Source organism: Lepisosteus oculatus, chromosome 7, assembly GCF_040954835.1.
Source record: "Lepisosteus oculatus isolate fLepOcu1 chromosome 7, fLepOcu1.hap2, whole genome shotgun sequence".
Taxonomy (NCBI): Eukaryota; Metazoa; Chordata; class Actinopteri; order Semionotiformes; family Lepisosteidae; genus Lepisosteus; species Lepisosteus oculatus.
Window position 1 is genome coordinate 50,032,842 of NC_090702.1, and position 576,716 is coordinate 50,609,557.

Here is a 576,716-nt window from a genome sequence, read left to right on the forward strand (position 1 = left end):
AAACTCATAATGCCTCTTGATGCCCTCTGCAGCAGATAAAATAAATCCATGCTTCTGGTGAGTTAAACAAATCCTTGACACACCTGGGATGTTTTCCACTCTGCTGGTCCTGGTTGAGGAAGAAACCACAGTATTAGCTTAGTCAAGTGTTTAACTGTGTTTCATGGTGACAACTGCAGAGCCAGTTATCCACAGGGCGACTGTTGGTACAGTGTACTGCCAATTGGATACATTTGGTTTATGGTGTGATGAGGAGCAACTGGTTAAATACTATGACTAGCAGATGCCTGACTGACACAGCTATGGTTTACTGCCTTGAGGAAAAAAGTGGGATTTTTGGAGATTCTGTAAAACATGTTGGTGAAAGAAAAGGTGAAAAATATATTTCCTATACAATATTCTAGACCAGTATCAGTAACCACCCATAGATTTGCATCTAACTTTCCATCTGTAAACTCCATATATTGTGCAGGGGTATACTGTAATAACCTTCAATCACAAAAACAAAACAGTATTTCCTACAGTGTTAGTCTTCTGGCAAAGAAGGCACTTGTGAAGACAATCAGGTCAATAGACTGCTACCTGCTGTATTCTCGATAGAACACAACACACTGACAGAATGGCGACTATCTGTGAATATGCCTTGCAGATTGCAAAATCTTTCAGAAACCTTATTTGCATTAACGTCAGCCTTGGTTAGTAAGTTATTCTCAGGTCTTAAAACTTGATATACAGATTCACTTCTAGGTGCGCGATCACTATTTCAAACCAATGGTATACTATGCTGTTTTTCCCCCTATTGGGACATCCTGTTGAGGCGATATTGACGATGTGTCTTACATTGCACAAAAATAATTAATCAACTTCGGTGTACAAGATCTATGCAGTAACAGTCCATTAAAGTTAATATTAATAATGTCGTATGGACTGGACAAACGATGTCTTTTGTAGACCACATGGAGACCTGAAAACAACAACAAAAAAATAGTTATCTACACTGTCCGAAACAGATTAGCGCCGTACGCCAATAAATGCGCACTATATTTGGATTCCATTATTATTAAATGTCTCACTCGAGAAAGTACAGCGTGCTCTCTTTACCTGTCCTATCCACGAGATATTAAAAAATACAAAAAAAAGAAAGAATTCCGTTCTTCTCTGCAACATTTTCTTCTAGTCTGTTATACCACAGTAAACTTAAAAGCGAGCGACCGCGTGTGTCCGGGAACCTTGTGCATAATGAAAAGACCAGCAGCTCAAGCAAAACAAATCACCTACACACGGAACAGAAACCATGCCTGGCTAAAAAAAAACTATTTGAAATGCAGTTTTCAAGTATCACCGTGTACAAATAAAAACCTCGATCATCTGACACCGCCTGTAAGTAAAGCTAATGGTTTCTGCTGCGTTGCTATTGCGTCTCGTAGCCTCTGCTCTGTATGTATGGACTTGCTTGAGGACCTGGAAAGAGCTCTACACAGCAGCACCAGCAGTTAAGCGGGCAGATCGCAAACAACCCGCTTCCCCGTGTTTTGTTTTTGTACAGTGATCTGGAGCTAAAAAACACGGATGCTGGATTTTCTATACTTTACTAGCTTTAAAGAAAGCGACGGGACCGTAGGCGATTCCAGTCCCCGGGCAGGGCGACACGTTTCTTTCTTTAAAAATGATCAGAGCGAGAACAGCTCCGTTTCCCAGCGATCGGGAATGGCGTTCGTATTTCGGCAAGAATAAAGAGTCTTCGGGTATGAAGACATACTGAGTCGAGGAGGGAAATAATAAAAACGGAGCGCCACGAAGGAGGAGAGCGCAAAACCCGAGAGTGAGACATTTACTGTACATGATGAAAAGCAATGGCCTAGATCTGGAATCGTCTGGAGTTGGTCTGCCACCCTGGGCTCATTGAATGCTGTTTGGGGGCTTTTATTTGACTACCTGCAGGAGACGAAGGGGATAATTGCTGTAATCGCTGATTGCGACCTTAGTGGAAGACCTGCGCTGTTCCTTAAAACTTTGGGATCACTTCTTTTATACTGTACTTTTTTTATATAAATATGTATTTTTTGTAGGAAATATTTTTTTTTTCCCTTTGCAATAAAGTGGATCTAGTGGTCGCCTATGTCTTGGTGTGTAATGTGGCGCTGCTAGAGGTGTGAGCTTTTGTCGACAGACAAAACTAACAATGGCAGTGACAACAGAATCTGATCATTTTCGGGGTAAATCGATTTGCACTTTCGAGAACAGCAGCCCCTGGGCTCCCAGTCGCAACGGGTATGTGAAGACGTATGTCACCCCTCTGTCTCCAGACCGGGACTGCGGATCGTGGGTAGGGCTGATGATGACAAAGATCTGGAACTCCAAGAGACTTTCGTCTGCGTTATGCGTGGGGTCGCTTTCGGTCTTTCTCGCTCTGGTGGTGAAATTTGTGAACGGGGAACTCGAGCACAACAGCCGCAGCAGCGGCGGCGGCGGTAGCAGCAGAGGCAGCCGAGACAGCCAGACGGGGTCCCCAGTTCACTCCGCGTCAGGGTGCGCGGTGGATCAGTTGCAGTCCTGGGGGCACTTGGTATCTCATCTCTTCACCTTAGTATGTGCCTTCTTCTGGGTGGGCTTGTATCTGATGCGCTGTGGAGTCCCGTTAAAAACTGCCCTTTTCCTCCTGACTGTCTGGCACCTGGGAGAAGCAGCAGCCCAGTGTCTCCTGCTTAGTGCGGACGAACTGCTGTCTTTCACGGCAGCCGTGGTGACACTCGCTCTTTTGGCAGGCGGAGCACTCATGTTGGTGAGACTGAAGCGGGGCATTTCTGTTGTCATCTTCATCAGCTTGGTCAGGACGATCTCGCTCCTTTCGCTAAACAAGGTCCGGGCCAGTTGGAGACCTTACTTGGCGTACCTGGTCGGGGTCCTGGGCATTCTGCTGGCGAGGTATGCTGACAGGCTCCTGCCGAACCAGGGGACTCATAAGGAGGGCTGTACCTCCGTGACTGGAGCGAAGGAAGAGATCCCGGTATTTAAAAGGAGAAGGAGGTCCAGCTCGGTAATATCATCAGACATGGCACACGGTCAGCCTAGCGGCAACAAGACACACAGAAGAACTTCGCTGCCTTGTATTCAAAGGGATCAGGTAAGGAAGAGATTAAGGACGAGCATGTACGGATTACACAGCAGTTGCCAAGTCCGACTTTGCTCGGGATTTCTGGGCATGTACAGTGGGAGAGGATAACGGGGCCTGGGAGGCACTGGATTAAAGTCAGAGTATTAATGCAATCTCACTTCTATCCGTTTCCCCTGCGGCAAAGTAATATATTGGGAATAAAAGTGGATTTATGTTTTTTTAAGTAAATTGCTTGAACTGTTTACCCTTGAATGATCCCTGACATATTTATATGTGCGGTAGGATTTTGGCTGTGATACAGTATATAAATGCAGTGCTTGTTCTGTGTAAGGTTTACTTTTGTTTTTCGTTTGCTATACACTTTGCGTTTGCGTATACTTCTGTACTGTATGTGAGTGACGGTAACCTTACTGTAGCCTTACTTTTATCAAAGTAGCTGGATGTCTCAAAAACTACAGAAACAGATATACAGTATACAGAAAGCGACAGAAGTTTGAGAGACATACAATATGCTGTACATAGAACTCAGGCCACTCAATTTTAAAAGAAAATCCTTTACGATTTGAAGACAGAGCTTACTAAAAATCCTTTCACCCAAACAGCAGAAATACTTTTTAGTTATGGTTCATAGTTTTTAATGGAAAGCGCTGTGCTGTGCAGTACATGGCATGATCGTCTTTGGAAATTAAAGAGACTGTGTGTTACCTAGAGATGCTTAAGCAGAAAGCATAATTCTGATAATATTTCTGAACCCAGACCTACGGTTCACCAACTTTGTAAGGTACAGTAGGTGCTCGTTTAGGGGTGATCACTTTAAGCCTGTGATTAAGGACTGAATTTACAGTAAAAGGACAGGGGAGCTTGCTCATTAAAAACTGCAGAGCAGTGCAGTCCATAGAACTGCAAATGTTCTTGGGAACTTTAGTCATCGCTCGCTTTCCAAAGAACAGCAAACGAATAAGACAGAATCTGCAAATAGCATATTAAAAATAGATCAATACAGTCCTTGGCATATTCATCTCTACTCGTGTCAAAGTGCGTCCTTTAAAGCGTACAGATTTGATCATTTGCATGGTTAATGGGTCAAACATAGATTTTCTGAATATTTTGATACTGTACTGTATGTAAAAATATCAATAAACATTAATCCTGATTTTAAACAAAAAAAAAAGAAAACCACCTGATCAATTAACAAAATCCAGGAATTTACGTATTAACGACATATTTGTGAGTTTCCCATAAAATGTATAATTATTACAGTAGCCTGTTATAGATATCCTGAGGCACAGCGGCGCCTATAAATTGGTGATGAAGCCGCTTTTTTCTTGATGCGAATTAACTTTAGTCTAAATATCGGCGTGCGAAATACGTTGTTTATAAGTAGCCAACTACAGATGGAGAAAAAAAAAGTTCTCTCGATTTAAATGTGTGGTACAGTAACATCTAAGACACCCAAGTGTAAATAAATCTGAATCTGAGGTTTAAGTGCCATCACGTTAAATTTCGAAAGTAATGTGTGATTTGCATTTTTTTCTGTTTTACTATGGGATAATAAGTAGGTGAAATTGTTGGAGTAAACTGTCGCCTTAGTGAGCAACGTTTGGCCGTGTGAGTTCTGCTTTCTCTTCAGAATGTACAGTGTATGCATTTATTTTAGGGGGTTTTAACTCATGAGGCAATGTTGAAAATATGAGCAAAGGAGGCAGGTCCTGTAAAATGTTATCAGTGTAACACAAACATCATGTGTAGAATTCGTCGAAAAAGTGATGGATTTCTTCCTAAACTGTTACAGATTACAGATGACATGATAACTGATCTCCATGTGCATGAGTGAGCAGAGTCTCAACACCGCAGATAATACTGCGTTGTCGGAGAACAGGATCGGCTTGTGGTTACTTCAGATTCTTGGGAATTGTGGATTTTTGGAGTGTCCGTGTCCTTATCGTGTTTTGTAGAATCACATTTAGATTCTTTGAAAGCTCTGTGTCTTGGTCAAGACTTAACTACAGTTCTTTTACGAAATGAAAGACTGTGTGCTACTGTATGTACAGTATGGACTCTTCTAGAGATCTCATGGTTTTTTAATTATCTTGACCATATGTTGTTAAGAGCACATCTAATATAAAGTTTAAAAAATCACAATTTACGGTCCTGAGCTTATCCCTCTCAATTTACACCTCACTTTAACCAGAATTTCACTTCTAAAGTGAAATTTTAGTTCAAAACTCTGGCTGTTTGAGACGTTGCACTGTACTCGTTGAAATGTGCTTTATGAATTAGAAATATCTCTGTGAGCACGCAATCAGAACAGTCTTTTTTATTTTAACCTTGGACATTATTTTACTCTCATTTACTGTACTTTTTAGCACAATACACACATTGAATACCGGTTTGATTAATTTATTATCCCTTGATTGGTTGTCATAACATGCTGCCCACATGTTGATTTTAAAAGACATTGAATAATGGATAAAATAAAGTGACAAGGGGAAAAACATAAAAAAACTTTATTAGCTTTTCATTACTAGTTATGTGTTTTGAATACAATTTCTTTGTAAACCGTTTACAGTGTATATTTCTAAAAATGCATTTTAAGTGAATAAAATTATAGTGGAATATAAATGCTATCATTAAAAAAGCTAAACGTATTGATGAAACACGTTAAACCTTTATTTTAATATTACTAAATATTTTATTTTTTAATAACGACAACATTGCTGAACATTAAATAGGATTAGGGACGCTTTTGGTAGGCTGAATTCAAAGTGGAGAATATCACCAACCAATGGCTGCTTTTGTGATAAAAAGGTAATAACAAACAGTAATGTATATGTTTTGATTTGGAATTTTCTTAGTTCTACGGATTTGCTGTATCTACTGCATTTCGTTGTCCGGCTTCATCAGTATTGGAAGGAGCCCTCTAGTGACTGCGTTGTGTAACTACAGACAACGGGAAGTCCGTGTGTTCAAAGACGGAATTTTGTATGACAACACGATTTTAAAAACAAATGTTTGGAAAAAAAAAACACATTGCAGCACCATGAATAATTTTAGTATTTCTAAATCAGAATATCTTTGTGCATAATGCATTGTTACGTTTCTTCTGTGCATATTTGGGAAGCTGCAGTGACTGTTTTAGAAGTCTACAATTTATTTTGTATAAGACCTTTAGGGATCTACGCCACAGGCAAAGAACAGGGATGATTAAATGAGAGAGCTGCTTGTCCAGAGATTATAGCCTTAACCGGACACTCCTCATGCATGACTGATACTGCCATACTTGAGATTTTCTTAATTTGAGAGATAACAAGTAGCCATTATTATCTGTGTACAATAAAAGAGGAATAGCTATGCTTAAGGCTATTATTAAGTACTGTAGTTCTTATTTGGCTAAATAAAATGGAGATTTCTGACATTTATCACAATACATGGTAACTGTTTACTGTTGCATATCAGAATATAAGAAATGAGAGGTGGCTATCTGGCCCATCAAGTTCGTCTGGTTTTCAGTAGCTAATAAATCCAAGAGACTCATCCAACTGATTCTCGAAAGAAGCCAGGTTATTGGCTTCTACAGCATACCTGGACAGCTTGTTCCATGCACCCACAGCCCTTTGTGTAAAGAAGTGCCTCCTGTTCCTGGTTATAAATGCACTTCCATTTACAGTATGGTTTCCAGCATGTTTCACTGTTTAGTCTAAAGTCCGCCCAGTTGACAAGGGTGTCTAGATCAGTGTCTTTGATAGTCTGTATCATTCCCCCCTTGAAGTCTTCCATGTTTAAGACTAAAAAGGTTGAGTTTTTTTAGCCTCAGTGTATGCCATTCCTTCCTCTTTCCCAGAATCCCGCTGGGTGCTTTTCTCTGGACTGATTCAAGGGCTGAAATATAATTCCTATAAAGTCGTGAGCAGAATTGTATGCCATGTTCTAAATGGGGTCTTGCTTGTGCATTGTGTGGTTTAACATAACACTATTGCCTGCCATTTTGTTTGCCTTGTCTACTTTTGTGTAATTGTGTATTGTGTAAAGGAATGGTGTGCCTTCTGATTTGAAAATATATCAGATCAATGAAAATTTAGAATTTTCTTCTAAGCGAAGTGGTATATAGTATATATTTTATAGATTACATAGAAGGTGTCCTCCTAGGTTCAAATTTAAAATGAGTGTTCTATGGGTAAAATTCAGTAGCACAGCTACAGTGCCTTGGAAAAAATATTCACACCTTTCCTATGGTGTCCCATTTAGTCAAATTCCAAAATAATGCATGCACACGTTTTGAGACTTGAATGCTCAAGATGAAGACTTCTAAAGCGAGATACAGTCCAGCAAATGACGGCAAAAACTTTAGTTTGGTTTTAGTTTTAGAGTATGAACTGAAATACTGAATGTTAATTGCATATGTATTCAGACCAGTGATCTCAGTATCAGATGGAAGCACCTCTGGCAGCAATTACAACCAAAAGTCGTTTAGGATACGTCTCTACCAATTTTGCATAACAGCCTGGAGTAATATTTGCCCAGGCTTCTTGGCAGATTTACTCAATTTCTCTCAAGTTGGACGGCGATCACTTATGGACAGCAGTATTCAAGTTGTTTAAGATTCTCAATAGGATTCAAGTCAGCACTTTGACTGGGAAACCCAAGAACATTCTTTTTCTTAACCTTAAGCCACTCCTGCGGAGCTTTAGCGTTGTGCTTTGGATGAGATTGATTTGTGCCCCAGTTTTAAGTCTGTAGTAGTTTTAAATCTGGGTGAAAGAGGCTTTTTTTTTTACTTTTTGCCTGTACTGTGATATGTCCATTTTCCTTTAATCGTAACGAGATTTACCGTCTCAGCTGATGAGAGCAAAAATATAATATAATGTTGCCTTCACCATGCTTGGCAGTAGGAATAGGTTTAACTGAATGATGCACTATGTTGTGTTTGCAACAGAGGTGATGTTTTGCAAAATAATTTGCCAAATGTTTGCAGCATCACTTAGGTGCTTTGCTGCATATCCCATTCCGGATTTGAGATGTTGTGTTTTCAGCTTCATACACCCCCCTCTTTGCAGAGCGACTGGGATATTGTTAAGCCACGTACATTTGCTTCCATCACAGCCACTGAACTCAGTAGCTCTTTCAATGTCACTGTTGGTCTCACAGGGGCATCCCTAATCAGTTTCCTTCTTGCTTTGTTGCTCAGATTGGAGGGAACACCTAATCTGGGCAGTGTCTGGGTACCATCCACTTCTTAGTGATGGACTTCATCATGATCAGACTTATTTTTCTGACCTGTGCCTTTTTTGTATAACTTTATTCCTGAGTTGGTTAGAAAGCTCCCCGATCCTCATGGTGGAAACATTTCTTGAAATTCACCGACTGTGGGACCTTACAGAGACAAATGGATTTATTCTGAAATCATGTGAACACTTCTCATTACAATCTTTAGGTTCGTTCAAGTAGCTTTTTAATGTAAAAGGTATTGTATGCAGGGGGTAGACACAGTGTTATAAAACATAATTTGTAGCAACGTTGGTTTAATGATGATCCCTGCATTAGATTTCATGAAAGGCTGTTTCTTGTCCTGTGTATCTTCTCTAAACTAAAGCAGTCTCTTTTACAGTACACAAATGAGGGAATACGTCATAGTTCCACTGTTGTTTAATGTTTGTTGAAGAAGTAATGATAACACTTGCATTTACTATTACATAATGTCTCAATTTGCTGCATGCACTGTACCAATACAGCTCATGTTTTCTGCACATTCCTTGATTATTTTTTCTGTTTAGGTTCCTAAACAGTTCAGTTATACTGTATAACTAAGGAATGCTGTCTATTCCAGTCAATAACCACCTCTGTAGATAGACTTATGAGAGCTACAACAGGGAGTGATGGAGAAAATGAATGTGCTGCAGTATTATACAGGAGGGGTCAATTTCTTGGTTAAAAGACAAACAGGACAGACCAGTTTCAAGTAAATGTACTAACAGTTTTTGAACTTTTTCAGATGACGGCTTTACTGTAATGTGCTTACTATAGTTTCTTGTTTTTGGGAAATGTATTTCAGTGCATTTACAGGATTGATTTTCTAGGGTTTTTAGCTTCACTGGGAATATACCTTACTCGAGTGCGTGTGTTCTGTCCTTCCTCGTTAGTGAGCACTTCATCTGCCATGCACGTCTTCAAGTCTTCAAGACTTCAAGTCTGTACATTCAGAAACGATTCTCTCAGTGAGCCATAGGACATGTTGAGTATCTCTTGCAAAGCTGTAATAAAACAACCAAACAAGTTAGATCAGACATAAAGACAGCAATAGCTTTTAGCATTAGCTTGCACAACGTTCAGGGCATGACAGAGGTACACAGAAAGGTCTTAAGTGGAACCTTGAGGTCAAAAAGTTATATTAACATGGAATTTTATTTCAGGCAACACTAAATCCCAGATTTACATTATATAAATGAGTGGTAATGTTTTGTTAGTACTGACTTTTGAAGTGTTATGTTTTCCTAGTTACCATGTATGTAAGTAAAACAAACCCAACTACCACTATAATAGTTCAAAGCAGATACTTGTTAAAAACAATAGCAGCATATTGATAATGATAATTATGAAAATAATGATAATTATATTGGCAATGAAAATAATGATAATTATCACTGTGTAATCTCCTGTCTGTGATTTGTGATGGCAATTTACTGAATTTTTATTTTTATGTCCGAATTTGTGTGCTGTGAAGACAAGGCATGTTGATGTATTTCTATGTGGGCATCCTGTCCACATTGATGACTAGATTTTACTTTGCTGTTCCAACAATTATATACATCTGGCTAGTTCATTGGTTGAATACCAAAGAATAATTAGCTCTCGTAGTTCAAGTAGGTAGCTGCGTCAGCATGCGTAGGCTGCAAAGGAACAAGTAAAGGTTTATTCCATGCTGAAAAGAGAAGAAAAGAAACACAACGTTCAGACTGTGGAGCCTTCTTCAGGTGCGATTATTATAATTATTGTTCTAGGTTTTTGAAACTCTAGATAATAAATAAAAATATTCCCAAAAAAGATGTCTTACTCTCAGTGGTATGCAGTGCTCTTGGAATGAATACAGAGTACGGAAACAGTTGATTTTATAAGATTGACTAGAACACAGCTTTACAGACTCTATTTTGACTTTCCCATTAAGATGTTTTTTTTTAAAAAACAAAGTATTCTTTTAATCTGCACTTCTCTATTTTATCCTTCCTTGGGGATGTTTTAATTTAACAGCAGTACAGAGTTAGTAAACATACGTCTTTGTATTTATGTTATAAGGATACTTAACTATGTTCATTGGAGTATGGAGCAAGAGTTCAAATGGGCTTTGCTGTGTGAAGTAGCACTGTTTCTGTACTTTATGCTCTCGGAAAAAAACATTACAAGCAGTCCATTGAACCCTTCTAGCTCAATAAAAATACCAACATGAAGCTTACTCTATCCCTAATCGACTCTCCCTGATTAGTATTGTCAATGTAACCAAAGTTTATTTAAAAAAATGGTTTTCAATTCTATTGATGAACACGCTTAACAGTAGAGCAACAAGCAAAAGATACTGTAACCTTCAATTGTCACTGAACCAGAATAAACATAAGGCTCATACAATACGTAAGTATTGTACATAAATACTGTATACGATATGTACACTCTGAACAGTTTGATGCTGTAGTTTAAACTTGGTGTTTAATGGTTTAGTGTTACATGCTTGGAGTAGGGGATAAAAAAAGTCTTTGTAGTGCTTAACGGGACAATGGCTTCTTCTTTTTCAGAAATTAAAAGTGTCCAAGAAGTGATGTACTCCCAGTTTCCCCTGTGCTCACTACATCATGTACAACAGAAAACAGAGGACATTATTTTTCAAAGCAATTAAATCTGAGTGTTAAAACCAGTAGAGTTATCTGATTGATATCACTTCCATTGCATAATTTCAGCTTTATTAAATATGAAATATTTGTAGATGTTTTGAAAACAGCAAACATACTGTATATTTTGAAGAGATTTTCAGCTCTTAGGGTGCTAGTCTGAGAGCTCATTGTATGCCTCACGTAACGTTTTTGTCTGGGTGACGTCTTTTCAGATATGATTTCACTGCTCATTTATTTAGTATAGTTGCTGCTGGAAATAAAGTTATTACTGGTAATTGGGTTCATTGTTTGTGGGACAGTTTTACAAGAGTCTTCTTAATTTTATGTGTTCCCGCTCCCCAGCAAATTGTGTAATAGCCAGCTTTTTCAAATAAACAGGTCTGTGTTTCGCAAAAACTGTAATTCCCACAGACATCTCTTTAAAACTAAAACAAACAAGAAAAAACACAGAAATAGAAAATGTGCACAGTACCACTGTAACAGAACCAAGGTTCTAGAAAGAGAGTTTTCTCCTGGATTTTAAACTGGATTTGCAAAATATCTCCAGATTGGTCCAGGTTGTGCTGAAAAGAGCAGCAGTTAATTGAGTTGGTAGGCCTCCACTTTTGCTTCGAGTTATTATAAATTAATACAGGCAGTACTGTTCTTGGCACCACTTTCTCAGTCGTGTCGGAGTGACACCCAGGACTGGGGTGTTTGAGTCTGGAATGAAGGGTTTAGCAGACCTGGGAGGTATTTATGTCTGGCTTCACACTGTTGGACCTACGACTGCACTGCTGTCCCTTCACCCAATATCCATCCCAAGCAGTGATTTCACAATTGTACACTCGAAGGAGAAACCACAAACTTGCAAAACAACCCCCTCAAAATGTTTTATTTATTCGTTTACGTAAGTGAGGGAAAGAGACAACGTGAGGTCCTTAGCTGGGTTCTCCTGACTTTTTTTCTGTAATTATTCTTGAGATAGCTCCCACTCAGACCGAGGCCAAACTGTGATGATTACCAGCTGTAAAGCAAGTCCAATATTCATTCCAGATGACAACATGAAGCAACACTAGGAAATGCTAACTTGGCACTGCTGCAGCTTAACTATTGTCATACATGAGAATGATGGACCATTATACTGTATATTAGCTGATGGATGTTAAGGACAGATTGTAATTTGCTGCCGTGGTAGAATTCTGGCCATCACAGAGGACAGTCACCACCCCGGGCATGAGCTCTTCACCCCACTGCCCTCAGGCAAGAGATATAAGAGCATACGGTCACTTACCACTAGATTCTTCAATAGCTTCTATCCACAAGCAGTGAGACTGGCGAACACATTTAGCCATCCCCCTCGGACCACACCCACACCATCACCATCTACCTCATTGTAATTTATTTATTGTACGTCTCCAGTCATTGTTTACACGTGTGTATTGTTTACATTCAAACTGTCTGCATGTTTACTTGCACATTGTCTATTGTTTGTTTGTACATTGTCTTGATGCACTGTTTGCACTTTGTTTTGTTTTTTACACTTGTTTTACAAACGAGAGACTTTCTGTAAGTAAGAATTCCATTGTACCAGTACCGGTTACATATGGCAATAAAGTTCAAGTTCAAGTTCAAGTTAATTTACAGTATGTATGAAAGGATGAGTATGTTACCCATGTAAAACAGATCTGTTCTGAGTCTGCATGTAAGCATATATATATATACCGGGATACCATGTATATTTTAGTTACAATATGAGACAATTAAACAACATAAACTAAAGAGAAAAACCTGAAAAATGTTGATAATATAAGTATTCAGACCAGCAATCTCACTATTAGGTGGAAGCGCTTTTTGTAGCAATTACAGTTGCAAGTAAGTCTCAATTGGATAAGTCTCTACCAATTTTGCCTGGTGCAGTATTTGCCCATTCATCTTGGCAGATCTGCTCAAGCTCTCTCAATTTGCACGAGGATTGCTTATGCACAGCAGATTTCAAGTCTTTTCAAATTCCTAATAAGATTCATGTCAGAGAGTTTGACTAGGCAACCAAAGGACATTTCTTTTTCTTAGGAACTCCTGTGTAGCTCTGGCCTTGTGCCTTAGATCATTGTCCTGTCAAATTGTGAATTTTCATCTCAGTTTTAAGTCTGTAGCAGACTAGTACGGGTTTGTTATTAGTATGTACAGTACTTGACCTTTTCTACTCCTGACAAGCTTTCTAGTCCCTGCTGTGAAGAAGCTTCCCCAGAGCATGATGCTGCCACCACCATGCTGAACTGTATGGATGGTTTGGGCTGGGAGATGTGTATGTACTGTAGTTCTTTCAAAGGTGCCATTCCCTCATGGTGACATCCCCATCTAGTTTCTTTCTTGCCCAGCTGCTCAGTTTGGAGGACCAGCCTGATCTAGGCAGTGTCTGGTTGGTACAGCACACCATCCATGTCTTGATTTTGAGTGAACTATATTCAGAAGAATATTCAGAGACTTTGATATTTTTTGTACCCTTCTCATGATGACCATTACCTGGCCAAGGAACCCCACAGAGTTAGGTGTTTTTGTTCTGAACTAATTTTGTGGCTCGTTAGGATAATTATGTTCACCTACAGCAAATTAATTTAGGTTTGCCGCATTTGAATACTTGTGCAATCATAACTTTTCCATTTTCTTCACAGTGTTTATTTTTGTTTTTTGCTTTGACGGTGTGGAGTAGGTTGTGTACATACCGCGTTTTAACTGTAACTTCAAAATGGCATGACTGCAAGTTTTAAAGCAACAAAATCTGAAAATTGTGCAAGAGTCTGGATATTTTTGCAGGGAACTGTATATATAAAAGGTCTGATGCTTCACATACTTAAACAGTTTTCAGGATGTAATACTGTAAGTGCTGTTTTGTGTAGGAAGACAAAGTTCTTGCTGGAACGGAAATCTTCCTCCAGTATAAATGAGAGGTGAATTCTTCAAATTTCTCATGCTCTGTTCCACACACATTGCTGTTCGTACTTCATAAATCCTTTGTGGCTTCCTTGGAATGGCCGCACGACTCCAAGTTTCTAGTGTGGCCATTCCATGTTTCATGGTGGACAATAAATGTTTTTCTTTAACATTTCATTCTTCACTTTTCCAATAATGTTTGGGTTTTTTGTCCTCTTATTCTTTTCCTGTCTCATCTCGTTATTCCCAGTTTGCACTTTTCCACACTTATTTATGTTGCTTGTACTGTAGTTCCTGAATCACTCTTCTATTCAGCATCCAGTGTTTCCCATCCATACTATACTTTAGCAGAGGGAGCACGAGTTACTCAATGCAAAAATGTCTTGACTCAAAAACGTAGTTTTCCTTTCAGGATGATATCTAATTTAAGCATCCTATTCCATTCTGAACCTTATTTTTCCTTCACAAGTCAGGTTATCATTTTGGGGATTGATCTAAAATGCTTAGTTGGTGACTCCTTGCAGCTTAGTTCAATTGGCTTTGGTCTCCATAGATAGAGCATACCTGTTAGACATGGCTGTTGTCATAGGTTTATTTTCATTTGAACTACTGTGTGTTGCTTACTTGATCAATTTCTTGGATTTGCATTTGTAATTCATTTGGGTTTGGTGCAAGCATAATGATGTCATCTGAAAATTGCAGGTGGTTCAAATAGACTCTACAAATCTTCGGGTCAGTGTTGTCCAAGTCCAAGTGTTGAAGACTTCTCCTAAATTTGCCGTAAACCGCTCTAGGGAAATTGTCTCATTGGCAAACATCCTCACTCCTGCTGTTTCCTATTGAGAAGATAACCTTATTCATTCTGGATGCTGCATTCTTGTACGTATCTTGGAATGTTGGGTATTGTCAATGTCTTCTTGCCTGAAACCTATTCAAACAGACAGGGGAAAAAGGTTTTTACTTTAATCAGTTGATAGCAAAATAAAGAGAAATAGCTCCTGTTTTTCAGAATTTTGTTTAAATAAAAGGAAAGAAGAAAATAAAGAATGGAGCATTTCCTGTATATTGGTTGTAAACATTGAAAGCCTGTAATTTGATCATATTGTTCTCTTATATATATTTTATATGGCTTAATATCATTACAAATGTAAACAATGTGAGTGGCGCTTTCTGATGATTTCTTAGTGGTTCACCTTTCCAGAATCCTTCTGTTTGGCCATAGGGATCTATATTTAATTTATTTTGAACTGCCTAAATAATTTAAATAAGAAATATCATGTTTAACATCATTTTGGCTGTCAATCCAAATTGAGATTCAGAATGTTTTTCATGTAAATTCTTATTGTTCTTGCTTTCTGATTAAATGTGAAAAAAATAAACATAATTTCATATTCTTCAAAGACTGCCTGAGAAATTTTGGAAACATATATTTTATTAACATTAAACATTTCATGGAAGGTTCCCAGGTAAGTTGTGTCTTCGTCCTAGTTTTCATAAAATCTGACACCAAAACAAGTTTAAGAAACACAGTAACCTTGTTAGTACTATGTACATTACTGTGCTTCATTTTTAAGTGAGAGTCCTAAAGTTCTTTTTAAACAATCAGTTGTGTTTATTCTCAAATCAAGCCGATAAGATCAGAAGAGCAAATGATGTCAGTTTTGAATACTAGAATATCTGTCTTAGAGGACTCTTTAAACTAGAACCCACCTAGTTAAATTGCTGTATTTCATAGCAGATTGTTTTAAAGCCTCTGAGACCTCTTGCTTTATGATAAAATTGTAGTTTTCCCTTAGCGTCCATAAGCCCTGCTTGAATAAAAAGTGTAGAAGCAAAGGGAAATCTTTCTTTCCATGCAAGAGTTGCATACCTTTCATTATTTTCTTCCTTAATAGCCTGTACCCTGCTTCGGAATGTAGGTTCAGCTGTCTCAAAACGGCCGACTGCCAAACCTCATTCATTTAAAACGAAACTCGCTGGCTTTTTCAGAACGGCTCTTTGAATAAATTTGAAGCCGACCCTGATAAAGCAGTGTTCTTGTGTGACCAGGTGCACACCAGCACAGCTAATGAATAGGAGGTTTTATGCAATCAGGAACTGAGAGGGATAAAAAAAGTTAGTTTTCGAGCCAAGGGCACCAAACCCAGCAAATTGAAATTACAACAATCAGACGTTCCCAAAATCCCATTTTTTCTGGAGTTTGCTTACTCTGGCAAAGGACCATCCCAGTAAATGCTCCTTCAATTTGTAACTATTATCTGTGGGCAAAAAAGAGGATGCATATATCCGAAAGCATTAGATTGAATTCTGCATCCAAATACAATTTATTGTGCCATTTTAGGTTGAGATTTTTTTGGTTTTCTTTAAAATACACCAGTACATTTCACTGTCAGTTTTTTTGTTAATTTTCATTAACAAGACAACTACTGTATATAGATCTGCATACAGTTAAGATAATGCAAACTAAAGTTGACCTACAGATGTTCTGTAAAGCGTGGCTGTCTTGGAAATGTAAAAGTGGACATTGTCCTCCTAGACAGGAGAAACCTCCTGGGGCTGCATTTGAAAAAAAAAAACAATGTGCAAACAAATGCATGTAACACCACTAATGCTACTGACATTTTCTAAATTTGACCAAGGATGCTGAAAAAGAAAGGCTTTTGAAATAACTTCATACTGCATAATGTATTCTGAAGTGTAATCTGAACACTTTTAAAGTACAAAATCAGTAACATAAATCACAAAACCATAGACTCTTGTCAGCTCTACAGGCTTTTTAAACCGATTCTACAGTTTGTATGTTTTCCTGGAAATTGTTTGAATCCTTTGAAACAAGATTTACTTGTTTACTTTTCTTCCACAAAAACAGACAAATCAAATATCTGTAAATGGCATCATTTACTCTTGAAAGTTTGGACAGGAATCGTTTATCAAAGGGGGAAAAGTTCTTAGGTTAATGCTGGTTCTGTAAAAACTATGCTGGGATAGATATTCCTAATACAGTCTTTGTCACAGTTTTGTAGTTTTTTTTTAAGATTCATAAAGATTTTTACAATCTATTTAGACAGAAAACATTCACTAACGGTTTAGTCTATGCTTCTGTGACTCTTTTCATTTTTTGTGTAAAGTTGCTAGAACGCTCATAGATATAATAAATTGCATAAAACCTAATGAGGCTTTAGGCCTGGATGAGTGTCCAGTTTAAGATAATGTATGAGGAGATTGTGCTCTATGTGTTCAGTGGCATTTCAGGACAAGCTGAGAAAGCAGGGGTACAAGACACATTCTCCTCCCTAGATAAAGGACAAGTGGTGTGATTAGTGAACACTGGGCACTGCATTCCAGACTGCCAAAAGCTAATGAGGTTTTGAACACAGAGACAAGGTCACCATAGCAAAAACCCAGAGATAACAGAGCATTGCTGACTCTGTGCTGTTTTCTAGCAAGTCACGTGCCTTCCACAATTTGTGAACATTTCCTTTTTTTATTTCTTCAATCTGTCTGAAAGAAAACGTTGTCAAATGTCACTTCAATGTGTTTGCATAGCAGGGTGCTTGTGTGTGAAACATGCTCTGAAGTGATGCACCAGAAAAGCTTGTCGTGTTTTGGTGAAATATTTTTCTGGTTTTCAGTGTTGAATAATGGACTCTTCCCAAAAGGTGATAAAGGAAAAATAATAATAATAATGTGGCAGTCCAGTCCAGTCTAAATGTCTAGATATTTAAAAAAATATTTAGGGCCAATGTTCCCTAAAGCTAATTAACCTACCAGTATGTTGCTGAATTGTGGGAGGAAACCAGAGCACCCAGTGGAAACCCACATGAACACAGGGAAAACATCCAAACTCCACGCTAACTGCACCCCAGTAATCAAACCCAGGACCCCAGCAGTGTGAAACAGCAGTGGAAACCACTGTGCCACCACGCCACCCCCATGTACTCAGTGTGTATTGACATTTTCCGCAAAAACAATCACTCAATGCAGTAAACTGAACATAACATTAGTGGTGGTGGAGGGGAGCCCCCATTACCTGTAAAGCACTTTGAGTGGAGTGTCCAGAAAAGCGCTATATAAGTGTAAGCAATTATTATTATAATTATTATTATCATAACAGTAGTAAGATATGTATAGAAAGAGAGATACAAGAATAAAGGAAATTTCCTCAAAGTATAACCAGAAACAAAACAATTACAGTGTTGAAAGGAGGAGATGCAAATACAGTAAAGTTTAAAAACAAAATGTTATTATTAACAGTACTAACCATTTATAAAGATTACTCACAGTGTTCATAAGGTCAAGCTGTATGAAATGTGATTTTCATCTTAAAAACAACAGAGAGACTCCCTTATAAATGTTAAAACAATGTTCCATAGTTTAGGGGCCACCTAAAATGTCTTCTCAGCTCTCTGGGACACTGAACAGGGCTGCATTCTGTGACCTAACAGGCGGACTGAGGACATGTGGGATCAACATGTCTTGCAGGTATTTGTGTCGAACAGGAAGCCAATGGAGGTGTGCCAGTACAGGGGGTACATGTTCAAAATTCTTTCTTTGTTTACAATTTCTCCATTGTTCTTGTTACAATTCTGGTTCTTGTTACAGTTCTGGCAGTGACATTCCAAACAAGCTGTGGTCATGAAATAATACGACTTGAGATACCAGAGGAAAGAGCATCAGAATAATCTAGGCTTGATGTTTCAAAAGTATGCGTTATCTGCTCGATGTCAGGCAGAGAAAGAACGTGTTTAATTTTGGCAGTGATTCTTAGATGGAGAAAAGATACCTCCATGTTGCTCAAAGGAGTAAACTTGATCAGGCGTCCTGTCAATGAAACCACTGGTGGTTACATTTTTGAAGTTGGTGGCAAGGTTCCAATTGTATTATCTCTGTTTTATCAGAACGTTAAAAAAAATGACATCCACTACTTAATATCAGCCAAACAACTCATAAGTTATGAATTGCTGGACAGCATCAGCATAACTTGAAATGTTAACATCATGGTTTTGGAAAATCTCTCTTACGAGCAGCAGTATGAAGAGAACACAGAATTGGGCAGGATTAGATCCCTGCCTGGCACCCCAAGAGGCTATCGATAGAAGTCGTTTCCTCATTTTTAAGAAACTGAAGTCAATTTAAGATCTTGGACTGAAAACGGGGATGGCATCGTGGCGCAGTGGTTAGCATTGGTGAGTGCGTCACTGGGGTCTGGTTTCAGCTGTAGACCTGGGGTGCTATCTGTGTGGAGTTTGCAAAGAAAAGCAATAAAATGTGTTCAATGTATACGTACAGTATAAGTATTCAACCTCTCTGCTATGGCAAACCTAAATTTCTAACATACCAGGTACAAAAAATTACTTTCACCAGTTACACAATTAGTTGAATGGCCTTTGTCTGTTTGCAATTAGGGTTGACTTGATTTCAAAAGAAATACACCTGACTCAGTAAGGTCTCACTGCCAGGTAGTGAACTTCAAGCAAAGATTGAGATTTAGAGCCATGAAAATGTGGACCTTTCAAAACAACCCAGAGATAAAGAAAAGGCACCAACAATGAGAAGTTGTTTAATTTGACCAAAGACTGAATATTCCTATGAAGTTAATTTTTAAGAAGTGAAAGGTTTATTGTACCACCCAGACAGACAAGGAGCTGCCTTGCAAGTAGGAAACTTGTTAGGTGTGCCCCCATGAGGACCATGGTGGTTCTGGGCAAGTTAAAATGTACATGAGTTAATGGTATCTCAGTCACTTCCACAAAGCTGACCTGTATGGCAGAGTGGAAAATATATCTCAAATTCCATGTGGAGTTTGCAGCAAAGCATTTAAGTGATATTGCAAACATGTTGAGAAAGCTGCTGTGGTCAGACAAGACAAAACTGGAACTTACTGGTCTAAATGCAAAGTGTCACATCTCATATGAACCCAGTGAAGTGCATCACCCAGACAACACCATCACTACTGACAAGGTGGTGGCAGTGTGATATTCTAGTTCTGATTCACATCAGAAGGGACAAGGAAGTTTGTGAATATGAGGAGATAGATAAAGCAAAGTACTGGCCAATCTTAGAGGAAACCTGCTTTAGATCTAAGACTGGGATAAAAATTTCCCTCTCAGCAGATAATGCAAAGCACAAGGCCAAAGTCACATTAGAGTGGATAAACCATGAATGAAATAATGCAAATGAATTCTTGCAAATGGTTAGTACTGGGCACAATTCCATTTTATTTTTACTGTTTTTTTATGTACAATACATCTTCTCCTTTCAACACTGTGATTCTTTTGTTTCTCTTTTTACTTTTAAGAAATTGCTTTTATGTTGTATTTTTCTTTTTATATGTTTCTTACTATCTTCAGTTCTGTTCAGTTTAATTATTTTTATGAAGTTTGCTAGATAAGGTGCACATTGATTGAGTAGATGTGACATAGGAGGGATGGTGTTCGCTGAGTGGGTGTTGTTGGGTTTGTGTCAGATCTAATGAATTTAGACCAGGAAGTTCGGGTTTCATCTCGTCTAACCACAAGTAGAAAGATGGGGATATTGTTGACAGTCATTGAACTCTGTCAGGTTTTCAAAGTTTCTACTGGCCTCAGAGTTGCAACTCGAACCAGTTTTCTCCTTTCCCTGCTGCTCTGTTTGGAGGGGTAACCAGATCATGCTAGTGTTTCTGGGTTGGATCATACTTCTTAATGATCGATTTAACAGTACTTAAAACGATACTGATGTTTTTTTCAATGTTTATATCTTTCTACAGATCCGTGCTTGTTTCCCAACTTTATCCCTGAGTTGTTTTGAAACCTCCTGGGATTTAACTATTGACATGAGGGGTGAAGCCCAAATACCCTCAATACTCAAGGGCAGGTTTCAAGTGTTTATTGTCTGTAGGAATTCTGGTGCTGGATTCCTGCCCTGTGACTGCCAGGGAAATGTCCAGTTCCTTCACTTTCCTGGTCAGGCAGTCCAGCCCCAGTGTGCCTCCATGCTAAATGGCCAGTGGGTAATCAACAACTGCTATGGTAATATGTATATTGAGATATATGTGCAACAGACCAGAAGTCACTGCTTCTATAACATAAGGCAGAAAAGGGAGATTGCAAACAGGCCTAAATTATTCACAGCAGTAGGATCTAACCCGTGATTTAAAACTGTTGTTTAGTAACAGCGACCTTAAGAGAACTAGCAACATTACCAGACAACAATGAACCATTAAAGAGTACTTAGAACAATGCAGTTGGACTTGGGTCTAGAGCACATGTGGTAGATTTAATCTTTGACATTTTATGGCTACATTAGTTAGATCCAGATGACTTACCTAAAAAAGAATCAAGTTTTTATTTAAAAGTAGGAGTATTTAGACCTTAACGGTTAATATCATTATCTCGTTACCGAGTCAAAATTTTCAAAAGTACCTCTTCCTTGCACTCATCTTGCAGACTCTCCTTATAAACAAATTAGGGAGTTAAATAAAATCTGTAAGTAAAGTCATGGTTACGAATGCACTTTTGTGCCTGGCTTTATTTTTGTAGTTTAGCTTTGTCTCCTTCACAGAAGTAGGTGATTTATTTTTATTTCCCCTGACATTGTGTTAGCCTGCTCTGTAGAGTCATGTGTGTGCACGTGTGTCTTGAAGTGGACACGAGTCTCACTAGGTGACTAGAGAAGGAACTTGCTATTTTAACCTCTGCTGGCTGCTTCCCAGTCCACTACATACTGCCTGGCCTCCCTGCTGAGTGTCCATATGAGCTCTGGGCTGCAAAACAAGCCCTGTTTTGTTATTCAGTCAATGGTGTGTTTTAGTTTTTAAAATATGCTGGGCAGATGGGGAAAAAATCAAACCTGCTTGTCCATCTGTCTGTCTGTTAATGGCCTTTCCAGGGGAAATCTTTATTCATAAATTGTGTAAGGACTGTTCTTTCATAGCCCATTTCAATTAGGAAAACTAAATGTGGAACCCTGAGCTGTATATTTCTTCTGTTAGTGGTTTGCATATTAACCTCCTATGAACTGAAAAAACCTTTATGGAAATACTTTAAAATATCTGACCATCACCTGAAATATTGTACAAAGCAAGCTACTATTGTACTATATCTTGTATGCTCTGCGTTATTTTGCTTCTATCCGATCCTTTTATAATAAAGATATTTTGTTAAAATAATAAGTGTAACACTTCTTAATGGAACACTGCATTATCATGGTCTGTAAGAAGCAGAGCTGTCACAGCAGTTGAAACATATATAGATTGTGACTGCACTTTATGGCTGTGCTTTTCTTTGCAAATGCTGAAGAGAACCCTTTTAATCAGCAAGAGATGTGGGGTTACTGGACTTTTGGAATAGTTCTCATCAACCTACACTGATTGTTATCCTTTCTTATAGATGAAGCTCTTTTGAACTGCTTCTTTCATAGCAATATATCATTGAAATATAGTTCCGAGATATGGGAATTAGTTTGTAGGCAAGCAAGCCTTGGTTACATTTATAATTGCAGTGAGACTGAATAGTCTGTATTGATCTGTTGTGGCTGTCCTGTCTGAAAGCATTGACATGGAAACTAAAGCTGGAGAGAACCCAGCTCTGACAGCTTCACCAGCTCTCTTTATGAATCTAATACAGAATGACCTCCTGTTTATATCTGTAGGGATATTGTATGTACATTCATGCAATTAAATATACTGTATATGAAAGTAAGGTTGTGGTCAAAACTATTCCCCCTGTCTTAAAATACTCGCTAAGTGAGCAGAACACAAGGAACTCATTTTTATCCATAAATACCCATTAGAAATCTTAAGGATGAGGATAATAATGATACATTTTCCAATATAAAACATATTTTGTCAACCAAACTGTACATCAAACTAAAAGTGCTAATTAAAATATAAATGCAAAAGTTTTTCCCAGCGTTTTTTTATTTAAACAGTATAGATTTTTTAAATTTTATTCAGTATAGTAGGTTAATGTAAAAGTTCAACTTTCAAATTTTCTTAATTCACTAGTTTGGGAATGGCGGAATGGCGGCCTGACTGAACCGCCCCTCAAGTTCATGAGGAATGAGCAAGGGAGCTGCCGCAAGAGTGTAGATGGGGTTGTGGGAGGGATGTGAGAGGAATGAGCAGAAGGTGAGATATATATAGTAAATAGGAGAGGGGGTGTTGGTTGGGTTAGGATCTAATCTTATTTCTGAACTTCTGTTATGAACCAACACTGAACTGAAATAATATTTGTTAATTAACCAGTTCTCTTCTTGACATGATTTACTTGCTATGTGTCTGGATTATGTTAAATTCATCTGTTTGTTGTCACTTCCTGCATGAAAACTGGATTAAGAATTCAGCTTTTAAAAAAACCTGCCTGAAGACATTCAGTGTATTTCACATAACAATGTACTGAGAGTCGTACGCTTTTACAGCATGCTTTCGAGTCTGGCATTCATGGCTAAGAAGGCTAGTCTGAACGAAAAGGTCACTCCAGAGGTGTCTTGACATCTTTCCGTGCTGAAATGTTCTACTGTACTTCGGGCCAATTCATTCGAAATTGTCTCATCTGAAATCCATGAAAGCAGATACTGGCACATTCAAATGTTATTGAAAAAACACCATTGATTTCCAGAATTATATGAAACAGCAATTCCTGTAGGGATATTAAAGTTTTTTGGAGTTTTCTCTGCTTCACTGTAATGAATTTATCATTTCTTTGATGCTTCCTTCTTTTTAGAATACCAAGTGGTTTAGGCAAACCAGTTGCTTCCCCTGTTTAATATCCAGTATAGCACATGCAGCATTTTGAATCTGTTAATAAATAATTCTGCTAAGTGAGTCATTGGGTACCCATAAAGTTTTGGAGGTACAGTGTGTGCTACTGTGCCACATAAATAATAAAATAAAACAAACTGTTCCTTCTGAGGCTAACTGTAAAGAAAAAAATATTTTCTTTGTTGGTTTTATTAATGCGTAACTGCATACCACCGGCCAGCTCTTCCTGTAGCTTTTTAAGACTGCATTTTGGACCCACAAAGTTTGAGCTTGAATGAGACTTGGCCAACAGCTGTTGGGAAGTGGCTGTAATGCTTTAAAATTGTGTCATAGGAGCTGCACATTAAAGTGCTTATGGGATTACAAACTTCCAGAGAAAAAGCGAACATGGTGCTTGACCAGAAATCATGATGTATCACTTACAAGTTGTAGGGTGTTCCATCCTTCCATTGTAATCTCCTTTTGCAACAGCATCCTGGCAATAGTTCCTGGTATGACTGTAAGACATTCGATAGTTTGTGTAATACAGTGTATTAACTTCGAGAGTGACTTTTTTACTTATTTAATTAAATGCTCTGGCAATTGCTTCTGTGGAAAGCTTGTCTGTGAAAGAACGAGCAGAAAATCTACAGTTTGACTAATGGCCCATTTCCATACTGGAGCAACACACACTAAATAAATTAAGAATACACAGGATATATTGTCTCATAGAGCTGGTTTCCCACATCAAATTGATTTCTCTGCTCTCACTCTTTCTCTTGTTCTCGTTGCTTGGAGACATGGGAAGTCCAGTTTTTGCTTCCTGATTTTCCTGATGTATTCCATCTCCCCTCCAGCAAAATCAATGAAACCGAGTGACAAAGTCTGATTCTTCTGCTGTTTTCCCCCCTCGTTGTTTTCCTGCTTAAAACTGCTTCAGCGTTAATAAACAGTTATCAATAATACTGTTCAAAGAGATCCTTTGTTTTGTTTGAGAGAGGGCTCACTTGTTAATCACTCACCATGGGGCATTCAGTACTTAAACACTGACAGAAAGAGGACTGATTGACGTTTTATTGTCAGCCGGACTAATACGATACTCCAGTGCAAAAGCAACGTAGTCACATCATTGTGGAAAATGCTTGGTTCAAATTTCTCCATCTCCATGTAGGTCAATTTTCATTTCTGCTTTATTTGTTGTGTACACTTCATAGGAAAAATAATATTTAAAGGCACACTTGTTGACATTATTGTCATAATACTTGTAACCTTGTTCCTCCAGGCACGCAGGCCTCATCCCTTTCACTACAATGATTCAATCTTTCTCAAGTTTGTCTCTGTTTATAATTCTCAAGAATTAAGAAAGAGTTCTGCTCAGAGAAGTGTTTGGAACTAAAACTTAGAACTTGACTAAAATAAAATGCAGGGTCACAATTGTGCAAATGAAAGACCACAGCAGATTTCTCATCTTGAAAACACTCTCCACTCTGAAGTTCGTTATGATGTTCTGTGCTTTGGTCTCAGTATGATATCATCAGTCTATGCACAGTGACATCACAGTTAGCCTTTCTGCCTCACAGGTCTCGGATCTTGGCTTCCTTTCTGGACCGGGGCATCGGTGTTCTGACAGGCTGAAGGAACTGAGCATTTTTAGTCTTGAGCAAAGACTACAAGAGGACCAAGTATTCAAAATTCTCAAAAGCACTGACAACGTCAACCCCGGCAGAATATTTTGCGATTGAGCAGTGAAACATGAACCAGATGACACAAATGTAAACTGAAGTTGAAAGTGAGAATAGGAGTAATTGATTCTGGGAGTATGTTACAGGCTACCCAGGGCTGACCATGTTGTTGAATCTGATAAACTGGCTTCTTTAAAGAAGCAGCAGGATGTTATCCATGGATTATTTAACTACAAACTATCCAACGGTCTAGTTGGGCCAAATGGCCACCTCTCGTATGTAACTTTGCTCTTATTTCGTTCTTATGTTATAAGGCTCTGGGCTTCCACAATCTTTACCGGGAATCGTTTTCCTCACTTCAGAATGGATGGATGTGCTTTGGGCTCCTCTGGGAACAGTCTTGTGATGAGTCTAAATTAGAAGTTTTAAAAGACAGCATAGCGAGTCTGTGACATTGAATTTTCTGATGCTTGGTATCTCCAGCCTGTGGTGAGCCCTGCTTTTGTGGAGGAAGAGGAGGAGGGTCCAGTCAGGATGTAATCCTTACTTCTAATTATAAATACATTAGCTCCACATGCAAGATAGGCTCCTCTGGGTGTTTCTGTTTACTATCTGTTAGAAAAAGCTGGGGATGATTCATGGTGAGTTTATCCCCATGGTGGGGGAGGAGGTGCAACAAGATATAACCTTATGTCAAAAGTTTGCTTCTCAATGTGTTTTTTTATTTAGGAAATGGTTCTAGTGCTAACAACCCTCTTGTGGTTTTTTATAATTTAGTAATCTGTAGTGCAAACCCAACATTGTTCTGTTATAGATGTTTTTATGTGATGGATGGATTAGTATGCATTTATTTCATTTGTGTAAAAAATGTTGAAATGGTTCAATTATGTCTTTCAGTATTCCATCATTCTTTGTAGTTATACCTTAAGATTGATTTTTAATGCTATAAAAATGCTAAAAAAGAAAACAGGGCCATTAGTAACTAATTCATGCTTGAAAGCATAAATGAGATGTTGTTAGTCCTTGAAATGATAAATACAAAGATTAGTAGAATGTGAACTTATGTACAATTAAAGAAAGAAAAAAAAACCTTATCTCACTTCTGTTTTAGACAGATTTCTTTTGCAGTAAAAGGCCATTTTCAGTAATACATTAATCATACATTTAAAAAAAATCATTTTCAAACCCCTTTTTGTAACTTTGGATGATCAAAATAAACATTTCAAATAATTTTGGTTGTCTAAGAATCTGTGTCCTGAAAGGTTGAATCATACTGTCTGTAGAAACACAAAACATGAAATCAGAAATTTTTTTTTGTTTCTCTATTGTTTTTAGTTACCCTGCACTCATACAGCTGTAGAATCAGGAAATGGTTCTTAGATGGATTACTCTTAAAGAACAATACCATTTGTTTTTTTTATGATTTTACTCCAGCTACATTTATCCAGTCATTTGATTCTCCTGACGTAAGAGAGTTTCTTAGGAAGTCTGTTTCATGTAAAGGCCTGAGACATTTCAGGCTGCGGGCTATATCATTAATATGACATGCTGTTTTCCAGTTCTTTCTCATTTACCTCCCAGTGCTGTAAATCTGAGCGTGAGAGGATGTCCTGTACAGGTAGCCAAGTGATTCTCTTTTACCATTATAGGGCCTCTTGCTGTCTGTTGTTAAATGTTAATGTTTGCTGGACTTTGGAGAAGCAGTTACGAAGGAAATTAATTTTAACATGCATGTCAAAATGCAATAATACAGACCTCATGTGCCAGAATCTTTTACTGTGGCAGCATTGCTAGGGTGATGGTGAGCTAGCGCTGCCTTTTATCTTTTTTTTCCCCAGTCAGAGCTGTGCTCCTGGTGTGGCGCTGCAAAGAATTCTTTAGGCACCAGCAACACATTTTTAAGCTGTGAATGGCAGCGAACAGAGAGCACCTTTATTTACTGGCTTTCCCTGCCCACTGATGCCCCAGAGCTGCTGGATGCAGAGAAGACTGCAGCATTTCATTTTTTTTTTCATTAAAAAAAATATTTGGCCTGCTTTGTGGAAGAGTTTAACATTTCATAAACATGAAGGACATCCAGAATCTGACAGAAGAATTCATTTTCATTACAGATTTGTTAAGTTCTATCTAGACTGTATAATTGACTTAAATTATTATAGTATGTTACAGTACATATAAAAAGCATACAAAGAATAGCATTTCTTTTTCTGGAAATAAAATGGGCAACACACATCTTATGCTTTATTCCTTTCATTTTAAGGCTCACAACATCTTCATATCTCCATGGGCACCAAATCTTATGTGTTTTTTTATCAAGGCAACAATTCAGTTTTGTTCAAGCGGAAGGAGAGACATCCTTACATCCTGCAGTCATTTAGGAATAAGGAAGGCACCATTATTTACAGCTGTTACAGAAAAGTTTAAGCAAATTCAACATTCAGCTCTCCTTCAGTGGATGGCCTGACATCCTCTTCCAGAACTTATAGAACCGAATTTATGATTCAGTCCAGATCTTGAAGACACATTTACCATTCCCCATGCCTGGCAGTCGGTTCTTCTCTGGGAAGCTTTTGTTTTCGCTATATAAAATAATTCTCATTCTGGTCGAAAAGATCATTTCACTTGTTCGTCTAGAGAACGTTCTTTAACTAGTCTTGTGGATCATCCAGGTGTTTTTGGCAAACTTGAGATGGGAAAATTTGTTTTTTCCTGTCCATACTCAGATGAAAACAATTGCCTTTAGGTCTTTTCCTGAGGACTAAGGCACGGACACTGACATTAGCCAAGGAGACAGAGGCCTACAGATTTTAAATGCTTTTCTGGGTCCTTTGTGACTTTCTGGATAATTTTCATGGGATAGAGTCAATATGATCCTTACATAGTAAACTAGGAAATTACTCAGCAAAACATTTTTCTATTACTGTACATACACCATTGAATTACAAAAGGCACTGATCTGGTAAATTTAAGCCCTGTTGGTTAAGAAACGGACCCGTTTTAATTAAACAAGGGGTTAAATTTTTTTCTTTGCATAATAGGTGCAATATGTTCTAAGCATTTAAACATAGTCCTTTATAAAGGTTAAAATGAGGTTGCATTTTTGACAGATTATGTGCAATAGTCTCAGATCTTTTGGGGGTGTTTCATGACCAGAAAAGCGCTATATAAGTGTAAGCAATTATAATTTGTATTATTATGACTTCAGCAGTACCTCTGAAATCCTAAGTGGTAGGTATGATTCATGCAAAGCTTATTTTCCCAACAAATAGGAATGGGGCAAGATTAAGCAGTCCTGTATAGCATGACAGCACTTTGTACACACTTTGTACACTAGGTGTACACAGGAGTGTGAGCTATGAGGGCCTGCCCTGAATCTAGGGTGACAGTTAAACAATTGCAGAACATCATTAAAAGAGTTGAAAAAAAAACATCCAGGCCCAAGGCCCATAACTTGTCAGTCAATTTTCTTCCTGCTTGTGAATCCTTATGTCAAAAGGTGTACAGTAGAAATCCGTCTGTACTTCTGTCTGTGTGCAGCACAATCTTTGCTTTCTAGATTCAGCCTCCAACTTTATAAACAGAGGTAATAATAATAATAATAATAATAATAAAACAGGTCTCTAAATGAAAACGTTCAGATCAGTTCCTGTGTGTGTTAGTCATAGTTTTTATTTACATCATCCAAGGATTGTTGTCTTTTCCCTTGCCTGCACTTTTCCCTTGTGTTTCACTAAAAGCCTGCTGTCAATTGTCTCTCACAACCGTGCAAAGCAATTGTAAGCACTGGGAGGGTTGATACAGCATTTAGTTTAGTTGATTGTGCCATACTTTGTGTAGTTGGTTGGCACGCGTGTTTGACAGGGGATTCAGTTGGGTTCATAAATATTTAGCCAGTAAAATGCACTCTCTTTAAAACAAGCTGACTACTGTGTTCCATTAGGTGTTAGAAGTCATACAAGAGTAAAACTAAAAAAAATGGCAGCTGAGTTGAGTGAAAGACAGACTTTGTTTTGTCCCCCTTCGTTTTCGTTCTCCTGAGAAAGGAAATTCTCACTTTTCTTCCGTGAGTGCCAAATACTGACTGGTTCAAACGACAGGAGTGTTCTCTTGTGCTGCAGATCGGGCTAAAATGTATTCTTATGGTTAGCGACAAAAAAATGTCTAGGTTTAGACTTACTATATAAAGTTCATATAGCCAATCAGTGTCTCGAGGCTTTTCTGAAGACTGTAATAGATTTTATGGTATCGCTAGCCAGGTCCCCAAAGGAACCTCATTATAAACTTGTGTTTTGTGTATATCTTTCTTTTATATCTTATCCATAACTTGCGGGATGGTTTACCCGTATCTTATTCTAAGCAGTTTTAGCAGATACATACTGTAGGAGAGTGAGATAAATACAGCAAGACAATTTATCCAATCCAGTTTTGAGGGCTATTATGCATGACACTAACACTTTACACAGATCTTTTCCATTTCAACAATTAAACTTTAAAACAATGTTATACATATTGGAACGACAATAAAGATCCTAGTAAAATGTTGGTAATCCAACTACAGCTCTGGTTATTGTTAATCCATTGAATGGGACCCGTTTTGGGAGACCACAAAGAACCAATGTTAATTTTAGGGTATCTTGTTACTATGGGTTGAGCAAGACCCTATCTTTGAACCAGCCAGTTATTTTATTGCAACAATCTATTTTCATTTGTTTGCTTTATGGTAAGTGATCTCTAGTGTTTGACATGATGGTACAAAAAAGAAACTGATTCCCTTTTCATTAAAAGAAAGAAAAGTAGTTATTTAGCTGGCCTTAATTTAATTTCATAGATCAAATTACTTTTTGATCAAGAGACAATTACATGTGCAGCCGAATAAAAAAAAGCGTTTGCTTAATCACTCATGTGTAGCCAGCTCTGTGCCTTCAGTTTCCTTGTAAGAGTTTTAGTTGAAAGTGAGGAAGAATGGACATACCATGGAGCAAAGATAACAAGCGTAACAACACCTTAAATCATTCTAAATTGCTTAGACAGAAGCTTTCAAAATGGACAGATAGATTTAAAACTAGACAGTTTTATTCTTTTAAAAGCTCACATCTGAAGTTTTAATCGAACAACTAAGTAAGAGGACATTACAGCTGTTGCTTTGTTTTCCAAGAATAAAAAACTATTTTTGGTAGTGTAAACCTGTATCTGACATTTAAAATAAATGCATGAGCACATGTGGAATGCAGGGTCTGTGCTTTTCAAATAAACAGCTTAAAGATGATACTAGTCATGTTTGCATGTGTGTATGCTATGCTGTGTATGAGTTCCTTTTGATTAATGGGAGTATGGCACAATGAGCTAGGTAAGTTTTTTCCTTTTAATCATATCTGAATGACATTTTAAATCCAGAACTTTCCAGCCATCTTGATTATTAAAGTGAGTTTTGGAATGATGAATGTTTTCCCTGCAGTGTTTTTGTTATATGATATTGGCACTGTGCAATGATTTCTCAGTAAAAATACAATTTAAATGTTTTTAACTTTTCTTGTCATGCATTTAGATTAAATTTAGTATGCATCACTGACATAAAATGCTTCTTCAAGATCCTTTGTTTTTTTATGATTAGCTGCTTCTCATTTCTCTCACCTGATCTGCAATAGACAGAATGGCTGCCACTCAATCAAGTGAGTGCAGGACTTTATTGTTAAATGAACTGGGCTGTCTTCTTTAAGTCAAGCAATTTGTGATCCTTTGAGATGAAAAGTATCATATACTGTAAATGCAAATATGAATTATAGGCTGACCCCATGGCCAGAGTTTCACGGATGTCAGAACGGCAAGCCGTGAAATGACGATGACTGATAGAAACCTCTCCGCGGAGAAGACAACCTGGTGCTAGGTGGGTCTCTAGACATCCGATCCCTCAATGCTGAGCGAGGAGGAAAGGGTGACCCAGAAATATATAGTCCCACACAAAGAGACACTGAAAGGACAAGCAAAGCACAGGGTGTCACGCAGCGTTCTTCCCGGTACCCTATGCAAACGACACGATCCAGGGAAAAGTGAAGAAAACACAGGGAAAAAGTCATGCAGGATACGGGAATGAAAACAGGGGGGCATGTCCGTGGAGTGCTAGTGGTCGGGTGAGACCGAGGCAAACAATCCGGGGATGAGTCAAAAGAGGTATCCAAAGACAGGGCAAAAGTCCAAAGCCAGGCGATCCATCCGGGACTGACGATTAAAAACCAGAGCCGGGTCTGGACCGGCAAGGGAAACGGGAACAGGAACAGAAACTTAAAACCATAACGGAGCCAGGCCCATCCAGATCCCGGGCTTGCATGATGCGGGAACCAATGCAGAGCCCAGATTAGCGTCAGCGTCAGGCTTTTAAGGAGGAACTGAAAAGGGGTTGGAACAAGGAACAGGTGCGGGGAATGAGGCAAACAAGGAAGGGCTGGAGCGCCCTTAAGAGATGGGGTTTGCGATCGTGACACAGGGAGACTAAGAACAGGACAGAGTAGAAGCGCCCTCTAGCTGTAGAGGGTGTGACACAGAGGTATGTCATTTACTGTCCTTGCTTCTCCTGACCTTCACCAGTATTGGTGGGTTTCTGATGGAAGTTTTGATTTTACAGTACAAAGGAGATTTTTTGAGGACAGTGGAGGATAACAGTGGTTGCCTCAAATGCTGTATGGAAAGCAACTAGCACTCAAAGAAATATCAAAACACTAGCAAAAGATGAATTTTACCGACTTTTTAAAAGTAGGTTTACAACACTGTCAGAACTATTCCATTGGTCAGCAGTCTGACTTTAATAAACTGTCAAATAACCAAGTCTTTAAAGAAAAGGAAACGTGTCCATTTGATATATTTTTATAAGTAATAGTATCTCCTCAAGACTCACAGTGTTTTCTGTATATTGTTGTTTGACCTGGCAGACAAGACTATTTAAGTCTTTTGCATGATTTTATAAGAATCTTTATACTTGGCGTGCCTTCAATGCGTTAGAGTGAAATCTATCTGTAACAGATGTTAAACTGTGTTTGAGGTTCTGAGGTGCCATTTCATGAGAAGTTAAGAAAATGAAATTGTTGTGCTTTATGAAGGGCAACATGCAATGTTTATGGTATTTTGAGAATGTTGACAGTAACTAAGACTGGTTGTTTCCAGGAATTTGCTCTTTTTTTTGTAACCGAATGCTTTATAGTTGAACATTTCAAATCAGGGCTATTCCAATTACCTGCCATTTAGATTTTAAATGCAATCAAATGATCCTATGTTAACCATACACTGTGGGATTTGAGAATTGTCCAAATGTTTTTATGGATATATGATATATTTTGGGTTCCAAGAAATGACATTGCTAGAAGCCTGTGGTTATTGTTAAGATAATGTTTTTTATTGTTCTGTCATTTTTTTTCTTATGGTAGAGACCTTTGTTTTTATTTCCTTCAAACTTAAAATAAGCTGGAAATATTGAACATTTATTTACACAACACTCATTCTAACCTGGCCCATGAATCGACAATGTCGAATTGTATTATGGAAAAATATATGTATATTTCTAGAAGAGTATCTGGAGCAAAAAGTAGAAAAAAGTGGCACATACTGTAGATTCCACTTTGAAAATTATCCTCTTATTATAAGATAAGGTCACCTGTGAAAGGAGGCCATAAGGCCTATCTTGTCTGCTTGACAACTTAAGTTAACTGGAGTTATCAGAAGCAGAACTGAGCATCTCATTCCAAACCCCCACTATCCCTCATGTAAAGGCCTAATAACAGTACTGTACACCTTCATTTCCATGTGTCCTTGTATTCCTCTCTCATCCTAGCGTTAATCCCGCATCAGCAGGGTCCGCTTGTCGGCACGCCCGTCTCCATTTGGTGGTGTGAACCAAATCTTTGCCATTAAATGCGACCGAGAATACTCCAACCGCCTGCCGTCAGGGTGGGTGGGGGGGGAGGAGAACAAAGTAATGTAGCCAATTCATAGAGGGGGATTATTAGGAGGCATGGGAAATTTGGCCAGGACGCCGAGATTATACCTCTTTTCGAGAAACACCCTGGGATTTTTAATGACCACAGAGAGTCAGGACCTCGGTTTTACGTCTCATCTGAAAGATGGCGCTTGTTTACAGTATAGTGTCCCCGTCACTATACTGGGGCATTAGGACCCACATGGACCGCAGGGTAAGCACCCCCTGCTGGCCCCACTAACATCTCTTCCAGCAGCAACCTTGGTTTTTTCCAAGAGGTCTCCCATACAGGTACTGACCAGGCTCACACCTGCTGAGCTTCAGTGGGCTGCCAATTGTAAGTTGCAGGGTGACATGGATGCTAGCTATGTCTCCTTGTATTCCTGAAATAGTCTATTAGATTAATTTTGTCAATTCCTTTCAGAATTCCTATACTTACAGCAAATATTTCATATATCATAAAACTAAATTAACTAATTTAAATTTGTGCCTCTCAGTGCTATAAAAAAGGTGAACATGTGATAAAGGTCAGAAGTGTCACTGCAGTTTTTGATGCAGACTTATATCACTGTTTCCATTATGAAGTAAACCTATGGTTTGTTTCCTGAAAATATTCACATTATAGCATTTGTTGGACTGGTCCTGAATGGTGGCTAAAATGTTTGCGGTCATAGTTGGTGGTTGTGTCCAGCATAGTAACTTAATTGTCAGTAGATTTCATTCAGGTTCATTTTTTTACAGGCAGCTGAGTTTTACCAAGGGTTAGGAAAATAAGGGGCCAGAAAGCCCTCTACTCATCATTCTTCTGGAGTTGCACATGGTTAACTCAATCTCTCACACTTGCTCAGATCCGCACTGAGGTTGACTGCTTTTGCTGTTAATATATTAAAGGCTCATTCATTTTTGCTTTGGCAGAAACAGCAAAGCGTAAAGATGCCAAGGCTGATTCAAAAGCAGCATGGTTTAAGAGTCTGATGAAAACGTCACAGGACATGTTTTGAACAAGTGTAGGGTTTCCATCAATGCACCGTACAGCACTTCAAGGGATCCAACACAAACTCAGAACGCAACACAAGCCAACTGCAAAGGAACTTTTCTCTGAATCATTCATGCATAAGTACCTGCTCGTAGGTTCGTATTCCTTTTAAGCTACACAATTAATACCGAAATGTCTGGTGCTTCGCTGTGTCTTTGCGATTTTTCTGTCTTTAATGTTAGCTTAAACACATTCTGAAATAAATTACCCCCTTAGTGTTTATCTCTCAGACAGACATGGAAATTTCCAGGAATGTGACGTCTGCATCGGCCATTAGGAGAGAATGGCTGGGAAATGGAGAGTCTTGCATATGGTATTCAGATGCACCATTGAAACAGAATAAGAGAGTCCTGCGGGCAGAGCATTAAGCACATACGCTACCCAGGGCTATCATCTGCTGGTCTAAGATCATTTCATTACCAAGGTCATTTGTATCCATTGGGCTGCAATTAATGTCAAAGTGCTCCAGTATGCCCAATGGGGGGACTGTCAAGCTAGGTAGTTCAATCACTTCAAGAGATTTCTTCTATTGTGATTTAACTAATCTTTTATACTCTTAAACATTAGCTTTTGGTGATATATTTTTTAGTGTATAGGGTACCTTGGGGGACATGAGGATCCAATGTTTTTCCAAGAATAGAGGTTTTCTCAAGGCTTTCCTATAATCCTTTTAAAAGTAGATATCTTTGTTGACTTGTACATCCATGATAAATCGTTCAATAGGTTAGGTGAAAGTCAGAAATGTTCTCTCAGTGGTACGGAACATCTTTTCTGTGACACAACAAGTCTTAGACTGATGGCAGAAGGGGTTAGCTCTTTATTTAAGCATTCATTCAACCCTGGGGATAAGCTCAATAGGAGCTTACTCCCCTCCAGAGTACAGAGAATGTTCGTCCAGCTTTTCAACAAGAGAACCTGAACAACTGGGGCAGACCACCCTCAGTGATCAACAGAGGGTTCAAGGTTTTTTGTCTCTCAACGCATATATTTAGGACGTCATAACTTAAACTGATAAATGAATAACCTAACCACCCACCCAACCCAACGACCTAGTCCAACACCTAAGGACCTCACAGCTTGTACCGATCACACTGGGACAGTTCCATATGTTTTGTCTTTATTATTAGTGCTCTGTAACAAAGGAACTGTACTATATTCTACTGGCTGACATGCATGATCATTGTAAAGAGATGCTTCACACTAATGTGGAACACTCCAATATGTTTTGTTTTTAAGTAACCTTGTCATTTTTTGGCAGTCGACACATTACAGTTAGAGTTCATGGTGAATTTTCAAAATCAAAGCTATAACATCCTGTGTACCACTTCTGGGATTTGAGATATTTTTCAGATATGTTTTTTTTAAATTAAATGACTTTAATTTCACTGCCTTGATGCTTCTGTTGCTGTACATCGTGTGGGAATAGCCTGCACAGTTGCTCGGGAAGACCTAAGAAAAATTACAGACCATAGTGTAGAAACTTTTTAATTCATATTTATCAATACAATGTGTACATACTGTACTGTATATACAAATATGTACTGTAGATGTAGACTACAAAGTCTGTAATATATAAACAGCAATACAAAGTCTTTAATGTATAATTTTATTACACTGACAATGTGTTACTGTGTGAGCAGAGAAATGTAATAAATCAAAGTGCTGGTAGTTATACCTCATATATATTTTCTTACACAAATGTCATGGAAATTTTGAGCACACTTTGAAAAGGTGGCTAATTTTTCAAAAGATGGACTGAAATCATGTTCTCTGATCATAAATTCCAGTCAATCTCTCCCCAACTTTCCCACACAAATAAAAATCTTAACTATGTTGTATTCGCTATTATGTAATTGTTGTTTCCACAAAGAGACCAATAATTTTGCCTTGTCAGTGTACCTACAGTAGGTTGTTTTTCCCATGAGAAATAGAAAAGAGAAAACATGAACTGACTGAAGAAAGCCTGTGTTGTATATACTAAATTACACTTACAAGGTTGACCATGATTTAAACTTCCACATTTATCCCTTCGCTGTTTCAGATGCAGCTGATACCAGAGCACATTTTTAGAGACAGACTCTTTTGTAATAAAGACATTTCCGCAGAAGATGATGTGCACAATAGATTACATAAACACAGGGGTGGGTTGTTGTAGATGAAAACACTATTTTATAACTTGGTGTATTGGAAGAAACATTTAACTCTTCTTTCATGACAATATCCATTAATTCTGCAATAACCATTCCAAAAGTTTGTGTTCTGCTTGGTGTTTGTGTTCTGACTGGTTGATTCACACCACTCTTGAGCACCTGGACCAGGTGAACACCTATGTCAGGATGTGATTTATTGACTTCAGCTCAGCCTTCAACACTATTGTGTCAGGCAGGCTGGTGGTCAAACTCAAGGATTCTGGGCCCCAGCAACTCCATCTGCAACTGGGTCCTGGACTTCCTGACAGGCAGACCCCAAGTGGTGAGGACTGGGAAAAAAACCTCATCCCCTCTGATCCTCAATACAGGGGCCCCCAGGGCTGCTGCCTGAGCCCATGGCTGTATTCTCAATTTACACATGACTGTGTGGCCAGATTTAACAGCCACCGCATAATCAAGTTTGCTGATGACACCACAGTAATCGGTCTTATCAGCAACAATGATGAAACCACCTACAGGAGCGAGGTAGCAGATCTGGTGGAGTGGTGCCACAGCAACAACCTCACACTTAACATCGGCAAAAAAAAAGAGATTATAGTGGACTTCAGGAGGCACGGAGGTCATCACACACCCATCATCATTCACGGGGCTCCAGTCGAAACTGTCAGCACCTTCAGGTTCCTCGGCCTCCAGATCACTGAGAGGCTGAGCTGGTCAGAGAACACTGCTGCCATCCTCACTAAAGCCCACCAGCGCCTTTACTTCCTGAGACAGTTTAGGAAGTGGGGGATGAGCAAGACAACACTCACTCATTTTTACCGTAATCCGATTGAGAGTGTCCTGACCGGTGGTATTACGGGGTGGTATGGTGGAACCACAGTACAGGAAAGAAAAGCCATACAGAGGGTTGTGAGATCCGTGCAAAAAATCATTGGGACTGAGCTTCCCTCCATGGACCGGATATATCTCGACCGCTGCCACAACTGGGCTCGAGCTATACTTCGGTACCCAATTCACCCTGGCCACAATCTGTTTTCACGCCTGGGTTCTGGTAGGAGGTATTGCAGTATCAGAACACTGACGAAAAGATTCAAAAACAGTTTCTTCCCCCAAGCAGTCCCCATCTTAAACAGCTCAAATAAGCACCTGCACATATTACCACCTACAGTTTTTAGGTACTGCACTGTTGTGCAGAGTGTGCCAGCGACGTCCTCCCTGTTTCATGCCTAGGAACCCTTTCTGTTGCCGTGCGATCCAGGGCTCCTCCAGGCTGATGAGTGGGGAAGAGAACCCGGAATCTCGCTTTGGACCCGGACTCATTGGGGCGCCTCCCTCGGCCCTGTCTCTGGCGCAGCTCCCTAATTGGCCCTGATGGCGTGCGCTGGCCTGCTCTTTGGATAAGACCCCTGAGGAGAGCACAGCCTGTTCAGCCCGGAATCTGGCACACCTCTTCAATGATTGCAATGAACAAGAGTGTCTTACACGGCCACCTGGAACAGAGCACAGCTCCAGACACTGCTGGTTCTCCTCTTCCTGCACCTGTCATCCTGCACGCCTTACCTGCGTTCCAGTTCCAGCCCATCCTGCCTGTATCCTGGGCCATTGGACATTTTGAAAGCCCAACCTAAAGAGCTTAACCATTAGGAATGTGGACAGTCCCATTAGAGAATCTGAAACTCTGGTTGGGGCTATTCCTCAGAACAAGGAATCTGGACAATCCTGTACAGGTTGGCCCAGATCTTTGCCATCCTGCCTACCTCGTGAGGTGCAGTGAGCCAGCCACTACTCTTGGACTATGATGCTCTTGCTCTTGGAAATATCAATCACCTGTGAGAAGCGTAGAGTAATAGTGCTCCTATGAGACAATAACTGCATGACGCCTGAAACCCACTGAGGTCACCATCATCTTTCTGCAATTATAAGCAATGCTTTGCTGCAGCCACTTTGGGTTCTTGTCTATATTTGGGGTGCTTCTGACTTTTGTCTTCAGCATGTAAAATGCATGCTTAATTGGATTTACATCTGGAGATTGCCTTGGCCAATCTCCATTCCAGGATTTCCACTTTTTTCTCCAGAGGAGCATCTTGGTTGCATTAGTCTTGGTTGCATAAAACTGTCAGATTTCAGAACCCAGTAAAGTATGGAAGCATTTTCTTTTACAGACAAAATGTTTCAGTAAACCTTGGAATTCTTCATTGCAAAAGAAAAATGACTCAGTCTCCCTGATATATTTTGTGTTCAACTCAGTTATTTATATGTGATCTGTATTGCTATACTTTCACATTAAATATATTTCTGAGTGTAAAAGTAGCACAGTGGCACAGTGGTTAGCATTACTACCTTGCCATGCTGGGGTCTGGGGTTCAATTCTGAACCTCAGGTGCTATCTTCATGGCGTTTGTATGTTCTCTCCACGTGTGTGTGGGTTTCCTCTGGGTGATTCAGTCTCCTCTCACAATCCAAAGGCATATTGGTAGTTTACATGGCTTCTGGGAAAATTAGCACTGGTGTGAGTGCTTGTGTTGATGGGTGCCATGTGATGGACTGGCATCTTGTATCCCACCTTGTGCCCGTTGATTGCTAGGATAGGCTTTGTCTCCCCTTCAGCGCAGAACTGGATGAAGCTGTTAGAAAAAGGATGAATGGAAAAGTATTTAGATACAGTCCCTTTCTGTAATAATTTGAGATAAGATCAGATCTCTTTATTGGTTATATACAATTTAGTGTATGAGGAATTTGTCTTTTTTCACATACCCCAACTTGCTCTCCATGAGACATACAGACAGGGAGAGAAGCTTGGGGTCAGAGCACAGCCATTTGTCACTAGTACAGTTGGGGTTAAGGATCTTGCTAAGGGGCCCAACATAGTAGGATTCCTCTGCCGGCCACAGGATACGAACCGGCAACCTTCCAGCCACAGGCACAGATCCTTAGCCACAGAGCCACCACACTGCATGGCCAAGATTTACTGTAAATCTGATGATTGACTTGGCCTGTCCAGGATTTTCCACTTATTCTTTCTTGATGAACTCCTTGGTTGCATTGCCTGTATGCTTTGGATCACTGTCATGCATGGTGAAGCACTGCCCAATAATTACGGAAGAATGTTTATTTTAAATAAGCAGATGGCATGTTTCTGTGAACTACAGAATCTATTCTGCTGCATAATTACTTAATAAAGATAAGCATTTCAGTCCCACAGGCATTCATACAGTCTGATATTTGAGAGCACACTGCATTAGGTTGTTTTCAGTTCCAATTTAAAGAGCTCCATGTTGTCTTGATGGCACGATCAATGGAACTGAATGTCAGATTAACTTTATAAAAAAATGGAAGTCTGAACAATGCCTTACAGTGACTGTCATTGAAAGATCTGATTAGCATGTTTAAAACTTGTCATTTCTGAGTCAAAAGAATGGAACTTTGCTATTTATTTAATATCTCTGAAAGTGAAAAGGGGTGACATGAACAGCTGCAAGCAGGTTGTAATTAACTTTTGTGAAAGTCATGAACACTGAAAGGCATTCACCACTACCATGCTGGATGGACATACACTACGTCAGACATCTTAATTGTAGCAGTTTGTTGGGGAAGGTAAATATGTAGGACGCATATATTTTCTGCAAAATACTATACTAAATAAGACAAGCCAACAATATTATAACATAAAGGGAAAAGTTACCAAAAGTGAAAAAGTAAATGAAGTGGCAGTATTGGACAATGGCCATTGATGATTCACACACTGGCAGAAGTTAATGGCTGAGCTTCTGAGTCAGATTACTGAGAAAGTATGGAGAATAGGATATTTAAGAAAGAGGGGAAAGGTTACAAAGAAGAGGATGTCATTTAGCTTGTTTGGCAGTTAGTAGCTAATTGACACAAGGATCTTATCCACCCTTTTCTAGGAAGGCGCTTGTGTATCGGCTTTAACAACACGGCTGGTTAATATGTTGCATACTCTCACAACTCTTTGGGTGAAGAAATACCTCCAACATTTGGTTTAAGAGGTAAAACTCACTATAAAGCTCACAATTCTGAGCATACAGTATATACAGTATGCTATTGTTTGTTACATTATGACTACAATGATGGCGACTAGCTGTGGGAGAATATATGCAATGCATTTCAGTTGTAACATCTTAGTTATGGATTTGTGGGGCATACTAACAATGAGTCTTGGTTGAGTGTGGACAGCTCTTTTTGCATGTGCACTGTACTCTACCATAAGCAATGTATTGTAAATTCAAGGAGTGCAATCCAGTCATTTTGTATCTTGTAGGTCATATTTGTGCACCCACCTGCATAGTGCTTGATGTAAAACACTGTTTAAAGAAATCTGCAGAAAAAACAGGGGTCTCATTGTCACCTCCTTCACTTCACAGCAGATGTTCCCGGCCTCCAAAGAATAATTAGTTGTGTCTTAAAGGCTGAATGTGCAATAAATTAGAGATGATTTTGATAGTTTGCTCATATGATGAACCTATTTGACTCGGCTGTTAAATAGGTTTCTTGATGGTGAGGACAGAAGTCTTAATTAATGTATTTTTTTTGCGTATTCTTAGTCTTCTTTCAAATGAGGCAATTTGTTATGGTGAAAAGAAAAATAAGTCCCAACAATTTCAAACCCGGTCCCAGACATTAGCAAGAGTAAGGATTATTGCAGGTTTATTATTGCAACAAGACCTTGCAGTATATACAGCTGTATTTCTTAAAGGCGTTTACTGTGTGTGAACTCAGTTCATGGAGGATATGTGTACCTGTGAACGACAGGCCACAAGACATTATGGCAGTGCAACACAGAGCAGAGAAAGATTGTTACTGTACATTTCTGGAATCTTATAGGCAAAACTACTGCCAAACAGGTTATATTATGTAATGACAGAATCAGTGGAATCACATTTTATATAGACTTGTGTCTTTGCCTTCCAAAGTATATACAAAATAAACATAAAAGAGTTTGACAAAGATTCAGATGATTTTTCATCCTAGTGGTATACGTGCATTACTATTCATTGATCTAAATGTAAAAATAAAGGGTTAACACTTTCACAGCTGACTTAGTGGTGCTGACGTTTAAGAGGTAACCAGTGCTGTGTTTGTTAATGTATGTCAAGTAGAAAATACAATTACTGTATATTAATCATAGATTTTCTCTGTTTTTGTTTTATAAAACATTACTGTCAGCAATGAAGACCATATTACTCTTTATATCTGCTATTTATAGTGTATAGATTTTGCGTATCTTCAGGATGTGTTTTGTGATTGGGTAAAATAATTATTTCACCTAAACAGAAAACATAACAAATATTTATGAGCTCAGACGAGACTGGGAGAAAATGCATGAGCTAAAGCCTGTGTTTCCCTCTACTACCCAACAGGCAGAATTTGTATTTCTGGGATACATTATCTGGTTTAAAAAAATATATCTCATAATTGTGTATCTGTTTAAGAGAGCAGAGTGTCCTGTGAAGGGTTTTTTGTTCTTTCTAAAACAAAGCATTACTTCCATAAACTGATGCATCTCTGTTCGATTGCACTGAAGTTTACCCATCTTAGAGGGGTCGAGTGAAGGTTGCTTTAGACTGTAAGATGCTCTGACTCACAATCTTATAAATAATTTATAAATACTGCTGGGTGTTCATGTCATAGTGTTGTAAATAATATTTGCCTTTCTATCAGGTAGGTATGTTATTTGGGTATTTTAAACTGGAGTCAGTAATTTTTACTTTTGATCTTTTATATTCCACTATTATATTCCATTATGTTATTAAATTGTAATATATATATATATTTCTGTCTGCTGTTAAAATGCATCCATATATTTTCTAACTGCTTCATTCAGTTAGAAATATTCATCCCGGAAAGCAATGGGAGCAAGGAGGGATACACCCTGGACAGGACACCAGTCCATTGCTTCGCACACACACAGACACAAACAGAGGCATACCCACACTCACAGCAGCGTCAGTTTTCCCAGAAGCCATTCGAGCCATACTACCAGTATGTTTTAGGACTGTAAGAGGAAACTGAAGCGCCCTAGAGAAAACCCACATGCACGTGGACAGAACATACAAAGTTCTAGGTCCAAAATCCAATCCAGGTCCTCAGCACTGCTAACCACTGTGCCACCATGCTGCCCTGCTGCTGTTAATTTATAAACCTTAACAATTTCTGATTGTCCTGTTGTCCTACTTATTCAGGGTGTTTCTATCGATTCTCGGCTGGGACCTTTACTAAATGGAGTTTAGAACGAAAGTTCAGGAGGGATGACAGCAACCAGGCTCAATCGTACTCAGCTGTCAGTAATTAGTGATCGCTCCTGTCATCCTTCCTCCACCAAACGCTATAAATACCAACGTGATTTCCTAGTCTCCTTCGCGTACGACTTTTGTATCCCACCTCCCTCAATACTCCACCCCAACTGCACCTCTGCAGCTGCCCCTTGGTTACCCTGCCGGGGGGTCCTGGCCTCCTTGTCCTCTGGCTAGGAGGTCGGCCCTCAGCCAAGCAGGTTAAGCCAGTATCCACTCCATAATAGTTCATCATGCTTTGATCTTGGGTGTTGTCGTGAATTAACGTTTTGCCTCTTGGTCTGATTTTTGACTTGGGTTTGCCTTGCTGATGCCACTCAGATTGCTTCTGGACAAAATCAGATACTACTGATCCAGTGTCTGTGTTATACAAGTGCATATTGTTGACTTTGCTGATATAACCCTGGTGGAAGTATGAACCTTTTTTTGACATTTGAAATGTATATTAGGACCAGCACTATATCACAAGTATGGTATATATTTCTATGTAACATTGCTCACTTGTAATCCTTGCTTAGTCACGTGCCTTTATTTAATTACAATTATATTGTAACACCTTACTGGGTTATATTTCAAGTTATAAACCAAACGGAATTGTCAGAATGTCCAGAATTTAGTTTGCTGTGCCTTTCCTTTTTTCTGCTTATGACTTTGTTTTGATGTAATATATTGAACTCAGGCACCTGTTAATTATGATTATTTTCGGGGGAACAATACATACCAAGCTATGTTATGGTTTTGTTGAGGTATATTTATTTAAAACGTTTTTTCCAGAAAAGCCTTGCTGTCATATTATGTATTCTTTGTTTAGATACCTAAGTGAAACCTTTTGTCTTTGCTAACACTCTGTTTTCTAAAATATAAACTACAGCCTAACCACTGTAGTTTCAAAACTAAACTGAGTGATTATAAAACTTGTTTATGAAAGCCATGTTTCAAACCAGTGTTAAACATATTTTTTCTTCAAATAATGTGACGTTTCTATATACTGTACATGTCAGACAAGGCCCATACTAGGAGCCTTCCTACTCTCACAAAAAACACAAAAAATTATGTTGCAGAAGCATCGCTAGCAGAAAGATGTTGTTTTATTAATGAATGGATTACATGCTCATAAACAAACATACACATATCGCATACCCTAATAAATAAAAATCAGCAGAATGCCAAATCTTGGGGCTCAGATTGGCTTAGGGATCAATGCTGTTTGTTGTTCATTTGGAATCAACCAGAAAAAAATCTAAGAAAAAATGCAGAAGTTTTGTGATATTGTGGAGTGTGACCCATTGTGTATTTCATATAGTGCGGCCACACGAGGTTTTCATTTTAACAGGATGTTTTTGTGCTCAAAGTACACTTTCATTCAAGAAAATGAGTTGTATGCTAAACATATTCAGCCCTGGAACTACTCGTTTTCTGTAGAGATCCATAACATTGACAGTCTCAAGAGTTCTGTGTTCTGGAGTTAAGCAGTGTAGCACATAGAGACTGCACTGTGCACATCCTGTGATAAGTATTTTGTGCTGACATTTCCTTCCTTCTCTGATTTTTTCTTCTTTGTAGCTGCCAGTAAACATATTATGTTAAAGGGACTTTCTACAAAAGAGCAAACGAAGCTGTGAATGCTTTCTGAGAGTTTTTTTTTCCAAGACTTCAATTTATTGTTTCCTTCTTTCTCTCCCAAGCTAGAATGTTGGATACTTCCGCCTTATAATAGGGCTCTACTAGCTCATTCTTGCTGCTGTTATGAGTAATCTTATAATGTCTTTTCTGACGTCAGCCTTTTTTACACATTGCCATAGTAACCCAGCTTGTGCCTGCCCCAAGAGGTAATTTTTAACATTCATCTACACTCACTCAGCTTTCGATCCATCCTGTGGTCCTCCAATTTCAAAGTTCCTACAGCATGCTTTCCCACAAGGCTATTCATTAGATTTCAGTCCTTTCGTGTGAGCCTCTGTACTTTACTTGCCCATGTTTTTTCAAATGTAGGGCATGAGTTTTCAGCGTCCATATCTAAGGGATTCCTGACAATCCAGAATTTTGTTACAAGCAGCAAAGATGCTTATAATTTAAAATCTGTACTGGTTTGCACTGGATGCAACACTGTCAGTTGTCTCAGCATTTCTGTGCATGAGCAAAATCCGGTTTTCAACACACAACTTAAAGCAGGTGTTGCTGCTCTCTTATCTGGGAAGGCATCAATCAAGTAAGTTTTATAGGTCACACCAAGTCATTTTTAAACATTGGGAACATTTGTTAGTTATTGATCAATTAGGCAAGCCATTTTCAATTAAGTGATCTCTAAACTGCTTCATTTAACACTTCACCTGTAATTGATTGCAAATGTTTTTCCAAGGGGGCTAGGTGGCACAGTGTTTAGCACTGTTGCCTCACAGTTCTGGGGCTCTGGGCTGAATTCCAGACGTGGGGAGCTGTCTGCTTGAAGCTTGGATGTTCTCCCCTGCGTTTTCTTTGTTTGCTCTGGTTTCATCCCAGAGTTCTAAAACATGCTGGTAGGTTAATTGGCTTCTGGGAAAATCGGCCGTGGCGTGAGTTTGTACGTGTCTGTATCTGCGTGTCTCCCCTCCTGCGATGGACTGATGTCCCCTGTTGCTTGCTGGGATAGGCTCCTGCTTCCCTGTGACCCTGAATTGGGTGAAGCAGTTAAAAAGCAGGTGGATATTTTCCTAAGCCTTTACAAATTTGGGATGTAATGGTTACCTTTAAGACCTGTTGGACTTGAAATTTCCAGGAACAGAAATTGTAATGCCTGCAGTAAAGGAATGTAGGTTCCTACCAGTGCTGGTAGGTTAAAAAAATACCTTTGGCAGCAAAGGGATCTGGGACTGAGAATCTCTGCAATTGAATATTTAAATACCAGATTCACAATTTATTATATTTCACTGAAAACCCAATGATTCTCATTTTATTTTTAGTCCTTTTTGTAATTTTCTTTCTCCTAAGAGCTCTCCTGTGGGAAGCCAGAAGAGACCATGTTATAAGTTAGATCATGCTGAGTGTTGTGTTAGCATGAGCACAGTGCATGCTCTGTATGTGTCATGTTATTGGCATACCATGTCTTCACTACTCTAAGACCAACTGGATATACAGATATTGTTCAGTATTGACAACATGTATCGTCAATTGTATTGTTAAGGGCCTTGGGGCAACCTTGTTGTGAAAGGCGCTATATAAAAATAAATTGAATTAAATTGAATATACTAAAACTATACCTGCAGTTAGCTACACTTGATATAGTCTTACAAATCGGAACATATTTTATCCTAATATAGAATGTCTAGTTACAAATTAAAATGTTCTATGTACAAAGAAATTAGAATTGGGTCGTTAACTTTACCTCATATATCTGAGATAGACAGCTTAACCTTTTCCCCTCAGGTACTTACTACATATGTTAAAGCCTTAAACCTTCAGACACAGTGGATCAACTGGATTTGCCAGTTCACTCGCATTGTGATGCTAGTAGACCTAAGACATTGATGTTTCTACTCAGACCTGGAAGGAATTTAACTCTTGTTGCAATGTTTTATTATGATCATAGAGGACTTACTGTATGCCTTTAAAGGTGCTACTTTTCTTTTACAGTTTACATTCTTCTCTGTTTGAAAGTGGGTACTTTTAAGGTTATTTGAGTCTATAATAATGAACACATTTATTTAGAATATCATTGTTTGCTGTTTTATATTAAGTCTTTTATATCATATGCTGTTTTTATACAGTATGTCTGTCCATCCTGCAGTATTTATTTTCCTATTCTATTCCTATATTATCTGTCCAATTTTTGGAAGTTGAAATTATAAATCACTATAGCCTCTTCTGTATCCAGTGTTGGCTCAGTGTGTCTTTCGTGAGAATCGTCCAATGAAGCCAATGCCTCATTGGTATCACTGGCAAAAGTCTCTCAAGATGCATCACCCTGCTCCTGGACATGATGTCTCTGCCTTTTGGCAGCTTTTTTGCTTGCAGACTCTTTTTCATTTCCATCATGGGTTTCTTGATTGTTTCTTGAATGTGTTTGCATAGACAAAATACATTAACTTGGTTGCGGTTTATCTATTTGCCTTTTTTGTATGTGCATGAATTTACCACTGTACCAAAGAAAGAAAAAAAATGGTCCACATAGCCATTTTGCCTTCATTTGGATTAATTACAATGGAAAGTGCCTCAATAAGATTGAGCATGATGGTACACAGATGTTTTTCTTTTTTACATTTTAAAACTAAAAAATTGTTTCAAACAAAAATCTGGGCTGGAGCTGAAACAGAGCGAAATAGCAGATATTTGGCATATTCTTGTAAATGTTACTTCATTTAAGACTCTTTTAGACATCATGAAGAGTTTAGTTGCCACAGCATAGTCCTGGCAATGATGTTTCAGCTGTTGAATATGGGACTACCTAAAACTGAAGTAGTTGTGATCTTCAACATGAATGACAGAAACATTCCTGAGGTATTTTTAAGCTGATTGTGTTTATTTGCTTAATGAAAATGAGCCAGACTTCAAAGTGGTCTGCAAGTAGGAAGTTGGAAGTAATGATGAAGGAGAGCAAATTACAACTGTTATTTTTAATTAAATGAACTATGAACAGTGGCAACCACAGAATTAAGAGGCACAGTTTGGAGTACTGTAGGTCATCTCAAGGAAGGCTATGAGCAATCACGAAAACTTTGGTTAAAAACTGGTTGGCTGATTTATGTATCTTCAATTTGCATTAAGTGAATATTTTGGTGTACTGTGAAGAAAGTCAGATTTGAACTGTTCTACAAGATTTGCAATCAGTATTTACTATTCAGTCTGTGATATTGGTTAGAGCCCTTACTTGGTTTTCAAGCAGCTTTTGCATACCAGGTAGAGGAAATGCAGACAGCAAAAAAGAAATTAAGCTCATTATAGCAATGAACTTTTACAAGGCCAAGCCTCAAAAACGTTAAAGTTTCAAACTTAATTGATTCCATCTGATGTGGTGTTTGATTGGGAGAAGAAAGAATGGAAAGAAATGTATTACATCCTGAATGGCAACCACTTGTATTTTATGCTCTCTTTAAAGCATGGAATTGCATCAGTTTGGATTGTCTGGCCTAATGGCACACACCCATGTCAATATTTTAGGTACTGTACTTTAGACTGCTTTAAGGAATAAGGAATGTTTGCATCTTAACCTTTTCAAACTACAAACAGCCATTACTATTGAATCATTAGGACTTTTCTGACAGAAAGGTAGCTCTTTGAAAAGAGATACAAAATGATTAAGATATCCGAAACATCCTGTGACCTTCATGCCTTTGTGTGACTGCTCGTTTATATCATTCTTAGATGGCTTGTTGTTTTTCAAGAAATATTGAAATTGCACGTTGTACTTTAAAACTAGTCTTCATTTCTTCCATAGATATTGGATGCATTTTGATTGCTTTAACAAATATGGTTGATAGTATAATAATTCTTACCTCTATCATTTTTGTTTGAACGAAAAATCAGCTTAGTGGGAACTGCATGGCTGGTATGAACAGTGCACAATTGCTGTGATGTAAGAGAATGGTCTCTTTTATATACCTTTTATAGCTACGTACTGTATTTTGTATTAATGTGACACAGTCTCAGTGTCAGATGGAGCGGTAAGCCCTGCAATTCTGCTACCCATGAATGAGAAGGCATTCCCGACCTCAAAGCTGTCTCCTGATGTCTGCATACTTACTGTGGTTTTTAGATGTGCACTTACAGTTTGTGCAGTATGTCCACTTTGGGCTAGACGTCTTTCCTTGAGACAACAGTGTGATGTTAATCGTGGTCCCTGGGATTACAAAATAGAGCTGCAATGTCATCTTGTTCCACAGTACCAAACAGATTTCCGTGTGCCAACTGAAAAGAAATCAATCCGGGCACTAATGCTGCTTTGCTAACGGCAGAGACCAACTAAAGTATTATGTTACAGTTTCACTATTTCACTATCATTTAAAACAGCCTTGGTCCTGGAGAGCCTCAGTACTTTAGGGTTGGTAAGTAGCCCTTACATCCCCAATTTCTGAAAGCCTGGAACAATTTAACAATGGTGTTTTAATGCACTTTAAAAAGGTGGTGTAATTTAGAAAAGTTTGCTTATACAAGTTTTCCAAATCTTTTAAATACAGTTGATTTAGGGTGACTTGTAAGAATAACTAGGGTTGGGGACCCCAAATTTAAAACAATCTGCTTTTATTTTTTACCTTTAGTCTTTGTGGTTATAAAGTATTAACGTTGAGGTCTTTGTTTGTGAACTGTAGCAGCGTTCCTGGGATTACATAGGTGAATTCCACCCATTATCTATAAACCATATTTGCTGTATAGATTCCTTCTTTCTTGTCTCTTGCTTCAGGAAGTAGAATTGTGATCTATTCTAGACTGGAAAACACTGAAGAAGTCAGAACTACTTTCCTACTCACTGTGAGCTTGACACTCTTCTAAGGTTTCTTAGCTACATCACTGATGATGGCATTACTGACTACTATAAACATCTTGGTGGGTATTTCTTCGTGTTCAAACAACTGATTTCTTTTCTTTTCATTTAGTTACAATTTCATTGGTAACAACAGATACATATTAAAGTCTTTGCCTCTGTTGTTATGCCACTTTTCTTATGATGTCTGTAAACTGGTAGGTCAGACTCCAATGTCGTAGGCTAGCATTATGTGATAAGACGTTCTTAATTACAAATCTAACATAACACAGGATGTTGTTCACTTTTAGCAGGAATGAATACAGAGAATTCCTCTTGATCAACCACGCTTTGAATTAGAGGTTTGTCTTGAGAGAGAATAGCTGTACTATTTTCACAACCAGTTACTGTACCTTTACTTTCCTGCTAGACTGGAACTATTGCGATTTCTTCATAAAACTGTACAAAACAATAAATCTGTGTGGCAAAAGTGTGTTAAGTGGTAATAGGAGGTTCCAAAGGAGGTGCAGAAACAAGCATTAAGTAGATTGGTACCTAAAGTGCTGATCTGATCTGCACTAGCCATGTTTTGGCACCTTGTTTTACACACGTCTGACATCCATCTGCCGTTTCTGTTATGTGCCCACTCTAGTCAATGCTGAAGTCCACACCAGCAGCATGCAGAGGTCAACAGTACAGGAAACCATGGAGGTCCTGTGTGTGGCTCCATATTTTTGCTTCAAGTCTATCTTTACAAGTCTATGCATGTTATGTGGAGCTTTAAAACACACAGAAGCTGTATACAATGTAGATATTTCTTTTTTCATTATACCATCCCAATAGCATGCCAACATGGCTCACTGATCCCCAGAAAATGATAATATACTTGCAGGGCTTCTGTCGTGCCCAGTTGTGATTAGCTGTCCCAAGTGGTCAGTCAAAATCGTGAGTGAAGTGTACTGTATGACCGGTTGGTTAGCTCACAGACCAGGGTGACACTGATAAGCACGTCTTGGATCTTGTCTGGATTCAAAAATAGTTTCAAAGACCGACAAAGATGCCCTGCAATGGACTAATGGAATCCCATCCAGGTTGTGTGAGGCTTTGAACTTGGTGCTTGCCAGGTTAGTATCTGACTCCTGTAGGGCCCTTTATTGGATAAAAGGGTTAGATGATGGAGGGACAATGAAAAACATACTGTACTGTTGAAATGGAGAAGTAGAAAGTATGTTTCATATGAGCACATCACAATAGGTCTGGAAAATTATTTCGTCTGGTGCACAGTATGAGCATTGTTTAATAAACTGTGTGACAGTAATATAATGGAATTAAAATACAACTTAATCGTTTAAACTGTGTAATATGTTGTTATTATTTCATATGTTGTTTATTTATACAGAGGTGTCGGTAGCCATGCTATATTGTTCACAGGAAAGGAAGGAAAAGAGCGTGTGTTATTAATGCAATAGGTAGCAGAACAGAAGGCACTTTGGAGAAGCTACCAGTGTGGATCACTAACTGCTTGAAAAACGCTAAGTGAGCTGGGTTGCACCTGTGTCAAAAGCCATACTGTATACAGTACTGTAACTGTGGCTTTAGTTTCAAAGTGTGGAGCTGGTGTTGGAAAAAAAATTTGTAGAGGGGCTAGAGGGGGTTGTTGTTGAAATAAAATGCCGGATGTGTTCATTGCATCTTACATCCATCCCCAAGAAACAAAGACGAATGTTTCCACATGCTGGGCACAGGGAAGGGCTCTTCACAGCGAATCTCCATTAAGGCTCTGGTCTCAGAAGTGATCGGAGTGCATGTCGAGCTAATTTCACAACAAGGAAGCCAAGAACAAGCATATGTCCTAATTTCCAATCAATTAGATTTCATTTGCAATGGAAAAAAAGACATGGCAGGTGGGAAGGTGTGTGTTGAGGGGAACAGGGGGTGGTGTAGGACAGATGATGGCCATAAATCTGCAGGTTATTGGTGCCTGGACTGGTTTCTGGTGAACTTATTACATTGATTTGGAACACCACAGACCCCTTTATTAGGATACTGAATGCAATCACCATTATGCCTTGACAAAAGCCCCAGCTAATGCATTCTCTCCATGGACCAGCAATTAGGGTGGCTTAACCGAATCATCAAGGAGCCAGTGCTTTACTCAGCAAATGTATCTTCATTGCTAAATGAGGTACTCAGAGCCACATGCGGAAAAGGGAAGCTGACGTCAGAGAAATAAATGGATAAATAAAAATGTTTTACGATGATGAGGACTTCAAGCTGTAAATCTGACTTGGATTGCACAGAAAACAAAACAGCTCCGGCAGTTTTTTAATTTGTGCTTTCAGGATCCTGTGGTGACCAGCTTAGCTAATGTTAATTGTTGGCCCATATTTTCTGTCCATCCATTGTCAGGTTATTCTGAAAAAGGGTCACATCAACACTGAGTCTATCCCAGAAGGATAAGGTGCAAAGGTGGACTAACTGGACAGGATGCCAGTGCATCATGGGGCACACATAATTTAGAGACATCAGTAAAACCAGTCATCCAGGGTGATGGGTGATGAGAAGACCCTAAAGCACTCAGAGAATACACACTTAAATGTAAACTCCACGCAGAATTATCCCCATTCAAGAACCAGACCCAGTACCCAAGATCTGTGAAACAGTAGCACTAACTACCACACCTCTGTGCTCCCTTTGGCACATTTTATTACAAGAACAAAATGAACCTTGTGGCACCAAAGACATTTCATTTGTTTGTCTATAAATTATCTTCATATTTTTCTTCTATATCTCTATTTCCAACTAGTTTATTTTAGTTTTGCTCTTTAAACTTTGAAAATGTAAAGTTCTGAGTGAATACAATCCTTTTTGTGATTATATGTGGTAATTGGTAATCAAGACCATTTCGAATTGTATTTGACTACAGGGTAAATTTTTAAATGATGTGATAAGTCTCTTTGTGATAGTCTCCTCTTGGGAGTTCAGAACTGATCATTTTTCATCATCTTCAGAGCCCAGATCTTTTCTGCATTGCAGACTGAATAAAAAGAAAAAATGAACAAAATCCAAAAATTCTTTGTCACTGGATTTCAGCTAGTCTTACATGCCAAATGTCTTCCAATACTGAAAAGTGGAGACCTGTGAATCTTTCATGTGCTGACATTTAAAGAACATTTCTGTCTAAACAAATATAAATGTTTGTTTTTATAGAAATTAAACTGCAGGGTGATGATTAAACAATGACTTTGTCATTTCAATAATGTTGTTTATGTTTGAAATGTTTAAATTTAATTTTAAAGTCAAAACTCTTTTTCGTGTTGCTACACCTTTAATGGTTGTAGTCCTTTTCTCTTTTGTGTTTTATCACTGAAAACTTCCACCAAGAAGATTTAAATCACCTCTAATGGGGAATCCAGACACTGTCCCTGCTGCTCAGATTCTATCATCTATTCAAGATGCAAAGTTTGTCCTTTTAAAGCAGTCACTGTCATCTGGTTTTGAAAAAAGTGTTTGATCAACACATAATGCATACACTTGCAATGCAGACGTAGGTTGGAGAGGAAAATCCAACCACATTTTTGGAAAAAGCATTGCTAAATGTAGCATTTACAATTAAACACTGTGTGTTTCTGAGATCCGTGACGGTTTTGAAATCAAACATTTTTTTTTATTTCCAGATTTACTGTAACCTCCTTGCAACACTAAAATGTAATCGTACTCAGCTCAGAACAATTCATGAAAGACTTGTTGTTTGTATCTGTGCCACTGGGGCCCATGATATTTGTGTGGAGTTTGTATGTTCTCCCTGTGTTTTTGTTGGCTTCCTCCAGCTTCTCCAGTTTCCAAAGACTTACTGGTAGGTTAGTTAGCTTCTGGGAAATTTGGCTCTGGTGCGAGTGTATGTATGTCTGTGTTTGTGTCTATGTGTGCCCTGTCTGACATCCAGGGTGTATCCAGGGTGTATCCTGCATTGTGTCTATTGCTTGCTGGGATAAACAGTAGGCTCCAGTTGCCCCATGACTATCCCATGTTCTGGAGTTGGAACACAAGACCTTAAAAAGTACATTTGATTCTCAGTGCCTTGCCAAAACCGCTTCACTGACTGTCCCTTGGCTTATTCAGGCCTAGAATGAAACCACCAAAAGTATTCACTTGTGAATGGAGTTGGAATAAATCAGAGGTTACATTTTGCAGATTAATGTCACCTGAACTCTTTTGCTCGTCAAAGATTTACAGCAGGTGTTTTCTGAAATTTTTTAAATGTATCTATACATAATCGTTCAATAGTACAGAGGTGCTTTGGAGGAAACAATATAATTCTTCATTTTCATTCTGATTTCCTGATTCACATAGTATCTTATTCTTGTTAAGAGATGCCTCTTTTATAAGATACTAATTTCTAGGTGGGATTGCAACCCAGGCTTTTAATATTCTAGAAGAAGGTAAATGACTGAGGATTGTGTGTATTTGAAATGATAAATTAACATAGTTAAAACCATTTCAGATATTGTGGGTTCTCTGAACGCAGTTACTTCTAATTAAAATAAAGATTTCAATGTACAGACTTGATAAAAGTGTCCATACCCCATTTATTCCTCAGCCCCATGGCAACAATGCAAAGTTTAGTTATACTGTTTTTCTTATATGAGGATTCAGTCCCTTATATGAGTATGTGTTTGGAAGCCATAGCTCTTACGGGCAACTTCTCATTTACGACCGTATGTTTTTATAGGATTGACTCTGGTGTTTATGGTTGTCTGTAAAAGCAGGTTTGGCAATTAACAACAATCTTATAATAATCAAATACTGTTTGTGGTCTTGAGAAAAGCATCAGTTCATTTAATATGCAAGTATCCTAATCTAATTTATTTGCAACACACCTTTCCCAGTTTACAATTTTCTAAATAAAAGGAGGACAGACTGGGCTGCCGGCATACATAGACAACTTCCTCATTGGTTTCTTTAGTATATCATAAAACACAATTCCGAGTTTCAATCCAGCTGGTATGGATTTTTATTTCCTGAAAGGGAATACTGTTCTTATGAGAGAGTGCTACTGAATCGCAGGAAACATTATTCCTGTTAAGCATGAGTTAATCTGTCTCTCCAGTTCAGATCTATCCCTGTCAGGGTTCCACAATCAGTTTAATTGTTGAATAATTAGTCATCGAGGTGTCTGGTTTATACCAGATCAATCCACATGGTGCAATAAAAGAGGGAAAATATCCCAGATGGGAAAAAATGATCAGTTGCCCAGACTGCAATGATTTTAACTCTAGGGTGGCCTCTTTGAGCTTTTACAATAAAGTATAACGCACTTACACATTGCTCATATTTAAATCTTACTCTTTTTTAGTCGTGCATTTCCTTAACTTTATTATTTGTTTTCTTTTAAGCCTTCAGTCTGGATTTTTCAGAACTCCTAGGTTTTGCATTTTTATCATATTTATACACTTTCGTTTAACTTTGTGCTAAACATGTCTATACGTTACAGAAATTGAGGCGGATTATGGTCACTTGCACTTGGGTAATGTAATAGAAATTATAACAGTGTAATAGAATAAGATAGCAAATGTAAGTTGTTCTAATGAAAGTATTAAAGTACAGTATGTTTGTACATGTGAAAAGGACAAGTGTCATTTTGTTAGTTCACTAACTCACCTCTCAGTATATCCCACTCCTACTATTGCAAGTAGCTGTGATACCACATACCCATAGTAAACGTGGGCAAAAAAAAATCAAATTAATTTTAACTAATTTTCTCATTAAAACACACTTTGTTTTGATTTGAATAAACACTGTGCTTGCAATAAAATGTTTTGTTAAAACATGGAAGAATTAGAGGGAATGATTATTTGTTGAAGGTTAAGGTATAGTACAGTACCATGTTGAAAACTGATACAGTATTTAGGCCCTGCAAACTCTGTGGTTTTCGAAGTTTGTGTTGACACACACAGTAAAGATACGAATCTTGTGTGTCTGTGTTTTACGAAGTCAGTGCCTAGTTTACTAATAAACTGCATGTATTGTGCAAGGTATCACTCTACATTGGACAGATGTTGGAACAACAATATCGTGGCTTTTAAGTTGATGGAGAAGGCAGAACAGTGATAGACAGCAGGGTGATGTGTGAGATCTCTGATGAGCACATTCAATGAGGAATAGTAAAATCCCAGTGATTCACAACTGTTTTTCATGGTGATACAGGCTCACCAACTTCACCGTTTCTGTAAAGGCAGATGGGTCTAATAAGCTTATCAGATCCCAAGTCTGTCATTCTGACATAATACTGAGACTCCCATATTGAATATTATGCTTGACTGTATTCTGTTCTTCAAAACAGAATTTACAATATACTGTATGTGAGCCTTTTACCAACATTGTTTTCCTTTCCAGTTGGGGTTTTAGAGTTAAACAACAAATCACTCTTATGTCCATTCCTCCATTATAGGAAGGTGCTTTTTCTTCATACAGTAAACCACACTTGTACATGGATGTATTTTATTGTAGCTGATTCAGTGGGATCCTTCTAAATTGGCTTGATGAGGAGGCTGGGTGGAACAGCCTGATGAGCTGGAACAAATATGTATAAGCCTTGCTTTTTGTATGTTTGAATGATGAGCCCTGATGGTCTCTAATCCTTCTGTCTCATTACCTTAATCTCATTATCTCTAAGAGATGCACAGTATTTAGCCAGTAGGTGGTGGCTCAGCTGTGGCTGAATGGCTCCACCTGACGTGTCAGGTAGATGTCAATGGGGCTTAACTGTAACTGATGAAGAAGATTTTATGCTATAGCCTTGAGAGTTCCTGCGTCCAGGGTTTCTTCCTGTGATTCTGTTCATACTGGAGCAGTATAGCTATTGCATTCTGCCCAAGAGTTGGCTGCAGCTGACCTGTTCATTGCTGTTACTTCGGTGGGAGTTTGTACAAGTTCTGGCAGGGAAAAGAGCTGTCTCTGATTAGCTTGGTCCTTCTTCACATTCATTTCTTACTTTATTTCTATCCTTGCTTGGCATTATGTACAGTTGTTCCAAGTTGAAAAATTGTGTACTCAGACTTCTTGATGAAGTAGGCAGTTTTATGCTTAAAAGGGGGCTGACAATTTTTTCCAGGAGCGTTCTGCCTTTTGTTTGAGGTAAAGAAGCATGGATTGAAAATGAGACATTCCAGTAAAATTTCGGAACATCTTTAGGAACATTAGAATAATAACACAAGTGCTGTCTGTTTATTAGTAAAGTGGGCTGACACAAGGCATTTGAGAAGCAGCACCTCAAACAAAGTAAAGCAGCCCTCTATTGGTGACCTGCCTGTAAAATGAAATGCAATACTGAAGACAATTTAGTTTGCGCTAGTAAAACTTAAAAGCCTCTGCTAATAATTTGTAATTGGTAGTATCTCCTAAAACACGGCTAATGGAGCACAGACATTTACTGTAAATATGTATGTGGCAATAATTTTTATGCAATGCTTTATTACTTACTGTAAATGTCCTTTTTCCTGGTGTTAAGGAGAGGAAGCTCATTCCCTAATAGAACTGAGGTGGGTGCTATTGACTCACTCATAGCTGCTGTTCCTCCCATGTTGCGCAGGACATGGTTACGTTCAATGAAATATGCATTTAAATGGAAGATAGATCAAAGAAAACAAGGTTAATTTAACATGTGTGAGATACACACCCCTCCCCTAAAAAAAAAAAGACAATATGGCGCAATAAACACATTTGCGCAATCCAGTTCACTTATACCATCTTTGGTCAATACAGTTTTGCTAAACCAAGCAAGCACATCATTTCTGTGATGACAGTATATCAATTAATGGACTGCTCTATGTGCAGATGGAGCTTTCATTGACTGCAGCCCAATGATCTGAATCAAGTTTTTTTTTTTGCTTTGCTTGTTTGTTTGACCTTCCAGTTTTTAAATCTTCTCAAACTCCTAAAGGATGAACGCATTGCTTAGTAACTGCAGAATAACTGGAGGGAGCAGCTGGGAATGACTCAAGGACACTTTGTAAAGAAGGGAGGAGGCACAGCCAGAAACATCTGTGAGGAGAGCACTTGTCTGAGTTATTCTGACGGCAGTAAAGCCACGTCATGGTGTTATTTATTTAATACTTACAAAATCAAATACAGGGTATGCGCCTCTTAATTCTTGGGATTTAGCACCAGGCACTATTTGGAATCCCTTTCCACTTAAACCACGGCTACAGTATGTCAATTTTTACTAGCCTCATCACAGCCTCCAGACTTGAGAAAATATAAAGCTGCCCTTCCAGGATATGCAACTTATACTGCTACAGTATATGAATATATTAAAAAACTCCATCCTCCTTCCTAGAACAAAAAGGCTCTGCAATGATTGTGGGTGCTTCTGTGATAATTAAATTACAAACAATAATCAGATGCATGCCTCACATTTCAGGCCTTCAATATGCTGTTTTAATGTGTATTGGAAATGGCAGTCATACAGTATTTGCTGTGTGCTTGACTGTAATGGTTGACTATAATGCAAGAATATATAAACTCCAGGTATATAAACTCTGTACACCAAGGTTGAGGAAGTGAGAGTGGAAAGGACACAGGGTACTGCAGAGTTTAAGGTTAACAATGGCCAAATTGCCTTCTCTGATTTGCAACTGGTCTTTTATGTTGAGTTTCTTAACAAAAGCACCGGTTTCTGACTATCTTGTATATCCTGGTAAACTTTCCAATCCATCTGTTCCTCATTTCTCACTAGGACTGGGTGATGTAAACCGATGGGAGAGTTTTAGTTAGACACCTGGTAGTTTGTGGATATTTATAGCTGTTACTAAGAATTGTTGAGGTAGATAATCTTTCAAGTTAGATCTTTGGACCAACTTTCCCCTTTATGACTGGGTGCTGATTGTTTCCCTTTGATGTTCAGCCTCCTTTAATGCCCAGCATGAAACAAGGTGAGGTCTGGCTTGAAAGCTTCTGTAAACCAAGACTTTATAAAACTGCCAGATTATAGGATTCAATTTACAGCATTTTTTCTACATATATTTGCAGAGTGTGAATGAAATAGAATATAATAAAAGTACGTGTTGCCTGTTTACGGTTCTGCAATTAATCCATTAAATGCTCCTTATCATACATCTATTAGATATTAATTAAAATATGTTGATATACACTTGTTTTGACTTTGCTAATTGAGCTTTTAGCTTCATCCAGGGTATGAATATATTCTGAGAGTACTGAATGTACAGTATAGTAAGAAATGTTAGCTACAGTATATACTAGATGATCAGAACTAGATATGTGACTGTATATAATCTGATTAGTAAATCAGATTATGATGAAGAAGAGCTCATGGTAGTTGAACAAAGCAGATGCTCTTAAATGGGGCTCATTATTGGTTTGTTCTCAGAAGGGTTGAAGTCCTCACTCAGGGAAAGCCCTCAGTACACCTGCAAATACCAGACCTGGCTCCAGATAGTGCCAAACTAAATATTTAGCAAGAACATAAATGAATACATATAAAAGAATATTATATATATTATATGCCACCTGATAAACCTGTGATTTAATGCTGCCATAAAATGGATATAAACCAGGTCTTTCAACGATGGGATCTTTTCCATAGTTAGCTCTGGTTTCATTTATGCGCCATTTATCAAGACAAAACATGGTAAATACCCTTTAGTACTAAAGCCAGTGTAGTGATATACATGGTAGCATTTCTGAATAACAGACATATTATTGCTTTTTTCCTGAAGCATATTAAAACAAACTAAATTTAAAACCACTTTAAAGCAAATACCTGCAATTTTTATTAAGGAAAAAAGGCTATGGTCTAATCTTTGAATGTCGTTTTTTTTTCCTCTTAAAATATCACGACTTGTAAATATAGATTGAAGAATGTGTGCTACTGCATAATTTTTCATTAAGTTAATCACTTTTTTTCTATGTACATAGGAGTCTTCATTTTATAAGAGTTTGAGTTGGCTGAATCTCCATGTATCAAAAGACTGTCTTCAACCTTCTCAATCTGAGTGTGTTTGGAAATGGCTATATTTTGCTGTATACATTTTTATAGGCCTTTGAGCATTAAACAACGCATTTTATTATATTTCTCAGTAATAATTAAACTGCTAGTTCTTAGTTATTGATTGCAGGCAATATTCTCATACCTCATCAGTGTTTTACAGGGGTGGTTTATAGAGTAGTGCAGGATTAACTACAGGTTAGATGGAGGTTAACCTTCCTCTCCTATCAGTTTATTGAATGGATAGCAGTAAAAGTTACATGCGCAGGAAGGAGTTGATGGACATTGGTGAAAAAAAAGTTTTTTGTTTTATTTTATAAAATGGTTCGGTCATCAGATCGTTTAACTACTGAACAGACTGAAACACGTGCAGTACTACAGCTCATATTTCCCAGATTCTGTAAAAGTCATGTTACATGTGTTGAAACGAGATGCACCACACTAAGGCTTGTGCCCCCTGTTGATCTTTTGCTGGAGATGTGAGTCATGGCCCACTTAAGGCTATAACACTTTATTAAATATTCAGTTCTAACCTGAGCGGCTGTGTTCCAGTCTACAGGGTTTAGCAAAGGTGTTGAAGCAAAAAATGAATCTAAACTCATTAGAATGATTTAATGTACGTGGAAGTTTCCCTTCAAAGTTGATACCGCTTTAGCTAAGCATAAGTTTAAGCTGACTAAAGCACCAGGCCCGCTGTCCGTGTGGGACCATCAGCCCCCTCCACGTGACGGAGCAGGCTGGGGCCTCAGAACGCCTGCTGATTTGCATGCCATTGTGACCAGGCCACTTGTTGTAGAGGAGGATGCTCTGTTGTGAGTGTCAGCCTCTGTGCATGGGGAGCATATTGTGTACTCTCATTATGCAGATGAGCAATTGTGCCATAGAGATGGAGTGGTGTAGTCGTGAGGCATGGCATATCTGTCCCTCGTTCGGCTTTTGAATGGTAATTATCTGTCCTGTTCATGTGCTGCCTCTCAGAGCTCATCCAGGGCCCTTTCCTCTTGCAGTGTGTGCCACACCACGTACATAGAACGTGCTGCGAACATTCGTAGTAAGAATGTATGGCAGTACTCTTTCCATGATCTCCTATAAGTTGGTGGTTTTGCCTGGAGGAACTGTTCTTCTTTCTCTGTCTCTGTCTTACAATTACTAGAAAAAAAAAAACAGTTTTGTTCTGTATTTGTAGATCTTTTGAACAGTCAAGCAGGATATTGGTTTTTTTTTTGCTAGTAATTCTTTCCCTAATTACAATATAGTCAAAGTGACCAGTGTCTAGATATAAAGAAGTACTTCAAAAATAGTATTATATGACGTAAATGTTCTTCTTTTGTAGTGCACAGCAAAGTATGGTACAAGCTAAGGTACGTTCATAAATCTCCTTTCAAGCTAAAGTTCCTTAAAATACTTCTTGTCAACACTTTATTAAAAATTATTTGATAAAAAGCACCTAGATATTCAGCCAAGGCATTTAAAATAAACCCATAACATTTGGTTTCACTGCATTACTTATTGCTATGGTTATTCCTAAAACACTTTTGCTGTTAGGTACTTTCAGAACAAGCATATACTTTAAGTAGTTTGCAGTGAATGTAAGTGAATTTAGCTTAATTAGTTGTCTAATGTTTATTACAATTACAAAAGAAGCAAAAAAAGATTTTGAAATGGAATATAAATTCACTTAACTGAAAGAAAACAAGGTAATCAAGTAACAAAACTCTTCATCAACCATTTTACTGACACCATTAAAACATGATATGTGTTGAAAACTGTCAAGATACAGATACAGCATATTAATGTGGAGGTGGATACACAGATCACTTCTTTAAAGAAGAATTAAAATAGTTTAAATACCTCTTCCTCTCTGAAAGAGCAGGAGATAATATTCATTCCCGTTTAATTTTTGTTCCCATAATTCACAACACCTAATTCCACACACCTGAAGAACGTTTTAAAGCCAAAACGTTTTTTTTTTCTTTTCTTTTAGGAACTCTACTAATTCCCTTGTGTTTTTTAGATTCCTAAAAAAATCTGTTTAGAAGTAAAAAGAGGTTAAGATTTTAATAGACAAGTCACAACCACCTCATGAGGGCTTCAAGGTTTCCAGTACTAAATGCACAGAAGGAAAAGGTACACTCAAATGAGCTGTCTAGATGTAGCCTGATATAAAAAAGGAAACAAATGCTCTGTGTATTTACACTAGGATTCCTTCAATGTTTAACAGCAACCTAGCAAAGTTGTTAACAATGTTTTCCTAATTCTGAGGTTTGCTTTAATGCTGTTCCAAATTTTTCCCCTGTCAGAACACTGATTGTTCCAGCACTATTTTTATGAAGTATCCACCCTCATCCCTTTCTAGCGATCCTGTAAATAAAAAGAGGTGGGTGGTCTTTTCTGATCGCTGTAGGAATTGCCAGGCTCCCATAAAGAAATTTATGGAAACCTCCTGCTTACAGATCATGTTTAAGATGATCTGATCAGCCTTTCCTTTTTTATTTACTTTTACTTATTGTATATCCATATGCAAGTTGGACTATTTGTTGAAAGCATTGGTAAATTTAATGTTTCATGTCTTGCGCATATGGACAATAGATTTAAGTTTTGTTGCCTCTACAGCGCTGACTACTGTAGAACTTGTAATAAATGCAGCTTAAAGTACATGCCAACAGTTATATGAAACTGGCCATCTCCTTTGACTCAGTATCCTTGCATGTGTTCTGAGGTCTTGTGGCCTAGGATTAAGATCTTGCCAGAATCAAGAGCAATTCATTGATTGCACTTTCCCTTGTGGATGAGGATGTCTTCCACGAACCCAAAAGCCTCTCCCGCAGAATCAAAGGGTGTTGTTTCTGTAGTGTCCCCTGCTTAGGGTTATATAAGGTTATATAAGGCAAACCCTTGAGCAGACTGGCAGTAGACTGGAGAGGGAAAACAAAGTTTGGAGCCGAGAACAGGGGCAAAGCCAGGTTTGTAAATGTGCAGACACAGTACAAAGCACAGTGGAGAATTCAGGGGATGTGGTCAGGGCAAAGAGAGGGTTCAATTCTCTAAAGACACTGTAGCGAAGCACGGAGGGAATCCAGAGGTGCAGTCATAAATAAACAAGCTTAGTAACACAGATGAGCCTAACAGGCTCAGAGCTCATCGGGGAAGGCAAGTCAAGCCAGGTCAGGAATCCTAACAAAGCACAAGCTAAAGAAAACAAGAATTTTACAACTTGACAGGCTCAGGGTTAAAACTCCATGACAGAGCCAAGAGCAGTGTCAAATCAACCTTTTATATAGCCTGATTCACCTGAGACAGGAGAGATACTGTAGTAAGAGCACACAGGTGAATCAAGCTTCCTGTCTGATTACATATCCATGGCAACAGGTAATAATGATAGGAGAGACGTGGCGTCACCAGTTTCCATTAGCATTAGCAATCCTTTGCATTGTTCCCGAGGGACTGAGCATTATAGTTTTAGAATGTATCAGGTCGTGTTTTGACAAAACTGCTGAGTTTTATCACAGTAATCACTCTTTAATGGTCTCACTTTGCTTTCCCTTTCTGACATATTTGGCTCTTAAATTGCTGGGTTCCTTCCCAGATATCATAGATATTCTTCCTGGTTCAGTCAAGAGCCATCAACTCCCAGGAGTTCATATTGCTATTGCATTTCTTAATGTTTTTTTAAATATTTTTGAAGTCCTTCTTAATCGCCACCACTGGTGCAGTTGCCTTGCTTGAGTCTGGTAACATGATCAACCTAACAAAGTAGATGGAGAATGATCATACGTTTGATGCTAGTGGTGCCTGTTTAGGAGACAACACTTATGTTGCTGCCTCTGTCCTCCCATCATGTACTTTGTCCATGTTTCAGCACCATACGGTAAAGAAATGCTGATGACTGCTTGGTCAATGTGGTTTTAGTTTTGATATTGCGGCTTCCTCTGGCAGCCAAAGGCTGTTGTTGAAGATTTTTGTTGGTCTGATCTTTTTTCATCAATATCTGTAAAGATAATTCTCAGTAAATATGCTGACAATTGTTTGGAAATCCATTTCTGTCAAAGGTACATTTTGCAGTCGCATCAGTTTACTGGATTCAAGGATTTGCTGTAAATCAAGTTTGTTTTAGTACTGAACAATAGATGCTGGGGATAAAATGATAGAGCATTCATTCAGTTACATTACTTGCACAGCAGCAGAAAGAATGTATGTTATTAAATGGAGATTCATTCATGATTTGATTTATCAGGGGGGATTTATGGTTGCAATATTTGATCCCTGTTGTATTGAGAATTTTCTCAACAGTATATTCTTTGTACTTAATTAGCACATGAGAGATCATTAGAGTACAGGGTTTTGAATAAAATAGATGAGTACTGTCTTAAGGAATGTAAAGTAATGTGTACTGCAGCAACCTGACTCATCCAATACTTTGTAAATGGAGTTTAAAACTGAATTTTCCCATTAATGTAAAATGACAGTTGACAAGTCTGTCATATGGTTTGTGGTACTGATTGTGTGTAAGACTGCTATATTACTAGGATGTGGACTGGGCAATTTTTGTACACATTTATAGAGCCTGGAGTTGGTGTTTCTGTGTCAGTCTGTTTGACATATCAGGGACAAACTACTTTAAATTGAGCAAATAAAGATGACGACATTCAATCCTGTTGGCAGCCTTTCATTGGAAGAACTAATGCGTATGCATTATTTTGGGACTTTAGTTTACTTTGTCTTAAGCTAGCTCTATCATGTAGTCATAACTTTGCGAATGAAAACTACTTCAAAGGATCCGTTTTGTAACATTTTGTAGATTGGGACCTGCCATGGAGCTCGGAAAATCTTTACAGCTCAATCCCTCTGCTGTGAACAGTTCCCACAGGTCTGCCTTTACCCATGACTCACACTGACACCCTAAAGCACCAGTGTTTTTACAAGGACTGATAACCCACACCTCTTATGGCTGTATGACACTTTCTTTAGGAAGGACAGGGCACTGAAATATACAGTACTGTAAATAAAAGCAACTGTAGGTCATTATACGAAGATTTGTTGTTTACTGGAATAACAGGGTGTTTTGCAATTCTCAGCCTTTCATAATCACATTGGTAACTAAAATTCAAAGACTGTGTAGATCAGTCATTTTCATGTTAGAGTAACACCGACCATTTATGTTATTTTACGTTTTTTTCATTGTTGGCTTCACTACAGTTTAGAATTTTTTTGGGAAAAAAAATGTTCACCGCCAAGTTTGAATTATATTTTTTTTCATTTTCAGCCATGTTGATTTGTAAAAAGTTTGATAATGTCCATATCCATGTCATGACAGCTCATCAGGATAGAGCTTTATTTTTGGTTCCCTTGTATTCAACTGATTGGAGTAATGGGGTTGAAGTACTGTACTCAAGGTACGGTGTAACAGCTGGTCCACTATAATTGGTTCAGTAACCTGAACCCAACACTCACCGGATGTGACCAAAGACTTAGCCATTAAGCCATCCCATGGTTTTGTCAAGAAAAACCTAAAACAAAAACTTGGGTGAATGGAACTTCGGTGTTGAACTCCCACCCCCATTTAACTTCAGTCTCCATCAGTCATTTTCATTACACTGAACCAAGTATTTTACTAAACATATTAAAGTACTGATTTTAGCACACTTGAACATACATTTCAGCCACATTATTTAAGGGAGCTCAAACCTGGAGACTCCAGGCTGTTCTATCACAGATTTTCAGTGTCTGTACACTACTGTACAGAAGCCTTAGGCATTTTGCATTGTTCTACTGTTTTTCCTCTTTGTAGAAAAATACATTTCTATGGCAAGCGTCTAATAAAATATGTTGTACAAAAAGCTGACTTTCAGCTTTATGAATGTGCAAAGAGTAAAAAAAAAATGTAAATGGAAAGGAAAACTTGACAATGAGTTTAGATTTCACTGTGAAGTAGAAAAAGATTTATCCGGTGAATGTGGTGGATTAGCTTTTGCAACAATTCATATTGACAATTGTTGTTGGCTGTAACAGCAGTCTCCCTTGGAATGAAAAGAGAGACTAATTCAGAGACTTTCCAGTGGGATAGCCACTTACACAGTCTCACAGAAATATCTGTCCATTTGTCAATTTTTTCTCCTGTATTTCTTTTTAGCAATGGGACTGTGTACTGTATGTGTACAGAATATACCGTATGTGAATGTACAGTATGTGTGTTTGTAAATGTACAGTAGATACTGTATTTCTCTCTACGTTGATGTATACAGCTGGTCCTCACCAGCACTTGGATCTCATAGCTTTGCTCCACCAGACCTCTGGGTTTTGTAATTACAGTATAACCGGGTTGGTTAGAATTGTTTCCAGGTCTTGAGCGGTGGGTGATGTGACAAAACTGGTAAGTGTTAGGAACCTCCAGAGTTGCACGTCGCTCACCTGAAGGCAGGTTGATTACAGGTCATGTCACTAGCTGACTGTGACTGGGATTCCCACAGTAGCAGCGCACAATTACCTGAGTACCACTGAGGGTACAATTGTCTTAAAGGTAGAGAGGGTGGAGAAGTATGCCTACACTTTCTGAATTTCCCCTGTGTGCATGCATGAAAAATACACCAGTGTATTTTCCAAATCAAGTGGGTGTTTTAAAAATAATTGGGGATTCTAAATACACAAATGGTGACCTACTGTATAGTTGTGCTATGTTGATTAATCACATTATAGATTTATTTAATACAGGCTGTCTAGCCTGTCTAGTCACAATACTTTCACACCTGAGAAGTTGAAAAGAACTGTTGATACCTAAAGGATTTACATTACATGTACAAGTAAATATGTTATTCTCTCGGTGCCGTATTTTTGGTGGAGAATGTTTATTCTCTTCCAAGTCTTAAAACTTCCCTTATGGTAACTTCAGCAGAAATGTTATTTGATATTTTTCAATAATTTACATTGTCAGCCAGTCTCTTCCTCCCACTAATGATGGGAATGACAGTGGCTGTAATTATACAGGCTCTGTGAAAACTGACATGCGTTTCTCCTGCATGTCTGTTATTCTGTCTCTGTCGCAGTGTCCCTTGTGATCCACAAGATATCAAAGTACTGTATTTTCAGGGGCAATCTCCAGAGACACTCATGCCTTCTATGACATTGTGTATCTCCCCTCTGACTGCTGGTGACAGCTGACAATTTGTTCAAGTGACAGATTTCATGCTTGCATTGGGCTTGTCATTGCTGTGCTCATCATCGAAGGCCTGATGATTCTCCCTGTACAGCCTAGATAGTGTAGTGTGATCTCTCACTTTCCAAAAGAAATTGATGACACAAATATGCATTTCTATTCACCGCTCTGCAAAGGTCTCAGGCATCTTAGACAAACTGTTATCTTGAGATTCAATATACTCATGTTACAAGCGTCCATAATCTATTCCAATCCTCTGCTAGTATTTTCTACTATTGTAACAACTAAAGCTGTTATCAGTGCAGCCTAGTGTAGGTGAGAAGACGGCAAGTTTGTCATTTATTAATTTAACTTTAATCCATATTGATCAGAAACTTCAAAAATTAGATCTCAAGAAATCCAAATAATCTGTTCCCCTGGGGCCAGTATTAAGAGTTGCAGTTACTAATCCATCACATTCAGCAATCAGATGTAATGAGGTCTTTCTGTCAGATGTTCCTCATCGCTAACATCATTGTCTTTTCCTTTGCCCTTTCCCCATAAAAAAATCGACATCTCTGGCAGGCAAAGGTAAAATGATTTTATTTCCTGTATGATGAGGCTTATATGTTGGTCATTAGAATGCCTTTTGTTAAATAAGGTGTAAAAGGGTGTGGCACAGATAGCTCATCTGGGTCCTTTATTTGAGAGACCTTGGGACACTGGGGTCTTGCATACTTGATTTCTAAAAGAAAAATAAGGGCAATATGACAAAGAGAAAAGGGTTTGGGGAAAACTGAAATACTCTCTGGCCAATCGTTTGACTTAACCAGACAGTCTGTTAGATTCAATAGTTTGAGAACCTGTACGTATAGCTTGAGCTCCAATGGTAGTGCTACCGTAGGTTATTTCTTGGCAATATTCTAAAACATACACTGGCATACACTGGAAGTGCTAAGAGAAATAAAACACTGTTACTCGTAGAAGAGTGCTCCCACTCTAGATGACAGAGCTAAAAGAGCCTGGTTGGCGGTGAACTGGTGCTCCAAAGAGTCACAATATCTATTCACACAAGCACACACTCCTCTGTCCACTTACCTAGCCTCAAAGTCTTAGACTGGTGTTGAAAATGGTAATTATCAGGGATTTGGGAATGCTGAGAGCATTTGAGCCTTGATATAGAGAGTGCAATGCACAAACCAGTTCCAGAGGAAGACCTGGAAGAAGTAAATGGAGAGCCTTTTATATACTGTACTGTAGGCACTACAAAACCACTTTCAGCTTTGTCTTAACTTTGTATTCGGGACACGGATCAAACATTTCATGAAGAATGAATGTTTAAATGAAGAAAGTCATATTCTCTTCATTTTAATATGGTCTGGTGTAATTCCTTTTCATCGGCCTTGTGTACCAGTCACATAAAGAGACCGTGTAAAAGAAAACAAAAATAATCATTATGGTCTTAGTGAACAGAATATGCTATTGTGAGTTGTGAATTAGAAGCTATCTGTATTTTCATTTTTGTGTGAAAAAGTGTATCGAACAAAACACAGCCACTTGAAAGGCTTAGTTATAAACATATTTATTTTGTCTTTTTGTCCACCGGCTGCATTTCCTTGATTTCATGATTATTAATCAGAAATAAGAGGAACAAGATGGAAAATAACTGAATATAGATTCAGGGCTGAGAATAGGGGACACTTTTTAGACAAAGAATTGTAAGTACAGTATATGCCACACAGTGGAAACCAATTCACCACCTCTCAAGCTAACAGCTTGATTATTATCTGGGTACATTAAACAAACAGCGTTCAAGTGAACAAGTTGGACTGAATGGTGTCTCACTTAAGTAATCTCTGCTATATTGTTGTTTTTGGATGCCAAAGTCCACCCCCTCGTCCTTGCTGTGGAGCCTGGGCCATGTTGAGTAATGAAGGGCCAGCATCTACAGGGTGATATTCAGTGTTTCAGTTACCATGGAGGCCTGTAACAGTTCCTGCAACCTCCCTTCTCAGCAAATGGGGCTCAGGCAGCCCAGCCCTCAATAGCAGAACACATAAAAGAAGATGAACTAGCTGGAATATCTCCACGGCTTTTCAGGCTGCAGCTTCAGATCCCTTCTGATCTGCTGTATCTCAATGCCTTTTGTCTAGCTTCACATTCTATCAAGATCTATGTGGAAGTGGTGTGCACTGGTTTCTGCACAATGAAAATGTCTCTTGCAGCTGTGTGAAAATGATGCCCCTTCAAGGTTCAACTCAGCTGTGGTGAACACACTACATTTGAGAATGTATTTCAAACCCAAGAATACTACACTTCCTATGTCCTTCAATATGTAATTACCCCTAAGAAATATTAGAAATTCTAGGTCAGACTTGGGCTTCGTAAACCTTTTATTGTATAGATTTTATATAGTTGTGCTCATCTTAATGTTAAACAAAAACCTGTTGTGGAACATGAATGCTTTTGTCAGTTACACAAAACCACTGTTACAAATTAACTGTCTGGGACTTCAATGCGCATTCAGCAATATTTTGAAGTACCTTACATGTGGGGAGAGGAGTCCTGGAAATGTTTTTGATTTCAATGGACACAGCATGACTTTTCTTGTTTCCTTTAGCAGCCACAAGACCTTAATATTTCCAGTTGAGAGATTTAAAGCTCTGTGTAAAGAAAATAAAAGTGAGAAAAACACACAGCAGCAGAGGCCAAGAAGATGTACTGTATTGTATGATTAAAGTAACTGGGACTTTTGTAGGAGTCCTCTTGTTGTTGCTTTGCACTTAAGGAAATGCCACATTGCTGCTAGTTAACGTTTAAGTGCTGTTGTAAGCCTCATTTATAAGATAAGTTCCATTCAGGTTGTAATAGCTAAGGTCTGTAATGGCTTATATTTTGTGGTGTTTTCAATAAAACTGGCCTTTGAGCAATACAACAATGATTTTTGAAAAGAATGCTTATTGGTCACTGCTCGCTGATTGGTGTAAATATACATGCGTGCCCTCATATGCACCTTCTGGTGCTTGCACAAACACAGGCAAATGGACAATTGAGAACAGACATTGGAAGAATCTTTCCACCCAAAACTATAATACGTGGCTGGAAGTAAGACTGCAGAATTCCGTGGTTGCAGCAGCTACAATTCTGAGGTCATTCAAGAAGCAATTACAGTAGATGTTTCCCTGGGGCAAGCCTTGTACTGGCAGGAGACAAACACTGATGGGCCAAACAACCTCTTTTACTCTGCAAATGTCTTATTACATTATGCACTTCATGTGTCCAGGAATAAACAGTTGTCCTTCAAGAGGACAGTTGAAGCTGCTTGATTGAATTTGTTTACTGCTAAAATGCCTGAGTAAAATGAAACATTGGTGTTGAGACTCTTCTTTAAAAAATTGACATTTCAGTTTTGCTGTAAATGTAACCTAAGGACTGTATGTTTGAAATGATCTAGAGCGTAGTTCTCACATGTAGGTTGTTGGAAATATGAGAAACAGAACAGAACCCTAATCTTGATTAACAGTGATAATCTTAATTTATTTACATTTTGATCCAAAATGATGTTCTGTCTTAGTGCTGTGTGTTAATTTAGAACTTTTGAAAGCATACAGTGTATAGTCCATTTTTCTTGCTTTACAGTAATGTAATACTTCAGTTATCTGTGCTCTTCCTGTTTCTTCGTAAAATCAGACAACACAACAATTTTCCAGGTTGCTTTTTTAAAGTAAACTTACCATACAAATCTCTCATACGCTAACAGCATTGAACAATTTCAAATAGCAGGTGGCATATCCTCATGTGGGGTAGCATAGGTTTAGGGTAGGGTAGGGTAGGTTTTGACTATAACCAAGTTAAAAACTATCATTCCAAATGTTTCAAAATATCACATACCCCAAAAATGGTGTCATCAGTTATGAATCATTTTTCAGAATGCTTAAATAATTGCCTGCGCCATACTGAGATACTGGAGCAATATGTTGTTTGATTGCTTTACAGGCTATTTTCACTTTTTACCTTACCGTATGAAGCTTAGTAATCCAGTTGTGCTTTATCATTAAAGTAGCTGACTGACAAGGAACCTGGCTTATAATTCTCATTGCTTATATTCAAGTATATTCAAGAGGCTTGTCATCAAATTTTCTGTTTCCTATGCTTTTTAAAATGGTTCTAGACTCATTTAGAAGCAACTTGCCATCTCAGTTTTCTTTAGCGCAGCCGATGAACCCACGCCCCTGAAATGCTGTTTGTTTTTTTTAGCTGTTGGTTCAGACAAGGTTGAAGTGGCAGACGTCTGCCTGTTTTTACTAGAACCGTTCGTTACAGATGACGCGCCTGTGAGCAACACCTGCATGGCATTCCTTTTCAGCTCTCGCATAGAAACGAAGGAAATACTCAACGTAATATTTTCATAATCCTATAAACAAAGAAATATCACTTCTTGAATGTATCTGACCTGTGGTGTTTTATGCATTATAAATGTGTTTCCCTGGGAGAAGAAAAAGATGATGCCTATGTCCCTTCTCACTTCATTCATCTGTTGTTTAGAGAGACAGTGAGTGGAATAAGACATTCCAGAGGTGCTCGTGCACGCCAGGGCCTGTGTATGCTTCCCGGATGAGGAGGTGCTCTTTGGAGCATCACAAATTCTGTTCTTTCTCCACACTTTTACCTCTCAATCTCTTTGATAAAGGTTTGTTTGGTCTCATCTGTCCACTAACTTTGTTTCAAAAATCCCCTCGTTCATGCATGTACTTCCAAGGACACCCCTGCAGCTGACTCCCATGTCTTTTTTGAAAAAAATGACTCATGGGGGCACCGGCAGAGTGGATTCACAGACTTCAATGCAGTTAATGCTTTAATGGTACTGTATACTTTATACAGCAGTTTTACAATTACAGTATGTCCACACACTTTTACACTCTGAAATTCATATCAGTGTGTCCTTATACTGTACTTATGATCAATTAAAATAATTGTGATGAACAAAAATAGTTTTTATTCTATTATGATCAACCGTATGCATTGAATTACCTACAAATTAAAATGATATTACAGTATATTGTCCTTATCATTCATATTAATATATTTTTTTCACAATTAAATATTCCTTGTCTGTAAAGTCAGTCAAAACAGTTTTGACTTTACTGTCCCAGTACCTTTGGAGAACAGTCTATGTAAGAAGCACAGTGACTTTTCCAAACCTGAACATCTTTATACTTCCTCATTAAAAACACTCAGTATGTGTAGAAAGAAAACACAGTTCTAACGACCAATGTAATTGATTTGCACTAGGTATTTTGTTACAGGGAAATTTCTCATATATAATTAATTTAATTATAGTAATTATTGGACTTTCTCTAATTTTGTAAGAATGGATTTCCTGTTGACAATAACAAACAACTTTTAAGAAAAAAATAAAAGTCTTGCACTAAAATTATTTGTGCTCCTATCAAAATCCAACTAGTGGATTATCCAACTAGTGGATCATGTGCATGTGTTCTGGGTTGATATAAATACAGTATGTATTCTTAGGAATACATTGCAATGTGGTGAAGGGTAAATATTGACTTAATAGTCTGTGGCAACTAATGTCGTCACTTCTTTGGGCTCTTTCCCATTAATTCTTGTTAATGATCTAGATTAAAATCGGGCTCAGTGAGGCACAGGGGTAATGGTTACCCTCTGGGTAAAACATCACGTAACAGCAGCATGGGGATTCATTATCAGAATCTGACCAAATAGTTTTTTAAATATAATAACTGCATTATAAAAAAAATACCAAGATCTAATTACAAATAATGAACTGACCATGTTCTGAAGAAGGTCTCCTGTTTGCATTTAAATACCATGTGGTATCAACCTAGCCAACCTTAAACTGTGACATGAAAGTGCTATTATACTGTACCTAGTGGGCTTAGAGGACAGTGGGCTTTGATTAATATTGCTGCCTCATAGTGTTGGGGCCCTGGATTCAATTTCTGGGGTGCTATATGTGTCGAGTTTGTATCTTCTCCCCATGTTCGAGTGGGTTTCCTTTGGGTGCTCCAGTTTCCTCCTACGCTCCACAGACATGTTTAGTAGGTTAAGTGGCTTCTAAGTGAAATGTCCCTGGTGTGAGTGTGTTAGTGTTTGTGTCTGTGTGAGCCCTGTAATGAACTGGCATCTCGTCCAGGGTGTATCCTGCCTTGTGCTCGTTGCTTGCTGGGATGTGCACTGGCTCCCCCATGACCCTGTACTGGATCAAGCAGCTAGAAAAAAAAATGGTTTGGAGAACTATTTAATCCACTTGGATTTGCAAATCTTGGACAGCCAGGACTACTTAAAACCCTCTTTTGTGGGAAGTTTGGAACACATTTGAGATAGTGATTCATGGATTACGAAGGTTTTAAAGCTCTACACAGAGAATGGTTAGGAATGTTTGACATTTTGCATGGCAGGATAGGCATCAGAGTTTTGCTATGTCACAGGTGTCCTTCTGACTTTCTGAGAGATTCCAAAAATAGACTTTAAACTAACTTAGCATCTCTTGCATTACTATGCAATGCTACAGATGTTCAGCTAATTGCAACAAGTTTATAGGGAAAGAGGTTCAGAATACAAATTATTGATTCTCCTTTCATTGCCGTGGTTAGAAAACGAAATAAATTCTTTGTTAATGTACAGTACCTTCGGCTGAGTGTTCTCTTCTCTTAAAGCTGGGTTACTTTCAGGAACACTGCATGAATTCAATGGGTGGTCATTAAAAAGTTTATTCTTCTTCTTCTGTGGTCAGTATCATCATACTTACCCAATTTACAGGTAATTATTTTCTATTAAGATTAACATATTTTCTGAACTGGTCATTGTGTCATGATTATTCATTATAATAATAAACAGGTTTCTCAGTTGAAGTTTGAGTTTATTTTATTCTGAATTATGATGCATGTAGATCTATAATTGTCTAAACATCTGATTAGATCTCCCTTTCACATTTCTCTATAATACGTTAGCCTTCTTAGAGCAGACAGTGCATTGTACAGTACTATGTTAGACTGTGTAATATAATAACGTAACAATTCTTTTTATTTCCATGGAGGTCAAGCAAACCATGTCTCAAAAACTGCAGTGTTTGAAAAAGTTTCAGTATGGCAGCACGTAAATGTCAGCACAAGTTGTAAGAAACTCTTTTTGCTTTTTCCTTGAGTATATAATAAATGCAGTTTTGTAGATGTTTAGCTACAAAGGCATTTGGAAGTTTTATTTTGCTTAAATGTGCAAATAAAGTAGAATTGATTGACTGCTGCACAAATGAGTTAAAAAAAAACATTAACAAGTCAAGGTTTTACAGTAAAACCATACGGACAGAGGCAGGATCTGTAGATCCCAGGCAGAACTAAAGGGCTTATTCTTAAGATATGGGTGACTATATGACGAATGAAAAGCTGGGATTAACGTCAGACAGCCTGCCTGATTCGCCACAGTTTTAAAATTAAGGCTGAAGTCTCTCAGTACAGCTTCACCAAGGTAGTGTAAAAAGTGCATGCCTTCCTGAATTAAAGAGACAGGAATAGGACAAACAGAGCTGTGTTGAAGTGGGGATGGTGTTAAGTTTTCCCTTCTCATTGGCCCCCACACTTTGGCAAATCACAGCAGTGATTTGCTCCAGCACTGATGTAACTGACCCACACTGAGTGACCCCTGCGGGAAACCTGTAAAACATTAGACAGCATGAATAAGAACTTTTTTCTTTTTTATTTTTTTTATGAGGTCTACAGATGCTTGAATGTGCTTTGGGCTGTCTGGACAAAACCAGTCACCTGGATGGAAGTTATATTTCTCAGGCCAGGGTTTGTTCTGGCTTTGAGGGGTTAGTTTAACGGGGACATTTTACCAGAATGAAGCAGGATGCTCCAAAATATTTCAAAGGAAAAAAAATGTAAAACAGAAATGTGGAACTGACCAACTCCAGGGATAAATTACCCATCTTAAAGACTGCTTAGTTTTAAAAAGCTTGTGTCCCTTTTGTTGCAAATAAATATCCAACAATATCGTGGTGCAACTTCACTGTTCACTGCATGTGGTGTTTACTGGGATTCATGAAGCACTTAACAGCTTAACAGCAACAACTTGCACCATTTAGTTTTGTGCTAAAAGCACAACTTTTTTTAAGATTACTACCCCTTTCGAGAAATACCTGCTCTGGTTTTGTCACCAATATTTTTAGACCTAGGACTTCGCTAAATCTTCACTACATTTATACAAAGAGGTTGATGCACAGTTGAATTGTGTTTTAAATACTTGGTGGAAACTACCTTCAGTCTGGCTTCCAGATTCAACACTTTTTTTTTCTTATTGCGGATGTGGTAATAAGAAAGAGATTTATAAATGGAATAAGAAATTATGTAAAATTCTGTTTTCCTCATTAAGATATACCATAAAAGCAGTAGCACATCATGCATAACAACAATTACCAGACATAATAGATGGGTAAAGGCTTTTAGAATCTGTACTAATTTCCTTTTGCTGCTGACTGTACTACTTATATAACAGTCTTAAAGCAATTGCACTAGACCATTTCACTGTTTTTTAAAACCTACATTATACTCCTTCTTTCTGCAAAGGACTTGCCAAAAGCAATCCAGAGAAAGGTCGACTCCTTGTGTCTTATTGCATTCTCAAGCCCACTTAATAAAACATATTTTTATTGGGAGCCTGGCTGTTTTTCCTTTGTTCCATGAATATGCTTTCAGGATGGTTTCTTAGAAGAGGTGTGCTTGGCTGTTAATTTGCATAGTGTCGCAGGTTTTCAGTTTTGACTCCAGAGCTTCTATCCACAGGTGCTGGGTGCCAGTTCCTGACAGCACTGTTGCCGTCCAAAGCCAAATGTTAAATGACAGGACATGAGGAGTTTGATCAGGGTCTGGCAATCCTACTGAATGATAGAAAACACTAAGCTTAAATTCAGTTGAAGTAATGTAATAAAGGTATTGGCTCAAAAATAAAGAAACCCAATCCTAGTTCTTTAGGACTGTGTTTTGGCTTAAATTATCTTCAGGAGTTGACTCTACAGGGAAGGAAAAGAGTTAGTAATTGGCTCCAGAAATTTTTTTCCCCCTCAGTGTGTCTTGCTGAATGGGAAAATAGCTTTATCGCTCAATTTATCTTTTAAACCATGTTTTTATTATTTTTCAAGTTATATTCCCCCCCAATCCTTAAATGGTTTAAATGAAAATATCTTCTTGTTTTATTGACTTTTTATTAATATTATGTTCCCTCTAGTCTAACATTTCTTAGCGTTTTGTCTAACTTCTTATGGTTTAAAGCGTCTGACAAATGAAGACTGCAGCCATTTAACAGAATCAGCAAAACGGTTTGCTGTTTTTCCCTAGATCCTGACCCAATGAAGATATAACATGAAGTCATTGAAACAGGAGTCCTGTGTTTCCATTATTCACCAAGTGCAGAAAGGCAATTTTATTTTTATTTAAATAATGGTAGAACTTTACTTATGATTGTTGTGACAATATTTTATAGTATTTAATAGTATGTCAGCTGTTCTTTGATGAGAACATGTAACAGTGTTTATGGATTTTGTATATTTATTACACACACTTTAGGCACACCTAAACTAAAGCCATCTTGATTGGGAGAACTGTACTGTATGTGACACTGTGCCATCATGGTGAGGCCATGATTGCTAACTTTCTGAATGTGGTGTATTTTGAGCTCCTGCTAAAGATCTTCATTGCGTCTGTTTTAAGGCACCTCACTGCTTCATTAGACTCCTGTTTAGGTGGCAGCGTGTAAGAGAGACTTCCATTTTTACTCAGGAGCCATTTCACGTTTGTATTCCTTCATCCGATTTTTATACAGACATAACTGTCATTACTCTTGAACTCAAGTGCAAGTAATAAATAAGAATGAGAATAAGAATTTTAGACTGCTTCTTACACCAGCTTTTGCCTTTGTTATTTGTGTCTTATGGTTGGTCTTCAGTTTAGTAGATAATGGATTTTCTCAATCTCCCTGATGAGGGTTCCTAGATAAGGTCATAGCCATTCTAGGAGGCACCCCTGGAAGATGCCGAGGGGCCTTTTATTGCCTACAGGCAGGTAGGAAGCTGAACCCCTAATCAGTGGAGCTCCTGCTGTTGCTGAAGTTTCCTTGCCTGTCCTTTTTTAATTCTTGAGCGTTGACACTAATTTTGAAAAGGTTTCCATCTAGAGGTGAAAGGTGGTATTACAGCGTTAGTGGTTCCTCCGTCTTCATAACAAGTGAGAATTTACATGTAGTCAGAATCCACATCAGAATATGTACAGTACCAAATATCCAATGGTCTTCTAACACTAAAGATATCCCAGCTTATAACCTGGTCTGATCAGCTCTCAGAACTTGAACACAGCTGGGCCTGCTCAGTAATGGGATAGATCATCCCCCAAAAAACAGCTTGGATCTGGTATAGGTGGATCAGTAGGCGGCACTCTTTCCTCTAGACCAGAATTTCTCATCCAGTGACCCAATATGTGACCAGGAACACTTTGCTTTACGAAATGCTTGCCTTCAAATGAAACTCTTTAAAGCCATTGTACTTTTTAAAACAGAAGCAACGTTAACCCTAGCTTTTACCATCTAGCCTTTCTAAAGTTCTGCTTAAATCACCTGAGTGAAGCAAATACTCAAGTGTATACTTGATCCACGATGTAGACGGACTTTGGTCACTACTGCACATTTTCCAAGCAGTATTGCACTTCAGTGGTGGATGAATTGGGTCTCCTATTATATGTAAAATACTCTGGGATAAAAGATGCTACACATCTACTTTTTGTAATAGTTATTCTGACTTTTCTTTTGGTTCATGTGTATATACAGTACATACGTGGTCTTGGTACAGTTTATTTAAAAGGAAAGTGTTGCTTCATCCATTCCTAATACCAGGGAAAACAACGCATCTGAAAAATACTGATAGAAAATTATAATAGGAAAGAAATAATGGCGTAGTGTTCTCAAAGTGGGTATGGTAAGCTTCTTGTAGAATTGTTATCTTTATGCCAATCAAATTGAACGCTGTCTAGTATTTAAAGTGTGGGCAAGCAGTAATGGAATCTATTTGAACTAATTAAAGGGTCAGAACCGTATTTGAGCTTGAAGGCCTGATATCCTGAAAAGGTTTCAGTCTGTACTGGCTAGCTGATGTCCAGACAGCTGACACTGCACAGACCTCCACTTTGTGAATGACAGAGTATATTTGCAGTGATTACCGGGATAGGTTCACTGTGGAGAATATCTCCATTATGAGGAAACCCTGGGGGCATTTCATGGCAAATTAAACATGTATTAGTCATTCATCTAATTGATGTAGGCTTACTTCATCCATAATTCCAAGGATCAAGTCAGAAGAATTAGTGTGAGTTGCTGCTGGAAACAGGTTTTAACATTACTATTTTCCAGTGTTTAAATGTTATGAGAATCAAATCATTCATCTTTTCTTCCTCCTTCTTGGTTAGCAATTAGTTTCTTTTAATTGTGTTATTTACATTTGGACTTTTTCTGACCTGTTCAGTCATTTCTATTTTTTTGGAATATCTCGGTAGTCAAGAACATTTCGATTTTTTGCTTAAACAATATAAAGCATATAGATTTGTGGACCTTTCCTGCTGATTTTTTAGAGAAATAAAAAATCATGTTTTTCTGCTACTTTTTGATTATAAGTGGAGATTTATATATATTTTGTTCACTTTAAATATGAGCTATTTACACTGGTTCACATTTATGGGATATTCTAGTTAGAGCCCAGATGTGTTTTGTTAGAATTTTAAGTTTTAGTTACTTTACTAATTGAATACTTAACAAACTTGTGGTATCACTGAACAACGTTCAATGTATAAAATTAGAAAAAAAAACATTTTGTAAAAAAATCCTATGACACCATTCACCATTTTTTTTATCTTTAAATCTTCATTCCTAAAAGTTTGCAATGCTGAATTTTCAAAATGTATTTTTTGAGGGGACATATATAGTTTTCTTGTTCTTACAGAAACATGAAACCCTGTGTGTTCGACAGTTTGTGAAATGTACAGTATTTCTGGCTTGAAGTTTAGGAATGGGTTAAGAAGAAACCCTACTGACGTGTTTTGCTTTATAACATGTCCTGCTAAAATCGGCTCTGTTTCACTGTTTAAAGCATTGAGTGGAAATGATGTTGAATACAAAGCAAATACACAGAGTGCTAACAAGGTAACTTTTTCTTCTTTTATTTGCCCTACAGATAAGCCTGCTTTTAATACAGTAAGTGTTTACACGAGCCAATCATGGCTCTGTGTGTGACTGTGGGCCATAAACAGGACAGAATCAAATTTCACAGTTACACAGGCTGTGGAGAGAAAGTAAACAACTTGCTCCATAAAAAAGTAGAGTACTTCAGTTTTTCTATTGAGTGATAGAACTATTTTTTTAATAATCTCTTTATATACTGTAGCACTTTTCATCCCAAAGGATCCCAAAACACTTTAGACATAGTAAAGCAATAGGATTCACCACTGATGTACAGTAACCACCTTGGTACTGTGGATTTCATTTTGCACCAGCAGCCTCAATGTACAGCTGATCAGGGGGAGAAGTGAAAAACTGTTTCACCAATTGTGTTAAGGAAGAATTTTAGTGAGGACAGATTGTGCAAGCTCACAGTGGAATTTAGCCAGGGCAGTGAGGTTAACAACCCTACTCTTATGAACAGTGCCATTTGATCTTTAAAGTGGTAGCAGATGTTGTATAAACACATTCACGTGAGTGTAGGTGTGGGTTCAATGGAAGAAGAGGTAAAAGCTCGAGTATGAAATAGCTACACAGTTGATGTGCTGATCTTACAAAACTGCGTCCAAAGACAATGAAGAACAGAAAAGGCCAGTTTGTAAAAATACTGTATATGATGTGTATTCTTTCACCTTAATTTCTTCTTGAGAATGATGAAACCAGAAATGAGATTTTTGACTTATTAGATGATGTCAGCATGAGCATGTTTTTGCATTTTATGTTTTCATAATGGGGCAATCTAGGACAATAGATGACATTATTCATTTTTAAGCACTATTCATTGCTTAAGTTACAACAAATGTCTCTTACCAGCATCCACATATTAGCATCCAAGAAGTCCTAAAGCTTTAAAGCTTGAATTAGCTCACGCTATCCCCATGACGATGGATCCAGATGGTTTGCTTAAAATCTTTCCACTTGGATTTACATATTTTGGAGACATCACTGCACTTTTTTGAAGTGAGGATTCAAGGCCATGTTTGTTGTTTTATGGTATGTTTTTTTTAAGGAAAGAAACTTAAGATCTAGACAAACACTTTTAAAAGGCAAAAACAGTACATGCTGTATAGAAAGGTAAGTGTTAGCATAAGTCTGTTCAGGATTAGTGTTACTTCTTTAGTTGTTGCTCTTATACCACAGTTAAACATTATTCTAAGAATTATATTTGCTTTAAATCTGGCACTGAAGAGCCCTGAGATGTGCTGCCATTCCACAATCTTCATGCTTCGCTGTAGCTTGAGGGAAGTCATCAGTATCTGCACGAAGTGCTTATCCCACTGCTGTGGAGCTCAGCAGCACACTCAGAAGGAGATGCCATTATACAACAATAGGGAGTATTGTAAGAGTTAAAGAGCCAATTAACTGCTTTTTTAAGTTCTTCTCTGGGTGCAGTGCTATTCTCCAAAATTACCTGTGCTCTGTTTTATGATAAAAAAGTAAATTGTATGGATGCTTGACAGCTGAGCATGAAAAGAAGCATATAACTCTGTATGTGTTTATATATATATTAGTAACGTTGGATATTGATTGTATATTTATGGTGTGATGTTTTGATTAGGTGATCACTCATGACTGACCATTATATATCCAAGTGACTAGGAAAGGTTTGTAAGCTCTAAATCAGCACCTTAGTGAGAGAGTTGGTGACTTCATCTGTTGAATGTCAAGCCTGGTGAAAATGTTGAAAGAAAACCTGAAAGAAACCAAAATGCTCCACATGCAATATCAACAATAACTGTGTGCCACACTGTCACTTGCCATCTGGGGTGTTCAGAGCTAGAATTTTCTAACCTGGCTAGATGTTACAACTAAATAAAGTCTGTCAATGATAGGCCGTGGTCCTACGTGGTCCTACGGTCGACACTACAGAACTCTACAGAACCCTTGTGGTGACTGAGGGCGGTCTGACCGTACAGCATTACATTGATGAAAACCTGAAACCTCAGCTGCTGCCCTTTCTGTGGACTCATTCTGACACCACAACAGTCCAGCCAAACAATGCACATCCTCGTTTAATAATGGCTCTCCTATGAGAGAGATGGGAATGTGACAGTTATACAGTACCATAGGGCCAGACTTGAGACCGCATTGTCACTGGTGGGATGACTGGTGGTATCACGTGGTATCTAGGGCTCAGAGAGACCAGTGAACAGGCACATGCTTCTTCTCTATGTGGGGAATAGGTCAGCCTCCCATAAAATAGCGTATTCTGGAAATCTGGAGCAAACCATGGATTGCAGATGTAGAGCTTGTATTGCTTCAGATGGTAAGCTCACATGCTGCTAGCCTGTGTCTCTCACAGTAGACATGTGCGGATCTGCCTTGTTATTGGAAAATGGTCACGATCTTAATAATTGTACCCATGTTACGTTTAAGAAATAAAATGCCAGTATACTTGTTCTAAAAAGATTTTGTCAATTCCCTGATAATACGTTTATGAATTTGTTGCAGTTTTAAGTCTGTGTGTGTATTTAACAGAAATATGGAAGCGTTGCCTCAGACAATCATTTTATTACTTCTATTAAAATCGTACAGAGCTCTCACACATCCCCTTATTCAGATGGTCCATACATTATTACTGATATAATGATTTATAAAAATACATGTGTTTTGCAGACGGTCATGTCTAGTACTCATTCCGTTTTGAATCCCAGCTCAAGCAGGATGTCTGGTCAGAGCTCATTAAGGATGGTCCTCCATCCAGAGTTGGGAATGAAAGAAGTTAAGAAAAGTTATGCATTCCCTAAAGAATGTGTTCGTGGTCTCTTAGATGGGACATTGTCCTCACAGTTACATAATCAAATTAGCGTCCTGCTCTTGTGACAAGAGACTGTAAGATCACTACAACTATCTGGTGTCATGACCATATTCAGTGTGACACCCAAACTGGTCTTGATGGCATCTGGTACTTTGTGTGGCTATTTTGTATGTGGATTTTTATTAATGCTACAGTAGGTAAGCTTTTACTTTGACTTATGCAGAATGATGACCATTTCCCACATGAGAGCAATTCCCCTAATTTTGATAAAACCTGTGCTAAATCACTAATAAACATGGTCTAGGTTTAATAATCATAATCTTTCCATTTATATGATGAAGACAAGTAACATTAAGTGTTTAGTACCATCACTATATGAATTTGGATATATCTACATTTACAATATTTACAAACTTTGGACTTCATCCATTCCTTGTGTTGATTTCAGGGAAAACTTTTATGCATAACCTTGCCTTTGCAGTGAAGTGCAAAGATATCTGATATTCTATCCAGGGTTAGTAAATCCTTTTTCAAAACCCACCTTCTTCTACTGAACGTAATCTTTTGAATTATGAGTCAACCACAGCAGTTGCCCATTCCAGTGGCAATACAGTATATAGTGTTTTACTCTTCAGACAGATCTGAACATCAGTGCAGGCTTTTTATTTCAGCTGTATGCAAGTGCTACTTCTGAAGGTCCTGATCCAATTAGTATTTTTTCTACTGTCTTTTAAGACAAACTGACCATCCAGCCTCTCACTTTACATATACACTAATTCCAACACTTACTTACAGTACAGTATGCACAAATACTTATTGTAGCCACTGTACTGTACAGTGTATGTCTACTGCATAGGCATACAGCTCATTTAGAACTCTCTATTTTAGTGGCTTTGCACCCTATTATGTAAGATCTCTTTATTGTGACTCTCATAGTTATTATATTGTGTAACTAAAGCACTACTATATATACAGTACATTGGTTTTACTTAGTTCTCCCACATTCCCACTTTCTATTGTGCTTGGAGTAAGTATTCCACAAGGTGGGAATTAAATTGCCTCTTTGCTCCACTGTAAAACCAGAGCTTATGTTGCACAGCAATTGAGAGATAGAGAAAGCCATAGGGATACTGAAGAGGTGTCTGGCTTAATGATTTTCTTCAGGCAAAAGTTAACAAAGCTGCAGCCTCATAGTGAACCCTTATAACTTCTATTTGATAAATGTTGAGACCTTGTCCATTTTTGTTTTTGAAGAGGCAACAGATCATCTGAATGAAATATAGTACAGAATCTTTTTCTTAAAACAGCTTTTCGATATTGAAGACCAATTTTGAACAATTGTGACCAATTTTTTTTGAAGTTTCTGTACAGAATTTATTTTATCCCATGAGCTGTGCAGCAAATGTACAACAGGGTAATTCCTTGACTTAAATAAAAACTAAAGGGGTATCATTAATTTTAACCATGATATGGAATACCATTCTAACAATCCTGAATTCTGCACATTTAATTGTCTCAAATTTGTGCAAAGGCTTACCAACAGGTAAAACACAAACCTATACACTCCTCAAATTGTCAGAAGATATACTGTAACAATGGTTATGATAAAAAGCATTTTAACTCTCAGTCAAAATAGTAACCAATTGAGTAACCATGCATAACATTTTATGCATATTAATCAAAGCATAAAACCATTCAGTTTTGGGTTTTTGAAAGAAACAGAAAACACTCTAGAGCTTAGTTAAGCTTTCATACATGGCTGTAACAAGTGCCACAAAAAGAAAGGTTCTCTTGTATGGCAGAGATTATATTAAATTAAACCAATAATTTGACTGACTTTTCAAATGTATGAAACTGTAATCGGTAAAGCTCTCTGTCCCTGTTACAGTCCTCTATAGCAGCACGCATGTACATGAATGACCATAAATAATTTCATGCTATCAAAATTTGAAATTTCCCTCCAATTAAGAATCCTTAAGATGATAATGAGACCCCCTGCATTCCGGCATATCTTTAAGAAATTGCCTTAATCTCAATGCTGAATCATTACTGCAAAGTGAGGCTTCTACAGTTCTCAAAATGAGTTCTTGAGGTGTTAAGGTCATTCTGCATGTGTGAGTGTAGAGTGTAGAGGCAATATACTGTATATTGCAATTACACTATTTTGAGGTGATTAACAGTGCTCTGGTACATAGTAAACCAAATAAAAAGAATATGCCTGTGATACCCTGAAACCAACACCCTCTGATTGTTCCTCAATCTTCGTTTTATCACCCACTTAGCATTTTGTTGTCCTGGATTCTGAACAAAACAGTAATTCCACTGTACTGTACTGTGAGCTAAGCAATATCCAACATTATTACACAGTAGGTTTTGCTGGTATTAAGTGCTATTTTATTCATAGCACTGACATATACAAACATTTTCTTATCGTAGTTATTAATGTTCTATTCACCATAATTAGGGATCTTGTAGAATGGTATATTGCTTTTTGTCTCTTATTGGAAGCTTCAGTAAAATGCTTGTCTGGGCCTTTTTATACAGTACGTTGTGATTTATTGTATCAAAAATAGAATTTAGCAATTATATTCAGAACTATTGCATACATCTTTTTCTCACTAAATTATACATTTTAATCCATGGGGAAGATACCCATGGGGACACATTATAATTCTCCAAATTTGTGTCATTTGTTTTTGGTTTTAAGACACATGGGTTGTATCAAATCCCACAGAATCACAATGTGTACTAGAATATTCAAGAGAGAGAAGAGTATTCCACTGAGAGACAGATCCCATTGATTTACAGCTGCTCAGCAGTAACCTATAAAACAAGGAGAATATGCCACTAGAAATAAGTTTGCTGCTGGAAGAGGTGTTAGTGGGGCCAGAAGGGGGTGCTCACCCTGTGGTCCATGTGGGTCCTAATGCCCCAGTATAATGACGGGGACACTGTACTGAAACAGGCGCTGTCCTTCGGATGAGACGTAAATCCGAGGTCCTGACTCTCTGTGGTCATTAAAAATCCCAGAATGTTTCTCGAAAAGATTAAGTGTGTAATGCCGGCGTCCTGGCCAAATTTCCCATTGGCCCTTACCAGTCATGGCCTCCTAATAATTTCCATCTATGAATTGGCTTCATTACTCTGCTCTCCTCCCAAATGATAGCTGATGTGTGGTGAGCGTTTTGGCCCACTATGGCTGCTGTAACATCATCCAGGTGGATGTTGCACATTGGTGGAGGTGGAGGGGAGTCCCCATTACCTGTAAAGCACTTTGAGTGGAGTATCCAGAAAAGCACTATATAAGTGTAAGCAATTATTATTATTAAATATATTTTCTGTTTATTTCCTTTGCTAAGTATGCACAGTGGGAAAATGTTCCTAATACTAGACTTATCTGCTCACACTAGTTTCTTTGTATCACAAGCCTCAACCTTAAAGAACGTTCACAGTTTTCAAAGTTGACTTCGTGAGCACCAAACCTTGCAACCCAGACAATGTGTATCAGCTGTAGTTATTGTATGTGACAGGCTCTGTGATGGCATGAATCATTCCAAACAAGTGGAAAATGGCTTTTACAGTGCCTAAAGGGTATTCTACTGCCAGTTAATTAGTGCAGCAAAGTCAGCCTTGTCAAACCCATAAAGCCTTGATAAATGGTTTTCAAACTAAATTGAACTGTAAAATTGAATTAGAAGTTTGTGCTGGTGAAAGAAATAACGAATAACAATAATCCTGTAAGACTTGCGGTGTTCTTTTCTTTTAGCAGTTCTAACTAGTCCCCCTTGAAATATGCATTTTTATTTCTAAAATTCCTTCTTCTTTCTCTTTCTGCAGTTTCTTTCCCACTCAGAATGGGACCACAAGCGAGGCTACAGAGGATCTCAGGTTAGTGAACAAAATAGAGGAGATGGGTGTAATTGATTCAATGGGTCCATTTTTCATTCACGTGGAATATCAAAACTGCTTCAGGTCTAAATAAAAACAAAAGTCATGAGGCTTGAACAAACTTTGCACTTGTTAGTTTTAAATATAAATATAATAAATGTGACACAAAATGAAGTTATTTTGACTGCAGTATTGAAACATTTATTGAAGTGTCTTTTACAAGAATAATTTTATCTTTACCCTTTTATTGGTACAAAATGGAAGTGATAACATGGAATCCAATATTTCTTTTTTAAAACTCCTATTTTCCTTGCGAAACAGAATGGGTTTTGAACCTAATCTCCTTTGATTGTGTGCTTTATGTATAGATTAACAAATAGCCCAATATACGTTATGAAGAGTTTTTTGTTTTTGTGATGCACGGGCAAGCTACTGTGAAATGCAGAAAAATGAGGAGCTATCTAATTGCTATGATCACTATCTGTTCGCATTAAGCATATAAAGAATAATTAAGATTTCCCTTTCCTTTCTGGCTTCCTGCCTAGCAAATATCCTCCAGAGGCATAATAATCTCCCACACACTAAGGCACGGAAATATAAAACTAATTTGTACAGAGCAGAATACAAAACAAATCCAATGGCGGACTTCATACAGTATATCTGTCATACAGCTGTATTTAGGTAGCATAGCTTTGTGGTATTTGTCTCTTTGCTTTATTTTTTATTTAATACCAAATTTGATGCCACACCAATGAACCAGTTTGATTATTAGGGGGAACTGAGCTGTAGGGACTGGGAACTTAATATGAGGTCCTGGCAACCTCACAGTTAGTGCTGCCAGATTTCAAGATTTTAGTCTGTTCTTCTTACCTCCTTAAATTAAAGCTCTAATTATCACAGCAAAATAACATCTGCCACTTAATCAAATAACTGATCATCTGAGGGCAATGAAGCAAGCTCTTCCTTTCTGTTGTATTAAAAAGGGTGCCACTTAAATGCCATTTGGGTGGTATTGAATAATGAACCAGTTATAGAAATGAGCTTTTCAGTCCAGCTGCTACTTTTCCCAGTCAGTGTTAGGAGGTGTGATAATTTTAGGTTAGTATTGCTACCCACTACCACTATAGGTAAGGAGAGTTAATGTAATTGGTAAGAGTTGATGTCACTGGATGTTGAAGAAGACATGCAAAGAAAAAAAGTTTATACCGTGTTGAAAGGAAAAGAAAAGAGACAACATTTTGGGTGTGGAGCCTTCTAGTTGGAAGAAGACATGTCAGCCTTTGTAAAATTATTTCAGGTGGCTAGCTGCGTCAGAATGCGTAGGCTGCAAAGGAACAAGTAAAGGTTTATTCCATGCTAAAATGAGAAGAAAGGAAATACAAATTTTTGGCTGTGGAGCCTTCTTCGGGGCATAACAAGGGTGCTCCTTACACCCGAAGAAGGCTCACAGCCAAAAATTTGTATTTCCTTTCTTTGTGTTTTCTTTCTTCTCTTTTCAGCATGGAATAAACCTATTACTTGCTCCTTTGTGAAATTATGGCTGTTACCCTTGCTGTCACTATAAAATCCGCAACTGTTAAATGGCAATAAGATCTGACCTGCACGAAGCTCTCCCACCCAGAAATATCTGAGATAAAAGCCTAACTCTCAGCATTTATAGCTCGACCCATGGCCTGGATTTTGTGTAATTTGCTGGTACAAATAGCTGCCCTATTCCTAGTCAGAATTGGCTGTCCTGCTGCATATGATTCTTAGTTCCTCTAAGGATTTGTTTTGTAAGCTTTTATGGTGCCTTAGGTAAGATGAAACAGTGCCTTGTAACTGTAAGATGCGGTTGAAATTATTGTACTATTGCTACAAGAATAATACACTGAGATGATAGCAAAATGTTAAAGTAATTCAGAGCACAACATGCCTATCAATTATCAAGCATAGCAATGATGAGATTTCATTCTGCAGTCCTAAGGGCAAAGGGAAAGTTGCATTAGCTTATATAAAGTCATCAATTGATTTGTCCTAAAATAATGTTATGGTTATTGGTAGTGACTATTGAGGTTTTTCAGGATCTAGGACAATGGTTAACACCTGGCTAATGATATCATTTACACTTCTCTAGGGCTTTGAAGCAAGAAAGGACCTGGGGTGTTTACTGAATGTATGTGTGAGACACATTGATCAAAAGAATAGTCTCTGTTTACCTTGGCTAATTAAGTTCTGGGTATCTGGGTATCTGGGTAAATGATTAAGGGTCATCAACAGTGGAGGGACAGAAGATAAAACAGGCAGGTAGGGAGAGAGAGCTACTGTAGAGAGAGAACACCAAAGGACAGCAAGACACAAGGGGAAAGAGACAGAGCCAGGTGAGAGGACCTTGTTCCGATCAGACTTTAACACCATATTTGAGTATTTGAACATTGATAAGAGAGCCTGACTTTTAATACCTTGGTTAAAAAAATATCTCCCCTTTTTGAGCCTGTTAGCTTTTATATACTGTAGAATTTAAATTCTTGGTAGCTGTCTGGGGTTTCTCTGGTTGGTGAGGACATAGGCCTTAGAGACACCTTGTTTATAGTGTAACTTGTACGTTGATATGTTTATGTTGTTTGTCTTTTAATTTGTGTTGTGCCATTATTAATACATTTTTAACTCAGTGTCCCTGATTTATTATGCTTTTCACCAAAGCTGTGTCAGAGCACAAAGAACTTAGGTGCCTCCAATTATACCAACTGCTTGGGCATATTCTTGGCAAACTCTTTAGTTTGGGGGATTGTGATGATTTAATGTACTTATTGATTAATCGCCTAGTCCTTTTTTTCTTGTATTTTCTATTTCCGTAACCTCCTGTTTGTAACGGTAACTCACTGTGAAATTATTGCTGATTTGACAATAAAGGTTTTCACTAGTCTCCTAATATAATATCCATCATTTTAAAGGATCAGGAATATATATTGCCAAAAGAGGTGATACTTTTAAAAAAGCACTCATACAGTAAATCCTGTTATGGATGAAAGTCAGTAAAAACCTACAGTATGGGATATGGGACATTACACCTCCATTCTTTTTCAGGAGAAGCCACTGAGCGTCACTGTTGTTTAGCCTTAATGACCATTGTCTTCTGCAATGTTAAAACAGAATACAGTTCTATTATGTTCAAAATATTCTTTAATGACATGATCAGAGTGTTTCTTTCAGCCAAAGGGTATTTTACCTGGGTTGGATTTTTAATTTCTATGCCCTGAGCATGGACAGAATCCTGGCATAGTCCTATTGAGCCTCTGTATAGACTGCCATAGGATATTCAGCTATGCAAACTGCACTCTCACACAGGAAGGGTGGCTGTTTGCACTTGTCCTGGTCTGGTATTGGCGAAATGGTCCCACAGGTTTTCTACTGGTCTCAGAAAAGGAGAAAAACCTGGCCTTGGCAAGGCTTGGCTTGGCTTGAAGATTCTGATGTTAACATTGTGCGATTGTAATCCTAGCACTGTGTGGTCTTGCATTGCCCTGCTGAGAAATTGACACTTCTAAATCAGCTTGCAAAAACAGAAAAGATTGCTGGCTCAAGGGGTCCATCAATGTATCACTGAGTAATATGTTCATAAAGACATTTTTTTTAAAGGAGATTCCTTCCCACATCATAGCTCTTGCAGTCCCCTTCTGGTTTTCAGATACTGTATATTGGCTTTCAACGGATCTGTAGAGGGCAAAATGGTATTCATTGGTAAACAAAACACTTCACCAGTCTCTCTGCTGCCACCGGAAATGTGCACTTATCCACAGAAAATGTATCTTTTGGCTTTTAGCTGTAAAGTGTTACACCTGAATGTCCTCTTAGTTTGCATAACACTTGGCACTCTACCTTTCTGGTTGTGACCTGTCCCTTACAGAGCTGGTCAGTCTGCTGATTGTCAAAGCAGAGTCTCATTCTTTGGGGAACTATTCTGACCCAAGTAGTCTTCAAGCATTCTGATAGCAGCTAGGTCATCCTCATTACACAAACGGGGCATAGTCATATCTTTTGTTCTTCGTGCATTAATTAAAACCGTCTTCTTAAATGGCTAATTTTACAGGTTCTTAATCAGCTAATTTTGGCCATTTTAATCAAAAACAAAACATCATGAGCATCTGATGTTTTATGTCATCAAATGACTTCAATTCTACATTTTATTATCCCAAGGAACAATACTACCAAACAATGAACAAACATAAGTGATCATTATTTTTAAAATGTAAATAACATCTTGTACTGAGCCATTAATGTAAAACATAGACGGTTGCATTTTCATTGTGCATCAGCATATTGGCAAAGAGAGATCAAGTGTTTGTTACTACAAAAGTGTATCAATGAAAGAAAAATAAACACTTAGGATTATATAGAGGCTTCAAGAGCTGCTTTCACAGAGAAAAGCTTGCCTGCTGATTCAGGGATGGCTGTAGCTTAAACACAATATATCTCACAGTTGCATCATGCTATGTGGGCAGTAGTATTGTACCTTTAGTAGTCAGAGAAGTTCATATATTTTCGTTTAAGAACTATTAAAAGTAATAATAAGGACACTTTTGTTAGTCCAAACAACTCTTTATTATGTAGGACTCAGGCGTTGCTCTTTGCCCTGCAGTTTCCTAGCAACAGCTATTTTCAATTTAAATGTTTCCTGTGCTTGCCACCTACTCTATGTGCTGAGGTCCTCAGTGTGCCATTTCAAGCTTTTTATCTGGAGAATAGCATCTAAAAGCTGGTGCTGCTTTCAGCGGGGTATTCAACAGGTTGAATATACTGAACCTCGGGCAGAGTTTCAGAATGCCTTCCTTCGTCAGTCTCAGGAGTGGCAATGTCAGCAGTGTTTCTGGAGTGGACCTGCAGGAGCAGGACTGATCTCTCATAGAACTTCCAGGGGGACAGCTCTCATCATGATGAACAGGGCTTCCGTTCACCGAGAAAAGCACCACTGGGAACCCATTGTGCCGTCAAACCAGGTGTGTTCTGCAAACTGGTCATGCTCTTTTCTCTGTTTTGTGAATGCTGTACAAATGGAATCTATTCAGATACTAATAGTGCAATATAACCACCTCTAACTGTAGATGAGTTGCATAGGTTGACCACAAAAGCCGTAATGCCGAACATAGCCTGAACTCTCCACTGACCGCAGAGGGGGGCTGTACTTCTGTGGTTGATGAAGTACAGTACAACCCTTCCTATATGCAGAGCACTTTGAGAAAGGCCCTTGAAAGACACTGCAAGGAACTAATTATTTGTAGAAGATATCTTGTTCCATCTTTTATACTGTAAGGTATTAAGAACTGGCTTATTCTTCACCTCTGAAGTGTAACTTTGCAATCCCAAAATTGTGTCCAAGTGTTAAGGTCTTCCCCATTATAGGTCTGTTGTATCCTTCTGTTTTCAGTGTGACAATCACATCTGTTTGTACCTGTTACATTGTTGTTTTGTTTTCCTTAAAGTACTTGTAAGTCACGATAACTAATTCTTGATTTTAATATCGCCGACAAACAGTACATAAAATGAACAGTATTCCATTTTAACTGCATATCTCTTACATTCAGTTGAAATTTTCAGTGGAAATCTCTTGGTTTGTACATTTACTAACAGGTAAAATTGCTGTGTTTTCTTAGCAAAAAAGGTAAAATTGAAGATAAAAGGATTTAGTAGCTATATCTAATAATGGTTTACATCATTTAATAATTCTTAAGAGTAAGTCAACAGTGTGAATGCTTAAGTACAATATGCCGCAGAACTGCTACAAAATATGACAGTCTTTAATTAATATTAAAATTAGCTTCCATTTGACATCGACAAGCTACTATTTAAAAAATGGAGCAGTATAATGACTAAACATCCCAGCATTGCAAAGAACACAGATGTGTGGTGAGTCCTGGGGGAAAACACCTGCAACCCTACAGTACCATTTCAGGTATTTATTGCAGGAAAATGTAAATGAAAGAGTTATGTTCTGTAGCTTGTAAACAAGCCCTTTTAACGTTTTCCGGAAGAGAATTAGTGGTCTTCAAAATCTCCAATTTTTCTGTTTGCATTATAAAATCTTATTTTGGTCTTTGAAAATGTGAATGTATGTTTGCAGAATCATACCCTCAGCAATATTAATGCTGCCTATGCATAAGAAAACATGTATAACAGTACCTGTAAAAAAACAGTAACACTGCAAAATATGAGGAAAATGCATTTTGGGTTTTTATGTGTCATGCAATACAGATTAGAGTTACAGTACTTTGAAGGTGTTTTGTACAGCACAGTTGAAACTGCTGTAAATTATCTCAATTCATGCCACTCATTTTCATTTTCATACAGTTCATCCATACAGAATTGAATTTCAATACTTCTTCCATGTGGTCTCCTGGTTTTGAGTGCTATTTCCATCGGTATTGAAATACTGATTTACTGTCTGTGGGAAAGAAAATAGCAAAAAACAAAGTTGATACTGTGTGTGATGAGAGAGTTTCTGCTTCTCGGCTTTCCTGTCTAGGTTTGGGAGAACTGTAGTTTGGGCATTGAATTTCTGTGCATTGTCTGTTAATCAGTCAGTGTCAGTTTTTTTTTGTATGATGTTCTTCTAGACTCTTGTAAGCAGTATATTAACATTTTGTACATAGCATCTTCTCTCTTAAAACCCTTTAGAGGCAATTGCAGCTGAGATTCCTGATGCTTTTGGGGAGCCAGTTGTAAGAAACATCAGGATTTTGATTTATATGGAAATGAAATTTGCTAAGCATAATAGAACTGTTATCATTAGAGTTATGCTTGATGAAACTGCTTTTTTGTGCTGCTGTTATGTCTCACATTTACTATTGTAATTGTTGGTATACTTAGACTAATTATATAATTATCGCTCATGGCTATAACATGATAAGATCTTACATTTTAAAGTTGGAAGTTTATTAATCTGCATGGGCATTGTTTTTTCAATATTGCATCAATATTACCACCCCAAGAGGGTACAAAAATATTTTAGCCAATCTCATAAAATCATAATGTATACATATCATGATGCTGATTATTGAAAGGTTTCACTGTCTGGTTATTATGAACTGGACAGAACTTTTGTATTTTCTAATCCTTTGCTTACAGATACAGTAAGTATCTTTATCCTGTTTATGCCATTTCACAGGAACAATAACTGCTATGAATCTTAATAGTATGTGCAGTAACATATCTAATGGAGTGCTGCTCTCCTGTTCATTGCATTCTCAATATATTTCCAAAGGACATATTAAGACTTAAGACATATTTCCAAAAGTAAAAAGGAAAATGAGTGTCATTTTTTTTTCAGTGCTCAGTTTTCTAGTAAAGAAAAACTATCCAAAAATCACATCTCAGAGTCTGTACCTGTACTTGTTATTAATTCCCAACTTATTTCCTGTGAGGATGTCTTTTCACAGCAGTTCCTGTATAAAGGCACTTTCTTGATCTGCACTGTATTGTCGTAATGTCAGTCATGAGGCTGGAAGTATTTTTGGTTGCTCGGAGATGAAACCTGCTGTAGAAATGTTTTCCTTCATATGGCACATACCAGCTCTGCTATTTACTTATGCCAGACATAACACATATCAATCTATACCATAGTAACAAATTGCCAAAGGGATATTATCAATTACCAGAAGAATGACATACTTCATAAGTATACTGTCACTATCTGGCAGTTTGGTTGTAGTGCTGTGCAGCAAGCATGATACTTTACCCTATAGAAAACCACAGCCTCGTCGGGATTCTGCTTTCCTATTTGTTATCTTTTCAGTTTTCTGCTTTCAAAGAAATATCGTCACAGGAAAGTCACAGTACAGCCCTAAACAGTACAGCACTTAGTAGTGCTAAGTACTAAATGAATGTTATGATTTTAGGATGTACATCAGGATTACATCCAAACGCACTGCTGGAATATACAAGATGCTTTAACCTGCTTATCTATCTTTGATCTCTTAAGGACTGTGTCCACCATCTTTTTGTAATAATGCTTAACAGATGTTTAAGAGGAGGTTAAATTCTAACTTCACACCGCTGCTCCCATTTGCACAGGATAAATACTCCCTGGCTGCAAATCTTTTTTTCTATCCACTCTTCCTCCACCCCAGCTTCACCATTGCAGCAATTTCTCCCTGCATTATTCAGCCGGTAGACTTAATGCCAAAGTATGAAGTATGTTATCCTTTTACATGCGTTGAATCATTTGGGCATTGTTAGAATTTGATTGAACTGCTGATGAGCTCATGAAAAAAAACATTGGATTATTCTTTAGGTCTGCAATCTGTTTGAATGTTGTACAGTATGGTGTTGAATAACAGGTCAGTTAATGATCACGAGACATGTTTATTTTCTCTGTTACATTTTGTGACTTGTTTACAGTGCTAATCCAGGTTTACAGATACAGAGGAAATGTAGCATTGTCAAGAAAATGCTAAGAAGTCTTTGTTGTGTTTTTAGGTCATCATTTTAACAATAATAATGACCAGTGTCATGATACAATACACAAGAATAACAATGCAAAACACTTTGTACAGAAGACAAACATTCACCTTAAGAATCATGTGATTGGTAACACTATGACTGTCCCATATAATCATTTATTGATGAGCTCAAGGGGTTCCAGAACTCATGTAGTTACAATATTTCCTCAAAAAGATACACAACCAAATATTTTCACAGTCTAAAGTACACTTAAATTGAATAGGTCCCTATGCATATAGTCACTAGAAGTCACTGGTTTGAAAGCAAAATAAGTTTTTCTAATATGATCAAATGTATGCATGGATTTACTTCCAAATAAAAGTATATGTTATGGTTATTAAAGGGTTGCACTGTAGCATAATGTAAGCAATGCTGCCTATAGCATTGGGGTTCAATTGTGGACCTGCTATTACAATCTGGAAGAAGGACCCTAGGCAGAACCGTCAGAATTCATAAGTACCAGTAGGAGTTTACCCAAACACAGGAGGTCAGGCCAGGGTCAAAAACCAGTAAATCCAAAATCACCAAGTCAAGATCCAGAAGACAAAGTCAGAGACAAAGCCAGGGGTCAGAGCCAAAAACCTAGCACAAAACAAAACAAAACAAAACAAAACAAAACAAAACAAAACAAAACAAAACAAAACAAAACAAAACAAAACAGCTCTAGCTAGATCAAACCCAATACTGAGCAAGGAGTGGATTGTCAGGTTGGTTTAAGTAGGCAGGTGGAAGAAGGTGTGTCTGATTAATTAATTGGAAACTGCACTGGAATGTGAAGAAGTGGATTAAGGGCGGCGAGTTCACCGGGGGTGTGACATATCACCTGGGGTGCTATCTATGTTGGCTTTGTATTTTCTCCTTGCGGATGCATGGCTTTTTTCTGGGTGCTCCAGTGTCCTACTGCAGTCCAAAGACATACCGTACTGGTAGGTTAACTGGCTTCTGGGAACACTGGCCCTGATGTGAGTGTGTTTGTGTCTGTGTCTGCCCTGAGATGGACTGGCTCCCCTGCAACCCTGAATTGGATGAAGTGGCTAGAAAATGGATAGATGCTTGACTGTAAAGGAAAAAACTTTACTTTGTTAAGATAACAGGTGAACTGGATACATTAAGTGCCAAATTGGTGAAAGGAATACAGTAACAAATGTTGACTGTGCATAAATACACATCAAGAAGAGTCGAATAAAGTTAAAACTCAATGATCCCTTAACAATAACAATGCTGAGATATGCAACCATCAATCAGATCCAGTGTTTTAAACTCCTATCTGTTTTCTTTTTGTAAGTCAAACTCATACAATATTTTAATGTAATTCTTCCTTTCATTTTTTATTCCTTCAAACATGGTTGTCATTTTTTTTTCTTGAGATGAGTAGGAATTAAAGACACACTTGTCTCCATATAGAAAGTGCAGATACTTCAAGACACATTCAACTGTATATTGTACAGGTATTGCTGTATCCATGCTTGTTGTTGACAACTTTCAGGTTCACTAAAAACACGTTCAGAAATAATGAAAGTGAGCAACAAGATGCAGATTATTGTCTTTGTTTTATATATTGTTTTGGTATTTAGCCTGTTAGGGCAAAGCAAAGAAGAGCAGACTAGGACAAGCATGAAAAAGCAAAGCATGCCTGATAAAACACAGAACCACTGAAATAACACAAAGTAAAATTACAGCTAGTCAGCAAGAAATCTGTAGTTCTGCAAGTTTTTATTGACCATTTGCAGTTTTTACAGTTTTTCATTGTGCATAATAGGCTGGAGCCAGAAATTGTGCCTTGGCACAATGCAATGCAGTAATGTTTTTAATGACACTGTGTGAGGCTCATATTAGCAGTTTTGAGTTAACATGTGCCAGTCAAAAGCTGGTCTCCAGTTTTAAAGTCTATTGGCACACTGGAAGCTTCTGTGGGTCCGGAACAGATCTTTTGGCCTATTTGGTTATTCTTAAGCCTTTATTTTACCAGGTTGTTAATTTAAGGGGAGATTCGAATTTGCAATGATAATATGGAGACCTATTGTACAGCTGGGCGTTAACTGGAGCAATGTGAATGAAGGCACTTAATTGTACCGTACAATGGTAGTGTCCCACCCATAACTTTGGCCAGTGACTCAACAGACTGGAGTCCAGAGCCATAAAAAACTGCTCCACACTGCTACTACATTTGTTGTGGGTTGAAGTGGTGAGTTTAAATGGGCTTAAAATAATTTAGATTTTAGAATGGCCTGAGGATGATCTCTCTGTTCAAAATGGTACAAAACAGACGCAAAACAAAAGGGTCTTGAAAGAATCTGCAGCGATATGATATGGATTGATTCCTGAGTACACTGAGTGTGGAAGAAAGAGATCTGATCCTTGATGGCTTCCTGTATTAAGTTGATCTGCAAGGAATGCGCTAACATTCTTGTGGTCTGATCTATTTGTGCACTTAATAATGCCCATGCAATGAGTCTTTGAACTAAACAGCTACAAAAAAGTAATCAGAATAAATCCCATTTTATGATTTTAAGTAGTTCAGCTATGGGCAAGCCCAAATCACAGCTGATAATTTAATTGTAGGGAAGAATATTAACTCTTTAAAGTGATCCAGAGAAAAAGGTCAAGAAAAATCTACAGCCTCCCTCCAGCAAGGGGGTTATGTTCCTCCAACACTGGAGGAAACTAATACCTTATTGAAAAACCTGGGATGGAGGAATGAGGTCAGATTCCTCATTAAACCAGACATTTGTATACAGTCTATATAATGGTTTTTAATAATTAAAAAAAAAATAAACTAATATGTGCAATACATATATACATGTACTGTACATCTGATACTGAGATTTAGAATGTATTTACCTATTCATGACAAAAATGAAGAGTTTGTAATAAGTGATACTAATTTAAACAACAAACTATGTAAACAAGGCATTTTGTTTTTTACTTAATCATAAAGATAAATAAAAAATAATACACTCACTCTCTTTGAGTGAAGCTGCTGATGTCTCAGCTTGAGGCCCATCTAACATTGTAATTTTCTCCATTAAAGTAATCACCTCCTGATTTTTTACTTTTAATATCACGAGTGGCTGACAATTTAATACTGCAACTCAGGAGCGACACATAACAAATTGTGAAAAACTTCACACAATTGTGTTCATGTGAAGCACTGTTCAAATCGTCTCAAAGCCAGTTCTGGGAATCCCGATGTCTTCCAGTATTCCTTCAAACAAGCTCTCGGTTCTTAATTGAGCTGTTAATTTGTCTAATTAGATCTTTTTAAGAAGCTTTTCAGTTCTTAAACTGAGATTTTAAGTTAATGGCAAACTTTTAATGAAACAAAATCATATATTTTTTAGGAGTTGACAACAGCTGAAAGAGTTTAATATTTTATGGCCTGAACAACAGCACTCACAGGAAGGCATCGACCGGTCTCTTCCATGTTGACAGTGTGGAATATTCCAATGTTATTGTGTTGTGAATTAAGTTACGTTGTTTAACATTTGGCCTATCACTACAAAATGTATGGAGCTAAGTAGTGAAGTGAATATGCTTTTCATCCTAAAACCATACGTAAAAGCTTTGCGATAATACATAGAAAATGAGCCAAATGTTTGAGAGTGATCATTTGTTTTTGACTTGTCTTTGATGTTTGATTTATGAATTCCAAATGACAGAACTTTAGCAGCTTCTCAGATAACACTGTAGCTCTGAGAAACCTCAGTGGGTTTCTAATCAGTTTGGAATTTTCCTGTGCAAGCATCACCTGCAGCAGTGTACAGTATATTAGCAAGTCAAGTCTATTGTTGTGAATTTTGGTTATATAAGAACATAAGAACGCTTACAAAAGAGAGGTGGCCATTAGGACTGAAATTTTATTTTTTTAAGAAATGCCAATACACAGTGGCATTGTTTACCATTCATATAGGTAGAACTATACTGTATACAGTAACAGGTGCCTGACCTCTCTTAGCGTAAGATAAGCATCACAATGTCCATCACATCACAATTTTGTGAAAATGTACAGTACATACAGTATGGATGCTTTTTTCATTTACTTCAGATGAAGCCCCTGAACCCTAGAACAATGTGGTGCAGTTCTGTGCTTATTGTCACCTGTAAGCAGCGCAGTAAACGAGAGACTGTTTGTCCTCCCTATAGTGGGGCGCAGTGCATGCCTGCAGCCACTTTTAGTCAAGTATTGTACTCTGCTTCTAGCCACAGGACCATTAGTGTGAAACATTGATAATACATAAACCATATGCCAGGATGGAGATGTGTGGCACATCATGTATACAGTCCTGCAATGGAAGAGCGTCTGCCCAGTGTGAGCCTCCCAGGGCTTTCTCCAGATCACAGCAGCTCGATTTCTGGGGCTGAGCCACAATCTAAACAACAAAAAATTAAAAGCTCTTTTGGCAGGAATAACAAATCAGAGAATTTCAAACCATTTCTCAGGAGCATTCTCCGGGAATAAACCTTTAATTTCTCAAGCTGTTTGGGGATCTTACTCACTGGAGCATACGCACAGCGATAACTGCTAAGACTCAAATGTGCACGGCCTTCACATTGTTCACAGGACCTTTCCCGTGCACACCTGCGGCTGGTCTTCAGGATCACAGTGTCCATCACATCACAATTGTGTTACAGTGAAAGTGTACAGTAGATAGATAGATACTTTATTGATCCCGTGAGGGAAATTGCAGTGCAACAGCAGCTTAACACACACAACACAGCCACAGTGTAACGAATTATATACTATATACAGTATATACAGTACATGATAAAAGGAATCAGCTGCTCTGCATTTATTGTGTGCAAAACCCTTTTCAGAGCATTTTCATACCCTTTCTACAGAAACAGCTGGGGCGACAGTGGTACCACATTGTAGCCTGTTCCTATCAGGTCTCAGAAGCTAAGCAAGGCTGAGTAGTGGGATGGAATGGAAGACCTCCATGGAAAACCCGACTTCGGCTGCAAATGGAATTGGTGGAGCAGTAGGTGGCACTGTCCAAACTGGTGTGTCCAGTGTGGTGACTGGGAACACGGCTGTAGGAGACGCTGTCCTTCGAATGACACCTGAAACCAAGGTCACGACTGTTTGGTCATTAAAGATCCTATGGCACTTTTCCAAAGCTTGATGGTGTTGACCCAGGGGTCCGAGCTACATTCCACTGTGGGTTTGCAGAATCTGGCATCCCAGATGTTTCCTAGTAGGCCGAAGTTCACAAGTCCTCCTCTTGGACGTTTACTTAAACAACAGGGAAACACAAAGCAGGGGACACAACTGGAACTATGGGGAGTAAAAGTGTATATCAGAAGGACAATAGAAGGCATTGTTTAAACAAGGGTTTGTAGGAGTCTGGAACAAACTACACAGCCCTATATAGCTTCTTTCAAGAAAGGGCTGATTGAGACACTCATATCAATTAGCTAATAAGAAACAAACTAGTTACATGAGCCAGATGGCCTCCTCTCGTCTGCAAACATTTGTTTGTTCATATGTTATATAATTTGACTGACCTTTCTCAGTAACCTTGTCCCTCTTTGTTTTGTGGTTACCCTGACTTGGAGCACTGTGCTCCCAGCACAACAGATTTAGCCATGCGTGAAAGTAGTGCAGGAGGAATAAGTGCAACGAAAGGCCGGTCCCTAGGCATGGTTTTTGTATTTTTCCTTGTGTGTGTGCATGTGTTGTATGTGTGACTGCTGACGTCAAAGACCTCACCAGATGGCTTTTCTCAATGACTTTTCCTGACACATGGCTCTGTTATTACAGAGGCATGTGGCCTTGTTATATTTACATTCCCTCAATTAGAGGCTTCCACGGTCTAGAATAGTATGATGGCATACACAGTACCTTTCCCTCTACTTTGATCTTTGGAATTGATTTGTTGATGACAAAAGACATGTTAGTACAGGATTCCTTCATGGAGGCTGCTTGCACAAACTGCTCACCTAGGGCAAACTGAAGCAGTGTAGAGTCTCCCAACTTGTCTCTAAATTATGTGATCTTTTTGATGCAGTTCTATGAACCTCTATAAGATGAAAATCAACAAAACCTCCTTAATTGTTTACTCCTTGATAACCTCCTTCCCTCTTACCATTTAGGGAGCATGTAAAGGATTATGATAACTACTATGGATGATAGTATAAATCTGTATGCTCATTACTTAACACTATTTATAAATCCTGAAAAGTAATATATCATTTTTGCATTGTTCATTATCCATGGTAATGAAGGTAGTATTGTGGGAAAGTCTTCATCAGAGGAGCAGGACACAGTCTTGTGTAGATTCAGTTTCATTGATCTCAATAAGTCCAGCAATGCGTGCTGTGTGTGCCAGAACAGACAAACTGCAAGGGTTTCCCAGCTTCAGAAAGAAGTTTTTCACAATCTGAGCGCTTGTCTTGCTCTTTGATATGCAGCAGGTATTGATCTGCTTTATCGTGTTCGTGGTATGTTTGTGAGTGTTGGTCCTGACTTTTGTTATGTAGCGTTAAGTCACTGGGGCTGCTAAAGCAAGTCAGCTTTATTGGAACTTAGCATAACTATCTATTTATAGTATGCTTAATGTGACCTGTTCATTTTCACAGTGCCCCAGTATTATGTAGCTATAGAAATAGAGAGTGTTTCTTCAGTAGGAACACTAGTGTCATTATTACAGAGTACAATCAAGTATGATGATACCACCTAATGAGGACTCATTGTATAAAGGCCAAAACTTTACACATCCTGAGACATCCTGGTCACTGTGGTTTTCTACAGGAACCTTTACAAATAACCAAGCTTTCCCTTTTATTAATAGGTGACTTTGAGACAGCTGACTTCCAGCATATGAAGCAAGAACAGAACTGAATGATCTAATGTCATTTTAGAAAAGAAATATCCAAGGCTCCAGTTATGAAGCTCACAGCCATTTGTTTCTTGTTTGGGTTAAAAGAGGAGTATAAAGTGTTCTGTGAAGTGTCTTGGTGTGTTTGCGTAATCCTGAAACCTATTATGCTATTATATTTTTAAGAAGTACTGTATTACAATACTGATTTTGACCGGTTTCTAGTCTTGGGCACATACAGTAGTAATTACACAGTGGCTTAATTAGGTGCAAATTCACCAATGTGAAGCCCCCACTTGAATGATGGAACGGCAGCCAAAGTACACCAGTACGGAAGAGAACAAAGTGATCAATCCAAGTAATCAATGGAGATTATTAGGAGGCCATGACTGGTAAAGGCCAGGGGAAATGTGGCCAGGATACTAGAGTGACACCACCACTGTTTCCAGATTTCTATGATTTTTAATGACCATGGAGACTCAGGACCTCAGTTTTAGATCTCATCTAAGGACAACACCTTTTTTACAGTATAGTGTCCCCATCACTATATTGGGCATTAAGACCCACAGAGACTTAGGGTGAGTGCCCCCTGCTGGCCCCACTAACACCTCTTCCAGCAGCAACATTAGCTTTCCCAGGAGGTGTCCCATCTAGGTACTGGCCAGGCTCACATTGCAGAGCTTCAGTGGGCTGCCAGTTCTGAGTGGCAGGGTGATATAGCTGCTGGCTATATAAAGTAACAGATGACTTTGACAAGCTATTGCCTCTTTGATATTAGCTCTTCAAGCACTTAATGAGGAAATGTGCCGGCAAAAGATGTGCAGAAAATCTAAGTGTGTCTTTGATGTTTTAATACCAAAGCTGTATTGGTTTTAAATATCAATTGATTGAACGTGAATCTGTAAAATAAGCAGGCGCTTGTTCAAACTGGTGACAGCTATGTTTTCTTTTGTGTGTGCGAGTCTGTTCCTCAGTGCGTAGTAACTAATCTCCTATTAAGAAGTAATACAATTAGATAAATAATGTTGGTTCATTGACAGTAACTACTGATACTTGCCAGGAAACAAGAACATTAGGCACTAAAACAGATCCAGTCTTATTTGAACTGGCTCAAGCACTGTACAACTCTAGAATTGTAATGTCGCAGGTACTCCACATTCACCAATGGGAAAAACCCGCTAAAACATATTTCTTTATACGTCAACCTTTACATTTCCCAGAAACACATACTAATTGATAAGATCAATAGGATCTCCATTAGCTGTTGTGGTGCATTATATTAAACCCTGTCATATTTTGTTGATTTATGTACTTGGACCTTTAAACTAAAACCAGAAATCCCAGGAAGTCTGCAGTATAAGAGTTGTTTGTTCACAGTGAATTCATGTAATCCCAATTATATAAAAATCGAACCTGCGCTGTTTAGGCAGTTGTTGTGAGGCAACACTTGAGTAGTAAGAGGAAGTCAATCTTGGAACATTTAAATGTTTAAATATAGGTCTTGATCATTTTAGTAACTAATATTTACACTATCACTGGCAACAGTTACTGTCGGTGTGGCTACAGACCACAAGTCACTCTCTAGTAGATGAAGTAATTAAAGAAGAGCTCCCTACATACTTAGGTGATTTATCCATAGCCAGGAGTAGAACCTGACACAACCAGTGAAACGTAGTATTGAAGCTACAGTGTTAGTCATTTACTGCATCTGGTGATAAATCCTTTGTTGTATGTTGACAAGTAAAGCACTTTTGGTGCTTTCCAAAAGTGGCACTTTCACTTTTGGTGCCACAATCCTGCACTTCTGGCATTATTTTTTTTTTACCACAAGTGAAAACCCTCATATTATAAGAAGGCACATTTTCACTGGTATGTCTATATGTCTGTTGAAATCTTTTTTTGGTGAAAATTAGATTTTTGATTCGGCTTTTATTTTTGTGCCAACTTCCTGGTGTGGTGTGTGCCCTGAATCAAACATAGACACAGGAGCTCTTGGCTCTCAGCAGAACTCCTGATGAGGGTGTAATGCAAGGATAAAACCAAACACTTTTCCTAATTAAGAAAACATTGGAGGAATGGAAATCTCAGCTAAGTCTGGGAAGTGGGTAAGGTAAGGTGAGGAAGGAGGAAAGTGGATTTCTAACATTCAAAACAAACAGCTGCATTGAACCATTTCCTTTAATCTCTTCATACATCCCTGAGAATAACCAGTTCTGAAGTTGATTATTTCCAAATTCAGAAAAGTGAAACATTTAAGAAGTGCAGGCTTTCCCTTTTTTTAAACTTCATTTAAATTGGGATCTTACCAATCCAGCTAAAAATATGATGGCATATTTATTCAGGGTGTATTTCTGGAAAATAAAATAAACACAGATGTCTCTGTGTAATATTGTGGTTAATGCCTGATCATACACAATTAGGGGTGTGTGAGCAGTGCTGACAGTGGACCTTGCACTGAAAAAGTGGGGAAAGTGGGAAGTAATGGAAACCAGTCTAGGACTCACCTTGCTTATAGTTACAGTAATCACTCTTGATGTATTTTCTACCACATTTCAGTCGTTTCTTGTACTCTCTTCTAGTGTGAAAGGGAGTTGTGGCACACCTAAAAATGCTGGTCGCCTTAATGTGTTTTTTTTGTGTCAACTGTGTCGCAGAAATGTATCCTTCAGATGTGCAGTAAGAGTTTTTAACGAAAGTTTGGCTGGAAGGAAAAATCTAATCACACCCCATTTCCACTCACCAGTATAACTTTCATATTCTATATACATCTGTCCCAGTGTTCATTACTTCACTTCCCTTGCTTTGTCCTCCCTCCATCCTTACCCTTACAGCGGCCCCCCAGCTCATTCCTTGTGCGCGGGTTTGTGGGTGTGGGTGCTTGTGTCCATAGTAAATGTGTGTGCATGTGTAGGTGTGTGCGCGTGTGTTTATAGGTGTCCACATGTGCCTTGTGTATAGGTGTGCAAGTGTGGGTGTGTTTATGGGTGTCTGTTTGTGTGTGTGTGTGGCTGTCTGGATGTGTGTGTGGGGGGTCGATTCGGCCTAGCTGTCATTCCCTTAGCCAATTGAGTTAAATCAATAATCAAAATCAAATTTAATTTCTTCTCTCATTCCATCTCAATTAGGGTTGTGGGAACCACTAACCTTACAGTGAGCTGTCTTGCTGTGATGTTTTTTCAAAGAGCCAAAGAAAACTGTGGTTTGTTCGCTCTCAAGTTTCACAGGCTATGCAGAGTCTTGAAGATGGTTAGAGAAAACTGCAGGAGGTCTGTGATCACACACAACACGTGCTGTGGGACAGACATCAGACATTGGACATGAAGTGTGATGCGTTTTGCTTTGCTTTCCTTAACATGCAGCAAATTCTGACCATCATAACAGACCTTAATATGTGAATAAGTCATCATACACATACAAAACATCCAATGCTCAGTGCTTTAAATGTATTTATATCTATAAAACCACTCCTGTGAAGCTTGCTTAAATTAATTTGTAACAACAGAGAATTTCAGATGCTTTGGGTTTTTATAGCTTGCTGTCATCTTCTGGATTTATTCATGTTTTTTGCTGATGATGATTTCATCGAACATCCCGATTTAATCCTGAACATATTGCCAATTATTTTTGTCAATTTGTAAAAATACATTTAGAACCACCAATTATATTTGTTCTGTCCTCCCAATTTTTAAAAGCCATTTATTTGTGTGTGATTCATATCTTGGCTCTCAACTTCGGACTCTACGACCACACACAGGGCAGAGTGAGGAAGCACAGACAGATTCCTCTGACCCACCCACCTTCGAGACACTCATCTAAGATGTGCAAAGCGTCTGTGGGGCTTCAGGAGCTGTGGTTGCCCTGAATGACAGTGAGCTGGAAACCTTGAAAAGCAACTGTGGAAAAGTCTGTAACATGTTTATGCGGTTTATTAAATGCTCTTGATGTAAGATATTGGTATTAAACCTATCAATTGAAAACATGCAAACATACTGTACTGTAGCATACTGGACTCTAAATGCTGTAGTTTTTTAGAAATATCTTTTTATATTTTTAGAAATATAACTGTTTTAGAATATCTGATCTATCTAGGTATTCAAATAGACAATCAGAAATTCCACGACAAATAAGACTTTAGAGGTCAAATTTCCCAGAGTGTTGAAAGTCAAATATTGTGACTACGTTGCCTTATTTACTGTATTAAATGACGTGTATGCACTTGATTGATATTTTGAAGCACAATTTTGAATGAATATAAATACTGAGTCTCTCTTCTAATCTTTTAAGAAGTTGAAAGAACTGTAGTCTTCATGTAGTTAAGATCACCCTCATTTCATATCTGGACAATGCACTGCAGGGCAGAGGTGATGCATCATAACTCTGATTCACAAAATGTGCTTGGCAAGGGACTTGCACATGTAAACCATTTACAGTCTAGCTTCAAAACTAGCCATGAAAGAGAAAATGATAAATTCTGTTAAAATGTCAATGAAACCCACAAGAATATACTGTATTACAATGGTGGAATATGTAAAAATCTGTCATACATACTGTACATAAAAACGTTGGACTAAGTGAGATTTCTGAAGCAGATACAGTGCAATGGTCCTGAACCAAGGTCTCTGGTGGTTATGTTTTTAGCCATGGTCTTAATCACACGCTACTTGATTTCAAGATCTTCAAGATTTTGAGTTTGCTCTCAGCATTTAAAATATTGATTGGTAAATGGATTTCTGAGTTTAGAACTTCCCCTGTTTAGATGTATTATCTGAAATGTAACTGAACCTCTGCAGAAAGACTCAGTATGGGAATATCTGATACTGTACTTTTTAGCACTGTGTTTATTCAATATGAATTGATCACCTACTAAGAGATGTTTAGACTGATAATAGTAATAAACCCTAGTAATAAAAAAGTTGAGGAAAAATTACATCAGGTCCTGTGGGCTGAAGCTGCTAGAACAATACAACTGATGTTTATCATTTTCCAAAACAAGGACTGAATGCAGAAACAGAAGTTGAAACAACCAGTTAGATCCTTTAAGGTAAGAATTACTGTAGCAGAAGCTATTAACAGCTCAGTAAGAACAAAATGCAGGAGACTCTGGGGTCAACCAGGACCAGGGTAGGAGGCCATTGCTATAGAGTATAAATGACTATGAACAGATGGTACATGTTTATTGGAGTATAGTTAAATATAGTAAGGGAAATAAAACACAAATATTATAAGTCATTTTCCATTCCCTGAAGGAGATGTGACCTGAAGCTTTCCCCTGTGTGCTGCAAAAATCTAAAGTTATGCTACTAATGAGGTGCCAGTGTAAACAGTTTAATTCAGAGTTTGTGACAGCAGAATGCATTATTTTGAAAAAAAAAATAATTTTGATAAATTCTACCCATCTGAAGGGAAGCAATTCACCTTGTGCTTTTTCTGTGGCTTCCTAACTGCCTACAGGATTAGCAGGTCTTGCATCAGATCTTTGAGTAAATTGCATTTCAGTAGTTCTGTTAGATGCTAATGATTGCGATAGAGAGATGAGATATGTATGAAGTATTTGACTGGACTGCCCTAGCTGTGGGACTAACAGTGTATCCAAAGGTATAAGCTGTCCCCCCCAAATCCACTGTTGTGAGGAATAAGGCAGGGAGTCTGATGCAAGGGTGTAGATGGGGAGGAGTAGGGGATGCAAGAGAGACAGGCGAAGGGAAGACCTGGATCCGAGACTTGCACACTGTACTATACTGTAGGCAAGCCGAAGTGTGTAAGGTTGGGATCTAACCTCCTGAATCTCTGTTCAAGACTCAGTTTTTTCATGAGGAATATACAGTACTTTTTTTACTCTTCAATGATCTTAAATGATTATTTTAAAACTCAGATTTAAAGCACAATTGTGTAAGTTATTTCTTGCTTTGAAAGTAATCATAATTGTGGTACAACTATAGCATTAAATGAAACCCATGTCTAGCAGTAAAGTTATGCTAAGAAAACGTGTTGCAGAATACATTTGTAGTTAATGAGCAGTGTGCTATAGCTTCATGTGTGCTTTGATTGGAGCACTTGAAAAGAGGGATATAGCCAAGGAATTATTTACATGGAAATGCTGCCCTGAAATCAATCATTTCTACTTCTTTCAAGTCCCATGCCCTTTTAATCTAAAAAGTTTTACAAAAAATGAGTACTATGTCAGCTGTGGAGTTCACCACAAAGTGAAAACCTAGAACAATGATAAACTATTTATTACTTTGCTGGAGGGGAGATGTTTCACTGAACATTCTGTTATCATCTGCACTCTAATGGATTATTATAACAAGTGCGCAAGAAGCATAGATCCACACAGCATTTCTGGCACAGCCCCAGTGACTAACACTTAGCAGGGATTTTTATGATATTGTGCAATTACAAGCTTGAATAGCAATAGTGGGAAGCACAGTGGTATTCCAGACCTGGGCTGCTCTCTGCGTGGAGTTTGTATGTTGTTCCTGTGTTCTTGTGGGTTTCCTCTGGGGCCTCCAGTTTCCCCACAGTCCATTCTGACAGGTTAATTGACATCTGTAAAATTCGGCCCTGGTGTGAGTGTGCGTGTGCTTGTGTTTGTGTGTGCCTTGTGATGGACTGGCGTCCCATCCAGGGTGTGCCCTGCCTAACGCCTATTGCTTGCCAAGGTAGGCTCTGGCTCCTTCGCAAGCCTGGATTGGAAGTACTGTAGTGGCTAGAAAATCAATAGATTTAGGTAATTAGATGGAACTAGGTACTGTAATTGTCTTTCATGCAGAACTTTATACTTTATATAAGTTCTTTATCTGTGAGTATGAGTCCCAGGGACATTCTTGGAGAACATTCCTAGGCCTTCAAAAAGTCGGATAGAAATTGTTCGCTTGTATAAAATATAATTTTTATTTAAACTCAGTGCCAATAAATATCAGCGGTTAAGTTACTTTTAAACCGAACACAAAGCTTCCATGTTGGTAGTTATAAAATGATCTAGACAGATTAGTTTCACTAAGATATTTCTGAAAGGGCATTGGTTTGAAGAGCAAGTAGGCTTGTCTGCTTTTGATGACATCATCAGCCCTCGTCAGCTGTTTTTGCAGTGGAACCTTCTGGCTCTTCAGCAATGTCATATCCAGCTGACCTGAAATGTCAAAATCACCAATGTAGTACCTGCAGAGCATGGATGATTCTTCTTACAAAGGTGCAGCTCTGACAAATAAGGTTTATTTATTTTCCTACATAAGTAAAAAATGTAATTAGAATCAAATGGAGCTTGGGTAATTATGGGCATATTAAAGGGTAGGACATTCAATGCTCAATTTGTTCATGTTTAAAAGTATGATCATTCACTTAAATGTTACTGGTGTTAATCCACATTGAGGATTCATTAACATCTAAATGCCATGATGCTTTAAACTCTACTGCGTTGCCTGTCATTAACAGGGGCTTTTTTTGTTATTGTTATTTAACATTTAATAAATGACAAATTAGTTCTTAATCAATCAGTATGGTTTAACTCAACTGTACCATTACATCATGAGAGTAAAACATTATAGACTCAAGGTCTACAATGGTCTAATTGCTTAAATGATTGAAATTGGGCTATGGATAGTGTTGCTGACCTTGTCATTTTAATAAAAATGTGTGCAGAGTTTATTAATCACAATATTTAGCAGTGTTATTTTTCAGTCAGGGCACTAAAATAATAAAAGTTTGTTCAGTTGTAAAACTTATAAATAATTTGCAAAATAGTGCTAGGAGAAAAAATCAGATCTTTCAGACACCTCTTGATATTTTAATGTTCCATTGCCTGACAAATTAGATGGGTCTCATTATAATGGTGGTAAAAACTCTTCTGTAGGGTTTTAGCACAAAAGCCTTGGATACTATATACGCTGAGACAACAAAGCAACATTACAAAACCAGATTGTAGTCCAGATGAATATCTCCATTTGTAAGGAAAAAACAATATTGCCATTTGTGCTGTAATTTAATTTGAGTCAAATAAATGTTCACCCCGGAAAGGGAGGCCTGAATGATTTGTCCCAGACTGACTCTAGGATTTGAAAACAGTGTTAGAAGAGGACAGATGCCCTGCCAAATGGAATATGCCCTCGCCAGTAAGGAAAAAAAAAAACCAACTAAATTAATAATAATGAAAGAAAAGTCAACTTCCAAACCCAGAGCACTAGCCCTGAGGAACAGCTGAGGGCTCTGTACAAAGGACCCAAGTTTGAAGAACTGTAGCTCTTCAGGGTGATCTTTTGTGAGTCAGAGGCTGAATAACTGCATTGTGCTATTACTTAGGTGCACTATTGTCATATGCCAAATTAGTTTAAGGAAGCATGTTGTTAAGAATACAATAAAAAGTAGTGAATGAAAGGAGACCATTTTAATGTTTTTTCTTCTCTGGTTGCTTGTAGCTTGTTATCTGGCGAGAGCATTGAATCTCGTTTTGAAGGCAACACACATTTTTCTCAGAATATTTGTATGTTTATAATTTACTGAATACCCCCCCAGCTAATTTCCATGTAGGTGTAAACTTATGGTGATGAATAGGATTCTTCACTTATTATCAGGACATACAGCTGTCATTAGATGCGTCCCTTTCGTTTTTTGTTCCAGTCTTGCGGCATGAGAAGAACATACAGTACAAAATTCTGCAGACATGACATACTGTAGGTCTTTTGTATGTGTCTTCTTGCAGCTCAGAATCATTTGTGTCTTATATATAATATGTTTTGCTATATTTATGTAACACAAATATATAAATACATCTGTTTTATATTTTTGACAGTGTATCTCAGTACTTTAGAGTGTGCTGTACAATAAATATGTCTGGTGTGGATTCATTTGCATAATGTTTCAATATATTAATACACTTTTTCTGTAACAAAGTATACATTCCATACATAAAAGTATTACTTTTATTTAAATTGAAAAGCTACTTTGCAGCAATCTGCCAATACACATTCATTATTGTGACAGACTATCCAGTCATTTTCTTCCCAACAGTACATTGATTGAATATTTATCACTGATAAAGATAGAAATTCAGTGTGCCATAATCTCAACATCTAAGTTTCATTTAAAGAATATTCTTCAGCTTTGCCTAAGAATTGACTTTGATGGGTGCTTTTCCTTATCCCTATTACTAGATTTACACTAGCTGCAAGAGATTGTGTCTCTTTGTGTTTGTCACTTAGATCTATGGACATACAATTACATATTTGTCATACTGAGCAAATCCATTAAAAACAGCCTTAGGCTGAATTTAGACCCAGATAGTGTGTTATGTTGGATATAAAGGAAAGGAGTATAGAACATATTTTTAGTGCCTTTCTGTGTGTCTGCAGTCTGTCTGTCTATCTTATTATGAATGTGTGTATTTGGTAGACTGTAAACACTATTGACGCAGCCAAAGTGGTACGAAAGACCATCTCTAAAGTGGTATTATCTTCTGAATAAAACATTCCCTGACCATGACACATTCTCTCTCCTGTCTGACAAGTACATGAACTTTTGTATTTTTTTTCATGTTGCAAAGCTATTATTTAATGCATGGTAAATTTAGTGGAAGCTAGAATGTAGGCCAATCGGTAGGCATTGCAGCAAGTTAGATTTGACTTTGACTTCTGTGCGATATGACCTAATTGGGTTTTGAACCAGAGGGATGGTTAGTTTATGCCATATTTTGCTTCTCATCCATTTAATGTGTAGTGCCGTCTTTATCCATTCTTGTTTTTGAATAAATTAGCTTTGCTTCTACTGTGATGGCAATATGAAACTTTGTTTAATATTTTTATTTTATGTGATTTGTTTGTTATTTGTAAGATAACCTATTATAATACAGGATTATATTTATTGATTACATTGTAGTGTCGCCGGGGGAAAATAGGTGTAAAAGAGATCTAACTCACACCACACTGATCTTCTGTGTTCTTCGTCCGTATGTCTCCCCAAATCCGTTCCGCAATCCATTAGCAGTATCCTTAAACGATCCAAGTTCCGAAATCCATATGTCCACACTATTCGGTGCCATATCCAAGCCGTAATCCGTAATCTTAGTCAAAACCCGTATCCAATAGTCCGTTATTCTTAAATTCCTTCCAGCACACTCCTAAATCTCTCCTTCCTCCGAAACGCTTTCACCTTATCGGCTTATGCACCGGCTCACTGCTTCTGGGGCATTTATATTCCGTTTCCTGACGCAGCTCACCTGTGTCTCTTTGTTTCGCCGCATAGATCTTTTCCAACAGCGGGTCAGCTGGTTTTCCTTGGTGGCCATCTTGCCTAGGTCTATATCTAGTATATCCAGCGTTTCGTTATGGAAATACTGATTATAAATGACCCTTCCCCTGGTCCTCTTACATTCCCTCCCGCTGAGATCAGCCCCGTCCTCGGGCAATCTAGAAAAAAATACACAGTGCATTCGGGAGAGAGCATCTACATTCCCTTGTTTCCTTCCGGGTCTATATACTGTTTGGAATTGAAACCTTTGAAGACTAAGTCCCCATCGTGTGATTCGATCATTTTTATCCATATTTTGTAACATCCAGGTTAATGGCACATGATCTGTGTACAATATAAACCGTCTTCCTAATAAATAATACCTCAGTCCAGGGCCCATTTTATGGCTAGACATTCTTTCTCTATGGTAGAATAGTGTTTTTCAGCAGGATTTAACTTGCGACTAATATATAGAATAGGATGCTCCAGTCCATCAATTTCTTGCGAGAGTATGGCTCCAATTCCAGTGTCAGAACATTCCAGTGCTCCCTGGAATGAAACGTCGATATTAACTCACAAGTCCCAAAAATGTTCGGATTTGCTTCTTTGTAGCAGGTTTGGACCAGTTTTTAATTGCACCTTCTTCTCTTGGGGCATGACCAATCCTCTCCCGATCGTATAACCAAGATAATTGGCTTCCCGAGCCCCCAGACAACATTTATTTGGGTTGGCTGTTAATCCTGCTGCTCGCAAAGCTCCAGTCACTGCTTCCAGGTGTTGTAGATGTTGTTCCCATGTCGTGCTATGGATCACAACGTCATCCAAGTAGGTAGCTGCAAAATCGCGATATGGCCTCAGTATTCGGTCCATTAGTCTTTGGAATGTTGCAGGAGCGCCATGCAAATGGAAGGGAAGGACCCTCTACTGATATAGCCCCTCAGGGGTGGCAAAAGCAGTCTTCGCTTTGTCTTCCTCGGCCAGCGGCACTTGCCAATATCCCTTCGTAAGATCAAGGGTACTGATGTATCGGGCGTTGCCTAATCGCTCAATTAGTTCATCAATACGGGGCATGGGTTATGCATTGAACAGCAAGATCTCATTTAACCGTTTGAAATTGTTACAAAATCGAACAGTTCCATCCGGCTTGGGGATCAGAACTATCGGGCTCGCCCACTCGCTATGGGATTCTTCTATTATTCCCATTTCTAGCATCTTTTCCACCTCTTCTTTAATCAATTTCCTTTTAGCTTCAGGTACTCAATATGGGGGTAGTCTTACCTTCTTCCCTGGTTCCGTGGTAATCTTATGTCTTATAAGATGGGTTCGACCAGGTGTCCGGGAAAAATCATCTTTGTTTTGGGACAGGAATTCTTGTAGTTCCAGTTTCTGAGCCGGAGCCAGGTCTCCCATGGCTACAGCTCCCGTTTCTTCTTCCAACGGGTCAGGGGAGAAGTGGGTGAGCAGAACTTCGGTCCCATGCCATTTCTTCAATAAATTGATGTGGTAGATTTGATGCTGCCGTCTTCGGTCATGCGGCTTGACCTTATAGTTGACCGGTCCCATCTTTTCCACCACCTCATAAGGACCTTGCCAGGAGGCCAAGAATTTACATTCGGGGGTCAGAACCAATACCAGTACTTTATCACCCGGTTGAAATTCTCTCGCAATAGCTCCCCTATTATAAACTTGTTCTTGTTGAGCCTGTGCTTTTTCCAGGTTTTCTTTCACAATGGGAACAATAACGTTTATTCTTTCTCTCATTTGTTCCACATGTTCCATGATGGTCTGTAAAGGTGAGGGTTGGTGTTCCCAAGATTCCTTGACCACGTCTAATAGGCCCCGGGGGTTTTGAGAGTATACTGTAGCAATTCAAATGGAGAAAACCCGGTCAAGGCCTGTGGCACTTCTTGTACCGCGAACATGAGATACGGGAGCAGCTGATCCCAATTTTTCCCATCCTTTTGCATAGCCTTCCTCAGCATGCTTTTCAGGGTCTTATTAAAACTTTCTGCTAGACCATCGGTTTGAGGGTGATAGACCGAGGTTCGGATCTGGTGTATTCCCAGTAGTTTACCCAAATCTGTATGTCCACACTACTCTGCGCCATATCCAAGCCGTAATCCGTAATCTTAGTCAAAACCCGTATCCAATAGTCCGTTATTCTTAAATTCCTTCCAGCACACTCCTAAATCTCTCCTTCACCTTATCTGCTTCTGCACCGGCTCACTGCTTCTGGGGCATTTATATTCCGTTTCCTGACGCAGCTCACCTGTGTCTCATTGTTTCGCCGCATAGATCTTTTCCAACAGCAGGTCAGCTGGTTATCCTTGGCGGTCATCTTGCCTAGGTCTATATCTAGTATATCCAGCGTTTCGTTATGGAAATACTGTACCGATTATAAATGACCCTTCCCCTGGTCCTCTTACAACATTCATATTTAACCTTCAGCTGCATTTCCTCAGCTTAGTTACACACAGCAGGCTAATTTAAGTCAATGACTTTTCTTTAGGTACAACGGTGTCGGTTTTGAACTTCATGAAAAGGCTTATAAAATGTGCTGTACATGTATTTTGGCCTTTTGTTTTATTTGACCCTTTATGATCAAATATCAATACCTTAATTTAAAAACCACAAGTGTAGCTTCTGTGTGACAAAGAAGTAGGAATGTAAATAATAATAATAATAATAATAATAATAATAATAATAAAAATAATAATGTTGATTATTTTTCAAAATGGTAGGTAGGTGATGCAGTGGTTAGTCTCACTGTCTTGTGGTTCTGGGGCCCTGGGTTCAATCCTGTACCTGGGGTGTTAACTGCCTGCTGGAGTCTGTATGATCTCCCTGTGTTTGTCTGGTTTTCCCCAGAGAGCTCCGTTTCCTCCCTTCCTCACTTATGAGAGAACGAGCATATGGTGTGTGTACTGTATGTCCTGTGATGGACTGCTGTCCCATCCAAGGTGTATACAGCCTTGTGACTGTTGTTTTCCGGGAAAGGCTCTGGCTCCACTGTGACCCTGTATTGGATGGAGCAGTTAGAAAATGAAAGTATGGATTTTTTTAAAGTTTAAAGCTAGAAGGTATAATGATGCCTGATTAATCCAGTGAGGAACACACACCATATGTGAAATCTAATTCAAGGATTGTCTTTGAAACATCCTACAGGTTGACTGTCACCCTCCACTAGTGATGATAATAATAATAATGATAATTGTGATAAAGGTTTTTAAACTACTGGTGTGTGCATCTGTTGTAAAGCATTCAGATTATCTGTAATTTACATTCCGCACATTTCTGAGAGGAGACAGCAACGTCAGACTTCTATGTGAGATGCCAAGCAATTTTCTCTCCTGTTTCTTTTTTCTCTGTGTCTCTGACATTGGACATGGAGTTACTGTTTGTTTAAAGAGGCTGACCTCTTCCCACCCCTTCTGTGTGTCCTAGTCCTCAGGCACCACTGTGACGGTGGACATCGCTGTCATGGGGGAGGCCCACGGACTGATTACGGACCTCCTGGCTGACTCCTCGTTGCCCCCCAACACCTGCACCTCCCTGAGAGCCGTCAGCAACCTGCTCAGCACTCAGCTCAATTTCCAGCCTGTCCACCGGCCGCGCATCAACCCGCTGGTGTCCTTCGGCGAAGCCTACACCTGCTCCGACTCAGAGGAGGGCCCGGAGAAAGGAGAGAAACTGGCCATTCCAAAGGTAGGGTATCTGGACCTGTCACTTGATACGGTATTCGACTCTACCGCAAAAGCTTCTACCACATCCTTTGTACAGGTGTCTTTTCTACTAGCACTGAATCTTTGAGCTCATGTGTGCGTGCATGAACGCATTTAGTCTCTATCTGCTGAAGAATTCATTAGTTTTTTTTTTGTCTGTCCTTGCCTTACACTGTAGAAGGCTGCTTGCCTCTTCTTGTTTTTTAAATGTATCTCCATCTGATTGTCATATCCACCTCTCAGTTTCAACTTCTGTGTTCCTCCTGGAAATATTCCGATGTACTGTATGTGTGAAAAATTGAGGTCTCTTCATAATTGCACTTCTGAAACATACAGAATCATTCTTATGGAAATAGGATCCTAGAAAATAGAAAATGGAGGTAAGAGTAAGTTTCATTTCAAGCTTTATTGTCCCATTGGGGAAATTTGTTTTGCAACACACTCACAACCTAACCAAACAACAACAGACAAACATTTAACAACCATGAAGTGCAACAGTGTTACGGCAAGATGAGGGAGAAGATAGATATGATACATTATTTGAAAGAGTGCAGTGGGGATGAAATATTTCCTGTGTCAGTATTACACCTGGGGGAACAAAGCCGTCTCCAAGACAGGAAAAGTGTGAACTTGCAATGAAGGGGGTATACAGTTTGCTTTCTTTGCCACCTTCTGTTTATACAGGATATCTGAGGCATTTTGATTTTCTCCAATTAGTTTGCTCCTTAGTTTGACTAGTTTTTCCAGCCTATTACAATCAGTGGTACTGATGTTACCAATCTAGAAAGTTTGTGTAAGCCTTGCTTAAGTTATGTGATAGTGTTATTTGAAGAAGCAACAACAGTAAAACAGACACAGAGGCTGTGATATAGTATAGTTAGGTTTTCAGAAGGCTTTTGAAAAGGTGATGTATTCAGTCAAATTCCATAGACATCTGTATACAAACCATTTCTCTTTCTGATACATAATAATCTAGATTCTGGAATAAAAACGGCAAAGAATATGTACTTTGAATCTCACAACTTATGTCATAGGATCCTATATTAAAATGTACAGTGGGCTAGTAAGACTTCTCATACAATCTGTTCTTACAGTATATCTTTCATATTTCTCTGTATAGTAAACAGCTCGCACCCATGTTTGCATTAACTGTGTTTCTCAGCACATGACAAGGACAGTCTGCTTGCCACTCTGTGTGAGATTTCAGCAAAGACAAATATGGAGGAAAGTGATGGAGGAAAATATGAGTGTGAGTAGGGTCACTCAGTGCTCATAGTAAGTTTACATTCTGCTTCATTAAGTCCACACAGGAATGTGTGGACAAAAAAATCAAGAGTCTAACCTCACCTCTATCAGAAGGACACATTTTGTATTTATCAAAACATCTGATGTTGCATCCAATTTGTTATAAAAATGGCCTTTTCATTGTAAATTATCAAATGTGCACAGGTATTGCTAATATATATTGGCTGCTAAAGTAAGTGAATGGGAAGGCTTTCTTCCTGTCTGACCAGTTAAAGTCGGGTTAATGTCTAGATAATGATATAGAAGCACACTTTTTTTCACTGTTGGCTTTTTCTTAAAAGTTGACATTTAAATATTAAGTAGTTCAGGTGGGTATCTGCGTCCACATGCATAGGCTACAAAGGAACAAGTAATAGGGTTATTCCATACTGAAAAGAGAAGAAAGGAAACACTAAGTTTCAGCTGTGGAGCCATCTTCGGGTGTGGATATTAATATTTAAATATGAATATACAATAGAACACCACCCACACATTAAAGCACATTAAAGCATGTACAGTACATGTTTTGTTTCATGCTTGTAACGCACCGCACACCAGATTATATAACATAGTGATTTACACCTGCCAGTCTGTTTTTTCATTCAGCTGTACGTCAGTAATTATCTTGGCTTATACTGTATGCAATATGCAGTGCAAATAGTGCTTCATGAGTCAACAGAATCACACTTTACATCTGTCAGACTGTTTTTCATTCAGGTATATCTACAGTAATCAATCATTCCTTTTCATGTTTATGTCAGAACCATTCCGGTCTGCAAAGCTTCAGACAGCTTTTTTCCGGAAAAAATAAAACTTTTGCCAGATTATAAAGCAGTGTTTGTGTTGTGTATTTCTAAGAGCTTTCCCCAGACTACAGACTACTGTATACAGCACTTCAAGGCTATGAAAGAGAAAGGGCTGATGTTCAAAATGAGTATTTCACTCAGGGGTCCACTAAGGAAGAAGTCAGCAGCACCCCTCAGGCAGTGAAAATACAATGTTCTTTAGAAAATATTATTAACACAAAAGAGGCAGAAGTGTTTTGGGTATTGGTTAAAACACTAGTTAAAGAGGTTTTCCGAAAGTTGCTTAAGACAGGTGTAGTACCCATGGACTAGAAGACAAGTTATCTTCCATAAAAAGGTGAAAAAAACTGAACATAGCAATTTATTCATCTAACATATTACATTCAAGGTTATGGAAACAATAAGAACTAAACTAGAAGATCACCTACTTCTTTGAACAATCAACAACAGTAATGAACACACACAGAATATGTGTTGTGGTATATTGCAATATACAGGCCTGGGTTTTGAAAGGACCATGCAGTCTGTGGCAGTTTAGAAAGGTGGCCAGCTGGTGCTCAGCATCAATTACAGAAGGTTCAGTAAAACTTGGTCTGTAACATACACATCCCGTTGAGTTCTTTAAATATCTGTTTTCCATTTGAAATATGGATTTTAAACTATAAAATTGGCTCGATTTTGCCAATGCTTATGGCTCATTGCCTCATAAACTGATTGAAGAAGCTATGTGTCATTATTTCATTCCAAGAACGATACAGGATATAATTAAAGGGTACCTGAGCAATATAAAGATGAGATTCTCTGTAGGAAATTCCATAACTTCCTGGCAAGGACTAGCTGTACAATTTCAGTTACTTTATTTTTAATGGCCATGAACCTGATCATCGAAAGTGCACAACAAGAGTCCAGAGGGCCCAACATGAACTCAGGCATTACAGTACTACCAATCAGATCATTCATCGATGACCTAACAGTAACAACTACTACACAAGTACAAGCTAGATGGGTTTTAAGAGCCCTGGATACAGCCGTGAAGTGGGCAAGAATGAAGTTCAAGCCCCAGAAATGGGGATCACTAGTAATCAGGAGAGGAGAGATCACTGACAGGTTTGGACTCAGTGTGCAAGGAGAACAAATCCTCTCCATAACAGCAGAAAGAATTAAGTGCCTAGGGAAATGGTTTGATGCAACCTTAAAGGATACAAATAATACAAGAGAAGTGGAAAAACAAACTCTAGAAGGTGTGGCTTTATCAATATGGATTATTGCCAAGGCTTCTGTGGCCATTGATGCTTTATGAAATTGCAACCACCACAGTTGAATTTATGGAGAGGAAAATAAACAGCTTTCTCTGCGTTGTCTAGGAGTTCCCCCTAGCTTTACTAGCCTCGGTTTCTAGTAGATCCTCAAAGTTACAGCTGCCTATTTTATCGTTAGTTGAGGAGTTCAAGGTTGCAAACGTCAGACTTGCAGTAGGTTTACGTGTTTCGAAAGATGACAGTATTAGGAAAGCAAAAATACAGACTAGGTCAGGCAGTAAATGGAATGTAGCCAGTGCAGTGGAATCTGCAGAAAGCCAACTGAAATATCAAAAAATTATTGGACAGCCAACTGTCGGCCGTCAAGGTCTGGTCTTTTCAGGTAAGTACAAAAAGAAAATCAAGGAGAGCAGCTTTAATTCAAGAAGAGATAAGAAAGAAGGAAGAAGAGGTTCGAAACCGATACAGTTGGGAAAACAGGAAACGTGGGCAAGATGGGAAACAACAGATAGAAAGCTGGCATGGAAGGACAGTGGAAACTTGAGCCTTTGCAGATTCAATTTCTATTGCGCTCAGTCTACGATGTCTTACCCACTCCAAGTAATCTCCATAGATGGGGGCCAACTGAAAGCCCCTGCTGAACACTGTGTGGAAGAATAGGCAAGGCAGGTATCGGTGGCGCCACGATAAGTTACTCAGGTCACTAGCCTTGAATTTGGATACATTTAGAAAAGGCATGAAACCTCAATCAGCACGATCCAACATTAGCTTCATCAAGGCTGGAGAAAAGAGCACAGCAGTTGCTGGAGTTAGACCTGCCGGCATTCTTCAAAGACACTTTAGCAGAAATTGGTCAATGGAGGTCGACTTAGACAAGCGACATTTATTTCCAGACATAGTCCAGACAAACTTGCGACCAGATGTAGTCATGTCGTCCTCCCAGAGAAAGGTTATTATCCTCATTGAACTGACAGTTCCTTGGGAAGAGAGGTGCCAAGAAGCTTTTGAGAGGAAAAAAGCAAGGTACGCTGAGCTTGTGGATAACATCAGAAGCAAAGGGTGGAAAGTCTGGTCATTTCCAGTTGAGGTAGGATGCCGTGATTTTCCAGCCCCGTCACTTTGGAGGATGTTCGGAGAGCTGGGGATCAGCGGCAAAGATAGAAATTCAGCAGTGCAACAGATGATAGAGGCAGCAGAAAAAGACTCATGCTGGCTCTGGTACAGACGGGATGAACCATTATGGTCACCACAGGCAAGCAGTGGCTGATCATCACTGCTGTCCCGCTATCCTGAAGAAGTACTGGGTTAAGGGATGAAACAGCCAGCAGCCATATCACCCTGCAACTCACAATTGGCAACCCACTGAAGCTCAGTAGGTGTGAGCCTGGTCAGTACCTGGATGAGAGACCTCCTGGGAAAAGCTTACGTTGCTGCTGATAGAGGTGTTAGTGGGGCCAGCAGGGGGCGCTCACCCTGCGGTCCATGTGGGTCCTAATGCCCCATTATAGTGAAGGGGACACTGTACTGTAAACAGGCGCCGTCCTTCGGATGAGATGTAAAACCGAGGTCCTGACTCTCTGTGGTCATTTAAAATCCCAGGGCGTTTCTCAAAAAAGAGTTTCCCATTTCCCATTGGCCCTTACCAATCATGGCCTCCTAATAATCCCTATCTATGAATTGGCTTCATTACTCTGTTCTCCCCACTGATAGCTGGTGTGTGGTGAGCATTCTGGCTAACTATGGCTGACGTCCCATCATCCAGGTGGGGCTGCACATTGGTGGTGGTGGAGGGGAGTCCCCATTACCAGTAAAGCGCTTTGAGTGGAGTGTCCAGAAAGGCGCTATATAAGTATATATATTATTAATTATTATTATGAAACGTCTTGTGATGGATAGACCTAGCTGATGATGCCAAGGCAGACTGTTTCATCTCGTCTGTATTTGCTACATTTGATACATACTTGTTTCATCCTGCCATTTATATGTTGTTTTGATATGCAGTCTCACCATAACACTGGAGCTGGAGCCTATCCTGGCACAGCCACAAGGCAGGAAACACCCTGGATGGGACACCAGTCCATCACAGGGCACACACAGACACAAACACACATACGGCACAGATTCACACAAGGGCCAGTTTTCCCAGAAGCCAATTAACCTACTGTATCAGTATGCCTTTGGACCATGGGAGGAAATCAGAGCACCCAGAGGAAACCCACACAAGCATGGTGAGAACATGCAAACTCCATGCAGATAACACTCCAGGTCTGGAATTGAACCCAGGGCTTCAGCATTGCAAAGCAGCTTCTGGAAAACTGTATGCCCATTCATTTTATATTCATTCGAATCCTACTCCCCAACCCATGTTTCAGTTATTCCTATAATGTCGTAGTTACATGTTATTACAGCAGTCTCAGGTTCTTGCATTTTATATGTTATTGAGCCGTATTGAAGTATAAACATTAAAGAATGGATATTTCTTTTATAGTTTAAAAATACAGCCCCATGTCTGATTTTTCAAGGTGTTTCTTTTTAGTTTCCCAGCTGTGCAAACATAAAAAAAAATGTGTAAAAGGTCTGAAAAATCATAAAAGAAACTTTCAAAGGAAAAACATTCACACAAGTTTCATATTAGAAGTAGAAGTAATTTTCAGACTGATGACGAGTGAGTTACTTTGTTGGCTCAGGAGTTCATTTACAGTCTACTTCTGTGTATTCATCTATCACTATGCTAAGTATGTGTGGTACCATTTTGGTGTGATGAAGCATATATTAGGAATGTTTCTTTTTTCTTCCAGGAATATTTCACATCCATTCCACTGTATTTTTACAAAGTCTGCTAGACATAAATGTTCTGAATTCCAATTAAAAAAACTTGAGTCCTTTTCTGCAAAGTTAACTTCATTTAATTGTTTTTTTTAATTAAAGTGGTGACTAACTTACAGAAAAAGTAAGAAATCACAGAAAATAATAATACAGCAATATAATTTTTTTTTACTGAAGTTACATTTACTTTGCAGTGATAATGACAAAAAACACCTCTTCAAAGTGTTGCGAAATGAGTTTTGTCAGGAAAAGTTCTAGAAGAATTTTTCCTCATGACAAATTAAGACAAGAAGCAGTAAGTGATGGGAGAAGAACTGTCCTATTTCCATATTCCACAATCTAAAAAAAGCAGAGGGAAAGTTTTGGCAGGCAACTTAGAACTGTCAGCACTCGTACTGTAGGTGAATTAACTCAGTGTGAAGCTGGCAGTTTGATCTGCACTTGTAAGTTCAGTCGTTGAATTCGGGGAAGAATCTAAAATATTAATTATCCTGAAAGTCCCTTCAATGGAAAACCTGTCTGAGAATATCTCGTTTTAAGTACCGCTGTTTTTAATGTGCCTGCCCCTTGGCAGTACCAGCGGAAAACCAATACAGACATCACTTACTGCTCCTTGCAAAGTATTCAGACCCTTCCTTTGGCGGCCCCGTTTGTGAAATTATAAATATGATTAACTTCTTTTTTTCAAGTTAGCATTTTACTCAAAACATCAAATTCTTAAACTGAAGACTTTTAAGGCCAAGGTAAGTTCCAGTGAATGTCAGGAAAATTTAATCTTTTTGAGGTAAATCTCTACCAACTTTTCACACTGTTTTAGTGCGATTTTTGACCATTATTCTTGGCAGAAGAGCTCAAGCTCTTTCAGCTTGCTTTAGAATTGCTTATGGACAAGGGTTTTCAAGTCTTTGTACAAATTCTCATGTCCGGATTTTGACTTTGCCACTAAAGGACATTCACCTTCTTATTCTACAATCTAGTGTAGCTTTGAACTTGTGCTCTAGGCCATTCTTATACTGAAAGGTCACTTTTCATCCTGTTTGGGTCTTTTTAACATACTAAAGCAGATTTTCCTCTAGTATTTGCCTTTAATTTGCTCCACCTACTTTCCAGTCAGCTTGCCACTCCCTGCTGGTGAGAAGCAGAACTATAACATAAAGCTGCCCCTCACCATGTTTGACAGTAGTGATGGCGCTGACTGTGTGATGTGTTCTTTGCATTAGTTGCACTAGTGTGACTGTATTGCCATTTGCATTTTGTATTTATACCAAAAGTTTCCTATTTTTTCTTGTAGGATTTGAGATTTGTTTTTTTAGTATAAGGTTCATTCTTGCCACTCTGCCATACAGACCATTGTGACTCATAAACATTTTCCCCATCTCAGCAATTGAGCTCTGTAACTGGTGCTACAGAGCAGCCTGTGTATTAACACGCGTCTCACAGCATCATTCCTAACTAGTTTTCAGCTGTTGGCCTCATAGCAGAATCCCTGACCATTTTTCTCCCTGCTTGGCTGCTTAGTTTGGAGAGGCAGCTTAATGTAGGAAGTGACTGACTATGGGCATCTCAGTTCCAAATGAGTGTCTCCATTGTGCTCGAAGGTATATCCAATGTTTTTTAAACTTTGCATACAATTCTTTTGGTATGTTCCTTTCTGCAAGTTTATTCCCAAGTTGTTTTGAAACGTCTTAGGTTTCATGGTTGAATTTTTTCGAAATTCACTACCTAACTTAAGGACCTCAGAGAGAGCTTTTATTGAAGATCAAGATGAAAAACAAGCCAAGATAAAGCCTACAAAACGGATTAAAAATGCAGCATACAAAAAATAGAAAACAGTGTATCTATGAAGTGGCATGTGGAATGGCTTTTAAAAAAAATTTAGGGAGATTTTTACCAAAAGGGTTGTGGGAGTATTAAACAAACTCCACAGCCATAATGTTGAAGCTGACACTCTGGGTTATTACAGGAAACAGCTGGATGAGATCCTTGGATCAATTATGTATTCATTACCAGGTGGGTTAGATGGGCTGCACTCCTTTGTTTGTGATTTGTTTTATGTTCTTATGTAACTTTAAAACATTTCAGTGAACTGTGTATATTTGTTTTCAGTGATTCCAGTAAATACTGGTTTACCTGCTCTACAGCCATCAGCCATAATCAATACACAGACCAGACATATGTATGGAGATATTCAGATGTTTGTCAGTGTGGCTCTCATCACACTGAGGCTTTGATTAACAGAGTAGTAATGACTAACCCAGAGCAGATGTATGTGTCTTTCCAGTTCAGGGAGCAGACACAGTATTTGCTTTTGCACCACTGTTCCATCTGTTGTATTTGTTTTGCTTGCTGGCATTGAAAAAAAATATTTTCGATAATACCTATCCGTGGCAAGTGGTTTCTGTCATTAACAAATCCTGTGCTCAAGGTTGAAGATAGGCGATTTACAGAAAATGATTGAAAAGATGATTTATTTACAGTACAAGTATGTAATCTCAATAAGTACATGGAACATTGGATTATCTCAGTATCTATTTTTGTCTCTCTTGTGTTGTAGTGATCTCTTCATATTTGACTAGTGTCACTTCATATATCTTCCATTCTTTCAGTTTACAGTATAAGCCCATCTGGTATTTGCTATATTACAGGTCTACTGTTTTGAGATGTTTATAATTTCCACTATCAGTGTTTCTTTCACTTTTAACTTTGTCTTGAAGTGTGATAACACTACTTTCAAAACATTCTGCTTAAGCAGAAAGTGTGCTGTCATTTTTCTTCAGAAGTTAAGAGGGGTTAAAATCAAGAGGCTGCCATTTTATGCTGTCCGTGTTTGGTTGCCAGGAGCTAACCGATCAGAGGGTCTGATCTACTGTACATGTTTCTTGAAAGAAGATATTGGCTTCAACAGCAGGGCTGGGTAGTTTCTTCTAGACCACCTCAATGTTTTGTCTTAAAAGTGACTTTCCTATAGTTTCCATTTGTGTCATTTGGTTTATTTGTCACTGTTGATTTAGGATAAGTCCATTGTATCCATGAATGTATCTGGTCACTATTACCTGAACTGATACTAGAGTAGCAGCTAGTAGTAGTTTTTTGGTACTGTGGTGACTAGTTTTACTCCTTATTTTAGGTGCGGTCTTAGTACAAAAACATTCTTAATACTCATGTCACTTAATTGGTGTATGTAAATTGTCCCTGTTTGTGTTTCCTGCATTTGACTGGTATACCATTCGAGGCACAGTCCTTATCTAAACCCTATGTCTGTTGGGTTAGGCTCTGGTTTACCACAACCCTATTTAGGATGAAGCTTGTAGATCAGTACATGTGTTCCTTTTAGTAGATGTACTAACAAACTAAGAACCATTTTCATTTTTAGCTGCTGAAGTCCCAAATCTTTTCCCAGTCTATGTGAGAAATAATCCCTTATTTACACATATAGTGTGTTCCTGATCGTATTGTACAATACTACATTATAATTGTAATCCGAATTTTGTGATCTGTACCATTTTCCTAATGCTATGTCTTTAGAATGTTTTATGTATCTGATGCATAAAGATTCTGAGACTCCTGATGCAAGCAGATCACATTCCTGTGCCTGAACGTTCGTTTTGATATAAAATGCTAAACCTCCACCTCCTCCATCCTCCTTGTCACTTCAGAAGCTTGCATATCCACTAATGTTCTATTCATCACCACAACTCTCTGTTAGCCATGTTTCAGTGAGTCCAATTACGTCGTAATCGCCTCCTAATGCAGTAGTTTCTGCCTGCTGCATTTTGTTCCTAATACTGTAATTCTGGAATTTAGGTATGAGAGCTTAAATACCTTGTCTATGTATGGGTTTTGTAGAGTCTATGACCTTGCAGATTGACTTAGGATTGTCTTTCCTTGCAACCAATTTTATCTGCTTCTTCAGTAGATCCTTGCTCCTAACCGACTGCTGCCTGTCTCATTCAAAAGTGTGAACAGATCCTCAGATCTGTTTCCAGTGGCTCTCCTCAGATCACCATGCATGGCCGTGTGTTCTGTTCACAGATGAACGCTTGCAGCTGTTCGCTCTTGCGCGGAGCAGGCAGGGTCCTTGAGAAGACCGTTGTTTTGGGGTGTGGCTCCACACGTTACACAGTCAGGCGGCGGTGGGGGCGTGACGCTCCAGTTTGCGCTCATTCCTCGTCTTGCTTTTGCAGCGTCTGAGGCGGAGTCTCCCCCCTGGCCTGTTGAGGCGGATCTCTTCCACATGGACCACCACCACCTCTGCCACTGGTCTCCCCACCATTGAGCCCGGCCCTGTCAGGCGGGACCGCAGCGCCAGCATCAAACCCGTCCACGAGACCCCCTCCTGCAGGTAACACGCTGGCTTCGCCCGCCACCCTTGTCTCCTCGGGGAGACCCCCCCAGGCTCAGCCTCTCTCTGAACCTCTCCCCCTGTGCTGCCGTTGGCCCCTACTTTTCAGATTCTTCCTCTGCAGCCTTGGCATCCGCTTTGATGTTCTCTTTCTTCCCCTGTGAGAAGCCCTGTGACACCTTGCCTAAATTCAAGAAGTGCAGAAGGAATTTTCATTTGCAGAGGCCAGAGGGCTCTGTTTTATTTAACATCGTGCAAATCGTGTGGCCTTCAAAGGAATACTTAATGCCCCTCTCATTTCAGATTGTGGAGAATTCCAGTTTTGTGCATGATGTCTTGTGCTTCTTTTATTGGGATGCTTTATTTATTCCTTTCTGCTGGTAAAGGAACAGCAATGGAGTGTGCAATGGGAATGATTACTGTAGATGAGCAGGGAAATCATAATGAGAACAATAAGAAGGAGCTGTAAATTCCATATTGGGACTAAGTGATGATATACACTAAGAGTAAAATTCATGCTGTGTTTTTTGGGGGATAGCAGCTATATTTTTAATGATTAGGTTTTGAAGCTTCCTGCCTACCTTATCTTAGTGCTTTTCATATTATAATGTCATTCAAGTACCAAACAAAGCTGGCATAGCATAATTATGAGTAATAATGTACTGTACGGTTAAGCTACGGTTCATAATCATATCACATAATGTGTAATTATACAATATGCTAATATGTTCTTTGTAATTAATAACAATTATATGGCTATTATTATGTTAATACTATGTTATGTTGTATAACTGACTGTTAAGATGGTAAAAGCCTGTACAAAAAAAAACTGGTAAGGAAGATATAGAATAGATATAACCATCACAGAGGGTCTTAATTTCCAAAAAGTGAGCTTCCTTTCCGAGATAATGGAACGGGTGTTTGGAAATCAAAGGCTGAAAAGCAGTGACCCAGATAGTTAAATAAATCGATTAAGTATAATCTTAGGAGGAAGAGAGTACTTTATACAATAATTTAGAAAGAAAATGAAGCTGTTAAAGAGTACAACAAATTGCAAGCCAGCAGCAAAAGGATATTAGAAAGGCCAAGAGAGAGATTGAGTATTGAAATGGAGGGTAAAACTAATTCAAAGACCAATTGATCGTATTCTGGGGTTCTTGCCACTCCAAACAAATTCAGAACATAGTAAGATTTGAAAGTAATTTAGAAAGGAAGTGACAGTGGTAGCATAGCAGACAGAAAGTTAGTCTACTGTAAAACATTCACTGATATTCTACCATGCAGAGTGATGTGATTCACAGAATTTAGATGTGAAATGGCAACTATGTACTCAAATGCTATCAAATTATTTTTTAAATCTTCAGCAGTGTGTAATAGCTAATTATTTGACTGTGTCAGCAGAGGAAAAATAGAAGAAGCAAGGGAGATGTCTGTAACAGTTCACTTCAAAGGAAAGAAAACCTGACTTAGCCCAGTTAATTTTGTAACCAGAGAAAGATCCAGAAAGCTCAAAGAGCTTTAATGTATTCAGAAGAGACATTGTCAGCATTCAGGGTGATTTAATCTCAATCTCAATCTCAATGGGTATATATGTATGCTTTTCCTAATAGCTTGTGCAAAGGGATGCAATGAACAGGCAAAACACAGGGTGCTGAGAGGGGCTGTATTTAGATTTTCTAAAAACTTGTGATAGCATTCCTCATAAAATACATAAAGGATTAATTCCTACATTACATGTGGGAAGTGTTCAGAGTAATTGGATTAAATGTTCAAGGTTTTTGGATTAAATACTGGATAATGCATAAGAAGCCGACAGTACAGATAAGGAGTAATGGTTCAGATTGGGGTGATGGAATTAGTGGAGCACGACAGGGATCTGTATTAGGACTATATTAGGATACCAAAATAGCAGGATTAGCAAACACTGTAGAACAAAGGGAATTTGAAAATATTTAGATTGAATTCATCACTGGGCAAACCCCTGGCAGGTGATGTTTCTTGTTGGCAAGTACAGAGTTCTATACAGTATGGACTGTAAGTAAAACAAATAACATAAATATTAACCACAGAGAGAAGATGAACAAACAGAACGAACTTCAAAAAGCTATTGTAACATTCTAGGAAATTTAGGTTTCCAATTAAAAAGGCAAGCACATTTAGGATGTACAGTTAAAAAGATACACTGTAATTTAAATTGAAAAATTTAATGTTGAATTTGTGTATTGCACTACAACGTAATTTAGAATACTGTGTAAAAGTGTGGTCTCTATCTTGCAAAAAATACATACAGATTACTGCTCTGGAATCAGTCTACACGACAGTGACCACATTCATCCCTTGACATTAAGGAATGTCCTACTCAGACAGACTAAAAGAGCAGAATCTGTTTTTATTTGGAACACTGCAAGGAGACCTGGCTAAAATATTTCAAACCCTTAAAGGCATTGACAAAGCCAACCCATTGACATCTTTTAGAATCAGGAGTGAAACATGAGTACCCAAATAGATCAAATAAACAAGCACATTTAAAACTGAGGACAGGAGCCATTCATTACTAAAAGAGCTGCACATCTCTGGAACAACCTATTCAACCACGTTGTTTATGCTGATACCCTTGTTTCTTCCAAGAAGTGGTTTGATGATCTTCGCTAATCACAACCAATTAAGTTGCGTTGGTGAAACAGGGTAAAATTGAGAGGAGGCTTATTTTAATGATCTTATTGAGCAATAATATTTATATGTGCATGATCAGTGCATTTCTTCCACACTATCCCACGTGTAGTTAAGAATCAGATACTGTATATTTTGGCATAACCTGTTTACAGAAATCAAATGTATGTTGTGATGGTCTCACATACTGTGTACTGTAGGTCTGACTATCTGGTTAACTGAACAATGTAGGTGAAAGTGCATTATCAGCTGTATTAAGATTTCTCCTCTTTTTCATTAATGTAACACATTTTTGAAGTGTAATGATGCCTTTATGGAATGCAAGAATGGCTTACAAACAGTCAAGGAATTTATAACGGAACTGTTTTTTTTTTCAGCTGTCACTTTGAGAGTGATTAATATACTTTTTTACAAGCTTTCTCAGTAAAGGCCTGCTTATAATGTAATGACCATGAGGTCTAATTGCATGTTGCAGCTTATACCCAGAGATTCTCAAGAGCAATACACTTTTATGTACTGAGATAAGTAAGGTAATGAAATCACCCATTTGGAAAAAAATTGAACACTTCCTCTGTATCCAATATGAGAGTTACTCCATGCTGTAATCTAGAATAAGAGCTTTTGCCAAAGTGGGAAACAGAAGAGAATGGCCATTTTAGAGCAATTGTGCTTAAGTGTAGAATGGGTCATGGGAAATGAGGAGAGAGTAATGAGATCCTCAAGATAAGGTGAAGTAAAACAGCTGAAATGTCAAGCTGAAGTTAATGTCCCAGAGAGAGACCAGGATTCTGCCAAAATTACACAGAAAAGTTATTATCTCATGTCAGTGTATATTTTAAACATGTGAGTTTCTGCTCTCTTGTACTGTATTTATAATATATAATGGAAACAATGCTAAAATATCAACAGTTTGCTTTGTGAACATTTTTCATACCTTACACTAGTGGTTTCCCAGTCATAGTCGTGGGTTACTGATGTGTCTGCAGGTTTTATAGGTCTTTAAAAAACCTGTAAACACAGCGTCCCTCCAGGACCATGACTGATCCATGAAGGGATTTGCCACTTTTCTAGATCAAATAATCCCCATCAAGTTGGTTCTTGAAAGATCTCTGTGAATGAGCATACACAAGCGTAATAATCTGCAATAATCTGTTTCACGTTCCTGTCTCACTTAGTGTAAGGAAGCTTCTTCATCTCCACTTGAAACTACTGCTACTACTGCCTCTGCTTAATTCAGCTTGTTAAGCTGCTGAGCATGGTTTGTCTTAGTTGTTTGCCTTCAGGATGAAACTTCCATTGTGTTATTTTGTACTAACCTGATTTGAAACGTAAGAGGTCAATTAATTGAAATTTTGCATTGATTTGTGGTTTATTCAGGTGCTTGTAGTCTTATTTCTGTTTAGCAAAGAGGAATGACAAACAGAACACAGTATGTTTCAGCTAATGATGAATGACATTTTTGATTATCCTTTTTAAGTGTATTTTATTGTTGTCTAACTTATACATGATTCTCCAATTTAATATTATTTTCTGAGTAATCTATGCCTAAATACACAAATCAGAGATACAGTAGCATATCAATTATTAAAGTATATACTGTATCTCATAAATTGCAATAGAGTTTTGTGAAGTGCTTTTCCAATCCAGCTCAGAGGACTGTGCCAGAGGTATTGTTTGTCCTTATTGTGAAGCTGAATTATGTGCTAAATAATTGATTAGACGTACAAAAGCATCTTAAATGTCTGTTCAGGGTTAAAAAGCAAGCACAGATCTTCTTTTCCCACTCTGATTTCTTGACATTAACGTGAGTGTCCTTTTTGGCTTTAGTTACTTTGCTCTGTAAATAGAAATACTTGCTGGCCTGTTAAACTAATGTAAACTTCCTCATGTTGACCCAGCTTTGAATTCAGCGTCAGTAGTGGTTTTGAACAGGAATGTGCCCTCATAGAATACTGGCTGATTAATCCTTAAAAATTTAAAAGAATTTGCTCTTCTTTGGAATTGCGACTGCATTAGGGATTGTGGCTGGGAAAAGGGGGGTGTTCTTTGTTGGGGCAGGAGCATAGTCTCCAGTCAAGCAAGTGGGGTTTTCTGCTGTGCTTTGTGTCTGTCTGAAACCATTTTTAGTTATTTTATTCATTTGAGCTAGTACTTCGATTTGCTTAGCCTCTAATCGTTTTTCGGAGCACAGCTCAGCTTGAGCTTCACATTTCTGATCTCACTGTAAAACTAAGAAAGGCAACAGTCAGCAAAACTGTTTTTTTGCTCCGGTGCCTGTCTTGGCTAGCTTTCTGTACACCCCAAATAAATGTAGCATGTTTTTTTTATTTATTTATGTTTCATTGAAAAAAAACTGTTTTCAATTCTGAAAAGAGAATTAAAGGAACACAATGTTTCACCTGTGGAGCCTTCTTCCAGTGTGACACACGAGGAAGGCTCCACAGCCAAAACGTTTTTATCTTTCTTGTCTTTTCAGCATGGAATAAACCTTTTACTTGTTCCTTTGCATGCTGACCCAGCTACCTACTTGAACTACTATCTGCTTTCAATTGTCTGTTAACTGATTTGAAGCTGTTATTCTTGGTTTGAGAAAATGGGGAGCAAATCTTACTTTGCAACATATTTTAAAATAACTACAATAAGAATACAGGACCAAAATGTTAGAAAACATGTAACTTAGCTCCAGGATTTTTAGAAGGACTTGTTGCCCAGTAATGTACTGTATTGTGGGTTTGCAGACAGACTCACGTCTCATCCACTCATCAGTTTGGGATTTATGTCAGAGTTTATTCATTTTCCATTACACCTACAGTAGGTTGTCACAGTAATGCCAATCATGTTAATGACCTGGCCAATTTTATTCTTATTGCCAAAAATGTCTCAGCAGGAGCTGATGTTTAGTTGTTAGAATTGTAGAATAAATAAGCCAGCTCGATTCTTCATCAAAAGAAGATTTCTAATCAGGTGTGGGATAAACACAGGACGTCAAAGCTCACTCCTCTGGCAGGAAAAAGTAATCAATGTGCAAGCTGGGTGGTTGTGTTCATCTTTCTTCATCATGGCCTTCAGAGCTCTTCAGTCATGTCTTCAGTGCCCAATACATGTTTCTTCCATCTTCCCCAGTATTGTAGTAGATGGACTGATGCTTGAGGTTACCTATGAAATGATGTACTGGTAAGTCCTCAGGCCCATATGTCCCATCAGTACGTGCATTCAGTTATACTGTACCTAATGCCCTGTTCAAAGCAGAAGACAGACAGGACTCTATTTACAAATGCAGTATCCCTTTCACTCCCTCAATTTCTCACACAGAACACAAGTAGCTAAGATGAAAAAGAATTGGCTGTTTCACAAAGAATGACAAACACCCAAGAATAAAGCGTCATGGAGCACATTTGTGGCTTAACCCGCTGTGCTGAGGGCTGACCCCCGTGCAGGGTGACCAAGGGGCAGCTGCAGAGTGGGAGATGGGGTGGAGGTGTGATGCAAGAGACGTGCAAGAGAGAGAGATGGGGATCTCGTAGGTATTTATAGCATTTGGGAGAGGAAGAGATTGTCAGGAGTGATCGCTAATTACTGACAGCTGAGTCCGATTGAGCTAGGTTGTTGTCATCCCTCCTGAACTTTTGTTATAAACTCCATTCTCTGTAGAGGAAAAACTACTATCCAACTAGATTTGAAGGTTCTTCCTTAAAACTAAAGCCCTTTATCACAGGCAAGAGCAGGTTCTCCAACCACTTGTGGAGCTTTTAAAGAAACTCATATTAATAAAAAAAGAAACATTCCTGAATCTATTATTAAAGTAATTAAATAAAATATGAGGGACATGTAACAGCAGAGCAATTTGCATTCTTTGATGAAGAGAACATGAATCACAGTTTTAAGCGGGGGATACTATTAAATTAAGAACTGAATAAGTTATTGAATAGCAATGTGTTCCAAAAAATATTAATTCAATTAATCACAATTTGTGTATTACAGCGACAGGATTTTCGTAGACATGATTTCGTCAATGATTTTAAAGCTAAAATAATTATGTTATAGTTGACAGCTTCAGAAAAGACTCTACATTTATGCTTTATAGCATCAACTGCTGTGTGTATTTTCATGGTTTTGGCTGTTTTGTTTTACAGAAAAGAACACTGCCCTTCCTGTCATTTTTTTAAATTATTTTTATTTTATTATAGTATTAAGTATTTGAATTGTAAGTTTGACTTCACACTACCACATCAGCACCAACTATGATATTGTATCATAATTTGATGGTTTGATTGAGGTATATTTCAGGAGTGATGCACTCTCATGTCCAAGTCTGTGACTGAGAGTTTTTTGTTCTAACTCTTTATAATTCCTGTTTAAAACTGATGATAATAGTGCGCTGATGGCTTTTATTTTTGTTTCTGTAATGATGGAAAATGGTTTCCAAGTAGACCGAAATAGAGACATTGTAAATCTGAGATGTTTATATCAGGCTTAAAACTAAGTGGTTTCTCTGAAGCACTTAAAATCATATCATTTCTTTTAAACATATCACTAAATACGAAAATGTATTTCCCACACAAATAAACTGCAGGTTACAAAGGACAGACACCTTTCCATTTATGGTATTGTTTCTAAAAATTAGTCCTTTTAATAATGGACAGTTTCAGTTTAGTACAGTATAATTGCTCTACCTCAAAGCCAAACATCACATCCAATTTTGCTTACGTAGAGATAGTGCTGAGATTACCTTATACTACTATATTTGGTCATGTTTGCTGGACCCTATCTATGCCTATGGCACTAAGATTCCCGAAAGTCAAAAAGAATGATTACTGTGTTTCTGGATGCTTAGATATACTAGACAATATCATGCTGATCAAGGCTCAAAAACAAATTTATTCCATAAGCCTTCAAAGACATTATTTACCAATCATGCTATGTTAAAGAATAAAAAAAAATCCTCACTTGTCTACAAAGACATTGAAAAGGTGCTGGGTCTTATTTTCACTGTGAGATCTTTCCACGTCTCACCTTTCCTTTCCCCACTGTGAACATCATGCCGTTGATAATGTTGGAGTAATAATTCATTGCAGTTATATAATATGTTTCATCCCAATTGATAAACCACTTCACATACTGTATACGAGGGCACCCACTTCATCCCTCTCAAATTGCAGCCCCCACTTGGTAGAAAGTATACACCAGCAGCCCCACTATACAGCAGCTCAGATGGAGTGATCTGAAAAGTTGCTTCACCTACAGTAATTGCAGTAAAGGAAGGCAGGTTAGATTGCCTGAGCCTCATTTGGAATTTAGCCAGTATACCAGGGTTATCAGCCCTACTGTTACAAACTATGCCTTGGGATAATCAATTGTCAAGTTGTCAGAACCTCAGTTCAGTGTCAAAGAACATCTCTGGTTTTTGAAAATTGGTCTAGAGTTGATACTGCCACAAAGAGATAATCTATCCCAGTATTGATTATTACAGTACTGTCCAACTCCCCAACTGCGTGGATTTACAGTAAATCCTGCTCAGTCAACGGAAATCACACAGTCTCCTGATCAGTAAAGGCCATTTCAAACTCCAAGTAGACTGTAATGCAACACGTTTTTATTGCATGTGTTATTTACAGATGTAACTGCAAATGACTGATATGAAAGCACTTGACTTTTCTGATTGAAGTAAGTTATTTTACAGCTTCAGTACAATATTACTAAATCTGGGAAGTTTAAGAAATCATCTAATTGTTTTTCATTATGAAAAGCTGTTTCAGAAGAAGAGCTGTAGCACGGATTAAAAATGCACATTTCCTGTCTGTGTTCCTTTGCTGTTTTCCTGTCCTGCTTATAAAGCATTGCATTGTGATTTTATTCAAGATGAATGAATATTTACCATGTGTAAAAGTAAAGTTGTTTGGTGTTATTAGTAATAATAAACAGTGTACTATGTTATTTGTTTGTTAATTCCAGAATTAAACATTGTATTGCTAAAATAATGTTTTAACATGCACTGGCAGCCAGTTCCCCCAGTGGTAAATGACAATATCAAATATTTTGCCCATTTCTTATTTTTCCTTCCTTCATTTTTTTGTGCTTAAAGGATGAACACTGAGATATACTGCCATCATTTTGATTGGTGCCCATTGATGTTACCATTGTTTGATGAGTACATACTCATCATGTGAAATGCTATCCCATTTGTTTAGATGCTAAGTGAAATGGCAATACAATTAATCTGATAGAGTGTCTGATCCTGCATATTAACAGGTACACAAATAAAACTTTTTGACTCTTAGTATGTGCCCCAAAGTGGCCAATTCTAAACTTTTTTTTCCAACAATTAAAAATGAAATTTTTCATTTAATTAAAAATGAAATGTGGCAATTTCAATTCCGTAAATAAATTTACAAAATTCTGCCTCTGTAAGTGTCAGGGAAGAAGAGCGTTTTATTTTTCATTGCAGCCCCATCCAATCTGTGCTTGTTTCTTTCTTTGCTCTTATGGAGAGTTGGCTCTAATGGTTGTTTGTACCCTGATTTCACAGTACGGTTAATAACGACTCATGGAACAGCTCAGTCTTGCTGACTATGTCCAAAAGCAGGTCCATGTCAGTGTCCTGTGCTGCCACCACTGCAAATCATCTCAACTCCAAAAGACAGAGCAGACCAGGTGAACCACTATCTCATTCTATTCTGCTAATATTGGGTTGCTGTGTATCAGAGTCCTAGCTGTGCTACTGTATGTTGTTCACTTTTAGAAATGTTGCTGCTGTAAGAGATCCTTTGATATATAAATGCCTATTATTATACTTGAATAGATGTGAGCGTATGAATTGCTTCTGCTAAATGAAGATGCTGTATATTGAGAATGTGTGATCTCCTTTCTGATGCTCAGCCCATGTAGTTGCACTGTAGCAATGCTGTTTTCTGACCACGACAGCGACTGTGGATTAAAAGTAGAATCTGCAGAGTAAAAGAAACATGGCAAGGATTTCATGCTGTGGATTTCCATGACTCAGATTTATTTTATATGCTGCCAGATTGAGAGTTTTTCCTCAACTTACCGTGATGCTCAGGTGTTCTGACTTGTAAGTATAGTATTGTTCAGAGTCTACGTTGAGCCCCAGAATCCAGGGGTCCCTAGTTTAAACCTGGGTTGCAGTATGTCATAAGATGACCATAACAGGCATTTCTCAAAATACAGAAAACAATTGGCCAAGCAAAAAGTGGACCGGACATGGCCTTGTGCTGGTCTGGGTTTTCTTGGCTTGTCTGGCACTTGTGAGCTTGTACTATTCTTTCCAGAATTAGCCACATCAGTTCTCCATTCACAGTGATCTCTGTTGTACCGTAGATACTTGTGCCTTGTCTGTGAAAGAGAAGCAGTGTATACAGTCCTCATAACTCAGTGCTAGTAGACAGATCTTAGTGGTTAGCCAATCTCAATTTGACCATTGGTTGTTCTAAACAGAGGGAAGAGGCGGTACAAAATAAACCATATGATGATGCACACAGTTGTTTGTGGAATGGGAAGTCCATATCTTCAGCCCTAACATCCACATTCCTCACAGGTTTCTTTCAGTCAGCAGTAGCTTAATATCTGGAAAGAAGGGCAACATTAAGAAAAAAATAAGCTAATGTAAAATAAAAACTTGAGGACTCCGGGGTTATCATGGGCAAGCGTGCTCACTTGTAACTTCTTGGTTGAGTGTATGCTGGATTCTCTTAAGCCCTGTCCCAGTGCCAACCTGATACCAATCCTATACCTTTTAGGATAAACCTGCAAGGCTATTGCCATGATATCTACAGTAGATACTGTAGGTCCCTTTTCAGGCCATAAAGGCCCATGTGAAATGGGGGGAAAGGCCACCATTTTTCTTTGACTATCCAACGCTGGAGGTGGAGGTGATGTGGTCAGCATCACGCTCCGGCCGACCTATTACCCCCAGAAGGATTAACCGTTATTGTCTTCCGGATGAGACGTAAAATCGAGGTCCTGACTCTCTGTGGTCATTAAAAATCCCAGGGCGTCTCTCGAAAAGAGTAGGACTGTAACCCTGGCATCCTGGCCAAATTTCCCATTGGCCCTTACCAATCATGGCCTCCTAATAATCCCCATCTATGAATTGCCTTCATTACTCTGGTCTCCTCCCCACTGATATGAGATGTGTGGTGAGCATTCTGGCGCACTATGGCTGCCGTCGCATCATCCAGGTGGGGCTGCACATTGGTGGTGGTGGAGGGGTCCCCATTACCTGTAAAGCGCTTTGAGTGGACTGTCCAGAAAAGCGCTATATAAGTGTAAGCAATTATTATTATTATTATTATTGTTATTATTATTATTATTATTATTATTATTATTGTTGTTATTATTATTATTATTATTATTAACCCCCGGTATTCACTTGGAAAGCAGGCTGAGTGGATGTGGGAAGGAATTAGAGCAAGCTTCATCACTTGCCCCTACCTGGGACACCCTTGCTGTCTGAGCTACCATGACTCCAGTGATATCTACAGTCCTACCAGACAATGTGTTCGGCAACTTGGTACTTTTCTGAACCTGGAGTACATCATGGTGCTCTAGGCATTCATTCAGAAACCATTCTAATAATGTTTTAGTTTCTTCTATCTCAAGATTTGTTTTAGAAATCTGCAAGAAAGGGACATAAATGATAGCAATAGTTACCACTGATAAGTAATTGCTAACACTACATCGTTTCATATTTATTATATCGATAAGTGAACTTCTACTTTTTCTGCAAGTGTGTCTTGCCCTAATAATAAATATTTAATCATGTTCAGTACACACAGAACATTACAAATTGCTTTGAGATTTTTGGATCTTTTAGACCTCTGTTCTGTGTTTCCAGCTTGTTGGAATTTCTAACAAACTGCTTTTGTAAAAGGCTCTGTGTTTACTCCCTTTGGGCCAGCACACAAATGTAGTATTTTTGAAATATAGGGGGGGGGGAGGAAAGGGGGAATTAAAATAGGCATTAAATGAAGGTCAGGTAGGCAGTCATTCTTAGTTCTGCCTGGCTGAACAGCAGTAGAGTGAAAGCCTGCTGTTTAGCTGACACACAGTACCATAAGGCATTACACTCACAGGGGAGGGCGGCACAGACAGAAGAGTGATGCCACAGAGCAGGTTACGCTGTGAGCTTAATGCCAGAGGTACCACATCCTTGTCCATGACCAGCGATTTCAAGTACTGGTTTTATATCAGTGGTTTGCAACAAACTCCATTCACTGAATGCAAAGCTTTACGATCCAGTGCAAAATTTACTCCCACCTTTCTGGTCACAGAAACCATCTCCAGCTTTCATTCTAAAACCAGGTTTCAGGGAGGAAATAAACAGGCATACCGTGTTTTTTTTTCACTTTGCCACAAGTACATTGGCTCTTCTATATAGTTCCCAGTTTAAGCTTTTGCAGTTGTACATCAGCTGTACATCAACCTCTGAAATAAGGATGTGTGCATTCCTGTGGACAGCAATCTCTGACAGTCACTCTGTCAGTAAGCAAAAGGTCTTTCCATCCAATTCAGTAGCAGGGGTAGCTGAGGATGGCAAGTGACATTTTGGTTTTAAGATGTCTACATGAATTAAAAAGTTCGGTGGCCCTCCCATTTCTCTTTTATCAGATTGAAACTTGTATTAATGTTCTTGCGTAGTGACTGTAATTAAGGCTGATTAAGAAAAATCTTCTTCTGGTATTTGTCTTAATGTTTCATAAAAATCTTTTTACTTTGGAAAATGTCTCCCAAACGCAACCGCTGTTTTCAAAGGAGGAATGTCTATTAATTGTGTTGATTCAAAGCCATTTTATGGAGCCAGTGTACTCATTTGTAGGTTAGGTGGTATATACAGTATGCATGCTTTCAATTTTTATATTAAACTTTATTTCTTCTCTCTAGGCAAACTACAGATAAAGTGAAAGTTAATCCAGTTGATAACCTGTGACGTTGTAAATGGAACCAGGATTGTGTTTGAAAATAAATAAATGAGACTAACTATTATTAGTACTAGCGATTTTTTTTTAGCTGAGTTTTTTTCTGGCGGCTCTTGCTTGGGTTTTGGTTTGTTGACTGGATTCAGTGCTTCACAGTGAAGTGCAAAATCTTATCTTTTTCACTCTAGCTGTATGCTAATCTATATCTGAGCAGAATGTTTAGTACACAGCATATGGTATACAGCACCATTACAAATGAAGAAGTAAAATCTATATACAGTAGTACTGTATCAGCAAATGAAGATGAAGGACTAAGTTTAAAGTGAAAAGATTTGTCCTAAGCATACTGTAGCTATATATAAAAAATGTAATGTTTTTGACAATCTGTTTCTGACTTTTATTATTAAATTTGCATGTGCTTTCATCTATAGTTTCATATTTAGTCTATTTTTACTGCCAGTTTATCTCATCCAAGTGTGAAGGACTCTACTCGGTTACAAAACCAGTGCTCAGCTCCGGATTTGAACCCACAATGCCCTGAGCATTCGTATGTGGTACTAAAGTAGGATGTGCAAGGCTCTTAATCTAGGTGGTGAAGAGAGTGAAATAAATCTTGTTTTACATCACTGTACTTCAAATTATATGCTTCTCCATGAAGAAAATGATTTAATTCTGTGTGGCAATAAAAAAAATTGAAACATGCAGAGATACATACTCTTGATATGTTACCTATGATAATGTCGGTAAGAGGTAACTTGCTAAAGAGTGCTTTGTGATTGTGTTCACTGTGCCAAGGTGCTCTACAGAATAATAATAGATTGATTAAGTGATCCATTAAAGGCTGTTGTTGTTATCAGTGGTAGTTTCGTTTTGTAATTTGGCTTCTAAAGTATGGACAGTAGGTGCTGTAAGGCTTGCAGATCTGTTGGAGGACAGAATGAGCTTCTCTGATGCCACATAACCCTGCACGTAATCAGCCACTAACCCAGTTCCCTGATATCCCCCCCAGCCATCTTCATGTCATGGGAGTTCAGTGCCACTAATACAGTTTTTTGCTGCCACAGCAGGCTCACATGCTGAGGTGGTGTGTAGCACAGCCTGGATTGAGACTAACAGCCTCCAGGCTGTAGGAGCCCTGTGCTATAAACCGAGGTCTTTTCCTGGGTGAGCTGATCTAGAGGTCTCAGGGCCCTTGCACAGTTCAAGGCTGTGCCCGAAGAAAAAAAATATCCATCTTTTAGACTAACTGACAGGTTCTGGTTTTCATTTGTGAAGACATTGCTTAGGATATTTATGTTAATTTTTTTTCAGAAACAGCAGAGCATATGAAGAAAGCAATGCAATATTTACACCTTCATCATAAATAAATCTGAAATAAGATCAAATCAACAGCACTCCTGTGCCACCACTGCCACATCCCTGGAGGCGAGGAGAGAAGCTGCAGAGTGCTCCATATAAATAATACGGATGGCTGGGCTTGGATCCAATGATTCCAGGGAATGAGGAAGCTCAGGGCACAGTACAAGCTGTGGGTTGCTGTGACGTTTTTTTATTATCACATAGAGCACATACTGTGCATGAAGGTAGCCAGAAATATCTGCAATAGAAGATCCCTCTTCTATTAGTCATTTCTTAAAGGAATTTCACAAAAGTATACACTATTGATTTTCCTTTTTTATTGTAGAGTTTAAAGTAAAGGGTAAAAATCATCATAAAAACGTATTATTTAAATTATTTAGGCAAGACATTTACAATTATAACTTTTGCTACTTTTCAGGCATGAAACACTAGATAATAATAATACAGCTACTACTAATAATAATAATAACAACAACAACAACAACATGAATAGGCCTTTAAATAGCACTTTCCATCCCAAAGAATTTCAAAGACTTTACATATAGAATACAACCCATTTCATACATCACTGAAGTGCAGTATTCATTGAGTGACCGGTGGAGAAGGAAGCACAATCAAATTAATAAAATATTAACTTTAGGGAGGTCCATTGTACAAACCCAGAGTAGAACCTTTCCAGGAACATGGAGTTAACGCCCTTTATAAACAGTGCCACAGGACTCTTTGAAGACTGAAGTTTTGGAATGTTGGCATAATGTCTCCTGAAGAATGGTACCTTGAATAACAGGTATTCCATGTCAATGTGTTGTTGGGTTAGGAAACTCTGGTCCACTGTGCAAAGACCCACTTGCTGGTCTACCAACATTACATAGAGAAGCAGCGTGGTTGTTCTTTGAGGTCTTAATGGCTCAGTATAAGCTGGAAAATCTGACACACGGTAAAGCAAAAATAATGTTGTATTTTTCTATTTAATTCAACATAAAGACAAAAGCACCACCACATAGGAGTGCTGTAGAGATGACAGAGCACCAGAAAGAAGGTCACATGCAGGCTGTATTGGCTATTTCTGAGCCACATTTGTGTGCGTGTGTGCATGTGTGTGTCTGTTGTGTCAGTTTCTTGCACAAATTGGAGTTCCATGCCTGGGAACTGCCTGCTGCCTCCTATCATGAAATGTTTGGAAATGTTTTTCTTTTGATATATAATTTGTTTCTGTCTTAGAGGAACCATATGCCTGGAGCTGAATATTGCTGTGCCTTATCATTTGTAGTTAGAAATGTCATGGCTAGTATTCAAGCTACAGTAGCTTCTCTCCTTCCTTTTCTGAAATTGTAGTACACTGATACAGCATGTTCTTTTAAGGTTACTGTTTATGCTTGTATGGAGCCAAGGATTTACATCATCGCTATCCTCAGACAACTGAGTCTTCCAGTTCAGTGAAAACAATGACACCCTTAGAGAGATCCTTATGGTTCAGATACTGTACATACAGTATTTCGAGACTTTTTTGTACTAAATTCTTGCAGTGGAGAATAGTAGAATATGCACATGTTGATAAACCTGGCCTGTAGTGTTCTGTAATTTGAGCTGTGCTTTAAATTTAAAAGAACAAATTATACCAACATTTGAATACACAGTAGAAATTTTGGACAAAAGAGGACACAGAGAAAAGATGGACAGAAAAGGGGAACATGGATGTGTGTCTCTCTTTAATGAGACAAATATATCCTTGATAAGTCTTCTGTGATTCTCCCTTTAGCTATTGTTTCTTTTTCTTACCATCTTCTCCGTTGTGCAAAACACGATGCAAGGATCCCTGCTCTTGCCGAAGGTCAGGATTTCACTGGGCAACTGTGTAGAAAGAAACTTTCGATAGTGTTGAATTTACCTGAATAACAAAATACGACAGTACAGTTTAATTTGCACATAGTCCAGAAATAAATACCTCTATGTTTCCTGTAAACATGAAAAAATCTTTATTTTACTCCAGGAAAATGGCATTTAAAAGAAAAAAGCCATTTAAATCATTAATAATATAACAATTGAATGTTTTTGCACATCTCTGATATATGTATTTTCTAATGTGCTTATGACTAAGCGTGTTCTTTTGGTAGGTTACCCTTCCAGCAACTCACCTCTCACCTCCCCGTGCCATTCACCCATCCAGGGGACCCCCATCTCTAGTCCCACCAGCACAGCCCCCTCTATGGAGCTCCCTGACATAGCTGGCACACTGACCAGGCGTGCCATGGGCCCACACAAAGCCTTAACTGTCACTCAAAGTGCTCCCGACGCCCCAGGGCAGCACACGGGTCCTGTGCTTCTCTGCAGTAGGTAAGGCATGCAGTCTGCGTTTCCTCCAGCCCAGCTCTCTCGGAACCCTTCCCCAGTCAAGCTGCAGGAAACCAGGTTTAGGAGGTCTATTTTAGGCATTGGCAAGCCGATCTTAAGTAAAACTCCCCCCTTTCTTGCAAAATCAATAGCTGGACTTTTTTAATGAAAGTGGATTAATTTCTTATTTGTGATTGATATCCTACAGAAGATTCTTTTTTTACATTTTAACAGTCACAATTGCACTGAGGTCAGCCTTATTTTCATGGTTAATGATGTTTGGAGTTTGGAACCTTCAGTTTTTTTCTAGCAATGTATATGCAAGGTGCACATCGCATTTTTGTACTTTTATTACCGGTTGTGGGACCTAACATTTTGCTAAAATGTACTGAATGTTCTCCACTCTGGTTCATTTATGTTTGTCATATAAGAGTGATGATTGCGATAAACCTGAAGGTTTTTAAAAGTATTCCTTCTGATGCACAATTAAAAGCAGCACCCAGTACCAATTTATCATTAAACACAGATGACAGAAATAAAAAATAAACATAAAAGAAATGCTTGTTTTTATTAATATTTGTGACATGCATTCAAAATGAATAAAATCACAAATCAAAAATGTCGCCTGTGACTCCTTTGAGCTTTAAAACGGTCCCGGCAGTGTTGGCGCACAGACCTGATCAGCCTCTGCACAGACTGCTGTGGGATGTTCAGAAACCTCCTGTACAGCTACAATGAGATGGCATAAGCTGTTCAATTGCAGTTGTGTTATGTTGATTTCACTGATATGCTGGTCTCACAAATGTTCTACTGAACACATTTCAGGTGAAAAGAGTCGTCATGGCAAGACCTCGAATTAATGCTCTTGACATTGTGCCATTGTAAACGTAGAACTACAGTATGTGGTCTTGCCTTACCCTGCTAAAATTGACACTTCCAAATGGGCTTCCAGGAATTGTTGAACTGTTGACTCTTGTATCTGCCGAGCAGTAAGGTTGCCTTCGATCTGCACCAAAGTCATTTTTGTTTTAGGAGATTACTCGACACACCATTACATTTCTGCTGCCTCATCGCTTGGCTTGAATTAAACAACAATCAGCAAAATATTCAACACAATGTCTTCCCACACGTTGTTTTCAATCAGGTCTGTCAAGTGCAAAATGGTATTTGTTGATATAACAAACAGTCCACAACTCTCTGTTGGCCCCCTCCTCAGATGTTCTCTGGCCTACAGATGTCAGAGATTTTGTCATGTGGAATGACTATGTTACCCCCAAAACAACCCAAAACAAGCAGATGGTGAGCTAGAGTCATGCTACTACCCTGGTTTATGTCTTCTGGGATTTCTGCAGTCTAAAGATGGTTATGCAAATGGCACAGAAGGACCTCAGCAATGGTTCTGGACCAGGGAGTGATTCTCTGCCTTCCTTTACATGGCCTGTCCCTTCAAAGCTTTTTCCCCAATTTCTCTGAATTAGTATGCTGATTGCTGAAATAGAACTTCTCATTCTATTAATTATTTCTCCCAGAGACCGGTCGCTTTAAGTCATACCAAGATCAACCATACAACCTTCTTCTTCAATGACTGTGATCTCTATTACTCAAGCAGGGCGTGATTATATCTTTCACTGTTCATTTCAATGGCTGTAAATAGCATAATAAATGTTGTGATGTATATTTTCAGTAACCTATTGATGTTGAATTTTGACAGTTACATTTTCATTGTGCATCAGTGTGTAACTAATTTCCTTCTCACATTTAAGAAGACATTAGTAATGGTATTGCACCTTCAGTCAAACATTATGTATAACATTGGGTGAATACAGTATCCTTGGAACATCAGGTAAAAGTACTTTGTTCCAGCTGTGACTACTTTATGCCATTACTGCGCTTCCCAGCCAGTTTGCTGCCATTTCAATGGCTATACAGTATCTATCAGTTTCTTCTTTTATCTTTAATTTTCCTGTATGTAGCAAACAATTTGAACTCCAGTGTGTCTTGGTATTTCAGTATGGTATCAGCAGTCTTTAGAGCCACAGTGGGGAAAAGTAAACGGATTTGTCTTGTAACCATTAGGCTGACTTCTGCAAACAGTGTAAAATGTGTAATAAATGAAGGAAAAAGGCCTCCCCTGCTGAGAAGAAATGCACCTCCTCAAAGTCATAAAGTGAGACTTCTGCCTTCAGTTTAAAATAACATTTTACAATCTTTTTGTGGGCATTAAACCTTGCATTGCAAACAGAAACTATAAATGTTTGTGATAAACTAGTGCATTGCAGTAGTGAGAAACCTATACAGCTTACAACAAGTCTTATAATAATAACTCTGAAATATCTGTAGCATGTAACAGCATAAAATGAATAGTTTCTCCTATATGCGAAAATCTTTGTACCATTCACTTAGTTTCGCAAAAAAAGTTTGCTCTAAACATGTTAATGGAAGCTAAATTAAATTAGTCATGGAAGAAAAACATTTTTACTGTCTTTAAAGCCATGTGGTATGTAATTCATACAGAAATGGCATTAGAAATACACTCATGCTGATAAGTATAAGTGTGCTGCCATCTGCATGGGTGTATGAGGGTTTTTGCATCTGAGCAGCCAAAGGCAGACAGTCTGGAGGGCTGGAGGGGTCGGAGCACAGCTGTAGGCAGGCAGCTGATTGCAGCCAAGTGCAGCTGCATGTTCCTCCCTTTCCTGAAGCCAGAATTGCTTTATTCTGAAGGCCAGGTGGCCTGGACTTGTACCTGATCCAAAGCTAACTGCACAGTGAGGCCTCCATTGCTGATCAGAAGGAGGCTGTGCTTCAGTAGCAGCGATTGCCGTACTGCCCAAGGCATGTTGATTTTCTAGGAACACAGCCGCCCTGCTGTGAATACCAGCAAATGTCAGCAGTGGTGAAAGCCACGAGCACATACTGTAAACCCCCCCTTTCATCATTTGAAATCACCCTGAAACTAGATCATTGCTTGCTTGCTGTAACATTCTATTCCCTTTGAGGCACAAGAAGAATAAGGCAAACAATGTCTGAAATGAGGGTGGCATGGTGGCGCATGGTAGCATTGCTGCCTTGGAGCACTGGATCCCTGGGTTCAGTTCTAGACCTAGGGAGCTATCTGCATGGAGTTTGTACTGTATGTTCTCCCCATGTCCATGTGGGTTTTTTGCAGGACCCTCATGTGTGGGTTATTCCCCCCACAGTCCAAAAACACACCAGTAGGTTGATTGGCAACTAGGAAAATTGACCCTGGTGTGAGTGTGTGTTTGTGTGTGCCCTACATGGACTTGCATCCCATGCAGTATATCCTGTCTTGCACCTGTAACTTGCCGGGATAGACTCCAGCTCCCCTACCCTAACCCTGGCAAACTCTGAATTGGTTAGAAAATGGATAGATGTCTGAAATGATACACGACCCCAAGATTTAGAAATGTGAAGTAAGATGTACTGAATGGATTAAGTATATACTTAATGTGTGTGCCTTTATGTAACGGTTATGCGTCATGATTAGTCCATTTTCACCAGTAAATCTGATTAACAGAATGCTTATAAGAGGGGTTGGCTCAGAACAGGAAGAATTTACAATGACTGCATGGGATTTGTGTTTTTAAAGGGTCACTGAGGTGAAGGGATGTGAATCAACACCATCTGGTTTTTCTTTGATGCCTGTAAAAACCAGCAGAGTCATGCATGATTTATACGTGTAACAAGAAAAATATGGCAATCCACTTCAGTAATCCAGACATTGTTCACAGCATTATTTTTTAAATGTTTTATTTTATCATTTGTTAATGAGGCATTTTAAAGAAATTGCAATTCGTTGGTACTCAGTGTATCAGGATTCCTCACTATTACTCTGCTGGAGGAACATGTTATGCTAGCTTTTCTTGTGTCAGCTTTTCCTGATTTTTTAATTAACATGGAAAGCATCTTTGCATTGGAAGGCTGATTCCACTGTAATCTGTGCATATTACACATTGTATTGATAGATCTGACATTCTTGGAAGAAAACAATTAAAGAAGCTTGTTTTAGGAGTTTTCTTTTTCATTTTTGATCTAATGATAATCTTTGAGTTTAGAAAACTTAAGCCTTGAGATAAGCTTTATACAGACTCTTTAATTGTTTACTGTGTATTAAACATGTCTTTTTGAGCATAGTAACAACACACACATTGCATTTCTGCCATATTTCTTTGTAGTACATCAGGGACATACTGGTTGTGGTGTTTTGGTGTTCTCCTAAACAATGTTAAATGTTAAATGTTAAAAAAACCGTGTTAAATGGAAGAGACAGTTTAACAAGAAAAACATGTGTCACAGGGCAGTACAAAACAAATGCTTGTCATAACGTTGTCTTCACAAATAACATAGAAATATTTTTTTGAAGATGACATATGATGTATACTTATTGTTTATGGAACAAACTATCAAGGCATGTTCAGTATTTTACAATTGGCCTTTGATAAATTGCCTTGAATACTACAGTGCAAATAGGTTTGTTGGGACTAGTTGCCTTGTTTGATTCATTTTTACAGTTTTCTTTCTTCAGATTAAGTTTTAAATCCACTGATTTACACTGAAATAAAAAGAGTAAAATCAAGTTATTGCCAAGAGATAATAAATAATCAGAGGACATGTTGAATAGCTGATTAATGAACTGACATTCATCAGGGCAGCATTCACCAGATAACAAAATATCTACCTGCACAGTTTTGCTGCCTAACTGTACCTGGTATAGACAATAATGGCTTTTGCATGAACCCATTAGGGAAACCAAAGGCCGTGTGTGGAAAAGCCAGTGTTAATACAGCTGTCCAGGGTTAGAGCAGAGAGTCAAACCAGCAGATTGCTGCAGAGGTTGTCGGGCAATACACTCGGAAATAGGGAAAGCAGTCAAGGTGGAGATATGACATGCAGTAGTAAAACAGAGTTCGGGAAAAGGTAGCACAAGAGCAGAGAGCGTTCATTCAGTCCATGAGGAAGACCACGCTTGCAGTAGACAGAGAAAAGCCCGTGTGGTGATGATGTCATGGCTTACATCTGAGGTGGAAGTTCAGGGCCTGAGAAATTTCGAGAGGTCCTCTGCCCTGCTAGAACCTCACCTGCTGTTGCATCTTTCACAACACTCCTTTCGTTCGGCCCTTCATCCAAAACAGCAGAGCATAAGAAAGTTAGGTGAGAGCCAAAGCACAACGTGGCCACTAGCTCGTGATCTGAGGAAAGCCATCACGGCGTTGGAATTGATCATTCCAGAACCCCTGGACTGGAGTGAAAGACAGAAAACTGACAGGAAGTGAGAGAGCTCGGCTGGCTTCGGGGTCTGCTCTCACTTTTCCTCATAACATTGTCATTAGAATGCAACAAAGGTTTTCTATTAAAGAATGCAAGTGTATGCTATTGATAAGCAAAAATATATTTACTGTTTACATTATAGAAATAACCTCTGCGCCTATATAGTAATTTATATAGTGTATAGTATTAACACTATATAGTTTAGTACAAAAGTACTACAGTGCCTTTAAACTGAGCGACAGAAGTGTTAACTAATCTATTCATCACATGTGAAGTTCACATTTCATATTGTGTAACAGCCTACACAGTAAACTTAGTAGTTCTCTGGTACTGTCAGTGTTAGGGGTGGTGTTTTTTGTGCTAAGTACTGATATTTTAAATATTACTTTTACCAGCTGTGGAAGACCATACATTAAACTAAGCCATGGAGAGGGTTCATTGGACAAAGAGGATACACCCACACACAGACTTCACAGAACAGGTAACCACTCTGCATGGGAAGAAGAATCACTGCCCCATAATCATTTTTGATAATTACAGCGCTAAGAAAGCATCATGTTGTAATGATAAAAGTAATATTTTTTTATACTGCACTTTTAAATAGTACATAATCCCAAGCTGTTATATGATAAACCAATCAAGTAAAACAGGAAAGAGCTAAAAGAATAAATATGGGCTTTAACAAAAGATTTTAAAAAAATGTTGACTGACTTGCAAATTCTGGTGTGGGCTGAGAGATCATTCTCAATCTTGATGCAACAGAACATAAATCACAGTCTTCCGGGTCTTGGAGACTTCTATTGTGTCCAATAAAATCCAGAGTTCGAACAGCGCAAGTGTAGTTTGTTTAACAAATCAGTGGGAAGTCTTATATCATCCTCTAATACTGTGAGGCCCTATGTACTGTCCTGTGTGTCCCAGACACAGAGGCGATGTGGGCAACATGATCATTTTCATCTGTACTCAGTACCATTCGTCAAGATCTGTTCTGAGGAACAAAGCCACTGTGTCAGAAACCGAGAAAAGGTATTGAGGTTTGCACTTTTTTAATCACCCATTGAAAAGTTCTCCAATTTCGGGTGGCCAGCTAGGATTGCATAACATATCTTACCAGGCCATGAGTGCAATATGTTCTGCAATAAATTTGGAAAGCAAAGATTTCTTGGACCCATGAAATCCACCGGGACAACTGGAATGAAAATGGAGGGATGCATCTTTCGCGTGAAAAGTCATACTGTTCACATTCTTTTCAGATGATCCAGCGCTGGCGTCATCTGATTATGACAGCACTCATGAGACCAATAACAGCGACAGCAGCGACATTGCACAGAACGAGGATGAGCCAGATTGTGCCAAGCAGCTGGCTGAATCCAGAGAAGGTTCCATATGCCGAGCATATAGACCAGAAACCCTCATCTTACACCCCTTAATCCCGCCTGAGGTACAATAGCTCACTTCAGGGTCTATCGAACAAACAGCTTACAGTGCAGGGAATACTGTCACAAGAAATCCATATTGTGTAGAAGTGATATGTGCACTGTGCTGATTCCAATTTAACCTAATTTTCATTAAAGCACATTATAGGAGCTTTTGATTCACTCTGGATTTAAAAACACTGCACATTTGCCAGTGTTAATTTTTGTTATAAAACACTGTTGCCAGATCCAGAATTTAAATATTGAAATAGGCTAAGTTCTTAATATGAACAAGTCATAGGTTTATTCCATGCTGAAAGAAGAAGAGAGAAAACACAACATTTTGGCTGTGCAGCCTTCTTCTGGTGTAAAATTCTAAATATGAACATACGAATGACAGTATAGCTGACTGTTTTTTTTAAAAGAAGAAACAACAGCACAGTGTGTTAGTGTTTATCAGAACACCACTGCATGAGGAGTCTTAGTGATTCATAAAAAAACAAATCCAGAGAACTTTACAGCACCGTCTGCCCAGATCTGGACGCAGAATGTGTGTTGAGATGCTAATGCTATGAACATGTGACGAATGGAAGTGTGTGTGCTATGCTTTGGTTTTTAATTTTGTGATGCTGTGCTGACAGTGGGCTGTGCTTGCTGCAGGACAAGCCCATTCTGGCACCAGAGCCACTAGTGATGGAGCACCTGGACCCCATCATGAAGCAGCTCAACAACTGGAACTTCCCCATCTTCGACCTGGTGGAGCAGACGGAGGGGAAGTGTGGCCGCATCCTCAGCCAGGTGAGAGCTCTCTCATTAGTGTGGGTCAAAAGCTATCGGAGATCAACTACTAAAAGTGGTAACTGTGGTGGTCTAACCAATGAAGCAGACGTTAGCGTTCAGATAATGCCATTGTTTCAGGAAATGAAAGAGGGTTTATGTGCAAAATCTCTTTGGTTCTTATGTGAATAAACATGAAATTCAAAAGAGAGATCGGCACAGCCAGACTTCTGCGCTGCCCTTATCCCTTGTGCTCATTCTTCAACCGTGCAGATCTGATGCAGATCTGAAAGCTCACGCTGAAGAACACTGTTCTGACACAGTGTGTCTAAATCATAAGCAACTTAAAGAAGTCAGGAGTCAGGGAAATGCGTACTAATCTGTGGCATTGTGGTGTGTCAAGTCACAGAGAAACATTCCTCCGTTCTTCCTCCATTTTGAAAGCAACCTCAGCTCCATATTGAGAACCTGACCCTGGGAGAGAGGGCTCTGCCTTGTTCCAGCAGTCTCGAGCTGCAAAGGGATAGAGGAGTAGAGAAAATAGCTTGGCATTCTCGACCGATAAGAGACCCCGACAGAAAAAAGAAGCGATGTGATAACACAAAAACAAGAAGCCATCAAACGCTAACTGGTGAATTGGAGCCTGAGAGCATGCAGTTACACCCATTCTTTTACTGGAGCTTTATTTAAGCCATCCATTTTCAGAAACTGCCATTAATGTGGCAGGTAGAAAAAGTGCATCAAATGTATCTTATACCTGGGCCACTTGCATTGAACCACTGCAAGAATAGCTTATTTGTTTAAAGTTGCTAACTTGAGAAAAGTCCTAAGAAAATGACTTTTCAGTTTCCTTATTTTTAGACAGAGCTTTTGGCACAGCATATTACTGTAGTTCAATATACTGTATTTCAGGTTACTTCTAATCAGACTTACTCTAACTTAATAATGTCAATGTGGTCATCTCTTCATAACTGTGTTGTAAATCAACCAGCTCCTATCACATACCATATGAAATGTCAGTTATCAAACTCTGCAAAAGCAAAGTCGCCTTTTCCAATGAAACAACAAACTCTATAAATCTCTCTGCCTTAATTAGCCAGACTGAATATCTCACTAACTCATGGTACTATCGTTCTCATTTTTTTATTGCTGCTAGAGTTAGACCTTAATCTTCACTCATGCATTGCTCAGTAAATGCATAATGTATAATTCACTGAAAAGCATTTTATATTGTAGAGTCAGAGGTGATGGGATTTTTCCATGTGAAAGCTATATACCTTGCAAAGCACTGCTATAGTTTCTCTCCCTCTGTGGGCACTTTGCACTATGGAATAGTGAACAGTTATGATTGAAATAAAACAGATTAAATGACCACCTTAGAGAAAAAATCTTAAAAGAACTCACAGGGAACAGATGTTTTTTGTAACACCAGGAGGCTTATTGACTTTCATTTTAATGTCTGCAAATATCCATCTTTGGGATATTTGAAGAATGTGTTGAGTGGTTTTGAGCAGGTTAGATTTATCTTTAACAAAAAGAAAATATGCATCACAGCATCTGGTACTTTATCTGAGTTTCACAGTCCTGTACAAAGTCGTAAATGGTAGAAGAAACCAAGGGATCGGTTAAACATGGGCTGTCAAACCCTCTTCAGACTGTCTTAAGTGTTCACTTTTGAAATGAGAAGGAAGTATCATTTTAAAGCAACTCTTTCCCTACTCTATCAAATATACTGTACTTCCTTTCTCTGTGCATGTTTTCCAAGTACTTGCAGAAGAAAAATAAATAAATAGATCTCTCCGGTGGAGATCAGATGTGACTGTGGTTCTGTTTTACAGTCACAGCTTCAGATGAAGAGGTGTTCTGCATTATTTAATCAGGAAGCTCCGTCTGCACTGAAATAATGGTCTGGACCAAAATGAAAGCAAAGACATTGCTGTGAAGACATGCTTGTGATCTTGCAGTACAGGGGAACGGCCCCTCAAAGTCTTTGTGTTCTGAAATGGGAGAGAACACATTCATTATAACCAGTAGAAAAATCAGAGGTTGAGATATTTTTTTATTGAAGGTTAATTCACAGCTGCTCAGCTCCTCTCATGGGATCAAATCTTATTCAGGTCTTAGGGAAAGTGAATATGACTATGTGAACTTAGGCCTCATTAAGTGTATATTTAAACCAAGACATACTCAGCTGCAATTGCATTTAGGCACCTATGTGGTTTAAGAATATGAAGTCTTTATGGTTGGCCTCACAGTGTCCTGGGTTCAATTCTGGACTGGGGGCCTATGGGTGGAGTTTGCATGTTATCCTTGTATTTCCATAGGCTTTTTCCTAATACTCCAATTACCCCCCCCCCTTGATAGACATATTGATCGGCTATACTTAACTGCCAGGTCAATGAGGAGCAGGAGTGGGGCCATTTGCTTGCCAATCCACCCTGTCAGGAGTAACTCTGCTATGATAGTAGTTCAGGTGTGGGAGCTGCGTCAGCATGCGTTGGCTGCAAAGGAGCAAATAATAGGTTTATTCCATGCTGAAAAAAAGAAGAAAGAAAAAGGAAGCATTGAAAGCATTATACCTTCTTTCTTCTTTTTTTTCAGCATGGAATAAACCTATTACTTGTTGCTCTGCTATGATGCAGACCCTGGCATATTTTAGAAGAGGTTCAGAGGAAGAAGAGTGAATTGCATTGATCTGTCGTCTCTGATGGGCTGCAGAAGTTTCTTACAAGACAGGGCTAAGCTGGTTTCTGGAGGCAGTGCAAAGCAGATTGGCTTTGTGGATAGTCTGAAACACTTTGGGCTCCAATGCTGTTTACCCAGCCTCTTTCATGGACCGTAAAAATACACAGCGAAATGAAAAGAAAGGACCAGATCAGAGAAAGGCTAATGAGAGATGGCACTCTGCCTGCAAAGCCATTAGGGGGATAGTGAAGGGGACGCGATACAATGTTACTCAATATTCTAAAACACTGACAGATAGGTCAGTCTGCTTCAGAGAGCCTCTGAGGAGAAGAGCATCTTTAAAAAATGCTGTGCTGGCTAAGCAAATACACACCAGAGCTGAGCAAGATGGTGGTTTGGACACTGGTGTACTTTGCTAACAAGAGGAGTCAGCAGAGAAGTAGAAATCTAATACAGGAAACTAAGAGCCATTTGTGGGCAATATACTGAGAAAAGCTGAAAAGGTGGATACTTCACAGTATATCATAACTTCTAAATTGCATGTGGACTCTTCGTGTTTTGTGAAGAGTGTTTGAAGTTATGACTGAGTCAGACATGTTGCACAAGAAACAATATGGCAAAAAGTAAAAGCTCTTATTTGGTGTGAGTAGACAATGGGGTACTTAGTTTACTGGTGCCTCTTCTTATTTTAGAAAAAAATGGAAAGGTTTTTTTTTTATTGGAAATGACCGCAGATGACGGAAAATGAGTTCCATTTTCCAGCCTCATTTATGGGAGAATAAAGATTTTCCTTTTAGCTGTAGCTGTCATACAGAGGTAATGCTGAATAGTGATGACCAAAGTGGAAAACTGTATTGTAATCCGGGCCTCACCAGAGCATTACATTAAATCAGTGTTTGGTTTCAGTTTAACATGGACATTCAGTGATTTTTACATTGTTTTTCATATAGAATATTTTAAGAAATGTGAATGCTTTGTGTCACAGGGGATGATATTACGCTGCCCGCATTCCTTCTTCTTAAAATGGCACTATTTGACCTATTCAGTATCAATAAACATCTGTTTTTCTTAGCAAATTTTATGGAAACAAAATACGATAACACATAAGCTAAAAGGGTGAATAAATAGTGGTGATGAATAAGGTACTGTATGGGTCCTGAATTCAATAAGGTTCAATAAATAGCAAAAAGCAGACACTGGAAACCTGAAGTGAGATAAAATTGTATTTATGTGCAAGCTTTTATTTTTTACTGCAACACATTTGTACAAGCTTCAAGCAAGGTAACATAGCTATAAACCTCTTTTTATGGTAGACAAAAGATAAGACAAGGTCATGTATAAAAATGCCCGTACAATGGCTCAGAAGAAATGAAAGAGGGAGAAGAAAAGGGATTTTTTTATTTCATTATTCCCTGGCAACAATAGCTTTCACATCTGCCCAGAGGCTGAGCTGGGAACAGCTCCTCCACTCAAGATAACTGTTCATGAAAGACTGAACAATGCAGTGGAATAAAATATTTTATCTCTGATCAACCTGTATTTGTGTTTTAGGTCTCCTACAGGCTTTTTGAGGACACCGGTCTTTTTGAAACATTTAAAATCCCTGTCCGGGAATTCATGAATTACTTTCATGCGCTTGAGAATGGATACAGAGATATACCTTGTAAGTAGGCTTTGATGGTAGAAGATTATAAGCATATGTGAATGTTTATATGAAGATGTAACACACAATCAGATGTAAGTACAGTATATTGCAAGTGTATTTATAATTAAGTACCAGTCAAATTATAAATATACAACACAGCATTTTATTAATCTTTGTGGATACAATATTCTACAAAACAGTTTACAAAGTGGTTAAAGGTTGTTATCAATGTAATTATTTCATTACACAAAGTTAAAGAACTGACTTATTATTTCACCTGATCTTACATGATTCAAAAATACATTTTCCTAAATGTTTTCTTCATCTTCAGGAAACTGAAATCAATTTAGTCTGTGTAAGAGAATCCAACACATATTGTATTCTGCTACATGTTTCTCAGTTCCAATTCAATTGGTGTATTTGTATTTTTTCATACTGAAGTTTAACTTTGCAAATAAATATATATCCAAGTCATTTTCTAATCAAGACACACCACATTACTGTTTATTATCTTATTTGTAATCATTTTTAATCCTTTCTCCTCACGCTATAGTAGTTTCTTTAATCAACCATAAGATGGAGACAAATACCTACTTCTAAAACTAATTGTTTTACAATAAGTAGAGTCATAGTTCCATCTAGTGGTACAGACGTGTGATGTCACCAGATGTTCTTACAACACAGATCACAATCGAATCCATGCTACAGATGTTCTGCATGCAGTCTGGTACCTTACTACTCAACCAATCCCTGGCCTTCCCAATCTCATCAACGATCATGGTTCCAGTGACTCTGGTATGTTTAAACCACCTTTCAGACTGTCACTTGCAGTTTCACCTAAATATGAAAATGTACAGTGTGCATGTGTGTGTTTATGGTTTGGGTTAAAGTAAGACGCTCATTTGAACCAGATTAGAATACATTGTACATCTGTTTTTTGGTCGTCTCAGATAGAACCAAAACTGGAAAATGATGTTCGGTGCAATCACCACAAAGGGTTCAAACACAGTTAAAAAAGTGGTGTTATTTTGCATTCCTATGAACAGATTAAATAGGCATCTGCAAATATTGGCCCATCGCCATGCATGTGCGTGCTGAGATGACATTCCAAGATTAGAACCACATACTTTGCAAAACAATTGTTGGATTAGTAGCGTTTTGCTCATTTTGCTAACAAGTTTCAGATGAACAGCAGACGTCAGGAGGTTTTCTGCTGCCACAGATATAATACAGATATCTATAAGTGTGCACACCCAGCACATGACCTCCACTGACGTAATGTCCCTGTTGTGCCTGTGGCTGTGCAGACTCGGACAGCGGCATCACTCACAGCCACATGGGCTACGTGGTGTCCAAGACGTACAGCGGCGCGGAGGACAGGTATGGCTGCCTGTCGGGGCTGATCCCGGCGCTGGAACTCATGGCTCTGTACGTGGCAGCTGCCATGCATGACTACGACCATCCAGGGAGAACCAACGCCTTCCTCGTGGCTACCAGCGCCCCCCAGGTAACTTCCTCTCGGCAGAGTGCGTCTGCATCTGTCGGATTCTGGCAGAATACCCATTTGGGTTCGGGTCTTCTAGCCGAAAGGTTGCAGGTTCAAGTCCTCATCAGGACACGGGTCATCCAAGACATTTGGGCTAGGTACTCGGCCCAAATTCCTTCGGTAAAGTACTTCGCCGTATAAGTGGGTAAAAGGTTCACCTATTTTGGATAAAAGTGACAGCCAAATAATGCAGTAAACTTTGGGGAAATTATCTTTGTGTTGCACCACAGCTTGGTTATGAATGGTTACTGACAGTGAAATTATAGTAATTTTTGTTTTAAGAACATGATTACAAAAAGGTCTTTGGCTATTTAGTCCTGGTCCTGGACTCCTGTGTGGCAGAAAATGGAAGAAGAGGGACAAGTTTCATTTAGAAAAATGTGTTGAGTCCTTTTTCTTTATTGTTCTTGCTCTGTTTTACGGAGTGCACCAACTAGGTCCTCAAGGGCCATAGAGAAGCAAGTCGTACAGCATCTTTAAAGCATCTGTAACCAATGCCGTATTAAAGCTAATGATTAGGCCAAGTTGTTTACAGCTGAAACTAACAGCAAAACAGTTTAAGCCCTCAAGGACTGGCCTTGTGCTCTCCTGCCGTCAAAGAAGGGAATCTCATCTTTAACAATTGCATTTCTCTCTGTCCCTTTCTCTCCTTAAGGCGGTGCTTTATAATGACCGCTCAGTGTTGGAGAACCATCACGCTGCATCTGCCTGGAACCTCTTCATGTCCCGCCCAGAGTACAACTTCCTGGCCAACCTGGACCATGTGGAGTTCAAGCGCTTTCGTTTCCTGGTCATTGAGGCCATACTGGCAACTGACCTAAAGAAACACTTTGATTTTCTGGCTGAATTCAATGCAAAGGTAATCATCAGAGGCCCTGGGACATGCACGATTACTCCATGACAGGCAATGCAAAAACAGCACATTGGCGACCCTGAGCAAGTAAAACACAAATTCCTTAAGATTTTTCACTCTTGCTCAGAATACCTGCTCATGCTGTAATAGTGAATGTTCATCAAGGCTAAAATAGAAGTTAAGATCACCCAGCTTGTGATCTTAATCAATACTTGTAGCTAATTACCCATAGATCCTCATGAGATTGATCCTTGAAATGTTGGTGTCAGCTTCCCAGTTTCCTGAGAAGGGTACCAAGATATTTCTAATATTCTTAACGTGGACTGTTTTCTATTCTACCATTTTCTTATGTTTTTCCTATGTGAAGTCTCTTCTAAGTGTTTTTTGTCGATCAAAGAGTTTAATCCATCTGCATAAACCAGACCAGTTAGCACTGCTACCTCATATTTCTGGGATCCTGGGTTAGATTGTGATCGGGGGATCTTATTTTTTGTTTTCTCCTATAGTTCAAATACAGATTAATTGATGTTTCTGATTTGTGCCCCTTATAGGTATGTACTGTATGCAAATGTATTCGAGGTGGGTAGCTGCATCAGCATGCATAGGCTGCTAAGGAACAAGTAATAGGTTTATTCCGTGCTAAAAAAAGAAGAAAGAAAACACGTTTTGGCCATGGAGCCTTCTTCTTCTTCCTCACACCTGAAGAAGGCTCCACCGCAGAAATGTTGTTTGCTTTCTTTCTTTCTTTCAGAATGGAATAAACCTATTATTTGTTCCTGTGCAAATGTATGCCCAGTGATGTATTCCGTCCAGGATGTACTGTATGCTACTTTGTACCCATATTCTGCCAGACTAGGCTCCAGCTTACCACAACCCTGTATTGGACTAAGTTATGGAAAATTGATAAAAAGATTATATACTATCCAGCATTCATTTCTTCTCATTTATACAAAGGAAAGATGATATTATCTTACAGCAGTGTTCTTATCTTTTGTGCAGAGGGCATGATGAGCATGTTTGCAGTCATGGCTGGGCTAGGAGAAGGTTTAGTTTTGTGGAAAGCATTCATATAATGCAGTATTTTACTTTAAAAATGAGAAAAATAATTTAAAAAACCAATACTATTTTTATCATCAATATAGTTGTAAAAAATGCTAATAGCACTGTGTTTTTTTCTCTATAGGTGAATGATGAAGTTGGCTCCGGCATTGAGTGGGCGAATGAAAATGACCGCCTGCTGGTGTGTCAAATGTGCATCAAGTTGGCTGACATAAACGGTCCAGCAAAATGTAAAGAGCTCCATCTGCAGTGGACTGAGGGCATTGTCAATGAGTTCTACGAGCAGGTCAGCGAGGGTGCCACTTAAATGATTACCAGGACATACACTATATAACACCTCAACTGTCTCTATGCACTGCACCTAACTTCAGAAAATCACATTGTTTTTGAGCCTTAGAAGCCTCATGTTGTTCTTTAAACCAGGTAATCACCAGCTACCGGGTGGTTCAATGTTTACAACCTGTGGCATCAGACTTAAAGGGGAGACAAACCCACTGCAAGCCAAACCTGGGAATGCTACACTTGCTGTAGTATTTCTGCTGCATTGTAGATTTGTATGGACATTTTCAAAAGTCATATGGGTGATGCTCCATGCATTAATAAGAGCAGTGGCATTTCATGATTGCAGCCCTATTGCTGTTGACTGATGGGTCACCTTTTACCTGTAGATCAGCAAGAGAATTGGCATGGCATGGCTAGAGGCTGACTTCATCAACACTTACATGATCTCCAACCTTCCCACATGATGAATGGGAAAATGGGGACCTGTCAGGGCAGAGAGAAGCACAACATCTTGAGGCTCTCACTCCACTGTCACAGGAACTTGCAGAAAATCTTTGAAACAACAGCCATTATTGTCATCCCATAGGAAATGAGTTACAGGATAATTGAGCTTTAAAACAGCATTTCTTGAAAGCCAGCAGGGCACTTTGTTTGCTACATAGGAAGCAAGATACTTGAGTTTTCTTCATAATACAGTCTCAGTGTTGTGTAATGTAAATACCTTTATGGAGTACCCAAGAGTGGGGATTCAGAAGCAAGCATCTAGCATCTTTTGCGTCAGACATGCCCAAACCTTTCTTGCAGTTTACCGAAGCAATGACGTGCTGGTGCATTGCTCATGCGTAACAGTCAAGTTCAATGATGCTTAAGAGCGGTAATTAGGCAAGACCCTTTATCCATGGGGAGAAAAACAACACAAAAAATGAATGAATCAAGTCAGTAAATGTTTTTTTTTATGTGAGGTGATTCATGATTTTCCCTTGAGACAGCAACTGGAGGAATAAAGGCTGTAATCACAGACCCACTAATTTGTACTGCAGAGAGATGGTGGAAATGCTCACAAGTTATCTACAAAACCTAAGCGTAGCTGTCATCAAATAGAAGTGAGGTAATTCTAAAAGCATTAAGAATAAATTTAATATTTAAAAAAAGAAATAGAAATAAAAACAGGTGGTAACATTTTAATTTCATTACATAACATGTAAATACGTAATAACATAGGATGGTGGGACATGTTTTTAAAATTTACCTGAAAGAGAGTTTAAATAAATACATAAGAACATAGAAAGAATTACAAATAAGAAGAGGCCAGTAGGCCTAGTAGCATAATGATTCATGAATTTCATCAGTCTACTTCATAAAAGTTCCCACAGAGAAATCTTCAACCTACTAACTAGGGAGTCAGTAGCTGACTTCCTGAATTGAAGGGGGAAGAAGTATATCCTACTTTCTCTCTTGGGCATTCCTAAATTTAATTTCCATTTCTGTCAGTTGGTCATTGTATTCTTGCTCAAGTCCCCTGAGTTGAATTCATCAGTTTCTGAATACCTGAATACATCTTCTGACATGTACAATATTCTCATACTCTGACAGGCTTAGCCAGTAGTCATATCATCCTGCAACTCACAAGTTACAACCCACTAAAGCTCATCAGGTGTGAGCCTAGTCAGTACCTGGATGGGAGACCTCCTGGGAAAACTAAGGTTATTGTTGGAAGTGGTGTTAGTGGGACCAGCAGGGGATGCTCATTCTGTGGTCTGTGTGGGTCCTAATGCCCCAGTGTATTGACAGGTACACTATACTGTAAAAAAGCACTGTCCTTCGGCTGAGACATAAAAGAGAGGTCCTGATTCTCTGTGATCATTTCTCAAAAAGAGTATAGCGTCCTGGCCAAATTTCCCATTGGCCTTTACTAATGAATGATGGCCTCCTAAAAATCTCCATCTCTGAACTGGCTTCATCACTCTGTTCTCCTCCCCACCGATAGCTGACGTGTGGGGAGCACACTATGGCTGCCATTGCATCATCCAGGTGGGGCTGCACATTGGTGGTGGTGGAGGGGAGTCTCCATTACCTGTAAAGCGCTTTGATTGGAGTGTCTAGGAAAGTGCTATATAGGTGTAATGACTTGTTATTTTTTTAGTCTTTAAATACAGAAGACTACAAATTCAAGTTCAAGTTCATGTTTATTTGTCATTCCAGCCATATACAAGTATACAGTGGAACGAAATATCATTCCTCCTGGTCCACGGTGCAAATACAGGCAGGACAGACGGGACGTAGACTGACATAGACATTGTAGACAGGTTATATATAGTGCAAATTACAAGGCAATACATAGTACAATATACACAACACACTGGGGGGATTTACACCTTGTTTCTGGAATTGGGGTGGGTGCAAGTAGAGGACAAGAGGACATGTTTCAGGTATTCAAAATCCCCAATCCTTGAGTGCACTGACATAACTGAAAACATTTCCAAATCTCAAATAGAAGGAAGTGTTTTGAGGTACTTCAGTACACCAAAAGCTGTGACAGTTTGAAACAAAGTGCCCAGCTACGATGTCGAAACCCCCAGATCAACTAGCTACTAGCAACAAAACAAGCTACAGTAGATCATCCTAATGGCCTTTCTTGTTTGCAGACTTTTTATGTTTATTCCAATTAACTTGGAAGAGGCATGATTGGGAAATTATTGAGTTTAAAAATACATTTAACGAAGTAGTGAATAACCTAATTTCAAACACAAGGTTCTGATGATTATACAGCATGTGCAGCTGGGCACATGTATATGTACCTATTATATATTAAATTTATGTCATATACTACATTCATATTAAACACACAGTCTTGACAGTTGGCATCTGGTTCATGTTTCTGGAAGGTGTTTAGTAAATGAATTCAATATGTTCCAGGGAGATGAAGAATCCAGCCTCGGCCTTCCCATCAGCCCCTTCATGGACCGTTCTGCTCCCCAGTTGGCCAAACTCCAGGAATCGTTCATCACTCACATTGTGGGGCCGCTCTGCCACTCTTATGACTCCTCTGGATTGATGCCAGGACGCTGGATTGAGGAGGATGAGGATGAAGGTGACACAGACGAAAATGAAGAAGAGGATGACACAACTGAGGAAGATGCTTCTGACAGTTCTGAAGCCTCACGTATGGGAAATATGTTTTTCTTTCTTTTTTTAAAAAAATCACTCACTAAATATTTTTTTTGTGATGGTTCAGTTCAGTTTTCGGTTTTTAGGCATGTTGGCCTTATCAAGACAAACTCCAGTTTAAAGGAGAACTGCAATGCTATTTTTATATTTTGAGGTTAGAAAGAATCAGCATTGATGAGTGCATTTCAAACCACAATAAAAGTAAAATGTACTCAGTAACTTGTAAAACCTCCTATTTACATCACAAAATAGATAAACTTTCCAGCTATTTGCAGCGCCATGTTCTATTTCAAAATGAGGCCACAAAACTTGTCTCATTTTGTGTTGCAGCCCTATTACATTGTAAACAAGGAGGCCTCTGAATCTTTCTCTTTTAATCCAATAGAAATATTGCTCTTGATTTCAAGATGGTATTGCCAATAAATTGAACTTGTTAACTCTGCATACAGATCACGTTGGAAAGTTTCAACGGTGAAATGTCTGCTGCACGACCTGTACTTTTTCACTCCTACTGTACATCACATTACATTAGTCATTACAGTGACTAGTGAGCAGGAAGGGCCACATCATGTCACAATTCGTGGGAATTTCCCTTGAACACAAAGGCTCTTTTAAGAGCCACCAGGGAAGTGAAAAAAAAAAAGATTTATCGCCCATGGCAAGACCAGGGATTTAAAACAACATGGAGACTTACAGTACAGTACTTTCACAAAGTTCACGATTGTGTGCTTAGGTAGGAATTTCTAAAAATGTTCTATACCATCAATTTTCTATACTGAATTTATTTTGTTACCGAGATTTAATAACTGATCTGCGAAATTGGGACAGCAGATCCCCTTGCTTCTTGTGCTTCTTGTGTCATATTACAATAATGGGGTATCAAGTTAAAATGATAGTAGAAACCCATATAAAAAACAAGATAAGTGAAGTCTTTCAGCTTCTTCCAACTTGGGGTGATGGGGCAGCTGGAGCCTGACCTTGCAAGCAATGACCATAAATCCGGATTCGCCCTGGACAGGATGACATTCATGGAAAAAATACAAACTCCTCTCGGGCAGCACCCCAGGAATTGAACTCAAGGCCCCAATGATGGGAGGTTTGCACAGGCTAACGTCCGCATCACCGTGCCACCCCCTACTGTTATATTTATTTAAAATGTAACCGTTAAGAACCTTGCTAATTTATCTGACCATTAGAAGTCTTCAGTTTGAGCATTCAGGTTTCGAATAAAATATTAAGTTTTAACAAATGTGCATACATTATTTTGTAAATTCACAAAATGGAAAACCTATGAAGGGTCTTAACACTTTTACAAAGCACAATTGTGCCTGCTCCATGGTTGTGTGATGCAATGAGTATTAAAAACCACTAGAAAAGCAGGATATCTGGTCTTCGCTCCGGTATGATTTATCAAAACCAGTGCTACAACACAAAAAAAGTCACAGTGAAGGACTTAAAAAACGAATCACATCTTTTTAATTGCTTTTAATACTCATATAATTAACAAACCACTGATGAGATACTACACACTCCTAAACCCCATAAGACTGATCAGTTCAAAAGAACACGAACTGAAGTGAGGAGTGATCAGTGAGTGGGAGCCAGGAGGATGAGTTTCTGGAAGGTTACAGTACACATCATAGAATATCTGGGGAAAGCCAAAAAGGGAGAGATCTTCATCTTCAAGAAGGTTATAATGCAGAATGCAGTGAACTCAATTAGGATAATGAAATGGTTTAAATTCAAGTAAATGAAAAGCCAAATATTACACAAATCATTGACGTTTGAAACAAGAAAAACAAAAAAATAGAAATTGACTAAAAAGCCAAATGCTCTCCTCAATGAGGCACTGAAAGGAAATGGAAGGCGGAGCTGTGGACACCAGTTCCAGTCTTGGCCCTTTCCCTCAGGTAAGACTCGAGGCCGGGACAGGGGTTTCTGATTCTCGCTTCCCCGTCTCTTCACAGAGCAAAGAGTCCCCAAGAAGAGGAGGAAAATCTTCTGCCAGATCACGCAGCACCTGATGGAGAACCACGCGATGTGGAAGAAGGTCATCGAGGAGGAGCAGGCGAAGAAGAGCGCCGAGGAGACAGGGCGGCTCCCTGCCCCCCCGGGATCCATCCGGGAGGAGGAGGAGGAAAGCGGCAGCAGAGAGGAGAGAGCAGAGGGTGAAGAGGAGCAGGAGGAGGGATTGCTCCAGGGGAAATCTGCCTCTCAGGCCCAGGAGGAGGCCAACTCCCAATGACAGGGATGACTAAAGGGAGCCACAAACACCGTCTGCCAGAGCTTGAACTTTGAACTTCTGATGACTTTTATTTTTGCCAGCACATCACCTAGACACAACACTGTAGATGTTTGTTGTTTTTTTTCCGGGAAAACGTGCCTAAAAAAATCAGGATGGGAGTGTGGGTACATGGTAGGAAGGGGGAGCAATAGGGTAAAGTCTGTTTTGGTGAGTTGTTTTTCTTATGATGAACTGAAAACAACAATACTGATAAAGGTCAGGTACATGTTCTGAAGATTTCACCTTCCTTTTGAGGAAGCCTCCACACGGCAATACAGGATCACACAACAGACTTTCCAGAAACCAAGGCAAGGAGACGACAGGTGAAATGATGCTGAAGACCGGAAGCAGTGTGCTTTAGAGACTGCTCCTTTTTCTAAGAAAAAAAAAACATTTTAAAAAGAAAAAAAAAATCTTTTTACACACCAACTCGTGTACAAACAGAATATATACTGTTCTCCCAGGGAGCTTGATTAATGATAATCGAGAAGCAGGATGTGTGTCCTGCTTCCGTGGCCATTGAGGTATGAATTTTAGTAGCTTTCATTCCATTTCATAGAGTGAAACAAATACTACAGTTTTTTAGAGCATTATCTAAATTCTGAAGAAAAAGCCACAATTTTGTTGTGTATTTTTATATTGCTTTTTTCCACAGAATCAGTCTCTTGCCTGTAGTACTGTAGGACAGAGGAACAAAAACACTAGCCAGCTTCATTGCTTCTCTGTTGTTGCTGTGAACCAAAATTCTAATTTTTTCTCTTTTTCCTTTAGTTTGCTTAGTTTGACAGCATTGTATTGTAAATATAAGAAGGATTTATTTTATTGAATTCTTGTTGGTTTTTGTTTTTGATCCACTTTCCTGTGTAGATATCCAGCCAAAAAAGAAGGGAGCTTCTTGTTTATTTGTTTATGTGTCGTTAAGAAAATAATTAGTGACCTTCTTAATTTTAAGCATAATTTAATAGCAAACATTGCAGGACATTTATACAAAGGAATCCATTTATAAAGCCATAAGATAAAGACAGACTACTTAGAAAAAAATAAGTTTTATTACTTATCATATGGTACCCCTTGTTTCACAAAAATCCTCAGTGCAGAGAAGCAGCCATTGTGATCTATGTCTCGTTTTAGTTTATACCAAACTTCTGGCTGATGTAATTCTTTAAAAGTGCAGTATTAGGGTTTTGTTTTTATTTTTTGTGAGTTTTAATGGATATGGCTTCATTCATTTCAAGAGGCATACAGTATATAAAACTGTAAAAAGCAAGAATCTAGGTAAAGACCCACAGTGGAAACAGGATAATAGGAAAGATTCAAGCAGCTTCTTATAGTAGAGAAAGATTTCTTATTTAATGCAGCAACTGGGGGATTTTTTTAAGTACCTTGTCTGAATGGAATGTGTTTATAAGCTATAAAGTTTTGCACAGAAACAGCTGAATTGTTTCCAGAGTAACACAGAGGTCTATTTATGACAGTCTCCTTCACAACGATCAAAACTTAAGTCACAAACCTCAATAATGCTGGTGGCCCTGTGTTCCTTTTATAGTTTTTGAGGGTCTCACTTCAATTACAGTGTAATTATATACATTCAAATCATTTTAGATGTATATCCTTGAGGTGTAGTGCTCAGATAAAAACAGAAGATTCATTAATTGTTGTGGCAAGAGCCAATTTTCCAATGACAGTATTTAACTCAAGGTGACCTGAGACCTGTTGAAGTTATTCAGATAAAACTATTGATAAATGATTCTTCCATTCCATTTCTGAGGTGGACCTTTCATGTGCCTGTGCTTATCAGCACATTATTGATGATTCCTCATGAATTCAATAATTGATTGTTCCTCATCAGCCAATTAACTTGACAAGAATAGGTTCTTGGCTCTTGGTCCTGGAGTAATGGGAATTTATGGGTCAGAAAACCTTCTCTTCCTTTTAATCTTTCTGATGTTCTGAAGAGCGAAGTTGAGCACTGGAATGAATTGGAAAATCCCTTTAATCCCTGTGCTCCCTTGACTCAAGCGTTCCTAATTATGCTTTCGAGCTTTTGAAGAGCCAGAGCTTCATTCATGTTATAGCATAGCTTTTCTGCACATCTTGAGGCACATGCACATTAATTATCAGCTCATTATTTTTTTACTTCAGTGCTTTGATGAACAGATAGCCATGTAAATACACTACACTTTCTGTCTGTTAGTAATACTCAATGGTCAATTGGGTACCCATTTCTTGTCATATAATTGCATACCAGTGAATGCCCAGTCTTCTCATTCTGCAGAGAGATGAGTAAGAGTTATTATTCTGCACTATCATCTGAAATGAAGTTGAATTGAGGCCACAATCTTTTCTTAAAAAGACATAAATGTAGGGTGCTTTTTTGTCTATTCCAAAGGTACCCTATTTATTATTTAGTTTATTATGGACATTAGGAAACTATTTGACAAGTCAAGGATTTTAAAAAATGCTTTTAAAAAGTAAGAGAAATTTAGGATACACACTACAAGCAATACTGCCATTTCTGTTTCTTCAAAATCTTAGTTGATATCTCAGGTTTTCAGAACATAAAGGGAAGATCTGACAGCTTTTTAAGTCAAAGTGATTGGTAAAGTTTTTTTTAATAGTAAAGAAATAAAATAAGCGTGCCAAAAAAAAGTCTATGGTACATAGGACTTTGTTAATTGTTTTATGTTATTGTTGGGTATTTACGGGTTTGCTTCTAGCCTCAGTGTTTTAACTGAAATAACCTGTATGCTGACTGGTGCTGTTGAGGTGCTTGTGAAAGGCTGGAGGCATTATAAACCACCCCATTCCAGCCCCAATCTACCCCATTCCACCCTATTGCCATCACCAGTCTACAGGAGAATCCAAGGAAGATGGGCTCACATTGTCCCCCCGATATAACTATGGCTCTACTGTATAAGAAACACTTTGAATTGGACCATTTTCTTTTTTCTATTTCCCTTTAGAAAAAAAAGTCAAAGATATAATATTTTCTGAATACTTGTGTGTCACTGAATGCTACTAGGGAGGTCCTCAGACCTGACAGAGATTTTATTAAATGCTTTTGAACCCTGTCTCTTCCAAAAGGCAAAAGAGTCCAAAATGCATGCAGGATATACTTCTTCTGTTTTGCTTGGTGCTCTTTGGATTGTCTTCATCGAGGTAGTCAGAATTTGGAAGATGCATCAGCAGACAGACAATGTTGCTGTCACTAGCTGCTTAGTAAGATAATGGAATGGGAAAATCTGGACATGACAGCTATATCAGGCTGCCTAAGCAGCAAAATGGGCAGGTGGTATATTTCTTTCTTTCTATATCCCCTATAATATATTTAATTTTTCAGCTGCAAAGTATTATCAGGGTTTACTTGCATTTAATAATCAAAGTGAAACTAAAATATGGAATGATTGATTTGTCAATGAAAACAATTTGCCATCCCAAGCTATCAATAGGAGAATGTTTTACATGTATTGACTTTGTTTTAAAGCTGTTCATATTCCAGTTATATTGTGTAGAACCTCTGGGATATGGTGATCTCAGAAGTCATGGATTACCACTGCTCTGTGTGTCCCAGCCTTTTCAAGGACACCTAACTCTAGGAGCGTCAGATGTGTCGTGAGCCAATGAGCAAGTAGCCCACTCTACCACCTGTGATGTCTTGATTAAAATGTATCAGAGTACTTTCATACAATTGTTGCATTTTCAGTTCACTTGCAAAACACAGAATGCTCAGAGGTACTGTGTAGGGTATTACAAACTCTGACCTGTTATATAACTAACATATATTTTTACTGCCAAAGAAATACATAAAATAAATACCCTCTTTTGATTTGTCCAAGCTATGCTCAAAGTGTAGCAAGATTCATTTGATGATTTTAAATGGGTGAATGGGTGCCAATGCTATTGTGATCTGTCTGTCCCCCTTTTCCTTTTTAGCAAATGCTTAAGTTCTTTTTGTACAGTACTGATGTGTATTGGAAGAGAGAAAAGCTAAAGAGCTTATGTCATTAGGAATATTGTAGCTGTTTGTAGAAAACCATAGATTTAGCACTAGACACTACCAGCTTCTAGAAAACGCTTTTTTTTCTTTTAGTAGGTCTCCTTCAATTGTCCTTTTTAAATGTTTTGGTGTAAATCATTAGGGATCAGTACTGTCCAATACCCATTTTATGCCAATTCTAAGGTTTCCTGTTTCATGTCCATTTACAACATGTGTGCTAAATAAGAATCAAACCGTGTAGAAATGTCCATCAGATTAGAGACAAACCTATTACTAAATAATCATAAGATACTAAGAAACTAACAAGCTGGTAGCTCTAAATCCTATTAAAAAGCTCTTTTATGTATGTGGAGTTTTGAGACACAGTATCCTTTGATTTTAACATACTGTATCAAATTATTAAGGAACCAAATACAGAAAAACAGATTAAAGCAGCCCTTTTGTCCTCTTTGGTGTTAGCAAATTCTTTAAGTTCTCTTAACGTACGCAATATATATTTGCCCCTTGTGTCAATTCTGTATATGAAACAAGTGTGACTATTTTAAACTGTGGTATTAAGAGTGGAGTTCCCTATTTGTGGAAATTGAGTTTTTTTGTGTTTTGACCGCGTTATATTTTTATATCGGAAGGTTTATTGATATGTGCCGATAATTTCAGTTGTGTTCCAGTCCCTCGAGTGCCTAAGATGTGACTATTCTGTACATCATCTATTACTTACCATAAGTTTTTCCAATATATTTTTTTCTTTTTCATTTTAAATTATTTTTAGGGTTTTGCCTCCTTTTGAATCACTGAGGATCTAAAAGATTGTTATGAAAAATATGACATTACCAATGTTAGGAAATTTCACAAAACATGGTGTATGAAATATGTAGCCCTAAAAAACATTTCTTCTTTTGATTTGATTTAATTTCTCAAGCCTGTAACTGTATTGTCATACTGAGCATTAAGATTTGTAAGGGCAGAATATTCATAATGGGTTTTTACTGTAAAGTCCAGACCTGTAACCAGGTATTACACTATTGGCAGCCTGTATTATTTATACTGTATGCTACCTTTGGATAAACTTAATACTTGTGTTCACTGAGAATGATCTTTATGATATCATGTTTCATTATATGATATGAGCTCCTATTAGACAATCATATTACTTGATACAAACTAGTCATATGAGCACAGAGAGCACTTTCCAAGCAGGAAAATATAGTTTTATGTACTCTTGCAAGTGTGAAGCATTAATTTCATGGTGAATCACATTTTATGCTCATGATTTTTAATATGCATTCCTTATTTTGTGCCAATTTTACATCCATTTTATGTTTATTCCTATGTGATTTCTTTCCTCTGCGCAGTCCAAGTGTTCCAGTGTTACCGTATGGAAAGTTTGAGCACAGTTTCACAGCACACTGCCTCACGGAACCAATACCAAAAGCACGATGAAGAAAGCATGCTATTGGAATGCTCTTAGCCCTACTATGATACAGTAATAGCCACTATGGATCTAGTGAAATTTTCACAGTGCTTTTCTGTAGTGCAAAATTGTGTCTCCTTCGCAATTCTTTTTTGGGGTCAGAAATACAGTTTGTCTTTCCTAAAGGCGTCTGAGAAAAATGTTGTTGCAGCCGTATCTTCAAAATATGCCACCCATTTTATCACGATTGAGATTATTTCCACAGTTCCCATTTAGTTTTTAAAACACAAACCGAATACTGTACTTCTGCAAAAGCAGACAATATCTTCTACAGTTTTACCATTGCCAGTCAAAGGTTTGTTAAAAAAGATTAGATTTACATTTTTAATAGTTGTTTACACATTTTCAACTAAAGGGTATTTTTAAGTCTTATGCTGAGGTTTTGTTTTTGCTACCTTTTAATAATTACAATGATATTGTGCAATTATGACATAAATACAAATAATATTAACATGCCAAATTTTACACAGACACACAGTTTTACATGCTAAGTACTGTAGTAGTTCACTTAATCTATTATTTTCACTTTTTGTTACCACACACAACAAACTAATAAAATAATACCTGTCCACTGCTTCCTTGTTTAAAAACTATATAAAAAAAACAAAACAATTTACCGTCATCTACATAGTCTGACATAATCTATCCCTGGAACACTTGGATTTTATTGTGAGTATCTGGCATGCAGGCATGTGAGAGCAATCAAATGAATAGAGTCTCTATTATTGTTTATACAGTATAGAAGAAATGCTGTTAGTATACTAATGCTGAATAATGCTACCATTCACTACCAAATTCCTCAGTATGCTGACAGTATTCTGAGTAGCATCTGGAGCAGGAGGACAGTACTCTTCCTCTAAGACTTTGGGATTTTTTTCAAGGGTCATGCCTGAGATTTATGAATGGGAAAAATGTGTTAAGTGATGATAAACATTCCTTGACAACTCTTTTGAAGGTAAGATCGAAACAGGATTCAGGAGCCTCCAAAATGTGTCCTTAAAACCAGAGTTAAACAGCTATGTATTACATTTAAAATTTCAAATGTATTAGTAGAAAATGCATCATTAAAAGGAATAATGCATATTGATGCCTTTTCATGCGATATTAATTAGCAAAACATATTGTTAATAAAAGGATACCCAAACAAGCTTTACAAAATGAAAAGGAGAAAAAAGAGTATTGTATTTTTTATACAGCTGGCACTTCACAGACTGAATAATTACTTTCTTCTCACTAGTATCTTGCACTTAACACATGTAGCAATACTTAAAACGGAGAAATATTTAATTCACAAGTATTTGTTAAGTGAAAGACTCATTTTATTGCTGGTAAATGTTCTGTTTTGTACAAAATATACTGTATACTGTACAGATAAAAACCGACATCAAACAAAAAAAAATCTTTTAGATAAACTATTTATTTTTACTGTTTTTTGTAAGTTAGACACAATACTGTAGCTCCTTCATTGCCAGAATTACTGGAAGTGCCTCTTGGTAAAATGTATTATATAGTAAATATGTATTGAAATTATTAGAACTATTTGTCACAAGCTGAACAATGTGGATGTTGTAATGTGAATACATAAGTTGAATAACATGAATTTAATTCTGTGGTACTCAGAGTTGCGTGTTTATTTCTAAATGTGTGTACAGTGTAAATAAGCGGATAATGGCCTCTCCATGTTTGGATCCTATCTTGCGTTCTTCTATAAATGTTTTGTTGGGTTTTTATTAGTGTTAAAACCATAAATCCTCTGAATAGCGCAAGCGTCACGTCTAAAGGAGGAAAACAGTTACGTTTGGCATGGGGAGATGCCAAAGGATTTGAGTTTACCCTTGAGAAACAAAAGCTTTCCATTTTTATGCAGTTATTATTTATGCATTCTTTCCTGGGTACAATAATAACTAACAAAGGTGTAAACTGGAGAAATTGGGAAAGAGAAAAAAAGGTTGCACAAAGTCTGAGGTTTTTTAAGTAAAAGGGAGGGAGGGGGTCTTTTGTTGCAATCTGCTGCTTATTATATGACATTTTATAACCGTTTACTCTTGATATATATAATGTTCAGATGAGATGAAGAAGCTGCATTCAAGAACTCACTAGAGTCTAGAGAGAGTCGTTTTTTTTTCAGGAAACATCTCAAAGAACAGTACCAATTCCAGGGAAATATCAATTGTGAGGTTTGTGCCCCTGATTGCTTGTACTTGACTATGTCCATCCAAAGCAAATTCTTGTGCAGAAGGTAAACTCCAAAATCATGAAAGCGGTGTTTCCTTTACATACAGGACATATTGGTTCATTTCTGGGGTTTTCACCAGACTAATTATTCAAAAGGTTGGTTCAGTCAACTTGATTGATTAATAATTGTCATGAATTATCAATTAATCCAACTGCCACCGAAAACATGCAAGAATTATAATATATGCATAGTTATATGCTTCAGTAGTTCAGGTGGGGAGCTGCGTCAGCATGCGTAGGCTGCAAAGGAACAAGTAATACTGTAGGTTTATTCCATGCTGAAAAGAGAAGAAAGAAAACACAACATTTCGGCCGTGGATCCTTCTTCAGGTGTAAGGAATAAATATAAGAACACACCTCACACCTCACACCTCACACCTCACACCTGAAGAAGGCTCCATAACCGAAACGTTGTGTTTTCTTTCTTCCCTTTTCAGCATTGAATAAACCTATTACTTGTAATATGCTTTATCTTCCTCAGACCATACTGTGTATGCACATATACACAAATGCTTCTTATGCCTGGTATACTGTATGTTGGATGTCACCTTAAACGGTAATTTCACAGTTTATAGGATTATTTTGCTGTTAAATCTGTCTGCTTTCTAAATTGTTAAGAACGGATTTGTTATAGTTTGCTTTTTTTGAGTGATAGAATGGCACAGTGGTCTGCATTGCTGCCTCACAGCACTGGGGCCCTGGATTCAATTCCTAGGGTGCTATCTGCTTGCAGCTTGTGTGTTCCCCTCATGTTTGTCCACACAGACACAAACGCACACATTCACCACCAAGGCCAGTTTTCCCTATGGGAGGAAACCTGAACACTCACAGGAAACCTACATGAACAAGTGGTTAACATATAAACTCCATGTAGAGAAGCATCCCAGGTCTGGAACTGAACCCAGGGCGAAGCAGCAGTGATAGCCATTGCCCCACTGTGCCACCCAACTGAAACCGAATTGCTTGCTTTAAAGAATCACATTTTATAGAGAATAAATTACACTGTAATTCCTTTTGCATTACTGTGATTGTGCCTTTTGTACATCCTAAAAACCGAAGCTCCCGTTTCTTCCACTGCTCCAATTGCAGCGTGAATGCATTTTCCTAGTCCACCATCATCACCATCATTTTGTTTTCATAATATCAGTAGAGTGAAACATGAAGTAAAATAATAAACTAAATGCCAGAATTATTGGGACATCAACCTTTCTCCATAATTGTTTAAATGTGACATGCTGATCTCTGCCTTTATTATAAAATGTTATGGGATAGCTTTGTGTGTTTTTATACTTTACAGAAAAGTTACAGAGGTTACATAACTGGATTAAGTAAACACTTTAAGGATTTATGTCTTTGAATTCATTAGTTCAGGATTTGTCTAAGACCATAGTTCTCAATGTTGACAGGCATAATAAATATTTTACATTAGTCTTGAAAATGGCAGATTTAAAAAGAAAATGGGATTAACCCTGGACTGGCATTTGCAAAACAACTTGTAGGCCAATGTGTGTTCATAAATGTAATTAACTTCCACATCCATCATTTGAAAGAGTAATCAAGATAGCATGATAGAGGAAAGACTGCCTTTCCATTGATTTTGCCCCAATCTTTCTCTTCACCTGTTTTTTTCTACTGTTTTCTACTGACTGGAGCTCACATTGCGTGAGAACAATAAGCAGTTACAAATGAGAAGAGGTCATTCAACCTTTGGCTCCTATTCACTCTCATTGATCCATCTGTTTGTCAAAGGACACCATAGAATCAGCTTTTACAATATGGCTGGGAAACAGACCTGAAACAGACCTGAACAAACCATTGTGTACAGAGGTGGCACCTGTTCTCAGTCTTAAATGAACCGACTGCAAATTTCCACTTGTGTGCCTGGTTTATGATTTGCTGTTTCTAACAGCAGCAAATTCGCTAAGTCGTTTTTGTTGGTACTTTTCAGACGTGCGTCATCTTTGATCAAATCCCTTCTCTGCCTCCTCTCCAGAAAATTCCAATTATTTATAGATCTTTATCTTCAGCATTATCCTCTCTAGACCAGCAAAATACGTCCTTGCATTTTTCTAGTTATCATTCCATCTAAAATCTTAATAACCCATGAAATATTCACTTAATTGACTTCCTGTATTGTAGGACATTGATTACTTAATTTTGCTTTAGACAGTATGTACTGTGTCAGGGCTGAGTTACACTATCCAGGTTTTGATGGGTGATGTCACTTCTGTGGCTCAGAGCTCTACTACAAGTGCACAAACTTTATATGAAAGCCAAAGCCACACAAATAAAAAAACAACACAGTTTACACCGATGTATATGCTTTTCTTGCGTTCTTATAATTTTATTTTCTCATTACCCTTTTATAGTCAAGCAAATCTTAACTTCTTCAAATTACTGTTTACAGGCACCTTTTTCATGCTGCTGTCAGTAATGTAATTAACTCTAAAATATTTGCCAGGGGGTGAGAAACAGACATGTGGCTTTTCACCCAATTTAATTGGCTATTTTATTAATTGAATTGTTACATATCTTCTGATGAAGATACAGTATGATCTCCGTTGACTCACAACATATTAAACTGTTGTTGTTTTCCACAGTTGCTTCCTGAATTGAGCAAATATTAGAGTGACATAACAAAAGTCACAAATAAGATTTCGTGGCTATTGTAACGAATCCCAATGATGAGGTATGAGGATCGTATGCAGACGAAGGAGAGGGAACATAGTGAAACATGCGTTCAATCCAAAACGTTAGGCAAGTTCGTGGTCAAAAGACAAAAGGAAGTTCAGTAGCCGGGAGAAGTATCGCAAGAGAGGCTCAAACAAAGGCGAGGTAAGAGCTCTTTAGGAGAGGAATCAATGGTTTAAATAGCGCTGCGTGCCACACTGTAGAGCATGTGCTGATGGATTAACACGTGCGGCGGCGCTTGTTATTATTAACCCATTGCTGGCACTGGTTAGCTCTTTTTTTGGGTTGATCTCTGCTGGCTGGCGGTCGTGACAGCTATTCTTCCCACTTTTAGTCATCTGCAAAACTAGTAGCACAGTGAGTCTAACATGTCATCCAGCCATTTCATATAACAGCCCAGTGTCTCGGGAGGCTGTTCCAAGTACCCACCTCTCTTTATGTTAAGAAACAGTCTGTTTGCTTTTTTACTGCTTCCCCACTTCGTCTTAATGAGAACATACATTTCTAATCTACTTGAACACCCAGTTTTCTATTGTATGTTGCTTTTTGCAGCTAAAAATCACTCCTACATTACAGTGCATGTCCTTATTAGCAGTGTGGGTCTCTGTGCACTTATCAATTTTAAGTTTAATTTTCCACGTGGCTGCTCAATTTATGATTGCATCTGAATCTATGTGTATTTGTATGTTCTTGTTGCTTTGCTGTTTACCACTCCGGCATTTTTGTACCATCTGCAAGTTGATCTAGTTTTCTAATGACGTCCCTCCATTTTCTAACTGCTTTATCCAGTACAGGGTTGCGGGGTGGCTGAAGCAAGCAACAGGTGGGAAACACCCTGGATGGGACACCAGTCCATCGCAGGGCACACACAGACACAAACAGGCACACAATCCCACCAGGGGCAATTTTCACCAGAAGCCAATTTACCAGCATGTCTGTGGGAAGAAACTGGAGCACCTGGAGGAAACTCAAGCAAACCTGGGAGGAACATACAAACTCCACACAGATAGCAACCAAGGTCTAGAACTGAATGCAGGGCTAACCACTATGCTACCGTTCATATTTAACAACAACAATAGGTTTAAAAATTAATAAATGCACGGATGTTCTTTTCCTAACAAGATCCTCAGATTTAGTGCATTTTTGTTTTTGTCATTAGACATCAAATGGTGCTAAGCTGGTAAACATCGTTAAAAGCACCATGTCTGTGTGGAAGCAGGTCAGCTGATAGCTATAGCAGGTCTGCGGCAGTGAGCTCAGCTTTCCCTTTTTAAATCAAACAGAAGCTGTTTGTTGACCAATGTCTTCAGTGCTTAGCTTACACATCTTGGACAGCAGCAAAGACCTCAGCCTCATCAGAGAAAAACTCATTTAACAATGAGTTAAACTCGATTTGTTTTGCTCTTCATAGAAAGCTCTGTGCTGTCACCAGGTCCCCTGTTGTGCTCATGCCTTTAAGTTTTCAGTCTGCAGATTTCAGAGAGTAGAGTGTATGAATACAATCATAGACAATTAAGAAAAAAAACACTGTGCTTCAGAATAGGCACACATAGGGGAGTAAGTGAAAGAGCAATGCCTGGCTGGAGATTCAATTTTGTGACTGCTTCTGGGGTTGTAAATGCAGGCCCTCAGAGGAAATTACTGTATCAGTATAGTACAGTTGAGCTTGGAAAATAAGGTAACTGCTCCAGTTCACGTGTGTCATTTTCCATAAAGCCCCATTTACATAGCTGTCTTGACTCCTCGCTTCTCTCTTTATTTGCCAGATTTGCCACAACACAGGTACATTTCCACAGCAGTAATCAGATGGGCCTTGGGTTAATTGTTGTAAGCAGCTGCTAGGTCTTTGTTTTCAAAGTACTGGGTGTCCCGAGACACATTCTGACCATTCAGTCAAAACTAATTCAATTTCCACACAGCCTTTCGGTTCTGAGGAGGAAACATGGGAACTGTGAGCCCCTCCCAATAGAAGCAGAGGATATTTGTGCCCCACTTTCTGCTATAAACAATAGTGGACTGTATTAAAAGGATATGCATAACAAAGAGCAAGTCTCAAAACAAAAGCTAAGTAATAGGCTATTTTTTTAACAAATTCTGCAACATATCAGAAGGTAATATTGAGTATTGTATAACTGTGTCCCATACTAGTTTTCTCTTTAGTAAAAGGAAAATGGAGACTAGCTGGTGAAGCTTTACTCAGAAATTGAGCCATTGGTTTTGCAGTCATGCAGTTTTGTGTTTTTGCAACTGCCACTCAGTGGTAAGTTTTCCTTTAATCTCAGTCACTGTCTAAAGTACTTTACTAGTAACAAAATGTGGAGAAGTCCACCGATTGCACTCACAGTAGATGGTAGTGTTACATGAAAATATAGTTTACCAGATCTAAAGATGTTAGTGAAGTCAAAATTTTGTGAGACTGAAGTCCATTAAGTATTGCTTTCAGTAACTAGCTACTGAAAGAGAGTAAGTTGCTTTTCATTTTTAATTGTTCCATTGCTAAAATTACATGTATTACACAAACATAAATCCTGGATGTCTGTTCCCCAACATTGTGTACAGATCACTTTACAAATTTGAAACTATATGTTTGCAAGATGACCATATTTTTTAACATTACCCATCAGCTTAGTTTTTCGTTTATTTATGTCCATCCCTTTATCACCGTATTGACCTACAATTTTATTTTTTAACAAGACGAGAAGCAAAGTTTCAGTTGATAGAGGTAGCTTTAAATGTGAATCAGATAAAATGTTGATTGGCACATTTACAACCAATGCAAAAATAATGTTTTGGGTAAAACCTTTAAAATGTATTTTCTTTCATGATGGACGTTATAAAATAACGATACCCGTCTGAAGTATGCAAATCACACCCATTCATTTAAAATTGGAGTTAGTCACAGAGAACATATTTGCATAAAAGTATAGGGAGTACTTTACTTATTTTTGAGAAAATAAATGTAGCCTTACCTAAATTAATTTTTAAAGTCATGAATTCAATATTAGTGTATTTCTGCTTCAAATTACAAACATAATGATTGAGACTATATTCCAAAGCAATTTATATATTCAGAATATCATGTTGGAATGCGCATGGAAAACTGAAGATTTTTAAAGCACATTTTGCTTTAAAAGTGCCTGTAATTTCCCACTTGTTTGAGTGAGAGTGTGTGTTGGTAGCGATGTGGTTAGAGGATGAAAGGCTGTTCTGGTGTGCTGTCCCATGCCTGGATACGGTACAATGATGGGTTCAGAGAATGTGAGGGGTGGAGTGACCCCTAGTGGGCTGATAGAGTATGTACTGGTTTTAATTTTTAAGGTGTTACAATGAAGTGTGTGTTTGGGTGCTTTGCTAATTGCAGAACTGGGTCCTCCAGAATCAGTCTTTCTCAGAGCCATGTGCCACCATCTTAATCACCACAATACCTTCTAGAACAGATGGGCAGGTCCAGTCCTTAAGGACGACAAGATCCAGCAGTTTTCATTCCACCTCTAAATATTCTATCAGCTATTTAAATTAATCTGGCACCAATTATGTGATTGAACTAATTGGCTGATCTTTATTGCTTTATTGCTTTCTTGAATTGATTATTTGGATGAGAATTTGGACCACCTGTTTAAGTCCCAAACAGTTTTTTCATGGTTGGTTGTATGGAATTTTATATTTGCAGTTTCATGTCCTACTTTTTCGCTTTGCGAGTGACCATCATTCCAGAGGAAGAAAACAGCTTTGAATAAAAAGGCCCCTCAGAGCTGAAAGATTAAAAGATAGGAAGCATCGTGTGGGTGCACTGTCACTTCAATTTAAATTTTTCGTTTGCACGGTAGTCTTGTACAGACCAGTTTAATTCATAATTTAAAGGGAAGGAAGCATTTTTTTCTCAAGTACTTAAAGCAAAAGATGTGTCGGCCAATTAAAATATATACAGTATATATCTGAGAGATTTCGGAATAACCATGTTACTGACAGGTCATGTTTTTCCGTGCTGAAACCTGACAATGGTTGCATAATTTAAAAAAAATACAATAGCTCCTATAGTGTATTGCATATACAGTAATTTATTGTGAATTGAGCTGCTGTTCATGGGATATGACCAGTATTTGGTGTGTGTGGATTTCTAGATTTATTCCTATATTCCTATAAATGTGACACTGATATGCTGAGAGAACCAATATTGGCATAGTTCCAGGTGAGCTTGAGTTGTCTCTGTGTGTGGAGTTTGAAAGTTCTCCCCATATTTGTATGACTTCTTACTTTTTCAGGAGTGGTCTCAAGTTGTTTTCATCCATGGGGAGTGTTTCCAGTATGATAAGCTATAAAGCCTTCTTTCATTTGTAAACTTTCAGATTTTCAAAGAATTTAAGTTGGGTCTGTAATGCACACACTATAGAATACATATTCAATGGATTCTTATATATTTTAGCATGGCAATAGTATTTGTTCCTTATACAGTCTTTCCAGGTATTTTTTTGTCCGTACTTAATTTTTTAATTAAGGAACTGGATTTAAGATCAACACTGGAATACTGAAGATCCAGACTTGTCCTGAAATGCAGCAAGGTCTTGAAAAAAATAGACTCGGATAATTAATTCAAATCGGAATTAATTAATTAACAATTTAGAAATCTTTGTAAAAACAGCAAGATTACAGGGATGTAATGTTTAATTATTTAGTAGTTTGTGATGTACTTTTTTAGAAATAGTAAGATAAACAACTGGTAAAAAAATGTGATTATTTTTAAATAAAACAATAGCAAATGAACTATCTGAATATCAGATATCCAATATTAACATATATTGCAGTATATTTATAAAATATGTATGTGAGTGTATAAACTACTTGTAAAATATAACTGCTTATCAATTTAATTAGTGTTCAGAAATATGACTTTATCTCTTAATTCTGCATTTAATTTTCCACCTGAAAGGAGTTGACCAAAGATTAAATGTAGTGTATTCATACCACAAGGCCAAACAGCACTTTGAGGTACAGTACATACTTTAATAGGGATGTGTTAATGGGAGAGAATGGTTCTCTCTAAAGTTAAATGTTTATCATGGTAATTATTACTGTACCTCTTTTAGAAATAGTAGTTAAGCAAGCCATAACTTAACTCTGCCTTATAATCACAAATCACTATCCATCACAAATTATGCATATATTCTGAGACATTATTCAGGTGTTTTAAAAAGTGAAAACTTAGTAGGGAAGAGTGTGGATCACAGAGATGAAAATAGAGATTTTAAATTATAACAAGGCTTGTTCAGTTACAAGCTGCTAGACTTGTAGCAGCTTGTGCAAAGTGTAACTAGGATTATCAACAGTTGTGTGATGGCTATAACTGACCCTCATTACAAAAGGGAAATTATAGAACTAGCCTGTAATAGATACATTGATTTATTACAGTACAGTCCAATTTATTGGAGTGGTTTTATGGCATCTTGAAGTTCTAGATTGAACAGATCATTTGACCTTACTTATAAATTATTCAGTGCCTTTCTTTAACAGTTTGCTTTCTATTCACTTACAGAAGAAAAGCAAAGCACTGCATTTCTGAACAAAGAAATGACTGTAGCCAGTAGGATATGTATAAGGAAAAAGAACAAGTTAAGGGTGAGGAATGGCGTGTGTGCTTCTGGCAAAGAGGGCCAGACTGATAAAGACTGGTAAGTGTTAGGCCTCACAGGCAGGAGGATCCCTTTATTTCTGGTTCCTGGAACTTAAATAACTAAGCAAAATAAATATTTTCTGGTGGATAGACCAATGTCTTAAGTTTTCTTTTTAGCCAGAAAAAAAAAAAACTTGTAAAAATCGATACTGAAGCAGTGATTTTCAGACTAAGAGCTGTGTCCCAGTAGTGGGTTATAGAATAAAAAAGAACTGGGTCACGAGGTACAGCCGTGAGTAAACAACTTGGATAATTTCCTTCTCAGACCGACACTGCATAGACTCCCAAGTGTTTCATCTGCAGTGATGTAGGTTTCAAGTTTATACCTAAATCACAGGGATGGTCTTACTTATAGAGTTCATGCTTTTCTCCTGGAAGTGCCTGTGACTGTCAGGTCTGAACAAATTGTTTAGAAACCAGTAAAGAACAGTAACAGAGAGAATGGTGTAACAATGTGCATGTTTTTTTTTTTAATTTCGATGCCCAATCACAGCATCCACAGACTCATATTTGAATATGGCTTCAGCACTCCCAATACAACTATTGGTAGTTTGCCATATCTTTATTCTAATATTTTTCCATTTTGTATATTTTTATGTAGGTATTACATGATAAATAAATATTGAGTGTCTAAGGGTGACACAGTGGTACAGTGGTTAGTATTACTGCCCTGGATTCCTACAGTATATCTATACCCACTATACTGTATCTGCCTGGAGTTTAAACTGTATGTTCTCCCTGTGTTCGTGTGGGATTCCTCTGGGTGCTCCGATTTCCTCCTACAGGCCAAAGGCATACTGATAGATAAGCTGACTTTTGGGAACACTGGCCCTGGTAAGTTGTAAGTGCGTAAATGTTTGTGTGTGTGTCTTAGTGTGCCCTACGATGGTATCCCGTCAATGGAGTTTCCTGTCTTGTGCCCTTTGCTTGTCAGAATAGGTCCTGGCTACCCCCTGACCCCTACCTGTACTGGATAGAGTGGTTGGAAGGTGAATGTGGCTAAAATAATCCTGCATTAGCTAGCATCTTGTGATTCAGGAATAGCTAGTGAGACAATATTGGGTCAAAGGGAAGAGCTTTTCTTACTTTGGATTGTGAGACACTACTACAATGTACTGTCATTTAACAGCTTAACTGTACAAGAAAGCACAAGAAAGTCACATGGTCTTTTAAGAACAGCTGGAAATACAAAATATAGGCTGAGGGAGTGTTAAATGCACAGAATAATACAATACAGGCCACTATAGGAAAGTAAAATATTGTAGTTGTGAGCTCAGGCCCAGGACTATTGAACATTTAGGCTCACAGTTTGAGTAAGCTGTATGGTTGTGAATCGTTAAAAGATGGCACAAGAGATGCATCCAGTATGTCTCTCTTGGATTGGACATCCAGTCTGCCGACTGGTAACAAGCATTTGGAATCTCAGAGAAAAAGATTTGCATTCTTCACTCATAATTTTGTGTACTGGATTGAGTTCAGAAATGTATTTCAAAAGGAGCAAAACGAGGTATCCCCCGAACTGAGGTGGAGACAGGTGAATCGGGAGAGAGATTTCAAACTTCCTCATAAAGTACAGTAAATGTGTGACGTTTTCCATTCTTACTCAAGTCCAGCTCCTCATGACCAAATATCCTCATTGAATGGAGTTTATAATGAAAGCTCAGGAGGGATAATAACACCCAAGTTTAGTCAGACTCAGTCAGTAATTCACTATCATTCCCAATGTCTCATCCTCACCTGAAACTTTATACTTTTGTTTACCCTTCACTACCTCACATATGACTTTTTTTTGCATCCCTTGGTCACTCTGCAGGGCCTCCTCAGGAGGTCAGACCTCAGCCAAGCAGGTTAACCCAAATTTTGACAAGCACACTCCATAACCCTTTCAATACACTTCGTTCTTGGGTCTTGTCATTCCGGGTGAATTCTAGTAATGGTATGCTTAGCAAGAACCTGTTAACGGAGAAAATTACCTATAAAAAGTTTAGCTTAAAAACAAAGTTTCAAGATGAGATTGGGTGGAATGTCCTTGGAATAGGAAACAACAGCGACTGAAAATGTGAAGCTTTTTCAAGACCATACTATATGGAAATCCTTAAAACACCAAATCTGAGATCTTTAAATCTGGGATGGAAATCCATTGTCTCTCAGAGTCCAGAAGATGAGAATGCCTAACTACAAACAGGACACGAGCTATGGTGCTGCTGAAACCCCGCCGCTTTTGTTGTAAAATAAAGAATGTAGAACACAGGTAGCAGTCTGTTAGACTCGTAAGATGAAACTATTCATTATGAATAAACTATTGAATTATGAAAATTAGTTTTAAAAGGCGCAGCAAAGTGTTCAAGATCAAATAATACAGGGAGCAGCATTTGGCACGAAATTAATTTAGTCTTTTTATAACTTGTTTGTTAATTAATACCAGGCAACAAGCACAATATCCCCTTAGAGGTGTAACAGATCTGATCCTCAGTGGAACTTGTAAAAAGGGTGGACAAAGATTTATTTTTTATTTTTAATATCAGATTTCTTACTACTCACAGAAAAGGTGGCACAATTTTTAGACTAAGATCATCTGTCACTGATTTATCCCTTGTTACAATACAGCCCTTTCAGGAATACAAATACAATCTAAAGTTCATTTTGTTTAATAAAATATCAATGTTTACCTCAATGTTTAGACACAGTAATGATGTAACAACCAATTATTTATTCAGTAATACACAGATAAAAAGTGGTTGGTAGGAGTACAAATAGTCGAGATTTCGTACTCGCATCCATTATATCACACATGACAAATACAGTGCGGTGCTGATTATAAAAGAAGTCTCTCTCTCCCTTTCTCACACGCTAGCAAAAGCGATATCACGTGTTTGAGTCAACTCTTCAAGCGGCTTGACAAACTAAACAAGGGCTTTAACTGTTTCAATTCTCCGTGGAGCTGTTAAACCTGGGGAGACTGACGTCAAAGATTAGAGAACGTGAAAAAATGTGCGGATTAAAGCTAAAATGAAAGCATCGGATCTAACAGGATCTCTCGAGAAACTATTACCTATAAGACCTCGATAGGCACTTGCCTATTGTAAAATCAGCCTTTCCACCTTTCTTCATCATTTCCTCCTGTGCAGTGATTAAGGAGTTCGGCTCGCCTGCTCTCAATACATGTCGCAGTGATCAACAACTAGTCTGTTTCCAACTTCGTAGATCGCACAGATCGCATCACAGCCCAAGAAAATACTAAACGCTTTTTTTTCCAAGACGGGTTATAGGTAAGTAACTAAACTGATATAAAAAGGGAATTAGATATGAATCCTATAGAGAAGATTTAGCAAATCGATTCCTTAGATGTTTTAAGCGACCGGTTTTAGGAGTTACGACACTTACACTTACTGTGTTACTCTCACAACTACTGTATCTGCAACAAACTTTACAATTGTAAAAACGTTAGGTTACCGAAAACGCGTACTGCAGAAGAGGAACAACTCGTTGTAGCTGGGCTGGTGACCTACATTCATATTTGTCCTTCTGTTCAGTTAGAATTAATTTTCTTAATTAACCATTAACGTCCATAAAAGCTGTAAAAATGGAGAATAATAACTTTGGCATTTTAATTGGCTATTATCTAATACAAGCCATATGCGCTGCGGCAATTGTATTTCAACCTTCAGTAATTGCTTTAGAGAAAATTAATAGCGAATTTTGTCATTTCCTTTTATCAATTTAAACCGCTGTTCGTTTTTTTCCTATTTTCCTCCTCAAATTTTTGCACATTTGCCGATCAGTGTAAAACTTATTTTTCATGAAGTGGCTTAAGCTTTGTCACCATTTTAGGTCTAACCCTGCAATATACTGTACAGTAGATGCACACATGACTCAACATTAATATACAGTATATAATGTCATAAACCTAATCCACGATTTTAGGTAATTACTTTTACCGGGGTGAAGAGCTACCTGTTTAGATTTGTTCAGAACCAAGACACAAGTGCAAAGAGAATATTCATTGGAGTAATTAGGCTAAGTGCATGGGGACAAGGATAAATTCATTTATGTTGTCATGGCTTCTGCCTCTGCAAGCGGACTTATCAACAGAAACCTACAAGTGAGCTGCTGCAACCGTGCAGCTTCGTACGCATGGGTTAATAGACAGCAATAAGGGAAGCCTGCGTTTGCTTTTTTTTAATTAATTTACTGTTAAAGACACTGTGTCCTTGTTATCACTGAGAAAGAAGTACTATATTTTGGCAGTCACATTATAGCTATAATTTTATTTGTTCCTAGTACCCAGAAAGATATTTTGAGATAATTTATTCTTGGAAAAGGCGACACCATGCCAATTTAAGAAAATCCCATTTAAAACTTTCGGGTTTGTAATATTTAATCACCTTTTTTGTCTTTTTTTTTAAACGGTTTAAAAATTAGGTCACAGTAATGTAAATGTTGCCTAGTCATAACAGACATTAATATTTAATAAGCAATGGTCTAGTTTTGAATAAAGTTTAATTTACATACTTTATAATACGTTTACAGAATATGTCAGTGCAACAAACCACTTTTATTATCTGGTTTTAGTGGAATGATTACTTGCCCAAAATGGAAGAATATGCAGAAACTATTATGTTTTCCTGGATGCAGTGCCACAATGTTTTGTCCACGTGGAAAGAACATGTTACCTGCCCTCTTCCCTATCAAGAGCAGCAGGAAGGACTACCTAGCCAAGAATTACTGTCCTCATTTTTGCTTGCCTAGTATGACAACGCTGGTTTAATTCTCACTAGGTGTCTGTTTTCTGACATGGTTAAAGGGAAAAGTGGGATCTGGCAGCTATTCATTCATGTTTAATGCATTAAACCACATTAATGGTGTGGTGAGCACAAGGACATAGATAGACATTTGTGGAATTGCAGAAGTGTTGTTATTCCATCACAGTATGTACTCTGGAGTTCAGTAGTCTTAGTGTACAGTGGCTTGTTTGAGTAAAAGAAACAAACATACATTTGTTTTGTGTGTGTACGTGCTATTGCAATAGTTTGAATTAATACACCTGAAAAGTCACCTGTTAAAACTCTTCCTGTTCCTTTGCATCTTGGGAAGTGTGGTCAGGTATGTGAATTGAACACGTGCACTGGATCTGGTGAGGGTGTCTTAGACTTTCGAGAGCTTCAACTTTAGGTCATGCCCTAATTTGACCAGAGACTGGAAAACTCTCTTGTGATTGTATAATATGGGAAATATCCAAGCATTGCCATTATTTCATATAGAACATATTCTGTGGGACATAGTACCTGCTAGCACTTTTTTTATAAATGCCGAGAAATAATTTTGTAGTAGGTTTGACTTTATACTAACTAGTACAGTTTTAATTCTATATGTTGATATAAGTATTTGGATGCACTTAATGTAGTATTTTATCTGCTCGCCCTTTTGTATTTACATCTTTTTCGTGTTGTGAAACCCGTTTTGGGTTTTGTAGTTGACCTTAGTTTCTATTTTGCAGCAGGACCCTTCAAGTCAATCTACAACATTGTGGTAAGATTCACTATAAGAAACAACTGAGATAATCGATCCATGACCCAATGTCTTGTCTTCCTCTTTTTGTAAAAGTTCCTTAGTAGATTTCATAAAATAATTAAGTCGTTATTCTGCATAAATCCCTTCCAATAAGACTCTCAGAATTGCACAACATTAAGCTAGAGAGAGTAAAGTTTCTTGATGCTCATTGATTCTTTTGTAATACAAAGGCTGCCAGTGTCGAGGCAGAAAGATCAACTCATACCATCACACAGCCTTCACTGGGCAGGAGATGCCTCTTTTCAGTTTTGTTTCTCTTTTTCTCCAGATGTATTCTGGGTAAAAACGAGTTTTAATCTGACCATAAAAATTAGTTTCCAAAGGCTTCTTCAAGTGATCTGCAGAGAGTTCTTTTTGTAAGCCCCTCCCATAGTAAAGTTTTGAAGTGTACAGGAAAAGGAAAAGACCTCAGATAATTTAGATAAGGAATTAATTTAAAATAATGTGATACATTTTCATGATTTTTTTTCCACTGTGTTTTAGGTTGATCTTCTGTTTTTTCTCCTTCATTTAGTTACCCCTTTACAGTTTTTCTTAATGCGTTCATCACATACTGTTTTAAAAAAAGTACTTTTTTTTCCACCTGTGACCTCCATGTGTACAGTTGTGCATAGGAATACACCCTGATATGTCGGAACATTATTTTGAACACAGTAAATGAAATAAATGGCTTTTTGACTGCAGAAAGAGTTATACTGAGTGACGGGGGCTGTATCTCCAGATCCTCTTTTGTCCGTTCACTTCCAGGCCTTACTGGAAATGGTTCTGGACAGTGACCATCTGGAGAAAAATGAAGAACTAAAGTACCACAGCGAGAGAGAGGTGGTGGTAGTGGGAAACTCAACTATTACAAGTGTAAACTGCGTAATGTACGTGACTGCAGTGTATAATACTTCCACTCCCCGTGTTATATGAGGGTTTAGTTCTTCAAGTTTTTAATGTAGACCAAATTCTATGTACTATAAGTCATAAGCAACCCTTTCTTAGCCATTGTATGAAAACATAGAGACTTTCCTTTCATGATTTTGCAGCGATCCACCCTTAGGTGCAAGTACCGAAGGAGGGACAGGTGAGCAGAATTGAAAACTCACCAGCGTTTATTGTTCGTTAAAGCTTAACTGGTGTATGTGCTAATCATAGATGAGATACAGTAGTGAGCAGGAGAGAGACTGTAACAGCAGCTACCAGTCCATGAAGTTAAGATAGAAAGGGGAGAGGGAGAGAGAAATGAAATAACAATTAACGAAAACATTTTTGAAACCCTCTATTTCAAATAAACACCAACTACAGCAAACTGTATGTTTAAAAAGATACAGCAAATAAATTGGAATTACCATTTAACAAATGTATAAAATATGTTCATGGGTAGATAAGTCCATGAGTACTTAAACTTGTGAAATGGGGCCCAGGGAGCTCAGAAAGGGTGAGTTCTGGTGGAATCATAAAAGCCCAAGGCTATGCTAGTAATAAACTTAACACATCCTTTTTAGACATTCTTAACGCTTAGTGCGAGAATCATGAGAAACATGCCTAGAGAAGGAGGATGGGGATGTTTATAACTTTTAGAAAAAAAGCAGGAGAGAAGGGAAAGTGTGGTAGAACTATTGTGTATTTCTAAAAATCTGCAATCTAGAGAATTGAGGCAAGAGATTAAAGGCAATATAAAATCTATATAGTCATCCCTTGTTATATGAGCTATAAGCTAATTTGCTCCTTAAAAACTGCTTGTAAGGTGAAAGCTCGTTAATAGAAATTAAATTCCCATGACTTCCTGTGTTATAATCTCAGAATTGGTTCCAGAACTCAGAAATGTTCGCTCAGACACCCAAACATCACCTTAATACAGCACAGAACTCTACCAAAGTATGAAAACAATTACATTCTTGGTTAATTATTCTAGTAACATACTTAGTTATTAGCAGATGCATTAACAATTGGAAGGAAAACAATAACACTGAAGCTCATTTACGGTACAGTACAGTAATTACATTGTCACAGTCATTAGCAAATGCATAAACATGCATGTGAGAAAATATGTGAGAAAAATAATCTCAGCAATTGCTTTATGAGAGTACAGCTCGTAAAGGTGAAACTTTGCTCTTTAAATGAGAAAAAAAAACAGGTTGATTTTGTATAAACAAAAACGTGTAGTGGATGTTCATATATCAATGGATAGCTGTATATCTTTAAAAAAGTAAATATTTTAAGGACTTAACAATAGGTGTGTGCTATAGATCACCAAAAGCAGACACATACATGTTGGTATTAATGAGATCAGGTAGGAATATAGCAAAGGTGACAGCCTAATATTAGGAGACTTCAATTGTCCTCATATAAATTGGGGTAATGTCATGAGGAATACAAAATCTGAAATGAATTCATCTTAAATGGTTGATGATTGTTTCTGAACTCTGAAGGCACTTTCTGAGGTAGATGTCCTTATTGATTAGGTCTTTTATAGCAGACATTACTGAATTGAGTGAATCTAGGTGGTAAAATAATTGGGGAATTGTGATTGTAAGTTTTAACATACTTTAAGCTCTGAAGGTTGTGTATAAAATTAGGGTTTAATACTTAAGAGAAGCATACTATGAAGGAATTAACTTGTCAAGGGTTAACTAGAAACATATGGATGAAGAGTCAATAGAAGATTGGTTGTTGTTCAAAAACATACTGCCATAGGCTCAAAACAAAACTGTCCTTAAAACAGATAAGCCTGTTTTATAAAAATACTTTAAAAAAAATCAGGTCTGAGGCCTGATGGTATTTATCCACTTAAGGAAATAAGGAATGTTATTTATAGATCCTTACTAGAAAAGTTCAGTCCTGTAGGGATGTACCCATAGATCGAAGAATTACAAATGTATCACCAGTTGAACAAATTATAGATCATTCAGTTTTACTTCTTTTTAAAAAAAAGTTCTGGTTCTGAGAAGTACACAGCGGTCTGATTACTATACTATAGTAATTTAGTAATCTGCTATATAGGAACAGCTTCCTGAAAGTGCAAGGTAGACCAGTAAGAGACCAAGTGAGCTGTAAAACATTGAAAAGCGTGTTTGGATTGTAATCTCTTATCACGGTAAGCAGCATAGCTACCCAAACATTTTCTCATCAAATGTTTCCTGTTTAGGAATCATAGATAGAAAAGTCTTAAAAAACTATATTTTGTCTATATTATCAATATGCCTGTATGACCTTTATTTTCCAGAATATATTGTTGCTAGTTGCACTAAGCCTAACACCTCACTGGGTTAGAGAAATGGCAAAACCAGTTTATCAGTTTCAAGACCTTTTTGTGATTCAAATAGATTGGGATTAGATAAGGCAGCAGAATTGTTCAGTTACAGGCATGGCAGGCTTCAATGTCTGTAGATGTTTACTCTTAATCACTTAATTGAACTAATTATTGACTATTTTAACATGGTGCCTATAAGTAGCATCGATACCCAGTGCTCTATATAATATACAGTAAAATCCAGGTTACTGTTTGCTTTTTGTACACTATTCCTGCACTGGAATCTAAAGGCAGTGTTCACATTACCATGTCCACATATCTACACATGTACACAAAAAGAGGTCTGTTAGCTTGCCTGTCTCCTGCTGATGTCACACTACATTAAAAGCAAAAATGTTAAGTTTTAAAATAATGCTTAAAAATAGATGTTGTGCTTGTTTACCACCATTTTAGATACTGCTACTCAATATTTTTTTCCTCAAAAGTAAGAGCCTAACACTACAATAAATGAAATTGTAAATAATGATGTGTAAATGTTTGCCATTAATATCAAACTTTGTATTTTTTAAGATTCCAATCTATTCAGTTCGTTTTTATATCGCGCCTTTCACAACAAGGTTGCCCCAAGGCGCTTAACAATGCAAGTGACCATACATGTGAATACAGAACAGAAAAGACCAGAAGACAATGGAGGAGAGGGACCAAAACCTCCAGGGGTCCAAGGTCAACTGGCTGCCAAACCCCTTTGGGCGTGTTAACATTATACAATTAAAAAAAAGGAAATAAATTAAGATAAGATCTTTATTGGCCAAATACAATTTCTTGTATCAGGAATTTGTCTTTCCACATACCCCAACTTCCTCTCCATGAGACACACAGACAGGGAGAGAAGCTGGGGGTCAGAGCGCAGGGTCAGCCATTTATACGGTGCCCCTGGGATGAAGGGCCTTGCTCAGGGGCCCAGCGGAGTAGGATTCCTCTGCTGGCCGCAGGATACGTGCCAGCAACCTTCCAGCCACAGGCACAGATCCTGAGCCACAGCGCCACCGCACCACCCCTTGAATGAGGGTATTAATCCATCCATCATGTATTCTGTACAGTATGTCAGTACTCCATGCAGATCTCTATAGACCAGCAAAATCCTCCTAAACAGAAAAGTTATATCCACGGTGTCCCTCGTTATATCCATGGTGTTATATCCACGGTGTCCCTCTTGGATCCATGGCAGTAATGCGCCATCCAACTCAGATGGTGCCCAGCCCAGGCACCATCCAGACATGTGGGGAGGAGAATAGGAGAGTTTGGTCAGAACAGATGTATCTACCTGGTGGGCCAACCTAGAGACACACAATGGCATGTACAACAACACCAGCAGCCATGGTTGCAGCAGGCTTTAATGTAAGGTGTGGGTAGGCTAGGCTGAAGTCTTCAGTCTGGATTTAAATAATGAGATTGACTCATCATCCTGAATATGGGGTGGGAGACTGTTCCATAAACTAGGGGCCCTGTAACTAAAAGCTTTACCACCAACTTTTTAAAAAATTAATGCGTGGAATATGAAGAAGACCTGCATTCTGTGATCTAAGCGGGCGACTTGGATGATATACATTAATAGGTTCAATTAGATAGGTGCCTGACCTCTGAGAGCCTTGTAAGTAGAAGGATTTTGAAATCTGCCCTGTACCTGATAGGAAGCCAATGAAGAGAGCGAAGTATGGGGGTTATATGGTCGTACTTTCTGCTCCTAGTAACAATTCTAGCTGCTGCATTCTGAATGTGCTGTAAGGTGTTGAAAGAGTGATGGGTGCTCCCTGATAGTAGGGGATTGCAGTAGTCTAACCTGCTGTATACTAGAGCATGTATTAATTTCTCTGTATTGAGTGGAGAGAAGCTGCCTTAGTTGTGCAATTTTCTTAACTCTAGGAAGCATGTTTTCGATACTGTTTTAACATGAGTTAAAGGAGAGCTTTGTATCTAATATGATGCCTAGGTTACGTGTTGAGTCTTTGAGGCAATTTTTTTAATTCTCTGAGTTAAGTGCTGAAGTTATAGTAGTCCTGTCAGTATTGTTGCCTCCAAACAACAGAACCTTGGTTTTATCCGACTCGAGTAACAAATGGTTTTCACACATTCAAGTCTTTACTTCATTAGTGCAATTAACTAAAGTGATAATAGACGAATTATCGTTAGGTCTAAACGAAATGTATATGTGAGTTTCATCAGCATATGAAAGTTAATATTACTGTATTATTCAACTATTTGCATATAAAGAGACCTGCTTCCCGGTGTAAGAATCCAATGGGGCAGTGTTTTTTAAAATAGTAATCCATTACAGTTACAACTTACTTATATAATAAGTTGGGAGAAGTGCCTTTAAGAGGTGATCTATTGCTATACCTAGTATCTACTTTATACACATATTATATAGATCACTGAAACTCACTACAGTTCACCTACTGTAAGTGTACAGGATATCCCAAATTTACAGAAGTTAATTTTGTGAATAGCAGACAAGGACTGTAATGCAATTCACTCAGAGGTGTATCAGGTGAAACTGAATAAATCCACTTGTAGCCTTTGAATCTTACATGAGATTTAGCCTGGGACACTATATAAGATCTTTGAAGTTGCATTGCAGGTGACTTCGGTAGCCAAGCCACTCTCTGCCAAGAATACAAGGGTCCCTGTATAAACAAAAGACAAATGTTTTGTGCAGAAAGTTTTCACTGCATCACAAACTTCAAAGTGTCTATGAAAATCTCTGCATCGTCGCAACAACAGTCCCAGTGCGATTTTTCATAATTAACCAATTTTGCACATCCTTCTTATATAAGAGTTATGTTGTAATTGGGAATACTAACTTTTGAAAGTATAATGTTCCATTCCCTTTTTAGATTCATGAGTTAATGTAAGGCTTGTGGGTTCTACTTTTCAGTTCAACACAGCTGATTTTTATAGTACCTAAATGAAGTAATTATATGCTTAGCTGATCATTACATTAACAATATTATAATGAAACCAAGAGTTTCATTGGCTTTTAAGAACAAATATGTTTCACAGTATGAACCAGAGGTAAACCAGCATAGTGTGTGGAATCATTGAGAAATTAATCATTGAGACCACAATTAAAGGCATATGTAAGTCAATGTTAGTTCTTCAAACACGTAACAACCACTGGTATCAGATTTCGATGGGCTGGTTCTGTAGTTGCTGAAGACCTGGAATAGGTTTTAGTGGTTGTATAGGCCAGTAAATCATAAATTGGTTTAGGTAAGTCATTAAAGCTTTAAGTAAAATGAAAATCAGGAGACCATGTGACTTTCTTTTACCGGACATGAGTAATTTTACTGGCCAGACAGTTTTGGAAAGTCTCAATGAAATCAGCATGCACTATACAAAAAAATTAGCCCTGTCATAGGAAGTATTTAAAAAGGATTTGCTGATTTGTCAAAATAGTAGAGCAACATTTTCTCATCAAATGTTTCCTATTTAGGAATCATAGATGGGAAATTTGTTATACAACTGCATTTTGTCTATTTGATTAATTTGCCCATATGACCTTTATTTTCTAGTTGCACTAGCCCTAACATATCAGTGAGTTGGAGAAATGGCATGACCAGCTTATCAGTTTCATTACATACATTTTTTGTGATTCAAAATGATTGGGTTTAGATAAGGCAGCAGTATTGTCCAGTTGCAAGCATGGCAGGCTTCAAAGTCTGTAGGTGTTTACTCTTAACCACTTAATTGAACTAATTATTGACTTAACTGGACCAATTTAACACAGTTCTCCGATGCTTTAAGGGCTGCATCTACTATATAATTAAAACCTGTAACACCCGCTGGACTTCAGCCCTTAATAGCATTGTGTCCCATTTTCTTCTTTTTAAACAAGACATTCATTCTCAAGTTGTCTTTCTGGGGCTATTGTATATAACATTAGAGCTGTTTACATCTATTCCATACACATTTTATGCTTTGTTCTTTATCACTGTTGTTTGAGCTCTTTGTTGAAACTATCCAATTTATAATATTAGGACTCTATGCAAAACATATTTGGTAAAGGTGTTCAAGAGATGTTTATAACGAGGGTTCCCAGGCTTGGTCCTTGAGGAACGCTGCCTCTATTGGTATTTTTCTCCCACTAAATTCTTTATCACAAGCTAATTTCACTTTTCTATCTGGGTTATATTTGTAACTTTGCTTCTACTAGCTTTCAGTACGTCCAGTTAAATTTGTAATTGGCATCAGTCCTGTACCAATTCCTTAATTTCAATCCTTCCCTAACTCAGGAGTGCTGCCTAATTTGTAACCAACGTGACTTGAGAGGGTGATCGTGCCATTTCCACGTGTCAGTCAGCCCTCAAGGGACGTTGAAGAGACACTGTGTAAAGGTCTTTATGCTGCAGTTGTTGAAAACCGAGTAACCTTGAAACAGGATGTTTTTGACACTCAAGACAGACTGAAGAAACAAGTCTAAACTAGGAAGCAGATAATAAGTTAGCATGAGAGATTCAAAGCTCAGCTGGAATGAAAACCAGCAGACACAGAGGTCCTCCAGGACCAGGATTGAGAACCAGAGGTTTACTGTAAAATTTGGTCAAGGTCGGTGAGAGTGAAACATGTGTATCTTATTATTTCATACACTTGGGATATGATGGCCTGAGTGTTGTACAGCTTGTCTGATTACAGACAATTTGATATGCATTTTGTCTTCTAGAAACTGTTGCCAAAATAAGGTAGTCTAAGGATGTCACAGCAGCCTTACTTAACATTTTGCCATCTCTTTTAGCTTTAGTTAAATATTATTTTATCCTATAGAAATAATTATTGAGAAATCCTGTGTGTAGTATCAAAATAAATAAAATGATTATTGGAATTACTGCTCTCACAGATCCTATTTAAACTGGAAAGATGTTCAGTTATCTGCAATGGCTATTAAGTTCTACTGGTTCAGAGAAAGCACCAAAAAAACTCTCATTGAGTTCCACATACCTATTAGATAATTATATTAAAGTCCATCTCAATGTGTTGCAAACAAATGTGTTTAAAATTGGAAATAAGAATGTTTCAGGCTTTGATTATCTCCTTTTAGGATTGCATGCATCAATGCCAAGAAACTTCAGCATGGATACTTCCCCGAAAGAAAATGGTATCATTCCTTGGAAGATGGAACCACTGTCAAAGGAGAGGCACTTGCCAGAGAATGGATTATCATCTTTAAATAGCAAGCACTCTTGTGTTTCAACCATGAAGGTATTGTGTCATATAACACCTCACATGTGCCATTATTACAAAAATGGTTCCACCATCATTAAGAGTTACACCAGTTTCTATATCAAAGAGATTAATATTTCAGTACAAGAGAAAACAGGCATACTGCACTCCTGGCTAACACAAAATGTAGTAACAGTATTACCAAAGTTCCTGGAAGGTTGTGATTTAGCTGTGACGGACCAATGTTTTTATCACGTTTTTTACAATTGTAGAGGGAGGATACATTCATTCAGTCATAACGTTGTAGCCATACTACTGACACACTCCATAGATATTTATGTTTTGTGCATCTCTTCAGGAGGTGATACCAGAAAATGATATTTACAATGTGTTCATTTAGGAAGAAGTTAGTTTGCAGTAACTTGTGCGTTGTGTGTATGTGTGGAAATGTGCTTTGGAATGTTTTATACACATTTTAAGATCATGTGAGATTGTTACAAAATCCCAAGATGACAAGTGAACATTGCAGCAGTAGTGGGTTAAAAAATTGTACAATCCTAATAATGATTTGTATATATCCTAAACACACCTTCATTACAAATGAACATGTAGTCTGTTTCATTTTTTGGTACACTGTTATCTAACCTATAGGTTGTTCTTTATTGTTGTGGATTAACAAGCGCTTTTAAAGGTACTATATACAAATAAGTTTATTATTATTACTACATAATAATAATACAAATATTAGAGCTTTAGGTGTCTTTAAAGATGTAATATGTTTAGTATTGCATTCCGCCATTTTAAAAGGATATCTTGTGTGTTACTGGTAAACCAAAAAACATCCAAAAACCTGCTTTTTATTTTGGGTGACCTCTAAAAGCGTGCATTAAAATTTGCGTTACTTGCTCCTGTGATTATTAGAGAATATAACAGTAGCTGTAATTTTTACGTTATTGATTGATATGACTGAGAATCATGTAAATGTTTCTTTTTATAGCCCACCTGTATACAGTAGGTGTGTTCTATGTTCTGGTGGATAATAGGGGTACTGGGGACATGACATTGCCAAAATCTGAAACTCTTAGATAATTATAACACATTATTAGTAGTGTTTCGTTGCTGTCTATGCAATGTATTCCTATTATCCCTTTTTTGAGTACAGTATAGGGGTGGCAGTTTTTACCCCCGCACTATCAAACTGTTAAATTCCCAGCCTCTCTCACTCTCACCTCACCTCTCACCTATGATCTGAACCTCACAGTGCCTTCTTCTTTTCTTTCTTACCAAAAACCCAAACACACATTGAAAATCTACCTCTACCATACATGTCAAAAGCTCTCTCCCCATCATTTCTATCCCTTTATTTTATTCTGTTGATGCATATTTTTGCACATAACCTGTTACCTTTTTGTTGTTTTGCACACTGCCTGTTGTCCCTGTCTTTCTTTTGCTACACAATTGTATTGTTGTTGTTGTTTTATTTTTTTTTCTCTTTGTACTACTTATGTCTGAGAGCTAGCTAAATAGCATTTCCTTATACCATATACCATGTATATGAGTGTAATGACAATAAACTTGAACTTGAATCTCAGTTCTTTTAAGGTCAAGTATTTATTCTAGATTTTTATTCCATCTTGTGTTATCAATAAAATGATTAAACTAATTTTCTTGCACATACTCTAGCATGATCTTTTACAGCTGATTCCACAACAAATTCATGTAATAAGAGCCAAAGTTATAAATAATTGTCAGAAAATTAAAAAATACAAAAATACCTTGGAACATTTCATTAACTAACTGAATCGCCAATATAACTGAACACTCGTGTGGAACAACAACAGAAGACAGATTGCCTTCTAACACTCTTGAAAGTACTACTATGTTTTTTTTTCTGTTTGCTTTTTCCCAGTCTTCTACTGTAACCTTCCATATAATTTATTTGTCTCTTACTCCACCCATTTTCTGCTGCAGCCTGATTATTTGTGAACTTATAGCTTGACAAGAGTTCATCCAAACATGGAACGGATATGGCACGTATGGGTCATAGGTACTGTATGCCTGTGGTACCAGGAAGTTCTTACTTCAGTGTCTCCCATTTCTGATCCTGTAATCAATGGCCTCGCTGTGAAAGATGTTGTTTTCCATTAACCTAAAGGTAACTGGTAAGGCCAATGTGGAATCTGCACATATTCAGGTCAGATGAGCAAATGTTGTCCTGGGATATAGGAGGTTGTGTACTATGTCATCCGTTCATGGAGAGATCTCTTCAATATTCTGTCTTTACTTCCCGATTCTGATATCTTTGATTTTCAAAGTACGAGGCTCCTTCCCATATGTTCATCGGGTTTGGTCAAGAGCTCCCAGGAGTTGATATTGCCGGGACTTAATAGGGATCTGTAATGGGTCCATTAGTGAGGATTACTGTTTGCATATCATCGTGAAGCGGATGAAGGATGCTGACATTTTGAGTATTATATCCATACTTCAGAAAGATCTTCCTGAGCACCTCAGGATTTTAAGAGTCGGAGGCCACGTAAAAAAATACACCATAGAGAGGTTGGTGCTGCTCTCAACATTTACTTTAATTGAAAGGAAAACTCGTGCTTCTAGAGGGTCTGAAACCACACCAAGATTTTATTCTTCAGCAATTAGAATGATATGGTTTAAGAGTATTTTTATGATTATCTTGCCCACAATAGAGAGCAGAGAGATTTCTCTGTATTTTCAACGGTTTGATTGGTCCCTTTTCTTGAAGACTGTTGCAATCAGAGCATCCTCAAAGTCGTTTACAGTATATGATGAATGTGTGGTTTTCTAGTGTAAGCCCTTTCCACATGTAAAGTCTTTCTACCTTGTTGTTCATTTGAGTGGTAGCTTTCATTACCTACTTAAGGGCTTGTAAAGTTCTAAGCATATGTCTTATGTGGATGTGGATGGAACTGAATCAACATTCAGTTGTTGACATTGAAGTTTTGATCCTGATCAGAAAAAAGCATTCGTCAAACTGTCCCTTATGTTATAGGGATCATGCATTGAAGGACTTGCGTAAGTGATGTGATGGCATCCTTCTCTGCAACCTAGAGAGGACCCAGTCTTGTGGTACAGTGCAATTCTCTGCCTAGAGAGGGAGCTGTGTGACTTCGGGACCACTAGTAACTGTGACTGAAACCTGCCAGGCTTGTGTAAAATTCTGCTGTGGTGGCGGCCTTGTTTTTTGACTTGGTGGAGTTAGGCTGTCTAGGGAATGGCGCTGTGTATACTAAGAGTCCACAATTTAATCCTGGGGGGGGCAGGAAGAGTTGCACTTGTCACACAACATACTGTACAGTACCTAGAATGGAGTGTAATATCCCTTCCTTCTTTAGGGTTCAAAATGGCTGGTCCTTGAGTATGTACACCAAAAACTGATATTATGGCAGTATATAAACCATGGATATCATTTATGTCAGCAAGGTGTTGAATCTTCTTTGCCTTGTCTGTTCACCTGCTGTTCTTTCTATCACAACCTCTTTTGAACCTCTGCTTTTCAATGCTGTTACAGAAGCTGGTGAGATCTTTAGGGTTACTCTACCTTACATACAGTACAACTTAGAGTTGTGAACACTTTTCTTATGTTCTTCATTGAGATTTCAGACCTTTACACCCTAGTATACTCTTGAAAAAGGTTCTCTTTTGGTTGAATCCTTCAGTGCTATGTTGTTGATTTTCAGTGGACATTGCTTCATCTCCAGGCAATGTTTGGGAGATGCTTTGACACAACAGTGAGTTCCTGTCATTGCACTGAGGATGTGAATGTCTTTGTGATTCCGGACATGTGCAATGACCGAGTCATTCAGGTGCCAGTGTTAGGACTGTGAATGTTGCCAATTACATGGATACCAGTAAGATTGGAGATTTCATTCTGATTTCGTTGTCTGTTAGATTAGTCATTAAGATGTTCCTGGAGGTTCTTTCACCTGTTCTGTCATTGAGGACTTTGTTTCTGGAATACTACTAGACTCTACATACATATTGCCCAGGTTCCATAGTGAAGATGAGGGGGTGGGTGGACATTGGAGTGACTCATCCTTTTAACACGTCACCAGCTATGCATCCCTACACAGCGGGCTCAGTGATGATTGGAAGCAAGGCACACCTCTTACTAATAGCACCGTAAATCCTACCTGGCAGGTAGTAGGGGTCACCATTAGCTAAAAGGGCCCTGCCAAACTTGGCCAATTGTGAGTGCTTGGGGAATCTCAGTTGCTGTTGACATGTGATGTGACCCAGGTTTAAGCCCACGATGCCTGGATCTTAATGCTCAACCAATGTATACATACTATGTATGCTCTCAGTGACCAGTGACTCTCAAGGGACCATGACTGGACCATGGCAGAAGCAAAGCAAACACATAGGCATATAGCAAGAAGTGGTATGTTTAATCCAGGCATGTTATTCTTACTTAAAATGTTGCATTTGGTTTTGGTCACCATACCACAAAAAGGTTATTATAGCCTAAGTAAGAGTTCAAAGAAGAGTAAAAAAAAATGATTTCCTGGTATCAGGACACTGTCTTATACAGGAAGTTTAAGGGAACAAAATCAATATTTCACACTCTGAAGTGAAATCTTAGTTTCCTAATAAGCAAACAAACATGCAAAAAGGACCAAATGGTCTTTCTTTTCAGTTCATTCTATTTTTTCGTGGACCAAATCAAGACACGTCGGCAAGATATTGCATTTATAGATAGTGTTGAAATATTGTCCTTACAGTAACTGTTGTTTGACAAGTTTAATCCAGTGAAAGCTTCAGGATGTGGAAAAACATTTCCTAGATGAACATTTTAAAGAACTACCCTTTGCTTGGATAATTCTGCTAAATCCAGAGAACAAAAACACAACACAGAATACACATTACTGCTATTTAAATGAAGTACAGCTAATACAATTTCAATTTATTGACATACAGAGAGAATAACCACGTGCTCTTTTATGTATTTGTAAGAAACAACTGGGATGCATGTGATGTAATTCTGATTAGTTTACTTCACCCTTTATAAATCTAATTATCTGATTTAAACATTAGTGGATTTAAATCATGTTCATTGGTGTTTTACAGTACATTATTGAGTTATTACCATAAATATTTATTTTTTATTGTATCTTGTCAAATGTACAACACTGTTACCTTTGATATTAGTGCTGTTTTCTTCCATTAGTAATTGGTTTATCATTGTATACAAGTTTTTTGCATTAATACTTTTGTTTTTGTGTTCAATGGTTGTTACATGTACAGTATATACTATATAGATGACCTTTGCGATTTAATGGATACTCAACATTTCACCCTATTAGTTCATTAAATTGAGGCAAATACTGTATTAAGAAATTGAAAGCAGCTTTTATTGAGGCGCCCCTGCCAGGATGAGAATGCAAACGTGTCGGCTGTATCAGACCGTGACACAATTGTTTTGGTAAGGTTTGGAAAATATGAATCAAAGGCAACAGGTAGAACCCTTCTGGATCGTTACCTCGTTGTGGTGAAGGGGCTTGCGTATCTCAGTGAAGCTACAAGCTATACTGAGAAGGGCTGCCCAAGATGGGAAGGTCACGGCAGAGAGATTAGACTAAATACGGTCCACTGGAGAAGGTATTTAGCCAAGAAAACATTATGGACAAAAGCAACTAGAGATGTGTCAAAATGACACTGGAAGATGAGCCCCTTGGGTCTGAAGGTGTCCAGTATACTACTGGAGAAGAACAGAGTACAAGCATGAGTTGCGATAGAGGTTATTATGCGGGTAGATTAAAGCCGAGAGGACATCCAACTGCTGAGGTGCTTGGAGATGAAAGGAAACTCCGATATGGTAAAGAGCTGTACACCACTGGAACTTGGAACATAAGAACTACGAACCAAGGCAAACGTGACATTCTGGGAATTAGTGAACTAAGATGGACTGGAATGGGTCACTTCACATCAGACAATCATCAAACAAGCTCATACAATGCTTCTCATTGACTGCATATCCAAATCTACTCTTTCCTACAAAAAGGCTTCACAAATGAAGGCTCCATAGCTGAAATGTTGTGTTTCTTTTGTTTTTCGCTCAGCATGGAATAAATCTCTACCTCTTCTATTGCAGCCTATGCATGCTGATGTAGCTACCTACTTTGATTTCTTCAAGTCTGCATTATACAACTTCTCATTCATTCCATGTTACATGCACATTCTGTATGGATCTTGCGAAACTACAGCCAAGTCGAGTGCATCAGAATCTGCAGGGCAGTTGTGGGAATTTTTCAGGGGGGATGTGATAGAGCTGATCTTCATGATCATTACTGCTATTTTCCCAGCCAAAAGAGTTGAAGCCAAATTATTAAGTATTATATCCTTTTATTTTCATTGGTTGTTTCATCATTAGGATTTGACCAAAGTAATGAAATTAAAGTTTTTGTCTGGCCATCTCACTCTCCATCCAATTTAATGTTTTAGGTTCAATCTCAAAAGGTAATTCCCGAACAATAACCATAGGGTTTGAAGAACAAAGGCCAAAAATACCTTCATAAGTGCCAGTGCTGTAATGTTATAATTTTTTGCAAGACACTTTACCCAATCCATAACTAATTTTGTTATACAATGTTTGTCTCTGTTTTTTGGGGGGATATTAATAAATAAAATTATTTACCAATAATTCTAACTTGTATTACATAAAGGGTTATAGAACTCAATGAGAGTAATTGGAACACAAATGTGAGGATCATCTATATGGAAATAGGATCCTAGGAGATTGCATGGATTTAGAAAAGACAGATCTTGGTAAATAACAACATAAATGGACACACACAGTGCATGCAATATGTAGAATTTCAGAATGCTATTGACTGAGCGTCTCATAAAAGATTAATTCTCAAAGTGCAAGCTGTAGGCATGTGTTTGGATTGTGAAATGGCCGATGGTTAAAAAACAAAGGGTACAGATAAAAATTAAGGGTTGGTATAATTAGTACAGTACCACAGGGGTCTGAATTATAATCAGTGTTCTTCCCAAGTCTTCCTTTTTTTCTTCCTAATTTATTTCAGATTTGGATTCTGGTATAGACGGTAAATTAGTGACGTTTGCAGACGATCCCTAAATAAGAGTATTAGCTAAAACTGTAGATGAAGCAAAGGAAGTTCAAAAACATTTTTATAGATCTCAGGACTGGGCAAACCCTGGCAGATAACATTTAAGGTAGACGAGTGCAGAGTATTACATGCAGGTAGCTGTAACAGATCCCCCTTAAATGCCAGCGCAGCATGGGAACCTGCACATACAACTGCCCCTTTTTTATGGGAGCTTTAAGCAGTGGACAGACCAACCATTGTTTCCTACCCAACCCTAATTCTAGTATGTTTAAATGCCTGCCTTACTCCTACTTCAGAAGGTGGTATATAACTGCAGCTCAGACAGTCCTGTTTAGGCCAGTCTGCTCTTACCACCTTCTTTTTAGTGGCAGGCTGTCACGGCAACAACCGAGGTTGCTGCTTGAGGGATCCTTTTGTTTATCTTTTACTATAGCATTTAAAGACTGTCTGTTTCAGACCAAATTGTATGATTCAAAACCTTTCAATCACCACGAGTAATCTCACCATGAGATTAAAAAACGTACCGTCTGTAAAACAACGAGAGTCTTTATATCGATTTCCTACAGCTGCTGTCAGTTCCTTAATAACCTTACGAAAACGGAGGTGTTTTCTGTCTTTAAAGTGTCTCAGTGCAACCTGTCATGTCTCAGTTCCATGTATACACCCTGGTTGGGGCTGTTTTGTTACAGTAGCAAAGCCAAAGACCAGACCATAGCTATAAAATGGGACATTTTAATCATAAACAAGTCATCTATGAAAAAGAATGAGGTGTTGACGCACTATTTTCATCATCTCTAGGCAAAGTTGGGAAACATCAGAAAAGGTAAAAAGTAGATTAGATCATACAGGGAAAAGCATGAAATTTAAATCAAGAGATATCATGTTAAATTAAAATTAAGTAAGAATCCATTTAGAATACTGTGTACCACATTACAGAAAATGTTGCTCTAGAAACATTCCAGACAAGTCCAGCCAGATACCGTCCAGAGCTTAAAAACAGCCTTTTTAGTCCTTGAGATTTGAAAAGCATTGAGAATATTCAACAGTATCAAGAGTGAATAATGAATGTGAGGACACAAGTGTGAAAGTGCATTCAAAACTGAGAATAGGCATTTTGTTTTACACAAGGGGTAATGGGGGTCTAGAACGAGCTACCATGCCATGGTGTTAAAGCTACTTTTTTCAAGAAATGGCTGGATAAGATTGTACTGATATCATACTGTAGTGTGTGTATATACAGTTTATATTACCATTAACCTAAGTAGTATGACCAAACAACCAATAACCAAATAACCTAATAATAGGTTATAATTCCCAATTGCTGTATGAAAACTTTCTAATGCTCTTATGTACTAGCAGGAACGTGGAGCAAATTGCTTTGAAAGTCACCCTATAAATGTATACAGAATATAAAAGCATGGTACTATTAATATACTCGAGTCTTTGGAACAACAGAAAGGCCAATACTTGACATCAATATGTAAACGTTCAACCAAATGCAACTGGATTAAAACAAGATTTTAAAAATGAAAAAAGTGTGTATGAGAGAGTAGTTGTTTATTCAACGTATCTTAAATGAAATATTTCTACAACCTATGTCCGTAGTGGGTGTGTTTTAGGCTCTTAACTGAGATCGATAATCCTCTTACGTTTTACACAGTATGGCTCTTTTATTTTCTGCACAACAAGCATTCTTGCTATTTTTCAGTGTTGAGACTGAAACAGTGTGAAGTAACAATGATTAAGAAGCAGTGAGAACATATGATTTTCACATTCTGTTTGAAAATGTCATGAATGAATAAATGAGTGAATTAATGAATTTATTAACTCGTAATTTATATTATATGCACTAATAGACATTATAATTGCATTAAATGGGTATTGGAAGCAATTGGATCCAAAAAGTGATCGTTAAAGCTGTGATTTTATTTTAGATTTAATCTCATGAATCCTTTTTAAGTATCCTGATCACATTTCTTGATGTGCTGCATTTACACCCAGTGTGTCATTCAACATCCACAAAATTCATTGAAAACAAAATTATGTAGTGGCAGTGAAATAAATCTGGCAATATTACTCCTGAAGTTAGAATAAAACATCTATGATTCATCAAGGTATAAATAGCATAATATCTCAAAGTTAGAAATTTTAAAAGTTAGCATAGTAATTTTGAAAACCTGTTGCTTCGGTCCAAAATTAGCTTAACATAAATATTTCAAAACTTAAAGAAGTTGATAAAGAAAAACAGGCTTTACCCAAATAGTTAAACACTCGTACATGATTATTTTTAAACTATGAAGTAAATAAATATATACATACCCATCCCAGCTTAACACTGAATTGCCCTAGGGAGTTGTACAATTATTTTTACATTTCGAAGACATACTAGATTCAAATCTATATATTTGAATATATTCTATAGTATGGGGACAAAATTGTACACAATACCCTTAATGAGGCCTCACTACTGTGTTGTTTAATATAAACAATTTTAACATATCCTTCCTTGATTTAAATTCTACCGTTTTAACTATACTGTACAGTATATCCTAACATTTTGTTTGCCTTTTAATGACATCCTCACATTGTCCAAAACAGTGGTTCTCAAAGTTCTATGGTCCATGGACCACTTACACAGATGTGGTGGACCACCTATGCCTACATCCACTTCTTACTCTGTAAAACTCATCACCTATTAATGTACTAAAAATAACTAATATTGAATTACATTTTATTAAAAGTACTAATGTTTTTTAAAAAGCGGCATGTTTTGCAAATGTTTTTATTACTTGAATAGTTAATGTGAAGAATGGAGCTGCTTTTTTGTTTCACTTCTATTCTGAATCTTCTTCCCACTTGTTCCGTCACTATTGTTGCTATATTTGCGTTTCAGAGTCCCAGATTTGAGACAGTGATCCATAATAACCCTTCCGCTTTGACTGCTTCTTTAAACTACACTAGGAACTTACAAACTCAAAGCAAGATATTCAAAAGTAAGAACAAAACGGTACAAACAATAATAAGTGCAATGGTCCAACCACACTCACATATCAAAACTTAAACATTTTAGATCAGGTTGGGCAGGTGCGGTTTGATCTATGTTTAAAAGCAAAATATTGCACAAAACTGATCATTTGTATCTTAAATTAAAGTGGTTTTAAGGTTTAAAACTGATGTTTTACTATATTTAAGCCCCGATTGGTTGTATCCAAAGGCATTGCGGAAGAAAACGTAAGCAAACAGACAACAGCGTATTACAAAGAAAAACAAAATGGCACCCTCATTAGAGCAGATCAGGACACAACTCCAGAACAGTGAGATAAAAAATAAAGAAGAGAGGGGGACAAAAGAGCCAGGTGGGAGACATTTGGCGAGCTAGTCAGCACAACAGAAGAAAAAAGCACAGGTTACTTTATCTGCATCGATTGTGACGAACTTTCCAAAAGACTAGTCACAAGACTAGGCTACTTTAGTCTGTTTAAAACAAGGAATCTCGATATGCTGTTTCAATAAATGTTGATCAAATGAATGTTTGAATATTGTTTGGTGTAATTTCTAATGGAGCAGGTCCAGACCGGCTTCGGGACAGTACTTTTATCATTTTAAATCGGGTCGGGCAGGTGTGGGTAAAAAAAAGCCGACCCATGCATCACTAACGACTAGACTGCTGCGCGGCGGCAGGGACGTCGCCACCAAACCGACTGTCTCGTTTTCAATGTGTGACATAATTTCATTTGTGGTGCATAAAACTAAAACACTGAACCGATAGGCGCTGATGGGGAGAATGAAGAGGCGAGGTGGTCCGCCATAACTCAAGCTTAATTAAAACACAAAGGTAACAGAAGGGTACAGCCAAAGAGAATGAATGGAAACTTTACCCTTTTGGCAGACCCTCAAGCTAGGCTGGTGCTCGCCCCATTACTGACGCACACAGTCCCCTTAACGGCTGGTGAAACCCTGATACCTACTGTAGAACCAACACACAAGTCCCTCCTGCCACTATTTACAGCTTGGAGTTCTTAACAGTGCTCCTAGGGGGAGCCCTTTCATAGCAGACACTACAATATTCTTTCCTCTGACTTAAACAGCATAGACTTGCTTTAAGAAAGATGATTAGGTCAGCCCCCGGGCCACCTGGCGCATGCTCCCAGACCACTGGTGGTCCGCGGACCACACTTTGAGAACTGCTGGTCTAGAAGATGTCAAGAATAGGTCAATATAAACACCTAAGTCTTTTTTCATAAGGAGAGTCTCCCACATCAAAGTTTCCCCATTTTGTATTTACATGTGATGTCCTTACTATTTGCATGCAAAACCCTGCGCTTCTCCAAATTAAGCATCACCTGCCAGTTGTGTTGTTTCCAGTCTTGAAAGTTTGCTAATCCTCCTAATTAGGTATCGTCTGCAATCGTGAGTAGTTTGCCGACTATTCCAGAATCTACAGTAGATCATTGGCATAAATTAAGAAGAGCAGTGCTCCTAGTACGTATTCCTGAGGCACTCCAGTATAAACATTATACTAATAAACAGTAATAGCCGCATATCTGCCTCATATCTCCACCACGACAGGTTGAGTTTATTTTGTGTTTGGCCTCGCGCTCCCTGTTCTTCCAGACTGGATCCCGTTAGATAGGGAAAACCCAGTCTGGATACCGCTGTACCAAGCAGTTCTTTTTCCCCAGGTTGGACCCCCGTTAAATAGGGACAGTCCAGCCTGGACACTGCTGTGCGAAACGGCACATTTTTCTTCTTCTTCCTTTGTTTTCCCCTCTTTTTCGGTTTTGGTGCTGGGAAAAGTGGAAAGGCCAGTACCTAGGCAAATCAGAGCATGATGGTTCATTCTAATCCAATTGGATCAAAGCAAGGTTTTAAACAAAAACATGGAAAAAAAGTTCTTAAGAAAGGATTGTTCATTCAAGTAATACGTTTTGGACCTATGTCCATGGTGGGTGTGTTTTAGGCTATTAACACTCTGGCCAATAATCCTCTTACATTCCACACAGTATGGCTCTTTTATTTTCTGCACAACTGGAATTCCTGCTATTTTTCAGTGGTGAGACTCAGTGTGAAGTAATAATGAGAGTTTCTGATTTTCAGGTTCTGTTTGAAACTGTGTCCCTTAGAACATGCAATTATTTTCTCCTCTCTCTCATATTTTGATACGCAGTTCTCTCCATATGAGTTTCATGCCTTCACTGAAACGGCAACAAAAAACAATCTGCAAAATTTACAGACTGGTTAATGTCTTGCTTAAAAAGTTCTCAAACAGTTATACTGGAATCTTAATAGTTGTGCACAGAGCAAAGTCATATTTGTAATAAATAAATGAAGACTATAAAACATGAGGGTCACATTTATTCATATTACTGCAATTATATTTTATATAATTCCTCCTTTGGCAGGGATTACATTGTTGAGTCACTCCTGATCTGTGCTATGAGGTTCTGGTGCTTATGAGAGAGAGATTTTGACCAAGTAGTTCAAGTAGGTAGCTGCGTCAGCATGCGTAGGCTGCAAAGGAACAAGTAAAGGTTTATTCCATGCTGAAAAGAAAAGAAACTCAGCATTTTGGCTTTGGAGCCAAAGTCAGACTTGCTCTTGATACTTCAGCTTGTTTGGTTTCCATTTCTGAACCCCCTTCTTCAGCTTGAACCACAAATGGTTGATAGGATTGGATATAGCCAGTAATGTTCTTCAAAGAGATCATTAGTATGGCTTAGCTGCAACAGAATGCTGTGTTATCTACATTACTAATTGTGTTGCTCGGCTCTCATGTGAAAATTATCTTCAGCTCCAGGGATACAGCCTCCAGAGGCATCTGTATAATTCCAGAGTATTCCATTGCGCTCTCTAAGAGAAGAATGTGAAGATTTCTTTTTGTTGAATATTTTTTATTGAAATACTTAGAGGTAGAGGTATGGATAGTGCTTGTGCTTCCTCGACTTCAGTTATTTCTGTTAAGTTTGACATTGCTCTGTGAAATGCTAATGTGTTACTATTATAGTATCATTTTTTTAGTATTTATAACTAAGAGACTATTCATTTATTCTTTAACTTGGTTTGTTATATGTCTTCTTTCTGTTTAATCAGGGACATGAATAAATCTGGAAGGCATCGTATATATATATTTAAATGGACACACAAATGCACATTAATATCCAGCATTCCTTGCACATGAAAAATGTTACTGAAATTAAGAAGTGAAGAATCAATACAAACTTATGGGGAAAATGTGTTGACTAACTCGAAAGGAATTCAACAAAGAATGTCTTAATCCTTTCATTTTATTTTAGTGTAAGCTGTTCTCATGAAAATATCACCTGTTTTTGGCAATAACATTCTCTGGGTGGTCAACTTTAGCTGTGTAATTGTAATGTGTTATTGAAACCTAATATCCCAGAGCTTATCCTTGCTGATTACTGTGGCCTCCTTCATTTGTTTCGGTTCTCTCAGCCTTCTTCTACACTATTTCAATGGGGTTATAGTCAGGGGACAGGTTTAATAGTTGCATTAATTTTAAGACTGTTTTTCTTCCTTGGAAATGTATAATCAATATAGCAGGTTATTTAGGGTAATTATAATATTGAAAAACAGATCATTCATTTAAAACTCGCATCCCTTAGGCTTTTGTAGCTTTTGTTTTAGATGGTCCTCCTGTTTAGTTGTTTAGTTCTAATCATTGTTTCATAATCCTATAAATAATAGGCATCAGATTTATCTGTCTAAACAATTTACAGGTAGATGGCTACTGCCCCTGACCTGAGCACCTGTGGGGACATCATATATTAATCATCAGTTAAAATCATCTCTTTTTTTACCTACTGGTGGTTAGAGAAGGGTCAAGCCTGCAAAAACAGGTTTTACTTGCTACCCTACATTGATCAAAAGATGACACCACACAGTTGTGTGTACAGGGCTACAATAAACAGGTGTCCCTTATGAGGTGGGGAAATCTGTTCACCAATGCAAAATCATTGCATGTATAGGCTCGCAAATGAAAATGTTAATATGTCAAAAATGCTGAAAATTATTTATTGTATCCTGTCTTTTACAGTAGGTCTTCCCACTTTAGTGCCAAGGACAAACTTGCTAGACCATGTAATTATTATAGATTGTGATGTCTGAAATTGATTCACTCCTGTGAAAAGTTGTCAGGTAAGGGATTAGTAATGCAAAGCGCAGAGTTGTCTTTGTTCTCTTCATATCCTGTCTCTTAAGTCTGGGTGTTGGCATTTTACTTTTGTTTTGTTCCCGTCATTTCAAAACTACTACCATCTTGGTTTTACAAGTTCTGACACAAATCAGAAATGAGCTGTTGAAAAGATATTATCTGTCTCATACACTAAATATGAATACAGAAACTTCAAAAAAGCTGAAACAAACCTTCACAGTCACGCTAAATTGGCAACTGGTAGTTGTTTAACAGGTCTCACTAGAATTTACTTTCTTGCCATATTGCATAATTTCTGTAATTAAATAGAAATGGGTTCAAAGTTGCACAGGAAAGAAAGACCGATATGTGAATTATACATATATTTCTTAAAGGTACGGTGCCTAACATGATTTTAATTAATCGTGCCTTACAGTACATGGACCTGCAGTCATTTACAGTAAAATGTATTTTAGAAACACAACTTCTTCTTTGGTAATGAACAGAAGTCTCACAGAGAGATCTGAAGAGAGCATTCAGGAAACTCACTATAGTTTTCATATTATAATCAGGTTCCTTGCTAAAGAAAGTCCAAGATCACTTCAGATGCCTTTCAGGAAATACCTGGAAGGCATTCTTATATCGGAAAGGTAATAGCACTCAAATGACATTCTGGATTGAGTGAACTTTTCTAGTTTGTGAATGTTCTTGTGTTCATATTTTCTTGTGCTTTAAAACAGTCTTCTTTCTGTGTGATAATAAGGTTCACAATTAAATCATTTCAAACATTAGTGATCTACCTAAAGTTTGCTGTACTGCTACTGTAAATCTAAATGGCATGAGTGAAAAGGACGTTTTTGGAATACTTCAGCTCATTCTTTGTGCCTTTCAAAAGCAGCTGATACGCTCAAGAGCATGAATTGTCATCTGCTTCTCATTTCTGAATTAAGGATCTTCAATTTATGGTTATTCGATTTGTCAGAATGGGTTGATGTTCACAGAAAGGCCAGGCTTTTGTTTTTAAGAAACATATCTTGCTTGGGGCATTCAGCCTTTATGTTCAAATTTATACCACTGTGCTCCTTGACTGAAGCATATGCTTTTTAAAGCTTACCATGTGGAAAACAATAGCTGATCTGATAAGGCATGACCACTCTACTGCTGACCTAGTTTAATGCAATGAGTTTACAGAAACTGTTTGTTGAAACAAGGGTTTTATTCTTCAGCAGTAATAGACTGTTCAGATGGAATTACCAGAGATAATGGTTGGAGGGAGCCTGAGGGCCTAATCTCTGGTATTTCCCCAAGTTTAAAGATGTAAATGCAATTAAATGTCAAGATGCTTAATGAAAATGTGTATAACATGAACTGTTCTTCTTGTTTCAAGGAAAAGTCTAGATTTTTTTGTTGTACTTAAGATGCAGTAATTCCTTTCACGAGATAATCCGCATAATGTCATATAGTGAAAATATACTGTACTGTATATACAGTAAATGTTCCTTGCTTGGTATGATTGTGTAGAACACTGTTCAAAGAATAAACCAACCAGACAACAAGTAATTGAATCTGGGAATTGGCTAGATACACATTAAGATTTGTAATTCAGATAGGAGAATTTGACATTAAGCAGGAGCTCTGCAGAAGCACTGTTCTCATGTAATATTTTAAAACAGATCCAACGATAAAAATGAAGATACCTTTTTTTAACTGAAAGTTTATTAAAAGTAAACCTTTGTAAATCATGAAACAATGAAACCTTTTACAAAGGTATGCCTTTGTCAGTTTTCTTTGGTTTGCCTCCTTCTTGAAAGATTTCAGGTTTAATGACACAATTATAAGCACTGTGATTATAGGAGTAATTAATATTATATCTATAAAATACTTTATCAGAGATGAGGTCAGGGTGAAGCAAGGGTCAAACATGTTGGTGGTACAAGGTGGTACAGCTCCTGTATGATCATGTGGCAACTGGCACTGACTAACAGGTGAGTAGAGGTGTAGCTGTCATAGTGACACATTATCTCACTCCCCAGCAGTCCAGCAGGGGTGAGCATGACACTTAACATTTTATTTTTCAAATCAGTAAATTCAAATGGTGTAAGTACATTGGGGATGCTGTAGGTGACATTATCTGATTACATTGTGTTCATATGTCATTATGAATATACAGTATATCTTCGTTTACCCATGTCCTCAATGAGTCATTTTACTACTGTATATAAATAAATAAAATAAATCAAGCTTGTGCTTTAGAATACACACAGCAAACATGAATTAATCAATATATCAAACTATAGCAAGATATCAATTAAGATTTCTGTCATAAGCAGGGAAATCTCATCACTATTTAGAGGTAATATTCTTACATGCCTCGCCTTCATATGTTAACCCTTGGATAAAATGCATCATGTTCACGGCCTGGTTTATGTAGAGCATCAGGTAGAAGTTACTGTTTTTACTGACGATGTTATGGGAAGAATGTATTAAATGCAGACAAATGCATTAGCAGTGCCTAATATTTTTTCAAATGAACCAGTTTTATGATTAATTAGAAAAGTGACAATGAGAAGGTGTTTGAAGCACAGCATACTTTAGTGCTGTACAAGAAATGTGTTTTTAATCTGCCTTTTTTACTGTCATTGTGTTATTTAGTTTACCTTTTCCCCCTTTTCTGCTTCAGTCTGCAGTTTGTGATGGAGTTAATAGTCTCCCTTTCTTATCAATCCACCATCCACATCACTGTATACACTCAGGCAGGTTTTTCCTCCCCTGCAGTCAGTGTTTAGCTCTCCACAATCCCTGTTCCACCAGCACTGCAGTGGCATCCTGGTTCACCTTACCTGGGAGGACACCTGCACAGTCAGGTGTGACTCCCTTAGCGAAGCAGGTTAAAACCAAAGACATTGTAATCACGTTTACTGGGTACAGGACTTGTTTGAACCTCAGAACACACAAGAGGGTGCAGCAGAGAGGAGAGAATTAGAACTACTGTATGTATCAGACATGGCTGCTTAAAATAGTAACAGAATGATGTTGCTTCCTCTTTGATGTTATTTTCAACTTCAGAATTTCCTCCCTGCTGATGTTCACCTGTTTTCAATTATCCATCTTGATTCATTCGCCATTTGTGTTTGGAAGTGTCAAAAGGATGCGATGCTTGCTTCTAATCCCTGCTTTGTCACGGCAGCTCGTAATTTTGTCCACTGGTGTCTGAAGGGTGCTCAGAACTTCATCAGCCTCACTAACACATTTTTTCGCCATTTCCTCTAGATGTTTCTCTTTGCATTATCCTTCGCCTATTTTGCCAAGGCATTATCTGGGAGCTACATGAAAAGCACAATAACTCAGCTGGAAAGACGATTTGACATCCCTAGTTACTTAATAGGCGTCATTGATGGAAGCTTTGAAATAGGTGAGTATCGCCTTGTGTGCGTCACTTGTCTTCTCGCCTCAATCATGATTCTATTTCTGTGAGAGTGTCTGTCGATGTCATTTTACAGGTCCTGTCAGCATATAATGCTTTTTAGGGGAAAATGGTTTTAGTCTTCGTCTAATGAGAAAAGCCTTGATGTTCCTTACCCTTTTCTGTAGTTTTTCCCCTGTCTTTTAAAAAAGTGAAACCAAACATTTACTCATAATTTTTTTTCTGTGGAATTTAGGATTAAATATTTGATATTCCACTGTAGTCTAAATACTGTGGAATATTAGAAAATGCTAATATTACACTTAAGCCTCAAGAGCACCCTGAAGGTCAGCCACAGGGAATCATTAAAGAGCTACATTTTACAAGGATATTTTACTAATCTTAGCTTAAACTCTAGAATTTCTAGAACCTTAGTAAAGGGGAAATTTGTTTCACCAGGCAAGACATAAATTATTAAAAGTTTTAAACTGAGTGGCAAACTGATGAATTATGCTGCATTTCTAGTGTTTAAGGACTGTCTGTTGTTGCACCTTATACAGAGACAGAAAATATGAACATCCTTAAGAACTGGTAGGATAGGCAGCTCACGCTTCTATGTGCTTAAAACGCCTCTGTACCAAGCTATTTTCTGGTGACACTGTCATAGTTCATATTTTTGCAAAAGTTTGACACGGCATTATTACTGAGCTTTTCACTCTTAAGATAAACCTCTATGTGTGTCGTTTATGTCACTTGAACTGTGTTCCTCTGTATTACTGATTCCAAGAAACACAAACTAATTTGATTAACAACGATGGAAAGCCAACAACAGATGTTTCACCATGTAATTGTAACTGTGTGTCTTTCTTTGTACTAGACCAATGACATTGACTTTCCATTTTAAAGGGATTCTCCTCTTTGAGAACCTAGGAATCTGACAGGAAACTCTTAATCTGTCTATAGGATGTCTATCTTCCTGTCAGTGAAACTCTACAAATAATTATTCTTTGTAGTCATTGTCTCTACACTTAAATCAGAGCTCAAGCCTTTTTTTTTAGTTGGTATTTTAATACTTGGAAATGTATTTTACATAGTTCAGTTCTTGCTTAAAAGTGTTGCTTACATTTTTCACAAGTGCTACATGATACACACTTAAAACTAGTCTAGTCCAGGAGTTGTTTTCCAGCTGGATGTTATTTTACCTGTGGTTTGCAGTAAATATTTAATCAAGGAAATTAAGTGACTTTATAAGAGGTTTCATCCTGTAAGAGGAAACCAGTATGCAAAAATAAGGAATCCCAAGCGCTCCAGCCTCCTGTCCTGGGATCGTGTTTTTTCATGTAGTAGCTTTATCTGTTGTTTTGGGCTGTAGACAGTGGTTTGAGTCTGAATATAGTGTATGTTCGCGCCCTTCTGCTGCTACAGTTATCTGTAGACATCAGTCTCAGTGATCCAAGTTAGATCTTGATGTGACTAACATGTGCCGTCAGACCCTAGATTTTTGTGAGATCAGACTGTAACAATGATCTTTTGTAAATTAATACTTAACTGTTTGACTGTAGTACATAAAGTAAACCTTTTTGCGATAGTGGGCTTATCAGTGACTTGTGTGGACTGGGCAAGTCACGCACGAAGAAGGTGGTTCCAATCTGAGTTGCAGTTTCACAGGCTAGACTTCATGTTCTCCAGTGCCCTAGTGTACTGTACATCTTACTCTTACTCTTGCTTTTGAGTTGTCAGGCTGTAGGCATACTTTCTACATTTTATGTTGATACATTTCACATTTTAAATTCTCCCACCCCTGATAAATGCACAAGATCCTGCCTTTTCACTTATACTGTAGGTAAACCAGTACACTTCAGCGTTCCACAGCAGGAGAAAGAGAAAACTGTTTTTAAGCCTCACCTTTTCTCACATTCCAGCACAGGTTTTGAGTTCATCCCACTCTGGCTGAAATCCACAACTTAACAGTAGTGCTAAGGTTCAGAGATGTTTTATCAGATGAATGTCCAGTCCTGCACTGTACTATGAATACCAAATTAAATTTGCATAACTCAACATGTCTGAATCCTTGCTGAATTAAATCTTAGATATGGCTTATTTTGTTTCATCTTTGTATTTGTGTTTTTTATAACAGAAATATTTTTGTTTTTTTTCCTTTGCTGTGTTTGAGAAGTGGTGAAAACTACCAAAAAAAGCTTGCACGTATAGCTAGAAATATAATTTTTGTACACTTTGAAATTATCTTAAGAGATCTGTGCTTTTTACAGAAATTATTATATTCTTGTACTGTTGAAGTGTTGAACACCAGTCAGCAACATAAAATTATCGTTGTGATTGGTACAGAATACATCATGTGAATGATTTGCTTTTCCACTCAGTAACCAAAGAAATTGGCTCTTTTATATGGGAATCATATTGGCTGTTTCTTCTTAGGTAATTTGTTGGTGATAGCATTTGTGAGCTATTTCGGTGCGAAGCTTCACAGGCCAAAAATTATTGCAGCCGGTTGTCTCCTGATGTCTTTTGGAACATTTATAATATCCATGCCTCATTTCTTCAGTGGACAGTAAGTAAGACATATATTCATGTCATATATGGTCATGAAAGATGTGAATTAGGTGCTTTGATACAAGAGGAAAAAATGAGATTAGAGATGCATATTACTCATTCCAATCAAATAATGTAGAGATATCTTATGACCTTTGTGTAGTTAGTCTTAAAGTCCTCCATCTTCACAATATAGAATACAAGATACAATACAACCTGTTTTATCCAATGAGTGTGCTGGGAGTCTTTTTAATCCTGCTTGTGAAACCAATACTCAAGGACTCATATATAGTTATATTTTGCTTGAAACATGAATACAATTTTATGGTGAATTTGGTAAACCTTTTCATATGTTTTTCCAACACATTTCAACATCTCTGTGGTCTAAAAGTTATTATAGGACTTTCCAAAAGTATTGACACATCAATATTAAAACTTGACTAAAAAAGAAGTACAATATAATAAATATAATATAATAAATGTGTGGTTTATGCCTAGGTAATTCTAATATCTTTAATCATATTTGAATAAAACTCCAACAAACAGAAATTGCTTGACTATAAAGAAAATAAGAAATCAATATGGTTATGTCTTGGGTTTCTACCCTATTTACACACATCAGCACCTAGAACTTTATGCAGTCCGTTCTCAGCTTGCTACAGTATGATCCCTTATTTCTTATTTCTGACCGAACAGCTCTTTACTGGTAATCAATTGACGATGAACAGACACAGGATGAAATGGCCCTGTGTTGGACATGCCCACAGCCACATTGGAGTGTTTTTCCTCCTGTTTATATGCAGTTGGTGATTTCAGTTTTCACACCTTAATGAAGACAGCCCTAAAATTTACTAATTTGCAGTGTTTTTCCAATTACAAACCTTATTAGTGCAAAATAGTACACACTACATCAATAGTACAAAAGCACAAAATAAATTGGATATAGCATGGTGTATGTTTGTGATGCTGCTGAAGTAGATGTTTTTCCCCGTGTGGTACTAAATAATGGTATTTTGTATGCAGATATAAATTTGAAACCGCAATTAGGTCTTCGGTGAACTCAACCAGCAGCCCTTCTCCATGTCCAGCAAGATCACTAGAGCCTATGACATCAGGTAACAGTCCTTCAATCAGGTCTAACACAGGTAGGATCACGCCTGAACCTTACACTAAAATGGTTTGAACGCAAATAGACAAGAACCGTGCTAGTCATCTTTTGCCCACAAACATACTCATTCGTTCATGATCAATTTAAAATATACAGTACCAGCACCTCAGGATTCAGAACTGAGTTCTTGTTTGGCTTTGGTACAAATACCCTTTGTAAAATGTATCAGTTGAAAAGTTTGTCTACAGATTGCGTACTCACTTTTGTCTAACAGTGAAAGAGTGATCATAAAGGGTTATGAATGTTGTAATAATGTGTGACAACAACTTATTTGGTTTATTCAAAGTGACTGACAGAGTTTATGATTATCTGTTTTTTTACATACATCTTTTGGCACCAATGGGTTGATTTAGTACAGCAACTGGGGGTAAGGTACCTTGCTCAGTCTCAGTGAAGCAGTAAGTCCACTTAAGCCAGAGCTCTAACCAGTACTCCCACTACTCCACACTGCCACAACTCCACAACACTGCCTCCTTGTGTGTAAGTGTTATTATGCAGGCTATGTAAGGCCTAAAATGCTATACAAAAACTATTATTGCCACCCTAACAAAACATTTCAGGATAAATGAATGGCTAAATGTGTGTAGTTTGTGTAGAAAAATGAGAAATGTCTGTCCTGGGGCTGAAAGCAGTTCCAGAGGATCTATGCTTGATTTCAGCATCCAGTCTTGACTGTTATCTGGTTGGATGAGCCTGTAACATCTACAACATCTATCTTAACCTCTTCCAGCATGATTTCCATTCCTGTTTCCATTCCTGGTTCCATTAATGTTTGATTGATAATAATAGAGAAGCAGGAACATCTTTAAAAATGTCAGATTCAATTTGGCTACAACTAGTATTTATACAATGCCATAGCAGATATTGAGGATACACAGTACCGTTCTGCATATAATGTGTAAAATCAAATAATTTGCAGTCACTGCTTCTTAGGCAGATACTATATAAAAACACATCTATCTTTAATGGTTTATTCTCAGATATTGCTCTTCAGTTATTATTTTAATATGTTGATATTGTATATTTGACAACTCCAAGTAGTACGAGCAATGTTTGATGACCCTGAGTTTGCAATGTTCCTGACTCATGTACATCATCTCCCCGTGGTGCAGGATGTGAAAGAGAAACTGGTATCTCCATGTGGATCTACGTTTTCCTTGGAAATGTTTTACGTGGAATTGGAGAGACTCCCGTGCAGCCTTTAGGAATTTCATATATTGATGATTATGCACGTGCAGAAAATGCTGCTTTCTACATTGGTAATCTATTTGTTATCACTTAAGACAAAATCAGAAAAAGAGAATTAGGAACTAGAGCAATATTCTGTGTGTAGTTACTTTATATTAATTACATGTTCTGCTGAGATTGTTTTGTTTCAATTAGTTTAATTGATTAGGAGCTGGGGTGTTACCTCAGTGTTTTGGCCAATTTCCCCCTAGCCTTTACTAATCATGCTCTCCTCCCCACTGATAGCTGATATGTGATGTGCGTACTGGTATACTGTGGCTGCTGTCGCATCATCCAGGTGGGGCTACACAGTGGTCCAGAAAAGTGCTTTATAAGTTTAAGGATATTATTATTACATTATTTACTTTTTAGCCAAAAAAACATCAATTAAGCTCTATGAAAAGGATATTTGATTAGATACAGTAGCTTTTTAAAATTTTGTGGCAGGGTTTAACTTTTTAATGTTAATGTCTAAATTGAGCTGGAAATGTTAAACCCAAAACAACAACCACTAACCCATTTAAACTTTTGAAAGAAAGTGTCTCCCTCCCCATTCCTCATAAGGCTAACCAAACACCCCCCATCCCCAAGACCTGAAGATGTGATAAATGTGGCTGCTATTGTGTAGTTAAATAGATCGCCTATCTACTGACACTTGCATACACAATGAAAGACAAATATCTTCTAACCTTTAGGAAGTCTTAAACACCACTTTCATATGTCTAACATGTGTTTTGCAATTTGTTGCAGGCTGTGTCCAAGCAGTATCCATTATTGGTCCTGTTTTTGGCTACTTACTAGGATCATTGTGTGCTAGAATATATGTAGACATTGGATTTGTGGATATGGGTGAGTAAACGTAATATAATTTTTCCCTTGTCCTCCCCACTTAACAGCTTTTTCGAAATATTCTATGCTGTTGAAGGGACCTTCTTGCTATTTTTCTGTCGTGTTATATCTGACTTATTGGCATGCAATTTATCAAGTTGGATGGACAGAAGGATGTTAAAATAAGAAAGAACAAAAGCATGCATATTAATTCACCTTGCAACTCTAAGTCACTTCAGAGGCAATATATGAGTTTGACAAAAAAATTGTTGTAATAGTCTCTGTCACTGTGTAATCAAAGTGATTTAGCTTGACTTAAACGAATCAATGCACCTGTCTTTGGAGATTCAAAATTGAACTTTACTGTTTGTAACAACTCGCATTGTGACAGGAAAAAACAACAAGGAAGATTCTGAAACAAGTATGGTACAGAGTGGTACCGAAGAACAAATCAGTAGAAAGTTGAAAGAGAATGTGGAAGTTCCCAATCTTCATACAGAAATGGAATGTGCACCATAAAAAAACTAGATTATACTGCCTTTCCTAACTGAGTTGCCAGACAAGTAGGAAACTGGTTAGAGATGCCTACAGTAGTTTGTATGATTTGCAAAGTTCTGTGTCTTAGTTGGGTGCTTGTGTTTTTTACTTCAACAATATCCCAGACCCTGCAAACATCTGGCCAGTATGGTCAAGTGGCAAGAAAGAAGCAGTTACTGAGAACTAGTGTTTGACAAAGCATATAAATGCAGTAATACTATAGACATGTGGTAGAAAGCTTTGTGGTCAGAGAAGACAAAAAACTAAATCCCAGAGCAAAGGGAAACGTCTTGCTCAAGCCCAGCACAGCACATATTCCAGTCAAGCATAATGATGTTAGCATCCAGGTAGGGACTGAGAAAGTTGTCAGGGTTTAAGGGAAAATAGATTGTGCAAATTATAGCTGAATCCTAGAGGAAAACCAGCACAGAGTCACAGATCCATACTTCAAAACGATAGCCTGCCAAAACACAGAACTGAGGCTCCAGTGAGACTTTTGTTGTGTCAAGAAGACACTGAATGTCCTCGAGTGGCCCAGTCAAAGAATTGACTTGAATCTAACAGAAACTCTGTGGGGAGACTTGAAGAAGTTAGTCCATCAATGATCCCCCCAAAACGTGACTGAACTGGAGCAACACTGACAAGACAAAATTGCAATAATTACACCATCCCACTGCGTAAACCTCTTCAAACTGATCACAGCAGCAAATGCTACCTAAAAGTGCTTCTACCCAGTATTTAGTTACTGGGTTTGATTATTACGCAAATTGTATATTTCATAAAATCAAAGGATTTGATGACAATCAACCTACTTCACTTTTTTTTTTGAACATTGCAATTTTAAATACAAAAATAAGACAATTTAAAAATGGTGTCCATGATCTGTAATTAATAAAAATGTGACATTATTGTTGTTCCTTCTGTAGTTTCATGCATGAATGTGTTTGTTCCACTTCCAGACAGCATCACAATCACCCCTGGAGATGCCCGCTGGGTAGGAGCGTGGTGGCTGGGCTATCTCATCGCAGGTGTGATCACTCTGTTGTCTGCAATACCATTCTGGTTCCTGCCAAAATCTCTGCCCATCCCCGGGACAAGACGGAATTCAAAGTGCTCACCTGAGCAGTCCAGGTTCATCAAGGAATCTCAAATAGAAAACAAATACATAGCAGAAGAGCCTGTCAACTTTTCAGAAATGGCAAAAGGTAATCCCTTTCGACTGATCCTTAACAGCTTTTGTATTAGTTTATCCATGTTAAACATCAGAGATTAAGATGTGTGTTCTTTTCTTTTACATTGCAGCATGCTTTAAACTATGTGTTTTACTTCAAATCTATACGTGTGGGATATACTCACTGTTTAAATCCAAGGCACATACAAAATTATTAATTGAACATGTGCAGTTTAAGATGTTTTTTTTTTATTTCATATGTTACGGTATAATAAGAAGCCAGATTTGTAATTGAATAAGCTTGTCTGAGGCAATGCTTAATAAAACTCCCTTTATCTTTTAGAATTCCTTCCCTCATTGAAAAACCTTCTTGGAAACCCAATTTACTTTTTATACTTGTGTGTAACTGTCATCCAGTTTAACTCCCTGATTGGCATGGTGACGTATAAGCCAAAATATATTGAGCAACATTATGGACAATCTGCCTCAAAAGCCAACTTTTTAATGGGTATGTGTCACTTCCATATGAGCGCTCCGTCTATGACTGCTGTTGTTCTGTTTTTCATTGTAAGACAACATTCACAAGTTGTATAGTATTGTATTGATTAAGAAAAACAATCTACAAAAACATACAGTCTCCATACAGTATTACCTATGTAATGTTTTAAAAATCTTTAATAAACTTAACACCAGCTCTGACTTCAGCTTCACTATTTAAAACATGGCTCTGTGACTTTGCCCCCCTTCCCCTTACAAGTATCACAAACAATGAAATCCACCTGATTTGTTTGCGCTCCATTTGCGCTGTTGAAAGAAGCATTTGTACTGCTTTCGTTTCCAAGATATAGCAACTTCTAATATCGGGGTGTGGTGTTACCCAGCACCCCTACGATGACGACGCGAGTCACCTAACTCTCCGAAAAGAAGGCCCTAGATCTCTGGGACGAAAGCACCTCAGATGCTAATTTCAACAGCACAGACCAGCACAAATGGAGAATGAACTCTGTTGTGGTTGGTTTCATTGTGCTTTTTGGATGGGGGCCAACTTCATAGACCTTGTCTCCATGACACTCTATAATACTACCACATATGAAGTACATTAGGGAAACACTTGGCCAAGTTAAGAATTCAGAGTAATACAATGGAAATGTATTTGTACTATAATTAAACATGGATATTTACTACATTTTACAAAATGCTTTTTAGTTTAGTGTTTAAGGCATAAAACAGTATTCTAATGTAATGCCTAGTCTATCACTGGTTATACAAATGCCATAATATACAGTCTTTATTCTAAAGCCTTATTGTTCCATTGCAATACAGTATATGGTTTGACTGAATTTATCACAGAACGATACAGTCTCAATCTTTGTGATCCGCCGTTATTTGTGGTGATGAACCCTACAGTGATCCTGGACTCTCTTGCATGTCAGACGTCTTGTCTGTGTATAAGAGATGCGTTACTTGGAACATATTCCAATTCCAGGAGTCATCAACATCCCTGCTGTCGCACTGGGGATATTCTCAGGTGGCGTGATTATGAAGAAGTTCAAGCTGAGTGTGATGGGAGCAGCGAAAGTTGCACTGGGGACATCTCTGCTGGGCTATGTGTTGTCTCTCTTTTTCTTCTCCATGGGATGTGAGAATTCTAGGGTGGCGGGACTGACAGTGGCTTACAACGGGTACGTCTTTTTAAAATGTATTTTTCACCACACAACTCAAAAATACACATGAGATGTTCATATCCTATGATCCAAATAATAAAAAGTATTCACTCGAGCAGACTGCATGGATGTACAGTATTGGTATAATTAAACATGCTCTGTGTATTTTTTTGTGTAATAAGAGAAATATTATTACAAAAAAGGGAGGTTGTGCATTATCCCTGTATTTTATGTGTAGTGTTAGGGCATATCCATCCATCCAAAAGCCCCTTTATTCCTGGTAAGAAGTCACAGCATCCCAGAGCCAGTCCCACAAGGACAGGGTGCAAGGCAGAATTATATCCTGCAGAGGATGCTAGGGGCTTTTGTTATTATTCTCAAAGGCATGGGTAAAGTCAAGCAAGTGAACTACTTCTGTATCAAAAGTGAAACGCAAGCCAGAGGTCACACGGTCTATCAGTGGGAGAGCATTTAAATCGGAGAACAAGGGGCACCAAGTTTGTGAAGTTTATTCATTTCAAGAAGCATTGTGATGAGAGATTCGGTATGTTGATAGAAAGTTTTTTATAATACTATATTTTTTATAAACTTCATGTGGTGTATGTAATAGGCCTCACAGTGTAAAATGAGGCTTATTATGGTCAATATAAAGGCCTCTTCAGATGGCATTCTGAACGTCCATACTGGATGTTATGGTACTTGTGATATGTGATGTGCTCCCCCTGTGGTCTGTGTGGGTCCTGATGCCCCAGTATAGTAACGGGGACACTATACTGTAAAAAGGCGCCGTCCTTCACATGGTATGTAAAACTGAGGTCTTGAATCTCTGTGGTTGTTAAAATTCCCAGGGCTTTTCTCGGAAAGAGAAGGGGTGTTACCCCGGCATTCTGGCCAAATTTCCTATTGGCCTTTACCAATAATGGCCTCCTAATAATCCTCATCTGTGAATTGGCTTCATCACTCTGTTCTCCCCACTGATAGCTGGTGTGTGGGGAGTGGACTGGCGCACTATGGCTGCCATCGCATCATCCAGGTGGGTACTGCACATTGGTGGTGGTGGAGGGGAGTCTCCATTACCTGTAAAGAGCTTTGATTGGAGTGTCCAGAAAAGTACTATGTACTGTATGTGTAAGGACACCAAACACCATTGTTACATCTGCACTAAAATTCCAGCTTGGTGAGGGCTGACGCTTTGAGCTATTGACTGATGATATTGCCTTATCTGTCATGTAAAAAACAAAATGGGACAAAGACCAACAGTAATACATTAACTCTACAGAGTTAGTAGTAGGATTGTTGGTCAGTCTGAAGCTGGTTTCATGACTAAATTCTTCATACTGTAGGGCATTATATAGTACGGCCTTCCTAAAGCTAATTTAGTTAGTTCAGCAGTATCTACCTTCTCCATCTAATTTGCTGTGAGTCTACTGCACCTCACCCTAGGGGCTGGTGTACTTGTTAGATGAAATGGGTCTCCTCCAGTATGCTAAGCACTTTGAGGTCCTTTGGGTTCTCTTTCATTCGTAAGGTTTAAATGCTTTAATACAATGGTCGTGCACCACTGGGCTTGAATCCATTTTCTACTTTATATGCAACATGGATATAGTTTGGTATGTATTTGTTACAGCTTCCACATGTCATAAAAACTACACTTAATCATTTTTTTCTTTTCTTTCTTCATGTACATACGAAGTGTTCAGCAAGTTTCTCACCACGAGAGGTCATTGTTCGCAGACTGCAATTCTGGTTGCCTTTGCTCAGGGAAGGAGTGGGATCCAGTTTGTGGTGCAAATGGAGTAACCTACATTTCTCCTTGTCTGGCTGGCTGCAGAGTTTCAAGTGGATCTGGGAAAAATACGGTAAGAAAATCTAGTATGAAAGATCGCTTGTCTGTATCTGAGGATACGATAGAATCTGCTGGATCCAGCTACTTCTCTCACATCATTGAAAATAACCATAACAATCCTAGATACCTTTTCTCCACCATCAACAGACTGCTGAAGCCAAACTGCCCCACCACATTACCTGCCTCATCCCAACTTCGCCACACTTTTTTAGAGATTGAAAACATTGGGCATCACATTCTGTCCACAATGCCTGTCGCCTCCACAGCTCCTCCCTGCTTGCCTAGCTTAGCTTTACTTGTTCCCTTCTTTCTTCTTGACTCTGCATCCATCAGTAAACGGGTCTTGCATATGAATTCCACCATTTGCCTATTAGAGCCCATTCCTTCCACTTTATTTCAGCCCTGTTTTCACTTCTCTTTGCTCCATTGTCCTCAGTATAATAAATGAATCCTTGAGCAATGGTGTCAACAAACGGTCCTTAAAATTGCACTCTTACCCCTGTGTCAAGAAAACAAACATGCCTTTAGACAATCTAAAAATGTTTCTCCCCATTTCCAATTTGCCCTTTCTTTCACAAATTTTGGAATGTGCCGTTACAGTTAGAATCATCTCCTTGGAAATAACCTCTTCGAACTCCTCGAATCTGGTTTCCAGCACAGCGCAGAAATTTCCCTTATTAAAGTCACTTTCTTCTAATGGCTTCTTGTTGTCTTTCTGTCCTTATTCTTCTTGATCTCAGTGCTGCTTTTGTCACTGATAACCATGATATCTTACTTTCTCATCTTGAGACTGTATTTAGAGTTTCTGACACTGCTCTTAAACGGTTCAAGTCATACCTAACTGATCGCTTTCACATTGGCTGTCTTGGCATATTTAGCTCTGAAATTTGACTTTTTAAGTCTGGTGTTCCTCAGAACCTGATACTAGGTCCCCTGGTTCACTTTCTCATTTGGTCAACTTTTAAGATCGCATGGCCTAAATGATCATTTCTATACTGTTGATGCTCAAATCTATGTCAATACCAAACCTGTTGTGGCTGTCTCTGTTCTATCTAATTGCATCTCTGACATAAAAACATAGATGATTCAAAACTTCCTTCATCTAAACTGTGAAAAGCCTGATGTCATGCTATCTGAACCCCCCTTCAGCTTTGTAAAGCTAATGCAGTAACCCTATCTATGGATGGCACTGTACTTGAGCTTCTGTCTAAATGGAAAAATACAGTTGCAAGAAAAAAGTTGTGAAACCTTTGTAATTACCTGGATTTCTACATTAACTACTCAGAAAAATGTGGTCTTCAACTAAGTCACAATAACAGACAAACACAATCTGCTTAAACTAATAACACACAAACAATTGTACTTCTTCTTGTCACATCGTTTAAACATTCACAGTCTAGGTTGGGAAGAGTATGTGAACCTCTAGCCTTATGACTTTTCCAAAAGCTAATTGGAGGCAGGTGTTTCAATCAATGAGATGAGATTGGAGGTGTGGGGTGGAGGTGCCATGCCCTGTGAAAAAGGCACACAAAGGTTGGTTACTGACAGAGTCTGCTCTTCTCAAGAAAGAACTGTTCATGTGAACCATGCCCTGATCAAATGAAATATCAGAGGACCTTAGAAGAAGAATTGTAGAGATGCATAAAGCTGGAAAAGGCTACAAAAGCATTTCTGAAGGCCTGGGTGTTCATCAATCCAAAGTAAGACGAATTATCTACAAATGGAGGAAATTCAGCACTCTTGCTACTCTCCCTAGGAGTGAGCGTCCTGCAAAGTTCTCACCAAGAGCGCAGTGTGCAGTGCCAAAGGAGGTGAAAAAGAACCCTAGGGTAACAGCAAAGGACCTGCAGAAATCTCCTGAACTTGCCAAAGTCTCTGTTCATGTGTCCTTCTATAAGAAAAACACTGAACAAGAATGGTGTTAATGGAAGGACACCACGGAGGAAACCACTGCTCTCCGACTTTTGAATTCACAATAAAACAATTATCTTTAAAGATTAGAAACAATAAGGTGTCATGCATCTGAGCCACATTCTTGAGAACAACATTTCCATACCCTTTAATGAACTTGTTGAGAAATATGGTATTGGGAAAGAACAATATCTCAACTAGCATCAGTTAAAATCAGTCATTAAGTCTAGAATTAATATAACACACAGCAATTTACAGCCATCTTGGTTAATAGAAGAAATCCTCATTACTGTTGAGTTTTGATTCAACAATATACCTCCCAATAACAAAGTGGGGAAAAAGATTTAGCACTCAGTCCTGCCACTGAGTTCTGGGCACAGATGTGCAAGAATACCTTCTCAATGTACTAATAATATTAACATACACCATATTCAATATGATTGTGATTCATAGAGTGCATTTTACTCAACATAAGATGTATAAAATGAATTAAATGGGCTTAATAAATTCAGATACATGTGCACACTGTAGATTGGATACTCCAGATAATTACTTTCATTCTATTTGGCTCTGTCCAACAATACACATTTTTGGCAAGCAGTTATCAATAGAATGTCCCTTTTCATGAGTTGCAGCATTCCACTATCTCCCTCTCTATGTTTACTTGGAGATCTCTCAGTATTTGATCCACCAATTCAAAAGCCATGGATAATCCTTATTGCTTTCACTATGGCAAAAAAAAGTCATTTTTTTTTAGCTGGAAGTCTAGAAATACAGTTAGTGTCACACAATGATTAAATCTCACGGATCACATGTCAATGGAGAAAGTGTCAGCCTCCATTAAAAACCAAACTACACATTTTGAAGAAACTCTGGGCCCGTTTATTGGCAGTTTTAATATTTAGTTCACGCTTCCATATACATAGTTGTCATAACATACATAATATGTACACGTTTACAATCCGTGAATAACAGATTATCAACATGTGACTTTTGCTTTTGCAGGAGCCGATATCACTCGTTCCCCCCTGTCATTCTCAACCGGAATGACTACTGTTGTAATATTTTTCCTCTTTGAGTAATGAGTGTACTATACCAGTTCTCACCATAATATCTCCCTCTTATACTTTTACTTACTTCTCTCCTGTCAAGTCTTTTCTTGTTATTTCTTTTTATTATGACATATCCTACGTCCTAAAACAGAAAGAAAAATCCACAGGGTACAGCTTTCTGGCTGGTTCAGGACACAGCTGTCAGCTCCACAGGAGAAGCCACAGTACGATTATGAGTGGGACTGCTGTTCAGAAATGTGATGCAGACTGTTGCTTTAACTAAATCATACATGTTGATTTGAGCCTCAGACTGGTGGAAATATCTTAACTGAGGAACGAGTTCGGCTGGCCTCTCGCCGAGCGGCTCCGCTAGCATGTTGAATCCAGGTCACCTGAGTGTCTCTCCGGGTGTGCAGAGGACAGGGCCGGGACATGGACATGTGCAGCTGGAGTGTCTCTCCGGGTGTGCAGAGGACAGGGCCGGGACATGGACATGTGTAGCTGGAGTGACTCTCCGGGGGTGCAGAGGACAGGGCAGGCACATGGACATGTGCAGCTGGAGTGACTCTCCGGGGGTGCAGAGGACAGGGCAGGCACATGGACATGTGCAGCTGGAGTGTCTCTCCGGGGGTGCAGAGGACAGGGCCGGGACATGGACATGTGCAGCTGGAGTGTCTCTCCGGGGGTGCAGAGGACAGGGCCGGGACATGGACATGTGCAGCTGGAGTGACTCTCTGGATGTGCAGAGGACAGGGCCGGGACATGTACATGTGCAGCTGGAGTGACTCTCCGGGTGTGCAGAGGACAGGGCCGGGACATGTACATGTCTGCAGCCCCGAACCCGAAGGCTTGGCTGGGCATGCCCATGTGTCCAAGGCTCTGGCAGCCTAACTCCAGCTGCAGTCCCCGGCTACCTGCGGGCCACGAGGACGGCTCAGTCACCCTGTGGGTTCCTCCACACAGAGGCTGTAAAGCCGCCGGTCTGCCTTTGCACAGCTGGTCAAGTGCCTTGACTTTAACCAGGGGAAGCTGAGAGGTGTTGCCGGCTCTGCGGAGACCATCATCTGGGCCTGCTCACCTGATGGAGAGCAAACACTCCAGCTGCAGGTCTCAGTAGAGATTTCCAATCTATCTATCCGGGAGGACCAGAGGAACTTGGCTTCGACATGACCACCAGAGGCTGCTGGTCACTGGATCCAAAGACCAGCACATTAGCGTTTGGTCAATACATACCTATAACTACCGCCTCTAGAGAGCAGTGGAAATGCCTGGCAGGGTCAGGCACCACTGCAGAGCTCAGGTACATGGATCACCCCTGTCTTTCCTCATGGAGCGGACTGGGGTCACGGGCTTGGAGTGCTTCCAGTACTGGTTCGGAACATCATTGCGTAGCAAGGTGAGAAAGGAAATCCGGCACTGCCTTGTTATCAGCTTTGTCTTTCCTTGGATTTGAGGCTGGTAGAAAGCAGTCTACCTTATGTTTCAGAAACACACTGTCCTGTCCCAGGTCCTGACAGCAATCACGTAGGACTGAGTAAAAATGTTATTTCTGTTAAAGGAGTGATGTTATTTTAAATGAGAGATTTTTCTATATATGATTGTGTTTATGTGGTAAAAACGGAAGAATCTTTGATGCTTTTATTTATTTTATTTTTTTTCTGAAGATATTTAAATATTAATATTTGAGTACTTTTTCTTTCTTTTTTTATCTCCTGTGTCAGTGGATGTCTTTTTTCCTCTATTTGTATGTATTAAAAAAAAAAAAGGAAACCACTGCTCTCCAAAAAAAATACCATTGCTGCACGTCTCAAATTTGGAAAGGACCACGTGGATGTTCCACAACACTTCTGGGACAATGTCCTGGGGACGGATGAGACAAAAGTTGAACTCTTTGGCAGAAACGTGCAACGCTATGTTTGGAGGAAAAAAAAGCACTGCACAACAACACCAACACCAACACCTCATCCCAACCGTAAAGCATGGTGGGGCTGCTTTGCTGCCCCAGGGCCTGGACAGCTTTCTATCATAGAGGGAACAATTAATTCAGAATTGTATCAAGAAATCTTACAGGAGAATGTCAGGGTAGCGGTCTCCTGAAGCTTAATAGAAGTTGGGTGATGCAACAAGACAATGACACGGAACACAGGGGTAAATCAACAACGGAATAGCTTAAACAGAAGAAAATGTGTGTTCTGGAATGGCCAAGTCAGAGTCCAGACCAAAACCCAATTGAGATGCTGTGGCATGACCTGAGCTGCTCACTCAAGGAATCCTAGAAATATCAATGAACTGAGACAGTTTTGTAAGGAGGAATGGTCTACAATTCCTCCTAATCATTGTGTAAGTCTCACCAGCAGCTACAGGAAATGGTTGTTGGAGATTATTGCTGCTAAAGGAGGTTCTACCAGTTTACTAAATACAAGTAAAAATACAAATACTAAATCACTTACTTTTTCCAGCCTGCACTGTTAATGTTTAAATTATGTGTTCAATATTGACAAGAAGAAGTACAATTTTTTGTGTGTTATTAGTTTAAGCAGATTGTGTTTGTCTATTATTTTGACTTAGTTGAAGATCGGACCACATTTTTAATGCAGAAATCCAGTTAATTCCAAAGGTTTCACAAACTTTTTCTTGGAACTGTATGTGCAACATCTTGTCAAAATATAATTCTTTCACCTCAGAACTATCACCAGAATACGTACTTTGTTGTCGCTAACTGTTGCTGAGAAGCTGGTCAACTCATTAAGGCTCTACTTGCTGGGTTTTCCAAATCGATCAAAGTTTATTTATCAAATGCACAACAATACAGCATGCAGCAGTAGTTGCTGGCAATGAAATGTCTTTTCTGCGAGCTCACCAGGGATAAAGATTACAAAATTAAGATGAAAAAAAATAAGGTTGCATAATAAATAATAATGCAATGGATATTGAATAAAATAAACTCAGACAAAAATCAGTATAAATAGAGCTGTGATGTGTCCAGGGTGTATGCAATACATTATGTGCAAGTAGTGCAGTATGCTGGATACAGTGATAACTGTATGTGCATGCAGCTATTATGGGTGATTTTCTGAAGGAGCTGCGGGTTGGCTATTTAGCAGTCTTATTGCCTGATCCACATTGAGCAAACTTCAGTATGTCCAGAATCTGGCAACCAGAATCCTGACCAGGTCTAATGCAAGTGATCACATTACTCCTATCCTAGAGCACCTGCTCCTACTGTACCCCCATCTACTGTCTTCTCTCATTGTGTATTTTCATAGTATATATATTTTGTTCTTGTTGTTGTTGTTGTTGTTTTTTTGTTGCTGTTCTGCAAAGCTGTTTGAGAAGCCACCTTTACAGGTGCAATATATTGTTTTATTATTATTATTATTATTATTATTATTATTATTATTATTATTACTACTACTACCACTGTATCCAGTACTGTACTGTATTGTGATCATCTCAGCAGGAATAAACATAATAACAGGCCTCTAAAGGTTTGCTATTCTTGTAACAGCTTGGCAACGGTACTCTTGATTCATAGACCACCGAGACCTCTTGTGCAGATCCAAAATATTTTAGACTGGTGATCTATGAGCTACAGTAGATAGACATTTTTATTTTATTTGTTTTTCACCTTTTTCCTAGTAAGCAATTTTTATTCTCAGTTGAAACTGCAAACTCAGTCCTCCCCGTTTTTAAATCGAAGCGTTCTTCTTCAATGTTCTTCACTTCAACTAACGCTGTTTTTCTGCATCAGGTGTTTGATAACTGCAAGTGTCTGATGGCCGCTGGCTCTGCCACTTGGAATCTCACAGCAGTTCTGGGGCACTGTCAGCACAGGGAAGGATGTGAAAAGGTCTTCCCCTATTTCTTAGCACTGTCTGTCCTCACGTCCTTTGTCATCTCTTTGGGAGGTACACCAGGATACATACTGTTAATAAGGTAAAGCTGTGGCTCATTTCACCTGCAGCTTCAGGTGACAGAAAACAGTGATGACCCAGGTGTTTGTAGATGCGACAGCAGTACTGCTTTCTGAAGACATGGGCACTGGTGTTCAGTGACCATTAAAAATGAAAATACACATTAAACATACTTGCAATATGAATTAATGCTGTGGTAGACCTACATACAGTATACTTGAATTACAGTGAAAAGTATGTTAGGTACAAAAAATGAGAAACTTATGTTGCTGTGTTTAAAAAAATATACAGGCTATGGAGTCTTTATACACTATGACTGAGTTACTAAAATTATACACTTTTGCCTATATTAATCTCTTGAACTGAAATACATATTTCATTAGTAGAGAAATCATGAATTGGGCAGAAAAGATTAATTTCACTTCACTGTTCCAGTAAATTTGCTTTTTAAATTCAAGTTCAATTAACTTTATTGGCATGTACTGTATGACGAATTACTGTGTTGCCAGGGTAGATACAAGTCTTCTCTGTAAGAAATATTATAAATGAGGGGACAATTTGACCCATCTGGCCTGTCTGTCAGGATGAGAAACCAGGGTTTTCAGCTTCAAAAAGATGGTAGGGTAGCATGGTAGGATAGTCCTACAGTCCTTTATATAAAGAAATGCTTCGTGATCCAGTTTTAAATGCACTTCCACATAGTTACATTTAGAATTAACATTCCCTCAAGCAACAAAAAATGTGTATGGTTGCTTTGCTCTGTGGTGCAGAGCAGCAATATCTTTTGTATAACTAAAATTGTGCATTGACCAAAATTGTGAGTATACTGAATGTGATTTGTCTAGTGCATTGTGCAATTTTAACATCACAGCATTGATTGATTTTCAGTTGTGAATATATAGCCTAAAATTGCATTTTTATTGCTTTCCCACTATAAAATGCAGAAGTTATGTGTGAATAATACATATAGAAACAATTTCTTGTAGTTTTCATTCAAAGATCACGTAGCTTAGAGTACCCACATGAGGGAGACAAAGAGTGATGTTTCCAAACATTTCATGTTGCATTTTGTTCTCAGCATGGTTTGGTTTTTTATATATTTTTCCAGGCATTCACTAAAAGACAAATAGAAGATAGTCCTCTTATATGTATGTGAAATATATCATACATTATTGTTTTATTATTATTGTTTCTGTTGCTTAGTCAAATGTGCAACCAAATTCCTTCTAGGTGCATTAAACCAGAATTAAAATCACTGGCCTTAGGATTCCACACACTGGCCACCAGAACACTTGGTGAGTTTTGTTAAATGTTATGTAATTATTCATGTTAAACAATCTAAACAACCCAGATAGTATCCCAGGTAAACTGCACCTATTGGTCCAGCGCTGGCAGTAACTTAGTTGTAACATTGCTCTCACTGCAACTCAGACAGCTACAGTTTATTGTTGACTAAACGTATATTACCTTTGGCCTGCATGAACCGTTTTAAATGTTAAAGACTATGGCATCAGCCTCTTTTTTATATCTATGTTGAGATTAGTGTCTTTTTGAACTAAGAAGTTTCAGATTTGAATTTATAGTGGAGTCAAAAGGTTAAAAAATGGTCTGTCTCCATAATCTTATCTAAATATGTATGTTAATTGAAGAACACAAAAATTATTACAAACAAGAAGAGGCATCTGCTTCAACAACATGTTCCCAAGTTCCCACAGCCCTTTTTGTAAATAAAGTGCCCAAAACTGTCAGAACAGAAAATGGTAAAAAAAAGCCTTATATACTGAGAAACATTATTTTCAGTTTTAAATGCATTTACTTTTAGTTTCTGATTGTGTTGTCTGGTTCAGGTTTCACTGTTTAATCTAAACAAGGTCACCGAGTTGACTTTGACAGCCTTTGAGGACGTTGAAAACTTGAATCATGTCCCTTCGTCGTCTTCTCTCTTCAAAACTAAATTCGCTCACTTCCTTCAGACCATTTGACTAGTTGACTAACTATACCATAGTCTAAATTATTGACAGAAATTTGTAAGACCGGGAGTCCTAGTATAAGTTCCTGTGGTACTCCACTAATTACATTACCTTAATTTGTGCATTCACTCCTTATCAGTACCCTCTGATTTCTAATAACCAATTCTCAATCCAAACACACACACACCCCTAACATCAAATGTCCCCAATGTCTAAACAAACATTCCCCTGTCTACTACCTGTATTTTAAGAATTTATCTTGCATTAGGTAATTAATGGCAATTTGGATAGTAGTGAAAGACAGTTTGTTGGTATGGCCCATGTCAGTGAATCTCATTTGGCTTTATGAAGAATCAGCAATATAAAAAGTTCTAGACTAATAATCATCCAGATCTAGATTTTATACATAACACCTTTGGCTTAATTTGACATAAATGTGGATAACCTTGGCAAATGTAACAAATTCTAGTGCATATACATTTTTACCTCTGTTTTTTCATAGCTACAGTATTGCAATAGCTGTGTATTAGATTACAACATCTGTTTTATCTGAGTGTTGCTTTTTCCAGCTGGAATCCCTGCCCCCATATATTTTGGGGCTCTTATTGACACAACCTGTGTGAAGTGGGGCAGGAAGAAATGTGGAGGACAGGGAGCATGCAGGCTATATGACACCAGTGCTTACAGGTAATTTTCCAAGTGGCAAAATACTTTTCAGTGATGCTTTGGCATTTTAGAGGCATATAATAATAATAATAATAATAATAATAATAATAATTGCTTACACTTATATAGCGCTTTTCTGGACACTCCACTCAAAGCGTTTTACAGGTAATGGTAACTCCCCTCCACCACCACCATTGTGCAGCATCCACCTGGATGATGTGACGGCAGCCATAGTGCACCAGAACACTCACCACACATCTCATATCAGTGGGGAGGAGACCAGAGTAATAATCCCCATAGATGGGGATTATTAGGAGGCCATGATTGGTAAGGGCCAATGGGAAATTTGGAAAGAACGTTGGGGTTACACCCCTACTCTTTTTGAGAAACGCCCTGGGATTTTTAATGACCATAGAGAGTCAGGACCTCGGTTTTTACGTCTCATCCGAAGGATGCCACCTGTTTACAGTGTCCCGTCACTATACTGGGGCATTAGGACCCACATGGACCACAGGGTGAGTGCCCCCTGCTGGCCCCACTAACACCTCTTCCAGCGGCAACCTTTTCCCAGGAGGTCTCCCATCTAGGTACTGACCAGGCTCACACCTGCTTAGCTTTAGTGGATTGCCAGTTGTCAGTTGCAGAGTGATATGGCTGCTGGCTATATAGAATGTTAGTATCTGAAGAACTGCTTCAGCATGCATTGGCTGCAAAGTAACAAAGAAAGTAAATCTTAATTTCACGCTGAAAAGCAGGAAGAAGAAACAGAGTGTTTCAGCTGTTAATTAAGCCTTCTTCAGGTGTGCCTGAACTCTAACCCTAACTCCATATCTGAAGAAAGCTGAATAGCCAAAATGCTGTGCTGCTTCTTTCTACTTTTCAGTATGGAGTTACCTTACTTGATCTTGATCCAATAAATTTTTCTCATTTCTTGTGAGCCTTAGGTAACATTCATAATTTAAAGACACAAGGGGTTAGGGTTAGGATTTTTAGGATAGTGCTTAAAACTACTGTAGTCCCAAGAACATAGTTATAATTTTGAATTAGAGAAATAGCCCTTCATACTTGGAGCCAGGGTTTAGTCTAATTGTAAAATAGTTGTCAGTCCATTTTCTTGTAACGTAGACTACTGCTAAGTTAATTTAGTCTTCACGGTAAGCAAATGAATTAACAGTCATTGGGAAATTGTTCCATTGCTTTATTTGTAGCCTTTAGTGTGTTGATTATGTTACCACAAACAACTTATCAGATTTATGCACAAAAGCTGCAGGTGCTCACAAGTACTAGTTTTATCTTAGCCAAACATCCCCTGAAGAGTAGCATTACTCTGATAGCTGCTTAGGAGACAAGTGCACTGTATTATGCATGTAGTAGGTTTAAATGTACTGTAAATTTAACTAGCATAACTGCAAATACTGTTTGCAAGCCGTTTTGCCGTTTTTACCCACAATCATAAAACAAGCAATTTGAAGAAAAAAACAGCAGTCTTGACCATTTTAGGACCCTCACTTACTATGGGGTCAGTTTCCAAGTTCTTTTAACATTTGCTTTGCTTGTGTTCTTTATGTGAATGCTCTAGTAAGTGAATTGCCCTCTTGTGTGATTATATTCCCTTCACTCCCATGTGTATTGCAGTGTGCTGAGGGGAACAAATATTTTAAAGTGACTTGAAAACAGAATGACCACAAATGTTATTTGTTTTATTTTAGAACATTCAGATCCATATGATAAAGGTATCAAAAAAATTACTTTCTGAATATTTTATTTAGATAGTTTGTGTGTGACCTGTGATATTTTCATTGGTTTTTCATAGGTGGGATTCATATGCAGATATGTTTCATTAATAAGCTGTATGCTGTTGTCTCTTTCCAGAGTAGTGTACCTAGGGCTGACTTTGGGCTTGCGAACTGTATCGTTTTTCCCGTGTGTGGCTGTGTATGCGCTGTTGAAGAAACACGTACAACATGAAGCAAAAGACTCGCTCGCCAACAGAGGAGCAGAGGTGGAATCCTTGAGGAAGGAAGAGGTGAACTCTTTTCACTGTGACCACTTGATAAGGACATCAGACTGCCATCCGGACAAGGAGACCCGACTGTGAAGGGGAGGATGTGCCTTTTGTTTAAACCTGAAGACGGTGGCGAAAAAGCCACGTTGAATGTTTTTCTTAGGACATGAATGATACTGAGCATCAAAAGAAACATATCACTGTGTTTAGCCTATGTAGGCTTTTAAAAAATGAAGTATTTGGTTATGTGATAATTACATATGTACAGTAAGTCTTCAGTTCGATGAATTGATCATCTTACTATGACACACCCCAGACTTTATTGCACATGCACTAAATCACCTCAGTATCGAGATCTGATTGGGCCCACAATGAAGCCTGATGTAAATCAAGAAAGAAAGCACAGAATGGAAGCCATGTGTCCCACTTATCCTCAACACACTGGTATCATGCCATCTGGATGCCTGGAGGCCATCCCACACTCTGTTCACCCTGTGGAGGTGTCGTGCTGACAAGATGTTACAGCTGAACACAGGCCGGCCACAATCTGGGAGACCTTATGAGACCTCACAGCAACTGATGGGGTGATGACCTGACCACCATCATCTAGTTTCTACAGTCCTCCACTCATATAGGATTGAGAGCACAGTGCTTTAGTGATCACGCCCTTGCTGCCCTTCCTCCTGGCTCGTCCTGGCACGACAACAGTGTAGGAGAACCACGCACATCCTCGTGATGCTCTTCACTACGACTTTGTTGTGAGGTGAGGATGCCTCGTGTTGATGCCCTACTCACCAGTTTATGAACTCTACTGTTCAGGCGCAGAATACTCTGGGAAAAGTGATGGGATTTAGGGCTCAATCCAGTGAACAGGCACATTCTGGTCTAATTCTACAACAGGGACAGGTACAAAGCATGCATTGCACTTGTACAGCTTGTATTGCTTCCAGTGGTGGCCTCACATGCTGCTAACCTGTGTCTCTCATGGAAGACCTCCAGCTGATGGCAGATGATAATCAGCGTTAGGAATATTACTGCATCTGTCATGTCTGTTCAATAAAATGTCAAAGCACCTTTTCAAAAAAGATTGCCATAATCTTACGAACATTATACATTTGTTACAGTTTTTGAGTGCTAAGATTCTTTTGATGCTCAGTATATATATTTCAAGTTGACCACTGTAGATTTTAAATTAATACTCTTGAAATGTGCATTTGGTGTTTCAACAAAAATGAAACTATGAATCTTTCTTTTCTTGTAGAGAATAATATAAATCATTTGGATTAATTTTATGGACAGGATTTGAAAAATGTTATGTTTGTAGAACTTTGTTTTCTTGATTAACTTTTTTTTTTACTTTTCAAAAAACCCATGCACAATATACTGCCATTTCACTGTGCAGTTTATCTGCTACATTAGTATGAAGTTTTACTTACTCTTTGGTTCAAATTCTAAAACAGTGGTACACCAGGCAGTTACTGTATCTACCTTTAGTGTTGCACTACTCAACAGAAATCTATTTCCCATATAGATCACATACATTTGAAAGTATTAATATTAGTAGTAATTATAATATTATTACAAGCTGTACATCTTTTATATTAAATGGGCTGGAGCTGTATTGTTTCTAAAAAGACAAGAACTGATTTGATGAGAAAACCATGTTCATTATATGAGTAATGGAAAAAGGTATTCCCTGCAGTGATTAGCATTATATCCTGTAACCATTCCTTCACGTAAATGGATTTGGTCATTGCTCTGACATACTGTAAATGTATAAAACGTCTGTTGACTTGGTAGTCTATAAAGAACAAAAGGTGTTACATATGGCTGTCAGTTCATGGAGGAATGTCTGCTGCTTTCATTTTCAACTGGACCAATGAATTGAACAATCTGTAAATATATAAATATAAATCAAGAACAGCAGGCAATAATTTACCAATAATTTAAATTCTTATGGGAGTATAAAACAAGCTAATCATTTTATTGACACACTGGCTTTTTTCAAGAACTAGCTAGATGACATCCTTGGATGAAATAACTACTAAGTACCAAATGAGCTAGGTATATCCAATAGTCTGCTCTTATTTGCAACTTTTCTCATTTCTAATGTTGTTAAACTAATTATTTTTTAGACATAAGGTCTTCTTGTAAATTATTTACGGTGATTACTGAGGACATTCACTTTATTAAATGTATGATTACTTGGAAGACACATCAGAGCCTGGTTAGGTGTATTACCATCCATTTTCTAAAGTGTCCAAAACAGCATTGCAAGGGAGCCAAAGTCTATCCTTGCAAACAACTTTCGCAAGGCAGGATACACTCTCTATGGGACACCAGTCCATCTTAGGGCAGACACAGACATGCACAGACTCACACCAGAGACAATAACCTACCAGTACAGTATGTCTTTGAACAGTGGGAGGAAACCCATGTGAACCCAGGGAGAACATACAAAGTCCATTCAGATAGCACTTCAGGAGTTGAACCCAGGGCCACAGTGCTGCAAGGCAGTAATGCTGCTCTATTCCAGTTATGTGGTTAGTTAAATAATTAAACCAATAATGACATTGAGAGCTCCAGTGAGCAAAAACCATGAGACACTAAGTCTGACACCCTGTTTTAAAAGGAAGGATTCCCTTTTCTCTGCCTGTACCATTTAAAGATATTCCATTGTTTTAGTGGTCATTCAATCTCAGGGAGATAACGTGCCAGTGATTAAACAAAACCATTCACCTTTTTCCCCCATTCAGTTGGTTATTTAATCATCTTTGGTGATAAATGTCTGATTTAACTAAGTATAGCTTTGTTTGACATTGAAATTACTCAAAAGAAAATGTCTTCTGCTGTGAAAACCTAGGTACAAACTTCACCAGTACAGCGTTAGTGGTTAAATGAAAAGGTATATGCTGTATATTTGTTTCTTACTGAATGGAGTGTTTTCTTTTCTTGAGAAAATAAACTGCCCAAGTGTATCACAGACATATAGAATTTAAACCATTGCACTTTGAAGTACCTCATTTTATTCAGAAATTGAAATGTATAAAATGTCACCATTGTGCCTAGAGAAAGTATTTTGACAAATAAATCTGGTTTGTAAAACTGTTGCATGCCATTTCTGTCTGTTGTCATTGGATTTTGAAGTAGATGATGTTCAAATAGGTTCAAGTCTTGGAAGAAAAAATGTTGGAAGATTTTAGGAGTTGGATATTATTTAGAGATCAAAATAAGAGTAGGATTTGCAACGGAGCAAAAGCCTCTTAAAAATGGATAGTAATAAGGAACAAGTAAAGGTTTATTCCATGCTGAAAAGAGAAGAAAAACAATGTTTCGGCTGTGGAGCCTTCTTCGGGAGCCTTCTTCACACCCGAAGAAGGCTCCACAGCCGAAATGTAGTTACTTTTCTTCTCTTTTCAGGATGGAATAAACATTTACTTGTTCCTTTGCAACCTATGCATGCTGACGCAGCTACCTGCATGGATAGTAATAATAACTTTAACAATGAGAATGAACTTCAGATAAACTATGCAGAGCTTAGAACAGCATCTGCTCTATTTGAAGCTCAAATAGTCTACAAAACCACCAGAATTAGTGTTATGGGCTGCATAGATCTACAAAAAAAGTGGTAGTCACAAAATTAAAAATCCTTACATTTCCAGTTACTGACTCCGAATATTTTTTGCCAATTCACGATTGAATAGATTATTAGTTAACTGTCTAGTTTTATCTATCCATTCATTTCCTTACCTCTCAACGCAATTCAGGATCGAGGGGCTCCAGAGCTTATTTTGGCAAGAAACAGACACAAAGTGAGGATTGACCACTTAGCCCATTCAGAGCCATGGTGGTCTAGCCTATCGTCTGTGGCACAAGTTGGGATACACCCTGGATGGGATGCCAGTCTATCACAGAGCGCACAAAGACAAAAACCCACACTAAGACCACTATTCCTAGAAGCCAATTAACCTACCAGCATGTCTTTGGAAAGTGGGAGGAAACGAGCTCCCAGAGGAAACCCACACAGACATGGGGAAACAGAACATAGACAGAACCCAGAGGGTGAGAGTCAACAATGTTTTATCTAACCAGAAGCATTCCTCTACTGGGTCCTCCAAGGGTGTGTATTGTCTCCCTTACTCTTTGTGCCATACACAAAGAATTGCAAGAGCTATCACCACTCAAGACACCTAATCAAATTTGCTGACGACTCTGTCATTGTTAGCCTGCTACAGGTCAACAGGTGGAGCCGCGGACCAGTCGTTGATGACTTTGCCACCTGGTGTGAACAAAACTTCCTCAAGCTAAATGTGTCTGAGACCAAAGACATGGTAATTGACTTCAGGAAAACAATAACACACTCCCACTCTAACCTACATTGGGGGGATTCAGTGGAGATAGTAGAACAATACAAGTACTTGAGGACTGTTCTGGACTCCAAGATTAATTTTGAAGACAATATTGACCTGATCCTCAGAAAAGGTCAACAGCGTCTTTTTTTTCTTAAGGAAGCTTAAATATTTTAAGGTTGATGATTCATTGTTGATTTCGTTCTACTGGTCCTTCCTTGAATCTGTTCTATCTTTTGCCCTGATCTGCTGGTTTGGCAACCTGAATCTGAGAAGCAAGAACAAACTGGGTGCTGATCTTCCAGCCTTCTCTTCCATCTATCATTCACGTGTTTTCGGTAAAGCAAAATCCGTCTGCGATGATTCTTCACAGCCCTTTGTTAATAACTTCCAGTTATTCCCATCAAAACACAGATAACGACTCCCCAACTCCAAAACCAACAGATTCAAGTTCTCATTCATACCTGTAGCCACATAATTAATAATAACAAATTATTCATATACAATAATGATTATAATAATTATCATTATTGCCATATTGTATTATATTATTATTATTATTTTTATTATTAACACTTGACCTTCTTCTAAGTAAATACGTATATTGTTGCTCCTGTCGTTTTTTTCTTCTGTCCATCTGTACACCAACACTGCTGCTGTAAAACAACTTACCCCCCCAGGGATAATAAAGACACCCTCTCTCTCTAAAACTCCACACAAATAGCACCCTATGAATTGAACCCAGGGCCCCAGCACAGTGATGCAACAATGCTCACCACTACACCACACCTAACACATTGCAAATAATTCACAATAACTATAATGCTTTAATTTTCTAAACCCATCTACTGTATAACATAGCAGAAAGTGTCTGTGCAGTCATTCCATCCCTATTGTAAAGACGTATGACAGACACAGGCTGTTCAGTGAGTGAAAATAAGAACACAAGACAGGTTACAAATGAAAACAGTCTATGTGGTTCATCTATCTTGCTTGGCTGCTGGTAGTGTTTTGCATTTTTATGTTTGACTTTTGCGTTTGTTTTACTGCCACATACTTCCATTTAAAAAGCAATTGTCACTCTTGGAATCTTCCCCATATCCAGATGTGGCAAAACATATTCATTGTTATTAAAACATAAGAACAGTTATGACTGAAAGGAGGCGATTTGGCCTATCTAGCCTGGTAATTAGTTTGGTAATTATTAGCTAAGTAATCAGAGGCAATCATTTCTCCATTTCCAGAAAAATGCCAGGGTATACATTTTCACAACATGACTGGGAAGCTTGTTTTATGCCCACACAGCCCTTTGTGCAAACCCTATGTATAAAGAAGTGCCTCCTGTTGTCAGTTAAGTGCACTTCCACTTGCTTTGCATTTGTGTTCTGCGGTTCGTATGTCACCATTGATTCTGAAGATATCCACTGGGTTGGCTTTGTAAAAGCCTTTGAGGAATTCGAATACTTGAATCTGGTCCCTACGTACTGGTGTCTTCGCTGTTCAAGTCTAAAAATGTTTCATTTTTTCAGCCTGCCAGTGTAGAACATACCCTTAAAACTAGGAATGCTGGCTTAACAATACATACCTGGTCCCTGCTGCATGGTTCCTTATTCCAGCTCTGGGTCAAAAGAAGTCCTGTTTTGAAGCCAACATGGTCATCTTCTACAAGGGCCTCCCAATCTAATTTACATTTAGATATTAATTACAGTAACTGAAAATTAAATAATTGCAATCATCCTTTTCAATGTTATATTTCAATAAACCATCTCACAAGGCATGGCATTTCACTGAGTAGAGCTCAAACCTCAAGCACACGTACTGTATGCAAAACATGTAAAGGGAGGTTAAATATGAAAAAATATAAAGTTACAAATTGGGCTTTGCAAGTTACTGGTATGAAGGTAAGATTCAGTTTCACTAATATCACTTTTTTTAAATGATTGTTTTTTTCTTAAGAGGATTTGGAGAAAAACATCTGTAGTATAGTTTTTCTTTTGTGTTTGTAAAATAGTACTATGTTTTAGATATATTGATAGCGTACTGTGGATGTTTGATAGATATGTCTTTGAACTAAGATACTTAAAACCAATATTAGGCATCAAAAACTATGTTGCAGCTGATGACTCCCTTAATTTGGAATTACATCTTTGATCTTGACTAACACCTCCATGTTTCTTATATGTTCTACAAACTTTTGTTATTTACTGTTTCCATTTATACAAGGTGCCTGAGAGAAGAACAGTAAAAAAGACAAAAACTGCAAACAGCATCATCTTTGACATTCTTTATTTTGAAACAAAAAAACTCCAACCTTTTTGTAAAAGATTTTTTTGGTAAATCTAGTCACTTACATATATACTGTAATCTTACAGGAAATACTCAATAGAAAATGTATTCTGTACAGTTTTATGTGCAGAATTTCTCCCAAAGGGACAATCATAACAACATTTTTAATTAATCCCTCTCTTCTGCCCCCAATTGTTTCATTTAGTGGTCAAATGTTATACTGTGAAAACATTATCAGAAAGAATCGGGTACTAGGTTACTCATTAGTGTGTTATCATCATGTCTTAAAGATAAGGCTTTGAACAAATACTAACATTTCTTATAAAAGCTGAAGAGTTCATTACTGTGAACTTTCCTTGCTGGATCACAGGTAAAAAGGTTGTCCTTTTGAATTTTTCTTTTTCTGTTTTACATTTCTAAATCCAAGATTAATATAACCTTCTAAATAAACCTCTGTGTGGGGCACATACGTATATTATAGATATTATTGAACTATGGATAAATGTTAACAATCATTCCAGCTCTTTCCTGCAACTAAAATTCACAGAATCTGAACCTCCAAGAAATCATTTAATGTAACGTAAAATCTAAGTTTTAAAACTGTTAAGAAACTAGTAAATCGGAATAAAACACAACAAACATTAAATGGTTCTTGGAAAACATTTATCCTTCACTGCATGTGTTTTCTGTAGTTATTGCTTTTTTGCATTCTGTTTCCCTGATAAGAAATTTTGACTCAAAAATCGCACATTTGTCTTATCATTTTTATTTGTTTGTTGTGACTTACTTTGTTTCCAAACACCATGTAACTAGTCTTTTTCCTAAAGCGTTGTCTCCTCTGTATCCTCCTCTGTATCCTCAGAATCCCAGATTCAAGTTTGGGAACCAAACGATTTTTTTTTCTCATAGATCTCATAGATCTAGATCACATCAGTCATCATGGGGGTCAATGCCAAAAAGCTGCCTGAGTCACAAATGGAAAGAGAACCCTGTTGCTCCAAACTCAAGGTTGGTGAAGGTTTTGGTTGGTGCATTTGCCACAAGAGAGGCATTTCTTTAAGTTCTTGTTTGTTTCATTTAAAGCAGTCACATACTTTGACAAAAATAACAGAAGTAGCTGTAGTAGCTGAGTACTCTTGTGTTAATGTGTGTTGCCAAGTATGTTTGTTCAGGATGGATTTCTTGGTCTTTGGATGTGAGCAATACGAGCAGTAGACTGTTGATATATTGTGTCATAGGGGAGGTGAAGAGTAGCCCTTTGCTTTTGTGAATCAACAGTTACTGTACCGGATGTGTTGGAGCAGGGCACACAACTTTGTAGACTGGATGTTTAACCCAACAGCACATTTAATTAAGGCACTAGGATGTGTTCTTACTGTGTAAGGTAATTCTAGTAGCCCCTACAGGTGAAGAGCTTTGCACAGTGGAATGATTTTACCTTTGATCCTTGAATATTGGCCTCATGTTATAGAATAAACCTTATTACAAAAGTATAGTACCATAGTAAAGGTGACAGAGGTGGTGTACTTCTCATTTCTTATTTATGATATCTCTCAAAAATCTGTCATTTTTTCATTATGTCAAAAAAAAAACAATTCAGTACACAGTCAATGGAATTCTTTCTCAAAAAGATCTGAAAACCTTTTAATTCTGAGCTAATTTAATGGAAATTCTCACCTTAACATAAGGAGGGTTGAGGATAACAAGACACTTTTGGCCCAGCTGTCCTAAATCACAATCATTACCAATGTCATTTCTCAAATTTAAAGTCATGCATTCCTTTTCTACCCCATCCAAAGGTTTACACCTACCTCTTGGGTAATTCCTTTCGATCTATGGAGGTCACAGCTCCCTTATTGTATGCCCAACGTTCTGGCCTCAGCCAAATGGGTTAAGCCAAATATCACTATACCTAAGTGCTCGGTAAACATCCTCTTTGTGAGCTTTTATTTGGGATGTAATGTACACAAAAAAAAACTAAATAAAAACAGAAATCCTAATAACTTTCACAATCATAATGTTTAATCGGACATGTTCCCAGTTGCCACATGGTGTTTTGGAGTTCATTCCATGAGCAAAAATCTTCTTGGGAAATATAACCATAATCATTGATCATTTGTTTAAAGTGGGATCTATATCCCTCTACTATTTCATTTTTAATGATTAACTTTGCTTATCAGTATGCTGCATTCCTGTCCAGTATTTCTTTAGTTATTTGCTGCTATCAGTGAAGGTTACAGGACAGCAAATAGACAGGAGGGATAGCCTCTGCCCTACAGCTGATTATTTAGGTTTAAGTAAACACCAATGTTCAATCACAGTTCACTGAGCAGGGAGTTCTTGCAGAGTTATAGATCTGGCGCGTGCGACCTTTTGGCCACTCTGTGCTGAGTTTATATTAATATTTTTCTCACAGCTCATTTGTTCAAGACTTAGATATTAAATTGATGATAGATGGCCATATCACCATTTAACCCTGCAACTCACAACTGGCAACCCACTGAAGCTCAGCAGGTGTGAGCCTGGTCAGTGCCTGGATGGGAGACCTCCTGGGAAAAACTAAGGTTACTGCTGGAAGAGGTGTTAGTGGGGACAGCAGGGGGTGCTAACCCTGCGGTCTGTGCCCCATTATAGTGACGGGGACACTATACTGTAAACAGGCGCCGTCCTTCGGATGAGATGTAAAACCGAGGTCCTGACTCTCTGTGGTCATTAAAAATCCCAGGGTGTTTCTCCAAAAGATTAGGGGTATAACTTCCCATTGGCCCTTACCAATCATGGCTTCCTTATAATCCCCATCTATGAATTGGCTTCATAACTCTGTTCTTCTCCCCACTAATAGCTGGTGTGTGGTGAGCGTTCTGGTGCACTATGGCTGCTGTCGCATCATCCAGGTGGATGCTGCACATTGGTGGTGGTGGAGGAGAGTCCCCATTACCTATAAAGCGCTTTGAGTGGAGTGTCCAGAAAAGCGCTATATAAGTGTAAGCAATTATTATTATTATATTAAACTGGTTTTAATGCAGATCCACAGAATTTTCATTTCTGAATTTGCAGAATTGCAGAATCTTAATCTGAAATTTTATTCAACACATTTGCGTGTAATTAGGATTATGCTATGCACACCTGACATGAATGTTTTGACATTGGTGTCATGTCCTTTCTCAAAGAGCCCATCATTGGAATCTGTGCTTTGAAAACAACATTAATGAGCTGGAAGAGGAGAAAAGCATACTAATCCATGAAATGTAGATCTGACCTTAATAACGAAAGTGGAAACTATAGGCCAAACATTTGTAAACTGGTCAAGCAAGTTTAATTATCGGAAAATGTAAATCAGAAGGACAAATAAAAAATAATGACATTTTAATAGACATAAGAATTGTTACACACAATAGGACATGTAGCGCACCTAGCCCATTTGGTAGTTAGCAGCTAATTGAATGAAGGATCTCATCCAGGCATTTTTTGAAGAAAGCCAAGGTATAGACTTCAATGACATTTCTGGGTAGCTTGTTCCTTTCTCCTACAACCCTTTGTGTAAAGCTATGCCTATTATTTTCAATTAAATGCACTTATGCCTCTTATGCCCTCTGGTTTATGTTTTATGGTTTATTCTGTCCACCACGTGGTGTTGTCAGGCTAGGAGGATTGTGAATATTTGTATGAAGTCCCCTCGTGTTCAGTACTAAAAAGATTCAGTTCTTTATGTCTGTCGGTATGGAGAGTTTGCTCTTTCTGGACTGATTTCAGAGCTCCAGTATTTTTTTTTATCACATGCTGACTATAATTATACACAACATTTTAAACATTGTTGCATTTCTAAACATCTCCAATATTTTAACACAGCACCCCTTAATTTAAAGTCTGCTCTTTTGACTATATAATATTTTATTGCACTATATCATGCATTATCACTATAATATTTTGTCTGCCTTTTAATTGTTTCCAAAGCATTGTCTACTAAATGATAGTATGTAGACTGTATGCAAACAAATACTTAAGTCTTTTGCATAAGTATCCTTTACTAAGTCTGTATTTCCTATTTTGCATGTATTTTTTAATCTTTTTACCCTGCACTTGTCTACACTAAGCATCTTCTGCCAGGTACTTGCCAAGTCTTGAGCTGTAACTAAACCTTTTTGAATTTCAGCTCCAAACAGTGTTTAGTAAACCTCCTGTTTTAGTATCATTTTTGGCCTGTGACATTTCCTGATGTACTGTATATCATCAAATTGAATGGTGATATACTGTACGTCATTAACTAGTTACATCTGCAGATACACAGATAACTGGAATGGAAACAACAGAACGGTAGCAGGGGTCTCACAAAGACTTAGAGAAATGGATTTGGCAGACACTTTAAAAGTGCAGTTTAATATTGACAATTGCAAAGGAATCCAGGCAGATATCAAGAGCTATACTCTATACCAGGGGTTCCCAAACAGTTTGGGTCCGTGCCTCCCATGACCTGTCATATTTTCACCATGCCTCCCCTCTGTCAAAAATAAGTTCTATGGCGGTGCATTATTTTACAAAAGATTATACATTTGAAAAGGAAATGATAGGTCAAAATAAAAACAAAGTGATCCAATTTTTATTATTTAAAAAAAATATATCATTTAGCATTTTCATTTATGATTTATTTAATTTATAAATTTATTTATTAAATTAAAAAATCATTTTCAAAACCAAAATACTTGTAAAAGCTCAATCCAAATAGTAAAAATACTTGACAAAACATTTTAATGAAATTCTGTGAATGTGAAAACAATTTGAAAAATTAAAATACTAATAATAATTGCTTACACTTATATAGCGCTTTTCTGGACGCTCCACTCAAAGCGCTTTACAGGTAATGGGGATCCACCAGTGTGCAGCCCCACCTGGATGATGCGACGGCATATAGTCAGCATCTTCGTAAAATGCAAATAAAATGGCTTTTGGAACAAATACTAATTTAACATGTATGTTTTTAAAAGGATGGAGGGGGAGAAATACAATGTCTCTTAATGGGATGGGTGGGATTGTTTTTTCCATAATTCATCAAACCTGGGTAGTATTTTTTAAATGGAAAATTAAATTGAGGACAGAGATTAGGAAAGTTGCCTTTAAACCGATAGTTTAAGGCATCCGGGTGAAAGATGCCTAAACTCCAGGCTCCTTCCAGCAGCATCCAGGTCAACTGAGAAAACTCTTGAATGAGCAAGACTGACCTAATATCCTGCTTTCATTTGCATTTATTACTGTATATTAATTTGAGTAATTAGAATTTATCTAGACATTTAGACTACGTAAAACTGATACAACATATTTTAAAATATTTCCAATATCTTTTCATCTGACAGGCTCTGTCTTATCTCATCATGCCTGATACCTATGCCATCTTCTTCTGTGTTACCAAACAGCTAATACGTAATTTTCCCTGCCGAAAACAAAGAAAGTAAGAAGACAATTAAAAGTAGCAGACATCCACAAGCACACTCTCTCACACACAGTCTAGTCTTGTGTGATGACCTTCTGTGACAGTGTGGGAGTGGGAGGAGCTGAGGCGAACCCCAGTGAAAGTCGACGCTCCATCTGAGGGGGTGGAGGCACTGGTGTGAGGTTGGCGAAAATCGAAAAAGGGGAAAAACAAAAAAGAAAAAGGAAAATGCGCTGTTTTGCACAGCGGTATCCAGGCTGGACTGTCCCTATTTAGCAAGGTCCAGCCTGGGGAAAAAGAACTGCTCGGGACAGCGGTATCTAGTCTGGATTATCCCTATTTAGTGGGATCCAAACTGGAAGAAAATGAACATGAGACCAAAACAAAAGAGCTCAATCTTTCCCAGTGAGAGATACTGTACATGGCGGGACAGGAAAAAAGAAAAAGAAAATAAAACAAAGGGAAAACTTGGTCTCAAACGCTCTCGTCGCAATCCCCACTGGGACTGTTGCGGGAAGGTTGTCCCCTTGTAGGGGTGTGCTCTTGCTCCGTGTGTCTTAAATGGCCCCCACTGCTAATTAGCTAGGTCAGCTGTGGTTGCTAACGTGTCATCCTTAATCCAGGGCTCTGACTCCACACTGAACACACCCCTGTGTAATGCCACACTTCGGATGAAAGTTCCAATGACCTTCTTCTGTTTTTTCCACAGATGTTCCTAGTATCCCTGTCTTTTGTCTACTTTGCCAAAGCTTTTCAAGGAAGCTATATGAAGAGCTCAATCACGCAGATAGAGAGACGCTTTGACATCCCCAGCTCTTTGATAGGAGTGATAGATGGGAGCTTTGAAATGGGTAATGAGTTCTGATATCTTTTGCTCCTGAAAAAAAAAACACATTTTGTTTGATGCAAACGGATTTAATAAAAAAGTGAATTGCGAAAATGGAATAATCGAAGAGACAGCACTGTTCCTTTGTGTTTGCTGTTGCAGGTAATCTACTGGTCATAGCCTTTGTGAGTTACTTTGGTGCCAAGCTCCATCGTCCCAGGCTGATTGGTGCAGGCTGTCTGCTGATGGCTCTGGGCTCCTTCTGTACTGCACTTCCTCATTTCTTCATGGGACAGTAAGTAGCACCTCTCCAGCTCTGCATTTCCCAAGGTGCCCAAGATGCCTCCTTCACCAGCCCTTTTTGATAACAAGAAAAGCTTTATAGTATCTTGTAGCTGTTTTTTCTTTCACCTATGGGAAACTTTGGACACAATCTGGAAACTAAGGAGAATTTTCAGTAATCATCAGCTCTGCCTCCCCAGCGGCTCCCCGTGGTATCCCTGACCGTCTAATTAAGACACGTGGTCACTGATCTACAGTAGCATACAGTACCACGCATACGTCTATTCCAACCCCAAAGTGTTGAAGCAAGCTTTTCTACAGCTTTTGACATAATCATTCAATCATCACCTTCCTTCCTACCATTTTTGTTTCTGAACTGATGGTTTTGAGATTTATTTTTCTTACTTTTGGAGTTTGAGCCTCCTCATCAAATGGCAAGGAGGCTGGCCATTAAGGAGGTGGGCCAAACCTACTCCACAAAGTAATCCAAAAATTCACTAAGCATCTAATTCTCGAATGTTGTTGTCCCTCTTAAAAATTGAATAAACCTCTATTGAGAAAAACTAGAACAAGGACTATATTTCACAATGAGTGAAGTTTATTAAATTAATTTAAAATAGTTTATCCAGCATAACTTTTAAGCAGACAGCTCATGCCATTTACAATGGTAAAAGGAGGGAGTACCTGGATCTGGCAAGAACTGTTTAATAATACCTTCCGTAACATTGATTATATGTTATGGAAGGTTATTCCATAATTCTATTCAATCATATCCTCCATATCTAGAAACTATTATCATGCTTGAAACAATTACAGATCCTTCCAAGATAATTAATGTTCTTATGATAGCTGTCTACTGAGAGACTTAACCACATTAACCTTCTCTTACGTCAAATTCAGCGTAACTAAAACTGAAGACATTACTCGTATAAAATATATAATATAAGATGTATGTTGCTTTGTCTCCTGGGTAGTCCCATTATTCCACTTGAAGATTGATTTGTCTATTCACAACAGCAGCAAAATCTTCAACAGCTATTATTATTATTTTTTCCAACAGTTATCAGTACGAAACATCCATTGAACATTCTTCCAATTTAACTGTGAACACATCTCCTTGCCTTGCCAACCAAAGTAATACTATAAAGGATACCAGCTCTCCTGATGGTCCAAAAGCAGGTACAAACTTTATATTGCTCGATCAAAGTGGATCATATTTCCACCATATGTTGTATGTCATACGGACAACTATATTTCTTAAATCAATGTAAGTTATCCAGATATCACTGGCTAAATTACAGCAATAGAGTATTGAAACATATAGCATAGCATTGTTGCATTTCTAAACCTCTTATGTTATGAATTATCTTATCTAATATACATTATTATCTTGAATATGATTTAATTAAATGTATAACACAAACACATAAGCTATATTTGGATTATTTTACAAAATGAGTAAATGTCCCAGTGTGAACGAGTGTAGCATCAACTAGCTGTTTACTGGGATTGTATATAAATCTCTTAACTTCTCTTTTATGAATTTTGGTGCATCCGTCCTTACAGAACTGCCTCCAGTCAGTGGCATTTGAGGGTTTCCTTGTATGATTAACTTGCTTCAGGTCCTGTCACAGTATTTCAATGGGTTTTACAGTAGGTCTGGACTTTGATCCCAGATGTGATATTTCTTCTTCAGCCATTCTGTTGTATACAGTATCTGTACGAACATTTAGGATCATCATCTTGCTACTTGACCCACTTTCAGCTTTTTTCAGCTTCAGCTGACTAAAGGATGGTCTGGAATTCTCCTACAGTAATTGCTGATAAATTGTGAAATTTATGGCTCTGTCAATGATGAAAGCAAAACAGCAAAGCAGCCCACAAACCAGCTTCTATCACCATGCTTGACAGCCCAGATGAGTTATTTTCTGTGCAAGGCAGTATTAGGTTTTTGCCACGCAAAACATAACTCATTGTATTAAACAACTTACTTGTGTGTCCAGCGAACATTCTTCCAGTAGTCTGGTGTATCATCACGGTGCTCTTTGTATGAACCTAAGGTGGCAAGTGATGTTTTTTTAATTAAAGTGACAGTTTCTTCCTGGCTATCTTCCCATGAACACCATTCCTATTCAGCCTGATGGTTGAGAAATGAATACTGACATTAGCCACTGCAGATCCTTAGATGTAATTCCGGGGTTATCTATGACTTCCTGGATGATTTTCTGAGTTGCTTTTTGGGAGAGCTGAAAGTGTTCTCTTGAATGCTTACTGTCCATCTCAAATTGGATGGCTGGCACCTCAAAAGTTTAAAAAAACTTTTGTAACCCTCCCCTGACTGACTCTTTTTCTGAGCTCCTCTGAAATCTCTTTTGATCAGGGCAAGATCTATGTCAGCTAACCTGTGTGGTACACAAACTCACAAGAATAGAACACTCACAAGAATTCTCTGAATAGAACAGGGCTGCCCAAACTCGTTCATCTTTACTTGTTACCAAATTAATTAACTACCTTGTTTTAATTACCTCCCTAATTGTGCTAACAAAACCCTGAGTTCACTTAGAGTATACTGATTATTAATTATTCATTTTTATGTAACTGATTTATATAATGGCTGTTTTATCTTTAAAGCACCCTTAAACATTTTTCAAGCGGTAGAATCTTTTAATATTTCACAGTGAAGAAATTTTAAAAGAATGTGTAAACTTCCACTGTGTACTGTGTCACTTTCTTTTTTATACAGTGCAAAAAGTATTAACTTAATATATGTTTCACAACTCAATAATTTTGTAAAAGTATTATTTTAACATTAATATGAAATGTATACTTTTATTTCTCATGCCAGAATATAAAATAACTTAGCTGACGTTAGGTATTGTCATAAAAGAAGGGTGGGAAATTCTCATAGCAAACAGAAACCATAGCGTATCAATTAAAGTGCAGTAGAAAACATGTGACCAATTAAAAACTTTTAAAGGATTCAGCAATGTCATTACTGAAAAGTTTCCCGAGCTCCAATGCCTGTTTCTTCTGTTTTCCTGTAGAGTGTGAGCAAGAGGTTGGTTCATCTATGTGGATTTATGTTTTCCTGGGTAATATGCTAAGAGGTATTGGAGAAACACCCATTATGCCTTTAGGATTATCTTATTTGGATGACTTTTCTCAGGAAGAAAACACTGCTTTCTACATTGGTAAGTAACACACATACCTTGCTAAGTGAAAAAAATGTGTACATAGTAAATATTTACAAATACCAAAGGGTGCATCAATAAGCATTACAAAAGGCAATGCATTTATTCATACTGAAGGCATAGCCAAGCTACTAGCATCAGCACTCTACCCTTCACCATGCACTGCAGGACCTGTATCAGACCATGCACACAGTGTCGAATATTACACTGAGAGCCTCATCAAGGAGGATTTGCATTCTTTGTCATCACTTCTACATTGTTTCAGACCCAGCAGGATGCACATTTTGTTGGACCCTGTATTGCACTGTGGGTAATGTCGTGTAAGGCACACATGGATATTTTGAGTTCATTGCAATGAGAGCAGGTTCCCATAATCATGCCTTCCTGGGTTTGGAACCCAGGTTAATGTTCATTTTAGACATTTACTTGGCCACTCCTGAAGACATTTCTCCACATAAACACCTGTTTCCTGTTTGCATACCCTTCATCACAAGACAAACCTGAATCCTAATGTGCACCTACAGTGTTCCTGACCATATTTGTAAAAGGCCAGCCACCTGATACAGTATATTTTACTACCATGGACAGGTGGGACTGTGGTCTCATAACAAAACAGACAATAGCATTATAGTTCTCCTTTTAGCAATGTAACTCCTTTTTGGTCATAAGAAGTCTTGTTATTTATTGAAACACAGATATTGTATTTCACTCTGTTTCTGTTAACTGCTCATTCTCTCACATATTTAATTACCAAAAACATGTTTTCCCTTTATACACAAGATAGACTGTCATTGTAAAGTAATTGAGGAGCCCTTGTACAATAAAATTTGAATTGGCTGTTTTTTGCAGCTTGTGTGCAGACAGTTGGAATAATGGGTCCCATGTTTGGGTTTCTCCTGGGATCCCTTTGTGCCAAGATGTATGTGGACATTGGATCTGTTGACTTAGGTATGTATATTTCACCTTCATTCTGCATCACCAATTAACAAGCTATTGGAATCCGGAACAAGCCATCTAGCCTTGTTGTTGATGCAGATACCTTGGCTTTTTTTTTAAATTACTGAACACTTTGGATCAGTTAGCTCTTAAATATCAGATAGGCTAGATGGTCTGAATGACCAAATTTTATTTGTAACTTATGTTCCTACAGGGGAGCACATGGAATTTTCTTAGTGTAAGGAATTTATTATTTTGGGAATATTTTGATACATAATAATATTGCAATATATTGAAAGTTACAAATTCCCTGCTGCCTAAAGCTAAAAAAAAAATAACATAATGAAATTTAAATAAAATGAAAAAGAAAAATACACTGCAGTTTAGCAATAAAACATTTTAGAAAAACTAATACCAAGCATTTACTGAAAGTATTATTGAAACACTCCTTCAAATCCATTATTAGCTAATCTGTTAGCAGCCTTATATTTAGAAATACAGTACGAAATATAGTATAGACAGATAAGTGATTGCTTTGCAGTACTTTTCAGTGCTGTGACTTCTGTGATTTTTCTTTTTGAAACATTTCTAAAACTTGTGTCCTGAGAAAGCTGCTCACTTACTTTGGCCAGTGTTCTGTTTGTTCGCCAGTAGCTGGTGTCTGTCTTTTTAAGTGTGTGCTGAAGTAATACGTATTATAAAATAATACGGCGAACAGTGCAAAATAACATGGCGATTATCAAATAGTACAACTACAGTCAAGTGCAGTTTTAAGTTCAAGTTTGGCTTACTTCAAAGGACGTGGTAGAATTCATGCTCACTTGAACATTAAATTTAATCTTCTAAACTAAAGCAGTATGTGCATACCGACATCTGTGATTTCCCAAATTTGTCAATTAATCAAGATGAAAATCAGCAGTAACTCAAGGGCATGCTGTCCTCCCCCCCACAGACAGTTTGACAATCCACCCCAAGGACTCTCGGTGGGTGGGGGCCTGGTGGCTTGGGTTCCTGGTGACTGGAGTGGCGGCACTCCTGGCTGGCATTCCATTCTGGTTCCTGCCCAGATCCCTTCCGAAGCAGGGAAAGACCGAGAGCAGTAACGGCCCGTCGCCGGAACAGGCCACATTTATACAGGAAATCAAAAGGGAACCTAGCGCTGAGAAACCCCAAGCTGTCACGATTTCTGAAATGGCTAAAGGCAAGTGTCCGAGTGTTCCCGCGAGATGACAATGCTGCATGATGGCATTAGAGTAATGAGTAAGTGTTTAACAGTATGGGGCTATCTTTTTCTCCTCCTGAAGGCCTCTAAAAAGATAATCACTCAAAATTCCGTTAAATGGTATGAAATGGTTTAACACAAGGCTATACAAATCAGGCAGCTAATTTAATCACTCCCTAAAAACTATACATCTCACCCTAACTCTTAAAGTGACTAAGGGATATCCATATTTATATGTATGGAATACATATGCACTGGATAAAAAAAGGATGAGCACATGAAGTTGAGTTCTCATAGCTTTATTAACAGGGTACACAAAATAACTTGAGTGAACACGGCAAAAAGTTTGTTTCTGAAAACACTTCAAGCTCAAATCACAGGTTTGGCATTAGAGGGAATCTTTCAGTATAAAAAAATGAAAGTGCACATTTACCACCTATCTGCACTGCAGAGCATAATCACAAAGTAACAACATCCCTCCAGAAAAATGACTTTGTCTAGCACGCTTTTTATGTCAGTTCTCTTCATTTCTGCCCCACAACCTTTTCACTGTAATCATTGCAGTTTATCATTAACATCATGACTCAATTTTGTTAACTGAAATAATCACACATTTATCTAGGTCTTATCTCACTTACAACATTCTCTTTGAAAAAACTCATTTTAGCTTTTGGCTTTTAAAAGTTAAAACAAAAAAAAGAAACAAAATGAAAGATTATCTTCTCAAGTTTACAACAAGTAGTTACTGCTACCTTCGGCAGTACAATTCACCTTTATGAACAGTAATGCAGTCTTTCCTAATCCTAACTTTAATCGTCACTAGCACAACAAGCTCTGGCAAGTTCACAGCCACGTTTAATAAAAGGCCAAAAACTAAATCATTCTGAAGGAATTGATTTTGAAAATGTATTTAGACAACAGGATTTCTGGACATCTCATTCTTATCTAGTAAACATCCTTTTACATTTTTGCAGTTATAGAGGTTACAAGTAAGAGAGAAATGGAAATTAAAAAGGTGCAACATCCTCTTTACTTTTATCAATCAACTATTTTTAAGAAAATGGTCAACATTATTTTATAAACAGAAAAACAGGAAGTGTCACTAACACCTGCCACATTGTTTTTTTTTGTAAATCCTTCTTATTTTGTTTTTCTTGTTAGATGACGTTGCATCTTCTGCTACATGTTGTGATGTGATTTTTTTCACCGCAGCCATGCTGTGATGTGCAGGATAACTACTTTTTGTGTGTCTTTTTCAGTAGCATTCAATATCAGTCACTGTTTCAAAACACTGATGTATCTCTAATTACACTAGTATTTATATCAGCATTAGAAGCTGTCTTTGTTGACATGGGGCATTGTTTTATTACCAACAATATGGAGATATCAGCACATTGATTTCCTTTCAGCCATGTGCTTCTCTACTATCACAAGCATTTCATTAATTACATTTCAGTCATCAATGCAAGGTTCCATGTAGAGTTGATTTGGGATTTGAATTAATTTCTTACAATAATCAGTTAAACCAGCTGTACTTATTGACTTATCCATTTAACACCGGTTTCAAAGCCCATATAGCTTCTACTGCTTTTTTTCAATGAAAAGGATATCCAACACACCTGAAAACATACGATGGATTTAGAAGATTTATGTTTGTTTGTGCTGCTCATAGTGATTTTAACATTTCCATTTCTTTACTCTCTAGATTTTCTGCCCTCATTGAAACGGCTCTTCTGCAATTCTGTGTTTGTCTTGTTGCTGTGTGTGTCCATAGTCCAAGTCAACAGTTTCATGGGAATGATTACTTTTAAGCCCAAGTATATGGAGCAGATCTATGGTCAGTCTGCCTCCAAGGCCATTTTCTTAATAGGTATGTTGTGCTTTTGCAATGATTTATTGCCTTGTAAAATCCCTATGTTTCTCACCACATAATTGCAGCAGTATTTATCATGAAGTTATTTGTTCATTAAACAATCCTCTCCTTGCTCTGATAAAATCTCCTTATATAGATCAGTCTTTTACAGTTCAGGTTCATAAAAAAACTATTGTACACAATGTCTTATCCTCTATCTGTTACATTTGCCTGCAGCACAATCCATGTCATGCTTTTATATACAGAAAAACAGGAGACAAGAAACGCATACAATACATTAATACAAATATATATTTTTGGATTTTAAATGTTAAAAGGGATATTTTAAGATTTCATGTGACAACGCCATTAAATCTCTTTTTTTTCCAGGCATCCTGAATTTGCCGGCTGTTGCACTTGGAATTATCACTGGTGGATTTATCCTGAAAAGGTTCAAGCTGAGTGTGATTGGTGCAGCAAGAATAACAATTGGAGCATCCTTTACATCCTTCCTCATCCTCCTAATATATTATGGACTGAGCTGTGAGAACACACAAGTGGCTGGATTGACAGTCTCATATGAAGGGTATAGCACTGTTATTCTATAAACATTAACATTCAGTATAAACTGTATGGAGTGTCATCAAGACCTTATGGTCTTATTCTATAAACTCTATAAAATCTATATAAATTCTATAAAATTTTGAATACAGGGTGAGATCTCTGCCTCTGTCCTGGAGGCTAGCTATTTGTTTCAGCTAAAAACTATGCTATTAGGCTAATGTATTTGGAGACCCTGGGTGGGCTTTTTTCTAGTTTGTTTTATATTTTAACACTTAGTTGTTAGAAAGGCATATTCGGTAGCTTCCTTTCAATTACTGCTGTACATGAGACATTGTCATAAAGTTACTATTGCTACTTGTAAAAATAGAGTCAAATTTAGAAACTGTAGTGTTTATTTTAGTGATGAGCTCTGGAAAGCAAATTGCTCACATTCATATTTGATTTATGTATCCAGGTATGACTGACATCTCTGCTGTTGGCTTTCACTGTCAATGATCATTTCCTTAAGCAATACATGACTGTGCATGAATGATTTAGCTAAAAAAAAGCACTTTCATGTCATAGCAACATATGTTCTAATGCTCTAGTCATCATTTTTCATTTAATCATTTCTAACCAATCACTTCAGTTAATATATCTCAAATTAACTTATCCATTTTGTTCAATCTAAGAGTGAAACAAGTGTCATACCAGGAGAACAGTCTGTTGTCCCAGTGCAACCTGGGATGCACCTGCTCTCTGAAGATCTGGGATCCTGTCTGTGCTGATCATGGTGTGACATTTGCATCTCCCTGTCTTGCTGGGTGCAAAACATCAACTGGGGCAGGGAAACAGCTGGTTAGTTTTTTTTCCATTCTTATTTCAACCAAAGTAAAGCCCTGTATGGACTCTCAGGATGGATTTATTAACAACTTGACCTTAGCCTTATCAGTACATGGTGTACAATTCTATTTAACCATAAAAATTAGGCAATATAGACAAAAGGCATGTGCCACATGCAAGATTCCCTGAACTCCATGACCAGGGGAAGAATGGGTCCTCTTGTTTTCCACCAGTTCCTTGAAAGGAGATGGGTTTCTCACGCGGGCAGGAGGAACTGTAGTATCTCTCACCAACATTAGCATTCTGATTCTCCTCTCCCTTCATTTAAGGACAAGGTAGAATCCAAGGTCCACTTTGACCTATTGCAATGTAACAACAGTAGTGAAAACATGTATCTTACTTCTTGAATATCAGGGCCATGAGCTAATGGCTTGAAAGAAATCTTTTAAGGAACTTTAAATGTGGCTGATTTTATTTATGTGCTTAGCACCGAGCTGTGAACGTAATTCTTAGCTCTTGAATTTTTTCCTTCTTTGTGGTAGATTTATAGTTCATTGGTTTCATTATGTGGTTTCAGATCCATTATTGACTGCAAAGAGAAAATGATCTGGAGTCTTTTAGATTAACTTGTAATAATGAGACATTTTTAGAACATTGTTCATGCATACCATATTTAAATATCCCACTGCATGGTACTATATATCTACTATATCTTTCTTTTCTGGGGGTGTGGGTTTTAATTTCATTAGGTTTTCCATAACTGCAGCTGCCTTGAAGCTGGCCCTCTACAGTCTGAGAACACATCGGCTATCCTGGGACAGTGCCCCAGACCAAACGACTGTGAGAGCATGTTTAAGTACTACATGATATTTTCAGTCATTGGTGCATATATATCAGCCTGTGGAGCCACTCCTGGGTACATTATACTGCTCAGGTAATGTATTATTTCAAAAATGAGTTTATGGTTTGTTGTGCTGTATTGCTGTTTAGAGAACTGACTTCATATAATTACATCAGTTCAGGCATTTATGACCTGGCTTTTAAATAATATAAATAATTAATTGAAGAAAAATGAGTGGAAAGCTCATGGTTGTACATTTAGTATTTTATAAATCGTATTTAATCATTCTTCATCTGTTAATACATTTTCACTGTGCTTTCTTAAGGTCCATTAAGCCAGAACTGAAATCACTAGCCCTGGGAATCCAGACTTTGTTTGTAAGAACTCTAGGTAAGAACAGATTATTAGCATTATTAAATAATTCAGTAGTTACACCGAACTACAATGCAGATAATGTGGAGGCATAATTTGAATTTGTTCCCCTTTATTGTCTTAACTCACCTGGTTGAAATAATGGTCATGTGGATGAGGCTTTTAAAACATCTTATTAAAATGGACAAGCCGTTGAGCTAATGTGTGGCTGATGAAACAGTGCATGGCCTGATGAGAATTAATAATGAAGTATGCTAGAACTGTGATGAATTGTAATGATTGATAATGGGTATACCAGAACAGTAATACATATACAGTATATGTGGGTATACTGTAAGCTCTTCTTTGTTAGTATAGTAGCACCTATTCCTTCCTGTCACAGAGACCAAGGTTTCATTCCCCTACAGCGGTAGGACAAAGTTCTGTATTTGAAATAGTGTACAACCTCTAAAATTTGGCCTCTAAAACTCTAAACTGGCTTAAATCCCAGCTGAAAAGCTGCACCCATTAACAACTTTAGGTACTCCACCTGAATTACTCCGGTATATGCCCTATTTGCTGTATAGATAACAACAAATTGACACCTGAAGAAGGCTCCAAAGCTGAAATGTTGAGTTCTTTTCTTCTCTTTACCTGCATCATAAAGGATTCTGAATACAGACTAGTTTCAATATCATTAATTTGGTTTTCTCACCACATGATTTTTATATTATGGTTACAGAATAAGAGTTCTTTAATTGGCATTCTTGCTTTGTTAACAGTAATGAGTAAATAATGTTATAGGTAAGACAATTTCCAGAGTGATAAGCTTCTTCCAGGTAATATTATAGTAATGTAAATAATTGCTTATGTAAAGTTGTCTTTTATTAATGTGCTTTCAGGTGGAATTCCTGCCCCTATATATTTTGGGGCTCTTATTGACAGGACCTGTTTGAAGTGGGGCTCCAAACGGTGTGGGGGTCGTGGGGCCTGCCGACTATATGATTCAGATGCATTCAGGTGACATTTATAATCCTTATAAAAGAAAATTAGCATCTTCTGTATAAGAACCAGATAATGAAAAAAATGCTTTTCATTTTTATGTGGTGAATGTGCGTCGTTAAAAGCTGAATATATATACGTGGAATTCATCCGGCTTTCCGGGATTCATCAAAATAGATTTATTACATTACCATTATTAAATACAAAAGGTGTCCAGTAATTGCCACCCAAGTGACAAAAGCAGTTCAATGTTTCCCCACACTGGTACAACGAGGAACCGGTCAATCACTATCAGCTTCCTTCTCATGAGGAGGGAGATCTCCTCTTTCCATGGTAATAGACTGACCTGTCTCAAGACTCAGCAGTCAAATTTCAAAAGAACAAGTAAAGGTTTGTTCTATGCTGAAAAGAGAAGAAAAAAAAAGTCACCCGAAGAAGGCTCCACAGCCGAAACGTTGTTTCCTTTCATCTCTTTTCAGTATAGAATAAACCTTTACTTGTTCCTTTGCAGCCTACGCATGCTGACGCAGCTGCCTACTTGAGCTATTTGAGCAATCAAATTGTAGTGCAACTGTGACCAGGGTGGCTTTGCTCTAGCTGGGATTTAGCCATGGCTGTTCATGGAAAATATGGCTTCTGAGCCACATATTAACACTTCCCAGTGAGCATTAAGCTGTACTTGCCAACAGGTTATGTTTGTCACGGACGTCCAAAGGGACTAACCGTGGGGAGCAGGAGAGCGGAAAAAGACCCATATGCGTAGCGGCGAGACGGGAAAAAGGCCCGGGCTCATTAGTGCAAAGAGTTCAGGAATGCCGTATAGAAACCTATGCCCTCGGGGAGCGGACGTGGGGCGCCCTGGTGCTAGGCGGGTCTCAGGACATCCAAACGTCAATGCTGAGCCAGGACAGCATTGACGTGCAAGACCCGGAAATATATAGCCCAATGGAAAGAGAGGGACCGGAAGGACAGCAGACCGGAAACTAGGGACAGGACAGAGAAGGAGCGCCCTCTGGCTGCAGAGGGCGTGACAACACTAAGATGCGATAAAGCTGACTTTAGCTTTAGCTGCTCCAGTGACTACAAAACAAAAGACAGGACCAACACCCATAAACAGGACAATCACTCAGATTGTGAAACAAATTTCTTTCTGAACCTATATAAGTGTTGGGAACCCCTTGCAGTATGTCTGTTCTGCCAGGCAGACCCAGCGCGCGTTGCTTATTGAGCTCAATAAAACCGAAACTGCACAAGACTGTGCCCTGCTCCCCTGATGAAGGATTTCCCACGATACTGGACAAGCCTGCATGTTGTCACTGGTATCTGAACCCTAGATGCCACACATTATTATGCCGCTCATCCCACAAATGTTCAATGGGGCTTAAGTCTCGCAAGAAGTACGTCCTTGACACAACTGTCACAGTCTTATTTCACAGTAATCTTTTGTTACACAAGCAGCATGAGGACATAAGTTGTCCTGCTCAAGTGTTGGTACATCAGGAATTGCTTACAGGAAGGGAAGGTAGTGAGGTTCCAGGACTTGATCAATCTAGTACTATGTCAGGTCACTCGGGTTGTGGTACAATTAAGCTCACTGGTGATTAGATGGCCTTTGCCAGAACATAACTTCCCCATGTATCTTGGATCTGGTTTCCCTGATTCTTGGCCTGTTTTTTGCAGGCTGTGTTTTGCTGAATCAATTTAACCAGGATAGAAATTAGTGGTTGTGAAAACCCCAGACAGTGAGTGACCTGCACTAATATACCGTAGTCTACCCTCAGATAAATTGATAGAGAGAAGGTGTTGTTTTCTTGATAAAAGGGGCATTTTTCAAGATTTTTACAGGAAATGTCTACTTGAAATCATTAGATTCTGTAATTGATGTCATTCCCTTGAACACTAATGATTTCAAGTAGACATTTCCTGTAACTATTTACTATTCTTTTATATCAACTTTTAGGACATTTGGTCCATTTCAGGTTCGAACTGCTTCAGGTCTGTGATATTAGGGCTGTATGAACAGCTCATTTCAGGTACTGCCACTAAATTTCGATGGGATTTAGGTCAAGCCTGTTGTAATAGACAAATAAGTTCTGGATCCCGAGATGAAGTTTAAACACCTGACTTAATCGTATGCAAGAAACAATAAGATCAATGTATTGTTCTGAATATAGGTACAGAACTTCCAGTTTATTTAGCAAACTTCAACTGTCTCTGATGCAAATTGTTACCATGGTAATGGGGGGAGGTCACCTGTGTTTCGACATTCCCTAAATCTTGACCACTTTGAATGGCCGGTTTTATCTTTCCTTAGTTAGGGAGTCTCTGTCTTGCAATTGGATTCTCTTATCAGTTAACTCCCATCCCTGCCATAACTCAAAAGTGCTTATGCATGGAATGTGTTGTGTCACAAGAAGTCTTTCTGCAGAAAGAAATCAGTTAACCCCTTTTTCACATTTTAGATCTTTCTTCCAAGACTGTGACTTGACCAATCCAAGGTTTTCCAAAAATGAAAGAAAATTCTTCCCAGTCCATTCTGTTGTAGATCTGCTTGTTTGATGGCAGTGTTTGGTTCTTAGGAAGGTGTAGGTACTCTACAGTAATTAGAAAACATCTCAGTTTGCAAAAGAGAATGTGGAATATACAAAAGACTACTGGAAGAATGTTTTCTAGACAGTCAAGTCAAATGATGAACTGTTTGACTACAATGAGAAATTATTTTTGTGGTATAGATCAAGCACTGATTTCCAATCAGCAGGTTTATCTCAAATGAGCTAAGTTGAAATGGAAACCTGTAGACATGGGTTATCTCCATGTTTAAGACTCTTAGGAGATCTAATTAAGCTTAAGGCTTAAATCTATGAGAATATGGACCAGGGTTCACAAACCTTTTCTTGGTATTGCATGTACATATGAATGGTCATGGAATAATAGCCGTATACTTAAATGTTAAGAATTTGTTGGCTCATTATCAATTATTAAAATGTATTTCATTCAATGCAACTAAAGGATGATCATGATAGAGGAGATAAGGACTCGGTCAGTGCCAAATCAATGTTCTGCCATCTGTTCCTACAGAGTTGTGTACCTTGGACTGATTTATGGACTGTACTCACTATCATATATCCTGTGGGGTACGCTGTATGCCAAACTCTCAAGAAGACACCGACAAGACACAGTAAAGAAAAATGGGAAGAATGATGGCAACGCAAATGGACAGGGGGACAATATGCACAACCAGAAAGTATCGCCCATTGGAACATCCAATAAAGAGGAAGTGGTGGAGCGCGAGACAAGCATGTAAGAAGAGCCTGAAGACTCTAGACAGTGACAAGTGCAATAAAATCATTGCATTTTGTCACTTAAATACTAGGCCCTTTTATTGCCCTTAATTCATAATATACTGTAGGTCATTAAACAAAGGGAGCATACCAGCTGGTCAAAAACATTCTGAACTCTTAGAAAAGTATTTGCATAGCCCAGAATCATACAGTATAAGGCTGCATTTTCTAGTTTTGTAAGGAGTCATTTGGATGCCTGTGTTAGAGTTTCATTTTATAGCTCCTGAAAAGCAAAACAAAGATAATTGATTTTTTATTTTAAACATAAGTCTGACCCTAAAATGAATTTTGTGGTGTTCCTTCTATCTGAAACTGCTAAACACAATAGCATGGGTTATTAAAAATGTAGGAAAGGTCACAAATAAGATGGTGCAAGTCATCCTACTCATTTGATCACCAGTAGAAGCCCCCATCAATCCATATCAAAAAAGCTCACAAAGACTTCTCTCTCCTCAACGTTTCTGAGGTTTGTATTCGTTTAGATGAATACATTGCAAATGACTCAAAAACAAAAGTTCTTAAGGTTTTATTCTTCTGAAATTTGACATCACGTATCATTATTTTAAAACAAATCTGGCCACAAATAGTGTTTTGTGCAAAACTTTTAAGTTTTGATGATGAGGCACTTAACATCTCTCTCTTGCTTCAGTGCATTTTAAAATTTTAAATTGTATTATATTTTATTATTTAACAAATAGAAACTACAACTACACTGAACAGAAACTTTACTGAACCAGGTTTATAATGTGAATATATGTTGCATTAACAGCTGAAATGCAGTATTTGTATGTACAGATTTACTTTCATTTCCAAAATCTATTTTTTCTATTGTGTTGTTCAAACTTTAGAGATAATGCCTGCTGCACTGTACTTGTCATTAAATGTAAAGTGTCTCAGCTTTTTGTAATTTCTTATCACTTTAATTAACCATTTTAGATTTTATTTAAAAATACACAGAATGGGTCACATTTAAAAAATGAAAGAAAGGATACAAATGAGAGGAAGCGGCAATATGGACAAGCAATGAAATGGACAATGTAAGGATATACAGCATATAAAAGCATATCATTTAAACACTGTGTTTTTAGTGTTATGTCTTCAGGGCAGCATTGTAGAGAAGCAGTTAGGGTTCTGGACTTAAAACTGGAAGACTGCTGTGAAGTTCAAATGTCACACTGCTGTTGTACCCTTGAGGAACATACTTTATCTGACCAATCTAGATCTCGACTTGTTCCAATACAATACCTTAAATTGGAACAAACATAATTCACTTTTAATAAAAGCACCAGTTAAAGAAGTTACAAATATGAGGCACAGGTGGTGTTACGGTATACTGTATTAAGGAAAGGATCCTATACGTGGAGCAAGGTTCCTGAGGGAGTCCAGTAGTGAAGGTACCTACTGAGTTGGAATAACAAGATCAAACCCGGTACGTCTGAAGTCCAAAAGGTAAAAGATATCTTAATAAAGTAACGAGAGCCAAGCTCCAAAACACAAATGGTTATCTAAACAGCCGTGATCCGAAAGGGGTGGTCGAGAGAACATGCAAAGTCCAAAACACACAAGTACGGAATCGAAAATACTGAAGGTAGGGAAGCTCAAGCGCAGGGCAGAACCCAAAATACGTGCTGTCACACTTCAGTTACATAACCACCTCATGACAAATAACCTTTTTGAACCCCTCCAATCTGGCTTCTGTCAACTTCACAGCACAGAAACTGCCCTGATCAAAGTCACTAATGATCTTCTAATAGCTTCTGATTCTGGTTCTCTTTCTATACTCATCCTTCTGGATCTCAGTGCTGCTTTTGACACTGTTGACCATAATATCTTACTTTCTCGTCTTGAGACTGTGTTTGGAGTTTCTGACACTGCTCTCAAATGGTTCAAATCTTACCTCACTGATCGCTGTCACTTTGCATCTCTTAATGGGTACAGGTCTGAAATTGGTCTTGTGAAGTCTGGTATTCCTCAGGGCTCAATACTGGGCCCCCTGCTCTTCAGCATTTACATGTTTCTACTTGGTCAGCTTTTAAGATCACATGCCCTATGCTATCACTATCTGTGGCTGAAAAGCTGATCAACACATTTGTGTTCTCTCGAATTGACTACTGTAATGTTCTACTCGCTGAGATATCTAAATCTACTCTGAACAAACTGCAGTATGTCCAAAATTCAGCAGCCAGAATCCTGACCAGGTCTAGTACAAGTGTTCACATTACTCCTATCCTGGAGTCCTTGCACTGGCTTCCGGTCAAATTCTGTGTAGACTTTAAAATCCTCATGCTCACCTATAAGGCTCTGCATGGCTTTTCACCTCAGTACCTGTCTGAACTATTATCGCCCCACTCCCCACCTCGCAACCTTCGCTCTTCTAATTCTGCTCTCCTTACTGTCCCCCAAGCCCGTCTACATTGTATTGGTGACAGGGCCTTCTCCTGTTATGCCCCCAAGCTCTGGAACTCTCTCCCCAAGGATATCAGAGGGTCACCTTCTCTAAACTCCTTCAAATCCAGACTCAAAACCCTCTTCTTTAGAAGAGCATTTACTGAACTGGTTCCATTCTTCACCCCTCTGCTTTTCTTAGTACCACCATCCACGGTCTCCTCTATATATTGTTATTGTGTTTTATCTTGTGTATTCTTCTTATTTATTGTTGTTGTCATCCTGTAAAGCGCTTTGAGAAGCCACTTTTAAAGGCACTATATAAAATAAAGTTTATTATTATTATTTTTAAAATACTGAGCGTAGAAGGAGGAACTGGCTGAGCTCAAGTGAACCTGGAGTGAGGGTGTGGTGGAGATGCGATCAGTAGATTGGTCAGCTAATTAGGTGAGAGGAATGGCCTCTTAAAGGGACCGAGGCTGACCTCCTGGACCGCCTGGAACTCCTAACGGGTAGGTTGCTATTCTGGCAGGTTTTGGCCGCAGAAAGTGATACTCTGGCATCTTTGAAGAAGCAGCTGCATGAGGTCCTTGGATGTATTAATTACAAACTACCAAAGGGGCTAGATGGGTGGAATGGCCTCCGCTCTTCTGTCCTTAAATCAAGAGATGTTGTGTTAAAAGTGTATAATGCACAACTAAGTAATTTCTGACATTTTTTTCACTACAGTACAAAACAGATAGCTCTGAACATAAGAAATTAAGAAAGGTAACAAACAACAGGAGGCCATTTGGCCCATCTAGATTCTTTGATTGAAGTTGAAGATCTTATCCAGCTGTTTCTTGAAAGAAGCTGAGGTACCAGCTTCATCAACATGGCCGGAGTCAGTCCAATGGGATGTCCTAGACTGACAGGTTGAATAACTGTAATCTTTTCAGTCTTGAACAGATAATTCTATGATGGGACCTGATTCAAGTATTGAATAATCAAAGGTATTAACTCAAACAAATGTCTTTAGAATCAAGAGTGAAACACAAACAAAAAGATACAAGTGGAAACTATGGGGGAGTGTATTTAAAACGGAGAATGGGAAGCACTTTTTTACACAACAGGTTTGGCTCTGAGACTTTAACAAGCTACTGTACCAAGCCATGTTGTTGAAGGAGCTTTCTATCAGGCAGTGACTGGATGAGATCCCCACTCAAATTACTTTACAGGTAATGGGGATCCTCTCCACCACCACCAATGTACAGGCCCACCTGGATGATGCGACGGCAGCCATAGTGCGCCAGAACATTCCCCACACACCAGCTATCAGTGGGGAGGAGAACAGAGTGATGAAGCCAATTCACTGACAGATTATTAGGAGGCCATGATTCGTAAGGGCCAATGGGAAATTTGGCCAGGACACTGGGATTACACCCCTACTCTTTTTGAGAAACGCTCAGGTATTTTTAATGACAGAGAGTCTGGACCTCAGTTTTACGTCTTATCCGAAGGATGGATTTCTATATTTGAACCTGCTAAAGAGAGCTTGTTATTCTGTTTAGGGAATGTCCTGAGTGAAAAATTACCTTTCCTGCTTGGTGGATAGAAATCTGTTACTATACTGGTGTATTAGGACCCACATAAGCTGCAGGGTGAGCGCCCCCTGGTGGCCTCATTAACACCTCTTCCAGCAGTAAAACTAGTTTTTCCCTGGAGGTCTTCCATCCAGGTACTGATCAGGCTCACACCTGCTGATCTTCAGTGGGTTGCCAGTTGTGAGTTACAGGGTGATATGGCTGCTGAAAGTCTCTCTCTGCAAACCCAGATGCCACAAAATAAATGAGAGCCTGTCTCCCTAGTCTAAAAATACATCCACCAAGCAGGAAAGGTAATTTTTCACTCAGGACCTTCCCTAAACAGAATAACAAGCTCTCTTTAGCAGGTTCAAATATAGAAATCCAATCAGATCTTTTTGGATGATCTCAAGGAAGGACATCTTTGTCTCCTCTATCTCTTGTGGTCTCTCCTGTGGTCACTATCCTTTTTACCCTGTTCTGCCTTGATCTTATATCCTACACTTTTGACACTCTGAATAATTTACCCAGATTCTTTTGATCAGTGTGTTTCACACCCACCACAACTAAGTAAACATCATTTGGTTTGAAACTCTTATAAAAGCAGAGAAGTTCTCCCTGTATGTCCCTGTGTCCAGTGTCCAGTAGATGCTCAATACAGTATCTCGTGTCTTTCTCAGTCTTTTCAGCTGTCTCTCTACAGTGAATAGTGCATCTTTCCACACTACCATCACTGTCACAAGGAAACACTGAAGCTTTCCACAATAATTTAATATTATGTTGTTTTATTTAATTCCGAAAATGGCAGAAAATAACCACCAACAACAATTCTGACATCTAAAAACAGACCAGGTAGTGTCCATTTGTTTTCTAAAAAGATCCTTACATAATGTGAAGAAACCATGAGTTGCATGAGCTTCAAAGCAATAACTATAACCGCAATCCAGTGAGTGTTAGTCTTTGAAATAGAATTAAACCTCACTGTGCACTACAGTATGCACTGTACAAACATGATCACTGACCAGCACTGTCATTTCCTCAGCCAGGTGACTTAAACCTAAGAATTAAGAACTCCCTTTTTGTTCTTCTGCTTGATTGGACAGTATTAGATTTAGACCGAACTGCATTTATAAATAATATAATGCTGGGAAGCTTATTAGAAAACAGTTTAGAGGGCAATGTTCTTTTGGCAGCAATTCATTGTGGTGCTGTCAGTGATACCAGCATGAGTCCAACTCACAAATAATTACAGAACAGATTAAAATTCCTTTTCATCTTCTTTATGCAGATATCACCACTGTAAACCCAACATCTAATATCACAAATGTTGTTAATAAATGTAAGACAGAATATTTTCTATTGTCTTGAATGTTTGATTTATTGACAATCTCAGCTTTTACTTTTCACCGTCAAAGTGCTTTGAAAGTATGTTTTTGCCTTGAAAGTCAAAGTCCACTTCATAAACAAAATGTAGCAGTAAGACTGCATTTTTTAACAGTAAGGCAGTAATAACTCCAGAGTTCCTGCCATCTGTTAAGTAGATGAACAGATATTGCATTCACATGCTTTTACTTAAAAGCATTTCAAATAGTCATGTAATAAAAATGGAATTTTATTGCACACAATAAACAAACAAAAATGTGATATTGTTCAAATACGCTGTAAACATTAAGGTGCAAAATGAATAGACAGCAACACTAACAAGACAAGGCACACTACAAGTAAATCATGAAGAAAAAAATAACTATAGCAAATCATTAACTGTTTCACAAAAATAAATTAAAAAACATCTTGGTTTCTGCTATGAAACTGCACTGCATCATCAATATCCATGTCTTACTTTTCCACAGGATAGAATGATACTTACTTGCATGGCTTTCTTTTTATTGCGTTACAGTCTCCATTTGTGTAAGATTCTTAAAATAATCCTTCTCAATCCTTCCTGCTCCCTGGAAGACTACAACTTCTATGAAACAGAAAAGCAGTGTGTGCATGAATTAAATAAAAGCCTTTTTAACCGCAAACAAATCAGTTAAGAAAAATCTTTAATCTATGCTTTAATCGTAACATTTAAACATGTTTTCAGAGCAAAGCCGCTTTCTGCATCCAAATGTCTGTACCACCCTGTGTCGATCCTGCTAATTAAAACACATTCTTTCCCAGTTCTGAACTGTTTCCAATATTGCTACTGATATTTTGTGTTTGCAGAGCCCCTGCTAGAACTGCTTCCACTATAAAAAATGTAATTCAGAAGTGCCTTTAATACTCCATTTTTTTCACTATTCCAATGATAATAATCCAAATGAGTACTCCACAGAACATTTCACTAAAAGTTTTTAAAAGTGAAGAAATACTTTGCATTCTGTTTGAGGTGAACCCTTTCTCTACATACAATGTGATTTAAGAAGTAGGAAGGAATTAGTAAGCACCTGCAGATGTTCATATATAATACCTACAGTAATGCACATTTAGAATTAGGAAAAACATGTATCACGTGTAAGGTTATCCACACATTGTTGCGCAGGGTTTATCAAGCTTTAAAGTAGTTCTGGGACTTTGTAGGGATGGAAGTACAAGAATGGAAAAAGTCTGCAAAAAGACTTTGGAAAAGGCTTAAGTGGCGGAATCAATCAAATGAATTGGCAGTATCCTGAGAAGAAAAAATATTTGAGTTTTCCTGGAGAAAAGGTACTGTAGAGAGTCCTTGAAAAGAGGGAATTTCCAACCTCTGTCTCTAGCAGTGGCTGCTCCTTGTTTTTTTCTGTTTTCCCAGCCCATTTTCCCTCTTCCTGACTCACAATAGGCCTTTCTCTTTGTTTGCGGTTTTCTGAGACATGTTGCTACAGAGTGGTCCAAGAAATCGCACGTACTGACTGCAGAAGAGCTGCCTTGAATAGAACATGAAGGAAGTTTGTTTTGGCACATTTTTGTCTCTCAGCTTGTGTCATGCCTTCTCAGGTACGTTTTCAGAAATTCATCAGTGGTGGAGGAAGAGGGTTTTCTGCTGTATATAAAGCACTTTGGGATAGAAGGCACAATACAACTGCAATGCATTATTAATAACTGGAAAAATATTTTTAAGATTTCAGCCAGATTCCCTTTGTTCTGTATACTTCAGAGGTCTTATCATTTATTTTCAGAATCTGGAAACTAAAAAGAGTTCTGGAGGACTTGTGAATTAGTAAATAATATTAGAAGCGTTCTTTTTAGTTGCTGTTTTTAAACCACGTGATCTGTGTGTCATTGTTAAGTGGCAGGACCTAGGAGGTTTGAATCTGAAAATATGTGGCATCACATGTGTGTGTGCAAAGGTAAACAAAATCCTCTCAAATAATTTACTTAAGAAATGAGAAAGTACAAGCTGCTGTTTTCACAATGAATTAAGGGACATCATGTTTTTTTTTTTAGTTTGCTTTGCAGGGCTTATGTCAGTAAATAGTTAATAATTAGAGTCAGATGAAGCATACTGCAAAGTATCCGAGCACTAAGCTTGAGTATTCGAAGTAAATGACTGGTCTCTTTCACTACTGCTACTTACTAAAAGGTAAGGTGTTTTTTTATATAATCGTGGCTTTGAAGATATATTGGTAGTGTCAAAAAGTTTACTTTTATAATTCAAAAGATGCAGAAAATAACCACTGGTTTATTGTGATTTAATTCAGAAACTCAGAAATTTTAGCTCCAAATTTTGTTTCTGGGAAGTGTTTTTTTTCTGTTGTTTAGAAATTAAGTGTAACATATTTGTTACAAGTATGACAGCTGATAACCTTTTCAGTGGTCCTGTTTACAACTGAAAAGAAAACAAAATGTTTCTAAATCTACTTTTAAAAAGTAAAGGCATTTTACATGCATACCTTTTTATAAAACTGGTTTAGTTTAAATCAACCAATCACTAAACAGAGCTTTTCTGTTAAAGTATTTGAATTTGTATAAGTGTCAATATGATTTAGGTTAAAGTAACCTAAACAAATTGTATTTCAGCACACACTTTAGTACTTTTATTTATTCACTTAAAGTAAAGATTGTTTTGTAAAACAATTGGAGGACAAAAGTCTGTTAAAATGTGTAAGTGCATACTTGTGCTTGTAACAATTTTCTAGGTTTGTATGTCAGTCAAGAAAGAACAATTTTTTAAAGCTCTGAGTCCTAGACATTTCGGGTTATAAAACTGAACTGAACTTGTTGCCATTCATCTCCCTCAGTTTAACAGTTTCACAATATTACAGCATGTGAAACAATTTCATCACGTGTGTTGCAATTCGCTTTGTTAACCATATTGATAACAGCTCCATCTATATAAAGCAGGTGTTGTTTTCCAGTAATGTATACCATTTTGAGGAGAAACTAAAAGAAATATGACCCATTCTCTCATATATATATATTTGTTCAGAAAAATCCTTTCATTAACTTTGAAAAATACAAACGTCGTGTAACAATAAATCATTCAGTGATTTGCAATGAATTGAGATAACAAGTAAAACCTGAAAATAAGCTCAGAAGAAAATGTTCTTGATAAAGAGAGGTTCTTGGCAGCATGAAATAGATTTTTTTCACCTTCTGATCCATGTATAAACAATTCTGCCATGCAAATGTTCTGTGCTTTGTGTAAAAGTGTAAAGGAATCAAAACTAAACAAATCTTCTGAAAACACAAAGTGCATAAAGGAAAAACATCAGAACACACAGGTAAGCTGTCCTTTTCCAGGGAAACTACACAAACAGGTTTCACTACAGTGCCAAGAGTCAGGGGGTGCAACTAGAGGTGACTCAGATTGGGGTCAGTTCCTGCTCATCTGTCGGTCCATTAGCAGTGTCCACAGGTCAGCAGTTGCCCTTGCCAAGACCCACCATTTTTTCTTTCATAATTCAAAGGATTTAGATAAGGTTTAAAGTCAGTATTTAAGTATTTAAGGTTTGTATTAACTATGCATACTCTAAAATAAAATAAACACTATTTGCATCCTGTGTCCATTTCTGTGTGGGATTGACCTATATTCAGCCTAATTATGCACTTTTAAAGGTATGTAATGGTGTTTGCCTATCACGTTTCATGGACATGTAAGCAGTATAATTCATATAATAGAGAGATATTTGGTCATTATGGTGAATAAATCAAATTGCCTTATGTTTTCAGACCTGAATACCCTTAGTGTCTACTGAATGTGAAACCTTGTTAGCAACACAGATCCACTGCTTTTCTTTAACAGCCTATTATTTAAATAATAATTAAATATTTCAATTAAAGTAATTCCCCATTTATCATTTTGAATAAAATTGATATAGTTAGCAACTGACCTAGAATATGTGTTCTGGAATAAAAAAAAATTATTAAGGAATCTCCTGGCTTTTGAATAATAAACATACAAGTAGTACTGGGGAAAAAAATGGAAGACTAGACTGGTTGTCAGAAACAGACGAGAAGCTGAACAGACTCAGTGCAACCGCAGTTTTCATGGGAGAACCTGAGCTCTTCCCATGATGTCTCCCATTGATCACATTGCATTCTTCCTTTTCCTGTTTTTGCAGTTCTATTTAAGATAAAAATGCTTCCAAAGGTGAGAAACCTTTGTTATCTCCCAAACAATGGGTTTGGAAAAGTGAATAGCTTTTTGCCAGACTACTGTATGGAATATTTATGTCACAAACAGTCCTGCCCACTTTCATGGAGACCTGTAATTTTGTTCTTTATCTGTAAAACTACTGATTGCCTTTGTAACGGTTTGTCTGAATGATTAGAAACAATGGAAACCTAACTGGCAATTTGTGGGTTCAAAACCTACAGAAGATGTGACACTGTTGTTATACCATTGAGCAATGTACTTTACACAAATTGTTCAAGTAAAATATACAGCTGTATAAATAAGAACAAGTGTAAGCTGTTTTGGGATCAGCAGAGTGGTGCAGTGGTTTTTATTGCTGCCTTGCAGTGCTGGGGCCCTGGGCTCAGTTCTGGACCTGGGGTGTTATCTGCATAGAGTTTGTATGTTCTCTCCATGTTTGTGCAAGCTTCCTCCAGGTGCTCTGGTTTCCTCACACAGTGCAAAATCGTCCAGGTAAGTTAATTAGTTTCTGGGAAAACTGACCCTGGTGTGAGTGTGGGAATGCCTCTGTTTGTGTCTGTGTGTCTGCCCTGCAATGGACTGGAGTCCTGTCCAGGGTGTGCCCTACCTTGCTCTTGTTGTTTGCTGGGATAGGCTTTGGATGATGATCAGTCAAATATCTTAGTTAATGAATTAAGTTAATAGAGAAAAAGCAATTAGCCCATCTATCTCATTTAGTTGCTTGTAGCTACAGTAAGTGATCTCACTTAGTTGTTTTGTTCCAGACCCCAAATGCTTCAGATTTTATTTACTTTCAAAATGCCTCACGAAGGTGTAAATAAATCTAATATATAGCATGAAGATGTCACATTGTGAAGTCCATGTAGCACCAACAGCTACAGTAGATACTGCATGCACTTCACTTGTCTGACATTTACCATTCTAAGATGGTGATACTGACCATGCAGCCACAGTCAATATTTTTTTTTTCAAAGGAGAACATAACATTGCAAATGAATGAGTCCAGCCCTAGAGCAGGTGACATTAATCCCACTTATCTTACATGGGCTGTGATGCACAGCTTTGTTAAACCTAATGACCTAATGTTTTATATTCTTAGTAGGTATTTTGAAGGTGGCACTAGGGAAGAACACGTCGCACAGACATTGACCTCTGGGAAAGAAAATGGGTAGCACTTCAGGACTGGATGGTGAAAAGCTCACCAATAAAGAAAGGATTTGCAACACAGACATGAAGACCAAAACAGCCTGCTGTTCAAAATTAAAGGTACAGCTCTGTGAGAAAATAAACAGGCAATGACATTTATATGATTCCCTGCCAGCAGGGAGAAGCCAAAACAGTGATGCACTTTGTGCTGAACTGCAAGAAATACTCCAGGATTAGACAAACATTCCTCCCTAAAATAATGAATAGAATACCAGTGTTCCCTCACCTGCAAGAATCAGAACAGCATCTGTCCTCTTGGGGGATCTTGAGGGGGGGGGAGATTAAATAGAGCTGACAACCCAGTATATGATCTCCTGTCACAGCATGAGGAACAGAAAATAAGCCTGTCTCACTATAAGGTTTTTGGAATGTTTTGTTTGTTGTTTCTGCTTTAGCGACATTGTAATTCATCGGTCATGCCAACAAAGTTCTTAGAATATGAATTAAATAAAAATCAACCAATTTTCAACTTTAATGTGCTTTTTCATGGTGAGTGCCATTCCAGAGATCCCAAGCTACAACAGGTCACAGTGAAAATGCAAAAAAGTGAATATACAGAATGAAGGGTAAATGAATATTACAAAAATTAGCAGAGAGACATTAATTCAAATTATTCTGAAAATCTAGAAAAAAATCTGAAAATCTATATCTAGAATATACAGAATGAAGACCTGAAAGAAGGTCTTCACAAGAAAACGTATTTTACATTAGGAAAAAAATCATCTGAGGCACGTTGATTTCAATTTTAAAAAGAAAGCTCTTGATGCTTTTAACAAAGCATGATTTTTGACAAAGCATGTTTGATTCGTTTTTATGTGCAAGATGATCTGGCGTTTCATATACAGGATGCTGTGTGGGGCGGCTCACAGCAGAGACACAGGTTCTAGGAAGGTTCCTGACCAAAGACACATCCCGGGACAAGTCTGAGCTCAAGAACAACAATCACCATTAAATCATAAATAATAATCAACAGGCTAGGCATTATTTCGCCCCCTGTTTCCTAGACACAGAAGCCAAATCATCATTTCTGTCTCCATACCGATGACAGTTTGTGAGCAGAGAGCGCTGAAGAGCAATGTGTGGCCTTTATTTTCACGTCTTGTCCCACTGACCCCCGCCACCTCAGTAAATAAACCCAAACTGCTTGTTGCCTGTGTGCTTTAATGGTTTTCTCTTGCTGTTTCCTAGATGTTCATTGTGGCACTGTCCTTTGCCTATTTTTCCAAAGCCTTGTCGGGTACATACATGAAGAGCTCCGTAACACAGATAGAGAGAAGATTTGACCTCTCAAGTTCCCACATTGGACTCATTGATGGAAGTTTTGAAATGGGTAAAAGGCTTAATTTCTTTTTTTTTTCAGAATGATTATGTATTTTAAAAAAGACGTACAGCAGGCCGAATCTAAATGACAATAATACACCCAATCCCCGAGTTATGTAAGACATGACTGTAAATTTGACTTTATGTAAGAACCCCCATAATAAAACTGCTGAGTTAGGGAAACTTTATATATGTAAAAAGCAAGTAAGTATCTTCTGTGGTTGAATAGCGTGGAGTGAGCAGAATGCAGTCTAAATGCCCACCAGGGCACCCTTTTACACTCAATTCTCGCTTTGTTGTTGTGCATGTGTGGCACTGCCTGTGTGTCACCATCTCACAATTTTTCCCTGAAAATTTTGAGCAACTCATACTACAATCATGTATAATTATTATTATAATTCACAACTTCCAAGAGATATCTCTCACACTCTGCATTGCTAAAACTTTACCTTTGCCACTCCCTTCTCCTCCAAGACAGGACAGGAGTCAATTTCTCAATTTTTCAAAACCAGGCAGCTCTTCAACCTCAAATTCTCCATGGAAAACAACCGTCTCTCTGTACTTGTATTCTGATGTCACCAACCCTCCCTGGAAGTCTGATTAGATGCAGACACTTCATTTCCAGTTCCTCCCTTCCTCTCTTCTCCCAATCCCACTCACTCTGCTCTCTTCCTTCCCCTCCTTTTTCTTTCCATTTATGGTTAAATGTCCAACCCACTACACCTCTGGCCCCAGTCTATGTTTGTTGTTTTATTTCTCCTCTTTTCCTAATCCTTCTTTTCACTCTCCAGATTGGACACTTGCTCTGCCCTGGTTCCAGGGTGTTTCTTCCACAGCCTTTGCCCTCCCTGGTTCCCTTGCTTGCTGCAGTAGCAGTATAGGCTGCTATGGCGATGAGTCCCCCCCCCACCTTACACTCCACAGTTGGCATCCTGTTCCCACTCCAGTATGGTTCTCCTGTTCTCAGGTCGCCACACCTTTTCCACCTTCCACCACAGAGTTCCAGTTTCACACAAATTAGGATTTGGTGCCTGCACTGCCACCTGTTCACTGACTAAAATTCCTTCGTTTGCATCGTCGTCATCGTCACTCCACGCTATGGTGTACTTTCTCTAATGGTTTCCTGAAGAACATTACAGATCAACCAACTTGCTTTTTTAGTGTAGCTCGTGTTCCAGAAATCTGCACCAGTGTTTTTGTGTTTCTGTTAGGGGGTTGTGACAGCTCTGATGGTTGGCCTCAGTCATTCAAGATAACACCAACATATTAAGTACCCTATCCCCTTATATTTTTCATATCATGTTAAAGTGGGACATGTATATATCTCACTTATCCAGCATTACAATATCACCTCTTAAGAACATTGTGAGAGGTGTTGCTGGGGTCTGTTAATTTAGCCTTCAACAAAGATTACGCTAAGATGTCATAAAGCTGACTTGCTTTAGCAGCCCCAGTGACTTAACGCTATATAATAAAAGACAGGAACAACACCAACAAACAGGTTAAAGCAGATCAATGTCTGCTGCATATCAAAAGGACAGAACCTAGAGCAAGACAGAACAGGACAAGAAGTAATTACATATCAAAGAACAGCACAAGCACTCAGATTGTGAAACAAACTTCTTTCTGACTATATAGAGCTGGGGAACCCTTGCAGTTTGTCTGTTCTGTGGGGCAGACCCAGCGCGCATTGCTGGACTTATTGAGCTCAATAAAACTGAATCTGCACAAGACTGTGTCCTGCTCCTCCTCTAAGGTCCTGCTCATTAGAATTTGACCAAACTACTGATCTTTACATATTCAGTATGAGGGGACCCACTTCATCCACAACTGAAGTTCCGGACACACCCGGGTCACACACAGTAGCCATTACATACCAGCATCGCCACTACACAGCAGATCAGGCACAAGTGAGAAATCACATCACTTGTTAAATTAACGGAATCCTTTGGAGATCCCAGATCATACAAGCCAAGAGTAGAATTTAACCAGGACAACAGGACAATGAAGTTAACATCCCCACCCTTTCAAATAATATCTCTTTGAGCAGATGATTGTAATACAGTAGTATCTTTATAATAAGATGTCATAAGTAATAAGTATTAATTGCACTATGGTTTATATATATATATCTATCAGCTTTGAGGTCATATGTAGAAAAGTATGATTTAGATAAGTTTAGAGTTATCTAAATACTGATTTTAGAAGAGTAATATTTAAGTTGTGCACAAAGCCTTGGTTTGGAAGTTGAGGAATTCCTGAATTGCTTGTCTTTATAAGTTGGATGGGTTCACTCATCCTAGTGTTTTTCCCTGACAGGTAACCTGCTGTTTCTAGCTGTTGTGAGTCACTTTGGAGCCAAACTGCACAGACCCCGGCTGATAGGGGCTGGTTGTCTGGTCATGGCCATTGGATCAGGCCTGACTGGGCTGCCACATTTCTTCATGGGACGGTAAACATGTACATATATACATATTTCCACTGTACACCATTTCAGGAGCAGTTTCACAACAGGACTCTGTTAAGATTTTGTTGCCTACATCTTAGTTTGAATGTACAACATACAAATCTAAATCTGAATGATCACAAAGTTCTTGACCCAGCATGGGACAGTCTAAGTGCTATCGTAAAATGGAATAGGAAAATGTTACAATTTTAGGAAAAGGAGATTTTCTGCAAGCCATTGCTACTATAAATGTATAATTATTCATTAGCATCCAAATTACATAATTCTTTTGAAAACTGATCAAATGTCAATTTCTGTTCTTATATATACTTCTTATTACAGCTATACTTATGACACTGTCATCCAAAGTGCAAACAATGAAACCGGCAGCATATCTCCTTGCCTACTGTTCCAAAACCAGTCTGGGACTCTACAGGGGCCTGAGAAACAGCCATTGAACCATAAAGCAGGTGTTGCTGATTTTTTAAATCTTTACATGTAACAAATTATGCATTTTACTGTAATGCCAGGTCTCACCAACAATCAAAGAGTAATTTTAATCACTTCTGCTTCTCTTTGGAAGTGCTACTTGTTTTTTGTCATCTTCACAGGTTGAAAATGCAAAGATTTACAGATTTAAAGATGAACAGAGTCCCACTCCTTTTTAAATTAATTTGCTAAAGCGCTTTCTTACGGAAGCTTATTAGTGCCAAGGAGCAAAAGCAATTATCTCGTTTATACCATACCTTTCTTTTTCCTTGTATTTTTTTCTTAATTGGCTTATTGTGTCATGCCCCACACTCTCCCTTGCAAACACCCTTCCATTCCTGTCACACCCCACACTCTCCCTCACAAACGCTGTTGCATTCCCAAACCCACTGTTTCACAATCACATTCCTAATTGAACCCATCACATTCCCACATGCACTAGATTCCACAAATTCTCACTCTCAAACCAATTATCCTACCACATCCCTTTCCTTTCAGTATTTAAGGTTCCCTCTCACTCCCTTGCTTGCTATTGTGAAGCCTGTGTGCCTGCCCTTCTGAATGATCTCCTGTTATTAACTCTTTGACCTTGCTTTTTGGATTTTGTCTTTGGATTGTCTTTTGGATATCTCCTGTTGCTGGACCCTTTTGCTTTCCTTATCAATGATCCTCTGGATCTCGTCTTTTGGATTGTCCCTTTGCTACTTTATGTTCTGTGGGATTCATGGTCACGCACAAGGATCCTCCTATTCTACTGATGGGTTCCCTGACATATTGCTTATCATGAAGACTAGGCAATGTATCTTCAAGACCTTTAAAGACCAGAAAAAAACTATCATTTCCAGACTTTTTTGTATTAGTTCTGCTTCCACATCAGTGTTGATGTGGGGAAAACCTACATGTTCAGCCTGTAGGGGTCTCTGTGGCTTTGGGTGTCAAACAGTGAATGTCCAGGATACAGGGACCCTATATCTCAGGGTTGGAAGTCACACTACCCCTACATAGCAATTTGATGTATTTTGAATTTGTTTGTTTTGTTCACTTGAACATTTATAAGCACATCTATTTAAATAAGGTAGTCTTGGCAGGACAGGTGTCCTACAGCCTGGGTAGACATGCACCAGGACATGCACACAAGAAGCTCAATTTATGGATGATAATTGATCTGCCAATTATGTTTTTGAGAGATGGGAGGAAACTACAATACCAGAGAAAAAAAACATGGAAACAAGGGGAGGAGATGCAAGACAGAAAGCCACCCAGTCTGGGATCTTGCCAGGCACCAGATGTGCCAAGGCAGGTGCCCTAACCACTGTGCTATCCTGCTGCTCTACTTTCTATGTGCTTTAAATGAAAATCCATCAGATCATCTACATTTGTGTTATGTTTCATGCCACAGCACATGATTCATAAATTAGTGCATCAAATGATGCAGAGTCATGGAAATAAACTGAACAGAAATATTTCTTGAAATCAAGAGAGGCCTTGCCAGAACTGTGCAATTCACAATGTATTTGTATTGAATTATTCAAGGTTATAGCCCCCATACTATAAAATGTCTGTCTGTGCTAACTGGAGGATTCCAGTGGCTGAGAGGTGACCGGAGGTTGAGTCTGAAGTGGGCACCCAGCTTTAGGAGATGTCTGCTGGCGTGGTCCAGATGATGCCTGGAAAATGGGTTTCATCCTCTTCCAGGCGCTGCCCTGGAGGATCGACAGTGCTTGTGGAGACCAAAGACCTGTCGCTCCCACTGGTCTGTCGCGCCTTTGCTCTTGGGTCTGTAACAGCACCAGGAGTGGCACTGGTCATGACAGTTAGTGGTTAGGTTCAGACTCTGAGAGTACACAAACAAGCTGCCACCTCCTGCTGTGAATTTTATCATGGGGGACTCAAGAAGAATCTATAATATTGGGATCATTACTCTGCAGCTCTGAAGTAACCAGATATTACGGGCCAAGTGATCACATCTCACACATTTCTTACATTCTTCTCATTCTTCATGTTCCCAAACGTCTTGAATTGTGATGCCTTGTTTGCGTTTCTCTCACTGTCACTAAATGCAGGGTGTGGCAAAGAAATAGGATCCCACATGTGGGTGTACGTGTTTTTGGGGAATGCATTACGTGGAATTGGAGAAACGCCAATCACACCTCTAGGAATATCGTACATTGATGATTTTGCCAAAGCAGAAAATTCTGCTTTCTACATTGGTACGTTTCTTTGTTAAAGCAAAAATCCTTAAAAATCCAAATTTGCTCTTAATTCTATAAGAGGTATAGTAGATAAGTAATTAAAATGGTAAATATCTTGTTTTATTAGGAAATAGAAAGAAATCTTCACTTATGTTACTTCATATACTTTAAGGTTTTGTATCAAGAATCAGTCCATGGATTTGAGTAAGCTATTGAAATTCAAAACCTCATTGAAAATGTGATCTTGGATAATTAATGTTGGTGCAGGTTCATATTTTAATTTCTGTTTTTCCAGTACTATTTCTTTGTGTAATTCAACTTTTTTATTACAGCTTGTCTACAAACAATTTTTCTTCTCGGCCCTGTGTTTGGTTTCTTGCTTGGATCGCTGTGTGCCAAACTGTATGTTGATATAGGATTTGTGAATCTGGGTAAGATAATCATCTAATACTCCATTAAGCAAATAAGTGTTATAGACTATGTGTCCTTCTACTATTAATTGTCACACAAAAAATCTAACTTGTGGGTGTTTGTGATTGATAATTGGCAGTACTAAAGTTTGATGTGAAAAACGACCCATATTTCAAAAAATACAAAAATGGTCTAGCTGTTACAGTCAGAGCTGTATTTATCAGTGAAAAGTGGTTCTACTACATTAGCACAGGACTTGTGTTTTGTAGTTTCACTTTCGAAACTGAATTGTATTTAGGTACCAACACAAAAACAGATAATTCAGTTGGGTTAATGCCCAAGGAATTTAACTCTATTGAGGAAAAAGGTTTAAATAATTTCCTTTTATAAAAAAACTAGACAAAAAGGTACTTAAAAAAGTGGACAAGGACTAAACTATTACAGAACATTTGGATTATTCATCTACTCTAATTCCATTCTAATTTATAGATAACCATTCGAATGCAGATTAGAATTACAACATCCAGTATAAAAAAATATAGTCAGTGTGAAAAATATTAAATGTAATCTGACATAATACATTATTCCTTCATTTATTTTTCCATTATGTGAGTTAGTGTAGCACATTTTAATACATTTAGGGCTGTAGCCTGGAAATATGGTTTCAAGAAATTATTCTATGATGAGCCTTATATACCATGTATAAAAATACTTCAGATTTTGTTTTAAATGAGTGTACCATAGTTCTAGCTGCATACTCCTACTGTACATGGCCAGTTTGTCCTTTGTTATGAAAGTCAGGTTAAGAATTGCTCTCCTGTTCTATTAATAATCATAGCATTTCCAAAAATAAAATATTAAGAAATAATGAAAAATCAGTGCATGATAACATACTTATGTAAAAATGACAGCAAATATTTGTATTATAAGGATAGTTATGTCAACGCTATTATCAGTAGTCATGTTGTTTTTTCAAAATAATGTTTATACTTACACCCCTGCTGAGATGCTGTGCGCTGGATAGTAAAAAAAAAAACGACTTTCTGCTTTTCTCTTTCCAGACAGTGTGACTATCAGTCCGAGAGATGCCCGCTGGGTTGGCGCTTGGTGGCTGGGGTTTTTCGTGTCATCTGCCATCATGCTGTTCGCTGGCATTCCATTCTGGTTCCTGCCGAAATCATTGCCGAACCCAGAGGAGGAGAAGGAGAATGCTGGGAAGCAGGAGCAAGCAGAGAGCGAGAGTCTTCAGCCGCAAGATGTGAGCGGAGGCAACACGTCTGTGAAACTCGTGGATATAGCCAGAGGCAAGGAAGCTTTCTTGTTCTTCTCAGACTCTTTTGCTCTTCGTGTTGTGAATAAAAACAACAGCTTTGGCAATGCAGTCCCAATACCTTTAGAAGGCACTGCATTGTATATTCCTGGTCTTGTGAAGGACATACACAAACTTGCTCATTTTATTTATGATGTGTACGTGAATTTGTACTTAACCAGAATTTGGAAGAATGGCCTTACCCAAGTGTGGAATCGTCTTGAAGTGCATTACTGAAAAGCTTTCAGTTAATTTTGTGTGCCACACAAACTTTTTTTTGTCCCACATCAGGCTTCCTGCCGTCACTAAAAAAGCTCTTGGGCACTCCAGTCTATTTCGTACTGGTGTGTGGAAGCATTCTGAAATTCAACTCCTTTATTGGATTGATCACTTTTAAACCCAAATACATGGAGCAGCAGTTTGGACAGTCTGCCTCAGGAGCAAACTTCTTCATAGGTAAGTGCTCATCTGCCACACAGATCGTTTCTACTAAACAGTGTTCAATATTTACAGTGGGATGGTGAGCATGCTTTTGGTTTTTTTTTTTAAATGTACTCGCTCTGAGTTTGTTTTCTGTGTAGTTTTGCATCTTTCTTAACTTGAGATTCCATTTTATGCTGTAAGTCATTTGTATCCTTCACCTTTAAACAGAAAAGGGGTTTTACATTTGTTCCTCTAATGTCTTTTAAACATGCTACTTGTGGTACTGGATGCAATTCTTTTGCCATTTCTCCACGTATCTAATTCAATTTAATTATTTCCACTAGGGTTGCTTAATCTCCCAGCAGTGGCTACTGGGATATTTGTAGGTGGATTAATCATGAAGAAGTTCAAGATGAGTGTAGTTGCTGGTGCTCAGCTCTCTTTTGCAACTTCCTTTACTGCATATCTTCTCTCAGTGACCCAGTTTGGAATAAAATGTGAAAACATCCAGGTAGCTGGACTAACAGTCTCTTACAATGGGTAGGTACCTGTAACAGGAAAGTGTGTGTTTTAAGTATCAAACATTTGATTTTATTTTTACTAGTTTAATTTAAACAATAATTGCAGAGCAGCGCTTGATCCTATCATTCATCTAAAAGCTGGAACCTGGAGTTCGAATGGAGAATCCTTTTTAATCTTCTCTTGCAGTAGTATCAGGTAGGGTTGTCCTCAGGCAATGTACTGTAGTTGATAATATAATGAAGTTTTCAGCAGTGTATACATCTGTCACAGGGTCAATCATGAGTCTCAACAAGAAATCTCCCTCATATGAGGTTTGACTTTGACACACACAATGATACAAAGATCAATTCTACTGGGGTAGAGTTCTGATAGTTGGGTTTAGTAACACAAGGTTGCAGTATCAAGACAATCACATGTCAAAAAGAGCTTGACGACACTGTCAGATGAATGAACTACTGCAAATGAACAAAACATAATAAACTGCATGCTTTGTCTGCTTTTGTTTTCTTTTAATTTGGTTGCCCTGACCCGGAAAACAAAGGGCAGATATCTCACATTAATTTCACGCTGACTTTTTTAACGCATGATTTCCCCCAATAGCACCAGCTAATTTTTTTCTTACTTATTGTTCCCCTGCAGAACCAGCCAGGTCTCAAACGAAGACAGGATGTTGCTTTCAGATTGTAACAGAGGTTGCTCCTGCTCCCTGAGGGGCTGGGACCCTGTGTGCTCAGAGAACGAGGTCACATACATGTCTCCATGCCTTGCTGGCTGTAAAAGCTCATCTGGATTTGGAAGAAATATGGTATCTTTCTAGCTTACAAAAACCACAATATAAATACAGCTGATTAATGTAAGAGATGTGTTGTAGCCATAAATTGTAAAATCCATTCTGGCCTGTCACGGAAAACAAACTGCAGTACAAAGATCAAAAGGATATGTGCATATTAACTCGCAATGTCCACACACTTTTCTTTTTCTGTTTGTTATACATTGTATTTCCATTGCACAGTGCCTTGTGATGGATTTTATGATGGCCATAAAACTTGCTTTACAAATTAAAAGTTTGATTGATTGATGTTCCTGCTGCTACAATGTCAACTAACAGCCATAGCCGTATCCTATTTAATTAGTGCTAAGCAATCATAGCCAAATGTTCTAATTTAATTAGAACTTAGAGCTGAGTTCAGTAATAACTTTTGTTTGCACTTTATAACATTTATTATTCACTGGTCATGTGGCTAAATGCAATACTGCAATAGCTCTCAGAGTAATTCAGCAAAATCAGTCAGACTTTGCCAAAAACCTTCTAGCTTTTATAAATGTCTACCAAGATCGATTGATAACTTGGGTCTTAACGAAGATCTCTTGTACAGTACATAAGGAACAATAATCTGAATTAGGGTAAATAAAATGGTGGAGCTATTCAAAAAAGCATGCTGGCATCATATTTGCTTTGATATTGACTTTAATGGCTTATAAAAATGTACGTAATGATTGATGATATGATTTGATTTAATGATTTGAAAGCCTGGTATTCTAGTGTGGATGTCTCATTGTTAGAATTACTGTTAATATTATTACAATATGTTTTCTGCCTCATGAAACCTTGATTCATGTGATTCTTGGATCTTTTTTATAGGTGTTTCACAACTGCACCTGTGTGGCATCTTTTCCTCCCCCCTCTGGCAATCTGTCCGTTGTCGTGGGCCAGTGTCCCAGGAAAGACGAATGCAAGAGAAGCTTCATCGTCTACATGGCGGTATCCGTCCTCAGCTCCTTCATAAACGCATTGGGGATCACTCCAGGGTACATGGTCATCATCAGGTACAGTAAAGCCTCTCTGGGCTTCACACTCAGGGGTGAACTAACTTGCCTCTTTCAGTTCCTGCCGCCTTATAGAAGGCTGGTTCAACCAGTATTTCATACCTTAACTAATTAATATTTCATTAACTCTGCTTACCTAAATAATGAAGGATCAAGTACACGCATTGTCATCCAGCACAGAATGGTCACTTTGATGCCGTGAATTCAAAAGTTGTGAAAGGAATATATGTAACATAAAAACCCTTGCTGGAGGACACCTAAGTGGGTTACCCAGAAAAAGTGCTTGTCTGAGCTCAGGTTGAGCTCCAAGGCTCAGCCATTACCAGTTCAGTCCCAGGTCATGTTACTAGCCAACTGTGACCAGGGTTGCCTGACTGATAGTGTATGACAGGCTGCTGCCACTAGGCTAGGATTGGAATTACTTGGACACGATCGTGCTGCCTCTTGCTGAGACTGCGTCTCCCGTGACTTGGCTAGTGCTCGCACTGGCGTCACCGAGGTATAATCTCATCCCTGCGATAATGACTCTCGTCAGGCAGGACCAGTGTTGAGGTGGGAGCAAACAAATGCAAAAGCTTCAAGGCCCAGCTTTAATGAAGGCCCGGCAAGGAGTACAAGGAGGACCGATGCCTCACAAAGTGAACAATGCATTAAGGGACCAGCTCCCCTCAAAGCATAAATTTAAACAAGACAAAGCCCCCCCACCCCCACCCAAATGAAAAACATGCACAAGGGTAAATGTAGCATTGGCTCTGCTGGCCGATACTGTGTTGCAACACTTCAAATGAGTCTATAGGTGGACATGTCGACCTGTCTCATTCTAAATTGGGGATGGGGCACCAGTAGCTGCCAGAATCTTAAAACCGTAGGGAATTACAAATTGGGTGGGATTTTAAAAAATGTAACCCTAAAAATATGCTTGTGGGTCACATTTTGCAGGCTTTTCAGTAATTCTATTGGTATCATTATAATTGTGCTCTGATTAGTACACATAGCTTTCATTTCAAACTCAATAGCTTAAACTTTTCTTTCAGGTTAAGGCTCACATACAGTTAAAGCAGAAAGAAAGAAGAACTCACTGAGCCCAACAGTGGCATTTCCTGAATTGCAGCTGTTGCTTAATACTATTACTTTACATTGAATACTCCAGTTTTTAGTTGTGTATAATTTACTGCATTCAATTGTGAAATAACATGTTTATAACAATTTTTGCTTTGGCGTATTGTAAAGTTCCTTACAGGGTGTGTCATGAAAGGTGCAATATAAAAACAAAACTTTCAAATATTCTCCCCTTTGCCACATAGTACTGCACCCAAAAAAATTACTTGTTCTTCTTGTAAAATAAAGATTGTTATGCTTCTGTTAAAGAAGACAGGTGGTATACAGGTTTATTAAATGTCATGACAAACCCATAACATAGTATAGTAGTATTTAGTAGTTTGATGATAATTACTACTTAATGTAAATCTTTTGAATGTTTGCTGTTTTGCAACATTTTAAGAGCTTTGGGTGGTGCTTCGGGTTTTTTGTACACTTTGGATACATACGATAAAATGTGTTTCTTAAAAGTTATTGAAATGTGCTGTCATCCTTCAGGTGTATAATGCCAGAGCTGAAGTCCTTGGCTTTAGGAATCCAGACACTAATGATAAGAACTCTGGGTAAGAGACATTCCTCTCTATTCATCTATATTCTGTAATCATAACTACCTAAAATATCATGCTTTCTAGGGTTACATAATACAGACACTTGGTGATACTTCTTCTCATAACATGGATTGATGGCTAAAATATTAATATTTATTATCATAGATGTTAATGTTAATTTAATTAGTATTTTGACAGGGACACTATTTAATCATTGCAGAGTTTTTTTCTATAATATTACCATTGAGTAAGAAATCAGGCTTGTCATGTTAAGAATATAAGAACAAAAGGAAGTGTTTAAACCAATGAGATACTAGGATGGGAAGGTACTGATTGATCCAAGAATATCACGCAGGACATTTCCGCAAGAGTTAGGAGATCAGCTTCCCTTTGTATAAAGTAATACCCTCATAGTCTTATCTGAGGCTGTTATTTGTTATTTTTTAATCTTTTGAAGAAGTTAATTGTTTCAAGCCTTAAAATGCATCTGGTTGCTCTTCCCTGGAAGAGAGCAGCTTTTGTGTCTTTTCTATAAGATGGTAAATTAAAAAAAACTGATTTAATTCAAGACTTGACAAATACCTGTTAGATGAAGAGCAATGCAGGCAAGTACAGATGGCAAAAACAAATGGATATGCTGTACAGGAGGATGAGAAACAATATACTTGATGAGGCTTCTTATGAAAAGTAAAATTCTAGGGGATATAGTTAAAAGCATACAGTAGGACTTCAATTAAGGGATGTTATGTTTATGGAATTGTGGCATTGCAGCACTGGGACCCTGGGTTCAATTCCAGATCGGGAATGCTATCTGCATGGAGTTTGTATGTTCCCCCTGTGTTCGCGTGGGTTTCCCCTGGGTGCTCTGCTATCCTCTGATAGTTCAAAAACATATGGCTTCTGGGAAAGCTGGCCTGTGAGGGTGGGCCTGCCTGTTTATGGCTGTGTGTGTCCTGCAATGGACTGGTGTCCAGTCAGTAGGTCCTGCCTGGCACCTATTTCTTGCTGGATGGGTGGATGGGTGTCTTTTAAAATTGTCTAAAGGATTAGTCAGTAAGGCCTCATTTAGAGTATTATATATAATGTTGGTCGCTACATTATAAAAAAGATTTTGCTGCTCTGGAATCAATCCAGGCTTCAGGGAATATCCTGCACTGACAGGATGAAGGACAGTTTAGTCTTGAACAGAGAAGACGATCATGTAACCTGGTACAAGTATTCAAAATCCCAAAGGCATTGAAAAAATCAACTCAGTTCATTTCTGCAGAATTCACATTGTTACACGGTACAAAACAGAAGGATCAAGCAAAAACACTACATGAAAGCACATTTAAAACCAGGAACAGCCCCTAATTCTTTATCTCAAGGATTGTGAGGGTATAGAACAAGCTACCCAGCTGTATTTTAAGCCAAGAGCATTGACTCTTTAAAGGTACAACTGAATGAAATCCTTGGATTACTTAATTTCTAATTACCAAAAGGGCTAGACAGGCCAAACTTATAGCCATTTTTATGTTCTTAATTATTGTATACCACAATCTAGAAAAATTGAATAAAAGAAGAGCAGTGGTCCTAGCACAGATCCCTGTGGTCTCTATTAATACCTTCACCCCATTTCGAGTATTTAACCCTAATTTGCACTCTCTGTTCTCAGTTTTCAACCCAAGCATGCACAATACCTTGAATGCCTTAAGAACTAATTTTTCTCCAGGATGCTACTCTCACACCCTTCTTGCATTCATAAAAGGTGTCTATTGAAATGACTGTTTAATCAGCTGTTTTTGGCACTATCAACACAACTCAAATACCAAATGCCGAACGTTTTTATGAAATCACATAACTGAAGAAGATTGTTTTGTATTCCAGGAAACAATAGTACTCAAACAACTAATACTCCTATTTGCACATTGTTTAAAACCTAAATAGCATTATACTGTATATGTGCCCACTGAGTGATTGAGTTGAAAGAGAATGTTGCATTTCTGATTCTTCACTGTCCTTCACTGTCTCACCCACAGGGGGTATCCCAGCACCTGTGTATTTCGGAGCACTGATAGACTCCACCTGTTTAAAATGGGGAATTAAGAAATGTGGAGGGAGGGGAGCTTGCCGGATGTATAACTCCAACATGTACAGGTAAAAACCTCCACACGCTTGCTGTCCCTGCAGAGCCAAGAGCTTGATTGATCAAAGGTGAAAAGAGCTCTAGTTTAATGATGCAAGATTTGGTGTGCAGATCTGTATGGATGGTTATATGGATGGCACAGTGACAAGCAGGTTAGTGCTGTACTGTGCTGGTGCCAGGGTATGCACAGCTCTTGGCTTCTACACTCTGCATGTTCTTCCTGTGTCCACAGAGGTCCAGACACTCAGATGACAGCTGCTAGGTCAAAGACATGTAGCCCTGGTCAACTGTATGGCATCATACTTTGTGTGTTTGTCTTTCCATGGGTTTCTAGCTATTCAGTGTGTATCCTACAAAGCACATACTGATTTCAGCACTGGCATACTGTGACCCCGTCTTAAATTGGTTATTTAAAATGTATGTATGTATTTACAGCAATTCTGTCAAAAAGCATGTTCGTTTAATAAATGAAGCATTAATGTGCCCCCCTAAGGAAAGGTTCCTGAAATGCTGATGTTAATTAATGCCAAAAGAAGCAGAATTAAGGAAGTACTAACTAACCGTATACATCTTCTTAATGTCTCCTTCAAAACAGGCACGTATTCCTGGGACTGATAGTAAGTTTGAGTGGATTATCCTATTTTTTCACAATTGCAGAGATAGTGCTGCTGAGAAAGCAGTTTGGAAAGAAGAGGTTAAAAATAAGGGACACCGATAATATCAGGCGAGCAGAGATGGAGTTTGTGAATATGGATAACAAGATTCTGAGCTATGAAAACAAACTGTCTGACTGCCAGCACAAAGACACGAAGGCTAAAGACGGAGTTCAAGGACAGAGCACAGATACCGAGAACAACACAGCACCATGACAAAAGAGCTCTGAACTCACATTTCAAATCCTTCAAACAATTTTACACATTTTACCACAACGTGTGCTAAGGAAAATGCTATTTTAAAAATGTTTTTTTTTCTTTTTCAAATTATAAGAATACGTACAAAAATAAAGGATTTTCAGATGATTTCCAGTTTAGTGTGTTGTATATTTTACATAATCTTATGAGGCACTTTATCAAAAAAACAAGTAATGCCTGCAAGAAAAAGATCAGGTCAGTTCCTGCCTATCATTGCTGAAATTCAAGTAGCAAAGACCAAAGATTTTCAGGATGGATTCTTGCAGACATGGAATATGGAATCTGGCATTTTTTTTACTACAACAGTTCTGAGTGCAGTGATGGTTTAATAAAAAATAAGAAACTGCAGAACTGGACGTTAGTTCTTTCAGGGCTTCAGGTAATTGATGAAGAAGGTAAATGAGTAAGAAGACATGCTCTGAAGCCAACTGTTGTTTTGAGCCAACCTTTTCCTTTCTAGAATGAATTTTTAAAATATCAGACAAAACATTTGGATATAAAACATCTTCAGAATACTGCCAACTTGAGAAGTTGAAGATTGTATTCTTCAAACAGAGTCTGAAGTGTCTTTGTAGTGCTCCACATTTTTCTGTTTTAACAATAATAAAAATTCTGCTACAAATGGTAGTTCTTCAGTAAAATTCATAGTGGCACTGTGAGAGAGAGATGCCAGTTAATTAGAAAACTCAGTAAATTAATCAGTCAGTTGATATGAATTATTAAGTAGCACTCAGAGGAAGAGAACTGAAATTCCATATAATAATAATAATAATAATTATTGCATTAGGACCCACATAAACTGCAGGGTGAGCGCCCCCTGCTGGCCCCACTAACACCTCTTCCAGCAGCAACCTTAGCTTTCCCAGGAGTGGGAAGGAGTTCGGGGCAGAAATAGACTAAATTGACCAATTTACCTTCAGGTAAAGGATGAGTGAGTTTAAGATCAGGATTGACCTCAATGTTGGTTTGTTTTTTATGGGAGGTGCACTGGGAACATTTACTTGTTATAACTTTCTGAAAAGGTGTAAAAGTAAAATGACTAAAGGTCATTGAACAGTGATTAGTGAAGATGTGCAACTGGGTCTAATTGAATAGTCTAAGGCCTGGATGTGTTGGAGTTAGAATAAAGTAAAATTAAGAAATTGGGGGATGCTGAGTTAATAAATGTCACGACCGCCAGCCAGCCCAGATCAACCCTCAAAAGAGCTAACCAGTGCCAGGAGCAGGTTAATAATAACAAGCGCTGCTGCACATATTAACCCATCACCACATGCCCAACCATGAGGCAAGCAGCGCCATTTAAACCATCCAAACCCATTTACCGTTGCTCGGTATTGAGTCTTCTCCTAGAGAGCTATTCCTCGCCTTTGTTTGTACCTCGCTTGCGATAATTCTCCCGGTTTTTGAACTACCCTTTAGCCCCTCTACCTTGAACCTTGCCTACTGCTTTGGATTGTACGCCTGTCTCTGTATCCCCTGGATTTCGAACTACCTTTCACCTTTCGACCACAATCTCGCCTGATGTTTCAGATTAAATGCCTGTTTCGATACCTACCCGCTCCTGCGCCTGAATAGGATCCGCATACCTCCTAATTGGGGATTCCTTACAATAAAGGTGAATACGCCAGTGCCTGGTGGGTAATGAAGATGGCAAGTAAAGAATACAGACAAGGAAGGCTGTGCAGTCTGTCCAGCACTGAAGTGCAGCACATAGCTGATTGATGGCTGACAATGATTATCTTCCAGCAGCCACAGATAACCACAGGTGTTGAATATTGAATATTAGATAGGTCAAAATGTGAGAGCCCAAAACAGAATTTAGTCAGCACAGCAAACTTAACATTCCTCCTCTTACAGTTTCATGAGGAGTTTAATCACCAAGCATTCAGGGCCTAGGTTTCATTGTAGTGTCCCTGGTCGCTGGCTTAGAAATTCTGGTCCAAAGGGAAGAAAGCCACCTACTGGGTCAACTTTGTTTACAGCAGGAACCTGGATTTCCTTGAGACCTAGTGAGATAAAGCTGCAAGCTGGTAGTTGCTGTTTTTAAATGCAAATTCTAATGTGCTGTTACACTTGGTAAACAGATGGCCATCACCTTTAATTGTACAGTATATGGATTAACCAATTTAAGTAAAAGATTAAAATAAAAGTGTTCCGAGCTTAATGCTACAGTTTATCTTCTTTGGTAGCATAATTGAAGGCTTGCCTGAAGTTAGAATAAATTAAACAAGCAGTGGATTGATGCTGTCCATAATTGCAGATGATAACAAGACATTTACATATGAGTGGCTTTCTCATTATTAGAGGTGTGATGACTTCATTTTTCTCATTTCCTAGATCATGATATTCAAGCTGTAAAGTAGCCCACTTTATTCACATGGCTGGCCTCCAAAGTCAAGGTTCAGAGTTTAAGCCTCAAACTTCCAATTACAAGGAGCTCTTCTCCTCTTGACATCCCAGCTATTGTGTGCTTTGCTAAAAATAACATCCTCTCCAACTGCTGTGATGTCTGGACACAGTATAGCAATCATCATTTTGTTTTTGCATAATAACAAAACAAGTATCATTTATTTAAAGGATTAGCTTTTGTAAAAGGATCATTAGCACAGTCCAGTCACTGAGTCAGAAACAGCTTCACTCCTAAATAAGCTTCAGTAGTTTGGTCAAGTTCTAAATACGATTTCAGTAGTTTGGTTCGATCCTAATGAATATGATAGAGGGGATGACATGTGTGGAGGGTATTTGGTATAACCCACCTAGCTAAAAGAATGGTAGCCTAGCTGTGAGGATAAGGCTGCCTGAACCCATCCTCACTATTGCAAGGAATGAACTAGGGAGCTGCTGCAAGGGTATATGGAGTGGTGGGAGGGGTGTGTGAGATGTGAGAAGGCAAGTCCGGGGTGTGATACTGTATATACATGCACAGGAGAGAGGACGTGATTAAGATTTTGATCTAACTTTCCTCCCATACCCCGGTTACAAACTCCACATCAGGAGAGGGTTTGGACACGTAGCGCACACAATGTTTTCAGGGATTTGGGCCTTCTGTTGCTGTGTTAAGGAGTCCAGCCATATTACAAAATGTGTTATATTCAGCAAGTAGTGTCTAAACTATATTTACCAAACAAATGGATTTGTGTCAATCAAGTAAATGGTCCATTTTCAGAATAATAATAAAAAAAAATTGTGGTTACTTAGGTAATTTTCCAAGCCCATTAGTTTTTGTTCCCCCTTTTTATGTTTTAAAGAAGATCAATCACTTGAAAATAGTTTTTGTGTTGTTTTCTGATTTATATCTCCTGTCTTGTCAAAGGCAAAGTGATAAGTCTCTTACCTATCACTTTCTTTTTTATCCCACTTTGATTTTAGTAATTGAGTGTCCAAATATATTGGAACTCCTTACATCCATAAAAGCTTATTATATTCTGTACAGTTTAAATAAATAGATCAGAAGTAAATGACATCTCAAAGAGGCATTTTCTAATTGCTGTATTTTGGGATTGTTTTATACCTCAACCTGCCTGAATTGCAGCAGTAAAACCGAGGTGAAAATCAGTCTGCAGCCTCTCCAAATCAGACACGTCCAGGCATATCCAACTACCTCCCCTCCCAGAGATTGCTGGTTGTTAAAAGCTGCAGGCCAGTACAGAGTTGCTGTCTGTGATTATTTCATCAAACAGTTTCATCAGCAGCAGGCTCTGTATCTCTTTATTTACATAGTGGCTCATGTTTTTTAAAATGAAGCCCCTTTTATTATAGCCAAGAAAAAATACTCTATTTTTCTGGAATAATGTACAGTAGATCTCTATAATAATTGACTTTGTATATGTAATATTAAACATAAGAATGCTCACAAATGAGAAAAGGCACTTTACCACATTTAGCACATTTCATAGTTAGTAGTTTTATTAATCCAAGCATGCGATCCATTTTGGAAAATGAATAGTATACTATATTCACTCACAATACAATTCTATGCCTTTGAATTCCTTCCTGTATGTTCAATTTTTAAATGTGTTTTTAAAAATAAACAACCTTTTCCACACTATCCAATAGGAGGGATGTCAAGGGCTGATCAAGGTTAAATGTAATCATTACAGAATGTCCTGTCATCGAGCAAAGTACTTTGGATGGCAGTTAACTTGCACAGCATAATGTCCAGGAGATTTGCTTTGGAATGACTTGTCATTGCTGGAGAAAAACTGCACATTGGAACTTTGTCACCAAGCCTTAATCTCATAGGCCACTTATGACATGCAAGGTCAAACAAACAGTCTGAGCAAGCTCACAATCTCATACATGTGGAAAGAGAAATTGTCATTTTCACAGGAATTGTAAAGCATATATATTGAACAAATAGTAGAATTGTTGAGAAAATTCTTTGTATAATCAGCAAATTTTACAATGAAACCATTTATTCCATATTTATTTATTTCAAATGCCATATCATGATTTAAGACAGGGTTCATTATTTATACAAGGAATCGAACTGTGAGACCTGCTCAACAAATTATATTTTACTTGTAATAAAAACGTTTTGAAAAATAAAGTTAGGCCATTTTTAAAACACATGAAACAATGAACATGACGCAGTGGACTTAAGTTCATTGAAAATTAATTGCTTTTTTTAACCAAACATGGCAAAATGCTACTGTATTTAAGAACTTCAAAGTCTATTTGCTATTTAGCTATGTTATTTACTGAGCCAATTACATACTGTGTATGTGACACTGTAACCCCCGTTACACTGTCAAAGTTCAGAATTGTTGTTATAAAAAAGTAAATTACATCTGTCATCACAAAAGATGCGCTCTTGGGTATTAACCGTTAGCTATCGTATTTGGAAAAGAAACAAAGCATTTTAAGGCCAAAATCTTCTCGTATGTACAGTATGTATTTTTACTGGGACTCTACTGGGAATTTTTACCACATGGAATTATTATGCTCATTTGGAAAGAAGGGAATGACTGTAACGGAACAGTTCTTTCCAGACCCTATGCAGACGACACAATCCGGGATGGAGTGAGGAAACACTGGGGAAAAAGTCATGCAGGAATACGGGGATGAAAACAGGGGGGGTTTCCTTGGTGCGCTGGTGTTCAGGGGGGGTGAGTCCGGGGCAAACAATCCAGTAGAAATCCAAAGGGGTAATCCAAACACGAGCAAAGTCCAAAGCCGGGGTGTCCATCCAAGAACAGACAAGGTAAAAACATGAACCGGGTCGGAACCGGCGGAAGGGGAACAGGAACAGAGAATAAAACCTTAACGGGACCAGGCACTTCCAGGTCTCGGACTCCCACGATACGGAGATCAGATGCAGAGCTCGGATTGTCGTCAAAAGCGCCTGGCTTTTAAGGTGGACTGGGAACGGGCTGAAACAGGGGACAGGTGCAGAAAATCAAGTCTGAAGTAAAAGGGCCGGAGCGCCTTTAAGGAGGAGGGACTATAATCGTGACAATGACATCAACTGCTAATGGTTAATTATTATTGTAGTTTAGGCAGGGAAAGGGCTTAAAATTGTAAACTTGAGACCCAGCCAACAAGTGATCATTCTCCTGACTGGCACTCACAAAAGGTAAAGTTTCTTTTGGATTAACAAGACAAGGTATGGAATGCAAATCCTAAATTTTAATTATAACTGACATTTTAATTATATTAATTTGCTTAGCTTTAGGTATGAAAGCCAATGCAAAAATAAAACATAAACAGTAAACAATCAACTTAAAGTTTCAGGCTTTCTAAAATGTGGAAAGATACAGAAATACCGTTACTAAGAGGAAAGTAAAGGTTATAGTACAATTGTACTATTTATAATGTTTTTATTGTGCTAATATGTGATTTTAGATAGAGCTAGTGATTTAACATGATCTGAATATGGTGTATTCTTATGCTGTGCTGGAAATGGAACAATATAACAATTTATTGGCTGAAATGTAAATATTCACTGTACCTACCTCCCTGTCAAGCTACGTAGCTGGTAGGATAATAGACACAGAGATGTATTACACAATGCTTATGGCTTAGTATGTTCTTTACAGAAATCTTTAGAAAAGTGTTTATTAAAGTAAAAATACCAACAAACAGGAAACTGAGAAGTACAGGCATCCTAAGTTACACTGTGGGAAGAAGATGGTAGAATCAGACAGAAAATGTTACAAGCTAAGACGGATTTTGAAAGTTGATGAATTCCTGGGATTTCATCCCCCCCCTACCTTTCTCACTCCCTCCCCACACTCCAGTGAAAAGAGACTTGCAACAAACAGCGATCCAGCAATCCACTAACTGGAGCACCATGACTGCAGAGGCCATTCCTTGTGGCTTTTCAGCACCATTGCCTGTAACAGACTGTGGGAAAGGATCTGGAGCCTCAAAGACAAGAAAATGCTGCACTCCTACTCTGAAGGTACTCCAGGAGTAAGAAATACATTTTAGCTGTCATCCACAGATACGTTTTTTTCTGTTAAAAACAATCTCATTTAACAAAAAGCATTGATTCTATATACAGTACATATTGAATTCCCATGGCAATGGATTCTTACTGTTATATTTCTTTGAAGTATTCTCAACATGTGATGTTTGTCTATCTGAATTGAAATATAAATAGTACGGTTCAGAAAATTAATAAATGACTGCACCATATGGTAGATATTTGTGTCACAGTTTAATTAAAATATGAGTATATAGTTAATGGTTTTCATATTTTTAAATGTATTGTTTGGTCCAGGTTTAGTTTAAGTTTGCCAAAATGCTTTTGGTCTACAGGGGATTTTAGAAAGAGTTGGGGGGGGGGGGCGATATATTTATAAATTAGTTGGAATCAGGTGGCTGGAAACTTAAGCAATGTTGTTGTCTGTGAGAAGGATATCATTCAGCTCCCAGACTGTTGCGAGCTACTTGTGGGTCTCATATACTGAGGAGTAAAGGCTGTAGAGCCCTATGTTTGTGAGGGAGGAGGGTAACACAGAGTTACTGTATGTTGCTGCTGTTGATGTACTGACATTCTTCCATGAATCATCTAATGCAAATGTACAAGTAATAGGTTTATTCCATGCTGAAAAGAGAAGGAAGAAAACACAACGTTTCAGCTGTGGAGCCTTCTTCAGGTGTGTGAAGAAGAACCTAAAGACACACACCTGAAGAAGGCTCCACGGCCGAAACTTTGTATTTTCTTTCTTTTCTTTTCAGCATGGAAAAAACCTGTTGCTTGTTCCTTTGCAGCCTACGCATGCTGATGCAGCTCCCACCTGAACTCATGCAAATGTAGTTGAATTAATGACCTACCTCTTTCAAACACAACATTAATATTTTCTTTGATTCAGTAGGCAACTCGCAATTTTTTTATGCATACATTAGCTGTTTACACATAGTGGAACATGAAAACTTATTCACACAGAATTCTTGTAGCTGTACTTCTTGATTATTATACCAAGTACAAGTGCATTGAGTGGAAGTGTATATTTCCAAGTTTACAGTTGGAAATTCTTTACCCATAGTATTGTGAGAGTATGGAATAAGCTACCCAGCCATATTGTTGAGGCCAGTACCTTTGGTCATTTCACGTGACAGCTGTTTGAGATCCTAGGATCAGTTGACTATTAAGTACCAAAAGGCTAGACATGCTGCATGGCCTCCTCTCATTTGTAACAATTCTTATGAACACTGCATTGCACCATTCATTCCATCCAGAATGACTGAATGCTTTCATTGGATAATGGTATCCATCTGTTCCAGGTGAAAGGCAATGGTGTGTTCACAGCAGCCTTGACCTCTGCTTCAAATACAAATACTCTCAACCTTTAATCGGTACAAACGGCACGGCTTTCAGAATAAATATAAGAAAAAAACACATTATGTCATTCAGTTAGTCTACACTTTTCAAAGGCAGCAAAGATTTTGTTTGGCACTTTTTCAAAACAGTAACAGCAGTAGTCCTGTTGTAATTGGAAGCTTAAGAATTTTCCAATATATTTAGCAGTGTTTGGAAAAGTACCTGTAAGACAACTTGACAGCTTGGCTTAATAATCCAGTGTTGTACAGCCAGAATAATTGAACTAACTGATTAAAGAGCTAGCAGTAATAATATTCAGCATGCAAAGTCAATTTCCAGTCCCCATGCCTGGAATTTTCTCTTCAATCCATTCCCTGGCTTGCACTGTTCAATTTGAAAGCATGGCACAGATGAACTCTGTGGGACTTGTAACAAACCCTAACACTTTAACAGGACTTACAAACGTGTCTTTCTGCTGCCTGTCTTCTGCACGCATGCAGTGTTTCTGAGCTCTGCAAGTGTCCTGTGCATCCCTAGCACCTGAAATGAAAAAGCAATATCACACATATCTGTTTTCTTCTCAGATGTTCTTGGCAGCTCTAGCTTTATCCTACTTTTGCAAATCCTTATCTGCAAGCTACACCAAAAGTACCATCACTCAGATAGAAAGAAGATTTGAGATTCCAAGCTCCGTCGTTGGCATTATTGATGGGAGTTTTGAAATGGGTAGGTACGATTAAAAAGCACAGTGCTTTGCTTTATGTATGTTTTGTTTTCAAATCAGCATGACGGTTTTGACTATGTTCTTACCGATCTTTATGTTTAAGGGAACCTGCTGGTGATATCTGTTGTAAGCTACTTTGGAGCAAAGTTTCACAGACCAAAGCTAATTGGAGCAGGATGCCTGCTCATGTCCATGGGGACACTGCTCATGGCACTGCCACACTTTCTCATGGGACGGTACGTTTGCACATTGAAAATGACCTTTTAGTCTTCACACGTCTTGTTAGCACGCAAGATAGATGTAGGAAAATCCTAGAAGGAATACTAGCCCTATTTGAAGACGGTTGTGCTCTGGAATAAAACAGAAAAACAAGTGAACTCATCAGGAGTGTATTTCCAAGAAGCTGTGTTAAAAATTTCTGGGAGCTTCTACACAAAATTGCACATGCTGTGCAGAGTTTATCATTTCCACCCAGTTCAGGAATTTCTGATTTCCCAATCTTGATGCAGTGAGAATTATGCTATGAACCTGACAGGAGTAATAGTCCAACATGAAATCAGGAATCAGATCATAAATTGAGGAAGAGTCTTACTGTAGTTGTGTAGGATGGTTATTAAAAAAAGGAAAATCTGTGTGTTGCTATATGCAATGTTGGCAGTTGACAGGTGGCAGTCTTCCTGCTGGTGTAGGATTTCCAAACTGTTGCCTCAGTATGGTGACAGGGTACACTTTTTGCTGCATGATGCTCTGTTCTTAGATATTATAATGAGGTCCTGAATCGTTAAAGATCAAGTTGCACAGCTTGAAAGAGCAGTAGTGTTAACCACTTTGTCCTGGCTCAATTCCATTCTAGGCTTGCAGAATCTGGCCTTGCTAAAAGATACCTCTAAATTCAACTGGCAAAGCAATTCCTAATTTCTCTGCCTGTTCTGCTTTATAGTGTGACTGCCAGTGCAGAAAAGCTGCTCACCCATGTGGATTCTGCACCTTGGGGTGAATGAAGTGGTTCCAATAAAGTGTATAAAGTACTCTGGGATGTGAGGTGGTACAGAAATGTAAAGAAATATTAATCTGAACTGGAAGGTGTTTTTTATACAGCTACCATTATGAGTCTGTTGTATCCACTTCACCTGTTCCTAACATCACGATGCTCACTCCATGTTCAAAAGACTCCAGTCCTTCGTTAGCCCAGGATGTCCTCCAACAGTCAGTAACTGGTAAGATGTTGAAAATATTAGTAATAGTGATAATAATGCACTTAATCAAACATGACTCTATACACAGGAACAAGTCAAGGTTAATTCCACACTGAACAGTAAAATAAAAAAGAAACAATGTTTTAGGTGTTGGGGCTTCTTCAGATGTGGAGTTAGGGTTAGTGCATGCACGAAGAAGGCCCAGCATCCAAATTGTTATGTTTCATATCTCAGTGTGAAATCAACCTTTATGTGTTCTTCCTCACTTACAACCTTTATTTGTTCCTTTACAGTTCCCCACGTGATCTGGATCATTTTAAACACTGTTTCTTTCCTTACTGGGCCTCCAAACTCAGGAAGGATTTCACTAATATTTGCATTTAACATTTTTGGGATTTGATGAAACCAAGAGACTCACATGAGCAAACAAAACACAGATTTGCGCCATGCTGCATTATAACCTGCATATTGTCCTGTGTCCAGCATCGTGACTAATACTGGTAGTATAGTAGTGTGCATGCTTGGAGCTTGCATTCCTACACATGCCCATTACTCAGAACCTGAACCAGAAGTAAACCTATTATTCCAAATGACTGGTTGCAAGAAATCAACATTCCTGCATCTTGATGAGTGAAATCACCATGATAATCTCAACCTATGCCAAAACATTTGTCATACAGATTGTATAGTTATAGAGTGATATTATTTTTGTGCTTTGGCAATGTCTTAAACAATTTCTTAAAGTCTTACATTTCTGAAACTCCTTGATAGCTTTCAGTCATGCTGACATTACTGCTTTTCTCTCCTGACAAGTTGCTTAAATATACAACCTGACAAATAACCACATAGGAACATGTAACGGGTTTATTCCATGCTGAAAAGAAAAGAAAAGAAACACAACGTTTCGGCTGTGGAGACTTCTTCAGGTATTTCTTCAGGTGAAGAAGAAGGCTGAAGAAGGCACACCTGAAGAAGGCTCCACAGCCGAAACGTTGTGTTTCTTTTCTTTTCGGCAGGGAGTAAACCCGTTACATGTTCCTTTGTAGCCTACACATGCTGACGCAGCTCCCTACATGAACTACAATAACCACATTTGTGAACAACAATAGCCTCACAAATCAAGTTTTATCTCTATAAGGAGTATTCTAATGTTGATACTTAGCCCGGTTTTCGTACAATATTTTGAAGCATTTTGTTTGTGTTCAGCTTGTGAAAAAGAGCAGAGATCTTCAATGTGGGTGCTCGTACTGCTTGGGAACATGTTGAGAGGAGTTGGAGAGGCTACTACAGGACCGCTGGGTATTTCATTCATTGATGATTTCGCCAGGCCAGAAAACTCAGCTTTTTACATTGGTAAGTCTAACACAATTGAGCTTATATTGATTCATAATCTTCTCAGTCTGATCTGAGCTCTGGTTTGAATTCATATTGGTCTTAGGTTGTCTCCATACCATTGCTGTGATTGGTCCTATCTTTGGTTTCACTCTGGGATCGTTCTGCGCCAGACAGTATGTGGACATTGGCTTTGTCAACCTAGGTAAGATACTTAACTATGAGAGAATGCAAAATCGTACAGTCACATATCACAATAGCACATCGCATAATGGAGAATTAGCTCGATTTGTATAAGGAAATGTCTGTTTTAAAAAGCAAAAATTCATATCTGTGCCAAAACATGTTAGTTGACTGTAATAGTACACTATAGTGACATTCAATCAGACTTGAACAGTAGATCAAAGCTGATTTCCTACCTATCCCTTTCTGTGAGAGAAGGGTATTCTGCCATATTAAAAATGAAACATTAACATTATATTAATATTAGAAGTACAATGTCTGCATCAGTGCAAAGTAGAGTATTTAATTTGCAATATCTGTAGAATATATGCCCGGTTCTAAAAGAAACATTCATTTTGTATTTGCGTTTCTCTATTGCATTTTTGCATAATTTGGGGAGCATTAGTGTCATTAGTATCTCTAAATCAGAATGCTGCAAGTGCAAATCATTTTGCTCTGACGTATTTCTTCTTTGTGCCCAAATTTCAGGTTTGCAAAAAAAACATGGTTCATATTGTTTTGCATATCTTAACTTTTGCTGATAGATCATTCTAACCTTAGCCCATGGATTGCAATCTGAAACTACAGGAAGTGCTTTCCTTTGGAGCTAAGTAGCGTTGCATTTGCAAATGTACATGTCACAGTGAGGTGACCCCTCAAACAAGAATTATATCCTGCCTCGTAACGAATATGCCACCTAGCAGTACAAATATGGTTCTAAGGCCCCTCTACATTACCACAGGTTCTGTTCATCTCCCAGAATCACCAATGCACACAAAGACCAACAACAAGCATTAGTATGATATAAGTGTCTTTTTTATTTTCTAAGTATATCAGCATTTACTATCACCCCAAGACAAAGAGTACAGCATTCACAGCAACAAAATTATATTTCCAAGGGTCATAATGAGTTCCTCAGGGTCAGATGTCCTTTCAGGACGAGAAGAGGGCATTAGAAAGTCTTGGTGGTACAGAGTAGACAGCATTGCATAGGGGAGGGATGCCACACAGTCCAATTCCCCCAGTCTCCGTTTGGACCAGATCAGGAGTCCTCCTTTAGGCTGTACTACGTTTCCTTTGGTTCGGTATCGACTCACCAGGCTGGTTTCTTTGCTTCTTGCCTCCAAGTATTGAACGTCTCTGCACAGCACCTCTGTTCCATGGCCAAAGTCTCCTTTGGTCTGCAGCTCCTGGACCGATCTCCTCTGTGGTCTCGCAGGCTGTGGCTTTCCTTGCGCCTCCTGTCTTGTGTCGAGGGGCTCATCAGGATGTCATGTCCCTGATGTCATGGGCACTTATCCTTTCTTTGTTTGCTTTACTGCTCCCCTCCTCTGCCCAAGGTCTGATTCAGCTGGCTCAGCAACCCCTTGTACATCCATGCGTCAGTACCTAATTGCTTCCTGGACGACCTGGGTGTGTCCATTGTTACTAATTGTTCCCTGCTCTACTGTCACATTGACATGATCCTGGCCATCAACACAACCCGATTTATCACAGCATGGTACTGCATCAATGGCCCACATCCTGGGACATACAGTGTACAGGTGACAACACATCCTGAGTCACATTGAAAGTGCATAGAGCAGAAGCTGGTGAATTTCTACTTGTGCTCACCCCAGAGACTGTGACTATCACTCTGAAGGACATGCGCTGGGTTGGGGCATGGTGGCTGGGATTCATAGTGGCCGGTGGACTCACCCTGCTTACTGCTCTGCCCTACTGGTTCCTGCCAAGATCTCTGCCAGAGGAGGGGGGAAGCAGAGAGACGTATGACAGCCCTGAAGAACAGTCCCACCGGCAGGCTGTTCAGACACACATCAAAACCAGGATAAAGGAAATAGCAAAAGGTAATGTGTTCCTAGAGAGCACTGGTAAAAACTGATTTTAATAGTGGCAGCACGGTGATCATTTGTGTTGTGGTTTTATAGGTCTTGAGTACGGGATTCTGGCTAGGGGCAAATTCTGTGTGAAGTTTGCGCATTCTCCCACTTCACTTTATTTTTGTCCGGGTGCTCCAGTTTCTCCCCAGTCTAAAGATGCAGTGTTGAGGCTAACTGGCATCTCTAAATTATACCCACTTGAATATTTGTACAGTATATGTGCCCTGTGCTCTTGGGGGTGATTTGATGTTCCCTCCAATGTACAGAAAAACCTAGCTCCTTGTGCGTGCTAGGTTAGACCCCACAAAGCACCCTCTAAGAACAAAGCATTTACTGAAAATACAAAAGAAAAAACAAGGACACAACAATGTACAGAAGGTCATGGATAGTTGAATAAAATAGAAACCTGAAGATGCCCAAATGCGTTTGTCAAAGTATGAAATTAAGGTTTTCTACCCTATTATCTTGTAGTATTTTTATTTTCAAATGACCAAAAACTATTATATTTTATTGGGTTGTGGTCCTCAGCAAATTTACAGTATATTCTCTGCCTACCGTGACTTTGTTCAATACAAATTGCACAAGCAACAAAAAACTCTCTAGAAGAACAAAAAAACATTGTATAAATATTGTGAGAAAAGCCTTATGTCCTTCATATTTTCATATGTTATTTTTAAATTTTTACAGGTTTTTTGCCATCTTTGAAACGTCTGCTTACCAACAAAATATATGTCCTCTATGTGATTTCCAGTATTCTTATGTTCAATGGTTTTGTCATCATATTGACATACACACCAAAATACCTTGAGCAGCAGTTTGGACAAAGCGCATCCACTGCAAACTTTCTCATAGGTAAGGTTAATTATTTCAATTGTGTAACATAAGATCTAGACTGCAAACTACAAGACTACAAGAAGCTTATATTTGAAAAATTATACTGAGGTACGAAAGAAATGGAACACTTGGGAATTATGGATTTAACTTAATGGAAATTAAATTCAACTTTTTTAATGTAACCTTTTTTAATGAGAGACATTCCTGGGAAAGCTAAGGTTGCTGCTTGAAGAAGTGTTAGTGGGACCAGTAGGGAGCGCTCACCTGTCAGTCTCTGAGGTTGGTGTGGGTTGGTTGAGATGTAAAACTGACATTCTGACCCTCCTTGGTCATTAAAAATCCCAGGTCGTTTAAAAAAAAAAGGTAGGGTTGTCAACTCCAGTGTCCTGGCCAATTATGGCCCGCCCATCTAGGAATTGGCTTCATCACTCTGTTCTCCTCTCCACTGATAGTTGATGTGTGAGGAGTGTTCTGGCACATTTTGGCGGCCATTGTATCATCCAGGTGGGGGCTACACATTGGCAGTGGTGGAGGGGAGTCCCCATTACTCGTAAAGTGTCCAGAAAAGTGCTATACAAGTGTAAGGAATTATGAATAATTCTTAGTAGTGTTAAAGGAGATTCCTCACTACATTGTCACAGTTCCACCCCCTACCTGTCAGCAAAACAGTGACCACTATATATCCTTCCATCAGGTCTGCCAAGTTAAAGCAGAATTTATCAGTGAACAAAATAATAAATGATGTACTAATTTAGCATGCCGTATTTTCAAGCCCTGAGAGAATTTAGCAATAAGATTGCCATGTTCTGTCAACCAAGCCGTCCGAAATGCATTTGTAAAATTCTTGATTCTTGTTTTTTGGAGGGGTTACTACTATGCCGTCTGTGTCTCTTGGGATTTTCATCAGTGGAATCATCATGAAACGATTTAAATTGGACATGGAAGGAGCTGCAAAGGTGGCTTTCTGGACATCCATTTGCGGCTACCTGTGCACCCTGCCTTACTTTGCTCTTACCTGTGAGAACTCGAACATTGCCGGGCTGACTGTTTCTTACGAAGGGTGAGGACGATAGGTTTCAGAAAACTTAATTTTAGCTACTTACATTTTCTGACATGGGATGGCACAGTGGCTAGCATTGCTGCCTTGCAGCACTGGGGCCCTGGGTTCAATTCTGGACCTATAATCCCATTTGCATGGAATTCATATGTTTTCCCCATGTTTGTGGGGGTTTCCTCCAATTGCTCTAGTTTCCTCCCACAGTCCAAAGACATACTGGTAGCTAATTTGGTGTGTGGGAAGATTGGCTCTTGTGTATGTGTCGGTGTCCGTGTGTGCCCTCTGATGGACAGGTGTCTCATCCAGGGTGTATCCTGCCTTGCACTCATTGCTGGGATAGGCTCCAGCTCTCCCACGACCCTGTAATGGAAGGGCCGCTTGGAAAATGGATGGATGAATTCTCTGATGAGTTTAGTGACAGATAAGCCAAGCAGACCCCATGAGAGGGTACATTTCTCTTTCTCAAGGGTTATGATGGATGATTGTAGACTGTGTAATATAACACTTGTTATTCAGTTTCAGAACAGCACACAAAGACATCATTTAACAATGCTTTGACATGATTTCACATTTTTCACAGTTTTTAGTCAAATATTGCCCTGCTATATACAGTATATACTGTAGATTCTGGATGAGGTGAAAAATACTTTTTCGACAATTTAGGATGAGCTTTTGTCTTGTTTTCCAGGTCAGAGCGAATCAAGAGCAAAGATGGCAGTCTTCTGTCTCTGTGTAATTCTGCCTGTGCTTGTTCGCAAAACCAGTGGGACCCAGTGTGCGGAGAGAACGGATTAACCTACATCTCTCCATGTTTGGCTGGCTGCAACTCCACCAGTGGAACTGGAAAAAACACAGTGAGCTTCCTCAGCATTACTCTACATTCCCCCTTGAGTAACCTTATCTTGTTGACACTGTGCTTTGTTTTGGCATTGACGAGAACTTGCAATATATTTAATACTGAATTTATGTTTGAAATGGGCCCCGGTGAGCTCTGTTGGTAGAGAATGAGACCCATAATCTAAGGGCAGTGGGTTCGTGTCCCATGTCGGGCGCCAGGTCCTCCATGTTGGAGGTTAACAACCCTGTCCTGTAAAAAATGAATGCTAAGGTAACAGCAACGGAATTGCTGCCACTACATGCCAGAAGGCATAATGGGCAAACATCCATCCATATTTGAAATAACAAGTGATGTTTAAAAGTTTCTATAACATTTACCATTAGATATTTACCACACATGTTCCGTTTTGCACTCTAGGCACTAATTTCATTAATCCTGTCATACCTTTGTAGTGTAAAGGCAGAAATGATCTGTAACTGCTGTAGGGCTATAGGGATTCCACAGGAAGGAGACTCTCTCTCCTGCATATTCTTCTGTCTTTGCTCATCTCTTTGCCCTTTTTGAGTTTCACCCTCAGTTTGGAATTACCAGTAGTTTCTTTACATCTCATGTCACAGCCATGGTATGACCATCGATCCTGACCACCCAATGTTATTCAATCCTAGACATTCCATGGATGCAGCTGCATTGAAGGCGTTGGAAACGTAACAGGGCATTTCTCTGCAGTACTAGGACAATGTCCAAGAGAAGATAAGTGCACTATGATGTTCACCATCTTCCTTGCTCTGCAGTCACTGAGTTTCTTCATCTACTGCCTAGGAAGCACTCCTCTTTTCATTATAGTCCTCAGGTACTGTATGGTAAAACTCCTAGAGACATAAATAAATACTGTACATAGATTTTGTGTTTTTAGCCTACAGATTTAAAGTGACAAAGCCTATGAAGATAGATAGATAAGACTTTATTGATCCCGAAGGGAAATTGATGAAGTGCATACAATAAAATATTTATATACAGTACATACATTAAATTTCTTTTAGGACTGGCCCTGAGTTTTTATAAAGTATTTCTGAAAATTGGCTCTTTTTATTGAGTAAGGTTTTTCAATGTTAATGGATATTGTGTCATTTATGGACAGGTGTGTGGAACCAGAGCTAAAGGCACTCTCTGTGGGAATTTACATGTTGGCTCTCAGAGTACTTGGTAAGCGAAATATTCAGTTATTGCATAATGCTCAGGTGCAATTCCGATGAAAGAAACCTGGAATCAAACAAAGTGGTTATGTTATCTTATTTTTTATGCTCACTTTGAAAACAAGAATTTCAAACATTTGAAAATGGCAAAATCTGCAAAAGAATAGAAGACCATCATGTTTAAAACAAGAAAAGACCATTCAGCCCATCTAGCCAGTTTGGTAGTTATTAGTTAATTGATCCAAGCACCTCAGTCAGCTGTTTCTTGAGTCATGGTATGGGCTTCAACATGGCTGGGCAACTTCTTCTCCCTCCACCTGTTACATAAAGCAGTGTCTCTTTTTCTTGTTTTTTGGTGCACTTCATTGCAGTCTCCAATTTACTCTCTTTAGTTCGTGTTTCACTGCTCATTCTTGAGAAAATGGTTGGGCTGACTTTTGTCAGTACTTTTGAGGATTCTGGACATCAGGTCCCCTCATAGTCTTGTATGTTCAAGACTAAAAAGATTCAGTTACTGTAGCCTGTCAGTGTAGCCTGTAGTTGCTGAACATTTTGACAGTTATTTATATATGTATCTGAACAAAAGCGTTCATTCGTGTGATTTCAGCTTTCATTTATACATATATGTATACAGTATAATGTGATGGTACATACAATAAAGCAAGGTTTATTAGAGGATGCTTATTTTGGGCAAGGGTCATGAGAAGCTTTGTTCCCTCATAATGTTTCCAGAAGACCTTATAAGATGGCTTTCAGTTTAACAAAGTTCTTCTGTAGACTATTTAGAAAGTGCCTTAGTGTGTGTAAGGGGGTGGTAGATGCATCTGCTTTGTCTTTGATAAGGCCGGCTGGCAAACTGGGAATAGGGCCTGCCTAATACAGCAGAGCATGTAGGGTATATTTTTCTTCTGTCTGATGGCTGGTAAAGAGACTAGCCTCTTGAACCCAGGGCCCCAACTCTGCAAGCCAACAATGCCAATCACTGACCCACCATGCTGTCCTAATAGATACACGTCATGTGTAAATGTCACTATCCAGAGGACTGTATATGTAGTCAGAGAGCAGTGTAGATATGAATGAATAATGTCTTTAGGTAATTACAGAAAAAAATATTAAAATGCGGAACTGGAAGACACCCAACCACAGTGGTAAGAGAACCTCCATACCCAGATGTGAAAGAAAGCTCTGTGTTTAACCACAAATAGACAGGCTCCTCGTGGGTCCTGATTTGTTAGGGTCCTTCAGGAAATGGCCTGCTTTTAAAGGATAGTTTCTATTTGGGCTGTACTACCTTTGACACATTAAACAGTAAGTGACAGAAAAAGTGGGTGGGTCGAAGAAGTCTGCCTGTACAGTACATTCTCACTGTGTGCTGTCTGCAGTTGGCACCTGATAGCTGATGTGTGAAAAAAAAACACAATTAGATTAGCGCTGCTGAAAGCAGGATGGGATTCATCAGTCAGGGCTCATCTCTGCTCTCGGGAACACAGCGCCCCCTGTAGCCTCCCAGACTTTTGCAGGCATATAGTATTGACAGTGGGGGTAGTGTCTCCCAATCCACACTGAAGCCCCAGTACGGGGTCTGTGATGTGTTAAAGAAGAAGTGGGAATATCAGAGGAGTCCACTCTCTCCCTTCTGTGAGGTGGCTGCGGGCTATTCCAAGTCAGAAGGGTATAAACAGAATTAACTGGCAATTTATTGTATATATAAAAGAGTTTTCAGCTTTCTCACTCCTCTTTTTCTGTTTTCCATCCATTCTGGCAGGTGGAATCCCTGCTCCGATTTACTTCGGAGCCCTCATTGACTCCACATGTGTCAAATGGGGAATCAGGAAGTGTGGCGGGAAAGGAGCGTGTAGGATGTACGACATCGAAACCTTCAGGTATCCTGGCTTCCTTTCGCACAACGAGCTGCACACAGTGCTGCAGTTAGTAAAAGGTCTCACTGAAATTGTTTTAAGAGCCTACAATCCATCCAATATCCTTTGAACAAAGCACCGCTTTGCTGTATTCTAGGACTGGCTAAAATAGTACTGTAAACAGCTCTTCATATCTTCATAAAAATACCTTTGTAGTGTAAAGGCAGAAATATAAATTATTTTTAAATAGAAGTCAAAATATTTTTTTTCCAACAACTGTATCTGTGCCAATGACAGATGTGTTCTGATGTTCCGCTTTTTCAAAAGTAATGCATAACAATGTAATGATACTAAATGGTTCTTGCCTAGGTGAGAGTCAGTTTCAGTATCAAGTATGTCTACTCCTTCCACCAACGTCAGCAGTTCTCTAAACACATTCAAAGACGTAGCAGTAATGACACTTTTTGTACATCAGATAAAAGAAGTGTTAGAATGCTGGACACAATCAGCATGTTACACACTTTATTGGTAATTTTAGTTACGAATGTGTACCTGTTAATTTGTCTGCATTTATGAATATTTTTATAGGTTTTTGACCTACAATATGTGACATACTGTATCTTTTTTTACGTGCATTATAATTTATATTGCAAAGGAACAAGTAATAGGTTTATTCCATGCTGAAAAAAAGAAGAAAGAAAACACAACGTTTTGACCATGGAGCCTTCTCATTTACTCAGGTGCTCACACCCGAAGAAGGCTCCATGGCTGAAACGTTGTGTTTTCTTTCTTCTTTTTTCATCATGGAATAAACGTATTACTTGTTCCTTGCAGCCTCCGCATGCTGACGCAGCTACCCACCTGAACTACTTAATATTTAAATGTCAACTATTAAGGAAAAGCCAACAGTGAAAAAAAGTGTGCTTCTATATTGTCCATTTTGGTCTCAAACAATAACATACAGAAAACACATGAGAAAATGTCAGGTCTCAGGCTTTTGATAAACTGTAACCATGATAGAACACTATCAGCAAGTCTGAAGAGTAAAAGTTACAAGAGTGTGTTGGTACTATTATAATACATTTTCACCAAAATTGCAGTTTGATCATGAGATTATTATCAGAAAGATATCAAAGTTGCCATCTGGCCCCCGATTAACCAGACACATTGGGGCAGATGAGGAACATTACACATTAATTCCAAACTGAAACAAATTAACATCCAAGCTAAGCAGAATCACATTGCGGGTTAGATTTCTTTTTGTCAACCAAATTGTTCCCCTGATCAGGTAGTCTGAAAAGGTCATCCTTAGTACAGCCCACTTGCAAAGAGCCTGTACAAATTATGAGGATATACAAATTAAAAGAGGGAAAGCTCCAGAAGGTGCTCTATGAATCATTGCCAGCAGCTATATCAGATGCAACTCACAAGTGGCAACCCACTGAAGCTCAGCAGGTGTGAGCCTGGCCAGTACCTGGATGGGAGACCTCCTGGGAAAAACTAAGGTTACTGCTGGAAGAGGTGTTAGTTTGGCCAATAGGAGGTGCTCACCCTGTGATCTGTGTAGGTCCTAATGCCCCATTATAGTGAATGGGACACTATACTGTAAAAAGGTGCTGTCCTTCAGATGAGATGTAAAACTGTGTTTATGACTCTCTGTGGTCATTAAAACTTCCAGGGCACTTGGTAAGGGTGTTACCCCAATGTCCTGGCCAAATTTGGCCTTTACCAATCATGGCCTCCTAGTAATCCCCATGTATGAACTGGCTCCATCACTCTCCCCTGACAGCTGATGTGTGGTGAGCATACTGGTGCACTATGGGTGCTGTTGCATCATCCAGGTGGATGCTATAGATTGGTGGTGGTGGAAGGGAGCCCCCATTACCTGTAAAGCACTTTGAGTGGAGTCTCCAGGAAAATGCTATATTAGTCTAAGCAATTATTATTATTATTATTATTATTATTATTATTATTATTATTATTATCACAAAAGAGCGATAAAATTTAGATATAACCCAGATTCTCTTATCTAGCGGAGAGGTGACCAACCTTCTTGAGCTAAAGGTGTCTGGTTGATTTTGAGGCAAGTTTACAATCCAAAGAGATATTACTTTAAATGTCATTCCCTGTTTTAGTCAAAATACATTCAGTTCGGACTTCATAATGCATGTGAACGTATTGTCTTTAAATATCTCATTTGTTACTTTAATGTTTTTAATTATTTCTTTATGCAGAACAGTTAATATAAACTGTTAGCAAATTAACTACTTATCTTGCACATTTCGGCAGGTTTCTCTTCCTGGGCCTGGTTTTGAGTCTCCGTGGAGTGGGATACATTCTGTTCTGGATCACCATCCTTCAGATGAAGAAACAGGGCAGAAAGGACAAACGACTCACAGAAGAGGTGGAGTTAAAGTTGAAGCAGAGTTCTAATGACAAAATTGACAAGGAAGAAAATAATAGTGTTGACCCAGAGTAAAAAAAAAAACTGTCAGGTACCCGAAAGACACTACAACACTGGAATGCTTGTCACTGATCTTTGTCACCCACCATTGCAAAGACTCATATATTCAAATAAATGGTTGGTAATTTGCTAAACCATTAAATGGAATATCTCAGTAGTGCTTACTCAGTTCATAATACAAGGCAATTTCAATAATTTACTTCTCTAAATAATTTATTTACGTATTTGTTTTGTGTGTGTCAGGATGTAGACTAGACAGGTAAAACATATTCTTTATTATGCAAGTACCTCAGAGAGTTTTGTTTAATGTGTGGTCAACACAGCATTAAATAAATAAGTCTACCACTAGGGAGCAGCAGAAGAACAAATTACTGGTTTTCCTGACGTGCTAAGTTCCATTTAACAATGAATTGTCCATATTATGGTATGAGCTTTCTCACCCACTGTAGATACTTTTGGCGAGTCAGTGTAGCGAACTTCTATCAGTTTGTTGAGACTATAGGTGAATTAATGCTAATCTCATGTACTCAATACTTTCCCAACACAAAACAATTACACTCTTGGGTGCCATTAGTGTAAAAACACATGTGAAAAGTGTTTTCTCTCAAGAAAAACAAACCTCCATTTTGAACTGGAGATCCTCATCTGATTTTATTTTGGATTTACTGTATGTGCTTTAAAAGGCAGAAGGACATGAGGAGGTAGGTTGCTGATGTTATTGGCACGTGTTTTAAAACTAAGAAGAGTCCAGATTCTTCTGTAGAAGGAATTCAATGAATCAATGACCATAATCAGAGTCTAAAAATTGGTGTGAAGCCTTAACAGCTCTGTAGAAGCATTGTTTCATACCACTGGGTCCCCTGGAGGTTTCTAATGAATGGAATCATTGTAAGGTTGTGAAGAACTGACATAAAAAGGCTAGATACTGTATTTAAAATGAAGTTCAGTATTAAAATTGTATGTATCTGGGATCCTGAATGACTCAACATGTAAAGACACAGGCCTGCGCTCTGTTGCTGTCTTGTCCTTCTCACAGTGATGGTTTTTAATAAAAATATTTTTTTTGGCATGTTGGTATATAAAGGGCTCATTTGTTCAGGGTGAAACACAGTGAGCCAAGCGAGGGCAGAGCCTGGAAACAGCTTGGTTACAAACCACAGCGTTCACTGTCACTAATGAGTGACAGCGGACAACTCCCTCGGTCTGGTTTCCGCCCTGAAGGAGAAGACCCCCTAATGAGGACGCACCTCGTTCGGCCCGGAGACAGACACACCTTGAAGTCTCTGGACGTGAACTTTGAGCAAACAGTATCACCCCAGCCTGGCATTGTACCCCAGCCTGTGCCCAAAATGCAGTGAGCCAGACAGTAATTATTATTACTGTCATTGGGTGGGACAGTGGCATATAGGAAATCGTAGCCCTGGGTACCTTCTGTGTGGAGTGTGCATGTTCAGTTGGGTCTTCCCCAGATAATCCACTTTCCTCCCACTTCACAAAGATATCCTGATTAGTGTATTGACTGGTAAAATGTGTCCTGATGTTAAGATCTTGTACTGTATGCGTTTAAAGTTACTAATGCCTAAAAAGCTTATTCAGCACCCGTGTTGCCATATTTAGATAGGAACCGGGTATTTCCCAAATAAAATATTATTATGCTATCCAAATCTATTCTAAATTTTAAATGTCTGTGTTTATTACAACTCAAAGGTTAATTGACACTCCCAAGGAAAAATGAGCTATCTAAATCCTCATAGAAAAAGAGATTAATGAGTGACTGAATAGGTCTCATTCACAGGTTCTATTAATTAAAATTACTGGCAATGCTTTCTTTGTCCATGTAACAAAGCCTAAGAGAGTAGCTGCAGATGTCATTTAGGTGTAACAGGTGCGTTTCCCATTATGTCCGTTTAATTATGCTTTATATTATCAGTGATAGCACATACTGTAAACAGTGAAAATATGTGAGGGGGAGGACTTCGGTGGATTTCTTGTTAGGCTAGACCTCCTACACAACAGAATACACATACAGACCATTCCTTATTGTTTATTAATAACAAATGTACATTGCTGAGATAATTAATTTAGAGGATAAAACAAAAGCTTTTATGTTACAAGAACACTTCTTTAATTTCACAGAAAGGAGGTTTTAATATGAAACTGTGTCAAACAAATGGTGTTTTGATAACGCTTCTGTTTGTGGGCAAGTTTAACTCCCTCCTGTGATATATTAATTAACACAGCAACAGGTCTCTGACCCAATATATTTGATCAAATTGAGTACATCTGATGTATCCAACGTACAGATTGCATTTAATTTTCTTGACCAGGGTAAGACGCTCTTATTTCAGCATACTCAATGTGATATTTTCCTTTTTAAAAATATGGAGAGTTCAATAGTTTCACGGACACTGATTAGCACTAATCTCAGACTATATTGTGTTACTATTGCTTACTAAGGTAGAAAGTCCAAGATTAGTGCAAATCAGGGTTCTTGAAACCAATAAGGACTTAATCTGAATCAGTTTCCTTTTTTTGTTTCTTTCTATATATAATAACATTTCTTAAAGGTAATTTTTGCTTCATGTTGTCTAAAGATAACCAAAAATAAAAATACCATTCTATATTTTTTATAAATCAAACTGTCAGATGTGTTGTTGTGATCAAAAGTTGCCACCATTTTAAAGCCATAACATTGTAAGAATACAAGCTTGGAATACAAGAATACAATACTTAGCCAATTTTATGTGGTATCTTTTTAGAATTAAATACTCTATATACATGAACTTAATTAATTTGTTTACAACAAAATCACTTTAATTATGTGCTTATTTTTTTATTTTAATTAACTTTTGTGGTGTGTTCATGATTTCCTAAAAGTACTACATCTAAAAAAAAGTGCTACAAATTTAGTAAAATAGCATTGTGAAAATACTAAATTAAGTTTCAGTTCTAATGTGAAAGCTTTTCAATTTTTGTCTTTGTTTTTAAGCTTTTTTCATAACACCTCATTCATAGTTAAATAGATTTTAAAATATAATAAATGCTTGTGTGAGCGTAGTACAGTAATATTACTAAGAAGAAACTCTTGATCTTCTCTTTCTTGTAACTCTAAGGAAAGTCATGTAAAAGACATTAAAATGTCCCAAATGATATTATATATTATATTTTAAATTTACTTTAGATGTGTATATTATAAATTGTTTTGAGCTGGAAATGACAAATTCTCAAAATAGGCATTTCCACAGTGCTGTCATTTGTTTTTATAAAAACCATTTCAAAATGTGCCTGGTCAGCTGAATGCTCTTTAAAAAAGCATGTTTTTTGATAAAAGTGGAAAAAAAAACATTTACTCAGAGCCAAACTAAGAGCAATTATTGATAAGCCACATGATTTACTATTGTAAATAGTTCCTATGACATCTGAATAAAATAATATATGAAGGAAAATGATTAAGTGCTGTCATTAGTAAACAAGCCCACTCAACACATGCATAAGCTATGTACAATAGAGGCAACCCATTTAGTTTTTTTTACCTTTTTATTTAATTAATGCCATCCTCCTCTTAGACACTTGTGATGGTAATGATAAATCTCAACAGTCCATTGTAATGAACATGATTTCAATAAAGCTGTGGAATACCAAAATTAATAACAGGATGTTATGGAAAAGTAGATTTCAGATTTTAAGTTGGAGCCTCCTCAAACACACTGTCACTCACAAATATGCATAGACACACACAGAATCACAGTAAAACACAATCTGGGGATACATTCATCTCTCGCGGTGTCATAGGTATGTTCTATGGCAATGTCATTTTTTTATGTTTTAGTTGTTTATCCAACCTTGCTCTGGGTTAGAAAATCATTCCCACTTCCACTCGCGCCTATATTTATTTAATCGGTGCTAGACAAGCCGCTATTAACACCTCTTATATCGGTTTATGAGATCTTAGATACCACCGCAAAAAAAAGTGTTGCAGCTATTTATCAAACGTACAGTACCTTGAAAAAGTATTAACCCCCTTACCGTAATTTGCTTTACGTTGATTTACATAAGATGTAAATGAATTTAATGGACGGTCAGTATTGTAATTGTTTATAATTCAGAAAAATGGGACATCATTGGAGGGAGGAGTATACTTTTCAAGGCACTGTACGGTATGTATATGTAGCGGAGCTAGTTTGGGCACGGTGACGTCAACGCTCTCCCTGCGCGTAGCAGGGACCTCAGCCGCCTGGGCTGATGGAGGTCTCCTTTAGCTCATGCGGCCGGTTCCCTGTTGCGTTACCCCGGAGACCTGGGTTCGCGCCCTAGGTGTTGCAGGACAAACTGGCGTGGTGAAGCAGCAGGGCACGAGCCCATGTGGAACAGTGACGGTCGCATACAGTGCCTATAGAAAGTTTACTGACCCTTCCCAAACTAACACATTTTGTAGTCTAACAGCCAAAAATCAAGACACATGAAATCTTTATTTACACACTGTAACACACAACCTCCAACTGAAAAACAGATGCTCAACCATTCTAAAAAATTAGCCTCTGGCTGTGTTAAATTATAGTGATTCACTAATTATTCAGAATTGGTTTCGGAAACTTTTTCAATTTTTCTTCTCAAAACTCTTTTCCAAAATTCAGCTGTCACTGTAAGTCTCTCCTGCTAGGCAGTGCATCCCAAAGGGAAGAGTCACCTATGAGCAATAAGAAGATATCAAAAGACCACCAGAATAAAGCTGTGGAAAGTCACAGAGCAGCAGATGGATATAAAAAGATTTCAAAGGCCTTAAATATCCCTTGGAGCACAGGCATCCCTTGGAGCAAGATCATCATGATGAAGCGAAAGGCATTTGGCACCATCAAGACCCTAATTGGGTCAGTTCGTCCCTCCAAAATGGATGACTAAGCAAGCAAGAGACTAATCACAGAAGGCACCGAGAATCTAGTGGCAACTTTGAAGGACTTTCAGGCCTTCATATCAATGACTGGTCAATGTACAGTATACATGTCACAACTGTGGGCTGTATGGAAGGGTAGCAAGCAGCTACTCAAAAATGTCCACATCAATTGTCGTTTGAGGTACAGCATGCAACACAACACTGTGAAGATTCTGAAGCCACATGGAAAAAAGGTTTGTGGCCTGAAACTTTTTAGCCTAAATGCAAAATATTGCACATGTTTGGCAAAAACCCAATACAGCACATCACCCACAGAACTCCATCTCTACAGTAAAGCATGATGGAGGCAGCATTCTGCTATGGAGGTGTTTCTCTACAGCAATGACTGCGCACTGGTCAGGATTGAAGGGAAACTGGAAGGAGCAAAATACAGATGGATTCTTGAAGAAAATCTGCGTCCCTCTGAAGGGAAGCTGAAAGTTGGAAGGACATTTACCTTTCAACATGACAATGCACCCAGACACCCAAAGGAACAGTGGAGGTGCTAAAGCACTAGAAAGGTAAAAACGCCCTCATGTTGCCCAGTCAGAGCCCTGACATCAGTTCTATTGAAAACCTGTGAAATTGTGTAAACTTTGCAATCCATTAATGGTCCCTCACAATATGACTGAACTTGATCAGTTCTTAACTGAGGAATGGGGAAACATTGTCAGATGCAGGTGTGCCACATTGGTACAATACTGCACATACCTATCCAAACAAAATTATGGAGGTATTTCAAGAAAATGGTGCTCCCATCAAATACTACCCCAGAGCTCTGCACATATATACTGTATCTAACCCATTTGTCTATGATTTTATTTGTAATTACTTTTCGGAATGCTTGAGCACTTGTTTTTCGCTTGAAAGTTATGTATTACAGTGTGTAAATAAAGGTACAATACAATTCTGATTTCAGGCTGTTATGCCTCAAAATACAGTATCTTACTTTGGAAAGAGTGTGTAGAATTTCTATAAGCATTGTAGCTTATTTGGATTGGGCTGACTCATTGGCTTTTGTAGAAAGCTGTAATTCAACACCAGCATTGTAAGCAACACAGAAATTAAATAGCTCAACAAAAAAACTAGACAGGACAAATGACCCCTCTATTTGAGTGCTGGTTTATGATATGCAATGATAATAGACAAATTAGATTCCACCTTGGAATTAACCCATCATCTACAGTATGCCTTCAGTAATATTACATTCTTATTTCCTTGTTTTGAAAACTAATTCTGACCAAATAAATATTTCACCTTTGTAAATATTTCAGTCATTAACCATGATTGGATTCAGTAACACTTTTTAATTGATTTGTCATATGGCATATTTTTTGGAACAAAATAGTGTTACAGAATTTCCCAAAAAAATAAAGTGAAGAGGAAATGTGAATGTGTACATAACATAGGCATAGGATTAAGTGTAGTAATGACTTAATGAAATTTTAAATAGTTAAAATACAAAGGTTTCATTAAATAATTGTATGTGATAAAGATAACAGGTTTTCCAACACTGCAGTGTATAAAATGCTTTTTTTCTCTAAATCCCACAATGGAAAAATCAAACTGAAAGTAAAGTGCACCTTATTGTGAAAGGTTTTAAGTAAGGCTTTGAAAACTGACAACTGTTGAACACAAACAGACAAAATGCATGACCCTGGTTCAAAATGTGTTGAAGTCACAAGCTTCTCTCAAATCACCTGTATACTCCCTTCTTTGTACTTAAATCCCAAATTTTAGTTAAAATATACTATTTATTACGTTTGAATTTCTGGAGTTACATCATGTCATCTCTGTATCTTGATTGCCTGCCTTAATTAAAAGGGACCTGAAGTTGTATCTTACCCCCTGCATTAGTCAGAACAGATTTTCATTCTGACATCCTATTGTCAAGTTACAAAAAGGCATGGAAGTGAGCCAAAAAGAGTAAAAAAAAATATTTATTGTATCATCTTTGAAAAGGTCTTTATGAGCTTTTTCTTTTTTCCTACTTTTTTTTCCTACTCAGTTTTTTTGTTTTCACTCCATGGAGAAAGATTTGACTTTGTTTAAAGAGTTTAACCATTTTTAACAGTAGCTCACCAGGTCTCCATTACAGCTTCAAGTGGGTTTGCACTAGATCACCTAACAAGTGATAGAGCCAAGGACAATGATGATGATGATGATGATGATGATGACGTTTCTGCTACAGAGCACTGACCCATCCTGCATCTCTGAATTCTTGATAAAAGCACCTTTCTGTATAAATGGAAATTGCAAGCTATATTTGGAAGAAGTGATGTCACAAGTGGTTAAGGTGTGTAGCATATAAAAAACAGGAGCTTAATCCAAGCTGTGAGACACTGAGAGAAACATCCTGTAATAACACCAGGATCCATTGGAACCTCCAGCTGGATCTGATCTTAATTAATTGCAATTCCCAGCTACTAAAAGTAAGTGAATTTCTTTCTATGTCCTCTTTCCTATTCTAAGGTTCCTTACCGTCTTCTCTTTCCTGGGGGAAAAGGCTTATTTTGCACATCTTCATTTGCAATAACTAGCACATTCTATCAAAACCTTCACAGGATGTGTTTAAACGATTGATCATTCTTCTGCAAACATCAAGCTGTAAACAGGAAATAGGAGCTAATTGTTGCTGAACAGATTCAAAAAGAGATTAAAACCGAAATATCAAACTGCATTACTTGTTTCTTTACTTCTTGTGAACCAGGTAAAGGGATTAACTCCCAAAATCGCTAGTAAGTAATGAAAAGTAACAATTTCTCATATATATCGTTTGAGTTTTAATAATACAATATTATACCATTATAATAATTTTATTTTGGAATAGTAATCATACTTGTATCTCCTTCTCCATGCCTTTAATACTGATGAAGAATCTTCTTATTTTGACACAGAAAATGTATTAAAATGTTTACAGCAAACTGAAGTCACGTTAACCCTTTTTTCTGATTTCAGTTATTTATCAGGCCGAGCACACAATGTGCAATCTGAAGCTGCCTGCCTTTGTATTGGTGCTATCTGTGGTCATACAATGGGTCAGCGCTGCACCCAGTAACAGGTCAGTACTGTAATATTAGCTTGCTGTTTGCTTGCACAGCCAGAGAAGAGGACATGCCAGTACATCTGTAATACATTCTTTGTACAATCGAAGAAAAATGTCTGATATTTTAGTTTGCAGTGCTATGAAAAGCCAAGCACTTTTTTGAACTCGAAGGAATTTGAAAGGGGCAAGCTCCTACACGCACATAATGGACTGCTTTCATTTATTCGGCCACACGAAATGTAGATCTCGATGAGAGAGGGATGTGGCTTTTTATAGTACGGCATCGCCTAAGGTAACATCAGGTCATCCTTCACGGATAAGTGAGCTTTAATTCAAAAATGAAAAAAGGGCTGATTAATAACTGACAGTATCAAGTTCAATTCATTGAAGATGTTTCATTTGTCTGTCAAGTGACTTTCCACTTTGCAAGTGAGAGTTATATTCATGAGTGCCTGTTCAAAGTGCAAACTCATTAGTCAGCCACTTGCCGTATTCAGTGATCCTGGCCGCGCTCTCTGAAAGCTGTTGTCTGTGGTGTCCCGAGCAGAGGAGCTGACTCCCTTGCTGTGACTGTGCTGCAGGTACTCTCCTGTGTACACTGAGCAGTCAGATGCGTGGCCAGAGAGAGAGAGATGGCTGTTGCCTGGCTTTTCAAAGAACTCTTTTCTCAGCTTCACTGGAGTATTGCCAGAAGGGGACCCTCCCAAACGCATCAGGTACCACGACTTCCATTGCTATTTAACAGCTTATAAATGCAATTCCTGCAAGCACAACTTTAGTCCTGTGTAGAGTCACAGATATAAAGTTACAAATTCACTTTAGTTTAAGTTCTTTATTGCATTTTTGCACTCGTGCTCAGAAAATAATTATTAAAAGAGGCTGCAGAATATATTAGGGTACTGATTATTATCTGTGTGATGGTTTGAGCCTGCTCAGGTGAAAATATATATTTTTTTGCCTTGAACATTTTAAAATGCCACTGCAGTGCGGTTATTTAGCCATATGGGGCTATAAAAATGGGTTTTAAGGTTTTGAGTTCTTTCAAACCAGAGAGGCTGTTTTTTAAATTGACTCTGAACTGAGTTGCGTGGATTAGCAAGTGTACTGTAGTGGGTGGACATGGTGTCTGATTTGTAAAACACAGCCTTTGCTTTACATGGTTGTTGAGAGAAATACAGTACAGCAGTTTGTTACTTCCTTTTCAATGTGAAATAAAATACAAAATCTTCAAAGGGATATGGCAAATGCATCTTTTATTTATATTATGCTCAACGGAGTGTGTATGGTAATATGTGTTGACACTTACACTTTCCTAAAAATACATACTGATTCAGAAACATAATCTGAAGAGCCCTGATGCAGTATTTTGAAGTCTTATATTACTAAAAGCAACTGTCTTTTACATGTATTCTACTTAAATACTCAAGAAGTATGATACTGTATATGTCTACATGGATATGTATGAATTAAACTGAAAAAATAAAAATAATTCAGTACAATTTACTAATTGTATCATCTTATTAGTCTTCAATTTACGAATTTATATTAATTTACTATCAGCATCAGGTACTATACCATGTACAGTATTATGCATTTTATATATAATATATTTCATATATTATTCTATAGACATATTGACAGTGAAAGACGTCTTGTAATCATAAAAAAGGATAATAAAAACACAAAGATAAAACTACCCAGCAGAAACAGATTTCAGACATCTGTTGTAATGTCAGTGTTTTATGGAATGTTTGATATAACAGTAAATATAATGCATATGCTAAAAAATTCAATTAAAAAGGACAAAATGGAGGCTTCCTAGATTAAGATCTAGATTAAGAAGGTCTTCGAGGACAAAAAAGTGACTGACAAGTCTCAAGTTATCCTAACCTCTAAATCTATCTTCAGGGAGAAACAGTAGATGCCGGACCAGGAATAGAAGGCTCTTCTGTAGCTAAGAGTGGTGACTTCATGGAACAAGTGCTGTGCCTCTCTGTGGAGTCACTGTTATTGAGACACTTCTGGAAAGTGCCTGATGAGGCAGTCATCTCAATTCTTAACTGAACACCCCATCAAGACAGCTAAACCACTTATTAATTGTAACTGGTCTTTTTTAATTTTACCACAAAAGGACCACAGATGAACTTATTAGACTTCCTGACATTCTTTGTAATTCTCCAGTTTCTAATTGTTCTCATTTCTAATTGTCTGCTTTTGTTTATGTAGCCATCGGATGGAAAAGAGGAAGTGCAATACTGCCACCTGCGTGACTCAGCGCCTGGCGGACTTCCTTATCCGGTCCAGCAATACTGTAGGCACGGTGTATTCTCCTACCAATGTGGGCTCCAACACGTACGGCAAGAGGGACAGTCAGGAGCCCCTGAAATACTTACAGCTTTAGAGGAAAACACCCCCGTAACGGGGAAAGAAACTGAAATTGTACTCTGCTGTAAAAAAACAGGACAGATGAAAAAAATAAATAATAGTCGTTTTCTAACTGTAAACGTCCAGTACCTTTTTTTCGTGTGATCTGCATGGTAATGAGACATGAGTGTATTCCATTGCACCTCATTTATAAACTTGACTTTGGTGAGTATTGCTTTCTCATGCCTTTCAAGATGCACTATAAAAAGCATCCACAAACACTCACACACATACAGTATATAAATGCCCGTCTTACTCCATTTTTATGAAATACTAAATGTTTAAACCTAAGGATTGTGTGAAATCATTTACCAATTTCAGTACTGTTTGATACATTTGTTAAAGATGACATATGAAACATTGAAATAGGGGAGATCTGGGTAGTGATTGTCCTAACAAATATTTTTAGCACAGTTTTAGAAAATTACTAAGCTGATTTAATTTCTAAAAAAAAACTGACCTACTAGTAGTACTATAAAATGTGTACTTTATGTGCAAACCTTCTTATTAATATTTTATGGTGATTGTGCAAGACTCTCATCTTCTTTAGAAAGGCTGTGCCTTTGCTCCCTGTTATGGACACATTCTGCATGACTAGGTCTGGAAAGCTCAAGGAATGTGCTCAAGATATCAAACATAAGTCTAGATTAGTCCAATATATGTTTTCTATATATCAAACAGGTACTGATAATGAATATTAATGAGCTCTGGTGATCTCAGAATGGCAGAAAAGCAGAACCATTGGAATAGACTTCCAAGTATGATTTTTGCATCTATAAAGTTAAAAATGAACAGCCCCAGAGAAGTGATCTGCCCTTATTGTAGATCATCTTCACAGCATACATTAGCTCATTTGACCAGTGAAACTGAAATATGTATATATTTCTTTTAAAAGTAACACATATAATAGAGAAAGCAGTAAGTCTGAATAAGAGGAATGAAGTTCGTTATTCCATAGTATTGTAACATTCAGAGAGTGCCACATTAGATGAGCTGAAAAATTAAATTAACCTTTTCCACTTACAGTATATAAAGAATGGAGGAAGTTATCTTAGGTCCTTATCTACCATATAGAGTGTTAACAAATATTCTAATCACTCCTACTTTCTCTGAAACCCTCCTTAAACCCTGCTTAAGGGCAACAAACTCCAGTTAGCCTGCAATCCTGCTATCCAGCTTTTCCTTCCCTGCTCTGCCAACATGCACAAGGGAATCATTGAGTGTCTTCCACTCATTGGAGTGTATTGTGAAGCTAGCTTCTATCTGGTTACTGATGTGGCTCTTCATTCTGGGCCAAAGCCAATTAGCAGCAGCAGTCTCTCTGTGCCCTTTGACAATGGAGAGAATCTGGTCGCAGCTTCATGCAGGAGGCCATCCATTATGCACCCCTTCTGAACATTAATGCAAAACAACAGCTGTCATTAGCTGAAATTATCTCCAGCAATATTGTGAATCATCCACAAAGAGTTATCTTTGACCCTGTCTGTGCACATTTAGCTTACCAATCTACTGTCTTTAGCATGAAGGCAAAAAATCACATTCCACCTCCAAAATATAGATATGATATAATCTTTCTAATAGATACACCTCATCTTTCTCTGTCAATTTAAGAAGGAGCACTTCAAAGATGCCTTTGTCACTGCCTTCTGGTTTTGTTTTATGGCAAATGCATCTTTTATTAATATTATGCTCCACGGAGTGTGCATGGTAATAGTGTGTGTTTGTGTTGACACTGACACTTTCCTAAAAATACATACTGATTCAGAAACATAATCTGAAGATGTGCTGTACTAGCCTTAATAACCTAGATCCTTTATTTCTAGTGTCACAGTTTTTGATTTCACTCATATCACATTAGTTACATTTTGATAATCAGTTTTGTTTAAATCAGGAACACGTTCTCGTGCCCTCGCCACTCCACCCCGCTGGTTCGTCCCGCAACACTTGGGCACAAACCCGGGTCTCTGGTGTAATGCATCAGGGAACCAGCCACATGAGCTAAAGGAGACCTCCCTCAGCCCAGGCGGCTGAGCTCCCTGCTACACCCAGGGAGGGCGATGACATCACTGCGCCCAAACTAGCTCCGCTACATACAGAAGCGGAGTATGCGTAGTAGCCTACGCATCTCCATGATCACCAGGACACACCTGCCCTTATCTCAGTCCTGGAGCTCTAGCCAGGAAGTGTGTATTTAAGCTGTTCAGGGAGAAAACAGGGATCTGGGACACAGATAGCACCACTGGACACAAGAGAGGGCTTGGAGACCAGAGGAGGACTCCAGAGGCAGAGGATCATCCATTGTCTTTCCCCCGCTACCCTGAGATTCATGCAGAGAAACATGGTGGGGAGATAGACCACATTGTCTGGCACTGGCCGGACCTCTTTCTTCCGTGTGGGGGAAAGAGGAACCCCAGGGCAGTAGATGGAGCTCATTCGTGAGAGGAGGGTGATGCTGTTTTTTTCCACTCTGTGGCTTTGTGTTCCTGGGGACTATGAAGTTACTGTTTGCTATATTCCTCTTGGGGATACTATTTCTGTATTCTTTGATACTATTTTTGTGTTCTTTGATACTATTTTTGTGTTCTTTGTATGGTTAGATAGTAAAGGATTGTAACTAAAAAGGGCAACTGCTGTATATAGTACAGGGAGAACTATTATGGCCTGCAGAAACCTAACAGCCCTAAAATTGCAAGGTGGAGTAGATGTCTTCAAGTATCTCGCATAGTGTGGGTACTGTATAGTTACACCCACAAATCTGCAACTTGTCAGTCTTTTACAAAAGAAGTGTGGTGGCTCTGTGGCTAAGGATCTGCACCTAAGGCTGGAAGGTTGCTGGTTTGTATCCTGTGGCCGGCAGAGGAATCCTAGTCTGTTGGGCCCCAGAGCAAGGCCTTTAACTCCAGCTGCTCCAGGGGCACTGTATAAATGGCTGACCCTGCTCTCTGACCCCAAGCTTCTTTCTCTGTCTGTGGGTCTCATGAAGAGCAAGTTGGGGTATGAGAAAAGACAAATTCCTAATTCAAGAAATTGTATATGGCCAATAAAGTGATCTTATCTTTGTGACAATTATTTGTTTATTTAAGTCCAAACCTGTGTAATATAACTGTATTCTCACTAGAGTGAACACATAGAAAAACAGGCTTCCTCCAGAAAATCACAATGGTGCCTCATCACCATTTTTTTCAGAAAAAACAAAGTGCCATTCCTTTGGGACATACATTTCAACAACTGATTTGAAACTTGCTCAGTTTCATCACACCCAGATACAGTATGTGAAATAAACTGCTAATTCAGAAGTTTGGTCAAAATCGATAAGGATGAAATGAGTCAATGACTATAAAGGGGATACATTAATGTGCATGGTTGAGGAAATGTCAGAGCTGTTTGAGTATCACTTAAAAGGTAAGAGCCAGGGGAGATAGAAAAGATGTGTGCAGAGTTGTGTGCAGCTAGGGAGCATTTATAATGTATGCAGGGGAGCAGAATTGTGACCTCCTCTTGAACCTATGTTCAACAACACCAGTAAACTCCACAAAACTCCCGTTGTTAGTTATCATTTTAATTTCCTGTTTATTTGCTGCTCACTTGCACTTTTACACTATTAGAGTAAGGACCTGCTTGGGAGCTTTCAAAACTGCTTGCAGTTTCTAGCTTTCATTATTAATTAAAAAAAATATGAAGACTAGTGCTGGCAAATGTTACTTACATTTCTCAATTTCTGTGCTGAAAGATTATTAAAAGACTGTCTATCTTATGTCAATATTTTCTCTTTCAAGTGAAAATAATACATTTTTGAGTTTGAAGAAAGGGATTTAGACTTCACATTCTGAAGTCTATATTTTCCTTATGAACAGGCTGGGAAAGCTACTTACAATATAGTCAACTAAAAGCAATTTGGTCAAAATGAACACCTGGGCTTTGAAATCCTCATATTGTGACTCCTCACGGCACATACTTTGCAGAATATAAAGATAGAACAGATAAAATGTTTGTAATGTCCTCACAATTGGCTCAGCCAGAGACAGCCTTTTCCCTTCCCCGTCTGTGATTTGATCCCAGTTGCTCACAGGATCTGCCTGAGAACTCCTCCACACCAACATACCTCCGCCAGTTCTCCGGGACTGGAGCACGTACACGACAGCAGTAAAGTGGGCAGCTCCGCTCTGTCCTCGGCTTGATTTCATTCAATCACGGTCACTGGCAGGCCCTCAACCACACAGTCTCGGACTAGGAGGGGGGATTTGGCTGGGTCCTCTGCCGCAGCACTTTCACTCTGTCTAGGTTTTAGAGAAGGGTGAACCCTGGTACACTGATCTTCCAGTACAGTGCTCTAGGACCTGAGATGCGTAAAAAAAAGCTCGAAGGTGGGCTTTATAGCCTTAAACAGAAAAGACAATGAGTGGACCTGATACAAGTATTCAAAATCTTTTAAGGTACTGTCAAAGCCAGCACAGTGGATTTGATCAGACATTGTGAAACACAAAAGAAAAACCATGAGTAGAAACCTCTGGGGAGTACATTTAAAACTGAGAACAGGAGGCATTTCTTCACCTAAAGTAAAGCCTGAGAAGAACATGTAATGAACTACCCAGGCATCTTGTTGAAGCTGATACCTGGCTTCTTTCAAGTATCAGCTGTATGAGATCCTTGGAACAATAACTTACCAAGTACCAACTGAGCTAGATGAGCTGATTTGTTCCCTCATTTATAATGCTTCTTATGTTCTTAGATTTCAAATGAAATTTGAAATTTGAAATAAATTGCTGTCTTCATTTTTAGCACCTCTCAAAGCTGTCAGAAATGTTGATATTTGCCCTAACAGGGCATGTGTCATTTTCTTGCCTATGGCCAGTTGAGCAACACTGTTGGAAATAGAGATGATACTGAACAGCCTAAATGACGCCCTGTAGGAGAGCACTTTCAGCGCAAGCCATAAAACGAGAATAAATAGAATGCAGCTCTGAAAATAAAAAATAAACACAGCCTGAGTGGTTGAATTATGGGTGTACCAATTTACGCAGATGGCCCTGTGCTAGATAAGGTTGCTTGGGCACAGCAGCATGAGCATCTCACCTAATGGGCAGCCAACAAGGTGCCAAATTGAAATTCACACAAGGTCATCAGGAAGTGTCAAGCTGGTCCATCATGCACATTTTTCATACAACATTTTTTGGTAGAATGATATCAGTGCTGTGCTGAAACCTAAATCAAGAATGAAACACAAACTAAAGCACAAAGAGACCGACGCACTTTAACCTTTTAGGTAAAGTAATCCCATTATTTCTAATGATTATCTAGTAGATTATTTACAATGAAAATAAGGACAAATAAAGTCACAGCAGTTGTTCGGCACTTTGTTTCTGTAGTTTCATTTGCAAATGTAGAAATCAAAATGTTCAAAGTTCAACAACATTTAGACCCTTTAGAACCTTTCAGATCATCTTTTATTTCTGATTCATGTTTGGCTTTAGGATCTATGACCTTAAAATACTTAAGTGGAGACTTTCCAAAACTCTCTGTTTTTCAAAAGATTATCTTTTATCAATGTAACTGTGACCCAGAAGTGCACAAAACACACAAAAAAATGTAAATGAGTGCACAAAACAAATGACACTTACTGTCACATTTTACTGCCCTGGTGGTTTTTAAGGTTTTAGAAAACGTTTCATAAAGAACGCAACACATGCACTCCACTCAGTGATGCCCTCTCACATTACCGCATCTTGTCCGTTATGAGAACTTATTGCCATTTTGAATACATTTTTCTTTGTTTTTCTTTGTTTGTGCACTTGTTTTTTGAGTTGTGTAGGTTTTTTTTATGGAGTCTTTTTTGTGTGTTCTCATTTTTGTTTGTGTTGTATCATTTTTGGATGTTCACTCTTGGTTGTTTTTGTGTTTTGCACTTCTAGGTCCCCGTAGCTTTAGCTGTGATTCAACAAGATAACATATTTGATCTGTTTTGCACTTAATTGTTTTGCAAGAAATGTCCTTAGCCCAGTCTTCACATTATCTCTGAAAAGTAAGCCCAGTCTTCACATTATCTCTAAAAAGTATTGCACACTTATTTCATTAGCATTGCTTTGAAAAGGTTACAGTAGAAATCACATATGACTCATTGAAAAACTATTAACTTGTGGTACAATAGTATAATTAATCTGGAAATGGAAAGAATTGCTTTGTTATCTGTGACATAGTTATGTGTCAGATCATTTCTCTTTAATCTAAAGTTATGACACAACTTTATAAGCACTATTCCGATTAGTTTTTTTCAATATTAGACAGAGGTTCCAGGCATAAAAGGAGATTCTTGTATTTTTCTATGAAGCTGTGCAAAGCATTTTCTAGCTTTTCAAAAACTGAGCCCTTTATATGGATGGCTGAAAGTTGTATTTCTAAGCTCTTTCACCGGAAAGCCAAAAACAGGTAGTTTGTCATCTTTAAAAAAGATGACAAAATAGACACTCATCCCATCTTGCTTTTTCCTTTTTTAAAATATTTGTATATTTTCACTTTCTACAGCAGGAATATGTTAAATTCTTGTATTACAGATTAATGTCACGGCAACAATTAACACCTTAAAAAGATATGAGAAGAAAATGTAAACATTAAGTTCACCAAGGACCTCAATGGAACTAAACACTGAGCAATAACTAACAGAAAGAAAAAATCTCAGATGCAAACCAAGCTTCAGATACCATTGTCTTTAGCATTTATCCATCTGCTACTGAATTAAGGCCTCCCCAAAATTCTTCCACAAACTTCTGTCTTTGGCTATTTCAACCAATTTACTCCTGCATATTTGTTTATATTCTATCTCTGTTTATTATTTTTTCCTCAAAAATGACCATGCATTCATCATTTATTTACAACATCCTGAGACGCAGTTCAGGTCTCTGAAAATACCCTAATGTTGCATTGCATCTATGCAGCCATTATTATCATGAGATACACAATGACTTCGAAATCACTGTATGTCTTTATAGGCAAAAATAAGTACAAATCACATCTGTACGTTTTGAGCGAAGTCTTGGTCATGAGAGATATCTACAGATCCAATTATTTAACAGAGGAGCAGCTCTAGAACATACTTAAGACAGGCTTTTTTTTACACAGAACAGAACACTCCACCAACATGTTGTATATGATTAATAGCATTACCATTACCTTTGTAAGTTGATGGTTTGCAACGACTGAAGGTAATGTTATTCAATAACACTTGTTTTATTAATCACATTTTTCCTGAAATAATTTCATCACATACACTATGATTTGCAAAGACAATGAAATGCTGTAAGCAGTGGTTCACTGGATAAAGCTTGTTTTCTTGCTTTTATCCATCCATCCATTTTCTAACCCTCTCTTCATCTCTTCCAATTCAGGGTCACAGGGGAGCTGAAGCCTGTCCTGGCAAACAATGGGTGAAAGGCAGGGTACAACTTAGACAATACACCAGCCCATCACAGGGGACACACAGAGACACACACTCACACCTCTGAGGTGATTTTCCCAGAAGCCACTTAACCTACCAGTATGATTTGGACTGTGGGAAGAAACCAGCACCCAGAGGAAGCCCACATGAACATGGGGAGAACATACAAACTCCACACAGATAGCACCCCAGGTCCAGAATTGAACACAGGGTGCCAGCACTGTGACACAGCAATGCTAGCCACTGTGCCCTTGTTGTTCGTCATTTTTAAACAATTCTTTAAAAAACAACAACATTGTTGTCACTTTGCCTTCCCTTTTCACACACACCCTTATTTCAATGTAGTGCTGTGTTATTTAATTAAAAAAATAATGACATCTATCAATCAATTGAACAAAAATGACTTGGAAAGGTGAGGAACAAAAATACTGTTTTCCACCATTACGTCAAATTGAAAATGACATGAAAGCGGTAATGTAGTTTTGTAATCGTGGCATGGTGGACAGCACTGGGCCAAAGATGAAAAATGTGGCGTCCTGCTTTTTGAGCTCTCTGATATTATTTATATTGTTTCATTGTTATTAGTTTATTATTTCTACGTACTGTAGATGCTTCGGTTTTCTATTTATTTTCTGTGACTAAGGCTCGCGTTGTTGGGAGATCTTATGAATGGTGTGCTCTCTGTGTTGTGGTAACAGCTCCCGTGAAATATACTGTATTTCCAGTATTTTTTAAATGAATAAAAAAGAGTTGTTTGCTTTCGTTGCTGTTTGACAAGTTAGGAAACTTGTAGCTGAAAAATAACAGCTAATTTAAAAATGCATAAACATAAGCTGACTAATGTATAATTAATTTAAAAAAAGAAAATACATATGTTTTAATTATTCACCTTTGAAAGTTTTACAGGTAATAGAATGTCTTTGAGGACAAAAATTAGATTCCCTCATTCTCATACTTTTAATTCAGATAAAGATCCCAAATTTTACAATTCTTTAAAATTAATAAAATTTACGAGACTATCGACGTACAGTAAGCACATACTGTACCCAGTATAAGTAGAAAATCCAGAGGTCCACAGTATTTGGTGTCGGTGCATAGCAATCATTTATACCCAATTTTTAGAATGATTACATTTGTTTTTCTGTGTGAGAGTATGTTTCGAATTTTATTGGCGAATTAGTTGATTATATCAATTATCTAATCTAATTTATTAGAATAATACAATATAGACTGTGTGTCACTGCTACCTGTATCGGGGGTGCAACCAGTACGCACGCACGCAGGAATAAAAAGCTAATTGCTGTGTTACACGCGTTGGGATCAATAATAAAGGATTAAAAACTACTCTGCACAGAACTGCTGTGACTGTTCATTTTTAGACGATGCACAAGACAAACGTTCTTTCTTCGTTTAACTTGTTTTCTAAATATTGAAAAAAATCTCTTCTTTAATGTTATTTTTGGAAAAACAAGTAAGATCGCAATACAAATATCTAGCTCTTTAACATAAGCCCAATTGACTTAGAAAGTACTATTTGTACGTCATAGTGAACCTCCTTGTGTTAATATTCGACATCTGGATTCTATAAAATTAGTCATAGTTGTAGATAAGTCCAAAATTATTTGTTTTCACGTAGCAAAACATAGATTTTGCCTCCTTTTCGAAAAGTAATTTAGAAGAAGTAAACTAATTTTCTTTAACAATAAATTTACAATTTTTGCAATATCAGGAAATATTTCCTTAAGGCCAAAGGTGTTAGTGCAATAATGTACAGGTATGTAATTAACTTGTAGTAATAGCGTGTTCGCTTTTTGTCCTTTGTTGATAAGTTGAGAAGTGTGGGCTTCTTAGGATACCGTAGTTTTGTAGGAGGTTTCGGGCATTGATAACTTGCGGGTGCTACACCGGGAAGTTTTAGGAAAAATATTGTAAATTCACCAGTGCACATATTGTGCAGTTTCTGTGTCTCTGAATGAAAGGTAAACAATGACATCGATAGACACAGCGATTTTTTTCCTGCGCAACGGCTGAAACCGTTGGTTAATTTGCCCATCCGCTGTAAGGAAGAGAGTTGTAATAAAGTGTAAACAGACCGAAACTAGCGATGACTACGACGGAAAAAAAGAGCAAGTTTTTAGTTGTTGGCGGCGGTATTGCAGGAGTTACATGTGCCGAACAGGTGAGATCTCTCTGCCGCCTGGTCCTTATCCGCACACCTCACTAACAACCCGCAGAATAATAGCGGAATTCGCTTTTCATCTTGTGTTATGTATATCTTTTATCCCAGGAAAATATCCATGGAAAACAGACAGTCTGAGTTTCTTGTGAGGTTAATTGTAGGCAGTGTTTGTAGCGTTAAAATTTCTGCTTGACCTTCTGTGATGTATACTATTTACCTACGTTTTTTTATTTTATTTTATATGTACAGCTATTACGCCGTTAATAAGTGGAATGAATTAGATTGCCATCCTAGCACCACTAGTACGCAATCACAGTGCGTTTTTATTATATAAGTCCCATTTGGTTGTGCTGAAGTTTAACTTTTCACGTCAACATCCAAGTTATAGGTGCTACCTGATGCCCAGCGTTGACTAGAAAATGGTCACGGCCTTCAAACTGTTGCTGTTTTTCACTGGATTATTATGGACAGTATTACAGTTCTTTTTAAAAATTATTTTAACCCAACTGTACGGGCGTCATACAAAACTCCTGGAGTTAAAACAGGTGTAATGGTGCTGACACAAACATTTTGTTAAAAGGTCAGATTTAATTCCAATGAAAGTTCCATAAGTGAATTGTGCATTGTCTTTCAGCTTGCTTCACAGTTTCCATCAGAAAGGATTTTACTCTTGACTGCTGCACACTTGATTAAGGCTGTGACAAATTTTAAACAGGTAAAACATAATTTTCTGTTTGCAAACCATTCCAATTATCTATCAGCAATTCAGTAAAAAATACTAATATTTAATTCAGTGTCTATTTGGAAGAGAATGTCAGTGTACACTTAGATATATATGTTTTTAAATACACAGGAGTCTGAACTAAACTTTTCCAATTCTACCATAGAGCTGATAGTGTCTTTTAAGCAATTAGTTTAAGATGTGCAGCTTTACAGCTGTGGGGAGGGTTAACCTGGTCTATTTTAAATTTTGAAGTAATTGAACACTTCTTCACATATCTTAATTCTTAAAATTGAACTTCTCTCTTGTGAAACCTATATACTGTAAATATATATAATGCATGACTTTGGATAAAGATTCTTCTAGTAATAGATTACAGCTCAGGGAATTGCAGACATACAGGCCTTATAAACTGTTGAGATCTATAAATCTTTGTGCAGTTTTAACACGTTTTGTTAGGAAGGTTGAAGGTTTAAAATAAGAGTAATCTCACTGTTTACCTACTGCTTATTCAGAAGTATGTTGACAAGATATTTACCAATTGTTATAATGTGATGGTTTCTATTTTAAGGTTTCTAAGACACTGGAAGATTTTGATGTTGAAGAGCAATCTTCAAGTGTTTTGGAAGAAAAGTATCCAAATATTAAAGTCATCCAATCAGCAGTGAACGAACTGAAAGCACACCAGCATGTAAGTCAAAAGCTTTGTTCAGCTCTTTGTTCAACCCATCTGAGTTGTTTTAGTATCTTATTGATCCAAGACGATAACGAAATAGGTTTGGTAGCTTGGTTTTAAATGTGCATTTGTGTAGGTACCCCTTATGTCCTTGGTTTTCACTGTTTATTCTGAAGAAATCTTTTGGGTTTTTTTCTTAAACGCCTTGAGGATTTTGAATACTTGTTTTCAAGCTCTCATAGTTTTCTCTGTTCAAGACTAAAAATGTTGCTTTCTGCCAGTCAGTGTAAGACATTCTTGAAAGCAGAACTGCAGCTCTATTAGTGGTTAGAAAGAATCGGTATAGATGAGAGCATTTCAAACCACAATAAAAGTAAAATGTACACAGTAACTTGTTAAACCTCCAATTTATATCACAAAATAAAATTTCCAGGTGTGCTCAGTGCTATATTCTGTGATTCCGAACTAGACAACAAAACTTCTGGTGACGTGAAAAGGCCCTATTACATTGTAAACAAGCAGGCTTGTGAATTCATCCAATAAAAAATATTGTTCTTGACGATTTTACCAACAAATGCAACATACTTGTTAACTCTTCATGCAGAACACACTGGACCATTTCTGCAGTGAAAATGCAGCTGCACAAGTCCTATTCACTTGTACAAGTGGGTGAAGTTCACTCTTCATGAAGGAAAATTAGACTACCTGTGTGATGTGTGCAGCCTTGCTTATAGATGAATTTGCGAGTTTTGGTTTAAACAAAGGGTACTCCACGTGTGCTTTAAAAATGTTTTTGGTGTTATTACACAGTACACAGACGTTCAACAGGATCGACATTGTAATCTCGCAGTTCCACTCTCCTACTCAGAAATCTTTCCCACAGCTCTGCGTGGTTCTGATCTAGCTCCCCTTCCTCCACTCCAGCTGCACCCTCACTTCAGCTGCGGCCTTCCTTGCTTATTCCTTGTGAGGGGAATTATGACATCTCCAACCCTGGGCCATAGATATAATTTCCTTTTCCTTAGTGAGGCGAGTTAGTGTTGAACACTGAAGTATTAAGGACACTTTTTCTTCATATTCATTGGATCGTTTCAGTGTAATTAGATTTTGAGATAACTTGTGAAATTGCAATTGCCACATGTATCTATCACACAATCTCCATTTTGTGCAGCACAATGTTCTTCAGTCAGGGGTCATGAACCTTCTTTTCGGTCTCTTAAAGTTGGAAGCGATAATGAAAGTGTCTGCAATACTGGGGGCACTGTCTGGCATTAGCGACAGAAGCCCAGTGTTAATTCACACAACAGTCAACAGGATCTAAAACCAACTTCCTAAAGTGTTATAATATTGTTTTCATTTCAAGGTTAGTGCTTTACTATACATACGCTGCTGTAGTGTTGTTATCTAACTGCAGCTACTATCAGAAACAAACAGCGTGAAACTTTCTTCTGTTTAAGTACGCATTTGGTTCAAATTTAGCTTATAGTTCTGATTCTGCTTGACAACTGCTAATGGCAAAACCCCAGTGTATCTTCCTACTGCATGTCAGGGCTCTCAGAGAGTGGAGTTTCACCATGCTCTTTAAACAGACAGTTTTCATCTCCATTGCACTAAGCCATGAGTGACAGCGATAACTACTGCCTCTGTGGGTAAGGTTGCTGGTTTGTATCCCGCGGCCGCCAGAGGAATCCTACTCCACTGGGCCCCTGAGCAAGGCCCTGAACCCCAACTGCTCCAGGGGTGCCATATAAATGGCTGACCCTGTGCTCTGACCCCAAGCTTCTCTCCCTGTCTGTGTGTCTCATGGAGAGCAAGTTCGGGTATGTGAAAAGACAAATTCCTAATACAAGAAATTGTATAAGGCCAATAAAGTGATGTTATCTCATCTGATAACTAAGCACAAACCAAGTATCCTGCTTGCTGCCCCAAGAACCCTGTTACTATGGATGAGGTGAATCAGTCCTTTGTGATCTCCTGTACCCTACTCTGCTGCCAAAAAGTAACCAAAGCAACAGGGACTTCTGGAGAAGTGCCTTTGTGCTCTTGCCTACAGCAGGCAACCTGTACTTGTTGTTTTATGCATGGAAAAAGTTGTCCTTCATCTTATCATTTTCTTTGAATGGCCAAAAAGAAGTTATTTTGAAAATGTTTTTTTTTTTTTTTTTTTTTTTTTACATTTTGCAGTTCTAACAAGCAGGACCCTTGTGACCCTTTCTCATTAGTCAGCCCTGTTTAGAAGTCTGCCTCTAGCTCTGGTCTGCTGCTGACCCCAGAATATGTTGGTTAAGGCTCAGGTTAAGAACAGTATGTAGTTTTAAGCCATAACTACATATTTGTTAGCCAAAAATAATATGTAACGGCAAAGGAATTTTAGGTGTGCTGTTACTGTTCTTACAGTATTTTGATGTGAGAATGAATTTAAATACTTGTATGTAATAAAATTCAGATAAATTATTGTGATACTAATATGAAGGATATTTGAAACCAGCAGCATATCACCATGCAACTCAGAACTGGCAGCCCACTGAAGCTCAGCAGTGTGAGCCAGGTTGGATGGGAGACCTCCTGGGAAAAACTAAGGTTGCTGCTGGAAGACGTGTTTATGGGGCCGGCAGGGGGCGCTCACCCTGTGTTCCATGTGGGTCCTAATGCCTCAGTATAGTGGCGTGGACACTATACTGTAAAAAGGCGCAGTCCTTCAGATGAGACATAAAACCGAGGTCCTGACTCTCTTTGGTCATTAAAAATCCTACTGCGTTACCCTGGGAGTCCTGGCCAAATTTCCCATTGGCCCTTACCAATTATGGCCTCCTAATAATCCCCATCTATGAATTGGCTTCATCACTCTGTTCTCCTCCCCATTAATAGCTGGTGTGTGGTGAGCGCACTGGAGCACTATGGCTGTCATTGCATCATCCAGGTGGGGCTGCACATTGGTGGTGGTGGAGGGGATTCCCATTACCTGTAAAGCACTTTGAGTGAAGTGTCCAGAAAAGCGGTATATAAGTGTAAGCAATTATTATTAGTATTAAGGAGTTAGCCTTGTCCTACATATGTTGTAGAATATTTTTTTAATTAAGAACATAAAGGTACAAATGAGACCAAAAGTTTTTTGGCCTGTCTAGCCCTTCTGATTAATAGCTAATTTGTCTGAGGGGCCAGTACATTAGCTTCAACAACATGGCTGAATAGTTTGTTCTTGTCTCTCAGAACTTGTAAAACAAAAATGCACCTCAACAGTAGAAAAATCGTTTGAAATAGTTTTCACTTTGGTTCATGTTTCGTTGGTGGTCCATAAGTAAAAAACCATAAGCATTTACATTTATTTTCATGCAAACATGCATTTATTTACAGGCCTTTGATTCTTGTGAATTTAGAAGCATTCAATGTAGTCTGGAAGTGTGACTTTACCAGTTTCCCTGCCTACACTCTAAATCACCAGTCACATGTTGCTTATGCTAAAACAGTCAAAATATCATCTTTATTTTCTGACTTCAAATAAAGTTGTATGCCTGCCTCTTATCTCTCTTATCTTATCTCTTAGTTTCAGAGTTATTTTTTAATGTTGAAAGGGCGCACTGAGATGACATTTCTCTGAAGTCATGGTGGTCACATTTTATTGCCGGGGGAGAATTAAGGCAGTAACGCATAATCTGACTCAGACTGGTTTAGACGGACGTAATCGATGTTTTGGGAGAGGCCCAGTGCTGACCCTCACACCCACTGCTGTTAACAATGTGCTATTATTGTAGAGATGTGGAAAACAGCCTGCCTTCTGACGCCTGGCATACGATATGTCTGACTGTAGGCAGTTATCCTGCCTCTCACCTTCTGTGAATACTAATTTCACAAGCCTTAAATACATGAAACAGAGACTAAGGGTTCAGCAATTAGTGCTGTATCTCTGTAAACCTTCCTCATAATATGCATTTTGATACTGGGTACTGGGTACTGTATGATGGGTGATTCATAGCCCATTACCTAAGGCACTGCATACCTCTGCTTGAAAGTTTCATTAAAGCTTGTGTATAAATTGTATGGAAACACTACATATTATAGATTATCAAAATTTGTCTTTAGTGATTTTAAGCTATGTAGTCTGTGATCTCTTTCAGGGTCTAGATAGAAACTGAAGTGACTTGAACTTAAGACTACTAAATGCGATGTGACAGGAACATAGGGTTACAAAGGAATGGAGGCCATGTGGCAAATCTGGCCAAAAATATTTAGAGAGAAAGTTGCATTTGTGAGATTCTTTACGAGTTCTAGGAGAGTCTTTTGTAACTGAAGTTATTTTTTTTGCTGAAGAAAACTTACAACCTCTACCTGCTTTATGAAAAACAGCTCACTGAAACCCTACCCATAGCAGCATTTCGTACAAACATAACTGCAATATGGTTCATGATCCAGAAGCTTTCAAAAACGGGTATGGTCAGGCTTTAGGTGGATTATTAGGAAATGGAAACCTAAGCAGTTTGGCCATTTGTGTCTCTTATGCGTGTGAGATCTCTATCAGCTCCACTTCATGCTGCCACACAAGCTGGGTTGGACTGGGTTAGAGGGGCAGTATTTTGTGATAAGTGCAGTAAACTGAGGGAGCATGTTCGTAATGTTCAGGTACCACAGCACTTTCCTTGAGTGATGGTATTGAATAAACCAGGGAGTCGAGGTGCAGTGTCATTCAATGGCAGACCAGCTCTTAGTGATGTGGCTTAAGAGTCATCTTTTCATTGTTTTTGTGTTGTTAAAGAAGTTCAGGGTTCTAGAAACAGTTTAAAAACGGTGTCAATTATTTAACATGGCTAACTTCATGTTGACCTCAGGCTGGAACAGGTATTATGACTTACCTTATTTCTGTTAACATTTGACTGTTTGATTTTGAGTCCTGCTGTTCCCCTCATGATTCCCTTAGTTTTAGTTACATTTGGTTAATTCATTCTAATATGTAACTAAAAAATGTTCGTTAAACTGAATTGCAACATAGCTGAAAGTAGGAAAATATTTGGTCAAGACAACACTGCCCTCATGTGGATATTTTTTTACTCAATAAATGCTTATTTTCCACCTCTTGTTCCTCATACATGTTTTGTAATAAATTTAGAAAGTATAATTTTACATTAACTTAAATTGTGCCACTGTGAGGTGTATTTTAGACTACAATTCTGAAAGTACACAGTGTTCATGTGTTGTATTACCTTAGTGGTTAAGCCAGGAGCACTATTAGGATAATATATTGTGTGCAGACCTTAAGTCATTGATTAGTTGTAAGGAATATCATGTGTCATAGCACAATAAGACCTTTGTTAGTTAAATGCATTGGGCTTATCACCAGATAGTGTTTGTTTTTTTATCCATTGAAAGAACTGATCGCTGTCTCCATCTTGTGCTATCTGTCTAATACCAAAGCCTTCCCTTGTTCCCACACCTTGTGTAATTCTGTTGTCTTCTGGGTTTGCAGAGAGTGCTCACAGAGGATGCCAGAGAGTTTCAGTATGAGAAGCTGTGCATCTGCGCTGGAGGCAGGCCCAAGCTCATTGCCCACGACAACCCCTATGTGCTGGGAATCCGGGACACGGACAGTGCAAGGGTAAATATACCCAGCCGCACTGGGGCAACATTAAATAACTTTAATCCAGGAAAGTTAAAGCTATTAAAGACTAATTTGTTACAGCAGAGGCGCCATGATGGAGCTGTGGTTAGCATTGCTGCCTCCCAGCGCTGGGGCACTGGGTTCATTTCTAGACCTGGGGTGCTATGTGTGTGGAGTTCGTATGTTCTCACTGTGTTGACAAAGCTTTCCTCGAGGTGCTCCAGTTTCTTCACACAGTCGAAAGTCGTACTGGTAGGTTAATTGGCTCCTTGCAAAATTGGCCCTAGGCGAGTGTGTGCATTTGTGTCTGTCTGCCATGCACTGGACTGGCATCCCTTCCAGGGTGTATCCTGCCATGTGCCTGTGGCTTGCCGGGATAGGCTTCAGTCCCCTCGATACCCCTTATTGGATAAATCAGTTAGAATATTGGGTGGATGTTATAACAGAGGTATATAATCCTTAAGAACAAAAATTGTTACAGCTCAGATATCTGTTGCTAAATGCTGCAGTGTCTTGATATTAATTGGTGTAGAACTAGTTTGTGTTTCTGTCTGTGGACTTCTGTGTGTTCTGTATTTGCATCTGAGCAATTTTTTCCATTTACTTTGTTTTGCAGGAGTTTCAGAAGCGTCTGTCACAAGCTAGGCGAATAACTGTTGTTGGGAATGGTGGGATAGCGCTGGAACTCGTGTAAGTAGCTGTGTTTGATGTGTGAATGCATAGAAGTTTGTGCATCATAGCAGTGCTATGACCAGGGTCATGCTTAATGGTTGTTTTTTTCCCCACCCTTTGTGTCATTACTGCTGTGGAGTTTAAATTAGCCATTTGTCCTGTATTGAAGCAGATGAAGAAGGGGGCAGCTGAGTGTCCTCCAGCCTTGCTGTAGGTATAGCCTCTCTTACACACCTGATGAAATTAAGGAAAGGTGTTCTCTCGATATCCAATGCAGAAAGGGGACAGGGCATTCGTCCTGCGAGATCTTCACCATAATTAGCTGTCAGCTGCCAGGAATTCCATGATAAATTGATGCTTCTTTCTCCCTGCTGCACAGAATCCATGGTCCCTGTGTGGTATTTTTGTGGGTCTGAATCCAGATTGGAACATGAAAAGAGATGTTAATCCCTCCTGTAATATCTGACTTCACGAAATGTGCATTGTGCTGTTAGTGGCCCCTGTAGTATTTGTAACTGAACGCATATCCCTGTCGCTGTATGAAGGTTTTTAGTGTCTGTTGTTCATTTTGAATGGATTTTCAGCGCCTGTTTTCTCTCTGTAGTTATGAAATAGAAGGCTGTGAAGTTATCTGGGCCATCAAAGATCAAGCCATTGGGAACACCTTCTTCGATGCTGGAGCTGCTCAGTTCCTGATTCCCACTCTGGACGTAGAGAAACCTGAGAAACGAGCCCCCTGTAAAAGAGCGAAGTATACCACTGAAGGTACAGGACCTGCTGTCACCACGCTGGCCCTCCTGGCCTTTAACCCTTTCAGATCGCTTGCACAGATCTTCCACCAGTGTGCTCTTCCTCCTTGATATGGCAGGTGACTCTTTAGAGCTCTTTTGAAGATTAGCGATTAAGTGGGCTAAGTTGGCTCCCCTCCTTCCCATGAATGTATGATATTAATGTGGAGAATTAACTTGGGAGCACAAAGATTTTGCAATCGCATCTCACGGACATGATTGAAATCTCATTTGCTCTCCTGAGTTGATTCTCCATATTAAGATGAGCTTGAATTAGATTCACTGGAATAGAAGTACATTTCTCTGATGGGTGACTCGCTGTGGATGATGTGTATGCCTAAGCAATTAGAAATGAAGCATGTATACTCCATTTGATGGCACGAAATGTGTAACAGTTAAATTGTAGCATAGTAATAAATAAAATAAACATGAGAACATATCACAAAGTTAATATGTATTTATTGCGCCCAACTTTTAAAATACATGATTTTTTCCTGTGAGCCATATATTTGAAACCCACCATTATTTCCAGGGGATTGAGTACTGCTTCATTGCTTCATGGCCTGAAGCCATTGTGTGTCTAAATGCTGCCCTCTACTGGATGCTCATATTAACCATATAAAATAATCTGTTCTGAAGCTTGTAATATTTATACCTGCTGTTGGAATTCAGCTCAGCTTACTGCTTTCATCTCTGCCCCAGGCTCAGATGAACCCAGCGCTCTCCCTTGCATCAAAATCAGGACAGAATTGTTGAGCGTCAAGTTTCATTGCTTGTTGGCCACCTTTTTAATGTCTTTGTGTTTTGCTAGTGTTTTAAACATTGGCTGCTTTTGTTTTCAGCTAGTGTATATGCAGACAGAAGACAGAACAGTCTGTTTGAGAAATGAAGGTCATATGCCATCAATACGCGGGCACATATGATGCTGCGTTTGAAAATATGGTGTAGAATTCTAAAATGTTTTTTATGGGGGGGGGTTAATATACTTCTTGAAGTTTCAGCATTTGTAGGGAGTGTGATATAATTTCTCTATTGCTATCTGTCTCTTTACCATATCACCATCTTAAAGTATTATTTGTTTAATAATAATAATTCAGGTGTGCATAAACGTGTATACCCACTAGAATGGCTTCATGCCCCTGCATGTGGATGTGCGACCTGAATTAAATGTAAATGTTAAATTACAGCTTTCTGTGTTCATAAGATGTCAGTCAGGGCTCCCCACAGCAATCACATGCTGAGGCAAAGGAGAGTTTTTTCAGTTGGTCATCATAAAACGAGTCTAGGTGATGGATTCGCTGTGATCTTCAGAGGAATAGCTGGAAGAGAGTGCACCTTCTCAGGCTGTGAACTCTGTTTTATTTCAGATCACGAACAGCAAGAGAGATGCTCAGCTTCTGCTGGAGAGCTGGGAAGTGCCCTGGGGCCTGACTGGCATGAAGGGATGAAACTACATGGAGCACAAGAGGTGGCTATGAGGAGGTTTAAAATAAACAGCAGCATGAATAGATCCGCTGTCTGCAATTAGAATATCCTGTAGCTAAAGACAGAACAATGTCAGAATTCGCTTGCTGTATCGCATTAGCCAAAATATAATCTCGGCATTCATGAGAAAGAAAAAAAACGCTTCTTTTCTTGCCATTTTCTTCCTGTGATTTATTTCCTGCTCTTAGTGCCGATTTAAAATGCTAGACAGAATGTCGCCTTTGGGTTTGATTTACTAGCCACAGTTGAAAAACTGGGAAATTAAGGTGATCATGGATATTTTTATTTGATTGTGGCCTTATTATAGATGTTTCACAAAAAAAGGTAAACATCTCTGTCCTGTTTTCTGCCTTTGTAAATATACCTTGGGTGATTAAGTAGATAAAGCTTGGCTTCAGAAAGGCACTTTAAAAGAGAACTCCTAAACCATTTTTGATCTGCAGGTGTCGCACAAAGTCCATGTTGAGTACCAGTGTGAAATACAGAAAATCTACACACAGGAGGAGTTTATGAAGTCTCAACAAATACCGCTGTTATTTCCTGACCACAGTTCAAATAAGGGAAAGTCACCAACTGACAAAGGTTAGTTAATAAAGATAATACTGCATCTGCTTTGCAAACTTCTTTTAGTTCATATTGGCCTTGGTAAACTGTTCGCTTATGTAAACCACGTGAATGTCTTGTTGTCTTGTTTAGTTGTTGTTGTTGATCATACAGCTGGGTCATTTTCACCCACCAGAATCCTCCCCCTGCCTCTGTAACTGAACTGGTTAAATAAGTAATTGCTTATGTTTCTGGCTCATCTCCTGTGTAGTGTGGAGGCTGGAGTACAGTGACTGCCACACAACGCACAGGTGGATGCTGTACTTGTAGTGGTGGATGAAATGGAGCTCCTCCAGGATATGTTCTGCTATAAGTGCTTTGGAATTCTTATAAATGGAAGGCGCTTTGTAAATATAGTATAATATAAGGTAATTCTCTAATAAAAAATGAGCAGACTCTATACCTGGCTGGGAAGTTTAGTGAATGGGCCCTGAGTGCTGAGGAGGTCTTCCTTTTTCAGGTTATTCCAGCAGAGAAAGGAACTGGTCTGGTGTTCCGGTCACCTGTTTCTGTGAAAAGCCACACTGCGGTCAGCTGCTTTGCCTTGTTCTTAAAGCTGGTGTTTGATAAGCCATGAGATGTTGTCTTCTGTCCTTGTAGAGGCGTGGCCAGTATATGTTCAGTTGACCAATGGGAAGTGTTACGGCTGTGATTTCATTGTCAGCGCTACCGGAGTTATTCCCAATACGGAGCCGTTCACCAAAGGTAACAGTGTAAGTACCTGTTTCCCCTAACAGTCTGTGCTTTGTAAAATGTGCAAATACTGTACAGAGCCTTGCTACAGTATTCAGATCCTGGCACAATTTTAACATTATGTTGCTTTAACGCTTACAGTCACTTTGAAGTGGTAAGTACATTATGTTCACAACACATTCCACACGTTTAAAGAAAAAAAAGTAAATGGATATTTAATATAAAAGAAGATAATTGTGTGGCTTTGTGTGCAATAATAGTGGTTCTTATGATTTCAAAGGCTCAGAAATTCAAACTTCGCCTTTTTCGGGTTCTCCACTAATGAATGGGGGTATTTTTAAGAGATTGTTCCACCAAGTACAGTGAAGGACCTAAGGAACATGTTGATCTGAGTTTGTTTTCCTCCTGTAGATTGAAGTAGCGGATGACTGTGGGATCAAAGTGGATGATCACATGCGCACGTCCGTGCCAGATGTGTATGCAGCCGGAGATGTGTGTACAGCTTCCTGGGAGCCAAGTGCTCTGTGGCAACAGGTAACACGGTCTCATGGGTTCCCTCAGGTTTGGTGTAGCCTAGTAAAGTCCATTGCCTTTGGACTGTAGGTGTATCAGTAGAGGACATGCTCACCGTCTGCAGGCATCTTGAATGCAGCTCTGCAGACATTTTCTGAAGAACAGCCGAAAGGTCACCCGGCATAGCGGGTTCTCAGCGGAATCGTGAACACGTACAAGCCGTTTTTCCCCAAGAGCCCAGGGAACAGGTCTGGGTGGGTTTGACGGTGTGTTTTTCCTCGCCAGATGAGGCTGTGGACGCAGGCCCGACAGATGGGCTGGTACGCAGCGAGGTGCATGGGTGCCGATGCGCTGGGGGAGCCCCTCGAGCTGGACTTCTGCTTCGAGCTCTTCTCGCACATCACGCGCTTCTTCAGCTACAAGGTGAAGGGAAGAATGGGAACCCGTCCACACACTGACGCTTGGACAGGATTGCACGAGGAACGCCCCTACATTGCAATACACAGTTGATCATTGATGACCGGTGAAGGTCATTGAAATGTGGGCCTTTCTGGCTTCACATGATGGGGCGTTTTATCTCCTGTGGTGTGAAGTTTTTTTCCCATTTTTCTTTCTTCAACTGAAGGCCATTAACAAACTAATCATGGTCTTAAACCCCAACACTTCCACACCTCAGGCAAATGTGTTCTTTAAAAAATTATATTTGGAATATGCGAGGTGCATGTTTTAGTTCAAGTGTCTGTCGTGGTACTTGTAAAATACCAATTTATTCTCTTAATTATCTGTCCGTGCAGTGACATTATCACCAAGATAAACATCTGTAACAGACAGAATAGCAGATTGTTAGAAACACTCAGATGTTCTAAAATGTTAAAGATTTGTTTTTGCAGATGTGGATTTTTGCCAGGCTTTATAGTTGTCGTATTTATGTAAAATCACACAATTGAAAAGATGGTGTTAGGTGTTGGTGGCTCGTAATTTAGCAGTACAGCAAAGGCATGCTGTGACACACCTGATACTAAGTCATCGTATCGTAGTGGGGGGAAAAATATCTGCTTAATTGAACAAACATATTACACCGTTCTCTTTGACTTGAAATAAAATAACCACAAAACTAATTCCCTAATCCTACAGGTTTAATAGTATGAGAATCTGAGACAATCGTGCACTTGGAACAAAATGTATTAAAACTAAGGACATGTATTAATTTTTAGGATTATAGTAATTAGTATTATACATTAATTGTGTAATACAAATTACATATATTTTGACACAAATGTACATGTTTTAGTACATTTTTAAATTACACACAGAAATGCAACACAGCAGTTTGTGGTTCAATGTGGACACTAGGTGGCAACATTTAATGTCTGAAATGCAAGAGAAAAGGGATTTATAAAGTGTGTTCTCACAAAAATGCAACTTATAACGATCAAACATTAGTAAATATTTCTTGGCCACCTTCATTCTTGTTTTGATCGTCGGTTTTGCAATGTACAATGTTCAGAGCTGTTTAATACATGCAACGCATTTTAAATCCCTGTTGATGCATGGTGTTGCGTTGCAGGTGGTGTTATTGGGAAAGTACAACGCCCAGGGCCTGGGCAGTGAGCACGAGCTGCTGTTGCGCTGCACGAAAGGCCAGGAGTACGTGAAAGCAGTCATGAGGAACAGCAGGATGGTGGGCGCCGTGCTCATTGGGGAGACGGACCTCGAAGAGACATTTGAAAACCTTATCCTGAACCAGATGGATCTCTCTGCGTATGGAGAGGACCTCCTCAACCCCAACATTGACATAGAGGACTACTTCGACTGACAGCATATGCTTGTTGTGTTTTAGGTTCCGTATGAGAAGGACTTTCCTTGGTTAAGTTTGAAATTAAGTGTGGAAGAAAGAGGTGGTCTTTATAAATTACAGTTTAGCTTGGAAAAAGTGCTTTCTCCAGATCAATTTTGCTTCTTGACTTGAATATTTTATGGATGAGTTTAAGGAGAAAGAAATTTTGAGGGAAGCCCTTTCAGCTTAGGTTTAAACTCAAACAGTTGGAAGTAACAATATACAAATGGACTGGGCTTGAAGATGATTCTTATTCTAGTTCTTTCTGACATCTGGTCTTCACGTCTCAATGTCCCTGAATATCTTACCAATCCTTTCATTTAGGACAATAACGTGTTACTGAACATATGAGCTATTTCATGAAAGAATTCATGATCGATGAACATGTACTTTCAGATTACTTCATTAGGGATCCTGCAAAGGAAAGATAATGGAAAATCCAAAGATCTGGAATATTTGGTATCAAATAAATGAAGTCCAATTTAAAACACACCATAACATCCATCATACATTTTTGCCCTATTATATGAAGCAATCCTTTTAGATGGGTTTTGCCAAACACTAAGCCAGCACTGAATAATGTAGTATGAATTTGTAATTTGTGGATTGAATTTAATGCAGATCTAATTTTTTGTACCACATCATGGGCACCTCTCTAATGTTATTGTGCTGATTGTTCTGTCATTTCATGAGTCTAGACACTAACTCACCTCGAGTTGGAGTATGGATGGAACCAGGCAAATAATTGTAATGATTGTCTAAACAGATCTAGTCTAGCTCTTAAGACCTCTCTGATAAACAGTTGCTTTCCAACAATAAAGTCAAAATACTTAAATGGACATATTAATAACTGTTAGGGAAGTTGTTTCCTTGTTCGTCTCCCCCTTCATCGTGTTTATCCTGACTCTAAAGTTTGCTTCAGAACATGAGAGGCGAGGGACAATGAAAATGACATTTGCACTACTGTGTCTGCTAATCTGGATAGAAAAAGAAAATTTGCATTTACCTTTGGGACTGCCCCAGTGCAACGGCTTTCCCACTTAAACTCTCCCGCACCAGTTTCTTCGGGAAGCTCATTTTCCAAATGGATGAGCTGCACAAAGTACAACCGTCATCGATGCACATCACAGACAACCATCATTTATATTCGAATGTCAGTACTGCATTAGCTACCTGAAGCAAATGCGAAAATCAAATGCTTTAAAAGATAAGACAGGTGAAGACCAGTAAACGGCTTTGAAATGTCTTACAAAAATCAATTTGTATTACCCATTTTATTTGCAAATTTAAATCATTTCTAAGGGATAATTGCAGGAACAGAATATATTCAGATCAGGATGCACTTCTTCCATGTTTACTAATATTATTTTAAAGTGATCTCAAATGGAACATTTTTAATAAAAGAATGATGATAAAGAACTAATGTATTTTGATCTGTACAAGAATCACAACTTCTCTATTGGAATATTTCATATAATACAGACAAGGTCTCTGGCTGTACTATTCCACTTTATACTGAGCTCACATGACTTTTACATTTGAATTATTGTTTACAGTAAAACATAAATTATCCAAAAACCTGTAACATGATTTAGAAAGTACTATTCTAATTAAGAATATCTGTTTTAATTCTGTAATAACAATGTCCATTTAAAAAAACAACAACTTATAAATACCCTGCTGGAACAAATTCAAGACAATTTTCCATCCATATATAAGGCAGTGGTTTACATTTGATTTTTTTGTACATCAACTTTAACTTCACTCTCCCGAAATGTGCAAAGACAGAAGTGCAGAACCCCAAGATGTACTTTCTTCAAAATTCATGAGACTTAGAAATTGGAATATTGGGGGAAGCCTGAAAGATTCCGATGCTATTAATTAAAAAAAAAAAAGCTTTCCGTTATTTTCGAAAGAAATGTTTCCTCCGCATGCTGACTCGTGTCCATAGGCTACGAGCAGTTCTGATGATAGACGACCCCCAGTTCATTCTGATATTTTTGAGAGTTCCTGTAGTGCAACCAATGACACCAGAGTCTGAATCATGCAGGTTTTCCAGAGAAACATAATTGATCCTTTGCAATTGCTTGCTGTAGTAGCTGCGCAGATGACTCAGCTCTTCAACTGCAGCTGCAGAGATAATTGAAACCTCTGATGGTGTGCTGATCAGGGCTGCCCCCTGCTGGCTCAGGGGTACATCTGCATTGTCTGCTACAGCATGCCTTTTCTTTTTTTTACTGGGCACAGTAACTGAACTGCATTTTGGTTTAACTGGTAAGGATGTCTGAGATATAGGATTCGTTTCTTTCTTTTCATTTCCCGGGTTGTCTATATACACATCAACCTCTATGGCAGCATGGTCCGGACTCGTTTGTATCAACTGTCCGTTAGCAGGAACACTGGGTTCAGTGCTTTCTCTTTCATTATTTCCTTTTGGACTTGGATCCTCTGAAGTGTAGTTTTCAGCTGGGCCTTCATAGTATTTTTTAGCGCGATTGTGATTATTCTTTGCTCTTTTAGTAAATTTTTTCTGTTGGCGTGGAGGTCTGGCTTGGATGACCATAGAAGGAGAACCCGCCTCATCAGACACAGCTGTTAATGCATCCACCTAAAGAGATCAGAAGAGAATTAGTGCTGAACAATTCAGAAATACCAAGTACGCACCATCATGCTTTACCCCACCATGCGATTAGTGAATGTTAGTCATAGAATTACAAACTTTTTCCTAGATGTTAGTATACAAAGCATGATTGGTTACATGCATATGTGAACATGCTAAATTGCTACTGTAGCAACAGAGGTGAAAGTAATAGTTACAAATATGCCAAATTCAGCTTCCCCCAAACATATATTTAGTAATTACTCTGGTTCCGTTTTAAGTTGTACACTGAGATTTGTTATGACCAGTTCTGGCCTTGCTCTTTTACAGCTGTTTGCAGAATCCAAAGTCTTTGGGAAGTTAACAAAATGACAATTATCAACAACGGCATCATATGATTAGTTTCATTCACTCATGCTACACAATAGTTCAAATAACGCTTTGAGCTTTCAAGGAAAGGTAGAAAGGTAAAAGGCCATTTGCAGGTTATAACCCTTTAAAGTAGCTTTACCATGCTGAACAATACTACAGAAATTGTGAACTGGCAAATACAGAATAATTGACTGTACTTTTTATTTGTTCTTCTGGAGGGTTCAAACAACCTCTTTCTTGATTTTCTTGGGTGTCCCGAAGTCATCAGTAAGAGTCCTTTTCCTGTCGCCCCCTTCCTTCTTTATCTGTGCACTATTTTTACCTCCGCTCTCGCTGGACAACTTTGGGGACTTTACCTGTGGGTCATTAATACAATCCGGGACCGTGAGAACGTTACTAAACAAAAACTGGAGAAACAGGGATTAGGAATTGAAGTCACAGGCTCAGTATGAGGGCTGGCAAAGCACTGCTGTTAGAAGCAAGTTGGCAGAAACGAAGTGCTAATCCTTGCGGTCTGTTCAGTAGGTCTAGACAAGTAGTTCTCAAACGGATATTTCTTGGCAATTTCTGAAATGGTGGCTGAAAGCAGTTGTGGCTGCCCTTTTGGTCTCTTCTAAAATTAGTTGATCAAAACAGATTAGATATTAGAATAGAAATAAAAATATAACTGTGAAGACCCAACTAGTGGGAGAATGAGGAAACGGTGATGAGCACTTTCGCCTGGGGTGCACACAGCATTGCTTCAAACACAGAAAATAACCATGAAGGGGACTAGGACATGTGCAACAATAAGCGGAGCGATAGTGACTGCATCAACATTTAAACACAACGGAGCATTTCTGAATATACGTTCCTGTAATCAGTGTAGAAGAGCAGCTTGGTAAAGAGAACACATGAACAGGAGATGCTACAGAACTCCCTTTGGCTGAAGCTGACTTGCAATTCCAACTGGTGTAGGCAAATGTACATGAATAACCATACTTCCAGGCTAGAAGAATGCACGGCCCCATTTAAAGTGTAGATTACAAATGTAAGAGTAGGAGCAAATTAAATCTACTTCCCAGACTACACATGAAAATGGAGTTGTGCACAATTAAGGATATTAATACAATAAAAATAAGCCATGTTCCTTCTTAATAAAGCCTGATCATTATTTAGTGCTCTTTACTCACTACTCTTCCAGAACACGGAGTAGTAGGCTCCAAATAACAGGCTTTGTTTTTTACATCTCATCTTGTACATAATTTAAACCAATATGTAACAAATGGGCAAAAAAAAACACCAACAAGGATATGATGTTGAGTGAGGGAATTACTTGATATGCCACTTCTTAGATCAACTGATACATTTGAAATTTTGCTTTCACAAACTACAGTAACCTTTGACGCAAGCTATGAATACAAATTGTATCATGTATGATCCTTACTTTAGGCTTTCTTATCACCTAGGAATTTCTTGAGCGTATAATAACCTTTAAGGAAATATAAAAATAAATGCATAAAGTTGTACACGGACAATAAAAACTGCTAGCAGGAGTATGCAATTACCAAAACTCAAACTGGCAATTCACCCTCTATGAAGACAAGCTCTGCCTGTTCCACCAGGAAGTACAGTATGAGAACATTTCTCAGTACGAAATCTAATGATGGAGAGTTTCAGCACAAATCCAATCCTAAAAAAATATTAAGCATATACAAGATGTTATAATGAGAGCAGGATGTTGTCAAAGCAGACAACTTGGCTTCTGTCAACATGGTTGCTGGCTTGTTCCAGATCCCCAGCACCTCTTTGAGCAAAAAAAACTGCCTCCTGTTCTCAGTTCTAAATGCTCTTAATCATTGTTCTCACTAGTTTATTTCGCTGCTGGTTCTACAGAAGTCCAGAATGTTAATTTGGTCAGTGCACTCGATTTCGATTACTTGAAGGAGGTTCCCTCATAGGCTTCCCTGGTCAAGACCAAAAAAATGAAGTCAGTTGTTTAGGCCTGTCACAGTACGATCCTCTTATCCTTTCTTCTTCAGCCGACCATGGGAAAGATCGAGGAGAGCGATGCTGGGAAGCAACATTTCAAGAGCATCCTACATGGCTTTGATGGAAAAGGAGACTGCACGTCTTGGCCACCCCACATTCAAAGGATTTCGTTTCTGACTATGCTGTTGGACATTGTTACTCAGAATGCTACCAATCCACAAAAAAACTGTAAGGGGTAACCGCTTCTTCAAATGGTCCAGGGATGGGAAGTTAAAGTCACTGCTGTGTATTACAGTAAACGTACTACTTCTCCATTTAGTTGAATACATTGCTGAAAAGGTCAAAAGTAACCTAGTGTCATTTTGTTATGAAAATACATAGCCACTCCAAGCTCACCGTTAAATACCTCGGGAAAAACCCTAGAGGGCAGTTTGTGTGAAAAAAATCAAATGAGAATTTTCTTTGGAAAGACCAAGGTTACAGTTTCTCACATACTTGTTCAGTTTTGGAAGAGTTTTCTTGGGATGAGGTTAAAAAAAAAACCTCTCACTTACCCTTTCATTTTAAAGAACTGTGAATACTGAAAATGTGTATGTGCAATAACAAATATTGCATTTGAATAAGATAGCATTAGCAACAGTTATAGAAGTTATTTACAATTAATTAAACCTATGTGTTGGCAATTAAATTAAAAAAATAAAATACTGATATTATCACTTAAAAACACTGTACATTGTAGACCAACTGAATTGTAAATTTAAGACACTACTGAAAAAGATTTCATTATGTTATTAACGACTAAGCTATAACTGCAACATTATTGTTGAATTATAAATATGCTACAGTGTGAACTTGAGAAATTGAGCGATTCTGAAATGTTTGGAGACAATTTAATTCAAGTAAGCATATCTAAATATGATTTCCCATAAATGAACATTAATACATGCTCAATTTTTTCCAGGATCTGTGACCATGTTTTAAATATTTGTAACAGTGGTTATATTTTCATTTTTGTTAATACCGGGTAGAATCATACTTGAAACAGGGTCTCAACACATTAAGAGTCATTAAGAGCCCCTCTAAAATACTACTAACTACTGTCATCATAGCCGTGACAGTACAACCAAAGCATTATTAAAATACAAAACAATGAATTATACAAACACCAATGAATTTTGCTTCATTGATCACTATGACTGTACATTTAATAATGCATTAGTTATGATATTATATCCTTAGAACTAACAAAGTAGACCACAGTCATGTAAAAATTTTTGTATTGGTGACTATAACCCTACAATATAGCATTGTCACCTTTAATATCCATGTGCAATTCAATACAGTACAACTAAATTTAACAGACTACACTACATATCTTAAGATATTAGTATAGACATCCATTAGAAATCCTAAATAATATTCTTCCTCATTAAAAGCATCTCCAACAGATACCAAAACACAAAACATCTTATGGCCAAGTCTCCTCCCACACACATTTCTATCACAAATTGCAATAAAGACTTAACTGACTCATTAGCAAAAGCTCCAGTAATCTATGTTCCAAAGGCAGAATCCTCACATTATAAGACTCCTCCAATAACAAGTTTGCAAAAGTACTAAACTGAACTGAAAAGTTGTGATAGGCAGCAGCACTTACAGTGCAACTAACGTATTTGCAGGCTATCCCTCATATACAGTACTAGTCTTGGTTAAAGTGCAGCTCTTCCCATAAGGCAGCGATGGCTCCAAGATCATCACATCCCGCATGTCTTGTAGACTTAGGGTCATCTTTGATCAAATCCCGGCTGGATACATTTTTGAACACCTCTCGTAGATGGATAGCTCAAAAGCAACATGTACCACTACTATTTTAGTGCTATTTTATAACTGAATTTCCAGAATCCAGAATCTGAGATTTAAAAAAGCATAAATATGTAACTGAGCATGTGCCTCAATCAGTGCATTAACCTTGGGTTCCTGACCTGGCTGACAGATTGAAGGCCTCTTCAAAGTCTTAAAGTTTAGGGATCAGGAGAGAATCAGCTTTGTGCTGCATGTACAATCACAAGGCTGGGAATCCCTATAAGTGGTGCGAAATTAGTTAAGTGCATCAAGACCGAGTAGGGGTCGTCATCAGACTGCTTATAGACATTACTTATAACGGTGCCCATAACAGATCCTCATCCATCCTTGGCCCCACCTTAAGACTCTTTTTTTGTTGCTTCCTTGCCTTCCTCCTTTCTTTCCTGAGTTCCTTCTTAATTTTTAGCTCCGTTTCTGTCAATAAGCTATCTCTGTTCTTCTGTCTCCATCTTCTCCTGCGAAATATCCTTTTCTTCCTTTGGATCTTTAGCAAAGTTTCTACTGATAGCTCCTTTGGGTTGGGGTTCTTTGTGGTCATGACCTTTCTGAAGAAGTAAAAAAACAGACAAAAAAGGCAAAAAAAAATCTGTAAAAAAATGCTGATGCACTAGAAGTAGTAGGCATTCAGAAAAGTGTAGAAACCTTTTCGCTTTTGGTCCTGGAGTTTTCTTGTTCTTGCAGATTTTCCTGGTGGTTTTGAAGCTCTCCTCGATGAAGAAACAAAAACAGGGAATAGTGGACTTCCACTGAAACTTGGAATATGGAAATTGGGTTATACTGACATGGAGATGGCACTGTTTGAACCCAAACACAGAAATTAAATTCGAGACTTGTTTCCATTTCATCATGCTTCCTACATAGCTCTGACATCACTAAGGCAACAGTATAATTAGCATTTTTTTTAAATCATCTTACTCAACCGGGTGTGATCAGGCTGCACTCCCAGAGTACAGTCATCAATTCATCCATCGGCAGAAAGAAGTTTACTTCTGCTAAGGGTCACAGTAATCTGAAGCAAGGCAGGACTGCACCCTGGACTGAATACCAGTCCATCGCAGAGCAGACAACATCGCACCAACAATTTAGAGATGCAAATTAAACTAGTCAGTGTGTTTCTACAGGTGGAAGAAAACAAGCAACCATTCTGCAAAAGCCCATATGAACACAGTTAACAAGCAAACTCATCACAGGAGGCACCCCTTGTCCAGACATTAAGTCAGGACCAAGGGGGCTGCAACACAACAACACTAACTAGCCTGCAACTCTCCTGCCCATTCTTGTCATGGTAGTGATAAAATACATAAAATATAAATTTCTCCACTTCCTTTGAACCACACAGCATTCCTTATATTTCCTCTGTAGCAACTGCAGAGCCCTTAATTAACAAGTTCAAAACTATCGTTTAGAGGTTGTGAACACTCACTAGATACAGGTTCATTCAGACTAATGGCAGTTCAGTCTCTGAGGTTTCTCCAAAACAGAGGAAAAGAGCACAGATTTTGGGGTGTCAATTTTTTTGTGCAAACACACATTCCTCTCAAACTAAATCTGCGGACACATCCAATCACAATGCCCCTATTTGACGGAGGCAGAGATCCCCAGGGGATCCCTATTATGGGAATATCTCCAAGGGTATGTGCACCTGCAAGTTCAGACAAAGTGCGACTTGAATCCCGGCTCTGAATGTACACGACACACGGGTCAGACATAGGAGCCTGGTGGACTGCAACTGGCCCACGGGCCAAATTTTTGGCAACCCAGTTCTCCAGCATGACCTTGGGTATTCAAGTCAATCTGTGTTTCCACACCTAGGTAAATAAGTTCACCTCAAAGATGTTCGTCATGGAAAGCAGGCAATTGAAAAAGATTAAAGGAAACTTCCTACCATAATAAGCAGGAAAAAAATATAAATATGGATTCTGTTAGTTGATTGATTCCAGCACATTTCAACATTGATCTGCTCCTAGTGGAAAATGTATTCAATTATTCTTCAAAGTGTGCATGACATTTCCCACCCCAATTATTTCCAAAATATATTATTTTTATTTAATCATTACTACAAAGAGATGAAAGCTTTGTTTTTTGTTAATAAACTGCAAACTGCTCAGGTTAGTCAATTGCAAACATGCCAATCTTGACAGACTGGACGATCAACAACAATGGACAAATGGAATGAACAACATTTCCAAAACAGGACATTGCTTACAACACTGATACGAGATGAAGAGAAACCTACCTTCAGGCACTGATTTCATGACTATTTTAGAATGTACACAGAAAAATTCAAACCATTTAAAACAGTTTCTGATGATGGTTACGCAAAGCACGAATCACTAAGGTCAGAATCACACACAACCTAATAAATGAAGAGATGACATACATACACTTGGCCACATCTACTAAGGAAGAAGCGTCATATAAAGAAAAATGAAAGAGAAAGAAGAACAGTGAGCACAGCAGAAAAGCACAGTTTCAATTTATCAACTGTTGAGCATCATGAAAAGTGAGAGGATTTTTAAGTTAATTTAAGAAAAAGAATCAATGGAATTACCTGGACATTAGGAATTGTTCTATATACAGTATAAGAATAACACTCCCCTAATAGGCGGGCAGATTCCTTTACTTAATACCGTTATACCATATGGTATACCAATATCATAATACCATTTACGCTACTTAATTCAACTGTTTCATTAGAGTGGTTCATAAAACATACTAGTTGCATGAAAGCAACTGCTGACAGTTTTTGGAACATGACACTTCCAATCTATGCTATATTTCATTGATTGTTTATCCCTTTTTGGGAGAAGGAAGAGAGAGATCATTACCAGACTTGGAACTTACAAGATCAATGGTCTGGAAACACTTTCTCATTTGCAGCATGATGGCGTGCTTCTCTTTCTTGAGAAGACCTGCTTTGGGTCCCAGCTTGATATAGGAAATGGTGGCGTATGGTGTGAAGCTGTAATCCTCCCTGTTGAAAGTTCAAAAGGACAAAAGTTAGTGCACAAGTTTCAGATTCTAACCTTCAAAAGTGGCTTCTTCCAACTTAACCATTTGACCCTGAGGTGAAAGGCCGGAGCATTCACATTGCCATGTGCAAAGCTCTCAACCTGCGGTGAGACCTCACCCCTAACTGCTTGCAGTGCAAACCCAACAGGGCTACATTCAACTCAGGCAGCAGGAGAGCATGGAAGTAACCTCACACAGTGCACAGTCTTACTTTTCCCATTTAAAATGGTCACTGTGTCCATCGGTGTATGTTTACAGGGCAGCTGTTGTAAGAAAATACCAAGAGGCAATTTGCTGTACTGCATAAAAACAATGCTGCTGTAATGAATGTAATGGATTTAACATTGTTCGCAATACCACCTTATATTCTGTGCAGTAACTGATACAAATAGGTTTGCTACCCAAATACAATAGCAAATCTGTAGTGCAGTAGTGTGTAGAAATGGTATATACGGACTAGTACTTCAAAATACAGGATGATCCTAAAAGTCGATTTTAGCTTGTGTCCTGGACAAATTTCTCACTGGCTTTTAACAATCATGGCCTCCCAATAGTCCTAGTAATGTATGAACTGGCTTCATCATTCTGTTCTCCACACCACCGATAGCTGGTGTGATGTGAGCATACTGGTGCACTTTGGCTTCTGCCACATCATCCAGGTGGTACTACACATTGATATTGGTTGAGGGGAGTCCCCATTACCTGTAAAGCGCTTTGAGTGCAGTGTCCAAAAAACGACTATACAAGTGTAAGGATTTACTATTATTATTATATTATCTATGGGTAGTACATCTAAACAAAAGCTATGAATCCCATTAAAAACATCTTTAGCTGATCAGCTAAAGCAATCGATGTAATTACAGCATCTAGTTTACTTGTAAATAGCCACAGTGGAGATCAGAGAGTCAATTGATAAAGGGTTTTGGAATTCATATTTTCACATACGGTAGGTGCAATTCAAGCCTTTCTGTTATCTTAACTAGTGTATCATCCAACACCTTTACTATTCCACATGGATCAGGGCTACCATATTGATACTGTATAAGGCTTTTCTTACACAAAGTAAAACAATATACTGTATGAATTCATATATCCCTTCCCAGAGCTTTTGGGGGAAATGGTATTTGGGTGATTCATCCCATGCCCTTTATGAAAGTGATTTCTGGACTGGAAAACATTATTATACAGAACTTGCTCAATATGACCTCCTTGAAATCTCCTTTAAAAAGGGATGTAACTTTAAAAAAAAGACTCGAAGGACATCTCTTACCAAATCCATACAATATAAAGCCTAAAAGACATAACAAACAGTGACATTATAAATTCAAAGCAATTAATTTCAATTAAAAGGATATGTCTTTCAATGCGAAAGAGGATCCACATAAAATGTATACTCCAATGAAATATGAACCCATTCTCAATGTTTTGCTAGAGGTACATGAAAAATGTGTAAAGGTTCCTGTTAGTCCTCTATCTAGCCAAGCCACTAAATTAAGGGATTTTTTCACTTTAGGGGGGAAAAGAAAAACTCAAAACAATTCCATCCCAGGTAAAGAGCTGTGGTACCTGAAGTACTGGTGCACCAGCAGGTGTGCAATGATCATCTCTATCTCCAGCCGAGAGAGCCCAGGGGGCACGACACTCTGCACCCTGAGCTTGGCAACACCTTTTCCCAGCCAAGAGTCGATCAGCTTGAGGGGAGTCAGCTTCTCATTCATCTGGCTGGCCTGCTCCAGGATTTTAATCAGGTCTCTGGCATAATCAGCAATGTTCACAAGACTGCCAGCTATGAAAGGAAGAAAACACAGATCACACACCTTATCGTAATCCAGATGTGCAAGTAATTATGAGCCCTTTAGCTCATTAGACTACAGTGTTTACCATATATCTAAAACATACCAGTCTCTTCTACAGTACATACAGGTAGAGGACAAAAGCATGGAAAGACCTGGGTAAATGAGGGACATCAATTACAGAATATTGAAAGAAAGAGCTTCCACACAGGTGTGGCTCATTCATTTAGCATGAAAGTCCAGCATGCTTAAGGTCATGGATAAATAGGTCTGTTTGCTTATAATTAGACTTTGAAAGCAGCCTGATTGTTGGGGTGCTTATGGCAGGAGCATTAGTGGCCAAGGCAACTTGTCTTGCTTATCACAACCAACAGTGTATAAGTTGATATGTTTCCCTCAGAGATCAATGCTGAGAGCATCAGCAAAGGGCAACTGTGGGCACAAACACTTTATGATCATGATATCCAAGAACATAAGAAAATTACAAACTATTCAGCCCATCTAGCCCATTTCTTAGCTAACTGATCCTAGGGTCTTATCTATCGACTTCTGGGGGAACAAAATCACTGAATAAGATCAAAAGACAAAAGATGGGTATTGGCTTCAACTACATGGCTGGGGAGTCAATTGTGTACTCCCACAATGCACTGGGTAAAGAATGTGTATTAATTCAAACTACAGGGCAAAACAGGTGAGCAACTACAGATTGACTGCAAATTTCTTGTGGCGCCAACCTAAAAGGAATCCACAGCCCTGAGACCTGAGCCTCAGGTTCCATAATGTTGTGGGCCACATTTTTCTGGCATAGTTTGACCTTGCCTTCCAAGGGGAGGTTCTCTCAATGCTAATCCCTACTTAATGATCACTTATTAAAATGATGCAACACTTTGATTTCTGCTGGGAGGAATGTCTTCCAGGATGACAAAGGTCCCATCGACAGAGTATGGTTGACCAATGGTATGATGGGCATGATACTGTTATCCAAATGCTATTGACTTCTCAATCACTAGCTCTGAAGTCAATTGAGTATGTATGGGATATATTGGAAAGATGTCCAAGTTTATTCTCTTGTGGAAGAATGGTGCAGTATTCCAGATTCTAGCAGACTATATCGCCCACCTGCATATGGTGGCCAAAACACCCTGTTGTGTGATTTTACACGGATGCTTCCACTTGTTTGTCCACTATCTATCCATTCAGTACACACACTAATTTTAAGTGTAATTGTTGGTTGCATGCAAAAAATAGACAAGAGGAACATGAATGAGCCAAAGGTCTTCATTCATAGCCAGCAGCTATATCACCCTGCACCTCACCACTGGCAATCCCACTGAAGCTAAGCAGGTGTGAGGCTAGTCAGTACCTGGATGGAAGACCTCCTGGGAAAAACTAAGGTTGCTGCTGGAAGAGGTGTTAATGGGGACACCAGGGGGCGCTCACCCTGCGGTCCATGGGGGTCCTAATGCCCCAGTATAGTGATGGGGACACTGTACTGTAAAGAGGCACCGTCCTTCGGATGAGACGTAAAACAAAGGTCCTGACTCTCTGTGGTCATTAAAAATTCCAGGGCGTTTCTTGAAAAGAGTAGGAGTGTAACCCTGGCATCATTACTCTGCTCTCCTACCCACTGATACGGCTGCCGTCGCATCATCCAGGTGGGGCTACACATTGGTGGTGGTGGAGGTGATCCCCATTACCTGAAAAGCGCTTTGATTGGCGTGTCCAGAAAAGCGCTAGATAAGTGTAAGCAATTATTATTCTGCAGAGACTGTGGATGATTGTATTTAATGCCTTGTTGATGCCCAGTGTTCTTACAAAGAGACTGTAGTGGTTTAATGCATAATGTGAACTGTCACACTAATTGCAAGAAATAACCCAACAGCAACACTCACAGCCCTCATTGCAGCAGTTGTCGCACATTTTTTTACATTCATTAGAGTCCCAAACTTCATCAAAGTGCTGCGCTATCAGGACACGCCGGCACCTGCAGCAAAATATTTGTGTAAGAATAAAATGACAAACTTTGCAAAGCACGCAAAATGAAAGACAATACCTGAACAAACACAGCCAGGGAAAGGCATTAAATTTCCCACATAAAATGCACAATTGCTAAGAATGTTATTTCTGTCCCACACTATGTAAAATGCTATATTGCTGTCCGAAATCCATCACGTTTTTGCTATTTAGTTTAGTATGTTTATACAGCAGGGATCTCCAACTCTGGTCCTGGAGAGCCCAAGTCCAGCAGGTTTTATAGGCAGCCTTTTAATCAATGCCTAAAGAAGTAAAACAATTTAACTACAATCAATTAAGCAATGTTCAATGAAGTAATTTCGTGGTCATCTGGAAAAAAATCTCAGCTTGTCTGCCTTCAGCCTTCAAGGAGTAGTGCTCGTTCCAATGCAACATTACTTACTAACTATTCCTAATCTTTAAACAATATTAATTAACACTTTTTCTTCGTAGTGCCGAGAAAAATGATACTTGAGGGGACATTGCTGGAATCAGCCAAGGTGCCTACAGTGCGTGAAGCTTATTACCACTGGGATACAGTAGATACACCACTCCACCTTACCAGAGCAATCAGTCACTAGAATAAGCTGTGAAATGACACATGCATTAATTTCAACCTCCCCCTCTCCCTCTGTGGCAAATACAGTAACCGACCTCTTGGGGCTGCTTTTAAAATATTTCGTAAACCATGTTATATCTAAGTAAACATTCTTTTCTTGTCCAAGAATCTTAATAAATGTTTGTTACAGCACTATGTTTTGTACAGTAGGTACACCATACAAACAGTTTTAGTCTTTTTCTGTCTATTCCTTCTGAGCTTCCTTTTTATATTTTGGGTTAAAGGGGAAATCTGCAGTTTTTTTACTGCTTCCCAACAGCTATAAAGAATGAGGCATGTTACTAAGCACACCCTGTGGCTCTGCCTTTGTGGTGCCAGGAGGTATTTTAAGAAATTGATTTTTCTTAAATGCATGAACCTGAAATGTATTGCATTAATAGTAAACAGTCCTTTCACAAACCATTTAATTAAAATCACACTATTTAAATAAATGGTTTTGGATTATTTAAAATGGGAGGGAGAAAGGTAATATACCTGCTTGCATCTTGGCAGTACGAAACCATTTGGTAGAGTTTCTGTTGACCTACATTCTCCATTACAACCATCGCACTAACTTTAAAAATATCAGCAAAACCGTAGTACAGAATGCAGTCTGCTTTTTGATCGTCTCGTCCTAAAAAAAAAAATCTTGTTAATAGAATTGTTCAAAGGAAAATAAACACCAGAAAATATTTTTTAGATCTATTCATGAAACTTTAACTTAAACACAAATCTTATCACTATTAAATATTTGATGTTCTTTTGTATAATATGATGTGCAAGCTTAACGAGAGACGATCTACAGAGAAAATAGACATTAAAGTATATCCTCATTCGGAAAATACTTTGACTTAAAAGGTATATTCTCTTAAGGAGATGGAACTCTACAGCTTAAGACATGATTCAGGGTAATGAAAATTCTGAAACACTGATATAGTGATATAGATTGGTATCCTCATTAACCAATTTTAGGTGCACAAAAAAATACTTTGTATTGTCTGATTCACTGTAATAAGTTACGGAATATTAAAAGCTTCATACACCAAAAAGCAAAAATCTTAAGGATATACAAAATTTAGTCCTCATTTTTACCTTTTACATTTTTATACTGTTGCCTTAAATATGGCATTAAAATACATGTTTTTATTCCCTACTTTCACTTTACATTTCAGCAATAAAGTGTTGTTCTTTTGAACACTAAACCAAAATCAAGACTTGACAGATGTTGCCACAATACAAAATTTTCACAGAAAAATAATTCCAGTTTCGCACTGCACTGAGGCTCTTCTGCGGTTATGTACCACAATCGGTCATCACAGGAACAAATATAAACTTCTCTCCTGCTTTCATCTTTTCTGCACAAGCACTAAACCATCTGACCTGATAATTTAGAAAAGGTGGAAATGCTATACCTGCACGCCCACTCTCCTGGTAGTAATTTTCCATCGACTTGCTCAGCGAGTGATGAATAACAAACCTCACATCAGGTTTGTCAATGCCCATTCCAAAGGCAACTGTTGCCACAACGACCTGAACAGGAAGAAAAAAGTAGCTAAATATTTATCAACCTGAAAAAGAGCCATTCGTTATCATGAAGCTAATATTCCAGCCTAGCATGATTTCTTCACTTTTAATACTGACTAGTATTTGTTCAATTTAGATAATTTATTTCTACAACAAGAATAAAAAAAATAAAAACCTAGGCCTACTGCACTATGCACGTTTTGTGGGCAAGGTTATTCAAACCTGTATTTTGTTGTTGGTCCACTCCTGATGGACAGCGGTTTTATCTGCAGCCTCCATGTTGGCATGGTAAGCCTTAGCTCGGATCCCCATCTTCTGCAGACTTACAGCGACATACTCCGAGTCCTTCTGAGAAAAGCAATAAATTATCCCTGCGGGAGACACAACAATGGAGACGGTTTCTTGGTTATAAGAAAAACGTATTTACTTCAGTGCGTTTTACAAGCTCATGTGAAACAACTGATTATTTATGTACATAAAATGAACAATTGATCTTATATGTAAAAAAAGAATCACTTTATTAGCCCTATACAATTTCTTGCATTAGGAATTCGTCTTTTCGCATACCCCAGCTTGCTCTCCATGAGACACACAGACACACAAGCAGGGAGAGAAGCTTGGGGTCAGAGCACAGGGTCAGCCACTGTACAGCGCCCCTGGAGCAGCTGGGGTTAAAGGCCTTGCTCAGGAGCCCAACGGAGTCGGATTCCTCTGCCGGCCACAGGATTTGAACCGGCAACCTTCCAGCCACAGGCGCAGATCCTGAGCCACAGCGCCACCGCTCCGCCAACTCCGCCAGTTCGTATAATTAACTGAATTCATCTTACTGAATATAAGAGAGGTTGCAAACGAGATGTCATTGAGCCCATTTGGTAATTAATAGCTAACTGATCCAAACGTTTCCTGAAGGAAGCCAGGGTTTTTCACTTCAACAACATGGCTGGCTATCTTGTTCCATAGTCGTACATCTTGGGTAAAGTTTAAAACCGTTCTCAGTTCTAAATGCACTGCCACATAGTTTGCACCTGTGTTTTCCGGCTCATGTTTCACTGATTATTGAATTATTTCTTTAGTTTTCACATCTTAAAACCTGCTATCCTCATTTCTCCTTCATAATCCAAATTTCTTTAAATAAAGACTAATCTGTTCAGAATGCCTCTGCACCAGGAGCTGACTAACACTTCTGCAATGTTGAGAATACTCCTGTGACTAATTGGTGATCTAAATCAGAGACTTCACTTATAACATGTGTTGCGTTAGAGCTGTTTCTCAGACTAGATATTAATTTCAGAGACAGAAGCTCTTCTGAAGTAAAAAAAAAAAGAAAATACACTTGAACCCATCAGAAGATATGATAAAAAAATTACCTGATTGATCTTTGTATCTTCCATTGATTAATTTCACTATGTCTTCAGTAAAATCTTCTGTACTTGAAGGTTTAACCCGGACCTTCAGGGTATAAATAAATATTAAAAATAGTTTGAAAAGAGAAAGCCTTAAGTTCAAACCAAATCAATAAGCACCCAATGCTGCTGTATATTCTAATGTAAACATTTATACATTAACACTTATAAGAATGTTGTGAACTGTGGGAAGATCATTGACTACCTTTTGGAATGTACACAAACTACAGCCCCTTGATTGAAATAGGGATACTTTAAGTGAGAATAAAAACTTTAAATGACCATTTCAAAGAACAAAATGCTTAAACAAATTACTATATCTTACGTGCCTCAGATGCCAAAAGGGAACAATCTGAATTTAATTAAAAGCAAGGCTAGTTTTGATTTTGTTGCCGTTTCATTGATTCAGTTATGGCTAAATGCTTTTCAACGCAAATCGCCTTGTAGATTAAATTTTATGTCCAGTTGTAATCATACAAACCTCATAATAAAGGTTAGGCCTGTTGAAGGAGGCAGACAGAGTCAGGACATTTTCAAGACACAGGATCTTTTCACAGTCTTTCAAGACATCTCTTGTGGCAGTGGCAGTCAGTCCAATTACAGGAACTTTGGGAAACTGTCTTTTCAAGATTCCTAGGACTTTATAATCTGGATACAGAGGAAAAAAGTAATTGTAAACTACTGGACACCTAATGATATTAATTAAATACTGTGTGCAGTTTCTATAGGTGAATATCATAGCCAAGTTAAGCGATGAGTATGTATTTACTTTAAAGCCATTAAAGTCATTCCATTCCTCAAACACAGCAAGCTATTCAATGTCCTCAATATGTATAAATTCACAATGCTTGTAATGTTTCAGCCCTCAAGAAACCTAAAGACAGACAAGAATACTAATTGTCAACAATACTCAAAGAAGTGAGCCACTTTGCATTATTGGCCTCAGTAACTCTGGGAATAGAATTAAGGTGTTTGGTATTTTAGTCACAGGCATGTTTCCAGACAATCCTTACAGGATTAACAAAGTTTTGATCTCCCAGTAGATTCCTGGACACATACAGTAAAGCAGTATACACCCAAGAAAGTATGGTTACTTGTTGCCAGGTAATCTCCAAAGACATGAATCAAAGTGCACTGTACTTTTTCTGGGGAGGTAGATGGTATTAGTCTCTTATTTCAGGTGTCTGATCAGTGCTGGTATTTCTAGTCTTCTGTCTGGATCAGTACACCTTTATTTCTAAGCACACATGGTTCTATAATGCACACAGTTACAAAAGGTCTTCCCTCAAGTGTCCTCCCTATGCTGGCACCTAGATTTTTTTGAATTCCTGGAGACTCAGATAGGTCTTTCTAACCTTTCAATGTTCTCATTCTTCTTAGAAGGAGCTCGTCAATGACATTGGAAAAAGCAACTGGGTTTACCTAGTAAATTAAGTTGTGGATAAATGATTTACAATGAGCAGTCCAGAAACACACCATATAAGATCACATTTAGAAAAAGAAGAGGAAAGAAGAGAGGGAGAGGAGAGAAAGAAGGTCAAAGCTCAAGAGAGGAGTCAGGAGGAGTTGGAACTTAAAGCATGCACCAGGCAAGAGCCCCTACTTCATGGTCATCTAAACAAAACCTGACTGGAGCTACAGTAAGTATTTGAACTTTGCTAAAGAGAGCTTGCTATTCTGTGTTTTTATGGAACTTGGGTTTCCTGGGTAAAAGATACCTCAGTTAGAGATGTCTTTCCTGTTCATGGGTGCATTTTTAGAATAGAGGGATAGGCTGCCATTTATTTTGTGTCATCCAGGTTCGCAGAGAGAGGGACTGAACCACAGGTTGCACTGCACTTATTAAGATGGCAGTTTATCTCTTATTGTGGACTCTATGGGTATTATTTAATAGTTCAATACTTAGTAGGAGTCTGAGGTTTTCTGGGTGATTAGGATGTTTGGCCTCTGAAACACTTTGTTGGTAAATTCTGTATACACACAGTAACTTGTTTGTTGCAAGTTTTGTTGTTCATAGCATTGTGTTTGTCTTGTCACTGTTAAAAACATTCATTTAACCAACTGTGCCTGGATTATTACTCTTTTTACCAAAGCTGTGCCAGAGAATAAAGAATTCACATGCCTCTAATTATACCAATCACTTGGGTATATTCTGGAGAAATCACTTACAAGTTTGGGGTTACGAGTAGTTATTTTACTTATTGACTAAACCTTTTGGCCAATTCATGATTTTCACCATTTTCATAAGACCCATTTGTAAAAATATTCTAAACAAATTACCACTAGTAACACTATCCGATTACTAACACCAAATATAACAGATCTTTTACCCTGGCAGAGTGACTTGAAGGACTAAACTGACATTGCAGTCTTTTAACCACAATCTCCAGAACGTTTGAGACAATAACACTCTATGTTAAGGAGTTTCCTAAGAGCTTCAGAGAGAGGTACAGTACTCTCTTCTAACGATAAGTTGTCTCACCCTAGACTTTACCAATCTACTACCATGGGAGTAGATGCTGCTCTTGGTTTGGTTCAGTTCTCTTTTACGGGGAAAGACATCAGCTCACTGCAGGTGCTGCGGATCTCTCCGACAACCCCATATGGAAAACGCACTGACAAGTTCTCCAGTATCTGGAATGATTACACACTGCTTTCAGAGATCTGACCTGAGCTTGTCATTATCGATTCCTCTACTTCATCACACCTCATTCTTCAGCCATATAACAAAGTATTAGTAACCCTCGTGGTTTCATACTTCTTGAAACACTGCACCAAAGGCATTACTTTTAAATTCAGGCTACCTACACTTACTGTATGAGCGAACACATCAGGAGTATTTTAGTTCTTTAGAATACTGCAACAAAGCAAAGTGCAAAATAACTCTGAGGACTGATCATGAGAACTTCATTTTCCTCCAATATCTATTTAGTCCAATTTCTTTGCTGACTAAAGCAGTTCACTGGAAAACATATTTGGCAAAAAAAGCATAATGCCAAAGCACTTGAATCTTAAATAAGTTTCTTCCGCTATTATATTAAAAACAACATTAACATGTTGTCCTCTCACACAATATAATTTTGCTATCCTTTGTTATCAATAAAAGCAATATATACTTTCTGGAAAGTGTGACTGTCCATTAGCATGTAATGGTGTTAAACCTTAAGGCTCATGATAGCCTTAACATTAAGAAAAAAAACAATACAAATCGACATCTGTCAAGGAGTATATAAGGTTCTTAAAATATCATGTTTTTCACCCATCTGTTTTTTCTTCTTCTTAGGCCTGCTACTTCATTTGATTCACAATTCAAATGTTTTTTTTTCTGAATTAAAACACTGAATTAAGACTAACTTGTCATACACAATAAATCAGCTATAGCTCAAAAGCCAAGATATAGATATATACAGTAGCCCAGGAGAATAACCATAGCATGAACACAGCTTGGTGATGGAAATCATACATACCAGGTCTGAAATCATGTCCCCACTGACTGCAACAATGGACTTCATCCACTGCAATACGAGTAAGTCTGCCCGAGTGGTACGCTTTCTCCAGCTTGGACATAAACAACTTGCTTTTAGCAATTTTCTCTGGGGTTACATACAGGAGCTTGAACTTTGATGACTTGTCAAGCATTGCATTCTGTATCCATTTAGCATGTTCCTGAAATGAAAGACATGGAACAGAATCACGTTTGGCGTCATTCACTTGTTGTACTGATGTTGACAGGAGTCCGTTTTCAGTCTAGGGTCTCAAAATCAAAGACCTGAAAATTGAAAATTTTCTATAGATTTCTATAGAAAATAGAAGCATGTGTCTGTTTTTGTGATGGCCTTTCACCACAGAAAGGTTCTAATGTTTTGGATAGTGTTTTTTTATAGATGTAATATTGGTTATCAGTTGGAGATACCAATGTTAATATTCAAACAATTCCACTCTCTAATGCTCAGTCTCCTGAATGTGACAGCACAGGGCAGAAGGCACATGGCAAAAGACAGAGTAAAGGAGCCCCACACAGGCTCACAGCCTTCTACAACTGGACACATTACCTTGGTGCTGGAGGCATTGAGAGTAGCTGCTGAAATGCCCACTTTATCCAGGAACATAAGCTGATCCTCCATCAAAGAAACCAGAGGAGCTATCACAAGGGTAAAGCCTAAAATAAAGACATGGATTTTGATACTGATCATTTTGATCTCGCGAAGCTACCCTGGACCTGCTTTATACAATTTGAAAGACTGTGGCCCATGTATAAATGGCCAAGTTTGAAACATAATCCAAGATATTTAGGAATATGTTGGGAAGAATACAAGGGAATTAAATTCATCTGGGGCTAGGGAGGAAAAAACATGTTTCTAAAAGTTCCTCTGCAGCTATGGCATATTCAATCAAAGATCCCAGAAGAGCACAGTTTAAGAGCTCCCAACACAGATTCTAGAGAGGGTCACAACCTGGCAGCTAATTCTAGTTAACAATGGAATTGTTAATTCTAAAGATTTGTGGTATGCTTTACAATTGCATGTCAGAAGGGATGCATATTCTACGAACAGCCTACGTTACAAAAATCATACGGAGCTAAGAGGTTTATCATAAGCAAAACATGCAAGAACAGCAAGAAGTTAAAATAAATTGTGCACATAAAGGCCTAACAATTATGCCACAAGCAGCATGATACTAAAACTGCATTTTGGCAAGGTGTGCCATCTACAGACTTAAACAAGCTGAGCTTCAGAGAGTACCTTCGGAGCACACTGCTGATAACTGGTAGCACAGGCTCTTGCCACCTCCTGTGGGCATGACCAGAAAAACGTCTTTCCCAGACATGGTAATGTTGATGATCTGCAGCTGCAGTGGTCGGAATGAGGACAGGTGGAACACATCGACTAGAGTCTTCTGGACCTTCTTGGACCACGGGAATTCTAGTTGGACATGTGTAAGTGTTTAACAATCCAGATATCGAAGGGGCCGACCACATAATTCTTGTTCCAATAAATTGAAGGAGGGCATCTGGCCCAACTAGCCCATATATGACCACAGGCACGACGCAATTCAAAAGTGTCTTAAAGAAAAATCATAAATCCATGTAAGACCAGACTGCTTTAACATCCTTCAAAAAATGCAGTTTGATCCATTTCAGGCTTTAAACCCCGTGGTCTTATACTGTATAAGCAAAGTCACAATTTTGACAAAGTTTTGAAAAGTAAAACAACCTAAAAAGAGTAGGAAGCTGGGTATACATTATGTTTTACTTTATGGGTGTGTCTCTGCAGCTAAGTTAGCATAATTCTAAGCATTTATACATAAGTAACAGAAAACAACTGTCAGTAACTTAAATACAACTGCATAGTTCTCTGTATTTACAGTACCTGTGTAGTACCTTTTGAAACATTTTGATCAAGACCAAGAGGGATGTATATTTCAACATTATTTTTCAGAGATGAGAGAAGATGAGTGATATTTATCTGTACATGCGGCACAAGAGTTGCATCTGTCATGCAATAAGAGTGCCATAAAAACCAAACAAAAAAGACACAACAAAATCAAGACATAGCAACCTTCTTTAGCGAAGCTCTGCAAATCCAGCTGCTCCGTTTTGCTTGGGCCAGCGCCTCTTTCAGAGGCCTGTTCCAGCTTTTTCTTCAGTCGGGATCTGGTGTCCCTGAGCTCAATCTCTCTCTCATGCAGCTCACTGATCTGCAACTCCACCACCTTGAGCTCATCATCCACAAAGTTTAACTCCTGCTGTATTTCTGCAGAAGATGACAGGGACACTTTGCATCATACTGACCTGAGCTCTAAAAGAGCATTCACATGTACCTGTAAAGCTGTTAGGTGATGGACACTAAAAATACTCATGTAATTCAATCTACTTGCTTTGCATGACTTTTTAAATTTTGCTCTCATTTCACTGCTCACAAAATACAAATCTCTGTTAACTTAAGAGAAAAATCATAACCTATGGAAATGGAATGGTGATTTATTAGTTTACTGATACAGAAAAGTAAAATCTATAAATCAATGCACATATCGCATAAACGATTTATAATTAAGATCAAACATTGAATATTTTAAAATGCTGATTTATTTTATGCCCACAACTAAGACTAATACTTCTAAACTACTAGTTTCACTGACCCTTGTATGCACAATTGTTGAACTACTAAAGAAAAAAAATATACTATTAGCATGTTTATAAATCATTAGCTGATGTTTTAATCAATTTTATCTAAACCATTTGTACCCATTTAAACAGTACTACATTTTACTGGAGCAAACAGAGTTAAGTGCCTTGCATAACAGTATAACAGCTGTGCTTCACATAGGATTCGTTCCCAAAATATTTCAGTTACAACTCATAACCCTTAACCATTCTTTACATATTATATATTACTGTATATGGCAGGAGTGTGATTTACAGTTAGGTCTGACATTATTTGGATGCAAATAAAAACTGGATATATTAAAAGAAATTAGTTTATTACATTTTATAACACTTAAAAATACTTTATCTGCATAATCTATATTATTATGAATAATAATAGCTACTTTCATAGCAAGGTTAAAGTTTTAGTGTGAAAGCTTTGGAATCATGAATTCCTTAGAAAGACATAAAACCAGAGAATCAAATACTCACATGCTAGTAATTGTTTACCACCACAGTGGAAATTGAGTTTGATTACAGTGATAGATATTTGCTTACTTGGTCCACCAATCAAGTTGTGCTTACAAACAATCTAAAAGGAAATGCATTGTTTTTTCTTTCATGTTATATCAATATAAAAACATACCTTCAATACTCTCCATGTCATTAAATCCGTCTGATGGGTAAGGTTGTTTACAGCTTCTTTACAGTCCTGTGAGACATAAACAATGAGGCTAGTTTTTCCATTTTGGTCTCTTGCTTGACAAAAGCACAGATTAACTGGATAATTATAAAAAGAAAATAGCATGAATATTTTATGGGACATAGACATTAACAGAGAACATGAGGACTACAGGGCAACAAATTCTCACAAAAATAAATGATGAATGCTAAATTGTCCTTGGAGACTACTTCAGCCTTCCTTCCTACAATTAACACCTTTTTATCTCCTCTTGGAATAATGACTTGCAAACTAGTCTTACAGTCGTCAATCAGTCAAAACAAAAAGCAATTAATTTACGTTTGTTGTTAGCTACAACAGCTACTACTAGCTAGCAAACAAATTCTTACCCAGAAAGGATATGGGCATTATGCCAAAAACTGTATAACACACTAATAAATCAATTAGAATACTGTGTACAATTGTGGTCACCACATTATAGAAGAGATATTGTTGCTCTGGAATCAGTCCATAAAAAGGAAACCAGATACAGTCAGGGACTAAAAGGAATATCCAACACGGACAAGCTGATCTTTTTAGTCTGCAACGGAGAATACTGGGCGGAGCGGTGGCTCTGCGCCTGTGACTGGAAGGTTGCTGGTTCAAATCCTGCAGCTGGCAGAGGAATCCTACTCCGTTGGGCCCCTGAGCAAGGCCCTTAACCCCAGCTGCTCCAGGGGTGCTGAACAATGACTGACCCTACACTCTGACCTCAAGTTTCTCTCCCTGTCTGTGTGTCTCATGGAGAGCAAGCTGGGGTATGCGAAAAGATGAATTCCTAATGCAAGAAATTGTATAGGGCTAATAAAGCAACATTATTATTAGTAGTAGTATTATTATTGCAGAGAGCATTGACAAAATGTACCCTGTGGATTTCTTCCAAAAGAACAATGAAACACGAAACAGAGGATACAAGTGAAAAGTATGTGAAAGTGCATTAAAACTGAGACCAGGAGGCAGTTCTTTAGCCAAAGAGCTGTGGAAGTATGGAACAGGTGGCTCAGTCATGTTGTTGAAGACGATACCTGGCTTCTTTCAAGAAATAGCATAATGAGAGTTTCACTTTCAACTATTTCTAAGAGTTCCCCAGCAATTCCTAGGCACCAGTTTGAAAATTAATACAAGGTGCCTTTTACCCTAGTGTTGGGGAAATAATATTTCCTGGCTCTTGGAGGGCACACATCACCTTCAGTTGGAGTACAGCATCCAGCCGGCTGTCATGCAGGAGTCATCATGCACCAGCAGCCCCACTACATCAGGTGGAGGAATGGGAAATGACCCCAGTGGAATAAAGGGAACTGCCATGCTTTCTAAAACGCTATCTGTAAGACTCCAATTAGTCAGAGCCTAGGTTTTAGGTCTCATCCAAAAGACAGAACCTAATACAGCAAATTCTAGTCCAGACAGAAGAGCGCCACGTACTGATCTTGCTACAACACTTAAAGTATCAAATGAATGATTAAACAGCTTAAACGCGATTAAACAGATTAAACACGAAATGAATGATTAAACAGTTCTATGAGGACCGCTGCCGTGGTAGAATTCTGGCCATCACAGAGGACAGTCACCACCCCGGGCATGAGCTCTTCACCCCACTGCCCTCAGGCAAGAGATACAAGAGCATACGGACACTTACCACCAGATTCGTCAATGGCTTCTATCCACAAGCAGCGAACACATTTAGCCATCCCCCTCGGACCACACCTACACCATCACCATCTACCTCTTTATGATATCTTATCTATTGCACATCTCCAGTCATTGTTTACACATCTTTATTGTTTACATTCAAACTGTCTACATGTTTACTTGCACATTGTCTACTGTTTGTTTGTATATTGTCTTGATGCACTGTTTGCACTTTGTTTTGTTTTTTACACTTGTTTTACAATCGAGAGACTTTCTGTAAGTAAGAATTCCATTGTACCAGTACCGGTTACATATGGCAAGTTCAAGTATCAACCCAATTTTCTCTGGCATCTCCCATTGTGTAGATGGCGTCCTGGCCAAATTTCCCATTTGGCCTTTACCAGTCACTGCTGGCCTCCTAATAATCCCCATCTATGAACTGGCTTCATCACTCTGCTCTCCTCCCCACTGAGAGTTGGTGTGTGGTGAGTGTACTGGTGCACTATGACTGCTGTTGCATCATCCAGGTGGGGCTGCACATTGATGGTGGTGGAGGGGATCCCCATTACCTGTAAAGCACCTCGAGTAGAGCATCCAGAAAAGTGTAAGGAATTTATGATGATGATGATCATCGCATAGCATCTGAGAGCTTACAAGATCAGGCTAGAGGTGCTGCTGTTATTCCTGTATTTTGTTCCCCAGTAATTTTCACAGGGTTTACCATTTATAGACAAGTAAACGCGAAATGAATGTTCAAGTACGGGACTTTCCATAACGTTAGAATTCACAACATTGATTAACGTTTTGACTGTGTAACAGGGTTTCAAACGCCCACTCAAGGAACAAAGTAAATCATGGACTCTTATCAGTCCATTAGTTATTACACCACAGAGTGTGCGGATGTGTCTAGGGACCCACCCTCGTTGATGTTTAGACAATAGCTTCCTATTTGCTCGCAGCTTAAAAGAAAAGATTCATAATAACTCATTTTAGAATAATATTCTGCAGACCTATAAAGCCCTTCACAGAAACCAAAAATTATCAATAGGGGTATGTGACGTTTCAGTTCAAACCACAACTTGTAAGAAAACACAACATTCACTTAGAGGCAGGATTTAAAGCGAAGCCATAAAAGGCAGGAGTTACTGTACAGTAGTTGCTCCGCCACACAGCAAACCCATGTTAATCACTCAATTAGACAGATAATACTTTATTAATCCCGTAGGGAAATTGATGAAGATACGAGAATTAAACTACGGGGGAAAAAAACGTACTCCGGTTAACCTACCACGTTTGTTTAATTTCTGAGGGTGTGAACCTTTCTTGTCCTGTTCCCATTCTAAAGATAACGGCAGATTCCTATATTTTGCTAAATGAACCTCATTTAAAGAATAATAAAAAAAATGGTTTGTCTTACTTCGGCAGTCTGAATTCCTCCTATAAATCAACGCAAGTAGAAAAGCGCCAAAAAGAAAGTAAAAACGGATCGTAATGGGACAAGGTAAATCCGCAAATGTACTCATGAAATACATCAAAAACTACCCTGACGGAGAAGTTGACTTTTAAAAGAAATTTGCATCCAAGGCCCCGCATTCCGATCAGCGAGCACCTGCTATTGGCCATTAAAACCAACCTTTGCAAGTCGGGGTTTTTTTTGTGTGTGTGCTATCAAGAGAGGGGGATTTCCTAGAACAAAAACTTTCTCTTTCGTGTTTGAGTTTGGGTTTTTTTTTTCCCCCAATCACATTTAAAATCTCACATCAATTTCTCTGATCTTCGTGGCACAATACTGAAGAAATCTAACAAAAAAGACGAGATACTCCATTATTGCTGTACGAGTTAGCTCAACAACTGTAAAAACGCAGAACGTCAGAACCGTTAAGCGACGACGTGTCGGGACGCGTTTTTAATTCTCAAACCCCATCTCATTCCACGGCCTCATCATTTTTTAAAACACAATGTATTAAGATTAGAAAACAAAGAAGCCCGCCGCATTTAAAAAAAAAATAAAAATAAAATACGTATTGCAATTGGTGGAAGAAGCAGATTCTTCAGTGATAACCAGTTCTCCAAGCCGTTTCACTCCAGACCACATCAGTTTGGGCCACTGATCGTGATATTTAGCAACCTTCAATTCATACGTCTATTACTAAACTTATATTAAGCACGAAACCAAAAGGGGAATTCCAAAGTAATTACTTCCAAACCACCTGTATTCGTATATCCATTCATTAAAAAAGGCTCAAATCTGAATCTGATACCTAAGTGACATTTGGTGGCACATGTATAGTTTTAAATGCTGACTAAAACACCGCTGCTCTGAGCGGCACGACCATTCTGCGTCTACTTAGAAGTAGCGAATTTAAGGCAATAGCCTCGTCTGTATCGAGACAGTTTTCCACGAGAGGCAGAGGAAAAACTCCCACAGCAGGTACCGATACTTACTGCTACTGCAGCTACCACTCCCGGCTCATTGTTTGGCTTGGTTGGCTCCACACGGGAACGACGGTTACCACAGCAGTGGACCTTGTGACTCGAAGCGCCAGCCAATCAGAGGGGCGGCCGAGCTCGAGCGGGCGAAGAAACTGATTCCATTTTGGCTCCACGCTAGCGTGCCTCTCACACGTCACAGGCAGCTTCTTGAGCCCAAATGGCGAAATACCTTACGTCAGTTGCATAACCTTTGGCACCCCAGAAACCTTCCCCTGATTGGGTTTCTTCCGGTGGACCAATGCCTGCAAGGGTTACTCCGTGAGTGCGTGGTTCCGGAAGACGTGGCGGCTGCAGTAGCAGCAGCAGTAGTCTGTGCTGGAAGTGCTTGTCTTTATTTATTGTGTTTAGCTGTTACCCTGGTAGCCTTTCATCCATCACTGCAAAAATGATCTCCTTAACGGATTCACAGAGTAAGGCAATGTAGTTTTACAGACGGGTGCTTTGAATTCAGTGTTTGTCTCTTTAGGTCTATAAACTGGGACTTGTGTTTGTGCTGTGGTGAATGAATGGAGACCTGGGGCCTGTGTTGTGTTAACTGCACCCAGTAAATGTTAATCATGCCTGTCTGCTTTTCCTTCTTGTATTCTTGGGTGTCCATTAGTCAAATGCTTCGGAACTTGAGACATGAACAGATTTGAATCATGTTACAGGTGGTCCCTCATATAGACACAGCTAGGGGGTTGTAGCAGAAACAGCCGGCAAGATGAAAAGTATAGTGCTTTAATTTCGCGGTTGCTCAAACGCTCAAGACTTCCAAACATGTAAATCTGGAGAAAAATATGGCCCTTCCGGTTGAGAACAATTTCGCGAAACCAAATCGGCGATTAAAAAAAAACAACTGCAGGTACCACCTCAAAAGTGTTGTCACATTGTCACATCTGTTTCTTTAAAGTAGATTAAAGATGTACTTGTTTTCTGCTTTGGGGTAGTTATAAACTCCGTTATCTGATGGGTGAATTTGGCTTTGCCTTCATAAACGATGTCGCGGGTATTACGCTTCTACAGACTAATCTAGATTTCGCTGCACTGACAGCCGAATCAATTTTAGTTGGGAAGGGACATTTTTAAGGCCTAACGTTTTAACTGGCACCGTTGTTTCATAATTAAAAGAAATATTGTGAAGCACTGATACAAATGAACCTTCTACTTGTTCCGTTTGCATTTTTAATGAGTTTGACAAAGGTCATTAAAATTGAGGCGATATGACATATCGTTTCACAGCTACAGTATGTGCACGCATTTCAGTTTGCTAAAAAGAAACGGGAGATTGTTTTCCCTCGTAGAAAAGAGTGCATCATATAGTGACATATGATTCATTTTTGTTTTATGTGCTCATTACAAACGTCTGCAGTCTTAGCACCTCGATTGACCTCAATACGTCAGTAGTAATGTGAAAGTGTATATGCATTTCTTCATTTCAACAGTCTTGACCTATTCATACTGAAGGATACAAAAAATTACACGGTACTTAAAAAAGTATGATTCTGTTGTGTCTTCAAAAAGCTCTGTACAAAATGTTGAATTTGTGTTTTTCTACTGTTTAAATAATGGAATTCCATGTTCTTTTATACAAAAACTGTACAGCAAAATTCAAAACCTAAATGAACATTGTAATTATCTTCTGAGCTAGACTCCTTTCATTTACTACAGTGTACTGCAAAGCTGTGATTTGACAAGTTTTGGTATTTAAATATTCTAATATCTTTCCACTTTCTCTCCAACCCAGAAATCGGAATGGGATTAACAGGCTTTGGTGTGTTTTTCCTGTTCTTTGGGATGATCCTATTCTTTGACAAGGCTCTCCTAGCAATTGGAAATGTAAGTTCTTAGTTCTTCCTCTTTGTAATACACTCATCAATTCTGTGCTTTTAATTGTTCCGAGAAACTGAGAAGCAAGTGTATTGATCATCCGCTCCTCATTGCAGTATAAAACTGAATAAAGCCTTTAATTTATTCACTTTAATTTAAATTAATAGTTGTTAATTTAAAAACATAATGGATTTAATTTGTGGCTGTCTGGTTATACACTCACTGGATACCCCCCACTACATACAACGTTCTTGTTGCCTCATATTAATTACCTTTTGGATGGTATTACCTGTGGCAGAACCCTAGCTGGGTGTGAAATACTATTTCAGGGCTGTTCATAATGGACTTGTTTTCACTGTGCATCTAAACCCCTGGGCCACATCCTGAGGGTGACTGTGTGATGAACACGAATTGGCTTATTAGTCAATGAGAAAATGCTGCAACAAATAGAACCTTATAAACATTATACAGCTAACTAAAATAGAGAGTACAGGGGCATTGCACTGAAACAAATCTTTAAGTCATCTTGGTTAAGAATTGTTTGGAAGCACGGCAGAGAAATTAGCTTCATTTGCCTCCTGTTCTCAGTTTATTGGTACAAAACACCAAGTTCCGGTAAAATCTTCAGTATTAAAGGAAAACAAAGGGTGAAGGAAACTGTCACAGCTATAGTATTGCAGCCCCACAGGAAAAGTAGAATCCGTAGGTAAAGAAAAATGCTGTATTTGACTTTCTGAGGTGATGGAAATACATATTTATTGGAGTATGAACTCTTTGCTTATTTCCACACACTGATTGTGAAACAATTGGTATTGGTCTTGTCATATTGGCAAGGATTTTTATTTTATGATTGAGAAATGCAGAAAAGACCTTTTATACAGGAGAGACTCGGTCCTTGGAATTTCTATAAAAAATGTCGGAATAGTAGTCTGTTTTCTGCATTAGGGTGATCAAATGTTCATGATTTCTGTGCAAATTTTTATGTGCTGTTGTTTAAACAAAATGTTAAAAGTTGAACATCTTTTTTTCAGAGAAAACCAAATAGGTGAAAAAAAACATTGAGGTCAGGTTCTGTTCAGAGAGAGGTGAATGTTTCTGTATTTCTTTTGTTTCCCCTTTTTTCTTCTGCATCATAACAGTTTAATATTTGTTTGATGTGCTGCCTGAGTGACCTTTTCAGAATCCCTGCTTGTGTGTCCGGGTGCGTCGCTCTTCGATAAAGAACCCCACTCAGCACAGCCCGCTTAGGTGTCTGTGCGGATCAGCGATTACGAGCCTGGACACTGCGTGCAAGCTGGAAATGAAGAGTGATTCTGAGAGTGCAAGGAAGGCCCGAGACCGGGAGAATCCTCATTAATAAGCGGGGCTTGGTTGAGGCGAGACCCCCGGCCCCATCTTTTAAATCCGTCTCTCTCTCTTTCTGCAGATTCTGTTTGTGGCCGGCTTGTCCTTCGTTATTGGACTCGAAAGGACATTCAGGTTCTTTTTTCAGAAGCACAAAATGAAAGCCACTGGCTTCTTCCTGGGAGGCGTGCTCGTGGTGCTGATCGGGTGGCCCATGATTGGAATGATCTTGGAGATCTACGGATTCTTTCTGTTGTTCAGGTAAGAGGAGAGGTGGTGCCTGCAGCATTCCTTGTCAAGCCGCAGCAAAGTTTTTACTTTGCTTTGTCACAGGCGTGTTTAGCCTTTGGAGTCACATTTGAAAAAATGCTCTTACTCGAAGAGTGCAGCCATACCTAGAAGACTAGAGTGCAGTAATTGTTCTGTTTCTAATGTCCAATATAATATTTCCACATGAAAATATAACTTTTTTTATCGTTCCATCGAGTTTTGGTGTCTGTGCCAACCCTCCAGAAATAAAAAAACAAAACTAAAATATACTGCACATGATATAAAAAGCCTTTTCCTGTGTAAACATATTGTCTGGACAGCCCTCCACTGTGTCCATTATCCTGTGTAGTGATCGGGGATAGGGATGTGCTGACATACTGACGAGCCTTTCCCTGAATTCCCGTACTTGTGCTGCCAGAATGAACCATGCCATATCAGATATTTAGATTTTTTTTTTTTACTTGTTACGTAATTGATTGAATTTAAGCTTTTGCTTTTTACAAATCCATGAGCTCAAATGTTTTTACTAGACATGTTAATTGAATTGAACCAAGTTGCCTTCTCTGCAAATTGCCACTTTCCATGCTGTGCTTTAGGTTTAAAAGATATAGAAATCCAATTTAAAAAGCAGCAGTGGCCGCAGAGCCTCCTGCTTTGTAGCCTGAGCTCTTCAGATCCTGGATGATAAGCAAAGCTGGGCCTGGTTAGTACTGGAGATGGGGGCTTTCAAGGAAAACCTTGTTGCTGCTGCAGTGGCGTTGGTGGACCAGTATGTGGTGCTCTTCCCTCCAGCCCAGCTTTTTTAAACCAGTGCCTCAGCACGATGACTGGGTACAGTGTGGTATAGGAGGTGCCATCCTTTGGCTGAGACCTTAAACCGTGGTTCTGTCTACATGGTCATAAAAAATTCCAAGGCATTTTTTAAAGAAGGTGGAGGCAGTATTAACCCCAGTGTCCTGTCTAAATTCTACTCTGGGATTGTTCAATCTAGCCTTCCTAAAGTTCTCCTTTAATTTACTTGCTGAAACCAATTATTCACTTCTCCACCTGTTGTAACGTGTGGTAGGGCTCCTGATTTATAATGGTGGCCGTGCATCACCCTACTGGGTGCTGATGTCCATGGGTGGATGAACGTGGTCCCCCTTTACTGTATATGTAAAGCGTTTGGCTATGTATATGTAAGAAATGAAAATGCTTATTAAAAATACAGGAAAGGGCAAGGAACAAAAGTTTCGTGGTGAAAACATTGCAAAAAAAAATCAGAAAAAAGGTGATTTCTCCTCTTTCTGTCACAGGGGCTTCTTTCCAGTGGTTATTGGGTTTATAAGGAGAGTGCCAGTCCTAGGATCTTTATTGAATTTACCAGGAATCAGTGGGGTACGTATTAGTTATACTTTGTCATGCAATACATTTTGTGTTATTACTGTAACAGACTTGAAGTAAATAAATACTAAAACTAGAAAATACTTTTAAGTTTCTTGTTTGATGACTGAATGGCATCATTGCCATAGAGGCCTTCTTATTGAAATGTACATGTCTTTCTTTATAGTAAATGTAATTCTGTAATATTTTTTTAAAGCCTACGTAAGGCTGAGAAGAGAGTCTACAGTAATGGTCAGTCACTGTTCATCTTTCATTAGGTTTTCGTACTGCATGAATATCCGGTTCCCTCCATTGATACAATATATAGACACACTGTAGTTGTGACCTTTGGAATATTTTACATTTCACAAAAAAGTGACTACTGCATTTCATTACCTTGTTTATTTTTGTTTTAACCAATTTGTATTACTTCTTTTTGTGTTTACATAATAGTTCTGTTCAGCATTTATAATTTAGGCGGAGGGGATTGATTCTACTGAATGTGTAAAAGGTCTAGCTATAATGATGGCCCTGTTTCTTAATTAAATGCACACACTGTCAGGTTGTTTTCTGTTCATCTTAAATTACATTACAGATCGACAATCTATAATGTATGCACACAGTGCAAAGATTGTGGCATCTGTTTCTGACGCTGCCTGGCGATACAGGAGTCAAAATGTTGTTAGGAAAGCTAAAGTGTCTAAATTAATTCTTGGTTAAGTAGTGAAAACGTAATTAATGTAATTGCACAATTAGTAGCCTTTCCCTTGAATTTAATTAAGAAGCAGAGGCTATTCAAAAGGCAGGTACTAGCCTGTCCAAGCCAGTGATTCTGGTCTAACTGACCACTCAGTATGGACTCATTACACTTTTGCAGATGAATCCTGAAGGTTTTATAAGAAGCTTGTCAATTTGCGATACATATTAAAGGCCATAGTGAACTCGGAGAATGCACCCACGTACAACTATATTTTTATTATTTTTGGAAAATATGCTTAGGTTCTTCTCAAGATTTTATTTTTGTCATGAGATAAGAATTTGAACCTTAAATGGTTTTGTCACTGCGTCTTGAAACAAAGCAGCACTTGAATCATGCTATCCTGGGTGTATTTGTTTTTGTTCCTGCAGTAGGTTATATTTACAGATGCTTTGATTGTATGTATACAGTCTTGTGAGCTGAAAGGTCAAGAACGCAATGTCTAATCACATTTTCTTCGGCGTTTCTTCTTTTGCAGTTTGTGGATAAAGCTGGAGAGAGCAACAACATGGTATAACGGTTACTCCAAGTTTCTTTGGAAATTGCTTTATTTATAATAGTTTCCCAAAGTAACTTTATCCCCCCATTTTTCAGATTTCAACCAAGGAGTTAATGTCAGGAAACCCTTTATTTTGTTTCAGTTTGAAGAAATTGAATTTCATTTGCTTTCCCTTTTTGAATAGTTGCAAAACTTGCTGATGTGCCAAGCAAGTCTGCAGTGTGACTGCTTTCATAGTTTTGAAAGTGTATTGGATGCCCGTTGCTACCTTATAATAATGAGGGGACACAGTTACTCTGAAGGAATGTCTAGCACAAGGCACAGATTATGTGTAATGTTACATGGTCCTTTGCTACAAATGTTCTTTCTACACATACATTTATTGTGGAAGATAGTGACTGAATGAAATAAACCTGGCTGATCCTACTTTAAAATTGAACTGTTTTAGAATGTACATTCTAAAGGCTACTGTTGAGTTACTCCATTGTACATCGGTTTCTTTGAAGATGGATTTGGACTTCTGTTACAACATAATCATACAACATAATCAGCCATGCTATTTTGCTGTGCCTGCACTTACTTCTCAGTTGGAGAAAGCCTGAGTGCTAGAAAACAAATAATTTGTGTTTGTTTTATTTAAGTGCCAGAACCAGCAGTTTTTCCTTTCTTAAGTACAGTAAATGAATGCTCCTGTGTAATATAACCTGCAATGTATCTATGTAAGTGATACAGGAAGGTTGGACTGCATTAAGGTTTTTAAAATACGATTTGGGTCACTTTTATTAGTGTAAAGTATTAAAAAACTATGTTTTGCTGTATGGAACTTTTGTAAATACACATTTAAAAGGAATAAGAGTTGTGTTTTTTAAGACAATCCCAATAAATACTGCTGTATTCTGAGAAGAATTGCACATTGTTTCTCTAGTGTTGATGACAATAATAGGTTAAAGTCATCACTCATCCAGTAAGGTTTTCCTGCTTGTTGTGGCATGGGTTCCTTAACGTTGATATTGTTGGATGTGTTTTATCAATGAATCTTTTTATCATTAATGTTGTCTGTTATTTTTTTGTAAAATACAACATTACTTAAGAAAAGTATTATTCAAATATGTTGACAATACCTTAATCTTTGAGAAAACACATGCAGACAATACAGTTAATCCTCAATTTACATAAGGGCAACCTTGAATAAGACTAAATTTATGTGACTCGGAATGCACTCTTATACTATGGGTTTTCTCCTACAACTGGTGTCATTATTGCATTACTGCAATAGTAAAAATTACAGTATTACTTCCACTGTATAGTATTGTAGTGTTCTGTCCCCCTGATAATGGGCTCATGGGAGAGTTGTTTATACTTCCTAATCTACCCCTGCTAATAGGGCTTCACTAGGAATAACACCACCCATGAATTAAGTGTACTGAAAGGATTATGAACTGTTTTAGTCAAATTGTGGCTTAGAAAAAGTTCAAGTGGGTAGCTGCGTCAACTTCTGCGGGGCTGCAAAGGAACGAGTAAAAGTTAATTCCATGCTGAAAAGAGAAGAAAAGAAACGCATAGTTGTTTCTTTTCTTCTCTTTTCAGCATGATATAACCTCTTACTTGTTGCAAAATTTGGCTTAACCTGCTTGGCTGAGGTCTAAGCTCCTGGCCAGGGGACGAGGAGGCTTGGACCCCCTTCCAAAAAGGCTGAGGGGTGACCAAGGGGCAGCGGCAGAGGTGGGAAGGAAAAGATGTATTCAATAGAGAGAAGGGGATGACATACCGTATCTATAAACTTTAGATGAGGAAATGAAGCCGAGTGTCATTGCGAATTACAGACAGTTGAGGCTGATTGAACCTGGCAGTTGTCTTCAGTCCCAAACTTTTATAAACTCCAGGAAGGTAGACCTCTTCCTTTTGTCTTTTACTACATGGGGTGTGAGCTAATACTATGTTCTTTCTCTCTCAACACCTCTCAGTGACTATCAGCACCTGTTAATTATTAGGGGCGATATACTGCACCCAGGGCCTGCATCCAGCTGTCCTGCTTCTACTTCTCAATGCACGATTTCTAAGGGACAGAGGAACAACAGCTACAGTACTTTAACAACTAAACTCTAAACCAAGTAAAGAACACTGCAAAAGAAATGACATAACTTAGAACTTCACATGCATTCCTAGTGTTGGCTTGCTTCTCGCATCACTAGAACACTTTTCAGCTGTGAGGACAAGGGTAACCTTGCAGACACAGTGGGAATTATTCCTGGCATTGCACCAGTAAGAGAACATCTGCACACACGGCAATGTGGGACTGAGTAATGGCCATAGGTCTTTAGATGTAGACTCGGTAGTTGTGCATAGTTTCTGTTGCATTTATTTAAGTCAGGAAGTAAAGTATGTGTATTATATTTTATAGTTTGTATTATTGTATGTCCATGCCCAGCTGTTCTTTTATAGAAGTTCATAAATCCACTGTTCATATTTGTTTTTAAGACGTTATTGCTGATGATATGATCTTGCTGATTGGTGCCAAAGTAGGGGATAATTCATGGCATACAAGTATGAAGCGATCTACAGTAACTGGACTGCTAACCTCTGCTCTAGCTTGTGTGATGCTGACATCTTATCACTCCCTCAGTGCTTCCAGCTTTTCACGGTGTCTAAGATGTGCGCTCTACTAAGCAACCAAAGTTGCTAGTCAAGTGTCAGGGAAACGCGTCTCAGTGTTTAGTGAGGGAGGTCCTCCGTGTGCTGTTTGATCAGCACAATTGTACAAGTATGTTTGAATACTTATACGTCGGCCACACATGAAAAGACTACTTACATCGCACGGTGTAGTGGTATTAAATTATAGTAATATAGTGTACAAGTTTGATACACTAATACTAGTGGTAACACTGTACTGTAGTAGTTATGTACTGAAGTTTTAGTACATTATTTATAGTATATATAGTAATAACACTAGTGAAATACTCCAGATACAGAAATGCTCTAAAGCACCAAATAGTATAATACACAGTAGCCAAGCAGAGGGGTGGGACTGTGGTAACTGATGTGGTAGCTGTGAGACTACAATTGGCTGTAAGTTATGTCCTATAGATCAGTGGCCTTAACCTACATGCTCTCATTAATAAAACAATGGCATGCAATAAAAAAAGACCTGATTTCTTTCTCACTGTCATGAGCACCTTATTTTCTGTAAGTATACTTTTCATTTCAGCTCTTCCATATGAAGGAAAGGTAAACACCTCTAGCAATGTACTTTTTCATTTCTTTTTCCAGCATAAAGCCATTTTTCCACCAATTTTCAACATGCATCCCCTTCCATGCCATACATTCAAGAAGTTGTACAGCACACTTGGGATTAACTGTTTTATAAAACAAATGAACATGTAATTGAATCTGTAAATCTACAGTGTCCATGTAGGGATGGTTCCATACCTTTAGTTCCAATGCAAAATTAGATCAGAAAGAGGAAAATAAAGCTAATTGAATCAAATGAAAATTGCTATAACGATTTTGGTTTACACAGCCTGTCATTAGGCTCATGGGAAATAACCCATCCTCTTTAATGACATTACCACTGTCTCCAAGTCACTTTAGTTATTGTGTAACAGTAATCCACTTTAAACTGTTTCCAATCCAATACAAGTAAACTCATGGCACAGTGTTGTGCTGGTGTTGGCTAAATTTATTCAAATAAGAATCCCTTAGCTGATACTAAGGATACATTCATTTAATAATCCTACAGTTCTTGTCTCATAATCTCCACAATTGCTATAGACTGGTTGTCAGTTTTAACTCAGAGAGAATCTTTCAAGTTACATTAACCTTTCAAGTAACTTTGCTCTGAGTAGCTGGTGATTTCTTTCATATGATATTGCTGACAGGACAAATTTTAAACAGGCTATTTGGCAGGTCTGATTTTCTAATTCATTGAATGCCATGTCTGTAAAGACATTCACAACTGTCCTGTCTTTAACCTCCAGTCCTTATTACATTTGAAGAGAACCCACAACTGAATTCTCACCTCCCATTCTTTTCACATTTGCTTTCTCTTAGAAAGGAAAGATTGTCTTGATGAAGGACAAAAATTAAAACATAAAGAAGGTGTTGTGAATAATTAAGCATTTTAAATGCAAAAAATAATGTAATTTTACGATTTAATCAAGGGATGTAGGAGTCTAGTGAAGGGTTTTAATAAGCACTTAGAATCATTCACAGTCAAGGATGACTGTCTGCCATTCACCCATTGGAAAAGATCAATGCGGCATCTGCACACTCTCTGGCAGGCCAAAGAGAAACTGGCTCCCTGAATATGACTTTGTACAACATGTGATGGACACAGTATTTGTGTAAAGAAAGTTAAAGGGGTCAAGGTTTTGGACATATGTATGTATTCGTGTTTCTTTATTTGGAATACAGGAATACAGGATAATCTGGAATTAAAGCAATTTATTTTTTAATATCATTATTTGTGATATTTCAGTTTCAGTTTTGTGAGAAAAAAAATATTTACATAGTCCCAGTTCTATTCTGGTCGTTTCATTGCAGCTTAGAAACATTTTGTAAGGTTTTAAAATTCAATTTTCTGGGACATAGAAGCCTAAACATATGACTATTCTCTAGTTTTTGGAGAAAGGCAAATACAGTGTACTAAGAGTCCAATCTGCAGTAACTGGATTGCTAATAAAGAAATGATTTGGGGCCTTTGTTTTTTCAATCTAAGATGCATTTTTTCTAATCACCGCCAGGGGCTCTTGGAGATTTGAGATGTCACACCTCAACTTAAAGGGCATGCAATTGAGGCCAATCCCAGCAGATGTTTTTAAGCCCTATGACAGACAGTCTTCCTTTATTACTTGTAAAACTGAACTGAAGATTCTCTATCTATCGGTAGTTCGGTGGTGAAAAACATATACAGTACATGCTTACTGGAATATCTTCTAAGGTACTAAATAGGCTTCAGTATGTCCAGATTTAAGACAGACTGGACAGACCCTGAGGTCCCCAACTTACATATGAAGCACTGCTTAGTTTTGCTCCAGGTTATCTTCAGGACAATAAGAATAGTCCAGCTCTGATGATCTGTGATCTGATAATTCAGGCATAGATAATTCTGCTGCCGAAGGCTCCAGACAATGTCAATGTCCAAAATCAGCATAATGTAGTCTCTTGAAAATGTGTTTGCACAGAGTGACAAGTTTCTTTTAATGTTTATAATGTTCTTAGTGAAGTCCAACTGAAATGAAAAATGATTTGTTTAAACAACAAATACTTCTATTCAATCGGTGGTGCATGGAAAATGTCAGATTAGGAAGTTCAATGTGCTGGGAAGTTTTTAAACTATAAAGAAACTATATTTTGTGAAATCTAAAGAACATACATGAGAATAGTTCATTATAGTTGATTAGTGGAATAGCTATATTGTGGTGGAAAATACCTGTTGATTTAATGAGAAAGGCATAATCACTTCTGTTGATTATTTAAAGCAATGATAAGAGATTCTCTACAGAACAGGAAATGCTAGTGTTTTGTGAATAAACCCTTAGGAATGATTTGTAGAATTCTCTGGTGTAACTTACTCATTGATTAATTGCCACAGGCAACTTTTGGAGATGGTAAATAAGTGTGAAAATGTCAGTGTTGACATCATATCAGAGCAGCTCTGATCACTTTAAAAAATGCTTGTTAAAAGGGTTTCACAGAAGTCTCCACCCAATTAAAAAAGAGGAAGATGTACAGTACAGTTGCAAGAAAAGGTTTGTGAACCCTTTGGAATTACCTGGATTACTGCATTAATTACTCATAGAAAATGTGGTCTGATCCTCAACTAAGTTACAATAATAGGCAAAAACACAATTTGCTTAAACTAATAACACACAAACAATTGTACTTCTTATTGTCAGTACTGAACGCTTCGTTTAAACACATTTCACAGTAAAAACACAGTTAAATTCACAGTCTAGGTTGGGAAGAGTATGTGAACCTCTAGCCTAATGACTTTTCCAAAAGCTAATTCAAAGTCGGGTGTCCCAATCAATGAGATGAGATTGGAGGTGTGAGGTGGAGGTGCCCTGCCCTATAAAAAAGGCACACAAAGGTTGGTTACTGACAGAGTCAAACGAAAAATCAGAGGATTTTAGAAGAAGAATTGTAGAGATACATAAAGCTGGAAAATGCTACAAAAGCATTTCTAAAGGCCTGGGTGTTCATCAATCAACAGTAAGAAAAATTTTCTATACAAGGAGGAAATTCAGTACTGTTACTACTCTCCCTAGGAGTGGGCATCCTGCAAAGTTCTCAGCAAGAGCGCAGTGTGCAATGCTGAAGGAGGTGAAAAAGAACCCTAGGGTAACAGCAAAGGACCTGCAGAAATCTCTTGAACTTGCCACAAGTTTCTGTTTATGTGTCCTCTATAAGAAAAACACTGAATAAGAATGGTTTTAATGGAAGGACACCACGGAGGAAACCACTGCTCTCCAAAAAAAAACATTGCTGCACGTCTTACGTTTGCAAAAGACCACCTGGATGTTCCATAACGCTTCTGGGACAATGTCCATTGGACAGATGAGACAAAAGTTGAACTTTTTGGCAGAAAGACACAAAACTATGTTGGGGAGGAGGAAATATCCAAACTATCACAGACTTTAAACTTAATATTTTGAGTATTAACTTGAAAACTTTAAAGGGCAAGAGAAGTTACAGTTAAATGTCAGTTAAAACAAAAGGGAAAAAAATAAAAATGTTGATTATGTTAATATTCAGACGTGTGAACTCAATATGTTGTGGAAACACTTTAATTACAATTACAAGTCTTTTTGGGTATGATTATGACAACTTTGAATACTGGCTTGGTACACGTTTTGTCTATTTTTCTTGGTAGATCTGTTTAAGTTCTCTCAAGTTGCTTGGGTTTATAAATTTATAAATTGTCCTTCAGATTTACTATAGGACTGAAGTCAGGACTTAGACTGGACCCCTCAAGGAAAATCACATATTTTTTCTTAAGTCAGTCCAGTATAGCTTTGACCTTGTGCTTTGGATCACTCTCGGACTGAATGGTGATATTTTATCAAGTTTTTACCATGAAGATTTTCTTTCCTCAAAGGTTTGTCAGTACTTTGCTCCATCTAAGCTTGTCAGTCCTGACAAGCTTCCCAGTTCCTGCTGATGAGAAGCAGAAATTAACATTATACTGCCTGTACCATGCTTGCCAGTAGGGATGGTGATGACTGAGGGATGTACTATGTTAGGTGTATGTCAAATGTTAAGCTATAAATGTAGACCAATTTTATTTTGTCTGACCAGAATTCTTTTAACCCAATGGTTGCAGTACCACTTGCAGTCATTCTTGAAAGGTTGTGAACCCATTGCATCATTTGAGATTTGTGTTTTTAACCACAAAATGCATATGTAATCAGGATTTGTCACTTCCTAATTAAAATAAAGTATAATTATTCACCAATTTGAGTGTTTTGAAAGAAAATGTCCATGCAGCAAAATAATACAGTATACAGAAATTGTGCAGGTGCAAAAATAAGTTCTGTGACTTACATCAAGGTAAAGCAGGATCAGGTGGGTCAATGACAGAGTGTTAACCAGTTAACCGAGATAACTAATGAAATTGAAGATCTGAAATGAAGTGTTAGGGAGGACCAAACATAAATAACTGCAAGAATCAGTTATTCTTCCTGCGAGTCTAGCATCATTCCTCGAACTAAGGAAACATCAGCAGAACTGAGGAAAAAAGTAGTGGATGCTCATCAATCTGGACAAGGTTATAAAGACATTGCAAAAAGATTCGGACTGCTTAAATCCACTGTTAGGCAAATAGTATACATGTGGAGGGCGTTTAAAACAATGGCAAGCTTGCCAAGAAGTGGACAACCTCCTAACATTTCACCCAGGGCCACAAGGAGAATAATAAAAGAGGTAAAAGGTAATCCTAACATAACATCCAGAGATCTACAAGCCTCTCTAGCTGCCTCTGGAGTAGTGGTGCATACTGTAGCTCAACAATAAGAAGAACCCTGAACAGAAATCCCATCTATGGAAGGGTCGCCAGGAAGAAGCCTCTTCTGACAAAAAAGAACAAAGCTGCCCGTCTGAACTTTGCCAGAGACCACCTGGACAAGCCTGAAGACTTCTGGAAGTCTGTTCTCTGGACAGATGAGTCAAAAATTGAATTATTTGGGCACAACAAGAGGGCCCATGTTTGGCGAAGAGCCAACACAGCCTACCACCAACGAAACCTTATCCCTGCTGTCAAGCATGGTGGTGGGAGTGTCCTTGTATGGGGCTTTTTCTCTTACTCTGGCCCTGGGCAACTTGACATCATTGAGGGAATCATGAATTCTGAGAAATATCAAGGAATTCTTTAGAAGAATGTCAGGCCATCAATTCGAGTATTTACTAAACATTCAAGTAAGTCCACTAAAGAATGGCTTAGGAAGAAGATGTTCTGTGTCCTGGAATGTTCAAGCCAAAGCCCTGACCTGAATCCTATTGAAATGCTGTGGCAGGACCTGAAGAGGGCTTTTCATGCATGACATCCTTCAAACCTCATAGAGCTGGCAGAGTTTTGTAAAGAGGAGTGGGAAAATATCCCTCCAGCAAGATGTCAGAGACTGATAATTGGTTATAGGAGGCGACTTTGTGAAGTTATTGCTGCTAAAGGAGGTGCCACAAGTTATTGACTTAAATTTCAGTCTTTGAATTCTATAGTCATATAATTCAGTATTCTTTCAATGTCACCATTGGACTCACAGTTACACCCAAAACCAGTTTGTTTCTTGCCCAGCTGCTCAGATAGGAGGGGCAGCTACTTCTAGGTAGTGTCTGAATGGTAAACACATTCCACTTCTTAATGATCGACTTCACAGTACTGAAGGGATATACAGTACAGTGTCTTTGTTATACCTTTCTCCTGATATGTGCTTTTACTACATCCTTGTCCTGAAATGGTTTTGAAAGCTCCTTTTGTCTTCATGGTTGAAACCTTGCTTTTGCACCTACAGGTACAATTTAGTAGGTAGGTCCCTTTTCAGGCCATAAAGGGACATGGGGAATGGGGGTCAAAGGTCACCATTTTTCTTGACCATCCCACACTGGAGGTGGAGGGGATGTGGCCACCATCATGATCTAGCTGGCCTATTACCCCCAGAAGGATTAACCCCGGTACTCATTTGGAAAACGGGCTGAGTGGACCTGGGAGTCATCTGGAAGGAATTAGAGCAAGTTCCATCACTTGTCCCTACCTGGGATTGAACCCGGGATCTTCCGTTCAGGAGCTAGATGCCCCTTGCCGTCTGAGCCACCACAGCTCTGTGCAATTTAGTAGTAGAGTAGAAATTGAGTTTTTTGCCATATGTATATATACATTGGAATTCTTATTCTCTCGGGACATACAGCAAATGACACAGTACAACAGACAACACCACACAATGTAGACAGTACACTAGAAACATGCTTAAAAAGTGCTTAAGATAGCACTTTGCTGTAGCATTATGGTTTATGCGTTGTGTATGTACGACAGAGGACATGTTCATACTAAACAAAATATTAGAAACATAATACAAACATAATAAATAATAACAACAGAACAATAAATATGCAGTAGTGAGAAAAAAAAACATGGTAGACAATGCAAAAAGTGCAGAGTGCAGATATGCACTGAGTCTGAGGCTTTGAAGTTAGCAGTTACGGATGCGTACTGCAGTGGGATAGAAGCTGTTCTAGTCTAGTGGTCCTTGTCTTAATAGTGCGGTACCTCTTGCCAGATCGCAGGGTGGAGAACAGTTTGTGGCCGGGTTGGTTGGGATCCTGAATGATGGACTGGGCTTTATTATGACAGCGGATGGTGTGAATCTCACCTGTTGATGGTAAATCACATACTATAATCCGCTGTGCCGTTGTCACAACCCATTTTAGTGCATCTTTGTCATGTATGGTAGTATTGCTGCACCACACAGTGATACCACTATGGTGCTGTGGTAAACGTTCAGGAGTAGCTGCTTCCCCGTGCAGCTTTTCTTTAAGTGCAGGCACTGTTTTGCCTTTTTCAGACTGGAAATATTATGAAGTCATGTGAATCACTATTATCACACAAACAGGCCACTCAACCACTTGTATGGCTTGTTAAGGTAATTTTGTTTTGCTAAAATAATTTAGGTTCGCCACAGAAAAGGGTTTGAATACTTAAGCAATCATATTTCCATTTTCTTTCACGTTATATATTTACTTATTTTTGTTTCGTTTTGTTTTTTGCTTTCAATATTGAATAGGTAGCGTACGTAATATTGTTACTTCACAATGTACGACCGCAAGCTTTAAAGCAATACGATTTGAATTCTGCAAGGGTCTGAATACATTTGTGAGGCACTGTGTCTTGGTCCTCTTCCGTACTGGAAGTCAATGTTAATTTGCATGGGACAATATTATTGACTATATTACGGAAGCTTCCGTAGAAAACAGGCGATAAGTAACAGAAGAATGTCGTCACACTCCTGTTTGTGAAATTGAATTAATCTAAAGGAGCACATGTTCTGTCTATTTCGTATGCAAGAAGTAGAACACCCTGTGACTGAACATTCCTGGGTTAAACGCACAAATATATTTTTTTCTCCATGGCACTACTAATGCGTCCGTAACCACCACTGCAAACTAATATGAAAGAATTAAGTGTGGCGCAACCGTGCAAATGACGGGAAGTCAAGTAAATCAACATTGTTTCTCTCTGCGGTATTTAGCGTTAAGTGGTATGCTCCGTTTAAATGACATTCTCAGGTATGTTTGAGAAGCCAGAAGTGTTTGGGTGAAGTAAATGTGTTCTGTTTTTTTACTGTGCTTAAAATAGCACTTTGCTGTAGCCCTGCAACTCACAACTGGCAGCCCACTGAAGCTAAGCAGGTGTGAGCCTGGTCAGTACCTGGATGGGAGACCTCCTGGGAAAACTTAAGGTTGCTGCTGGAAGAGGTGTTAGTGGGGCCAGCGGGGGGCGCTCACCCTGTGGTCCATGTGGGTCCTAATGCCCCAGTATAGTGACGGGGACACTATACTGTAAACAGGTGCCGTCCTTCGGATGAGACGTAAAACCGAGGTCCTGACTCTCTGTGGTCATTAAAAATCCCAGGGCGCTTCTCGAAAAGAGTAGGGGTTTAACCCTGGTGTCCTGGCCAAATTTCCAATCGGCCCTTACTAATCATGGCCTCCTAATAATCCCCCTCTATGAATTGGCTACATTACTCTGCTCTCCTCCCCACTGATAGCTGATGTGTGGTGAGCGTTCTGGCGCACTATGGCTGCCGTCGCATCATCCAGGTGGATGCTGCACATTGGTGGTGGTGGAGGGGAGTCCCCATTACCTGTAAAGCGCTTTGAGTGGAGTGTCCAGAAAAGCGCTTTATAAGTGTAAGCAATTATTAATCATTATTATTATTATGGTTTATGTGAAGGAACAAGCAAAGGTTTATTCCACGCTGAAAAGAGAAGAAAAGAACCTTGTACCTTTGCAGCCTACGCAGGCTGACGCAGCTACGTACTCGAACTACTTATGGTTTATTTGTTGTGAATGTATGAGAGAGGATACGTTCACATTCACTAAACAAAATGTTAGAAACTGCTGGTCAAATTAATAAACCCTCAGTGGCAGGCAATGTACAGTATATTAACCCTTATTGCCCCTAAGGGAAATTGTCTTAGTTGCCTTGAGCAACATGAAAAAAAAATCCATTAGGTTCTAGAGCCAGAACAGTTCCCACAGCTCGATCCTGTTGAAAGCTGGAGAACTAGAGGAACATACAGTTCAATCAGAAATAACATAACTTTCATCATAATCCCAACTGCAGTTGAGCCTGAAGTTGAGTCAGCTAAAAGAATTAGATGGGACAGGGTTGCCAATATCACTGTATCCCGTGTGGAGTATGCACTGTGACCCATCGGACATGACCATTGTGCTTGCACTTTAAGCAACTTAATAGCACAAAACTTGTAAATGAGAACAGGCAATTTCACCCATCTCTAATTGATTAAGTAATGATGCAGTTTGCTCACTTCTATTATTGGCTAATTGATCCAAAGATCTCATCCAGTTGTCTTTTAAGCAAAGTAATGATACTCAACAAAACAGCTGGACAGCTTGTTCCATACTTGCCTATTTGTTTATGAAAATAAGTGCCTTGTATTCTCAGGTACTTCCCTTTAGATTATTGAGTGAGGTTACTAATATTTGGCCAGGAAGTATACATGTTCTAAATAGTTTTTTTCCTATTGTTCATTGTTTCCTTGTTAATTTTTAATGGAAGCTTCTCTAAATTAAAGTGATGGATTAACATACTATCCCGGAGTCACTTTAGGCTATAGGTGCAAGTCCAGACTGTACATTAGGGGCTTGTAACCCTGAAGAGCTGTAGAGTCTTCTGTTTTTTTATTTCAGATTAGATCTTCATGACATGAACTGGATCAAGCTGTTGCTTAGTAGAAGCTAGCATGAAGCTAGTGGGTGGAGCGGTAGCACTGTGGCTAAGGATCTGCGCCTGTGGTTGGAAGGTTGCTGGTTCAGCTCTCATGGTGGTAGAGAGGAATCCTACTCCGTTGGGCCCCTGAGTAAGGCCCTTAACCCCAACTGTTCCAGGGGTGCTGTACAATGGCTGACCCTGCGCTCTGACCCCAGGCTTCTTTCCTCGCCTGTGTGCCTGTGTCTCATGGAAAGCAAGCTGGGGTATGTGAAAAGATGAATGTCTAATGTAAGAAATTGTACTGTATATGGCTAATAAAGTGATCTTATCTTATCTTTTCCACATTGACTATTTAAAGCTACAGTACAAGCTGCCCAGCATCAGGGTTATCCAGAACCATGAATCTTTGCTTTAGAGCAGGGGTGCCCAACTAGTCGATGTTTGCCAGTCGATCGCAAGAATGTTTGGCAAAAAAATAAATGGGCTGTTTGACTTCTTTTTTCGATAGCCTAAAAATGCATTTTGACATGTAATGTCATACATTTTACTGCCCTTTACTGTGTGTTTAACCCTTGTCGAATGGGTTGTAAAAGTCTCTTCTCTGAGTGCTGGCTGACACTGAAAAAAAGACTACAGGAGCTCCGTAAATAAAGAGTGTTGTGTGTGCTACCCAAGAACGGTCTCTTGGATATTGCCACATGAACCCCAGTTTCACTACTGTGCATAGTGGAACAAAACAGACTGGCCTTGACAAATTTGCCAACAGTTTGATGTTTGATTGCCTATTTGAAAGTTGTAGTGTTTGAGCGAAATGATGAAACAAAGAGACCAAAAACGTACCATTACCACAAGCAATGGGAGCATGATTATTTTTGTTGTACTTTTCGTATTCAAATCTACAATGCTAGCATCTACATGAAAAAGGGAAATATAGAACAACATTTCAAAACTGCACACAAAACGTATGATGTGGACTTTCATCATCAAAAGGGGAAAAATTTAACTAATTTAAAAAACTAACAGCAGTTGGTTTTCACGAGGCCTAATACAAGAGGGAAAGCGGCAATCATCGCATCATTCCATGTGAGTCACGTCCTGGCCAAACACAAAAAGTCATTCAGGGATCAAGAAGTAATTTAAAAAAAGTGTTTGCTAAAGCTGCTGACTTGCTGTTTGCAGATTTCAAAAACAAACATTTTTGGTGAGGTTCAGGCAACTGTTGCCTGAAATCAGTTTCTCAAGTTGTCTAAACATGGTGAATATGCCCTATTAGAGGATGACCAGTGTTTTCTGGATTTAGCGTTCCTCACAGACTTGACTGCACTGCTGAATGAGCTGATTGTCGAGCTGCAGGGACAAAATAAAAATGTCATCGACATGGTCAACATGTTCCAAAAAGTGTTCTCAAGTAAGCTTCTCAGTGTTAGTGCTCACATTAAGGTAGGATATTCTTTTTTCTAAAATGGGGAACATTACTTGTTCACTGTAGCATGAGTCACTTGCTTTTATTTGCTGTCATTTTAGTGATGGGTATTATAATTATAATTATTATAATAATAATAATAATAATAATAATAATAATAATAATTATTATTATTATTATTATTATTAGTAGTAGTAGTAGTAGTAGTAGTAGTAGTAGTAGTAGTAGTAATAACAATAATAATAGTTATTGTACTGATGTGTCCACAGTCTGTTTTTCCTATATCAGAGCTTCAAATTCACAATGGTAGATCGTGCTGGACTGGCAAATGACAAAGTAGATCCTACATTAAAAAAGGTTTGGCACCCCTGCTTTAGAGTATACAGCATGGTTGCACAACTCCAGGCCTGGCAGGACAGAAGATGTCTGGATTTCTTTCTTACTGAGCCTTTTATTATTCTGTTGAACTGATCATTTGCTTAATTGGCCGGGTTGAAACATTTGTCCGTTTTAAATAAATTTAGAGAGGCCTGTAAACCTGATGATCTTTAACCCTTCAGGACTGGATTTGAGCTCTCCTACTGTAGAGAATATTGATCCACATTATTGTGTCCAGATTAGCTGAATTGTGCACATATTTTGGATTCCTAGGCTTATTCACTCCATTACTGCACAATGTAACTGAAACGTTTCTAAGATTTCATCTCATTCCATCAATATCACGCTTGTTTGAAAGATGATATTGGCAGTGTGAATAGATAGTGTGGGGACCCATGTTCTACTCCCACCTCACTTTTCATTGGTATCAGTGGCATCTCTTCTGAAATCTAGAGCCGATGAAATGTACAAGGACACTGAAAGTCACACAGATATCCCATTGGTGCTATCCCAGTGACGATATCCCATTGGTGCTATACGAGTGATCATAACCCATTGGTGCTATCCCAGTGATGATATCCCATTGGTGCTATACGAGTGATCATAACCCATTGGTGCTATCCCAGCGATGATATCCCATTGGTGCTATACGAGTGATCATAACCCATTGATGCTATCCCAGTGATGATATCCCATTGGTGCTATACGAGTGATCATAACCCATTGGTGCTATCCCAGTGATGATATCCCATTGGTGCTATACGAGTGATCATAACCCATTAGTGCTATTCCAGTGATGATATCCCATTGGTGCTATACGAGTGATCATAACCCATTGGTGCTATCCCAGTGATGATATCCCATTGGTGCTATACGAGTGATCATAACCCATTGGTGCTATCCCAGTGATGATATCCCATTGGTGCTATACGAGTGATCATAACCCATTAGTGTTATTCCAGTGATGATATCCCATTGGTGCTATACCAGTGATGACTACATTATGGAAAGCAGATTGCTAAGGAAAGTGTGGTTTAATGATCTGATTACATGTGTAATGACTTCAAGTCCATGACTTTAATAAGTACATCAAATGAAGAGTTTAATCTTCAGAGTCTGTTATCCTTAACATAGAGGAAAATCTAAATCTAAAGAAAAGATAATGCAAGAATGATTTGAATCTTCCAGACAACTGCCGAAGAACGTTTTTACTTAACGCTAAAATTATTCTGCACCTCAGACATGACAGAATCATGAATGTTTTAGTGATCTGTAGAATCTGCTTGTTTCAAGTGTAAGTCATTAAGTTTTGCATTGTTGAATTTGATTATATAAAATGCATTTTTATTTATGTAAACTAAGTCGTTTATGGAATCCACAGTAAGGATTTTTACATTATTCTTTATTACTGTTATTCTATTATTATTAATTTGAAGTAAATTTACCAAAAATATTAATAAAATCTGATCTACAGCATTTGTCTAATGTACAGTACAGTATATTGTGCAATACGAGGCATCGAGTCTCTGTCTTTACATTTTGTTTTCTTAGGTCTGCTCTCTGGTCTGTTTATTGATAACATTAAATGTTTAACTGTAGGAGTAGATACTCCTGATGTTCTGCCTTGGCCGATTCAGTCGTTAAATGAAATGCTTGGATGATGAAAGAGCATCGTAATGCGTTTTGATTATGCCTGTTTGGATCAGCTTGGTCTTATCTTTAACGCGTAATTGCTATTTTAATAGGATAAAATCAGACGAAATACGACAGCAGGCTAGGAAAAGAAGGGGGTGGGAATGTTTTGGGGGTGGCTGAGACGAGGAAATATTGTTATCCTGTTATTCAACATCAAAGTGACACGCAGAGTGGGTCTTTGGATCTCGTGTTTGCACCGTTCGATCAACCCCACGGACTGACTGATAGGCACTTCGGTATTCCCAGGAGAAATGATTGCACGGCTTTTTATCACAAGAACTGACAGGGGTTCCCTTTGGATTCACCCACCGAGACGTTTATATAGGGCAGGGATTTCGAATCTCAGCCAAACAACTTTTCACGTCCGGACAGATCAAAACTGAAGGCAGACGCAAACAGTTGGAAGAGAACCTCGCCTAAGAATGAAAGTAAGCAATTATGTTCCTTTTCCATCTGCGCATTTTCAAGCGACTGAGTAGATAGCTGAAGCTTTTATGAGTCAGATATATTCTTTTTTATATTCTCTCATGATCTGACCATACAATAAAATTGCAAGCGATTGCAAGTAACTACGATGGGATTACTTTGACACTATACAACTCGTTCTTATAAGAATAATAAAAAAACTCCGTCTTGTTTGAATTGTAGTTTAATTTTATGATGTTGTTGGTATGTTTCTCGTATAGATTGCCAAAGATGTATTTCAAGTTGACCAAAGTAGCTGAACAACAACTTCTGTACTTATCATTATGGAATTTTCCGGAAATAAATAAATGAAAATCCACTGTGCAATAGTATTATTTATCGGAAACAGCAAAACAGCATCACCACAGTTCAAAACGTATTTTCTTTTAGCTGAGCACTAGGAGATAGAATAATTTCTTAAATGGTAACTCAGAATGAATCAATTCGCAGGTGTTGATATAGTAAACCCAATAACTTTTTAATTTAACTGCTGAGATGTATGACTGACAATAATTGCTAATAAGATGGGTTTCTTTCGTTATGTAAATAATTTTCATCGGATTTTCTAAACAAATGAAATGATAATTCTGGCATATATAGTATATTCTAGTAAAATGTTCTTTTAATGAGATTGATTTGCTTTATTGGGTTTGACAACTGTAGACGATTTCTGAAGATAAATAATCAAAGCTTGCACTGACCAAAAAAGTTTATTTTAAATTATAAGAAAAAACACCATTTTCTGTTTTCTCTACAGGGATTAAAAACTCTTACAGCCTATGCGCTTGCTGTGTTGGTATTGGCTACATTCATCGCTCACTCTTGGAGCGCTCCGAAGGTATGGTTTTATTTAATTTCACCGAATCGCGAGTTTTACTTAAAGAACCTAACACTTCATAACTAACTCTCCTCTCTCTTTAATCAAGGGATTTCAGAGAAGAAACTGGACTCCTCAGGCGATGCTTTATTTGAAGGGCGCCCGTAAGTAAGAGTTCGTTTAAAAACATCCTCCGCGTTTCTCCGTCGTGCCGACTGACTTCAGTAGTTTACTTGTTTAGTTTATGTGATATTTATAGAAGTTTCCTTTAAATCAAGGGGATGAAAGCTGTGTTCATTCGGGTCTGTTTAAATGTTTTTAAAACTACGCCATCACCGAAGTTATTATTTTTATTTTGTCAGATCAACAATAAACGATGTTACCACTTAATACAAATGCTTTTATAGAGAGCTTTTCGGACGCGGGCATCGCAAAGCGCTTTCCAGCAGTACAAGAGGAGACCCGCTTCATTCAGCAGTGACGGGCAATCCTTGCTTGACCAATCAGTGTTGTGGAAGTTATTTTAAACTATCCCAAAGATCTCTCCAATGTTATTGTGTACAAATATATTAAAATATAATAACACCTACAAATTCCAGCAGTTTCATTTTTACGAAGATGGGTATTGTCCATGAAAGTGAGGGATGTTTTTTCTTAAAGGGAGAGAGAGAGACTGCTCTGGAAGTAAAATACACTAATATCAGTGATTTTTGATTAAAGAAACACACAAACGTTAGGGGAAACAGTTAATGTATTCATTTTCTACATTTTGAAGTGGTAATGTTATATTTTCTTTTTATTTTCAGTGAAGATTAAAAAGTGAATGCATTGAAGGGATTCCTTTTTGCGGCTCGTAGTTTGTAGTTTTGTGTTTTGGTAATTCTCGCGAAGAAGGTTCCACAGCTGAAGCATTTCTGAATGTTAAATATCTACACTTCTTGTGAATTTTTTTCAGGTGGTACCAGGTAATGACACTTAACAATGCATGTTTAAATGAAAGTTTAAATTAGTTTATCTTGCGGTCTTGCAGAAGGAAGACGATTTGTATCAGAGGATAGAAAAGAAGGTGATGTTTATGATGCACTGCATTTAGGTAAGAAAACAGATGATGATTCACTCATTCATCTCCTTGTTATCACTGTTGTTACTAACATACCTGGACAGTAGTAAAACAGCTGTTGTTCATTAATCTATAATTTTCTGTTCTACATAGATTTTATGTGGAAGTTTAAAAGAACGTTCAGAGGAATAAAGATTCAGATATGCATAATTTAAGGAATAGTGGAATACAATTATGTAATCTACCATTGATATTGAAATGCAATCAGTTCCAGGCTACAAGCAACACTTTGTAGCCATTTTCTATTAGTTTAAGTAATAAAGTTTATAGTAATTGTTAATTAGTGCAGAATGTGAAGTTCTTTCAATTAATGAATTGTAATTGAAATGTGCAGAATATGCAAAATGATTTAATCCTTTATTTTTAGAGATAAGATGTACTTTGATGTGTCATAGCTAGTCAGACATGATGGGAATATATGATTTTTTTTTCAAAAGCTACAAATTTAATAATATTAAAATATTTTCTGCCTGGCAAACCTTTGACCTTTCCTCTGTCAGTGTTCTCTCTTCTATTTAATTTTACTTTTTTAATCAGAAACCAGAAGCCAAGACAGCAGCCCTCTGAGCCTGCCAGAGGTTGCAGCTTTACTGCTCAGTTTTATCCAACAGGCAAAGGAGGAAGGTGAGGCAATTAATTCCTTCACAGACCACTTTCTAGACCAGCTCTTCATTGAGTTTATCTGGAGGTTCCCTTGCGTTTATCGGCAATGCTGTAGAGCCATACTGTAAGTGCAGGTTTTATAGATGTCTGTAGGTCATCGATTCCTTTATAACTTTAAGAAATGGGATGAAATAGGGTTAATTTGATGTACAACAAAGTTTTGAGTGCCCAGCTCAGCCTGAAGGTCTTTCCCCTTCTAGCTGAGGTAACTCATGAAAAACGTTGACAACAGTAGAAAAGAGCTCAGCCGCATCTGTTCCAAGGTGATTTTTTTAATCGCTGTTGATGGCACTTTAAACCAGACACATTTCTCTTCCACTATAGCTAAAGAGCGTGGCTCTGTAATTCCACATTCAAGATGTGCAGTTCTTCACAGATAGAAGATAACATTAAAAAAAAAATGTTAGGATCTGTGACTGATTCTTTTTTTTGTTTCCATTGTAATAAGCAGCAATTAAAATTAGTGACTTAGCCCTTGACCGTACAAGTACAATGCATCAGTGAGTTTTTTTTCTCTTGTTTTTGTGAAGCAGCGTGAGCAGATCTCGGGTTTGAGCTACATGACAGCTCTACATCACATTAATATTGTTTAGTCCCACAGGCACATGGCCAGGGTATGGTGCAGTTAAATTGGTCTTCATCCAACAATTTATAAAGATATCACCACATTTACACATCCTACCTCAATGAGGTGACTGAAATCTCTGTCTGTGCGGGTTCTGAAAATTAGAACAAAAATTTGCATTTGATTTCTCGCTAGTTGCATTTAACTCCTGTGACACTTCCACAAGAGTAACAAAACATGCACGGAGGTAACATTTATTTGAATACCATCACTGTATGATGTCTGGTCTCTGCAGTAGCTACTGAATATGAAAGTGAACATCAGAGACTTTTCCAGGTCCACATTGTACCCAGTGTGTAGATGACAAGTTAAAGATAATGAAAGCAATGCTAATAATGTACAACTTTCAAGAGCACAATGTTACTCACAGAGATCAGAGGCTTGAGTTTAGTATTCTAAGTTGTGAAAATAATATACAGTATTCATGAAAACATGGAATGCCCGGAAGAAAGGCATTCTCTTCAAGAGTGGATGCCACCTATAATGGATTCCTTTTAATTGACCACAAATATGTTCCGTGCATGTCTGATTTTAATAGTATTCTTCACATCTCTGTGCACTGTAGCTATTCCTGATTGCACCAGAGAACTGCTAGAGCCTATGTGTCCTCACACCAGTCCGGAGTTTATTGGATTCTATTGTTACTACTGCAATATGCAGACTTTCTGTTTCTGTGGCCAGGTGTGCATTTCCCTCTTGTGCTGAAGGCTGCACAGAGCAAAGTATTCATCCTCATATACTATAGTTTACTTTTAGATTCTTGCCTACAGGTCAATGTATGGGTGATTTGGTTTTTATCCTACTTTTATTAAAGTAATTGTCGATGTGCTCCAGTGTCAATCAAGAAAGAGACAATAAAAAAGGTAAAAGTAACATAAAATCATAAATATTTGGATTAAAACATTATATTAGACTTTGCTCGGTGCCTTGCTGGTGGCACCATAATTCCTTACAGTGAACACGTATAGTTAAAGCACAAAACAAAGAGGATTCATTAACCATGATTTCAAAGGGTAAGTGGATAATGAATGAGGGCACCCTGAGCTGAATAACATTGCAGCAGGAAGTCTCTGACCACTGTACTTTCAGGATGGGGCAGCTGAATGCCAGTTCAGGCTTTTGTAATTAATAATGAGTTCCTAAAGTGACAAGATGCTAAACAAAAGGTGAATAAATAAATAAAAGTGAATAAATAAAAGTGAAAAAGAAATTCATTAAATTAACAGAATATTGAAACAGTTCTCAAACACAGCAGATTGTGGGAGTTTTTTTCTGTGTAATAAAATTTTAATATAAACATTTCAATATTTTAAAACATAAGGGTGATTGTTACCTTCTTTGTAAAATATCTAAATATACTGGTCAATCGCTCTGACAAAAACATTATCTAGATTCCTAAAATAAATTGATATGATATATCATATGATTGTAGCATATAGCATATATATGATATAGCATATGATTTTAATTGTTCATGTATTGTTACATTTTTAATATCAAACGTAATAGACTAGTTTCACAACCACTGCAGTATCACCTCTGAGTTTTTATTGAACTTCATGCCTCATGCATATCGTTTTTCTTCCTTACAGCTAACGAAAATGCTGAACAAATGAATTTTCAAGACCTGCCAACATGGAACAGAGAATTCTTCTAACAGTCAAAGAGTCTAGTAATGTAGTTCTAAATTACTGTATTTAATTGTGTTCAGAATTTCATAATGTGAATTCTGTAAAAAATGAAAGATTGTGAATTACAGCATATAGCCTTGACTTAATGTTTTGAATGTATAGTTAATTAAAACAAGCCTTTGCATTCAAAAAGCCATCTTTTATTACTCAATGCCAAAATAGCGATCAGGGAATTCACAATTTAATGTTGTTTTTCCTAAGATGAGATATATTTGTCTAATACCGAGACTATAGTTTCATTGCAGTCCGTAAGACGTTTTTCCAAGAACTGCATCATCATTGCACACAGGGTTGGACCTGCAAATGTTCTTTTGTATAATAAAGGAAGTTACTACACAATTTCAAACAGGGTGTTTTTATTCCCCTATAGCCAACAGCAATGGTGTCAGACCCTTCAGGCAACTCTCTCTCCCTGTCTTAGTTTACACCACCTGAACCAACATATCTCTTAGAATTCTTCAATTAAATAGTATCTCAAGAGTCACTGCATCATTTACATATGAGGAAGATATTTTATTTTACACCAACCTATTGTCAACTGACAAATTAGGGTATTGACCTATAAAACTGATAAAATTATCTGCCGACAGCAATAGAAGCTGTAGGATTACAAGCTGTTTTGCGCCTCAAGCTCTATTTCCAAATCGTATTTTGAGCTGAGAATTAACCAGAAAAAAAGATTCATTCTGAGTATTGGTATTGAGTATCCTGTCAAAACTTGCGAGATTGTCAAGGGTCTTGAACTGACCCAGTGCTTTTCTGAACGGAAGGAAGGGGGTGGGATAAAGCACAATATAAGCAAGACGTACACCTGCAGTACTTAAAGGTTAAGGGGAGAAGAAAAGTAAAGGAGAATAAAACTCCATACTCCTAAATCCTCCTAATAAAGTCATTAAAAGAGTTTATACAAGTTTAATACAAGGGTATTATACAAGGGTTTAGGAAACAACCTTGATTGATTTATTGTCTGAACAGCTACTGGGGCTTGGTCCTTACTTTTAAATCGATTTCTAAATTTCTTCTAATCATGCGAAAACCTCACTTACTTCTCGTGTCTGATGAGTTGCACACTATATAGAGCTACTGTAGCAAGCTGGACCACATATCTGTTGCTCCCTATGTTGAAACCACAGGAGACCTAGTAAATTCTCAAATGTACTTCCTTGCCTGGGAAAGGAACAACCTAAGATTGTCAAAAGGCGTTCCTCTTCATTGCAACACAACAAGCCCTCTTGAGGCGCCGCAGTAGAATTCTTACAAGTCAACAACGGAGTCCAGACATCACCCTGGACACACTATAAATACTGTGCATCAAAGTGCCTTTAGATATCAAAAGACCCCTGTCTTTGGCCTCATGCTGTAATCCAGACAGTAAATAACAGGTACTGTATAATGGAAGAACTGACACAGAAAAAAATAAACTGGGCATTTTATAAAGGCTGAAGGAACCAAAGTTTGCAAAAGCTTGATCTCGGCCTATTTCAGTTTGATGTTGAAATGATGCACTGTAATATTTATGTCTGGCATTTTTCTCCAGAATTTCTTTTTTTTACTTTTTCTTTCAGTTTCTGGGGCTATTTGCAGTCAGGTTGTTGACTATTAGAAACGCAGTACTCATTAGACTGTTAGGCAAAAGAGTTACTGTGGTATTCAAAGTCTTCAGTGTAATAAAGATGAGTAACAAGTTTTCTGAGCTTCAGTTATTTCATTTTTTTCGCCTTACTTTCACTGGAATAGTAGCTGAACTATTCCAGAAAGACTGATTAATCAATTACAGAAGTGTAGAAATGAAGATAGTAAGATTAAGGAAAAGTGGTAGCACTCACAGCAAGTAAACCTCCAATGTCACCCCTCTTAAAAGAAAAAACGAATTTAAAGTCAGAGATCAGTACTCAATGCAATCAGCTGTGTGCCTATTTGAAAAAAACAAAAGAGAATTTTTGCTTTTTATGGATGCCATGTTCAGTTTCTTAAATAATAGTGTGCTTTGCAGTATCTAGGGAAAAAAAGAAAAGCAGCGTGTTTAAAAATCTCTGTGAATCAGAACCCAAATATTTCTCATGGTAAGATTTAAGATTTTCTCATGGGAATCGCATCAGACAAACCATTTACCATACAACTCACAAACAACCTCTTTCAGTGGAGAACACAAGTAGCAGACCACAGGACAGTGTACTTTGGAAGGTAAATATACATTCATTTGTCAATTACTTTGGTTTTTTTTATAGTTACTTCATTTCATGTCAATAATCTTCCAAACAATGTCAACAATTTCAGAAGGTAAGAAAACATATCCTCTGATACACACTTGCTCCATGAAAGCTCTTTTAACAAGTCAAAAGACAACATCTGGCATCTGGCAAACTCTGAAACAGTTTGGTGTACATAACGCAGATCTTACTGGCACACTGATTTTTTTCCCTTGTGTGGTTTTCATTTTAACACGCTGTAGAAAGAATAAATAATGGTCAATTTTGACCACAGAAATCATTTGGAATATTGCCATTCACTGAAACAGTAGCTTTCACACCGGTAGAATTATAAAGCTTAGAGTTGTTTACTCTATAGACAACCTTCCCAAGATGACAATACATCGATGAGTATTTTTTCTGATAAAGCTAGTCAGTCACTACTTCTTACCAATACATTGTTGGACAAATGGAAAGATTAAAACCCCTTGGGTCAGATTATAATGAAAAATACCAATATTCCTTCATTCAGTCAATCATTCCTAACTCCTAAATTGGTGCTACTACTACAGAGGCAGGCAGGTGACTACAGTGCACAGCAGAAGAGAGAGGGGTGGCATCTGTGGTTCTTAGTTGCCATATTCGCCATGCTGCTTCTTCTTGCCCTGGGGCACGGGTCCCAGAGAGAAGGGTGCCTTGATGTTCTGCCTGTCCTTCTCTGCTTCCTCCTCCTCATCATAGCGCTCATCATCCTCGTCCTCCTCATCGCTGTGGTGGGGAGTGGAGTGCAGGGAAGCCGAGGGCGATGGGGGGACTGAGGAAGGCCGAGGGTAGCGGAAACCCTCCGTCTGGAAAGACAGCAAAGCCATCAGCAGGAGAGCAAGAAACCTGCTTGCTTAGAGAACAGCCTGAGGTGACTTCAGGTCAGACACCTGCTGTCAAGAGTAGAGAGCTACACAGAACTTCCACAGCATTCTTCACACTCAGTTTACTTACATGCACTTGTAACAAAACCCAAATTAGAATGTGCCAATACAATACATTCAGTAGTTGGGTTAGATCTTCATGAATGTGAAAGAGAGGTGAAATACGCAGAGGGTATTTGGTGCAGCTCCCGTAGCTGAGAGAATGGCTGCCCAGCCATGACAGCCATACCCCCTCCCCTCCACTAATGCCAGGGATTGAGCCAGGGAGCTGCTGAAAGAGTGCAGATGGGGTGGCGGGAGGGGTCAGAGTGAGGAGTGTAACGGGATACAATCTGGGTGCAGCACTTATACTTGCAGGAGAGTAAGAGCAAGAGCAAAACAAAAGGATGGACTGAAAGTGACAGTAAAAGAGAATCATTAAGTGAGTTTTGTCACAGAATCTCCAATGATCAGTGAGTTACACTATCATGCTGCTACACAAGAGAAGGCTTTATGGCTCATTGTGTGCAGCCTGGTCTTAGGTAGAATACAAAAAACCCGAATCAGAACTCTGAACAGAAATCCCAGTTATGCAATGTTGTACTGTACACATGCAATAAGTTCTTATGGTAACCTAGTGTTAGCTAGCTAGACTGTTCAGTCTAGCAGAAGTACCCAGTAACCTAGCTTAGTAAACAGAAGAACCTTAACATCTGCTCTAGATTTCAAAGAAAGCAAATGCAATTTACAAAGTACAGGAACTATACTCTGAGGCAGAGCAGTTTTAGTTAGCAGATAGGCTATAGAATTCCAGGCATACTGAATTCGGCCCCCCAGGAACACCAGGCAGCACGGTTGTTTAATCTTAATAAAATTTATGAAGATGGAAAGAAGATTCCCTTACGATGAGTGAAGCATGAGCTTCAAATGACAGCAGCAAGTCAAAATTAACACCAAAGTTTTTAACTTACTGTAAGTCAAGGGTTTAATAACAGCACTATCAATAACAACAAAATTACCAACTTTGCACAGCAGTGGCTGGGGGTCTAAGAGCATAACCTCAGTCTTGTCACAGTTTAGTACAGGAAAGGCCGGTTCCATCCATATCATAAAATCAGACAGGCAACTGTGAAGTGGCAAAACTGCAGCAGTAGTAGTTTTCTAAGAATATCTTGGCTTCTTCATCACAACTGTGAAACCTAAGTCCATGATGAAGAATAATTTGACCAGGAGATAAGACATATACTGTCTGCTAAATAGTGAACATCCCAGCACACAACTCTATGGAAGACCCAGAGAACTGGAAAAATAGCACCTTTAAAATACGTAAGATTTACTAAATTGGCAATTATTAGCCAAACAGATAAAGAGACATATCAATCGTTCCCTAAATAATTTCCAAATGTCTGAGTATAATACCAAGCGTGATTACAAGACAAATGTACTACATAGAGAGCCACGCACAGACAGTATTATACACTCTAACAGCATAACAGACAGTAGATGGAAAAAAGGTAATGCATGCAATTCGCTTTTCAAAAGAGTTCAATTTTTGCCGTTGCTTTAACTTGTTCAGCTGTCCCATCATGTTCCTGCACAGTGCACTTCATTCTCATTGATCCTGACAAACAATTTAACAAATGGCTACCTTTCCAGCACCTGTGATACCCCTCAGTACAGACATAAGCTGTCTTTTTTCAAGCATCCCTCGCTCAGAGTCCTACAGGCCTGTACAAGCTCAATCAATAATCTCCACACTAACAGACTATACCTATACCTCCTAGCTGGTCTTTTAAGCTGATTAATTAGCCCAGAGGAGTGGCAAACTGTACACAGAGCCTATCTCAACAGCTCCTTACCCTCACATGTAATTTCACTCCCTCTGACTGCCAATTACTCATTTAGACCTCATTCTGCAGGTTCTCTCAATTAACAGCCAGCTAACCACCATACTGTATGCCTGCATATTTCTTCGTCATTGCACTTCCATCTATTTTCTGACCACTTTATTCAATTCAGGTTTACTGGTGAGCTGGAGCCAATCCCAGCAAGCAACCACCACAAGGGAGGATACACCCTGGGAAGGATGCCCATCCATCGCAGATTAAACGCACACACTCACGCCAAGAGCAATTTTCCTAGGAGCCAATTAACCTGCCAGCATGTCTTTAGACTTGCAGGAAACCAGAGCACCCGGAGAAAACCTACACGATCACAGGGAGAAAATGCATAGCGTTAATATATGCATAAAAACATAACGGCTGTACAAATGAGAGAACTATTCAGTTCTCCTGCCCTGTTTGGTAGTTATTAACTAACTGATCCAAGGATTTCATCTACTGTACATGGTTTTTTTTTAAGGAGGCCAGGGTATAGACTTCAACAACATGGGTGGGTAGCTTGTCCCATACTGAAACAACACTTTAGGGAAAAGTTATTGCTTTTCAAAACACATCTACTGTATATATTCTCCATTTGTGTCCTCTGATAAGAACAGTTAAAGAACATAAAAACCAATTTGTTTTATAGAAACTGAAAACATCACTGACACAACAAATGAAAAAGCTCTACAAGTTCAATTGCATGAAAGCTGGAGACTCATGGCAGAGGGCAGAACTGAAGCTTGGCTGAGAACTGTAGGATGGCAGCATCAAGCAAATGTTAATCTGTCAATTAAACATTCAGAACATGCGTCAAACCTGACAGAAATTCATCCAACACAGAGCAGGTGCGTCATAAAAAAGAAATCTGTCTGCACAATATGGACAACTTGGCTTCTGGGAGACAGGAATCCCATTAACCTTTTCCATCCTAGAATTTGTCAAAATTTCAAAACTAGGAGAGATTAAATCAAAGTTAATGACTGATGTTCTCGCTCTTGTACCATAAAGGAGGCTGGAAGCACATGGATTTAGAGCCACCCACACTGCAAAATAAGCCAGTGAAAATTTATTTGTTTTTCTTTGGTATTGAACTCAATGCTACTGCAGTTCACTGAAAAAAAGGTTAAACTTAAACACAGGGAAATACATATGTTAGAAAGTTCTTTGAATATTACTCCAAAAAAGAAAGAAAAGAAAACAGCGAGAAACAAGTAAAGGCTATCAAATGATGAAAAACAAACCTTTGTGAGATATATGTCTCTAGCCTGGATTCATTATTCTGGCATTTTAAATAGATAACAGCTACTGTACGGTATGTGAAATCTCAGGAGTAAATGAAAGATGGGGATAACATTATCATGAATAGCCACTTTGCCATAAGTGGAAATATTTTTTATAATCCCAATATGATTTGTAATGGAGGCTCATAAATACCTATTAATTGTAATAACATAGGGAGACCATGGCTGTACGTGGACTATAAAGCCCTCTGTAACTCTGCGGGAATTCACCTTCGTGTGTCTCCTTCAGTGTTCTCCAGAAATGGCTGTCCTGGTGACAAATTAAAACTCATCTCAAACCTTCACTGGACTGAGCCGTGACTTCTTGCATGCCTACAACTTCTAATTTTGGAAAGCAGTTTATAATGAAATAATCATCAAATACCCTCGTGTGTATTTACTTTAAAGGGGAACTACAGTCCCAATTTCTCAGACTGGTTATTAAATCTGGGTAACAAAACAATTTCGAATTAAGCATAAAAAATCGTGAACTTTGTGAGAGTACTGTAAGTTGCCAATACGAGCTTCCACGAATTGCAACGAGATGCAGCCCTTCCTGCTCACTAGTCCCCATAATGACTAATGTGATGTGCGAGCAAAGAAATACAAGTTGTACAGCAGACAATTCACCGCAGAAATGTTCCCCGTGATCTGCAGGCAGAGTTACAAGTACATACATAAGTAAATACAAGTAGTATTTTTTGGCAAAACCATCTTGAAATCTAAAGCAATATTTCTTTTGGATTAAAAAAGCTTGTTTGATTACAATGTCATAGGGCTGCACACGTCACCAGTTTTGTTGCCTCTTTTTGAATCACAGAATATGGCACTCCACATACCTGGAAATTGCATCTATTTTGTGATGTAAATGGGAGGTTTAACAAGTTACCGTGTACATTTTGCTTTTACTGCAGTTTGAAATGCACTCATCAATGCTGATTCTTTCTAGCCCCGAAATCTGAAATAGCATTGCAGTTCCCCTTTAAGTTCATTCCCAGCAGAGAATAAGAAAGAATAGAGTGAGGCTACAGCTGAAGCAGACTGGACAGTCATGTGTGAGGAGAGACAACAAGAGCACAAGGAGCTCTTAGCTGAGAGTTAATCCTTTTAATGTTTCAGCATGACCAGTAACTGAAGACAAGCGTGGAAGGGAAAAGTTTTCATAAGCTGGAGTCTTATGAAAACTAACTCTTGTGAGAACTCAACACAAGACACAAGTAGCAAGTGCTACTTTAAAGCAAGTTTTTTTTAAATAAAGGAACAAAGTTCTTGTAGTTCACAGTTACATGAAGAAGAAAATAATCAAATACCACCAGTAAACATTCAGCAGCCTCAAAAGGAAAACTAACAGAAATAAAGGTACTGTAGATACAAGATCCTAGGGGTAATCAAGGGTCTAGCTGTAGTAGGGGAGGAAAGTGTCACCCCTTTCTTGGCCAAAACAACAGGAGGCTGGATCTGACCCCTTCAGAGGGAACTACAAAGGTGCTGCTAGTGAGGGTCAGATGTCTAGTCAGATGGCGTGTAAAGGTCCAATGCCTTTACAAAAAGTAAGCATCTCTCACTGTTGTGTTTGTGACATTTAAAGAATTCCCAGCATGACTGGGTAGGGTTCATTCTCTGGTTCACTCAAACCTTAATGTACCAGCCCCCACGATGGCCTGCAAAGTGCAGTTAACAGCTCTTTCCATTACTTAGGTGCCCTTCAGATAAAGGTGAACAGCTTACAAATAGACATTGTATGACATATTATTATATATCACTCCAGGTGATAGCCTCCAGCTCCCTTAGCCATAAAGCATTCATGAAGTGTGGTGAACAGAAAAAGATGGGAAATTGTTCATGTCAAAACTCAGAGTGATGCCTTAAGTGATAGTCATAATGCATTACACCAATTAGAAAAGAATGAAATACACTAACATGAACTGCAAACTTATCCTTTAAGGCGTAGTAAACAGCTTAACCACTCAGTAATCAAGTTTTCAAGTGCTCAGAATGATGTTCTGGTAGGAGAAGCCTGCATCTATAACAATGATTAATAATCTATAACTGTAATGCCTTAAGAACTAAGATAACTAGCAGGGGTAGAATATTTGATTTATGTGATAAGAAAAATATTTTCTTAAAAAAATAATCTCTTGATGGAATTTTGCCAGACTATTCATAAAACCATGTATGTCGAGCTGGAATCAGCTATTTCTGTCAAAAAGACATAAAGATTAACCGCTATTTGCAAAAATATATGTTTTTTACTTTTTAAAGAAATTATAAACAGGAGGAGGTCATTCAGTCCATCTACTGTAGCTTGCTGGGTAGTCAGATGATTATTTCTACCTTTTGTGTAAAGACAAAACCCTCTTTGTGGAAAAGCATGTAAATTATAAGAATTATACCCAATCATTTTCTTTTTTTAAAAGAAATATATGACTGAAAAATGTCCAGTATTCCAAACGGAAGAAAAACAGGGAAGCACACAAGTTTGCCCACATTCCTCTTCACTTCCTCTTATCCCTGACTCCTTACCTGTGGAGGGGCTGTAGGGTCCATTTTGAACTTGTCTGGGAAAGCTCTGCTCAGGGCAAGGTGGCGGGCATGCATGTAATACTGAAAAACAAAACGCTTGTTAGTGAGGTGTCAGACAAAAAACAAATGCTTGTGAACCTGCATTCTACGAACTCCAGTAACCTCTCTTTGCAATGAAGCAATGAATCGATAAAAATGGTAGACACTGACACAAGCTCCTTGAATCAATACAAAGTGTGCTTCTCTCTCTTTTTTATTTAATCATTTTCTGAAAATTATTTTAAAAACATCTTTTGATGCAATTTTGCTTAAGCAGTTAGATTGAACCACTGGAATCAGACATTTCTGTGTTTATATTTATGAAGCACAGATTAATTACCAAAACAACTATAGTTCTTGACTGTTCTGTGGAGTTGCAGTTAGCATCAGAGGCCTGGCTTGGAGTTTATATAGTACATGTAACTAATAGTGGCACATTTTGGAAATAAAAGTCATTAAGGTTACCTGCCCCCCACTCAAGCACATCTGAGCAAATGTGTACAATCCTTGGTACAGGTGCCTTGCTAAGTGAGTCCGCCTTTTTAGACCTACCAATCAATTTGTGAAGTGACAATTTACCGCAGAAATGCGCCAACACTACACAGGGTCCAGTAGAGTTGGTGAGAAAAAAGGGTTTCAATCCAACATCTGATCAATGAACAAAGTGCAGTTCAATTTTCCAATATATACAGGTGCACAGTTTAAAAAGCCACAATGAGCCAACTAAAAATCTATAAAAAGAGGAACTACTGTTTATTAACAGAAGAACACAAAGTGATATAATCGTGCCCGACATGAGAAAGAAAGAACGCTGGTTGCTACTACCCTGGCTGCACGGGAGCTGACTATGAGAGAAGATTAGAAACTTAGACGTTCTGCTTCAACAATCAGCAGACTAGTCCAGAGAAACCAGGACTCTGGCTTCGTAAAGAAACTAGTCATGTCCTCAAAGGCACAGGGTTACTACACCAGTGCAGCACCGTCGCAGGAACAGGCAGAATATCCCTGAGCAGCAGCCTCTTGACAGTCTGATCATATGTCAAAGCTGACAGGATTTGCTCATGCTCAAGGGGATCATTTCCAATGCTAATTTACAATACGGGAGCTCCATTCAGACGCTGTGTCATAATTCATTTAGTAAATCCGATCATGATTCCCTGTCCCGTAAATGTATTCACATTCTGTGATTTCGTTTGACATTTTTTGTTCACAGTATTTATTAAATGCACTGGGCTGTGTTTCTTTGGTGCATCACTATGTTCCTGTTTAACAGGTGGTAAAAGGTTTTTCTCTGGACGACAGGGCTGAGAGCCCGCTCCTGCTTCTTACCCGGCCCAGGTACCTCCAGTCCAACAGGTCGGACAGCCTCTCGGTACGGTTCCTCTGGATGATGCGCTGGCGCCGGGACTGCTGGCAGAACCCAAACATGAACTGGGTCAGCTGATTGCAGGACCCGTCCGCCGAGCGGAAACGCCTGTCCACAATATAGATCCCTGGAGGAGAAGAAGGAGAAGGAGCCGAATCTTAAAGAGCACTGCAGGAATGGGAAACAGTCAGGAACAGCACATGACAATGGAGGAGGAAAAAAAAAGTGAATGTCATTTCTAGTTATTCTGGGAACCCATATTACAAATAAAAAAGCAAGATTATTAACATTTACTCATTTATTTGGCTGATGCATTTGCACCCATTTACACAGCTGAGTGTTATACTGGAACAATTCAGGTAAACCTCAAGAGTACAACAATACTCAGACAACAGTAGTGTCTCACTTGGGAGCTGAGCCCACAACCTATCAGCTACAAGGCTACTGCTACTGCTAGATATAAACCTAGAAGAGAAGTGTGGAGTAGCAATTAAGTTTCTGGACAGTTTGATCCTCCTTACCATACGCGGCTGGATCGGCAACATGTTCTTGCATGAAGCAGCCAAAGCCAGAGAGATTGGTGGTCACACTGGGGATACCCATCACTGTACATTCACCTTCATAAAACAAACATTCCTATTAGCATCTTTCTAGATCAGGGATTAAAAGCATGGTTGGGCTTAGTTGGTGCCTGGATGGGATACTTTAAAGAAAAACCATTTGGCTACTTTAAGATGGTGCTCTTCCTTCTAGACCAGAACATACAGACCAGTGCTCAGTACAGTGGTGTTGTACGGTGTCTTTTAATTGAGACTTTACCCCACTGTTTGTCCTGGTGTCCTGGTAAAATTCTACTTTAGGCAGTGCTTTATAAATGCAAGCAATTAATATCATGATTAAATATCAAAGGCATAAAGTACGACAAACTGAAAAATGAATGAGAAATGAGTAAAAAAGATGCAAGAAGAGCAAAAGCAGAATGACAGCATAATACAACACATTAAAACCTCACCACTCACAACTTGCAGTTTAACCAAAACAAGTCTCTTTCCTTCACTGCATGCAAGTCAAACATGATTGTGTTTCAATTTAAGGTAATGTTTCAAACAATTATTCAAAGTTCCATTATCAATCATTAACATCAAGCATATAGTTCCTGTGGAAAGGAATGGCAAAATATCTCCATAAACCTCAGGTAAATCCCTTGCCATTAAAAAACCCAAGTCACCATGAATTTTGTAATTCTGTATTTTATCTATTGGAAGTTGTGGGGGTACAATATGTAATATTTTAATGCATTTTAATTGTATGCTATAAGGCAACAAAATAGGACAATTGTGAAAGGGGGTGTAGACTTTAAAAGGCATCTTTTTGGGTTCCCTGAAAATTGGACATTAAATCTTGAAGCATTCATTAACTCCAAAAGTGAATTCATGAAGTTTAGGAAGTAAAGGATTAACTTTTTCAAAAAACAAACCTTTGAGATTAAATGTTTTAAAAGAATATATGGTACTTTTGGTCTAAAGATACAGAAACAGCATATTTACCCTGCCATGTAGGTATCTATGAGGAAAGAATTAGGACACGTTGGATTTGAAGCCATGGCAAACGCAAATCTCAGAGAGATGCAGGGTCTTTTTCTGTATAATGCAAACCCTTAACTTCAATTACTGGGATGTGTGGCCCTCTGGGAAAGGGGCTAGCCAAAGGAGCAAACAATGTCCATTCCCAGCAGTTCCCAGATTACCTGGCGTGTATCCCCAAGGCTCATAGTATGAAGGGAAGACTCCAAGATGGCAGCCGCGCACAAATTCCTCATAGTCCATCGGCAACAGGGGGCTGGTGGAGGAGAGGAACTCTGGGTGGAATACGACCTAAAGAAGAGAAAGCGTCTTAGTGTCACTGTAACACCACTCACTTCAAGGCTAAGACAACAAACAACTAAATTTACTATTGTTCATGAACTTCTATAACAAATTCCTCGTCATGCCCTGAATACTGCAGCAACCTCTCTAGTGGGGCCAATGTATCAATGATCAGAGATAACTGCAACTCTTTGGCATCTACACAGCACATTAAAAGGAAAATCAGTGTTAAGTATCTTTCAGGAGTTAATTAACTTAAAATAATGGCACTTCAAACGTGTTAATTCTTGAGCAACCTCAGCCTCAGAATCAACCAGAAAAAGTGTATAGGACGGAGCAGGATCTTTACCAAACAGTGATCCAAAAACTTGATTTCATTTAATAAGCTGATATCGTCAATCTCAGTGAAACTGCAGAAAGATTTTGAATCTGTGGTTATAATTTACAACCTTATATAAATGTTTTTGTGGTGTTTAAGTTCTTCTGAGCTTTTGTCATGTCAGAGCTTCTCAGTTGATATGATGGTCAATCTACTACCTCTGCTTGCTAACCATCAGATTACAATGTATGAATAAGTGTTAACTTTCCTTACATTAGTATTCGGCTTAATAAAGGAGAACAGCAACTAAATATAAGAAGCCACTTTAATGCTTTATCCTGACTTGTGATGTGTCGTATAACATCAGGAACAAAGCCTACGTGGAAAATTCACTATTTTCTATTACAAAATTTGACAGTGTATTCTAGGTAGTGAAATAATATCTAGACAATTAAATGTGCATTTGAAAAGCAGCAAAACTCTTACTAACTGTAAAGCTATTTCTACAAATACTATCGTTCTCTTAATTCAATAAGCACCTTTCATTCATATACATTGCAAAAACACTATACCATTTTTGCACCATGATACTATAATAAGTTATCAGCATAAGTACATTATAAATATCTTAACCATAGATACATTACAATCACTTTTATAAAACTTTGGTTAATTATTATAAGATGATAAGATTATATATACTGTAACATAGTATAATTAAACCTTACCATGGAAAGTAAGTATGCTATTTAGTAAAATATTAGTGAAATTTATTGTACAGCTTTTCAAGAATCAATGCTCCTACTGTAATTTTGCACTTGTTATCCAGTCATAGAGATAAAGCTGTCTGATATACAAATAAATGGTCAATAACAATAATAATGGTGGCATAATGTGTATTTAAAAGTGATTGTGAATGAGACAATTCTTCATGAATTTGATTTGTGAGAATTTGTGAGTATATACAAATTTAATATACTATTTATTCAGTGGCTTCTTTTAATAATGTGGAGCTGCTTTAGCACAGCTGTCATCGCTGAGTGAAGGTTAGTGACAACATTTAGAATTTGATTCTATTTCATGTAAGCATCCTCCACATGGAGATAAGATAGAAACTCCACAACGCTAATTTAAGCATGCTAGTTTAGGATTCTGCATAGCATGGCCAAAAGTAACCCTCTCCACATGGTGAGCTGTTATTTTCTGCAAATTATGTCGACAGCCATAATTCTGTCATAACATCCGTTTGCTCATGTTTTTGCTCTGTGGTGCAGAGGGGGGCGCTGTACCTTGACTCGGTCCGTGCGGCTGTTGAAGAGACCGATGCGACGGATGTTGCTGAGAATGGGATCCGCGCTGTCATCTAACATGTTGTGCGTGGTCACTGGGGGAAGACTCTGGCGCTGAAAAAGGCCCGGCAAACCACAATTACCACCAGCAACGTACTTACTGTATGTCCTCGCAGTGAGGGAACGGCTGAAGCACTCATAAACTGACGACCCTTCTTCCCCCCGTCCTGCTAGCGAGTCTTTAAAACATTGATCAAACACCGATGGGTGTGCTCCTCCTGGAAACGTATCTACTGGGCATGAATGATTGGGGTGGAAAAGAACTCTGAATTGAAGCTGGAAAATGAAATGCTAAGACTTGTGAACACATGGGGAGATGATGTTGAAAAAGGAAAAGGGACGTGTTGTTTAGACTTATCCGACTCTTTACGAAACAATGCACATTACCGCTTAAAACCAGAGAAAAGAGGTGCAATCTCTGGTCAAAAAGAGGGGAGTGTGATTTTGAGAGGGTAAGATGGAGTGACTCATTATATCTGTAGTAGGCACCAAATAAATCTTCAAGGATATTCAATGTGAAGTTTTTTTAAATTCATAGAGACAGTGAAGTCAGGCTGCACTGTTTGAACTCTTTAGACACACTTTTAAGAAAAGACAGAAGAGATCGTTTGTTTTGTTTTTTAATACATTGGGAGGTGTAATGAATTCACACTGTCACAGATAATGCATTAAAATATGTGCATGGACTGGCAAACGAGTCTTTCAACTAATGTGAATCAGACAAAGAAAGCACCATGTGGGCTTTTGTTTCTGGTGTTTTTATGTGTTTACGGACTGGTACTAAACCTCAATTACTTTAGTAGGAAATCATGAAGGTCATCACAACAGCAAGTAAATATTGTTCATTTCCATACTATGGGATTAATACACTTAATTTAGTTGCAAAAACAGGATCCCAACATTGTTCATTAATAGAATGTGAGAGACCATTAGTCAATGAACCCAATAAAACCATTGCTAATGGCCTTTTGAACAGAAAATTGATCAAAGAGATGATTCATGGATGGACAATGAACTAATAATAATTCGTGTTAATTAATATTCATTCACTTGAATTCTGAAAAGACTGTTTCAAAGTCCGCTCCCTGGAAATGTAGGTTCATGCGTCAGAACGTGTCACATGGGTTTTCTTCTCGGCTGAAATCAGGGTTTTTATTTTCTCGATTGTTAGCTCAACTCCTCAGAAAAGCTTGTACACAAAAAGCACTCTTCTTTAATGGGCTGCAGCAGTGTTGAAGGTGTGGATGACCCTTTTAGCTAAGGGACTTTAAAATGAAAGTTGTTTGTTTTTTTTTAACCACAGCTTCCAATTTGTACAGGTCATGAATGATCCCATTATTCAAAAGTTTGTGCTGTATTCAAATGTATCACTATTATTTTTAACAGGCAAGAAGTAAGTGTCTGAACCAAAACATTCAGGAATTTTTTAAACTTTGATATGTGCCATTCATTTGAAATATCATTTATAGAAGCTTTATTTAAGTTTTGGACACATTAAATAATTATAGCATTCTCTGTAGTTTTACAAGAAGTTATAAAAGCCCAAAAGCTGTCTGAACCAAATAAGGGGAAGCCCCAAATAAAATAAAACAGCACTCCAAAAGATGCACTGACTCCTAATTTTTAACACCCTTTTTACCATTGGTGTGGTTTGCAATAGCCAAGGTTTAAATGTAGAATGGTGGATAGTCTGTTAGAATTTGCTCCTGTGCCTCTTTTGGCGATGCTAAGGTTCATGATTGTGTTCTTGTTTCATATCATCTTAATTACTGCACTGATTTTTAAAATTAAACTCCCTCCATATTCCAAGACAATTTTCCTGGTGGTACAAAAATACAATTGTAACTGGCACCGAATGACACATTCGGACTTCATGCCTGGCGACCCATGTGGTTTTGAATTATGCTCAAGACTCTGCCCCTAGCCAAAGATAAATCCTACACCACTACCCCTGATTACACCTGATCACCGGTGCCCACAGTTTCTACGGAACAACTGACACCCCCTGCTTGTAAACTGGAAGTAATAAATCTAAGGAAGCAATGTCTAAAGATCTAAAGATTGGCCTCCTTAGTACAATTAATAATAATGATTTCTTACACTTATATAGCGCTTTTCTGGACACTCCACTCAAAGCACTTTACAGGTAATGGGGACTCCTCTCCACCACCAGCAATGTGCAGCCCCACCTGGATGATGCGACAGCAGCCATAGTGCGCCAGTACACTCACTACACATCAGCTATTAGTGTGGAGGAGAGCAGAGTAATGAAGCCAATTTATAGATGGGGATTATTAGGGGGCCACGATTGGTAAGGGCCAATGGAAAATTAGTATGTTTAACTTTCAGTCCAGAACTGATATTTTAAAATGGAGAACCACTTAAACTGTCTCTATATCACCCGGCAACTCACAACTGGCAACCCACTGAAATTAAGCAGGTGTGAGCCTGGTCAGTACCTGGAGGGGAGACCTCCTGGGAAAGCTAATTTTGCTGCTGGAAGAGGTGTTAGTGGGGCCAGTAGGGGGCACTCACTCTACAGTCTGTGAGAGTCCTAATGCCCCCAGTATAGTGATGGGGACACTATAAAAAAAGGTGCCGTCCTTCGAATGAGATGTAAAACTGAGACCGACTTCCCATTATCTGTAATGCACTTTCAGTGGGGTGTCCAGTAAGTGGAGTGGAGCTTTGTAAGTGTAAGAATTACTGTAACCTAAAAGTCTTGTTTTCTGTCAGTTTCCCTGGCTCTGATTGCTTTGTTTTAACAGTACAGTAACCTAAACTGCTCCTTTCAGACTTGGATGACTTAATGTAGCTCAAAGCCGTTCTTAAGTCTGACTGAAATGTTGTTCAAAACTGTTAACCTTGTCTAAGAAAACAAACGTTTTGTATCAAGGCTAGAAATCTGAATTCTGAAAGAACAGAATTGCGAGCTTCTTGAATTTTATTTTGTTTAATATTAAGCATCCATTGTGAGTTGTTCATTTTATACTGTAACAACAATATGCCTTTTATAAAGCAACTTGAGATGGTGCTCACCATTAAAGGACCACAAAACAAAGCTGGATGGAGGCTAAAACGGTTGCACTGCTTCAGAGGTAGAGAAACTGCCTATTAGTAAAAAAAAATAATTCCCCCCAAAAAACAAAGTGCTTCCCAATGATGTTTCTTAATGTAATTTTTGCTCTTAGACTTTGGATCTAAAAATTATAAATAATTGCAAAGTTACCATGTAATGTGGTTACAGCCGACAAATTCCAGAGCAGCTTCAGGACAAACACTAATGAATTGTGGCTTCCTCTTTACTTACATTACTGTATCCAAACATCTGCAGTTTAGACACAGTATAACAAGGGATCCTGGATTCTTACCCTACCTGTGTTGCATAGATAGCTCTCTTCATGATGGTCATATCATCCCTATCCAGAATCTTCGTCATGTCCGGAATTTCTCCCCTGAAAAAAAAAAAAAACTTTCTTTACCAAAATGCTGATTAATAGAAAGTGAACGTGAGGATTTACGCAAGACAAGACGTAAATGGCACTGGTTCTGAGTGGTACCTTGCATTTGTCACCTTAGGTCACTTGTCCAAAGTGATGATTCAGCTGGTGACCACCTCCTGTAACCTCCCTCATTATCTTCAGTCTTTGTCTCATAATTGGTGTACAGAAGGTGGGGGTGAGTTGTAAAGCTCAAAGTTAAGTTATTGCTAGAATTGTTGAAGTGGAAAAGCGGCATTGTAGACAACTAATCTGCGCAATTAGCCCCTAATTAGCTTTTTAAAGTTTAATCCCAACAATATTCCACCGTGTCATATATAAATTCAACTTTGGTATATGATCAATCTTGGCTTTCTAAATTTTCCCCTTAATTCTTCTGGTGAAGTAATTTCTCCCTTCAGCTGATCAGCCATGTATCTGGGCTGGTGGCACATGATGCCCACCAGGTGTCAGAAGGTCGGTGTGGTACTTCAGTGTTGGATCAGGAAGGTCCCCTCCTAGATGTAAATGCTTTGAGATGAAAACCCAGTATATGGAAGCAAGGAATTCTCATTATAGGAGCCAATGTACTCATTATCTTAGTTACTTATGTCAAAACAGTTCTGTGATTAGATATCTTTGCTCTTCAGAATAATCAATGGTATTTTTATATGTTTATATCCTCAGGACTAAATTCTTTTATAAACAAGGGCATTTCAGACTTAATTCTACTGCTACACTATGCACTTTTTCCTTTATTTCTTAGTAGCAATCTGGGCAGTACAATGACAATGGTCAGTATTGTTCTCTCACAGGTGTTGAGTTCAGGGTTCTACTCCGGAATGAAGTTGGTTGTGTGTAGAGTTTGCATGCTGTCCCAGGGTTTGAATGGAGTTTCTCCAGGTGTTTCAGTTCCCTTTCAGCTTCCACAAAAATACAGGTGAGGTCTGATTGGCTGCTCTGCAGTGCCCCATAGGGTATACTTTCTAATCCCTGTTAGCGGGCCGATGGCATGATATGACATCTCCCAGTCTAATATGACATGCACAAGAAGAAGGAGTATAAAATTCACATTAAATTCTAGTAAAGTTTACTCAACTAAAGCAGAAATATTAGATTACTTTATCTTTGTTCTCTTAAAGGTGCTGCTCTTTCAGGATAATTTCCTCCATTACATTTAAAGGCAATGACATACTGTACACATCAGACTCAATTGAATCTATTTCTTCTACATGTAGGATACAATCACTACAAACCCCAGAACGAAGCAAAATATTCTGGTTCAGGCTCTTTCGTTGAGCCTGGCATACAGGACATTCTAAGCAAGGTCTACCCAGCACAGCAGGACAGAAAGGACACAGTTCTTGGTTTGGCAGCATGTTTTTAAGCAGTAGATAAAAGTCTGAGGAGATGATGAATAAATTGCATTATGAAATCATGCCACTGGCATGCTGGGGACAACAAAGTAGTGAGAACAGCCTAGCCTCTGGACATTAAAGAGCTTGTACATTGTATGTTATATAAAAGGTCTAACTAGAGTCACTTACTTTAATAATGCATCGTAGAGTTTTTTACCAAACTTCTCTTTTACCGAGTGTGCAGTATCCCTGTAAAAACAGAATGCTTTACAATTACAAAATGTATAACAACAAGCACAGAAAACAAACCATTGTATCCATGAATAAATTACAGAATGTGAACAAAATATTTTTTTTCTCAGATTGCTATCAGAGATGATCTACACGACTACTGAAAGAATGTTCTCCGGACAGGCGAGTCAAAATCTGATCTTTGTTACCAGCATTTCATGTGGTGAAAACCAAACAGTGGCTTCCAACGTAGGAACCCTATGAACACTGTCAAGCATGGCGGTGGGAGTATCATATCTGTGGCTGCTTTGCTAACTCAGGACCTGATGCCTTTCCATTAAACACCATATGAATTCAGTGTTATATCAGCATTCTAGAGGAGAATGTTAAGCTATCCATTTGTCAGCTGAAGCGAAGCAAAAAAGTGGGTCATGCAGCAGAAAAACACATACACATGCATAAACATACTCATAGAAGTAGATATACAGTACAATGGCTGAATTGAAAGAAAGTTTGGGCCGAGTGAAAATCCAAATCTAAACCCAACTAAGGTTTTTTGACAGGACCTGGGGCGAGCTGTAAGAAAATCTTCAAAAGTTCTTTATCATATGTTCTTTGTTCCCGCTCTCTGCCTGGATGGGTTGGTGATGACCACGCACTAGCCAAGGAGAAAAAGCTCTCCAGGAACATACCATGCCATGTGACACAGTTCCTGATCATGGCACTGGCATGCAGGGGGACAGGGTCTATGTGCAACAGGCATGTCAGGGGATGGGTCACATGGCACCTGTGCTAAACTGGGTTCTTTTGCCCTCATTGGGTGCCCATCATGGTCTCCGCTGCCCAACGATCAAGAGTTTGATCTTGGTCCTACCCCACTGGAACACTGGAAGCACCCCAGAGATTTCTCCCCTGACACCATGAGCACTAAAGCTTGGCAGATGATTGATCTGCAGCGGGTCAGTTGCAGGTTTAACAACTGTTTTTACAGCAGGAGATAAAGCAGCAGGTCCAGGCTTCATCTGCCATTAATCAAGTGACTGAGGAAGACCTTGACTGCAAACATGCCTTTTTCTGGAGACCCCTAGAGGCCAGGTCAACATGCCCCCCCTCTTCCCACCTGTCAGACCGTGGGCCTTATTTCTGGGTGCTGCCTTACCCGATATCTGTGCTGTATGCTACTCGGCATGTCTTCAAGGTTTTAACCACCCAGATCTTAATTCCTCCGTTACAACCTCAGAGACAACATGACATATTGGCCACGATGCTTAACCACTAGGGCCCTGCTGGTTCTGGCTTTTACCATGTATTACTATAGGTGCTTTTGACATGAACTTTAACGTGAAGGGAGGTGAATACAGTAGCCCTGGCTCCTTAGGTTGCTTGATTGCCCCTGTGAGGGTTCATCAACGAAGTCCAGGAGCTTTGCTATCCCAGTTTCTATGGCACCACATTCCTCGCTTAAATCAAAATTTCATCTTCTGGTGGCTATGCATTTTCCAGCTATACAATTCTTAATGCAAAAACAAGGACACATTCGTTTGTCGTAACAAACTCCATCAGTGTGTGCAGTGTATTATAAAAGAGGAAACTTGAAAGGGAAATATCTGTTCTCTCCTCCAGCCCATTAGCATATGGCATTTTCTAGCTTTTGAGTACCACTGCACGAGTTAGTGATTGGGTAATACAAGCAAAGCAATTCATGAAGTGATTTTCTAGTGACCAACATCAGTAAGGATCATCATTTTCCACTTACATTTTCATACAGCTATAGTCTGGTAGTTCTAAAAGCTCAAGTTCACGTTTATTTGTCATTTCAGCCATATACAAGTATACAGTGGAATGAAATATTGTTCCTCCTGGTCCACTGTGCAAATAAAGACAGGACACTGACATAGATATTGTAGACAAGGATACACATAGTGCAAAGTGCGGACAGAATACAATTCAATATACAAGATAGAATACAATACAATAAAATATACACAACACACTGGGGGGGATTTAAACCCTGTTTCTGGAATTGGAGTGGGTGCAAGTAGATTCCAGGGTGTTGAGGAGCCAAAAGACAAAAGACAAAAATGATTTCAAATACACCTAATCCAACATAACAAAACAACCATTTTGTGACAAACTTAATACATCTGAGTGCATACAAAAACTGCCATGTACAGAATAACTACAGAACTAGACTGGTAGCAGCAATGAAACCAGGAAAATGGCACCTTACCAGAGCTGTTTGCGAACTGCCTGTCCTTTCAGAGTCTCCACATTGAAGTTATTGGTCTTGGCCGGCATGATGAAAAACACCACCACAGTCACATCACTTTTATGAACCTAAGAAAGACAAACCAAGGAGTAATGTTTCACAGTGGGCTGGGCTTCAAGGATAACTGAAGCTTTTTGATTTCAGGGACATCTTGCAGGTATGAGTGAGAAAGGAACCTGCAAAAATAAAATGGTCGGTCTTTCCAACTGACAGATCTTCTGGAGCAGTGCACAAAACCAGCCCTGACTCACAGAACAAATACCTCACTGGACACACAGTTTCCAATTCAAACATTTTGCAAATCCTTCGCTCTCATTTTCAGCTCACTGGAAATCTTATAGTCTTGAGATAATGAACAGTAGTTTTTTTTTATCACATTAACATTAGAAGATTACTTATAAGAGTCACCCATTTACTTTGAAGAAAAAAAGGCTAAAAATCATTGTTTGCCACGGGCTTTTATATTGAAATTTTATTAGAGTTTTAAGGGTATTGTCTGGTGTTCTACAACAAAAATACTCTTTATGATAAAAACACAACTATGAATCATTAAATTTTGGGGCATTTAATAGCTGTTCAGATAGGTAAAAATTAGGCATTTTTTCAGTAACCTTTAAAACTGTAAAACATAACACAATATATTACTTAAGTAGACTCAAAGCAATTCCACAAAAACAAACACCATCTTAAACCTAAATACTATCTTCTCATTTGCAAACCTTATATTCCACGGCCTACAATTTCTCACTGCATAGCTTACTCTGTCAAACAAATATAACTGGATCTGAATAATTAAACCTTAGTTTATTCAAAAAATTGAAAGTGAAAAAAGAAAAAAAACTTTTTTTACCCTGAATGGGTACTTCTGTGATAATAGTTTGCTTCCTAGTTCTCTAATTAAACTACATTTTCTTTTTTGAGAAACTCCATTTCAAAGTGACATTATTATTTACATGTGAGCATATATCAGCAATTCTGTCTTTTTGTCGGATCTTAAGAATCCCCATAAAAAAAGGGATCACATTTTTAATATTTGTGCTCACAGGAGATGTCTGTAAACTGTGAAGCCTGACAGGTCTCAAACTACTGTGCTTCAGGCAGCCTGTAGGAGCATTTCTTATAAGAAACATCCCTTTCACTTTAACATAAGTAAAAGTAATATTGTTTTTGCTCATAATGCTAACAATAAAAAGCAGTAGAAAAATAAGATAAATCCAGGAGAGGGATTGAAAGGACCAACCTTGCTTTGAAGCATGTAGTACATGCTGTCATACATAACATATACATGAAGTTTAAATCAAATAATTAAAAACTGTTCATTATACAGGATGGCATAATGTGACAAACCATGCAATAACACATTCATAACCTTCAAAATAACAATATACAATTCTGTATTTATTCATACGTCAAATTCTGCATAGGCCAAAGTTAATCTAGAAATTACTTTTCAAATTATTTTTCAAACTGTGGCTGAAAACCTGATCAACACATTTGTGTTCTCCCGAAATTGACTACTGTATTGCTCTACTTGCTGGGGTACCTAAATCTACATTGAACAAACTGCAGTATGTCCAATATACGGCAACCAGAATCCTGCAGGTCAACTGCAAGTGATCACATTACTCCTATCCTGGAGTCCTTGCACTGGCTTCCTGTCAAATTCCGTGTGGACTTTAACATCCTCATGTTCACCTATAAGGCTGTGCATGGCTTAGCACCTCAGTAACTGTTTGAACTAATATCGCCCTACTTCCCACCTTGCAACCTTCGCTCTTCTAATTCTGCTCTCCTTACTGTCCCCCAAGCCCGTCTACATTGTATTGGTGACAGGGCCTTCTCCTGATATGCCCCAAAGCTTTGGAACTCTCTCCCCTAGGATATCAGAGAGTCACCTTCTCTTAACTCCTTCAAATCCAGACTCAAAACCTTCTGCTTTAGAAGAAACTTTACTTAACTGGTTCCATTATTTGCCCCTCTGCTCCTACTTTACTTAGTACCACCATCCACGGTCTCTTCTGTGTATTGTATGTGTTTTATCTTGTGTATTTTTTTATTGTTGTTGTCATTCTGTAAAGCACTTTGAGACGCCACCTTTAAAGGCGCTACATAAAATAAAGTTTATTATTATTTTATTAAAGAATTGGATTTGATCTTCTCTGTTTAACACAATTTGTGCTTAACCTGCTTGACCAAAACTAAATATACAAGATATTTAGTATTAATACACAACAACTGCTGGTTGCAGTTTCTATTAGAAGATGGGTTTTTCAGGGAATACTTTTAAAAGTGACACTTTGCTTTACACATCTGCTCTGTATTAACCAGGATAATCAAGCTGCAGGACACCTTCAAATTGGATTTCAGATGCAGTCTTATCTCTACCCTTACTATTAATGCTAACAATAATCCTAAAGCACATCAGAGCACCCCAGCAAAAAACACATTGCAGTACCTTATATGCTCTAATTGAGAATGCCTAATCCTCAGATTAACCCTTGTTTGGGCTCACAAAGAGTGTGTAAATATAGAGTGCATCAGAAACAGTGTGAGTGTCACCTATTATCATTAATATGACCTTCAGGATGATTCATTTACCTAATAAAGAAGGACAAAGTAGAGCGCATTTAATTTTTTCAATATACTGTATAACATTGTACAAATACTGTAACATTTATCATGAACAGCTTTAACAAGGTAATCAGATGAGGCTTCAGACAGATGCTTAATGATTCATTGGCATGCTAATTGAAGAGCTTCAGAGAGCCTTACCCTGAGAAGGAAGTTTAATCTCGACAGGGATTCTAAAAAGATATCTGCTCCTTTATTCGAGAATTCGTACCGACCAGCAATAAAGAAAAACAGTGTCTTGTCCAAATTGAAGTCAAGGTGCCTGTAAATGACAAAAATGTTGTTACTTTCAAGGACTACATTGCCTTCACATCACTTCTTGAACTTTACTGGTTTCTTTACTGCCAGTTAACTTGAATAGGCTAAAATTAAAAATAATGCCAAACAATATTTCACACTGGCGTAGTTTTCCTACTAAATGTTTATCAAGACGCAAGTTACAAACTTCTCCTTTCCTATATTTCACATTCATAACACAAATAACTAAGAGTATGGTTGTGCTGGGAAATACATACAAAATATTATTTAAATATTGAATGACTGTGGTTTAAATGGGAGATGTTAATATGACGCATATCTAACCTTGGATCTGTGTGTACATGAAACATTAATATACTAAACAAAACATTCCAGATTGGTTCTTTCTGGAGCTTTACAATCGATTTAATCACAGCTAAAGGCTGAGGATAGCTTACCCATAGAAATGTCCACGAACAAACTCCTGAATCCGTGCCTTATTCATGGAATGTAGGTTCTGGAATTCATGCACAGCAGAGAATTTTTTGACATTCAGGCCATTGGGAGTAACAACATCTGGAGAACAGACAAAAAAATCCTATTTACATTGTCCTTTGAACTTAGATTCTGGAATAACAATACGATGGGTAACATGATATACAGTATACCTCTGTGATTACTTCTAGACGAAGGTGATTGTGGATCAGTAGGTGGAGCTCTTCCCTCTGTACAAGAATTTCCAAACCAGGTCCTGACTACTTGATTATTTTAAATCCCATGGCACTGCTTGTAAGAGTAAATTAGTTAATTCCGGTGTCCTGCCTAAATTCCACTCAGGCCTATGTAAAGTTCCCGAGTCAAACATTAAATTAATTTCTCTCTTCTCTCTTATCTCTTGGTCTGCTGTGTAGTGGGGCGACTTTGTGTCATCCAGGTACTTCAGAGGGAGATGAAGTACATTCCCCACTATGTGTAAATTACTTTGGGATAATTGAGGATGAAAAGCATGACATAAATGCAAAAGAAAAGCTTAATAACATGCATATCATCATGCAGCTTTAGAAAGGGCCTTCCCAATGATAAAAACAGATAACATTTTTATCCACCTTAACCACCAGAAATCATACACATCTTTGCCAACTGTAAGTATGACACACACTGAAGCACACTGACATTTTCGGAATCAACCCAGACACTTTTTTTCTAAATGTTATTCTGGAACACAAAACAAATGGACAGGCGCAATTCTAAATGATTACATTTATTGCTGTAAAACCTTAGCTAAAGAACTGCCAGGAATCCTTAAAATTCATACTCCATAGTTGAAGACCACAGTTGAACATAGTTGTCCGTTCTGCACAGCGGAAAACTAGTTTTGTTTTTGGCCTTCCTGGTTCATAATGTTACATATAATTTAAAGCTATCTGCTCACATTCCCTGAATTATCCACGGTGTTCTCTCAAACTAAAACACAAAGCACTAGCAAAATTTGACTACTTCATGGAATTAACTTTTAAGTTGTGGACACCAGGGGTCTATTTTCTAAGATCACATTTTTCATTTGTATTTTAAACAATATACAGTATATAGTCTATATATAGTCATGGTTTAGCTGTAGGAACTAGCAGTGCATTCTGTACTTGAAATAACCTAGGAGCTCAGCTGCAGTATGAGAAGAATAAATTAACAAATATGCAATTTTTAAGCTTTGGTTAATAGATTATATTAAAAAGGAAACAAATATATACATGGTTCAGTTTTTCTTTTTGCAAATCAGGCATGCATGGCCTTGAGGCATGGATTTGTACTTTTGAAAACTGACTGCAGACCACTGTTTGAACACCGACTTTTGCAGGAACTTCACATAGTTCTGCAAACTGCTTTTGCAAGCATACTGCTTTTGCCATACATACATAATTCACAGTTGTGTGTACAGTAAGTAAGCAATTATTATTATTATTATTATTATTTTTATTAAATAGTCTCCTATCATTCATCAGCATAACATGGAATCAACAGGCCTCAAGCAGTACTATTGGCTAAGTCAGGACAATGCAGTCCCAAAATACATGTGGATTATTAAAAAAAATTATTCACAAGGAATAAGTCTTCAGTGGCCTGTTAGTAACAGGAACAGGGACAAGCCAAATACAGTATTACAATCATTCTCAATATCAGTTATAACAGACCCGTCTCACAAGCTCCTCACCTGGTTTCCTCTTGAGCATGTGGTCAGCTTCAATGGCAGTGATCTGCGACACAGTGGTAAAGACATGGGCGCAGTGCACAGCAGCTCGCTCCATACAGTATCGGTGATAGATCTGCCGCTCGCCGGCTTCCTTGTCAATGTTGAACTAGACTCAACACGGGGGCAGACACAGACAACAAAGACAACCTTAACAACTTTCAGTGCCACTTTCTTGGGACTCTTCTGCTGTTACCCAACAAAAGCATTACCGACGTCCCAGTTTTTCCAACTCCACCCTGACAAGAACAACAAGGCACCATTTAATGAAGTGTTACTGTGAAGGATGCAGAAACATGAGCTTGGTAGGACCCTTAACATCATTGTTGTTATGACCTGTATTTGCTCCTGTGGGTTTCAGTCCACAAATCTTCTCACTTTTCCTCTTTTCCCTTTACAGGATGATACTTTGTGTTCCATCTTAATTTGTCATTTAAAAACACTGGAGTACCTCTGATTAATTGAAAATAAATATATAACACTATGTGGAGCCTTTGAGTTCCCAAAAATAAGAAACAGGACAATCAGTTCAAATGCGTGAACTGCTACCATGCAATCTTGAGATATACAGCTGTTGATAACCTGCCCATTCTACCTCTGGTGTGGGGAGCTTTAAACCTAACATAAACAAAAACCATTTCATATTGTACTCAGTAATAAGGAGTTTAATTCCGAGGTTATAATTTGAGGTTTACAATCTTCCCTGAGCTCAACTTACTTTTTCCTTGAATCTCTGCACATCCTCGGACTGCGCTCTCAAGACACACGATGAATTCTTTCAAGTGTATCAGATACAGAGCCTGTCTCTTCAGGGTACGGTGACGCTTTAAATATGTCACAAAAGGGCTCTGATTAAGCTTCAGCCTAAAAGGTTAAACATCAATTGAATAGTTCAGAAGGGCCAAGCCTGTCACAACATAACTATCGTGGAAATCTCTTCTCTAACTTGAATCCCAAAATGCTTGCTTCATATCAGCCTTCAGGGAATTGCCTATCTGTATCATTTAATAATCAAATCAGCCCACAAGCTTACTGTTTCCCTTGGGCCAGGACTGACCTTTATACAGCCAAATAGGGCCTCATTAGGTCCTCTGATCTCCTAGTAAGTGTTACTGGGAGACATGGAACATGTAAATGCACTATACACAAGTAATCTTGAGAAAATGGTTCCAATACTCAGAATAATTGGTCATGGTGTTGTCCTATAAATGTCAAGCTGCCTTGGTATACTGAAAATATTAACTCCCTCTACCTAAATGGAATCTGACCTGTGTAAAACATTATCACTTCAAATATCAGCTGTAAAAAAATAAATTGAACATGATTTTGCAGGTCAGATAATATCAAAAGGATTTTATTCCTGTTTGCTGTAATAGACAAGGAGGAAGCCTGAATGCATTTCTTCTTTAAGATAAGTTTCAAGCACATCACTACAGAATATAAAAAATACATAGCATATAATAAAAAAAACTCACACAAACATAAATACACGTAACAAACACATTGAAGCACAACAGATACAAGATACATGTTTCAACCCAATCAATGAAAAAATATCAAGATTATGCCACAACATAGGCAAACGTTTAAAAAAAGAAGGGCAATAATATGTCTCTTAAAATTTAACCCAATCATGAAAAGATTAGGCAACAGATTTTATTTGATAATTGGAACTCAGAAGGTTAATTGCTCTGAGGAGCCCTAAAAAGTAGCTGCATGTCCCTCTGTTGTAACCTGGCAAAAACTACTTAATATTCATGGATGCCTAACTTTGCAAATGGAGATTCCTGCTCTCAGGAGAATCTCAAGTGCTCTTTCATTCTTGCACCTAAAACAACTTTATAAAAGCGTTGATTTTCTCTGGTGTCTGTACAGACTGTACAGTTAATCACTTCGACTTATTCATGGTACGGTAAAGATAAAGGCATAATGGCCTTTATTTTAAAGAAATAAAGATGCAAAGGTACTGTTCCTAGCAAACAGCACTATATTGAAGGATTTATAAATGTGTAGAACTGTTTCCTGAAAGACATAACTTAAAGTGAGTATGTGTATGGAAACAGCTCACTGCTGTATATGATCATTTATTTGCCAAGATATAATTTTTAGCCATGACAGAGAATCCCATCTATAATCTAAAACACTCGGTTACAGAATCTGCAGCAAATGGACACAAATGAGGAATTAAGACCTGAATTTCTGACCATCTTTTTTGCTCAGTACATCTACATGTCACTAGCAATTATATTAGTGAATTTTTAACTGATCTGATTGTCTGACTGGCAAATGCAACACACACAAAACACACAGTCAGAAAGTGGGAGTTAAATTTCTCCTTGCAGTTGAATTTCCGACAATATGGTTAGCCCAAAGCAATCTCAGATTCAAACCTTTTCAAAACTGATGTGCCTATTACTAAAACACAGATCTGACTGCTACATCTTTACTATTGCCTGGGTCTCCTTAAAGTTGCGATATCTTTGTTATGAATTCTAAACTTGGAGGCACTTACTTTATACTATCAAGTAGTATGAGAAGATTTGAGCAACAGAACCAATTTGGCGAGAGTGGCAGCAGTGATAATGCTCTTGAGAGTAAGGACAAACTTGCTCACATGACCACTGTTATTGTTTACCAGATGTGTTTGCCTGTCTGTGCTCCATGTCCCAGCCAGGGACGGGCCATAATATGGTACTGTATCTACTAGGACTGGATTTCAATCACTAAAGTGTGCTTACCAGTAACACCCATTTGCACTGATCTTCCAATAATCCATGTGTCACCTGAAAGCTTACTCATTTAATCATTCTGAATCTGTAAATGGTGAGTATACTACAAAGGTAATGTCAAATTGATCAATCAATCAATAAATTCACTAATAAAAAGGGGTACTTTCTACTAACCCAGCTTATTGGGGTTTTCAACAGCTAAATGACCAAAGATCTCATCCAGATGTCTCTCATTCAGATACTAGATACAGCAGCATGGTTTGGCATCTTGTTCCACACAACCCTTTATGTAAAGAAGTGCTTCATTTACCAGTTTTCATTACACTTCCCAGCAGTTTTGCAAGAAATCCATAGGGTTGACTTTATTAAGGATAATAATAGGATAATAATCCTATCTCCCTCTGTTCAAGACTAAAAAAGGTTCAATTAATTTAGTCTGTTAGTGATGGACATTCCTAACTGTCTAGGAATGTATCAAGTATTCTAGACGGATACCAGAGCATCATCTTTCTTGCAGGTGTTATTAATGTATTGCATAATGTTAACATAAGAACTCCCTATTTAAATTCTAAATTAAATTCTACACTTGTTACTACCATATGTCCCAATATTCAGTTTAATATAACTTCTCCTCTGTGCCTAGATTAAAAAAATAAAATAACATGCCTACTGTACATAATCACCCACGTTTTTCTCATAAGTAACCTCTTCAGACTCTGTTTTCCATTTCTTGTTTCCATTTCTAGATTTTCAAATAAAACTGCAATGCAAATGGTGTTTGCAATGAAAACAGGTATCTTACACAACTATGTAATTCACATAATACGCATGCTTTATGATTTTTTAAAGAACATGCAACAGCTAACTATTTTATATAACCTGTTCACTGACTCAAGTTCACAAGCAGCTATCTTTTTTCTGTGTCGGGGTGGAGTTCTGGTTGATTGCTGAGGATATACAGTGCAAGCTAGTCTATGCAAACTATGCATTGAAAGTTTTTTATTTTTAATTATTTTTATTTAATTTGTTTTTCACTTTAATATTGTTGGTTACAAGATCTTATTGAAGGTAAAACATTATCACTTCAAATATCAGCTGTTCTGACACAATTTGTTTTGGTTTCAGCCTGTACATCAGCAAAAGCTGAAATTTTAATAAGGGTGTGTAGACTTATAAAATCCACTGTACACTACTGCGATGCATGCATCACAGTCTAGTATTCTACACTGTCTAGGTTTCAAGGGGCTGACTTAACTACAGCCACAGGATCACCTGTTACATCATCCCACCATAGCTGAAAAAGTTTAAAAATAGAAATGCAATCCAACAAGATCAGGAAACAAAATTAATATCTGTCAAAGAAACTCCCGGTGGGCATAAGGGCTCATAAAAAAATAACATTAACAGAAATGCAGAAACAAAAACAATATTAAATTAGCAAGACTGACAGAGTGGTTCTTTTTTTTTACCTTGTCCAGGTTGTTGTAGAAGTCAGCATTGCCTGCACACAGGTAGCGCCCCAGCAGTGTGGCATGAGTAGTGAAGATGGTTGCTATGGGGATTTTTCGGGAACGGCTCAGAATGAGTCCTGCTCCAGCCTGCCACTCGTGGAAATGAGCAATGATATTAGGCTTGTCCTGGAACTGGTCAGTGAGCTGGAAACAGAAAAAAGCGCTTTGACTCCTGCTTCCTGGCAAGGCTAGCTCTTGTTGCATCAATGAAATGATGGGTTCATGAAACTTCATAATGCATAGAATCCAAAAAATACTTCAACCTTGATATTTCCAGCTCCTTCACACATCTTTTCTTGAACACTACATTTCAGTGAATTTCAAAACAGTTGCCCACGCATTACCGAATTTGTCCTTATAATAATTAATAATATAATAATTGCTTACACTTATATAGCGCTTTTTCTGGACACTCCACTCAAAGCGCTTTACAGGTAATGGGGACTCCTCTCCACCACCAACCGGCGCCTGTTTACAGTATAGTGTCCCCGTCACTATACTGGGGCATTAGGACCCACATGGAGTGCAGGGTGAGTGCACTAACACCTCTTCCAGCATCAACTTTAGTTTTTCCCAGGAGGTCTCCCACCCAGGTACTGACTAGGCTCACACCTGCTTAGCTTCAGTGGGTTGTCAGTGGTGAGTTGCAGGGTGATATGGCTGCCGGCATATAGTTTGAACATCATGAGCCCCAGATGAAGGCACGTCTCCTTTGACCACAAGCTCATCTACCTCTTTGAAGAACCAGGTCGTCAGAGAGCCGAAGATCAAGGAATCACTGGCCTCTCGGTCGTGAAAAGGAAGCCCAATCCCACAGGTATCCCAGAATTCCCCTTTCCACCTGTCCAGGTTCCAGGCAGAGGAGGCGATGTCAAACAGGAGGACATAGGGGCTGCCCTCAATCAGCCACCTGCCAAAGTGCAGCTGCAAAAGGGAGGGAGTTGGCTGATCAATGAGCAGTCAGCCCTTTGGCAGCAAAAACAATGAATGAATTAATAAGAGTTGAACTGGAATGCACGCGTGGATACATGGGCCGTGAGCTGTACAGCATTTGTGACTTATTTGAATCTATTTTTATTCCATGTCCTGGATTAAGGGTGTTGGTTAAGAAATTATATAAATATAAACTTCATGTGTAACCAATAACTAATATTACATCTCTCTGATGTAACAGTCACTAAGACCGACCCAAAATGAGAATACTGAGACATGACTAGGTATACAGAAGGGTATCACAGAATTAATTATTTAAGATTTAATTATTTATTTTTACACACATTTTTTACTGCTCAATCAATCCATTTCTCAGCTCATTCAATTTTTCACATTTACATTTTTAACAGTCCTCATTATTTCCCCCATGCATTGTATGTTATAGTAACATTTGTACATTTAATTTTTACAAAAAGGCAATTTCATCCATGAAATACTGTCTTGAAGGTTAAGAATGTAACGCATATGAACAGTATCTAGAAAGCTTTTATGATGATGATTTTTTCCTATTTTGACATTCAGTCAAGGTAGACAAGAAAAAATACCTGGATTCAAATTTATATTCTAAACACAGAGATCTACATCAATCACTAACATTGAAAACTTCAGCAGTTCAGCCTTCTGAATATCACCATATTTTCTTTTCATTTCTGCGAGGACCGCTGCTGCCAATAAAGGAATTATTCTGCCACCTGCTGGGCGTATTCTAGTATTGACTGGATAGCAGGATAAAAAAAATCTTGAGTTGTCCAAACACAACAGTTGTCAACGAAACAAGTAAAGGTTTATTCCATGCTGAAAAGAGAAGAAAAGAAACAACGTTTTGCCGTAGAGCCTCCTTTGGGCTTTTCTTGACACCTGAAGAAGGCTCCACAGAGGGAGTGTAGTGTTTCTTTTCTTCCCTTTTCAGCATGGAATAAACCTTTACTTGTTCCTTTGCAGCCTACGCCTGCTGACGCAGCTACCTACTTGAAACACTTGTCAATGTCGAGAGTGTCAATGACAAATGTTCGTGCACACTGACAGGTCAGCAAGGGAAACAGGACTGTGTGCCAAACCATTTCAACTGTAGTACTAGATTACAGAAAAGAGTTCTGACCTTTTTTTTTTTCAGTATTTTTTTCTTTGGTTTTGTTTTGGAAGCTCAAGAATGAGTAACAAAGAAACATTTGTACTGTAATGAATAAAATCTCTGAAAACCCTTGTTGCCTCACAGAGGGGACAGCTGGGGTACTTGTGTTACAGTCACAGTGAGGGCTATTAAGTCAAATATATCCGTAATAATGCACCTAATAATGACTCACTTGCTCTGACTCTCCAGTGTGAGAGTCTGGCCAACTAATAAGTACAGAATGAAGCATGAAAGCCCATCTGAGTGAGGTTTTCCAAGGCTGTTCATTTCTGCGAACCTTCTTGTATAGAACATCCAGCCCAAATTTACTGCTCATGCACAGATTTAGCCTAAGCAGCCTAAAAAAAATCGGTCATTTCACATCTGTGTGTGTGGAAGCCCAGTCATTGCACATCAGCAATCACTGTATAGTGCAACTTTTGGAAGTACACAAAAAAGTAATTAATTCTTCCACAGAAGGAGGTAAAAGATTTTACTGTAAGTCAGCAGGATACATATAATTTGCTAGGGAATTCCGAGCTCGCAGACGGATAACAGGATAAACAGGAGACAACCACTAAAATGATGCAGAACAAGTGGACTTCCTCCTTAAGTCACAGAAAACTTAATCTACCTTAAAAGGTTTAACCCACTGACCTTAACTGCTCCTTCACTGTTCCCACCACGCCATCCCTGTACGGCAACTTACAGTCTTGGAATTTTCCTTATTGGGATTAGAGCTCAAAAGAAGCTGAATGGTGTTACCTGGCAGCCACTGTTCCTGAGGTTCTCCATGGCCTTTTGAATGGCAGGATTGGGCGGATCGCACAGTTCCACCTGCGTCTTCACGTTGTGCTCAAAGTATGGCCCCACCATGATAAAGTTCTCCCCCCACTCATCCACTGTGATTTTGGCTTTGGTCTGAATTACTGTGTAAATTCCTCCAACTGCAGGTGAGAGAATCATAGTGAACAACAAAGATAGACAAAGATAGCATTGACGAAGGTGACATCATTGATGACAAAGAAAAACAAACACCATTCTTAGTGTTTTATACTGCAGCTAGACATTTACAGAATCATAGGTATTACGAGCTGGCTTGTCCAATTCAGTACTTTTAAGTAAATGGATAACTTTTCAGATACAGCACATCAGCATCTCACATATACTGTTTATTCTCCAAAGTTACCAAAAAAATGAAACATCCATTTAAATCAATTCATTATATTTCTTCAAACCCAACTTTGAATTAATCAATATAACACAAAAAATCAGAGCTCTTACAGAACATTCACAGAACAACATGCTTTGAACTATCATCTGAATTATCACATGACAGTGCTAGCAATAGTAGTGGTGTAGTTTATAGATGGTTAGATCTCTTCCATTAATTATGAAACTACAAGGAATCAAAGGTGTAATCTTATCTAAGCAACACTCAAATTGGCCAGAGAAAGAGCCCAGACTGATGGAAGCTACTTTACAAAAGTACAATTCAGTGCCAAAGGACAGCACTGATCAGCACAACACTCAAGATGCTTGACTTTGGTAATCAATGCTGCTTCTGTGATGTAAACCCTTGGAAAACATCCATGTTACTTTTAAACCCTGTGACAAAGCCAAGTACTTAAGCCTTAAATGTTTCAATACATTGGACTCGACAGTTACAGTTCTTCATAGTTCACAAGCAGCTGGTAGAACTGCTTGCTTAGTTGACTAATCTTCAAGCGAAGATATTCTGGATTTAAAACCAATCCTTTCTTCCAGTAGTAAGTATAGAGCTTCCTAGAATCCTAAGGGGTTAGTTGTAACAACCTTTAAGGCTGCTGACTGAATGAAGGTCTATTGCAGCCTGTATCATTAGATCATTGCTTTGTGTAAACTGGGAACCTTAGAACGTTATTGATTTCTGAGCCAATCTAAGCAAGAAAATGAATTCTCATTCTCAATGATAAGATTATGCTGAAATATTTATATAAGCATGTTAACCTGTATAGTACAGTGACATAAGGTAGATATTGAATATACGGTAGTATGCATAAATCTTTAAGTTAAATGCTTGTTTTGTATGTGTTTCTTTAAAAGCAGAAAGATGTTTCTTTAAACTTAGAAAGGCATAGCATTTATAAGGAGCTTTCTGTAAAACTTTCTGAAATAAAGCTGTTTTGTAAAACTAGTACCATATAACCTGGTAATATACATATTATTGTCTCCAATTCAAACATTTTACTTTTCTGACATAAATGATAAAACATCATAATTATCTAATTCATGTAGAATAATATAGGGTATTTCACATTCAGAAAGATTCAGCATGCCCTTTCAATCTGGCAACAGAGAAGACAGTAATAGAGTGGTGTTTCATTAGGATCCTTAAATGACTATTCTAAGTGACATTATGGAATCAGACTGCCTCTAGGAAAAAAAAACAGACACCAGTAACCACACAAGCGCAAACTTTGTGCATTATATAACTTTAAAGACTCTAACAAGAGTTTAAACGTGGTTTTTTCCAGGCACTGTATTTATTTAAAGATTAATATTTAACTACGTGGAAATCCATGTTTTCCAAACTTTCAAAACAGACCCACATCGATATTAACCCTGAGGGTGAAGAGTCTATTTTAAAGCTCTTTAGCATATTACTTATGGGGACATAACTTTTTTTCCCCAAAACAAACTGATATTTTAAGAAGGCTAACTGAAAAATCATTTAGATTTCAATTTGTGGTGTTGTGGGTTTGTAGCCTTCAACACTGCCAACAATTTCAGTACCTCCATAACAAACATATCAATTCAGTGCAGGTATTTAATGCAGTACAGAATTATGATATTTCCTCTGATATAATTAAATTACATATTTATTGGCTATAGAGATCAGTGCATTACTATGCCGTGCTTTGATGAATCATAAATAAGTACAAACTACTTATAAAAAACATAGCAAGCCATTCAAATAAATCAGGAGAAAAGGCATACTGTATACAATAAATGCACCAGGCTGATTTTAGGTTGATCCTTGACAAAGGTCAATCTCACCACTGTAGAAAGAACACAATAACTTACATAATATGTATACATTACATTCTGTTTTCAGAACTCGTGAGTGTCTACTTTAGTAACAACCCAAAATAATTCTGCCTTGAAAGGCAGAATTATACAATGAACAAATACCTATTCAAATACATTTTCTACATACAGTACATTGTAAATACTGTATGTGATAAGCAAGCAATGGCTAAAAGACTAAAAGAACTTAATACGTTTAACCTTGAATAGAGAGGACTACTACAGACAAAATTAATTCTGTGGATGTCTTTAGAATCAACAGAGAAACAGCCAGAAGGACTCAAGTGGAAATCACTCGGAAGCACACTTTAAAATGAGAACAGGAGGCGCCGTTTTACTCAAAGTGTTGTGGGTGACTGGAACAAGATACACAGCCATGCTGTTGAAGCTGATACCTTGGCTTCTTTCAAGAAACAGCTGGATGAGATCATTGGATCAATTAGATACTAGCTGCCAAATGCTGTAGAGATCCTAATGTCCTCTTCTTTCCAAATTTTGGTCCTTTTTATAAATTTCACATTTTACCACCTCTAGAAATAAAGATTATACTAAAATTCCAACTTTCATGCTACCCTGACAGTCTTCTTTCTGCTTAGTTCTAAAATATTCACATGCAAGATCAGCAATTTATTTTTTTGATGTGGCAGCTGACCAATGACAACTTTCTCCCCTTATATAAATTGCAGCACTTGTTTGGCACAGACAGCTATCTTCTGGAAAGCCAAAAAAAAAAGTTCAATTTTATAACAAAACTATTACTGACGGTATTTCAATATAAAAATGATTTTAGTTGGAATTTCTGGACTACTTCTTCAGTTGAAAATTTGAAAGCAAAATCTACACAGACTTTTGGTGCCACCTGTTCTGCAGCAGCACAGACTTAAATGCTGTGCCTGATAAGATCTGCTTCCTACCACACTGGGGGAGAGTAGTTTGTGATGGGCTACGCCACGTGTTCTATTGTAGCCTTCATCATCACAGCACACCAAGAATGATGCGTAATACTAAACCATCTGCAGGATAACAGATCTGACCTATTAGCAGTGACACTTCATCTGTGTCTGCTGAAACCAGCCAAGCCTTTCCAACACATTTATTCATTGAATTTTAGGGTTTCGACAGCAGACTGGCCAATTCCTAGCAGAGATAAGTTATCCAAAAACTTTTTTATTTCCTTGTGGGCTTTTGTTTGATGGTCAATTATCAAAACATTTTGCATTTTTTTCATCAGTCTGTAGCTCGGCTTGAAAGCGTACTTTCTTTTAACCAAACAAATAAGAAAGTGGAACTCTGCATATACAGTAGATGTCTCAGCAGGCTGTTACATAACAGAAGCCTGCCATTGGAGGGATAATCCTGCATTTCTAAAGGATGAGGAGATTGATTCAATGTCAATTATTAACTGATAAGAAACACCTCCCCCTAGGCAGGGTAGCCTTTGCGATCTATTGGTAACAGCAGTGGGGAAGTTACTTCTGATCCTGAATTTTTTACACCGTATGTATTAATATCTCAGCCTTAAAGCAGAAAAACAAGTGAAGGCTTTTCATTTAAGTAACCGGTCTTTAAATATGTTAGGAACAAAAAGACCCATATCGTTCAAGCAGTGATTTCTTCAGGTAACACTATAAAATAAAATGTTTGTTGGCATTATTCCTAGCCACATTCATGCTTCATTAGACTCCATTACAGTTCTAAATAAGCAACACAGACCTGATTACTAAGCTGCTAGATTGGTGTGACTTAAAACCCCTCTGAAGATTTTAAAAGCCTCAATAATTCACTATTAAGCGTGCTTGCAGACATTCTTATTGCAACACAAGATCTGCATTTATAAATTACTGTTGTGTTTCTGTGACTCCCAAGACCTCTGCATCGCCACTAGATTCAAAATACAAATTTCTGGCTCAATGCAAAGAACTATCGTATTAGTATTTGTAATTACGTAGACATAATTGACCAACAGTGATGAAAACGCTTCTGTTGAATCAAAAAACAAACAAACCAAAAAAACAAAACAAAATAAAAACACCAACCCCGAATTCATGTCCTGTACTACATGTAATTCTACACATGCGTTGTGTACGTCTGAGATGAGATCCTCTGTGAGGAGAATGTTTGCAATTATTAGACAACTTCAGCTGTATTGTGAAATTGATCATCACTAGGCCTCTGTGGCAACAGGTTAAGTAAAACAGTACGTGAAATACTGAGTGCTCCCGCAAGCGTCCAGTCTTAACCAACAAACGAAGTGCTCTCGTTACGCGTCCCATTTCAAAATGTTACAAACCTTTATTAGTTACTTCCCAGGCCACCTCAAAAAGCATTAGATCTTCCACGGGTAGATCTTCGTCTTCCCATAAGGGAAGCCCGTTTAAGGACGTCATTGACAAAGATCTGGAAAGCGGCATGTTGTTTTCAAAGTGTAGGAGAATCCCTTTAAAATATACAGTCTGTATTAAAAATAAAAATTGAACTCTTTAAAAAAAAATCCCCGACTCCTTTCACAGGTATCACAATGCTTGTTTTAGCTGTGCTTGGAGTACAGCAGAACCTGTTTTGCCTTGACTAGCGTTGAGAAGATAATAGGTTTTAAAGTATCTGTCTGCTGGAATTAAATTAAATATAATCCTGCGGATTTTCTGGGACCCAAGCCGGGATAGTGGGAGCATTGAAGAGCTCTTCACTGGACCACTTGTCACGTAAAGACACACTGCTCCGCCTACATTTGGTAGACGTTTCTGACACGGTAGCGTGGAGAGACCTCTCAGCTTTCTGGCCTGGGATTTAAAGTCCAGTCCACGCAAGGTGAAATATCTGTCAGTCCTATAGTGGGTGGTGGAGAGGCCGCCCGGAGGTTAGCGTATGTAGCGCGGACAGGTGAGGATCGGTTTCCCTGCCGTTTTCTGCCTCAGACAAGACAACATCTCTGAGAGGCAGCAGTGTATCACTGCTGGCATCGTTCAGAAATTCTTGTTTCCAAAGGTATTAGTTGGGGGAAATAATGGCGGTAGTAATAGCGTTAGTATTTTAATATACTGCTGGCAATATACTAATACATTGACAAATAGACATTGCTGCAGAAAATGTTTTTTTTGTCTTCTCCAGGTTATTGTCTTACTGTATTTCTATTAGAAATCATAATAATATTATTTATTTAGCAGAAGTAAAAAGACTTTTAGGGTCATCTATTCAGCCTCACACTGTTATAGCACTGAGTACATTGTGTTGACACAGTACAAGTTGACACATCTGTGCAATGGATTAATCGCTCTCTATAATCTGCAGGGCAGGCATTGTTTTGATTATGTTTGTTCGATAATGTTTTATAAGGTTCCTGCCAGCACCAAGAAATATCACTTTGTTTAAAAATGTCAGATTCAAATAAATTTATTGACATAACTGATTAATTACAGCATTACTAAACTAAAATGTAGGAGATTAGCTGAATATATACAACAAAACCTTTATTATTATTATTATTATTATTATTATTATTATTATTATTATTATTATTATTATTATTATTATTGAGGCTCACTGCCTGTTCCTCTGGCTGTGAAAGAAGATAACATACTGTGCTGCATCTCTATTGACTGCTTAGGTTAGTGAATAATGTTTGGCTTATCCCACAATATTTCTTACAAAAGATTCATCTCTGTCTCAGCTTCTCCCTGCTAGCAAATGGGAGGACAGCCTGTCCTCACTGGAAAACCACATCTGTTTGTGTTGTCCCGTTTCTATGGCCAGGCAGTGGTCACTGAGCCTGTCTTCTCTGCGTAGTTCAGTTTGTCCGTGTCTCCTAGTTTCTCAGGCCAGGCAGGAGTTACTGAACATGTCCTCTCTGTACAGCCAGGTCTACCAGTGTAACCCAGTTTCTATGGCCAGGCTGTGGCCACTGAGCCTGTCTTCTCTGTGTAGTTCATTTTGTCCGTGTCTCCTAGTTTCTCAGGCCAGGCTGGAGTTACTGAGCATGTCCTCTCTGGACAGCCAGGTCTACCAGTGTAACCCAGTTTCTATGGCCAGGCTGTGGTTCTTGTCCTCATTCGGTATGAAATTCTTCCTGACAGTTTCTATGGGTCACTTAACTTGCACTTTCTCAGGGTGTGTTCCTCACTGCTGTCCCTCAACCAGGTCAGATAATCAGCCAGTGTGGATATTTAGGACCCAGTAACATTCCCAGTTTGTTTTGTATGCGTCTCTCAGCGTGTGAGGTAAAAATCTGTCTAGGTGAACTCATGGTACTTTGTTGACCTCTGCAGGTTTCTTCTGTGTACTACAATTTCAACAATATTTGTGACCAAAGTACTGCATACTCTTAATAGATTTGTGTAAGGTAGCGTCTTAAAACATTTGCCATGCTGCATACATTTTTGCACATTGTCTTATCCCAGCACAGTAGAAGTATGGTAGCTGCAAATATATCTTTGCTCTACCAAGTCAGCAATGTGGAGAAATTTGTAGGGGTTTTAGCAAACGTAAAGATTGCTCTAGTAAATCAATAATAATTCATTTATAATTGCTTACACTTATATAGCGCTTTCTGGACACTCCACTCAAAGCGCTTTACAGGTAATGGGGACTCTCCTCCACCACCACCAATGTGCAGCCCCACCTGGATAATGTGACGGCAGCCATAGTGCTCCAGAACACTCACCACACACCAGCTCTCAGTGGGGGGGAGAGCAGAGTAATGAAGCCAATTCATAGATGTTTGCTGTATAAACGGATCTTCAGATCATCACTGTAAATGTGCTCTTTGTTCACAATTGACACTTCTGGTTAAATAAAGAATTTACAAATCTATCTTTCCTGCTATCTGACAATTACTGTGTTGGCATAATAAAAGATGTCCCAAAAGTGAGATATGGCACACAGTAATTAAGAATCAGAGAATTTTTTTTGAAGTACTGTATTTGATTATTTGTCCACTAGCAGAAATATTTATTAAGTGCACTATGATATAACTATTCTAAGTTAAAGACAATTTAAGACACAAAACCCAGTAAATAAAGCTGATCAATATTTGTTTTTTTTAAAGAGGAAGCTCCTTTCAAAATGTATCACAAATGTACTTCTCGTAATCAAAGCAGAATAAGTAATAGTTTTATTCCATGCTGAAAAAAAGAAGAAAGAGAACACAACGTTTCGGTCGTGGAGCCTGAACGACCGAAACGTTGTGTTCTCTTTCTTCTTTTTTTCAGCATGGAATAAACCTATTACTTGTTCCTTTGAAGCCTATGAATGCTGACGCAGCTACCCACCATCATAGCAGAATGTAAAGCAACCAACATCGCGTTACATTGTCACATTGTTTATTTTCTAAAACGCAAAGCTTTTTTGGTAAGAAAAATACTGAGATCCTAGGACGCCATGCATGATCACAATTTAACGGTAGTACGAGGCAAGAAACACACATGTACACACTTTACAAAAAAACAACAAGAATCGACTTGATGAGGGAGAGAGAGAGCCCTCGTTGGCAACATGCGAACTCCAAACATAAGGCAGTCATTTCCGGCATCGAACCCAGGACTCAAGCTGTACAGTAGCAGTGTAACCATTGAAAACCAAAGGAAAATAACTGATTATTTCATGCAGATATTTTATTTGTGACGTTTTGTGTGAAAATATAACGTCACATATTGTGACTTGACGATATGTTCGTTTTCAAATAAAGTGAATGCATTCGCATAAAACAGAAGTTCTCTAAACAGTGAAAAGCTGTAAAGGACTACACTGAAACTCAGAAACATGATCAAAGTGAAGAAGAGCGCTACCATTCTAGTTATTTACTAGAATAAAATGTATTGATAATTTCCCTTATTTATTTTGCTCTAACTTGAATTAACAAAGGAGTCCGAGACGTCCGGATATGTAGAATCTGAACGATTTGAGAGAGCCTTTCACTGAGAGCGGAAAATCGGACGCAGAGAAGATAAATGCTCCTGAGGGTTAAGGCATTCACAATTGCTGCTCGCTTTGAAAATTTGGTAATTCACTCTAGAATTGTAGTCCATTAATCCACGTTTTAAAATAAGAATTATAACAATAACGGTAATTATTCAGGATAAATTGCATGGTCCTGTAGATACAATTTAAAGGGCAGGTATTATTTAATACTGTGCTTACAAGTATTATAGGGTTCTTCAAATAGCCATCATTATCAGGTCTATATTCCAGCAGGCGGCACTATAAACTGAACACTCTCCAGGGACTTTAGGGAGTATTCAATAAATTTATGAATCATGTCAAAACTGCGTGACCGTAGTACAGTATCCATGGGAATTATCCGTCGGCTGAGTTACATAAAGTGTGACACTGGAAAGTTAAAAACCGAAGGAACCTCGTTTGGGAAGCACATACAGCGCACAGCCCCAAGGTGAGAAGTATTCTTCATTATTTTCATTTGGTTGTTTTGGGTAAAACGAATGCATTACTATGGAGTACAAGTAAGGTGAAATTATTAACATTATTCCTGCTTTTAATATGAATAGTGACAACTTAAAAACACCAGATTTCAGTAGGCTTTAGCACGTTTACTGCTGAAGACGTTCGTCTAAATCTTTCGGGTCAGAATATTATTTAGAATATGTTAGGGAAATCTACATAAATTTAAATTGATACTGTTCATATTTAAAGATTCTGAGACGCAGTTAGATTTCTATATGGGATGTGTATTATGTATTTCCTATAGGGGTACGTTGGTTTGGAAATTCAACCATTAAACCGTTACATCTTACATCAAAAGGTAGTACAGTTGTTATCAGTACTGAGTTGATATTATGCTGTGATGTTTTTTCATTATCTTGGGAGATGTTTTGGAAAGGCTTTTTTTACTTACGTGCATTCATTTCTATATTTACTTAAACTAAGAGGCGAATGTCATTTTTCATTTATAATCAATATTTAAAAGCAAATCTTTAAAAATGATTAAGGTATGGTAAATTCAGCAATATACGATAAGAAATTTCAAAAGTTTAAAGCAATGAAACCTTTAGGAAAATCCATTAAAATATGCGCAATATCTAAATAAAGCTATCCCTAATAATAACGGTTGTTTAATCATCATGAAACAATAATAAAATTTGGAATTAATACAGAATGTTTACTTTACATACTGAGAAAAGGTATCTTTTCTTGAGAAATTCCTTTTCAATACCTGTAAAGATTGGACAACTCCTATAAGTTCAAAGAGAATTGTTTTGCTTAATCGTTCACTCTTGCAAAAGATCAGCCTGCGTTTGGGAAGAGCGCTTTTTAGCTTATTGATCTGGTCGATAAGCGATTAATAAAGCTTTACCTTCTCTATCCCCCTAATTTTGTAGACCTAACATGAACAGATTCCTGCTGCTTCTAGCTGCAGTTGTAGTTTGCCAGCAACGAACAATGGGAAAACCGCTAAGCGGAAGTTCACCCGCTGAGCAGTTCCAGAATTCAGGTGAGTTGAATACTAAACTCAAGTTCTGCCTATGCTCATTTAAGATGTTTTTTTTAAGAATCCGTGGATAAATGTAGGGACACACAAGCGCATATAATTTGACAGATGCATCAATCTTTAAGATGAACAGGGCGACTGAGTAGTGATTTATGCACAAAATGTTAGATGTATATGGATCTTTTTTTTCGTATTTTCTTTTTCTTTTCTTATTCCTCACTCCACATAAATAGAGGGCTGTCATTTTAGTGACAGAATTGAATTGCTTTTATGATACACGGTGTTTCGATTGTTGTTAATGAGCACCTGTGCACGCAGCCAGCACACCTGCCGGTCTCGGAAGCCTGCCCCACCTGGCGGTGAGGGAGGTTGAAGGTCCAAATTCGGCAGACCAGGCGAGTCTCTGCTACTTTGTCCAAGAGAGCGAAGTGGAGAGTCAGATCTCCTGCAAACTCCGTTTCACCCGGAGTAAATTTAACTTCAATCCGTTTGGACTTCGCTTCGGAAAGCGCAACAGGAATATCGTGGCCAACGACAGGAGCGCTATACCCAGTGAGCTGTTGCTTTACCTGCTGTACCTCAAAGAGACGGGCCTGGCCCCTTGACTGGGCGACTGTGGATTGAAAGTTTTCATCCTGTTATTGGAATGGTGTTTTTTTTTATGATTACCGAGTTCTTAAATATATTTCTGAATGTTAGAAATGACAGTTTCACAATGGACTAAAGAAAAAAAACAGTAAATCTCACTGTTCAGCCGAAAGTCATTATATATTTATTAGACTTGTTCAAGTTTGTACAGAGGCATTAGAACATTCTCATTGAGATGACTTGAGTTCTTGACTTTATTTTTTATTCAATGGGTGTCTCAATACATGTTATATAAGTTCCCTTTTAGTTTCTGAAGGTATTCAATAATCACAACGTTGTTAAAGACATTGTATTTAAAAGTACCAATGCTTATTTGTTGTATTAAGTGAATAAATGTGCAAACAGGTTTAACTTCATTTTCAGAATTTTTTTGAAAAGTTGTCTACTTTTGTTTCTGTGCATATGAAGCATCAAAATAAATATTGCTCATAATAGCAACAAATTCATGTTATCAGAAAAAAACAGCATAATTTTTGGAGAAGGCTTTATTGAAGACATGACAGGTACTGTATGATTAACACTTCAACTGGGTGTCTACTGTAAAAGTTCCAGGTTGAAAGTGTATATAGCCCTTGTTGGAAACGGTACAAGCTGTACATCTGAGATGCATTTTTTGTGGCAGATTGCAGGTACTGCCTCAGGGGATTCTGCTCCAGTTGTATCACAGAGGCTGGACAAATGCGCAATAAATGTAATGAATTTTACAGGTTCGGTAGGGAGAAGGAGAGAGACTTTAGGATATCACATTCTTAAGTGATCAATACACAGTTCAACTCTACTGAATAAGGCATCCATTGCACCTTCTCATCTTGCTCTCAAGGAATGTTGTCACATCACGGACGCTGACAGAAGGGCAGCAAGTGAGGTCGCAGGGCTCAAGCAATATAGGACCAGGCCATCATGTCTCACTAGATGAGGTGTTACAGCATCTATACACTTACCCAAATGACCAACATTGAGCATGAGGTGCTGCAACCTAGGGTACAACACTTGTGTATTAAGCAACATTTTGCTAGGTAAGAATTTGGCTGTACAAACTCCAGCCACCCAATTACAGGACACCATCTCTGTTCATGGCTACATATCCTTGTGCCCAATAAGTTTGGGAAGTAATCATGGCGAGTCAGTTACACCAAAATAATTTAAGCAAAAAATGTTATGGATCAGTAAAATCAATTCTAAAAAAAACCTCAAAGTATGCAGATGGGTCTTAAGACAATCTGTGGGCTGATGTGAGGAGTTTGCACTTTAAAACTGCAGTCAACCAATGGGAATCAAAACTAGGTAATGTAGTACATAGCATGAGGTACTAAAACTCACATTTAAAGTTAACTGTATATTCTCCACATTTTGGCTCTTAAATCCTTTGCTGTAATCTAAACCTTTATAGGCTTTATCCTCCAAATCCCACTGCATTGATGAGCACAGCAGTTACCTACTTTTCAGCAATAAAGCTTTAGACCTGGAATACAGTATTCTTAGTTTACCACTGAAATGAAATTTCTCATGTGCATAAAAATGTACATGCTAGCTTTATGGTTCAAAAACTGGTTTCTTTGATTCTTAATGTTTCTTCAAGTCTAACCTACTATAACAGCCTGAAAAAAAAAAGGCAATAGCTTTCTTGCACATTCAATGTTATTCAATTGAAACAGTTTTGACAAATGTTTAAGAGGTTAGAAAGTTGACTAAAATGTCAGGGTGCAATATTCAGTTAACGTTACCTTGTATACAAGCACCATATTTTAGAGAAACATCTTCTACCCACCAGGGGTAGCTGCTATCATTGTAGATATTTCCAAGACAACCCAAGAATAGATTAGTGCACACCATTTCAGCCGATTTTTTTTTTAAAAAAAGGCAGCCAGAAGACTTAATCAGACTATGCACTTTATTTCTTGTTTTTCAATCCATGAAAAGTGTAACAAGTATTTCAGGGTACTTAATCAATCCTTCATCTACAATATTAACTTTTTCGACTGTTGAGTTTTGAAGCCAGTCAGGACTGAAGAACTGACTAAAGAGCCCTTTGTGTGCGTTTCTGGAATGGCTGGTTCCCTCGATCGGACTGGTTACAGGTCTTTCAGGTCCTTCTGGATTCCCCAAAGCGTCTCCGCACTCTTGGTCAGCTTGGCCACCTCATCGTCCGTCAGAGTCGTGTTGATGACACTGCTCACCCCTCCATTGTTAAGAACGCAAGGCAGGCTGAGGTAAACCTCATCGTTAATACCATACATGCCCTGTGAGGCCAGAAAGGGACAGTTACTCCACAGAAACAGCCCAAATACCTGCCTGGCCACTGCTGCTATTTTCACCTACACATCCAGGAGGTCACAGAGGAAGTTTCGGGCACTGGATGGAAGACTCACTTGTTTAAACTAGGTTAGAACCTTAAACCAAGGCAAAAGAATTATAGTCCAGTTAAAACAGGAAACCGTCTCTCCCCCATCTTAAAGAAATTGAAAGTAGAACAAAGTCAGAGCCCTTGGCTCTACTTAACATTCTTAAAAATCAGTGCTCCAATATCACAGCGACCTACTGCAAGTGCAGTCTATAGTACTCGGCTTCAGGAGAACAGACTGGATGGTTCGATGAACCCAAACTGGCAAGGATCTTACCTTCACCATGGTCGAGACAGGGTGAATCCTGCTGAGGTTCTTGACAATGGACTCGGTGAGATCAGCCACACTAAGGCCAATAGCCCAGTTTGTGTATCCCTTCAGCTTAATAACCTCATAGGCACTGCAACAAGAAAACTACTTCAATAGTGTGGAAGTGCACGGTTACCAATCTAGGTTAGAGGCTTCTTTCCAGTAAGTGAGTGGTAAAGTACAAGACTTTCCTTTACATAAGGTTGATGAGTTGTAGATTAAAAGTCTTTTAGACAATAAGACTAACAAACACTCCAGGTCAAAAGATCTAGATCTTATGAGTGTGAGGGAAGGCTGCAAGCCTTTTTTTACCACTCCAAAGCAAGTTCCACCCTCCATTTTACATGACAGCTTAAACTGTACCTGTCCACCACCAATTTGTGCATTTCCTTCCAACCCTCCGGGTCCTTGTCTGAGCCAATATCAGGATTCAGCTTCTGAAGATTAACTCCTGCCACATTGGCACCACTCCACACAGGGACTGTGAAGAGAAGAGTGTGATATTCTGAGTACACAAAAATATATGGCTAAAAATGGATACTGAAACCCAGACAAGGGAACATGTTCTGCTGCTAGGTTGCATAAATCACTTAGTTTTACTCAAAGCGATTCCCTAAAAACAAAATGCTTTTTAACCAAGCAACCATTACCAAAACACTGGAGTCAAGTGGCACTGCTTGAATGAGTGCACTCTGGTTTCAGATCAAAAAAGGAAAAAGGAGTTTGGCTTTATTAAAGCTGAACCAACTTCTCACACTGGCACAGAAGGCGCAGCTGGGAGTTTCAGGACAATTGGCACAGATAGACGTACCATCTGCTAGTGCCTTTTTTCAAATCATGACCATAGAAGAATTCAGTGGAGTTGGATTGTACCTCTCAATACTGTACAGTGACTCACTGCTCCCTCCCAGTGAAGATTCTTGGGGTAAGGATGTACATTAACCAAAACCACTAGACAGATTCTATTTTACCAGATTTGTTTTAATGCACTACTCTGCACTCCAGGTCAAAAACAAAGTTGTGGGCTATCACCATCATTAAAGAGAAATTTCTGCTCTCTCCCCCCAAAAACAATTTAAGGACACCAAACACTGTAGTCAGAGGTCTCGCTATACCTGAAGCAACCATCTTCACAGCACCTGAATTTCTTCTACTGGGCAAGTCAATCCATCGATTTTAGCACATGAGCAGTCCTTTACGGAGATCCATGAAAACTAGGCTACTAGTTCCTGCACTGCATTACCTGAACAGCAGTGACCTGCTTAAGGAGTGGTGCACAGCATTAGATCCCTTCATTTTTGCCCAAGAAACTTCCGATTTCCCTGCATTGGGTGGTGCCATACACCTCCCATGAAAGTATTCCATTAGCCGTTACTCATTACTCACCACTGGAGTCCCCATGCTCCCCCAGAATCCAGCCATTGAAGCTGGTTGCGTGGATTCCTAGCTTCTCAGCCATGAGGTAGCGGAAACGGGCCGAGTCCAGGTTGCAGCCGCTGCCGATCACGCGGTGTTGGGGCAGACCGCTCAGCTTCCAGGTCACATAGGTCAGGATGTCCACTGCAGGACAGGAAGACTCCCGATCAGAGACTCGCCAGGAGATCAAACCAAGACTGTAGCCAGACCTTACAACGGTCTCAAACTCATGTTGACTTTTCCCTTAAAGAGAGGTCCCATGTGAAGACCTTCGTTAAGTGGAGCTAAACTTGATCCCTGCCTCCTCACCTGGGTTGGACACCACAATCAGGATGCAGTTCGGGCTGTACTTGACTATCTGTGGGATGATGTGTTTGAAGATGTTGACATTCCTCTGCACCAGGTTCAAGCGGCTCTCCCCCTCCTGCTGACGGACACCCGCGGTCACCACCACGATGCGCGAGTTGGCAGTTACTGCGTAGTCTGGTCAGACAGAGCCAGAAAGTTTTCCCCATGAGTCAACTACAAGTGTGATTAACCCACAGCTTGGACAAACTCTTAAAAGAGTAGAAGAGCCAGGTATAATGGGTTAAGACTGAATAAGTCACCTTTATCTGCTACAATCTTGGGTGTCTTGAGGAAGAGGCTCCCATGAAGAAGGTCCATCATCTCTCCCTTAAGTTTGTCCTCTATCACATCTACAAGGGCCATCTCATCAGCCAGGTCCTGAACAGAATGAAAGGAAGAAATATCCCTTCAACATGTGGTTTACAGAACTTAGTGCATTAGGCTTTGACATTACTGCTTACTTAAAAATAGTACTTCAATTTATGCACAAACTTCCTAATCATACTGTACATTGTCCCAGGCTGATCTTTTTCAGGGGTGCAGTGCAATATCTCCATATTAACATGGAAAGAGAAATACTCCTACCCTGTTGGAGCAAAACCCTAAAGCCCCAAGTCACATCTTACCTTCAGGAGAATGCTGACAGCACAGGCCATGCCCACCTGGCCAACACCCACCACTGTGACCTTGTTCCTCGGGCCTTCTGAGCTTGCGCCCGCAACTGGAGTGATCAGTTTCTCTTGTACTGTGGCCATTGCTCACTCTGAAACGCAGACAGCAGGCAGATTAAGATGAATATCAAAACTACTGCAATACACCAGGGCAGTCACCAAGTGGGCAGCTTGTTCCAGCTAACAAGAGCTTTCAGGAACCTACAGGGAGTGGTCTTCTGAAGATTGAGAATCAACTTACCAAGAAACAGAAGCTAAAGGAATGGGTTCAACACCTTTTAAATACATGTGAAGTGCAATATAAAGTCCTTACTCTGCTCAGTAAGGAAAGGACCTTTTACAGATGTCATTTTCAGATTTACCTTGGAAATTAGGCAAGCAGTGAGGTTTCACAATACTTCAACTATTTATTCTGTTCCTAGAGGAATCTTATTCCAACTCTAGTGACCATTAAATGGGTCTTAAACTATTCAAGTTTTCAACTTGAGTTCCCCCCCCTCATCTTAGTCTTTTCAAGCTCAGAGCACCCCATTTTTGATCTGGCTTTGTTACCTGCTTAACAAGTAACATTTCATGTAGATTACATTTGCCCAATCCTGAAAGCAGAAGTTCATTGATCCTGCCATTTGGGAAAATCTTAACTTTAAACCCCAGGTGGCTCTCTTCACAAAGGTAAAAAGAGAACTGGTCTTTTACCATGACTTGGCCAAGACCAATCAAGACTTAAACATGGTACAAGAAACAAAGCAACTTAATTCTAGCACATGACCTTGACCTGAATTAAGATGGATCACTTTATTGGCCATATACAATTTCTTGTATTAGGAATTTGTCATTTCACATACCCCAGCTTGCTCTCCATGAGACACACAGACAGGGAGAGAAGCTTGGGGGGTCAGAATGCAGGGTCAGCCATTTATATGGTGCCTCTGGAGGAGTTGAGGGCCTTGCTCAGGGGCCCAACAGAGTAGGATTCCTCTGCCAGCCACGGGAAGCAAACCGGCAACCTTCCAGCCACAGGGACAGAGCCACGCACCACTTACAGCTTTCCCGACTATTGTGACACATTATAAAACAGATGAGCAAAGACTGTCAAATTGACTTGGTGCCAGAAAAACAGCTTTGAATCAAATCTATTTTAAACAGTTTTAAGTTTTTCTCCATGCAAATAAGAACATTGGTATTCTCAAAACCGTGCTGTAGAGGAGATTAAAAGGGTTTACTCTATACCATTGCTTAAAATAGCAGACATTCTTTCCATCACGAAGGATGTGAAGTCAGTACACCACATGCTGAACCAGAGGCTGGGGTTCAAGCCCACACTCATGTGCAGGAATCCCAGACAATTAGCACTAGTCTCTTTCCACACAAATTGTGGAGATTTAGGTGCTACACATTAGGCAAAAAGGGTTTCTTTAAAAATCAACATGCCAACCAATTTCTATACCTCACGTTTCACACATTCTCCCACACAAGTTGCTGTGCTGCATTTTTGACCATTCTGATCTACAGTACGTGAATTAAAGACTACTTAACATCAAGCCTGGTTTCTTCAGCCAAACTGAAGTTGTCAGTTTTAAGTCTTAATTCATAGATGCTTTGTTTAGATTTTGGCATTGCTATAGTGAGCTCTGAATAAATAAAAAGCCATAACATGCAAGTAAGGTGAAGCATTTTGTAGCTGGAGGTCAATGATGCATAACTGGTGTCATTACCAGGTTACTTGGATAATAAAGATAACTAAGCTCTGAACATCCCTGAGCACAGCCGAGCTGCAAGCACTTTAATGGCACAGAAAACACAACTAAAGCCCACGTGTTCTTGCAAGAAGAATGACTGAAGAACCTTCTAGACTGTTCTAGTTCACACTCCTACATACCAGAACATACAATCATGGGCCATTTCAAAAGCAGGGCATAATAGATTCTAAGGGAAAAGGTGTACTTACAGTAGGCCAAGTGGCCCGACTAAACAGTTGAAAGACCCCAATAATTACAGCTACAACAAATTACAGACATAAATGCAAGGTTGTTCTGCATTTCAAGGGCATTTAGAGACCATAATACATTTTAAATAGATTACTAAAGCAAAAGAACTGGGCCCATAAATCCTGCACAGGGGATGTTGATTCCGAAGGTCGACCTAATCCGTCCCCCTTTTGGGTACAAAACTGCTTTAACGGCTACACTGTTCATGCAACAAGCGTTTCTTTCGATTTAAAGCAACATACCAGCCGATGACTTTACCTAATGCGGCCTTATTCAACCAAAACGTAAGCTGCACTACAAAGGATCTACCCGAGAATAGGTCTCCGACTATTACATGAATTTACATGGCTGTATGAAAGATGCTCTTGAAAGAAATGTCCTTGATTCGTCCTTCACAGAGCGAACACTTAATCACAAGCCGACCTTATTAGCAATTCTGCAAAGCTCGCATTGTCCTTTCAGGCCACAATCCTTCTTTCACTCTTGGCCTTGAAATCGTGCCACTCAGAAAATGAAGCCACACCTTCTGCGAGATGCGGGTTATGCAAGCTCACTCAGAACAGCTGCGTTTAAACTCAAATAAATAAAATGTAGCCGCTACACGGTTATCAAAAAAAAATGTGACTGTCGAGGTAGAAGTTGGAAGCCCCCCTCTGAATTCTTCTAGAAAAATTGCCACGTTTACTACTGTTGCGATTCAATTACACGGTCATTAAATACCACATGGAGAAGTCATCTGTGAAGATCACCCGCGTGCAACTCACACGCATTCCATCATCATCATCATCCAGCACTTTACCGGAGACTCCGAAAGACAAACGTGCATATTCAATAAATTAAATGCGTTAAAAAAAATTTAGCAACGCATTTTGAACCGCGTGTTTCCTCTGAAGAATTCAATTGAAGTTCTAAAAACATCACCACGCACTATTATTAATTTTAAGTGTTTCATAAACCCACTACCGCTTTCGTTTTAACATTTTACATATGTAATTTCAATGCATGTTAGTAACCATATCCACGTTAACCAAGGGCTCTCCGTCTGGTCTGCAATCCTACCGCCTTAAAATATAGCAACAAAAATTAAAAATGAATACATACGGGTTTCTTTTTTTTTTTAAAAAAAAGAGGTTGATCCCCGTTTTTTGAGTCCAAAAAGAAAAGTTGACAAAACGCCGAATGCACCACTTCCAAGACAATCTGCGAGCGCAGCAGCCACCGAGTTCGACTGACGGCACACTGACTGAAGCTGAAGGAGTCAGGCGACTCACAGGAAGCAGTTTAAATGAGAAGGTGGTGTAGGACACAGGGCGCCGCGGAGATCAGCTGTAAAACTTTTAACACCTGCGAACCCATGAGCGGACTTGATTGAAGATTGGTCTGGTTAACTTGGAGCGGAGTCAAGTCCCTGCACGGTTAAGGACACTCGCCTCTCTGGTGTTATCGCTCACGGACTCCGAATAAAATGAAGTTGTATAAATATAGATTTTACTCTATTGAACTACAGCTAGGACGAGTTGCGAAGTGCTTTATCCGATACATTTAGATAAAGTTCTTAGCCTTGCCGAAACAAATCCTCTGAACTCGTGCCTTAAATTATAGTCACTAATATAATTAACTTGCTAGAATGCATTTTTAAAATATTTGACTGTATATCACATCTAATGTCTGGAACTGTACGTTTTTGTCAAGCAGAGGGATAAGTGCAGGTTATTTAGGAGGAACATTTTTCACAAAGCAATCGTTTATATAATCTATTTTAAAGCAAATCTTAATATGCTTAATACTTCCATATTAACTATCACTAAAGAGAAGAAATGGCTAAAGATTACTTATCAAGAACATGAGGTCATTTATACAATGAACTGTGTGTACAGAATTGAATACCGAGCTGTCCTTTGAAAGCCCCTTCACTGACACTCTTTAACAGCTAGGGTACATAAATTCTGCAATGAACAGAACACAGAAATAACTTGAGTAAGACAGTTTATGATATAAGACTGCTAAAGAAAAGATCAGTTTAAGGCCCAAGGTACACTTTCATGGAAGGGGGAACAGAACTCACTGGAAAGGGTTCTATATTATTTTAAGAAATCAGCATAGGAATGCTGTGCTTTGATCCGACGAGGCATTGTAATGGTTAAATGTTTTTATTAATAAAAGCTTTAGAAAACGCGGCCCTTTAGTTCTACTGCTGTTAATAGGACTTAGAAACAGCACCTTAGCTCTTGATTCACAGAACAACAGGTACACTACCCTTCAGTTTAAATGCAAGGCCACCTTCTTACAGATTTCACCTTCAAAGAGTTGTGAGTTTACATGCATTTGATTTCAGTTTATGCTTCCTGTTGCTCCCATGACTAAAATAACTGTGTGCAGTCATCCATTTTGTCAGACATAACAGGGTCATGCTGGAACAAAGTGCACTACAAACAAACTCTCAAACAGGTATTGTTGCTAATGCCAGCCATTAGAAAGACAGTAAAAAGTCTTAATAGGAAAGGAGGAAGACGTTAATAAACTCTGTAGAACAATGGGACTTGCCTTGTTCTATTATTAAATTAAATGGTCCTAAGACAAAATAAGTATGTATTTCATGCTTTTGAGGGCATTTTCAGCTTTTGCTTGTGACAAAGATTCCTGACATTAAGGATTTTCAAATTAATTTGACTAACGTATGAGGTTTACTCAGAATGTAACTGCATTTAAAAAAGTAATGCCTATGAGAAAATGAGGACAACATTGGTGCTGTTAGATTCAACTTTAGTGCTTTTTGTCACGGAGCTCTGATATATTTGTAGAGACCCTTTAACATTCAGTCAGCATTTCTTTCTAGGAGTCTCTCTTACTGTACTGTATATTTTAGCGAGTAGGAATTGACATACAGTATTATTAAATCTTAAATTGCACCTAATGGATGAATAAAGTATTTTGAATTGATTTGATTAGCTATTTTTGATTTGTTTATATAATACTGTGATTATAAAAATATCAATCTCGCCAAAAACAAAATATCTGAAATAACTCTTATCCAGAAAGGATTACTAATATTGCCTGCCTTGCAGACATGCAGTCCTTGTTGTTCTTATTGTAAAAAGGTTGTTCTTTTTAAAATGCAACTTTGCACCTAAGATGAGATCAGGATGTGTACTTCTTATAAAGCAGAACTACCTGCACCAGAAGGCACCAGGTGACTTCCACTTCCATTCCAAGACATCCTGACAAGTCCTTGAAGATTCTAGCCTGACCAGGAAGCAAGGTACCCTCCCACTCAGCTAGCCAATAGTATTTCTTTTGAGAATATTGAGCAATAAAAATGCCTGCATATGAGGTCATGGTTCAGAGATTTCATGCCATATGGCTTATATTTAGCATTTTTAATAACTCAATAAAGTCATTATGGAGTTAAGGCATATTGAATTTTATCTGTGAGTTATGTACAGTATGTAAACACAGACACAAACTAGAGTATGAGTGTTTATATAAAACCTATGTTTTTTTTTTGCAATATGCAGATAACTCTGTTGTTGCTGATCTGGAGAAGTGCACAGTGAAAAACACAAGCGATTTTTTTTTTTTCTTGCAAGCTGGAGAAGCAGTTCAAGTTAGTTATTAAGCACCAAGATTAAAAGCTACAGATTAACAGGCTGAAAGGATTTTAATTTTAATTAAAAGATCATTTTCTGGGATTAATAGAAAAATGCCAGAGTACATTAGTTAAACTGAAGGTACTGTACAGTAAGAGCAAATTATCACTCATCCTAAAAATAACTGGGGGCCCGCAATCCAGCGCTGATAGTAAAAAACTTCTACGTAGTGTGGGATCGCTAACCCTAACCCTAGCTAGGGTTTAAAATAGCCCATTCCAGCAGGGTGTCTCAGAAGCCCACCAATCATCCGATTTGAAATTTAACCTCAAACCTAAAAATATGAGTCTCAAACAATCCAAACGCTTCTCAAAACCTCTTGGAAATGTATCCTCTTTAATAATCTGTCTTCTTTAGGCAAATTTTCATTGAGGTGAAAAGTGCTGTCAAATGGTAGATACATTGGCATGCTTTTAATGCTTGGTTAGGGTTAGGGTTACAAGAAACATAGAATTTTGCCCGAAGTTACACTTCTAGCTGCACTTTAAATGACAAAATGAAGAGAGTTTACCCATTAGAACAGGTATTCTTCACACTTTTCATCTGGCTCACTTTTTGGATCAAATCAATGAATGGGGCAATAGACAGAAAAGAGGCCAAAACTGCCCGAAAACTAAAAGTGCAGATAGGAGCAAACTATCACTCATCCTAAAGATAACTGTGGGCCCGCAATCCAGCGCTAATAGTATAAAACTTCTAAATAGTGTGGGATCGCTAACCCTAACCCTAGCTAGGGTTTAAAAGCGCCCATTCCAGCAGGGTGTCTCAGAAGCCCTCCAATCATCCGATTTGAAATTTAACCTCAAACCTAAAAATATCAGTCTCAAACAATCCAAACGCTTCTCAAAACCTCTTGGAAATGTATCTTCTTTAATAATCTGTCTTCTTTAGGCAAATTTTCATTGAGGTGAAAAGTGCTGTCAAATGGTAGATACATTGGCATGCTTTTAATGCTTGGTTAGGGTTAGGGTTACAAGAAACATAGAATTTTGCCTGAAGTTACACTTCTAGCTGCACTTTAAATGACAAAATGAAGAGAGTTTACCCATTAGAACAGGTATTCTTCACACTTTTCATCTGGCTCACTTTTGGGATCAAATCAATGAATGGGGCAATAGACAGAAAAGAGGCCAAAAGTGCCCGAAAACTAAAAGTGCAGATAGGAGCAAATTATCACTCATCCTAAAGATAACTGTGGGCCCGCAATCCAGCGCTAATAGTATAAAACTTCTAAATAGTGTGGGATCGCTAACCCTAACCCTAGCTAGGGTTTAAAAGCGCCCATTCCAGCAGGGTGTCTCAGAAGCCCTCCAATCATCCGATTTGAAATTTAACCTCAAACCTAAAAATATCAGTCTCAAACAATCCAAACGCTTCTCAAAACCTCTTGGAAATGTATCTTCTTTAATAATCTGTCTTCTTTAGGCAAATTTTCATTGAGGTGAAAAGTGCTGTCAAATGATACTGTAGATACATCGGCATGCTTTTAATGCCTGGCTAGGGTTAGGGTTACAAGAACCATAGAATTTTGCCCGAAGTTACACTTCTAGCTGCACTTGAAATGATAAAATGAAGAGAGTTTACCCATTAGAACAGGTATTCTTCACACTTTTCATCTGGCTCACTTTTGGGATCAAATCAATGAATGGGGCAATAGACAGAAAAGAGGCCAAAAGTGCCAGAAAACTAAAAGTGCAGATAGGAGCAAATTATCACTCATCCTAAAGATAACTGGGGGCCTGCAATGCAGCGCTGATAGTAAAAAACGTCTACGTAGTGTGGGATCGCTAACCCTAACCCTAGCTAGGGTTTAAAAGCGCCCATTCCTGCAGGGTGTCTCAGAAGCCCTCCAATCATCCGATTTGAAATTTAACCTCAAACCAAAAAATATGGGTCTCAAACAATCCAAACGCTTCTCAAAACCTCTTGGAAATGTATGTTCTTTAATAATCTGTCTTCTTTAGGCAAATTTTCATTGAGGTGAAAAGTGCTGTCAAATGGTATATACATCAGCATGCTTTTAATGCCTGGCTAGGGTTAGGGTTACAAGAACCATAGAACTTTTCCCGAAGTTACACTTCTAGCTGCACTTTAAATGACAAAATGAAGAGAGTTTACCCATTAGAACAGGTATTCTTCACACTTTTCATCTGGCTCACTTTTTGGATCAAATCAATGAATGGGGCAATAGACAGAAAAGAGGCCAAAAGTGCCCGAAAACTAAAAGTGCAGATAGGAGCAAATTATCACTCATCCTAAAGATAACTGGGGGCCCGCAATCCAGTGCTAATAGTATAAAACTTCTACATAGTGTGGGATCGCTAACCCTAACCCTAGCTAGGGTTTAAAAGCGCCCATTCCAGCAGGGTGTCTCAGAAGCCCTCCAATCATCCAATTTGAAATTTAACCTCAAACCAAAAAATATCAGTCTCAAACAATCCAAAAGCTTCTCAAAACCTCATGGAAATGTATGTTCTTTAAAAATCTGTCTTCTTTAGGCAAATTTTCATTGAGGTGAAAAGTGCTGTCAAATGGTAAATACATCGACATGCTTTTAATGCCTGGCTAGGGTTAGGGTTACAAGAACCATAGAATTTTGCCCGAAGTTACACTTCTAGCTGCACTTGAAATGACAAAATGAAGAGAGTTTACCAATTAGAACAGGTATTCTTCACAGTTTTCAATTGGCTCACTTTTGGGATCAAATCAATGAATGGGGCAATAGACAGAATAGAGGCCAAAACTGCCCAAAAACTAAAAGTGCAGATAGGAGCAAATTATCACTCATCCTAAAGATAACTGGGGGCCCGCGATCCAGCTCTGATAGTAAAAAACTTCTACGTAGTGTGGAATTGCTAACCCTAACCCTAGCTGGGGTTTAAAATTGCCCATTCCAGCAGGGTGTCTCAGAAGCCCTCCAATCATCCGATTTGAAATTTAACCTCAAACCTAAAAATATCAGTCTCAAACAATCCAAACGCTTCTCAAAACCACTTGGAAATGTATCTTCTTTAATCATCTGTCTTCTTTAGGCAAATTTTCATTGAGGTGAAAAGTGCTGTCAAATGGTAGATACATCGGCATGCTTTTAATGCCTGGCTAGGGTTAGGGTTACAAGAACCATAGCATTTCATTCGAAGTTACACTTCTAGCTGCACTTGAAATGACAAAATGAAGAGAGTTTACCCATTAGAACAGGTATTCTTCACACTTTTCATCTGGCTCACTTTTGTGATCAAATCAATGAATGGGGCAATAGACAGAAAGGTGGCCAAAAGTGCCCGAAAACTAAAAGTGCAGATAGGAGCAAATTATCACTCATCCTAAAGATAACTGGGGGCCCGCAATCCAGCGCTGATAGTAAAAAACTTCTACGTAGTGTGGGATCGCTAACCCTAACCCTAGCTAGGGTTTAAAAGCGCCCATTCCTGCAGGGTGTCTCAGAAGCCCTCCAATCATCCGATTTGAAATTTAACCTCAAACCTAAAAATATCAGTCTCAAACAATCCAAACTCTTCTCAAAACCTCTTGGAAATGTATCTTTTTTAATAATCTGTCTTCTTTAGGCAAATTTTCATTGAGGTGAAAAGTGCTTTCAAATGGTAGATACATCGGCATGCTTTTAATGCCTGACTAGTGTTAGGGTTACAAGAACCATAGAATTTTGCCCGAGGTTACACTTCTAGCTGCACGTGAAATGACAAAATGAAGAGAGTTTACCCATTAGAACAGGTATTCTTCACACTTTTCATCTGGCTCACTTTTGTGATCAAATCAATGAATGGGGCAATAGACAGAAAGGTGGCCAAAAGTGCCTGAAAACTAAAAGTGCAGATAGGAGTAAATTATCACTCATCCTAAAGATAACTGGGGGCCCGCAATCCAGCGCTGATAGTAAAAAACTTCTACGTAGTGTGGGATCGCTAACCCTAACCCTAGCTAGGGTTTATAAGTGCCCATTCCTGCAGGGTGTCTCAGAAGCCCTCCAATCATCCGATTTGAAATTTAACCTCAAACCTAAAAATATCAGTCTCAAACAATCCAAACGCTTCTCAAAACCTCTTGGAAATGTATCTTCTTTAATCATCTGTCTTCTTTAGGCAAATTTTCATTGAGGTGAAAAGTGCTGTCAAATGGTAGATACATCGGCATGCTTTTAATGCTTGGCTAGGGTTAGGGTTACAAGAACCATAGAATTTTGCCCGAAGTTACACTTCTAGCTGCACTTTGAATGACAAAATGAAGAGAGTTTACCCATTAGAACAGGTATTCTTCAAACTTTTCATCTGGCTCACTTTTTGGATCAAATCAATGAATGGGGCAATAGACAGAAAAGAGGCCAAAAGTGCCCGAAAACTAAAAGTGCAGATATGAGCAAACTATCACTCATCCTAAAGATAACTGTGGGCCCGCAATCCAGCGCTAATAGTATAAAACTTCTACATAGTGTGGGATCGCTAACCCTAACCCTAGCTAGGGTTTAAAAGCGCCCATTCCAGCAGGGTGTCTCAGAAGCCCTCCAATCATCCGATTTGAAATTTAACCTCAAACCTAAAAATATCAGTCTCAAACAATCCAAACGCTTCTCAAAACTTCTTGGAAATGTATGTTCTTTAATAATCTGTTTTCCTTAGGCAAATTTTCATTGAGGTGAAAAGTGCTTGTAAATGGTAAAAGATCGGCATGCTTTTAATGCCTGGCTAGGGTTAGGGTTACAAGAACCATAGAATTTTACCCGAAGTTACACTTCTAGCTGCACCTGAAATGACAAAATGAAGAGAGTTTACCCATTAGAACAGGTATTCTTCACACTTTTCATCTGGCTCACTTTTGTGATCAAATCAATGAATGGGGCAATAGACAGAAAAGAGGCCAAAACTGCCCGAAAACTAAAAGTGCAGATAGGAGCAAATTATCACTCATCCTAAAGATAACTGTGGGCCCGCAATCCAGCGCTGATAGTAAAAAACTACATAGTGTGGAATCGCTAACCCTAACCCTAGCTGGGGTTTAAAAGTGCCCATTCCAGCAGGGTGTCTCAGAAGCCCTCCAATCATCCGATTTTAAATTTAACCTCAAACCTAAAAATATCAGTCTCAAACAATCCAAACGCTTCTCAGAACCACTTGGGAATGTATCCTCTTTAATAATCTGTCTTCTTTAGGCAAATTTTCATTGAGGTGAAAAGTGCTGTCAAATGGTAGATTCATCGGCATGCTTTTAAGGCCTGGCTAGGGTTAGGGTTACAAGAACCATAGAATTTTGCCCGAGGTTACACTTCTAGCTGCACGTGAAATGACAAAATGAAGAGAGTTTACCCATTAGAACAGGTATTCTTCACACTTTTCATCTGGCTCACTTTTGTGATCAAATCAATGAATGGGGCAATAGACAGAAAGGTGGCCAAAAGTGCCCGAAAACTAAAAGTGCAGATAGGAGCAAATTATCACTCATCCTAAAGATAACTGGGGGCCTGCAATCCAGCGCTGATAGTAAAAAACTGCTACGTAGTGTGGGATCACTAACCCTAACCCTAGCTAGGGTTTAAAAGTGCCCATTCCAGCAGGGTGTCTCAGAAGCCCTCCAATCATCCGATTTGAAATTTAACCTCAAACCAAAAAATATCAGTCTCAAACAATCCGAACGCTTCTCAAAACCTCTTGGAAATGTATCTTCTTTAATAATCTGTCTTCTTTAGGCAAATTTTCATTGAGGTGAAAAGTGCTGTCAAATGGTAGATACATCGGCATGCTTTTAATGCCTGGCTAGGGTTAGGGTTACAAGAACCATAGAATTTTGCCCGAAGTTACACTTCTAGCTGCACTTTAAATGACAAAATGAAGAGAGTTTACCCATTAGAACAGGTATTCTTCACAGTTTTCAATTGGCTCACTTTTTGGATCAAATCAATGAATGGGGCAATAGACAGAAAAGAGGCCAAAACTTCCCGAAAACTAAAAGTGCAGATACTGTAAGTCTTTCCACTGCAGCGATATTTACATTTTAAACAGTTTTAAATTTACAGCACTGCCTTTGTTTACTTTTTCACTGCTCTCTTTCTCAGGGTCATTCTCAACAAGAGATCATGCTAATTAGCCTATAGCACTCCACTCTGCAAGACTGTACATACTGTACCAGCTCCATGGAAAACCTGCAAGCATTTAACCCAGCATGTGCCATGCTGGACATAGAAATGCTTTTTAAGAATATGAAAAATTCCAAAGAAATAGGATTTTTTTTCAATATATACAATAATATGTTATTGTCTGATGTTTGTTTTACCTCTAAGTAACCATTTTTATAGTTTTGCACACACAGACTTACAAAAACATAGAAGCAGTACCTATACTGTAAACATTGCATTCAAAATAAATATAACATCACATGAAAGATATCAACCCGTACCAAGTCATTACTCACCACTGCTACAGGAATCCACACAGGTTACTAGAACCTGTAAATTTACTTTCCCACAATCACCATAAGCCCTTATAATTGTTATAATAGCAAGATACTGCTTCAAAGTTGCACATAAACACTAATTGCAATTGTCCACATACTAATACACATTTATTCTCAACTAATTTGTTGAGTAGCTTAAATAAAGGGACAAAAGAATTGCTCATTTTGTGCAATTTTTTATTCTATGAGTCTGTTTGAAGGCATCTGTTGGTATTCTTAATGCAGAACATGTGAGGGACCAGAAAAGATACTGTACTAACAGCTAGTCTCAACTTATTCTTAATGTGAGCAATTGAGCTTAAATACGAACTTAAAATATATCCTGTAAAACCACAATAGTGTGAGAATAACCCAAAAATGTGTCGGAAACATAAGAGGAGAATGGCTTGAGCAAGTTTACTCAGTGGTATTACTATTACTGTAGTAAAACTGCCATCTGTTTCTGTCTGAATTCAAGGTTAGTGGGTAGTGTCTCGCTTTGTGTCTAGAGTTGTGTCTAAGTCTAAGGTCTCTCTTAACAGGGTGTGAAGACACAGTCTGTTTTTCATTCATCAGAGATTTCTGCTGGGCAAGAAACATTGACAACAACCCAGGATTGCTGAAAACTCAGTTCAATCACAGGATAGGTCAGTGAGTGATAATGACAGTATGAGTTTCATTGGTCTTCATTTAATTGCTAAGATTCTTTTAATAACGCTGCCTCTATTTTAACAGGGTTCAAAAGGATCCCCATCTGCTTTGTTACAGTATTTGAATTTAGTCACTGTTGCTTAAAAAAATGACCAGATGTTCTTTGTGACTAGGGTGAAATGTCTACATGTATGCAGCATGTCATACTCATACTCGCCAACTTCAAATGATAATCAGGTTTTCTCTTTCCTTGGCCCATTGTTTTCTTCCCACAGTTATTGTAACAGTTTCTAATTGTTCTTGATTCTTGAAAATATAATTCCCCATGATGCGAAAGAGTTTGTGTGAGTCAGTTTTATAGTACACTAGTTAGGCCGCAGTAAATAATGGTGGTTACAGCTCTATATTTCTAATAAGAAGGCTGTGATTTCAATTCTCAGGTGGGGCAGTGCTGTTGTACCTCAGATTGCTTCAGTAGAATCTTCAGCTAGATAAAGAATTACAAGTGTGATTTGCTTTGTTTGTAAATGTCAAACAGATGTATTGATAATAAAAATGTAAGCATCTTTAAATGAATAAGGATGCAGGTTAGCTCTCACAACATTTTTCCATAGTGCATCATTTACTTCAGTATAATTTTCCAAAGATACAGTAAACAGTATGCTGCATTTTCATCTTTAAATGTTTAAAAAGTTTTTTGGAAACAGGAAGCAAATTTTGTTCCATGTGAGAAATCTCAATCAATCAATCTTACAGTATATAGCACCTTTTCATCAAGAGCATTCTCAAGGCACTTCAGATAAATTATTCATAAAATAAAATGTACAGTAAGCAGAAAAGGAATAATAAAAAACAAAAATGTGTAGTGCCTGGTACTGTATGTCAACAATCCTGTTAGAGACTGGTACCACTGGTAGCCAGTGCAGCTTTTGTCCAAATTACCTTGTTAGTTCTATAATTCTGCACCTCTGGATATAAAATTATTCCCACTTACTGCACAACAGTCAAAAAGTAAACAAACAAGTTAATTTCACTGCTTCCCATGCCATGGAATAACAATTAACATAATAGGTCTTGTTGCTGTGATCATTTTAACTGTTAATCACCCTTACAAAGACTGTACAGAGGTTTGCAAACAGTGATCAGTACATTCGTTTTCTGAAACCTAATACGTATATACTGTATGTCAAACTCCTTACAATATTCTATGTGTTCTAGTGTGTATGACATTGTGCTACTCTAATTCAGCAAATAGTATAGTCACTACTTTAAAAGTATGACAAAGGCCACGTAAAAAGACAGGACATTATCAGTCTCAAGGAGTTAAAAAAAACAGTATGAGCCTCAGATTCACTGTATAATAAATAAGGTGTTGCTTACAAAATAATGGGATTATTGGAATTTAGGGGTTCAAAGACTTCAATTACAAAATAAAAGGAAGTATGATAGCTTTAACTGAGTGTAAACAAGAACATCCTGACTTGCTGGCATTGTTCCGGAGATTAACTAAAACACACCTGCTGCCTGTACCTTGTAGTTTGATGGTTAAACAACACACCAAGTACTGAGGTAGTTAAGAGCAGGGCAGCTTCCTTACCCTGGCTGGTAAGCGAACAAGGTAGTTGTTCATACTAGACAAACAAAAGCAATGTTTGCTTTACAACTTGTATCTAAGGACTTTATCAGTTATCAGGGCACAGCACCATAAAAATGTCAGCTGTTGTCAAATTGGAATCTCTCAACTAGGAAGCTGTTCATTGATTTTTGTTAGGCACAAAGTTATTCTGGGATTTGCTTTAATCTTGCATGCACATTAATGATCTTTGCCATATAGCAGCAATATAGCAAAGTTGAATAAAATCTCTTGATCACCAACAGTCAAGGCAGGACCCAGGGCAGACTATGTGCAGTGTGAGAGAACAGCGTGTGTACAGGAAGCAGATCTACTGTTTCATGTGGTGAAGAGCAAACATGAGACAGTGTATCTGTTGTTCTCTGCAAAGAAACATGTGGGTCTGCTAACAGATTTTAAATCTTCAGACCTATTTTTATTCTCTTTATTTCTTACTTAGAATACTACCCCTTCTTACTTTTCCTTCTCAAGGTTCATACTGTGTGTGTTATGAGGAAATGTGTTTTTGCTTAAACACCCAGAAAATGTTGCTATACAAATGCAAATCCACATCATACTATGCAGGTTTTTTTCTTTTATTTTGTCAGTGACAGAACAACGGACTTTATAAATATAAGTATTTCACTCAAAGTAGGAAAAATTATGTAGCTTGACATCAGAGCAGATGAGCAGTTAAGAATCTTTTTGAGGTTATTCGGGCAACTGTGCTTATAACCAGACTTTCAAAACCTCACAAATCAGGAAAATATTATCAAAGGATTTCCGCCATCAGAATTCTATGAAATCATCTTCCACTGCAAAAAACACTGTTATTATAACTAGGATAGATTTAAACCTGTCAGTTCTTCTCTCACCAAAATCTAGGAATATCATATCAAATCAATATCAAAATATACATTTAATTTTTTTTTCTTGTATGAAGATTGTGATCTGTATTTGATTATGTTAGCAGAAAACCACAAAAATCAAAACAACGACAATAATCATTCTACTATTAAAATTGAAACTTTAATCATTACTTCTAATGAAAAGTAAATAACAAATAAGAAGTCACAGTCCCAGATAAAGTTGGGAAAAATGTGATGATACCAGAACTTTCTGCGGCTCTAGTTCCTTCAGGTCTCGACTTGAAATGATAAACATGTCCATGTTATTTCCTGCAAAGTTGCCACAAGTCCAATCTATTTTTGACCTTCCTCGGTCAGCTCTCAAATCCAGATTGCACATTATTTATCAAACAGAGACTTCCTGTTATTTCTGAGCGTAGATTCTGTAATGACTCTAATGGGTGTTATTTTAGTGCAAAACCATAATTTCCATATTTCAAAATGCTGTTTTGTGCATTAAGTATCCTATGCCATATCAACAACAGCAAAGCACTTTTTGCCTATCTCTACAATATATATAAACAGTGCTCAATACATCTATAACATTATATGTTATCTTATGCCCATTTTATGAAATAAGCAAAACAATATTCACTAGATAGTCAGAAACTTTCAAAATTTTAAATAATTAAAACCTTTTACTTTGTTTTTCCTACTTGCTATCCACACAGGTGGAAAGACAGGTTTGTTAGAATGAGTTCAGGCAAACAATTGGTTTACATTGTACTGGCTGACATCTTCTGTAAAGAAATAAGAACTGAGTATGAGCAGTAAGACATTGTTCCTCTGCTGCCATTTATCGTGTGGCTCAGTCAAAGTCACTACACTTTGATCGAGGAACTTTCATTTGAACAACAGTGAAATTGGACTGCTGCCAGCCCTCTAAGGAGAGGATTAAATGACAAGGCTCGTTCCAGTGCTCTTGAATGAAAACAGTTCTTTTACCTTCAGCATGCTGTTAATGTCTGGTTTTAAAGCATGGTGTTACATAACATTATCTACATGGCTTTTAAATGCATCTTTTTAAATGCAATATTGTTTTATAGAAAAAAGGCAAATGCCCGCATTATAATAAATAAAAATAAAAAAAAATCACAAAAATCTCCAATTCATTCCACATGCTTGTCACTAGACCTAAATCATTGGAGTTTAGGTGCTTTTCTGAATTGAATAATTTGGCAACTTGAATTAATATGTATATATTACATATTGTAAAATTTACCAATATTTCTTTTTATGCAAGAATGAAGCAGTTACAGTATATGCAGCAATAAAAATTGCATGATCTCTATAGTACAGTACACATGAACAATAAATAAGACATGACTAACTAACTAAAATTGTTTAATATGTTAGAGGGTAAATTTTGAGCAGTCAAAAACAGAATAAAACCCTATAATAATACCCTGTAGAATAAAACTCTGTAAATATAAGATAGAGCATCAAGCTGTCTGATGATATTGACGCAGTATATGCACGGTGCACAAAACCTAAATAAAATGTGGGAATCAATACTCCTGTATTTTTAAAATGTTACGAAATATTAATCTGTCCCATGATTGTATGATACTCTTCCAGTTCTTGATATATGATAGTGGATCTGATAGTTAAAGCAACAACAGCCGAGGGGCATAAAAAATAAAAGTGGAAGAACTTGTTACAGTACACGCTTGGAGGTAGTATCAGTGGGGGAAGTTCACTATTCACCTATAAAAATAGGTCTGTATATGTCTCTCTCGTGTTTGTGAGTACTAAAAAGCAAAATACGCATTTGACAAAGGAAGAGTGTATATTATATCTACTCTTTGTGGCCAAAACTCTGCTAACTCCCACTGAATATGGTGTTGAATAACTGTTGAATGTTGAATGTTGAATATGGTGTTGAATAACTGAATAATGTGTAAGCATAAGAACACACAAAAGAGAGAAGGCCATTTGACCCATCTAACTCATTTGATCGATACTACAGTAGCTACTTGATCCAAGGATTACATATACAGTACCTGTATAAAGACGTTTACACACTGATGTGCATTTCCAGTGTACTGTAAAATGAAAATATAGCCTGCCGCATAATGAAAATGAAGAAATCTACTCCTTTTTTAGTTCTTTTATCGATCTTTTCTGCTAAATGGCTCTGCAAACATTTCTTTCTGCTTGACTGCTCAAAGGTGTACAATATGTATGTAACAAACATTCACTCCTTTAAAAAATCCTTAAGCAATGGAACCATGTACAGTAACGAAGGTGTAAGACATCTGTATTGTGCATAAGAGATAATATTTCAAGATAGAAAACAGGAACCAGCTCAGGAGTTAGTTGGATGGATTCGAAAACAACATCAATGATCCAGCAGTTTAACTCCTGTTAATATGTGGGTGGAAACTGTAATCAGTTTTGAATAAGTCTGGTTTGTCTGCATTCTCTTAGTGTAACACACATTTTAAAGGAACTGTAAATCTGTGTAGCTAAAACCCTATTCATGCCATTACGGACCTACTGTAAAATGAAGAGCTGAACATAATGTGAGTTGCAAGCTTGTAGCTTAATATACTGGAAGTGAAAGGTAAGCACTGTAGCGCTGCACGTCTTGTGTAAAAAAACACAGAATCACCAGTCCTGCATATATAGAGATATTTAACTTTGCAGAGTAACGTAACAATGTAACAGAAACTATGCATCCAGCGCAATTCATTTTCATAATGAATATAGCTAGCATACAATGTTATAAACACCTGCAATGCCTTCTGGAAAAGTAAAAATGTACTGTATTTACAGTAAAAGCAGGGGAAACCTATTTCACCTCAACCTGTTCAGCTCTTTCAAAAGAAGTCAAAACATATTCTCAAACGTTTAGGCATTTACAGCCTTAACATCAGTCTTAACATGCCTATTGTTCCTACTGTAAATACTGTATATTCAGCTAATTCCGCATGTGTGAAAACAAAAGAATTCCTGCAGCTCAATTGATTCTTTGTCACCTTCATTAATGACACCCTTGTTATTACACTTTGTGTTGGAATTCAGCAGAGATATATAAACTGAGCAACACAGGAAAGCAGGAATTGGTCCTATTTTTAAAAATAGCAAAATAAATATTTTTTTCATAGCCTCTGATCTCAAAGACCATGCAGACCTCTTTCCACTTAGGGAAGCATTAAAGTGTAGTAAGTGTAGTAGGATGATGATGATGATGATGATGATTTGACAAGTCTTGTTTCATCTTTACACAGGCATTTTTGAGGCCCAGACTTTACGTTCAGTCTATACACTTTATCAGTTTAAATTCTGTGAAATATAATACACATTAACTAGAAGGTTTAACAGTTTAGCTTAGCTAAAATTATAACGTAACGTTATACGGAACGTAAAATTATATTTTTGGGGTAAACCTCTTCCACTACATTCTGTTCATTGAGTACGTTTTTCTATACAGTACTATTCTATAAGCACAATTAAGCAAATAAACAGATGAGTTTGATTTCTAAAATCCTAAGTTGCATAACAGATCATCCAACAAATGTAGCAGAATAGCATACAGTAATAATCAGTTATCGCTGTTTCATGTTGTTGGTGAGCACTGGGCTAACAGGGTGTTCACTGCTACGGCGTCAGGCAGAGAAAATCAGATGATCTAAAGCTGATCAATGAAAGTTCCTTTATCACAGTGGAGAATCTCTGTTTTACTGTTTAATTGTTTTATATTATTGTTACATTATGAATAAAGCATCTTGCAAACCCAGGCAGCTTAGTAGTTGAGTTCAGCCTTGCAAGATCCAGCAGTTCTCTAATTCACAGCATGCTGGGCAGGATGGAAATGTCTTTTTCTCAACATTTTCTTTTTCTTTTTCTCAATGGGAAAGAAATTTAACTTTGCAGAAAAGATGAAACAGGAAAAAAAACACACAGAACATTACATTTGAAAAATAAAATGTGTTCGATTGCATTTGTGTAAACAAAAGCCACCATTTCTGTTGTTTCTTTTTATGTGGATGAGTACTGTATATTCATAGTTCAGACACAATCGTACAATCTCTCTTCTTGTACAGCTTCAATCACACGTGAGCTGATGGTCTTTCAAAGCACGCCTTCTACTTTCACTGTGCTTCAGAACACAACTTTGTCTTCATTCTGGTACTGAAATGAAAGAAATATAGACACTAAAATACAGTATCTTAACAGCTTAAAAATAGAGGATACACCACACATCAGAGAAGAACTGATGCCAAGTAGCTTTAGTAATATTAGAACCAGTTGTTTACATCCCCTAGAGCTGATAGACATTTCTGCAAGACAACAGGTACTGCAAATATGGGCAAAAATGTATCTTTGTCATCTATTCTAGATCTCTTAATTGACCAGGCAATATATAAATGAATACATTTCCTTGTGCAGTTAGTTACAGTATATGTGAAACAATGGTACATGGCTAAGTTATATCTTTTTTTTTGTTGCTGTCATTCTGTAAAGCACTTTGAGAAGCTACCTTTAGAGGCGCTATATAAAATAAAGTTTATTATGATTGATGTTGTTGTTATTGTTGTTTGCCAGCCACTTTTTCATTGCCACATTACACCTGAAATGTGTTTCAGGTTTTCCAGACGGAATGATATATATGTATTTTGAAGTGTGTCCTACTTTCCCAAAAATCCCCAAACCTAAAAAAGCACCACTTGGCACCTCTTCTAAACATCAATGTCTGCACTTAAACACAGTGGAAAGTGCTGTTCGTTCCCCAGCACACATTCTGTCCCAAAGTCACCCTGTGCTTTAGATCAGCAGAAATTCCTTGAAGTAATTCCAACAATGAGTGAGGGACACTGCAATCTCAATCATATGACCTGCAGCAACACTGCATTCTATTTCAGTGAGTGACCTCCATGCTAGCACAAGGTTAAAGAAAGAAAGGAAATGAAATTTAACCATTTCCTTCTGCACTAGGCAATGGATAACAAACACCTTTATTTGTGTGTTGTAATGTATTAGTATGTTTAAGCAGATTAAGCATCTCATTTACATAGATGACCTATTACCATGGCTGGGTCTTTAATCAAGCAGTTCAGGTGAACTACATGTTATGTTGCACACAGTTTACGACACTGTTGCACTTTTGGTTTGGGGGTTACCACTTTATGGCACTTATGTGCCTTGTCGTGTTTTTGCAGTTCTGTGTCATTTAAGAGTTATGCACAATAAAGAGCAGATGTCTGTGAAACCTGTCCGCCTCAGTTCCTGGTTTTCCGTAGTTTAACTCTACATTCTTCAGGAGTTTACCAACAGCTTTCCCCTGGAGTTTTGAACATACAACCCACTGAACCAACCAAAGGCCAACTAACTCCTGCATAAAAGAGCACATTATACCATCTGCTTTATATTATTTGTATTTGTTTTGGTTTTGTGCAGTCTCTTAGTGATTTCTGATGTGTTTCTAACAGCTAGGTATTGAGGCATAACATACTGTACAAACTAAAAAAAACAACAAGTAAGATTTGTGATGGAGCCCCAGCAGGTAAAGCTCTGTACTCTGAATCCTACACAGTGCTGAAACACCTACCCACACTCTCTGAAATTTAACCATGTGCTGTATTGTTAGTAAGTACCAATTTAAAGATTAATATGTGAATAAGAGCAGTAAATAAGAACATCTAATAATTCAAAATAATTCAAACCATATGTAAGTACATAGGCTACACAACAAGACCCACCAGAAAGACATGAATAATCACAGGGAACTAGGAACAGGACAGAAGTAGAGCGCCCTCTAGGTGTACAGGGCGTGACACTGGTTTTCTTTGTAGGAAAATCAATTTGTCGCATGAAAATCATCTGTTTTCTTTGTATGAAAACACTCTTCCCCTTTTCCACTGATGAAGTGGATTACTTTGTGTCTTCCTAGAAAACGTGCTTACACAAATTCAGGTACAGACTCTTGAGTACATTATGTATACCCCTTCAACAACAGTTCAACTCTAACCAGAATGGATATTCTTAACGTCTTCTAAATGTACAAACTGGAAACCGATCTCTGTCAACTAAGGGTAGAAGTTACTTACCCTTACAAAACAAAACCAGTTTCTGTGGATCACGATAGTGAAAGTGCAAACACCTCTATCTGCAGCCCCACAGTGAGTCAGTGCCCAGTGTACTCAGAAATCAGCTGGGCTGTAGCAGTTTGACTCTCAGCACAGGTGTCCTTCAGCAGGCCACAGCACACCAGAATCAAAGCCAAAGAATAGGATACTGCTATTAGCCTGCCCAGTACAAAGCCTGCTGCAGTGAATTACCTAAGGGCACAGAACTAGTTCCTGTCTACGTAAGAAAGAATACCCAGCAATAACTATATACTGTATACAGTACAGTATATACTGAACTGTTCAACAGCTATTTTTTATTTATCTGTTACTCAGTAGTTTTTGTCTTGTTTACATTTTTCTCTAAACCTACACTGCAGCCACTGAAGTCAGTTCCTGAAGAGGAAGACCGGTCCATTTTATTTTAAACAGCAAACTCTCTGCTCTTCTCCACTGCTATTGATAATTGATAAGAAAATATTGGCATTTTTTCTGAACTGCTCAGTTCTTTTCCATACAATTATATATATATAAATTTAAAAGAAATTGTGTCAACAATAGTGTCCAAACCTATTCATTGCAGTTGGAAATTTGTGAGCTCATCTTTAATTTTGATAGCATTTAAGAAACTCTACCTGTTGCATTGTAGCAGCTTCTTAAACTTCTTATGAGGTATATTTAGCCTCTCCATATTATTATCCATAATAAAGAGGAAATCAGAGGGCAAAATGTGTTTTGTTTCCTGAACTCTCAATGACTTTAGATGTACAGTAGAGACTGAAGAGGTGCAGCTCTAATGATTCAGGATATAGATTGTCATGAAGGTAAGCAGTGACTAAAAAGACACAAGACAAGCTAGCAAATGATAAGTCTATTGGAATAATGTGAATAATGTGAATTTTCCATTTGCAGTACAATTTTTTTAATATCGTAGAGTAATTCAACCTATAGTAATTCTGGCCTGTTTTCGAACAGGCTCTGAAGGATGAAGAGATCTGAGAACACCTGAGTTCCTCTTCATTCCTTCCACTTTTGTGTGCTATGCATGTGTAATAAAACACAGTCCATTACACCCCATGAAACATGGTTCTGTTTTTTTATCATTATCGTTGTTATTGCAAGCAGAAATATAATAATGGACATGTCATGGAAAGATGAGACTCCGGATAACATGACCTTAACAATCTGTTATTAAGAATCAAAAGAGAAAAACATCTCGGTTGTGGAACATTGTTGGTTTTTTTTTCCCTAGAAAATAATACCTTGTTTCGCTATTTGGGTACATTGATAACTATGCTAACAAAGGAAACAAAAAATGGTAATAACACTAACAATAGTAATTGTGAATCACTCCAGGGGCAGGCACACACTGAACCCATAACTTATCTCTGCACATCAAAGCAAGTGCACCCATCCCCCATTAATCCATTTATGGGTGCACAAATGGAACAGCAATTTTTCAGAAAAGCAGCACGCGCATTTTCTGATCACTCTGTAATTTCAACTCACAGCGCCAAGCAGACTGCCACAAAGGCTCTCTGGTTCTCTTAGGGGATTGTTAATAAAACTCAGAGAGTACCTCTGCAGGGAGGACAAAAAGTAGTGTGAACGGGGCGTCTTAGCACACCAATTTATAAGAGAATTCTGAGGGAAGATACACGATGACACTTTGCTGGATGTCAGAGTGAACCTTTCTTGTTTGCTGTGGTCAGCCAGCCAGCCCAGACCCTGGTGTTCAGATCACAATGTGGTAATCGTAATAGACTGTGAAACATGATAGATATTCTTGAATGTGATTCAGTGTAGTAGAGGTCTTTGATAATTACTCATGGCTAATTTTAGGAATTTCCAGCTCAAATAAAGTCCCGAGTTGCAGAGGAGCAGACGTTCTGCCGCTGTTTGGGCTGCTGAGTTTTGAGCCCATTTTACCCACAATCTCTTTATGTCCTGGACTTCTTTACCATCATCGGTGTATGCTGTTTTGTTTTACAGTTTTACAGTATGATGTTGCAAGGCCATCAGTTCTATATACAGTACAGTATGTGGTGATAGGGCCTGCAGCTTCACAGGTTTTGGATCCTGAGTTCAATTTCAATTTACACTGGGAACTTCGGTTTCTTCCCAGAGATGAGCAGGTTAAATCTGTCTGTCTTTACTAAATTGGTCCCCATTGATTGGTTTGACCCTTGGTCCCCATTAGCTGACCAACTATGGATGGAAAACCTGTAATCTGGTTGGCCATGCTATATATAAATCCCTTTATCAGTGAAAACAGATACATTTTAAAGTACAGGAATTAATTTTCGTTTTGCTAATAGAAGTGAAGAAAATCCATCCATCCATTTTCTACTCGGTTCTTCCAATTAAGGGTCATGGGAGAGCCAGAGCCTAGCCTGGCAAGCAAAGGGCGGTCCAAAGGCAAGAAAATGATTTTTCAATATGCAGAAACATGGCTAAATGCAAGAATGCACAAGACTCACTCTGTCAGGAGTACAATACCTATAAATATAACAGATACTGCAGTCACTGTTTCTAGTGGAGCCCTTTGGTATAAAGAACGATGATGGATGAATGAACATCTGTACTTCTTCATTGGAAAAGAGATATTTCTGAATTCAGTAAAACTATTCCTTCCACAGACAAGAGGTTAACACCTGGGAATAATTCATCTTCGCTATCCCCATTAAAATAAGCAAATAAACTTATATTCACTCTTTGCATAAACATTTTTTTTTTACAAGATACATATTTCTGAAACCTTAGAAGGGATAGAACAAGAAAACATACAATGTATTTAAAGGACAGGGGAAGGCATTTTCAAATATGAATAAAAGGAGTCTAAGATATTTCAAGCTTAATAGTCATAATGAATGGATCTGATCACTCTTCTTTGGACTGATTCCAGACCATCAATATCTTTTCTATAACGTGGTGACCATTGTTGCATACAATATTCAAAGTGAAGCTTAAGTATTGCGTTATACAATACAATAATTATAACATCCCTTGATTTAAATTTTTAAATATTGTAATATTTCCTAACAGTTAAGGCCAGACTATTTTATCTATTGTCCGGTAGGTTTGGAATTTGTCACATAAATAACAGCAAAGTTGCACACAGATCAAATACATATTAAATGAATCAGGAAGGGCTCTTGTATGAGGTGTAACAAGTCTTTTTGAATCCAATTTAATGCCTTTCCTTTGATTTGAATGGCTAACATCAGTCTTAGCAGATGCAACAACAATATATAGTATATTACAGAATAAGAATAATTAAGAAATTAATTAAATAACATGGTGTAAATTGCTTTCAGGATTCAGGGGAAGGAGTCCCAACTGACCATTTGATTCCAAAGTACAGTGAAGAAATAACTTTTAGCATTCTCTTAGACCCGTCACTCAAGAGGTCAAAAAGTGAGAAGATACACTTACAAAATAAAGAGCAAAAAATACCTTTAGACAGGGTTTTCAATGCCTCAGAAAGCAATATTTACCAAATCAAGGAGTGCTCATTGAAACTCACAAAGTATATGGTATAACATATTTGTTTCTCCTTGTTTGAAAAAAGAACACTCTTTGCAACAATATATTTTATATATTTATCCATCTTCCATATACAATGCTAAGATGTGAGAATATAAGCCACCTCTTTTCATGTATGCTTCCGGACTGTGGATAAAGTGATTTATGTACATTTTTCTCTATTATAAAAAAGGAGAAGAAAGCTAAACTATCCGTGTTATCTGTGCTGTTACCCTTACAGTAATGTAAAGAAGAGTAAGGTAAGACCCTAAATGAAGTGAATAAGATTTGTGATAATTAACAAAATAACACAATGCTTGCATATTACTCCACATATCTGGATCTCTTGGGTTAACAAATCAGTGGTGCTATTTCATCAGCACGACACGGGCTGTTGAGAATTCTAATCAGTAATACATTTACGAATCCTCACTACACACTTTTGTGTTTGTAATACTTCACAACACAGTGATTGAACCATTCATGTCCTATTCTCTTCCACACAAAAGCCCTACAAACAGATGGGACTGTCCACAAATATCCTATGTGTCTGAAAGAAACTAATTGTGGAAATGAAAAGCAATCAATTTTGTTTTGCCATTTTAATGGAATTACAAATGCAATGATTAGCCTGATGAATGTTATCACTGCCAAACAATGAAAAACATCTACTCCCACCATTTAAGCGCTTCCTTTGTTCCAGTGTTTTGTCAGTCAACCCCAGAACCCAGTGCTGTGACACACTGTATATTATGGACAAAAATAGACTTCTTATTCTCATATGGCAGCATTCATAAAACATAAATATGATGAAAAATGTATTGCGATCCAGTGTAACTACCAGAGGAGTGATGTCTTGTATACAGTCAAATTATATTTAAAAGTCACTCAAATTAAAAAGCAAATGTTTCCCTTTTCCATGGAATTAGTTTATCAACACAATACAAATGTGAAACAAACTCATTTTGTATAGTGCTCTTCATCACAATAACAAAAATCTATCGGTGTCCCAAATTAAGCCCCAGCTCAAAATGGTCTTTGTGAACACAGACATTTTCTAGAAATTGCATTTTATAACTACAATCATACAACTTAACCACAATAATATGATCAATGTGCTGTGGCCATTAGGGTAAAACACAGCTGTTTAAAGTATTCATAAACTTTTAAAATAACTGAATTAATCAGCAAGGTTCAATATAAACTTAGTATCTTATACTTGTCTCACAGGAAGTCCATAAACAAATTGATTGTGTTGAATCTCATTATTTTGAAGGAGCGGAAGTATTCACTGGGACAATTTACTGACAGGTTTTTCTTGTTAGCCAGGTGTTTGTTTTTTGTGACTTAGGCACTCTGCTGTGAATGCACTGATTTGAAATCAGACTTTGGGGTCTGTAAGAAAAAGTCACACTGAAAACCAAGAAACTGTAAAAAAAAAAAAGAAGAAACTTTTGATGCTAAAAGAAAAGAAAAATATCAATCACTTCCATAACATGGAAATTAGGCACACCAAAGTTAAATACTCTGTAATGTCCTGAAGGAGAAAGAAACCAGAAGTATAACTGTCTTGCAGTCAAAACCAGGTTGGCCCAAAATACAAACTCCTGCAATTAATGATCAAAGTTGTCAAGTAAAAGCCTAATACAATCCATTTCCAGGGGTGAAGATATTAAAATCCATCATTTGCAGAAGGCCGAAAAAGCAGAATTACAAAAGAGAGATTTAAACCACTCACCAGCAGCAAGAAAAGTAATTCCAGATGAGTTAGGAAGTATAATAATGAGCCCAAGAACACCTCCTCAAATGAGAAGACAATGTCATAACAAGGGAATTCATGGCTGCTTCTGGGACTGGCTCACTTGCCTTTATTGAAAACATAAATGCTGGCAGCAGCAGAAAGACTTGTGAAACTTACAGAAACATTTTTGTCTGCTAACGGAGAAGAAAATGTATGCATACTTGATGGATGTTACGTCGCCATGCAGCATGACAACGATCCAAACATGCAACCAAGGACATCACAGAAGAAACAAGTGTCAAATCTCAGACTGGCCAAAGCAATCTCCAAATTGAAATCCAATTGAGCATTCATTTTAGACATTGAAAAAAACAATCAGGTTACAAATCCCAAGAACGGGCAAGAAGCTCTAATAAATACACAGAGGGCTTATTTAGCATAATGAGTTGTACTGTAAGTTTCATGCAGTTATCTGATTTCCACCTTGCATTGTACAATGTTGATTTTTGTTCACTTTCCATTTACAGGACAATTTGCTATAATTATTGGAAGCTAATTGTTCTTGTTGTGTCACATTGTGATATGAGAAACACCCTTTGATTGATTGAATTACTTTATTGACCAGAAAGTCATACAACACAAAGACAATAAAAATCCATTGCTACAGTTAATTAAGCAACAAGAATATAAATGTTCCCCATGCAGTCAAAAAAAATATCAGTGCAGGGTTGACACATTAGTTTCAGACAAGGGAACACATAGCTAGCAATGTTTAAGATGGTGCAAAACATAATTGCAGGCTAAGTTTCCCTTCACTCTGTCTGAAGCCCCATAAATCTATTTTATTATCATTATTGATTAAACAGAAAACTCTATTACTCTGTCCATGTCTCAAGGTGTTTTACACATCATTATTATAATGTTTTACTGCAATAATCATTCTTCACTTACAGCTTACTGAACTGGTTTACACCATCCTATCATCTTATATTACACAAGGGCTGGGCATGAGTGTTGAAATCATTTACTTGAACAAATTTGCATGTTGCAAAAGATTCTTTAAAAACATAAATAAATACAAGGTAACTTATTTCCATACATTTGATACCCTGATGATTGTGCTGATATTGTGTTACTGTAGGTCATATTGTGTTTGCCCAGCAAAGACTCTGTGATACCACAAGTAAAAATGAATTACACGTTAAAAGCTTCGATAAAAATAGACTTAAGTCTCTACGTGAGTTTGGAGAGTGTTGATTGTCACAGGTCTCATATTAAGAGCTGGGCTATACTCATGAAACAGATTCTTAAGATCCAACTTGGAGGTGGATCATTCAGTTCCTAAAATTCTCCTTAAGGAGAACCTTAGAATGCACTCCTAATCTCACTAGGAGCCAATGAAATATACAGCAGGTGTGAGTTATAGTATGTGATGGCGCTGAGTACTTTCAGTGAGCATACAAGCAGCATTTCAAATGTCTTGTTATTCTGAAGCCCGCTTAATATATTAGAATATACTCCAATAAGTAAGTCGTTATAGCAGTCACAGTCAAAGCAGTTGTGATTAAATCTATTATTCAGCATCGGAAAGACAGAGCAAGAGTCTTGACAGAGTAATGGTAGGGAATAGGAAGAAAGATATGCTTGTGATACTGCTTCTCTTGATAACATGATAAGAAATATCATGTTATCTCTTATCAAATGATAACACAGGCTCAAAAGACTAACACTGAGGTTTTAAGTCATCATGAATGGTTTGATTTCAGCATGGTCAACAACAGTATTGAAGTCATCAGCATTGGGAAACTGATGTTGAGAGCCTGTGAGCATCACAGTCACTCTTCAGCTTACAAGCTTGCAGAACTTGTGAGTATTAAAAAATCAGTCCAGCCCAGTCCAGACCCTTGTGGAACACCCTGAACACATGTGACAACACTGGATTTGAAACAGGAGCCAGACCAAATAAGAGAAGCGCCAGTGAACGCTAATTAGTTATCCATATAATCCTGCAGGATGCTATAATCAACAGTAACAAAATTCCAGGAGGAGAAGAATATTAAGTGACTCCATCTCAGAAGCCAGCAGTAATTCACTGACTACCCTCACAAGGGCTGTTTCAGTACCATGCCTCAATCTTAACCCAGAGCCTAATGGAAAGGTTTAAGGAGCTCACTGGCTGCAAGACGAAATTATAACTGTCCAATGCATACTTTTGGAGAGAAAAGGCACATTTAAACTATAGTAGAATGGTACAGTAGTTATCAATCACTTGGTGCTCCTTGCCAGTTTTTTTTTTAATACAGGTGTGTACTATAGGTCTACAGAAACAGCAATAGCTTTCTGCCCTATAAAAAGATCAAAGATATACTGTAGCTACACACAACATACAAATGGCAAATTACACAGAATTAAGATCTAGAGCATGAAAGTGGGTTATAAAGGGGTGTGTGAAAGTGCAGACTGATGTGCAGGATCTACTATTGGCTGAGAGAACATGCCACAGTCTTGGTGCAACAGAACAGAAAAGTCTGTCAGTCTTCAGGGACTCTGAGCTTTGAAATGGGAACTGAAAGGAAGCAGGGAGTGTAAGCAACAAGCAGCCGTGTACAGTTACCAGTTCACAGACACAGCCGGGAGAGACATTGTTCCAGCCCTTAAAGATGAACAGCAGTACTGTGAATTTAATTTCTGAAATCCTCAGGGAGCCACTGCAAGGAAGCCTAAAGAAGGTGGTAAATGCTCATGCATTTTAGTTGAGCTCAGAATTCAAGCTACTCAGCTCTCGACATGCTGCAGCTTGTTAGTAATATGTTTGTCATGCCATCAAGCCCTACATTACAGTAATTGAGACTGGAAAATTCGCCTCCCTGCATCAGACCAGGAAAGATGTGTTTCTACTGCATAAAGGTTCCTCCCGTATAGAGTATGTGTAACACATTGGAATACTTTGTATACAATCACTATATAAATGAAATTAAATATTATTTTTTTAAAAAGTTGCAAAACAAAATAATAAAATGATAGATATCAATGAATATTAATGTATGCATATGTACATCTGTACAAAAGAAGGTCAGGTTGTAAACTATGTTAGCATGAAGCATACAGTACTTGTAGTCTGTAGCATAAAATAGGACAGATACAAATGTACTTGTCTGACAAGTAAGTTTTACAGTTTACTATACAACAAAATAATTGTTTACAAAGTATAGGCGAAAACAACCTCGTTAATAACTAGTTGTGAAAAAGGTTAGTCTGGTTTTCAATATCGTTTTTTTAAACAGTATAAGGTCTCAGATGTCTTGATGACAGAGGCTGTCAAACACGTGGAGCACAACACTTGAAGGACCTCTTCTCCAGTCGGCTTTAAACACCACCTTGGTACAGCCAGTGATTCACATTCACAAAAAATAGTACTCAGTTTTTGTTTTTCCAAACCTGCCTGGAATTAAACATAATTTTCATTAGTTCTTGTGAAGATTTGTATTCTAAATAAAACAATTTTTACTAATAAATCAATTTTCCAAAATAAACTTTGTTTATGTCTATCAAATCTGTCACTTTGCGACGTTATTTTTATCATTCTGCTTCTTTTACCGTTTATTTCACGCTGTTCACGCTAATAGGGGAAATATATTTAGAATTTAGAAACATACTCTCTTTGGATATTCTAGTAACATCCATGGTTTTTATAATCTGTGAACAGGGCTCGCACGACGACGACAACAGATTGCACGCTGCATTTCATAAATTGTGGCCTTTGCAACGTCTCGATTTCCATTCAGCTGGAAAAAAAACACATACAAGGCATGCCCCCTGCTGTTCAAAGTCTGCCAATTACTGAGTGTAAAAATGTAGTAGTGTTACAATTTTTCGGAGTTGATAGTACAAATATATACCTCATGTAAAATGAAATTTGCAGCCATTGCGTCTTCACAGGTTCCCATTGTGGAATAACCTATTTTTGCCCTCTAAGCCTGAGTACAGGACTTAAAATCATTTATAGTCAAAATATAAGTTTTAATTATTGTATACTACATCTCTGTTCTGTTAAAAATAAAATTATTCGCGATCGTCTAATTAATAAAAAACTGGCAGAAATAAATACCGAATCACTTCCGTGATGCAAAAAGCAGCACACTATGTTTCACTTTTAGCAGGCTTATGAGTCTTGTACAGGAACAAATTCAAGAAGTGTTGAGAGCAGGTGGCTACAGGACCCTGTGCAGGGGATAAAGGTCAGGTTATTCTCCTAATACCGAGCACCGTTGCACTGTGGTTTAAATACCAGAATGTTTAAATAGCAGCGGCGTCGGAGATAATGAGGATAATGAGTTGTTACAGTGATTAGGATCAATTAGTGAGTTGTTACAAAAAGATTGTTTTGAATCCGTGTTTCAGATTATCTCTAAAAACCTCTCTAGAAATTATCTCTGTTGACAGTGTGAAGTTTTCACTTCCAAACATCCAGTATGGCCTATCTGTAAAACACAAAGCCTACATATTTTTAAAAGGTTTCCCTAATCGTGCACACAGCAAAGTAAAGACTAGTTGGATTGCAGAAAATTAATTAAGCGATTTCTCAGTTTTCTATAGCAGAAAACATCTGAGCTCTTTGCTGTTGCGGCCACATACTGCATATGACACATACATTATAAATGCATTTTATAGTTTCAGTTATCTGTTTGAATATTTACATGTCTTATAAATTGAGGTACAGTAGCTTTCCTCTCCTCCAGAGTAGAAGTACCGAAATAGTAAAGTAACTGAATTACCATAATATAACAGTAGGGGGAACTGTTGGCTCGTTTTGTAGGAAAGGCTCTTTCAGCTTCATAAAACAGGGTGACAATAAAAACCTGAAGAACAGTCATGACCCGTAGAAAACGTTCAGGCCATCTAGATTATCTGATTTCCCAGGAACTAATTTGTCCAAGCTACCTCAACTTGCCGTTCCTTGAAAGAACCATTGTCATCTTCAACAACATGGCTGTACGGTTTACTGTATCTCACACTTGGCACAATTGATAATTCTGATGATTAGAGTCTTTTCGTTCATCTAATTTAGCCTGTTAGTGTAGGACATTGGTTTTATCCCAGGAAAGCTGATTCCTGGTGAGGATCCAGATCCTCCTAGGGGACTCACAGGTATTACCAGGGCAGCTGGGAGATTTTTTTTTTTATATGGGTCACACACATGCCATAGCAACAAAACATCTCTAGAGATGAGGCTATAGATCACGTTTCCATCCTCCAGGTTTTCCTCCCAAAGCCTACGGCACCTGCTATCCACAGGGAAATCCCGACAGCTGCGGTCCCTGCTATCCACAGGGAAGGGCGGTGATGTCACCGCGCTGGTAAACCGGCTCAAACAACCTGCAATGGTGGCCGTATGCGTTACAATATAATCCCTCCAGAGTGTGCTGGGTCTGTCCCGGGGTCTCCTCCAGTGTACACCTCCAGCAGGAGGTGCCCAGAGGTCATCCTCACCAGATACCTGATCCAGCTCAACTGGCTCAGCCTGTAAGGGTGACATGGAGCCTTTGTGTGAAACATCAAGGAGCTTGTCTACATTTGACAGATGTTTGCCCCGTCTTAGTCGAAGTCTTTATGAATTTCTTTTGCAGCTGCAGTTTGCTAAAACATCTACTTTGGTATCATCTGCAAAATTCACCAGTATTCCAGCTATACCAGAATCAGGATTTGTAATCAGCAAGTGATCCTGAGCATTTACTCTTTATCAGTGCTCCCTGATTTTGATCTATTAATGAATTTGCAATCTAAAGACATCGATTTGTACTTTATTTTTCTAAATGTTTTACCACTGTAATTTAAGAATGATTCTGTTCAATAATTACCTTTATCAAAAGTTTTCTGATAATACATATGTAAGATATTATATTCTCCGCATCCATTATGTCTACTTCTTGTTCAGAGTATGCTAAGTTAATTCATCTTTTGTACATCTTCATTACCTATCCCTTGGGATTTTTCTAACCTAAAGATCAACCTTCTAGTTTAGTTCTACTTAACGTTTATGTGGCAGACCAGCTTTGGGGAGGACAGTGGTTACAGCTGACGTACCACTAGAGGTCACTGGGCCTCTATTGTCTGTGTATAGGTTCACATGAGGTGCACTGTTTCATTAATTTATTGGTAGAGGGCTAAGAGCCACATTCTCACACATATACAATGTGGATAATTCAGACTGCTTGATATATAAAAGACTTGTTGTAGTAACTGTATGTTGGGTTGTTTTGAAGCAGACCCTCATTGGATAAATCCTGTTAGGGATTTCCCACAAAAAATACTACTTTGTGCTCCATCCTTTATTTTATGAACCTCCTGCTTAAAGGGAAGCCAGGTGAAGTTTCCATAACCCTGCATGTACTCAAAGTCAGACTAATTGATCTATCCTGGTTACGTTTTGTCACCCTTTTTTCTGGATGCATACAACTCTAGTAATTCCACAGTCAGTGGGTATTACTTCTACTTTTATTTCTAAAGCACCTTTTGAAACTCAAGGATGCTGTACATCATGAATGAAGAACAATAAAACTAAATGAAGTGGAAAAAACTATATTTAAATAAGATTGGAAAAGATGAAGGATCTGGCTACCTTAAGATGATTTGCTTTAAAACCATCAGCTCTGTCTTTCTCCACAAGACATTCAACGTCGGTGCAAAGTTCAATGCTCAAGATGCTATCCTGCTGCTGTCACAGAATGCAGTTCATTTTCACATGTTACTAAAGAGAAGAATGAGCTAAAGACGGCAAGATTCATTTTCATTGGAACTAGACAATAACTGGAATCCCTCATTAGTGAAAAAGTACTTTAGAACCACATTTGTACAGTAATGCTGTTATGGGGGACAGATGACACAGGTTCCAAAAAGGGAGAATGTGCTTAGGAACACTTATTTTTAAGACGTTTTCAAAGAGTATTTCATCTTGCATTTTTCGTATAAAGTGTCTGACAGGGGATCTGATTAAGGTGTTGCACATTTCACATGAAATCAGGAAAGTAGATCCCAAAAGTTATCTCAAATAAAAGTTCAGCGAGCAAATTGTTAAAAGCCAGTATTGCCCCAGTATTAGAAAGTGCTTTTTTGCACAGTGAGATTTGAATGCAACACAGGGTTCCACATTTTAAAGTGTGTCCTTTGCCTCCTTACACGCCTTTAAACTCACTTTTGCCCATTTCTCTTTCACAATTAAAAACGCTGAAAATCTGCCAATTTTGAAACCCAGAGAGGTGCTTTTCATTAACATTTCAGCCACCACGATGTTTTGCCTCATCAATCTCTTAAATGCAGTTATTTTAATTGGAGGGATAATGATAACCAGATCACTTTCTCCCCAGCTGTTCATAATCATAATCATTCCCATCATCATTTCTCAGAAGTTATATATACCATAAGAAAACCTCTGTTTCCGTATATTTAACTTATACTAAACTCCCCCACCCCATTGCAGCTGTCCCTTGGTTACTCCTCACTCTGCAGGGGGGTCCCAGCCTCCTCATCCTATGGCCAGTGGTGGGTCCTCAGCCAAGTGAGTTAAATCAAATCTCAACGCACCTAAAAGCTCAATGAACTTCCTCAAACACATCTAATTCATTGATGTTTTACTCCTCATGAAACATAGTTTATACCTGACTCACTGAGCCCAGAGCCCCTTATGACCTCCTTTCAGTCCTGCAGTTCACCAGTTTATGTGTCTATATTTATTTTTGCCAAATGGCACAATAAATATCCCTACAATATCCCTCAATAGAATCAAAATAAATGTGGTGAACAATAAGTACACTACAATATTTAAAATACTGTAGTTTGGGATAATAGACCAGTTGAAATTTTAAATAAAACGCTTTTTATCATCATTATTAATAATAAAATGACTGAAACAGTGGGAACCAGTAAAGATCCCAACTATTGCAAGGAGGCCCCAGCTATTCCAATGACTGCAAGTGCAGAACACTGGGAACACATTACTAGTCTGTATAGTGGATGCTTCAAGCCTAAGACTGATGATGTGATAGATTCACTTAACAAATGATGAGCACTGATGGACTGAAATACCAGTTCTTGCCATCAGTCTTTCTTATGTCCTTATTTCACATGCAGAAGGATATCAAAGATGGACTCTTTCACTGAAATAGTTCAGTTGTTCACCCGAGAGTTTTATAGAGATGGAGAGCTCTTTTTCTCTTTTTCCAAACACATGCTGGATAGTTTTGGGCTTCAAAAACAGTTAAATGCTTCTTTCTCAGCAAACTGGGACGCCAGTAAGTGGGTCTTTCAGTAGCATGGTCACACAGTACTGTCAGAAACTGTGACCTATAATCAATATTTGAAAAAATAAATGTTGGCATTTTAAAACAAATTATTTGCTTGTGTTTAAATAAAATTAAAAGACTTGGTAATATTGCTTTCCTCATGGGGAGGGGGGAACGACCTTCAAACTAAGTGATTACTTTTTAATTGTATTCTAAAATTCACAATTACTTGCTTCAAAAATATCAAAAAGGAGGAAAACCTGCTTTTAAAGGTCAGAGTTGCCAAACCCTGAGCTAGAAATAGAAGCTGAATGTTAAATGTATTATTAAAAGCTTGAAATAAGCTTGAAATAATGGTAATCTAATTACTTATCTCTCAACATTTTAAAGACACAAGAAGGACTGGACTTTTCTGCCTTTTTCATTAACCATTTTTACCCCTGAGAGAACATTTACTCCTCTAACTTTGTTATGCAGCAAAGGGAGTTCTGTCAGCTGATGGCTGAAGAAGACTTGCTTCACCCGAGGTCAGTGAATGACTTAGGAGTTCATCATACATCATGGAAAACTTAACATTTATAGGAATATTCTTGTGTTTATTTTAATTAAGACCGTTTTTTAACATATTTTCAAAACACAAATCCCTCTATCTGAATTGCTTTCAGATGTGGGAGTTGTTATGCTGTTTTTTCCCACTCTATTCATAGGGGCTTGGTGATCACTTTATCTTACAATGAACGAAACCAGAGCCATAGGTCAAATTTATTTTTTTTCCCAGAATAAGTTGTGTTCCCCTGCAGTTACTCCATGCTCACACACACTCCCTCTCTCTCAGGCACGTACATGCATGCAGACAGCTGCACATCACTTGCTTGAAGTTGGCCCCATGCTGACAACTGAAGATTTACTGCTCTCATACAGTAGTATAAGCCTTACAAGAGTCTTCAAACCATTCAGCATTTAAAGTAATCTAATTACTTATCTCTTAACATTTTAAAGACACAAGAAAAGGAAACCCTGGGTTCTGTTCTATTCTGCCTTTTTCATTAACCACCTACAGTATGTTCTGTGCCAGCTGTGGGGACAGTATTGAACATAAGCATACATTCAGACTCGAATCCATATTCATCCTGATCTGGGCTCTCGGAAAGTAAGAATCAGCTACTGGCTCATGTTGTAGGACTCAATGAAAGAAATAGGCTTTCATTTATGCTGGTTTTCCAAGGAGGAATCTAAACACAAGCAGGCTGAAGGGAGGGGTCCTGTTTCCCCCACTGGTGCACCATAACCCAGAGCTGTTTTCTCACGGTGAGAGCCTGAGAAGACAAGGGAACAGAACACCCTGCTTAGCATGGTTCACCAGGGAACCGAATACTGCAATACAGGGGTTCCCAGTCTTGGTCCTGGTTCTGGACAACACTGGCTGCTTTTTGATGCAGCTGAGCTCTCAGTTACAAAATTGAACTCTTACTTAACTGAATGAAAGTATGTATTTAAAGGGTTTGGCTATTCTCAGATATTAAAAATGATGGAGGTCACCTTTTAACTATTACGTTTCATAAGTAACGTAAAATCCCAAATCTCCGAGTAGAAAAAAAATGTGCAGATAGTCCAATCGACCAACTTGTTAGGAGAATTAAGGTTTCAATTAGGTAATTAAACTCTGCTGGTATAAAAACCGACAGGTGTCTGGCCTCCAGTACTAGGACTGGGAACTCCTGTACACCATACAGAACTTTATTTTAGGCTCAGGTTTGATAAGATTACTAATATCCTTCTCTTTCTTGAGGAATGCATAGACCATGTACATGGCAACAAATCAGCTTTCATAATTGACCTATTGATATTTTAGTTTACTTTGCATACAGGTATATTCATATGATACGTTACATGACAGTACTCTTCTACTTTTAATGCCCAGATGAAAAAGTTATTATTCACTGTGTTCATTGGTTCATTGTGTTCATATTTAGGTGCATGTTCATGCTTCCTAAATATTTTTTTTTAAATGTTGCCATTCTTTACATCTAGCCACACAACAAAAGACTTAAAAATAATCAAATATAGTGGCTTGGCTGTCAATACTTGCTATTGATTATATTAATATTAATTAATACACTAATATTGGTTATAATGATTTGTTGGAATCTTCCTTACTCCTAGAGAGCTCCATCCAACAGGCTTTATCAGACAATCAGACTAATCACACATTTTCTAAATTAAGATTTAAGGTCTTGAAACGGGAAGGTTTTTTAAAAATGAACGATTGAGTAATCATTTGGGAGACAAATGTGAAGAGTACTCAAGCACCAGATTGAATGAATTATGTGTATATTTCATCAATAACATACCATTGTTTCTAATCCTTAAAACAGTTTAAATCCTACTGAAATCCTCTAGCAAATGGAGCTTCCAAATACTAAAGCAGTGGATAGGTGGTCAACTGACTTCAAATGTGTGTATGAGTCCCTTAAAGATAACACTGCTGGTGATAACACACAACACAGTGTTTCAACTGTGATTTTAACAATGGTGGGTGAGATTCCAGCATAGACTGGCATGTGTCCTTTGAAATGTTTTGGTGATCATTCACAAGCATTTCAGTGTGTCTTGTCCAGAGGATTGCCCCAATGGTGTATGGTGTTTAACGATGAATAGTGTATCTACTTGGATTGTTCTTGAAGTATCAAGCCATATTTTATGCCCTTTGCATTACAGGTGATGACAGAGGGATTCTCCACTGGTATGCTTAGACCACTCAGAAGTCCAAGCAGTGGAAGAACCCTCTTGTACACTTGTAGCACTTTCAATCCTGTGCAGTATCACACAGGCAGGGATTCACACTGCTGCAAACACAAGTCTATAGTAAAGGATATGATAGAAGAATAACAAGGCAATAGCTCAGGGGAATAATTCAGACATAAGGATGTACTGTCTTCCGTTTAGTCTCTGTTCTCCAGTACAGAATGTCTTAAGCACAGCCACTGTGACGTTTATAGAGCTGAAGGTGGGTCCCAGGACAGGCTGATTGGATGACTGACCACACATAGAGAACGCAAGAATGTGCTTGCGTTCTCACGTTAGTCAGTCACTCTCCCTCCACTGGGAGCCTCTCACTGCTGTCCAGCTGCTCCAGTCAGGGCACGACAGAGACTGGTCTGCCACACCACCACATGTGGCCCATAAAGCTATTAATAATACAGGATTATAAATTATGTTGATTCCGCTAAAAAACACACCACTAAGGCAAGCCATGCAGGCAGGAGAGGTGAATGTTGGCCAAGCACATGCCGCACCTGCACAGCCCTGCTGCCTGCTGAGAACTGACTCGGAGCAGCTGAATCTGCCACTCAGCGGGTGCAGATTGACAGATTGGTATCCGTCCCAAACTCTGAGGACTATTCTCCGCGGGAAGAGGCTAGCAGCTGATAAAAAAACCTGGATAAATCTTTCTTATCTGCTGGCAAAGAATTAGAGGAAAAAGCGGCTTGGGTGCATACCAACTGGATGAAAGCAAGTGTGGATACAGACACCATGTGGTTAGAACCATTTTAAGAACCTTGATTATGATTTCATTAACTCACCCTCATCCACAGCAATAAAGCTCAAAGACATTTGTGTGGCTTCTACTCTTCATTTTCCTATTATTTATTCAGAGCTTTAACAATAATACATCAAAAAGGCAAGATTCTTAGAATTACTCTTCAGAGCATTTATTATGTTGGTCCCAGAAGACACCACATCCCTGACTACTATAAATTTGCACCAGATCATTTTTCTTACACAGAGAGTTTGATATTTAGTCATTTTATCATGCTTGTCCATTTTACTCACGAATGAAACAACTGAGTTAATATTACTGGTCAAACTACATTTGTCACCTTAAGAAAATGGACTGTCACTGAAAACCTCTGGGAAATTTAACAGATAAAACAGAAAGTACTTCATTGTGATTCATATAAAATTGTGAGTATTTTGCTACACTGACCAATTTCTGCTTGTTTTCTTTTCATGTCCGTTTTAGCAGCGATGTCATTTCTCTTATGTCATTACTTTTGTGCAGACTTGTTGTGGATTCTTTTTCTTCTCCTTTTTATTGATGCACACAGCATGTGTACGTGCAAAAAAGGGCAATTTCAAACGGCCTTAAATGTGATGGGAAGCTTGGATTTTCTCAAAGAGGTGATTCTGTTTCCGCAAACAGCACCAGTACCTCCGTCCAATTCCTCTGGTCCCAGTCCTGAAGGCTCAGTCCCATGCTCTCTGCCTAGCTGGGGGCCCTTTGATGGAGAACACATGCAAGACTTCCTCTGGGTGTCAGGGCTGTGACTGGGGCCCTTCTCCAGGGACTGTTGAAGGATGTGAACTGCAGCATTTCATCCTAACACTCACACACTGTACCATGGCTTACTAATCAGACCACTCCTTGCAAAGCTCTAACTCTTCTCCTCAGACTAGAGCCACTACTGTGAGGGCTGCTCTCACAAACTGACTCCTTCCTAGTCAAGTGTATTTATCAGTCAGGCTTGGTGACTTGGTGTCGCAGTCAGCACGGATGGTTGTGTAGACATGTCAGCCTCACTACACTGAAGTGCATGTATAGTATCTGAAGTCTAGCCAGCAGCTTCTGTTATACCCCAGTACAGTGATGGGGACAGTATACTGTAAAAAGGCGCTGCCCTTTGATTGAGATGTAAAACTGAGGTCCTGACTCTCTGTAGTACTGAAATCCCAAGGCATTTCTTGAGGGTTGTTACCTCAGTGTCCTGACCAGATTTCCCAATCATGGCCTTCTAATAATCCCCATCTATGCCATGACATCATCACTCTGTTCTCCTCCCCACTGATAGCATGCTGGTGCACTGTGGCTGCTGTTGTATCATCCAAGTGGGGCTGCCTACTGGTGGCGGATGGGAGTCCCCATTACCTGTAAAGTGCTTTGAGTGGAGTGTCCAGAAAATTACTATACAGCACAATAGAAGCACTATACAAGTGTAAGGAATTATTATGATAAGTCTGCATATCTTTTGCTAAGTATTTTAAGACATTTACAGTAGAAGATTTCAACCAGGTAAACAAGAGAATTTTAAAACCAGTCCTGTAAGAGACTTGTAGCCAGTGTAGGTTTTCCAGCACAGGAGAAATATATTTGGCTTTTGTAGACTGTAGTACATACTGTAGTAATGTAGCAGCTCTGTGCCTTCTCATCTACATCACACAGAAGCAATGCCGAAACTAGTAGAATGGGTTTGTGTTAGTCCAAGCCTTCCACTAACAGGGACCTGTTTGACTCACCTGCAATCTGTCTGTGTCAGGACGTCCCCTCTGGATCACTGTTCTGATGTATGTACTGTGTGGTTCTGCTTTCCATATGGAACCCCTCCAGTACTTTGGGTTGCTTCTGTTAATTCCTCTCAAATCTTTGAATACCTAAACTCCGTCCTTAGCAAGTTCTCCCTTTCTGCTTCAAATAAAGGTGCTCTTTTTGCTATGACATAAATTTCAGCCCACTTTTTCCTAGCTGAATATACTGTATACATTGGGTCACCCAGAATCATTCACCCTGCCAGTGTTTTCTATATTAGACAGAAGTATCCAATGCTAAGCAGAATTAAAGATATATAGTGAGATCAAATAGGTTGCAGTGAGCCAATGTTTTATTTGTTTCCACCTTTTGGAGAGAAAAAAAAGCAAAAAACATAGAACAAGACAGGAAATGTCAAATTCTGAAAAGAAGAACAAAAAACATGCTTGTTTTTGGATATGACCCCAACCTAATAATACCAAACTCCTGTGTATCTGTATATTAGTTTGTTCATTGGGAAATTACAATAAGCACTGTTTCAAATAACATGGCCTTCTTAAATATCTTAGAAATGATGTGAAGGATATCTTTGTGTGAAGTCTGGTCTTAATGTAACACTCCAGACAAGGCAGTGCTCAGGTCTCAGGGCGTAGTAATGCCAAGAGCACTGAACTTCAGAGCTTCTCAAACAGCTAAGCTGGCTCAACATTCAGGTATCAGCTTCCACCTCAAAGCATCTGCTGGCATTCCTTACAGCTATAAGGGCCCACAGCAATTAGAGGAGAACCCCTGAATTTCAGATGTGTGAAAATCACACTACCAAAAAGGAAAGAGTAAAGGTTACAAACAAGGATTTAAACAAATCTCAAAAGTGATCTATCTGTCTTTAGAAAATGGGATAATCTGTGCTTGCAAGACTTGTCCTCCAGGCAATCTTCCACAGTTCAGTTATGTAGTCAGTGAGCTGGATGTTTGCCTCAGTGATCCTAGCTAGGCCTGTTGGGTACTAACTACCGCCTATTTTTATATTAAATGTTCTTTTTATTATGAACTTAAAGTGCTGGTTGCGTGTGGCAGTTTAGCATTGACAGCTCTTATATGGCTTTCCTGAGAAATATGGATTCAATTTATGGTTGTGGTGGTGGTTGGATGTAACCCTATATCCCAAGACTTTGAACCAACAGTGGTCCACTGAGAATAAACCATAACTGTAACTATAACTAAAACAGCACAGAATACAGGAAGTACAGAGCCATTTATCCCAGGAAATTAAACAAGAAAAAAGCTCTCAGAGGAGTTAATCACACAGTGATATCTGATATCAGCTTCCATAGATAAAACACTGTACATAAAGTTACATCCTGATCTGTCAAGCTAACCTTTGGGTCATTCCACTCCAGTTCTCTTTAAATCACATTAAGGCTAGATTAAAACAAACAGGAAAAGTTAAGTGCCTGTGCTAGCTCCCCATGGTACATTTTGAGGATGGGATGATAAACAAATACCACTTCCTGGCTTCTGTGTGTGTTTATTAGATTCTCAGGCCACAAGAGAGAGTATTTTCTGAGGTATTCTAAGGAACGCTCTCAGACAAGGGCAGGTGATGCCAGTGGAGGCACATCTTTGTAGATATTACTGTATTTCAGATCAGGGGATCACTGCTTCATGAACGAAAGTACAGTAGCTGAATAAAAAACTATATGAATCCAAACTCTTTATGAACTTCAAATACTCTAAATCAGTCCCTTATCACTATTATACTGTACATGATTATTTCACAAACCTATGGCTCTCTTTTGTGAGGGTGAATGGCTGCAGTTTTTTTTCTGTGTACTTATTCACATTTTCAGCCAGTGAAAACCTCAGTGAGGAGAATGCATTTCTGTACAGAAGAGCTTCAGACCCACCTTTTCCAATGACCAAAATCAACTCCCTGGCTGGGCTCCATACTTTTTCACTTCCTGTTTTTGGTACAATGTTGCCATACCTTGGATAGTGGGAAAAATTACTACTTTAAAATTTTAAAATTACTTACTCTCTTCCGAGTGTGTAACACAGAACAGATAACCGTGGTCCATTTTTTTCTCCTGGATATTTCAAACATCTTTTGACTTTTTAGCGGTTTTAAAATGTTTTTTGCTCTTGAAAAGAGAGTAGCATGGATAAAGAGCAGTGGTTGAAGAGGTGCTGTATGCCTGTGAAGGTTGATACAAGCTCTAGGTGAAAAAACTGCTTGTTTGCAGGTTTCTCCTGGGTACAGTAAAAGGAATTACAGTACACTGCATTATACAAGCACATCTGAATTTACTACGTGCTCACTCTTGAGATTCTGAACTTTTAATTTTAGCATAATGTATTATTAAGCTACATACTGGTAACATTTCTTCTGATAACACTATGTTAACATCTGAATATAAAGAATATTGTACTTGACGTGGTTGTATAAATAGTTTGTTAGAGGTGATGAACGTTACGTTTGACATGATTACAGTAGTATTCAGTAAGTATTCTCTCACCATTTCCTTTACACTAAGGGTGAAGAAAAACGACACTACTGTACGTGGTTGAGCGTGAAAAATAAAAACTCGCAATGTATTTTTATACAAGAACACGCTAAAACAGATTTCATCTCACACTGCAGGCTACTGTACAGGTTGTATCGATCAGTCCATTCGCACTACACACGATTTGTTCACAGGTATCGGCGAATGCGATTGTGATAGTGGCATGAAATATTAGCGGCACATTTACGCTTTTAATAACAAACGAGCCGCGGTCTGTGGCAGCCCGCTTTCACAATCGCAGCTATCCACCATTTCTCTGAAGTATCTGGATCTAACAATGGGAACCTCACAATGTCATCCTACTCCAGCGAGGGTAATATAAACGCCGAATTGCTCCGCACTGACTGGCCGACCAGGGAAACAGAATCGCCAGTAAGTGTTCGTGGTCTTTTTTAAAACCGCAGTAATAAAGTCGTCGTGTGATTCTTAGGCTCTTTTTTTTTACCTGTGGCGAAAAAAACGAGTACGTCTGTAGATTCTAGTCTTTAAATGCTGGTTGGTCGAAGTGAAAGAAAATACAGCAATCAAGCTTGGCGTTGCTACTGTATATATTGCCTGACTAGGAACCGACGAGGAACACGCCGTAACCAGAGCTGCTACTCCTATTCTGCAAAAATAGACCGATTTTCTATCATTATGACTTCACTCTATGATGATGATGATATTATTATTATTATTATTATTATTATTATTATTATTATTATTATTATTATTATTATTATTATAATATGCAGCCTCTCTTTAATTCCTACTGTCCTTGTTATTTTATCTTAGGGATTCCATTAATACTTAATACTGTATGTACTGTAGGTTGCTGTGCGGTGCATTAGTGATGGGCTTTGATTGTAGCCCCGATCCTGGGGTTTAAGGTGTGATTTCAAATTATTGGTTCTCTTATGTTGTAATACGGCAATGTTATTGTAACTGCAGATTCTGTCCGACCTACACCTACAGTACCACATTCATTGCTTCATTGAGGCGGAAAGACTCTGGCAGGGACGGATCGCGTGTTTCTTTCATTCTCGCCTGTGTTTTTTGCTTGAGCTGTTTCTTATATACAGTACATTTTTTCAAGCGACCTCAGATTCTATGAATAAATGTCAAAAGACTGTTTAACAAAAACACCACAACGGCTACATTTAGGCATATTACTACTCACAGTGTATGGTGTAGTAATTATTAATAAAGGTAACAACATGCCATCAATGAGATTCGAAGAGCAGTGTGTATGATATCGTGGCACTAAGGAGTTGTGAAAATCCTCTGCCCATCAGCGACACAGTTGATTCATAATTTGCTGTCAAGACTTGCTGCACTATAAAAAAAAAAACTATTGAGCGTGACCAGGGCTCCGACAGAAGGCAGGAAATTACAGTAGCTCTTTTCATCTGTCCCACCAAGAGAAACGTGTCTATTTTATTCAATTCATCTGATTATGTGCTCTGTGCAATGATTACAATAAATTCCATACAATTCAGTTTTCGGGTTTGAAGACTGTAAGCGTTTGAGTGAAAATAATCTCCTAATCCTATAAAAACAGAGGTGTATTTCCATCACGGGTTACCTGCAAATGGTACAACAACAAATCTATTTCTTTTTTAACTTCGGCTGCAGATCCTTGCCTTGCTCAGAGGCCTGCCGTGTTGGAGGGGAAGTTTGTCCCTGTAGATTTGGACAAGTTTGGAAACCCGATAGTGAGGCAGCAGTCTGGGCAGCTGATGCGCTGCAGCTAAAAATAATCCGCTTCCACTATTCACTGCCTGATTACACACTCGAAAAATCCGGGAATGAGAATGAAAGTGTGTCAATAGCCAAAAGGATATTTTTTCTGAGGTAAGAATTTCTTTTAAACGGTTTATTTTCTCTTCTGTGGTAAGCACACATGTGAGTTACTGTAAGTGCGTTCATTACGTGTAGCCGTACGGTACGTTAAGACTGAATTTACTATTGCAAGAACTTCTCAGTATGGGCACATTTACTGTACAAATTGTGAGTGATTTGGTTTTAGTTTGACGTTCTTTACGATGCATATTTGGGATATTTTTTGAGAACTTGCTGACGAAAATTAAAGATTTCTACAGAAAAGTCCAATTTCCGAGGCGAAATCTATAGGTTATCAATACAGTAGCTTATTTCCTTAATGGGAGATGTGCTGTAATGATTACTACCATTTATTAAAATATTAAATGTGTATTTTCTCTCTTTTAGTGCTTTATTATTATTATTATTTTTATTATTATTATCACAAATGCAGCACGGACATTTTAATGTATTTCACAATGACACAGTAGACTTTAAAACACAATTTGGAAAATGCTGAAGTTCAGTTAATGACTGTGATCAATACTGCTCAGTAATATACCGCTTAAAATTGAGCATTTATGTTGTTTTGATTACGCCATGGCGTTATACTACTTAAGATGTGAGCAGCAGGGCAGAGGGATGAGGTTGGGAATAATTTTTATTGAAGTATTAAGGTCCCAGAGAGATTCAAGGGCAAATGTACTGCAGGCTGCCCAAGTGAAGACTGGCTTCTATCCCGTGTCAAAACTCACCTACAGTCCAACCTCATGCTGTAGGTGGCTAATGGAATCGCTTCACGATTTGTGCAGATTTCCTTAAAGTGATTTTTGTGGTGATGATAATATTAATATTACAAGTTCAGGTAAATAACAACATTTAGCATGGCATTTTTAATTTTGAATTCTCCGAATCTCTTTACTTCAAAATGTGATAGTTTTCTTTTATGAAGTGTATTTGAAATGGCTTTAAATGAATGGATTTTTAATTTCCATTGCAACTGTTGCTTTTTTTCCCAAATCTTTGTAGACCTGTATCTCCTGGTCTCACTATAATCTCAGCATAAATATTTGTCTGTTTCAAAGCACGTCTGGATCTAAGTTTTTTAATAACAAAACAGGGAACGTACAGCACTGTCATACCTAGTCACACCTGTTACACATGCCTTTACTTTCAAAAAATTAAATTTTTTGCAAGAAATTTGCTAACCTTCCAAGCCAAACATTCAGTTATAGTGAAATGTGAACAGCCTATATGTTTGAATTAGTAAGAATATAGGAAACAAAATCTGATGTGAAACTTAATCTGGTGGAATTCCTTCATGTGGTCTAGTCAGACCAGAATGACCTCTGGGAATTGGACTGGTATAGTTCCAGGTGCTTGAATGTCCTAACTCATTGTGCTGCTGTCCAGCTAAGGAAATCCTCACAAAATTAATTACATTCAACAGTAACTATTGATTTTTTTTTACCCTAGCTCATTCATTGAGAATCAGATCTTTTTACAACAGAAAATATTCATCTTAACATAATGAATTGCAGTTGGTGTTTTGAATATTCATTCTAACCACTTTTTGGAACTTGATGCACTGGCATTCTTGCAAAACCAGAAAGATGGAAATTGGAAATTGGATTGAATATCTTTAGTCTGTTTCAGTCACGTGCCAGAGGAGTACTGTCCTATCTATAAAAGTATTATCCTGTCACTTCTGACAATTATTACCCTTTTCAGATATCCAAAACATGCTTACAAGTGAAAACACATACAGTAAAGCACAACCCCCAAGGTAAACAGTTTAAAACATACAGACTGTATATTTGTGCTGAAAGAGATCTACAGTATGTCTAACAATATGAGCTAGAACCTGTTTCCTGCTGGTTTACTGTTAAGTGCTTAGAGTTTTACTGTTGTGATGAAATATACAGTATAATAATTGCCATAAAAGCTATGATAAGGATAATTATTGTTATGTGTTCTTCTCTACCAGCTCTCTCAGAATCAAGTTGGCATCATGTCCCTTTCATTCTGTGGTAATGACAGAAATGACTCCTACAGTGTGGAACCCAGAGTCCTGGACAATGGCTGCTTTGTGGATGCTCTTAACTTGGTTCCCCACGTCTTCCTTCTCTTCATCACGTTCCCCATTTTGTTTATTGGTATGTAAGGTGGTGTCATCTGGGACGAGTTACTGTTCACACCTGGATGGTAGCCTGAGAGTTTCTCATGTACACAATGCACTCACTGTGTGACCTCTGAAACAGTACAGTAAATGGGATCAGATGGGGTCGGTGTGAGGTGAAAAAAAGAAAAAAATGAAAAATGTGGAAACAACATTTTTATGGAACCTGAATATTTTAACCACTGCATGATATAAAACATGCATTAAGTTTGAATGAATTGTCTAATTACAATTTGGGTACTGGCAACATCAAATCAAACCTGACCCAGAAAATTGCTTGTAGTGTTTAGTGTTTTCATGACAAATGTCAGAAAAGGATCTGCTGAAGTGAATTAAATACAGAACCAATTAAACAAACCAATAATTCAGTTTGGCAATTTCCCAAATATACCTCCAAGGTATTCCATCTAACTTACTCTAGAGCTCACAAGATTATTGGGAATCTTTTGAACTGAAACGCAAACAATGTGTTGTTTATAATTAAAGATTTCTGTTAAAAAGTAGATTTTGTGCTCGAACATCTTTAGTCATATTTGTCCTTCACCTAGTCCCCACCAAGCCCTATTAGTAAATAACATTGAATTTCTTTGACAACACAAAAATGTACTTTATTATTATTTTTTTTAAATCAATCAGAATTCAATATCTTTGTGTGATGAAGTAAGTGTTTACTTTTAGTCCTACCTTAGCCTTAGTCAGTTAAGATGGTACAGTACGTGGAATCAGGTGCTAGAAGTAATTCTACCTGTATATAAAAATCAGGAACTTTATCAGTTTGGTCTTAAACATTCAGGTTTCCGGTAACACATCATGTCAGATCCAAAGAAATCTGTGACAGTCTTAGAGAAAGAATTGTTGCTGCTTATCTGTCTGGAAGGGATTAGAAAGATATTTCAAAACTAAATGAGGCCTATAATTCCATAGTAAGATAATCTGCAAATGGAAAAAAACAATTAAGACTGTTACCAATATACCTAGGAGTGGCCATCCTTACCAGATTCTGAGCATTTGAGATTTGACTATATGATCATCCTAGAAGCCTTGAAGAGTCCCAAGACTACACCCAGGGATCTACACACCTCTCTTCCTGTGGCAAATGTCAGAGTTCGTGAGTCTCCATCAGGGAAAGCAGAAGGAGGAAACCCTGGTCTCCAAGATGAACTTTGCTGCATGGCTTAAGTTTGCAAAAAAAGAGCACTTGAGCAAAAAACAAAACTGTTGGAACAATGTGCTCTGGTACTATACTGTAAGTCAAAAGTGGACTTGATTGGCCATAATGCAAAATGTCATGTTTGGTGAAAACCAAACACTTGACCAGAAGAACTTCACACACATCAAACACAGTGGTGGTGGGGTGATGGTTTGACTCTGCTTTGCTGCCTCAGGACCAGGACACGTTGCTATCAGTGAGTCTACAATGAAATCCACACTGTACCAGAGTTAAGATAAAGGAAAATGTGAGACCATCTCTCTGGCAGCTAAAGCTAATCTGATAGTGGATCATTTAACAGGACAATGATCAATTGTCATTTACCAATGGAATGGCCAAGTCAAAGTCCAGATCTAAAATCCACAGAGATGCTGTGGCAGGACCTAAAGAGGAGCTTTGCATATAAGAGGACCTCAAACATCACAGAGCTGAAGCTGTTCTATAAAGAACAGTGGGCCATTTTTGCTGCTAAAGGCAGTGCTACATGTTACTGAATCAAGGAGTGAATATTGAATGCTGGCTGATTTATTTTTTAAATAAAGTAGAATTTTGTGTTATTGGTCAAACTAGTTTTACTATTAAGACTTGGTGAAGACTCAGTTAAGGTCAAATATGTCTAAATATGGTCAATATGGTCATCCACAAAACCTTAAGGGGGTGTATTTACCACTGTATTCTTATATACAGTAGTACCTCTCAATACACAGCATTCTTAAGGCATTTAACATCAATTGTACATTTTAAATACTACATTATACAGAATATACAATTAAACTAATGTAGTTGTAATTGGGAAATTAAAAGAAAAAGATGTATTGAGAATTAAAGGCCATAAGTTTTAAGATGAGTTCTAATAATTCATATTAAAAAGCATCTGCATAAAGTCTAGAGTTTAACATGCTGGCTCTGTTTCTAATATTTTTAGTTCAAACCGCGTTTCAGTTTGGTACTCTTGTTTTATGTTGCACTTGAAATGTATTCTCTGAGGAAACTCAATTTTCAGTTTATCTTGGTTATTTTTTGCACTGTATTCCTGGGAATGTCTTGTATCAGCATCTCTTAATCCATTCTCCCAGGACCTTTTAATTGACACTTCCTGATAAGTCCTTTCATGAGGTTATTTTGATGAGCGTCTGTGAGAAAGCCCAGTAATGTCTTTCACTGAAGAGACTTTGTTACTTCATTTTCATGCAGCAACAGAGAATGAACAAGACAAAAAAGATTAAGTTGCTTATTAAAAACTAGTACCCAGACTGTGCAGTAGTAGAAGCATAAAAAGTAATTTTGTTTTGTGTCATACTCTTCATTCATGAGGGTCATTTTGCACAGCAAAAAGGACTCACTTCATCCACCACTTATGAACAGCTGCTACTTGTCAGTAAAAAAAAAAACAATTCAGCCTGTTTAATTATGCATGATTATGTCTGGATTTTTAACTTAAAGGGTTTGTTTGAAAAACAGTCAAATCAAGTTTCTAGATGTAGTGTATATGTTACCTTAATTTTTTACTAGTGTTTTAAAGAAACATAACTACCAACTGGATTGACATACAGTATACAGTATTTGATTTGAAACCCTTTAGAAATGGACATCTGTATTTCAAGGAGAGGTTTTTTTTTTACCCATAAACATTTCTGATTTATTTCCATGGAAAATATTGTAGAGATGAGATGGTGTCAAGGTAAGTAATAAGAGATTCAGATATAACGGTTTGCCTGTAGTTGATCGATTTTACATGATGCTTTCCCCAGTGCCGTCCAGAGAGGGCTTCATGCTCAGGGACTGGTTTGGTTCCTATATATAGATGTGCTATCAAGATCCAGCCCTGACACTGAATATGTCTATGGATGGACTAAATGGGCACTGAGGGACATATGTCACATCTTTTCCATTTGGTACAGTAGCAGGTAGTATTTGGTCCTTAATATTAAGGTAGAGCTGACCATGAAAAGTGTTGCATAAAAATAAAAAGTGGTAGATTAATTGATTACAAAACAAGATGATTATTGGTGGAACTGCGAGTGGCCCTGAAGACAGTGCAATACCAGTTCAATACCAGTACAATACCAGTGCCCATTGTCCTCCAAGGTGACCTAGGTGCTACACATAAGGTATTGCTGTTCTTGTATTCTGTGGCAGACATTCATTAGTCCTCAGAATGTCAAGATGCAAAAGCACACTGAGACTCCATTCAGGATCCTCTTTTGTCTCTGCAGGCTGGGGCAGCCAGAGCTCTAAGGTACAGATCCATCACAACACTTGGCTGCATTTCCCTGGTCACAACATGAGATGGATCCTGACCTTCACTCTGCTGTTTGTTCATGTGTGTGAGATAGCGGAAGGCATTGTTTCTAATGGGTAAGCCTCTTGATCTGCTCCCGTCAAGCTGATCTACTAAAGTGCAGCAGGGCAGAGAGCGAGAAGGACTGCTCTAGGTTTCTGTTCAAAATATGGAAGTCTGATTATATACAGTATAATTTGCTTTTGCATTACAGAGTTGCCATTAATATTAATATTAATGTGTTTTGTTAGCTTATCACTCTTGCTACCATAATGGGAGTAATCCCAGGTTTGCCACAGACATACAGTACAGTACATACTAGTACAAATAATTGTAGACCCAGTATAGCTTCGGGTAGAGTAGAGTAGTTTATTGCCATATCTACACATACATTGGAATTCTTAATCACGCTGATCTCTTGGGATGTACCAAATTAGGAATCCTGACTGGGGGCGCATTGCACAGCAGTAGTGGTGGCCAAAATTATTAATTGTCTTGTGACCAGGAACCTGTGGATCTCTATGGGTATGCATTGATCTTTCTGTCTAAATCACCGTAGCAAGACCTTCATAAGCCTACTTGTGTTAAAGAAGGATCTTACCCAAGGGAAAGCTTGTCTGCCATCAATTTCTATTTGCTGAGATATACTGCAGGTTCTAGCAGCCAGATTAAGCTGGAATTTTCTATAATATTCAAGTTTGAATGTTCTATAGGAGATAAAATTAGAAAAAAAGACGGAAATGGACAGATTTATGCTACTAGAAATCATACAATGTTGGTACTATATGTTTCTCTTGAAAACGCAATGGATATTTATATTTTATGGTTCTCAAAGCCTTTTACTTGGTAAATGGATGCATGCACAGATTTCAAATAATCAAGTTGTTAAAATGCAAAAAATAGTAGTAATAGTAAAGTAATAAGAAAAAGAATACAATGTTCGTTTCAGCTCTTTGCCTTTCCAACATGGACCATGCAAGATGCAACTTTGCCTCAATGTTTGTAGCTCACAAATATATTGTAAAAAATGAGGAGGATGGAATGCACAAGTGTTCCCTAGCTAACACACAGGAGAAATGTCATAACCTGGATGATCTCTGCCAGAACTCTTGGGAGTTAGAAGGGGTTTCTGGGGGCACAGGAGGCAAGTCAGCCTCTTGAAATACTGGGTTGCCATCTGCATGTCCCAGAAGGCCAGTGGAGAGCAGTGGAATGGAATCCAAATTAGCAGTGTGTCACTGGAATGGAATTTCCCCAAAAGATGATGTGATGCTCTTGTGCTGTATGGTTGCGTACCGGGGAACATATTACCATCAAAAAATGGTTTAACCTTTGGTTTGTTTGGCATTCTTAACTCTCCCTTGCCATATCTACACATGTGAGATTTCCCAGTGTCTTTCTCTAAGTGGTGAACAGTCTGACTGCAGGTTTATTTGCCAAAGCTGAAGAGAGCATGTCATATCTCATATACCTACAGTACATTAAGGTTCAGAGACAGCTGTGTGTAATGCAGATTGTAAGAGTGGTATAAACTCTGTATATAGCCATAAAACAGCACTGAAGTGCTACAAGCAAGCATGGGTTTAACACAGACAGCAAATGTTTATATATGTGTGGGTTGGTATAAATTAGAAAGCTTTGGTTTGTTTGAAAATGTGCACAGTGGAGTTTTAATATACTGACTAGAATATCAATGCATTTTTCCAGCCGAGCTCTTCTTTTCCATTCAGTAAGTGACTGCATTGCTGTTTCCTAACTCTGTCCTTGAGAAGCTGTGCTGAGCTATAACTCTTCGTTTAATACAGTTTATGAGACAAGGATCAATGCAGACTCTCGTGTTTCTTACATTATTGTCTGTCACCTTCATTTTCATGAGATCACGTTTCTCGTCTTACTGAGCATCCTATTGTTTTTGTTCTGTTAGAGTTTCTGTTATTTAACCCAGTCTGGCTATAATCACATTCCCACAACTTTCCCCAGTAAGGAAAGAGACTTCATAAAGAACTCTTTTTCATTCACAACAATAACAATAATAATAATACTTCTTCTGGGGACTCCCCTCCACCAACACCAGTGTGCAGCCCGAGCTTGTATGAAGGTGACAGCAGCCAGAGTGCTCCAGTACACTCACCACACATCAGCTATCAGCGGGAAGGAGAACAGAGTGTTGAAGCCAATACATAGAAGGGGATTAGTAGGAGGCCATGATTGGTAAATCCCAATAGGAAGTTTGGCCAGGACGCTACTCTTTACAAGCATTGTCCTCAGATTTTAAGTGACAGCAGAGAGTCAGGACCTCAGTTTTGGATCTCATCTGAAGAACGGCACCTTTTTATATTATAAGGTCCCCTTCACTATATTGGCATATTAGGACCTACACAGACTACAGGGTGAGCGCCCCCTACTGGTCCCACTACTACCTCTTCCAGCAGCAACCTTTCTCCCATCCAGGTACTAACCAGCTCCAGTGGGCTGCAGGGTATTATGGCTGCCATTTCACTAGGTTTGACTTTACTGATTTTTATCAATGTACTCATTGTACTTCAACAACACCAATACCTGACAATCTTTTCTGGATCTTTGTTTTGAATATTTAGTTTGTGTGGTGAAAAGAATTTAACCAGAAACAGAATATAACAAGTAGCATTTAAAGAAGCACATTAAAAAGGAATGAGATATTGCATTAAAATTTCATAACAAATTCCAATGCTACCAATGAGGCTTGTTCATATTAAAAAGTAAATGTAAACAAAGATGTAATAATTTGAAAAAATACCAAGAAAATAATATCCTAAAATATAGTAATTTCATATTATTCTCTTCCTATGATAAATGTAGTTTCACCCATTTCACAAATTTACAACAATGGATGAAAGGAATCATAAACTCTCACAAATATAAGCCATGATCGTTTTCTCTTCAAATTCACTTTGGTTTTCTTTAAAGTAATCTTAAAACCAACACTTACTCTCTGTGCACTTACCTGAAGTCATGCAAATCTTCAGGAAGTAGACAAAGTTCATATGACAAAACATATATCCCCGGATTATAAATGAAACCCGAACTGGTGGCAGAATTTCACCTTAGACAAGAATGTGGCACGAATGATTCTGTATTTTGATGTTATATCTCTTTCTACAAACTGAGTATGGATTACTCTAGCTATTACACTCTTTCTTTTTCTTTTTAGGTACATGAAAACACACCATCTTCATCTTTTCATGCCTGCATTTATGGGCTTTATAGCAGCCACTACATCTGTAGTTTATTACCACAACATTGAAACCTCCAATTTCCCCAAATTGCTGCTTGGTAAGTGAATGGTCAAAATGTGTTTTTTTGCAGGGGAGAGCTCTCATTGCCTGCCTGGCTAACATAGAGCCAGCAGCTGCATATTGGGGGTGATTCTCCATGTCAAAAACTTTAAAAGCATGACTATACCACTGCTTTTGGCAAAGTGATATTTCTTTTACCTGATTTTTGGAATGAGGAACTCCTCTGCAGTTTAGGTCAGCATATAAGCTTCAACATTATTGGGAGAAGGCTCTAATCTAGTCTTATTTTCACTACTTTTATGCAGAGTATTCTTATCACATTTGCAAGTATGACTCTGCTCATTTCTTTTGTTAAATTAGTGCATCACTCTTTCAGTCCTGTGAATTTTTAAAGGGACCAGTTGGGGTGCAATGGTCGTGAGGCAGTTAGTGCTGCTGCCTCATTCCTCTGTGTCCTGGGTTTGATTCTGGCATATTTTGTGTGGAGTTTACATGTCATCCTGTGAAGAAAAAGGGAAAGGTTTATTCCATGTTAAAACCTGAAGAAGGCTCCACAGCCGAAATGCTATGCCTCTTTTCTTTTCCTTTCAGCATGGAATAAACCCTTACCTGTTCCTTTCCAGCTTGCACATGCTAATGCAGCTACTGTACCTAGTCAAACTTCATGTTATCCTGTGTGTCTGTGTGGACTTTCGCAGGGTACTCCCGCCTCTCACATGTGTGTTATTTTGCCATTCAGGATGTGGTCCTGCCTTACACCATGATATTCCAGAGTAGGCTCTAGTTGTCTCAACCTTAGAATACCAGTATATGTTTAATGGAAGGATGGAAAGGGACCAGTTATTAGGGCAGCTGTTAGCAGAAGACTGTTGATCTTTAATGTGGTACATAAGGAATTTCAGTTTAGGTCTTGAAGTTAGAACAATTTAACAAGGCAAGGGTGAAATGATTGTGAAGTCAATAGGAGTAAAACGTGTGTAGTTGGACCCTGTATTTGATTCCTTGTCTAAGGAGACTTCCAGGCACTCAGCACGCACAGACCCAGACAGGTACTTAACACTCCATTGAAAAAGACTGGAGTTTGAACTCTTTAGAAAGAGTTAGAGTGTAATTCTGACTCTTTGAAGTGTGTTGCACAGGCCATGCAGGATATTCATAGAAGTGCGGATTTTTATATTCAGGATGGAGTACTGTGCCGTATGCAATAATGTATACTATTCATGCTGTCAGAGCTGAAAAGTGCAGGTGGTATGATTTCTGATGGGAATCTCCAGGGCTTGTGCACAGAGGAACAGTTCATTTCTGTTTAAGATTAAAACCTAGTTTAAGATTTAATTAATCTTTCTGACAGTTGAAAATAGGGCCATAGACCATAGGGCCTGGTCTTTATAGTAATGGAGTGTCTATGAGCTTGACCTGGTTGTTTAGAATCATTCCAGGCTGCAGGAGGGAGTGCATCTCTGTATCATATTTTAATGGTATAATTTTTTTTCTCTAATTCACAGCTCTGTTCATTTATTGGGTACTGGCGTTCATCACAAAGACTATAAAGCTGGTAAAGTACTTTGAATACCAAGTGGGGATTCAGCATTTGAGGTTTTGCATCACTGCTATGCTGGTCATCCTCTATGGGCTGCTAATGGCAGTGGAGATCAATGTCATTAGGATCAGGGTGAGCACATATTTTCTTTTTCTCTCCAATGCAAGTGTCTCCTTTATAAGAAATTAAACAATCCCACTCCCCTCTCCTCTATCACACCAGTACAACTTCTCCTTCCAATTAAATATTCTGTCTCAGAATGATGGAAGTTCTTGGAGTTGGAGCACGTTGAATTGTCCTGATATTTGAGCGGCTTCTGTCTGTGTGATTTCCAGAGGTACGTCTTTTTCACAAACCCCCAGAAGGTGAAACCTCCAGAAGACCTGCAGGATCTGGGGGTGAGGTTCCTGCAGCCTTTTGTTAATTTGCTGTCCAAGGCCACATACTGGTGGATGAACCCTATGATCATCGGTGCCCATAAGAGGCCAATTGAACTGAAGAAGATTGGTAAGCTACCAATAGCTATGAGGGCTCTGACCAACTACTTGCGCCTGAAAGATGCCTATGAGGAGCAAAGGGTGAGTAGTATAGACCACATTCATACAAGCTTTTGCTTGCTTTTAATAACACTGCAAACCTGAAAGGCATTTGTTGTTAAGATACATATACAAGTCCTCTAAATCTCACTGGTTAAGGTATAGCTATGATAATGAGCCCTAATAAGGGTTAAATATCTGTCTGTGGCAATTTTCTGCAATTTAATGTATGCAAAGAAGAATTAGAAGTCTTTTTAGACAGGTTTGCTTTCTAGTGTTGGGAAACAGAGCTAAATAACAACTTCTCATGATTCTTAGCAATTTCTGCTTGTCCTTAAAAACACTGTTAGACACCAAAACACATTTTGGCTTTAGTTGATTGTAGATTAAACTGACCCAGGGACGCCAAATAATGTAGATTAAGCCGCCCCAGGGACGCCAAATATGTAAGAAAACTGGCTCTCTGAAGGCACCAGTTCTGTAGGGTTTGGGCATTTACTGAGACAATTATTAATTGTAGCAGTAAATCACAAAGTTGATTCTTTTGATGGCTTTAGAATCCAACCATGCGACATAACTCAAACAACGCGCACACACAGGTACTAATACACGAGGATACATTTATTAATACATAGAATATGCATATAAACCTAACATATCTTATCGAGAGGGTTATCAGAATACAAAAGATATATATTCAATCAGTTACAAAGTGTTACACATATCAAGAGGACATACGTTCAGTATATCATTCATTAAGACCGTTTCATAAATGAACTTGTTTATAACTTCTACATTAGATACTCAAACAAGTACATAACTCTTAGGAATTAAATTGATATCAACTGGTTGGGATAACAATTGAATTCTCAAGCTGTAATGCATTGAAGTTGAATACTCATCCAATCTTTGGGGATTCAGATCTCCTGCGGGCACAAAGAAACAGTTGCAGGCTTGTTGCTGTCCAATCCGCGCTCTCTGGCTCGGTGCCAGGCTGTGCTGTGCGGCTTGCGACGGTGCGCTGCTGATGCTCACTGTTGGCTATAACTAGCAAAGTTTGTGCACAGGAGAAAAGATGACTGTGGGTCCCAGCAAGTCAGGAAGAGGACCAGTTCGTTCCTGATGAAGAGCTAGTTCTGAATAGTGATTCAGCTGTCCACAGTTCCGACCTGTTCACGAGGCCTGCTGCTGGTTACTCTCTGGCAACCTCCACTCTAGACTCTTAGAACAAAGGAAAGTTCTGGCACTCGGACACACTGGCCGTTCCGTGGTTGTCCGGGCTGAGTCTCAGGATGGTCAGGAGGCGCGCTGCGAGAATGTCCTGCCCTTGGGAGCCTTATGCTCCTGGGCCATCCTGCCCTGGAATTCTCCTTTGAATTCCCTTTAGAACAGTCCACAGAATCTTGTTGAATCTGAATCTGAATCTGAATCTCTGTGCTGCCTGTTTTTACCTGGAGGAACTTCAGCTCATTGATTGGCTGAAAGTTCCATGGGCATCAGAGTCCCACGTGGGTTACTCGGCCCTACCAGTCCCTGATTGGTTGATCAAGGTGAGATATGAGTCACTTAGTCCTGACACTTAGGAATGCAATCCAGATGTCCAACTCGCACTCCCTAGACAGATAGGCACCAATGGATGACCATTGATCATGATAGCCAGGCTTAGCTAAGTGCATCCCCCTTTGGGAGCTGTCCTTGGACCTTAAATCACCTTGCATGAATGGTTTCTCTGTGGCTGCACCACAGAGATGAACAGAGAAATGAGGCCTAATTTGGGAAAGCTCAGAAACACTTAATTCTGCCTTATTATTAAGCCTCGCCGCTACATGATAAATCCTGATATCTCTCAATGCGAAAACATCAATCAGGTGTATTTAATAATCCTCATAGGAAAAACACCACATACTGGTGGGACACAGAAGTGTTGCTCAGCTTGCGTTGACTTTCCTGGAGCAATTGTAAAACCAGCTCTTCACCAGCTTTTCTGAAGTGTTTGTGTTGATGTGTTCTATGTTTATTAGGCTTAATCCTTCATAACAGCTCAGAACAGTACGAGCATTGTGGATTTTAAAACATTATTTGTTGAAGGAAAACCTGCTGGCTTACCCCCAAAACTAGTACTTTCAGTATAGTGTTTATGAAAGTATATATACAGCTACCCTCCAAAGATTGATTGGCTAAGCTAAATTGTCCATTTCTTGAGTAGCAGGTTTGAAACCCCTTTCTAATTAACCTATGCTATCTGGATATGATCTACAATTGTACAATCTGCTACAATTCTGACTCCAACTTATTTAGTGTGAGCTTCAGGTGAATAAGATTGTTACTTTCATATTCATAACTATTTACGTTTTTTACTGTATTATATAGAGTATTAAGCAGGAAGGAAAAACAAAAAGAATTTAGAATGATATTTTATAGTGTATTTATTATTAAATATCATGCTTTTTCCAAGAAATATATTGAAAAAATGTTATACCTTTACCAAGCAGAAATGTATCTAAATACTAAACTACAAAACAAATTTGACAAAATTGAGGTTTTTCTAAAGTAGAGTTTTTTCTTAAAGTAGGTACTTTGGTACAATGTGTTTTGTTCCAGATTCTCTTGCACTTAAGACAGAAAAGCTCAATGTGAATGTTTCTGCTTTTGACCTGCAGCCTTGTGACCTTATAGGGGATCTTTCTTTGATGTCTTTTAAAATTGCTCTCAGTACAGCATGGGATTTCGTAAGCAGATGTATTTTACCCTCTGGAACATCAAAGCAGGTCTGAAATGCACAAGATGAAATTAGGATAAAGGAGCTATGGAGCAAAATCCAGGAAAAAAACAAACAATGTAGCTGAACCCATTGCTAAAGCGTTTTTCATCCTCTCTTCTGTTCCCTGGTGTCCTGACTGCATGGAACAAGGTGGCCGACGATCCTGAAAAGGCCCCCTCGATCTGGAAGTCAATGTACCGGGCGTTCGGACGGCCCATCCTGCTCAGCAGCACCTTCCGCTACCTCGCTGACCTGCTGGGCTTCGCCGGGCCGCTGTGCATCTCCGGCATCGTCATGCGGCTGGAGAATGAGAGGAACTCAACTAAGAGCGAGCAGAACAACGTGAGTTTGCAGGGGTAGTGTCACGATTGTAGTCCCTCCCCTTTAAGGGCGCTCCGGCACTTTTACTTCTGAGTTGATTTTGTGCACCTGCCTCCTATTCAGCCCACCTTAAAAGCCAGAAGCTCACTCTGTTCCGGGCTCTGCATTGGTCCCGAGTTCGGGACCTGTAGCGTCGGGTTCCGTTCCCCCTGTTTTCCTCCCTCATCCCCGGATTGTGTCGTCTGCATAGGGTCCCGAAAGAACGCTTTGTTACAGGTAGCACAGGGTCTGTGCTTTGTTCCTGGAGCTGCTTTCAACTTTTTAATAGTTGAGCAACACAAGCAATTAATATCAACCTGTACCTGGGTTTTTAGATGTCCCTTCATTCAGGGGTCTGGAACGAAAGCAGTTATACTTCTGTGACGCAAAGGGTCTTATGTCAGGAAATCATTAAGTAAACATTGGTTGTTCAGAGGGAGCAGCTACTTCGGTAAAATGGGACGAGGAGAGTTCATTTGCTAAATTTCTTAGCAAAGTATTTTTGAAATTCTTTAATAAGGAACTTTTGAAACTAGAGTCTGAGAGCAAGATGCTGGTTTAAAAACCTAATAAAGCTATATAAAGGTTATATAGATACTGTAGGTGGGTGACCCAATAGAGTTACTTAGCACTAGGGTCAGGATCCATTGTCTAGCATGGCTAAACTGCTGAAATGTTGCCTAGGATGTACAAAGATTTTATAAAACAAGCTTTAGTGTAAATGTGTAGATAATAAAACAAAGGTAAAAGTAACAGTATGATCATGGTAAAAGTAACAGCAATGATAAATCACAGAAGATTGTTATGAAGCAGTGTAAATGTATGCAGTCAAACACCAGATTAAATTCCTACCTTGTTCTCTAGCCTCAGTGCCCTGTTTAAGTCTTTGGACTACATTATTGTTCTAGGTGTTCTTTTTTCATGTCATTTCAGGTCATCTTGCTCTGTGTTCTCTCTTTATAAAAAAAACGAAGTGCAACAATGTTTTAATCAGAAACTCCCTTGGCATTGACAACTGGTATTTCTAAACTGTTTGATTTAGATGATTACAGTGCCTTGCGAAAGTATTCGGCCCCCTTGAACTTTTCAACCTTTTGCCACATTTCAGGCTTCAAACATAAAGATATAAAATTTTTATTTTATGTGAAGAATCACCAACAAGTGGGACACAATTGTGAAGTGGAACGAAATCTATTGGATTTTTGAAACTTTTTTAACTAATAAAAAAATGAAAAGTGGGGCGTGCAAAATTATTCGGCCCCCTTGCGTTAATACTTTGTAGAGCCACCTTTTGCTGCGATTACAGCTGCAAGTCGCTTGGGGTATGTCTCTATCAGTTTTGCACATCGAGAGACTGAAATTCTTGCCCATTCTTCCTTGCAAAACAGCTCGAGCTCAGTGAGGTTGGATGGAGAGCGTTTGTGAACAGCAGTTTTCAGCTCTTTCCACAGATTCTCGATTGGATTCAGGTCTGGACTTTGACTTGGCCATTCAAACACCTGGATACGTTTATTTGTGAACCATTCCTTTGTAGATTTTGCTGTATGTTTGGGATCATTGTCTTGTTGGAAGATAAATCTCCGTCCCAGTTTCAGGTCTTTTGCAGACTCCAACAGGTTTTCATCCAGAATGGTCCTGTATTTGGCTGCATCCATCTTCCCCTCGATTTTAACCATCTTCCCTGTCCCTGCTGAAGAAAAGCAGGCCCAAACCATGATGCTGCCACCACCATGTTTGACAGTGGGGATGGTGTGTTGAGGGTGATGAGCTGTGTTGCTTTTACGCCAAACATATCGTTTTGCATTGTGGCCAAAAAGTTCGATTTTGGTTTCATCTGACCAGAGCACCTTCTTCCACATGTTTGGGGTGTCTCCCAGGTGGCTTGTGGCAAACTTTAGACGAGACTTTTTATGGATATCTTTGAGAAATGGCTTTCTTCTTGCCACTCTTCCATAAAGGCCAGATTTGTGCAGTGTAAGACTGATTGTTGTCCTATGGACAGACTCTCCCACCTCAGCTGTAGTTCTCTGCAGTTCATCCAGAGTGATCATGGGCCTCTTGGCTGCATCTCTGATCAGTCTTCTCCTTGTCTGAGCTGAAAGTTTAGAGGGACGGCCAGGTCTTGGTAGATTTGCAGTGGTCTGATACTCCTTCCATTTCAAGATGATCGCTTGCACAGTGCTCCTTGGGATGTTTGAAGCTTGGGAAATCTTTTTGTATCCAAATCCGGCTTTAAACTTCTCCACAACAGTATTACGGACCTGCCTGGTGTGTTCCTTGGTCTTCATGATGCTCTCTGCGCTTTCAACAGAACCTTGAGACTATCACAGAGCAGGTGCATTTATACAGAGACTTGATTACACACAGGTGGATTCTATCTATCACCATCAGTCATTTAGGACAACATTGGATCATTCAGAGATCCTCGCTGAACTTCTGGAGTGAGTTTGCTGCACTGAAAGTAAAGGGGCCGAATAATTTTGCACGCCTCACTTTTAATTTTTTTATTAGTTAAAAAAGTTTCAAAAATCCAATAGGTTTCGTTCCACTTCACAATTGTGTCCCACTTGTTGGTGATTCTTCACATAAAATAAAAAATTTATATCTTTATGTTTGAAGCCTGAAATGTGGCAAAAGGTTGAAAAGTTCAAGGGGGCCGAATACTTTCGCAAGGCACTGTATATATCAAGTAATTTTCTTCTTGTGTTTATCATAACTTAGCTCACACTTGCTGAAGAGAGCTATTTTAGCTCAGCTTATCTTTTGTATCATATAACACTTCTTCAGGTGACATATGCCTGGAAGCTTCAGTATTTCAAGGCTTGTAAGGACGTGGAGTGTTGCTATGTAATCTGCATATAAACTATCTCTATCTCTGAACCTGTGTTGTATAAAGAGTAGTTCTCAGTCTTGGTCCTGGGTGACCACTGTGTCTGCTGGTTTTCATTCCTCCTCAACCATCTGGACACAGACTGGGATGACCTATCAGTCGCTCCCGCAATGACATTTTTTTCCTTCTGGGTAAATACAATTGGTTACATCCCAGGAAACACACCTGCATGATGGCAATTTTGAAACTCCAGAATTGTCACAGGGCTAAAAGCAATTACAAAACCCATTCACCTTTATTAGAGATGGAAGAAAATTGAACAACACACTCACAAACAGGAAATTGAAAATAATTTGTCCGATAAGGACAAGTAAATACCAGAAGAGACATACCAGATTTCACAACCACTGGCCTAAAGGGTCTTGTTTCTTCCCTTTTGAGTTCTCAGATACTGTATGTATCTGACCTACAGTGATTACTGACCTCTAAGAATATAAGAACTGTTACAAAAACAGACTAGGCCATATAGCTGATCTGTCTAGTTTTGTTGCTGGAGAGATCAGGAAAGCCCAAGACAACATGAAGAACAAACTGAAAGCAAAATTACACATTCATTTTAGCTGCTTATGCCTTAATGCTAAAAGTTTGAGGAGTGCAATGCAAGACCTCAAGGCTATACATATAGAGGTAGCTTTGACATTATAAGAATAACCAAATCGCAGGTACAGAATGATGATGGGGACTGTTGTGTTTGATCAATTAGAGAGACATTAGGGCTTTGAATAGTTAATCCAAGGTATTGTGTGTTCCAAGTCTCTACTCACTGAGCATTTTAATCGATCATAATTAAAATCTGCATAGCAGTAGTTTTCTAGAGCACGAGTAATAGACATTTGAGTTAACTTACCTTTTTATCACGTTATGGGTGTTTATTTTGAATTAAGGAGTCATTTGTTACCTGTTTCTAAAATTTATCCACAATAAATGTGACTCAAGTCCCAGTGAAAAGAGCCAGAGTGGGTCTTTACAGTATGTCTTCACTCAAAACCTTTAGCACAATAGATACATTAATAATTAGCCAGAGTCAACCAGGGATCTGTTTCACATTCACTAGGAAAACTAGTACAGGGTCACAAGTGGAAACTAAAATAAAATACATTTAAGATGGAGGGAAGAAAACATTTTTCACAGTGCTGCAGATATCTTTCCAGCCAGCTGGTTGAAGCCCCAAATCCAAACTCTCTCAGGACATATCTGTATAAAATTTTAGATTTGCTTAGCTGCTAAACTGCCGAATAAGCAACATGAGCCAAATGGCTCTGATTCGCAAACTTTTAAAGTTTTTTTTTAATTTATATTTCATTCCATTTAGAAAAAGAAAGTTTTGGAAAGTTTGTATTAAACTCTGTGTGAATGTAGCCCACAATCACTGCTCCTTCATCAGTGTCATTTGGATTTTTTTGGTGTCGATGCTGAATGTCACGAATTAAGAATTCAAGTTCACTCAAGGCTCCTCTGAAGGATGTAAATGTAATCTATAGAGAATGCAAGAACCGTACACTCGAGAGCAGCAACAAACTCTAAGATCTCAAGTTAAAAGGGTGACTGGTCTCTTCCTGTGCCTCCTGTGAAAGACAGTAGGAGAGGGTAAACTCAGTAAAACGCTGGGCCAGAACAGGCTTGCATAGCTTTGTGACATGGAAAATTCTCGACTCACGTCACACTCTCTCAGCTTTTTGTGATGGCACAAGTGTAAGTTTAAGACTTGAGCCACCCTGGAAAATGTCAATGACTGTTTCCTAATGTCCTACAGTCTCACCAGTAGTAACCAAACTTTTCAAACACCTGTGGGGGATTCTGCAAGTGCACAAATTCGACAAACAACAAAAAAGAATCAGGCAGAAAGCTCGAAAAATCGAAATCTGTTTTCTTTTCTTTGAAGAATCATATACAGTACCAGTATAATGTAGGAAACATTACATAAGATTTTTTTGTGATTCTGTATCCTTCATGAATCTGGTTTATGAAGGAGTCATGCTAGCATGTTGATCACCTGCAGTCTGTGTTGCTCTTTTCTAGGCTTGGTTTTTTGGAGTTTACTTCCTGTCATCAAATGAGCTACTACAGAACACCTATGTCCTGGCAGTTCTACTGTTTCTGGCCCTGGTGCTGCAGAGGACATTTTTACAGGCTTCGTATTATGTTACCATAGAAACTGGCATCAACCTCAGAGGGGCATTACTGGTAAGTATGAAATCCCCTTTACTCCCAGTGGGTATGTGTTTGCACCCCCCTTCTGTTCTTATTCTGTTCCTGCTTTTTTTCTAAAGGCAAGAATGTTTTTTTTCTGTGAATACTTTGCTATCCAGGATTTTTCCAGCAAAGGTCAAATACAACTACATTTTACAACTGTGAGAATATGTCTATTTGTCTTTGGACAGGAACGTGAGATACTCTGGTTTGCTTATCAGGCATTGTCATCAAAACTATCCTAAAATGAATTAGATGTTCAAATCTAACACAAAGGCTACATCAATTGTTTACATGTACTTTATTTTTCTGATCTGTTATGCAATAAATCTTTATAAATAACTAACCTAGCTGGAAAAATACAGATTTGATTAGTTACTGCTTGTTTTAGCTCTACACATTTTAAGTTCACATTGTCTGGCTGTAGCTTCAAGTATTTTCAAGTGAGAGCCGTTCCTAATAAATTATGTTTTCACAAAATAACAAAATTAGTGCTCATGTATTTCCTGTGTTTCTTTTCTGAAATAAACCAACAGCTCATCCAGTCATGAGGAGCAAGTCCAGAGCTATACAAAAGATTCATTACACCCTTAAAATTGTCTCAGAATGTCTTCTTTGCCAGCTGTACCTGGAAAAGTCAGTGCTGTTTCAAATGTTGAAATGCTATGACGACCTAGTAGCTAAAACATAATTGTTTGAATGAATAGATATCCTGGCATGTTTTTAATCTGTGTGCATTCCTTTGTGCTACACTATTTTCAGAAATGGAAAGGCTAACAGTACAGGCTAAACATTAAACAAAACATTCAACAAACAAAAACTAGTGTGGGACTAACAAAGGCAAAATCATTCGTTCGCTTTGTAGACAAAGATAATCCTTTTTGTCTCATCCTTAAAACTTAGAGTAATATCTGGATATATTTCAGGTGTAGCTTAAATATTATTGTTGTGACTGATAAATTAACTCAGAGTTCTGGTCCTGGAGAGCCAGTTGGACGTACAGTAGAATAGTTAATTCAACAATAGTGTGTTCCAGGTCTCCACTCAATATGCATTTTGATCTGTAGTTAAAATCAACATATTTGTAGTTTTCCAGAGCAGGAGTAACAGATCCTTGCAATTACTTACCCTTCTAGCATATCACATTATGTACTGTATGTTTGTTTTAAGTTAGATGCAGTCTCTAACCTCTTTCAAGCCTTCTCGTCATCTCATAACATTAGTCTAAAGTAAATATGATACAAGATGCAGTGAAATATTACAAGCCATGGTGGGACTTTGTGTCTTGGCTCCACATTTCTAATTGCAAGAAAACTGGATAAAACAAATAAACTAGGAAGTTCATGTAACACATAATTTACAGTGCATTCCGTGAAGGAAAGTTTTGAAAGTGACTTGTGAAAGATTTTGCTGTTGGTGCTTTCCCTGAGCCCTGAGCTTCTCTTTCTTTGACTTCCTCGCAGGCCATGATTTATAACAAGATCCTGCGCCTCTCCACCTCCAACATGTCCATGGGAGAGATGACCCTGGGGCAGATAAACAATCTGGTGGCTATAGAGACCAATCAGCTGATGTGGTTTCTGTTCCTGTGCCCAAACCTCTGGGCAATGCCTGTGCAGGTAACAAGATTATGGGCCCCCCTACTCCCCAGCAGCCCATTGGATCTCAATAGACAGACAGCATTCACACAGAGATTGCACGGTCTGTTACAAAAGCATTAAGGATAAATGGCAAATGAGGATCTAATAGTGAGCGCTCATTCAGTTCCTATTGCAAGAGGGCATTAAGAAGACAGGTATTTATCCCACATGAAAGCAGGCACTGCAGGAAAGCTCTACAGTAGCAGTGAGACGTTGTTTCAGCTGCCATTTCAAACGGAGTTTGGCAAGTAGCAATTGCCTTTTTTGTTGTTTGCCCTTAGAAGTGGCTTCTTCCTGGCAAGACCCGTCATGTTCAGCTGGTACCCTTCTATCACTGTATCCCCCCCTTGTTTAAGAAAACCTTGATGGTCTTTATGATGGATTAGATTTGGCTGAAAATTCAATATTTATCTGAGGGAAATTTCTGAGACAGATGCATTTACTCTGGAGTAGAGTTAAATCCCTTTGATTACACACAGACAGTAGTGACAGTCACACTACTTTTATAACTTTACATCAGACCTCATCTGGGTTGCTGTAGCTAAGGGGCTGAATTGAATTCTTTATGCAATTGAAAACCTTTTGAATTTCATTAAAAAATCCAATTATTTGCTAACTATGACCATTTTTAGCTTTAGCAGTTTGCAGTGTAGATTCCAAATCTAAAGTCTTACTGTACACGAATGTGTCATGATTGCAAACACAGATGTCCAGAAAATGTGGACACTATGCAGGATGCTGAATAACTTTGCTGGGCACTGTATATTTACATATATGAAGACATAAATAGCACATTAAATGTACTGGCAATTTATTGCAAATTACTTTAAATGAAACAAACTTAATTATTTTAATTTTATCTGCAAGTGCAGGTTATTGCCTTTTTTTGACATGCAACATCTGAAAGGAAAGCACTAATGTAGCTGTTAGTGAGCTGTTAATGTGTTCTCTACAGATCATCATGGGAGTGATCCTCCTGTATTACCTGCTGGGTGTCAGTGCTTTAATAGGAGCCTCGGTCATCGTGCTTCTTGCCCCAGTGCAATACTTCATAGCCACCAAGCTTGCCGATGCCCAGAAAAGCTCACTGGTAAGTATGCATTTGAAGAGTATCTTGCGTCTATGATCATAGATGTTGGCGAAAGGCATGGGTTTTCATTAGATCAGGATATTAGAAGCACGCCTTTTTCTTTGGAAGACACTATACAGCATCAAACAAGGCGAAGAGTGTTCAGTGCCTGCTAAATCAAACATTGTTCTAAAGTTGCTATATAACCCCAAAAATCCCTTTTCTTGCACATCTGGATGTACATTAACTTTTAAATGTGGAAAGAAGAAGAAGGAAGTGTTATTGTTTTTGCCATGTAATGCAGAGTATTTTCGAAACTTTGTACTTTATCATGATGTCTCATATTGGCTTCTGTCCCAGGATTATTCCACAGACAGACTAAAGAAGACCAATGAGATATTGAAGGGGATTAAGCTGCTAAAACTCTATGCCTGGGAGAACATCTTCTGTGCCAGTGTAGAAGAGACCAGGAGAAAGGAGCTCATCAGCCTGAAAACCTTTGCCCTCTACACCTCCATGTCTAGTAAGAATAAGAGAACCCCAAAGGATTAAAAGCAATTTTTGTACCATCAATAATGCTGTCACTGTGGACAGACTTCACTAGCAGGGTGGTCTGTGGCTGTAAGAACACATTGAGGTGTCGCATCTGCACCCTCCTCAGAGCTTCTCCAGTTAGAGTCATGAGGAGTTCATAGAACAACAGTTCATCAAGCCTTTTAATGCACCCAGTTTGCAATATGCATTTAAAAATTCTGTTTACTGGAACTCCACTCTTAATGCAGAATTGGCTTTTACAACTGTAGGCACATGTATTACCCCCAGAGTTTGGGTGAAAACAACAGCAAACATCTTATACAGATGTCAGGCAAATCTTAAGGCATATGAGAAAAATGCCCATTAAATAAATGGCTCTGGATTCCATCCTTATATAATTTGTTTGATCATTATACAGTACATTTTAAGCACTGGATTAGTTTGGTGTTGTTAAAGAAAAACATAAAACTGAAATCTAAAATTTGATCATTGACATTGATACATATTGCCAATTGATACACATCCCACTGAGCTACAGCAAAAATGAAAATGTTTACAAAAATACAGGAGTGGTTCATAGGCAGTGAGTGTGAGATATATTGGAAATTGGCAAAAACGTAAAAGTACAGTAAAATAGTAAAGTAGGAAAAGTGTATTTGCTGAGCTCTTTGCAGGCTCAGTCCTTCACAACAGAACACCTTATGTGTCATAGTCACCACCAACACCACACAGAGCATCAGTCTAAACAACAGTGAATGTTCTCCAAATAAGGTTTCCACAATGACCTCTGTTGCGTTTGTCAAATAAATATAAAAATGTTTATAAAACAGATTTGTTTGGCACATTTTTGGGAATAAGTGCAGTCATTCCATGTTATTTTGTGAGGTATGAATATCACTCCTGCTGAGATATCAGTTAACAGCTGAATGGTTTGATAAACATGCACTTTTCCATGACAAATGTAAATAACTTTTGATCTCCTTTTTTACAGTTTTCATGAATACCGCTATCCCTATTGCAGCAGTACTAGCGGTAAGCAGATGTACAGTATATGTTATACTTTATAACTATGTATACCTTCCAGATGAGCCCATTAAAAATTGACTTTTTATATAAGCACTCCATTATTTTACTTGTTTATTGGTAGCTATTTTTATTGTTCCTCTCTCTTTTTATTGTTATTTCCATTATGAATCTTCTATAGGCCAGGAGATGTTGAAGTTGGAAGTTTCAGTCTGCCTTGTGAAAGAATAAATTCTTATTTCCCTTTGTGTTCCATGCATCAGACAAAAAATCAGGAAACCATTCCACATCTTACCAAAGTTTTACATGGAACACTCTGACCAAAAATAAACTGGAACCACAATCTTTTTAAATGTTTAAAATTTTTACACCTAACCAATGTGTATCATCTCAGCACCAAGTTTGCTGATTTGAATGTGGCCCAGCTCTGATCCTCATTATTTTAGTTGAAATCTTCAACTTCATGCAGCACATTTTGGAGGTAGCTGGTGCTGGAGGTAAAGCAGAGTCTTCTCCTTCTGCCTCACAGACCTTTGTGGCCCATGCCTACATCAGCAACACTAAACTGAGCCCAGCAGATGCCTTTGCTTCCCTGGCCCTGTTCCACATCCTGGTCACTCCACTTTTCCTGCTGTCCACGGTGGTCCGGTTCGCGGTCAAGGCTATTATCAGGTGAGGAGACGCCCAGGCCTGCACTAGTAGTGCCAAATAGAAAAGAGTGACAGTCATGTGGACGTCATGGATCTGGGCTTCTTCTGCTGGAAAATGCTGGAAACTGCCCATTTAATTAAATTTCTTATGGAGAAGTTGGTTCACCCACAGTGGAAAGTGATTGGTGATCAGATTAAATTAAAGTATGAGTGTCTTATACCTTTGGCACAAAACTTATCCCAGTGCCCATGACTGTAGCAAACTGAGAGCGCAAACGCCTGCCGGTCACTGCTATGATGGGAGATATGCCCCTGCTGATTTCTCTCCCAGCCACAGTTGGTGCACTGTTTTTGTCACGATCGCTAACCCCTCCTCTTAAGGGAGCTCCAGCCCTTCCTCGTTCCTTCCCATTGTCTGCACCTGTTCCCTATTCCCGGTCCCCCTTAAAAGCCAGACGCTGACCTCACTCCTGGCTTCTCATTGATTTCCGTGTCATGAGAGCCCGGGGTCCTGCTGCGTCAGGCTCCGTTATGGTTTTAGTTTCCTGGTCCTGATTCCCTGCCCCGCCGGTCCCGACCCGGTTCTGGTTTTAACTACGGATGGATCCCCTGGTCTTGGACTTAACCTCTCGTCTTGGATTCCTCCTCTGGATTTACCCTTGGATTGTTCGCCCTGGATTCACTCCCCCCGGACACTAGCACTGCATGGACACGCCCCCCTGTCTCCTGACCGACTCCTGCATGATATTTTTCCCCTTGTGTCTTCACTATTCTGGATTGCGTCGTCCGCATAGGGCCCGGAAAGAACTGATCGTGACAGTTTTATGATTTGCTTGACTGGAATTGTGATGAATTACCCTGCTTCAAAATACAACCAGAGTATTGGTTCTGCATTGGGAATTTGAAAAACACATCTTGAATTAGGGGTGAAAAAACTTTAATCTCTACCTCACACTGACTCTTTAAAGCAGGGGGTCTCCCACTGAAGGCTTTTTATAGTGGGGTTTGCCCTCAGATCGATATCTGACTGAAAGGCGTTACAAGGGATGATTAGGCTGCCCCAATCCATGTTTGGAGTAGAGCTCCCCTATATTGTGTACATTTTTATAAGTCACTGTCTCAGGAAGTCCAGGAAGGATCCTGGTTTCTTACTTTTCTCCCCCCTGCCTTCTAGTAAGCATTATAGGAGCATAAGGCATGTATGCTCCACATTTGGAGACTGAGTTCTGCCACTGACTACCACTGATTACTACTGACCACTACCACTGACTCACACACATATTTTTTTGCAAACTGCTTGTGCTGAGTTTATTTAAGTTGAGTGTTATTTAACTTTCTTGTTGTTGTTGCTGCTGTTGTTCTGTATTTAAGTTGGGTGTGTCCTTAATTATTTTGTATTGGAGCATTCATGCAAATAAGCATTTCATTGCACTGGACATGCTATTGTGAGGTTGAACATTGTTGACAATGCATGTGTGGCTCCACTGCTCTGTGTTTCTTCTGTGATCAACCTGATCCTTGTGGAACACTGCTCCATCTGTCCAAGTTGCACTGGTCCTTTGTGAATGCATGCTCAATGCCTCTGTCTGTGTTTCAGTGTACAGAAACTGGGTGAGTTTCTCCAAAGCGATGAGATTGGTGATGACAGCTGGAGAACTGGAGACACGTCTGTGTCATTAGAGTCATGTAAGAAACACCCTGGAGTGGTGAGTACACCAACCCCAGTCCTGCAAGTTCCCCAGATAGTAAGATAATACTGATACCAAAGATAATTCATGGCACAAATGACTGTAAATGCTATTGAACAAGAGTCTACAGTCACACTGTGGCTTAACTTGGATTCAGTTATAAAAGGCAGCAACAATAAAAAAAAAACTATCAAATGTGGTTATTAATTATTCTCAGTTTGTTAAAGCACACTAAGTGTACATACACCAGCTGAACAAGTTAGCAGGACAATTATATTTAGCAACTGCACTATCTTTTAAAATTGTTACTATAATAAGCTGGTCCCTGCAGTGCTCTGAACTGGAAAGTACTGCTCACTAGTAGAAGCCAGTTGAACTTTTTCTGCTGGTAATTTCACTAGTTTTCAGTGCAGTATAAGCACAGTGGAGCCTCTGCTACCCTTGCAGGAAAAAAACTCGCTCTCCATCTCTGACTGGTACTGTACCTCATCCACTATGTTCTTCCAAAAACAAAAACAATATCCATGTTGTTGCCACAAAACCCTCACTATCTGATTGGAAAGGTGGTCCAAGTTTAGTTTTTTAAGCATGGTGTTAGTGCCCTCACTTCAGCAATGAATAAAGGCCACAGTTAATACAGCTTCTTAATATGTTTGCTGCAGAGTGTGTACACTTCCCTTGAGTCTGATTTTCTATGCACAGCTATCAGACAAGCATGCCAACAACAGAGAAAAACCAAACCACATACTATTCACTTCTTTTAAAATGTACTTATCTTGTTTTTTTCACAAAGCTCTAAGAGTGTTCCTGAAGCTGAATAAATACTATAAATCAACTAATTGTTGACCAGAATTGGCTGAACCATTCATTCTTTAATTCGTTATGTGCCTTGTGGGAACATTCTATATTTTAAAGAAGTGTTATCTGGATGAAAGTCTTGCCAAAGAACCCCAAATTAGCTACTGCCAAATTAGATAAAAATAACACTTCTGTAATACTGAATGTCATCTATAGCACATACAGCCTGTTGTATTTTTTTTTTACTGTTTTCTGTTGCACGGCCTTACTGTCTGTGTTATGCCTTATGTATTTAGAGATTTAAAGACAAAAGCATTAATGTTGAGTTTTATAGATGTTGTCTTCAGGCAGATATTTTGCATGACCTCGTGTCACATGTTTTTAATAGCTCTACTCTCCGGCCTGGAGTACCATATTTCAGTCTCAGCTACAAATAATTATTATGACCTTTTAACGGACAAGCTAAAAATCGTAGCCTAGTTCAAAGCAAAAATGAGGCAAGACCACTAATTATATAAATTATATGTCATTTCTCATGCATTACTCATTTTCCAAGAAAATCAGTTCATTTCTGATTCATTCTTGTACCATATTGTGGTATTTTCTAATTGCTATCTACAATACACAGGGACTAAAAGCACAGATTAAATACTGTCATGTTGTCCTTTCAGATGTTTTTATCCTTAAAGTTTTATCCTTAAAATTTGAAGCCCCCAGTCTTTTTCCACCATGACTACTGTCATGCTTGTAGGAAAGGTTCAAAACTACCCTATAGTAACATTTGTCCTTTGCAAGATACTGATTTTTCCTTATGTAAGAGTGCTCATATTGTGTGCTTTATTTGTTTGCCTCCTTCTTTTTAGCTTTATGTAGATGTGTTAGCAGGGCGCTTGTCCTGAGGTAGCCTGTCCTTTGCACAAAGCTAATATGGGGATCTGTTCTCAGGCCCTGCTGTTGTAAACACTGGGGTCAGAGGGCTCAGGGAAACCCTAACACTCTCACGTGCTCTCTCCTCCTTGATATTCAACAGACCAAGGCCATAAACAGGAAGCAACCGCTGAGGTATCAACTGGAGAGCTATGATCAGCCGGTGCGAAGACAACTGCGGCCCACCGAGACCGAAGATATAGCGGTCAAGGTCAGGAGGTCGTCGTGACAACAAACTCAGCAGCCGCATTTCTCAGGCTCTCTGGCGCTCCAGCTAGACAGCTTGGAGATTTCTGCTGCGATGTCTGTATCCAGATTTCATTAAGAAATCCTTGTGAATGGGGCTTCAGATTATAGCTGGGTCTGCTCAAGCTTGCTACTGCTTACCCATAAGTTTTCAGCTGCCCTGTTTTAATTCACTTACCTTTCCTTCTCATTTTTTTACATCATTTCCACTTGGTGAGTTATTTTCAGAACTGACTTTCCCCATTTAGCCTAAAACTGTTTCTATTTGAAACAAATACCTCATATATACAAAAAGCAAGCAAGGGGGGAAGAATGTTTACATACCCCATAATGCTCAGACACTAATAATGTTGTCAATGTCAATACTTTAATCTTCCCTTTCAATTGCATGTGCAGCTTTGAATGTCCTTAGTTTTAAAAGTTCATTTTTCATCCTCTTTTTTAACCAGTGCTTTACAAGTTTACCATTTTCAGCCTTTTTTTTTCACTCACAGGTGACTAATGGGTTCTTCACATGGGGAAGCAACTTGTCAACATTATCAGATATAAATATCCGGATTCCCACAGGTAATATGATCTAAAAAAAGTCTGTATGCTTTAGCAAAAAAATAATACAAGAAAGGCCTCAGGACTACTTCTCAAAACACGTCAGTATCACTGCATTTCTGTCATTACCTGCGTCACCTACGTGATCACATACTTTACTTCATAGAAATGTGCTCTGAAAGACACTACCTGCACTCATATTCCTGAATTGAAAGTGTACAAGCGAAAATGGCATGTGTAAATAAATGCGGAAACTGAGGCATATTGATGTTTGTGTGTGTGAAGCTAATGAAGCTTCAATGCTTTTTGAACTCACTCTTCATTGGAGTTGCAGAAATGCCAATGTACTCTACTCACTCACTACTGTTTTCCCACACTCTCCTGTACTCACCAACTCCTGTGTACGTGCACTGCTGTCCTCACACTTGTACTTACACACCTCCCTCCTGCCTTTACTCACACAGTTCCACAGTACTGACTACTGTTCACTCACTCCAGTACAGGAGCTCCAGTACTGGTACGCACTGCAGCACTAAAGCCTGTCGGTGCCTGCTATCTCCACCAGGGCACCTGATCATGATTGTGGGGCAGGTGGGCTGTGGGAAGTCTTCCCTATTGCTGGCCATGCTTGGGGAGATGCAGACCATCAGTGGGAAGGTCTACTGGAGCAAGTAAGTATGGCAGTCCCAAAAGATAACAGGAGGTTCTCCATTCTTTTTCATGGCATCTCCTTTAAAATTCTGTTTCACGTACTGTATGATGAAAGTCATTATGACCTGTGATGTTTTGGGCTTTACATTTCATGGATTTCCATTTATTGCTTTAATGATGTGTTCTCTGTGCGATTTATAAAGGCAAATGGTGGCAGATAAAGGCATGCTGGGGATTTTCGTCTAAAAGCAGTTTCATTGACAGGACAACTAATATGTGACAAAGGCATTGTATTCAGATATGAACTCTTTCCAAATGTTTTTTTTTCTTTATTTTTGAGGTTCACAAAGCTAACTGAAGCTGTTTACTTGACACCAAATGCTCAATGATTGAGAATTGATTCTTCTTAACTTGCTCATCCATGTGTTTTTTCTGTTGTTACTTCTTTTTACTTAGTTTTCCTCCTCCTAGCTGACGCTGCCTTCTTACTGTACGCTTCACCCAACCCCAAGGGTGTCTCTGAATGTCATCAGTTTGGTCTTTTCTCATTGTTTCTCTGGCTGGTCTCATTAAGAAAGGTCATCAGCTGCTGGACTTTTTTAAAACCTTGTGCTGTTCATGTGCTTCTGCTAAAAGAACCAGGCAGAGCTTGATGTATGACAGAGAGCTTGCTGGGCTTCTGCAAAATGGCTCAAAAACAAACACACATCTTCTGTTTGCTCTTGTTTAACATCCACTATTAACATTGAGACTTCAGCTTGTTTGTTTTTATAAACCATCCATTCTACATATCTGGATGAACATGCTTCAGATAACTCTCTTCATTTAATAATCAGCTGTCTTCAGCGGGCAGCTTATCCATTCTTCATTAACAGGCTTAGACACCAGATGTGTGTATTGCTTATGTGCATTGTGTGTTGGAATGGACTGAGTTGAGCTAGTGATTAACACTAAATGCAAGCCCTTGATTATTGAGATGTGTAAACTATTATTATACTGTAGTATTATTAATTCAAACGTTAAAAAATAGTATCCTTAGTTACTAAATATAAAAAGAAAAGGCACTTTATTAAATTCTTAAAAATAACAGGATCCAATTAAAGAAATGGAATACGATTGATTGCAAGAATAAGATATGAGAGAGATCAAGAGAGATGGAAACGATGTTAGACAGCCAAGCAGGGTAAGCCAAATGTATTGTGACTAAAACACTCAATAAACCTTCAATTGGCTTCATTCTTGTTATAACTAGTGAAATAATAATGGGACATTTCTAGATAATGAAAGGGAAATGGCTGCTGTACAAAACAAGTGTTTCACTCAGGTGTTCACTAAAGAAAAGGTCAAAAACATGCCTCAGGTGGAGGAGCGACAGAATTATTTATTAAAATGGTACTAGCACAGTTGAGGCAGAAGAGTTTTGAGCACTAGAATAGCTTAAGACAAAACTCTACAGGGCCCAATGATCGATATGGAAATAAGATCCTAGCGGATAGTCTACATGGATTTAGAAAAATTAGATCTTGCCTAACTAATCCATTAGGGTTCTTTGACCAAGAAACAACAGCAATGGACACACCGATATTTCACCAAGATTAATTCTAAAATGGTGTGTACAATAGTAGGCATTTAAGGAAATGTATGTGTTTGGATAAATAATTGGTTAATAAATAGAAAAGATATAGGGGACAGATAAGGGGGGAATGCTGAAATGGGAAATGGGAAACGGGGTGATGTAATTAATGGAGCAGCACATGGATCTGTACTAGGACCACTGCTCTTATTTATATACTGTACAGTATCTCTAAATTCTGGCGTAGTTTGTAAACTAGTGAAGTTTGCAGATGATACCAAAATAAGAGAATTATGGTTAATCTACAGTAGTGAATTTTTTATTTGGCTTTATCAAATACTGTAGAAAAAGCAAATAAAATTCTTAAAGCTTTTGATAAAATTCAGTACTGCACAAGCACCTGGCAGATGACATTTAATGTATACAAGTTCAGAATCTTACATGCAGTAGCATAGTTATAAATATAGTAGATAGAGCGCTAGCTATCTTTTCTTCAATTTACTTGATTGTGGCCTGATTTTTGTCTAAATTATCCATAAGCAATTTAGGATGAGCAAACACAGATGGGACACTATCAGACACTCCCAATTACTTACGTTCCACACACATGAATGAGGGTAAGTGTGACATTTCTGAACTTGTTCATGGTCACTACTTACTGACCCCATAGAAAAAAGGTCTTGGTCAACTAGAGATCAGTTCGCCTGATTGGCTAAGAGGTCATATGGAATGAAAACCGGACCAGGTTTCAGAACCATTGGTCTAAATCTGCTCAGGAGACAGAAGGAACAACCCCCTCTGTAAGGATATTACACCACTGTGCATTTTTCATACTAATAAAAAAGCAACATTGCACTGTCTGCTTCTGGGCATTTGTTTTTTGTCCATATTTCACATTATACTTCTAAATAATCACATGAGAAGATTTAGATTTTTTAACTCAGGGAAGGCAACTCTAGTCCTCGAGTGCCACATTTGTTTCTGGTATTTAATTGCATCTCAGATCTTGGTGACGCAGCTGAACTTATTAAGTGGATAAAATGTCAAATTAGCTGTATTCCAGGTCTTAACTGGGTACTAATTTAAAACCTGCAGGAACCCACTAGAGTTGTGGACTAAAGTTGCCCATTCCTGCTATAAATCTTCACAGTAACGGTACTGACCTGACGTAGTGTCTTCTATTTAGTGGGCACACTGTCCTGTCACACACTGATGTTGTTGCACATACTGCTACCTGCAGTGTTCCTTATTATTTCTTTACATTACGTATCTCTAATTATATTTATGCTACACTTTAATTACCCATACAGTATATATAATAGGTTTATTCCATGCTGAAAAAAAGAAAAAAAACACAACGCTTCGGCCGTGGAGCCTTCTTCAGGTGTATATATTACGTGTTAACATTGTAAAGATTCCATAATAAGGTTGAAAAAATACTCCTGCAAAAAAAAATGCTAATTTCATTACACAGCTGTGTTTTTTAACAGCTGCTCCTAGTGCAAAGATTTATTTGGCCTATCTTCTTTTGTTCAAAATGGAGGATAATAAAGGGTTTGTTTTGATGTTTCCAAATTTTATGAATGCATATGCACTCAATGTCATTTACCAAGCTGTCACTGGGTAATTGTAGTGTATCTAGATGTTATTAGAGAAATTGAAACCAGCGTTCACATTATGCACCTTTCACTAACAATAGTCAATGTGTATGTTCTGTTTCTCGTTTCGTCTGCTGTCGAAACAGACTGCCTGAGCATGAGATGCACCACGAAGGGAACTTAAGGTATTTATTGCCTAATGGGACCCTTGTTTTTGTTTCTTTATTTTACTTTTTTAAATCTCTCACTCACATGATTATAATGTAATTTTAAGTCACTGCTCACTACTTTTTGTGTATTTAACTTAACATATTTTACGAACATGTAATATCCATATCAAGTAGTAGAGGCATTATTATATTTTTTACTTAAAGTATAGATACTTTAATTATCAGGCTCAATGTGATATTAAGGTTCTATAAGGTTCTATACTGTGAATAGCTTAGAGTATTAATTGTTGTTTTCCATTGTGAATCTTTTTGGATATGCTGCTGGAAAACTATAAAAGGACAATTTAATATTGTTGTATTGGTTTTCAATGTTCAATATACTTTCACTGTGTGTCACGGATGTCAGAAGGGCATGCCATGGAATGACGAGGAGAGCAGTAGAGGCCCAATGTGTAGTGGCAAAAGGGGTAATACGGAGGTTAGCCCAGGCTCAGGGGGGTCAGACGATGTCGGGGTAGAAACCTATGCCCTCAGGCCACGGACGTGGGGCGACCTGGTGCTAGGCGGGTCTCACGACATCTGTACCCTCAATGCTGAGCCAAGAGCAGAGCAGAAACAGGTAGTAAATAGGCTACACAACAAGACCCACCAGAAAGACATGAATAATCACAGGGAACTAGGAACAGGACAGAAGTAGCGTGCCCTCTAGGTGTACAGGGCGTGACACTATGCTGTTTGCCTATGAGTGGTAATAATCCAGTATGAAACTGTAAATAGATTAATTATACAATACAAAGCTGAAAGCAGTCACCTAGTTTTGCATTAAAAGTTCCTGTTATTTCTCTTTATGGTGTATGTACAGTAGAATAAGCATAGGTGTCTTAAATATAATTTATCCCAACTAAATTATATTTAATTTATCCCAACTAGTCTTAATTCTGATGTATATCTAATATTTTAAATATAGTATTGACATACTGATAGGATCATTACATTATGACAAACTTATGACTTGGATTTCAGTTATGTGCCATGGTGCCATGGCATTTTGAGCAAAAGCAGGATAACTATTTTATACAAATGCAAAAACATTCAGGATTAGATTGTCAAGCATTTGATTCTGAACTGTAGTTTTTTTAGACAAAAGTGTTTCATGATTAAGTTCAAGGTAAAGAGAGGTATTTATTGCATTCAAATGTTTTTTGTTCTGTTGCTTCAGTGACTCACGACTTTGCAGTGATGGAATCTAGTAATGGCACGCAGACAGCACTTAGTGTACTGGAAAAATGTCATTTGTGCAATTGGCTGATTTTGTCAACACTGTCTCCCCATGATTTATCATTATGACCTACTGTAAATCATGCAAAATGTTGAGCCGAGAGCAAAGCATCCAAGGCTTTCAATCATGTAGGATAATCACTTGCGTTCTTTTACAAATGGCATTTTTTTAAATTGTGTTTAAGATTGCTCAGTTACTGTAGAAAAAACATTTAGAAAAAAGTCTGTCTATCTTTTCTAGCTTTTGCAAAAATAGTTATTTTTGAGGTAAACTTCTGATCTCCAAAGCCAGTGTCATGAAAGTTGAGAAGTGAACTTCTGTTGCCACACCAAATGAATGGCCTTCAGTTTCCGTGACCTGGCTTTTCCTTGGCTTTTTCCCTGAAGTTGTGACATCAACGGAAGTATCGCACATGTCCGCTACTGTGACTACAGCCACTACAAAGGGCAGGATGTAGACAGAGACTTATCTAAAGTCTAATTGATTTTCCTTTGAAATAAAAAAATAAACGTAAACCTTGAAGATGGTGGAGCGTTGCTTTTAACAAGACAAAAGGAGCAGAGCAAAACAGGTACATGTTTAAGATAACTCAGCGGCCAAGGGCGTCCACCCTTAACTGGCTTTGAAGACTGCTGGCATCTCTGAAACATGTCTCTGTCCAGTAGAATCCACCTAATATTATTTACATGACTTGCAGTGTACATGAGACGGAGCTGTCTTTCGAAGCCGACAGGAGGTACCTTTTAACCTTTATCTTCAGAAGTAAAGCTGAGTCTCAACATAAACCCTAAGTCCTTCCCCCAGCTCCAGTAATTGTCCTCCTGTTGTGTATGTGGTAGCTGGTAGTGTGTTTGGGAATGTTTATGCATACATGCTGGGAGTCTGTCTCTTAGTTTAAGAAGTGAATCAGTTTATAGGGTGAAGTCCTGCTTGAATGTATAATGTAAGTTTGGCTTTTGTAAGTGGCTGCCTGGGATTTTCCTTGATGTACAATTCCCATATGTATGAGAAATTGTTGTACTGTAAGTACCTGGAATGACCTATACAGCCATAATGTCAAAGGTTTTTTTTTAAACCCACCACCACCACGCCAACGTTGGAGGACTTCTTTATTTATTTTTTTTCCCTGTCGAAGTTGATACCCTGGTTTCATTCAGGAAATGGCTGGCTGACATCATCAGTTACCTGCTTAGCAACCCAATGAGCTAGATGGGCCCGATGGCCTCCTCTTGTTAGTAACTTGTACTGTATGTTCTGATTTTGTACAAAAATAGAAAGAAATAATACATATTCATATAGCATAGATTAGTAGATAATGTAATAAAAGAAAATATCTATATATATATTGTATAAGTGGGAATTGTATATAAATGAAATTCAAATACATTATCCTTTCTGTTTTTAATAGTTCCTCCACTAAACTGGAATGGTTCTATTTTGAACTGTTTGTGGAAACATACAGTCCTAATTTGGTCTGGTCCAATATTGGAGAAGTGTACGAAACATTGCCCAATTGCATAGCAATCAGTATATATTAACCACAGTCCAATCAGATGATCAGATTCATTTCCTGATTGACCTGAGTTAGACTATGGCTCCCAGCATTTTGCTGTTTTGAGGAAATGCAGCCCATGATTAACAAGTCTGGTACCTAGTCATTATGCTCACTAGGTCTGCCCTTCTACTCCTTTCTCATCGTGATTTGTCTTGGATTGATGTCTTCCTCAGAAAAAACATTTTATCCTATTTCCGCCTATCTCCCAGTTTTTTCTAATGTTTTTTTAAACTTCAAACAGCAAAAACCGGAACTCAGTGGCCTATGCTGCCCAGAAGTCATGGCTACTGAATGCGACAGTGGAAGAGAATATCACGTTTGGAAGCCCTTTCAACAAGCAGAGGTAAGTCTGTGCAAAGCTAATAGTCATTTAGGTTGCAACCTCTAAAATATTTTCAGAGAAAGAATAAACAGACAAGCATGATGTGATTGTGTTTTTTTGCTGAGTTAAATGGAGTCTATGAGGGAGCCCATGTGTTAACTGCCTTCCACAAAACTCCCCAAATTACCCTCTCATAAAAGCCACATTTGTGATATACTGTATCTCATTGGCTGCACAATGCACACAGTGGAGTAAACAGGTTGTCTTTCATTGTGCAGAGATAAAATGTGTCTGTATGCTACAATACTAAAGTGACTACCATAAATATAATATGTTCATACAGCATCAAAGGCTGCCATTGTAGAGGGTTCATAACTTCTTATACTGGCAATATACATAATAATTTCTAAAGAACTCGCACCTTTTTGTTCCAATGTCAAGATGAAATCCTAGTTGAACACGTAAAAAGGGACTGTGCATGTTGTCATTGTTTTGTTTTTTTCCAAAACTTTGTCAACATGACTACATGTCTACGTGACATTGCGAGATATTGCATTGGAGTAGCCCTGGTGATATGTCATTGTTTCTGTAAGTTTGAAATCTCCGCTTTACATTATGTGGCTTTGGACATTACAAGACATTTGAAGGAGTGCTGTTACAGCTGGTCTCTGGACAAAACAGCCAAAGCTAACAGAGAAAAGGACAACACCGTACAGTAAGTCAGTGTGACTGAGCCAATGTTGCATCCTGTTGTTACAGGTACAAAGCAGTCATAGATGCTTGTTCCCTGCAGCCTGATATAGACCTGCTGCCATTCGGGGACCAGACAGAAATTGGAGAAAGGGTAGGAATCAAGAGTTCTGCTGACTCTGATATTTCTTTTTGGCTGCTTACCCTGATTTCAGAGAACAAATAAGCAAACTCCATACAGTATATCCTTTTATGTTTTTATGAAAGCTCTTGCTTAGGGCAATAAATGCATTGTGATCAAGTAACTAGTTTCTTGGCACATTTATTCTGGCAAGCATCCACTGAGTGGTGTCTTTCTTAAGCAAATTTCTAGTCTTTAATTGCTCACAATTAATTGCTTTAATTGCTGTTTACAATGCATAAGGTTAGCATGTACTGTAGTAGAGGATTTTGTTTTGGTTTTGGTGTGTTTAATGTCTACTGTGACTCGTAACTTTTTCTTGTCTCTCAGGGGATTAATCTGAGTGGGGGCCAAAGACAGAGGATCTGTGTGGCACGGGCTCTTTATCAAAACACAAATATTGTCTTTCTGGTAAGATTTCTGTGCTTGTCTGCCGTTATGGATAGGGGGAACAGTCAAGAAGGTGGAATATACGCAGCCTAAGTATTGAACCTGCAGAAAAAATGCAAAGCTGAGGAAAACATTCTCCTCTACTTTAAGTGCCTTTGTAATCAAAAACAATTTTCAGATTGTGGATTAACTATGATAAATCTGCCATTGCTTATACTGTCAAAGACCTAGATAAAATTAAAACTTGAAACCACATTCCACCTGCAAATCGGAAAAGTGTCACATTTGTACTTTTAGTTTTTCCCCGAATACTTTTCCTTTTACCCCATAAAAAATGTCCTTCCAGTGGGGAATATGTAACTTGTGGTTGCCTATGGGCTGAAGTTAAACTATATTATTGGAGAACTGCCATTAGTTTAGTATTGCACTGCTGGAGTTTTTTCTCATTTTTTAAACAGTGACCATAGTTGTCAAGGATCCTAGTACTGTTCTGGGTACCTTGAGTTTAAAAGACTGTACATACAGTTGCAAGAAGTTTGTGAACCCTTTGGAACAACCTGGATTTCCGCATTAATTACACATAAAAATGTGGTCTGATCTTCAACTAAGTCACAATAATAGACAAACACAATCTGTTTAAACTTATAACACACAAACAATTGAACTTCTTCTTGTCAGTACCGAACACATCTAGGTTGGAAAAAGTATCTGAACCCGTGTATTTAGTAACAGGTAGAACCTCCTTTAGCAGCAATAATTCAAAATAATTCACAAGTCATCTTCATCCTGCCGATGCCCACACCACAAGCTCAGAATCGGGAGCGCTTGTTACAATCTAAAAACGAGATCATTCTGAAATACGGATGCTGAATAGTGGGTACTGGGGCAAGGGGCAGGGAGGGGCTCCCTCACTAGCTAGATTCTTCTTCTCATCTGTTGCACAGCTAATCTGGAAGTTACTCTTATCAATTTTCAGATCGGTTTCATTCCTCTCTGCTCTTATTCCATCCAAGGCCCCAGATCTTGCCTAGAACAAGTTGAGAATAAGCAAATTCACGAATGTGAAATGCGCAGATGTCAATACCCTGTTGGATATTCTTGTATAATTACTTAGCTTGGTTTTGCCAGATGGGTTCCAAATGTACAATATAATATATTAAGGATTTAATGCCTCTCTGTATCTACAGTGTCTATGTACAGTATGTGTGTGCATAGTTGCACAGCATGTTAAAAAAAGTCACAGCAAGCATCTGTGTCTGATATCTTGATGTTGCAGTGTGGGGGACCACCAAAGTGGGGAGCCTGGGTCTCTGGCCCCCATTCACCAAGCCATAGGGACATCTCTGATTCTTTGAACAATGTTAGTGACCTTGGTTCCATAAAAGCAGAGCACTGTTGTTGACTCTGGGTTGACTCTCACTTGCTGTTGTCTCCAACAATCGCCACCTCTCTTTTTCTCATGGCTGACTTTACCAAAGTCCAGACACCAGTATCAGTATCAGTGATGGTGGTTTCCTAGGAGTTGCTGCCTTGCAAATTAAATACAACTTGGTGACAGACTAGATTCCTTGATAAACAACAGCTGTTAAATCATCTGAACTCTATCACTTACGTAGCTCTAGCAAACACAGGAAAGATGAAAAAAGGAAACCTACTTGAGGGACAGTGTAGGTGATCTAATCAGTGGTGGCTGCACTGTTGTTCTAAGAGGACACCAGCTGGATCGCTTTTTCATTAGAAAGACATAAGAACAGTCTGGGTTGTTTCATGTTTTGTGGGAACGTGAGGGCTGCAGAAAAGCAGATGGGATGGATCAGGGACCCGGCCAAGGCTGCTGGGTTTGCTCTACAGCCTGATATGATGGAGCCAAAAGCATTCAAAAGGAACATTTCTCCCTTTTGCTGCAGTAAAGAGTGTTGTACTTCCAATAGCAAAGTCAGTCATTGTGCTTTGCTAACTTTCACACAATTTATTTTGTGAATAAATGTGCGTGAGTAAGTTTATTCTTATTCCAAATAGTCCTTACAGACAACATAAAATTAGAACCTAAATGAACAACATAAATGAGAACCTACTATACATAGTAAATTGAAATATACAGAATATTTCCCTGAAGACCATTCAATTGTTTCAATCTACAGCTATCTAATTACACAATTTTCAATACTGTTTCAGTACTGGTTGTTGAATGTCTCTCTGCAGAGCTGGCTTACTTAATTTGGCTTAAAGCTCTTGGCAAAATAAGGTGCATTGTCTCATGTACTGTGAAATATTTTAAGATATGATTAAAGTGAAGCTTTTGATTTAGATTAAAATCTTATATCCTGACAATTCAAAATGTCAAAAGATATAATGTAAATATACATTTGAAGAGATCAGTTAAGACATGTACACTTTTTATCAATGTAGTAAGCCAAAAAGCTAGAGAACAAGTAAAGGTTTATTCCATGCTGAAAAGAGAAGAAAGGAAACACAATGTTTCAGCTGTGGAGCCTTCTTCGGGAGCCTTCACCGGATAAAGGCTCCACAGCCAAAATGTGTTTCTTTTCTTCTCATTTCAGCATGGAATAAACCTTTACTCATTCCTTTGCAGCCTGCGTATGCTGACGAAGCTACTTACTTGAACTACAAAAAGCAAGGGTACTGTTTTGTAGTGCAAAGACAGGCCCAGCACATTCTGACTCTCTCTCTCTCCTGTGTCAGGATGATCCTTTCTCAGCTCTGGACATTCACCTGAGTGACCACCTCATGCAGGAGGGAATTCTGAAGTTCTTGCAGGATGACAAGAGGACAGTGGTACTGGTGACGCACAAGCTGCAATACCTCATACACGCAGACTGGGTAAGTCCTTAACAACTTACATGAGCAGGGCTGAATGTATGAGCTGCAATAACTGTCTAATGGTATAAAGACATCTGTTTAAATATTACCCACCCGTCTCATGAACATGTTGTCTCTGAAACAATGTGCTAGTATATCATATTTGTCGAAAGGTTCGCAAAAACCCCTAAAGTGCTTAAAGTGTGGCACCCACTTAGGTGACAAGAAGCATCCAAGGGTGACATTAGGCCACCTAAATATCAATTAAGGTGGAAAATTAGGAATGCCAGATTGTGCAAATCCAAAATGGAATTTAATTAGGAAACTGGGGTTAATGTCACCACTCTTTTATGTATTCAGAACCACAGATTATCATGGCACAGTGTCCCTTGTTACCCTACTGGGATCTTTGTTTGCGAATTCTGCTTCAGAGAAGAGTGGTCCACTTATTTCCCTGATTATTGGAGAATCAAGGAACCTGATTTTACCTTGAGATGTCAAAACCCATTGCTAACAAGGTCAGCCTTTGCTTGGTTTCTGAGATCTGAAAAGATCAGGCTACAAGCAGGTCACTATTGAATCTGTGTACATAAGATGAGTACTGTATAAGAAAGACCTTTCTTACTGTATAAGAAAGACCATTAATATGAACTTCATTGTATTTACTGTATACAGTCAGGTGTTTCTGTAGTGGAATCTGCTTGTACAGATCTGTTGCTGACCGAATCCAGAATTACTTTGAAGGACTGTCTCACCTTGGCAGAGCAAAATGTCAGTGCTTTCACATTGATCACAATAGAGCTGTCAGTCTAGTGTCTAAGATCGAAGGTAGCAAAGATGAATTAGAGGAAGGAATGCATTTTGTTTTTTGTAATAGCGGTATAGCTGGTGTCAGCATTGGGTAGTTGGGAAATTATTAATCTACAATTTCTTATCTCAGCAAAAATTGTTCACATGTTTATATATCATAATGCAGAAAATATGTTATGATTAACATACTGTTACTGTGCTATTAAATGTGTTCTTTGGGATTGTTCAAGAAATCAGCAAGGCAAGGTCTTGGATCAAGTTGTTATTAGCTGGTAAATGAAGAATATGGCCTCATTTTTTAACCTTTCTTAGGTCTTCATGTTTTAACTGTATATCAGAACTGGCAGCCTAAACCTAGAGAAAAATATTTCTAATGTATTTGAAATAGAGCATTTGCTTTGTTTACTAATTAAATACAAATTGAAATTGAATTAAACACTTAAAAGAACATTTTGAAGGATTATGCCTAAGTTACTTTCCAAACCTTTTCTTTAACATTGTAGTTTTGGAAGCAGAATAATTTACATAAGGATTCATGTATTGTGTCAGCAAATAAATGACATGCAATATATTGTGTAATCCAGCGGTTTTGTTTTGTTTTGGAAGCACGCACAATGAGTGAAAGAGACAATGGATGTGTGCTGGCTGAGCTGGAGTGTTTCAGTTTAGAGATCACAGGCCAAAGCCATCCCTTATAAGCCTCGTTTTTATACAGGATGTTATGTCCAATGTGCTTTGACAATTCACAATTTGTATGTAACAACTTAATAAAACATATTGCAATAAAGCATGCAGCCTAAGTGTCTGTGTGAACACAGCCCCTGCCTTTAACCTTCAGCTCTAATTTCCAGTTTACTTATTGACGCAGTAAAGTACATGGTATTTTTATTTAAATATTGCTGTACAGCCCCCAAGATAAAAGCTAATGTAGGAATGTCAAGAATACGTTGAAGGCTAGAGCTTAAAGAAGCAGTAAAGTCACTTTGGATAAATGTGTTTTCTAGATAAATGTGGATTTCTTCATTCTTTAAATGTTACAGTACATTTCCAGTCAAAGAGGCTTAGACAACCTGTGTAACTCAACTGTACATGCAGTGTGAACACAATTGCATGACCATGACATTATCTACATTGTCATTGCACCTATTCAAAACACATGAACACAGCATAGTATTGCACTGACACTTGGGGTGACTGGGTCCAATACTGAGGTCACCTCCTGTTGACTCATTAGAAGCTAACTTCCTTTGTTTAGATTATTAAAATAATTAACAGGGATGGGTATAACGATATTTCAGTTCCATACAACATGTTGAACAGAAACCACACTGGGAGTGGTAACGTTCAAGTATACTTTAGCTCATAACTGTTATTTTTCTTGTCTGATAATTACCGTCAGGAGAATGTGACAGCTCCTACTGACGTGGCCAGGAAACTTTGAATAATGAACTTTGCTAGTGTGTGGCTCCATTTGTCACGTTGACTCTGTGTTTATTAGAGACCAGATCAATTGCTGCTAGTTTTTCATCCAGCACATTGTTGGAGTTATAACCTGAATTAAATAAAAAAGTTAAAATTGATGCCGATGGTGACATCTGTTGCGTTCTGTTCACGGCTTGCAATTGTGCAATGCAGATCTAAGTTGTAATTGACACAAGAGGATTTTTTTGTGCTTGGAGTGTGAATGTGTATATGTGAGTACAAAGAGGTTCAAGCAGAGAGCTGTGTCAGCTGCAAAGGAGCAAGTAGAGGTCAACCCACGCTGAAAAGAAAGAAAAATATGTTTCGGCTTTTGAGCTACCTTCAAGCCTGAAGAAGGATCCAGAGCCGAAATTTAGTCTTTCTACTTTTCAGCTTGAAATTAATCTCTGTTTCTATGGATGGTGTGGTGGCTAAGGATCTGCACCTGTGGCAGGAAGGTTGCTGGTTCATATCCCGCAGCTGGCAGAGTAATCCTCCTCTGTTGGGCCCCTGAGCAAGGCCCTTAACTCCAGCTGCTCTACGAGTGCCATATAAATGACTGACCTTGTGCTCTGACCCCAAGCTTCTCTCCCTGTCTGTGTCTCATGGAGAGCAAGTTGGGGTATGTGAAAAGACAAATTCCTAATACAAGAAATTTTATATGGCCCATAAAGTGATCTTATCTTATGTTATAACAAATGCAAACATACCAAACAGAAAAGCCTCTTATACATAACATGGCTCTTATACATAACATTGTTTTGTTCTAACCCTGTGGTTAAAAGCCAGTGGTGCCTGTGTTTCAGATCATTGCCATGAAAGATGGCACTGTGCTTCGAGAGGGGACCCTGAAGGACATCCAGAATAACGATGTGGAGCTGTATGAACATTGGAAGACCCTCATGAACAGGCAGGACCAAGAGCTAGAGAAGGTCATTTCCACATACTCAGCTTTCACAAAAATACCACATCGAATAGAACACAGTTAGCTTGTGCTTGCAAAAAAAAAAACAGCTAGTCACTCATTCATGGCATCTTTCGAACAACAAGATATCATTTATCCATCCGTCCTTGTATTATCTAAACTGCTTTACCCAATAAATTGTCGCTGGGAGACCTAGAGCGCAGAATTGATAGTGCTTATTATATAAGCTTGTGACTGATGCAATATATTTCAGACCTTTTTATACCTTTATATAATTTATATTTTAGAAAATATTGAAAGTATCAGTAATTAAGGACTTAAAATTTGAGTGAAAAATAGAAAACTATGGTGAAGGCCCTGATTTAGGGGGTTTGTGACAGTCTAAATTGGTTGCTTGTCTACAGCAGGTTTCCTGACATTGTTTTATTTTAATGATTGAATTCATGTTTGTTACTTTAACGTGGAAAGAAACCATTGAGATTTTGGATTTATTTACTGCAGTTTTTTTTCTGGAATGGCAAATTAAAAATATAACTTTCAAACAAGAAGAATTTAGAACACTTTAAACTGGAGATTTAAAGAATTCCATTTTGGCCTTGCTTATTACTTTTTTTACTTTGGTAAGCATTTTTACCCACATTTACTGTGTATGATAAAACATCTTTCATTGTTAACTGCAACTACTTTTAATTTTTGGGTTCAAGCAACGATAGACATCCTTACTTGTCCAAATGTTCATCGCTTCTCACTCCTTGTTAATGAAAAAGATACATATTTATAAGTAGTTAAAAATGGAACAATATGGGAACATAATTTGCGGTTATTTTACTTCAGTCTGTTCATTCACATACTGTATGTCACAACATGCCCCTGTATTTTTTTTTCCTTAAGGACACTGAATCTGATAGCTTAACAGCCCTGGAAAGGAAGAATTTGAGAAGAGCCCTTTATTCCAGAGAAGCTAAATCCCAGACAGATGACGAAGATGAAGGTAAATAGAGACTCTGTTTTTGGAAGATGAGAAATAGTCAGTTGTTGTGGCTGGATATCCAGAGTAGTAATTCCAAGAAGGGCTCCGGAACCAGTGTTTGGCTTCCAGCATGTATTTGTACACCAGCATCGTACCAGTTAATTTCTGTGTTGATGGAGTCAAGAGATTCATTCCAAACAGGAATGTAGGGCATAAGAAGCTAGAAAAGCTTCTTTCATTCTGGTACGTTCTTGTAAAACAATAATGTGTGACCTAAGACGAAACTGTATTCTTAGCCCTTACATTGTGTAAATATTATGTTTATGGGTTGATGGAAGGAATTACGTCTTCCATAAAGAGGCCTGGTGTGTGAAGGTACAGTAAATGTTGCTAAACCCTGCTTTGAGTCCATTTTGAGAAATATCTTCCAGCACGTGGTTGAACGACCTTCATCAGTAAGCTGTTGACAAGCAAAAGCACATGATGGGACCACATGTCTCCTTCAGTAGCTCAGTGCTCTTATATCCATCTGGTCTCTTGCTTTGTAGAAGCTTTAAGTTTAATTGTTTTTTCTTAAAAAGAAACGTGTATGGTGGTAGGGAGAGAGTGGAGTGCTAAGTTCTTGTTTGTCTCCTACTATGATCCTCACAGAGGAGGTAGAGGAAGAAGATGACGAAGACTCTCTTTCTACTATCACGAGCCGCCGTTCCAAGATCCCCTGGAAGGTGTGCTGGAGATACCTGACCTCTGGAGGCTTTGTGCTGCTCTTCATGATGATCTTCTCCAAGCTGCTCAAGCACTCTGTCATCGTTGCCATTGACTACTGGCTGGCTACCTGGACGTCCAGCACCTACAGCCCACCCAGCAACTCCAGCAGCACTACCAACACCACTCTGGAGGAATCGGTGCGTGTGGGGACATTTCTGATAGGCCCCACGCAGTGATTTTCTTGTAGTTTTTATGTGTTATAAACTGGATCATGTAGACAGACATCAGTGTGAGTGGAAAGCAAGACCCTGAAGGAATGGCTCAATACTTAATACCTCACCACAGTTCCTGTCATTCTGGTAGAGGAACATTCCAGTTTTTAATTTCCTGCCAGTCCTCTGCAACCTGGTGTGACAGTAAAGAGTGCAGCTCCCAGTTTAAATGATGAGTTACATTGCTCTACTGAACCCCAGTTAGTGATTTGACTGTATTTTTCAGGCCACTGAAAATAGAATCGCCTAGTTTTGATCTCAAGTTTCTCATAATGCTGCTAGCATTACAGAAACACAGTACCACCTAGTAGCCTGATCTCATCACATCAGTACTGTAGATCTGTATTGTAGTAGTTATCAGTACCGGAATAGGAGACTTTCAGGTAAAACCAGGCTGCTTCAGTAAGTCTTAAAGGTGTAATTTTATAGTATGGTGATCAGGGATATTGTGCTGTTGGATGTACTGTACATGTACTATTCTTTAGATAATGCATTAAACTGAGCTGCTGAATACTTCATCATGAAAGATCCCATGGCACTGGGGTTGTATCACTGGTATGCTGACTAAATGCCGTTTTCCATTCAGCTTGCACAGTCTGACCTTACAAAAGCTCACCCTGAAATCAACTAGTAAAGAACTTTCTCACCTCTCAACCTGGTGTGCTGCGTAGTGGAACTACTGGTGCCCTACTATTGGTCAATCCAGTGGGTCCTATAAGGAAGGTGCTTTGGGATCTTTTAGTATGGTGAATGTTACATAAATGCTAGGAAACATTGATATTATTAATGATAATAATCCTGTGTATACTGAAAACTCTCTCCCTCTCAAAGTCAAAACTCCTTCATAGTACCTAGCTGTTTTGCCTTTCTAAGGTTGCATATCTGTCATTTCTAGAATCGTTCCTATTACATTGCGGGGTTCAGTGTGCTGTGCAGTGCAGGAATTGTTCTGTGTCTCATCACCTCGTTGACTGTGGAGTGGATGGGCCTTTCAGCTGCCACCAATCTTCATCACAACCTGCTCAACAAGATCATCCTTGCCCCTATTAGGTACTGCTTGACTCTGTTATTTTGAGTGTCAATTTAGAAATGGGCAGTGCAAATTCCACCTATTCTTTGCATGGGATCTGGAAAGTTATTGTATATTCTGGGGAGTACAAACATCATGTACTCCCAAATTTATATTCTACATAAATTTATCTTCAACACTAAGAGTAATGTTACATGCAGAAAAAAACAGTATGAAAAAGGCTTCTGTGTTATTCTTAATTCCAAGATTACAGTCTCTTCTTGAAGATCTGAGAGGCTGCTTAATTCATTGGATTTTGTTTAGCTGCAGAGAAATAAGCATTGAACTATTGGTGGCTATTGGAAACAAGCTGAATAAACCCTTAAGATATGATTCTCATTACCAAAACATAATCAGTTTTCCCTGGGATCTGTAGCATGAGTCTTTTCCACAAGGGGAATTCTGTGTCATTTACCTTATCTGTACTGGAGATGTGCCATTTCAATTTAATTCATATTGTACTCTGTTGATCGTGAAATCATGTGGTTCTAGGTTTTTTGATGTCACTCCGCTTGGACAAATCTTGAACCGTTTCTCTGCAGACACCAACATCATAGATCAGGTAAGATAAAAGAGAAATATTTTCTTTTTTAACAAATGGTGTATGAGCTATTTTAAAGTGTTGATTAGAGCTAGTCTCTTTACACTCTGGTGAATATTGTGCTCATTTCTTGGCCTGTTTTATTTAAGAGTTAAAGAGGAACTGAGGTCCAGTCATTAAAATCTGGTAACAAAATAAACTGAAGGCATGACAAAATGGTACAAATTCTGAATTAAGCACAAAAGTGTGAATTTTGTGAAAGTACTGTTTGTTTGCCATGTTGCAAACTGCTGTTCTCGCCAAGGACAAGTGAGAGTGAATGAGAGTTCGAGAGAATTGTGACTTGAGGCGGCCCTTCCTGCTCACTAGTTAATATAATTACTAATTAAATGCAATGTACGAATGAATAAGTACAGGTTTTGGAGCAGACATTTCACCTCATAAATTCCAACGTCATCTGCATACAGCTAACAAGTAAGTAGTATTTGTCTGCAAAATTATCTAGAAGTCGAGAGCAATATTTCAATTGAATTAAAAGAGATGTATTCAGAAGCCTGCTTGTTTATAATGTTATAGGGCCACTTCACATCACCGGATGTTTTGTTGCCTCGTTCTGATTCGCAGACAATAATGGCAATATGGCACTGGGCATACAGTACCTGGAAAATTGGGGGTTTAGGTTTAGGAGGTAGAAACTGGGAGGAGCCACGAGTCATTACGCTACATGTCAGCTGCTTGTAAAGTGAAGACAGTATCTGGCAGTTCGACTGGGTGTGAGTTTTCCTCTGTTACTAACGAGATAAAGCAGGGTCTTAGGCAAGCCTTTTTAGGGACCTACATTCAGCTTGGAAGATTTCCTTACATCAGCATGCTGTGGTTGCTGTCTAGACACCTCTATCGGGACAATTTATGTGCAGATTTCTCTCTCACTCCACCAAACCAGGGGGAAATCTGTTACACATGGATAAGCAGCAGAACAACATAGTACCATATAAAACAATGTCAGTACACAGGACTATGTGCCTAAGAAAGAAGAAAACTGTTTCCCCACATTAATATGAATGATGGTTGAACTACTTCATTTGGCTTTAGGTGTGAACTTATCTGAAGAAGGTTGTCCAGAATTTGGGCAGGTGGACATGTCGATATGTAAGGTGTGAGTGAATTATGACGATGGCTCTTCTTGCTGTTCCTCAGCACATTCCCCCAACGTGGGAGTCTCTGACACGTTCCACACTCCTCTGCCTCTCTGCCATCGGAGTCATCACCTTTGTCACCCCTTACTTCCTCATCGCTATGGTGCCGCTTGCTGTGGCTTTCTACTTCATCCAGAAGTACTTCCGGGTCGCCTCCAAGTGAGTGCTAACTTCGGTTTACACCAGCTCTGGGACTGAAGAGCACCGGGTCTCCTTGCGTTCTCACCACCTCTGCCTTTAAGCAGAGGCAATTAATACAATTAATGCCAAAAGAAGGTGATTGAAAAAGATTGAAAAATAAGGTTTTTGTCTTCTTTTTCCCTCACCGTTGATTAGGAAGGCTTAGAAAGATCTCCCTCTTGCTCATTTGTGTACAGTGTATGTTTGAAGAGAAAATTAAATCAATACTATTAGAATAGATTGCCAAAAAGTTTATAGTGAGTACAGAATACAGCAACTACTGTATATTCTCAGAAAGGATATAACATAATGTAATATATTTTTAATAATTAAGACTATATCTTCTTATATTAACTTGATATACAGTAAGTATTGAATTGCCCCTGACTACTATAAAGTATGTCCTTTCTATATTGTATTTTTTTTTAGTTTATCTGAGTTTCTCCTAGATAACATAGGTTTTTATTACTTACTCTTATGCGTCTGTTTTCCACGTTCCTCCCCATGTTACTGCTCACAGAGACCTTCAGGACCTGGACGACTCCACACAGCTGCCCCTGCTTTGCCATTTCTCAGAGACAGCAGAAGGTCTGACCACCATCCGTGCTTTCAGGTCTGTGAACGTTTCTCCTGCCCCTTTGGTACGTCTCATCCAGGCTGGTCACAGCCCCTCTACCCCTGTTCTTTCTCATTCCAGATGAATTAACTAAGCAATTAAATCTAAGCCTTGACTTTGAATGTGAATATGCTGGACTGCTTGATGACAGATGAATAACAATATTTACAGACAATATATCAGCACAGTGCCCCTTTTTGGGCCATAGACTGTAAAACAATATGAAATGGTGAGAAGGAACAGAACATAAGACCATTTATCTTAATTAGGATCATTCACAGAACACGCTATCTCTTTGTGTCGCCAAAGACATATTTGACCGGTCAGTCTGGCCCGTATTTCAAGGATCGCAACGTCTAATACAATAGATGTAAACTGTGAAATCATCTTGCAATTCACAATAGAACTGCCTTTTCCCTGCTTAATGGGGTATGTTAGTAAAAGGATAAAAAAAGCTTTATCTTACTTCACTGTAGTGAGTTTTGCTTAACAGCGAGAGGAATCCATTACATTTCTCTGACAACTGCCTTGTAGTGGAAGAATGTTAATATAAACAACTTGACTTTCCAAAGTCTCTGTGCCAGACATTTCTTCAAAACACAATGCACTGCAGCTGGGCACACTAACTCTGAGCTGAGTTCAGTCTGGGCAACTGTTGAAGGCTGCACGGTCCTAACACACTATCTGCCTTCACCAGCTTTAGCAACCCTACTTATGAAGATATATAATAGAAGGCTTATGAAGATGAATAATGATGCTATAACACTGAGGCTATGCAAATATAAGTTGGGGGATTTTCATGCCAACTGCTGATGTTTACGCAGAGGTTGGACAAAATATTTTCTTTTTGTTCGTGGTCTTTTAAGTCTCCTATGAAATCTAAATCCAGATGTGTGTCATAGGCAGTGAACTGTTTTCTTTGTGCTCTCTAGACACGAAGCTCGTTTTAAACAGAGAATGCTGGAGCTCACAGACACCAACAACACTGCGTATTTGTTTCTCTCGGCTGCCAACAGGTGGCTAGAGGTTCGAACGGTGAGTGAGGGATTTGTCCCGTTTGTATTCTATCAACATAGCAGGCCTGCAGATAACAGCAGCTCGAGAAGGTGAGAGCTGGTCAATATTGGTGGTGGTGGAGGGAAGTCCCTATGACCTGTAAAGCGCTTTGAGTGGAGTGTCTAGAAAAAGCACTATCTAAGTGTAAGTAATTATAATTATTATTAATATATGCACAGAAACAACACCTACTTATTTTTCCTTTTCCTTAATTTTCTGTTTCACTGTGGCTTAAAGGTCCTGATGTGCAACATTGTAAATATGAAAACTGTAGTGTATGCATGGGTATGTTTAGGTAATGCTAGCAGATAGATCAAAAAATATAATGCAGGTGTAAAAGCAGCTCTGGAAGATGTCATTATATTGTGTGCCAGAGTAGCGATAGTTGCAAAGGGAGTTTATATGGTTGGACAGTCTAGAGAGCCATGTGAAGGGGTTAATCAGGATTCATATGATTAATAGAGAGATCAGGCAAATGTGTGTGTGCAGAAACCTGCAGAACCAGGTGCCACTGGCCAGGCATGGAGAAATATTCTGTACTATGGTCATGGTGATCAAGTAGGTGATGAGAGGTGGGCATGGCTACAATAATATAACAGAGTCCTAGACCAGGGCCATAACCAAATCTATTACTATTTAATCAAAATATTGTGTTCTTTTAATCCTCTAGTTTTCCCATTGCTAGTCGTTTCACCTGTTTTCCTGTGGCACTGAATCGTTATGGTCTTTCGCCCTAGATAGGGCTTTACCATAAATATTGCTGGCACAGCTCTTCTGTAAAGAGTTCTTACATCCTTGAAAAAAATAGAAATGCATAATAACTTCTTACACTTACAGTATATAGTTCTTTTCTGGACACTCCACTCAAAGCACTTTACAGGTAATGGGGATCTCCTCCACCACCACCAATGTGCAGCATCCGCCTGGATGATGCAACGGCAGTCATAGTGCACCAGAACGCTCACCACACATCAGCTATCAGTGGGGAGGAGAGCAGAGTAATGAAACCAGTTCATAGAGGGGGATTATTAGGAGGCTATGATTGGTAAGGGCCAATGGGAATTTTGGCCAGGATGCCAGGGTTACACTGCTGCTCTTCTCGAGAAACGCCCTGGGATTTTTAATGACCACAGAAAATCAGGACCTCGGTTTTATGTCTCATCCAAAGGACGGCACCTTTTCACAGTATAGTGTCCCCGTAACTATACTGGGGCATTAGGACCCACATGGACCGCCCCCTGCTGGCCCCACTAACACCTCTTCCAGCAGCAACCTTAGTTTTTCCCAGGAGGTCTCCCATCCAGGTACTGACCAGGCTCACACCTGCTTAACTTCAGTGGGCTGCCAGTTGTGAGTTGCACGGTGATATGGTTGCTGGCATTAAATTTAAGTTGAAGCTAACGTTATTGTTAACAAGCTGAATGTTCAAAGTTTGTAGAACATATAGCAGTAACATTTCTCGTAGCTGCTGACCATGTATTCCTCTTGTTCCTCAGGATTACCTTGGGTCTGTGATTGTCCTCTGTGCGGCAGTGGCCTTCATATGGAGCTCCATGACAGGACTGCAGTCAGGGCTAGTGGGACTGGGCCTGACATATGCACTCACGGTAATTGCTCAGATACCAATTAACGTTTACACCCAACATTCCTAATTGATAATGGTACTCTAACCTTTTTATTGTTGGTGTATACCATTGTTATTGCTGGTATAGTTGGTGTATGGGATAGAGGCTGGTATAGAATTCTTTGTTCTTTGGCACAGCTTTGGTGAAAAGAGTAATTGAGGCACAATGGGTTAAACAAATATTTCTTAACAGTGACAAAACACACACAAAACAACACAAAATGTACACATGCTGTACAACATTCAAGTTATTCTAGGTACAAATTTACAAATAAGGCATCCCGGAGGCCAGACTGCTACCAAGTACTCAACCCCTAAAAACAAAATTAAATACTTATACTCCAATCTGTTTTGTTCAGGTGATCTGGAATAAGGACCTCTTACCTTTTGTTACTCTTCTCTTGTCTTATTCTTGTTGTACCCTCTCTTGCCCACTCTGCCCCCTTCCTTACCTGCCTGTTATATACCGCTTTCCTGGCCTGTTGAATGACACTTAATTATTTACCCAGAACTTAATTAGCTAAGGTAAACCAAGGTAAACTTTACGATAGCTTTGATCACTGAATCTGGTCCTCCTACACCTCAGCATAGATCCCCTTGCTTTGAAGCTGAAAATGTTGAGGAGAGCCAGGTATCACAGATTCACTTCATAACAGTATATTAGAAGTTGTTGTCTTGTTTGCAATGTCACGCTAAGCTCAGTGAACAGAATAAATACAGTAGCAAAACCTTTGAAACACATATGTGCAAAATGCTGTTTTTAAACTTAAATATGTCACAGTATTTTTTGAGAATTTGTTCTTTTGCTCCCAAGCCTACTGCATTTTAAACAGGCACCTAACAACAAATTCTGTAAACGTGTATAAACTTTTATGTTTCTGTCAGGTTGTGTTATTTGTCAGTTAAACTGTCTATGCTGAGATGGAGGAGAACATCTTTATCACAGCCTCTTAATAGTAACAGTCTGAAATGACCTTAGGACCTAAGATGTTCTGTCACTAGTCTTTGTTTATGTGTATCAAGTGGGCTATCTTGTGAGTTACAGTGAGCTGTTTATGGAAATTTGTGATAAAAATGAGGATCACTGTTGGAAAAACATGTACAGCAGACATACAGTAACTATTGACCTTATGTATGAAAACAACATTATTCAAAGTTTTAAGCATAATGTTTTTCTTTCTATTTATGTGAATTATACAGTATGTCCCAATCCCAATGATACTTTTCCAAACACTCTTTCACCTAACTAGCAGATTTGTTTTTTTTGGAATATTAATTTAAGATAACAGGTGTAAATACACTAAAATAATACTTAAAACAAATGTTAAATGTTTAATGTTTAAGAAATGTTGGTATTTTGCCATTTCTTTCTGGGACATTCTTTCACTTGGGCTGGATATGCTGTTAATCAATCAATAGCCTACAGTAGTTAGAATTGTTTTTCTGCCCAAGTGATATAGTGTTTATCTTCTTCCTCTTTCTTTATTTCTTGTCTCAAACCTGATTCTCTGACTCTAATTGATTGATAATATTTATATAGAGCTTTTCATTAACATATAATAGGGGACTGACTTCATTCACTGCTGACGTGCAGCCCCCACCTGGGTGACACACAGCAGCCATTCTGCACCAGCAGCTGACCTATATTGCAGGTCAGGTGGAGAAGTGAGAAATTATTAAGGCTTCACCAGTTGTGTTAAGCAGGTCAGATTGTGCAGACCTGAAGTGAAATGCCAAAGGCTTTTAGTGTCCAAAAATCCAGAACATCAGTTTATTGTCTAATCTCTAGGTATAGCACCTCCTTCAGCACAGTGTAAGTCTGCTCCAAAGGGCAATGTATCACCTACTGGTCTTCCAACACTGGTAATACTTGGGCCCACAATTTCTAGACCTCAGACAGTAGAATTCTTGTAAATATTCTGATAGTTGATGTTTAAATCATTCCGGAAGATAGTGTCTGATTGGGGTCATGGAAGAATATTCTATATGTTTTCTGTTGAATTCAGCAGCACAAGTACTGTATGCTTTAAATGTGAGTTAAGTTTATGAGTTTGTTAAGAATATAAGAAAACTGTGAATACCAGAGTTCCTCAGCCAAGACATAAATCTTACTTTATGTGATAGATTGGTGAGTATATTCAAGAGTTGAAGGTATGTAATGTTATGGGCGTTTTTCATCAATAGATTGCTAAATGTCATTCTTTTAAACAACCCTGCACTTGTTTTACTTGTGTAATTGTTCAGGTCTTTTACAGAATGCAGACTGTAAATATTATGGCAGGGGGAATGTTGTGTGGGGTAGGCTGTTTCTGTTAAATGACATGAGTCTGTTTACATTCAAGGGTGTGCAAGGATGTATGTCTGATCTTAGATGCAACTAGAATGTAGGAAAACTCTATAAAACAAAAATATATGACCAGTACCAGTCACAGAATTGATCTATACATATATAAGATTTATATCAATATTGTTTCTCAGATTACTATTCTTGAATGTTTTTTACTTTGTGAAGTCTTTTGCCTTTTGACAGTGGGGTTATTATTCCTGCCTGAACATGCTTAGAATAATCTGTTGGTCAATGCACAAATCTATAGGGGTTTGTTAAACTCACAGGAAGGAGTTGACCTCCAAGAGATCATTGAACATAAGAAAACTGAATAGTACTCAATTAAATGCCACAGACCTTCATTAAAGTAATTCCTTTGAACTTGTTTTTTTAATTACCAATTTTATAAACCCAGTGTTCATCAACCTTAATAATGGTCACTCTTCACCCACCTTACTAGTAACAATAATGAATACAAGGTTTATTACTTTTGTATAACAAAGCTATCCATTGTTGTACATAGTCTCATAATCAATACTAATATGACAGAGGGAAAATTTAGGCACAAGGTCACATTCGCAATGTGCATGTTAAATTACAACTCCAGCTCTTGATCTCCATTCCCTTTTGGAGTTGTGGCAGTTGAACAATATCAATTATGAGGAAAAGATCGCCAATGAATGAGAAAAACCTAACTGTTACATTGGTGGAATGTACAATTGTAAGACCCATGCTAGCCCAGTACTGCATAAAACTATCAAATCTAATCTAATGAGAATTATGGAAATGTTAGGGATTTCAGAGGAATTATCAGAAACAAATCCTGGATTAAAGAGGTAGGTCTGTGATATAAGATAAGGAGAAGTGAACTTTCCTGCCAGCTGTGCTGGTCCAGACTATTCTGCCGTTCCTTAACCTCACCCGCCCTTTGTCTGTCTTTGTTCCAGGTGACTAACTATTTGAACTGGGTGGTAAGGAACCTGGCAGATCTGGAGGTGCATATGGCAGCAGTAAAGAAAGTGAATGGATTCCTGACCACAGAGTCGGAGAACTATGAAGGCTCGATAGGTACAGTGTGCAATCCTTATTGTTGATCCAGTTCTTTGGTCTTCATTAATTCGAGAATTGCAGAGCTGATTAGAGTCAACGACCTTTGTAGAACATTATAGACCTTTAAAGAAAGACCTTTGAGGAACATTAAAGAAAACATAACGTTTCGGCCGTGGAGCCTTCTTCAGGTGTCAAGGAACCTGTTTTCTTTCTTCTTTTTTTTCAGCGTGGAATAAACCTATTACTTGTTCCTTTGCAGCCTACGCATGCTGACGCAGCTCCCCACCTGAACTATTATAGACCTTATTTTTGTTTGATCACACTTATTGCCCACCACCAGTTACACCGTTAACTGTTGTGCTGTACCCATAGAACATTAAGGCCATTGGAAAACCACAAAAAAAAAGTTACTTCCATACTAATCTTTTTGTCAAGTCCTACAGTACGTTGACATTGTACTGATTTAAACATGCTATTACCTATATTAGAAACATATTTTCTTCACCTGTAACTGGGTAGAGCTCAAAGTATTTTGGCTTTGGTAAATACCGCTAAATCTAATGACAAATATAAACTATTTGAAAATAGAAATTGGCTGGTTTATAGCTGATTCAATTATGGTATTTATCCCCAACCACTTTTCATTTAAAGGAGCACCAGCTGTATACTGTATTTATTCTTATAGTTTTACAAACTAATGTGACATAAATTGATCTCAGTATTGAGAGTTAGCCATATGTGCTTTTGGTACTGTGGGAGATACAATACAATACAATCTCCCATTGTAAAATAATTTAAAATAATTTACACCCTGAACAGCGTCAGCTGAAATGCCAGAAATAGGGAGTTCGGCTTTACGTCTAGGAGCCTAACAGTGACATCACCTCTGTGTAAAAATCCTTTGGCAATATAATATTCCCTGTCAGCATGTAAACATGTCCCATGGTAATGGCAGAAGAATTGGCCAGGAAAGGAGGTTCAGCAAAGCATAAACATATTCTGAAATGATACCCCTGAACTTTTAAGGCCTTTGGATTTATCAATGCTAAAAATGGAGTATTCAATCTGTGAGGTAATGGAAAAATCTACAAGATAGCACTGGAAGGTCCAATCTGAGGGGAATTAAATGTTTAAAGCTCATGAAAGAGCTAGCATTTCATCCACTCTAGTTAATTCCTTTTTCTTCTTTCTAAGAAAATCATGATGTTCTCTCACTCTCATGGTGGTACTGTTATTCTCAGATAATATCGTGTTTTTTGAAGTAATTGGAAACCTCATCAGCATATTATCTTATGCTTTCCATTTGTTACAAATGAGAATATTTCTATTCTTATATAGTATTTCCTATATCAATTCATTGTCTCCTTATGTAATACCTAATATCAATCTTCATATTCATCTCTGTATAATGGAAACTCTTCTATCTTTGGGTTATGAAGGGTATTATATGGGGGGTCTTATATACAGTAGTGTATGCAATAATAAATTACAAGGTACAGACTGTCACTTTCTCCAAAACCCTCCATTTAAAACACATGAAGAAGCCCAATCAATTAATTTGAATACCAACATGTTAAATGTATAGATATACAGTATAAGCAGTATCAATGTAACAGATCTGTAATGAACTGTACATCTGCAGTTTCAAAGAGGCAAAGAGAATTGATATTGCAATCACAATGTTATGTTTATTTCCACAGCATAATCATAGTTGATCTGGTGAGAGTGGATGGCTCACTTTTCAATGTATAAGTCATCTCGGATAACACACAGCACATAAAACACAGCTTCATTATGCCTTAAATAAACTGAAAGGGGTCTTATTTGGGTTAAATGGGCTTTTGTTTTTCTACACAGTCTATAATCTGTCTTGGTATCAGATCTATTACATCTGCCTAGAATGCTGTTTGGAATCTTCAAACTTCATCTACTATATGTGAAATGCATGTAGATGTTCATTCTGTGGAAGAATTGGACTCAGTCCTAAAAATACTCAGTGTGCACTCCAGTATTTTCCTAATTTAAATGTTGTTCCTTTGCCTACAACAACACAATTTTACAGAAGGGCTGATAAAGAATGTTAAATACTAAAACAACACACAAACAATGACAAATGATAGATTACCAGAATAATAATCTTAAAATTCTTAATTTATTTTTTTCCCTCTTGCAATATGGTATATTATCACTCTTGTTTTGTTTTATATTTTTTAGTTCAATGTGAAAATATCATAAAACACGCTTAGAGATGTAGTTTCTTGATGAATGTGGCAACTTAACACCTGTAACTTGAATTATTTGATCCTCTTTGATTTAGTAAATTACTCTATTGGAATACAGTATATGGAATCCGTGCTATAGTCGGATTCTTAGGGGTGCACTCCTGATGATCCCAAAATGAACTACGCTGTGTCCTATTTGGCCTCTGCTGTGCCAGATCTCTCCCAGGTCCCTGAGGACTGGCCCCAGCAAGGAGAGATCAAGATCCAGGACATGTGTGTGCGGTATGACCCCATGCTGAAGCCTGTCCTCAAGCATGTCAATGCCTACATCAACCCAGGCCAAAAGGTAGGGTCTCCAGACCTTTATAACGTGCTTGGTTGCTAGTGATCCAAGAATCCAGTTTAGTAATTTTCTATCAACTCCTACACTATTGGTTTGAACAAGCTGGTTATACAGTTTGTTCCTGGCTGCTGTTACCTGCTATGTAAAGGATTATCTCCTTAAACAACCATTTTAGACAATTTGTTCCTGACCAATGTGACTCTCGGTATGAAGCACTTCCTCCATGTGTAGCTCCTGGCACTCTAAATGAGATTCAACGTTTTGTATAAAACTGTCTAGCTAGGCTAATATTTTAAACATAAAAGTTCCATGAAAGCTGTGCTGTTCAAGCTACTGTAGCTCCTTGGAGTCTCTCAAGAGGTGACTTGATGGAATTCTTAAGATCAAGAAGCTAAAAGGCCAAGCAAGCAGGGAGAGGAATGGCTTCTCCTCACTCCTTACTCGTTCCTCATGTTCTTGTATTCTGGTGCGAAACAAGAGCATTAGTGATATGCAGAGTACTGTCAAAGCAATGCTATGCATATCACTTTGATCAGATGTTTTAAAAACAGAGAATATAACAAAAGGTTTAAAAACTCAAAACTATAAATATTTTCAAGATGTAGGAAAATCCCAAGTATGTGCTAAACATGCCAGAGGTTGTAATGTAGAGAGCTCTTGAACTCCTCTCTGGTGTCTCCCAGGTGGGCATCTGTGGGCGTACAGGCAGTGGAAAATCCTCGCTGTCTCTGGCTTTCTTCAGGATGGTGGACATGTTTGAAGGTTAGTTTCCATGAATTACATCGTGCTTTGAAAAACACAGACCCGTGCAGGGGCCCTCGACAGCTGAATTTCCCACTGCCGCCACACTTCTTTTAATAGGATCTGAATTCTCCCTTCTGATACATCATTTCATCCTTGACAAAAGCTGTGTTTTGCTGGGTCTGTACCACCCACTGTTCTGCTGTGCTCTGAGCAAGAGGAAGGTGCCGACAACTATTTAGCAGCGCTGATGATTGTTTTTGTGCTGACGTGTGAAAATGTCTGGGGGCAATCTTGTCCGTGCTCTAAAGGCTCATTTTGGCCGAGTGTTCACAGTGCATCACGGATACTCCTCTACAATTTGTCACACTTGAAGGGATCCCTTCAAAACCTTCTCTTGGTGGAATATTTAATTAAAACAGCATGTTAGAATCTTTCTCAAGAGAGTGCACGCACATGCAAAGTGGGTGACGCACATGAGAGGAGTAGATGATGTAGGCACAGCTAGAAAAGTAATCAGTGCTGCTTTCTGGATTTTCATGAGCCGTACTGGCTGCACAATATATGGGGCTGTATTTTCCACACATCGGAGGATTCTGCGATCAGCAAAAGCCACGACACTTTAAGTCCTGGGCTTTGGCGCTTGTACAGCAGCCACTCATTTTCCATCACAGCTTGTTCCTGATGCTCACAGTCACAGGAGTTTTCACAGAGCTCAAGGATGATTTGGCAAGGGGAAAAAAACAATCATACGTCATCAGTTTGACTAGCACATGCCTCACCTTTTGGGAATGTTCTTCTTCCATGTGTTGTATTTTCTCAAAAATGACATTAACTGGCTTCATGAAAAGGAATAACAAAATCACGCAGCACAGCAGGACAGATATATTCCAACGCATCATGGCAAACATTCCATTTCCTGTGCCACTGTGTACGTTTCATTTTAGGCTTCAGCTACAGAGTAAAGTATTTGTCTGGTCTATTTATTTAACCCTGGTTTATTTCCAGCAAAACCAAAGCTTCATTCATAAAGAGGAAGCAGAGGGTCAGGCAAAACAGTAAGCACATTTGGGGTTATTCATAGAAACAGATGTCTTAATCAAACCATTCTGTTACGGTAGAACACTGAATTGTTTACCTCATTCATAAAGCCACCATCGGGATAACATGATGTTCTTGTTGTGCTGATAAAAGTGATAGAAAATAGTAAACATGATAAAGCACGCTGTGGTAATGGCCAATAGAATTCACATTAATGATGGAAATCCAAATAGCTGAAATTGTGCTCTCAACAACATTTTATTCTAAGAAGAGAACATACTGACCATGTATAAAAATGGTTAATAAATTAACTCAAAGTCTGGAAAAGAAATTAAACACATGTGGCCTGAGCCATGCTGATATTGCTACAACAGACCATCTTCAGATAATCTGAAAAGTGTGAGTGAATCAGGCATTATTTGCAAGACCACGTAAGTATCTTTGCTCACAGTAAGGACACGTAAGAAATGATGACTACCTAATGTATTGTGGCCTACGTAAGTGTGTGAAGAAAGTCCTGGGTACTTATCAGCACATTAAAATAATGCTGTGGTCCACCCTGGTCATGATGGTTTCGGTAAAAGCATTGTCCCATGGGTATATTTCTGCACTACGGACTTAAATTTCTGTTTTGTAAAGAAAAGCCATGAGACTTGACACAAGACACATGAGGCTGGTGTCTTGTTCCACATTTATTTTCTATAACCATTTAGCCCAATACATGGTCACGGTGAGCTGGACCCTAACCTGACAGACAATGGGCACAAGGCAGAGTACACAATGGCTGGGATGCCAGTCTATCACAGTGCACACACATACACAGGTTAGTATAGAGACATCAGTTCATTTAGACACATGCCTTTAGACTGCTGGAGGGAGGTGTTAGAATACTCACATACTGATACACAGTTCCAAACCCAGGAACAAAGAGCCAACTTGTTTTTGGTCAGCTATTATTAATATGCCATTATCCCATGAACTGTTTACAGTTTCCTTTACAGTTATACATTTTTAGTTATTTTCCAGTTGTAGAGCTGCAAAGATGCTGTACATTATTTTCCTCCCAGACTGAAATATTCATTTTTGTTCCTGTCTTGGGTGTTTATTTTATGAATTTATTTTTCCCCTGGGTCTATATCTCTGTGTATTCCTTTTCTGTCTTTGAATCTTTATGCCTTTTGTACAATCTGTAGAACATTCTTCTTTTTTGTTTTTTATCTGATTTCCTCACAAAGACATCTCCATGATTTGGACAAACTGTTGTAAGGATTGATTTGTTTTGAATCTTTAGTATTGTGTGTATCAATTCTAACCTCCCTTCTTCTATTGACTGGGATTCCTGTTAAGATTCCGGGTTAAAGATTCCATTCTTAAACCAGGTTAAGAATCAATCATTATCCATTCAACTGTCTCAATTTCAATTCTAATTTACGTGTGAAGAACTGAAATCTCCCAGTAATTTTTGTTTTAACTGGAAAAGTCAATTCCCATTTTCAAGGATGACCTGGCTAAGAGGCTTAAACATTTGCGGGGCGTAAACCTCTTCTGTCTATCTTGTATTTTTCACTTACTCTTTCTTCATGATACTGTATCTCTCTATTACCCATATTTCAGTATTCCTAATTATGTTACAATTCCCTATGAATGTATTCCCCTCTGTCTCATGCATTGTTCCTAATAATTCTGGTCAACATACAGTATAATTACCTGGGCCTTTTACATTTCTCTTTTTGGCTGTGCTTCCTCTGTGGTTTCATTGCAGATTTTCTTTGATTTCACCCCCCTTTCTATTCTATTTGACATGTTTTGCAGTTTGTAGATCTTTGGCGCGCATTGACTGGAAACCCTCCCATTTAGATGTAATCCATTCAATCTAGCCTGTTACAGAGTACACAGTAGCAAATTGATCCAAGGATCTCATCCAGCCATTTCTTGAAATAAATCAGGATATCAGTTTCAACAACATTGTTCCAGATTCCCACATATGGCTACTGAGCATCACCCAGGTGGAAGCTTCACTTCAGCTATAGCAAACATAGGACTCTTCTCTGATGCATTCTGGGATCCTTTGGAACGAACAGCACTACTCAAATGCAAAGAGTTATCATTATAGGAATCATTGGTGTGACAGTGGGACACATGCCTTAAAAAGTCTATGGAAAGTATGTGGAAAAGGAATGTGAGCCTTGTTACTGTTTATACCTATAGCCAAGGGAGCTCTTGTTACTTTATTGAAAAACCATTGTCAATAAACTGTTAAAATAAGCAACAAAAATGACATTCAATAAGCCAGCTAGGTATTCCCCAAGGCTGTCTGAGAACTGAAATACACAGATCAGAAGAGAAACCTTTTATACATAACACCAATCTGATGTCTGGCTACTGGCTACTGGCTGTAATGTATTATTTTAATTTATCTTAAAACTCCATCGCAAGAATTGACACAAGCAGTTCTAAACAGGAACAGAAGGCAACTGACCTGCTTTTCTTTTTTCGACCAATGTAGCCCAAGGGGAATGCTCCATCCGGTCGGGGTTGAAGATACTTGAATTCCACAGCCTCACTAGTCTCTGGCCTTTTGATTTCTGTAGAAAGCCTAAACCTGCTGTGTCAAACATTTAATTGGTTTTACATTGTGGACTAATGATCTAATGGTCAGACTAATGGTCTGCAAATGCATTTTACTTGCAACATACAGTAGGTATGATTTAAACTTTGGCAACCAGGGGTAAAGGTATTAAAACTAGATGATCCACTCAGCAACCAGTTACTCTTAATTCTTGAGATGACAAATTGTGCTGAAAGGTTTTTTGTGATCCATAGCCTTCCTTAAAACATTCCTAGTCCCCCTATTTACTTGGTTTCTTTTAGTGAAGGCTTGACTTAAAATGTAATAATAAATTAACTGTTGTTTTGGGATCTTCTATACTGACAGGCAAAATTATCATTGATGGTATTGACATCTCCAAGCTGCCTCTGCACACACTACGATCCAGGTTGTCCATCATCCTGCAAGACCCTGTGTTGTTCAGTGGATCTATTCGGTGCGTATGGCTGTGTGATTGAGGTCCGAGCAACGTGGTGCGGGCCCCGTCCAACATTTTTGAGGTCTTCCTGTGCACTTTACTTTGCATTATGGGAATAAATACACAAGAAACCCATTGCATGCTTCACGAGGGTGAATCTCAGGTATGAGATTTCCTTGACCCTGGTATTACTTTCCTGTGCCAGGAATCTAAAAAAAATGACTTCCTGCTCTTTATTTATCCCACGCAAATTAAAACATACTGTAAATAGTGTTCTTAACAAAGCTTTATTAAGAAATGTCCTGTTGCTGTTCTTTGGCCATAAGTGGAAGATCTTCTTGCTATGTCATAATAAAAATACACAGTGGACGTCTTCCAGATAATATAAGCAAGTACAGTAGCTTTAAAACTGTAAAAGAATATAAAAAATCTATGTTTTTAAGATAGGAAGTGTATATGTAAAAAATCACTATCAAAAATCATTCTTTCTTTTTAGGATGCATTTGAAGTCAAATGCTTTTGCACATACTGTACTGTAATTATGAGATACAGTCAGAGCTGCAATACAACAGCTGGTATTTAGTATACCATGGATGTTTATGCTGTAGTGGATTTTTGACAGATACTGTAAATAACATTTAAATGTAAGAGTCAGGGGTGTGTTGAAGCCATGCTGCATGTGTTGAATCCTTGAACCTTTCAAAAATAGCCTGATGAAGTTTTTGGATCAATAACCTCTTGACATTTTGCAGACTGTAACGGGCTGTTTGATTCTCATGCTTGTAAATCAGTGAGACAGTCCGAGAGGACATGATGCAATGCTCCAGTGAACACGTCGTTAACAGAAGGAATTCAGAAGCATTAGTTCTTGCAATTGGAAATCCCTCCTGATCTCTATTCCTGGAGCCTTCCGGCTTTCACTCAGAGCCTGTGCGGTTCCTATTATGGAAGTCTTTAAATCTTTTTAACAATTATTGAGAAATTAACATTTTGATTCTTTATACTTTACTATATTCCTCATTTCTTATTGGTTTGGGATGCTATAAGACTACACTAACACTACATTGTAGAACTTGAGCTCATTTTCATCATATTAGAGTGGGCATTAAAGTAGTCCAGTGCTTGTAATGCTAAAGATCCACATCATGCACAATTGCAGGTGTTTAATGCTGTTTATTCTTTCTCCTATTTCATTCTATAGCTCTTCAGGTATGGAGCTAATCCATTTCATGGTTTGACAGAAATGGCAGCAATTATCCTATATTGTTACTATGTTATTTATTGGAAGTACTGCTGTGCTGAAGAATGAAGTCATTCAAAACAAACAAGGCTTTAACAAAGTTCTCTCTTGATACTTGTCCCCTGGAATTGTAAGAGCCTTGCTCTGAGCTGGTGGGACAGTCCACTGACTAGCAACTTGAATTTTACAGGTTTAACTTGGACCCTGAGCGCACCTGTACTGATGACAGATTGTGGGAGGCACTAGAGATTGCCCAGCTGAAGAACATGGTCAAATCCCTTCCTGGAGGACTAGGTAAAGCAGCAGCTTCACAAATACTTATTACAGAGTGATACCACTATCAGAAAAGACAAATATTGACAGGGAAAAAATTATTCATCTCTGAGAGACAAGTGAAGAAAAATATGAAAGCACTGTTGGTCCCTCAAAGTTTCTGAGTTTGGTTTACGGGATTCCCAGGACTGGCTATGTTTATTTATTGCTTGTTACCAAAATAAAAATAAAGTTGATAAAAAAGAGAAATATTCACAACTTTCTAAATTATATCTGACTCATTTACTTGCACAAATACTTTTTTACAGTTCGTGTGTGGAAAGGACTGTGACCAATGTGCTCTAATAAGGAAGTAAGGAAGTGCTCTTATAAAAATGATTACTAGTAGCAGAAACAGGGTGGCGCAGTGGAGCAGTGGTTAGCATTGCTGCCTTGCAGCACTGGGGCCTGGGCTTAATTCCCAGAGTGCTATCTATGTGCAGATTTATGTTCTCCCCAAGTTCACATGGGTTCCTTCGGGTATTCCAGTTTCCTGGTACAGTCCAAAGAAATACTGGCAGGTTAAGTGGCATCTGGGAAAAATGAAGATCCATCCAGGGTGTATCCTGCCTTGGGTAAGCCCATTGCTTACCAGGATAGGCTGTATTAGATAAAGCACTTGGAAAGTGGATGGAGTAGTACACACAGTAACAGTGATTATGGTAGCAAGATTCAAGATTGCTTTATTTGTTATATACAACAAGTGTATATAACATTTATCAAGGTTATAAATTTATAAATTCGAATGCTTACTCATTCAGCTGTACCCAGTAACATTACAGAAAGAAAATAGGCACAACTGACAGACATTTATTTACAATAGACATTATACTGTAATACAGCCAAGATGGGACATAGTGCAAACAGTGCAGTACCTTAAAGTGCAGGTGCAAAATGTGCAGGTGCTAATTAGAGCTGTGGACTGATGTGGACTGATGTGGACTGCTTGGAGGAAGAAGCTGTTTTTGAATCTTTTCGTCAGTGTTCTGAGAAATACCTCCTACCAGAACCCAGGCATGAATTGGGTCCCGAAGTATAGCAGCAGTCGAGATATATCCGGTCCATGTAGGGTAGCTCAGTCCCAGTGATTTTCTGCGCGGACCTCACAACCCTCTGTACGGCTTTTCTGTCCTGTACTGTTGCTCCACCATACCACACCGTAATACCACCGCTCAGGACACTCTCGGATCGTATTACGTTAAAAATAAGCCTTAGCGGAAGAGCAGCTTTATGAAGTGTGACTGGGCGGCCATGTCTCAGCTGCTGTCTGCATTGCAGATGCGATGGTGACGGAGGGTGGGGAGAATTTCAGCGTGGGCCAGAGGCAGCTGTTCTGTCTGGCCCGGGCCTTCGTCCGCAAGAGCAGCATCCTCATCATGGACGAGGCGACTGCCTCAATCGACATGGCAACGGTGAGCCGCTACTCCCTCGCTGTACTTTTTTGATTCTGCCATTATGACAATTATCATTGTAATTATGACGAGCTATTTGTACTGTACGTCATTACCGGACAGTGCCATTGGTTATGTCATCCAATATGTTTTTTTTTCCTTTTTGCTAGGAGAACATTTTGCAGAAGGTTGTGATGACTGCCTTTTCAGATCGCACTGTTGTGACCATTGCTGTAAGTATCATGACATCTGCCAATGGAGATCATGGTTTGCAGGACTGTTAATAATTGATATTTTTTTCCAATTAGCTCCTGCTTTTATGTTCTGTGATCCTTCTTATCTGATTCGTATCTTATCTTAATTACATTAACATATGGGGGTCAATTTTTTTTTCCCATAGATTGAACTTTTTTCAACCTGCTGTTCTTTTTACCATTTCCTTCAGCTAGTATACAAATACCCAATATACATGAAGTTGTTCAAGTAGGTACAGTAGCTGCGTCAGCATGCTTAGGCTGCAAAGGAACAAGTACAGGTTTATTCCATGCTGAAAAGAGAAGAAAAGTAACAAAGTTTCGGCTGTGGAGCCTTCTTCGGGTGTGGGTACGGTGACACCCGAAGAAGGCTCCACAGCCGAAACTTTGTGTTCCTTTTTTTTTTCACTTTTCGCCGTGGAATAAACTTTTACTTGTTCCAATATACATGAACCTTGATAAATTGTAATTGTTCTCTGTTTTTAAATCACATGGAGTTGACATATTGCATATATATTGAGCAAGGACTGACTAGTCAAGTGAAACTTGAGACTTATTGAATAATGAATATTGAAATGCAGGGAGTAGAATTTGTCATTTCTTTTAAAGACAAATATTCAAAGAAATTGTTTTTTTTGTGTGTGCATTTCTATTCAATACCCTTTTTCCATTACAAAAATACCGGAACTCTGGAACAGAAAGTACACTAATAGCTCTCTTTCTTCAGCACTCAACAATATATTTGAGGTAATTGTAAAAGACTTAGATAATTTGCAACATTTCAGTCTGATTTGCAGTGACTGTATACTCATTTTAAATCATGAATCCATGAGCGAAAACAGCACAAATAGTTAAAGAAGAAAATGAAGTGTGCAATTGTTTAAATACAATGATCTAGCCCTACAAAAGCGGGTTCTATGGATTTCCAGTGATATGATTATAAATCCAGTTATCAGACCCCAGCTGTTTCTCTCTCTGTCTCTGAATCTTTCACTGATTGTTTTTCAATTCCTTGCAGTGCTCTTTGTGTCCGCCCCAACCCCCTCCCTGTCCACGATATTTCTCTTCTTTGTGTCTTGCTGTCTGTCCTTCTGTCTATTTTTCTCTACCTCTCTCTCCTCTCCAGCACCGCGTGTCCTCAATCCTGGAGGCTGCGCAGGTTCTAGTTTTCTCCTCGGGAATTTTAGTGGAGTGTGACACTCCCGCCAACCTGCTGGCCCAGGAGGATAGCCTCTTCACCCTTTTAGTGCGGACACACAAGTAGCTCCTTCGCGGCTCTGCAGCTGCACCAGTCCGGGTGCTCTGGTTGGTAGATTTTGTGCCCCTCCCCTTTGCCAGTGTCCAATCCATGGCCTCCGCTAGAGTGTGAGATTTGCATTTCTACCCTCTAACCTTTTATCGAGTAACTCAAGTGCTGTGCTTTTCTGTGGGTAAACCTAATGAGGACTGCAGGAGTGTTGTCATTCAATTCGTTTAAACACTGAAAGGGGGCGGAGCGGTGGCTCTGTGGCTAAGGATCTGCGCCTGTGGCTGGAAGGCTGCCGCTTCGTATCCCGCGGCCGGCGGAGGAATCCTACTCCGTTGGGCCCCCGAGCAAGGCCCTTAACCCCAACTGCTCCAGGGGCGCTGTATAAATGGCTGACCCTGCGCTCTGACTCCAAGTTTCTCTCCCTGTCTGTGTGCCTCATGGAGAGCATGTTGGGGTATGCAAAAAGACAAATTCCTAATGCAAGGAATTGTATAGGGCTAATAAACTGATCTGATCTGAAAATAGAATTTTCTCTGTTCCCAGTGGAGGAGAGGGGATTTACACTGCTACAGTATATACTATAAGAAAGGTCCTTGGGCGAATGTTAATCTAGTTTATGTTTTCCTTTACAAGTCCTGTAATGCTGGGGATGTGCAGATGGATTTAAGGAGAGATTTCAGAAATAATCAGAGATTTTATGGGCATTATGGCTACTGCCTTGTTGACACTCTACTGACCTGCCTGAGAACATGAACGGACTTTATTCAGGTTGTGATTTTTAACCCCACCAACAAGTGCACTTGTCACCCAGTATAATAACACAGGTGTTATTTTATGTATTATTTTCCTTTTTGAGCACAACATTTCTGGCTAGTCTGTCAATTAAAACTAAAACATTCCTTTGGTCCTCAGAAGGTTTGGTTGTGTTGTACTTGATTCAGGTCTCAACATTTCTGCTTGTCTATGCAGCAGGCCATTTGGGGCACAAACCAGTGTGATTGTAGAAAACCGAAAAACCGATTAAATGCAGAAACTCCTGGGTCTTCCGTTGCAGTAGCAATTATATCACTCGAAGATGGCAAAATCTAATGAAGTCAAATCGTGAGCTTTAGATTTAAAATTGATCTACATTTAAATGTATATTGCAGCTTCAACTAGAACTGAAGTTGATGATAAACCTACAAAAATATACAAATAAATCATATTTAAACAGTGTATGTGCAGATCCTGGATAACCACTGTTCCTCAACACTCCTCCTATCAATGGACGTTCCTACTGTGGTAAAACTACCCCTCTGATTCGTTTACTGTGGATGGGGCATTCTTCCTGCAGTTTGACCACGACAGGATTTCTAAGGGCCTGTTTGTTTTGACCCTCCTCATAAGCAGAAAAAATTCTACTTGGCCACAGTTGAAACTGACTCAGAATTTATTTATATTTTTGAACTGAGAGATCTTGGGGAGTGTGCAAGCCATTTATAACTTGAATGGAAAAAACGATAGTAAGCCTCTTTTTTTTTTTTAGTGACAGACGTTTCAAAACTAACTCATCTTTGGCACCCAGCTGGAGGAAGAACAGAAGAGCTGGGGTCATAAACACTGTAAATGTCAATTTAGGAAATGGTCCAAAAGAAACAGTCATTTTTTCTGGGTCATACTTGTACATTTTTGTTGATTGTTTTAAATAAAATAAAATGTTGGTCCTAGGTAAGAATCCTAAAATACTGGTATTATTAATTGCATCTGAATAAACAGAAACCTAATGCTCAGATAAATCCAATTAAATTAAAAAGATAAAACAAGTTCTTGACTGAACGGTTCAAAGCCTTAGTTCCTGATAATGCATGAACCCAGTTTTGCACCCACCTTTATGCACCAGCAGCCCCACTCCACGTCAGTTCAAGTACAGATGGGAGAGATACAGTATTGCTTTAACAAATTGAATTGAATTAAGAAGGGACTTTAGGAAGGTCAGATTATATAATCCCAGAGCAGGATTTTGCCTGGACACCAGAGTTAACAGTCCTACTCTTTTGAAAAGTGCCATGGGGATCTTTCATAACCAAGCAGTCAGAACCTTGGTTTAATGTCTCACCTGGAGGAGCGCACCTCCGACACACAGTGCCACTGGTCTCCTTACTGTGGTTTTGTTGTTTTCAAAGTTGTAGTCCAGAGGGAAGCACTGGTCTGCCACTGTTACTGTGCCCAGTGGCATCCTCCCATTCATACTTATCTTATATTCATATCTCTTCAAGGCTCCACTGTGCTCTGATGCTGTGTGTTATGCGTGTGTTGCAGCATCGTGTTCACACTATCCTGACGGCAGACCTGGTGATTGTGATGAAGCGCGGGAACATCCTGGAGTACGACAAGCCTGAGATGTTGCTGGAGCAAGAGGACAGCATTTTTGCTTCCTTCGTCAGGGCCGACATGTAGCTCAGCTCCTGTCCTCTGCGCATTGCATGTGTCCAGGGCAGCCTCTTTAATCAAGACAGCAGATTTATCAATCAATTAATCAGTCAATCAGCTGTCGTGCTTTAAATTGTATTTTTTTCCTGGTGACGACCATCGAAAAATTCCTTTATGGTAAGTTAAAAAAAGACCACATGTCAGGCATGTCAGGAAGATGGACTTAAAATGACTGAACAACTGCCTCAGTAATAAATAACATGAAGTTAAACGTTTGGTAAAGGGCTCAATATGAGCATCTACAGGAAACACACATGTTTTAAGCAAGGTAACTGTGAAACACAACAAGGGCAGTTTATGCAATAGCAATTTATTGAATTTATTGATTGTTTGATCAATTGATTGAACATTTTTATGAGCATGGTCGTATTTTATTAAAAAAAACTATCACTGAAAGTCTTTAAATATTTGTATCTTTGTTACTGTTGATAAGTGCTACATACGTTCACATTTTTGTGCAAAAGCAATAAAGGCAATGCATCATTCTTCAAATGCAGGAAAAGAAGGCTGGTTTAAAAATGCTTTTACTGTATGTTGGTCTTCTCATGTTTTATCTTGAGTCATGGGAAACAGACTGCTACCCTTTACATCCCTGGAAGCTTTTCTTGTTTGCTTCATTAGATCAAGGGCACAGCCATGATCACATGAGATCCCCTGCTGCTCAAATGTATCTGACATGTACAGTACCTAAGAGCACCTTAGTCTTATCCCGATGTACTGAAAGAAGAAACACAACCTGTTGTACCAGCTTATTATGCACAAAGCTTTGTATCATTTAATGCTGATGTCTGCTACACAGGGTTCTGCTTGATTCATGTACACGCAGAGCTTTCTGCACATTTGCACTGGGCTACTGTTGTTTTCTTAACGGTAATTACATGATGCAAAGAGACCTCTGGAGACATGTGACTTCCTCAAGTAATTAATGGTATATAAAGAATATGAATTTTACAGTTTTCTTGGGTAGATAATTCTGATGGTATTTGGTTAATTAGGTACTGAACGTATTTTATCAGGAATGTTAACAGACTTGAAACAGATTTCTTCTGAACATAGAAAAATGAAAAATGAAAGCACAACATGTGACTGTTACTTGCAGTGTACTGTACAAATTCAGAAGATGTAATAATCCATTATATATAGGTTTATTCCATGCTGAAAAAAAGAAGAAAGAGAACACAACGTTTCGGCCGTGGAGCCTTCTTCAGGTGTGAGAGAGACAGGGCAGTAGGCAAAGGTAAAGTAGCGGGAGAACAAAGGTTGAGAGGGAGGAGGAGTGAGAGGCGGGAGCAGCTGCTCCCGCCTCTCACTCCTCCTCCCTCTCAACCTTTGTTCTCCCGCTACTTTACCTTTGCCTACTGCCCTGTCTCTCTCACACCTGAAGAAGGCTCCACGGCCGAAACGTTGTGTTCTCTTTCTTCTTTTCTTCTTTTTTTCAGCATGGAATAAACCTATTACTTGTTCCTTTGCAGCCTACGCATGCTGACGCAGCTACCCACCTGAACTACATAATCCATTATATACTTCAGGTCATACTGTGCGTACCTTGCAATCATAACTTCTGTTTTGGTTTAATAAATCTAAGAGAGAAAGAGTAAAAACATGAGTGGGACAGAAAATAGCTTTAATCATTCTGGTGATGATATGCAAATGTATTTGCATAAAACACATATGCAAATGATTGTATGGTTGGTTATAATGAAGATGTAGGTTCCAAATATTTTGGCCCATCACTGAACTGTTTGTGTCCATCCTGCTTCTGCTTCAATAACCGTGTTTTCAAGGTCAACAGAAATAACAAAGCATAACTCAGCGAGACAGTAATAGAGATTGCTTCTCTTCTTTGTATACATCTCTCAAATCACAAAGGATTAGCTTTGCAGATTGCATTTGGAGTCTTGTCTTTATATGGGCATTATGATTTTTGTATTTGGGAAATATTTGCTCAAAGGAGGTGTGCTTTATAAACAAAACCATTGTGATTAGAAGAGTCATTTACAAAGCTCACTCTCTCCCCTAGGACGAGGTATGGTATAATATGCTGGACCGCTGAAGGAGGGTCTGTTTTATAGATAATAAATGTTTCTGTATATATACACTCCTGTGCACAAGTCTTAGACATTTGCATAGGTTTCATATTGTCACTTAATGTTTTTTCTTTATTTAATTATATAATCTATTCTGTGGTGATCTTCTACTGAAATTTCAGCCATTATGTTTTGAGCTAAGAAAAAATAATGATGAGGAACAACTGACAAAGAGTTCGATTTTATTAGTAAACTACAACGCTACACAGAAGCTACTCATGTAAAGTTCACGTGGAGTTGTTATGGTCATGTTTTCGAAGCCAATGTGAATTAAAGATTGTAGAATGACAAGTTTGATTTCTTTTCACACACTAAGCTGTATTGAAAACAGCCTAAGCTGTTTCAGTAGTAAAAACACTAGCAAAATTGTTGCTGCTCGTAACATACATGCATATATTTTAACTCCTGATTGAATTTAAGGTGTCTGAGACTTTTGCATCATCTATGTTATGTGTGTGTATACATAAACTGATTATTAATATTTTTCTTTACTTGGAATGATGGATTTGGATGCTGAGTTATTCTTTTAAAGGTGGATACACAGCAATGTGCAATTTAAACTTTCGTACAGACATTAACTTACCTATTACTGCCGAAAGTTACAAAGGCCGCTCTGATCAATTCTGTCACCCCTTCTCTTTGGTGCTTTTATTTTAAAAGAAAATTGGTATGTGCACAAATATTGATTATTCACATGGCATTTTTGTGAGAGCTGACTATGCAAATGAGCAATTTCATCCCAAGTACAATTTACAGAGATATCCATATACAGTAGGATGGTAAAATAATACATTTTGCTTTTTATGATATCTACTGTAGTATGTTCCCTGAGATTGATAACACATGAAGCATTTGAGTGTGTTTGTTGCGTCTGGCCCTTTTATTGCTGGTTACTAATCTGTCTTTTCTAGTGTAGCTACATACTGTACCACTGTGAAAGGCAGATTCTCTAGAAATCCAAGACAAGAGTATCTTAGACAGTATTACTTATTTTATGTGTACTGGCTTACATGTATAAGTCCTCAGTGGCTGAAATTTAACTGGATTCAATTATAGGAGATTTTAATGGCAGGAGACCAGAAATATTGGTCATTTTGACAAATTATGTGAACATCTTAAATAATTAAGAGCTCTGGGCACCAAAGCCAGAAAAACGCCAAAGAACAGATTTTGACATCTCTAGCTTAGACAGCTCATAAACCACAACCCGAATGGGTATGAAATATCTCCTGAATCTACTGAAATCTGTTTTTGAAAGTGTTACAGTATCTGGCTGTTGCATACTTAACCACTTTAAGAGAAAGCAAAGCTTCCCTTTGGGTGATTTCCTTAAATGGAGTAATTTGTATGGAAAAAGTGACATATGAACATAACAATCATTATATACCGTATAGAATGGATAAATATATAATGGAACAGTTGGACTCATAAATCTTTCCTTTGAAGATGCAATCCACTTTTATCTGTCTTTGAAATCTGCATTAAACTGCAGATATTAATGGCTTTGCAGAATTCGTCTTAAAAGCCATTAATAGTCCTTAGACCTTCATATGAGATGATACAAATCATCGGTTTTTCTTTTCTGATTAGATCACGAGGATACTCTATAGTTGGGCTTAAAGGAAAATTTAGAGGCGTCTGGTGTGTTATGAGGTATAATTCTGCTGAATCCAGCTCTGCCTTACCACAGTGCCAAATAATAGATTATATACTTTGAGTACAATTATTGTTTTTTTTTTTACTGTTGTATATACTTACAGTAGCTTTCACAATTGTCTTCTTTATACCAAAACTCTCTTCCAGTATTGTGATTCTTCTGAAGAATACCACTGATGCCTGCAAAGGTATTTCGTTCACTTTGGGGTTGTGAGGAATAAATATCATTAATAAAGATTATTTCTTTTGTCTCTAGAATATATGTTTAAGATAGGGAAACACCTCTGTAAAGAGATAGAAAGCTTTTATGATTTTACTTTTCATCTCTGCTTTTTAATTGGGAACAGCTCCGATTGCATTTTTTCATTCAAGTTTGCATTTGCCTTTCAGCTTTATAACTGATTTTCTTTTTGTCTTAACTTTACATATCAATTATGATGTTTTTGACAGTTTAAAATGGAACATTTAACAAAATGTACAGTTTTTTACACTTGAAACTTTTACTGGCAATAAAAAATGGTGTTTTGTGTGAAACTGATTTTCTGCATCCTCTTCAGCTGCTGCTGACATTATTGGGCTCTACTCAGGTGGCGTTAACAGTACTGTATCTTTGTCAGAAATGATGTAGTGCAGTGTGTGAGTTATTAGTTGTATCATGCATTATCTCAGGTTCAGAAGAGTGTGTGTTTTTGCATTTTGGGATATTTTTTTAGAATAACATGAGCTTTTAAAAGATGCGGAGCGAGTAATTATAAGTCTTTGAAAGCAGGTAGTGAATAACATAAATATTTAGATACATAAATATATTCATTTTGCCACTAGTATATCTAATTTGTACAGTGCAGTTTATTTGACTTCCTTTAAATTCACTGAAGACCTGTTAGGGATAAACCGAACAGTTTGGGTGTTCCTCATGAAACAGAAGAGCAGCTGAATTAAAAATACAAATATGAAGGGATTATTGACTGAAGGACTTTGCTAATGAAACTGAATAAAATTAGAATAACTGAATACAGAACTATTGAGTCAAAAGCAGTATTTTTCCAAAAACAAAGTGGCTTTTCCCTAATATAAAATGCATAGTTTAGCGAGGTCTCTTGATCAGATCACTTTGTATACTATGGTTTGAGAATACAGTCTGGAAATCTAATTATATCTGTGTGTCTCGATTATTTACAATAAGTTTCAATCTTCTTTATTTTTTTAAACTCACTGCATAATACATTATGATTAAGATCTTGGCAATATTTAAAGACCTGCAGGAAAACAGTAAAACAAAAATATTTTGCTGTCAGTAGACCCTTTTTTTTCATCTCGGATTTAATTTCCCAGATGTTAGCAGTTGTAACACTAATTTTCGTCAGATCGGTTTATAGAAGCCGTCTGTTCTAAGAAATGACGGCATGTGCTATAATAAAATACGTCTTTAAACATCTCAAGCCTAGACTAGACCTTTTCTGCCAAAAATAATTTATCTGTTGAAATACTCAGGTGGTGTTGTTAGTATTTACATTAGTGCTTAAGAGAAAAAAAAATAAAGTTCACTTCCAATAAACTCCTTTTGCATAGATGACTGGGTTTTTTTTTCTTCGAATCCAGTACTTCACTTTCGTAACTAATATAATCGCGCACGATCTGCCTGAGCTCCTTACTTTGCGCTGACTTGCTCTCTGGTGCCACCTGGTGGGCACACTGAATGACACTTCAACGATTTTGGATCGTGAAAACTGCTGTTGGGACCTTCTGATTTAAAGAGGAACAGCGCCTCTATTTTTACATTTCGGGGTTAGAAAGCATCGGCCTTGAACGCATTTCAAAGCACAATGAAACTAAAATGCACACATTAACTTGCCAAATCTCTAAATTACATCACAAAACAGACATATAAACACATTCCCAGGCATGCGCTGAGCTCTGTAATTCAAAACAAGGCAACAAAACTTCGGTTGAGGAGTAGTGGCCCTATTACATTGTGAACAATCATGAATGCATTGCTTTTAATCCAATAGGAATATTGATCTCGATTTCAAGACGATTTTGCCGACAAATACTTCTTACTTGTTAACAGAGCTGGAAAATTTCTGTGGTGAAATATCTGCTGTACAACCTGTATTTAATGTGCTCATACGTCGCATTACATTTGCCATTAGGGTGACTAGAGAGCAAGAAGGGCCCCTTCACATCTCAAGTCTCGTCAGCTCTCGCTCTCAGCTATCACTTTCACAAAGTTCCCAGTTCTGTGCGTAATTCAGAATTGGTCAAATTTCGCAATACCATCAATTCCCATTTGTTTTGTTACTGGGATTAAATCACCAGTCTGAGAAACTGGGAATGCAGCTACAAACCAGCTACAAGCACAGGAGGGCAGAGAGGAAGAACGGCGGCTCAGTGGCTCAGGATCTGCGCCTGTGGCTGGAAGGTTGCCGGTTTGTATCCCGCAGCCGGCAGACGAATCCTAGGCCCTTAACCCCAACTGCTCCAGGGGTGCTGTATAAATGGCTGACCCTGCGCTCTGACCGCAAGCGTCTCTCCCTGCCTACAGTATGTGTCTCATGGAGAGCAAGCTGGGGTATGCGAAAAGACAAATTCCTAATTCAAGAAATCGTATATGGCCAATAAAGGGATCTTAAGGCTGCCTCCCAGTGCCAGGTTCCTAGGCTCCATGCTGGCCTCAGACACCTGCCCGTGTTGACTTGCTCACACCACATTTCTAAGGGTTGACTCCTGCTGATATGGCTGATATTGCAGAGATATGCAGAGTGGATGTATCCCTTCCCCAAGTTCGATGCCCAGTCCTCAGGGGAAAGGGAGTGGGGCACCCCACCGAAAAACTCTGTCAGGAGTGGCTCTGGCATGTTTTGGCCCCTATGCCTAACACAAGCACAGGTGTGTATATTTAGTACATTAGTAGATGAGATTTCTTCAGCATGCGAGTCAAAGAAATGTGCTGCACCATACAGTACATTAAGTATTTCATTAAACACCCCGGGGGAGAATGGTAAGTGCTGTTTCTCAGCTTTAGAGCATTAAGAATGGTTACAAACGAGAGGTCCCTTCTGGCCTGTTGGTAATAAATTAGGATTTCATCCATCTGTTCCTTGAAAGGATTCAGGACACAGCTTGTTCCTTCTCCCATAACCTCTTGTGTAACGAATGACTCCTGTTACCGGTTTTACATGCTTTTCCACCCAGTGTCCTCTTGTATCCTCTGTCTGGTTCGTGTTTCAGCATTGAGAAGAAGCTGACTTCTCCTTTAACTGTCAGTGCCTTCGAGGATTTTGAAAACTTGGATCAGGTCCCCTCATAATCTCCTCCATTCTGAGACTAAAAAGGTTCAGCGTTTTTAGTCTGTCTTTGTAGGACATTCCTTTAAGCCCTTTAATGTATTTGGCTAAATAGATTCCTGCAGTGTATCTGATAACTGTTCTCTGGACAGATTCCAGAGGAGCAATTGCTTTTTTTGCAACAGGGCGACCAAAATTGTACACAGCACTCAGAACAAGGTCTCACTAGTGTATTAAACAATATTAACATCCAACCATTTTCTAACCACTTCATCCAGTACATATCACAAGGGAGCCGGAGCCTGTCAAGGGCAGAATGCGAGATACACTTTAAATTAAACATGAACGCCAGGCCATAGTAGGGCTCACAGACAAACATTCACACACACTCTCTCACCAGGGCTATTTTCCCAGAAGCCTACTAACAAGTCCTGACTAATTTAATTTCCTTATTCTAGTCGTATTTTAGTATTGTGTGTAAGCATGACTGGTTTGCTATGCCAGAATCCATGTCATTAAGCAATCTTAGCAAAAGCCTTCTTAAAATCTCAAATATCATATCATATACTGTATGCTCTTTGTGTCAGTTACTTTTGTTTCTTGCTCAAAGACCACTAACTAGTCAGGCAACACCTACCTTTGATATATCCATGTCTGCTGTCCTCTAGGATTTCATTCCCTAATAATTGTTTCCCTAACCTTACATGTAATAGAAGTCTGACTTCTTATTGGGCTATACTACTATATACTAGTTTCAGCTTTGTCCTACCTCTGTCTTGAGAGACTGGTGGATGCTTTAATTTAATGTAGAAAATTCATTTCCGGTAGTATTGGACAACAAAATCTGTATTTGCTATACTAAAAAGAAATGAAATACAACTTCACCACTAATTCACTGTTGTTGTTTTTTCTAACGGATTAAAGACATAATGCTTATTTATAAAAGGCTTTGTAAGATCTATGTCCGTTCATGGACTCAGACACACTGCCTATCTATCTGCACATGTATGTTATTAAACACTTATAACGAGTTCAGTGTTTTCCACCTGGAGTGCTTTTCTTGGCTCAGGAAAGTGGCATAACTCCGAGCCTGACCACCTGATAAAAGACACCCTGTGCAGAATTCTAGGTTTAGATTAGAGAATTAAAATTAGGACTTTAAACATTTATTGATTGAATCCTATAAATCTGGGACATGAAAAATAAATGTGCAGTACTAAAAAAATGAATAGGGTGCAGAGAGAAACAGTGTTGTCCTAGGGATGGTTGATTTGTATTATGGGTCAATAAAATGCAATTTTCTAAATTCTAGTCTCTTCTGAACTAATGCATAGGTAAAAAAAAATACCAGTAAATTAATTTCCATTTTGAACAGCAATAATAAATTCACTCCCCTTGGAAAAGAAGGGGAGTATTTTTTTTAAAGAAATCTGCCAACGCTGCTCAGTTAAATCCTCCTGTTCTAGCATTGTTGACTACCTGTACTTTACTTTTTGTTAGCTAACGAGAGAATGACGAAGGGCATCATTTTAATACTGAAAGAAACGATTTTTCGGTTCTCAGACAATCTCGGCCGAGGCTGTACTTTCTTTTTCCTCAAGACAGACGAGAAAGGTGCTCCCGCCCCTAGCCTACACGTCAGGCGGATCTTTGTTGCTTTGGGAGGCAGTGCAAAAGTAACTGCTAGGAGGGGTACTGATTTTCAGCAAGTAAGTGTGTAAATCCGTTTGGAAAACCTATGACAATGGATGCTCCAGCCTAATCTGTGTTTGTGTCTTTTTGTTCCTGGAATTACTCAAGAGTGAGAACAGTGTGAGGAAGGCGAACGTGCTCCTATCTTTTTTTTTCCAGCGAGCTCTCTTAAAAAGTCCGTTTTGAAACTTCTGCGATGTTCCTGCTGTGACAAATGATCTGTTACTAAGACTGGCAGCTCGGTTTGTTCTTCGTAAGCATCTGTAAAAAACATAGGCAAATGATTTTGTATTCGTAATGCGATTTTTTTTAGCATCTCAAAACGAGTTTCCCGAGATCACGTTCAACACTTAAATTGGAAGTTATGAAAACAAATAATCAAATTGATCAAATTTACCATTTTCTTTCTTAAAATGAAGACGAGTATTTAATAGCTTGTCTATACTTGATAGTCCCTTTTCATTTTAATGCGGCTAGTGTAATCTTACAAAGTAATGCGTAAAAACAGAGGTGGCGTTGAACAGATTTAACTGCGAGTAGTTAACGAGAACAGGTGTTTGCTGGATTCCTAGTATCTTTCGTACTATGCTGCAAAAATGCTGGCAAGAAAGAGCATCATCCCTGAAGAGTTTGTGCTGCCGGCGATCACCAGCGGGATACCCCGCAAGCCCCGCTTCCGAGACCGGCCTCGGAAAGCTCGGTTCATCGCCAAGAACGGCGCCTGCAATCTGGCGCACAAGAACATCCGCGAGCAGGGCAGGTTCCTCCAGGACGTGTTCACGACCTTGGTGGATCTGAAGTGGCGCTTCACGCTGGTCATCTTCACCATGACGTTCCTGTGCAGCTGGCTGCTCTTTGCGATGGTGTGGTGGCTGGTCGCCTTCGGACATGGGGACCTCGATCCAAACCGCCGGAGTGCGATCGAGCAGTGCGTCACCAATGTCAAGTGGGTCCTCTTCTCTTAATCCTAAAAACTGGCGATGCTTGCTAGCTAGGCTCAGCAAACCAAGTCCTAACTAAAAGAATAAACTTTTCTAAACCAAACTTAACAGTAGCTCTGTAGCGCGGATTTGGGAATTTAACCTTATAAATTCGATTATTTAGTCGGCTCCATGTCACTTTTGTATTTTGTATTTCAAAATGACGTATGTGATAAACGTTGACCATTGGACATGATTATTCATATTGTAAAAAACAAACCTATCTATGTATAAAACATTTATTATAAGCAGACAATTCTGTAGCTGAAAAAGCAACAGTTCGCAATAGCTGCTGTACATGGTCTAATTTCAAGCACTAGTTTGGAAAGCGCGGAGAAAACAATTCACAAACCTAGAACACATCAATGAACGAGTACTGTATACTGTATATAAACATGTTCACCAGGGTAGAAAAATGTGTGATAATTGTGAATGCACACCACATGTTATTTAATATTACAGAATGACACCCATAGTTCTGTTGAGTCCTGTCCTGTGCTTAAATTTTACTTAAACTTTTTATTACTGAAACATACAGTACGTGATAATCAGCTAATTCTGAAACGAACAAAAGTGTAGTAGTTGAATGCTGAAGTTGTGATTGGTGTAAGATTCATTTAACTAAATGTTGTTGAATCAGAAACAATAAAACAGAAACATTTGCTCTAAAATGGTTTACTATGATTTCCACTCTTATACCTGAATTAATATTTTTGAATGTCATTGAATACATGTTTAAATTTATATTCCCTGGCAAAAGCCTGCATTTGTACAATTGCATTTTAACTCTCTTTTCCATTTTTTATATGCCGAAAGTTAAGACACGCTGTGCTTTTGGCTGTTATGTGACAATGGGAGAAACAGTGCCTGAACGTCCCCATAATCTTTTAGTAAAATTCTGCTATTCCTAAAATCTTCTAAAAAGAAAGAAAATTGCCTAGAAACACCTTAACCCTTTTTTTTTGGGGGGGGGGTATTTGTTAAGAAAACATCATCTCCAGTCACTCTTCCCAGCATGCACTGTTCAGTCATTTCCCTTTCTCTGCTTCTCTGCAGGTCTTTCACGTCGGCCTTCTTGTTTTCCATTGAAGTGCAGGTGACCATTGGGTTTGGGGGCCGTATGATAACCGAGCAGTGCCCCATAGCCATCACTGTGCTGATAGTGCAGAACATTGCCAGTCTGATCATCAACGCCATCATGCTGGGTTGCATCTTCATGAAGACGGCGCAGTCCCACCGCCGCGCCGAGACGCTCATCTTCAGCCGCCATGCCGTCGTGGTCGTGAGGAACAACAGGCTGTGCTTCATGTTACGCGTGGGGGACTTGCGCAAGAGCATGATCATTGGCGCGGCGGTCCGTCTGCAGGTGGTGAAGAAGACCACCACGCCCGAGGGGGAGGTCATCCCCATCCACCAGATCGACATTCAGACCGAGAGCCCCATCAAGAGCAACAGCATCTTCCTCCTGGCTCCCCTCATCATCTGCCACGTCATCGACAAAACCAGCCCGTTCTATGACCTCTCTGCTGGGGACCTGCAGAGCAGCGACCTGGAGGTCATTGTCATCCTGGAAGGGGTGGTGGAAACCACGGGCATCACCACGCAGGCCAGAACGTCCTACGTGTCGGAAGAGATCCTGTGGGGCCACCGTTTCGTGCCCATCGTGACCGAGGAGGAAGGGGTGTACTCGGTGGACTATTCCAAGTTCGGGAACACCACCAAAGTGGCGACGCCGCGCTGCAGCGCCAGGGAGCTGGACGAGAAGCCCTCCATTCTCATCCAGACCCTGCAGAAGAGCGAGCTTTCGCACCAGAACTCCCTTCGGAAGAGGAACTCCATGCGCCGCAACAACTCCATGAGACGGAACAACTCCATGCGCCGGAACAACTCCTCCCTGATGATCCCCAAGGTGCAGTTTCTAACACCAGAGGGCAGTCAGAACACGTCTGAGACATGACACACTGCCTGGGCCTCACTCATCAGCTGCTGCTTCCTCAGAACTCTTGGGTTACCTCAAAACATCTGCATGGCATTAGGAGGGGGTTGTGTCCTCACTGTGTGTTACGCTTTCTCACAGAATGATTACTTGTGTGCCTTAATTAATTTAAATATGATTATTTAAACACTGCTTTGTGGATTGTGTTCAGATGCAACACGCTGTATAGAAACATGAAGTAAATCTCTCTTGCTAGTTTTCGTAAGAATCAGAAATATGTGGCATCTAACAGATCATTGGAAATGGAAAGTTTAATCCACTGTTCAAAACTTTCACAATAACACGATTCACAATAACACGTTTATGTATGATTTTATTAAAAAAGGGAAAAGGGGGACATGGTGGACTGCTATTATGACTTGATTTCTCATTAAATTTCTATATCATACCACAAATGGCTTCAGAAGAACATTTTAAAAATGACTTTTCTTTTGTCTTTCTTTTTTAATGTAGTACAAGATTTGCTTCACTTCCAACCTTTAAGTGCAGCTTAATTTATAAAACTACATAAATAGCAGAAAACATTCATTAATATGTTTTCCCATTCTGTGCTTTCCTGTTAAATTTGAAGCTTTACATGTTAGCAGCCCCTAGTCCTATTGGAAATAGTGATGATAAGAAAAGCATTAGCCAAATCACAACCCAATTCACTCAGCAAATCATGTATTCTTAAGTATTTGAGGTGTGGTGTATATGTATGTGACTGAAGTACCATTTTATAATTTAAATTATTTATTTTGAGAGAGACCAATGTTTTAATCATTGTCACCTTAGCACATCCATTTGAGGAGCTTGAAATCTAGACTAATATTGCACATACTAGAAAACATACCAAATACATACTAGAAAAGTACTCTAACAACATTAAAATATGATGAGTGTTATAATCAATCATTCTTGAGCTTAAAACATCAAAAAATGCCTTTAAATAGTGCAGGAGGTGAAACTAGCCCCTTTAAAGGTCAAGGTACAGTATGTATTTGTCTTGTAATTAAAGAGTTACATATGTGAATATTTTTTATTTTTTATTTTTGCAAGTATTCTTACACTAACACCATTCTGAAATATGTAATACAAAATCCACAGATTTATCGTAAAAACAAATTTATTTTACTATGCAATGGTTTTGTTTCTGAGGTATACAGTATATAGTATTTCTACTGTTGTTTTCCTACAACATAATTAACAACTACTTTTGTAGCATAGTGTAGCAAGTCACACAAGTGAAAAATGTTATTTCTTTCTAAAAAGCATTGTTTAAACAACTAAATATCCACAATGATAAAAAATATACTTTGTTGTTGTAAGAAATGCCAAGAACCATATGTTATGAGTTATCTTTTTGAAAGAAATTGATATTTTATCTATTTAATGCAACATTGAAAACTTGAATCATACAATGAGATAAATTGCTGTATACTGCAATAAATGTTTTCCTATACTTGTAAACATGTTAATATCTGTAATAACATGTGATGAGATAATAGAATGCATTTTTCTTCACTGAAAAACAGTAAAGAACATTAGGTTTTACTTGTCTTTTACCTTTTGTTAACATCTGGGTTAATACAGACCTTATAAATCACATTGCCCACTTTCTATACATAACATGTAGACAAATTGGAAACAATAAATATTTTTGGATGTGTTACCTGTACTGCAAATTACCTGCACTGCAAATAGGAAAGCAGTTTAATCTCAACAAAGAAATTCAACTACAACTACAAGGTACTTCAGGAAAAATGGAAAATTTTTGGAGCTGCAACTTTACAGATGTACCCAAACCCATCATAACAGTTACTGGATTGCACAAGAACACAGTAGTTCTGAATATTGTTGAAGTTTATAAAAGAAAATAGTTCTAGTTAAACATTATTCAGAGCTAATACACTGTGTTCTCTTCCCATACAGCCATAAGTCTCCTTGAAGACTATGTAGGGCTTTCTTGTAGGGCAATTTACTTACATTTATTGAGCAATAAATTCATACCTGATTATTTTGTGCACAATTCACTGCAGCATTTTATATAAAAGGATATATCTATAAAATAATACATTGTTTATGCAGTAAATTTTCACAGTACTTAAAATGTGCTATCAATAGCAATTTCCTAACTCACAGACCTCCCCAAAATCAAATAAATAATTTGAAAAGACATTTATTTAACAAAAGTATGTAAACATAAATGATATATTATTCAAATGCATTAGTTATTGGAGCATTTCCTTTTCCATGATTTTCTGAGGCATTTGTTTTCACTAGATTAAAACTGGCATTTTTGGTTCAATCAGTAAAACTTCAAAGGTTAACATCTATAAACTAACAAACACGGATCATGAAGGTTTTTTTAGCAACGTTGAAAACAAATGGTGAGGTTCATTTGTAGTTGTAGTTTGATTAAGTTAAACTTGGCACTTGTCTGAAGGAACAAAAGCTTTGAAATTGGTCCTATCAGTGTATTGCATTAGTTCCCATGAGTTGGGATTAGTTCCGCAAAAGCAACGTTGTTTTATTTATGCAAAATGCTGTATGTTTCCTGCATAAAAACAAAATGAAACTTCAATAACGTGGTAAGTCCAGCTTTGATTCATCCAATTAAGACTTTACAACAGAGCTGCTGAAGACTGCTGGTGAAAAAAAAATCTTGCTTAACACTTGTGTGATTTCCAGCTGGCTCAAAGTGCTTTCGCATGCACTATATTTGCAGTATTACATAATGAAAACATAATGAACATTTCCCATGACCTGTAGAAGAACTTTGTGCAGTAGCTGCAGCTGGTTCTCATAGAAGATGCTCTGTACTGCTGTGTGAATTACGCAGACGATAGTAAAACTGACACAGCTGTGAAGTCTTTAGTCAATTTAATAGGATATGGATGATGCCAAATAGACCCATGCATTTTCTATCTCCTGGGAGCTGAGATTCATTCTTTACAATTTATTATGAAGCCACATTGAGAAATGGTTTGACACAAGGATCAATACCTTACAAAAACAATAAAATATTCAATGAAATGAGGACTGTAGTAGAAATGGCTAAATATTTAGAAACTACTGTTCTTTTCTGTGTTCCATGTTCATTTCCATTCAAGAACATAAGAACAGTTACAAAAATCAGCAGGCCATTCCACCTATCCAGCCTGTTTGTTAGTAGTGACAAAACAAATAAAATGCCTCCCATAATAATAATAAACTTAATTTCATATAGCACCTTTAAAGATGGCTTCTCAAAGTGCTTTACAGAATGACAACAACAATAAAAAATACACAACACATGCACAACGAGAATACACAATGATCAACTGTTAACAGTTTTAAATGCACTTCCTAGCAGATTTCACTTATATCTTGCTTTGTATTTTATATGGATGATTTTGTCAGTGCCCTTGAGAATTTTTTAATTCTTGTATCAAATACTTTTGCAATCTTTGTTTAAGTCAAAAGAGTTTCAGGTCCATCAGACTGCATCTAGCTGCTCCTCTCTGGATTCCAGAGCAGTAATGTATTTCTATACTATGGTGACCAATATTCTATTAGGACTTACTATTGTGTTATACAATTTGGATAAAACATCCCTTAATTTACATTTAACTACAGTATGTATCCTAACATTTAGTTTGCCTTTTTAACTGGATTCATGCATTACCTGCCTGCATGCAAAACCCTGCTCTTGTCTGCATTAAACATCATCTGCTAGGTGTTTGTCCAGTCTTCAATTGTATAAAAATCTTTTTGAATTTCATTTGCTGGTTCTACATTGTTTGACAGTCCTACGGATTTGGTATGACCTGCAAAATTTGACTAGTTTGCTTAATATACTGTACCAGCATCTAGATCATTGATATAAATAAGGAAGAGCAGTGGTCCTAGTATACAGTAGATCCATTTTGGCACCCCAATCTTAAAATTCACTCTCTTGTTATTAACCAATTCACAATCCAAACTACATTTCCCTGCTTGCTAACTACATTTTTAAAAACCTTCTGAAAATTTAAATACACCATATCAGATGGTGGGTGGAGCAGATCAGTGGCTCTGCGGCAAAGGATCTGCATCTGTGGTTGAAGGTTGCTGGTTCAAATCCTGCAGCTGGCAGAGGAATCCTACTCTGTTGGGCCCCTGAGCAAGGCCCTTAACCCCAACTGGTCCAGGGGTATTGTGTAAATGGCGGACCCTGTGCTCTGACCCCAAGCTTCTCTCTGTCTGTGTGTCTCATGGAGAGCAAGCTGGGGTATGTGAAAAGACAAATTCCTAATGCAAGAAATTGTAAATGGCAATAAAGTGACCTTATCTTATTATGATCTGTGTATTCATTACTGTTGTTGCTCGTGCAAAAGAACTCCACAAAATGTGTTGAGGCAAGACCTACTGTACCTTTTCTAAATCTATGCTGACTATTCTCTAGTATCTGATTTCCATATAGGTGATCTTCTAATTTATTTCTACTAATTGTTTCAATGATCTTCCGTGTAATCGTAATGGGTGAGTGCTATATTAGCAGTCCTTCTATCAGTAGGTGTTACTCCTTCCTGACTTGAGAGAGTGCTGGGAGAGCTGCGTCAATAACGTCTGGGTAACACCTCTTAACATACTGTAGCGTTAACATATTAACCCACTTATCTGATATACTTAAGGATTGACATATGGTCTGGTAAGATACCATTGTACCTTGGAGATTTTGTTCATTTTATGTGCTCCTGTAACACATAACACTTCTGTCTCCTATATGTTAACATCATCCAACATAGTCCTCGGTGTTGGCTCACTCTGAGCCATGTCTTTTTTTCCTTTGGAAACATCTGAGTGAAATATTCATTTAGTACAGGCTAGGCAAAACCCACTTTTTCAAACTACAGTAAATGCTGACTATTTCTTAGTACCTAATTTCCATACTGATTATCCTCTAGTTTAGTTCTAACAACTGTTTCTATAACCTTACATGTAAAAGAAGTCAAACTTATTGTTTTTTAATGACTTGGTTCAGTTTTGTCATCCTTGTTACAGTGTGAACGAGCAGTACTTTGGCAATTCTCTAGTTCATAATAATAATTCCTTATACTTACAGTACATAGCGCTTTTCTGGACAGTCCACTCAAAGCGCTTTACAGGTAATGGGGACTCTCCTCCACCACCACCAGTGTGCAGCCCCACCTGGATGATGGAACAGCAGCCATAGTGCGCCAGAACGCTCACCACACATCAGCTATCAGTGGGAAGGAGAACAGAGTGCTGAAGCCAATTTACAGAAGGGAATTATAAGGAGGCCACCTGGACTGAGTGATTGCTGGAAGAGTTGTGTCAATTTTTGTATTTACTGGAGTAATTCAAGGGGCGTACCTTGTTCATGAGTACAATATCAGCGTCTCAGCTGAGATTTAAACCCTCAATGCTCTCTTCCAGACGTCATACCACTCTTTCACCACACTGTGCAATTACAGTAAAGTCACAAAAATTAAAGAGATTAAGAAGGAATCTAAATTGAAATTTTGCTACAGTACAAGAGAGATGCTGGCTGGAATTTAGTTGGAAGATAATTCGATTTTCTATCTGGGCTGGTAAGATGCCGTGAATTACTATATCGTAGTTGGAAAGTATAAACTTGCTATACTTACTACTTAACAGTGGCACGAAGGCTGAAATATGGAATGAAGTGCGTTTGCTACACATTGATACAGATACATGACAGATTTCCAAGAATTTGGCTTTTTTTCCAGAACCAAGCTAAATTCTATAGGGTCATACTTCCATCTAGTGGCAGCTGTAGGAAGGATTATACCTCAGAGGAATTTTCCTGCCTTGCAACGTGACAGCGTTACGTATCCCCAGAAATCTCGGAAAACTGACAAAGGAGAGAACGTTCCGGTTTACTTTGATTTTACCTGCTGTAAGTCCATCGTTTTTCGATTTACTCAAACCTGCAACACTTTCTCCTCTCACCCTGTGATCTGTGCGGGTCCCAATGCCCAAATATAGTGAGGGCGACACTATACTGTAAAAAGGCGTCATCCTTTGGATGATAGCGAGGTCCTGACGCTCTGTGGTCATTAAAAATCCCTGGGTGTTTCTCGAAAAGAGTAAGGTGTTAACCCCATGTGCCAGCCAAATTTCACCCTGGCCTTTACCAGTTATGGCGTCCTAATAATTCCGATCTCTGAACTGGCTTCGTCACTCTGCTCTCCTCCCCACTGTGAGCTGGAGCGCACTGGCGCACTTTGGCTGCCGTCGCATCATCCAGGTGGGTTCTGCACATTGGCGGTAGAGGAGGGAAGTCTCCATTATGTGTAAAGCGCTTTGAATGCCCAGACAAGCGCTTTGTAAGTGTAAGGAATAATAGTAATTATTTTATTAATAAAGCGCCTTTCCAATCCCAAGGACGCATCGCGAATGTACATCATGAATAAAGAAAAAAACAAAAAAAAGTACAATAAAAGTA

The 576,716-nt window shown here is 38.4% G+C and overlaps 15 protein-coding genes across 42 annotated transcripts; 12 read left to right on the top strand and 3 right to left on the bottom strand.

Annotated features, from left to right (window-relative positions):
• The first annotated feature begins 1,256 nt into the window (after positions 1-1,256).
• pde3a (phosphodiesterase 3A, cGMP-inhibited) lies at positions 1,257-169,395 on the top strand. Of its 2 annotated transcripts, XM_015352131.2 has the most exons (16): positions 1,257-3,124; positions 85,217-85,267; positions 114,223-114,483; positions 124,860-125,017; positions 134,214-134,338; positions 141,093-141,312; positions 146,994-147,079; positions 147,852-148,039; positions 148,674-148,811; positions 153,027-153,138; positions 153,805-153,915; positions 154,428-154,627; positions 155,322-155,525; positions 156,703-156,864; positions 159,777-160,023; positions 161,996-169,395. In XM_015352131.2, the coding sequence occupies exons 1-16, from the start codon at positions 2,183-2,185 to the stop codon at positions 162,271-162,273; spliced, it is 3,483 nt and encodes a 1,160-aa protein (XP_015207617.1). In that variant the 5' UTR covers positions 1,257-2,182; the 3' UTR covers positions 162,274-169,395. The 2 variants fall into 2 exon arrangements, with proteins under 2 accessions (XP_015207617.1, XP_015207618.1); XM_015352132.2 differs by lacking the exons at positions 134,214-134,338; positions 141,093-141,312 and having other exon boundaries at positions 1,258-3,124.
• An 11,844-nt stretch (positions 169,396-181,239) lies between these two features.
• On the top strand, positions 181,240-235,675 carry slco1c1 (solute carrier organic anion transporter family, member 1C1). 2 transcript variants are annotated; one of them, XM_006633167.3, is made up of 15 exons: positions 181,240-181,643; positions 192,279-192,439; positions 209,924-210,065; positions 212,493-212,625; positions 213,630-213,751; positions 214,887-215,033; positions 215,752-215,850; positions 217,326-217,571; positions 217,881-218,045; positions 219,024-219,219; positions 220,895-221,060; positions 227,762-227,946; positions 229,155-229,219; positions 230,464-230,581; positions 232,433-235,675. In XM_006633167.3, the coding sequence occupies exons 2-15, from the start codon at positions 192,293-192,295 to the stop codon at positions 232,656-232,658; spliced, it is 2,157 nt and encodes a 718-aa protein (XP_006633230.3). In that variant the 5' UTR covers positions 181,240-181,643; positions 192,279-192,292; the 3' UTR covers positions 232,659-235,675. The 2 variants fall into 2 exon arrangements, with proteins under 2 accessions (XP_006633230.3, XP_015207640.2); XM_015352154.2 differs by having other exon boundaries at positions 213,630-213,721.
• Positions 235,676-239,531: 3,856 nt separating this feature from the next.
• slco1d1 (solute carrier organic anion transporter family, member 1D1) lies at positions 239,532-260,751 on the top strand. 3 transcript variants are annotated; one of them, XM_015352144.2, is made up of 15 exons: positions 239,532-239,578; positions 240,110-240,208; positions 245,335-245,476; positions 245,614-245,746; positions 246,794-246,912; positions 248,778-248,924; positions 249,774-249,872; positions 250,813-251,061; positions 252,788-252,952; positions 253,325-253,520; positions 254,170-254,335; positions 255,070-255,254; positions 255,487-255,551; positions 256,415-256,532; positions 259,593-260,751. In XM_015352144.2, exons 2-15 carry the CDS (start codon positions 240,140-240,142, stop codon positions 259,816-259,818), a joined length of 2,079 nt encoding a protein of 692 aa, XP_015207630.2. In that variant the 5' UTR covers positions 239,532-239,578; positions 240,110-240,139; the 3' UTR covers positions 259,819-260,751. The 3 variants fall into 3 exon arrangements, with proteins under 3 accessions (XP_015207630.2, XP_015207631.2, XP_006633263.2); XM_015352145.2 differs by having other exon boundaries at positions 239,547-239,570; XM_006633200.3 differs by lacking the exon at positions 239,532-239,578 and adding an exon at positions 242,043-242,184 and having other exon boundaries at positions 240,119-240,208.
• Positions 260,752-266,615: 5,864 nt separating this feature from the next.
• LOC102687564 (solute carrier organic anion transporter family member 1C1-like) lies at positions 266,616-286,297 on the top strand. 9 transcript variants are annotated; one of them, XM_069192694.1, is made up of 16 exons: positions 266,616-266,760; positions 267,211-267,346; positions 270,462-270,628; positions 271,757-271,898; positions 274,208-274,340; positions 274,677-274,804; positions 276,887-277,033; positions 277,348-277,446; positions 278,488-278,730; positions 279,027-279,191; positions 279,503-279,698; positions 280,320-280,485; positions 281,323-281,507; positions 283,104-283,168; positions 285,172-285,289; positions 285,874-286,297. In XM_069192694.1, the coding sequence occupies exons 3-16, from the start codon at positions 270,527-270,529 to the stop codon at positions 286,145-286,147; spliced, it is 2,163 nt and encodes a 720-aa protein (XP_069048795.1). In that variant the 5' UTR covers positions 266,616-266,760; positions 267,211-267,346; positions 270,462-270,526; the 3' UTR covers positions 286,148-286,297. The 9 variants fall into 9 exon arrangements, with proteins under 9 accessions (XP_069048795.1, XP_069048796.1, XP_069048800.1 ...); XM_069192695.1 differs by lacking the exon at positions 267,211-267,346; XM_069192699.1 differs by lacking the exon at positions 267,211-267,346 and having other exon boundaries at positions 270,465-270,628.
• A 5,394-nt stretch (positions 286,298-291,691) lies between these two features.
• On the top strand, positions 291,692-308,625 carry LOC102687356 (solute carrier organic anion transporter family member 1C1-like). Of its 2 annotated transcripts, none has more exons than XM_015352151.2 (15): positions 291,692-291,764; positions 292,429-292,592; positions 294,542-294,683; positions 294,785-294,917; positions 295,780-295,898; positions 297,084-297,230; positions 297,316-297,414; positions 299,051-299,278; positions 299,999-300,163; positions 301,010-301,205; positions 301,891-302,056; positions 302,706-302,890; positions 303,179-303,243; positions 304,999-305,116; positions 307,382-308,625. In XM_015352151.2, the coding sequence occupies exons 2-15, from the start codon at positions 292,482-292,484 to the stop codon at positions 307,569-307,571; spliced, it is 2,064 nt and encodes a 687-aa protein (XP_015207637.1). In that variant the 5' UTR covers positions 291,692-291,764; positions 292,429-292,481; the 3' UTR covers positions 307,572-308,625. The 2 variants fall into 2 exon arrangements, with proteins under 2 accessions (XP_015207637.1, XP_015207636.1); XM_015352150.2 differs by having other exon boundaries at positions 291,723-291,794.
• A 6,209-nt stretch (positions 308,626-314,834) lies between these two features.
• On the top strand, positions 314,835-318,030 carry LOC102687157 (islet amyloid polypeptide). Its single transcript, XM_015352041.2, has 4 exons — positions 314,835-314,918; positions 315,445-315,547; positions 316,114-316,248; positions 317,759-318,030. Exons 2-4 carry the CDS (start codon positions 315,468-315,470, stop codon positions 317,931-317,933), a joined length of 390 nt encoding a protein of 129 aa, XP_015207527.1. The 5' UTR covers positions 314,835-314,918; positions 315,445-315,467; the 3' UTR covers positions 317,934-318,030.
• Positions 318,031-327,183: 9,153 nt separating this feature from the next.
• Positions 327,184-341,634, top strand: pyroxd1 (pyridine nucleotide-disulphide oxidoreductase domain 1). The gene is made up of 12 exons (XM_006633196.3): positions 327,184-327,564; positions 328,199-328,279; positions 328,857-328,976; positions 334,420-334,548; positions 335,168-335,241; positions 335,828-335,988; positions 337,379-337,479; positions 337,940-338,078; positions 338,700-338,812; positions 339,204-339,326; positions 339,591-339,728; positions 340,873-341,634. Exons 1-12 carry the CDS (start codon positions 327,490-327,492, stop codon positions 341,119-341,121), a joined length of 1,503 nt encoding a protein of 500 aa, XP_006633259.2. The 5' UTR covers positions 327,184-327,489; the 3' UTR covers positions 341,122-341,634.
• A 767-nt stretch (positions 341,635-342,401) lies between these two features.
• Positions 342,402-369,336, bottom strand: recql (RecQ helicase-like). 6 transcript variants are annotated; one of them, XM_069192702.1, is made up of 18 exons: positions 369,231-369,336; positions 365,082-365,147; positions 363,849-364,043; positions 363,033-363,212; positions 362,343-362,449; positions 361,758-361,956; positions 358,772-358,938; positions 358,255-358,336; positions 357,110-357,258; positions 356,776-356,893; positions 355,859-355,997; positions 354,645-354,736; positions 352,526-352,745; positions 350,792-350,921; positions 348,590-348,654; positions 348,285-348,492; positions 344,311-344,469; positions 343,661-343,750 (listed from the first exon to the last, which is right to left on the bottom strand). In XM_069192702.1, exons 2-17 carry the CDS (start codon positions 365,095-365,097, stop codon positions 344,335-344,337), a joined length of 2,202 nt encoding a protein of 733 aa, XP_069048803.1. In that variant the 5' UTR covers positions 365,098-365,147; positions 369,231-369,336; the 3' UTR covers positions 343,661-343,750; positions 344,311-344,334. The 6 variants fall into 6 exon arrangements, with proteins under 6 accessions (XP_069048801.1, XP_069048802.1, XP_069048803.1 ...); XM_069192703.1 differs by lacking the exons at positions 348,285-348,492; positions 348,590-348,654 and adding an exon at positions 350,332-350,343; XM_069192704.1 differs by lacking the exons at positions 348,285-348,492; positions 348,590-348,654 and having other exon boundaries at positions 369,231-369,335.
• A 195-nt stretch (positions 369,337-369,531) lies between these two features.
• golt1ba (golgi transport 1Ba) lies at positions 369,532-388,095 on the top strand. 3 transcript variants are annotated; one of them, XM_015352152.2, is made up of 6 exons: positions 369,532-369,688; positions 371,005-371,096; positions 372,514-372,692; positions 373,997-374,078; positions 375,299-375,331; positions 387,741-388,095. In XM_015352152.2, exons 1-6 carry the CDS (start codon positions 369,664-369,666, stop codon positions 387,753-387,755), a joined length of 426 nt encoding a protein of 141 aa, XP_015207638.1. In that variant the 5' UTR covers positions 369,532-369,663; the 3' UTR covers positions 387,756-388,095. The 3 variants fall into 3 exon arrangements, with proteins under 3 accessions (XP_015207638.1, XP_069048808.1, XP_006633229.1); XM_069192707.1 differs by lacking the exons at positions 375,299-375,331; positions 387,741-388,095 and adding an exon at positions 374,281-374,350; XM_006633166.3 differs by lacking the exon at positions 387,741-388,095 and having other exon boundaries at positions 369,533-369,688; positions 375,299-376,369.
• Positions 388,096-390,996: 2,901 nt separating this feature from the next.
• Positions 390,997-396,973, top strand: spx (spexin hormone). Its single transcript, XM_006633194.3, has 6 exons — positions 390,997-391,686; positions 392,481-392,561; positions 392,650-392,704; positions 393,571-393,633; positions 394,198-394,284; positions 396,541-396,973. The coding sequence occupies exons 1-6, from the start codon at positions 391,681-391,683 to the stop codon at positions 396,603-396,605; spliced, it is 357 nt and encodes a 118-aa protein (XP_006633257.1). The 5' UTR covers positions 390,997-391,680; the 3' UTR covers positions 396,606-396,973.
• A 155-nt stretch (positions 396,974-397,128) lies between these two features.
• Positions 397,129-434,981, bottom strand: gys2 (glycogen synthase 2). Of its 2 annotated transcripts, XM_006633193.3 has the most exons (16): positions 434,511-434,980; positions 429,917-430,098; positions 427,780-427,971; positions 427,006-427,191; positions 422,772-422,916; positions 421,021-421,138; positions 420,467-420,587; positions 417,656-417,762; positions 415,384-415,443; positions 413,734-413,812; positions 410,298-410,411; positions 408,572-408,698; positions 407,346-407,441; positions 406,788-406,951; positions 405,420-405,500; positions 397,129-399,676 (listed from the first exon to the last, which is right to left on the bottom strand). In XM_006633193.3, the coding sequence occupies exons 1-16, from the start codon at positions 434,629-434,631 to the stop codon at positions 399,458-399,460; spliced, it is 2,112 nt and encodes a 703-aa protein (XP_006633256.2). In that variant the 5' UTR covers positions 434,632-434,980; the 3' UTR covers positions 397,129-399,457. The 2 variants fall into 2 exon arrangements, with proteins under 2 accessions (XP_006633256.2, XP_015207577.2); XM_015352091.2 differs by lacking the exon at positions 407,346-407,441 and having other exon boundaries at positions 434,511-434,981.
• On the top strand, positions 430,834-440,657 carry kiss2 (kisspeptin 2). Of its 3 annotated transcripts, none has more exons than XM_015352096.2 (3): positions 430,834-430,920; positions 439,549-439,661; positions 439,977-440,657. In XM_015352096.2, exons 2-3 carry the CDS (start codon positions 439,556-439,558, stop codon positions 440,261-440,263), a joined length of 393 nt encoding a protein of 130 aa, XP_015207582.1. In that variant the 5' UTR covers positions 430,834-430,920; positions 439,549-439,555; the 3' UTR covers positions 440,264-440,657. The 3 variants fall into 3 exon arrangements, with proteins under 3 accessions (XP_015207582.1, XP_015207580.1, XP_015207581.1); XM_015352094.2 differs by lacking the exon at positions 430,834-430,920 and adding an exon at positions 438,395-438,602; XM_015352095.2 differs by lacking the exon at positions 430,834-430,920 and adding an exon at positions 438,647-438,672.
• Positions 440,658-442,183: 1,526 nt separating this feature from the next.
• ldhba (lactate dehydrogenase Ba) lies at positions 442,184-448,645 on the bottom strand. Its single transcript, XM_069192706.1, has 8 exons — positions 448,482-448,645; positions 445,348-445,484; positions 444,982-445,099; positions 444,683-444,856; positions 444,344-444,517; positions 443,321-443,438; positions 442,925-443,048; positions 442,184-442,546 (listed from the first exon to the last, which is right to left on the bottom strand). Exons 2-8 carry the CDS (start codon positions 445,474-445,476, stop codon positions 442,379-442,381), a joined length of 1,005 nt encoding a protein of 334 aa, XP_069048807.1. The 5' UTR covers positions 445,477-445,484; positions 448,482-448,645; the 3' UTR covers positions 442,184-442,378.
• A 39,540-nt stretch (positions 448,646-488,185) lies between these two features.
• abcc9 (ATP-binding cassette, sub-family C (CFTR/MRP), member 9) lies at positions 488,186-558,984 on the top strand. 5 transcript variants are annotated; one of them, XM_015352099.2, is made up of 42 exons: positions 488,186-488,496; positions 489,739-489,957; positions 491,912-492,080; positions 495,530-495,671; positions 498,785-498,906; positions 500,375-500,541; positions 500,745-500,987; positions 503,857-504,048; positions 508,976-509,140; positions 510,610-510,765; positions 511,742-511,876; positions 512,216-512,378; positions 513,381-513,421; positions 513,942-514,084; positions 515,660-515,768; positions 517,579-517,686; positions 518,216-518,288; positions 518,833-518,938; positions 522,236-522,274; positions 524,236-524,274; positions 525,335-525,436; positions 526,175-526,259; positions 526,617-526,697; positions 529,380-529,517; positions 532,574-532,699; positions 533,584-533,683; positions 534,314-534,567; positions 535,538-535,692; positions 536,204-536,273; positions 537,450-537,607; positions 538,149-538,241; positions 539,177-539,279; positions 540,797-540,907; positions 544,198-544,318; positions 546,738-546,868; positions 547,549-547,627; positions 551,583-551,691; positions 553,104-553,207; positions 554,504-554,637; positions 554,787-554,849; positions 555,997-556,175; positions 558,418-558,508. In XM_015352099.2, the coding sequence occupies exons 3-41, from the start codon at positions 491,936-491,938 to the stop codon at positions 556,132-556,134; spliced, it is 4,743 nt and encodes a 1,580-aa protein (XP_015207585.1). In that variant the 5' UTR covers positions 488,186-488,496; positions 489,739-489,957; positions 491,912-491,935; the 3' UTR covers positions 556,135-556,175; positions 558,418-558,508. The 5 variants fall into 5 exon arrangements, with proteins under 5 accessions (XP_015207585.1, XP_015207586.1, XP_069048809.1 ...); XM_015352100.2 differs by lacking the exon at positions 555,997-556,175 and having other exon boundaries at positions 558,418-558,984; XM_069192708.1 differs by lacking the exon at positions 524,236-524,274.
• An 8,285-nt stretch (positions 558,985-567,269) lies between these two features.
• kcnj8 (potassium inwardly rectifying channel subfamily J member 8) lies at positions 567,270-574,578 on the top strand. The gene is made up of 2 exons (XM_069192709.1): positions 567,270-568,253; positions 569,344-574,578. The coding sequence occupies exons 1-2, from the start codon at positions 567,904-567,906 to the stop codon at positions 570,242-570,244; spliced, it is 1,251 nt and encodes a 416-aa protein (XP_069048810.1). The 5' UTR covers positions 567,270-567,903; the 3' UTR covers positions 570,245-574,578.
• Positions 574,579-576,716: the final 2,138 nt, after the last annotated feature.

Coding starts and splice junctions, on each gene's coding strand:
- pyroxd1 (XM_006633196.3), top strand. CDS start 327,490: ATGACTACGACGGAAAAAAAGAGCAAGTTTTTAGTTGTTGGCGGCGGT. Junction 327,565..328,198: donor GAGTTACATGTGCCGAACAG/GTGAGATCTCTC, acceptor ATTGTCTTTCAG/CTTGCTTCACAGTTTCCATC. Junction 335,989..337,378: donor AGCGAAGTATACCACTGAAG/GTACAGGACCTG, acceptor GTTTTATTTCAG/ATCACGAACAGCAAGAGAGA.
- kcnj8 (XM_069192709.1), top strand. CDS start 567,904: ATGCTGGCAAGAAAGAGCATCATCCCTGAAGAGTTTGTGCTGCCGGCG. Junction 568,254..569,343: donor CAGTGCGTCACCAATGTCAA/GTGGGTCCTCTT, acceptor GCTTCTCTGCAG/GTCTTTCACGTCGGCCTTCT.
- slco1d1 (XM_015352144.2), top strand. CDS start 240,140: ATGGGGGTCAATGCCAAAAAGCTGCCTGAGTCACAAATGGAAAGAGAA. Junction 245,477..245,613: donor AGATGGGAGCTTTGAAATGG/GTAATGAGTTCT, acceptor TTGCTGTTGCAG/GTAATCTACTGGTCATAGCC. Junction 251,062..252,787: donor GATTTCTGAAATGGCTAAAG/GCAAGTGTCCGA, acceptor TTTACTCTCTAG/ATTTTCTGCCCTCATTGAAA.
- pde3a (XM_015352131.2), top strand. CDS start 2,183: ATGGCAGTGACAACAGAATCTGATCATTTTCGGGGTAAATCGATTTGC. Junction 134,339..141,092: donor CAAAAGACAGAGCAGACCAG/GTGAACCACTAT, acceptor TTCTTTTGGTAG/GTTACCCTTCCAGCAACTCA. Junction 156,865..159,776: donor TCAATGAGTTCTACGAGCAG/GTCAGCGAGGGT, acceptor AATATGTTCCAG/GGAGATGAAGAATCCAGCCT.
- slco1c1 (XM_006633167.3), top strand. CDS start 192,293: ATGCCAAGAAACTTCAGCATGGATACTTCCCCGAAAGAAAATGGTATC. Junction 217,572..217,880: donor CTTTTCAGAAATGGCAAAAG/GTAATCCCTTTC, acceptor TTTATCTTTTAG/AATTCCTTCCCTCATTGAAA. Junction 227,947..229,154: donor GGATACATACTGTTAATAAG/GTAAAGCTGTGG, acceptor AATTCCTTCTAG/GTGCATTAAACCAGAATTAA.
- LOC102687564 (XM_069192694.1), top strand. CDS start 270,527: ATGGGTAGCACTTCAGGACTGGATGGTGAAAAGCTCACCAATAAAGAA. Junction 274,805..276,886: donor GCCATTGAACCATAAAGCAG/GTGTTGCTGATT, acceptor CACTAAATGCAG/GGTGTGGCAAAGAAATAGGA. Junction 279,192..279,502: donor AGGAGCAAACTTCTTCATAG/GTAAGTGCTCAT, acceptor TATTTCCACTAG/GGTTGCTTAATCTCCCAGCA.
- abcc9 (XM_015352100.2), top strand. CDS start 491,936: ATGTCCCTTTCATTCTGTGGTAATGACAGAAATGACTCCTACAGTGTG. Junction 512,379..513,380: donor CCTCTACACCTCCATGTCTA/GTAAGAATAAGA, acceptor CCTTTTTTACAG/TTTTCATGAATACCGCTATC. Junction 537,608..538,148: donor TACTTCCGGGTCGCCTCCAA/GTGAGTGCTAAC, acceptor TACTGCTCACAG/AGACCTTCAGGACCTGGACG.
- LOC102687356 (XM_015352151.2), top strand. CDS start 292,482: ATGACTGCAGAGGCCATTCCTTGTGGCTTTTCAGCACCATTGCCTGTA. Junction 294,918..295,779: donor CCACACTTTCTCATGGGACG/GTACGTTTGCAC, acceptor TTTTTTATACAG/CTACCATTATGAGTCTGTTG. Junction 302,057..302,705: donor GTGGAACTGGAAAAAACACA/GTGAGCTTCCTC, acceptor ATTCAATCCTAG/ACATTCCATGGATGCAGCTG.
- spx (XM_006633194.3), top strand. Junction 392,562..392,649: donor ACTCTTGGAGCGCTCCGAAG/GTATGGTTTTAT, acceptor TCTTTAATCAAG/GGATTTCAGAGAAGAAACTG. Junction 393,634..394,197: donor TTATGATGCACTGCATTTAG/GTAAGAAAACAG, acceptor TTTTTTAATCAG/AAACCAGAAGCCAAGACAGC.
- recql (XM_069192700.1), bottom strand. Junction 356,894..357,109: donor GGACCAACAACAAAATACAG/GTTTGAATAACC, acceptor CTTCCTGTTCAG/GTCGTTGTGGCAACAGTTGC. Junction 355,998..356,775: donor CCAGGAGAGTGGGCGTGCAG/GTATAGCATTTC, acceptor TTTTTTTTTTAG/GACGAGACGATCAAAAAGCA.
- LOC102687157 (XM_015352041.2), top strand. CDS start 315,468: ATGTGCAATCTGAAGCTGCCTGCCTTTGTATTGGTGCTATCTGTGGTC. Junction 315,548..316,113: donor AGCGCTGCACCCAGTAACAG/GTCAGTACTGTA, acceptor ACTGTGCTGCAG/GTACTCTCCTGTGTACACTG. Junction 316,249..317,758: donor GACCCTCCCAAACGCATCAG/GTACCACGACTT, acceptor TTGTTTATGTAG/CCATCGGATGGAAAAGAGGA.
- golt1ba (XM_015352152.2), top strand. CDS start 369,664: ATGATCTCCTTAACGGATTCACAGA. Junction 369,689..371,004: donor CTCCTTAACGGATTCACAGA/GTAAGGCAATGT, acceptor TCTCCAACCCAG/AAATCGGAATGGGATTAACA. Junction 371,097..372,513: donor CTCTCCTAGCAATTGGAAAT/GTAAGTTCTTAG, acceptor CTCTTTCTGCAG/ATTCTGTTTGTGGCCGGCTT.
- ldhba (XM_069192706.1), bottom strand. CDS start 445,476: ATGGCCACAGTACAAGAGAAACTGATCACTCCAGTTGCGGGCGCAAGC. Junction 444,857..444,981: donor CAAGATTGTAGCAGATAAAG/GTGACTTATTCA, acceptor CTGTCTGACCAG/ACTACGCAGTAACTGCCAAC. Junction 443,439..444,343: donor GGAGCATGGGGACTCCAGTG/GTGAGTAATGAG, acceptor TTCTCTTCACAG/TCCCTGTGTGGAGTGGTGCC.
- kiss2 (XM_015352094.2), top strand. CDS start 438,469: ATGTCAAAACTGCGTGACCGTAGTACAGTATCCATGGGAATTATCCGT. Junction 438,603..439,548: donor ATACAGCGCACAGCCCCAAG/GTGAGAAGTATT, acceptor CTAATTTTGTAG/ACCTAACATGAACAGATTCC. Junction 439,662..439,976: donor TGAGCAGTTCCAGAATTCAG/GTGAGTTGAATA, acceptor CTGTGCACGCAG/CCAGCACACCTGCCGGTCTC.
- gys2 (XM_006633193.3), bottom strand. CDS start 434,631: ATGCCGCTTTCCAGATCTTTGTCAATGACGTCCTTAAACGGGCTTCCC. Junction 427,972..429,916: donor TCAGGAACAGTGGCTGCCAG/GTAACACCATTC, acceptor TCCCTTTTGCAG/CTGCACTTTGGCAGGTGGCT. Junction 399,677..405,419: donor ACCCTACAGCCCCTCCACAG/GTAAGGAGTCAG, acceptor CTGTCTTTCCAG/ACGGAGGGTTTCCGCTACCC.